At 35.6% G+C, this 576,716-nt stretch overlaps 1 protein-coding gene across 2 annotated transcripts; it reads left to right on the top strand.

Moving 5' to 3' along the window:
• The first annotated feature begins 117,119 nt into the window (after positions 1-117,119).
• On the top strand, positions 117,120-554,736 carry EDIL3 (EGF like repeats and discoidin domains 3). Of its 2 annotated transcripts, XM_061187978.1 has the most exons (11): positions 117,120-117,376; positions 251,349-251,477; positions 278,281-278,310; positions 321,970-322,098; positions 368,208-368,321; positions 400,550-400,731; positions 430,621-430,776; positions 432,170-432,314; positions 437,020-437,204; positions 514,351-514,506; positions 554,443-554,736. In XM_061187978.1, the coding sequence occupies exons 1-11, from the start codon at positions 117,310-117,312 to the stop codon at positions 554,590-554,592; spliced, it is 1,443 nt and encodes a 480-aa protein (XP_061043961.1). In that variant the 5' UTR covers positions 117,120-117,309; the 3' UTR covers positions 554,593-554,736. The 2 variants fall into 2 exon arrangements, with proteins under 2 accessions (XP_061043961.1, XP_061043962.1); XM_061187979.1 differs by lacking the exon at positions 278,281-278,310.
• The last annotated feature ends 21,980 nt before the right edge of the window (positions 554,737-576,716 follow it).

The following is a 576,716-nucleotide window of genomic DNA, read 5'->3' as shown; positions in this document are numbered from 1 at the left end:
AAGCTTTAATATAGAACTTCCTTTACAGTGGTATTTTCTCATGAAATCAATAAATTGTTTATCAAATTTATTTTTAAACACAATACTATAATAAAGATTGTCCACACTAAGTAAAAAATTTTGCACCAATCCTTTGAGAAAGCAACATTAACATCATTTCAAGAGCAGCAAACTCACACACTAATCTCAGAACATGAAGGGAAGGGGCACTGCTTTTAAAAAGTAGTATGAATTTTTTTTATAAGCTAATCTCTAACCCAGGCTCATCATTCTCCCTTCCCTTTAACCAAACTATCCTTTAAGAATCAACTTCAGTCTCATCTTTTCCATTGAATCTTCCTGGGCAAAGAGATTTCCTTGTTCTGAACTCACAGCTCTTTCTGGACTCATTAACCATGAAATATTCTATATCATATCTTACATTTGTTATTTAACTTCTCGTGGCTCACAATGTATTTCTATAATTAGATCACAAATTTTGTAAGGATGCATACCATGTATTATATTTGCCTTGAAAGTAATTTTTCTTTATTAAGACTATGTTTTTTTTGAGTAGTTTAATGTTTACAACAAAATTGAGAGAAAGGTACAGAGATTTCCTATATACTCCCTGTATTGTGTACTGTGTACACATGCATAGGCTCCCCAATTATCAGTATCCCCCAGAGTGGTACATTAATTCCAATTAAAGTACCTACATTGACATATCATAATCACCCAAAGTTCATAGTTATATCAGCATTAACTCATGGTATTGTGCATTCTATCAGTTTAGGAAGATGATAATGATATGTATCCATCATTATAATATCATACAGAGTATTATCACTGCCTTAAAATCCTTTGTGCTCTATTCATTTCCTCCCCTGACCCACAACTAGTAGCAGCCACTGACCTTTTTACTGCCTCTAGAGTTTTGCCTTTTCCAGAATGTTATATAGCTGTAATCATACAGAATGTAGCCTTTCATGTTAGCTTCTTTCACTTACTAATATGCATTTAAGTTTCCTCTATGTCTTTTCATGGCTTAATAGCTCATTTCTTTAGTGCTAAAAAATATTCAATTGTCTGGATATACCAGACTTTATTTATCTACTCACCTACTGAAGGACATCTTGGTTGCTTCCAAGTTTTGGCAGTTAAGAACAGAGCTTCTATAAACATCCATGTGCAGGTTTTTGAGAAGATAAATGTTTCAACTTTTTTGGGTAAATACCAAGGAGCGAAATTAATGGATTGTATGGTAAAGGGTATATTTACTTTTGTAGGAAACCACAAAACTGTCCTCCAAGTGGCTGTACCATCTTGCATTCCCACCAGCGATGAATGAAAGTTCCTGTTGCTCCATATCCTCACCAGCATTTAGTGATATCAGTGTTCCAGAATTTGGCTCTTCTAATAGGTATGTAGTAGTATCTTCTTTTTTTTTTTTAATTAGCAATTCCTTAATGACATATGATGTGCAGTGCCTTTTCATAATGCTTATTTGCCATTCATACATCTTTTTTGGTGAGGTGTCTGTTCAGGTCTTTTGCCCATTTTAAGCCAAGTTGTTTATGTTCTTATTATTGAGTTTTAAAAGTTACTTGTATATTTTGCATAATATTCTTTATCAGATGTGTCTTTTGCCAATATTTTTTCATAGTCTGGCTTGTCTTCTCATTCTCTTGAAATTGTTTTTTGCAAACCGGAACTGTTAATTTTAATGAAGTCCAGATTATGAATTATTTATTTCACAGGTTGTGCCTTTGATGTTGTATTCTAAAAGTCATGCCCATACCCAAGGTCATCTAGGATTTCTCCTACATTATTTTCTAGGGGTTTTATAGTTCTGCATTTTACATTTAGGTCTGCGATCCACCTTTTGTGAAAGGTGTAAGCTCTGTGTCTAGATTCATTTTCTTTGCGTGGGAATGTCTAGCTGTTTTAGCTTTCCATTTGTGGAAAACACAATCTTTGCTCCATGATATTGTCTTTGCCTCTTTGTCAAAGATCAGTTGACTATATTTATGGGAGTCTATTGCTGAGCTCTGTATTCTGTTCCATTGATCCCTTTGTCTGTACTCACACCAGTACACACTGTCCTAATTATTGTAGCTTAATAGTGAGTCTTGAAGCCAAGTGTTGTCAGTCTTCTAGCTTTGTTCTCTTTTAATATTGTATTGACTATTCAGGGTCTTTTGCCTCTTCATATAAACTTTAGAATCAGTTTGTCAATATCATAAAATAACTTGCTGGAATTTTGATTGGGATTGCATTGAATCTATAGATCAATTTGGGAATAACTGACATCTTGACAATGTTGAGCCTTCCTATCCATGAACATAGAATATTTTGCCATTTATTTAGATTTAAAAAAAATTTTCTTCTTCAGGGTTTTATAGTTTTCCTCATATAGATTTTGTACATACCTTGTTAGTTTTAAACCTAAGTATTTCATTTTCAGGGCTGCTAATGTAAATGGCATTGTGCTTTTAATTTCAGATTCCACTTGTTTATTGCTGGTACATAGGAAAATGAAAATGATTAACTTTCGTTTTGGGTTTTGTTCCATAACATTTTTATTAAATGTGTATGCTAAAAGAGGAATGTGTCAGGGAATAAAAGTTGCCCCTCTCCATTAAACCCCTGATGTCTCTGTGGCTGACTCCAGGCTCTTTCTTCAGTCTTGAAGCTGGGCAAGTTTAGGGCTTGTAGGCCTGCGAGGTGCAGCCCAACAACCCTATATATTCCTTCACTATACTGTGGAAGAACTCTACAAAATCTTTCACCAAACTACATTTTTATTTTTAAATAGAATTCCTCTGGGAAAGTTCATTTCTAAGTTTTAATTCTTTTGTCTACTTATTGAGGTTGGTGATACCTGCTCCTGTCTGGCCTTGGTGGCTCTCTTCCTGTGGTGTCTAACATCTTCAACTCTTGGTCAATAACTTTCCAAAAAGCAGGGCACTCTGAGAAAAGCACCGAATAACCATGGAATCGCTCATGTTGTAGGATGCTCTCCGTGAAGCCAAAACTGCTTTGGATTTTAAACATTTGTTGTAAAAAAGTTGGCCAAGTAATCTCTGGACAGGTGGATTGTTGGGTTCTATGAAGCTGTTTTGAAGGGTTGGATCTCAGTCCCCACCTGCTTTTGGCTAGCGTATAGTAGGTTTATTTAGAATTTACGGGGTATTAATTAGGCTCCAGGCTTTTCTACATTAAAAAAAAATAATAAAAATGCTAAAAAATGGTATCTTGAGTTTTAGCTTGGAGGCATTATAAAGAAGGTGAAAATTAAATTTAAAGACACATTAAATTTTCCTTATATACATGAAATTCTAACTGGCAAGTATAGAAGCAAGTGACTTCACTGCAAGAAGACTATTTTATGTGCCTTTATATTTGAGACACCCTATGAACTGAAGAGGAATGTCAGGAGAATGCATCTTTTGTGCAACTTGTAGTTTGGGGAATATTCTCTAGGAAAACTGCATTAGCATCAAAATGGCAACATGCACATTGAAAGGTTATTATAATGGTTTGCAAGTCTTACCCTCCTTCACTTAAGAACATGAAGGCAGCACCAGAAGCCAGCTGTGTTGAGAGTTGTTGGTTGTCTGAGTTCTGATATTACTGCTGCTGATTGCAAAGCAGAAAGGCAAAACAAAAACAAAAACAAAAACAAAAACCAACCTTGTGTATGCCCTCCAGCTGAAGGCAACACCAAACTTGACAAGTCAAAAGATACCATTGAATTATAGGTATTCAAAAGCCACTTAATAAGTAACTGGGATTAGTGCTGTCTCTTAAAAATGCTGGCTTGAATTCAGGGCTCTATTTGTGGAAGAGAAATGAAGAATAGAAGCTTCTCCGTAAATGATAAAGAAATAGAAAATAGAAAATAAGGAAAAAAAAAAAAAAAATGCCTAGAGCCCAAGGCAGGGAAGTTGGCTTAAAGCTAAATCATAACTTTCCTTTCATAACCAATGAAATGTATAAAAGCCATTTTTCAATGTCTCTCTATATAAAATGTACCAATGTTATGCCAAGCTATGAATTTATAATCAAAGGTAAGTGTGGTGATAACATGATGGTTTTGAGGCTTACTGCACTTTGCATAGCAGAAAAACATCTCTAATTTAGAGCACTGATTAATAAACTAGATTTGTCTGGAATATTGGGCACTCACAAATGCACTGTTCTCTATCCAAGTCGGTCCATTTATTCAGTGGGGAGCAAAGACTCTTTATCTTGCTATTATATATAGTGAAAATAATGGAATATTGGGGCCAACTTCCTAAGAATCTGACTTGCTTTCTGTTAACCATTTTTTCTAGTTTTATTGCGATATAATTCACATACATCAGTGTACAAGTTTAAGATGTACAACATAATGGTTTGACTTACATATATTGTGAAATTATTATTGCAATACATTTAGTGAGCATCCATCACCATTAATCTTTGAACCCCGTTCCCAGTATGCTTATTTTTTTTAATTAATTAATTTATTTGTTTTTATTTTTGGCTGTGTTGGGTCTTCATTCCCGTGCGCGGGCTTTCTCTAGTTGCGGTGAGCGGGGGCTACCCTTCGTTGTGGTGCTCGGGCTTCTCACTGTCGTGGCTTCTCTTGCTGCAGAGCACGGGCTCCAGTAGTCGTGGCACACAGGCTCTAGAGTGCAGGCTCAGTAGTTGTGGGCACAGGCTTAGTTACTCCACGGCATGTGGGATCTTCCCGCACCAGGGCTCGAACCCGTGTTCCCTGCATTGGCAGGCGGATTCTTAACCACTGTGCCACCAGGGAAGCCCAGTATGCTTGGTTTTAAGCATGGTGTACTTCAGTCCAGATAATTCTGGGTCACTCCCAACAGAATAGATTAAAAGCACTATCTTGCCACTTGGGGGCCAGGCTGCAAAATAATATAATAATAATTTATATTATTTTAAATAATCATGACACATTTTTTTTTTTTTAATTTCCACCACCACGTCCCCTTCCTAGCTCTCTTTTTTTTTTTTTTTAATTTATTTATTTATTTATTTTTGGCTGTGTTGGGTCTTCGTTTCTGTGGGAGGGCTTTCTCTAGTTGTGGCAAGTGGGGGGCCACTCTTCATCGCGGTGCGTGGGCCTCTGCCTGTCCGGCCTCTCCATGACACATTTTAATGGAGATGTAGTTTACAGCGTGCTATCACTTGCGTTATTTCATTTGATTATAGGCAGGTTTGCCCCTGTGTGTCTTGCATTTAATAAGAACTCAGGAAGTATTTGTGGATTGATTAACTATATAATCTTCTTGCTAATGCAAGCAGTAAAATATTCAGTAACCCTGGTTACATCATTACCTCAGCTGTCTGGTCCATTGTGGTAATTTCCACAGGGAAACTGCCTCCAAATACCAACACTACAGTTTTACTGAAAAGGGGGAAGATTTAGCCTGGCGATTAGATAAAGGTGTGGCTTTCTGTGTTATACAAAGGCAAAAGCTGCTGCTTTGTTTACCTGGTGTAACAAATTCTACACACTTGCAGTCACTTTGAAGTCATGGCTTGCCCCATTAATATCCCAGTCCCAACGGTTTGTTCTTGCAACATTTTTCATCATGCTAAGCAATAATTAAGTATGCTTTGACGTTAGATTGCTTTTGGTTTTTATTCCATAATGTTTTTATTAAATGTGTATGCTAAAAGAGGAATGAGTCAGGGAATAAAAATTACCACTGGAAAATTATAGCCAGGCAGGCTTCATAAATAATGCCTTGTTTTTGCTACTGATGTCAATCCAGCCCATCCTTTCAATGCCTATCTTTGTTATTCTGAATGCCGAGTTTGCTAGCACTAAGGCTCACTCCCTCTCACTCTCCTTTTTTGTAAGGAAACACAGACAGAAGGATTGTAGATGAAATTACTGAAGATCAAAAATGCATTTTGTTACAAAAAGAGAAGACCTCAGGATGTGAATAAATGCAAAACGGAGAACATTATAACTTAATTTACTGTGCCCATAATAGTAAAAAAAAAAAAAAAAAAAAAAAAAAAAAGGAAGAAAAGAAAAAGAATTGTAAGCTAACTGGAATGCTATTCTTACAAAATGCAGTAAATGAGTTAGTAGCACTTGTATTCAAATAGCTAAAAAATATTTCTGAGAACGGAAGTCCTTTAGTATGTCTCGAACCATTTGGGGATGCATACTTTAATACAAAAAAATCTCACAAGATACATTAAATAATATATGCTTAGTTGTCAAGTGATCACGCTAGGTCATTTAATCATGAGATTGGAAGGATATGACAGACACTCCCAAGGTGACCCCCCCATGAGTTATACCCTTGTATGATCCCTTCATCTAGCATGCAGGAGGACCTGTGACTTGCTTCTAGACTATAGAATATGGCAAAAATATTTCTTTTTACATAACATACTGTTTTAGCAGACTGGAGCCAGTGATTCCCTTCTTGGCCTTGAAGAAGCAAGAGGCCATGTTGGAAACTGCCCAGGAAAAAGACCCCATGGCAGGGAACTGTGGGCAGCCTCTAGGACTTGAGAGGGACAGCAAGAAGGCAGAGCCCTCAGTCATATAGCTGCCAGGAAATTAATTCTGCCCACAACCTGAATGAGCCAAAAAACAGATTCTTCCCTACTTGAGCCTTTAGATGAGAACACAATCTGGTCAAAATCTTGACTGCAGCCTTCTGAGAGCAGAGGACTCAGCTAACCCATGCCTGACTCAACCCACATAAACTGTGAGATAGTAAATGTGTACATTTTAAAGCCCCTAACTGTGTAGCAATTTGCTAAGTGGCAATACAAAATTGATAAACCCAATGTCACCAAATTGAACAGAACTACAACATTTAAAAAATTTTTTTTTTCTTTTTCATTTTTGGTGAGGACATTTAAGTTCTACTGTCTCAGCAATTTTCTATTTTATAGTACAGTGTCATGACAATACAGTGCTATTAACTATAATCACTATGTTTTAAATTAGATCCTCAGACTTTATTCATCTTATAGCTGAAAGTCTATACCCTTTTACTAACCTCATCCTATTTCCTCCAGCCCCCAGCTCTTGCAACCACCTTTCTACTCTTTGTTTCAATGAGTTTGACTTTTTATTAGATTCCACATATAAGTGACACCAAGCAGCATTTGTCTTCCTCTGTCTGGCTATATCAGTTAGCATAATGCCCTCAAAGTCCATCTATGTTGGCTCAAATGGCAGGATTTCCTTCCTTCTTTCTCATAGCTGAATAGTATTCCTGTGTGTGTGTGTGTGTGTGTGTGTGTGTGTGTGTCACATCATCGTTATCCATTCATCCATCCATGATGGTCACTTAGGTAGTTTTCATATCTTGGCTATTATAAGTAATGCTGCAATGAACATGGGAGTGCAGATATCTCTTTAATGTCCTGTTTTCATTTCCTTTGGTTATAGATTCAGAAGTAAAATTTCTGGATCATATGGATCATTTCTGGATCATATCTATTTTTAACTTTTTGAGGAACCTCCATACTGTTTTCCATAGTAGCTGTACCAATTTACATTCCTACCAACACATCATCATCAGCATGTGTTATCTTTTGTCTTTTTGATGATAGCTATTTAAACAGGTGGGAGGTAATGTGTCATTGTGGTTTTGACTTGCATTTCCCTGATAGTGATGTTGAGCACATTTTGTGTAACCTTTGGTCATTTGTATTTCTTCTTTGGACAAATATCTATTCTATTCCTCTACCCATTTCTTAATCACATTTTTTTTTTTATATTGAGTTGTATGAGTTCTTTTTAGGAACTAAACCCTTTTCACATATATGATTTGCAAATATTTTCTCCCATTCTGTAGGTTGCTTTCTCATTTTGTTGATTGTTTCCTCAGCTATGCAGAAGCTTTTTAGTTTGATATAGTCCCACATGTATACTTTTGTTTTTTTGCCTTTGCTTTTGGTGTCAAATCTAAAAAATTATCACCAAGACCATCATCAAAGATCTCACTGCCTATGTTTTCTTCCAGGAGTTTTATGGTTTTAGGTCTTATATTTTAGGCCTTAAATGGATTTTGAGTTGATTGTTGTATGTGATGTAAGATAGTGATCCAGTTTCATTCTTTTGCATGTGGCATCCAGTTTTCCCAGCATCATTTATTAAAGAGGCTGTCCCTTTCCAGTTGTATATCTATCTATGGCTCCTTTGTCATAATTTAATTGATTACTCATGTGCTTATTTCTGGGCTCTGTATTTCTGTTCTATTGATTTCTGTGTCTGTTTTTATGACAATACCATACTGACTGATTACTATAGCTTTGTAATACAGTGTGAAATCAAGATGTGTGATTCCTCCCACTTTGTTCTTCTTTTTCAAGATCACTCTGACTAGTTGGGGTCTTTTGTGATTCTATAGAATTATAAAATGTATAGTATATGGAGCCTTGCTACAGCAGTACGGCAGAATTTTGTGAATGGTTTTTTCCAGAACAGGTTGAGTTTTCTGCAAAGTAAAATAAATGATAGTACTATTTTGAGGTTAGAGAAGATAAGTTCTAAAAAGTAGAATTACTCGTAAGTTTTTAGCAAAATGAGACTAAAGTATTGGGAGTTACACATTATATATTAAATGATAACGATAGAATATTACTATTTGAAAGCTAAATCAATATATATTATTGGAAAGAAGGAAATAATGTGAACTACTAGATGTTTGAAAAGCTTCATTGACTAAAATTAAAAGCTGCAGAATCTTAAGACTAAATACAGATGCATAATAACTAAGAAAAACCTGAATTTTCTTTAGTATGCATCATCATATATGAAAGGATTGGAAAAATTCAGAACAAATACTCCCAATTTTTATGAAGGATAGATATGAAGGATTTCGTTTTAAATTTTCATGAAATAAAATCTGGTTGGACATGGGGAAGAAAGGCTACTGACAACAATATTTGCTAAAAATTGTAGAACAGCTGCAGGGGGTGAAGAATTGCTGTCTGCTGAATGTAAGAATGAATCAGTTACCATATATCTTGGGTGATACGTAAATCTACTTCAACTGCTCTGGGATCTGGGGGCCCTATTGTTGCTTCACTAGAAGTGCTGCCTACAGACACTGAAGCAGCAGCTGAGGCTGGTTACGGAGCACAAATTTCGGTGCTTCAGGTCTTGGCAGTGTCTGGAGGTCCTTGTTGCTGTCCCCAAAGCAGTGCTCATGTCATAGCCACCTCTGCTGAGCTATCAAGGGCTGGAGTCAGGTTCTCCTAGGTCTGGAGACCAGCCCTCGCATGGGCCTTGGGGAGAGCAGTTAGGAGTGGGCTGCTCACCCTGGAAGCAGGGGATTCTCCTTGGTGACACCTACGTTGGATGACCTGGTACAGTAGGGCAGGGGCTATGGTGCCAATACCTGGAGGGCATTGGGCTCCCGTGTGCCTCACATCTGCTGGACATAATACATGGGTTGGTGTCTCACTGCTTTTGCCCCTCACAAAGAAAAATATCCAATTTTTACTTTCAAAAGTTTTGGTGACAAATTTCAAAACATACTTAGACAAAATGGTCTATCTCAAAGCACTGAAATTTTCCATTGCCTTTTTCATGAAAATATTTCTTTGGTGGAACTTTTGTTTTTATCTGTTGAAAACACTCATGGCTTTGAATGAGCTTGATGAGCTTTTTTTTCACAGCCTCCTAGCCTCCTTCCCATCTTGATTTCAGACTCTTTCCCATGTTTTCTTAGTTCTGTTATCTTGGAAAAATTATCTCCCTCATTTCTCTTTTCTCAAGTACCTCATCTGAAAATGGGGATAATATCTCACAGAAATGTCAATATAATACAGGAACAGAAATATATAGTACTCAACTTTTGCATCTTTTTTTCTCCCATAAGTATACAGTTTTACATTATGACAGAGTTCTCCACAAAGGTCCAAATTTTAATCCCTATAACTTTTTATGAGAGAGACTCCAGCTTTCTTTCAGGAACCCCCAGAAATATAAGTTTTACTGAACCACAGTAAATTCAATGAAATCGGGACTCTCACATATTTTCCACCCTGACATCTTTTGAACTTTTCAAGAATTATCTGTAAGCCTAAAGAAACTGCTACTGACCTTTGCTTATACCTCAAATTTATAGTTAAAGATTTGGAAGGTCAATGGTCCATTATTTTTCCACTTTTTATTTTTGGCTAGGTGAACAATTGTAAAGGTCTAAAAGTGGTAAAAATAAGAGGACAGGTTAAAGTGTCTGATACTGCTCTGATGTACTGACTCTCACAAAGTCAATGTATGAAGCACTATATTTAGTTGAAAGGCTAACTACGTCCTCTCTTTAAAGCACTCACTGTCGTCCCCACCACATTTAATTCTCTTAGATATTTACACAAGTGTATCATTTAGTAATATTTGAGTTATGATACTGTATGTTTTACTCTTTTCCTCATGATGCTGGTAATGAGATAGAAAATTAAAAAATTTCTCCAAAAAGTATACAGATAAGTAGACTGTCATCAGCCAACTAAGTTATAGTAAATATAGGAGGAGTTGATGTCCTATGTCAGTGGAAAGTCTTATAGTATGGCTTCAGATAATGAAGATCAGCAAAGCACTTTTCCAAGATGTAATTCTGATTAGTTAAAATGAGTAATAATTAGTGTTCTAATCTCACTGGAGTTTCCTGAGAATAGCCTTCCCAAAAGTCTAGTAAATTTCAGTTGACACAGTGGTCCTGGAACTTTTCCATAACTTCACCCAGTAGAGTTTGATTGACTTCCTGTGGCTTTAATCTAGCTGGACAGATATGCCAACATAACTTCTGTAATATAGAAGAAAGAAGAAAGCTGCAATTTCCAAGCATTCTTCTTTCATGTAACTTTGAATACATAATTTGTTTCTTACTGTTAAATATGGTCTCTCTAATGCTGGATCTAACCATGGACCAGAAGCACAGATAGGGAATGACCGAGAATAAATTGCTCTCTGCACTGGACATGGCAATATTTGGCTAAGGAAGAAATGAAACACCCTGGAAGTACTTCAAGACTAGCATGACAAGGGCTAAAATGACAAGGCTAAAATTCTGATTGGTGATACCACTTTTCCCAAATAAAAGCTTTCTTCATTGTTGTACTCTTCAGTCTATGAATCCAGTTTTTATATTGAGCCCATCTATTTCCTTGGCATTGGTTGGGCCATTTTTCCTGCAGTATAAACATGTTAAAGTTTGAAAATAGTTCTCAATTTCCTTAAATTTTTTGTTCAGAGATTTTGTTAAATCTTTGAACCCTTTATCCATTTTCCAATATTCGTTTTATATTCTTTAGTATCTTCCTTAATTTTAAATTTGTTACTTCATATATCCACCTTGTTTCCTAATTAAAGGGGTTTGTAAAAGGGGAAGGAGGAGAGAAAGAGACAGATCTTGTGATTAGGGAGATGAACAAAGAAATAGAAAATCAGGTCTTTTTTTTTTTTTCTTTCAGTTTTGTATCTTATTTGGAGTAAACATTTAACTCCAAATTCTTTTTTGGAGGGGAGTGACAGTGCATAACAGGATCATTGTCAAACCCAAGGAAGTAGGAAGAAAACATGAAAAAGTAAGAAGAATTGGCAGAACTGGCAAAGTAGAAGGGAGGAGAGGGGACAAAAAAAAAGAAAACTAGGTAGTAAAGTAATAATAACATCCAACATTTGTTGAGCTTTATTTATGTTCTGATCCTTTAATATTCACAACAGTCCTGCAAATACTGCATCTTTAACTTTGTAGATCAAGATACTGAGTCACAGAGGGTTAAATAACCTTATTATGTGGCAAAACCAGGATCTACAAATATGGCTGCCTGATCCCGATGTGCAGGAGTGCCATCATCAATTACAGTACAGTGGCTATTCTGATTTTCTGAAGAATCTTTTGTTTGTTTGTTTGTTTACTTTCATGATAAATACAATTTCTTCAGGGGTAAAGAATCAAACAGCTCCCAGGAATAAGCGCCAAGGCACATAAATGCATGGTTGACTTTTCATGTAACACTGGCTATAAATTTACATAGAGTAACAGCCTAGTTTTAAATTCTTAGGCTTTTAGTTTGATAAACATTAATATTCTTTCACACCTGAATGTATGCCAGTCATTTTAGGAAAGAGAATTGAATTTTAATCAGCTGATAGACCCTAAAATTATATTATCTAAAATTTAGAGTTCATTGTAATTAATATTAAGACGATTTAAGTGCGATGGGCCTTTTCTAGCCATTCAGAAAATACGCTTGTTAATTCTTTAAGTAAACCACAGGGCAAAATTAAAGCATATACTTGGAAATAAGCATTTCAGAAGTCCATAATAAATTCAGCTTTTAAGATTTACACAGCTATCTCTGTGCATATTAAACAATGAAGAACAGATTGGGGAAGATTTTAGATTTATCAATTAAGTGATAAGTGAATCTCTAAAGATTTCATGGAGTTTTGATAAGCATCCAGGGTTTCTGTAAGTTATTAAAATTTTATCTCAAACCACATACATTTTTAGTTAAAAAATAAATTAGAATGCCCTATGAGACTAAGCTTTTACAGATAAACTATGCAAGTCTTACTCATAGTTGGGATGACAAATGCTTTTTTGTACTGGTAATCATTTACTCCTTGACTACTAAATAGCTATAGTGTGACTAGCCTAAGGCTCAGGCAATGAGAACAGATATAAATCAGACACAGCCACTTCCTGTCAATTAAGTACACAATCTTATAAAAGATACGACCATGTGGAAAATAATTACACTGCTGAGAAGTAAGTGCTAAAAGAGGATATGAGTAAGATCAAATTTAGAGGATGAAAGTTTCTGCCAGGAGTTGTGGTCGAGGAAAGAGCATTAGTTGGGAAATATTCTTGCGGAGAAAGAGTGTTTTAGCAGAAAGTTTGAGTAAATTAACCAGATAAAATATGTTTTGTCCAAGAATCCTTCATTGTTTGGTGGTATCCTCAAAAGAGACTCTTCAAAGTCCTGTCTTCTATTCCCTCCCTGCACTGCAGCTTGGCATTCTGGGAAACACTTTGAAAGCTGTTTTTTGTTGTTGTTGTTTTGTTTTACTTTTTAATGAGATGATATAATGCTTGTATTACTTTCCATGGAAAAGTCACTGTTTTCCTCAAATATGAAAATTTCTTTTTGTTACTCAAAACCCTTAAAATACGGCATTATTTATCCACTATACATTGAACTTCTGAAATAAGAGGCACACAAAAGCCTGCGGGAGAACACACAAGAAACTTCTGACCTTAGGATTTGCTTAGAAGGAACCTATAAGCAGTTTTTCACCTTCCCAAGAAAGAAGCATTATGACCTGTCCCCGTATCTATTCAGCCTTTCTCAGCTTCTTGTATACACCTACACCACTCTCCACTAAGAACATACCTTCATTCACTCAACCTCGATCCCTCCCTGGATCACATTATATTTTTGTCTCTTGGCTTGTTTCAGCTAAAAGACTAATAGAATTTCCCCTACAATGGCTCTCATAACTCTATGCCGTTTCTGCTCCATATAAATTCAGCCAGACTGTCAGAGTTTGTAGGCGTGATTCTGGAGCCTTGAACTTCTAGAGAGTTTTCTTCTCCTTTATTGGCTCTAAGTACATTCAAAACAGTCTTTAGCATAGCTACAAATGCATCTCAAATTTAATTCTTTTGCAGAATGATGCCTTTTAGCTTCATTTTTATTTATTTTTATTCCGTTTTTATTGTTATAGGAACACAATAATAAAGATACATTGAAGAATTTCTTCAAGCTGTAAAAGATGAGTTTAAAGAAGTTCACTTTTACGGCATATTAAATTGTCAGAAGACTAAACTGATTAGCAGAGTCATGGGATTTCAGAACGTCATAAAACTCAATATCATTTTTCCAACCTTTTTCTGTTGAGGATAGAAAAAGTGAGACTCGGAGTTTCTCTACCCAAAATTTTAACTTCTTTCCCTTTTTAAACTTGGTAACTGGTTACAGCATGATTTTCACACTTTCTCTGAATGCATTTAATTTTTTGAATACGAATTTAAAAAATAGTTGGTAGTATTTCCCCCTGACATTTTTTAAGGTTTTTCAGCTATTGGCCAAAAACAAAAGCAAAAACACATAAAAGTACCCCAAACACCTGATTTTAAAGAACAAGTAGAAAGTTCTCCTTTTTATAATAAATTACTGAGTACTTTAAATCTATCTTACAGATGGATAGCTTAGCAGCAACCCGTAGAGAAAAAAAAATACATAAGCAAAATGTTAAAAATTTGTAATATGTCTAGCCTGATAATTGAGATGTCTCCTCATTAGTTTTTATTGCTTGCCCAGCAAGAGAAAAGATGGTGCTTCCTTTCACCTATTCTAATCAAAGGATTTGAATTAGTTTGCTAAAAGACTTGCTTGCCCAGCAAGAGTAAAGATGGTGTTTCCTTTCACCTATTCTAATCAAAGGATTTGAATTAGTTTGCTAAAAGACATGGAGAAAGAATATGTCAGAAGAGAGGAAAGCACTTTTCTAGGGAAAATGAAGGAGGGACAAATACAGTGAAGTCGGGCATAGAGCAAGTCCCCATAATGTGTGTCTTAACATGACTTATTGCTGCAGTTGAGAGCAAGACCTCTGACCTTCCATTTTTCCACTTTTTGTAACATTTACTCACAGGTAAAATCACATCAGGTTTTAGTGCAATTGACCGAACAGTGTTCTTTGAATTAGCTTTCTGCTACTTTCATTTTTAATCAACGCTCAGGAAAAAATTGCTAACTCCTTTTAGTTGCAGGTTTACTACATTTTTAATATGAAAAAGGAGAAATTTTCCTACTGAGTAGTAATAGTTATCCAGAGAAAACCATTTACATTGTTTTCATAAGCAGTCAAGAGAACTCTGAACAACAATTTATCAGAAATGTTAATGGAATAAAAGAGTACTATCAATTTATTTAAGACATAAAATCCACACTGCCTCTGCCTCAGCGTGGCATCTCCAGCATGAACCTTTTTATTTTTAAATTACTAGTATCATTATGTTTTTGTCTACAGATGACAACCAGAAGAACAATTAAACAAATGACAATATATTTTTCACTCTCTAGAAAATGATGAAAAAATTTCAGCTACCTACTATCACATTTTATCTTGGCTTTTTCATATGATATGAACATTTAAGTCTATTCTCTAATTGATCTTTATATTTACCTGTTAATGTGAAACATTTCTAAAACTGTAATAAGCCAAACATTTCTTGTAGATGTTGTGAAAATTGAAAACATTACCAAAGAATGATGGTTTTCATATCAAATTAACATCAAACAGTAAGATACCACTTAGTTTTTATGATAGGGTATGCAGATGGGAAGAAGACCTAATTTATTTTTCAATAGGAAAGGGAAAAGCTGTGTCAGAAAGTGTGATTAAAATGTAACATTTGCCTGTTAGTGAGACTTTGCAGAATAGATGGGAATTTGAAAAGTGCTAGGTGAAAACCTATTATTCATATGCTCTCTAATTTGCCGTGCTCAATCATTTTCAAATTGTGATCAACCAAAGTAAAAATGGAACAGCTGTCATTAGTATCCAGTGGTGTGCAGGAAAAAAAAAAAAAAACATTTGACCTCAGGACTGTAAGAAGGCTAAAGCGTATCTTTATAAGTTTCAAAATTTAAACACATCACTGACTAACAAAAACTTTAATGAAAATATAAACATCATTTAATCCTAAAAATCAAAGATACATAGTACTGAGTGGATCTCTAATATTATCAAATAGCTATTTTTTAATGCTGTGAAATGGAAAAATAATACTATACATTTGATCAGAGACAAAAGAGATGTTTCAGGGAATAGAAAAATTGATTGTTTATATGATATAAAATCAGCATTCATGGCACAATAAAAATACCAATTATTTGAAAAGCTTGTAGTGATAAAATTATCAATTCAACACATATTTATTAAGTGCTATATTAGTTTACTATTGCTATTTAACAAATTACCACAAACATAGTGGCTTAAAATAACCATTAGCTCACAGTTCTCTAGGTGAGAAGTCCAGGTATGGTGTGCCTGAGTTTTCTGCTTTGGGTCTCAAAGGCTAAACTAAGGTGTGTATGATTACACACACTCACACATATAAATGAGAAGATTTATTTTGGGAATTGGCTCACATGATCACGGAGGCTGAGAAATCCCACAATCTGCTCCCTGGAACCAGAGAACCAGGAAAGTCTATGGTATAACCCAGTTCAACTCCATAGGCCTGAGAACCCAGGGAGCTGATGGTGTAAGTCTGATAATAATTGGAAGGCCAAAGAACAAGGAGCAGTGATGTCTGAGGGCAAGAGAAGATGGATGTCTAGCTCAAACAGAGAAAGGGAATTGGCCCTTCCTCTTCCTTTTATTCTATTGGGGCCCTCAGTGGGTTGGATGGTGCCCACCCAGGTAGGGGAGAACGGTCTACTTTACTCAGTTCATCAATTCAAATGCTGATCTCTTCCAGAAACACCCTCACAGGCACACCCAGAAATGTTTTACCAGCTACCTGGGCATTCCTAAGTCCAGGCAAGTTGACACACAACGTTAACCTTCACAAGTTATCAACTTGGCTGAGTTCTCCTCTGGCAGCTCTGAGGAAGAATCTGCTTGCAAGTCTAATACGATCATTGGCAGAATTCAGTTTCTTGCTGCTGTAGGTTTGAAGTCCCCATTTCCTTGCTGGCTATCAGTCAAGGGTGATTCTCAGCTCCTAAAGACTGCTCTCATTTCTTGTCACATGTCCCCCCCTCCATCTCCAGACCTTGGGACACGAATAATCAGAGTTTGGAATATAAGCAGAAGACTGCAAAGGATTCTGAGTAGTGGCCAAAGACGTAGGAAGAAAACCATGAGAATATGGTGTCATTGGTGCAAGTGAAACCGGCATTTCAAAGAAGAGAAGGTGTTAGAGTCTGTCAAACGCTGGTAATAGATCAAATACGATGAGAACTGAGAACTGACCATTGGGTTTGGCCATGTGCAGAACAGCGTTTACCGTAGCAACAGCTTCGGCTGGGATGGAGTAAATTTTAAAGAGCAAAGGAGAAGAGAAATTGAAGATAAAGCAGATGTGGAGACAACTCCTTTAAGAAGTTTGGCTGTAAAGGGAATCAGAGAGAGAGGTATCAGAGGGCAGAGGAAGCGCGGTTAAAACAAATTGTTTTAACGTAAGAAAAATAAGAGCATATTTGTATGCTAAGGGGAATCATCCTTTACAATGTGAAAAATTGATGCTTTCGAATGACATCCTTCAGTAAGCTAGAGGGAAAGGGATCTTATACACAAGTGGAGGAATTAAGCTTCGTAGAGCAAGGAGATTCCCTCCATAGTGATAGGAGTGAAGGTAGAACACTGATTATCCAGGAACAGATGCTGGTAGCTAGGTGGATGTGGTAGGTACTTGTGGATGTTTGTTTCTGATTGCTTTTATTTTCTTGGTGAAATTATATTATCAATTAGCACTTTGAAGATAGAAAAACCTAGTGTAGTAGAAAGAGCACCCCTTAAAAAATTAGGAGGACTGTATTCTCATACTTTGCTGCCCTGAAATGACCCCATGGTTACTTGGGACAGCCATGTACAGCCTCTGTGTCTCCATCCTTCTGTCTGCAAAGGGTAAGGATTTAGCTAATTACCTTCACATCTTTCCCAGTGCTGAAACATTAATACTTTATAATAATAATAATATCTTTATTATTTTTGGGCATATTTAGTTTTAATACTTAACTGCAAAACTACTGTACATTTTTTAACAGACAACAGGGAAATGTGCAAAACTCCATCATTTCAGATGAAAAATTCTTCTCTAATTAGGACACAGAGTATTTCTATTGCAAATTGTCAGGGTGGGATTTATTTTTAACACAAGCACTATATAGGTCAATTCTCCTCACTTATACCTTCATGAAAAATGCTATGGAATCATAGATTATCTAGATAAGACTTGATTATTTAAAAATGAAAGAATTTAAGCATAGAAGAGACCTTAGAGATAATAATCCAGGACCTTCACTTCTCAAAGGAGGAAACTGAGACCTAAAGAAAATGAAAGAATTGGTCCGAAGTGCATAGATATATCACCACTCTGAGAGACAGGAGCCAGGTCTCCTGGATGCCAAGTAATAGACATTTTTTTTTTTTTTTAATTTTTGGCTGCGTTGGGTCTTCGTTGCTGTGTGTGGGGGCTACTCTTCATTGCGGTGTGCGGGCTTCTCACTGCGGTGGCTTCTCTTGTTGCAGAGCACGGGCTCTAGGAGCATGGGCTTCAGTAGTTGTGGCTTGCGGGCTCTAGAGTGCAGGCTCAGTGGTTGTGGCGCATGGGTTTAGTTGCTCGGCGGCATGTGAGATCTTCCCGGACCAGGGCTCGAACACTTGTCCCCTGTATTGGCAGGTGGATTCTTAACCGCTGTGCCACCAGGGAAGCCCCAGTAATAGACATTTATTCCCCAACATAGCTCTGCATTTTTCTTCCTGTATTTGGATAAATTTGTTTACTGTTTAGAGTAAGAGTGAACGTTTCTGATAAATACCTTTCCATTTTTGCTAATTTAAATGAAGCGGTTCTCTTACCCATTAAACAATCAACAAGTATTTATTGAGCATTCACTGTATGCCCACCTCTATTTTAAACTGAGAGATACAGAAATAAACTCAGTATATGATGTCAGTGCTCCCATGGGGCTTAATTCTAGTAAAATAAATGTATCCTCATTCCAAGGATAGATAAATCACTACTCTCAAGAAACATTCTTTCATCTTTTCACCTATTCCAAGAACACAGAGCACTGGGCTAGGTGCCGGTGGATAGACACAAGCATAAGGTGTGGTCCCTGCTCGCAAAGAGTGATAGCATATCAAAGCAGACAGAAATGGAGGAGGACAACTGCAGTTGACATTGATAATTGCTGGCACAAGAGTGTGCACAAGGAGAAACTCTAATTAAGACTAAGAAGTCAAACTCAGCTTCCTGGTAGAGCTGATACCTGTGTCCAACAGGATTAAAGACCTGTGAAGAAATTAACCCACTAAAGGTGGGGAGTTAAACAGCTTTGCAAGTCAAGTGAAAGGTCAAGAAGCAAGGGAGTAGATTATACAAGGTAGGAAATGGAAGACTTTCCACTGAATGAGCACACCAGGCAAAGAGAAAGAAGAGATTGGCATGAGATTTTTGTTGTGTTCATGAGTAACTCTTTATTTAAATGTTCCAAGGGTCCCAAACCCCATTTAAAAATCAAAATTGCAGAGCACTCCAATAAAAGAACATAAAACCCTCATAATTAGTATCACAGTTTATGATACAGCTCTTACTTTGAGAGAGTTTATTTTACCCTTTATTACAAAGGCACAGAAGTCATCTGAGACCTCAGATATTAACCCCACTGTATACTAGGTTTGGAGAAGGACCTGGAGAGTTAGTAGATGGGAGTTCTATATGTTAGGCTTTCATGGTGTGCCAGGAATTGGAGTGAGCCCTTGTTGTTCAAAACAATCTTACAATTCTGCTTAGCTAATTATTTTAGCCCTATTTAACAAGTGAGGAAAATGAGATTCAGATAGTCAGTAGCCACCCACGCTACAGTGTGCATAAGAAGTGGTGTTGAATGAAGTTCTTTCTAATTTCAAAGGCAGAATTTAATTATTACCCTAAAACATATTTAAATTTTTTATGATCTGTTTTTTGTTTTATTTGCTTTTGCTTATTTATACACACACACACACACACACACACACATATTTTTTACTGATGGCAAAGGGAAGCCTTTAATGTTTTTTAGTAGGAGATTGACATGATTCAAGTAAATTTGATTTTTTTGGATTCTAAAATAGTCTGGCTGTAGAATGGATTTAGAAAGAATGGATGGGTGAGAGAAGACAATATTGGCGGCAGAGAGATGTTTTGGAAGGCTTTTTTCTGAAGGCTCTGAAAATAATGAGGATCTAAATTAAAGTAATATTACAAGCTATGGTTAGACTTAGATACGTTCAAGAAATACTAAAAAACTCGAGAATACTTGGTGACTAAATGTGGAGAGTAATGGGCTAAGATAGATATTCCATCACTAATGCTGGGAATATAGGATGGCAAGTGTGGTGGGTTGAATTGTGTTACCCAAAAAGATATATTCAAGTCCTGACCTCTGAAATCTGTGAATGTGATATTATTTGGAAATAGAGTCTTTGTAGATATCAAGTTGAGGCCATAGTGCATTAGAGTGGCCCCTAAATCCAATGACTGGTATCCTTAAAGAAGACAATAGGACACACAGAAAAACAGGCCATGTGAAGATGGGTATATAGATTGGGGTGATGCAGCTAATAGCCAAGGAACACCAAGTACTGGTGGCAACTGCCAAAACAAGGAAAGAGGCATGGAATGAATTATCTCTCAGAGCTTCCAGCAGGAACCAACACTGACAACAATTTGATTTTGGATTTCTAACCTCCAGAACTGTGATACAATAAATATCTATTGTTTTAAGCCACCTAGTTTGTGGTCATTAGTTATGGCAGAACTAGGAAAGTAATACAGCAAGCAAGATTATTGGTAGGGGGAGGAGGTGTTAATGATTCAGATTTTCATTGGTTATATTTGAGGTCACTGTGAAGAAATCCAGAAGGAACTGAAAATATAAAATTTTAAGATAAGGAAAGATACATGAGCTGAATCTATAGATTAAGAATTTTCTTCTTAAAACTTCCTACTATTAATTTAAAATGACTGGCTCCTTTATTTCATTCAGTTCTCAGATTAAATATCATTTCATCAGAGAGACCTTACCAGATCATCCAATCTGAAGTAGCAATTCAATTATACCTATCTGTTACATATTTTAATTCACTTTATAGTTCTTATTACTCAACATTTTTCTCTTTCCTTTCTTACATTTTTTTTTCCTTCCTCATCAGGGGGCTTTGGGGTGTGGGAATGTTAGAATGGAATTATATATGGCCTGAGAACCCATCACTTCACTCTTTGCCTTAGGAGTTGCCAGAGGACACTGCCTTCACTAAGGAAATGAGAAATGTACTAGTGATGGTGGTCCCAGCATCACGGAGATGCCCAGTAGAAGCTGACCTCTAGAGGCTGGCAGTGATGATGCTCCTATCAAATATCAGAATCTAATGGTAAACCAGGATGGGAGAGGCTAGTTGTGAACTCATAGCTATAAGCTACAAGGTAGATGCAATTCCACTGATGGACAGCAAGATTAAAGTGACAGTTAGGGTGCATTGACCCACAAGCATCTACAACAATGGGTCAAGTTGGTCCTAAGGGTAAAACAGATGAACAGCCACTTAGTGTGTTACTTTATTTATATAATGAAGAAATGGTGAAGGCTGATGCCAGTCCCTGAAGTCAACTCTTGCAGCCCCTCTTGCTGTATCTAACACAGTTCTCATTCTCAAATGGGCTTCCCTCACTAGCACACGTGCACACACACACACACACACACACACACACAATGAGGATGTTAGTGATCTCGAGTAAAATTGGGAGAAAATTTAGAAAATATATGTAGTATGAAGCATTTCTAAGCTAAGAAAAAAGAAAATGAGTAGTGTAAGAGCAGGGACACAAGCTATGTCCTGAGATTTAGATAGGCATTTGACAAAAGTGAAACTAAGTGAGACTGTGTTTTAAGCTTTAAGTAACATTTTAGCATAGAATAACCTTCTATTTTTTTCTAGTAAACGGTAATAGAATAACTGACTCAGACTTCAAGTATATTACATATTGGAGTGTGGTTTCAATTTGTGCAATATTTTGCTGAAAGATCAAGTTAATCAAGATAGTCATATATAAGAATTTGTCTACTCAGTGTTCATTAAGTACACTCAGGTCCAGGTCAAATAATGGCAAAATTGAATATAAGCTAAAATGGAATACATTTCAGTACAACCTTCTGTAAGAATAAAATCGTTTCAATTCTCAAGATGACATCAAGTGCAGGAAACTTTAGATGAATACTATAAATTATTTCTAGGAGGAATGATTGTCAGGATGAACTAAAGGTAAGGACAGAGAGCCATATAATTACTTGTTAGAATTCACTGCCACTACTTATAGTTATGCTCTTTTTAAATATCTTACATCACAAAGGTTTGTAAGAACAACTTACCTTTGGATATAGTGGAATATTGAGCAAATGTCGGGTATATCATAAGACTCTCTGGTGTTTTCCTCTGTTGAAAATTGAAGGCAAGTTGTCTTGGCTTCTGCATTAATCTGGCCCAGAAATGTATTGGTTTCACAATTTGGATATAATTTTAGAGAAATAAAAGAGGAATATTGCAAAACATAATAAACATGACATTAACCTTTTTCTCTAGCAGTACAGAACTGGAGACACGTTGGAATTAAGGTTAGGTATATCTAACTGGCCCTCAAATCCTGTATATATAGTGCCCCTGCAAGAAACCATAAAAGACAGAGGAATTAACAGGATTCTAACAATAAAATTCTGCCCCATATCCCTACCATACAGGTGCCTCAATTATACTACCATTTTGGAATCAATATATTTTGCATGATGGCCACAGGTGTTACCGCATCTAGGGTTTCTTCATTTACATGTCTCCTACTGCCAAAAGATAGGGGCATGGTTGCTGGTATTAACACAAATCCCTAACAAAAAGTTTTAAACCTGAATCTACTACTAATTAGTTATGTGATTTTAGTCCAGGTACACCCGCTAAGCTCCAGAGTCCTCATCTGAAACATGAGAGAAGAATTTTAGATAATATAATTACTGTAGAAATCTTTTGAAAAATTATCAGTAAATATTCACTGTTCAACAACATTATGGAAATACCGTATAAAAAATGGTATATTTTTGAAATAAGACCACACTAAATATCATTAATTTGTCTTAAGGACTCTCCTTACTTTATACTCTGTTCACCTCCATACTATTAGACTTCTATGTCTGCTGTATAGAATATGCCAAATGCCATGGCCAAACTCTCCCCATATCTATTATATCTAATGACTCATGAACTGCTATCTTCAGAGTCTGCCAAATCCAAACAAAATTGAAACCTCATACGAGGTTTTCTGTTCCATATTGAAGTAGTTTCAATTCATGATTTCCTTGTTGCTTCTCCATATCTGCAAACCATTTAAGATCTGACCTGCCATCTTGTTTGGCCCTCTGTCATCTTTGGCCATCACGATTTGTAAGTGTTTTTTTGTGTGTGTGGCTGATCATATCTATATCCAACTTTTTGCACACACTAAATATTATTGTTTTTTACTTCTATTCTGATTTTAATCCTTTCATCATGCCAGTGTTACCCCTGAGTTTTCTACAGCTTCATGCAACAGTTTGAGTCTAAGAATTACATAAATGAAAATAACTTTAGATCTCTACATAATCAGTTCCCTTACAAGAAGTTGTATATAGTCCTAGAAACAATCTTCAATCACAGAATCATTTTGTAAATTCCTGTTTCAGCACTAGTGTTTGTAGAACCTTATTTACCGTTAGTTGGTAATGTCCCCTAGTATTACTAATTTTAAGAACAGTAGATCTTAAATTTAAATAGAAGTAGATTTTCAAAATTATAAAAAAAAAATTCTGTAAATTGTTTAGATAAGGGATCAATTTTCTTATGCTAAAAAAAAAATGTTAGTGAATGAGTCAACCTTTGCCTTATAACACAGCCAGATAATGACTTTGGGTTCTTGTAAGCTGACACATTGGCCTGTATGTATCACTTGATAACATAGAGTATATTTGTTTAACTCTAAAATATTTCCCTTTTAGATATATTTCAGAAATCCTTCATATACACGTGAAACTTTTAGAATTGTGCTAAAAGTAAATAAAAATAAGTAATTGAAAATAAATTAAGAGAATCTTATGACAGAAAGGACTAGTTTAAACTGCTAGAAACTTCACTGATAGTTCAGGAATTATCACGTTTTGACAAGATGAACAATATGTGTGGCATGAACCAAAGCTGCTAAAGTTTCCTGTTTAGCCTTTCATACAAGACTATATTTTTTTTTTCCTGTTTCTCCATATTTCTCTTTCCAAGTGCACCTTTTACCAGCCATCTGTATTCCCTCTGTCTCGTGTCTCTTTTTACTGTTTCTGTGTTTCACCCTTCTCTTCTTTTTCATGAACTGGCATATAATATATAATGTAGGTAAATTTTTTAATGTTGGACTTGCTTAAAATATAAAAAGCATTTGGAATGTTTTATTTTTCTAAAATAAAATTAATTTTTTCAATAAATAAATTGGTTAGGTAAGCAAATGTTCTTGTATTACTTTTGGGCTTCTAAAATTCTCCCATCGGGATACCTAATCTTAGACTGATCACCCTGGATGAATGATTCAGCATAAAAGCTACGAGAATGGTGACTAATTTACCTAGACACTCATGTTTGGGGCAGTTGAACTTGAGGTACAGAAAGAGATACACAATTAATAGCAGGAGCAGAATCTACAAAATATGCAGGAAAGAAGACAGGTTTCCCCTGTTTCCTCAAACTAGGAGAGCAATATGACAAGACCAGTGGTCTCCCTCATAATGTAAAATCTTGGCATTTAAGTCCTCATGGATTCCTAAGGATGATTCATAGAGCATATTTTGAAAACCAGTCTTTCAGTTGAAAACAAGTGTGTGTGTATATACATATTTAAGTACAAATATATATAAATATAAATAAATATATATAATTCTTTCCTACGGTGCTAACTGTAGACTTAAAAAAATGCACAACATGAGAGTGGTGAGTTAAGTTTTATTTGGGGCAAAATGAGGACTGCAGCCCAGGAAACAGAATTTCAGATAGCTCTGAGAAACTGCTCCGAGGAGGCAAGGAGGGAGCTAGGATACGTAGGAGTTTTGCAACAAAGGGCAGGTAGTCGGAACATCAAAAGATTGCTGTTTATAAAAGAAACCAGATATGTCAACTTAAGGAATTTAGTGCTTCTCTATGTATGGGAAGTTGCAAGAGTCTGGGTTCACTGAAATCATTCCTTTGATATGCACCTCAGCTCTCGGGGGGGGGGGGGGGGGGGGGGGGGGGCCAGTATCCTGTATTTTCACATCCTGAGTTTCCTCAGGGCTCACCATAGGGAGTGGCTGCAGTCTGATGGCTGCTAGATGGCAGGTATTGTTTCATTCCTGAGTTCCCTCAGGGCTCACATTGGAGGGCTGCAATTGCTGATGACTGTGACATCCTTTGTTTACTGATATGGCAGGAAATATTCCATTTCTCAGTGCATATCAATCAAATTAGTAACCAAATGAGGCCATCTATACATTATCTCTTTATGCATTTGGTATTTTGGTAAAGAATCAATCATTTATTCTACCTCCTAGAAGTACTTTATTTCAAGGTGATAAATTAGTTGATGAAGGAAAGTATAGTAATACTATAGAAGAACTCCAGGTATTAAAGATAAAAAGAATGATAGAAAAATCACCATTTTTAACCCTTACTGAAATAGTCTATGCAATGATTATTAGTGAAAATTCAGCCCAATAAGTAAAAGGTTGATGGGAAATTTAATAATCAATAAATAAGGCTGTCATTATCTGAATCCACTGATTAGTATTTGCATCCCTAAAAGTTTCAGGTGTACAACATAGTGATTCAGTATTTTTTCAGATTATAATGCATTAAAAATTATTATAATAACTGTGCTATGCAATATATACTTGTTGCTTATCTATTTTATATATAGTAATTTGTATCTCTTAATCCCATACGCCTAATTTGCCCTTCCGTCTCTTCCTTCTCCCCTTTGGTAACCACTAGTTTGTTTTCTATATCTGTGAGTCTGTTTGTGTTTTTCAAATACATTCATTTGTATTATTTTTTAGATTCCACATATAAGTGATATAGTATTTGTCTTTCTCTGACTTATTTCACGAAGCATAATATTCCTCGAGGTCCATCCACATTGCTGCAAACAGCAGAATTTCATTTTTTTTATGGCTGAGTAATATTCCATTTTGTGTGTGTGTGTGTTTGTGTGTATTTTTTTGCTTCTGTTGCCCTTGCCTGAGGAGACATACCCAAATAGTATTGCTAAGAATGTACACTGATGGTGGGAATACAAATTGGTGCAGCCACTATGGAAAACTGTGTGGAGGCTCCTAAAAAAAAACTAAAGAAAAGAAAAAGATCCTTTGAAATTTTACTTCACGTTGGGTTGAGGAATAACTATGTAACTGAGGTGCTTATTATTTTGTTTTGGGTATAGTCATTTTCATCCAGGACAGCTTCATGTATCTTGACTGTCAGTAAGGTATATGTCTTTCTCTAGTGTAGAAAATAAGGATGGATGTTTGTGTATTCCTTGATTAAAAATGCTATTAAATCTTTAGAAGATGTGCTGCTAAATCAGTAGCTATTTTGCTACTTTAAATCACTGTGTATGTGAGTAAACCTCTCTAAAGTAACTGAAAATATAAGCAGTCCTTTTCTGAAAGTAGCTCTTAAAATGACTTTCATTTTCACAAAGCTACTTATTTCATTAGCAAAAGTAAAGGCAAATCAAATGAATTAAAGAAATATCAAGTTCCTGATGTTGGCACACTGACAATATTAAATAACATTCAAAGGCTCTTTTTAGTGACAAGGGAAATATCCTTTTCAAGGTTATAAATAACTTTGGAGAGTTCAATAATAATTTTCTTTGTTCTATTAAAAAAGGCATAATGGATAAAGTTCTGACAGGAATAAATATTTCTAATAAAAAGAATAGAACACAGAATATTGTCAGGAGTACTTCAGGAGTTACAATGAACCTGATTGCATTAGGGAAGCCTGATGCTTGTTTCTTCTATAGGCACAAAATATCATAACTTGTCCAAGCACCAGCATATAACCACTTCATAATAAATTCAAATCATGGAGGAACTTTAAGTATTCTTCTGGGAAGAGCTATTAGAAATACCTCTGCTTTGAAAGGTTAATGATTCTATGAGAAGTCAAAAATATTGATGTAATATTAGACTAAATCATGTACTGCATTGGTATTCAGACATGTTTGAATCATTAAATATTTAAAAATGAATTATTATTCACAGATGGTCCAAAATTCATGCCTTAGCTTTGCTGTGATATTTGTAGTTTACTGAAAAAGAATATGTGGGATTTACTACCAAGAATTCAAGTCACATAGAATTCGTCTAGAATACCAAAATGTATCTGAAATACAGTTTTAGTTAGTTCAATATCAACTTTTTTCCATTAATTTATAGCCTTTCCTGAGTTTTAAGAGAAATCATAAATAGTATATTTCCAAGCATACCGCTTTATTGAAAATCACTTTTGGTATGATTAGAAGTCTCTAAAATGTATTTTTATTTTATTCTCTTTTAGCATTTATGGTACACACAATGTTCAAACCTTGCATATATTTATTATTAGAAATAATTGAAATACAAAACAAAAAACAAGAAAAAAATTTCCTGAAGCTTACAGAAGAACTCTAAAAGCAAATTAGTATTAAAGTTAGTAAATAAAATTAGTAAATTATATTAAATGTTAATCAAGAAACAATTTCTAAGATCTCAGCCAGCCTAAATACAATAAAAATTCAATGAAGTTGTACAAATAATAGGGAAATAAAGCTATGCTTTGAGCACTAATATTTTAATTCATACCAATGTAAAGGAAATATTAGAGAAGCAAAAATATTAACATACAGACATTTCGTAAAGCGCCAAAAGGTAATGCAGTTAATTGGAAATGAATAATCCTTTTAACAATTTCCTCTACTATATCATATTTCTTATTATTTATCTCTCCTTCATACATTCATAGGAAGCTTCATAAGAACTTTCTTCTCTCCAATCCCGAATTTACATAAGTGAAAACAAAGGTTTAGAAAAATTACATAATTTTTTCAAGATCTCAAAATTTAATGTGTTATAGTGGGTCTTCTTTCATACCAATACCAGTGATCTTAATCACTCTACTAGCATGCCATTGTCTATGGACATGAGCTGTACTCTGTCACTCTAACTACATAAAAATCCTTAGATAAGCTGTAAATTTCTTAGTATTAAAAACATGGTAACAATGTGACTCTCCACTATTAGAGTATAAGATGATTTAAATCATTGCATAGCTTCAGTGGTGATTAAAACTGTATAATTGTTCATAGATTTTTCTGATCATCATTATGGCAGATTATAAGTTTTGGAATGGACATTCAAGGGCTTTACACTTTTTTCCTAAATTAACTCTCATCTCCCTCACAAATCTTGTACTTGAATTCTCAAAGAGATTCATTTCATCTTTAAATAAATTAGACAAGGAATACATTTTCTTATGTGGAATTAATGCTGTTTCTCAGTGGTATACATGGGTTTAGTTTATATTTTATCTAATGGGGCCATCTAGAAGAGATATAATTCCTATTCCATATGACAGCCCTGAACATCTGTTTTCCATACTAAGCAGCCTGCTTATGATTCTTAGTGTAACATGGGTTCTAGACTTTCACCCTCCCAAAATTTTGGTTCCCAGAACTAAACACAATGTGCTTAGCCACACTCAATAGTTCATTTACTTTAACATAAATGGAATTTTACAGATTGCATTATTTAAAGGAATAAAATGAGATGTTACTTTGAGGAGTTTAATGTAATGGTATTGATCTGAATTTCAATTTAAAACAATTTAAAAATTAAAATACAGTCTAAGGTACAATATGCACAATAAATGAGTCATAGATTCAACATTAGTATGTTAAAATATTCAAAGATTTACATTGTGGTTCATAAAAAATAGTTTATTATTAGCATGCCCTCACTTATCTTTCTAATTATTAAAATGAAGACAATAGGTATAGACTTTTTACTATAAAATTAAAATATTTAGATGGATAATTAATTTGCATATCACTGTTATATTTTTGTTAGAAAAATATTTTTGAAAGAAATTGCAGTGTCATTAAACATTGAATTTCACTTTGTTCAATGTCAGAAATGCTTAAAATGATATACTTAGGAAACAGAATCAATAAGAGTTTAGACAAATCTGAGTGAATTGAATTTATTAATATAATTTGCTAATGGCAAATTGTGAACCAGGTAAGGATTCAAAGGAAGATTTTTATACAAATTATTAAATTATTTCTGTATCATCTCAAGCATGTATTTGATGCTTCAAATACATGTTTGTTTATAACTCAATAAGTTTTCTGGTGTTGCTCCATTTGTCAGCATTTTTAACTCACTGAAGAATATACTACATACTGTTGTTTTAGTTGACTTTTATAACTGCCCCACTACCTAAGAAATAAATACATTAAATCAAAAAATTGTTAATCTAGTCTTTTTAAGTGTCTTAAATCTATAACTCAATTTGCTGTAGAATGGATTTCATCACATTTTTAAAATTCATCTTTTTAAAATTGGCAAAACTATCTGAAAAAAACCTGAAAAGTATCTGAAAAAATATTCTGTATCATATGGCCAATTAAGAAATAACATGACATGATCAAGAATATTTACTATTTAGCTACTTTTTCTGTAACATTGAAAAGTGTTATAAATTTTAAAAATCAAAGGAAATATAATAATTGTGATCCTAAAATGGATACATGTAAATTATCCTGGGAAATTCTATTAGGAATAATCTCACTTCTATAGTTTTTCTTATTCTAATGCTCAGTATTATCACAAAACCTATTTTTATCTAACCTGTATCTTCCTGCAAATCATCCATTCAATTTTCAGTCACATTGAACATTCAGTAACTTTTCCATTCCTTTGTTATATGATATAACTATGTTTCACCCATACTTTGTTAATCTTGATTATTTTCCAAGGTAACTCCTGTGAGTTTTGAGCTTTGAGCCTGTATTTTCAAAACTAAACAAATACCTTTTGTCTGTTGAGCTTTCTTAAATGACCCACAAAGATATAGACTTTTAGTGTGGTACTCTTATCTTTTTTATATTTGGGAATACTTTAATATTCAGAAAACAGATGCAGACTTTGTGCCAGGAAGAAAATGAGTTTACATTTATCCATAAAAAGACACAGAAATTGTGTTCTTACATACAGCTTTCAAGGGTGTATGGAGTGGTGGCATTGGAATAAATAATTTAATAACAGAATAAATACATAATTAAAATGATTGAACAGTGAATGACAATTTATTAGATATAAATCCTGAAGTTCAATGAGATAATTTGTAAAAGGAAGTTGAGGTCACGAATGAAATTGGATGAAAATATGACTTCTCACGTTTAGCTATGGTGAATTAGCTTAAATCAGACTAATCCTTCTGCAGAAAACAAGTCAAGAAGCTATAAAAAGTATATGAGATATCTATTAAAAAACATTAGATAATGGCAACCAGATTTGAGAAATGAAGATCCAAAAGAAAAGTACTGTGATACAAATCCAAGATTCCAAGCACTTGTCTCTCACTCTCCCATAGCCCCCTTGATACATTTGCTAATTTGACACATCCGTTAAGGAGATTGAGATGTTGAGCACAATTTTTGAGAGTTGAATGGGGCTAGGAGACAAAAATTAGAGTTAAGGTCCTGGCAAGGAGGAAGGGCTTTGGAAAATATTCCAGACTAATAGTCACAAAACTTGAAGGTCTATATCCTAGAAGTAAGGGAACATAGGAATATATCATTGCAAACAAAAGCTGAAACTTCTCAGGAGGAATAAGATATAGGAATAGAAAAAACTGGATTATATACTTGTCTTCACAAAGACTTTAACCCTGGTTTAAATTAGTTCAAACACTATTTGAATCCTTCTTCAGTGTAACTTAATTGTAGAGTTTATGTCCAATCTAATTTTCAAAACTTTATGTTATAATTAAGGGGCAGAAGTGGGAGAGAAAAGTTCTGTTTTTTTTACTGGACCACAATTGTTGTTTTCAGTCAGGTTCTCTTGCTCTTATAGTCAGTAGCCTCCTTAGATCTGGTCCAGAGAAGGGCTTGTCCTGGACTCCATAATTTTGAACTTTCTTCTTATGAGGTAAAGGATCTGCAAGGGCAAAGTGATATGCTCTTCTGGAGCTTGTGCCCTCCTCCACTGTCTAGATCATGCTTAGGGTACTTTGTCCCCTGTAAATCTCTGCCCAATAGCCCCAAATCTCCTTGTAAAGCCTGTAAGACCTCTTTCCTGGGTCTCCCCTTCCAATGATTGACCACATTGCATGTGCACACTTTTGTAGAATAGATGCCCTGGTATAGATAGGAATGAAGTATCCACTTATGTGTGCATTAGGTTGTTGATGAAAAAGGGAGCTGAGAGTAGTAAGAGAAGGTGGGGACAGAGCCCTGGCTGGGGATAGAGCCAAGAGGTAGGCTCTCCCCTTGCCTCTAAGTTATACCCTTGAACAACAAAAGGTTTGAGAATTCTAAACTTAAGCCTGGCCCTCCAAATTATTATAATGTTAAGAAGATAAAACATTTTCTTTAACAGCTAGCTTAACTTAATGACTTTAAATACTTAGATGTGGTTTATACATTAATTATCAGTATGACAAATTTCCCCAAACTTAGTGGCTTTAAATCATTATTACTTTTATTACTTCTCCAAAGTCTATGGGTTGATTAGGCAATTCTGATACAGGCCAGGTTTGGCTGATCTGTAGGTGGTCACCTAGCTCCTTGACTCGGGGCTAGCTAGCTTAGAATGGTCTCAACTGACATGATAAACTCTGTTCGGTGAGCCCATTGCTGGCTGGTGGTATCAGAGTTTGTGTCATTATCTTAGGCAGCTATTAAGAGTTTAAGGTAACTTCATCTATTTGTTTAATATGAAAATAAAAGTTCAGTAAATACTGAAGTGACTTATTTTACATTATGGTAATTTTTAAACATCTCCTCATTACTGTAGTGATCCAATAACTGCTATTTTACGCTTTAAATGTATATTTAATTTTAGAGCATGCATAAATTTACCTTGGAATGTTGGCTATTCTTCCTATATTCTTACCAAACAATTCTGATTTTGTGCTTTGAGCATTTTGCTTTTTGTATCCATAATGGACATAATAAAGGTCAACACAGATCCTTTGCTGAAAGGGGATGTAGCCCAGGGGGTCAGAGATATAATTGAGTCTGAGAGCACAAATCAGTGTCATGACAGAAATTATTCCCAAGTCAATAGTGTTATTACAAAGGCACTACCATTTAATAATCCTTCGTTCTCTAATGTTAGTCAAGTCTGAAAGTAGATAAAAAATTTTTAAAAGGGATAAAATACTGTGAGATGCAATGAGGAAAAATATAATCAACATTTCGTCCAACCTCAGAAAATAAATCTTCAGGAAGTACTTAGAGTTCACTTAAACAAGCATACTTTAAACAAGAAAATCTCCCAAGCTGTTATTTGAAAGTATTTTACATACATTAAAAAGTTGTTACCTGTTAACTGTAAAAACAAGTCTCTTAAATAATGTATATCACTAAGTTTTTGATGATCTAGAGAGAAAATTCTCACAAAGTAGACTTCTAAAAACAGGTGTCTTTTCATCAACTTGCCAAACTATATGAGATTAATCTTACTTACCTCTTTTTTATTAGAATATTTTACTAGGTATATATTTTTCACAGTAAGTTGTTTCAGTGTTCAGGTACAGTAAAAAGACCACTTGAATTTAGTTTTTAAAATCCATATTAGAATTATTATCATTGGAAATTTGTAAATCTAGTTTATGAATCTAGTCAATTTTAATTTTAAATCTAGTGTGTTTTAATATGTAATTCTAATAAACTTTATCATCTTTAAGGTAGCCTTAAATATAGCTTGGTTAATTTTATTTCATTAATATTTTATCTGTATTTCTGAATAAAATCTATTCAAATTTTTCTTTATTCTAAATAAAAAACAATCTTCTCAAGTCTTCCAGAAATGTTTAGGTATCAAATAAATTATACTTATAAATATTTCCTCTTTTATTATTCTTAAATATTTGTGTACTATTAACAACAAAATCATCTTTAATTTTTCAAATAAAATGACAAATCTATAATAATTACTCGTTTACATATTTTAAATTTGGATCAAAAGAGTAAGCTTTGGGATACTTAAACGTGCCAAATTGTCTTCATCATCACAAATGTACTCCATTAGTTATTTCTGTGCTCAATTCTAAACCTTTTACATTTAAAAGACTCACTAAAGGACAGTATCACCATCCCACATAAACTGGACTCTCAGTCACAGCTGTTGTGGGTTATATACAGCAAGAGGTGCTTAGCAGGAAATTAGTAGTTGTTGCCTCCCCACCTCCACCCAACCCCAGGCTGACTGCTATTTATTTTTACTATAAGGAGGATTCTATGTGATACCAAAGGGCTGATCTTTCAGCTCCTGTCCCTCAGAGTTAATTTACATATTACCATATTTTCATTTGAATCTTCAAGCTCATTCCCAGATTATAGGTGTCATTTTTTGGTAATTATTTAGACCTCTTTTTTTTTTTTTAACTTAGTTGGCTTTGAGAATATGTTAATGCTTTCTCACCATCTAAAGACTCCTTTCCCTTGTACAATTCACACCCTTATATATTCTTTCATATAATTTTGAATTCTTTTGCCTCATGTAGCTAGCAAGAACGCTGTATTACTTTCCACACATTTTTTCCTGTGTTGCAAGTCCGCAACTTTTACACTTATTAAGATCACCTCCCATTGGATTTCACACGTATCTTGTGACTTCTTCTGGCTCTGTGGTTGGACTCTAAAGCTATGTTGATAACAGTGAGATAAATATTTAGTCAGAGTTGAGACTGAGGCTCAGCTGGTATTCAGGGCATGCTAGTATAAGAAGTACTCTAACAAAGGCTGCCCTGCCAGAGAGTAAAGTTGTATTTTTTTCCTCTTTTCTAGTGAAAGAATTGCCAGACAACTATCTTGGAATCATTAAAGCTAGCCTTCCTTAGAAAGTTTGAGAAAAAAGAGACATAAATTAAACCCTTTGTATTCTGAGAGTTGAACATATCTAAGCTTGGACTAACACAGGGGGAAGGGTTAAGGGCAGAAGCTAAAACAACTGTTTTCAGAACAGACATTCTGAAGTTTTGACACAAACAGTGCTGATTCAGAGCCCATATGCTGACCTATATAATCCAGAGTTGAGAAGTGGTCCTTCTCTCCCTATATGGTATGTAGTTTTTTATTTTCTGTATATTATGATGTTTTAACATCATAAAGCACAAACAAAAAATAAAACAAACAAAAAAAAAACAACCTTTCTTGCTGGGAAGAGACTGTCCCTCTCGGCTAAGCAATTCTTAGATATAGCAAAGGGCCCAGTGGGGAACATGCCTTTGATATGCAAATTAACCAGTCTAGAGCCATATCTTCTCTCCCTGGCCTATGCACCACAGGAGGTGATATTCCTCTGCCTTCATCATCCCAGGGCCAGTTACCAGGCAACTAGAGGCCTCTAGCCCAAGCCAACTGGAATTATTCATATTAGCCAGTCCTAAACTGTTGACCCTGCCTTGCCTTAACCTTCCTACAGAACCCCCAGTAAGGGCCATGGCCTAAGCGCCCCCTGCTCCTTCCCTTCTGCCTCTTGACCTATGCTGGTGTCACATACATTTACTCCCTTCTCTGGGACCTGTGAGTATAATAAACTTTTTCCTTGCAGGCCTTGTTCTCGTTTTGTCCTTTGGCTGGACCAGCTTTAGCATACCATGTCCAACATGTACAATTTGAAAATGGTCCCACTCTCTACCCCAGGTATCTGCACAGCTTTGGCAGCTCAGGGTTCAGAGTATCTGCCATGGGAAGAGCGGTATTGCCACTGAAGGAATAACAGTGACCATCACCAGTCACTGGCATGCAGTTCTGCAAAAGAACACAAAACCAGAGCAGATTTCTTTCTGATTCCCCTTAGACAAATTCTAGAGACTCCCAGAAACAACTGGGAGAGTTTTGAAGTAGACATTGATTTCCTCAAATTATGCAAAAAAGAAGCCAACAACATTTGGGAATTTATATTAGTGTGACCTGATTGGACCTATAGGCTGGGGAGGCATAAGGACATTCTGATTTCAAATCAGTTATTAAATATGTATGCACAGTTCAAGGTGTACTTGGTTTTTGCACTTTTCAAGGGTGAATGAATATTTTGTTCTGCTTTGACTTTTTTTTTTAACATCTTTATTGGAGTATAATTGCTTTACAATGGTGTGTTAGTTGCTGCTGTATAACAAAGTGAATCAGCTATATGTACACATATATTCCCATATACCCTCCCTCTTACATCTCCCTCTCACCCTCCCTATCCCACCCCTCTAGGTGGTCACAAAGCACCGAGCTGACCTCCCTGTGCTATGTGGCTGCTTCCCACTAGCTATCTGTTTTACATTTGGTAGTGTATATATGTCAATGCCACTCTCTCACTTCGTCTCAGCTTACCATTCCCCCTCCCTGTGTCCTCAAATCCATTCTCTACGTCTACGTCTATGTCTTGGTTTGACTTTTTAAACACAATTATTAAAAATTGATTTAAGGGAGGTCACGTGAGTGTGCACAGTTTTCTATCTGCTCTACTCAGTGTCATAAACTCTATAACTGAGTATTCCCAATGCTGTTCAAATAAATGTTTATTAAGCTGAAGTGAAATAAACAGGAAAATCCAAAACAGTATAGGGCAAGTGTCCATGGAGGAAAACAAAAATTGTGAACAAGGAAGGGAGTTTTCTTTTTTGTTTTGACAGGAAAAGATTGGTGTCAATTATACATCCATAATTACTTTAAAGCACTGCTGACTCATGATGTATAAGTATTAGGTAATACTAGCTAATCTTTATTGAGTGTTACTATATGGTAGGCACTAGATTAGGCCATTTAAATTTATCATCTCATTTAATCCTCTCAACAGTCCTCAGTAGGACTATTCCTACATTCCTTTTTTATTTTTAATTTTTAAATTTTATTTTATTTATTTTTTTATATAGCAGGTTCTTATTAGTCATCAATTTTATGCACATCAGTGTATACATGTCAGTCCCAATCTTTAGGCTCTGCTTACTTCTTCAAGTCTCATCTCTCATCCTTCCCTGGCTCCTGTGCCATCACAGGCAACTGTGAGCAGTTCCATTGTAATTGCTCCCGGTTCCCAGCTCCCTCTCCTCCTCTCCACCCACCACCAATGTAATGCTTATCCCACTGCATTGGAATTTCCTGCTAATTGTCTAGCCCCCACCTACCAAAATGTATACCCAAGAGAGTAGCTTCCTTTCCTAGCTGTCGCATCTTATCAAGCAGAGCACTAGGTTGGCATCATCTTCCCATGGCAGGGACATTGCCTATGTGTTGGTCTGTACCTACCTCTCTGGTGACTCTCCTCTAACAACTCTGATTCTCCTTCCTCTCTTTCATTTCAGACTTGCTGTGTTTGATCTAGGATAAATATAAAACAAACTAACAAGGCTTATCAGTCCCAGAAGTTAAATCTAAATATATAATAATCTATTTTAGAAAAAGCTTTACATCTCTTGCTGTATTACCTTTGATATTTCTAATTTTACGTTGTAATTTTTGGTTTCTTAAATATATTTTCCAGTGATTTCACCATTTTTTAAGTTTTCCTAAAAGAACCAGCTCATAATTTTTCAGTTCTGCTTTTTTTTTTTTTTTTCTTTTCTGAGTCATAATTCATTCATCTCTTCTTGCAATTTTTTTTTTTTTTTTTTTTCCACAGAGTTGCTTTATTTTTAATCTAACCATTCTAGAATAGAGTTCTGGTAGTTATATCAAGATGTATGTTTCTCAGAGCACTTGAAATGACAACAATTTAAATAGATACAGTTTCTAAGCCCTACTAAAGAAAAAGATTTTAATGTCCCTAATGTGTTAATCCTTCCATTCTTATTAGGGCTTGGGCAGGCAGTTTGCACACGAGCAAACATGTTCTTAAAGTGGCTAAAAGCACCAAAATTAGGGAAGTTGAAGAAAAAAAAATGAGAATAAAAAATTCTAAGAAGATGATTCAGAAGAGAAGCATTTCCTCTACTTCAAGGAGACTCTTGCAGCCTTCAGAAGGTTTGCTTCTCTAGATCCAACCTGTAGGAGTTTTCTAATGCAGACAGATGTCTAGGGCTTTGGGTTTGGAGAAGACTTTGCTCCCCACAGGACAATCATTTACATAGAATCAAACAGTTTTCATCTTTGTGTCTTGGCCTTTTATAAAGCTTTTTTTAAAGAAGGAAAAGTACTCTGAACACAGCAGTTGGTCCTTAATTCTTTGGGGGTTAAAAAAAGAAGAGAAATACTACGGTTTTTCAGTTTTTTAGTATCTTGACTTGTTCTGAAGTTTGGATATAGATGTGTTTTACATTTAATATATGTTTTAAATCAGTAAATGCATGCACTGTATTTATTTTTTACATATTTTCTGGATATTTTTCTTATTATATATACATATATACTCACATATATGTGTATGTACATGTAAAGGAAGCATGCGTGTAAAATGTATATATTAAGGTACAGGTGAGAATAAAATCTAAAAGTATGGATGGTAACATAGAAGGGGATGAGGAATGTTCCTCCCAATATTTTAAACACAAACAGAAGGGGGAGATCAGTTTCTGAAATGATGTACATCCAGTGATGTAGATCAATATATTTTATAACACTGCTCCATATGGCAAGGATGAATTCTGAATACCATAGTTTAAGTTTGGTGAAGTTCTAACTCATACAAACTATCCTTCAACAACATATAACAACCTCCTATCAATCCAGAGGGACACACACCGAGAGACAGACATATGTACAAACTCACACGTATGTAGTGATTTTTATAGATTTTCATTGTTTTTTTACCCCTATTTCTAAGGCTTTAAAGAGTATATATTTTAAATTTTTAAATTTTTAAAATCTTTTACAATGTCCATTTGCAATAATGGTTCAGAATATGAGAAATTAGATAACTTAGGGGAAAGAATTCAGAAATATTCACTGTTCAGATGACCTTCAAGTTAATATCTTTAAAGCAAGAAGCAAAAGAAAATTGACATGAATAAATAAATCTGGGATAGTATGCAGTAGGAAGAAGTTCATGTTCTTTAAGAATAAGAGGAAGAAAAAATACAACAAAAAGAAAAAATACAAAAACACAACAAAAACCAAGAAATGATACAGACATGCAATGGGAAAAGAGTGGTTTCTTCTACACAACAGGTTAAATATATTGTAAAAATAGTATTTTAACAAAAGTTGAATATGGTGTAGTAACGTTTTGACAAGGATGTAATAGATGAGTTCAGTGTTAAACACTCTACATTTATAGTCTACATTAGTCAATCACTAATGGCAAAGATTGGAAGAGAATCCTCTATGGAGCTTATGAGTTTCTGAACATCTTGCAAACAGAAGCACTGAGTGCCATTTTTCCAGAATATCTTTTCAAGGCGATATTTTGTAGCAAAAAGCATTGGAAGACAGAGATAGATTGTACCTCTACCTCCCTCTGGTGTAAAAGATTCAGGTTCCTTAAACTCAGATTTCCTCTCCTGTAACACAATCCACCATATGTGCAGGTGTCACCTACCCTTTTTCCGTCTCTCTGGGAATTTGGACTTGAAGAATGGACACCAGCTATGCTCGTGCTCAATGCTGCTTGCTGTGTTGAGAGAAATAAATGCTTCTGCCCCTGCATCCAAGCATCTCATGTTTTCTACCAACATTCAAGAAGTTGAGACTTTTTAGCTCGCAAGTAGAGTAAGATGTCAGACTTTTTCACCATTCTTGACACTGAGGTTCTCAAATTATGTTAACTGACTGATGTGTGGGCACCTTTGGGCCTGTCTAACTATACTAGGCACTTATTTTCTCCACAAAACAAGTTTTGTAGTGGGAGACAGGTTTCTCAGTTATCCTTAATATTCTTTACATTTTCTCCTTTACAGGGACGTTTATTTGAATATATTTTTAAAGGCCTCTGCTTTCATTCTCCTTCCATCATGTAACTTCACTTTTGTTCCCTCTTCTGAGTTTTGCCTTTATAATAGAATAATATTCAGATACTTATTATGCTACATAGGAGAAACTATCAGTTTGGGTATGGATTCTTTCACACTGTTTTTATACATAAGCATTCTTAAAAGTCTCACATCTGCATTATAATAATTTTCACTTTTTGTGACACTAAACATTTTTTAGTTCCTAGACATGGACAAAAAACCTAAAATGATTTCTTCATACTCATTCAGAAAATTTGAAAGAGAATTAATCTTTGTCAAAATCCCAGCTATATACCAGTCTAGGTCAGTAGCTGCTAGATGTGGAAGTCAGGAAAGGCAAGGGCATTGTAAATGTCAGTTTTCTGTCTTCCTCCCTATTCTGAAAGTTTACCAGTATGAAACAGTTTTCCTAATATGCCACAATGAAGGCAAAACATAGAAACAGTCTTACTGCTGAACCTAACTCAAAAATTCAATTCACTAATAATGTGGCTAATTCAAAATAGGCATGTGATACAACACAGAAGTAACTTCTCATAAAAATAGTATTTATATTTTTATACCAAAAATATAAAGGGCATAATGTTTCAGTGCATTTTGAACATTTTTAGATTAAATAAAAAGTGGTTAATTTAATTTATATTTCTGTAATTATAAAGTTTGCTAAGAATTCTCTTGTTTTTAATTTTTTAGAGACATACCGTTTGTTGTGTAATTAACTTGAAATAGTATCGAATTTCAGCTGGCAGTATCCCTTCTACATGTCATAAGCTGAAAATGATACAGATTGCAGTCATCCTGGGGAAGGCTCTTGTGGTAGGCACAGTGCTCTACTGGCCTTCTAGATTCTGGCCCCCTGGTGTACATGCCCTGCATAATCTACTTCCCTTAAGTGTGGGTACGCCCATTGTGAATATGATAGAATATTACTCCCATGAAAAGGTTACATGGAGAAAGTGAAAGGATTTTGCAGAAATAATGAACGTCCTTAAACAATTGACCTTAAGTTAATCAAAAGAGAGGTTATCCTGGTGGCCCTCACCTAATCAGAGAGTCCACTAAAAAAAAACTCTAGAGGTAAGCGACAGAAGAGATTCAAAATAACAGAGTCCATTTCCCCTTGGTGTTGAAGAAGTAAACTGCCAAGTTGTGGAGGGGGCCACAAGACAGGGAACAGTCACAATTCTAGGAGCTGAGGGCCCCAGTCCTATAGCTTCAAGGAACTGAATTCTGTCAACACCCAGTGAGCTTGGAAGAGAACCTAAAGCTTTAGATGAGATCACAGCCCTGGCTGACAACTTGATTTCAACCTGGTGAGACTCTGAGCAGTGGACTGAGAGAGCCTGTGCTCAGACTCCAAAACCAAGGAAACTGAAATGATAAATTTGTGTTGATTATAACCACTAAGTTTGTGGTCATTTGTTACACAGCAATAGAAAACTAATAGACTTATCCACAACTATTTTCTCTGGTACTAAATTATAAAAATTCATTTGTTTGCTCTTTGCATTGGTGTAGGGAGAAAATAATTGCAGATGAATTTTCATACTCCCTGTATTGTCATTAAATAGCTACTTTTTTCACCTTCAACACTGCTTACTCTTCCCAGTTCAAACAGCAAAATTAAATAATTGAAATTTTAACACACAATTAAGCCCCAAAGCAAAAAACAGAAAAATTAAATATTCTTTTAAATGGCAGTGAAAGGAAGCCAATTATATATCTTAGTTCTCTACCCAGTAGGTTCAAGTCACATCCTGATTTTCTCCTACAACACTGAACTTGAGTTTTCTCTTTCATTTCAAAATTCCTCAAACTATGAAATATAATATCTTCAAATACATTCATTTCAAACAATTATATTTCAACTGGACCAACCAATTCAAATGCCCCATGGGATTATTTACATTGAGATAATAGGCTAAGTATATGATGAAAATATGACTTGCTATACTGAGAAAAATCACTTGTCCTTCACTTTTTCCAATTGTAATTATATCTGTGACTCACTCAACAACATAATGAGGATTATTTTATGTATGATGATTTTGATGTTCCAAGCCAACTTTAAAGTATTTTTGCATTATGCAACAAGATATATTTCTAAAAAGATGCCTTTTGTAAAAGCTGGATTTTGTAAGTCAAGTAGTATTTCTTCATTGGTATTTTACGTGCATTTTCAGAAGAAAAAAAATGGATATAAAATAATCATGCTTTCTGAAAAGTACAATTAGTGTTTTTTAAAAAAAGTCTTGATTTTAATATAAATGACATAGGCAGAACACTCTATGGCATAAATCACAGCAAGATCCTTTTTGACCCACCGCCTAGAGAAATGGAAATAAAAACAAAAATAAACAAATGGGACCTAACGAAATTTAAAAGCTTTTTCACAGCAAAGGAAACCATAAACAAGATGAAAAGACAACTCTCAGAATGGGAGAAAATACTTGCAAATGAATCCACGGACAAAGGATTAATCTCCAAAATTTACAAGCAGCTCATGCAGCTCAATATCAAAAAAACAAACAACCCAATCCAAAAATGGGCAGAAGACCTAAATAGACATTTCTCCAAAGAACATATACAGATTGCCAACAAACACATGAAAGAATGCTCAACATCACTAATCATTAGAGAAATGCAAATCAAAACCACAATGAGGTATCACCTCACACCACTCAGAATGGCCACCATCAAAAAATCTACAAACAATAAATGCTGGAGAGGGTGTGGAGAAAAGGGAACCCTCTTGCACTGTTGGTGGGAATGTAGATTGGTACAGCCACTATGCAGAACAGTATGGAGGTTCCTCAAAAAGCTAAAAATAGAACTACCATATGACCCAGCAATCCCACTACTGGGCATATACCCTGAGAAAACCATAATTCAAAAAGAGTCATGTACCACAATGTTCATTGCAGCTCTATTTACAATAGCCAGGACATGGAAGCAGCCTAAGTGTCCATCAACAGATGAATGGATAAAGAAGATGTGACACATATATACAATGGAATATTACTCAACCATAAAAAGAAACAAAATTGAGTTATTTGTAGTGAGGTGAATGGACCTAGAGTCTGTCATACAGAGTGAAGCAAGTCTGAAAGAGAAAAACAAATACTGTATGCTAACACATATATATGGAATCTAAAAAAAAAAAAAAAAAATGGTTCTGAAGAACCTAGGGGCAGGACAGGAATAAAGACACAGATGTACAGAATGAACTTAAGGACATGGGGAGGGAGAAGGGTAAGCTGGGACGAAGTGAGAGAGTGGCATGGACTTATATATACTACCAAATGTAAAATAGATAGCTAGTGGGAAGCAGCCACATAGCACAGGGAGATCAGCTCAGTGCTTTGTGACCGCCTAGAGGGGTAGGATAGGGAGGGTGGGAGGGAGATGCAAGAGGGAGGAGACATGGGGATATATGTATATGTATAGCTGATTCACTTTGTTATAAAGCAGAAACTAACACACCATTGTAAAGCAATTATACTCCAATAAAGATGTTAAAAATTATTTTAAAAAGTTGAGCAAGAGGACTGCATCTTTCTCTTATCCGTTCTTCTGCCTCAGTTATTCTGCTATTGATTCCTTCTAGAGAATTTTTAGTTTCATTTATTGTGTTGTTCATCATTGTTTGTTTGCTCTTTACTTCTTCTAGGTTCTTGTTAAATGTTTCTTGTATTTTCTCCATTCTGTTTCCAAGATTTTGGATCATCTTTACTGTCATTACTCTGGATTCTTTTTCAGGTAGACTTCCTATTTCCTCTTCATTTGTTTGGTCTGGTGGGGTTTTACCTTGCCCCTTCATCTGCTATGTGTTTCTCTGTCTTCTCATTTTGCTTAACTTCCTGTGTTTGGGGTCTCCGTTTCGCAGGCTGCAGGTTCGTAGTTTCCATTGTTTTTGGTGTCTGCTCCCAGTGGGTAAGGTTGGTTCAGTGTTGTGTAGGCTTCCTGGTAGAGGGGACTAGTGCCTGTATTCTGGTGGATGAGGCTGGATCTTATCTTTCTGGTGAGCAGGACCACGTCTGGTGGTGTGTTTTGGGGTGTCTGTGAACTTATTATGATTTTAGGCAGCCTCTCTGCTAATGGGTGGAGTTGTGTTCCTGTCTTGGTAGTTGTTTGGCATGGGGTGTCCAGCCCTGTAGCTTGCTGGTCATTGAGCGGAGCTGGGTCTTAGCGTTAAGAAGGAGATCTCTGGGAGAGCTTTCACTGTTTGATATTACATGGGGCTAGGAGGTCTCTGGTGGACCAATGTCCTGAACTCGGCTCTCTCACCTCAGAGGCACAGGCCTGACACTGGCCGGAGCACGAAGACCCTGTCAGCCACATGGCTCAGAAGAAAAGGGAGAAAAAAAGAAAGAAAGAAGGAAAAAATAAAATAAAATAAACTTATTAAAATAAAAAAAATTTTTAATTATTAAAAATAAAAAAATTAAAAAGTAATAAAAAAAGGGAAAAAAAGAGAAAGAAGAGAGCAACAAAACCAAAAAATACAAATCCACCGATGATAAGAAGCACTAAAAACTATACTAAAAAGAAAAAAAAAAAAGGACAGACAGAACCCTAGGACAAATGGTAAAAAAATAAGCTGTACAGACAAAATCACCGAAATAAGCATACACATACACAATCACAAAAAGAGAAAAAGGAAAAAATATATTTATATATCTATATATTAAGAAAAAAAAAGGAAGAGAGCAACCAAATCAATAAAAAAATCTACCAATGATAATAAACTCTAAATACTAAACAAAGATAAACATAAAACCAGAAACAAATTAGATGCAGAAAGCAAACCCCAAGTCTACAGTTGCTCCCAAAGTCCACTACCTCAATTTTGGGATGATTCATTGTCTATTCAAGTATTCCACAGATGCAGGGTACATCAAGTTGATTGTGGAGATTTAATCCGCTGCTCCTGAGGTTGCTGGGAGAGATTTCCCTTTCTCTTCTTTGTTCGCACAGCTCCTGGGGTTCAGCTTTGGATTTAGCCCTGCCTCTGTGTGTAGGTCACCTGAGGGCATCTGTTCTTTGCTCAGACAGGACGGAGTTAAAGGAGAAGCTGATTAGGGGGCTCTGGCTCACTCAGGTTGGGGGGAGGGGGGGGTACGGAATGTGGGGTGAGCCTGCGGTGGCAGAGGCCGGCGTGACGTTGCAACAGCCTGAGGCACGCCGTGTGTTCTCCCAGGGAAGTTGTCCCTGGATCACTGGACCCTGGCAGTGGCGGGCTGCACAGGCTCCTGGGAGGGGAGGTGTGGATAGTGACCTGCACTTGTACACAGGCTTCTTGGTGACTGCAGCAGCAGCCTTAGAATTTCATGCCCATCTCTGGTGTCTGCGCTGATAGCCGTGGCTCACATCCATCTCTGGAGCTCATTTAGGCAGTGCTCTGAATCCTCTCTCCTTGTCACCCCAAAACAATGGTCTCTTGCCTCTTAGGCAGTTCCAGACTTTTTCCTGGACTCCCTCTTGGTTAGCTATGGTGCACTAGCCCCCTTCAGGCTGTGTTCACGCAGCCAACCCCAGTCCTCTCCCTGGGATCTGACTTCCGAGCCCTAGCCTCAGCTCCCAGCCCCCACCTGCCCTGGTGGGTGAGCAGAAAAGCCTCTCGGGCTGGTGAGTGCTGGTCAGCACTGATCCTCTGTGCGGGAATCTCTCCACTTTGCCCTCTGCACCCGTGTTGCTGAGCTCTCCTCCGTGGCTCTGAAGCTTCCCACCCCGCCCACCCCCTGTCTCCACCAGTGAAGGGGCTTCCTAGTTTGTGGAAACTTTTCCTCCTTCACATCTCCCTCCCAGATGTGCAGGTCCCATCCCTATTCTTGTGTCTCTGTTTTTTCTTTTTTCTTTTGCCCTACCCAGGTACGTGGGGAGTTTCTTGCCTTTTGGGAAGTCTGAGGTCTTTTGTCAGTGTTCAGTAGGTGTCCTGTAGGGGTTGTTCCCCATATAGATGTATTTCTGATGTATTTGTGGGGAGGAAGGTGATCTCCACGTCATGGTGATTCCTCCGCCATCTTGAAGGTCTCTGTTCTCAGCGTTTTTTAAAACCAGTTGGGGCTCTTGGTTACTGTACTTTCAAACTACATTTAAAACAGACTTGTAACACAGGAAAAGAAAAACTTTATGGCAAAATAAAACCAAAATAAAAGCAAAAGAGCACTTCAAAACATGTGGAAGTTATATAAGTTGCTAGCACTTAATTACTCTTGCTTAGTATAAGTGTACATAGCAAGCCATTTGGGTTCATTCAAATATGCAACACAACTTAATTTTTGTTCCTGTGAACTTTTCTAATTAGTAAAGTAGTATAAAGTTAATTGGTACATATTGTTTTTGCCTAAAAGCATAATGTTGAATTATTAATTTTATAACATATTTATTTGATGTGTTTTGAAGTGAAAGAAACATTATATAGTTGACACTTGAACAACAGGGGTTTGAACTCCATGGGTCCACTTGTACACGTGTTTTTTCCAGTAGTAAATACTACAGTACTATTAATACATGATCTGTGGTTGGTTGAATCTGCACATGTGGAACCGCCGATCCAGGGGAACCATGTATAGGGAGGGCCAACTTGTAGTTATATGTGGATTTTACACTGCTGGAGAGTTGGCACCCCTAATCCCTGTGTTGTTCAAGGGTCAGCTGTACTAAAAAAATTATTTGTTGTCCAAAAAATGGTATAACTTTTAAAGAATTGTTATAACATGATTGTTATAACAAATCATGATGACCTAAACCGTGATTTGAGACAAGTTTACTTAAACTATAATAGCAAAATCTGACATATTCATAATATTTTAATAAAGTCTGTCTAGAAAATAAAGATTATCGATGTTTACCTTACACTGGCTTTTCTCACCATATGTTACAAGACTTGCTTACAACTCAGACTTGGATTGACCTCCTTCTGGCTCCTTCTCATTGCCAAGTTCTCTAAGGCAGCAATTTCTAAATGCTGATTCATTTCTGAGACAGAGGATGTCAACATGTCATATGCAGTAGGCTGCTCCCTTGTCAAAACCTTTTTTTTCCCCTAATTATTTTACATTTTATTGTCATCTATGCTCTCGAAGTTACTTATATCTATTGTATCTGTATGAAAGAAATTCTGTATAATGGAGTGCTAGTGTGCATCTCTGTGCTGAGAGAGATCACCTTGGTAGCCTGAAATCAGCTGTAGTGGGAGTAGTTACACCACAGAAATTGGCAAATGCTACAAATCAGGGCTCTTTTTTTTTTCTGTAAGTAAGTCAAAACCTTTTTATCACTCTAATTGCTGCCCGTAGTACCTTATCTGTTTAAAAAATGTCTACCTCCAGTTCCCAAGTGCCTCCACAGCCAGCACTGAATACCACATGCTCACGGGGACCCCGTGCTATGTCTGTATTCTCTGTAGAAGCACCTGCTCCATCGTTGTTTCTTCTCCAGTGTGATTCTGGGTACCTATCTGCTACTTAGTACTTTCCTTTGAATAGTAACCATTATGTTTTATTACCTTATTTACTGATATTCTACCAAACATCTGAAATTTTCAGTTTGATTCTTTATTTTCCTTAACAGCTTTTCTTAAAATGATCAAACCTTTTTTTTTTTTTAATTTTCTGAATTCCTGAACAGTTCCAAACTGAGTCAACAACCTTTAGATAATCATTATAGGTTAATGATTTCTTGACACAGTCACTGATATTTTTCAGAATTCTGCAGTGGTCCTTCCATCCTGCTGTGTTTTTTGGTTTTTTTTTCTTTTGAGACTTCCTTTTATTTCGCAAGAACATAGTTTGGTTGCCAAGCCTTTCATATCATATTCCTCTTATTAATTCTTCTTCACTTCTTAGTGTTTCCATAAAAATCTTGAAGAAACATATGTATGTATCCAGTCATGTGCCCACAGATGTGAAAGCTGCAATTAATAGTTTTTTCCTATCTGTTTGGCAAAATGATTGACCATATTTTATCAAATATAAACTTACAGGCTTTAAAAAATATTTTTAATGGTTATACTTATCAGCTTCTGCAACCCTCTCTACCCCATCCCTAACCCTAACCCTGGTTAATCCCTGGTTTATGACATCTCTAGGATGAATGAGGATGCTAATTCTCAGAAAACTGATGATTTTTTTAGGTTAATACACATGCTTATGCATTATTTCCCTTGTAAGCTCCTTGGAGACACATTGTTTTGGGAATCATTTACCCTGTGCAGGGCACTGTACTAGGCACTGTGAAAAAGGGATATACTCTTGGTTGACTTAGTAGTTCCATGCAGCTGCCCCAGGTTTGCTATAGTGAATGAAAGAGTGGGGTTTGGGAGGGGGGGTCTGGGATCAATGAAGTTCTCAAACCTTCCACTTTAAAAAAAAAAAAAAAAGACATTTAATCCATACATAATATGAATACATAAATGACTTAACTAGATCTTGAACATTTCTTCTCTGATCTCATGATTAAACCCAATTTCACTACCTTTGATTCTCCCTTGTGCATCTGGAAAGATGAACAATAGAGGAGGAAAAAAATCTTTAAAATTCTGCTTTTCATTCATTTCTCCACTAGGACATAGTCTGTTGCAGAGAGGTAATCAGTTTTCTCAGTTTTCTCAGTTTTCTCAGGTAATTTTCTCAGTAACTGGCACTGTCACAAAGGAAAACCTTTTTTCAAACAACTTCTCATAGATGCAGAAAGCAACCTCACCAAATTTCCATCCCATGTTAACGAACTGTCTAGATATTATGCTGTTATTCTACTTCTGATGGGAAGAGCACACAATTCTGCTCTTCCACATAAAACACAAAATTTATTAATTTAGTAATTTCTTTACTAATGTTTTTTCACATATAACCATTTGAATGCCCTGGAATCACCAAGCAAGCAAGACAAGCAAGGTTACCATTTTTATTAAAAGTTTGTTTTTGAGGGTGAGGGACAAGTTTTTGTTTTTTAATAAATGAATGAATAAGCAAATAAAAAATTAGCAAACACATATATCAGATGAAGGTGAATGATTTGTAGAGAATTTAAACAAAGTAACGTGAGGGTGTGACAGAATGGTTACTCCCAGTTGCATGGGAAGAGAGCCTTTCTGAGGGAGCGACATTTTATCTGGGATCTAAATGATGAAAAGCAGACTGCCTTTAAGTTTCTGTGAAAAATCATTCTAAGAAGAGAGTAGGGCTAGTCCAAGCAGAGAGTGAGCTTATTATTTCCTAAGACTGGAAATAAAGCCAGTGTGCCTGGAGCCTAATGGTGGAGAAGGTTAAGTGCACAGTATGAGTCCAATGAGTATAGTGAGTTGAATGGTGGCCCCCAAGAAGATATGTCCAAGTCCAAAGTCCTATAGCCTGTGAAAGTTACCTTATTTGGAAAAAGGGTCTTTGCAGATACAAAGAATGAATCTTGGAATGAGATCGTCCTGATAGAGTTTATCAGGTAGACTCTAAAACCAATGATAATTATCTTCATAAGAGAAAGATGAGAAGGCAGTACAAGACAGAGGCAGAGACTGAGGGGATGTGGCTACAAGTCAAGGAAACCTAAGAATGCTGAAAGCTACCAGAAGCTGGAAGAAACAAAGGCTTTTCCTGTAGAGCCTTCAGAGGGGTTCTGGACCTGCCAGTATCTTGATTCTGGACTTCTGGCTTCCATAATTGCTAAAGAATAAATTGCTATTGTTTTAAGATACCCAGTTTGGGGTAATTGGTCATGGGAAATTAATACAGGGAGGTAAGCATTGGTAGATCATTAAGAACATTGACAGCAAGTACAAAGCGTTTAGAATTTAATAAAAAGAAAAAACTGAGGACTTGAGGCGGGGATGGAGAATGAGGGGCTGTTGGAGGACAGAGATGGTCTGATTTTTCACGAAGGCAGATAAATACTGGTTATCAGCTCATGCTCAGGTGCTCGACATCTTTGGGTTGAATCCTGGTCTCTATGAGCTATGCATTAACTTTCTCTCAGCTATATGATATGGGTCAATGAATTTTAAACATCTAGGCATTTCGTTTCCTAGTCTAGTGGATATAACAATAATACAGTAACTCATAGGTTCACTGTGAGATTCAGTAAGTTTAAACTTTGAAGTACTTTGAAACAATATCTGGCACTCAATAAGTACTTAAACATTATATATTGTTTCATTTTTTTAAGGTTTGGAAAATAGATTTTAGAAGGAGACGAGTTGAGTCAGGGAGAAAAGAGGGATACATAAGCTCCAAGCAAGAGATTGGATAAAGATGGTAATATGAGAGGAAGTGAATGAATGTTTTGAAAATAGAATCTATTCTACATGGATCTGGGAGGTGAGGGAAAGAGAAATGAAGGACGATACCTAGATTTTCAGTTTAAATAACTCAGAACAATGTAGTAATATAAGTTTAAAATAATAGGACATAGTGTCCTTAAAGGAGCAGATTTTTTTTTTAATAGAAAAATAAGAGTTCTGTTTTAAATATATTAAATTTCAGATGTCTGTTAAATATACAAATCAGGAAGGCAGCACATGATTGTGGAGTGTGGGGAAAATTTGGGTTTGGAAATTAAGGCTAGAAATAGAGATTTGAGAATGATAAATCCACAGATGGTCTTTAAACTGTGGGTCTGGGTAAGATCACTGATGGAGAATGTGTAGATATCTCAAGGAGCTGTTATTAAAAAGCAAGAAAAAAACAAAGGTAAGAAACCACATCAATTCCTAATATTTACAATAGTTTACTGTTAGCTATTCTCTCTTAATCAGTTTGGGCTGTTATAACAAAATACCATAGACTAGGAGGCTTAAACAGGAGATATTTAGCAATACTGTGTTGTATATTTGAAAGTTGCTAAGAGAGTAAATCTTAAAATCTTTCATCACAAGAAAAATAATTATGACTATTTGTGATGATGGATGTTTATTGGACTTATTGTGGTGATCATTTATATATATATATATATATATATATATATATATATATATATATATAAAATCATAATGTTGTACACCTGAAACTAATATAATGCTATATGTGAATTATATCTCAATTTAAAAAATAGATGACAAAAGCAGAATACACATGTTTCTCAAGTGCACATGGAACATTCTCCAGAATAAACCATGTGTTAGTCCATAAAATGTCTTAATAAATTTAGAAAGTTTGAAATCATACAGAGTATCTTTTTTCAATAATAATGAGGTGAAACAAACAAAAATAGGCATTTACTTTTCAGTTCTGGAGGTTGGAAAGTCCAACATCAAGGTGCTGGCAGATTTGGTTCCTGGTGAGAGCCCTACTCCTATTCCTAGTCTTTTTACTGTGTCCTCACATGGCAGAGAAAGAGAGCTCTGATCTCTCTTCTTCTTCATAAAGGACACTAATCCAATCATGGGGAGCCCACCCTCATTAGCTCATCTAAACCTAATTACCCACCAAAGGCCCCAGCTCCTAATACCATCACATCTGGGATTAGGACTTTAATATATGAATTTGGGGGAACACAACCATTCCTCCATAATGTATGCCATTTAGGTTATTTATATCTACTATGTTTGTATGGTAGAAAGACTGTAACAGTGTGCTACTGTGCATTTCTTCCCAGTTCCATGTTTGGTGACATCATACTGATAACTTGAAATCAGCCAGGGTGAGAGTATCTCTATCATAGACTTTGGAAAATGCTCTAAGCCAGCCTCCTTCTCCTACACCCCCTGGAAAACTTGGTTATTCAACATTTGCTAGCATATACTATATGCACACCACTGGGCCAAGAGAGGTTTCGTTTGTTTTTAGGATGGAAGATACTGCTAGTTATTTATATGCTGATACTTCTAGGATAAGTCTTTTTACATTTCTAAAATAATTCGAAGTGTTATTGGCTTAATTCTGTTAAGATAAAATATAAGTTAATTGTTTGAGGATAGGGTTTTTGAGAGGAAAAATTCATAGAGGAGAATATTATTACAAAATCATTCTTTCTAAGAAGGCAAGAGTGGATTGGATCCAGAACCCAAGTGAAAAAATTGGCCTGAGATAGGGAAGAGGCATCTGTAGTGACATCAGAAAAGACCAGTGCAAGTAGTTTGGTGTACTTGTGTGGGAGGTGATGAAGACATTGCTTCTTTGCCTGCCAGAAGGAGAAGATCTCCTTGCCAAGCCCATATTTGAGAAAGAAGTCTCATTTCACCCAGTTACAGCTGCCACATCTGCCCCTAACTAGAATCAACATGTCCAACAACTTGCTCACCATTTATTTCATTGCACCAGGTCTCCAGAAATAAAACTGTTCAATCGAAAGCATTCTTTTCAATTATTTATGAAAGGTCTGTAAGTTTTAGAAATGAAAATACTAACCCAATTTTCTTTACCTACATTACTTGCTTATAAAAATTTATCTCTGAAGTTATATGCAAATCACAGGTCTCACAAATCCTCCAATCGTCCTGAAGAAATAAACTTATGGCAAATTTTCCTGAAGTTTGTGTAAATCCAAAAATAGCTTCAGTGTTTTATGAGTGGAATGTTTAGTCCTCAGTACAGTCGATGCTAAGAAGTTCCATTAGAATGTAGAGCACTTGATAAAATACTCCATTTCTAGTACCTAAATATAAAAATTAGAGCCTGTTATCTCTAAATGGAGTAATCTTCAGCCACTTTGTGGCCACCCGAGAGGTTAGGTAATCTCTAAAATAATAAACCTTCAAATTCCTCATAGAGTTTAAGTCTCATAACTGGAACTGGCTGTCAGATGAGAATAACTCAGTTGAGCTCAGAGTAGCCAAAAACTTTTTATATTTCATTAAATTGCTTTCTCTTGCTGATGACTGGGACCCAACTTGGATATTGTGGTTTTATGATTGTGATATAAATTACTATCAGGAAATATTCTGATGACTCCAGATCACACACAAAATAATCAACATAGCCTGAATTGATTTTGAATTACTAAACTAGGGTAAACCTTTTCACATAACTTCATATAATTTCACATAATTTCATTTCTTACTGGTGTAAATGTCAATTCTCTAAGGAGAGGATTTTTTAAAGTTAACCTGTATCCCAGATATTGTGACACAGGTCTCTCAGGGAATAACTCATGAATCAAATAAGGTATTGCCAGTAGATTGCTTTCATTATTTGACCCAGAGAGAGACTCATCCAGATTAGCTAAAGATAAGGAGTTTAATGTCGAGATCTATATGGAGCAAGAAAAGAGGCAGAATCTCACAGAAGTTAAGTGTAGGATATATAATCAGGTTGGGTCATATGCAGAAAGTATTATGGGTTCAACATATTTTTCTGTGTTAAGAGCAAGAGATTATAATCTCCCTTTCCATTGCGTTAGCATTAACCTGATTTATGTATTCTCTGTATGTCAGCTGAGTTCTCCACTCATGACCTCCAGGCCTCTTCACTCTCTATTCTATGTATCTCTAAAATGTTTCATAGTTTGCTTTATTCATTGTTTACTGAGATTCTTTTATATGTCAGGGACTGTCCTTGGCAACAGTGAACAAGACAGATAAGTTCCTTGCCCTCACAGAGTTTGCCTTCTCCTGGGGGAGATGGAGATTAACCAGGAATTCAAGATAAATATAGATTGTGAAAATTTATATCCTATGAAGAATGTAAACATGGGCTTGTGATTAAAAGTGAACCTGGGTGGGGCAAAGCAGGGGATGAGTGGTAGGGATGAACAGTACTACTTTAGATAAAGTGATAAAGTGATTTGGAGAGTTGAGAATGAGCGATGGGGCAAAGGTGTGAAGTGGGAGGAGTTTTGTCTGATAATCATAACAATGGCTTAATCGTAACCTCCAGCTTACTGATAGCCCAGTAAGTTACTGGCAAAGCCCATTGACCATTTATTCATCCTCCCCTTAGTGCTGGGCAATGTGCAAGTTCACCCAGCCAGGGAAGCCCTATGCTTTCAATTTAATTCCTTTATCAATTCTGTGCTTTGTGGCTCTTAGGAGATTTGTGGCTTTTAGGAGATTAGAGTAGATGAAGATGACAACTTGTGTCTGTTTCACTCACTGCTGTATCTCCAAGGCCCAAAACAGTTCTGGAATGAAGGGTTTAATGAATGACTTGCTGGAAAATAGGTGAACTATGGGATGGATTTGAATTTTATCGGTCTAGTTAGGAATATTGCAGTAGTGTGTGTTCAGTAGTTTTTCTCCTGAGCAAAGTTTGCTTGAATTGTCTTGGATATGAAGTTTAGATTTGCATGATTTTAAAAAAAAATGCTTAAACTCTTGCTTATATTCATTTTGGTTCATATATATGAAGCTTTCAAGACTCAAGAAAAATTAATGTGCCATATGTATTTTAAAATCCCAAACACTGAATATAGTGCCTGTACTTAACTGTAAGTAGCTGTTGAATAAATGAATGAATGTGCATGTACATTTTTAGTTCTCCTATTTTAATGTCAGCTTGGGAAATTTTACAATATGGATTTCTCCTCTACTGAAATATATAGAAAACTTGAGATGGTTTAAGATCAAATATACAAAACTTTTTCAACTTTAGAATTAATGACAATTTTCAATTTTAAGGTTATTTTCCCCTCAAACCATAACTTTTGAACGTAGCTTTCAGAACTTTTTGCAAAATTATGTGTTCTATGAAATGAAAAATTAATTATCACAAATGTCACCCACAGAAAAGCAGTTACAGAGCAGATGAACATTTAATTAGTTTTTAGATATATTTCTTGCAATATATTTTTTATTCATTAATCAGTTAAAAATAGTTGTTACTTAAACCTCCGTACAAATTCTGGTGGGGTATATTTTTTCAGATTGAATCAGAAATAGACATCTATTATAAATGTATAAGAAAATGATTTCCAGCTCTAACAAACAAGTCAGATTTTCTTTTGACAAATTGGTGTAGGTTTTCTCTTCAGAATCTGAAATTTTCAGGTTGTAGCAGTATGAGGCAGCTTGTCCCTTATTCTCTGGAGATATGGATGCTAGTTGGAATAATGATGTCTGGGATCTAATCACAAATAAGTTCAGGACTAAATATGTATTGCTGCAGCCACTGAGGGAGAGGAGACGAGACATACAAATAACAGCTTCTCTCTGAGTGAGAACATTACTTTCCGGACTGTTCAAACAGGGTGAGCATTTTCATAACGTGCACTTCTAATGAGAGCACAGTTGCATATTAACAGCTTAACCAGCTTCAAACTCTGCCTAAAATGTCAGACTCTTAGCAGATTTTTCTAATAACAATTGAGACGATTTCCATTCAGTCATTCACTCTACACACCTCTGTTTAGTGTCCAGGCATTGTTCTAGGTGCTATCTGGTTTACTTAATTGCAAAACAAAACATAAATTTGTGTTAGATAGAACAGAAAATTACATAAGGTTGTCATGTTTTAATACAAATTATAAGAAACATGAATTGTAAATGTTATTAGGTAAAATATTATTGGACCTCGGATGAGAAAACTGAGGCCCATAAAGTGGTTGTGTCATTTAACTGAAGTTAAGCTGTAGGGCAAACTGCAGAGCTGAGCAAGGACTCACCAGATAACCTCAGTTCTCCAGGAGTGTCACAATTTTATATGACTCTATCATTTTGGTGGGAGTTATTTATTTTTATATTATATTAATTTTTGAGTTAATAATTAGACCTGGTACAAAATCAACAGTATAAAAAGGTTTATATTTAAAAGTATGCTTCTTCCATCTTCAGTCCACATGCACCCATATTTTTCCTCAGAGGTTACCAGTTTTACCAATATTTAAAACATTATTTTGAAGATCTTATAGGAATAAGAAACAAATGTATGTGCATGTGGGTATAATGTGCGTACATGTGTGTGTGCATATATATGAATACATATTTGTCTTCATGCATGTATGCAGATGTGTATGTGAATGTTTATTTTTCTGAACAAAATGGTGGCTAACTATGCATAATGTTCTACACCTTGCTCTTATCTCTTGAAAATGTTTCCTGAAGCCCATTCCATATCAAGATCTGCAGCAGATATGAAAATCTGAGCCATTCTGATTATAATCTTTCTTTGGAAATCTTTTTATTTTTCCTCTCTGAAAACTTCTTTTGACTCCAGTAATCTAAAAGTCACAATTATTAGTGTCTTGGGAGGGTCTATTTTTAACTATTATGCTGTGCATGATATTTTGCATTTGCCATTTCTAATGCCCAGGAGAGTATATAAGATCTGCCCTTTGTTCCTTGCCGGAAGGAAATGATCCTGGTTTTTGACTAAATGAGACAATGGAGGGAATTCTTAACAGACAGTAGGAACAGAAACTTCGCTTTGGCCAACCACTGTTTATTTCTGGTTCTCATGGTGTTTGGGATGCTCACAAAGAACACTAAATGGTAGCAGTCAATTCCAGGTTGCCTGTTGCTGCATGAAATCCAACCAACAGTTTAGTTATCATTCCTATGGCAGATTGCAAAAATGACCACTACTCTTCACTCCTTCCACGAGGAGGCAGAGTCTATTTCCCCTTGAATCTGAGGTGGCCATTAGAATGTGGAAGAAGTGACCATGTACCAGTTCTGAGGCCTTATTCTTTCTATTCCCATGTAGAACTGTGACATTGCCATGTGAACAAGACCAGAGTTGGCCTGCTGGAGCATGTGATACTCTTGCCCAGTTGCCCCCCTTACTGCAGTCAACAGCTAGACAAACCCCAGAAATAGAGATTCCCAACCTGAAACTGCCTGAAACTGGGTTGGAGAATAAAAACTGGGTTTTTTTTCATATCTAGTTTCTTCAACTGATAAAATATTCTCAAAATAAACAAGATCTGGGGCAATGACTAAATCGAGGGTATAGACTATAAGACCCCTTTTTAAAGACATCTGAAAGAATTCAGATACTGTCTATTAGACCCTCTCAACTAGAAAAAAAAAAAAAAAAGTGTTTCTAAGTGTCTTTAAGGGACCTTTCCAGCAGCCTGACATGCCTCATCAAAGTAGAGAGAATTTGAGAGTATGGCTTTTGGTGAACAGAATTCATACAACAAAATTCACTAGAAACCACAAGTTTTTAAGAGAATTATACTAGCAAAAGCACTGCCTGTTTAGAAGTAAGGGGACTGAGGCAGTTAAATGAGAAAAGACCTTTGGGTCCCTATGTTTCTTTTAGCAAGAACTAGACTAGGAAAAATCCTTAAAGATATAGTAGAAGTGAGAGGATATCAAAAGTTAGAGCTGAAATCCATTCAGAACAATGGGCTGGAGAAGTGATTTCCAAGGATCAGAACCAGGCCCTTATCAAAAAATGGTCCCTGTTCTTAGAATGGGTAGGCCTGGTAACATCTGTCTCACTGGATTTCTGAATTGTCATGGACCAGTGACTGCACTATTCTTTTGTCCACCTCCCTCCCCAAATGGGAGTCCTTATGTAGTTTGTCTGTTCCTGTTTCTCAATTATCTGTTGGTGTCTAGGAGAAAGACAGTTCATCTTTCACAGGTGTCTGGAGCGAAAGGAGGTATATCCAAATAGCTACATCTAAAACTGATGTCGATTGCAAATTCCAGGTTTTGAGCCTGGAGCCATAATTGGTTGACATTTTTAGGGATCCGGGGATGACAGTAGCATGTATAGCTTTTGGAAACGATGTGATTAGGTCCAGAATAGCCTTTTTGGAAGATGAGAAACATATGACTCAGTTGCTTCTGTCATCCTAGAAAAAGAGTTTCCTTGCTCACCTGTAGACCACAGATGCATGGGGGAGTCAAGCTGTATCCAGAAGAACTTCCCAGCCTCTATGTCTAGCATAGTGGTTGACCTACAACTGCATCCACAATGCTAGACACAATATTTTGCAATTGCCTAGTGTAATGCCCATGTTGTCACATAAAACCTTCCCTGATAGTAATATGTGGGCACCTTAACTCTGGAAATCATTCTGGTTGTTAGTCTTCTAGATAATGAGGAGGAATGTTTTCAGATAACAAAGAACAGGAACTTGTCATCTATCCCAAACCAGGGTTTCTTTTTTGCCCTCATGACACGTGAGTTACCTCCTAAGATTGGAAAATGGGAGCAGACAATCCTGGACTCTCTGATGCTCCATGGAGTTCAGTCAATAGCAAATGTTACCCCTCCCTTAGTACTTATTAGGAGTTAGAGTTAAAATACCACCCACCATTATCCGCTATTATCCGCCATTATCCATGAGGCAGGAGTCATTCTGAGTGTTAGCTCCTAATTGTACTGTAACCGTAAAGCTGCTCTAATGTGTGGGCTCTTGTAATCAAGGAAATGATCCTGATTCTATGTCTTAATGAGACAGTAGGGAAGAATCTAGCATGTAATAGGGAAAATACTTAACATTTATCTGAACCACTGTTTTCTGGTTTGTAGATAAAACCTCTATTTAATGTGGGAATGAGGAGGAGAAAGTATTTAAAATTCATCTTCTGAACCATGACTCATGCCCAGAAGGGAACAAGAATAAAGCTAAGAGAGCAGGACTTTAGATACTCCAATTTATGCTTCACCAGAGGGACTCACCTATTTCATTTGTAATTATTGCTTTGAGTGGTAGAAGCTGCACAAGCATTGTCTCATTTAATCTTCACAGCTACTCAGTGAGTAAACTATTATTTACATCATTTTACAAATGAAGAATCTGAGTCTTGGGAACTGAATTATCCAGTCTTTCAGTTAGAAACTGGCAGGCCTTTACTATAACACACACACATGCACAGCATAGAAGACAATGCTATTAAAATTATCTTCCACCTCTACTTCGTAGGTTTTATTCATTTTTTTAGAAAAGAAGTATGCTGCTAAAATGTTTGAGAACCATTGGATCACTCATTATAGAATGTGTAATACAATTTTCACTCTACGTTACTTCAAGGGTATGATAATTGTTTTTAAAAGTACCAAAGTTTTAGAAAAAAAAATTGGAAGTCATTATTTACCCACCTATTAGGTTCTAACTTTTTTGGTTTTGTAGCATGGCACATTTTTACATGTAGAACATACTACCAGGTACCAAGTTATAGCAGAGTAAATATATATATATTATATATATATTCATTCCCTGACACCACCACAGAAAATTAAAGTTTGATAGTTATGTTATAAAGACATGAATATGTCAAAATGAAATGTCCCAAAATAAGATTTCAAAGCACAGATGCCTCAAGCTTTCCTTTACTGAAATACCTTGAAACAACAATTCTTTAGAGCAACCTAAAGTGCTGATAAGGAAAAAATAGTGATACTAATTGTATGCCAGTGTAATAAAATGCTAGGTTAACAGACAAAGTTACTGCATATGGAAAGACATTTTATTCTTTTTTTTAAATGGACGTATAGTTGATTTAAAATGTTTTGTTAGTTTCAGGTGTACAACAAAGTGATTCAGTCATATATATCCTTTTTCAGATTCCTTTCCATCATAGGTTATTATTACAGGATATTGAATATAGTTCCCTATGCTATACAGTAGGTCCTTGGTGTTTATCTATTTTATATATAGTAGTATGTATCTGTTAATCCCAAATTCCTAGTTTATCTCCACCCTTTCCCCTTTGGTAACCATAAGTTTGTTTTCTATGTCTGTGAGTCTATTAAGACATTTTATTCTTAACTTAAACCTCGAATTTCTGTGAAGGGTGATATTATCTAGTTTTAGTATTAATGGAAAACATTTAAAATTTAATTTGCTGAAAATATTTTAAGAAAATGCTTAATGATTGATCAAATAAATGAAAAAACATATTCTCAGTAGGCGTTCGTCCATCTCAGTTATACTACTCAAGGCTTAGCAACTGCCTTCTTATGCAATCTGGAATAAATCATTTACATTTTGTCATAGTCTTCAAATTTTTGCAATGTAATTTATAAGTTCAATCATATTTGTGTAGGTGTCAGGTTAAAATGTAAATAATGCATTTTTCAATTTGTGAAGAGTAAGTCTACTATGTAGTGAAAATACTGTGTTGTGGGAAATATTTTCTCATATACTTTTCACTCACTGTACTTCTTTTTTTTTTTTTTTTTTTGCTGTGTCATGACTCAGCGAGGAAAAAAAAATGATCATAATATAAAAAAAAATCACCATCCATAGTCTCTGGATTACTTCCTAGAAGATGAGATATCCATCAGGCCAGAGGAGGAGTTATGAACTTATGCCTTCTGCTAGAATAAGTCCTGGAGGCTTTAAATTCTTATAGCTTTTAGTAAAAAAAAAAAAAAAATGATGATGATGGAAATACTGATAATGGTAATTGTAATAAATGCATTATGCGAGGGATGTTTAGAGTATAAATAGATATTAGAAGTGTCTTTCCTAATGGAATTGAGGCTAAGGAGGTTAATTTACTCTTGTCGACATGGAGTTTGAGGCTGACACTTTCTTAGCTTTCTTTATAAATTTCACGATACTGTTATTTACAGTTATGTTAAAAAATTATGTAATCTTTTGTCCTCACCTTAGTGGCTACATTTCATTGTGATAAGGAATGTAATAGTGGTGAAATGGTCAAAATAGTAAAGGTAATATATTCTTTTACTAAAATGCTGATAAATATTTACAAATCAAGCGAGATAATACTTCAGTTTATTTCATGTATGAGTTTTATGATTTTAAATAAATTTCACTCTGTATTTATATTGAGGAGTTCTCATTGCTAGGGATATGAGTCTTAGAAATCCTAAACCCACTTAGGGTTATATTTTCTATTACTGTGTTACCTAGTAAGAACCTAGCCTATTTAGAAATTATTTTGGTTGATAGGAAATGATGCCCCTCTTTGGGAAAATGAATCATTAACAAAACCTCTGGCTAGCTGTACATGGAAGGGATACGTCATTATGTTTTGTAAAATTATATGTTATCCAAATTATAGATTAAAAAAATGACCAAATTTATTATATAAAAGAACTTTCACAATTCTGATTTTGTATCAAATGCATTATGTGCCAAAGCACTTTAACACAGCTAATGAGATAATGTAGGGTTATGAATTATAAATACTTCAGGACGCTTGTATGTGAAATCATCTATTCATTTGGTGAGTGTTTATAGAGATCCTACTATGTGACAGACAAGGAATACAGAGTATAGTCGAATGACATAGTCCTTTGAGGCATTAACATTCCTATTTAATATAAAATATTCACTTCAATTTATGGATAACAGGCTCAGGAAAAATTTGAATAGCGAAATAAAGGTTTTTGTAAGCATTATGTTAAGTGTGAACTTTGGGACCCCATGTGAGACCATTTTGTGTCTCTATTAAAATCAGACATATGGCTATGGAATGCATGTGGCAAAAAATACCTAACTTTTTCTTATAATATATATACATTAAAAATTCAATTGATGAGGTATGTTTTACATTTTATGTTGTCTCCCAATAACGAATCATAACAAAGCATGTTTCCATCATAAGGAACTTGTCCTTTCACTGAGTATTTGTATATTGTTTATAATTATTGTAGATTCATATGTGAAACCCGAGATTATGAACCATAATACATTTTTGGCTTTAACGATGTTTAAATTCCATGACTCAATTGCATTGATTTTCTTATTAAAGTGGAAATATACTTCTATGAAGAAATAATAAACTGGAATTCCACAACCCACTGTTTCAAATCTAATAATTTAATTTCAAGTAAAATCAAGCATTACTCATAAGCCAAAATATGTTTTTGCTCCAAAGTTATTCTACTCTAATTTTTAAAACAACCACATTCAATTATTTAAACACATAAAAACAATAAGCATTCATTCTAATCATAAGAGTCCATGTTTTCTTGAGTCCTGAATTCTTACTGTAAACAAGACCAAATAAGTTCACGTACTTACTTCACCATTCCCTGGCACTGTTGATGACTGCATGCCCATAAAGGTTAAAACAGTGTTCAGCAAAATGCCTAGAGCAGCAGAAACTAACCATAGTACAGTGTCAAGGACATCTACTTATTTCCCAGGGACTCACTACTGAATGTAAAAATGAAAGTTACTGAATTTTTTCAGAGTCTTGTGCATCTCACGTTTTGATGTTTGATGGGTGATATCATAACCTTGAAAAATCCCTCGACTGCAACAAATCTTTTTAATCTGGCCCTTTGGTAACTAGGAAATTACCAAGTATATGTTATTTCTCATGTTAAAAGTATTTTAGAATGATTCTGCCAAATTTTCCCAGAAGACACTCACTTAAATGAATTTCACTCTTGTAGTAGGATTATAGGGATGCTGGCCTTACTGGTTGGTGTCCTGGAATCACTATTTCTTCTCATGGTAGCATTAAAATTATTTCCCATTTCTGGGGAAAATCTTAGTTCAATTGCTTTCAGTTATGGAGAAACATGTTAAAACCAGTTCAGAAAAATAAAAAAATGTTGAGCAAAATTATTACAAAGACAATGGTTACAAAACAAAGTCTGAAAAAAACAATTATGATCTACTTTACAAAGAAAACGAGACATCACATCTGTCTCTAGACCAAATTTCAAATATCACTCTGATATTCATGACCCCAGTACCTAACCTGAAACTTACTAGGAAGTTAAACCTGAAACTTACTAAGAAGTTAAACCAGTCTTCCACTAAACTGCCTTGACAAGGTGTAGTTGTATAGATAGACCATGTTTCTAATTACTCAGTAGTGTTAAATCCTTTTAGCTTAAGTAGTTTAATGATTTCCGGTGGATGGCATTCATTCCTTTGAGATTTAAGTAGTATTCTAAGAATATTTAGCAAAATCAGGAGGAAATATAAAAAGCACCCTTAGTTGTAATTGATTAAACATAAAATGTCATATTTTTCCACTGCCAAAGTATAGTACTCTTTAAGTGCTTAGGGAAGCATGTCTTTTAGGTCACTTGGGTATCATCTAGTACGTTGTAGTCATAGTAATTTATGAAGAATTAAAAGCCATAACCTGGAAGTTTAAAAGGCCTTTTTTCCTATGGACCACCTTTGTGCCAGCCCTATAGAAAATTCCTTTTAGTGAAAATAAACTATATCATAACAGATAAATCATTGCCATCATATACATAATAAATCATGGTATAAACTACTTCCTAACATTTGTACTGCAAGTATAATTCTACAGGGTATAGTGTTATAAATGTATATGAAGAAATTTTTAGTGTTTGGAGTCACAGAAATGTGACAAATCTAGAGGTATTTTATTTTAGTGTTGTTGGAAATTTTGTGTCATCAGGTCTTTCTACATTATGTGGTATAATATAGCCTTTTAGAATTTATTTTTATGAAGGAAGAACACATAAAAGTGTATATCGTTCCAGGATCAGTTAATAGAACACAGGTCTTTCTTATTTCCATTTAGGCAGGCTTTGAAATCCTTTTCACAGTCTAACACACCATTAAGTTATTGCTACTTGGAAATGAAATGGAGGTTATTACATTATGAGGTAGCATTTTGGTAAGATGATTTTTTCGTTTGGTTTTGTTTGGGTTGGGTTTTACCACTGCATCTTACTGATTAGGTAATGACCAAGTCTAAGAAGCATAAACATTAATCTCAGAGTGAACATGAATCAGATAGGTAGGTTGAGCTATTATTTCAGCCATAATTCTATGGATTAAATGAATTAAGTCTGACAAATCCTTAACTCATTAATAAATTTAAGGATGCTTAATGAATATCCTTAAACTTTTAAAATTACATCTTAAAGGTTAACCCTGGGACAGAATGAAGGAATGCCTCAAAAATCAGTCTAATTCACTATTGTTTTTCTCTACAAATGTTCAAGCTTATCGTATTTTCATATACAAAGAAACTTTGAAAAAATAGAAGAAATTCTAATAAAATGGTATAGTATTCCAAAGTGAAAATCAAAATAATAAATATGCTAATGTAGCTGAGAATACACATCCTGTATTAAAATTCTTCAAATATAATGAACACTTTCTGATGTCACTACATTATCATTCAGCATCCACTAATGGAAAAGGAGCCAGCTTGCCTGCAAGTGCAATGATGTGTAAACATTCCCTCCTCCCTCCCTCTCATCTCTCATCCTCTTCCTCCTCTTGCATGTCATCTTTTTTATTATCTAATGAAGTTGATGCCACACCATCTAGCAGTCACTCAAGTGAAAAACCCAAGAATAATTACTCTTGATTCCTCTGTCTCTCTCTCTGCCCCACAGCCTGTTAGTATTGACAATTGCCCCTTGGCTTGGCAGTTTTGTTTCCTAAATATGTCTTTAAACTTTTCCCACCTCTTCATCGTTAGTATCGCTGTCCTTGCTGAGGTTCAAAACATCCTTCTCCTGCACCTCTTCAACATTCTCTTAACTACCTGCTTTCCCTGCTTCTAACCTTGGGCTGTCAACTCTGTTCTCTCCCATTGCCAGGGTGCCCTATTTAAAACAGAAACTATCTCTTAAAACTCTTCAATGGCTCTTTAGTTTCTATAGAATAAAGTCCAGACCACCTTGTATGCCATAACTAACTAATCTTGACCCGGACTGTTTCTATCTCTCCAGACATATCTTCACTTTTGTCTGCTTGAAATTTATGATCCAGCTACACTGAGCTGCTTCTAGTTTTCCACCTACATGACATTGTTTTCTGTCTTTATGGGTCTTCAAATGAAGTTTCTTATGATGGGAATGCTCTTACCCCGCTCTTCACCTTGTAGAATAATTCCTACAAGGTATTTTTTTTTTTAAAGGTTCAGGTTATATATGTCTATCCCTAAGTTTTCCATTATTGAATAATTATCCATGTGTATGCTTTCTACCCCAAGGCATCTTATCCATCTTCAACTGTCTGGAACATGGCAGGTGAACAGAATAAACACACTCAGTGCATTGTTGTGAATGAATGGTAGAGTTCAAATTAGTATATCAATTTCAAAATGTTTATCCATGTTAACAGAAAATGTAAATAACTCAACTTAATCTTCATAATTCAACCAGAGCTTAGCTACCTGTTGAAATGCCAAATTATCATAACTCATTTAAAGCAATTTAAAATGTGGTCACCCTATAATGGGTGAAGAAAATGTGCTCCAAGAATGTGTTGCAAGTATATCTACTTACACAGAGGAGCAAGCTATTCTGTGCATAAAAATGCAACCCTTAAAAACTACTGTGGGTCCTTTCAGGGTGAAAGCAAAGACCCTCACCTCTTCTCAGTAGACAAATGATACATTGGTAGGGTCCTTTCAAACTCGATAGCAGATTATATATGAATTTCTTGTTTTAAAAGTGCTGCTACTTTAATCAATCTTATAAGCAAGAAAATTATATTCATTGAATTTTAGCTAAAATTTTGGCCATTTCCTTTAAATCTTATATTCTTTATTGAAATTTAAACTCTTTCCAAGATAAGCTTTAACATGTAAGAGAAAAATATTTATATATTTCAAGTTTAATCATATATTCATTTAAAAGTCAGTATTATTCTCAAATTATACAGTCTGTCAATTCCCTGTTCTCATCACTGCACCTCTTCTGTCGCCTAGTATCATTTAAATCCAATGCAGTATTTGCTAACTGCTTGTGAATATGTCTTCCAGATAACTGATTTTTTTTTTTTTAATGGCAGAGGTCTTGCCTTTTCAGATCTAAAAGGCAGTAGAGCTTTCATTAATAGAAAAATGAGGGTTACATAAAATCTTCCTACCATTGTAACTGCTCAGATTCTATTCAAGTTAAATAGCTCTCCAACGAGAAGTTAATATGCCTGCTGTAGTGTTAGCGTGACACAGCATTAGCACAGGGTCTTTCTTTTCAGTTCACAGAATATCCTGTGGTGAAGGTGTTGATGTTGGAAAGAAAAACTATTTCAATTCAAAGAAGGATGTTTAATTCATGTGGGACTTTTTTTTTCTGGTTGTTGAGTTACGCTTTGTAGGAAACATGAATTGAAAGTTGAAGAACTGAACTCTATTCTCAGCTGTGTCACTGTCTTATTGCTCTAGGTTATGTGAAGTCATCAAAGCAATTATCTCTTTGTTTTTCCACATAAACAAATAGAGATACTAATTTTTCCCACAAATAACTGGAGAGAATCAGAATCACTGGGCTGGAATAAGAAATGGTTAGTAATGAGAAGTAATAAAAAGAGGATTTGATGACTGGCTGGATAAGGGTGTAGGAGGACCTTCTGAAATTAGGTAAATTTTCTGACAGATGTAACTTAATATACGGCCTGAAATTGAATCTTGAGAAAGGCGTATATTTAGGAGGTACAGTAGAAGGATGTGGGGCTAACTAAAATGATAGAGAAACTTCAGAAGGCTGCTAGAGGACCCAGATGGCAGCTGTGGCAGAAACCAAGGAAACTGTCTTCCAGACCACCCACCTGTTCCCTGATAAGCATCTCTCCATCTCTATGACCCATTTTAAGGATCATCTCCTTTGATGCAGAATAATAGGTCTCCCACACCCCCACCCCACCCCTGCCAAACATTTCCATGTCCTAATCCCCCAAATCTGTGAATATATTTGATTGTATAGCAAAGGGGAATTAGTGTTGCAGACGGAATTAAGGTTACTAATCAGCTGACCTTAAAATAGAAAGATTTTCCTGTATTATCTGGGTGGGCTCAATATAATCACAACAGTCTTTAAAATTGGAAGAGGATGAGAAGGAGATGTGAGGATGCATGCAGAGACTGGAGTGTTTAGATGTGAAAGAATTCAACCTGACATTGTTGGCTTTGAAGATGGAAGGGGCCTTCAGACAGCGTGTGGGCAGCCTTTAGAAGCTAGAAAAGGCAAGGAAATGGATTCTCCCCTAGAGCCTCCATAAAGGAGCCAGCCCTGCTGACACCTTGATTTTAGCCCAGTGAGACCCACAACAGACTTCTGATCTCCAGAACTGCAAGATAGTAAATTTGTGTTTTAAGCCACACAATTGTTGTAATTTGTTACAGTAGCAATAGAAAACTAATACGGGAACTTTCAATACAACAAAATTTCAATTTCCTTGGTACACTGGTCAAACTGCATTGTTAAAAAGGAAAGACTTTGGTACAATAGAAGTAGTATTGGACTTGGAGTTAATAAAACTGGACTATAGCCTTGACCTTTAAAAAACCAACCAACCACATAGACTTGGGCAAGCCCTTAAACTTCTGCACCTTACTTCCCTCACCTATAAAACAAGGCATGAGATTAGATGATCTCTCAAGTTCCTTGCAGTTATAACTATTATAAGCAGATGACTGAGTTCCTGCAAATGAACATGTATTTTTCAGTTCTGTTTTATCACATGTAACCTTCCCCTAAGATTTTTGAATTTCTGAGAGAATATGCTTTCCCAGAAAAGGAATTGATTTCTGAATAGGAATTCTGGGGAGTTCTGCAGGAAACTGTGGAAGGGTATATGGGCCAAGAGACTTTCTAGACCTTTGCAAAATAGCAAATAGATGGGATTTTTAATCTTCTGTGCCACTGGCCTTGGGCCATTCTGAGAGAGTATGCTCCCAATGTGACCTCCCTCCATCACCCTTTGTCTATGTACCCCTCTCCATGTCACAGTTCATTGGTTCTGGGGTACTCACCTGATGAGGCTGCTGAATTTGCAACTCATAGTATCTAGTTTGACTCTGTTGAGCCCTTGAACTACAGGCTGTGTGAAAGCCTCCACTAGGACAGCCATATGTAGGCCATTTGTGAGTAAGCTAAAGGAGTTGGTCTAGAAAGAGAGAGTAAAAGAAGTAGATGTGTAAAGTTTAGCAGAGATGAGAGACTGTGTAGCCTGAGATAGGGCCACAGAGGTGTACATGAGAGAAAGAGAAGATATGAATGTATGACAACTGCCTAACGCTAGGCCCTGGGGAGACCCGGCTTCTTTTTATGCCTCTGGATGATATGGTATGCACCTACCAAGTATTTCTCCTTTTTTGTTTGAGCTCCCTTGTGTTGCTTCATTTTCTTGAAATCAAATAATCTCTGCCTACAGCGTTAGACCCTCACCTATTCAGCGCTGCTTTTCCATGCAAATGCGAAACCATTTATGAAAGATCAGTTTAAAATGATCTCATGTCATTCAGTGATCAGAACACCTAATTATGAGCTAATAGCTATTCAAGTATATAAATTAATAAGAATTTCAATTCACAGCATTGGAGTTAAAAATTGAAATATGCATTTCAAGATTTTTTTCTCGTTTCTATTTCCTGTTAATAATTTGCCATTGAAAAACCAAAGCAGATATGGGAGAAACACATTAGTGTTGTTTACTAAGGGTTTAACTGTGTTTAGGGGGAAAAAAAAAAAGAATCCTTGCCTATTGAAATCCTTTTGCTTTGCAAGTATTTTTACAGAAAAACTTTGTTATAGACTTCTGAAGGTTATTTTGTTTATACCCAAAAATAATAAATGAGGATTTTTACCATAGGATACAGCTAAGTGTTCTTTATTAAACAGATATATACAGCCCTACATTTTGCATTCTATTCAAATATTATACATGAATGTTTCAAAGATTAATATTCTCTTTTGAGTCTGTAAGAGATTGTGTCAATTTCTATTCTACCCAGGGATTTTTCCATTGCTTTAGGTATAAATATATAAAAGCTCAGGTAGAATTTATTGATGTATTACTAGAGTTATGGCAGTGACAGCTTGTCATATGCTTTGCAGAGAAAGTCATTAGCCAAATGCAAATTTAGGTCAGCTAACATTTCTGAATGATATTTAGGGGATCACTGAAATTATTGAAAATGTGCTTCATATTTCATCATGCAAATGTCAAACTCGATTCCTCATTCATTTATTTACAGTCATGTTCCCAAACTTACCTGAATATGCAACCCATGAAGATCTATCATTTAATGAAGCTTTCCTCCCCCACAGTTCTGATTCTCAGCAATTGAGGTAAATCATTGTATCTCATGTCTTTAAATAAGCTCTCAGCCTCTGACACATACAAATAAATATTTATGCATATTAGGTATACATAAAGATATTTGACAGAGACTAAATAAATGAAAGTATAAGTGCTTACTTATAACTTTTTTCCTCTCATGCCTTTTAAATAAAATGTATGATCTGCACTGCATAAAGAGGGGAAGATACAAATGGCAGAAGTACTAAGAGCTCCAGGTTGCCTTACAGCTTCATCAGGGTGACCACACAGTGAAGAGTGTGAGACAATTAAAAAGGAAGTGTACTAGCACAGATGGGAAAAGAAGTTAGGAAAAACTGAATGGACAAAAAATTAATTAATAGAAGTTTTAAGAAGTTTTGATGAGGGATGTATGCTGTACTTACTTCTACATAATATTCAAGAAAGTCTAGATTAAAGAGTTACTATAGGGCTTCCCTGGTGGCGCGGTGGTTGAGAGTCTGCCTGCCGATGCGGGGGACACGGGTTCGAGCCCTGGTCTGGGAAGATCCCACATGCCACGGGGCAACTAGGCCTGTGAGCCACAATTACTGAGCCTGCGCATCTGGAGCCTGTGCTCCGCAACAAGAGAGGCCGCGACAGTGAGAGGCCCGCGCACCGCGATGAAGAGTGGCCCCCGCTTGCCACAACTAGAGAAAGCCCTCGCACAGAAACGAAGACCCAACACAGCCATAAATAAATAAATAAATAAAATTTAAAAAAAAAGAATTACTATAATCTACAAGCTTTCCAGAGTCAGAATGATTTTCCCTTTGTGTTCCCATGCCAATGTTAGACTTGGCTCAAGAAAAAGAGCACCTCGTATTACAATATTTGAGATACATGCATATGTATATGCGTGTATATTAATAGATTTGAATGCCTAGTGTGTTAGAATAGTTTTATGTGCTTTGATTTTAAGAAAAAGGAATAATGAGTAAAGTTATGTGAACATTACAGATTTACATTATATTAGTTCTCTCAAAGTATGGCCTAGGATCAGTGCAAATACTTTCTGATTATTTCAACCTCTCTGTAGCTGATCTTGGCAAAATCCTGGTTTTTGGCAACCTTGACTTTCTCATTAAAAATGATACTGTTCTTCTCCTTTCCTCAGTCAATTCATTCCCACAATCAGGCTCTAGAACTTGTTACTAATAATTGCCCACAACTCCATATGCTGAATCTTAAGCATCCAACTTTCCATTTATAACATTTTGTCTTTCAGCTCACTCTCTCTAGTGTCCTAATTACAACAATTCTTTGACTCCATCAAAACCTCCAATTCACTGATCCTACCGTCTTTTTATTCCTCCTCAACCCTATTATTCCTCCACCCCCTCCTTATCTGACTTAGATTCTACACCAATCATTATTATTACTCCTGTGCACAGACCCTCCACACCTTTCTTTATCTCCCTCTATTATATTTTCTGAGAAAAATCCCAACTCTGGTTTAATCTAACTTTGTATTCTACATCTGCTTGAAGAAATACATACAAGTATGCTCTAAGTCAATTTATGATCACAAACCTTAAACAGGTCTTTAGTGCTTCCAACCAATCCTACTACCCTTTCTTAGATGAGTACTTCACACCTTCCTTTCTGTCCTCACACTATCAACAGTCTTCTCCCATACTCTCTACTGATTATCTTCATTCCCATTTCACTGAGCAAATGGAAGTGGTTAGATTTCTGAGACTTTTTTTTTTTAATCCTCTTGCCATCAAATTAAGTTCTTTACATGTAATGCCCTCTGACTCTTCCCTTAGCAATAAGTTTTATGATCATTTGTTTTGTTGCTTTTGTTCACGTTTCTTACTCTGTCCCCAGCACCCAGAATGATGATGGGAATATAGCAGCCCATAAGTAATTGTTGAATGAATTCAGTCTAATCTCTGACGCCCTCTACAACTATGGTACTGCCCTTCAATATCTACTATTTTATTCTTTGTCTCATCTTTTTAGTACCTAGAACAGTACCAACATTTGGTATTTCTTTGTCAAAATTTATAATATATAAATGTTTGAATATTCAGGATATTTAATCCCAGTTACAACAATAACATTAGCTAACAGCAAATTTAATTATGCTCTGTCCATCTTTGTAGGATATTTTCTAATCATAGTTTAAGAGATTTGCAAAACATAAAAGTTGATCTTCAAAAAAAAATTCATAGCACTGCATTCTGTTAGAATTCTAACATATCCAAGTTCAATAATTATGCTTATCTGTAATTGATTTTCAAAGAAGTACTCCCTTCTCCAAGAGCTATGTTATTTCATTTTATGTTTCCTAAACCGTAGACCGTGAAATCTTTCTGGCAAGAGACAAATAAAAACAAAAGCATACTGAATACATTCCATTCAAATCAAACACTTCGTTCCCATGGGGTCAGCTTACTCTCTGTAGGGTTCTTCTTTCTTACTTCCAAGTAGACTCTATTTTTTTTTTTTTTTTTTTTCAGCTTTAAGAGGCACAAATGGAAGCTCACAAATCACAAAACTTACCCAGATTCCCACATTCAAGCTTAGGTCCATAACCCTGGGTATTTTATTGTCTTTAAATTTTCATCTGTTTCTGAACTTCATAACACAGGATTTAACTTTCATAGTTGATTTCTCACTGTAGTGAACTTTCTCATCTCTCCCTTTGACAGTTTCTGACTCTGATTTCACTCTCTATTAAGTTCATTGATGAAAATAGCAGAAAGAGCACGATCTGCCAGAATGTCTTTACATTTATTGACATAAATTGTTCAGTAGATTTTACTCAATAACAATTTCCAATTTTCTTGTATCCATTTACATCCATAATGTTACAGACAATTGACATCATGTCACTTTGCACATAAAACAAAGAGCAAAGATGCACACTCTTAATAAACATATTAAACCAAGGCAGCTTGGTTTAATTTACATGTATATGTAAAGGCAACTTCTATGTTGAGAGCAGAATGAATTCCTGGAAACCACGTCAAAAAGTGATATTCATAAATTGGCGCATATTTTCTTCATTAACAATATTGTGTTTGTAAGTTTTGTATTTTCTCAAGGCATTGACATAAATCACAGAGGTAACCAACAATGGCCAATAAAAACAAAAATATGTACTAGTCCTGCTGGCTAAAGCAACATAGAATGCATCTATAGTCTCTTCCATATAATAGTCATTTTCATATTTGAAGGGCACCAAAATGTACTGTCACCTGAATATTCTTTTGTCCAAATTAAAAATCCTCACATCCTTTCTATGCTGTTCTATCCTTTTTTTTTTTTTTTTTTTTTTTACCTTTTTTGGGTTTATTTATTTATTTATTTATTTTTGGCTGTGTTGGGTCTTCGTTTCTGTGCGAGGGCTTTCTCTAGTTGCGACAAGTGGGGGCCACTCTTCATCGCGGTGCGCGGGCCTCTCACCGTCGTGGCCTCTCCTGTTGCGGAGCACAGGCTCCAGATGCGCAGGCTCAGTAATTGTGGCTCACGGGCCTAGTTGCTCCGCGGCATGTGGGATCTTCCCAGACCAGGGCTCGAACCCGTGTCCCCTGCATTGGCAGGCAGATTCTCAACCACTGCGCCACCAGGGAAGCCCTCTATCCTTTTTATATGCTAAGATTTTACTCATCCTTAAAGATTTCAAAAAATATTGTTATCTTGTTAAAATCCTTCACCTCCAAAAGTAGAAAAGTAATAATAGCCTCTTCTGTGCTTTAATTGGTACAATCCTAGAATAGACTTCATTCTTCTCTGACTTTGTACTACAATTCATGATATCTTTGTGACTGCCTTTAAGGTAGAGACTGCATCTCCTCATCCTTGTTCAGGGCTTAGCAGGGAATATAGGGCACATAATAGGTACTCAGCAGTGTGTTGTAAATTGAATCAAGTTAAGCTCAAGTGTATTCTAAAATCAGTGAAACTGAAACATTGACTTTAATAGGAAGAGACAGCTCAGGTCTAGTTCTGACTGGTTTGCATATGTATATATAGTATTGTGATAAGATATTAATAAAATTAGCATTTGGGGGTTTGGATTATTTCTATTTTAATTTTCCAAGGAACATATATTCTTTGTAGATAAAATTAGAAGTACAAATGAACAAAAAGGACAATAATAAAACCATCTGAAAACCTACCACCCAAGGGTAACTACGATTAGCATTCCACGTGTATCTTTTAGGTATTGTTCCCCAGGTACATTCCTTATGTAGTTCTCAAAGGAGAGAATAAGAGAAATGAGGGACCAGGTCAAAATAGTTGAAGGCAAATTGCTGTTAATTAGTCTGAAACTATTATATTAGTGATACACATGAAAAGAGGATTTTAAAAATTTAATTAGTCTTTATTTTATCTCCTACCAATGTTTTCTCTTGACCATATCTATGCAGTAAAAACAGAGTCAGATCAAGATTCTAATTTACTTTTATATTATTCTCACTGTCATTCTAAAAGCCCAATTAGAGATATAGAATAATTTGGCTAAATTTCTCTAAGTTATCCAGTTAATTTAGTTATAATATCCAATACCATCAAATAGTATGTCATAAAATTAATCACAAGTTAATATTTTATAGTTTTCATTTTGGTGATTAGTTTGTTACATTATTTAAATAAGAAAATTCAATAGAATTTAAAAGTGCATTAGAATTAAAACTAATGAAACATTTATGTGGTATTATCTAAGATATTTAACTCTTACATAGTTTAAGTACTATGATAGTTTACCTACAATTTAAAATCTTGTCAGGGCTCTAGGGTAAATATTACTTTGTAGTTAATAAGATTGAATGATAACATATTTTAATAAATTCACTAATTTCTCCATTGGTTGATCTAGATAATAAATGGTATAGCCAAGCGCTAGTTTTTAAAGATCATGCTCTCATAGAATGTATGAAAATGCTTGCATCCAATTCAAATGTTAGTGTAAAAGCTTTAAATTGTTTCAAATAACTTGACCATATTGCCTTGCTTTCCTCTGATAAATAATAAATAGGGTTAATCTTACACTGATCTTATGTCATATACTTATGACCTTATCCAAAGCTTTCATCCACCTCCTCTCTCACAGATGTTCTAATGAGCACTGTTTCTTAAAGGGAAGGGTACTTGTCTTGGAATAAATCTTCAGAGTTCTATCTGTCCTCGTTGTCAAGTAGCAATAAGTGATTTTCCTAAAAAGGAGAGAAAAGAAGGTAATCCAGATTGCAAAGCTTTAAGGAAGGAATTTATGGTGAAGAAATGGGTAGAGTTGGTTCCCATCAAAATTTAAAAGAGTTTGTCTATAAAGGGAATGATTACAGTGGTGGGAGCAGATTTGGGGGGAACCATGACTAAGCTGTCACCACAGCTAAGCCCTAAGGATAGGAGGATAGAATAGTTACAGAAACCCAGATGTCTTGAAAGGAGTAGTGACTTTTAGTCAAGGGACTAAACTAACCTCCCAGGGAGGGAGTTGGAAGAATGAATACTTCACTTTTATTCTCCCTTTTCCCTTTAATTTCCTCTTTGCCAGACCTAAGGGACACCTGAAGCCTCGGGAATCCATTGATGTAATACATTCATAGTGGAGAAAGATAGGCTAGATATGGAAGGCAAACAGAAAATAACCAGAGGAGTTAGTAAACATAAGATTTAAAATCCATGCAGGTAAAGAGCAAATTAAGATCAAGAAAAAAAAATGGTTTCTTGTTCCACTATGAGAGAATAATACATATTTATGAACAAAGGGGATGTCATAAACTGAAGCAGATTGAAGAAAATGTGGATAAAGAGAATAGTTGAGGAAACAAAAATCTGAAGTCAGGAACTGCGACATCAATGACAAACGTTAAGTCCAAAATGATCAAGGCAATAGGGAATATATACATGTAGTGTAAACCTTTAACACAGAGATAACTTACACTGCCCTTTATACAAATGTAATAATCCCTCTGTCAGACCATTCCCCGTTTCTTTCTTTTATTATGTTATTTATGAAAACAGGTTGTCTCCCTGACTAAACTATTTAAACTGAGATCTATATGTTTAATTTAGCAAATACATTGAATAACTGTTATAGTTAAGGCACCGATATGTAACACAAGAATAAATAGAATGGGTCCTTGATCTCTAAGAGTTAAAAATATCTGAAAGGAAGGAAATTCTGACTCATGCTACAACTTGGGTGAACCTTCAGGACATTCTGCTAAGTGAAATAAACCAGTCACAAAAAGACAAATACTGTATGATTCTACTTATATGAAGTACTTAGATTAGTCAGAAATCATAGAGACAAAAAGTAGAATGGTGATTCCCAGGGGCCAGGGGGAGTTATTGTTGAATAGGTATAGAATTTCAGATTTACAAGAGTTACGGGGATGGATGGTGGTGATGGCTGCACAACAATATGAATGTATTTAATACCACTGGTCTGTACACTTAAAAATATTTAAGATGGTAAATTTTTATGTGTATTTTAATTCGATTTTTAAAAAGCAGCCAGAAAAAAATATATCCAAAGGGAATACAACATGTAAAACTGTTATAATTCAAATTACTCTGTGTAAGCACAGTATGAGAAGAAGAAAACATTTAGGAGACTATATAGAAGAGAGAATAATGAATTTTGAGGAAGAAGGTGAAAAAGGTTTCATAAAGAAGGTGCTATCTGACATGTGCTTTTGAAAACAGTTAAGATTTCAACTGGTAGTGAACAGGGTAAGCACGTTTTAGTCAGAGGGAATAAGTAGCAAAGAACAAGCAAAAGTAAGGAAATGTGAAAATAGATATTTAGTGTGGGAATGGTGAGAAAGTTCAATGCAATGAACATAGGCTGCATATATAAGGAATGTGGCATAAACCTTTCATTTCTTATCTAATATCCGTTAATTTGCTTAATTTGCTTCCTTCTCAACAGGACTCTGATTTATTTGAGGAAGAAATATTCCCAAATTAGTGATGATATTCCACAGCCACCTTGCAGCAGTACAGGTGTCCATGTGATTACGTTCTGGTCAAATTTGTTGGGTACGCTATAGGCAAAGATTCTGTAAAAGGAGGCTGATGTCTGGCAGGCAGTTTTTTTTTTTAATTTTATATTGGAGTATAGTTGATTAACAATGTTTTGTTAGTTTCAGTTGTACAGCAAAGTGAGGCAGTTATATATATATGTATCTATTCTTTTTCAAATTCTTTTCCCATTTAGTATATTACAGAGAATTAAACAGAGTTCCCTGTGCTATACAGTGGGTCCTTGTTGGTTATCTATTTTAAATATAGCAGTGTGTATATGTGCATTACAAACTCCCAATCTATCCCTCACCCCTACCCTTCCCCACTTGGTAACCATAAATTCGTTCTCTAAGTCTGTGAGTCTGTTTCTATTTGGTAAATTAGTTCATTTGTATCATTTTTTTAGATTCTGCATATAAGTGATATCACATGATTTTTGTCTTTCTCTGTCTGACTTACTTCACTTAGTATGATAATCTCCAAGTCCATCCCATGTTGCTGCAAATGGCATTATTTCATTCTTTTTAATGGCTGAGTAATATTCCATTGTATTTATGTATCACATATTCTTTATCCATTCATCTGTTGATGGACATTTAGGTTGCTTCCATGTCTTGCCTATCGTAAACAGCACTGCAGTGAACATTGGGGTGCATGTATCCTTTCTGACCATGTTTTTCTCTGGATATATGCCCAGGAGTGGGATTGCTGGATCATATGGTAGCTCTATTTTTAGTTTTTTAAGGAACCTTCCATAGTGGCTGTACCATTTACATTCCCACCAACAGTGTAGGAGGGTTCCTTTTTCCCCACACTCTCTATAGCATTTATTGTTTTTAGACTTTTTGATGATGGCCAATTCTGACTGGTGTGAGGTGATATCTCATTGTAGTTTTGATTTGTATTTCTCTAATAATTAGTGATGTTGAGCATCTTTTTATGTGCCTCTTGGCCATCTGTATGTCTTCTTTGCAGAAATGTCTATTTAGGTCTTCTGCCCACTTTTTGATTGGGTTTTTTGGTTTTTTTTGATATTGAGCCGCATGAGCTGTTTGTAAATTTTGGAGATTAATCCCTTGTCTATCTCATCATTTGCAAATATTTTCTCCCATTCTGTGGGTTGTTTTTGCCCTTTGCCTTTTTTCTTCCTCCTTCCTGGAATGCAAATGTGAAGGGTGGTGCTTTAGCTGCTCTCTTATGACCATGACACAATAAGTATATCCTACAGAAGGCTAAGTGGAAGAATGGAAGAATCCAGAGTCCTGATGATACAATGGACTTGTGCCATTCCCAGACCTCAGTGTATTTTTGTATATTCTTTTGAAAAAGAATTCCCTGTCTTGGTTGGCTACTGTTTTATGGGTCTCTGTTCTCACAACTGAATGCAGTTCTTAACTGATAAATACAGAGATCAGATTGAAAAGGTGCCATTTATATTGAGTTCATAGAATGCATAACTCAGTTCCTTCTATGTTATAAACTCTGATTAATGATCTTTCAAATTATATTTATCAGATGAATTAACTAATGCATTAAAATTAGTTAATGGTGAAACTTTCCACAAAGCCTGAATGGCATAGGTAGGAAAAAGAATAAGGAAAATTCTTCTGATATCTTAAAAGAGGTTGTGCTGGATAAAAAGATGAATAAGGTGGATTAAATTCACACCTCAAAAAATATATGAAGTGAAACTAACAATACTTGAGTTATATTCCTTTAAGGTGAATATTATGGACGGAAACTACTACATTCCAGGTATTTATGTGGCAGCAGCTGGATAGACACTGGTCTGATCTTGAATGACATTTCTTATGTGCTTTTATGCTATGATATTAAGATGATGATTCATCTCATTTTTAAAGTCCTCTAACCTTCCAAAAGTTATAATTTATTCAAAAGTTTAACAGCTCACGCTGTCAGGAATGTTTTCTTTATGTCTAACTCACATCTCCTGCACTGTTTTTAGAGGACATTGAGAAAATATGTACCTATTTTCTGAATAAAAATCCTAACAAGGGCAAATGTTATATTTCTTAGAAAAACAGCCAAAAGTTATAGTGATGTGACTAAGAAAATCATTTCTCCCAAATATTTTAAAAGTACATAGAAAATGATTGGAAGAAGGGAGACCTTAATGATCAGTTGATACAGTGTCACTCTACTCTCTTCCATCATTGTCATTATTGAGTTCTTTTTTTTTTTTATTTTGGTTGCACCAGGTCGAGTTGCAGCTCACAGGCTCCTTAGTTGTGGCACATGGGCTCCTTAGTTGTGGCATGCGAACTCGTGGTTGCAGCATGCATGTGGGATCTAGGTCCCTGACCAGGGATCGAACCCGGGCCCACTGCATTGGGAGTGTGGGGTCTTAACCACTGCGCAACCAGGGAAGTCCCCATTATGGAGTTCTTATTCAAAAGTACTGTTACATAGTAACATAATCCAATTAATCACCTGTCAACTGTCTAAAATGGATATGTGGAATATTACATAAAAATTTGACTGATCTCACTATGGAGAACAGTATGGAGGTTCCTTAAAAAGCTAAAAATAGAGCTATTATATGACCCAACAATCCCACTCCTGGGCATATACCCTGAGAAAACCGTAATTCGAAAAGATACTTGCACCCCAGTGTTCATTGCAGCACTATTTACAATAGCCAGGACATGGAAGCAACCTAAATGTCCATCAGCAGAGGAATGGGTAAAGAAGATGTGGTACATGTATACAATGGAATATTACTCGGCCATAAAAAGAAGTGAAATTGGGTCATTTGTAGAGACGTGGATGGACCTAGAGACTGTCATACAGAGTGAAGTAAGTCAGAAAGAGAAAAACAAATATCGTATATTAATGCATATATGTGGAACCTAGAAAAATGGTATAGATAAACTTATTTGCAAAGCAGAAATAGAGACACAGACATAGAGAACAAACATATGGATACCAAGGGAAGGAGGAGAGGGGGTGGGATGGAGTGGGAGATTGGGATTGACATATATACAGTACTATGTATAAAATAGGTAACTAATGAGAACAGACTGTGTAGCACAGGGAACTCTACTCAGTGCTCTGTGGTGACCTAAATGGGAAGGAAATCCAAGGAAGCGGGGATATAGGTATATGTGTGGCTGATTCATTTTGCTGTACAGCAGAAACTAACACAAAAAAAAATAATTTGGCTGATCTTTACCAACTCAATCTTGTAACTTTATACTGTTGACACTTTTTAAAAATGTAATATACTGAAATAGATATATTTCTTCATTATGTTTATATATGTACATGTATACACATACATATAAATATATACATGCATAATGCAAACTAAATTATTTATACAGGACACATTAAATGCTTCAGATACAGGGCACTTCAGCAGCTATTCTGGTTGACATAAAGAAGAAACAGGTGTGATTCAGTACAGTTATCAGTATATTCAGAGCAATTTCATAAAACACTGAAATATATCTGAGAAATCAAGAGACCATATCTGCAAATGTAGTGTATTATGAAATGTGAACTAATTTTGCTTGTAAGAGGAGGGAGCTAATGTACTTTACAAAATAACATCATCCTATTGCATTATACTTTTTTGTTAAATAAAATATTTAAAGCACACAAGACAGAGCCTGACATGAAGTAGTTACTAAAAATTATGTATTAATTGCACTTTCCATTAGTATCCCACACACCTCCAGTTATAAATAGCAAGTGATGTCAGTGCTTAATCTTTCTAAAACATGTCTTTTGTCATCCACTTTTATAATCAACAGCTTATTTGCTCATTTATTTTTTGTTCTAAAATCAAAGTATTTGGTCAGACCCCACAGCTCTCCACATTCTGCTCCTCCCCAGCTATTTAACATTATCTCTACTCTAACATTAGCCCTCCAGTCCTGTCTTCTCACCGCCTTCATGAATGCTGCATCCATTTCCACCGCTCTATGTTTACTCATGATATTTCTGATACCTGAAATGCTTTCCATTTATAGAACCCGTTCATCAAATCATAATCTTTCCAATCACAGTTTCTACCACTGTGTGACCACCTTTATTAGCTATCACACTCTACACAAACTCTTCCATCTTGGACTCAATGTTTTACTTGTAATTACCACCAAAGAACTTAATATTTTATTGATTATTATTAATATTTTATAGATTAAATAGTAACATATTAAGTATGATTTTTAAAATTTTCATGAATAGAATGAAATGGATGAGATCCTGGGTCATTCGTTCATTCACACTTATCAAGTATTAATTGAATGCCAATTTGTACCAGTCACTATTTTAGATACTTGCATCAAAATATCTGTCGGAGGGGAAGAAGATCCCTATCTGTACAAAACTTATAACTAATGAGGAGAGAGAAATATTCACCCATAAGTGTTAAAATGAGTAGATTATCTAGTAAATTACAAATGAGAAGTAGTGCCATGTGGAAAATCAGAGTAAAGTAAAAGTAGGGTATGGGGAATGTGAAGTTATATCCTGGTTGAGAAGTTTGAGCACTGAATTGGGAGTTATTTAAAAAGTGGAGATAGAATAAACAACTCTTTTAAGGAGCTGGCCTGTAAAAGCAAAGATAAATGGGACGCTTATCAGAAAGGAGAGCAAACCCTAAAAGAATATATTAGTTGTTACGTAGTTAAGTTGGGATATAACTGAAAATATGGACTACTTCCAACTGCCAATTGGAATTAGAGACAGGACAACATGATGATTAGTTGGACAATGGGAGCAGAGACCATAATGTGAGCTGACCACACTAGAGTAAACGGCTATTGAGATTGCTTTGAGATAAGCAAAGCGTGAGGTTCCCACCTCGGTTTGATCTTATCAATGTGTATTTGGCCATGCACCTGGAAATCCTATATTTTTTCTCCTTTGTTATGTTATGAAAGGTTAATATAAGATAAATAAAGGAAATGAGTCTGTACACCATTAATGTTCTCTGTTGCTTTTATAGAACTTGTTCAAGGTAATGGGGAGCTACAGGGACACCTGAATATTTCTTTCTTTAAAGTGGGGATTTTGAACTTTTAAAAGGCCAGCGGGTGAAAAATGAATTAGGAGGCAAAACCAAATCCATCGACTGTGCTGAACAATGAACAAAAGTTTGCCTAGAGTGATGATGCTTGCATCACTGTGGTGATTGGGAATCACGACAAATGGGAGGGATGTGTTGGCAGATTGCCAAAATGCACTTATGACCCTAGGTCCCAATGCCAACAATCTACGTATAAAAGTGTTTCTTCAAAAATATTTTAATAAATTCTTCAACTACGGCTGAAAAACTGGGGCCCAATGAAACCTTAACGAGGTTAAGGGACTAGATGAGCAATTTCACATATTGTTAAAAGAACAATCAGCAATGAATATTTCTGCAATTTGATTGGAAAATTAAAATTAAACTAATGAATATGCTCATTTCTTTCTGAAATCTGAAAGGAGGCTTGCAGCTGTATAATTTTAAGAAGAAAACCTACACGGCTGGTGGGAAATGGAGAATACATGGTTAATTTGAAAGATTCAGAGCTAGCATGAAGAAGGCTTAGTGTATAATATTTGTTGCAATGACAGACTTGAGAACCAGTTCTGACTCTGCCACTTCGCTAGCTCTAAGACATTGAGTGAGTTACTCAACCTCTCCGAGGCTCAGTTTCCTCACCTTAAAATAAGAATACTACTAATAATTGCAGTATATACTTATTGTGAGAATTTAATGCAGATAGAATGCACTAGCATTGTCCTTGACATGAAATAAATTAGAGGCATTGGTATTATGACTGTATTGATACTGGTGTTGGCATTGATATTTGTGTTTATAGTGGTGTTCTGCTCTTAATGGTGTTGGTGTTGTATTGGTACTGGCATCGATATCACTACAAAGTACAGTCTAAGGCAACTATTATGGTAATAAGAAAAGAATTAGGCCTACATTTTAGTCATCACAAGGGCTGGAACTACTAAGAAACAGCATAAGAACAATTCATCTTCAATAACCCAGAAGATGAAGACCTTTGCAATGAAATAAAACATTAATCTCCCCATGTCTGACAAAGCTATAACAGGTTCTTATGTGGATAAAAGGCTGCCTTCTGGGTCAGGATGGGAGTGTGAGCTAAAAATTAGGCATTATAATACCTGTTTGAAAGAATTACAGTGTATATTAAATGAATTAATGTGTCTGCCTTAATTCCCTGGAAGATTCTAGATTATTATTTCCCCGTCAGTCCTCTCTTATGTAGACTCCTCTGCTATTTTTCCACCTACATCTAAAGGAAAGAACAAACTGCAGCCCTGTCTTTTATGACACTCTTATTTTCTGTAGAAATAAGATTTTATTCATCCTCTTAAAACTAAAAAGTCAATATATATGAATAAAGAATATAACAAATTCTGAAATTGAGATGGTTATATGTAGTTCCTTCTGTATGGAACCATGGTCTTACACTAGTTACAGACAAGAGAAGTGGCTACTACAAAACTTCCATTTATTCTCCTTTCGTTCACTGAGATGCTGAGAAATAAAAGTGTCTGTTAATTTTAAAGTATTTAAAACAAATTTGAAAGATGTAGGGGAAAAATGCAGCTGCTCAAAGATAATTTCTAATTTCTATAAAAACATGAGCTAAATGTTTGATATTTTTAGAAATTTGGAAAAACAAGCTCATGGATTAGAGATTTAATGGACGTGTTAATTCCCTCCTGAAAGCTGAAAAAAGGATTATGACTATACAGTCCTCACGAGAGCCAAAGAGAAGAAAATAAAGACTGAGGTCATCTATTTGGCTAATATGGAAGGACTGACAATTTTAGCAGCAATTCTGCATAATTGATGTAAAAATACTGGCTACCAAAATTATCAGGTTAATATTAATTTTCTGATTTCATTATATCCCTCTATCCTTCCACTTTGAATAGTTTACAGCTGTTAATATGTTTTTATATTAGTTGTTCATACCTGTATCATCATCTAGATAACAAGCTTGGGCAGCGATCATGTATTATTCACCTTTTATTCTCTCAAGTGCTTAGAAAGTAGTTGTGATCAGTACATATTTTTAATGAACTAAATTATGCAGATTCACTATGAAATGGCCTTGAATTAATAAACATTTTCATTTATTATAATTTAAGCAGAAGGCCTATAACTTCTATTTTATTGAAAAAAATTATTTCAAAAAATACCTGTTCTTTTCAATTATGAATCCAAGGAAAATTGGGTAACATGTGGAGTGAGTTTGGGTAAAATTTTAAAGAAAAACAGATCAGTTGCTTAAAAAATAAGTAGGTTTTTGTTTGTTTTTCTTTTGCTTCAATAAGTGATAGGCCGGAATAATGTTGGGAAAAGAATAAAGATAATAAGAAACAGAGGATGTACAGAATGTCTGTCTTAATGAAAAGGAAGATATATCTTGGAAAATAATTGAATGGTTTCATTAGGGAATGTGGAGCCAGCTCAGAATATCAGGACAAAGAAACAAATGTTCTGTGATTGCTACAGACTGTTGCTCCTGAAATGAGTACCGAGATTAGAAGGTCTGTGGAAATGTGAATAGGTCATGTTAAAAGTACCCTTAACATCTGGTCACCTTAGTTGTAGTGATGTCATGGTGGTAAAGGATAAAGAGATTTTGAAAAACACTTTGAAATCTTAGGTTCATGGATTAATTTCCTTGGTGCTAAGAGTAGGTGAGTATCACTGGAGTTCAGACACTGAAGTCTGGAAAAATTCTGTTAGTAAACTTCATGAGATTTATGGGGAATGTCATAGGCAAGTTGACTTTTAAGGAAAACAGTTGCGAAATGTTATTCATAATCAGTAGTTCTCTCTCTCTCTCTTTCTCTTTCTCTCTCTTCATGTGTGTGTGTTTGTGTGTGTGAATGTATCCGGAGAGAGACAGAAAGAGAGGATGTGTGTGTGTGTGTGTGTGTGTGTGTGTGTGTTGTTCTCTCTGGAAACCATAATACAGATCTAGTAATATATTTTAGAGGGTCAATTTACTTCAGAAAAGCAAAATTTTTTTAAAATTCAAAAATTTTAATTATAATTCACAATGTCATTAATAAAAAAAAGAAAATCATGTTAATCTCAATAAATGTAGAAAAAGCATTTTAAAAATTAAATCATTTATGATTTTATGTTTAAACAAATTAGGAATAGATTTGAAATTGAAAGCTTCTTCCTTGAGACTAGGAATGAAAAAGGATTACTATTATTCCTACTTTTATTTATTATTTTACCAGTGACCCTAGCCAGTACAATTAAACATGAAAAAAATCATTAGTTGAAAGGAATGAATAAATTTATGTTTATTTGTTGAAGACCTGATTGTGTATGCAGAAAATCCAGTATATTCCAGATAAACTTTAAATCTAAATGTGAATGATGAAATATTAAACTTCTAAAGGAAAAATATTGAGTATCTTCAAGATACTTAATAAATAGTATTTTACAGAGGACACAATAAGTAGTAAACATAAAAGACTGAGGAATTGGACTTCGTTAAAATTAAGAACTTCTGTTCATAAAAAGACTCCAATGAAAGAATGAAAAATGCAACCACACGCTGGGAAAAAGATACTCATAATGCAAATACGCAATGAAGGATTCATATACATAATATATTTTTTAAAACTCCTATAAATCAATAATAAAAAGACAAACAATACAAAAGAAAAATAGTCACTTTTCTTGTCTGAAAGCAAAATATGACTTAAAGATGTGCTTCAAAAAAGAGGGTATCCAAATAGCCAGAAAACAAATTAGAGGTGTTTAGTCTATTTACCTGACAGGGAATGATAAAGCACACCACAGTTATATTCAACTACCTATGTATCAGAATGAATAAAATTAATTAATGGCTAATATAAAGACAGTGCCAGTATTTGAGAGTATTTGGAGCAATAAAAATTTCATACATTGGTGGGGGAAGTGAAAATCAGTACGAGCCCTCTGAAAAACTATCTGGCATTATCTACTAAAGGTGAACATAATATTCTTCTATTTTCTCAATACTTTTAGGTATACATCCTAGGTATATCCCCCAATTCTCTTAGTCATGTATTTGCAGGCATGAACACAATACTCATAAGTATAAACTCATAGGTATATAACTATTTAAAATGTGCACATATATGTACTAAAAGGCATGTACAAGGCATGTACCAATAAAGCACCATTTTGTCATAGCCACAAAACTAGGAATAACCAAACATCGTCATTAATGGAATATATAAATTGTAGTGTATCATGCATAGGATTCTATCTAGCAATTCAAATCAACAGAATACTGCTACATGCAGCATGAGTTAAGGTCACAATCACAAAGTTGGTCAAGATAAATCAGACTATATAATTCTATTTATATAGAGTCCAAAAAAGAAAAACTAGTTCATGGTGATAGAAATCAGAACAGAGGTTGTCTTTTGGGAGGAAGAGGTAATACTTGGGAGAGAATGGGTGAGGAGTGTCTGAGGTACTGATAACATTCTGTTCCTTGATCTAGGTGTTCCTTACACAGTTATGTTCAGTTTGAGAAGTGAGCTGTCCACATACGTTTTGTGTGCTTTTCTGCTGTGTATCACACTTCAGAAGTTTACCAAACTCAGCTAAAAGTAAATGCTGTAAAGGTTAAGAATCAAAAGAAATATTAAATTGGAATAGTACACTTTAGGAAAACTAAAAGAGGAGTAAGCCATGTAAAAGTCATATTTTATCTTAAACACAAAAATGAAAAACAGACACAATTGAATTCTCCTTAAAATGCAAATCAACTTTTGCACTGAAGTAAGTAGGGAAATCATTTTCCATTTGAAAACATCAAAGAACTAGAAAGAAAAGTATATTTAAATATATGTTAAGTTGTAGATTTATAAGGTTCTTAAGTATTACAATGAGCTTTTTATAATTTTTGTTTTATTAAAATTATTACTTAAATTTCAGTGTTACTCTTAGAAAATTACATACCAAAGAAACTAATTTTGGTTTCTCTGTAAATTTGTCACTTAATTATTCCTAATGGAAAAGCTTATTGTTCATTCACTCATTCAGGAAAAAAATCTATAATAATAATAACTGAATTCAGAAATAAGGCCCTCCATAGGGCTAACCTCTCTAGCTCCAGCTCCCACCTTGCTGGCTTTGGCCTTCTGCCCTCTGGGCACACTGACCTTTGAGTTTCTTTGTCAGGCTCTGAAGCCTGTGAGAAAACTCTCCAAAAGCAGAGTGCTCCTATTTTCCTGACATCACAGTTGCTGTTCCAGATGCCACTGGTGGTTGATTGCTTGAATTAATACCCCCAATTTTTTACCCCTCTTTTCACTCATGCCTTTGGTTAAGGGCCTTCCATACTGACTGTTCCTGGCCATGTAACTTGCTTTGGCCAATGGTAAAGTAGCGAATTTGCAAAAAGTGGAGGCTTGGGAAAGCAACTGTGCATTCTCACTTCCTCTCTTGTTCTTCTGCCAAGCCTGCTAGAACATAAGTCGACTGGTGTAGACCTGAATCTCCTCACTTGTCCCATCTGAGGCCACTCTACACCAGCCGACAGACATATAAATAAGCCCAGTCAAGACCATAAGAGCCTTCTTGCAGATGGAATGCTAAGAAAGGACCCATGAGTAAGCCCAGTTGAGGCCAGAAGCCCCTAGCCTACCTGCATATTTGTGAGCTACACTTATTTTGTAGCTATTCTAAGTCACAGAATGTTGGGCGCAGTTTGCTATGCAGCATTGTTTTAGCAATAAACAACTGATACACCATTACATACTTCAAAGGTTCTCTCTGCTGTACACAGCCAGAGTCAGAGAAATGCCTCAGAGAAATGAGCCTAGCAGTCTTCTGATTGAGGTCATTCCCATGCTTTGTAATTCTGACTTTGTAGAAGACACCATCTATAGACTACAACTCTAGCATAACAACAAATTATAACCTGAAATTATCACCAAACTGATTGTCTTTTTTATGGATTTATGGTTGAAAATATTCTCATTAAATACACATGAAAGTAGTAGCTACTCATCCCTTCCACAACACGTATCCCAACAATTTCTTCTGCCTAGGACCACCTCACTTATGATTTCCTATGCTTATGTTACATCCTCTCCTCTTGTGACTTGTTGAAACCTACTTTTTCTTTAAACTTCAGCTGACTTATCATTTCAGGAATGATTTCCCTGACTTCCCTAATTAAGTCAAAGAGTTCTCATTTTACCCTGTGTTTTTCCTTTGTGGCACTCATCACAATGCAAAATTTTTCATTCTTGTAATTTTTAGGTTAATTATCTGTCCTTACGTTGATTTTAAGTTCCATGAGAGTAAAATATTACATATTTTTGCTCACCATTTTGTTCTACTGCCTAATACAATGCCTAATGCATAAAAGGCAGTCAGTAACTACTAGGTGAATGAATGAATAAATTTAATTTAAAGCCATCACAAAATCAGTGAAAAATTAAAATTGAATGTGTATTTGTGAATTTAATTTAATTAATAAAATAATTTTTATTTCTTAATCTTTGTCAGTGTTCTACAGTAAGAAAACTGATATTTAAAATTTTACCAAAAAAGCAAAATGAATGATAAACAGAAAAATCTTTAAAAGTTGGAGAAAAGCCTGCAAACAGAGTGAAGACATGAAAATTTGAGAACTTGTGTTACATTTAAGGATTATATTTATTGAAATACATCGTTCCTCAATAATTGTTGAAAATAAAAAGGTTGCAAAGAAACCTTGTATATCAAATTAATAAATTCAATCTGACTCAGTTAAGTGGTAATTTAATAATGGAATAATACAACATTTATGTTAAATTTTAATATCATACATAATTATTTTAGTTTTTTGGATGACATCAAAACATAGTTTTCAAAGGAGACTTTTACTGTTTAGTGTCAATATGCTTCCTTTTCCATTTGCAGTTTAATTAGATTTCTAATAGAAAATTGAAGTGGAGAGTTAGAATAATTATATGGATTATGTAAACAACTAAATCAGCATCAACATTGTTAATACTGTTAGATGTATAAAGGAATGAAAGGATATAAGTTGCAATATAATTTTTTATACTTTGTTATATTAGAATATATAATGTCGTATTGGATTATATAGTAACGTTTTTCTGCAACTGCTCGGCATAAAACTGCTTATTAGATGACATTATAATATCTATTCTGATACATCAGTATGAACTTTTCTGAGGCCATAATATCAAGTTGTAAAAAGCATTTAGTATAGTGATGTCAGCAAGGGTGGCTATCCCTCACACATATCCCCTCCTCAGCAATAACTTGACATCTGTACACAGACAAAAGCTCAATTATTTGTCTGTTGAGTTCTTAGAAATAGCTACAACTTTCACAGAGTATGAAAGCTTAAAATAAATAAAATTTTAATGAGATTTTCATTTTTATTATAATAATGTATGAACTGTATAAAATATTAAAGTCTATTGTTAGCAGCTTGTTAAATTAAGGAGTACTGTATATTGTTTTTCTGCACATTCCCTGCTTTTTCATCAACACTTATGGGCCTATTCAGGCACAGCAAGTCTTCATTTGACTCAGTGACAACCTTAATCAAAATCTCATTAAATCCTTACTAGCCCACAGAAAGACTTGACATATAGTAATATAGTTTACTGATTTATAGATAAATATGCCCAAACACAAATTCATATTTTTCTATGATCTTTACTCTTAATGTGCCTTTGCCATTGTAGATTTTTCTCTTTCTCCCTATGATACTTAATACACTATTGTACTTGCTTGATAAAGAACTTTATTTTAATGTTATCACTACCTCTAAAGAAAGGACATGTGTATTCCTATCTGCTTTACAAGACTCTCATCTTTCTTGGGTCAGCAACTATCTGAAGCATGTTTTCACTGCAGAAGGCAGAAGCCAAGAAAGCAAACCCAACCTCAAAACATTTTTCACACCTTCACTTGCATCACATCCACTAACACCCCACAGGCCAAAGAAAGTCATATAACCAACCCAGCGTCTTTGGGATAGAAAAATATGCTCTCCCATGGCAGTGTGAGGAAGAGGCATTGGATATTTGCTAAAAAAGAAAAAAAAAAAAAAATCTAATATACCATACTTACTGAGCAAGGAATTACAGAAAATGGAAACAACTAAAAACTTCCCATTCACTGTAGTCCACATATATGCTATTCAAGTCCACAGTGTCTTACTACATGCTTTAGTACAAAGTTTAATTCATCTGTTTTTACTCTAAGGTTAAAAATACTGAAACAAATGGTAAAGCTAAATCACTGTTTTAAATGAGTCTATGAAGCTTCTTACCAGTCGCCACATAGAAAAAATCCACTTTAACTCTCTGAAAAATATAAGATCCTTAAATAGGTTAGTAACAAAGGTCAGGTTAGTAGTCAGACTCCTGATAAATTGCTTTATTTTTAGAAAGATTTTAGAGCTGTGTTTATTTGTGTTTACTCAAGTAAATGCTGAGAGAAAGGTATGATGCTGTGTCTCTGTAATACTCCAAGTCAAGACAAGATTATCCACACTAAATGCTTATTTCTGTAGTTCATTGATGACCATCAACTCATACTACAATGATCTAGTTTAACCCATTTCTTAAGTTCTTAATCATTATAACAGTTTTATTTCTACATATAAAATACAAAGTGACAAAGAAAATAAGAATGTCTAAAAGGGATAGATTTCTAAGTTTAAGGTTTTGATTAGATTTTTTCCAAAAGATTGTGCCATAACTACGTTTCCAAGTAGTGTTACTTGATTTCACTGCATATTGAAAGTTAATAGTTTATAATTTTCAGTCAGTCAGTATTCATTGAGTTATTTACCTATTGCTCAGTGATACATAAAAACCCAGGATAAATAATGATTTCTACCATCATCACAGAATCTAAAAAAGTATTTTAAAACATAGGCTTCTTTGGAAAAAAAAAAGAAACTAATTTGGTGAGAAGTTTTATTGGACATATCCAATCTACACTTTAGATAATTATTGATTTTTATTTTATCTCTGTTAAGCAAGCACAAACTTCTGTAATTATATTACTTTGCATCATTTAAAAAAAAAACTTACAGAAGAGTTGCAAGTACAATACAAAAAATGTTTCCTCTTTCTGGAACATTTCTGTGCCAGCATGCTGCCCCCAGCAGGACAACCTCTTTATCTGGGTTGGGCTCTGACTCCTGATGCCAGCCTTCCTTTCTACATGAAAGCCATCTTTACTTTGTCCACCTAATTCCTTTAGAATGGAATAATCCAAGGAAGGAAGGGAAAGGAACAGCTGTAATTATGCTTCTGGATTTCTTCCTCAGTCATTTTGGTTAAAGAGTACATATTGTGTGGTCAGTTATAATATCACACTGAGGAACCTTGGAAAATATTATTCCAGAAAATGGCAATTCAGAATACCTTTGCTTTGTTTTATGTATTTGAATACCCAACTCAGAGATCTCTTCTATAAAAATCTCACAAACAGCAAAATTAATCATGTAACAGCATAACTCATATCTAATGTTTGACTGCTATATATTTTTATATTATTATATTTGGCAGTAGTCTAAATTGGTAAAGTTTATACACCATTGAAGACATTTTGAATGTATATTTCAATTAGCTTATGCTCCAGCATCTGAAGATAATTTTCATACACTTTGTTACAACTGTGAATTATACTTAAGTCATCTTCTTTAGAATTACTATTGTTCCTTTTGTTTGTTTATTTTTAGTTTTTAATTTTGAAGGCTAATTTAAAGATGTTAGGCCTCAAGCCAAATATAAATACATGGGGGAAAAATACAGTCTATTCCAAAATAAAACTATTTCTGTCTTTATTTCTGGAAAAATGACCTGTTTCTGCAACATCAGGGGCAAGGAACAAGCATGCTATTAGTACTAAGTGCACTTTCTACAAGTAAACCACAAAGTGCTTTTTCAAATCAATATGTTCTGAAAAAAAATTTTTTTAACCTATCCAGCGGGGGAATCATTTTCAAAGTCAAAGGACAGTGGAATAATGCGCACTAGAAAGTTCCTCTTTCTTTCCATTTAGGATGCCCCTGTGTTCTCTCCTCCTGGAGACAAAGCAGTTAGGTATATGGCCCATGCAGTGGAGGAATAACAGCCCAGTAATCCTGAGACAGAAAGCATGGCCATGGAAACTGCTACAGTGCTGGAATAATATTTGATTTTCCTTTAATCCATTCCAGACTTTTTGCAGAGAGTTTTACACTCTGGTGTAAGTGTTATAATTTAGAAGTACTTTTCTCCCATTTTCCACTATGATTCTCCTCCAATAGCATATTTGTATGTCACAATTTTGATAAACAAAATCAGTACATATGTTTTAAAAATAATTTTTCCCTCACTGGTTTTTATTCAAAGGCAATCGTATAATATATTTCACTTTGCCTGGGCAAACTGAGCATGTCAATATTTTTCATGTTAAGTTTTTGGAAGACATAAGGAGGGGGCAGATCTTTCAGCTCAGAATCATACAGCTACCAGGAATGTGGATTATAAATATTTAGATTTAACCATTATCCTCTGATCATTCATTGAGCAGGCCAACATCCAATGAATAATCTCCTTCTGCCACAGAACTGCAAAATGTTAGCCTCAGGAACACAATGATAAATGAGATTGCACCTAGGCCTCAGAGATATTCAGAGTCTCAGTGGTGCCTCCATGGAGCAGCCTTCAAAATGTTTGGAAAATTGAAAGTGAAATTCATTCTATCATGTTCTCTTAATATCCATGAGAAGAGAACATTCATTTTATTTTATTTATTTATTTATTTTATATTTATTTTATTTTTGGCTGCATTGGGTCTTCGTTGCTCTGTGCGGGCTTTGTCTAGTTGCGGCGAGCGGGAGCTACACTTCATTGCGGTGTGCAGGCTTCTCATTGCGGCGGCTTCTCTTGGAGCACGGGCTCTAGGCGCATGGGCTTCAGTAGTCGTGACACGTGGGCTCTAGAGCGCAGGCTCAGTAATTGTGGCGCACGGGCTTAGTTGCTCCACGGCATGTGGGATCTTCCTGAACCAGGGCTCGAACCCGTGTCCCCTGCGTTAGCAGGCAGATTCTTAACCACTATGCCACCAGGGAAGCCCAGAACATTCACTTTAGAAAGAATTAAATTGTGAGTCAGTGTACCCAGAAAACATTAATTAAATATTTATAGGTTTCTATGATACACTGAAAACAAGTGTAAGTAGGAATCAACATTTGCTGGATTAAATCATAAAGGACCTAGCATCTTCAAAAAGGAAGGTTATAGATTCTGTCAAAATAGAATTCTCTGCCTTAACATAAGCTATCATATCTCAGTTGTCAAAGAGTCAGAGAATTAATGCAATATGTGATGACTGAAATCTTGACTCATTCTTGTGTCTTCTGTTTCCTTAACTGAGGAAGTTTTGCAATATCTGCTTTATTTTTATTGAGGTACAGTTGATTTACAATGTTGTGTTAGTTTCAGGTGTACAGCAAAGTGATTCAGTTATACATACATACATATCTATTCTTTTTCAGATTCTTCTCCCTTATAGGTTATTACAAAATACTGAGTATAGTTCCCGGTGCTATATAGTAGGTCCTTGCCGGTTATCTATTTTATATGTAGTAGTGTGTATATGTTAATCTCAAACTCCTAATTTATCCCTCCCCCCTTTCCCCTTTGGTAACCATAAGTTTGTTTTTTATGTGTTTGCATCTATATCTGTTTTGTAAATAAGTTCATTTGTATCTTTTTTTTAGATTCCACATATAAGCAAGATCATATATTTGTCTTTGTCTGATTTACTTCACTTAGTATGATAATCTCTAGGTCCATCCATGTTGTTGAAATGGCATGATTTCATTCTTTCCTCTATGGCTGAGTAGTATTCCACTGTGTATAGATATCACATTTTCTTTATCCATTCATCTGTTAATGGACATTTAGGTTGTTTCCATGTCCTGGCTATTGTAAATAATGCTGCAATGAACGTTGGGGTGCATGTACCTTTTTGAATTATGGCTTTCCCTGGATATATGCCCAGGAGTAGGATTGCAGGATCATATGGTAGCTCTATTTTTAGTTTTTAAAAGAACCTCCATATTCTTCTCCATAGTGGCTGTACCAATTCACATTCCCACCAACAGTGTAGGAGGGTTCTCTTTTCTGCGTAACCTCTCCAGCATTTATTATTTGTAAGACTTTTTAATAAAGAAGAAAGTTGTGTATGCATGTATGGGAGTGGGGAGAAGGAAACCTTGCCGTTTAAGACAATATAAATGGACCTTGTGGGTGTTACGCTAAGGGAAATAAGTCAGACAGACAAAGAGAAATACTGTATGATCTCACTTATTTGTAGAATCTAAAAAGACAGGGTCATAGAAACAGAGGGTATAATGGTGATTACCAGGCACTAGGGGAGAGGGGAAATAGAGATGTTGGTCAAACGGTACAGACTTCAGCTATGAGATGAATAAGTCCTGGGGATCTAATGTACTGTATGGTGACTAAATTTAATAATGCTCTATTACATACTTTAAAGTCACTGAGAGAGTAGATCTTATGTTCTCATCACACACACAAAAAAGTGGTAATAATGTGAGGTGATAGAAGTGTTAACTAACCATTGTGATGTTCACTTTACAATAAATATGTGTATCAAATTACCATATTGTACACCTTAAGCTTACACAATATTATATATCAGTTATATCTCAGTAAAGCTGAGAAAAAATAAAGTCATAGAACCCAATAAAAGAAAGCTCCATGAGGTCAGGAATCTGGCTGTTTTGTTGTTGTTTGTTTTGTTTTGCTTTTTAAACCTTATATCTTCAGTACCAAGCAGCCTTTCACATAGTATGGATTGAATTGGTGCAATAAACAAAGTAGGCGTTTTTGGTGGTTTGTTGTGATACATAGTATGTATCGAGTAGGTATAATAAATATAGTAAACTTTTTGTTTATTGTGAGTTTTTTTGTTATTTTCCTTGGTTTATTTTTATGTTTGTTGTTTGCATGCTTGTATTTGCACATGAATGTTGAACTAACTTAGTTTATAAATGAGGGTACTAAAGCCCAGAGAAATTAAAAGAATTATCCAGATTTAAACATTTCAAGTACAGCAACAGTTTGATCTAATCTTTTAATATGTATCCTTTATGGGGATAATAATTTCCTCCACAATCCACTCTTGATTCCTTACCTCTTTTATGTAATAAAAGAAACAAAAGATATCTCCTGTAAGCAACATATGTAAAGATTTTAATAAAGGGCATATAAGAATTATCAAATTACTTGTCAATGTATTATTATCACTACTATTTTAAACTATTACTTTTTGATAGACTTTCCCTAGAAATAATATGATTGATTTAATAAGCATGAACTGCAATTCTAATTCAACATATATCCCTTCTCTAAATTCAATTGTATATGGAGAATTTCTCATATTTATTCAATAACTCAACTGTAGAGCACATGTGTATGAATGCATGTGAGCGTTCAACCCAGATACATACACGTAACAACATGCATGTGATTTAATATTGGTGATGTTACTTTAGAAGAATGATCTAAGAAATTAATTAAAATCTTATAATTGTTTTAGTTGATTCAATAGTAGGGTATAATGTTATTTTAATTTTAAACAGTGTAAGGAGAAACATCTGTAAGGATCATAATTTTAAAGATCATTGCACAGGTAAACATAAAGCTATTTACTTTTAAATCCTGAATCAATAGTTGATTTTTGAAAGGCAAGTTAAACAGCATTATATTTTAATGTTGGAAATTAATCTTAATCTCATAATAAAGAAGATTTTAAACTTATCTAAGTATCATTTTCAAAAACTAGACTTCATCATGTTTGCCTTGCAATAATATGAATAAGGGGTTTTCATATTTTAGGGAAGTAATGGAGCATGTTTAAATATATCAATCCTTTCATGAAGAACTGGGTGACAAAGAACTCACCATCTCCTTGGCAGCTTTGCACAGCTCTGAATATTAAAATCTTCTTCCTTTTACATGGCTAAAATCTGTTTCCTGGTAACTTCTTTTTAGTATTTCTTACCTAAGCCCTTTCTAGAGTGATCTCTCCATAGTGGAACCCACAGCTCTCTCCATCCTATATCAAGTACTACTTCCTCTTCCATGTAGAAAGGATGTCTTGGTGCCAGTGGTTATTCTAATGGTTTTTGCAAACCCTGATAATCATGGAAGCTTCTTACAGTTCCCTGGACTGCTGGAGATGCCCTTCACTTTGGGTATCATACTTGTCAGGTCTCTTTGAGGTTTTGGCTTATCTCCTTGATTCTAATGGGATATATACACCCCCTGAGGTGACGGTTAGAGCTTGAGATTATCACAGTTACACACTAATTTTTACCGCTCAAGGGGATATCTTAAAATAGCTTTTTCTTGAGGAATAGTTTATCAGTAGGTAATCTGAGATATTAATTTTAAAAAATGCCCTCTGAAGATAAAAGGTTATTTTTATGTGTATTTTTAAATGACAGTGAAACATACAACTTAGGTAAACTGTCTGAATTAATTAAAAATAAAAAATTAAGCTTCTTTAAATAATTATGAAACCTAATGAAAGAAATACTCAGATAAGCACACCTGAAAACAGTCAGATACGCATTCTGAAAATGCAGACAGAAACACGGTTGACAGAATTCCTTTGTCATCCCATTCCTTATATTGACCAACAAAACTTCCCTTCCGATTGTAATAAAAAATCAGATTCTCTTGCATAAAATAAAGGAGGTGACTAAATACAGTAAATAGAGAATTAAGCATCAGCATCTTGTGTCCTGCAAAAACAATTTTATAAGGGTCATCTAAAGTAAAGTACTGAAGGCAACCACCTTATCAGTATTCCTAAAACCATGGCAGATTGATCAGTTTTAATCCTGAGCAAGATAGCATAACAAGATTAAATGAGAATCAATAGGACAGTCTGATCAAAACCTAGATACTAGGCTCTTCATGCATATTACCTCCCAAACTTACAAGCCTCACAAACACTTTTATGTAAATATTATTCATCCCATTTAAGAGATGAAGAAAGCAAGGCTCAGAGAGCTTAACTAACATGCTCAAGTTTACATAATTAATAAATTGTGAGAAAGATCAACTTGTTTTACTCAGTCTCACCCTTTCCTTGACACCACAAGGCAAGTCATTGTTTTTCCACACCTGCATTGAGGAAAATCCGACAAGTACTGGGCTCATTTCTGGTTGCTTTAGGAGTGTAGCATAGCTGCAAGAGCGAGCGACTATGAGTCAGATGACCTGGTCTTGGATTTTCCCTCCACTGACCTACAGAACTTTAGGTGTGTCATCTTGCATCATGGTATCTAGTTTCTTATATTTATAAAATACAAAGCCAAAACTGGATGTTCTCCAAGACTTACTTGCTCCAGATTTGAAATTCTGTGATTCTCTCACACACCTCTTTGAATTATATTTTCCTTTTTAAACAAGAGTTATCTGGATTTAGATAGTTGTATTTATTTTTCATGTCAACTATTATAAATATTTGGAAATGTGATGTGTTTTACTCTGTAAGATATTGGCACTATCCTGTGATAAACCTTTCAAAGTTGTCTTATGCTGATATCAAGTGCTGGATTTCAGAATAAGAAATGTGTGACTGGAAGTCTTTTAATGCTAGTAATTCTCTTCTGACTTGGAAATTACAAAGTCTTTTGGCTCATGTATGCAGTTAAATTTATAAAGCACAATAGCAGTGCTCCATTTTATACTTTTTATGTAATTCAGTGATTTGGTCATGGGAAGAAAAAGCTGGTATTTGGATAAAAGTAACAATATAACATAAAATCTGCAAGTTTTTTTTTTTTAAGATGGAGGGTTATGCATATATGATATTTGTATACACATACATATACAAGCATTCACACATAAGCCAAGTCATTTTTCTTTTGAGACTGAAATACCATATTTCTCATATATTTTAAAGAAATAAAACAAATTTTTATGTCATTAAAGTTGTGTTTTACTTTGTAAATAAAAAGGAAATTTTCCAATCCTTCTTCTTACCATTAGTTTTTTTTAAGCACATTGATTTTTTTTTAATTTTATTTTTTAATCAGTCATCAATTTTATACACATCACTGTATACATGTCAATCCCAATTGCCCAATTCAGCACACCACCATCCCCACCCCACCGCAGTTTTCCCCCCTTGGTGTCCATACGTTTGTTCTCTACATCTGTGTCTCAACTTGTGCCCTGCAAACCGGTTCATCTGTACCATTTTTCTAGGTTCCACATACATGCATTAATATACGATATTTGTTTTTCTCTTTCTGACTTACTTCACTCTGTATGACAGTCTCTACATCCATCCACGTCTCAACAAATGACTCAATTTCGTTCCTTTTTATGGCTGAGTAATATTCCATTGTATATATGTACCACAACTTTTTTATCCATTCATCTGTCGATGGGCATTTAGGTTGTTTCCATGACCTGGCTATTGTAAATAGTGCTGCAATGAACATTGGGGTGCATGTGTCTTTTTGAATTATGGTTTTCTCTGGGTATATGCCCAGTAGTGGGATTGCTGGGTCATATGGTAATTCTATTTTTAGTTTTTTAAGGAACCTCCATATTGTTCTCCATAGTGGCTGTATCAATTTACATTCCCACCAACAGTGCAAGAGGGTTCCCTTGTCTCCACACCCTCTCCAGCATTTGTTGTTTGTACATTTTCTGATGATGCCCATTCTAACTGGTGTGAGGTGATACCTCATTGTAGTTTTGATTTGCATTTCTCTAATAATTAGTGATGTTGAGCATCTTTTCATGTGCTTCTTGGCCATTTGTATGTCTTCTTTGGAGAAATGTCTATTTAGGTCTTCTGCCCATTTTTGGATTGGGGTGTTTGTTTCTTTAATATTGAGCTGAATGAGCTGTTTATATATTTTGGAGATGAATCCTTTGTCCATTGATTCGTTTGCAAATATTTTCTCCCATTCTGAGGGTTGTCTTTTCGTCTTGTTTATGGTTTCCTTTGCTTTGCAAAAGCTTTGAAGTTTCATTAGGTCCCATTTGTTTATTTTTGTTTTTACTTCCATTACTCTAGGAGGTGGATCAAAAAAGATCTTGCTGTGATTTATGTCAAAGAGTGTTCTTCCTATGTTTTCCTTTAAGAGTTTTATAGTGTTCGGTCTTACATTTAGGTCTCTAATCCATTTTGAGTTTATTTTTGTGTATGGTGTTAGGGAGTATTCTAATTTCATTCTTTTACATGTAGCTGTCCAGTTTTCCCAACACCACTTATTGAAGAGACTGTCTTTTCTCCATTGTATATATTTGCCTCCTTTGTCATAGATTAGTTGACCATAGGTGCGTGGGTTTATCTCTGGGCTTTCTATCTTGTTCCATTGATCTATGTTTCTGTTTTTGTGCCAGTACCATATTGTCTTGAATACTGTAGCTTTGTAGTATAGTCTGAAGTCAGGGAGTCTGATTCCTCCAGCTCCGTTTTTTTCCCTCAAGAGTGCTTTGGCTATTCGGGGTCTTTTGTGTCTACATACAAATTTTAAGATGATTTGTTCTAGTTCCGTAAAAAATGCCATTGGTAATTTGATAGGGATTGCATTGAATCTGTAGATTGCTTTGGGTAGTATAGTCATTTTCACAATATTGATTCTTCCAATCCAAGAACTTGGTATATCTCTCCATCTGTTGGTATCATCTTTAATTTCTTTCATCAGTGTCTTATAGTTTTCTGCATACAGGTCTTTTGTCTCCCTAGGTAGGTTTATTCCTAGGTATTTTATTCTTTTTGTTGCAGTGGTAAATGGGAGTGTTTCCATAATTTCTCTTTCAGATTTTTCATCATTAGTGTATAGGAATGCAAGAGATTTCTGTGCATTAATTTTGTATCCTGCAACTTTACCAAATTCATTGATTAGCTCTAGTAGTTTTCTGGTGGCATCTTTAGGATTCTCTATGTATAGTATCATGTCATCTGCAAACAGTGACAGTTTTACTTCTTCTTTTCCAATTTGTATCCCTTTTATTTCTTTTTCTTCTCTGATTGCTGTGGCTAGGACTTCCAAAACTATGTTGAATAATAGTGGTGAGAGTGGACATCATTGTCTCGTTCCTGATCTTAGAGGAAATGCTTTCAGTTTTTCACCGTTGAGAATGATGTTTGCTGTGGGTTTGTCGTATATGGCCTTTATTATGTTGAGGTAGGTTCCCTCTATGCCCACTTTCTGAAGAGTTTTTATCATAAATCGGTGTTGAATTTTGTCAAAAGCTTTTTCTGCATCTATTGAGATGATCATATGGTTTTTATTCTTCAGTTTGTTAATATGGTGTATCACATTGATTGATTTGCATATATTGAAGAATCCTTGCATCCCTGGGATAAATCCCACTTGATTGTGGTGTATGATCCCTTTAATGTGTTGTTGGATTCTGTTTGCTAGTATTTTGTTGAGGATTTTTGCATCTATATTCATCAGTGATATTGGTCTGTAATTTTCTTTTTTTGTAGTATCTTTGTCTGGTTTTGGTATCAGGGTGATGGTGGCCTCAGAATGAGTTTGGGAGTGTTCCTTCCTCAGCAATGTTTTGGAAGAGTTTGAGAAGGATGGATGTTAGCTCTTCTCTAAATGTTTGATAGAATTCACCTGTGAAGCCATCTGGTCCTGGACTTTTGTTTGTTGGAAGATTTTTAATCACAGTTTCAATTTCATTACTTGTGATTGGTCTATTCATATTTTCTGTTTCTTCCTGGTTCAGTCTTGGAAGGTTATACCTTTCTAAGAATTTGTCCATTTCTTCCAGGTTGTCCATTTTATTGACATAGAGTTGCTTGTAATAGTCTCTTAGGATGCTTTGTATTTCTGCAGTGTCTGTTGTAACTTCTCCTTTTTCATTTCTAATTTTATTGATTTGAGTCCTCTCCCTCTTTTTCTTGATGAGTCTGGCTAATGGCTTATCAATTTTGTTTATCTTCTCAAAGAACCAGCTTGTAGATTTATTGATCTTTGCTATTGTTTTCTTTGTTTCTATTTCATTTATTTCTGCTCTGATCTTTATGATTTCTTTCCTTCTGCTAACTTTGGGTTTTGTTTGTTCTTCTTTCTCTAGTTCCTTTAGGTGTAAGGTTAGATTGTTTACTTGAGATTTTTCTTGTTTCTTGAGGTAGGCTTGTATAGCTATAAACTTCCCTCTTAGAACTGCTTTTGCTGCATCCCATAGGTTTTGGATCGTCGTGTTTTCATTGTCATTTGTCTCTAGGTATATTTTGATTTCCTCTTTGATTTCTTCAGTGATCTCTTGGTTATTTAGTAACGTATTGTTTAGCCTCCATGTGTTTGTGTTTTTTACGTTTTTTCCCCTGTAATTCATTTCTAATCTCATAGCATTGTGGTCAGAAAAGATGCTTGATATGATTTCAATTTTCTTAAATTTACTGAGGCTTGATTTGTGACCCAAGATGTGATCTATCCTGGAGAATGTTCTGTGCACACTTGAGAAGAACGTGTAATCTGCTGTTTTTGGATGGAATGTCCTATAAATATCAATTAAATCTATCTGGTCTATTGTGTCATTTAAAGCTTCTGTTTCCTTATTTATTTTCATTTTGGATGATCTGTCCATTGGTGTAAGTGAGGTGTTAAAGTCCCCCACTATTATTGTGTTACTGTCAATTTCCTCTTTTATAGCTGTTAGCAGTTGCCTTATGTATTGAGGTGCTCCTATGTTGGGTTCATATATATTTATACTTGTTATATCTTCTTCTTGGATTGATCCCTTGATCATTATGTAGTGTCCTTCCTTGTCTCTTGTAACATTCTTTATTTTAAAGTCTATTTTATCTGATATGAGTATAGCTACTCCAGCTTTCTTTTGATTTCCATTTGCATGGAATATCTTTTTCCATCCCCTCACTTTCAGTCTGTATGTGTCCCTAGGTCTGAAGTGGGTCTCTTGTAGACAGCATATATATGGGTCTTGTTTTTGTATCCATTCAGCAAGCCTGTATCTTTTGTTTGGATCATTTAATCCATTCACGTTTAAGGTAAGAGAGATGCCTCCATTCTTTTTCCAAGGTCCTGGATCATCTTCACTATCATTATTCTGAATTCTTTTTCTGGAAGGTTGCCTATCTCCACTTCATTTAGTTGTTTTTCTGGGGTTTTATCTTGTTCCTTCATCTGGTATATAGCCCTCTGCCTTTTCATCTTTTCTATCTTTCTGTGAATGTGGTTTTTGTTCCACAGGCTGCAGGATTGTAGTTTTTCTTGCTTTTGCTGTCTGCCCTCTGGTGGTTGAGGCTATCTAAGAGGCTTGATGGGAAGCTCTGGTGGTGGGTAGAGCTCCCATTTTTTATTTTTAAATTACAATTTTTTTTTAATTTTACAAAAGGAAAAATACAGTTAAGCCAAAGGAAAAATTTCCTCCAACTCCATAATATAGATATAACTATTTTTTTAAATCTCTTGGTACATATACTTCCAAACTTTCTTTAAGCATTTGTGTATATAAATACAATCATACTACATATACTCTTTTTCTAATCTGATTTATTTTATGTAATATTTTATATAAACAAATACAAATTATAGTAGTCAATGCATCCAAAGTATTTGACTACATGGGTATAAGAAAATTTATTAATTTTTTATAAACTAAAAATAATTTATAATGAATAATTGTTTATTATTACTTAATGATTTTCCCATTTTTGATATTGGCAATGTGCAATAAACATGTTATATGTATCTGTACTTGACTATTTTTTCCCTTAAAATAAATTTCAAGATATGAAATTTTTAGGTGAAATGGTGAAGTAGTTTTAAAAGTTCTGATTTTTACTGTTACATTTCCCTATAGAATTTTTAAAAATCATTTTACATTTGTACTTACTTCCTAACACTCTTCCAAACACTGAAGTCCTCTTCTTAAATAACATTTAAATGTTATTTGGCCACCTCATTAACATTTTTCCATATGTTGGTACAAAACATTCAACTATATGAATTATAAAAGTATTACAGAGGAAGCCCCACAATGCCCCAGCTGATATTTATCTTACCCCATGAAATGTACGCCTACTGTTTTTTGAAAATCTAAAAACCATTTCACTTTCTTTGAACTTCCTTTTGGGGAGTGACCTGCCCCTGCTTTCAGTCTGTGTGCCTCGGTGGAGCTGGTTCCATCCCCTATTTCAGGAGTATGTGACCCAGGCCACAGCCATGCAGTACATTTCATTTTCTGTTCAAGAGAGATTGGTTCAGAGATGGGCATGCTCCTTTATCTAGAGCATTCACCATGGAATTTTGCTCAAATTTATGGAAGAAGAGATGTGTTTGCATGTAGTACACCCTGGGATGATATGATGGCTACTGCTGTAGCCATTTCTCCACCACATGGAACATGTTTAGACTGGAGCCAACACAGTAGCGGGCAGAACCAAGAGGTGGGAAAAAGTCAGTGCTTGTAACAATCTTTAGTCCCTGAATCCAGCCATGCCTGGGTTGTGAAAGATCCCTAAATTGTAATCACATGAACAAGAAATTCCCGTGTGGGTTTAGTTTTTGGTTACCTGCGAGTTAAAAACAATAATGCTAACTGATATATGTTCAAATAAAAGTTTCTGTAATAGATTCATTTCCAAGTCTTCCAGAACTTGGTGTTTCCTTCTTGTTTCTTTCTATGTTCAGTCTACAGCTCCAGCCATATTATAGACACACATGGTATGCTACTCACTGCCCTATCTCCTCTCTCATCTCTGGACACTTAAACGTTATATTTTACTCTTGGCTAAAACACATAAGCAGCAGAATGACGACGACAACAACAACAACAAAAAACCCTCAATATTTATTCTTGAACTAGTATTTGTAAATTCTCCTGATTATCTTCAAATGTCACAGCTCCTCCACCTGCATACAGACTATGAGCTTTTGAACAGCAGGTTGTGTTTTTTACATTTCTTTCCCTTTTCCTCAGAATCTTGCTTTAACAAATCAGGAACTCAGTAAAAAGTGTGCTGATGGATTGAAAACAAAAGTTTAATGACAAATAGAAGTAGCAAAGGAGGGCCTTTTCATAGGATAGCTGATAGCCCTAAGAGGCCACAGATCCATATTAAAGATAAGATAAATTGAAGTGCTAAACTCTGCAGGCCACACTGGCTACAATATCTCAAAGATTAGTAACATTGTGTTCCTAAACAATCACACGCAACATAGACTGTAAGATATATAATCAGATAATTATACTAGTTCAATTCTATTTTATTTCTATTATTCACTTGCCTTTTAATTTCAAAGTTTATTGCTTTTCCTTATCTTTGAAAATAGGGAAAACAAATTTTACTGGAATCCTGGGTGTATTCTTGACATTAAAATAAGCGATTCATAGAAATAGTTAATATGTTATCATAAAGATATAGTTATATAAATAATTAGTAATTCTAATAAGTAATTAGTTAATAAATATATTGTTCTGTGTTTAAAAAGTTATTTATTCACTCTTGACACATACTTTAGGTAGAGCAGAGAGGACGCCTTTATTAAAAACATAGAGGGATTTCACAATATAGCAGGCAAGCCTCAGATTATCAACTGCTTCATCAAGATTTCGCTTGAAAAAAGTAGAAAACCCATGGGCTTGTTAAGAAGTACAGAAATGCCGTATGACTGATGTTGGAGTCAAATAACTGGTATAAAAATAAGCCCTGAATAAAAGGAGGTTTATGTGAACCGAAATGGTTTTCTATTATTTGAAACCTTCACATTATTGTGTGGCTTATATACTAAGCATCATATACTTTATTGCTTTTTAAATAAAAATATTTTTTATCCCATTACAATATATTTCAAAAGGCAATGTATGTAACATTTAAAATTTTTAAACTAAACATTTTTAATTAAATTTTAAAATATCTATAATGACAGGCTTAGAGATATCCTTTGCTAATACTTAAAACTTTCCAAAATGTTTCCTATGTAACTACAAACATATTTTTATAAAAATTATGTCATTATATACAATTTTGAAAATTGCATTTTTTGATCACTGAATTATGATTATTTTTCTGTATTAGTGAATATTTGTCTATGATACAATATTAAAAGTTACTGTATCCCATTGCTGGGAGTACCATTATTTAATTAATCAAATATTTACATTTAATTAGCCTGTTAGCATTAACATTAACTTTTAGAAACAAAGCTCTGATGAATAAAAAGATAAAGTTTCCCTCTCTCTTGAATAAAATGTGCTTACCTCTCATAAGCAGTTTGGTTGGTTTATATGATGCCCACCATGAACCAGAATTTCTAGCATCAGTTTGTCACTTATTCTACCTTTCCTTTCCAAATTGGTAACAGAAAATGCAAGTTACTCCACAAATTACTGAGCAACTGACTAATTTATTCTGGAGAAGGACAGAGCAATTTTATAGGTTACTCACAGTTCTCGCTAGAGGCATATTTACCTTGATGCTAGTGAGGCTTAAGTTTCAGGGACTTTTGTTTGTACCAGCTCCTTCCAGGGCCCTGGGAGGGACCTGGCAATATGTTCATATGGTCATATGCTTTTGAAAATTTTGAAAAGGAAGGTTTATAACCATTTCTATTTCTAGTCCAACTCTCCCTTTGTCAGCACCTTCCTTTTTTGGGGGGTGGCATTGGAGGAGCCATGGGAATTTGGGGGATATGCATATGAAAAAGTTGAGTTTAGAATTCATTTATTTTGGGTTTAATGCCATGTGTTTATATGGCTTGCAGTCATTTTACTTGTAGTAAGTAACCCTCACTGTTGTATAGCAATAACTCCATGAATATTACCACCACTTCCTAGCCTGACTAACCCAGACTGTGACAACAAGATACAGGACTAAAGCCTATAGAAGTAACCAGCACCAACTGTATGTGGATAGTGGAAGAGAAACGCAGTTTGACAGATATAGATCCAGAGATCCAGTCTGCGGAATGTTCCTTGAAATGTTACACCTTGTTTATAAAAAAAAAGTTGAGAAAGTTTTAGAATACCAGTTCTAAAAGTTTTGACATTACTGAGTAGGAGTTGTGACATATAAAGAAAATTACCTAATTATTCATTTAATTATTTTTGATTAATCATGCTAGAGAAAAAAATCAATTTTTTTCCATTCTCTCTATAGGTACTCATATTTTAAAATTCTTCTTAAATAAAAAAGTGATCAAAAAGTATACATCCAAAAGAACTGACAGAATATAAGACATGTGTCAGGCTATGTTAATAAAATGTTTTATTTTGTGATCTTTGAAACTTTGAGATAGGTCTCAGCTTTCTAAGATTTAAAAATAATCTTGGTCACTCTAAATGAAAATACACTTATATAACCATTTAAAATTACGTTTTAAATACATAATGAACAATAAATATATTTATGATACATTGTTTAAAGCCTAATGAGAGAGAGGGAAAAACGAAGATAGAAAAGGAGAGGGACTTCCCTTGCGGTCCAGTGGTTAAGACTCTGCATTCCCAATGCAGGGGGTGCGGGTTCCATCCCTGGTCGGGGGACTAAGATCCCACGTGCCACAGGGTGCAGCAAAAAAAAAAAAAAAGAGAGAGAGAGAAAGGGAGAGAGATGTAATGTATACATATTCGTATACTCTGTTTGTAAACATTTAGGATACATTCTGGAAAGGTATATTCTAAAATGTTAGCAGTCATTAAGAAGCAGAGGTGAACTTATGGGTGAATTTTTTCTAGCATTTAAAAAAAATCTAGATTAAACATAAGCATTTACCTTAATGTCTTAAAAATTAATCAAAACCATTGTGTTATGAAAAGTATAAAACTATATTTATTGAACTGGTTAAGGTTACTTAAACTTTACCTAATGCTGGACATTTAACTTGTTTCAGATATTTGATATAATAAATAATGTGACATACTATACTTGATCTAATAATTTAATAATAACTACTCTTTTAACTGAATTATAATCATATATAAAACTATATAAAATTAACTCCTTAGGATAAATTCTTAGAAATTGTTTTACTGGGCCAAAACTTATATTTTAAGTCACTCATCTATAGTATCAAATTGCTTCTTAGAAGATAGAAGGAATTGACATTCCCACTAGTGGTATATGACAATCAGTCATCACAGTAAATTATTCTTCATGCTTTGATATTTACCTTTTAATTATTTTTATGATTATTTTGATGTACAGAAGTTTTTATCTTCATTTTTATGTAGACAAGGAGATTTGTCACTAACTTCTTTCATATTTTCATTAACTGTTTTTTACTTATTCAAAAATTATAGATTAAAATATTGACCTAAAGGTTTTCTATTATATGTGGTTTGATAAGAAAGCTAATTAGCTTGAAAATCAATTTTTATTTTCAAAAAAAATTCAATTACTAGAAGTATGTTTACTTTATTTGATTTGCAGAAATGTTGAGTTACACCTGCATATTAAAAATTGGGAAATTTCATATTACACATCAGGTTTTGAAAAATTGGATTCTGGCTATTCTGGGCCCATAATCCCCAGCAACAACCAACTGTAGTTAGGTAGCTGCTACCCCCTTTAGATTGCATGCATTTTCCAATTTGCCACCACTCCTTATTGCGTTCTGTTGGGTCTATTTTCATTCCTGTATGTGCCTTCTTTGGCATAGTAGGCATTTAGTGTGAATTTTTATTTTAAATAATAGATTAGTTAGATGTTCACAGAAAAGACATCAGGATTAATCTGGGCTCTGTTTTCCTTAATAAGACTGTGCTGTTGCTGGTGTCTGGAGCAGAATGGGTTCCAGTGTCTGTTGGGTTCAAGTGACTGTGTAGTCTTGGCTGACCAGTGTTAGGGGTGTATAAGTGGGGTACGGGGGTGTATTCTGGTGAATTTAGTCAAGACCTATTTGTTAGTGGAATATTTGGGCTGCACAGTAACACTAGTCAACAAAATAATATGTTAAATTTAGTGATTTAGTGATTTAAACGAACTGTGTAGTAAAATGCCTTAAATTAATACTTTTTAGAATGTATGATAGATGAGTGATTGAACATCCCACAAGTAGATTTCATTGCTGATACAAGAGAAATTAACTGAGAGTGAGTGACAGACAGCCTAAACTCCTGAAAAAACTTAGAGCTCAAAGTGAGGAAGAAAATAGTACCAAGTGACAGAGGAGTTGGTAATGCTTGTCATGAGTTTAACTCTGCAGATTGATCAAAGAAACAGACTGATCAGAAAATTTAACAGATAAAAACGTTATTAGATGATGTGTCAAATTAAGAAAATAGGGTATAATGTTTAGACCCCTTACGTTGGTCTAATTCTGTGAGGAAGCTGGTCAATGCAAAAACAGCTCCGTGTCTATCTGAAGACATATATGCATAGTACATCTGGACATTTTTTCCTGAGAGAATCAAACTTCTCTTGACATACCGATGATGAAGTAAAGTTTAGGAAAACAACCAACACTCCTGCTTGCAAGAATTCTTAATAGAGGCTTATTCTGAAGAATGAAATTTAATAAGCAGAAAATAATTAACAAAATCTTTTTATTTTTAGGATGCAAGTGAAAGGCAGGCTAATGCCCACTTCTGATTGTTTTTCAATTTCTTCTCTCATGGTTGCTGCCGCTTCTGCTTCCTGTAATGTGCTCTCCAGGTGTTTCGCTGCCTAACTTCTGCAGAGTGGTCTACTTCGGGCCCCTCTAGGACTATCCTCCACCCACCCACCCCTACCCCGCCCCATCACCAACCCCTCGCATTCCAGTGTGTACTCTGAGCTCCAGTTATCCAGATATCAGAAGGTATCCATGAGGATATCCTTAACCTTAGAGAGGAATACTTCTCCCTGTCTTTCCAGGAGGACGTTGCATTCCCTCCCCGCTTCCTCCACCCTCCTTTTCTACTTTGTCTGTCTTCAAAGAAGAGACAAAAATCAACCTAGAAATTAACTTCCTTTGTTAGACCTCTTAACCACGAAATTGTTTAAATGGACTTAAGGGCAGAATCACTACTCTTTTTAAAGATTTCTACAAAGAGGTATGCTATATCTTCCTTCTCAGCCTCAGGTATTTGGGAGATTCCTGCAGGGGGCAGAGACTAGCCAGTTTATCATGTGCTTCTATCCGTTGCTCAGTTGCTCCCGTTTGCACACCTCTGGTGCTGTAGTCAGACTAGAATGCCACTGGAAGTTCATAGCATTGAGAGTTATTTAGATTTGCTTGGAAGTGCCAGACAAAGTAAATAAAATAAAAGGAATTATGAAGATTTCCAATTTCCTTTTCACCCCATACTGTGGGCTGAATGTAAGGCTTGGTCACTGTCAGGAAGTTATCTTTAATTCATAGATTTGTTTATTAAGGACTGAATGATCTTAGACATTAGAAAGCAACAATACTCTAGTCGTTACCCTGGGATGTCTATGAGTTGGTGCTTATTGCTCCTGTGGGAAGGAATCCTCAGCCAACAGTGCCAGCCACTGCCAGGAGCAGGGATTTAAGCTCCGTACTACTCACTTCCTCCACAAGACTGACTTTTAGGGCAAAGGTGCCATCTGGGATTAGAAAAGGAGAGCTGTTTTATAGCATTAAAAAAGGATTTTACAGAACTAATTAGAAGCAAAAGGACTGGCCACCTCCCTTGTTAGGGATGTAAGCTATTCAGAGAATTCATAAGATTATTCTTCTGTATTTGAAAAAGAAAAATTAAAAAAGCTAAAAGAAATATTATAATAATACAAATATAAGTAAAGTAGAAAATAAAGCAAATAAAACAATAAAAGATTTTGCTATGGTTAAAAAATATTAAAGGTAAAGGGACTAGCAATTCCTTTTATTTTAAGGAAACTGGCTAAAAGTTGTAGATCAATAGTTTATGTACTTAAGTTATCAAAACCAAGGCTCTCCCAAGGGGAAAATTTCTGGGCCTTTTCAGTCATTGCTCAAGGTTCCCAGGCAGTGTCAGGGACAGAACTGAGTTACCAGCTTGAGCCATAGCCCAGAGTGACACATTATTTAATACAGGAATGGAAAATGTTAAAATAATACAAGGGTGTTTTCAGCTGATGCTGAGTCAGATCATCATAGGCAATACTAGAAACATTTCCACACCTCACGCTACACACTATTATGATGTATCCTACTCATATAGGAAGACTAGAAAATAGTTTACATATCAATATTCCTGTTAATTTTATTTTTAAAATTAGACAAATGCAATTTTAAAACTTTTTGGCAAGAGTACCTACCTTCCTTCCATCTGAGTACACTTTTAATTTATTCATCTCCAGTTTGACAGTTTCAGGTATCCTCTAAACTCATCATTAAAAAAAACAAAAAGAAAAAACCCTGACTTTTAGGTTACTTTATAATCTCTACTTTCAAATTCATGTTAATTTTTTTCATTACATTATTTTATAGCAAACATTCAGGAATGTATTCCTTACAATAAAATGGTAAATAATAATTCAGCTAAGTGGAAAATTAATTTTTAAATTTTTTTATTGATGATTAGATAACTGAAGACCCATATTACAATGGGTTTTTACTATATCAGCTGCAACTTTTCAATTTGAACTATCCACTTCATTATATTTCAGATCATAAATTGCATTACAAATCAAGTTGCATCCCTATGTATTATTCCTTAAGAAAAATATAATGATTAGAATCAAACTATAAATCTCTCAGTTCTCTAAGGATTTAGTGAGACAATGGTGAAATTTTGCTTCATAGTTTTTATTTATGCTTTATGATTTTGTTCTTGAAAATAAAAGCTTCCCTATGAATTAAAGTTCCCAAGATCATCCAATAAAACAAAAAAGGCATGCTGCCATTGTGTTTTAAAACCTTATTAAAAATCTTTTGGTTTAAATTACTGTTTTGTTTTGCTCACCCTCAAAGGCATAAGGTCAAGATGTTATAATTTTCTTCACAGTGAGAACCATGATATTTCCTGAATCCTCCAATTTTAATATAGGCATTATGGTTTTGTATAGGTTTGTACGGGAAAAGTATGGGTTAAAAATATTTAATCTAGTATTTCATATTATGTTAATACAATAATAATTTAAGACAAATTACAACTTTAATATGAGAGATGCATGATATTTTATTTTAGTGAAGTATTTAAAATTACTATGTATGTTAGGGAATGTGCTAGGAGTATTTTGTGTTCAGATAAATGTAACAGAATCAATGTCAATTTTAAACACATGAAATCAAATGTTATTCTCCCCATGGCTGAGGAAACATACCGTATTTCAAATTGCGTTTGCCAAAATACCATCTATTAAAATATATTCCATTTGAACTTTCTATTTTTTTTTTAAATGAACCAGTGATTGTGAAAAATTTTTACTGACAGAGTTTTCTCATTAAGTTGTAGTCTTTTGGAACCAGGAAAATCAAAGAAGATCTTATGTGTTCATTTGTTTATGGAGACAGAAACATATTTCTCTAAGTTTCATTTAGTTTTGGTCCAACTACTATGTTTGATGTATCAAACCAGAAGTCTTGTATATTTTAAATAAATAAATATCTGGAGGGAAAAAGAGAGGGAAATGCCAATGAAAACTAGATAAAAGAGGAAATAGTCTAAAATTGTCCTTTGGACTGTTATACTATGATTTCCCCCCAGTTAACCATATATTTAAATAGCTATGGGTATGGTGGACACAAAAGAATTTTTTATCACTTTGTTTTAAATCAGAAGACATATGTTGCATTCCAGATTTCTGTCAAATGCAACCTCAAATTTTACGACATCCAATCCTACCGAATCTTCACAAGCCTTTCTTGCTAACGAAAACATAATTTTTCTTTTTATCATATCCTGTACATTCATGAACACTTATTTCCTTTCTACACTGATAGTAATGTCTTCACCCCTTAAAGTTATTTTTCGAGCAAATGTTGGTATATAGAAAATGACTGTACCACCTGACCTGGACCCAGGAGACCAGAGGCCACGTGCTGTGCCATAAAAGGTCACTAGAATGGTCACATCAGAGTCAGGAACAGTATAAGTGTGTCCATTTATTTAGCATTTATTTGGCAGCAGTTACAACAATTTCATGGGGAAAAGAAATAAGTATGAAAATCTGAAAAAAGGGGGTAAAACTAATATTATTTTCAGATGATATAATTGTATATGTGAAAAATCCAAAAGAGTAAGCTAAAAAAACTGATATAAACAGTAAAAGACTTTAATAAAGTGACTATAACATAAGTATACACATACACACACACACACACACACACACACAAATAGCCTTCTTAGAAACAGCCAGTTACAAAATATAACTGAAAAAAAACATTTAAATAAGTACATAAAAATATTAAATACCTATGGGGCTTCCCTGGTGGCCCAGTGGTTAAGAATCTGCCTGCAAATGCAGGGGACACGGGTTCGAGCCCTGGTGCAAGAAGATCCCACATGCCGCAGAGCAACTAAGCCCATGCACCACAACTACTGAGCCTGTGCTCTAGAGGCCGCAAGCCACAACTACTGAGCCCATGTGCCACAACTACTCAAGCCCACACGCCTAGAACCCGTGCTCCGCAACAAGAGAAGCCACCACAATGAGAAGCCCGTGCACCGCAACGAAGAGTAGCCCCCGTTCGACACAACTAGAGAAAGCCCGAGCACAGCAACAAAGACCCAACACAGCCAAAAATAAATAAATAAATTAATTAATTAATTAAAAAATAAAAATAAATTTCAGTTGAGTAAAAATTGTAAATACACACATGAAAACATAATATCCATAAAAGTACTATGAGAAAATATATGAGAATATGTTTATAAACTCAGAATGGTGAGGGTCTATTTAGCAAAAAAATAAAACCTAGAAATCATAAAGCAAAGGTGGTTAAATTTCATCACTCCAAATATAAAACATTTTAGCACAGCAAAATCAAACAAAGCAGCTGTAAACTAGCTGGATAAATTGTTTGTCATAAATATGACACACAGTGGGCTAACTTCTTTATTATATGCAGATTACCAATCAAGAAAAGGATCAGCAACCCAGTAGAAAAAAGAGCAAAACACATGAAATGTAGGTAACATAAAGAAAATATAAATTATTTTTAAGTATATGAAAAGTTGCTAAAACCACTCAAAAAATATTCAAAACCATGAGATACCACTTTTCATCTGCAAGATTGAGAAGACCGCAAATTGCAAACACATTGTATCATCCGAGATGTAAGGAAGACAAGTTCTCTGATGTATTATAAGTGGAAGGATGAATTCATACATCTTTTATGAATGGCAGTATGGCAATATCTACCACAATTTTATTTTATTTTTTATTTATTTTTTAAACAATCATTTCTTTTTTTTATAAATTTATTTTATTTATTTATTTATTTTTGGCTGTGTTGGGTCTTCGTTACTGTGCACGGGCTTTCTCTAGTTGCGTCGAGCAGGGGCTACTCTTCGTTGCAGTGCATGGGCTTCTCATTGTGGTGGCTTCTCTTGCTGCGGAGCACGGGCTCTAGTTGTGTGGGCTTCAATAGTTGTGGCACATGGGCTTCAGTAGTTGTGGTTCATGGGCTTAGTTGCTCCGCAGCATGTGGGATCTTCCCGGACCAAGGCTCCAACCCGTGTCCCCTGCATTGGCAGGCGGATTCTTAACCACTGTGCCACCAGGGAAGTCCCACAATTTTCACCCAACAATGCCACTTCAAGCAGTCTATTCCAATGAGTTTATCTTGCACATGTGTGTAAGATGTGCATTCACTGCAACATTGCTTGCAATCACAAAAGATTGGAAAGAAATGTCTATCAAAAAGGATTTATGTTATGCAAATACTATGCCAGTCTTTGATGCAACTTCAGAAATATATAATTTTTTGGTGAAAAAATGTAAGATACATAATGTTTGTATAATTTAGCAATTTTTTTCAAAAGCATGTGTACAATACTCTATATACACACATGTGCACAGGTGTGTGTTTGTATGTGTGTATGTATATATACACATATCTTTTGAAAGATACACAGCAATAGCTACTAGCTACCAGCTGTTGGCCCTGGGGAAGCATCCCTGTGTAAGGAGGGAATGTCATCAAGAAGGAAACCTTTATTTCTCTGTACACCCACTTGTACCTTTGAGCTTTTATTATGTGCATGTATTAGTTATTAAAAAAATATTTTAGGGAGCTGAAAACTAAGTCGCTCAATGGGTTGAGCAGGAAACTGGAGGGTAGTAATTAGAGGCACCAGAAATTTCTCTTACCAGGGTCAGACCCTGAAGGCAAAGGCTCACCCCTGTGTAATGGCCCTGCATATGTTCTGGAAACAGCATCCATCAGGGAATCAAGCAGGGAAACACTGGGAACTCTGAATTTGGTATAAAATGTATATTTTTAAAAATGAATTTTCCTTAGTGTTCATAGTGGAAAGACTGAAGAAGTTTAGAACATAACATTCAGCTATATCCAAGGAATGCAGTTATCTTCATGGCAAGATCCGTTTGTAATTATTTGGAAAGATAAGGCTAGCACCAATGAAACAACTAGAAAAAAATAAGAAGTACTAATTCTAAGAAATCGTGGTTCTGTGGTGCTGGAATAATTTGGGAGGTCTGACAGGGAGACAGGAATTCAGCTAGTAGAATTTGTAAGAAGTCCTTTCAGATCGGGGCAACAGCATGAACAGAGGACTGGAGGAAAGAATTAGCTTGGTGTTTATGGAGAGCAATGAAAAAAAGTGTTATGAGTTATGCAAATATTTTAGAGAATTTTAAAATGTACTTGGAACTCTACACTCAAGCAGAGTATACTCTAAAATGATAAATCAAAGTCAAAGAGAATGCAGACTGTACTAAAAAAATGACAATTACAATTATAGCCACTTAAATTGAAAATATAAATGAATGAGATAAGTTAGACCCCTGACTAAATAGATGCTACAGCGTAATGGTTATGAACATTGCTCCTGGAATCAAACCAGGGCTCAGATCATGGCTCCTGGCTCCATCCCTCATTGCTGCCTTAATCTTGGGCAAATTACTTACACGTTTTGATCCTTGGTTTCCTCAACTGTTAAATAGAAATAATAATAATATTTACTTCATAAATGTTGTTGGGATGACTTAGTGAAGCAATATATTTAAAGATGCATTAGTGCTTAGCATACAGCTGACCCTCCATGATTTTTACCAGTAGAGTAAAGTGGTTTCTGGATTCAGACTGACACTGACTTGAGACCATAGGCAATTTATGTAACCAACCTGTGCCGCATTCCTTCTCTCTAAAAAAAGGATGATGATAGTGACTCACTGTATTACTTTTCTCTTGCTGCTTAACAAGTTATCACAAGTTTAGCAGTTTAAAGCACCAATTTATTAGCCCACAGTTCTGTAAGTCAGAAGTCCAGGTGGGCTTGACTGGGTTTTCTGCTTTGGATCCCACAATACTGAGATTTTAATTCAGAGGCATTTGGGATATTAAAGAAAATAGAGTTTTCGAAATGCAAAATAAAGTTTTTAAGCACAAAATGATTTTTAAAATTAATAGTAGTACTGAGTGTAATTTGATCAAATAATCTAAGATGCTTCCTATATCTAGTTTATTTATAAATATCTTTCAATAATTACAGGAATACAAAATGCTACCTTTATTTGCTGATTGACAAATTAAAAGATGAGTTAAAAAATTTTTTTCCAGATAATTTAACGGGGGTGGGGGATGGGAAATTGAGATAATCAGCTATTGAGGAAAATTCTTTTGGAATTCTGTATGTGATTATTGTCTCTGTCATCATCATCATCATCATCATCACCATCATCATCACCATCACCATCACCACCATCACCACCATCACCACCGTCACCACCACCGTGTGCCCACTACTGGCCTAGGCCCTTTTATAACCACAATAATTTACCACTATGAGTTTGATACTATTACTAATTCCATTTTACAGATAAGAGTATTGAGACTTGGCGATTAACTGAATTGCCTATGTTAAAAGAGTTAAAGTGGTAGAGACAGCATTCCAATTCAGACATTTTCTGTTCCAGAATCTAAACAAGGAGCCAATAGCCAACTAGTTCTTGAAAACTAGTAAACTTTCCACAGTCTCTTTTTTGTTTCTTTTGCTGATACTTTATTCTGCTTTATTTTCAGACAACATTTCCCAAGTTATTTTCCTTATAGCGCTAAATACAATATGTTAACAGGTGTGCAGAGAAAAAGCTTACCTTAGTAAAAAAAAAAAAAAAAAAAAAAAACACCACAAACTTTGTAAAATGCTGGATTAACACTTTTGAAAAAGTTTCTTAATCACAGGACCTTTCAAAGTTTTTAATATGCTAACATTCACCATGAATCTTTAAGAGGCTGCTTTGATTGGCGATGTTTCCCAAAATTATTTGACTATGAAACTTTTTTTTTCCCCATTAACATCTTGGGGAAAGTAAGCCTGCAGAAAATATTTTGGGACCTGCTGTCTTCAAGTGATGTATAGATTCATTTTTGATGCCCTAGGCATATATTTGGAGAAGCTATAAAACTGTAGGTTGGATCATATGTGATTAGTAAAGGTCCTTTTGCACTTTATGTGAGGTAAAAATTCTTAACAGAATTTCGCCCTTTTTCTTTTCCTTTTATAAAATGTCTATTTCTTGTGGTCCTTTAACATTTCTTATATTCCACTTCTGGACAGGCTGTATATGAGTTTAGTAAGAGTGAAATGAGTCCTATAACTGTAAATTAGGTAAAGTGCCTGGAATTTTCAAAATGAAAGGCTTATTAGTACATGATGATTATCAATAAGTGAGGGAAAAGGGGTAACTATGTACAGGGAGGTACGAATCTAAGATTATGTACCAAATTTAGATTGGAAGTGGGACTTAAGAAAGTAGAGGTATTAAACTGGCAACATATTTTACAAGTCGACTACCAGGTAATACAGAATGGCATTTATAGTCACAATTCTAGGCATTTGGTCATAGAATATGAATTTTAGTGTAGTTTTATGCTCTTCTGGAGTTTTTTTTTTTTTTAAGAACTTAAACTAAAAGAAAGAAAATTTTAGTAACATACACTGTTGCCAAAAAAATTATTTAACTTTCTAACATGCCTACTGAGGTCATATATTGTCAGAAAAGTGGAAATAAACAGGGAATAAATAGGAAAATAAACAAAACTCTTGGCAGACTTTTTTTCTTTAATATCACAGAGTCATTGGTTTCTGATTTGATTTTATTATTTATTTATTTATTTTAATTTTCTTGTAGTGTAGTTGATTTACAATGTCTTGTTAGTTTCAGGTGTACAGCAAAGTGATACAGTTATACAAATACATATATTCATTCTTTTTTAGACTCTTTTCTCATATAGGTTATCATAGAATATTGAGTAGACCTCCCTGTGCTATACAGTAGGTCCTTGTTGGTTACCTATCATATATATAGTAGTGTGTGTCTGTTCGTTTTTGAGATTTAGTACTATGTTTTAGAAATAATACCTTAAAACTAATATTAAACATCTCACTTCAAAAAGTTAGAGATACTTTATGATGGACATGCCACCACATGACTGATAAAAAGCATACTTTTAAAATTAAGTTACAGTGATGTGACAGAAAGTTGGAATTTGCTTGTTTAAAACTGCTTTGCTGCAGCTCTGGACAGTGGTACCTTACACTAACATCTGTGGCTTTAAGCAAGAAAACAGAATGTAAATAAATGATTCTTCCCCTTTCCCTTAGCAAAATCATTTTTAAAAAAATGTTCTTGTACCCCCACCAAACATGAGATCTGAACAAACCTTGTTTTCAAATAATTGTTGTTGTTGCTGTTGGTTTTTTGTTTGTTTGCCAGCGGTACCTTAACTTCTCTATGGCAGTATGCAATGTTATTTTTCCATCAGCCTTACATCCTTGATCTCACTTCAAATTCCAAAGGAAGGTAGAAATTGAAGTTTAAAGGACTCAAGGAGGCAAAAGGAGACGAATTGCATGACCAATTGTCCTCTGCTATCCTTTTCTTAGTACGTTCTCCTTTCAAATCTTTGCCTTCAAGAATGTTTCCTTCAATGTTTCTTTGTTGGTGTTTCTCTTTCTCTCCCTACCTCCCTCTCTAGAGGGGAAAAAAAAAAAACATTAAAGGCTGTTTTTCATTTTGGTACCTGCAACTGCCAGAGCTGAATCCACGTACCCTAAGCAAATATTTCAAATGGAAAACAGAGGAGAAAACACTATTGTAAGCCATGGGCTGTAGTTTGGTTCAGCCACTTTGACTGCAAAAGCCAGTCAATTTATATTGCTTTTGGTGGGTAGCAGCGAAATTTGATCTACCATGGTGATGCTTCAAAAATCTGTCTTTGCCTTTTATTTTCTTGCACGGTCCCCAAACTCGCCCTACTATTTTCTCATCTGAAACAGATGTCCTCCTTGAGGAGATGTATGCCTCCCACTGGCTTGCCCTGTGCCTTCACCTTTTTGCCCCGGTGGACAGATGAGCCCACAGGGCTCTCTCCCCAACCCTAGAGCCAACCAAAGTGCAGCCAGAACAGCAGCTGAGCAGCCCTGTCTTAGCTGATTAGAGTCTGGCTGCTGACCACGTTGCATTTCCTGGAATCCGGGACAATTCACTTTGCAGCGTTTTGTCTCTTGGGCAGCTTTGTGCCCCAAGAGCCACTTTTCAAAATCTCTTGACTTCTTTTTCTGGCTATACTGAGGACGGGACTTCAGGGGATTCCTTAACGTGGTTAATTATAAAGTCAGTGCTGGAAACCAAGAGAATCTCAGACACCAAGGGTTGCTTCCCTTAACCCCGGAGTCTCTGGCGTGTGTGCAGAAGGTACAGGCACTGTAGGAACTTCAGAGGTGGTGGCAGGTGCCAGGGTGTGGCTGCAGTTGTCTCCCTTTTCTCTTCCAGCAGAAGGAGCCACCTCTGGGGGGTGGGGGGAGAAAGAGGGGGAGGCCGCCGGAGGGAATAGGAAGGAGGGGCGCGCGGGGCGGGCGGGCGCCTGCGAGGCTCAAGCTCACACGCACGCCGCCTCTGTTTGTACACAGTGCGCTCTCGGCTCGCTCCCTCGCTCCCCGCCTGCTCACGCTTCATTGTTCTCTTAAGTCAGAAGCCCCGCAGCCGGCCGCGGCGGCGCGAGCAGAGCACGCAGTCTGCCGGTCCGCCAGCGCGGGTGACCCCGAGCCGCCGCCGGAGCCGGCGCCCGGCCCCGCCCGCCGCGCCTCGGCTGGGACCCACCCGCAGAGGAGGCTGAGCCCGCTGGCGACTCCCCGGAGCTCGCCCACCTCCCAGCGCCCCGGAGCGCAGGCAAAAGGGGAAGAAAGATTCCTCCCTTTGGTCACCACTCTTTCTTGCTCTCTCCAAGAATTTGTTTAAGGAGACGCTGCAGGAAAAAAGACATCTTCTTGAATCCTCTGTCGGGGCGGGGTCTGCCGCTGCCCTGCGGTGCCACCTCAGCGACACTACCCTCCACTAGGACCCCTGACCAGCGGGGTCACGTCCGAGAGACGGGATCATGAAGCGCTCGGTGGCTGCTTGGCTCCTGGTTGGGCTCAGCCTTGGTGTCCCTCAGTTCTGCAAAGGTGAGGCGACGGCCCCGGGCGCCGGTTGCGGGACAGGCAGAGAGTCCCCTGGGAAACGCTGCGCAGGGGGCTGGAGGAGGTCCCCCGGGCGCTCCAGGGGTGGCGAGCGCCGTGGGCGGCACCGAGGAGGCTGCGCCCTGCCCTGCGTGCTCAGGAAAAGTGCTCGCAAAGTCAGAGCGGAGTGTGCGGGGCTGAGCCGGGAAGACGGTGTGGGGTACCCAGATGAGATCGAGGAAGGACGGGGACGCAGAGGAGGCGGGAGGGAAACCAGATCTTGCATGGCTTACCTGGCCCCCGGGTAGCCACGCGAACCCTGCCTGGGCAGTGTGGGTGATGCCGGCTCCCACTCCAGACGGGGCTTTCGCTGGGGAGCGAGGGAAGCGAGCGTGCCCCGGGAGTGGAGTAGTGGAAAGGGGAAGAGGCTGGAGTGCCATAGGGCTGTCCGCCTCCAGGGTGCTGTGCTCTGGTGCCCGGCCCACGCCAAGCAGTTTGCGAATCCGAACCCGGTGCTGGGAGTTCGGGCGGTGGGTGCGGTGGAGACGGGTCTGATAAGTCAGTTCGGCTTTCTCCCATCTCCCCATCCTGGAGGCGCAGCACCGATAGCAGAAAAACCCCATGAACCCGCCCTTCCTCTAGCCCAAAGGGCCTCAAGCTTTGCTCAGCATTCCCTCCTGGTAGGAGCCTAACTCTTGGTAATAAGGAATCTTGCGTTGCAAGACTACCCTGGCGCCCCCGCCCAAGAGCGGAAAAGTTGTAAGAGGTGGTCTGGTGGTGGTTTTCATGAATTGCATGAAATAAACCAGTCTGTTTTAAAAAACAAACAAACAAAAAAACACAGGACTTTGAGGAGTCTCCTGCTGAGTTGCGTAGTCGGCTTCCAGGTCCCTGGGAAGGATGGCCTGTCCGTACAAGCCTTGGTCTTGGTTCCATCTACGCTCGCGTTGGGGTTGAAGTTGGTGCCTGGAAAGGGCAGGGGGAGCTGCAGGGACTCTGGGTAGGTTGCTCGAGGCGGACCCGAGTCCCTTCTGCGCCCACATATACAGGCGGCTCCTTCTATGTGTTCAGTGGGTAATGAAACCCTCCGCAGGCTGCTTCAAGTGGAGAGCTGAGTGCACTACAGGGTTTAAAATGCTGTGCCTCTCAAAAAAGGTGGCTGGATTAAAAAATGCATTGACTCAGATCCATTTGAGATTAGACGCGGAATGAATATTCTACACCATTCATCCATGCACCCCTCCGTCTGTTTGTTTCACAGGAAAATTGTGAACTCTTGGGCTACTATTTGCCTAGGAAGCCGGGTGTTCCTGGCCAGATGCCCTCGGTGCCCTACCAGTAGCTATCCAGGCCGCACCTTTCCTCGGCCTCCCTCCCTCCCCCAGAACGTGGCTATTTCCCCCTGCGAGTAGGTGTGTGCCTCGCCTGCGTTTACTATGTGCCCTTCCAGTTATCAGGCAGAGGCAGCCAGCCACTCCACTGAAGGTTAAGGAATGGTAATGGCTCTGTAGTTGCACCGCGGACTGCCCCAGCTATACGAAAAAGACAGTGCTTCCACCGCCGATATTTCTCCTTTCTTTCATTTCCCGTCTGGATTCCTTCTGCACTTTGATCCCCCAGCAGGAAAGGAGGGGGAGAACGGCAGGCATTCCCCTCCCCTCCTCCTTTCCCCGCCTCCGTTCCCACCCCAAACCGAAAACACACACTCACCCACTCACAGGCACCTACTCCTTGACACCATCGCCTCCATCATCGGTCCTGGCACCTAGGCGGAGGGCGGCGCAGGTGGAGGAGGAGAAAGTGTATCTAACCTGTGTGCCGCGCTAGCCTCCCTAGGTCTGGTTGCTGGAGCCCTGGGGCACGGTGAGTCCCGTCTCGCTGCAGCCCGAAGCTCTGCTGTCTAAAGATACACACGCCTAGGGCACAGCTTACTCCGCCAGGCAATCCAACCTCGGTGTGCTGCCTGGGCTCCCTTTCCGTCCCCTAGACAATGCTGGGCAGTGTGTACTCCACATTCTTCCATAGATTTCTCTTTTTGTCCAGACAGCCTGTGAGGAGAGGGATAGGAAAGAAATGGACCATTTTCCACGAGCTCTTTTTGTTAAACTTGCACCTTTCTAATTTATTCTCCCTCAGCTCTGCAGAAAGGCAGAGTACAGCTTGCGTGACATCTCCAAACAAACTTTGAGCAAACTTATTGAGGCCAGTGTTGACGATGAGAATTTACCTTGCACCTCTCCCACCCCACCTCCCCAGATATCATTTGTCTAATGTATACGTTTTATAAATTGGTGTTTCCCTGTGTGGGTTGCAATTTACACGTATTAATGACTGGGATTTGATAAGGACATGTAATTCCTTTTCTTAGTCGTTTTTATTTTAAAATTAAACCAATGGATCAGTCAGATTGAATATTTCATTAACTCTTAAATTATTCATTGTTATGGGTTGCTCTAAAAAATCCAATTACATGCATACAGTTGCAGCAAGCACGTGACATCTTATGCAATCTGTCCCTGTGCTTGCAGTTTGTGTCTGAAGTCTTTAAGCAAATGGCACCGTTTAAAAATGTCTAGACATGTCTTAAATACTATGAAATCACTGGCGTTCGCATTTCCTTTTTTAATCAATGGCGATTTTTAGTTAATTCTACATGGGGATCAATTAGTACCTGAACAGTCTCACTCGAGGTAAAAGCACCCATGCTTCTATGATTAGTATAGCAATACTGATGCTGAAATAACAGGCTACTGTACTTTAAAAAAATTATTACACATTAGTGTCTTCATTACTTGATTTACATGATCATTAATTTTATACTTTAAAAATAAATGCTAGCTGCAGATTCCAGGTGAAACATTAAAAAAAATAATTTTGAAATACTGAATTAAAAATAATAAGTAATTGAAGATAAAGTATCCTGCTGGTACAGTTTGACACTAATGCAAAGCCCTGACCACTGTTATGATGCAAAACACATTTTTTCCCTTTTGGTCCTAAAGAAGTTTTTTTCTAATTATTTTTGAAATATTTTCTTAGAATTGAAATGTATTTTTGTTTTAAATTTATATTGTTTGGGGAAAACATTTATAATAATACAAATTAAGGGTTACAAAAATTGAAATGGTCTGTTCTCCCCTCTGTAGTCTTGAATTTACAAAGATCTTCAAAACCAGGCAAATGTATTTTACTTCTGAGCTCTTCTCTAAATTAAAACTCTCTTGTATTTTTCTCAAATATCTTAAGATCAGTGTTTATATAAAACATGTATTCAGGATGTAGGGTATTTTTAATAAATATTTTCATAAAATTTTCCTTTCTTGTCAGATACATATGATTTTTCCTTCTCACGAAATGAGAATACCATATACATGACTAGACTAAAAATGCTTGGTTGCTCAAAACCATTACAAAGTATAAGTTTGACAGTTTTTAGACTCTAAATTAGTAGTCCACACTCTTAATTTCACTGATATTAATTAAGATAAAAATTTTAATTAGGTAATTTATTTTTAAAACTTTTCATCTTTTGAAGGGTTTTGAATAATGGGATGGACTGTATATGTTATCATTTGTGTACAGTTTTGAAAACCCGCCTGATCTGAGAGTTTCCTAAAGCCTAAGAAAGTAATTCTGATATTTGTTGTTTACTCAACATACTTGCAGACGCCAATAGCTTTGAGTATCATTTATGATGTAGTAGGTTCATTATATTCCTTGCCAAATAAACCCACGAAAAACAGTGCGGGTTTCAGAACTCAGTTCAAATCAGAGTAAATCAGAACGCTTGGGTACTGAGAAACAAACAGAAAATTTTGTAATCAGTTTACTCCTATGAGTTTATATGAGTTTGAGTTTATTTCCTAAGTAGTTTGCAAACTGATGTTATTATGATGAAAAAAAAATAGTAGAAAACCAAAGCCAAGCCATTCCTATTACTTAATTCTTACCTGTCTTTTAAGGAAGATGTCTAGCATGTTTTTGTTTTTGTTTTTTAAATCACAGCCCTTATAATGATTATAATATCTTTTGGTTAATCAAAGCAAACATGTATTTATATATAAAGACTTAAGTTGTTGGCTATGTGAAATGGATTATTGAAAATTTTCTCATGGTTGTGTGATAATGCTAAAAATTAAGTACTATAAATACTTACACTGAATGAATTACCCCTTAATTGTTACTGAAAATACCTCTAAACAGTCTTTGCTTTGGGAGAATTGTTGAAGGGAAGAGTAGACTGGGATCATTGACTATGCCCTTGCCAGCAGGTGTCAGGATAATCAATGGAGATCTTTTAAAGGAAAGATGTTGGGTGGCGGGCGGGGGAAGTAAAGTAGTAAATGTTAATCTGCAAATCCACATGAAGTGACTTTCTACTCTCTGTGAAACTGATATTATTAAAGTTTTCAGTGCTCCCCTGAGAAAGATAGGGAGGGTGAGTTGTAAGGACCTGCTGCTTGTACCACAGGATTTTTACTTGGAAGCAGAGTTGCTCTAACTGCCACACACAAATAACTATATGTCTAGGTTGAACCATTATTTCTCAGGGGGTTCCTGAGTAACTTCCAAGGAAATGCACATAGAGCTATGAGGAGCTTGTAGTAAAACAATTATTACTGAAACGTTTGGCATACTTTTAAGCTTACTCTCCATACCAACTGTAAATTTTATACATAGAAGTAAGTACTTGTTATATTGATTTACGTGGATGTATATTCAACTATTTATATGTACAGATCTAAAGTACTGGAGGAGATTACAGCTTATCCTTTTCTGTCACAATGGTAAAGTGTATGTTTCCTGAAACTTGTAAGTTTCTAACTTAAGTCACGTGGCCAAAAGAGACTAAATGACATGATAAAGTTTTGTCATTACCCATTTAAGCCAGTTATTATTCCTTATGTATGTGCCTATTGTGTTTCAATAGCTGTCAGTGACTTGACATTATTTGTTTCTAATTGATCCTTAACTGATAACCATTCCTCAAAAGTTAGTTCTAGTATCTGCTGATATAGCCCTTAAAACAGTGTTACAGATTCACCGTCACACCATTTCTACACGTTCTCTCTGTTTCTTATAAAGTCGCTGATATCATGTCAAGCAGTCTGTCTCCAGTGGTATCCTTTCTGTGTCAGAGTCCTCCTTAAATAACCCCCCTCCCAACATTTCCTTGCTGGATAGCAACTAGGGCACAGCATCCACTATAAAATTCTGTCATCATTATTTAAATGTTGCAAATCTCTAAAACACTGTGGCATTTGCAATTTGCTTTCTTGTGAGGAAAAAAAAAATGACAATGTAAAGCCTCTACTACTAAATCCTGAGGTTTAAAACATAAACAGAAATAAATTAGGATCTGAATTATGGAGCAACTCAGGATTTTACACCTTGATACGATCACAGTGTCCTGCCTAAAACTAGCAACTGGGCAATAACTTATATCCACCCCACTTGTAGAGAAGTATCTTGCTTTGCCTGTAGCACAGAGCTGAGAACCTAGGAGACAACATCAAAAACTCCTGACCACCTAAAATAGATAATGCATTTTGGCCTTAAATCATATAGAAAAGTCTACGTCTCTTGGTTTTTAAGTTCCTGGGCTCTCTATAAACTGAATTCAAAAAATTAAAGACATATGAGGTAATAGGTCAAACTTAATCAGAGCAATAAAACATGGCAGCTGTTAGACAAAGAGGAGATTGAAAAAGTATCTGTAAAAGCAGAGCTACCTTACAGTGTAAAAAACTAGAGACATTTATTTGGGGTGGGAGAGGGGCTATGTTTAAAGGCCAAAAGGCATTACCCTGTGAGAGAATATGCTTGTATTTGATGCCAATATTGATCTTGCATCCTAGACAAAGACTCACTGCAATATGTTCAACATTTGGGGGATACAAGGGCAGTGAAATATGTGCATTATTGAAGAGATTTTGTCCAAAATGTTTAAGCTTGAAAAACCTGTTTAAAGGTGAAAGAGGAATATCTGAAGAATGTGCTTGTTTGAAATTTTATTTTCCCATCATTTCAGATAATATGTTGTTATACATTTTTTAATTGATTTTCCTCCTAAAGTAATGAATGAAGGTACAAATTACAAAACAGAGGACTCAATTTTGTAGAAAAGAAGTAGATCTCAGAATGCAGATAAGATGCCCTGCAATTATTTGGTTATATTTTAGAAGGAAAGGTACTACTATTTTGTTTTAAAATATGCATTATTATGGTGATAGAAGCTGTGTAGGATTTGTTCAACAGAAGATTTAATAGTGCATGAAGTAGAATGGAGGATTTAAGTTCAAGAATTTAAGTGAAGGCCTTTTGAGTACTAAAGCACTTTTGAATGTGATTGTTACTATGGAGAAAGAAAATTGACTCTAGATCTAAGCTTTACTTTTTTCTATTTTCTAAAACAGGTCTGTATCAAACTGATCAGTCTCTTTAAAACTAATTTAATATAGTATAACAGCCCACAGATGGAAAGGCCAAGGTGTTCATCTCTTTTTGTTAAATGACTTTGTGCATGATTGAAAGTGGTCTCTGAATGGGTTAGGACACCATGCATTCTTTAAGGTTTATGCTTGGTATTTGATGAAGACATTTATTTTGGGAATACACAATAATCCTCTTAAGTCTCTTCTTGTACTGAGGTCAGGATGACCATTTACATTTTACTGCTACTGGAGATCATATGAAGGCAGCCCAGGTCAAACGGGCTCATGACCCTTGGGCAGAAAAGACTGGGACAGTCAAGTGGGAACATTGGAGAATATTCTTGTTTGAAATAAATTGGCGAATCCCTCCCAGTAGCATAGAGCAGTCTCCCAATTATAGGCATCAGTCTTATCTTTGCTCACATCTCCGATACCCTTCTCCCCTCACATGTTTGGCTCCAAATGCTAATTGAACTCTAATTTTATCCACACACTTTTTCCTGTTTGTTTATTCATCTTTTTTCTTTCTATAGTTTAACTTTTGTATTGTCAACACTATTTTGAAATTGTCTATAGGCAAACAAAATGCAAATTACCATTCAAAATGCTTTCATATTTATTTATAAATTCTTGTGTCATATGTTGTACTTCCTACAGAGCCAGGGCTTAGAGCAGTGCAAGGCAAAACAAACTACACAACTATACAACAGCAACAACAAAACTGAAACGCTAAATATATATCCAAATGAATGGAGCTATCCACTCCCCGCCCTCGCCCCCGTCAGTGTTCTGTGAGAGATACCCACATATTTTAAACAGCAGTATGTTATAAAAGATAAGTCCAAAGTAGTCCCAGGAACTTTAAAAGCTTTGTTTCTCACTTTGTTATATTAACTTTTTTTTTCTTTTTTTTACAATATATGTTATAGAGTGAACTACTTTGAAAATATTTCTCAATACTCCTGCAAGAGCATTGCTAAACACATAATATTAACCTGCAGGCATGACAAGAAGTGCTGTGTTTTCTGTGCATCTTCAGTTAAAAGAAAAACTACCTCTGAGTGATTGATTTCTTTGTTAGATACAAGGTTCTAACATTTCCAGCTAACTTTAATTTTGATCTAGAAACAATAATTTTTCAGACATCAGTTTGTTTTTTCCTTTCTTCTCTTTATTTGGGGACTGCCACCATGTCTATTTAAGCATCTTGCTAGATAACTTAACAAGGAGCATTCATTCGGATATCTTTCTTAAGTATAGTTAGGAAGTGTAGTATTTATTTAGTGCATGTTATGTGTTCCCCTGTTCTAAGTACCATCTTTGATTCTCACTATGATTCTATGAGGCAGGTACTATTATTATTTACATATGAATGAGAAGAGAGATACAGAGAGGTTAAGTAATCTCCCAAATAAATAATCTACTAAGTAGCTTGTTAGAAATAGGATCCAGTTTAAATCTAGAGCCTGTTCTCTTAACTACTGAACTATGCTGTATTTCAGTGAGCGACACATCCCGTATGTCATGGAAGTATTTTGTTAAATGATTTTCTTATTTGTAAAACACACACATCAGATCCAATTTCTATTTAACAGGTAGATATTTTGGAAGGGGTAAATTATATTTATTTTCTTGGGACAAAATTTTTAAAATTTTCAAATTTAGTTTGGTAAAGTGTCAATACATCTTTTCTTTTCACATTCAGAAATAAAGGGTGATGTATGCTCTGTTTGGTCAGAAAGAGTTAATGTGTCTTTCAGAAAAATGCATCACTAGTATGAATAGTGAAGACAGGAAAAAGAAGAGGAGTACTCGGGAAGTGATTCAAAACCTTGCTATTCAATTTTATTTCAACATGATTTTTAGAATTTATTTTGGTTTTCTAGGATTCCATTGCTCCACTGTTATTCAGTATGATATGTAAGAGCATGCTTTCTCTATAATTTTCAGATACGTTATGTAGGAAAAAGTGATTTTAAAGGGTAACAGATACATAATGTAGGACATGGTGATTTTAAAGGTTAACTAGGTTTTTATTTCTGCTAGTTTAATGAAGGTATTTTATTTGCTTTACATCCCATCCTCATTTAATTTTATTTCTGTGTAACCCCATTAAGAAATTTGAGCCAAACAAAAGCACCAAATGGTCTCAAACCATATCAGCTAGAAAATTATATCTTCTGGTTTCTTTTAAGAGTTATTTAACCAAGATATTTATTTTTTAAAACTAGAATTGGATTAACTTTAAGTATTTTACAAAATAATGAAAATTACATCATATGAGATCACCTTGTTAATATCTTCTTCTGTACATCTGTATGGTATTTTATAGTTGAAATGGACCTCTACATGCTTTATTATATTTATTCTCCTAAAATAATAATAATAATAATAAAAACAATAGTTAAAATTTCTTAAGCATTTCCCATGTCTATTCTAGGAAACATAAGCGGAAAAGGCATTCTTAATCTCATTTAACAGATAAGGAACCTGAGGTTTGAAAAAGTCACATCATTTATAATTCAACATGTCCTATAATTTAAGCAACCATTGACAGAGTTTGAACTTGACTGTGATTCCAGCTTATCTTTTACTCTTTTCTGCTATACCACTTTGCTTTAGGTAGTTATAGTTGGTGCTTTTTTCTCAGTTCTTGGACCCACAAGATGAGAAGGAGGAGTTGGTGTACTACTTGCTTTTTCGGAAACTATTCTAACTGCCTCTTAGTACGACATTCACACTTTCCTGCCATCAGCCTATAACATCTCCTTTCCTCTTTGGAGCCAATTACTAACCATCACAACATCCTGAACTTCCTCAAAGGCTTCAGAACCTTGTTTCTTCTCTATTATTTGTTCCCTTAAATACTTGTGACCCTTTTAATATTCTGGTGTTAAACTTCCTGGAAGTTCCCAACACTAATGATTCCCAGCTCCATTCTTAGGTACCTACTGACAATGCTGTTCATTAGACTTTCTCATCGCATGATTTGCTCATTTACTAGTACTTTAAATTTCTCAGACTTTCCATTTCTTGCCAGAATTTTCTGTCTTTCTACCTCTCCTTGCCCTTCATTCCCAGTAAACCCACTCTTGTCATTGCTCTAATTTTCAGTTCTTCTTATCTCTCTTCTTTACCAGCCTGGTCTTTGTGGTTATCCATTTCAAGATGTATTCAACCATTTGTGAATTTTTCAGCCCACGTGCTTTCATCATTTTTGCTTCTTTAAGTCTCAAACTAAGGTAATTTCCAACGTCCCTTTCCCCTCATTGGCCATGAGAAAACTGGAGTTCTGTCAAGAGGTAATAGGATCCACTGGAAATCCTGGTGAATTTGAAAGATTGAGTTTTGGGTCCAAAAGGGAATGAACAAGAAAGAAAGTGATGGTATGAGGAGTAAGGTGATGGGAGCATTGCAGTAATTATACTATAATTACAGATATTGATAATTATAAATTTGGGAGTATGATCATAGGAGTTATGGTTGAAGGAGGGTAGAAGACAAGATCATTGGAAGAGGAGAATCAAAACACTTGGAAAAATTATCTATGTGGGTATTGAAATTCCCCAAAAAATTATACCAGGAGAAATGTTGGAGAGAATGATAGTGAACCAGGAACAGAAATCTTTAAGGAGTGAGAGAGGTACAAAGATGAAGAAATAACTATAATAGGGGGGTAGTATTGGGGAATAGAGATCTATGGCATGAAATTAAAACTGGGTAGGGTTTTTTTGCTGTTGTTTTTTTTGAGCAGGAGAGAATGTTCAGGAAGTTGCACTGAAGAACAAGAGGGACTCCTGCCACAGCTCTATAAGCTATGGGAGAGAAAACGGTAACCAATTAAGAGAGCTGCAGGTTAGACAGTAACTCAGAGGAGAGCTGATTTTCTCTAGAGCAGGAAGACAGATGTAATAGCCTAGTCCCAGGCATCATGCACTTTGACAGTCTTCATCCTACACCTTTTGACACATTGAGCTCATTATGATAATTGATATATTCACTAAGAGCTATGCTTTCAAGCACATAAAATATGTTTTCATATGCAACAGCTCTTTTAAACCTCACAAAAACCTAGTGGATTATTATTATCCCCATTGACAGATGAAGCTATAGACAGAATAATTCTATTCCCAGTGATAAACACTCAAAACTAGGTTTTGTAGACCCAAGTCCAGGACTCTTTTCACTTTAGCACAGTTGCAGAGAAAAGCCTTAAATCCGAGGAAGGATCCCTTCTAAATTTAAAGCATAGCTGGGTAATGGGAAGATGTCCTACTTTGTCCTATTCAGATAGGCCTCTATGTATTTTGAGGTCTACAGAGTTTAAGTTACTAGGAATGTCTATATCTGCTTGGTGGCCTTAATCCTTGCCCATCTTGGATTATGTGTCCAAATGGTTCTTACTGGAAAACAACATTATTGCTAGGGGAAGTTTTTTTCCTTTTTAATATGCTCGTAATTGTGCAACCTTGTACACAAAGAATTCTTTTTCCTCAATTTACATGTTTCAAATATTTGTAAACCATAATGTTTCTTCTTTAGTTTCTGAGATGCTAAAGTTGTACATATTTTTCCTTTAATCTGTCCTTGTAAGCCATTCCTTTCATCCTTTTAGTTGTGTCATTTGGAATCTGTCCAAGTAGCCTACATATTTATGCAACAGGCTTGCCAAAAACTCAACAGAGAATTCCAGGGATGTGCTTCCCTAAAATAACACCACACACATTAGTCTGTACTTTTTAATTTTGCAAATACAATCTTAATTTTTAATCTATTGCTTTGCTGGTTATCTTTTTCTATCAGACCACCTTTTTCCAAGTAATACTTATCTATGTCATTTTATTTCATAATTTTGTTTTGCATTAGCCTTCACTGGAGTTTTACTTTATATTTTTCTTCATTCTGCATTCAGAATGATGACCATTACTACTGTATGATGTATTCTCTGCCCACAGAATCTCAGAATAACCTGATTTCTTCACTGTAAATTGTTATTCTGCTACTTATTGCTATTTTAATATCATGTACATATCAGCTAAATAATAATACAATGTATAAATTCTTATCCTTACCTTTTTTTGCATATTTATTTCTTTTGGGGCCTTTGAAGTATTCACTATCTTCTTGAAACCATCATCTGTCTCTATTTCTGTATTTTTCCTATTTCTTTATTTATTTCTAGCTATCTCCTTCTATATGTTGCCATTTTCTGCTCCCAGATCATTCCTCAGCTTAAACTGCACAACCTCAGAGAATCTTTGTGATCACCTTCTCCAAGTACTGAGGCGTCAACATACACATAGATACAAACAATATACCCCTGTCACTAGCTTCTATTACTGTTCTTTTTTGAAATTACGCATTTTTCAAAAATCACATTTATATAATCACTTGTTTATTATCTTATTTTCTCTCTTGTTCGTAATGTATTCTTGCAGGCTCCATGGGGGCTGGAAGGACATCTGTTTTATTCCCTAATGGGTATATCCAGCTCCAAACGTGATGCCTTGTACACAGTAGGCACTCAGTATTTGTTGGCTGAGTTTATGCATGCATGAAGGAGTGAAAAACATGAATGAAAAACAACTCTGCTGGTGTATAAATCTTTCTCTGGTTAAAACAAAAAATGTGTTCCTTTAATAGACCCATTAACTAATTTAATAAATTCTTATCTACTTGCACTGATGCATTGACATGTGATTTATGGCACAAGTGATACACTTTTAGAAAGCAATAAATACTTAAGTAGAGGCAAACTCTAAGAGCTGACTAAATAAATTACCAACTTGTTTTCATCTCTGCCTAATTTATAAACACTTTAAAATCAAGATTCGGGTTTTACCTTAAATTATCAAATTACAATAAAATAGTTGTAGTTGTATATGCAAGATAGACAGTAAGCTTCAGACTATCATTTTATTATCAGGAGTTGAAAAGAAATGTATATGCAACAAAATCAAAGGACTTGGAGGTTTTTCACTGTCCGGTGGAGGAGCTGCAGGTAGCACTCTGATCTGCTAATTGCCCCAGTGCCTTGGTGATCACTCCCATGAGCTCCACCAGCCATAACTTTCCGCCAGCCATAACTTCTTTGCCTCCTCCCACCACGCAGTCACACCTGCTGAACCCAGATATACTTGGCAGAGGGGAAAAGACAGCACCTGGGCACTGTGTCTGCCCAGGAGTCAAGAGCCTCCGAAACAGCTCTGTTTAGAGTTGTTTGTGTAATGACCATCTTTATGTCACTGCAAACTCCTTTTTATTTCCCTTTGGGCAACTATACTTCTACCTTTCTTAAATGCCTCGGTGGTTCTAAAACAATTTGTATGCTTGTGACCCCAATAATTGTGTGATTTCAACTCCTAGTCTAAAAGCTCTGAAGATGACGTGTCTTTTTAAAAAAGGTATACAACGGCAAAGGATTATGTAGAATAAAAATGTTAAAATCTAATGCTTTGCTCTTTCTTATGTGATAAGAAAGAAACCTTGGCTTTTTTTTTTTTTTTTTTTTGAGGGACAGTTACTTCCTCATCTTTGTTTTTAACCTGAAGTATATACTCATTGAAGAAAAGTTGTAATGGTAACACTTTGGTGTCTATATTTAGAGACTTGTTTCAATAAATAAATATCTCAAAGTAATGTTTTTAACCATAAAGTAGATCATACCACCTAGTTTTATAATTTATTCATATACATTTTATTATGTAGAGATGGATGCCAAGAACTGTTCTGGGTGTTGCAATTACAGACGGTGAACAAAACAGACAGAAATTCTTGCTCACATAGAGCTTACATTCTAATGAAGTGGAACAGAGAATAAACTAAGGAAATTGTCTTGTAGGTTAAAAGGAGAGGGTAGGGATTTCAGGAGTGGATTTCGTTTTTATGTAGGGTGCTTATGTCAAGCTTAACTGTTCAAACACATTAAGGAAGTGACTTACATGTTGCAAGTATGTTGTCTCAAGTTTCATTTATCTTTATATTTATTATGTTTAATATGCAAAAGGTAAAACAAATTTATTTTGTAAAATAATCCATATTTTCCTTTATGAATTCTGCTTTTGGCATCAAAAGTTTAAGTTCACAAGAATCGCCCTTTGTTTCTCCAACCAAATGGTTGGGTATGTTCCAACACTACTTAAAAAATCTGTTAGAAAATAAAGCATGTATCATATAATAAATTAGAATATTTTCTAATTTATTCACATTATATATAGCATTAAAATGTTTGTGAAGTTACATATTTATGCAAAATGAAACATATTACAGTAATCTATATATAGTGTGATAACCACAAAGTGAAAAAGTAAACATAAAACAAGATAAAGCTCCCAGGCTCAGGAGTCAAGAGTTTTCAGTTTCAATAGATGACTAACCTTAGTTTTCAAAAATAAATAAATAAATAAAATGGGGATAGTAATAACACAGCCTGACTCCTAGGATTATTGTGAGGATTTAATACAGGTTAAATGCTTAGAACAATATTTGTGTCCTGTGATGGATATGATGATAATGATGATGATGACACTGCAGTATTTCCAGTGCCATAGCACCGTGCTTGGCACACATTATGATAAAAAATTAACTGGTAAATGAATGGAGTACCAATCAATTTTTTTTCTCATTTAATTATTATTTTACTTTTTGGTGCAATGTTTATCAAGAAGACTTCCGTCTTTTAACTGAGATATAACTTACAGGTATATTAATATAATGTGTTGTTAAGAGAATGGAATCAGATAGACTGGGAGTTGGATCCTGGATCAAACAGTCAGTAGCTCTGAAGCCTTCTGCAGTTTGTCTAGCTTGTAGACTATGGATAAAGCAGTAGGAATCTAATAGGGTTGTTGTAATGATTAAAAGATATAATCCACATAATGTGCTTATAGATCCTGGCACAATATAAACCTCAATAAACATTATGTATTATTATTTTCTTAATTGTGGTTGTGGCTATTACTGTAAAGGGGGCAGTTACCTTGGGACACATTCCTGAGGAGAATGGTATAAGGAGGAGCTGGGAACCTGGATGGATCTGACAAATTGGCTGATCAACAAAGTCTAGCAATTCTTGAATTTATGCTAAATGAATCTTGGTTATGTTTCTGGCTTTATTTGTATTTCGGGGGGTATTTAACTGTCTTATCCATTAGGGCTGCTATAATAAAAATACCATAGACTGGGTGGATTATAAAAGACAGAAATTTGTTTCTACAGTACTGGAGGCTAGAAAGTCCAAGATCAATGTGCCAGCAGATTCAGCGTCTGGTAAGAGCCTACCTCTTGGGTCATAGGTGGCCATTTTTCACTGTGACCTTATGTGGTCAACATGGCAAGGGAGCTCTCTGAGGCTTTTTTTGTAAGGGCACTAACAGTACTCATGAGGCCTCCACCCTCATGACCTAATCACCCCCCAAAGACCCTACTTCCAAATACCATCATGTTGGGGATGAGGTTTCAACATGTGAATTCTGAGGGGACATAATCAATCTGTAGTACCATCTGCAGTAGAATAGCCTTCAACGTCTCCTAACTCACCAGGAGGTCTTTGCTTCCTTTATATTCTTTCCACTTAGGTGTACTTACTCTCTACTCTGAATATTGACTGTGAGTTGTGTCCTGATTTATAAGCTATAATAGAAACTTCTAAAATACTTTAGGTTATTTTTATTTCACATTTTGCTTTAGAGGCCTCAATTGTGAATATGGTATATAGGGAAGTTTACAGCATGAAGGTTTTTTAATCTGCTTATTCATGACTGGTGGTCTCTGTGGTCAGTACTTAGTATTCAGAAAACTGTTATCTCTTATGTATCTAAATGGGTAAAAATTAAGTTCATGTTGGGCTAAAGACTTTAAAATAAAGTAATTCTGTTTGCATTTTAAATAATTGACTTTTATACTGTCCCCTCTTTGGGGGAAAAGAAATGCCAGAAAAACAACAACAACAAAAAAAGACTTTCCATTCAGGGAATACTTTTAAATTAAATACAAGAAATAGATATACAAACATGTTTTAAGAATTAATGTAGAACTATATGGTTTCCTACAGAATGACTCTGTTCAGATGAATTAAGAAATAGACATTAATGATTTTAGGGTATAAGACTACTAGGTCAATTTGTACTTATTTTCAGAGTAACATTTATGACTAAAATCAGCTTGTGGCCAAAGCAAGCAGGATTCCACATGAGATTTACATGGTTAAAATCGTTGAGATTTATCAAGAAAATATATTATACATGGACTATTTCCAAGTCAAGTCACAGTTAAAAACATTATTTTGAGTATTATACGAGAATCTCCATGAAGGAGCAGTGGTAATACACAGATTCAGGATTATTTACCTGTTTTGAGGTCAGCTAATTAGTGATCTTAATTGCGTTTACAAAGTCCTTTTTGCCATGTAACATAACATATTTAATGTGTATAACATCAAGGAGTGAAGATCATGGGACCAGAATCCTACTATTGTTTTTATACATAATCTCATGTAGATACAGGTTTGTATAACTTCATCTGCTGTAGCAGTGTGGACTAGTTTAGGTCTCAAAAATCTTACTCGTGGCTCTACCAAGTACTTGCCTTGTGACTTTGAGCAAACTCTAATCTCTTGGTTTCTTTATTTGGCAAAAATAGAGATAATAGCCTCTACACTATTTGTCTTTTGGGCTTATTATAGTGATCAAAATGAAAATGAAGCAATATACTGGGAATGATTTTGGAACCTGAAAACTGTCCTATAAATTGTTTGGTTTGGTGGTAGCTTCAAATTCTTGCTTTGTTTTCTATTCCTTTATAGAGTAAGCTAGTATTAGAAGTCGTGATGATTCCTGATATTTTATATGATACTCCCTTCATTTGTTTTTGTATGTTTAACTGAACATATCCAGATGCCATGAAAACTTTTGATTACAGTTGTTTGGAAAAGGAACATAAACACACTAGAAATGATGACAAATCTGATATGTAGGTAGTCACTGCATTATGAGAACTGGTGGTGATCAGACAGCTCCTACATGTAAAAATGGGCATGTTTATATCTGGTATCCCCAAATGTCCCTGATTTCACCTGCCTTTTTCGACCCTAGGTTGAGATCTAGAGTGGCTGGCTTAGAAAATTGTTTTGTTCATGCAAATGCAGAGAATTAAAAAGTTAAATCATCCTCTCACCCTCCTGACAAAATTGCCACCTCCAAAGGAATCAGGGTCATCTTCTCTCCTGCTATGTTCCTGCTACATTCTTGCTGTGTTCCTGCTACATTCTTGCTGTGTTCCTGCTGCATTCTTGCTGTGTTCCTGCTGCATTCTTGCTGTGTTCCTGCTACATTCCTGCTGTGTTCCTGCTGCATTCTTGCTGTGTTCCTGCTACATTCTTGCTGTGTTCCTGCTGCATTCTTGCTGTGTTCCTGCTGCATTCTTGCTGTGTTCCTGCTGCATTCTTGCTGTGTTCCTGCTGCATTCTTGCTGTGTTCCTGCTACCCAAACCTTCAACTTCTTGTCCCAATGCCAGTCCACAGAAATAGCTTAATACAAATTTCCTTAAAAATAGTAGCAGTGACACTATTTAAAATATTTTAGCTAGTGTTATAGAATTGTTTCTAGAAAAACACGCTTTATTTTGTTTCTAAAAAGCTCAATTTCAAAATTATATATGGATCATAAACCATAACTTATTTTTGAATTAGCAATTTCTTGATACCTTTCAATACAAGAATTAGCTTAGATTCTATTACCAAAGTGCAATTGAGATTTCCCCCCGGTAAATATAAATGTATACTATATATACTATATATATATGTAAAATTTTAATACTTTATTGTAAAGGAAAGTATTAAATTGGAGGAATAAATACCTTAATACCTTAATAAATGACCTCTTTAGTTAGTAATAGAGTTCACCTGGTGATTGCTTTAAAAATAAAATGTATTCAGAAGTCAACTTTACAAATAGGAAAACAAAAATATAAGCAAAATTACTGCTAAAAATAATTTCTATATATTCTTTGGGAAGCGGTATAGATCAATTTGAATGAACATTTCTGGATTATTTTAAAGAGATTATTTTTTTAGTTTTGAGTTCCCCATAATTCGAGTACCTTGAAATATTTAAAATGTTATTACTGATAGCAGCTGCATAGTAAACCAATCTAGGGTTGGTGGTTTCAGGTTGCTGGTTTAACTTTAATTGGGAATATGTTATAAATTAAAAAGTCAATTGACTTTGGGATAATAAGAGGCATAAAGAACTCTTCCAGGATCAATTGTTTGTGAAAGCAGTTATTAGGAGCAAAGCCTAGAATCAGAGCCCGCTGGAGCATGCAAAGTTTAACAGTGACTTCTTGGGCTCTTTTATGTCAGTGTATCAGTCTGAAAGTATGCATTTTAAAAAGTAACTGCATTATAGAAAACTTAATATTTAGGTCATTTGGCAATATGAGGAATGTAAACCATCACTCCAGAACAGTGTAGCTTGGATCAACCTTTTCTTTTTTTTTTTTTTTTTTTTGATTCTAGAAATTGTAGGAAAACACTGACTATGAGGAAGATACAGTTTAACAATTTAGAGCTTATTCAGATGGTTCTCTGGTTCCCTGACTCCTACAAAAGGAAATTAAAGTAAAATGAATTGATGAATACTTTGGTTGCACTCCAGGAACTTAAACACTGTTGTTTCTTTTGTTGGAGTAATAATCAAGGTGTGTAGTAAGGCAAAAAGATATTATTGATATGTGCTTTTAAAACTGATAGTCCAGAAATTAAGTGGAAACCACTCCAGGAAACCTACTAATACATGTTTATAGTTAAAAATTGGTTCTTTTGACATTACTGCTCATTTGGGAAGTTGGCTTATATATATCCTACGTTAAGTTCATTTTGTTATGTATCTGTATAAGCTTGTTATTGTAGGGTGTTACTCAAACTGCTGCTATGGAACAACATACAGAAAACTCTTGTGTAACCAGAGTATTTGTGACTTCCAATTTAGGTTATTAGTCTTATGTTGGAATGGGCACTGTTGGTTTTTTAGGTTATGAAAATTGCTGATATATTTGTAGTAACAAAATAGTACTATAAATTTTTTGATATGCAGAACACCATAACAATCTTGTGTCTAGTTCAATGAATTTTCAAAATTGTATGTGCCCATTTAATCACTAACTAAAACACGATATAGAATATTTCCATAGTCCTAGAAAATTCTCCCATGCTATATCCAGCCAAATTCCATCCTTACCCCTCCTCTCTCCAACATCTGTTTTTTAAATTTCTGTCACCATAGATTAACTTTGTCTGTTTTTGGACTTCATACCATTGTTAGTACGGGGGGAGAGAGAGAGAGAATTTCAGTCTGGCATCATTCACTCAACATGATGAGTTTATTTATCCTTGTTATTGCACATATCATGAGTGCATTCCTTTTTATTCTTGAATAGTATTTCATATAAATATAGCACAATTTGTTTATTTGTTCTCTAGTTGATGGACAATAGGGTTGTTTCCTGTTTTTAGCTACTATGCATAATGGTAATCTGAAAAATCTTATGGAAGGTTTTTTTTCCATAGACATATGATTTCATTTCTCTTGGATGAATACGTAGGAATGCAATTGCTGAGTCATAGATACGTATATGTTAACTTGATGAAAACCTATTCAGCAGATCTCCAAAGTGATTGTGTCATTTTCCTCTCCCAGCAGCTATGTATAAGGGGTCCAATTGTTCCCATATCGTCACCAAAATTTGTTCTACAATTGATGAACAATGAAGGGGTTAGGGTCACTAACCCTCCACATAAAACTGACCCACAGTTTAAACCCCTGTTGTTCAATGGTCAACTGTATTAGTCTTTTGATTGTAGCTATTCTAGTTGATATTAAATGGTATCTCACTGTATTTTTAATTTGTGTTTCTTAATGACTAAGGATTTGAGGACAGATGAGTTTCTTGACATTCATGTATCTTTTGTGAAGTGTCCAATCTTTTGCAAATATTACTTTTTGTTACTGTTGTTTGGGTATTTTAAAGCTGATTTTTACTGGTTCTGTATATATCCTGAATATGAGTACTTTGCCAGATACATATTGCAAATATTTTTCCTAGTCTGTGGCTTGATACTCATTTCTTAATGGTGTCTTTTGATGTAGAACTTACTGATTTTGATGAAGTGCATTTTACAGATATTTTTCTTTTAGAGTCAATGTTTCTAATGTCCTAAAAGGCCTTTGCCTGGCCCAATGTCACAAATATATTGTCTTATTTTTTCCTCTAAAAATCTCATATTTCTGGTTTTTACATTTAGGTTTATGATCCTTCTTAAATTAATTTTTGTATGTATCACGAGGTGCAGGTTGAGATTTATTTTTTCTGTAGGGAGATTCAGTTATTTCAGCACCATTTGTTGGAAAGACTGATTTTTCCATTGAATTGACTTGGTGCCTTGGTTGTGTCTATTCTGTGTCTTTAATCTCTTTATCTTTACACCAATACCAGGGTGCCTTGATTACTTTAGCTATCTAGTAAGGGTTGAATGTATGTAGTTTCTTCTAAATATATTTTATTCTATATCTTTTGTACTTTTATATAAATTTTAGAATTAACTTGTCAGTTTCTTCAAAAAAGCCTGCTGGGATTTTGATTTAAATTGCACTAAATTCATAGATCACCTTGAGAGGAATGGCCATATTAACAATCTTATATCTTCCAATCAATTAAGATATTATATTTGTTCATTTATTTATCTGTATGGATCCATATTTAACAAAAGGACTAATTCCTTTTATTTTTGTGGAGTTTTATAAAATATAAAGCATTTTTACATTGATTATTCATACTTTATCTTGTTTTAAAACAGGAATTAAGTATAAAAAGTGGAGATCATTCAGCACCATAGTGTGTTTTACAGTGCTTACAGAAGCACTTTGCACATAGGATATACTTGATAGACAAATTGAATTCCCAGAAAACCATTTTATTAATACTTTTATAACATGACAATGCTGTTGGAAAAAAAATAGCATTTCTAATAATGAAGTTTTTTAACCTGAAGTATATAAATATGCAAGTTTCCAGAAAAATAAACTGAGATTCATAGCATTAGACCTATTAAAAGCTGGAATGACAAAACCTTTAAAACACTGGGAAGTAGTTAATGGAATCAGAGAAATTTAGAGTACCTGTGAGCATTTTATTCTCCTAGAAATAAAGATTGTACTTTAGCCAGCTTGAATAGGTAAGTACGTCTTCTATTTATAAAGATAATGGTAGTTTTAGTTATTTCTAGCTTTTTACAGAGTAGTCAGGCTCCTAAGGCAGGAAGACATCATACAGAGGCTTCATCCTGCTTTAGAAGCTTAAAGATCGTGTGTGTATGTGTTGATGATCTTATTCCAGAAGAGTGTTATCACCAGAAAGCTTTTGCTTTGACTGAATCTCTTGAACCAAGTCCAGACGAATGTGATTTTCTTTGAAACAGGTTGAGCAAAACCCATCAATTGTCTATTTTTTTCTATTACCACTTGTTTGCAGAATTGACTTAGGAAAGTGGACCAAAGCTATACTGAAAGGCAAGACATATGCTTTTGAGCCACTCATTGCTGGTACCTTTCCAGCACATTCGAAAATATTTAATGTGTTAATATGGCACCTAGAACATTTTAGGAAAAAAATATTCCTAGAAGAATCTTGCTATATAACTGTAAGCCACTCCCCAAGTAAATTATTTTTGTTGCTTTATATGATAATTGAACGGTAGATTGAGTTATTGGAAAAGGGATTCATTCTTCCTGCTTGAGAGGCCATTATTAGCAGTATATTTATATCCAGTCTCCTCCCATGATTTAGATATACCACGTATGATCACAGTGAAATGAAATAAAAATCTTCTAAAAGACTACTTTTTGTCATGTGGATCTGTGATAAGATTTCTCAGATCTATACCAAGCACTACTTTGAAATTTGCTGAGGTCTTTTTTCCTTTCAGTGTTTACTGAGGTTCTTATTTAGATAATTACCATTCTGGAGGTTATAACCCACATAAGTGATGGCATTACTTATTCCTTCTTTACTAATTTAATAGGAAATGACTGATAAAGGGCATTCGATTTATCTACTCACTTCACATTAAGAGATGTTTTTGAGGGCAGTGACTCTATTCCCAGGCTTCAAACACCTTGGCCTTTTATTTGTCAAACTTCAGTCTTTAAGTAAATTAGCTGGGTTCCTACTGAATTAATTGAATTCAGAGAAGGCTGTACAAATAGTTGTTCCTATGTTTTCTCACGCATTTCTGTAGGGTCCAAACAGTTGGAAAGGAATTAGAGTCTGAATTACTCAGTTACACCTGTAACACCTGTTCTTTGACCTCATAAAATCTCTCCTTTTCCCTCTATTAACCCTCCTCTTGCCTTCCCTTACTTTTCAATTCAGCTTCTATCATTTTGCCCCTATGTGAGCTGCTCCCCTGTGAATCTTCAACTCCCCCAGGCCTTGAGCCGCTTTCACTTGGTATTTGTTCAGCCTTAGATGGTAGTAATAGTTTAGTGTTTCAGTCCTAGAAACACGTCCAGTAGGTGCATTGAGAAGAGATTCATCTCGCAGGTGTACGTATAATTTTTAAAACTGTTATATCAGAATGAATTTTTAATTCCATAATGCTAATTATAATCACTGAGGATACAAAAAGACACAGGAGACTTCTGGTCATTCACTCCTTATTTATTATGGATTTAGATAAAAGGAGTTAGTTGAACAACTTGAATGTTTAATGGTCTGAGGCTGAGATGATCTGACCACAGCAGAGATAAACCTGTCCCACAGTCTGTGCTGCAGCCCCCATTCTTCTGATCAGTGCTTGGATGGGCAATGCCAAGGTTAGCCTCTGCCTCTCAGGTTTGGGTGTTTTAACTGATGAATAACCGCTTTTCCCCAATCCTGTTGATCCACCAAAGCATTCTGGCATTCTTTCTTTGGATACAATTATACATTCTGTTAGTTCCATGTCAACTGTTGCTATCCTGAAAAGCCAATCTTTTCTGTTGGGATTTTATAATTTAACCAGCAGCTGGCAATTTTATTTTTTAGTTTTCCAAGTTCTCAGGGGACTCCCAACCTGTTTAAAATTGCAGCCTCAGTATACATGAGCCATATAACTAGAGGGCCATAATGTTGGAATTTAAAATCTCGGGTTTGTTATTTATTTCAGAAAGAAAATTGCATATTCTAGAAATGCCCTTTGTGCTTTTACATTAAATGATTAGCAACGTGTTATATCGCTTATCTAATTAAATTCTTATGTGATCAAATTTGGGGCAAAAGTTGGGAACTAGAGAGGACATTTATCCAAATTCTTGCTGTGTTGAGTATAGCTGCCTTGCACATTTTATGAAATGCTATAAAGGCAGACATGCCTGGTAATGTCTTAGTCAATCAAATGGTTGATAAAAATTTTATTCATCATATTTAAGTCATCTTAGACTGAAACCACAAGCTAAAAAATATAAAAATTAATTCATATGGAGCAGAGCAGCAAGAACATTAAAATGGCAGTTCTTAATAAACCCAAATTCCCATACCTACGTGAATGCTGTCCTTCAACGTAATCACCCAGGGATGTTTATTCCTTTTTTTCCAAATGATACCACAGTTGTTCAAATGGTATCTTAAACTCCTTTTGGTACTGTCTTTAAAGCCACAGGATAAAATGAGTACCATCTTTTTCATGCCACAGTTAGATTCTGTCCCAAAACTCAGCTTTATTTTTCACTAGTTTACTGGGCTTGATACTGAGGGATGTTTTACTTCTTCTAAAAATTGTGTATAACCTCAAATGACCAAAAACTACGACTGTTTAGGTTCTTCAGTATATTATAGCACAATATGTGAAAACAATTTCAAAAGGGAACCTTGTGCTGTTTCAGAGCAACTTCTGTGTCACCTGCTCACGTGACATTATTGTAGATATTCGTGATTATGAGCAACACTTTTCTGTGGCCTTATGGCTTACACAGGGTTAGAGAAGAGTGCCCCACTTAGGGTCTAAGGAGAAGAGAAGATGCATTAAATAGTTAGAGAAGGCCAGGTGTATTTCCAGAACACAATTTCCATTTGTAATGCATTCACTGGAACTGGCCTCTAAACCCCCAAATTATGAGGTTCCAGGGTATACCAGAGCTAATTATTGCCTGGGCAGAATGTTCCTTGGCTGCATGGAGTATTCTTGTGGTTAGTCCGGGTTTTCTATGTGAATCTGCTTCCTTGTGGCTGCCATGACTGATTCAGCAGCCCTGGAGAGAAAGAAATGGGTGAACACTCTGCCCGTGTTCCTAGTGATCCTGTCCTTCCCATTTCACTCACCGAAAGATAAGAACCTGATGGGAGTCCTGGGGCAGGGGTTGGGGGTGGGAGTGGGGCTGCCACTAAAAGTGGGAACTGACATCAGAAAGATTGTTCTCTCAAGGTCAGAAAAGCCAAATAAATGATATTTGAAGACTCAATTCCTGAATCATTGATATAATGACTACTTGGAAGAAAATAAGGATGACCAGTTAGGTCTAAGATAATATAGACGAGGAAGTAATAACACAGTATCTGATGTGGTAGCAGAATAATGGTCCCCCAAAGATTTCCAGGTCCTAATCCCTTGAACCTGTGAGAAAGAAACTTTGCAGATATGAGTAAATTAAAGATCTTGAGATGGGGAGATTATCCTGGATTATCTGTTGGGCCCAAGGTAATTACAAGGGGCTCCTTAAAGCGAAAGAGGGAGCCAGGAGATTCAGAGAAGGAGATGTGATGTTTGAGGCAGAGTCGAGGTGAGGATTGTGAAAAAGACTCAACTGGCTATTGCTGGCTTTGAAGATGCAAGGGGGCCTCACAAGTTAAGGAATGTGGGTAGCTTCTAGCAGCTGGAAAAGGCAAGATGACAGATTCTTCTAGAACCTCCAGAAAGGAATGCAGTCATGCTAACACCTTGATTTTAGTCCAGTGAAGCCCATTTATATTTCTTTCTTTCAGATGGTAGGTAAGATAATAAATTTATTTTGTCTTAAGTTATTAACTTTGTGGTAATTTGTCACAGCAGCAACAGGAAACTAATATACTGATGCAAGAGCATCTCTCACTTACATAATCCTGGCCATTCCCTCCTTATCACCATTCTTGCTTTGGCATCCTGAATCCTGGGAATAATATATTTTCACATGATTTTTATGTGATTGGTTAAGATTTTTAAAACATTCATAGAGTGAATTATCTGAATTAGAAACTAATTTAGAGGACAGTGTGTTTAAAAATATGTCTATCAATTCATTTAAAAAACTTAATAGTAGTGATGAACTAGATTATAATTTTTTCCCAAGAGTGTGTTCCTTTTTCTTAATTTTGATGTGAAATTATACTAATACTCCTGTAACTTTGTTAAAAATTATCCTAAAAGTTGTCTATATAATTTCAGTACTAAAATATTGTTATATTTAATATTGCCTGAGATAAATGGACCATCTGCTGAGATTTGGAAGCATTTTTCCTTTCACACAGAGTTCTATATATCCAGAGTATCATTTTAACAGCATTTGATAGGTGATTTTTAATTAGGTACTTAAAAAATATGAGGCGAACATGAACCTAGAGGTAGTACAATGATATAAAAATTCTCATAAGAAAATGAAGAAAATTGTTAAGATACAAAAATTATATAAGATATAAGATGGGATTCTACACCAAATTATGTCTTGAATGTATTTTAATTATACATATTTGGGGAATTGTGATACATGTAAGCCTAAGAAAATATAAAATTAATTATTTTTAAATGCCTTTTTATGTGATAGTTATTTAATTAGCATTGATTAGCTGAACATTTAAAAATTATTTTTGGTGGAGTCGCTGGCAATTAGAAACGTATTTCCTTCCTTTCTTGGTTTCCAAGCATTGTCAACATAAAAAGCGCAAGGGAAGAGGCCCCAACATGGCTTGCTTCCCAGAATCCTGTTCCAAGATTGGCATCTGCCCTTCATGCCCACTGAGGTCAAATGGAAGACTAGACTAGGCTTTGGCTTTTATTATGTACCTCCTGTGTTTTAGTTGACATTACTTCATTTGGCTTTCACTAGAGTCACAACCGATTCATGTACAAGGTCCTTATTACACAAGTATTTATTATGCACATGCCCAGAGTTGTAATTTTAAGTTATTTACCCAAGATTGCACATTAAGTAAGTCGTCAGAGCTCAAACTCTTCCCTACAAACTGCCTCATTGCCAGTGTCCATACTCACTGGGAGATACCAGTGTGGCAGTTCCATGTAAACTGCCCTTCCTTTTGATTAGTTGCAACAACTGTTGTGATTGGTTGGTGTTCATGGTTTACCCGTTGTTACATATGTTGCCTGTCACCCCTGACTCTACTGCCTCTAAGAAGTACTCTTCCCAGTTAGGCCTGCTGCAGGGTTGCTCAAGTCCGCACACCTGATTAGGAATGTACCTAGGACCAGAACACAGTGTTTGTCAACAGGAGGTCTTAAAGTAATGCCAAAGATTGTAGATAGATTTTGAATCAGATAATACTGCAAAATGAGAATGATGCTGCAAATTTATTGTCTCAACAATCCTGAGTGGAGTCAAAATAGATAAAAAATGTACAAATAGCACTAATAAGATCATACAGTTTCCCAGAACCACCTGTCCTTACTGACCTATGAACATCTTTTTAATACCCCAAAGAGCTAGTTTAAAGGTTTAAAAGGGGAGGGGGACGCTCTAGCTGAAAAAGGCTATTGCTGAGCTATCTAATACAGTAGTTTGATCACACATGGCTGTTGATTATAGGAAATGTGGCTAGTCTGAATTGACAGTGCAGTGAGTATAAAACACACACTGGATTTCAAAGGCTTAACACACAAAAAAAGTAAAATATCTCATTTAATTTTTATGTTGATTACATGTTCAAATGATAAGTAGTTTTATTAAAATTAATTTTTCTTGTGTCTTTCCTCTTTTTAAAGTGGCTACCAGAAAATTTTAAATTGCATATGTAGCTTGCTTTATATTTCTCTTGAACATTGCTGGACTAGAATAAGAGATAATGGTGAATATTCAAATCAGAAGCAGGACCTCTGCTCTTGGAGTACTTTTGTTTGTAAATTTAAATGATACATAGTATGGCAGCCCTTTAAAGATAATTCTGGCTCACTATTATTTAAAAATCTTGATAATAGCATACTATTACTTTAGTAATATTATTTTTTGTTATTTCAAGACTAAGTCTTATTAATCTCTTGTGAATTGTCAGATAAATGGTTGGCCTATGGTTTCAGTACATACAAGTTTGAGAAGTTTAAATATACATGAGATGGTCCTAAATCTTTTAAGTGGTTGCAAAACCAAACTCTTTTAAGTACTTATTTACCTCAATACGACGTTCATCTAAAATGACTAATAGATGTGTCAAAGAATACTCAGCTTTACCAGTAAACGAATAAGTACAAATTAAAATGGTATAATATAGCCTTTGCTCCTGTCAGTAAAACAAAAATTAAAAGTTTGTTAATATCTAATGTTATTCTGGTAATGGATTCCTGGAGAGAGTGCAAATTGGTTTAAATTTTCTGGTGGGAAAATTGACAATAGACATAAGAGTTTAAGGAATTTAATATAGTAACTAAAGTTGAGGCATAATATTGAGAAAGAAATAACCGCTAATCACTAGTCGCATAATATTGAGAGATAAATACACTAAGATAACTTACTACAGTGGGTAAGAGCACAAATCCTAGAGCTAGTTTGCCTGAGTTAGACACCAGGATCTTCCACTTCCACTGTGCCTCAGTTTCTTTATCTGTAAAATTGAAGCAAGAGTAATAGCTACCTCATAGAGCTGTTGTGAAGGTTAAATAAGTTGATATTGCTAAGGTTTTTGGAACAGTGCCTGGTACACAGTAAATTACATATATATTTTTAAGTTCATTAAAAAGTATTTGCTAAGATATATGTACATATAAAAATCTGTGATATTACATATAATACAAAAATTGAAAGTGAGAATTTAAATGAATGGTATATCCATGCTATAAAATAATATGCAGTCATTAAAATGTTATGAGCTGTATTTATTGACATGGAAGAGTGTTGGTGCTGTTCATTTAACAACATAATATGTAGTATTATTCTATTTTGTGTCTATTCATAGAAAAATGACTGGAAACATGTGAACATGATTCTTTTGAAAATGGAATTTTGCTTTATAAAATGGACTTGTTTTTATTTTTCAAAACCATCCTGAATTTTTTAATTTAAATTCAAATTATATTTAAAATATTTAAATACTTATATTTAAATTTAATTTTATTTAAAAATGTAAGTCACAAATCCTTAGTTCTTTTCGTCAATAATGAATTATGTACTTTTTGAGTCAGCAAGTGGGTAAGTACATTACTACTCTTAGTTACCTTTTAGGATAAGAGGGTTAGGTTTTTTATCTACTAACTAGATCACTTCATTACAATTCACCCTAATGTATAGTTATAGGAAGAAGAAACAAGCTGCTTAAGGCCGATCAGGGCCAGGGAACCCAGGTGGAAGGGCTATCGCTAATTAGACTCCTCTGGACCATGAGTTTTCCACAACACAGGCTTCAGAGATGTCTGGGGCACTGTCGCCTCGAGACCCATGCTTGGGAAAGAAGCTGTTATTTTTTTATAAATAACAGTAGTAGAACATGTTTCTAAATTTGGCAATAGAAGTTAACAAGAATATTATTTGTCTCTTAAAAAGGCTGCTATATTACTTAGTAAAGAGAAGAGATATCATCATATTTTAGATGAAATTTTGAGCTATAATACGCAAGAGTTATTAAGATTATGGACTGGGGCTGTGACATATCATAAGTAGGAATTGTATTATTTGTTAAAATGATGATTGAGTTTCCATAGTTTGAGATAATGAAATGTGATTTTTATTTAATGAAACATGAAAGATGTATCAAATGTAACATTGCTAACAAATGCTAACTAGAAATTGAATTTTGTAGGAGTTGAAGAGGTACTTTAAATATTCGGAAAATATTAAGATACTTATATCTTCAATAGACATTGATGACCTTCTATGGATAGTTTTTGTGGATAGTTTTTGTTAGGTTTGCTTCGGTTTGGTTTTGCCATAGAAGAACACAAAAAAACAAAACAGGAAAATCAGGTGAGAGATTTTAGATTTTGGTAAAACCAAAGAGAGGGAATCACTGAAAGTTTTTGAATAAGGAAGTTTGATAAAATAGGTATTTTTTTTTAGAATATTGCACAGGCAAAGAGGAAAGGAGAAAGAAAAGATGGATGTAGCAGATGCTGTCAGTGACCCACCTAAATCCTTCAGGCCCTGCATTTTGTGGTGCTCAGGATGATGTCCAGCCACCATACTATTTCCATGCCTAAAGGCTTTTTCTGGAACAGGTAGAACGGAGATGACAGGGAATGAACACCCCCTACGGATCAGTCTTCAAGCAATAATTTCAGGGAGTTGGTTTGTAAATAGCCTGGCTCTCTTCTCCAAATGGTATAAGTCTCTGAAGTGCATTTTCCACCTTTTCCAGAGTTTTCCCCCATAGAATTTAGCCCAAGTCACCCTCTGCAGCAGCTTCCTTTGTAAGCACTCTTTCCTGGCTGCCTTTCCTTCCATGAATCATTTCTCCAGTCCCTCACCATTGCTTCCTGGGCTTGAACCTAGTGTCAGGGTTTATCTCTGGGGAACCTAACAGCATAGGGGCAGGAGTTGGAAAGGTCTTTATCTTATTCATGCAAAATAGTAACGTTAACATTCCAGGTCTTTAAAATATACATGTGAGCAAACATTTTAAATGTATCTTATAGAGAAAAGTGATTCAATTAGGTAGATATTGAGTCCTTTCAACATGGAAGAAACTCCAGTAGCCCTGCAGGGGCTAAAACTAGTGAGACACATATCTACCTTCCAGGAAATTGCAGTTATTGGGAGAGACAGTGAATATAAAGATGATTATAAGATAGACAAGTGCAATATGTGAATTCAAATTAAATAATTATTCCTATTATTGAATGTATATTAGATCTTAATGCTTACTACAATTTTTCTCCTAAATTAATCTTAATCCAACCCTGTCTTTAGAAGCTAAGAGATTATATCTAAGATGATAGGAAAAAAAGCCAAAATATGGTTATGTATAATTAGGTAAAGAAGATCAATAGAAAAGTCACCTGCACTTAGTTTTAGTTACTATAATTAATGATGTTAGCACAATGCATTATAATAAAATTGAAGGCAAATATTACTGGAGATGTCAATTAGCTATTTCCAAATGGAGCATAACATTTCTTTCCTCTTATACATATTCAGTTTTTGTCCTCTGCTTCATGATACAAGATCTGTAAATTTAGAACAATATGAGATGAGTTTTCCGATAAAGAGAACAGATGAAAATAGAGTTTTGTATTTGATGAGATCTGAATACATTCACATATTTACTATTTTCCTTCCATTCATATATATTTAATGCTGCCTAGAACAGAACTGTGAACAAAGGGACACCATGTTACAATCTGGGAGCTCCTACAGGTCATAAAAGAAGTCAAGGCTCACCTGTGCAGCTTAAGTCTCAGAGCTAGGCTTAGAAGCCTTAAGATATTATAATTTATCAATGTATTTTTGTTAGTACTTGTTGCATGCAAAAGACAGAAAACGAACTTAAACCAGCTCAAGCAAAAAAAAGAGTTCATTGTCTCATGGAATTGAAATGTTCCAGCTTAACACACAGCTGGATCCAGGGGTTTAAATAATGCTGTCAGGACTCAGTCTCACTTCATCCCTTGGTTCTGTGTTGGTTTCATTCTCAGACAGGCTCTCCCCATACAGAAGCAAGATGGTTATCAGTGGCTCTAAGCATACAGGTTATTAGTTTCAACGCTAGTAGAAAAGGGATAAGCTCTTCTGTCTCAGGAGAGTTTCACAAAAGTCCTGCAGTAAGTATCACTGGCTCTGATATCCTTGTTGCTTCACCTCATCATTCCTGAGTTACCCTCACAGCCACTTAAAACATGGAGACTAGTGGAGAGGGGAGTTTCCAAGGAACCTCAGGGGCTATTAACAGAAGACAAGGAATAGAAGTCCAGCAGGCAAAACCAAACATGTCCACTGTACTCACGTTCTTAAGGCGAGTACTCATGAAAATACCAAGATAAGCAAAATTAAATTGGCAAGATCAGTAGTTCAGAGATATAGAGCAGGGATCAGTCAACTATAGCCCTTAGACTAAATCAGCCCCCGCAGCCTGTTTCTGTACATAAAGTTTTATAGGAACACAGCCATGCCCAATGGTTTATGTATTATCTCTGGCTGTTTTTTGCACTACAGCAGCAGAGCTGAGTAATATCAACAGAAGCAGTATGACCCTTAAGCCTAAAATATTCATTATCTGCCTTTTCTTTGGAAAAAGTCTGATGACCTTGAAATAAGGATTTAAGAGAAAAATAATAGAATTAAGTTGGTGCACTTAATAGGGTAAATAAAATTTGTACAAGCATCAGTTTTTAAAACAGACATTTTGCTTTTTGAACCTTTTCCAGTAGAGAATTGTCTGAAATCGTCTGCTTCAGTAGTTTATGAAACATTGCTTTGGTTGCATAGGGATGCTGAGTGAGATTCTTCAATCTGTACCTATTTTTAGAGGTTTTGAACCAGCCTTACGAGCTTGGAATTTTTTTTTTTTTTTTCTTTGTGTACTTGCATCTGACTACATTTCATTTTTGGAAAACTTTGCAAAATGCTTCTTTAATTATGTGTGTGTGTATGTGTATTCACAATACCTAATGATTTTTTTTATCCATATAAATTAAAAATGAAATTTAAACACATTATCTCTTTCTGTACCATCCTGAGTCCCCACTAATTAGGGAGCAATTAATAACGTTGTGGTATATTTTTTTTTAAAGTAGACCATCTGTGGGAGATTCTCAGATTGTAGATATTTTGTTACATGATAACTCAGTCAGCTTTTGGCAACACTGTAATTGGAGAGCCATAGCTCCACTTTAATTTTTTTTTTTTTTTTTTTTTTTTGGCTTAAACAACAGAAATGTATTTCTCACAGTTCTGGAGGCTGGGAAGGCCAAGATCAAGGTGCTGACCAATATGGCTCCTGGTGAAGGTCTTCTTCCTGGTTTGGAGACTGCCACCTTATTGCTGTATCTTTGCATGGCAGAGAGAGAGAGATCATGTCTTTTGTGTGTCTCCTTTTTTTTTTTTAATTTTAATTTTTTAAAATTAATTTTTATTGGAATATAGTTGATTTACAATGTTGTATCAGTTTCTGCTGCACAGCAAACTGAATCAGCCATACCTATATCCACTCTTTTTTAGATTCTATTCCCGTATAGGTCATTATAGAGTATTGAGTAGAGTCTCCTGTGTTATACAGTAGGTCCTTATTAGTTATCTATTTTATATACAGTAGTGTGTATATGTCAATTCCAATCTCCCAGTTTATCCCTGCCCCCCTTTCCCCCTTGGTAACCATAAGTTTGTTTTCTACATCTGTGACTCTATTTCTGTTTTGTAAATAGGTTCATTTGTACCATTTTTTTAGATTCCACATAGAAGCGATAGCTTTTAGATTTGGAGAGTATCTGGCTTTTTTGGTGTCCTATTTTTTATTATCGCTGTTTATTTTTCTCATTAAAAACTACCCCAAGAGTAATAGATACTTTGAAAAGGATATTTGAGTAATTCTTCTTTCTTTTTGCAAGTTGGTGAACTCAAATGACATTTCCTCGGCAGAATATGTGTTTCAGATGTCTCTATTTAGTAGGGTTCTATCTTTCTATGGCAAGAGAATTAGTGGTGTGTTACCCAATAGTGTAATTACAGAAAGATTTCAGTGGTTAGGTATTTCCTCTGAGGTGAAATGGGAAATGTTACAGAATAGATTTATACTGTAGAGCCTGTAGAATATTATCTGTGTGGGCCAAGAAAATGAGCCACAGGAAAAGATGAGAGAATAACAACTTGGTCATTCAAATACTTCTGTGAAAATACATAATCCTCTTAAAATGCTTCATAAGCAATCCAAGAGTTTTTAGAATGGCGCCACCAGTTTACTTTAAGTGTAAGTGATATGACTGATTGGTTGAAAATGATATTATAATTTTGAAGCAACATAAAACGTTTAAATCAAGAGCCCTGGCATTTGACACAGCAAATGATTTGTGGTAGTCTAAGGAAGCTCTATCTAATAGAAATGTCATGCAAACTGCATGTGTGTAATTTAAATTTTTCTAGTGGCTATATTAAAAAACACAAAAAGATATAGGTTAAATGAATTTTAATAATATAGTTTAATGGCAACTATAGTTGATGACACTGTATCGTATAATTGAAATTTCCTAAGACAGTAGAACTGAAATGTTCTGATCAGAATAAAATAAAAAGTAAATATGTGTGGTGATAGACGTGTTGATTAACTCAATTGAGGGGCGTGGGGGGCATCGGGAATCCTTTCAAATGTATATATATCAAATCACCATGTTGTGCACTTTAAATATTTTACAGTTTTGTGAATTATACCTCAATAAAACTTAGAAAATAGTTTTATTTTTTTAACCCAGTATGTCAAAAATATTCTCATTTAAAAACTTAACAACAAATAAACAAATGGGACCTAATGAAACTTAAAAGCTTTTGCACAGCAAAGGAAACCATAAACAAGACCAAAAGACAACCCTCAGAATGGGAGAAAATATTTGCAAATGAAGCAACTGACAAAGGATTAATCTCCAAGATTTACAAGCAGCTCATGCAGCTCAATAACAAAAAAACGAACAACCCAATCCAAAAATGGGCAGAAGACCTAAATAGACATTTCTCCAAAGAAGATATACAGATTGCCAACAGACACATGAAAGAATGCTCAACATCATTAATCATTAGAGAAATGCAAATCAAAACTACAATGAGGTATCATCTCACACCGGTCAGAATGGCCATCATCAAAAAATCTAGAAACAATAAATGCTGGAGAGGGTGTGGAGAAAAGGGAACACTCTTGCACTGTTGGTGGGAATGTAAATTGATACAGCCACTATGGAGAACAGTATGGAGGTTCCTTAAAAAACTAAAAATAGTACTACCATACGACCCAGCAATCCCACTACTGGGCATATACCCTGAGAAAACCATAATTCAGAAAGAGTCATGTACCAAAATATTCATTGCAGCTCTGTTTACAATAGCCAGGACATGGAAGCAACCTAGGTGTCCATCATCGGATGAATGGATAAAGAAGATGTGGCACATATATACAATGGAATATTACTCAGCCATAAAAAGAAATGAAATGGAGGTATTTGTAATGAGGTGGATGGAGTTAGAGTCTGTCATACAGAGTGAAGTAAGTCAGAAAGAGAAAAAGAAATACAGTATGCTAACACATATATATGGAATCTAAGGAAAAAAAAAAAAAAAAAAAGGTCATGAAGAACCTAGTGGCAAGACGGGAATAAAGACACAGACCTACTAGAGAATGGACTTGAGGATATGGGGAGGGGGAGGGGTGAGATGTGACAGGGTGAGAGAGTGTCATGGACATATATACACTACCAAATGTGAAATGGATAGCTGGTGGGAAGCAGCCGTATAGCACAGGGAGATCAGCTCGGTGCTTTGTGACCACTTAGAGGGGTGGGATAGGGAGGGTGGGAGGGAGGGAGATGCAAGAGGGATGAGATATGGGAACATATGTATATGTATAACTGATTCACTTTGTTATAAAGCAGAAGCTAACACACCATTGTAAAGCAATTATACTTCAATGAAGATGTTTAAAAAAAAAAAAAAAAAAAAAACAACTTAACAGTATAAAATCATTAATGATATATATTACATTCTATGCTTTATTCTAAGTATTTGTAATCTGGAGTGTATTTTACAATAACAGTACATCTCAATCTAGATGCTAAGTTTTCATCAAAAATACTTTATCTGTATTTAGAGTTCATAAAATTATATTTGAAAGAGGAGAATCACATATCCAAGTTGTTGCTAATGTTAAAAATTTTTCTAATAGCTACATTATTAGATTTATATTTAAATTAAAATTCATAAATTTAGCAAAAAGGTAAAAATTTATTTCTTTAGTCATACTAGCCACATTTCATGTGCTCAATAGCCACATGTAGCTAGTAGATACCATTGGGCAGTGCAGGTGTAGGACGTTACTCAGTCATACAAGTCAAAATTTTCAAATACTTGTGATTTATTTCCTTATAATAACAAAACATATGAATAGGAGTATCTGTAATATGCCAGTTGTAACAAAATATATTTAAATGAATTTTCACACTAAAAATTGACTGGCGTATGTTCTGTAGGCATTTTGGATGTTTCCTTCCCCCCCTCCCCCAAATAGTGGCTTCTCTTCCACAGCTAAAGAGCCTCTGCTACCACAGGTAGCAGCTTTCAAAGATAAATGGACTACATTTTTTTTAATAGAATTATTTTATTGAGGAACATTCATCTAAAGCATATTGTCCTATTTTTCCAAATACTGAAGAGTTTCATGTCAGATTCCTGGTGGGACCCCAGTCTGAAACTCTTCCTGAGCCTTGGCTGCAGAGTGACTCTTAGGTGATGGAGGCCAGAGGCCCCGGGCCTTTAGGATCAACTTTAGAGCTTTCCCATAGGAGAGAAGACACCCCTATTTCTTTCCCAGGTTCTGTTCCAAGCCAAAGGGTCCTGCTAGAGATTATGAGTTAGAGGCAAACCAGAATCCATAGAGATCAATCTCAATTCTTCACCTCCTGTGGACAAAAAAGTTTAAATAAATTTACAGCTACTCATGTGATATGTATGGAATATACCTTAATAGTTGTTTGGTTTTGGTTGCCTTTCTGAAGTCCTAAGGTAGGAAGAAGTTTCTATGGAAATATTATATCACTTGTTAATTCTCACAATTTTCCAAAAAATGAAAGTAAATCCAAGTGTACTTCCTGCCCCAGTACAGATGAGCTGGCCCATCTTAAAATAGATAAAACTAGACAATTTTATTTCTCTTCCAAAAAGAAAAAAAGCAATTCATTAACAACATAACATGAATGTCAAAAAACCATTTTTACTTCAGGTTAAAAGGACTCAAAGACCTGACCCATTGTTACAGCAGTTCAGGAAGGCAGCCAAGAATAGAAGTTATGCCAAGCACATTTTTTTTTTTTAATTTTAAATGTAATAAGAACTCAGCTAGAGTTAAAAGAAAAACAAGTTATTTCAAGTGCTGAATTTTATCAGATGAAAGTTTCCAACTTAAAAAAATATATATTAGTAGGCAAAGACAGTGCACATCTCAAATTTTAAATGAGCCAAATTTAAATGACTTCTAAACACCTCTTTAAATTTATCTCTAAAGAAGAAAAAGAAGAGGCAAATACTTGCATTTGTTCCTTGCGTTTTAGCCATTAAAAATCGGTTGTTCCTTGCATTTTAGCCATTAAAAAATTCAACATACATATTTACCATGAGTCTGAGTTTTGCAAATGTAGAAAATTATAGTTTGGGATCATGAAGATTTTAAGTAACTCATGAGAAAGTGGAAAGGAATTTGGACAGCAAATAAGTGAAGGATTACAGTCCTGACTTTACTTTCAACACCTTGGTTAAGGACATTAAGGTTCTTTGAATAGGGAGGGTGTATAAATAGAATTCATGGCTACTTAGCAGCTGAGAAGTTCAGTGAAAATACTCTTTCGTTATAAGAAGTACTATCTAAATTTGAAAGGGAACTTGATTACAAATGTATGGATAGATGATTTCTAAGTTTGCTTTCAGCTCTAGAAGTTTGAAAGTTTCTGAAATGAGGAGGAAACAGTGAAAAATAAGGAATAATATTCTGCCAGACAGCTTGATTCTAAGTCAGTATTTAAACTTAAACCTGAAATGTAATACTGAACAGTCATGTTCAGGATGACTGAAGGATAGATAATTCATCATACAAAGATTGACTTGCTGTTCTGTGTTCAAAGAATAGATGAAAGAAAGGCTTATTTAGTTCTAGGAAACTGAGTAATGGTGGTTCATAAATTTTATTGATAAAATTGCTTTCAAAGGAAAGAAATCAATTCACCCCCTCAGGGCCAAAAGAGAGCACAAAGTGACTGTAAACCTTCCTCATTTAAAAAAGGGAGAAAGGCTGCTATTTTTATTAAATACGCAAGAATGGTATAAGGAAAAAGCATGCATTGATAATGCGGTTACTGCATACTGAGCTTCTAGGGAGAAAGAAGCTGTCTTAAAATAAGCTATAATATTTGCATTAAATTTCTTGTTATGACAGGGGCATTTGGATGCATAGAAGGGATATTATATTTAAGTGGTCCGTTGGGTTTTTCATATGAAATATGCCTGTGTGCCAGTGGCAAAAATAAGGACCTTTTTCAAAGCTTCTTCATCCACCAGAAAGTTAAAAATGTTTTAAAAAATAATTAGTTGAAATGGGATTTTCTGGCTGACCCCATTTCAGATTATATTAGTTTCCTCTGATCATCATTTTTTTTTTTAGGGTCTATTCTCAGAAGGATTTGAGGTGATTGTGTGAGACTTCTGACCCATACAATAAATGACAATAGAAGCTGTTCAAACTTACCTTGAAAAAAAATACGGAAATATTTAACAAACCTTATAGAAATGTTTGAAACACTTGTCTTTTCTGTTAACCTGAAACATTTTTTGACTTTCCCTTGGTTTCTATGAGGCTCAGCTCTGTTTGGATTATTGTGAATTCTTTTTTTATAGTCAGGCACAGTTGTCAAACAGTTGTTCATTCAACTAGAATATAAAGCCTATCGATGCAAAGATTTTTGTGTGTTTTGTTGACTGCTCTATCTCCAGTCTAGAATATTGCACATAGCAGGAGCTCATTCAATGTTTGCTGAAAAATGTTGAGTGCATGCTATGTGTAAGATATTGAGCTATGTGAAAAAGGAAAGATAAATGTGTATAAGTTCCTAAATATTTTTGAGAACCTATTTTAGCAGGAAGATGTGTTCTGGTACCAAGCCTGATGGATCTGTCAGGGAAGATAAACATTAATCAGGCAATGAATGTAAACTGAAAAAGAAATGCAATGGGTGCCGTAGGGGAGGAAAAATAATTTTCCCTCTATTCTTCCAGGTTCTTGGTGGAGACTTCCCCTATAATAAAAGACAGATTAACAGGTTTACCTCCTGTATACATGGGAGAAACCCAGGAAAACTGAGTAACTCTGCAAAATGGCCCGAGTCACCACCTTATATTCCGTCTTCAGCTGAAGATAGAAGATGTGGGGAGGGGAAGGCCAGTGCTGGGAGGTTAGCAAGAAGAGCTCAGTAAACAAGGGTATGGTTGTGATGCAGATTTAAGTCACTGCCTTCACCATGGATAAAGAATTTCTAGAGGTTTTGTCCTCCTTCTCTTCCCAGGAGAAGAGAAAGGCACACACTATTAAAAATGGAGATTTCCCTTATAATTGTAAACGTCTCTCATAAAAGGGTAACTTATACTTGCTTTTCAGAGCTTCCCCTGTGTCTGCAGCTTTTCAAAAATAATCAGCCGATTATAATTTTCATGTCAAAAAGGTTTATTTTGGGGTTGCGAATTATATTTCCCTTCAGTGCTTTGAGAGCACAATCCTCGATGGGGGCATGGCTGAGGACCACTTTCACATACGTCTTCCCTGAGTTGACTTTTGAGCTGAGCCATGAAGAGTGGAGGAATTGACATAACTGAAGTTGTGCAGTGGTGGCGGGGAGGGTTTTGGATGGGGCATTGAGGAGTACATCAGGCAAAGCCCTATGGCAGAAGGAAATATGGTGCCTTTGAGAAACTAAAAGAAAATTTGTGAGATTGGGAACAGACTTAAATAGTAAGTAGAGCTTTGAAAGTTGATGGAATATAGCTCACGGGCCACATCATCCCCTCTAGGCTGTTTGATCTCTATCTTACTGGCGATGAAAGACTAGAATTTTTTTTTTATTAAAAAATAAAACTGTCACTGTACAACGATAGTACATAATTAGTGACTATATTCCCCACACTGTACATTTAATACTGGTGACTCATTTATTTTATAACTGGAAATTTGTACCTCTTAATCTCTCTCACCTATTTCACTCATCCTCCAACCCTCCACCCCTCTGGGAACCACCTGTTCGTTCTCTGTATCTATGAATCTGTTTCTCTTTTGTTATTTTTGTTCATTTGTTTTCTTAGATTCCACATGTATGTGAAATTGTGCAGTATTTGTCCTCCTCTGAGAAAGACAGATTACATTTAGCATGATACCCTCTAGGTCCATCCATGTCACAAATGGCAAGATTTTATTCTTTTTTTATGACTGAATAATATTCCATTGTATGTAAATACACCACATCTTCTTTATCCATTCATCTGTTGATGGGCACTTAATTTGCTTCCATATCTTGGCTATTGTAAATATGCTGCAGTGAACATAAGAGTGCATGTTATCTTTTCAAAGCAGTGTTTTACTTTTCTTCAGATGAACACCTAGGAGTGGGATTGCTGGATCATATGGTAGTTCTATTTTTAATTTTTTGAGGAAACTCCATACTGTTTTCCATAGTGACTGCACCAATTTTCATTCCCATCGACAGTGCATGGGGGTTCCTTTTTTCCCACATCCTCACCAAAACTTGTTATTTATTGTCTTTTTAGTAATAACCATTCTGACAGGTGTGAGGTGATATGTCACTGTGGTTTTGATTTTCATTTCCCTGATGGCGGGTGATGTTGAACATCTTTTCATGTCCTCTTGGTCATCTGTATGTCTTTTGGAAAAATGTTTTTTCAAGTCCTCTGCCAATTTTTTAATCACATTGTTTGCTTTCTTGTTGTTGAGTTGTATGAGTTCTTTGTATATTTTGGATATTAACCCCTTATTGGATATATCATTTGCAAATATCTTCTCCCATTCAGTAGGTGGCCTTTTTGTTTTGTTGACAACTTTTTAGTTTGATATAGTCCCTTTTGCTTATTTTGGCTTTTATTTCCCTTGCCTGAGGAGACATATCCAAAAAAATTACTAAGACCAGTGTTGAAGAGTGTATTGCCTGTGTTTTCTTCTAGAAATTTTATGGTTTCAGGTCTTACAAGTCTTTAATCCATTTTGAGTTTATTTTTATAGATGATGTGAGAAAGTAGTCCAGTTTGATTCTTTTTCATGTAGCTGTCTAGTTTTCCCAACACCATTTGTTGAAGAGGCTGTCTTTTCCCCATTGTATATTCTTCCTCCTTTGTCATAGAGTAATTGTTCATGTAAGTGTGGGTTCCTTTCTGGGCTCTTTATTCTGTTCCATTGATCTATGTATCCGTTTTTGTGCCAATACCATACTATTTTGATTACTGTAGCTTTGTAGTATAGCCTGAAGTCAGGGAGCTTTATTCCTCTAGCTCCATTCTTCTTTCTCAAGATTGTTTTGGCTATTTGGGGTCTTCTGTGTTTCCATACAAATTTTAGAATGATTCTAGTTCTGTGAAAAATGTCACTGGTATTTTTACAGGAATTGCACTGAATCTGTAGATCGCCTTGGGTAGTATGAGCATTTTAACAATATTAATTCCAATCCATAAACATGGTCTATGTTTCCATTTGTTTGTGTCCTCATCATTTTTTTTCATCTGTGTCTTATAGTTTTCTGAGTACAGATATTTTACCTCCATAGTTAGATTTTTTCCTAGGTGTTTTGTCCTTTTTGATGTGATTGTGAATGAGATTGTTTTCTCAATTTCTCTTTCTAGTAGTTGGTTGTTAGTGTATAGAAATGCAACAGATTTCTGCATATTAATTTTGTATCCTGAAACTTTACAAAATTCATTGATGAGTTCTAAGGTTTTTTGGTGTCATCTTTAGGATTACCTATATTTAGTATCATGTCATCTGCAAACAGTGACAGTTTTGCTTCTTCTTTTCCAGTTTAGATTCCTTTTATATCTTTTTCTTGTCTGATTGCTGTGGCTAGGCTTTCCAAAACTATGTTGAATAAAATAACGGTGAGAGTGCATTTTTGTATTTATGTAACAATTGGAAGGCATGTGCAGGTGTGAGGGACCAAGCATAAGTCCACCCAGTGTTAGATTTACTATGGGCATGCCATTACAATTGAAATACTGTAAAGATTCTAATTCCAGATGAATCTGAAAGCCAGAGACATGCATTTTACTTGGAATAATAGTTCTGTTATAGAAAAATATAAATAATAATGTTCCCTTTGTGAAATCCCATGAGTAATAACACTAATTCACATTGTTTGGCTATGCTCTAATTAACTTACAAACATCAACTCATTTGTCTTACATTGTTCAAATAAGAAGGGGACTATTATTATCCCAATTTTAGAGATAAAGAAACAGAGGTACCTTCCAAGCGTATAGAACTTATAAGTAGCAGAGCTGCCTAATTCTAGAGTCTGTGCTCTAAACCACTGACTTTTTTAAATTGTTTTTTATTTTTTTATTGTTGTTAATGTAAAAGTTTTATTTACATTTATGAAGACCATGAAATTATAAGTTTAGTAAAATGTATTGTTCATAATCTGCTTGGGAATCGGGAGTAAGTTTTCTTCATAGCAGTAATTGTACCTGTAATGTGATATCTGAACAGTGAATAAAAGGAAGTATCAATAAAAGCAAAGCAACGACAACAAAAAATCCTTCAGTAGCCTAGAATGTTATGAAATGTAATATTTATATACTTCAGAAAATCAACTATTATTAAAGATATGTTTATTCTTCCATACTAAAATGTCTTTCTTTTTAATGTATTTTAAAATTTTCTTCTACACTTACAGAAATTAAAATAATTATTTTTTAGAGATTAGAACAAAAGTGAAATTCAATCATTAAGTATATTTTCACAGATTAAGACTTAAAGAAAAAACCCTCCAGGATATCCTGCTCCTCATTCCTCATCTTTCCTAAATTCTTATTTTTTTTCTCTTAGCGTCAGAGTTAGAAGTTACTCCAATTACAGGTATATATCAAGTGTACTTTATTGTGCATTCTTGGTCCATAATGGAGTTATGATTAAATAACATGCGTATCACACATTAACATGCAGGATTTTTATAAAAGTAATTGTTAAAAGCAATAAATAAAATGTTACAAAAATTCAAAAATTTATTCCAGTATTTTAAAGCACAGTATATTTAAGGGAATAAGTCAACCATACAAGTAGACAGGAAAATATCCATATACAAACTTCTTGGGATTTGAGCCAATCTATAGGCAGAGGGAAGGCACCCAGTTAAGAGGAAGATTAAATATAAAAACTACAGGGTGACTGATAGAGTTCCTGAGAAGAAGTTAAAGGAGATAAAAGTTAGCGTATTTTCTTAAAACATAAAATAATTATAATGATGCAGATAATGCCAGTATAATTTACATAATGCTTACTGCATGTCAAGCTCTGTCCCAGCAACTATAGCTACTTAACTCTTACAACAACCTTATGAAGTAGAGGCTGTTATTACATTATCCCTATTATCCAAACAGTGATCTGGAACACAGAGAAGTTAAGTAAATTTCCCAGTGTCACACAGGTGAAGAGCGGCAGAATGAAATTTGATCCCACACAGCATGACTTAAGAGTCTTTGCTTTTAACAATGATGATGAATTGATAAGTGGCTTCTTGTACAGTCCAGGAAGGTAAAGTAGGTCCTAGTCATTCATTTTTACTGTCTCCCTGGCACCTACCGCAGCCCCAGCACAAAGAAAAGCAAGGAAGAAAAGGGATAGGAAGGCAGAAATATTGAGTTTCCGGTCCAGATGCATAATTTTCAGAGCCTAGTACAAAAGGAAAATATGGGACTCCTTGTTCAAAAATGATCAAGACAAAGCAGCAATAGAAGATCATTAAACCAAGTGAGGGACACTTCAGAGTGTAGGGTCCTGTATGACTTCATAGGTCGCATGCCCATATAGCCAGACCTGAGGAGCTGCCTTAACCTTGAAGAGAGATGCAGTAATCTCTTTTTCTAGGGAAAGGTTTTGGTGGATTGGATTATTATTCTCAATTCTTCATCGTGTGAACTTACAATGCATGAAAGTGAGAGGAGTTTTTACTTCCTCAACCCAGTGATGTTGGGTTTTGTCACAAGATTTATCTAGGCAAAGGGATAAAATTAATGCTTCAATAGTATCAACATAGAGCAGAACCAGGGCCAATTTGCCAACTGCTTATGTGAAATAAGATAGTTAAGGGACTATACTAGGGATTTTACATATTTTATCTCATTTTATTTTACAACCACCATTGACCTTAGGTATTATCATTATGTGCCAACCATTTTTCTTTTTATAAATGAGGGAAGTGAGATCCAGAGAAACTAAATACCTTGTTCAAGGTTATATGGCTGCTATATTAGTTGGCTACTGCCAAATTCCTGCTGCATAGCAAACACTGACAAACTCAGCATTTTAAAACACGAAACATTAATTTTTTGCTCACATGTACAAAAAACATTAGTCTTTTGCTTACGTGTCTGCAGATCAACTGGTGCTCAGATCTAGACTAGACCCAGAATCGTAGTTCCTCTTCCTGCCTTAGGTTGTCTGGGCTTGACCACAGGCTACAACTTGAATTCATGTTTACTTCTTATGTTCATATCTTTCATGGAACGGTCTTCTCATGACAAATGACAGGAGTGCAAGAAGCTAACCAAACTGCAGAAGCACATTTTAATGTTTCTGTTTTTATCACACCTGCTTGCATTCTGCTAGCCAAAGCAAGTTACAGGGCCAGCTATATTTAGTCAGAAATGGGCTTCTCAAGGGATGGTCTCCTTAGTCCTCATCCTCCCAAGAGTTAGTGTATAACTTCAAGTGGTAGTTTGTTATGGAGATTCTAGCCTGGATAGTATTATTGGGGAAAAAAAAAAGAATTTGATTTACATAAATCTAGAGTTAGCTTTCTAAATATGTTTCTGTATTCAATTATTTGACCATTATATGTATGTATCTAAGTATGTAGATTAGTATTTTAATAGTTATGAAACTTCAGAGAAGCATAGATGCTTGATGCAAACAGAGAGAAAAATGCATGTTCTTTTAAAGTTGATGACTAATAACCTCATATTTTATTATGGTACAAAAAAGAGCAACCTCATAGCTTTTGCATAGTGTTATGATTTCTAATTCAGTATGGAATTGAATATTACAGTTCTATAGTAAAAATGAAATATTTGCATCATTATAGAAGACATCCCTCTCCTGATTATGGTTCATCATTTACCATGACCAAAAATAGTTATGTAAAATATTGAAGGTCAGTCTGAATATAGCCACTGAGTCATAAATTTGTAGGTAATGTAAAATAAAACCTACATAGTGCCAGAAAAGGGGGTTTTATTCTTTGTTATATCTGAATCATATTCTGTGTGTATGTGCTCTAGAGCCAGGCCCTCAGTGTGGAATATTTTTCTCACTAGTTTCAGAACAGAAAGGGGCAATATATATATGTATGTGTGTGTATATATATATATATATATAATTAATTTTATTCACACTAGAAAAGCAACGGTTTTATTATTAGTTGCCTTTGTTCTCTAATTTGAAGATGTAGCTACCATTTGGAACCAAATGCAGGGAATTTCCAACCCCATAGTCTCTTACGTATAAATTCAGAGTGAATCCCTTGCCCTCCCTTCTTGTTTCTAGCTTTGGGATAGTTTCCCTATACTGTTTGCCAAAGCAGATCAATGTGTACCTAGATAGTTCTTAAAATACAGTGGATAAAGAGCCACCACAAGACCATAGGTGGCTTTGGTACCTTTGTGCAAGTTGGAAGAATTCACCCCTCCAAGAAGACAGAGTTCTTAGGGTACACAGCTTGGTATCTTTTCTATGAATTAGGAAAAAGCACCTCTTCAAAGTTTTATATGCAGGCTTGGGTCCGTGCACAGGACTAAGCCAATGGAACGCAGGCTGGAATTCAACCCTTCTTTGGTTGCTTGTCCTGACACACTTGTGCCATGAACAACCTGTGCAACTGTATGGAGTCCCTATGATTAAAAGACCTACCCCAGCCTAGACAAGAATTTGGTTGTGACATTGAACAAGTCCCTTAAACTTCGAAGATATTTTTTAGAAATTTATCTTAGAGTTTTGAGATATGGTCTCACTTCAAGGGAGAACAGGGGAGACGTGTCCTTACGTCTTGTTTTGGAACTATATGGTTTTTTTTTTTAATTTATTTTATTTTTAATTTTACTTATTTTTTATACAGCAGGTTCTTATTAGTTATCTATTTTATACATATTAGTGTATACATGTCAATCCCAATCTCCCAATTCATCCCACCACCTGCTGCCTGCCACTTTCCCTCCTTGGTGTCCATACATTTGTTCTCTACATCTGTGTCTCTATATAAGAGTAATAAAGCTACAGAATGTTGTTATTTTTATTGTGATATTTAGCATAATGTCAACCTAATTATGGATTAAATATATCTACATTAGAGACACCATCATCCACTTTGTGAACCAAGCCTGGGTCCAAGGATTCTTCATGAACCACATTTCTCACCCTCTCTCCTCTCCCAGTCATAGTAACTGAGCTTCATTAATACCCTTTCTTTAAAAATAATTTGTATTTTGCCTTTTTTCTATCACCACTCTCAGTGCCTTGGTTCAGACTCTCATTATGTCTTTCTTGCATTATTATAATTACTCCCCATCAATTCTGAATCATGTTTCAATCCCATGAATCCATTCTTCATACTGTCCCTTCACAGTGCAGATATCCCCTCTGCCTGAAATCCTTCAATGACAGACCGTAGTGCAGAGGAGTAAATCTCAGTCGTAAGAATCACGTATGAAGATTTTCATGATTTGATCCCCATTGACTTTTCCAGTCTCATCTTCTATCTTCATGTTCTTCAACTACATATAGACCTAAACACATGAAGCCTTTTTTACACTTCTTTGCTTTTGAACATGCTAGCCCCATCATCTCAAATGCCGCACTCCCAGTTCCTGTGATTTCATACCCATTCATTAAGTTTCTATTTGAATATCAAAGTCAGTTCAAATATTCCCTAACCCCTCCCCCTTTCCTCCACTTCCTTCCCAAGGCATGCACCCCTTCCTTGTTTGTAAAAATTAATGCCACTTGTATGGTAATTATTTATTTACAAGTTGTGGTCTCCATTTGATTGTGTATGCTTTGAGTTAGAAGCCAAGGCCTTAGTTTTTTGTTTGTTTTCTATTTTTTTAAATATCTTTAGATTCTTATTTAAGGGATGACTCAAAATAGCTGTTCTGCACATGTTTTCCAATGAATGGCACTACTTAACACATTCAGTGTCTGGGTTAGGGCTTCCCTTCCAGTACAGATATCATACGATAAAAGGAGAAATAACCTAGGGTAAATTGGAGGATATAATAATGCTAGTAAAAAGAGAATGAAAAGAAGAAAGGAGATCCTAGTGACAGGAGGTCAGAAAGAGGAATAAGGAGCAGATTTGGAAAGCAGGGACAAATTAAACTGCAAAGCCCTTACCAGAGAAAGGAAAGGTGAACACTTGTAACATTTGAAAAAAGTTTTAATGTAGACGAAGAGATTGTCTAGAATGCACTGTGTAGAATGCACAAGTAAATTCAGACTAAACATTTTGAATATATGGTGGCTATGCCAAAAGGAGGTATAGACAAGATCACAAACCAAGGGCATAAAACTGAAAGTGACTTAAGAAGTGATGGGGAGTAATAGAAATGGTCACTGTGTAAACTAAGAGCAAGAATTAAAAAATTGCTGCGAAGGGTCTAGTGAAATACTGTTATTAAATTTGGAATTATAAAGAAAATGGGATTCCTTTTTAAAAATAATATCTAGTTTCTGTTAGAATTACATTATTACTAACAAAATGGAATAAGAAACTGTAAATTGTACTCTTGGTTTGCTCTAAAATACACTATTCCTGTCAGGAAGGAGGACAAAATATCAAGCTCAAGCCTCTTATGTATGAATGATAACATGAAAGAAGATAATAAGAAAGAGAATATGTATAAGGTAAACTGGTACAAGGAACCATCACCATTAGGTTGTCCTTCACTATAGCATCACTTTAAAGATGCCAGGCTTTAGCTGGTACTTCAGCAGAGGGAAGGCATGAGCCAGTCCGCCTCTGTGAGAGTAACAGCATCCCTGAGCCCAGGGCTAAGCTTCATCACAGGACTCAGCTGGATTAAAGTAGGAGGAGCCCCATTGCCCCGATGGCTGGGCTGACTGGATGGTTCACTTAGAAGTAGCTTCAGGTCTTGCGAGGCAGATAAGATCAGGGTTATTTCTCCACATTTCTCTGTTAAGATTTTTGGCATAACGTAACTTGATTTCCCACCCTCACCCCTCTTCTATTTTCTCCCACTCCTGGGTTCAATTTTTTAATAACCAAGGTAATTTATTTTTTAAGTTGATCTATGTTGGTCATTAAATGTCACATCATTTACTACTATGGTTTAAGTATTAAGCCTTATTGGGGATCAGCCAGTTACGACTGGCTGGAGGTTCAACATCTAAGTGCTAGTCACTGTTACTGTTTTCTACAGTGAAGTCATTTTGTACATGCTAGATAGCTTTATACTGTAAAATAGTTACTATTTGTAGTGTAAATATATCTGAAAATGTCCAGTTTAACAGATTCTGGAGGAAAAATGTCCCCACACAGTCAGCTCCTGCTAAAATCACTGGAAATGTGTCATGTTACAATGGTAAGGGCTGACGGTTACCAGAGGCTTACTTATGAGTTAGAAGCTGCATTTTACATTCATCTTCTCATTGATCCTCAAACTCTGTCTCCAAGGTAGGTAGCATTATTATTCTCATTTGTCTGAAGAAGAAGCTGAAGTTTAGAGAAGACAAAACCATTTTGTTCCCAACCATTCAGCGAGAGGAGGAACAAGATTCACATCTTCATAGTGAGCCCAGCTGTTCACCAACATGCTCTACTGGACAACAGTACCTCAGTGAATGAATTCATAGGGCTGATATACTGCTGGTATTTGCAGTTACAAAGTTCCACTTGTGAAGTACTGGGAAATTAGAAGACCTCTCTTTAATTTTGGTGTAACTGAGAGGATCAAGAATAAGTATTACAATGAAAAGTGACAAGAATTACTTTATATAAAATTTATATTTACTTTATCTCCCAGTTACTTAATGTTCTCTGACCTGGAGAATAGAGCGGGAGAGGATTTAAGAGTCCTCTCACTCAAACTTAGTTTAAAATTTTATTGCACAAAAGAGGCATGTGGATCAGATATTAATCAGTGGTTAGTTAGAATGTTAAGAAACAAACAACCAGTATCTGCTGAGGGAGAATTTAAAAGAAGAGACGATTGGATTGGCAGAAAAACAGACACACAGATTATGGAACAGAGTTGAGAGCCCAGAAATAAATCTATGCATATATAGGCAACTAATTTACAACAAAGGAGCCAAAAAAATAAAGTGGAGAAAGGAATGTCTCTTCAATAAATGGTGTTGGGAATGCTAGACAGCCACATACATGCAAAAGAATGAAACTAGACCACTGTTTTATACCATACACAAAAATTAACTCAAAATGGATTAAAGATGTGAATATAAGACCTAAAACCATAAAACTCCTAGAAGAAAAGAAAGTGCCCACTTCGACATTAGTTTTAGCAGTATGTTTTTGGGTATGTCTCCTCAGGCAAGGGAAACAAAAATAAAAATAGACAAATGGGATTAGGTCAAACAAAAAAGCTCTTGCACAGCAAAGGAAACCATCAACAAAACAGAAGACAACAAAAGAATGGGATATTTTCAAATTTTATATCTGATAAGTTAATATCTGAAATTGTAAAGAACTCATACAACTCAACAATAACAAAAAACAACCCTATTAAAAAAATGGGCAGAGGTTCTGAACAGAATTTTTTCCAAAGAAGACATACAGATGGCTAACAGGACATGAAAAGATGTTCAACATCCTTAATCATTAGGGAAATGCAAATCAAAACCACAATGAGCTATCACCTCACACCTGTCAGAATGGCTGTTATCAAGTGTTAGAGAGAATGTTGGTGGGAATGTAAATTGGTGCAGCCACTGTGGAAAAAAAGTACAGAGATTCCTCAAAAAATTAAGAATAGAACTACCATATGATCCAGCTTTTCCGCTTATGCGTATTTATCCAAAGAATATGAAAACACTAATTCAAAAAGATATATTACCCCCACCACTATTCATAGCAGCACTATTTATAATAGTCAAGTATGAAAACAACCTAAGTCCCCAAGGACAGATGAATAAAGATGTGGTGTATGTATATATGCATACACACACATGCACACACACACACAATGCAATACTATCCAGCCATAAAAATGATTAAATCTTGCCACTTGTGACAATGTGGATGGACTTTGAGGATATTATGCTTAGTGAAATGTCAGACAGAGGAAGACAAATATTGTATGTTTTCACTCATATGGGGAATAAAAAAAATGAATGAACAAAACAAACACAGATATAAGAATAGATTGGTGATTACTGGAGGGGAATGGGCAAGGTGAAATGGGGAGAAGAATTGGGTAAAGGGGATCGATTGTATGGTGATGGGTGGAAACTAGACTTTTGGTGATGAGCACACTGTAGTGTATAATACAGAAGTCAAATTATAATGTTGTATATGCGAAACTTACATAATGTTATAAACCAGTGTTACCTCAATAAAACAAGTAAAGGAGATCATTTTAGGAGGACTTATAGAAGATGATTCTTGAGGCAAAAGATAGATAAATCTAAATAAATTTTAAAAACCTGTAAAGGTCTCATTAAAAAAAATTGAGGTTTCATTATAATGAGACTTTCAGCTCAATGGATGCAGGAACCAGGTTTTTCACCATTTTTGCCCAGCACATTTAATGCATTCAATAAATATCTGCGAAATTAATGAATAAGTATGTCCCTCTGAAAGGCAGGGAGGAAATTGAACGCCAAAGACTGAAAAGGCAGAATAAATCAGGGCAAATTGGCAACAAATTCTGAATGGGATGTTCAGATTAAATTTAAAATGAAGAAGGTAGTAGAACTTGGTTACTTGTTCTGTAGGAAAAAAGTCTTCCCTCTTTTTAGTTTCACTATTTGAAGAATAAAATATTTCATTCATCCCACATGGCCCCTGTACAAGGGCATCATTCTTACATGAAAAGATTCCAGATGAAAGAAACTCAGTGTCTACTGATACCTACTTCTGTTCTTCTGGTCAGGAAGAAACATATTGTATAATTATTGCACTTTTTAAGTCATGGTGGTTGCTCCATTTCCCTGAGCACCTAAAGGTTACATCCTAGGTATCTTTCTTTACCTTCCATCAGGCAGCATTCAGAAATTCTTCCAAATAAGAACTTAGAATCTAATAAGTTACTGATTTTTCTTAATGTTTGGGGGGGAATTTTGTGTCAATATCTTTTTCCTATTGAGTATGTTATTATAGGAAATAGAATATATTGATATAATATTTATGGATTTTAGTATTTGTGGCCCTATTGATTAATGAAGAGTATAAGCTTCAAAGATTAAAAAACAAACAATGAAAAGCAAAATTTTATCATGAGAGAATGTCCTAAAAACACTTAGTTTCTATTTATTTATTTTCTGACACAGAAATTATCTTTCAGTGTGAAGTAACTCTTTCATTAAGTTTGTACTTATGATCTTTGTGTTAGTTTGTTGTTAAGGAAATCATAACTAATCGCTGTATCATGCATATCTCCATTTCTCAGGACTATTTTTCTAAAATATTTCTAAGTGAAATGTTAATTTTATACCCATGGTATAAAATGGGAGAAAATATTTCCTTTTGTTCCTCCCTAGAAAGCTGTGCATTTTCTTTTTATTATCTTATTTATTATACATAAATTTCAATTTGCATATATAAGTAATGTATTATTTAGTGATATTCTAATGTTTATAATTATTTCACTATTGGATTTTAATGGTTTCTGAATGTATATAACTTATCTTCAGAAGTCCCTATAGAAATAGTATTTATTTCTATTTATAAAAATATATTTATCTCATTCCTTTCTAAAAGGATGTGGACTAAAGAGTATTATGCAGATTTTCTTTTGTTCTGTCTACCTAGTTCATTAATAGCTTGTTCCTTTAAAATTAAATAGAATATGTGTTAATGCATGTATTTATTATTTGAAATCTTGATTAATTTTTCACTCAAATCAGTTTTTATTCTTAATTTTCTCCTCTGTCAAAAACTGAATTCCTTTCAACCCCAATTTCAAAGGGCAAATTATGTTAATTTTCAAATGGGGATAAATCACAGTGTTTAAGCAAGTGAAATGCATAGCTTTTTTTTAATTGAAGTATAGTTGATTTACAATATTCTGTTAATTTCTGCTGTACAGCAAAGTGATTCAATTATACATATATATACAGACTTTTTTGTAAATATTCTTTTCCATTATCATTTATCATAGGATATTGAATATAGTTCTCTGTGCTCTACAGTAGGACCTTGTTGTCTATCCATTCTCTATATAAAAACTTACATCTGCTAACCCCAACCTCCCACTCCATCCTTCACCCTCCCCCCTCCCCTTTGGCAACCACCAGTCTGTCCTCTATGTCCGTGAGTCTGTTTCTGTTTCATAGATAGGTTCATTTGTGTCATATTTTAGATTCCACATATAAGTGATATCATATAGTATTTGTCTTTCTCCTTCTGACTTACTTAGTATGATAATCTCTAGTTGCATCCATGTTGTTGCAAATGGCATTATTTTGTTCTTTTTTATGGCTGAGTAGTATTCCATTGTATATATGTACCACATCTTCTTTATCCACTCATCTGTTGATGGACATTTAGGTTGTTTCCATGCCTTGGCTTTTGTGCATAGTGCTATGAACATAGGGGTGCATGTATCTTTCTGAATTATAGTTTTGTCTTGATATATGCCCAGGAGTGGGATTGCTGGATCATATGGTAATTCTGTTTTCAGTTTTCTGAGGAACCTCCATACTGTTTTCCACAGTGGCTGCACAATTTACATTCCCACCAATAGTGTAGGAGGGTTCCCTTTTCTCCACACCATCTCCAGTATTTGTTATTTGCAGACTTTTTAATTATGGCCCTTCTGACTGATGTGAAGTGTTACCTCATTGTGGTTTTGATTTGCATTTCTCTAATAGTGATGCTGAGCATCTTTTCATGTGCCTACTGGCCATCTGTATTTCTATGGAAAAATGTCTATTTAGGTCTTCTGCCCAATTTTCAGTTGGGTTTTTCATTGTTGTTGTTGTTGAGTTGTATGAGCTGTTTTTATATTTTGGAGATTAAGCCCTTGTTGGTTGCATTGTTTGCAGATATTTTCTCTCATTCTGTAGATTGTCTTTTCATTTTGTTTATGGTTTCCTTTGCTGTGCAAAAGCTTGTAAGTTTGATTAGGTCTCATTTGTTTATTTTTGGTTTTATTTCTATTGCCTTGAGAGACTGACCTAAGAAAACATTGGTACGATTTATGTCAGAGAATGTTTTACCTATGTTCTCTTCTAGGAGTTTTATGGTGTCATGTCTTATGTTTAAGTCTTTAATCCATTTTGAGTTTACTTTTGTGTATGGTGAGAGAGTGTATTCTAGCTTCATTGATTTACATGTGGCTGTCCAACTTTCCCAACACCACTTGCTGAAGAGATTGTCATTTTTTCATTGTATATTGTTGCCTCCTTTGTTGAAGATTGATTGACTGTAGGTGTGTGGTTTTATTTCTGGGCTCTCTATTCTGTTCTGTTGATCCATATGTCTGTTTTGTGCCAATACCATGCTGTTTTAATTACTGTAGCTCTGAGGTATTGTCTGAAGTCTGGGAGTGTTATGCCTCCTGCTTTGTTCTTTTTCTTTAGGATTGCTTTGGCAAATTCTGGCTCTTTTATGGTTCCATGTGAGTTTTAGGATTATTTGTTCTAGTTCTGTGAAAAATGTCATGGGTAATTTGATATCTTTCCATTTATTTGAATCATCTTCAGTTTCCTTTATTAACGTTTTATAGTTCTCAGTGTATAAGTCTTTCACTTCCTTGGTGAGATTTATTCCTAAGTATTTTATTTTGGGGGTTCCAATTTTAAAAGGTACTGTTTTTTTTTTTACATTGCCTTTCTGATATTTCATTGTTGGTATAAAGAAATAGAACTGATTTCTGTATGTTAATCTAATATCCTGCTACCTTGCTGAATTTGTTTATCAGTTCTAGTAGTTTTTGTGTCGAGTCTTTAGGGTTTTCTATATATAGTATCATATCATCTGCATATAATGACAATTATACGCAGATATAATGACAGTTTTACCTCTTCCCTTCCAATTTGGATACCTTTTCTTTCTTTTTCTTGTCTGACTGCTGTTGCTAGGACTTCCAATACTATGTTGAATAGAAGAGGTGAGAGTGGGTATAAGTGCATAGCTTTAGTTGCTAAATTCTTATTATAGCTTCAGGTCTTGGTGATCAGCCATATTGTTTGCAACTTAAATATAAGAAATTATTTAAAATGTACTAATTCACAACCTAAGGTAAGGAGAAGTACCAAATTACATAATCATAAGTCAACAGGAGGTTATCCTTGAGCTTTAGTATAATTCTGTGCCCTCCTTTCGCAAATATTATTATTATTTAATATTATCATGTTTCCCCTTTTCTTACTGGCCACCCTCCTTTCCCTCTATCCCTTAATGCTTCTCAACTCTTCTCATTTTCATTCACACCTCTCTCTCTTTCTCTTTCTGTCTCCTCCCTCACTCCTACCTACCTACTTACCTACTACCTACCTACCTACATCATCTGTCTATGAATGTGTAGACACACATTTAACACAGCCTGACTATCCTTGTCCTCAGTGCAATAAGAAGGATGTAGACTGTCAGGTTTTACCCTGATTCTGCAATAGGCTGATGGGATTTTCAAGGTGATCTTTACCATAAGAAGATCTTTGTTTTCATCATAGCCTTTTGAGGAAATGTGGAGTTACTTATTGAAGCTGTACTCCTGCCATTACATTTTTGATTGAATCAGTGCCAAACACCAGTAATAGTAATACAGCAATACTGCCCTGGGCCCTCCTTTCTCAGGACCTTATGTCTCTGCCAGTTGAGAGTCTGGCATGTATCCTGTGTGCCTGCAAGGAGAGGTGTCCTGTTAAGTGTAGTCAGGAAAGCAGCCACTTCAGCTCATGAAATCTTGCACTGAAAGTTAAAATTCTATAACCAGAAGTTTATCTTGAGAGCTTTGTAATGGCTTTCAGCTTTAACCTGATTTAGGCAATCGACCTTTTTAGTACTCTGTACACTTTATTTTCCTAGAAGAATCTGCTATTAGATTCTCTCTTCTATCAGTCAGAGAATACTCCTCCACTGGATTGTCTGGAGAGGCTTTCAGTGAGTTTCCTAGTGAGCAGATGTATTCAGCCTTATAACATATTTGCCAGTTTGCCCCTAACTCTATAGGTGAATAATTCAGTAATTTGGGGGAGCTCATTTAATAATTTTACTTCTCTTTTCTTCAAGTATTGACTGAGGATCCATACTCAGTTCTCAGTATGTGTATGCATTAAAAAAATGAACAGTCCCTGTACCCAGGTGGGTCCTACTGTTAAAGAAAAAAATAGTATACAGAGGGACATTTATATAACTGTTCTATAAAAAATCTTTTGAAGATAAATATCAGTGAGGAAACAAAATGAAATAAAATAACAGAGAATTTGCTGTAAGAGCTGGTATGCCAACCCCTTCCTGATCCATTTTTCATGGAATCAACCATGCTCATTATTGCTGTTAACTGAAGGCAGCTCTGCTACTTAGGAAGGATGAGCTTGACCACAGGCTTGCACGCAGCCCTGCAGGAGCCTCCTTAGTGGCCCTGTCTACTTAAAAGGTAAGCAGAACTGAGAAGTTGGATTATAAATAAAACAAAAGAACTAGAGAATTTTATTGATAATTGATCTCTGTTGTAAATGTTGACCACATTTTTTATGTCTGTGTCTTCATCTAGATATTTTACTGACTCTGTTCATTATAAAGACAGATAAAGGAAGATAGCTGAATGTGAGGAATCATCCTATTAATAAGAAAAATATTTTTAAAATTGTGTTCTTTTCAGTTTGTTCTGATGGGAATAGACACGACTACATATAAAATGCATATCCTTAATGTATTTTTTTAATTTTATATATTTATTTTATTTTTTTATTTTTGGCCACGTTGGGTCTTCGTTGCTGGGCGCGGGCTTTCTCTAGTTGTGGCGAGTGGGGGCTACTCTTTGTTGCGGTGCACGGCCTTCTCATTGCAGTGACTTCTCTTGTTGAGGAGCATGGGTTCTAGGCACATGGGCTCTAAAGCGCAGGCTCAGTAGTTGCGGTGTACGGACTTTGTTGCTCTGCGGCATGTGGGATCTTGCCGGGCCAGGGATCGAACCCGTGTCTCCTGCATTGGCAGGCAGATCCTTAACCACTGTGCCACCAGGGAAGTCCCTCCTTCGTGTATTTTAAAAAATAAGATGTCAAGTATGAATTTGAGAGCTAGCTGTACTTACACTAATTCTATCCTAACAACTACATATACTAAGTTAATTCCATCTTTATTTTCATAAAATGAGTTTTCTGACAATTAAGGAAAAGGAAATGTACATACATAGAAAGTGTGGATTGTACTAGTTTAAACATTGAAATTAACCATCCTGAGACTTTGTTGTATAAATTACTTGAGTACTTAAACATTAATGTGACAAGCTGTACCTCTCAGGAAGCATTTTTGGCAACTCAGTGTAGTGTGCACTGCAGCCTGCCTATATTGGTCTATCTGTCTCATGCTTGTTTATTGTCATCTGAATGAAAGCAAGATGTACTCTGCTACATTCTGAGTTCCCAGAATTACAAGGCCAGTTTTAGAACTAAACCTTTTCTCTTTGCACTGAAAAGAAAAAGCAACTAGTTACTCCAGGAGAAAATGGTAGTTTTTCTGGGAATTTTAGTCTCTCAGCTTATCATACTTACTTGTATTTTACGTTTATTTGGAATGAATTAGTTATTTGAAAGTTAATATTAGAACTGAATAATCATCTATAATATATGTCTCTGGAAAATTATGTTCTCACTTTCTATTGACAGCTGTAAGTAATTAGAAATGTAGGTATTTAGGTATTTAGATATTTTAATCTGATATTTGGAAATCAAACTGATGATAATTTTGCAGTCTGCAATGGAATTTCTTCTAAAAATCTATAAGTAATGTGTAGAAAAATACAAATTGTATAATTTTGGACAGATCACCTGATAATTCTAAGTCTCTTTCCTTTTGTGCAAAGGAGATAATCTCTCTTATCTATCAATATTGTTGTGAATAGTATATGTGAAAATGCTTTGAAAAGTGCTATTATTGTATTTATTATTATTTTTAAAACTGTCTTTAACATTATTATAAAAATGGTGATAAGTTTATACAGTAGAATGAAGAGGCAAAATATTACCAGTAATAACTTATTAATTTTGAGGTAGCAAGAGACTATCAAATGCAGAAATAGAGACAAGCAGTATAGACAATAGGAAGTATAATCAATATGCTAACTTCCAAGAAAATTACCTAAATTAATACCTGGTACAGTGTTGTGGAATGCAGTCAGAGGAGCTATACAATTCTGGGAGCCTTTCATGATAAGCACTGTGTAATATGCACAGATGTATTCATAGTAAGGCATCTAAAGAGCGTATTTTGTGCATTTACAAAATTCAGAAACAGAGCTGAAGTATTTATCTTGAATATTCAAGATAAATCTTAGTATTATAGAAGAACATCAGTACACATTTAATGGAAATTGCCCAACTTTTACTTCACTTTTCCTGTCTTCTTTGTAGTATGGAATGTTGGTAACATTCAGCTGGTAGATAGGGCATTTAGGTTGTTCAACAAAGAGGTTGCCATGGAAGAGAAAAAACAATGGTCATTTTCCTTTTCATGCCTTTCTCTCTCTTGTTATTGGGGGGGGAAAAAAAAAGAAGAAGAAGAAGAAACCGAATAGCAGTTTTCCTGTTCTCAAAGAAGATATACTCTTGCATATATTATATGGAGGAAATGTGCAGAATAGGGGTACTTAGCATAAAATCATTTAGTATGCAGATAGTGAATTTCATAAGTACTGATAGAGGTTCAATGCTGCCTGCTTCCCAGCACTGGTATGACTGTGGCAAAGAACTGTAGTTCTTTTAGAGGATGCTCATGCTCTGAAGAGTCAAACACAGCGAAGTTGAAAGTTCCCTGAGGAAAATTTCAAGTGTTTGTAGGAAACTTTACAAGTATCTGCCTCTTCTCCTTTCCCCAACTGAAATAACCTTACAGATGCAGTGAGAGATAATATGAACCACCGACAGTTACTTGAATTTTACTTCATTCAGGGTACTGCACTTCTTTTACTGATGGAATGATATGAGGCATTTTATCTCAGCTGAATGTCCTCCTGGTGTTCTTTGAGCTGAAGAAATTTGCCATTTTCTGCACTGAAGCAGAAGCATGGTAAGGAGATAGTTTGGTGAACTTTGTATTTCTGTAGAGCCAATAATATACATGAAGAGACCCTAGGCATATAGGAATCATGTATCCATTTCAGAAATATTTTTTCAGGTTTCAGAAATCAAAAGTCACCTGAAGCATTTGTTGTTAGGTGAATTGCACCACTCAAAGGGAATATACAAAGGTTTATTCCCTTGAGGTTATTAAAGCTCCTTCTCTTAGGGCAGTAGCCACATCTAAAGAGTCAGAGCATAGAGATGGAAGGGAGGTGGACGGTAGTGGTGGGAAGGATTTTCTGTATAGCTGATTTCACCATGGTATAAATGTTCACAAAATCTAATATGCTTGGATTGATTTCATCTTAAGACACAGCTTTAAGAAACACGTTCTATATATAGAACATCTAGTTCTGTAGAAGAGGATTACTGAGAAAGGCTGAAATATTTAATTGCACAGGACACACTTCTACACTTACGTTTCAGAAAATTTTCTGTTACCTGTCCTTTTAAAAAAATATTATTCATTGTTGGCTCCTTTTTTACTCTAATGAAGCAAAAAGAAATAGTATTTCTAAAGAGCATTAATAAATATTATCAAAGTGGTAAATTTAATATTAGAAATAAATTCTCTTTGAGCAGCATCCATTTATTCATCTAATGAAGAAATACACATTACCTCCCAGCATTCTTGGCGTGCCCCCGTGCGCTGGCAAGACCTCCACATACTATCCTCATATAAAACTAAGTTGAATTAGGGTTACACCCTCAATGGGCGAAGTGGAAAGAAACCCAGCTTTCTTAATCTTTCCAGTCAGTGGAAAAAGGTAAAATAATAAAAATAAAGTATCTCCCTGAAAATTCCTAATTCCTTCATTGGGCATTGGGACTGCCATTCACACTCACTGCATGGCTCTGAAAATTGCATCGCTAAAATTTAATACAAAGTGGTCTTGGGAAGTTGGTGTCCATAATGTGTAACTGAAGTAAATGCAAAACCACTCTACAGGGAAAAAATATGTACTACCTAACTCTAAGTGTTCTCACAGAAAAAGCTCCAAAGAACATGATTTAAAAAATAAACAAAATAACACTAAATATATAGAGAAATAATCTAATGTGAAAAAAGTTTTAAAAATGCGGAATCAAGTTTGCACAGACTGTACATTTTCTTATGTATGAAATTATGCATGTAATTTTATTATTATTATATGCAGAATATAAAATAAATATCTTTAATCTCTTTAAACAAACAAACCAACCAAAAAAGATGGAGTTGAAAGTGTGACAAAGGCAGAAATGACTATAAAAATTGGTCAGTTATATTTGAAACAGAACTAAATTTAACTTATGGAAAGGAAAAACAATAATTGAAATTCTTTTTAAGAAATGGATTCATTAAACTGAAAAACTGAAGCGTAGACACAATGAAAAAACATTTAGGGTATAGGACAATATATCTAAAGAAATTATCTTTATTGCAGAACAAAGAGAAATCGAGAGGGAAAAATTAGAAGTTAAGAATGAAGGACAAATAAATTCCAACATATGTCTAATTGAACTTTCTGAGGTAGAAAATTTAGAAAATGATGAAGAAACAACATTGAAGATAAAAGTAGCTGAACTACTTTCTAGAAATTATGAAGGGTTTTAGATGCACAGGACATGAAAGCAAAAAAATTAAGAATCCACATTTAAATACAGCATACTGAAACTATAAAATGCTAGAGACGAAGAATTCTTAGGAGTAGCCAGAGAAAATACAGATGACCAAAAGATTTGATTCACTTTTAACTTTATAATGGCAATAGTTGAAGACTGAAGATAGTGAATCATGTTTTATAAAAGCTAAGAGTACTTGCAGTCTGAAATTATATCCTATAAGCTTAACATTCAAAAATGAGGGCAAAATAAAGGTATTTTCAGAAAAACAGAAATTGGGAGAATTCAGTACCAACAGAATCTAGAGGAACTGCTAAATTTCACACTTCCAGAAGAAGGAGCGTAATCATGTTAGGAAAGTCTGTGCAGAGGAATAGTGAGCAAATAAAAAAGGTAAACATGGAGGAAAATGTAATCAAATGTTGACTGTATAAAATCATAACAAAAATATAAAATCCCTTTCAGGTTAGAAAAATCAAGTTACAAGCAAAGCCCTGGAAAGCAATTGTACTTAAGTCTAGAGGTGGATGATCACAGGTAAAGATTTAAAGATCATTGTATTAGTCTGAAAGAGGACAAAAATATTGATTAACCTAACATATTGAATAAAAGACGGGTTTTCAAATTTCTAGTCAACTAAACTAAAGCAACAACTGAAGAATAATAACTAAAAGGAGATAAATAGAAATGTGTATCCCAAACAGGGCAGTGAATGGAATCAGGGTGAGGGTAGGGAGAATCTTGATGAGTACAAATGAGAGGAAAGAAATGTAGGACAAATTAAAAGCATAAGGTAAGATGGTAGAATTAGTCCAAACATATCGGTGATCTCAGTCAAAATGAACGGACTCTCCAATTCAAAGAAAAGATTGCCAAGAAATAATAAAGCAAAATATTTACAGGGCATACATTCAAAATATAAAGATACAAAATGTTGAAAGTAAAATAATGAAAAAATATATAGTAGGCAAATACCAAAATGAAGCAATTTTTTAATTAGACAAAATAGACTTAAAGGAAAAGCATTATTAGAGATTGAGGGTTATTACATATTGACAAAATGTTAAATCTCCAGTGTCATATATCAGTTCTGATAGTATATCAACCAATAATAGTTTAAAATATGAAAGCCAAAATTGAAAAGGATAAATTGACAAATCAGCTGTCAAGACAGATTTTAGACCTCATATCCTAATAATTGATAGAACAAGCAGATTTTTAAAAAGTAAGTATATAGCAAATATGTACAACGTATACTTGATCTAAGGACACATATAGAGTACTGCCACCAACAAATAGAGAATACATATAATTTTTAAGAATACATAAAACATTATCCAAAATTTTTAGCCTTATATGTTATAAAGCAAATGTCAAAATATTTCAGAGAATAAATATTATGAGGTTGTATTCTCAGAGCATAACTTTAGCTAAAAATCAATAACATGAAATAGCTACAAAACTCCATATGTTTGGAAATTTTTAAAAACACATTTAAAAACCTCATGAGTCAAAGAAGTAATAGTGGGAATTATAAAATACTTTGAAATGACTGATAAAAATATTGCATGTCCACTTGGGATGCATTAAATAAATAATTAGAGGGAAATATATAGCCATTAGAGTTATTATGAAGAATAAAATAGAGATATTAGGAAATAAGAAAAAGGTGAGCACTGTGTAAGCATTATAATTGAGAAGTTAGTTTTAAAAAATAATCCAAGCAAATTAGAATTAAGGAGATAATATTAAGAGCACAAATTAATAAAATATACCTAATAGGATCATAAGATCAATAGCTGGTTCTTTGAAATTCCTAAGATAAGGTGTTAAAGATTCTATAAGCAAGGCCCTAATAAACAACATTTGGAGGGAAGATATGGTCGTAATTGCAGATACTACAGAGAATAAGAAGATAATTAGAGAAATAAAATGAACAAATTCCTAGAAAAATACATTTGCCAAAATTCAGTGAACGAGAAATAGAAAATCTGAATACTCCTCAAACTGTTAAAAAGGAAATGCATAGCTTTTAGGAGCAGTCATCCTAAAAGAGAAATATAAAATGCTTCATCTTATTTTGTGAGGCTTTTATAATTTTGATCCACAAACCTGACAAGAACAGCTGGAGAAGAAACTGTTACAGATTGGTCTGTCATAAAAATAAATGCAAAAATCCTAAACAAAATTTTAGCAAAAATTAAAGCAATGTGGGGAAAAAGATAATACTGTACATCATAATCAAAGTGAATTTATCCCATGCATATGGTCTGGCTCAAACTTTTAAAATTTGTTCACCATATTAACATATCTATAGTTGCAGAAAACAATTTAGTAACATTCAGTAATCATTTGTGACAAATATTCTCAGCAAAGTAGAATAGAATTCCTTTCTTGATATGGATTCTACATCAATAACTTCAGCAAACCTCAGACCCACAAGAAATGGTGTAATTATATGTACAGTGGGCCTGTCAACTGCCCTACGCCGTTGTATGTAAGCGATTTGAGCATCTGTGGATTTTGGTATCATCAAGCGTCCTGGAACTAATCTGTGGATACTGAGGGAAGACTGTATATACTATTGTGTTAGCTTTTCTTCCTGTTGGTATCCCTGTGTGGAGGAAATCCCGGTGGAAGTTCTTTTTTTTTTTTCCTTCTCTATCTGGTGTGAGATGGCTTGGAATCATTGTAGCATTCTGAGGTTCAGATTGCTTTCCCTGCTTCTACAGTCCATAAGGAGGGCTGGATCTACCTAGAGGCAGTCAGTAGTGCACAGGACTTATTGTATGGTGTGGTAGTAAGAGACTTAGAATGGCTTGATTCTAATTCAGCCTCAGCTGAGAGATTTTCATAAAGTCTGCAAGTCTCAACTGCTATTTCTGGTTCTTCAAAATTCCTGCTGCTGACTAGATTGTGTTTACAGTCATTTTCCTTGGGTGCAGCCGAGCTGGCTGCCATACTTTTCAAACTTCAGTGGATATCTAAGTTCCTAGGCCTCTGGTTAGAATGCAGATACTGATTAATTGGATTTGGCACGGGGCCCGAGTTTCTGCCTTTCTAACAAGTGATGCCAGAGTTGCTGCTCCATGTTTTTAAGTAATGCATTTCAGATAGCAAAGCCATTTTTTAAAGGGTTCTTAGAGTAATTCTTTCAATCAGTATACTTTATTTACTGAACTTAAAAAGAAATTCAATTACAGGCAACTTTTTCAAAAGTATTAGTTACATTAAATTTCTTTAATTAGCTACTTGATATAGCTCATATCACAGATACACTAATATCAGTGAAGTAGTTTATCTTCAAAAAAAATTCTAGCATGGGAGGAGATATCATGGTGTAACAGAAAATAAACAAGTGAGAAACTCTGGATTTGGTAATCATCAGACCAAGGTGCTAGTCTCAGGTCTATAACTAATTGGTTATGATTTAAATTATCGAAATCTTGGTTTCTTAATCTGAAGAACTAGGAGTTGAATGAACTGCATGATTTCTCTGGATTGCTGCAACTCTAAACTGCCATGATTATAGAACTTTCATAATTACAGTAGTTTTGACGTAGCTCACATATGAGATTTCAGATCATTTATACATAAGGTAAGCAGCAAAGTGCGGAGTCAAATCCAGGCTATTATCTCAATCACTGAGAAACATAATGAGTATTTTCAGTTGGGTTATTGGTATAAGATGATCAAATTCACTGGAAATAGATCAGTTCACCTTTTACCTTTCTAGTCATTGCCATATATTCTGTTAAATCAGAGATAAATAAAAGGAAAAATTGCAATAGAAAAACCTTCATGTATTGTGAACATTTAGTAAACTCACCTCACATTTCTCATTATCCAGTTTCTACGAATACCATAAAAAGCACAAAATCATAAGATATTTATGTTTTAAATTAAGTTATTTGAACTATTTGAAATAATGAGGTTAGAATATACTTTTCTTGAGACTTCTCTGATTCTTTATTTTCCACATATACTTTTATTTTTTTTAACATCTTTATTAGAGTATAATTGCTTTACACTGTTGTATTAGTTTCTGCTGTATAACAAAGTGAATCAGCTATATGTATACATGTATCCCCATATCCCGTCCCTCTTGCATCTCCCTCCCACCCTCCCTATCCCACCTCTCTAGGTGGTCACAAAGCACCGAGGTGATCTTCCTGTGCTATGTAGCTGCTTCTAACTAGCAATCTATTTTATATTTGGTAGTGTATATATGTCAGTTCCACTCTCTCACTTCATCCCAGCTTACCCTCCCCCCTCCCCATGTCCTCAAGTCCATTCTCTACGTCTGCGTCTTTATTCCTGTCCTGCCCCTAGGTTCTTCAGAACCTTTTTTTTTTTTTTTTTAGATTCCACATATATGTGTTACAATACGGTATTTGTTTTTCTCTTTCTGACTTACTTCACTCTGTATGACAGACTCTAGGTCCATCCACCTCATTGCAAATAAGTCAATTTCGTTTCTTTTAATGCCTGAGTAATATTCCATTGTATATATGTGCCACATCTTCTTTATCCATTCATCTGTCGATGGACACCTAGGTTGCTTCCATGTACTGGCTATTGTAAATAGAGCTGCAGTGAACATTGTGGTACATGACTATTTTTGAATTATGGTTTTCTCAGGGTATATGCCCAGTAGTGGGATTACTAGGTCATATGGTAGTTCGATTTTTAGCTTTTTAAGGAACCTCTGTACTGTTCTCCATAGTGGCTGTATCAATTTACATTCCCACCAACAGCACAAGAGGGTTCCCTTTTCTCCACACCCTCTCCAGAATTTATTGTTTGTAGATTTTTTGATCATGGCTATTCTCACTGGTGTGAGGTGATACTTCATTGTAGTTTTGATTTGCATTTCTCTAATGATTAGTGATGTTGAGTGTCCTTTCATGTGTTTGTTGGCAATCTGTACATCTTCTATGGAGAAATGTCTATTTAGGTCTTCTGCCCATTTTGGATTGGGTTGTTTGTTTTTTTGATATTGAGCTGCATGAGCTCCTTGTATATTTTGGAGATTAATCCTTTGTCAGTTGCTTCCTTGGCAAATATTTTATCCTATTCTGAGGGTAGTTTTTTCATTTTGTTTATGGTCTCCTTTGCTGTGCAAAAGTTTTTAAGTTTCATTAGGTCCCATTTGTTTATTTTTGTTTTTATTTCCATTTCTCTAGGAGCTGGGTCAAAAAGGATCTTGCCGTGATTTATGTCAAAGGGTGTTCTTATGTTTTCTTCTAAGAGTTTGATAGTGTCTGGCCTCATTTAGGTCTTTAATCCATTTTGAATTTATTTTTGTATATGGTATTAGGAAGTGCTCTAATTTCATTCTTTTACATGTAGCTGTCCAGTTTTCCCAGCACCACTTATTGAATAGGCTGTCTTTTCTCCATTGTATATTCTTGCCTCCTTTATCAAAGATAAGATAACCATATGTGTGTGGGTTTATCTCTGGGCTTTCTATCCTGTTCCATTGATCTATATTTCTGTTTTTGTGCCTATCATACTGTCTTGATTACTATAGTTTTGTAGTATAGTCTGAAGTCAGGGAGCCTGATTCCTCCAGCTCCGTTTTTCTTTCTCAAGAGTGCTTTGGCTATTCAGGGTCTTCTGTGTTTCCATACAAATTGTGCAATTTTTTGTTCTAGTTCTGTGAAAAATGCCAGTGGTAGTTTGATAGGGATTGCATTGAATCTGTAGATTGCTTTGGGTAGTATAGTCATTTTCACAATGTTGATTCTTCCAATCCAAGAACATGGTATATCTCTCCCTCTGTTTCTATCATCTTTAATTTCTTTCATCAGTGTCTTATAGTTTTCTGCATACAGGTCTTTTGTCTCCTTAGGTAGGTTAATTCCTACGTATTTTATTCTTTTTGTTGCAATGGTAAATGGGAGTGTTTCCTTAATTTCTCTTTCAGATTTTTCATCATTCGTGTAAAGGAATGCAAGAGATTTCTGTGCATTAATTTTGTGTCCTGATACTTTACCAAATTCATTGATTAGCTCTAGTAGTTTTCTAGTAGCATCTTTAGGATTCTCTATGTATACTATCATGTCATCTGCAAACAGTGACATCTTTAATTCTTCTTTTCCGACTTGGATTCCTTTTATTTCTTTTTCTTCTCTGATTGGTGGCTAAAACTTCCAAAACTATGTTGAATAATAGTGGTGAGAGTGGGCATCCTTGTCTTGTTCTTGATTTTAGAAGAAGCGGTTTCAGTTTTTCACCATTGAGAACGATGTTGACTGTAGGTTTGTCATATATGGCCATTATTATGTTGAGGTAATTTCCCTCTATGCCTACTTTCTGGAGAGTTTTTATCATAAATAGGTGTTGAATTTTGTCAAAAGCTTTTTCCACATCTATTGAGATGATCATATGGTTTTTATCCTTCAGTTTGTTAATATGGTGTATCACATTGATTGATTTGCATATATTGAAGAATCCTTGCAATCCTGGGATAAACCCCACTTGATCATGGTGTATCATCCTTTTAATGTGCTGTTGGATTCTGTTTGCTAGTATTTTGTTGAGGATTTTTGCATCTATGTTCATCAGTGATATTGGCCTGTAGTTTTCTGTTTTTGTGATATCTTTGTCTGGTTTTGGTATCAGGGTATGGTGGCCTCACAGAATGTGTTTGGGAGTGTTCCTCCCTCTGCTATATTTTGGAAGAGTTTGAGAAGGATAGGTGTTAGCTCTTCTCTAAATATTTGATAGAATTCGCCTGTGAAGCCATCTGGTCCTGGGTTTCTGTTTGTTGGAAGATTTTTTGTCACAGTTTCAATTTCATTGCTTGTGATTGGTCTGTTTATATTTTCTATTTCTTCCTGGTTCAGTCTCGGAAGGTTGTGCTTTTCTAAGAATTTGTGCATTTCTTCCAGGTTGCCCATTTTGTTAGCATATAGTTGCTTGTAGTAATCCCTCATGATCCTTTGTATTTCTGCAGAGTCAGTTGTTACTTCTCCTTTTTCATTTCTAATTCTGTTGATTTGAGTCTTGTCCTAGTTTTCCTGATGACTCTGGCTAGTGGTTTATCAATTTTGTTTATCTTATCAAAGAACCAGCTTTTAGTTTTATTGATCTTTGCTATTGTTTGCTTCATTTCTTTTTCATTTATTTCTGATCTGAACTTTATAATTTCTTTCCTTCTGCTAACTTTGGGGTTTTTTTGTTCTTCTTTCTCTAATTGCTTTAGGTGTAAGTTTATATTGTTTATTTGAGATATTTCTTCTGTCATGAGGTAGGACTGTATTGTTATAAATTTCCCTCTTAGAACTGCTTTTGCTGCATCCCATAGGTTTTGGGTTGTCGTGTTTTCATTGTCATTTGTTTCTGGGTTTTTGGGGGATTTCCTCTTTGATTTCTTCAGTGATCTCTTGGTTATTTAGTAGTGTATTGTTTAGCCTCCATGTGTTTGTATTTTTTACAGTTTTTGTCCTGTAATTGATATCTAGTCTCATAGCGTTGTGGTCGGAAAAGATACTTGATGCGATTTCAATTTTCTTAAATTTACCAAGGCTTGATTTGTGACCCAAGATATGGTCTATCCTGGAGTATGTTCCGTGAGCACTTGAGAAGAAAATGTATTCTGTTGTTTTTGGATAGAGTGTCCTATAAATATCAGTTAAGTCCATCTTGTTTAATGTGTCATTTAAAGCTTGTGTTTCCTTATTTATTTTCATTTTGGATGATCTCTCCATTGGTGAAAGTGGGATGTTAAAGTCCCCTACTATTACTGTGTTAATGTCGATTTTCCCTTTTATGGCTGTTAGTATTTGCCTTATGTATTGAGGTGCTCCTATGTTGGTGCATAAATATTTACAATTGTAATATCTTCTTCTTGGATTGCTCCCTTGATCATTATGTAGTGTCCTTCTTTGTCTCCTGTAATAATCTTTATTTTAAAGTCTATTTTGTCTGATATGCGAATTACTACTCCAGCTTTCTTTTCATTTCCATTTGCATGGAATATCTTTTTCCATCCCCTCACTTTCCTTCTATATGTGTCCCGAGGTCTGAAGTGGGTCTCTTGTCGACAGCATATATACGGATTTTATTTTTGTATCCATTCAACCAGTCTATGTCTTTTGGTTGGAGCATTTAATCCACTTATATTTGAGGTAATTATCGATATGTATGCTCCTATTATCATTTTCTTAACTGTTTTGGGTTTGTTTTTGTAGGTCATTTCCTTCTCTTGTGTTTCCTGCCTAGAGAAGTTCCTTTAGCATTTGTTGTAAAGCTGGTTTGGTGGTGCTGAATTCTCTTAGCTTTTGCTTGTCTGTAAAGGTTTTAATTTCTCTGTCGAATCTGAATGAGATCCTTGCTGGGTATAGTAATCTTGGTTGTAGGTTTTTCCCTTTCATCACTTTAAATATGTCCTGCCACTCCCTTCTGGCTTGCAGAGTTTCTGCTGAAAGATCAGCTGTTAACCTTTTGGGGATTCCCTTGTATGTTATTTGTTGCTTTTCCCTTGCTGCTTTTAATATTTTTTCTTTGTATTTAATTTTTGATAGTTTGATTGGTATGTGTCTTGTCATGTTTCCCCTTGGATTTATCCTGTATGGGACTCTCTGTGCTCCCTGGGCTTGACTATTTGCTTTCCCATGTTAGGGAAGTTTTCAACTCAAGTATAATCTCTTCAAAAATTTTCTCAGACCCTTTCTTTTTCTCTTCTTGTTCTGGAACCCCTATAATTCGAATGTTGGTGTGTTTAATGTCTCAGAGGGCCCTGAGACTGTCCTCAATTCTTTTCATTCTTTTTTCTTTTTTCTGCTCTTTTTCTGGCAGTTATTTCCACCATTTTATATTCCAGCTCACTTATCTGTTCTTCTGCCTCAGTTATTCTGCTATTGATTCCTTCTAGAGAATTTTTAATTTCATTTATTGTGTTGTTTATCATTGTTGTTTGCCCTTTAGTTCTTCTAGGTTCTTGTTAAACGTTTCTTGTATTTTCTTCATTCTATTTCCAAGATTTTGGATCATCTTTACTATCATTACTCTGCATTCTTTTTCAGATAGACTGCCTATTTCCTCTTCATTTGTTTGGTCTGGTGGGTTTTTACCTTGCTTCTTCATCTACTGCATATTTCTCTGTCTTCCCATTTTGCTTAACTTACTGTGTTTGGGGGTCTCTTTTTGCAGGCTGCAGGTTCGTAGTTCCCATTGTTTTTGTTGTCTGACCCCAGTGGGTAAATATGGTTCAGTGGTTTGTGTAGACTTCCTGGTGGAGGGGACTGGAGTCTGTGTTCTGGTGCGTGGGGTGGATGTTGTCTTTCTTGTGGGCAGTCTCGCATGCAGTGGTGTGTTTTGGGGTGTCTGTAAACTTATTATGATTTTAGGCAACCTCTCTGTAGTGGGTGGGGTGGTGTTACTGTTTTGGTAGTTGTTTGGCATGGGGTGTCCATCACTGGAGCTTGCCAGCCATTAGGTGGAGCTGGGTTTAGCGTTGAGATGGAGATCTCTGGGAAAGCTCTCGCTGATTGTTATTACATGGGGCCAGAAGGTCTCTGGTGGTCCAGTATCCTGAACTCGGCTCTCCCACCTCAGAAGCTCGGGCCTGACACCAGGCCAGAGTACCAAGACCCTGTCAGCTACACAGCTCAGAAGAAGAGGGAGGCCAAAAATAATAATAATAATAATAAGTAAATAAAATTAAATTAAAAAAAATTTTTTTAATATTAAAATAAAAAAATTAAAAAGTTAAGGGAAAAAAAAGGAAGAGAGCAACCAAACCAATAAGCAAATCCTCCAATGATAACAAGTGCTAAAAACTATACTAAGATAAACATAAACATCAGAAACAAGTCAGTTGCAGACAACCTACCCCAAGTCTACAATTGCTTCCAAAGTCCACTGCCTCCATTTTGGGTTGATTTGTTGTCTCTTCAGGTATTCCACAGATGCAGGGTACATCATGTTGAGTGTGGAGATTTAACCCGCTGCTCCTGAGGCTGCTGGGAGAAATTTCCCTTTCTCTTCTTTGTTCGCACAGCTCCTGGGGGTCAGCTTTGGTTTTGGCCCCACCTCAGTGTGTAGGCTGCCCTCAGGCTTCTGTTCCTTTTGGGAAGTCTGAGTTCTTCTGCCAGCATTCAGTAGGTGTTCTCAAAAATTGTCCTTTTGACAACTTTTCCACTTTCCATACCTTGAGTAATTCTACTTCGACAACAACAAAAACATTTTGTTTCGCCAGTTATGTTTTTCTGCTTTAATCCTTCTCTGATTCTTGAGGCTTATTCATTTAGAAAATTGAATAAGCATACATATTCATTAAATTACGAGTAGATTTTAAAGCTTGTTGTCTTGAAGACTTTTCAAAAGTTTACACTCTATAATGTCTTCTTTGGGACATCATAGAAAAGTTATATTTTATATATTTTAACTATTTCACATTATAGATCAGGAGAGAGATAGTGGAAAAGATTAAATGATGCCCTTTTATCTTCAAAGTGTTTTTGGAGAAAGATTGGTGTTCTTTCCTGCAAAGGTAAATTGGCCTCATAATTTTAGCATGGTGAAATTTATGAAATCTAAGAAACCTTTTAACTTATATTTCTGTACATCTGTACTAATAAAAGAATCTCCATAACCTAAAATAGACTTTTCCTTTGCATGCATTTATTATATGAAAGTCAGACGCTAAATTAAGAAGGAAAAAGATAAAGCAAATTGGGCATGAAGATAAAGCAGATGTTTCTGATACTGTAAAGGCCTAGCAGAGTAAGTCACAGTTATGATGGCAGAGATTTGTCATTGGAGTCACTGCCTTACACCCTTCCCCATGATCTGTGCATCTCAGATTACTTTGTCCTAATGTGGACTCCCTTCTGGTTTCCACTGTGGTCTTCCTTTTCTTTCCTTTCTCAACTCCCAGACCCCACTAAATGGTATCTACCTTATATTCTCTGTACCTTCAGTATATGGATCTTGTGTAAATATCTACAATTTGGTTGCAAAATTGGACCACTTGGGAGCTTTAAAAAATACTGGTGTCTAGGTCCTACCCCCAGAGATTCTGATTTAATTGATCTGAGATGTAGTCTGGGCTTTGGGATTTTAAAAAGCTTTCCACGTGTCTAATGTGTAATTTGAGAACCACTGAAATGTACTGGGAAGTCTACCTGTCTCTTTGGGATCACCTTCTACTTAATGTCAAAATACCCTTCAAGGTAGATATTACATACATTGTAGAAAAAAGGAAATGGAATATCAGAAAGGTTAAATAACTGGTGTAGGGGCAGAAAATAATTTTCACTTTACCCTTCAGACATCTTAGCTGAGACCCCTCTAATGAAAGATAGATTAACAAGAGAAAAACAGAAATTTACTAACTTGTGTACCTCAGGCATACATGCGAGATACTTGGGGGAAAAGGGTAACTGAAAGAGGTGGCTTTAGAATTCAGGCTTAAATACCATCTTAATAGGGAAAGTTTGCGGGGGAGGGGAATGTAGGCCTCTTAGGGGAAAGTAAATGACTTTTAGGAGAGATAAATGGACCGTTAAAAGAATAAATGGAAGGTGTGATAATTTATGACAGTTTGTCTGAGTGTGGTGTCAACCTTTAGTCTCCTCTCCTGTGATAAAAGTCAGTCCTCCCTGGGTGATGAAACTCCCCGGGAGGGGATTTATGACAGTTGAGTCCCCTTTGGAGGATATGTCTTTAGACAGATAAAGGGAGTTCAGAGAAAGCCTCTCCCTGAATCTGCTGTTTTTCAAGTGCCTATAGCTCAAAATAATCAATATACTAAAGTGGCATATTTTGGAGTAGCCTGTCCTGAGCTTCTACAGTTGTAATTTGCAATAACATATTCTGCTACTCTTCACTTGCCTAAGGTTAATGTCACTAGTACGTGGTAGCCACAAGATTCTATCCAAGTTTTCCACAATGGCAGCCTAGCTCCTTCCCCTTATGGAGGGAGTAGGCCTAATTCTATGTTGTGTGGCCCAGATTCTTAGCAAAGCCAAGGTCTCTTTTCTTATTGTATTGCAATATTAGTAGTCTTCATAAAAAAGTTAAAGAAACAATATTTACTTATATATAAAACTAACTCTCTTCATCTATAATGGTAGAATGATTTATTTTTTCCCTTTCATTATGGAGCTGCAGTGGTCCATTTGAATTTAAACTGGTACATTATGTCTTTTAACCTGACCGATAGTGCCAAGGTAGCTATTTGATATTTGCTATATTTCATTTAGTGACAAGGAATTCTAATCTTCTCCTATTTAATTTTATATATGCATTTAAATATATGTGTGTGTTTTCAGTATTGTGGGCCCCGTCATAAAAACCAGACCTTTACTATCATTTAATTCATATAATTTTATGGCAGGAGTGGAATGCCACTCAAAACATTGCTGAAGCTTGTTAAAATTACATTTTTCTTTCGAAATATATTTATTCAAGATAATCCAATATTCTATTTGATAACTACTTTAAATTATGGATTTCCTCTTCCTCATTCTATCTGCTAAAATTACTGTTTATATTTAAATCATTCATTTGTTGAGGGAAAGGGGCACCTTAACTTAAAAGAAGAGCACTTTGCTTGTTTATTTTGTACAGCTGACAAGAAGTGTAACCTAATAACAAAAAGAAACATCCTACCAAAAGTGTAAAAACGTTCAATAGAAAGTGCATTGAATGGTGAGAGGGCAGTAGGTAACCTCTTGGAAGCTTTTTGTCAATATCTACTGATGCTAATGCATGTTAATTAACTAACTAAACATAACCTAAGTCCAAGCAATTCATAATATGTGGCTTGTAAAAGAATGTTTAAGGTGGCATCACTTATGAATTTAAAAAGTTAGAGAAAACCCCAAAAGTCCACCAACAGTGGAAAGGATAATAAATTGGTATATTCATCCCAGGAATACTCTACAGCAATGAAGAAAAACTACTTCATGCAACAATATGGATGAATCTCATAGGCATAATGCTGCGTGAAAGAAACCAGACTCAAAAGAATGCATTCTGTTTATATGAAATCCAGGGGCAGGCAGAACTAATCTATGATGACAGTGGTCACAGGAGTGGTTACCTTTGGGAGATGATTGTTGACTGGGTAAGAGTACAAAGGAGCAGGCTGGAGTGTGGAAAATGCCTTATATTTTTATCTGGAAGGTGATAAGGGAGCACGCCTGTGTAAACATGGAGCTGCACACATGATTTCTGCACTTTATGCAAGTTGTAACTACATCAGAGTACATTGGGTATATGTATGCACGTGTGCGTTTGCATGTGTGCATCTATTTTTTTAAGTTTTGGTCTTAAAGGACAGACACCTGAGTGAGCAAGACCTTAGGACACAGCAAATACTTGTATAAGCATAAAGAAAATTGTGACCTCAGAAGATTTAGAATTAGCACCCTAGATGGCTGTGTCACTCGCCTTAGTGCTTAGATAACTGATCTACTTTCCAACATTTGCCTGTCTTTTGGGGTGCAATAGAATTAATTTTTTTCTGTAAATTCTTCCAATAATTTTAAATTGCAGTCTAAACATAAAGGAAATTGAGCATACCATTCTTACAATACATGGTTTTTGCATAATGACAGCAGAACCTAAAACTTCACATTGCCCTTAATGTGCTCTCCCCCATATTAAAAAATACATTTGTTTTCTCTCAGTTACTTTGGGTAAATTACTCCCCACCATTATGGAGATTTCTAATATGACCTGATCATCATCATTAGCATCCGGCACAACAATAACTATTGTTTTAGTGCCACTCTGAGCTAAAAAGTGTTCTATGAAAAATGTTTAGATATCAAGGTTCAGTTATTTCTTTGTCAAGAGAATGATTTTAGAGAACTATTTTAAATTGTGTGGTCTCAGTGTCAGAATTCAGTTATTTGTTTTCTATGAAAATCTCTCTTAATGGGTATTTCCTATATCGCATTTGTAAGACATTTCTGGAACTGAGGGGAAGCAATGATAGCATGGAGTGCCAGTGTGGACATAAGGGTCTAAGGAAGAACATGGATTACTACCAAATAAGCACAGACGCGTTGGCTTGAGAAACAAACAAACAAACCAGCAACAAATTTTATTTATTTTTAAATTTAATTTTATTTTTATTTTTATTAAGAAAAGTGTTTTTGGGCCCTGCCATGAGGCTTACTGGATCTTAGTCCTCCGACCAGGGATTGAACCCAGGCCACAGCAGTGAAAGTGCCGAGTCCTAACCACTGGACCGCCAGGGAATTCCCAGCAACAATTTTTTAAAAGTAAAGATTTCATATAAAGGGACAGGAGAAGGTAAATGGGAAAATCTTCAACATAATCATATCATGTAAGTTTGAGCTCAGGTAAAAATCATGGTCTCCATATGTATCACCAGTACATAGCTCATAGAAGGAAATATAAACACGTCATATTAAGTCCTATATCTTTATATAAACTCTGAAAAGAAATTTATTTGACAAAATGTGAACATAATATCTCCTTTTGTACGTCCGATAAAAATCACTTAGTCTACGTAAACAATTATTAACTGTTTTCCTGGGTTTAAAATGAATTAACTGAGTGACTGATGATAGAATTTTGCCCACTTGCATGATCTAAAGGTTATGTTGCATCTCCTGAGGAATCTTTATTTGAAAAATATGTTGCTAGAAAAAGAAGTATCAACTTAATTTTTTAAAATCACTATCAAATATATATCAAATATAGAGATCTCTTTATACAAATGATATTATTTTTAAAAGATACTTTTTTAGTCTTGCATCCAATATTATGAATCTTGTCTTGATAGAATACCAAGTATTTCTATTTTATAAAATCTGAATACTAAATTAATAATTTACTTTTTATCATTTTCAATATTTTTAAAAAATCAGTAGCCAAAAACGAGTCTTAAATTTATCTTTATACCTGGCCAAAGAAATAATTCTCAATGGAATTAACTTAAAATACAGTAGAGGGCATGTATCTCTCATACAAAAACCAATTGCAATTAAGGTGTCACTAGTTTAGACTGTTCTGCAGCTGGTTCGGAGATTTCATTTGGGGAGTGAGCGCCAGAGGCATTAGGACTATTCACGTGCACAAATCACCCTGAGCTTTACAATCCTGCACACAAACAGCTTCTGCTTCTCTCTTCTACATTCCAGATACATGTTCGTACCTGCCTACCTGATATCCTACAGGCCCTTAACACTCAGCATGTCCAAAACATACTTTGTAATCTCTCCTCTGTCTGCCCAGGCTGGATCATTTATTAGTAATAAAGGCCAGAAAGCTAGGAGGCCACGAGGTCAGACTGATGCAGCATCACAGTTGTCTCTTAAATTCCTCTCCACTTTATTCCTGTATCCACTTCTCTCACACTGAGTATCCCAGGTGACCCCGAAATTGCCTCCCTGCCTTCGACCTCCTGTGCCCTCCATATTTCCTTTACACTGTTGTCCAGAGTTATTGTTGTGAAATATAGATCTAATCATGATTATTTGAAATCTTTTAGTGGGTGGAAGGATAATGCAAGAATCCTACAAAGTTCTGGCCTCAAACTACCTTTCTGTTTTCATTTTCTACACTAAGCCACTCTTTTCAAACCAAATTTGTCTTTTCTTCCCCTCCTAATTCATATTATCCTCTACCTCTGCACTGCTTTGTGCACTAGAGACCAAACGTTTTTATATACGGCACCTTCTCATCTCTCCTCCTGTATTTTTTATCTCTCTCTTTCCTGTACAGGCTCTAGCTAATTGTGGACTTCCGTCAAGTTTGGCCTTGCCCTCTGCTTTTTTTTCCCTCTAATAACTCCCTCAGAGAGAGTTCATTTGCTCTCAAAGCTTCAACGGCCACCTCTGTGCTTCCCGTGTTTCCTCAACCCAGAGCACGAAGCCTACAGCTGCTACATAACCTTTCTAAAACATAACTTTGGACCAGTTGTTTTCCTCTTCAAGAACCTATAGTGATTTTTTTTATTGCTCATGTGTATATGTGGATAAAGCTAGTATAAATACCTCTTTTATAACTGTAGCTTATATGCCATTTCTGCAAATGACTTACTTCTCTGTTTTGTGGGGCCTCTTATCAAGCATCCCCTCTATTTTTGTGGAGGCTCTCTATTTTTCCTTATCCACATTACCTCAGCACTGATCTTACCCATATCATGTTGTTTATTTTCTTTTCTGTGACCTCTTTTTGGTCTCTGTGCCTCGAACATCCTTCCCAATTTTCCATTAATCTGCAGGTATTATTTAACACAAGACACAGGTGGGATCCACTTATTCTGTGAAACCTTTGACTAGCCCTACTTCTCTCCTGTCACTCACTTTGGATTTATCTTCTGCTTTTAAAGTGTGTTCTTGTATTTCTTTTTGTTCTTTAATTGGACCTCCCTAACTAGATTATTTATCTGTTATGATCATGTCATTTTTTCTTATTCTCATGTCATGATCAGGTCATTGTCCTTTTTTAAATTTCTAGTACTTAATACACAAGAGATGGATACCTAGTTGATGCTTACTGGAAGAGTATATGAATAACAATTAAGTCTTACTGAGTATTCACTAGGTGTCAAGTATTATATAAAGTATTTTACATGAATCATCTCATATATTTTTCATAAACCTCCTCTGAAGTGGTACTATTATTACTCTTCTGTTGCAGATAGGGAAACTAAGGCACAAGGAGGTAAAACGGTTTGTGTAAGGTCATATGGCAGGTGAGTAGTGAAGCTGGGGTTTGGAGCCTCGTACATAATCACTAACTCAGTTTGGAAATATGACTTAAAAGGGCTACAGAAGATGGTGCTGCTGGTTAAATCTTCTCAGGAAATTACTTGTTCAGGGAGCATGCCTTACAACCCTGAAAGTTTTGCCACCCCAAAATAATAAAGCAGAAGCACTGGGAAGAATTGCTTTCACTAGAAATGGATTTGTGTTTAGCACTTGACTCATGATTTAGGACTAACTTATTCACTAAGCTCTAAATTTTTTCCGATACCATCTAAGCTGTATTGGTCAAGAGAGAGTTGTGGACAATTTGACTGTAGAATATACTTTACCCATTTGCCATAATCCCAGATCTCAAGGAAGATTCTATTTAGTTTATAGAAGGTGGGAAATGAGAGTAAAATTATTGTTATTTATAATAGTAATATTTACCAGTGTGGTGTTTTCAATCAAGTGTGCCCTAATTTTAGAAGTATATTATGAGCATTAGACTTCAGTTAGTTCATATGTTACTGTTTCCAATATTAATCAAACTTTGACTTTAAGGAATCCAATCCCAAATGCATCATCAGTTTGGTTGCTCTTGTGATTGGTCTTCATCCTATGTTTCTAGCCAATGCTCAACCCAAGCCAGTGACCTTTTTACTTAGTAGCTGATGCTAACACTTTTCTGCCAACAGTGAAAGAAATGTAAAAAGAAAAGGGTTGGGACTTCCCTGGTGGCACAGTGGTTAAGAATCCGCCTGCCAATGCAGGGGACACAGGTTCGAGCCCTGGTCCGGGAAGATCCCATGTGCCGTGGAGCAACTAAGCCCGGGCGCCACAACTACTGAGCCTGCACTCTAGAGCCCATGAGCCACAACTACTGAGCCTAAGCTCTAGAGCCCACGAGCCACAACTACTGAGCCCGCGTGCCTAGAGCCCATGCTCCGCAACAAAGAGTAGCCCCCGCTTGCCGCAACTAGAGAAAGCCCGTGCACAGCAACGAAGACCCAACACAGACAAAAATAAATAAATAAAATAAATAAATTTATTTTTTAAAAAAAAGAAAGAAAAGGGCTCACTTGTGCCTGATGACTGTTCCTAGGGTAATGTCCTGAGCTTGCTTTTTTGCTTTTGTCTAAAAAAGCAGAAAGTTAGAAAACAACAATTCTCATCACAAAAAAGGAAACTCTATTGCTTTCATAAATCTGAAGAAGAATGTGCTCAAATTCACAGATGAGAGAATTTGAAGGACATGTGACAAAAGTAAAGAAAACATATAGACAGTGTATCTTGAAGTTATTTTTAAGTAACTGGTAAGAGAACTCACAGCTTGGAATTGTACAGTGTAGCACCAAATGAAACTCTGTTGAGAGCTTTTGAGAGACCTTGCTTCATTTAGCTAGTGGATTACAGCCTATGTCTAAAAAGACTCCTGGGACCTAGGGCAACTAAGCTAATCTGTGCCTTTGGGAGTGATTCCACAAAAACTGTTAAGAGCTAAATTTCGTAGAACAAATTGTGTACAACATAGGCACAGAAAATAGTTGCAAGGTGGTCCAAAGAAACAGTTTTACCATTTGAGAGGGAGGAGATGTTTAATATAATTGTTCACATATGTACCCATGGAGAAGTCACTGGAATTAAAAAAAAATGTTAATAGCATTTAAATGTATCTTTTTTTTTAATTAATTAATTAATTTTATTTTTTTTGGCTGTGTTGGGTCTTCGTTTCTGTGTGAGGGCTTTCTCTAGTTGCGGCAAGCGGGGGCCGCTCTTCATCGCGGTGAACGGGCCTCTCACTATCGTGGCCTTTCTTGTTGCGGAGCACAGGCTCCAGACGCGCAGGCTCGGTAGTTGTGGCTCACGGGCCTAGCTGCTCCGCGGCATGTGGGATCTTCCCAGACCAGGGCTCGAACCCGTGTTCCCTGCGTTAGCAGGCAGATTCTCAACCACTGTGCCACCAGGGAAGCCCTCTTTTCTTTTTAAAGAATGATGAAGTCAGGATTATTTAATTACTGCTTAAGCCCTGAATTTGTTAGTTTTAGATTTATTTTCTGACTGCTTAATTTTATTCACCGTCTTAAATACTATGAGTTGTTTTGTTAGTTTATCCAAAATATTCCAAGCCACTAACTAATGCAGTGTTTTGCCCTCCTAAGAGCTTTAGATTTATTTTTAGCTACATTAAAGTTATATTAAAAAATATTTTCCCATATCTGGGATTATATTCATAAGGACTGTTTTTCTTTGTTATTTTCAATGACTGAGATCCTTGTTTCTGACACATTTCTAAACCATGTTACCACATAAAAAGTGAGGGCTTTCTTTCCTTCTTTCTTTTTTTATTTTAAAACATGATAGTTTTCATCATCCCTGGGATTCCTTGCCTTGTATCCATATTGGTAGTATTTTTTGGCTGCTTAGATTTGTTTATATTGAAGTAACTTTTTGAAGATTTAGTCATAAAGATATAAAACTAATTAATGGATTTCAATGAGACTTATCCCAAGACAATATGTATCATTCATCAGATCCTCAATATGATATTCAAAACATAATTTCACCTTGCACACTTAATTGATCTTTATAACAATTTGTTCTGAGGTTTGGTTTCAAATTTTCATTTAGGATACATAAAATAAGAACTTTTTCCCTGGTATTTTTGTGTCAGCTTCACTAAAGCAAGAAGAGTGGAATAGAGGCTGCCTGTTCAAAGCTACAAAATGCGAGCTGGCTTTCAGTATTTTGTGGTCTGTCATGCATGTCAATTAAGTGACAGAAATGCCCCAGATGTTCTGTAACACATTGAGAAAGCTCCATATTCTAACTAACACAATTTTGGTGTACCCTAGGTGACTTTGAGTTGAAAATCCTAAATTCAACATTCTTGTCAGTCCATTGACATATAACAAAAAATGTAGTCAGGCTTGTTGCCTAATGTTAAAACCAGATATTCTGTTACCAATTCAGTTTTTACCTAGAAAACATCCCTGTTACTCAATGGTGAAAATATTAAACATGAGCTATATTGTTTACTGGACCATCTACTTCTGCATATCTTCATCTATTTACTGCTATAGCAGATTTTTCCAAAAGCATTTAGAGTCACATTTTTACATAAATTATGGCTTGTACACACCAATGAATACATTACTCTGCAACCATTAAAAATAAAGTGATAGATTATATAGGGTGCCATGAAAAGCGGCCTAAGATATATTGTTGAGTGGAAAAGCTAATTGCAAAACAGTTTATATGGCATGATCCACTTTATCTCAAACAGACACACACAGACACAAATACACACGCACATATACACACAAAAACACACCCGTTCGAGTGGTTGCATTAGGAAAGTCATATTTGAGAGAGGGAAGAATAGAAAGAATTTTAAATTGTCATCTTATGCTTTTCTGTACTGTAAAAATTAAGTTGTAACTATTAAAAATAGTTTATACCTAATAAAAATTTAACTGTTTAATTATTAACTTTAGGAATAATAATAAAATAAATAATAAAATATATTAACAATATATTTTAATATAATAATAAAATATAGAACTAATGAAAATCTAAACTATTTATTATGTGCCCACATGGATGTTAATCACTAAATTAATTGTGGACGTCTATAAGGCAGGTTAGGAGAGCAAGGCTAGGATGAGTAGTGTGTTTAGCATGAAGGTGGTTCTTGGTTCTCTAGTTCTCTTAATGGGATGTGAGGACAGTGAAATCAGGACAGAAGTAGCAGAAAGCATTTCCAAACACACTGAAGCCAGTCTTTAGATATTATACATAATGAAAAGAAATAGGGGTGGGGAGGATTCTGGCCAAACAGCTAAGAAAGAGAGCACAGAGTGGATACCAGAAAGAAAATGGAAAATGACACTTTAGAGCATAAGTGCACAGGTTCACCTTGATGTTGCACAAAGGTTATACAGGCAATGACTCAAAGATGGGGGCTAGATGACGTGTTTTGTTATTCAGCTATTTATAAGGGAACAGGATTGTGTGGTTAATGACAGGCCAGTCCAAGCAGGACCCATGAAAGACAGAGGGAGAATTTACGTAATAGAGGCACAAGATTAAAGAGACCAAGGCCCCTACATTATACAACTGCAGCTGCCACCATTCACATCCTTATATAAGGCACCTCTGGAGCTGTGCAGTGCACTACCTGTTCAGTGGTCCACACTGTCCTGAAAGAGATCTTCATGATTTGATCAGAAAATTGCTTCAAGGAAAAGTATCAGTATTTTTCATTTGCTTTTAGAGACTGTGGCTCATACCACAAACTATGATGGAGATAGCTCTAGTAAGCACGATGTCTAGCCTATTCACTGAATACAGTAAATTAATGTATGATTAAATGATTTTCTTCCACTCAAAGGGCCTGAGATGGGGCAGTGAAGTGGAGACTACAGAGATCACTGTTTTGAAGATATTAATAGAGAAGCTAGATGAATTTTGAGGCTTAAGTACAGTCCTTCATTTTTAAGGTTAAGAAAGACCTGGGCACAAATAGGAGCTCAAAAGAAAAGTTTCATGATAAGAGAATAACTAAAAGTGCTGGGGGCAATGACTGCAGAAATAAAAGTCTGGCAAGTGTGGCAAGAGATGAAACCCAGAGTGCAGGTAGAGAAATTCTCTCTAGAAAAGAAATCACCTCTGTCTCTGAGACAGCTCAATTAGTAGCTTCATATATTGTAAGCATCATGATAGCACAGTTCAAAGTTCGTAGGAAGCGTTAAATGAAATATTTTTACCCTGAGTAAAAAATAAATGATGTTCATTGGGTTTCTTCTAGATAATCTATCTTCTCCACAAATTTTGAGGATTGGCCGCCTTCTAACGTTGACTGAACTAGTTTTTACTATTGTCCCTGTGGGCTCAAAGTCACCAGTAGATAAGACGATGAGATCGCCTAGAATAGAAGACGTATAATAGAGATAGATAACACAGGAAAGACTTTGGGAAGTGACATGTCATGGACATTTTTGAGAAATGAAGAGGATAAATCCATACTGAACCATCTACAGAATATAAAGGTTTCTTTTAAAATTAAAGCACTTGATATTTCAAGTTTAAAAAGATCATGTACAACTGTTAATGTGGTAATGTAAGCTGCAGAAAAAAAGGAGTAAAACATTAAAATCAAACTGATAAAAAAAAGAAAATGAAGGCTCTATGATTAATACTAAATCTCTCAGGAAGTTACCAATCAGATTTTTAATTGCACTAAAAGACTGATTTTTAAGACATATTATACAAATATACACTCTACATAGTTAATACTCTTGATAGAGAAAATGTTACAAAAAAAACTAGTTTATTGTTGGCTTCTGCAGCTATTTAAATTCATCTTAGGATGGATCTTAACTTCTTGTGTCTCACACTACTTTGATACTATGATGAAAACTATGGCCTCTCTAGTCAGGAAAAAAATAATCCCACACAAAACACACACATCTGGATACCAGGTGAAGAAACAGAATTCCTGTTACTTTTTCATCTTCTTCCTCAAATTCTCTTTATCTGCTTTGGACCAATCAGTGCCAAAGAATTAGAGATACTCCATGAAAGGAGCAGCAAAGATCATCACAAAGGAGAGCTTGGTCTTGATGATTTTTTAAAATGTAGAATTTATTGGATGAATGATTTATTTACAAAGTTGTAAGTCACAGTGGCCTGCAACTTGATGATTTACAGTTGTAGTTTCATTCTTTACTACGAGTATGACAGGCTTTTGTTAAAGTGATGATAACTGTGATTTATATGACAAGATGGAGGCTGACATTTTAGCAGGGATGGATCTGACCTTTCTATTTCTGTACTTGGCCCACTACAGCAAGCAGATACTAAGGCTTGCAAGAATAAGAGTATGCTGTATTACATATGACTTGATTTAAAGGATTATTTTGAAACTGACAAGTCTAAAATTTGTCCTGTCATAACTATCTTTTATACTTCATGCTGTTGGATTCATTTTACTTCATGAGTTTGCATTTGACATTCTGATTCCCTATGATTCTGTAAAATTTCTAAAATATTTTATGAGCCGTATATGTGTGTGTGTGTGTGTGCCTATGAGCATGTGTGATTGGCTTGGACTCATCATACCTGGATTCTAGTTCTAGTCTAGATTCTACCCCAGTTTTTTTTTCTTGTGCTGAGAACTCTTTGGGTTTACTCTCTTAACAACTTTCATATATAACATACGGCAGCATCAATTATACTAATTGTGTTGTACATTACATCCCTAGTACTTATTTATTTATCTTATGATTGAAAGTTTGTACCTTTTGACCACCTTCATTCAATTCCCCCTCCACCCATCCACCACCTCTGGTAACCACAAATCTGATCTCTTCTTCTATGAGTTTGTTTGTTTGTCTTTGAAGTATAATTGACCCACAGCACTGTGTTAGTTCCTGGTGCATGACATAAGGGATTCAATATTTCTATACATTACAAAATGATCACCACGATTAGTCTGGTTACCGTCTGTCAACCTACAAAAATACTACATTATTATTGACTATATTGACTGTATTCCCCATGCTGTACATTCATTCTTAATTAACAAATATTTCTTAAGGATGGATTTCTGTTTATGTTTTTTGTAAGGATATACACTTTATTTTCTATATAATCAATGCATATATGTGGAATCTGAAAAAATTGGTATAGACGATCTTATTTACAAAGCAGAAATAGAGACACAGACGTAGAGAACAAATGTGTGGATACCAAGGGGGAAAGGCGGTGGTGGGATGAATTGGGAGATTGGGATTGACATATATACACTCTTGATACTATGTATAAAATAGATAACTAATGAGAACCTACTGTATAGCACAGGGAACTCTACTCAATGCTGTGTGGTGACCTAAATGAGAAGGAAATCCAAAAAAGAGAGGTATAGGTATACGTATAGCTGATTCACTTTGCTGTACAGTATAAACTAACACAATACTGTAATGAAACTATACTCCAATAAATATTTTTTAAAAAAGGAGGGGGAACAGGGAGAGGGATAAATTGCGAAATTGGGATTGACATATATATACTACTATATATAAAATAGATAACTAATAAGGACCTTCTGATTAGCACAGGGAACTCTACTCAGTACTCTGTGATGGCCTATATGGGAATAGAATCTAAAAAAGAGTGGATGTATGTATATGTATAACTGACTCACTTTGCTGTACAGCAGAAACTAACACAACATTGTAAATCAACTATACTCCAATAAAAATTTGAAAAAATAAAATAAAATAATTTGAAATTGTAGACATTTAACTCAGGAAATAAAATGATTCCCTTAGACCATACAGCATACCCATGGTTAAGAGCTTTTATTGATAAGATAGCATTGGTAATATGTACTGGTGTGTGAGACAGGATAATGGCCTCCCAAAGATGTCTACATCCTTCCTAATCCGAGGTACCTATGAATATGCTGCTTTCCTTGGCACTTCACAGGTATGATTAAGGTTAAGGACCTTGTGATGAGGAGACTATCCTGGAATATCCAGGTGGACCCAACCTAATCACATGGGCCTTAAAATCAAAGAAGCTTTCCTAGCTGAGCTCAGAAGAGAGGAAGATGTGACTACAGAGTAGTCAGAGAGGTGCAGTGTTGCTGACTTTACAGATAGAGGAAGGGGGCCAAGAGCCAAAATATGCAGGCAGCTTGTAGAAACTGGAAAAGGCATCAAACAGATTCTTCCCTTGAGCCTCCAGAAGGCAATGCAACCCTGCTGACCCCTTGATTTTAATCCAGTGAGAACTATGTCACGCTTCTACAGAACTCTAAGATAATAAATCTGTGTTGTTTTGAGCCACTAAATCTGTGGTAAGTTTTTATGGCAACAGTAGAAAATTATTGCACTGGGAAATGGTAAATTCAGACCAAAAGGGTAGATTTTTAAAAGATAGATAGATAGAAAAATAGAGACATACCATGTGGTAATATAAATTTCCAACATGTTATGATATACAGAATGTTCCAAATGTATTGGTTAATAATGATTGCTCTATAGACAAAAATATAGATGCTGTAGGGTTCTGGTGATTAACTTATCATTTGTGTTTACCCCCTATACATTCTGAGATGTAATTGAAATAGAAGCATTACATACAAAGATCGCTAAACACATGAAAATAAAAAAAGGCTATTGCTAACTCTAAAAAAAATCCCTGAACTTTGTAAATGAAAATAAATATACTAAATTGAGACTACTTAGAACAGCAGAGAACAATAATTATAGTCATAAAAATGAAACAATTCCATATAAATGTAGTTAAATTTATATTGGGAGAATGGAGGATAGATTCAAAAGATAGATAAAATATTTTCTGCTGTAGAAAATAAAAAATCAACTCAAGGAGGTAGAATTATTGGGTCTATTTTAATGATAATATACATTTGTATAGGGATATATAGGGAATGGGGATCTCAAGGCAACTATATATACATATAATGGAAAATATATTTAATTAATAATTTATATGGTTTTAAAAATATATCAAGTAATGTCAAAAGTCCTCATAGAGGAAATAGCAATCCCCTGCCATCCAGCCCTATCCTGCTGCTCTAGGCATCACCACTTTCACCTGCTTTAGCTTCTTCTTCTCGCGTTAGCCTACATGCTTTTAAAAATGTATGTCTACCACCACCTGTTAGTTCAACAATTTTGGACACTAGAATCCTACCACATGTGATGAGGATTGTACCTGTCTTTCTATCCATTACCTGTTAGTGGATTACAGAGGCTCCTTATCTCCACTGCAACTTGTTAACAGAGTATTCTGAACTAAGTTGTCCCTCTCAGTATTTAATTTCTCAGCACAAGCTCATAGGTTTTCTAGACATTTGTTAAATATTTCATCTGCTGGTTATGGGTCCCCTCTTCACAGCAGATTTAGATGTTATAGTGACCAGTAGGCAGCTTGCAAATGAGGCTCTATGAGGTTTCTAGAGAGAATGAGGTAGTCCTTGACATAGCAACCATACGGCTGAACTCAGTGGGACCCCAACCAGAATGACTAAGAATCAGTATTCAATGAGACAAGAGAGGAACAAGTGGATGGTGGCAGGCATGAGAGGAGAGTGGTTTCAAGAAGGATGGATAGGTCAGTTACATTCAATTTGAGTGGAAGATGAGGATGTGACCATTGCTTTCACAACTCAGAGGTTATACGTGACCTTGGCAAGAGCAGTTTCTTCAGAGTCCTGGAGCCAATCGCTCCACTGGAGTGAATTAAAGAGGGCATGCATCACATGGTGGTGACAAGTTTACCTTAGGTCCCTTGCTGTAAAACATCATTTTGTTTCAAATTTAGATGACATAAATATTAACTTGTATGATTAGTTTTATCAGTTTAAAGGCACATTAAGTTTCTCAAAATAAGAAATAAGTACCTTGTGCTCTTCAGGTACAAATACAGTTTCATTTTCATTTCAAAATACATGTTTAATGTTCGTTGAGTATGTGTCACTCTCCTAGATCCTGTGGGAAATACAGAATAGAACAAACTTATTCTAGAATATAAATGTTATCCATAAACATCACTAAAATACCTAACTAAACATTGATACACAGTAATAAGGTACCTACTTAGCTAGTCTGAACTTTACTGCCTGGAGCTCCAACGATGTAGAAAGGAAGATGAATGCCCTGGGGCAAGGAAGGAGGGAAGGAGTTTAATATCTTTTCTGTGACTACCTAATCCTTGCTAGAGTTGGAGGAAGGAAAGTAACTGATGGGTATAAATTGCCTACTATGTGTCACATACAGAGTTTGTTGCTTTATGTGTAGTATAAATTTATCCTTTTAACAAATCGAGGTAGTAACTCTGATTATCCTCATTTTACAAATGAGGAGACTAAGTCTAGAAGAGGTTTACTTTACCTCTTTCTTACTGTCTGTAAATGTGGCCCAGGTAGAAAATTGGTAAAACCCAACTTTGAAGTAAAGATACACTAACTTCTGTTAATGCCTATGATAAGTCTTCCTTCCCTATATGATTGCTGACATCCTAAGTCAGTGTTCACAGGGAGACAAAGTCTTTGGGCATTCAAAATGTTTCTATTACAATATAGTAAATGGTGTTTGTGTAGCAGGTAGGAAACATAGAGGAATGATTCAACCCATGTTTTTGTATAATAGACAGTGGCAGTGGATATCAGTTTGCCATATTGTATTATAAACAATTTAGGAAAATTTGTAGTTGTCTTTTAAGAGTGATATATTTAAATTAAAGAGCCATATCCTTAATTATTACTCTTACTGCTATTTTTAAAATGAAGCAATGAACTCTGTAGCTTTCAAAAATTAGTCGTTAAATTTAGGAAAAGTTAGTAGGTCTGCCTTCTTCCCACTTTACACATGAAATCTTTGTTGAATATTCACAAGAATACCTAAACTCTTAACAATTTAATTTAGTTAATCTTTATGTTAGGTATGCTTTAATATCCCACCGTTATAATGACAGACTTTCCTGTTGCTTCGGTAATAATTGCTAAATTTGTCATTATGCATGAGTACCATTGTCTGAATTACTTTAGGTGATTTCCTCTGGTGTTTCATATTCTTAGAACATAAATGCAATTTAATATTATTTTAGGGTGGGGTAACATCTTTTCTTCAAGTGACATACTAGTTAAATGTATGGATTAAAATAGACACGCCTACATATTCACATTTACAGAGTTGTTATTTTTAAAATTTATATAGACAATGACATTTTCCTTTAATTTCCTCTTTGTTATGATGTGTGGCATAGGAAGAGAGAAAAATACTAAAATTTTCTATTTTCTCATGACTGTTGTGTCTTCTGCCTTTTTCTTTTCTGGCTACCATTGTTGTATTGAATTCCCTGCTCAACATCTATGGGAACTAGATAAGAGCTCCAGATAAACTTACACTTTATTGAAATGTATAAATATTAAGATGCATTGCATTGTAATGTACATTGTGTTCAACTTACTTGCACACTTCAATTTTGCCATTGCTTCTGTGAAGTAATGTGATGCCTCTAAAGTCTTCCTTGCTCTAGATCCTATAATCAGCATGTACTGGTGGTGTAACCTTTTCAGGTTATTAACCTCTAAGTTCTGTAGGATGAGGATGGTAATGGTGCCTAATTCATTGCTGAGGTTTAGGGAGGTAGTACACATAATGTGTTACCACGCCATCTGACACATAGTAAGTACTCAATAAAGATTAACCAGTAAATGTTAGCTAATATATTTCCTAACTGGAAGATCCACTTGGCTTTTTAAAATGCTTTCAGATAGTATGACTGTTTTGCAGGGTTTTTCTAAATAGGAATCCCTTGACTTGGTATAGTATTCAAGTGAGATATACACATGTATATATGTATGTATGCATTATACATCTGCTCTGATGATAAATTAGTTTCAAAACATTTTATTTCTTAGGAGTGTTTGTATAGTATATATGGCTAGTTGGAATTTCTCACAGCATTTCTATCTGATGATGGGTCACTTTATGGTCATTATGGTACCTGCAGTTTTTTGGGGTTTTTTTAGGTTTTTTTTCAGGTTTGTTGAGGTAAAATTGACAATAAAGTTGCTTATATTTAAGGTGTCCTGCTTGATGTTTTTTTTTTCTTTTTAAATTAATTTTTCTTGGAGTATACTTTCTTTACGATGTTGTGTTCATTTCTACTGTACAGCAAAATGAATCAGCTATACATATACATATGTCCCCTATTTTTTGGATTTGCTTCCCATTTAGGTCACCAGAGTGCAATAAATAGAGCTCCCTGTGCTGTTTTTAAAAGGAATCTATTACTTTGCAGTATGTAATTTTGACCTATATTTTACATGCTGCCATACTTCATGTATTTCATATAAATACTTGCAGATGGGATACACATTCTTCTGTTTCCAACAAATGCAAAAGATGTATTTGTACGTCTATATATTAAAATTTTGTTGTGAAAAATTATATAGAAACAGAAAAGTGAATAAAAACAAGTATACATTGAGATGACTGAATTACTTAAAAGAGAAAATTCATGTAACCATCACCTAGTCTAAAAATCCCTAGCCCTGATATGCTATCTCTGGTGCCCCTTACTAACCACAGCCCTCCCCTCCCTTGTTCTTCCCAACTGGCAAAGGAAACGGTATCTTCATTTGTATGGTTATCACTTTTCTTGATTTCTTTACCACATTACAACCTGAAAATGTATTCCTAAAGACTATAGATTTGCTAGCTTAAAATTTTATCTTTATGTAAAGATTTTACTGGGATACATATGGATTGAACTGGACATGGTTCATTTTCCCCACACATGGGTAAGTCTTTACATGAAAACGAGTATTAGCAGAGCCTCGGTGGTTAAGAGCACAGACTCTAGAGCTGGGGAACCTGGGTTCAAATGCTGGCTCTGCTTCAGTAACCTTGAGAAGGTTTTTCAACACCTCTGTACCTCAGGTTCCTCAAACTGTATAACTCAGTAATGACGATACTGAACCAAACTTGGGTCTGCTTGCCCACACACAGTAAAGCCAATCTACTGATGTCAGGTTGTGGTGAAAGAAAGTGCAGCATTTATTGTAAGGCACCAGACAAGGAGTCTGGAGCAGCTATTGCTCAAAAAACCCAAACTTCCTGATGGGTTTCAGGGAAGCATTTTTAAAGGCAAGGTGCAGGAAGGGAGTCACAGGGTGTGTGACAGCTCATGCACAGTTCTGTGATTGGTCGATGGTGAGGTAACAGGGCGGTGTCATAAGGGTTAACACTATCAATCCTCAGGCGCCAGTAGGTCTGAGGGCTGTGGGCTCGTGTTCATCAAGTAGTTAACTTCTTCCATTTGGTGGGGGTTTTAGTATCTGTAAAACAACTCAGGAAATGTGCATCAGATACTGTTATCTAGATACTTCAGAGAGGAACTAAAGATTCTGTGACTGCCATATGGCTGATTTACTGTTTACATTCTTACCAGTTCTCATGGCCCACCTGCTACTTTTGTCACTACATGTTCACATCCTTTTAATCATTGATTCTTGAGCCAGGGGAAGCCTGGGAGACTACAGCTTTTCTAGAAAGAAGAGGCAAGCAGAGGACATGATGGGAGGGGTCTGTCCCGGGAAGGCCCTATAGCATCCTGCTTGGTTACAGTGATAGTGTTAGCTCATAGGATTGTTAGAAAAATAAAGTTAATTGACTTGGTAAAGTGCTTTGTGTTTACTAAGTAAATATAACAACTGTTATAATTGTGTTGTTAGCAATAACCCTTGGTTTACTCAACATACTCATGAATTTCTAGTATCTGATATATTCATCAGTCTGTGAAATCACTAAGAGTATATAGTCTGAGAGCCAAATATTTTAGTGGTAGGGTATTCTCAAAAATATTTTAAAATAGTGAGGATGCAATTGTAGCATACTTCTTTCTATCTTCAGCCATTAATGATAAACACAGATAGCTGCTCTTCTGCCATGAAGAGTTTGTATCATTGTTGTTGGCTTGACAATCTGCCGTGTAAATCTGTGCCATGCTCTTGTCCTCTTCTGCACACAGCTGAGAGAACTGAACAAAAAAGCTTTAATAGAGAGCGAATGCTTTCCTGGCTCCAGAACACTATATCCTATTCAGCATGAGATAGATTCTGAAACTCTGAGGGCCTTTTAATGTTTTATTCTGAAAACAAGGTCTCAATTTTGAAAATTATAATTTTGAAGGTTTTTTCCTAAATAATATGATCACCACATTGATATTCACGTCACTGTTGGTGAACAGGTATGAACATGGTGTAGCAGAAAGATGTCAAGCTTGATGTATGCGTTTGTTAGGGTTGCCATAACAAAATACCACAGATTACATGACTTAAACAGCAGAAATTTATTTTCTCACAGTTCTGGAGGCTAGAAATCTAAGATCAAGGTGTCATCAAATGTGGCTTCTTCTGAGGCCTTGTTCCTTCGCTGGTGGATGGCTGTCTTCTCCCCGTATCTTCAGGTGGTCTTCCCTCTGTACATTTATTTCTGTGTCTACATTTTCTCTTCCTATAAGGACACCAGTTATACTCGACTAGGGCTCATCTAATGACTTCATTTTAGCTTATTTTCCTCTTTAGAGACCATATCTCCAAATACAGTCACATGCTGAGGTTCTGAGGGGTAGGACTTATGGATTTGGGGAGACACAATTGGGCCCCAAGTACTTATGTATCAGGATGCAAAGTTTCTGATTCTGTTTTGCTATAACAATAAGAGTCTAGTTAGACACTTAACTGGTCTGGTCTGTATAAGTTTTCTTCCAGCTGTGACATATCATGATGTAGGTCAAAATTTACATAAATGTAAATATGCAAGACATTATCATGCATAGAATCATTCACTGAAGTCATCAGTTCTGTGAGGAGTGGTCATTCATTTTTTAAAGTAATTTTAACTTCATCTTCAGTGACTCCCCCCAATCCCTGTTTCTTCTCTGTTAAAAGTTTGATCTGTACTCTAGAAGAGCACTGCCCAATAGAACTTTCTGTGATGACAGAAATGTTCTGTGTCTGGTGAATATAGTGAGGTAGCTACTCAATAGCCCCATGGCTAATTGAGCATTTAAAATGAGGTTAGTGTGACTGAAGAACTGAGTTTGCATTTGTAATTTTATTTTTAACTTTAATTAAATTTGCATAGCCACTGTAGCCAGTGCTACCATATTGGAAGTAAAGTTCTAGTTCATCTTCAGAGTTTTTTTTTAAACTGTATCTGAAAGAACCAATGGTATATTTTTTTTATGTGTGGAGGGAGGACTATAAAGTATAATTAAATTTTTTCTATATTTTGTGCTATACATTTTTTCAATTATTATCTTCTGTATACATGGGCTATGTGTTTATGTGTGTACGTGATAATGAATGTTCTTACTTCTTGATGGATTGTCACTTCTCTTATAATCCTTGTGTAGAATTTTGTCTAAAGTTTCATTTTTTAATATTTATATAGTTTTTCTATAAGTTATGTATAGATATATCTGTGTATATGTACATATACACACACAGAGTATCATATTATTTTCTGTCTTTCAGAGTTGTTTTGCTTTCTGCCCTTTTCAAAAGGTATATTTAGAAATGGATTTCCAAAAATTCAGTCTGATAACCTCTGTCTTAAAAAGTGAAATGATTCCTTTGTTCTAGTATTCTTTAACTATATTTGAGCAAACCAGTTGTGTGTGCTTATGTGTGTGTGTGTGTGTAAATAGAGTTAAGATATAATTAAATGTCTCTTATCATTTGTCTAACATTCTGGTACAGATAATGAAAGTCAATTTAGTAAGGAGAAAGAGTAGCTCTTAATTGATTTAGCTGAATATAAAGTTATGAGCTCTTTTCTCTCTTTAGTTCTGTTCAGTTCTACAAACAGCTACCAAGTAACTTGTATGATTCTAAATGTCACGTAGCCTCGCTGTTGGACAGGCATTACCTTGCATTTTTTTGGTACCATATATTGAATTTTAAATTGGGTTATCAGGCAGATTATAATATGAGCAAGCTATCCTGGTTATAATGTTCCCTGGTGGAGAATATTTTAGCTTAAATGTTGCAGTCAGAGGAAAGCCAAAATAGCAAGTGTTCAGTGAGCAGTCTGTTCTAGGATCGAAACTGAGCTACTTGAAATAGCATAGATAGTCAGTATCTTAGTATTAGAGATGCTGTATATCCAGATGGGGCTCCCCAGACACAAGACTCTAAAATGGAGGTTTGCATGCAGGAAGAATACTTGCAGGGAGTAAGGGAAGCAGGAATGGGCAGAAGGAGAGGTTGACCATGATGAGGTTGTAAAAGAAGACTCAGATGGTATCCTGGGCAACTCTGAAGCTGAGATGGCCCTTGCAAGTTGTCTGGCATTGAAGCCAGGGTCTGTGCTTCTGTACTCCAGCATCAATCAGTCCCTGGATGTTTGCTGTCCCCAGGGAGGGGGTGCAGTCTCCAGTGAGGCAGCTCCCTTGTCCAGGCAGTTACTGAGAAGGAACTAACTTTTGAGCTTGTAGGAGCTAATACTCCCAACTGGGGAAAAATGAATGCTTTGTTCCTGACAGGGGATCCAAGAAGCCCATCAATATATCTTTTACAACATACTACTTAGAAGACAGGAAAAGTTTGTGTTTAATTCTTTTCATTAGGCACTAGGGTATTACAATGACATTACCTATGTTGGACAGTCAGGATGTTTCTCTGGAAGAGTATACAATTCATATATTAAGGTTTTCACTTCCTCAGTATGTTTTAGTGCTTAAGTAGGTCCTTAACTTGAAAGGTGGAGGTGTCTGAAATGATTATTAATAACTTCAGTAAACCTATTTGTTTCTGACAAGGAAGTAACATCAGAAAGAATAACCTAGAGAGATTAGAGGGATGGAAGGATAAAAGGGAGTGAATGCTATCAAGAGAAAAGTGTTCTAAGAATCAGAGAGTGGTCAACTGTGTTAGTTGCTGACAGGAAGTCAGAAAGATATGGACCGAGGAATACCCACTAGATTCACAACCAAGTGGTCCTTGGTTCCTTTTAAGGTGAGGAACTGGAGACTGATTAACAGCTTGCAAGGAGTGAAGAAGTGATTGAATGATTCATAGGAGAGAAAGTGTATTTGACAATTTGAGCATGTGTCAGTGCTGACCAGAAAGAGCTTATGAAGAGAAAATTCAAAGAACAGAGACCTAGGGGCTAGCATCTCTCACCAATGAGGAGGTGGAAAAGGGTATGTTCTGAAAAGAGGACATAGTATAGAAAACTCAAACAGCAATCTGTCTACCTAATTAAGCTCTTTTATTAATTTAAAGGAAGAAATTTTTAACAAAACACTCTATTGTTGTTAATGGCTAAGTTTAAGTAAATTTATTTAGATAAACGAACAGAATGTTAAGTATGTAACATTAAAACCAAAAGCCAAGCTTACATTGTAGAACTTATTCTCTTTATTTGTTTGATTGTTTTTATATGCCCAGCTCCATTTAGAAATCTAAAGGATGTGAACTACTGAATTTAGCAGTTTGCCTGGAAAGAACAGAAATATGTTAAAATGCAGCATTCCGGGGCAGGGCAGGGATGATTTAATCACAATCCCCAAGCTTGATCTGCATTTTGTAGCTCTATACTGCACATTTCAAATTTATTGATTCATTCAGTCATTCAACTTTAATTTTAAAATTAAGTAGTGTTCTAAAGCACCTACTATATGTAGGCTGGTTCTAAGTAATGGGTATAGCAATAAAAAACAAAATCCTACCTTTGTGAGTGATCATTCTAGTGGAAAAGAGAAACAATAAACAAAATGATTTAGTAAAATTAGTATGATAGTTGGTGATAAGTATTATAAAGGAAATGCCTGGATTTGGGGGCAAGGAACTTAACAATTTAAGTTGAGTAGTCAGCGGAGGCCTTTAGGAAGGTAATATCTGAGTAAAGGACTAAATAAGGCAAGGATACAAGGTCTTCTCATGCATGGATCATGAGCAATCTTAACAGAGGGAAGTTTTTTAGATGCAAAGATCCTGAGGTAAATGCATGGCTGAAATATTTGAGAAATAGCAAGGGGTCTGTGGGCTGGAGCAAACTGAGAGATGGAGAGAAAGAAGATTGGGAGATGAGGTCAGAGAGATAAGGAGAATCTGGGAAGCCATTGGAGTATGGTTGATATTTAGTTGGTAAGTGTAATCTTGTGGTTTATAATAAGAAATATATATTTGTTATGTTTCTGACACAGACCTTGGAATTCCCTGTGATAAGAGCAATTAAGGTGTCTTTTGTTATGTTATTAACAAGGTGACTTTTGGAAAACCCTTAGGTAACCTAAAGATGGAAGCTGGTTGCCATGGGAACCAACCACATGATTAGAGGGTTAGATCTTTCAGGTCATCCACTTCCAAGTGGAGAGAGAGGCGCTGGAAGTTGAATCAGTTGCCAATGACCAATGATTTAATCAACCATGCCTGTGCAATGAAGCCCTTATAAAAAACCAAAAGTTAGGAGAGGTTCTGGAGTGGTGAACATGTGGATGTTTGAGGGACAGTGGTATACACCATGAGATCATGGAAGCTCTACCCCTTTCCGCATACCTTGTCTTATGCATTTCTTTCATCTGGCTGTTTCTGAGTTATATCCTTTTGTAATAAAATGGTAATGTAGTAAGTAAAGTGTTTCTCTGAGCTGTGTGAGCCGCTCTAGCAAATTAATGGAACCCAAGGAGGGGGTCATTGGAACCTTCGATCTATAATAGCCAGTCAGTTTGAAGCACAGGGACAACCTGTGCTTGTGACTGGCATCTGAAGTGTGTTGGGAGGGGGCAGTCTGGTAGGACTGAACCCTTAAGCTGTGGAATCTGATGTTATCTCTGAGTAGATATTGTCAGAATTAAGTTGAGTTTTAGGACACCCAGCTGGTGTCTGAGAATTGCTTGTTGGTATGGGGACCCCCTCACACACCCACACTGGGATTGGATGTGAGGCTTATTTTAGTAGGTACTGATCCAGTCTTAGACTGATGCTGGCATCTATTTCAGGCTGTCAGAGCCATGTTATATTCCCTGCTAAAGTTTTCGAATATATCCTTTCACTGAGAAGTCTGAGCAGAGGGGTAACATGATCTGACATGTTTTAACAGAATCACTCTCGCTGACATATGAGAAAATACTGAAAGGGGCAAGGGTGAAAGTAAAGAAACCAGTTAGGAGGTTATTGCAATAATCCAGACAAAAGATGATTATGGATTGAACTTGAGTGTAGCCAGTGGAGGGGTGAGTTGTGGTCAAATTCTGGATGTAATTTGAAGATTGAGGCAACAGAAACTGCTGACAGAGAGGCTTGTGGGTATGAGAGAAAGTAATGAGTCATGAATGCCTCTAAGGCTTTTGGCCTGAGCAACTAGAAGAATGAGTTGACATTAACTGAGATGAGAAAGACAGCAGGAAAAGTGGGTTTGACGGAGATGATCAGGAGCTTAGACGTATTAAATTTAAGATGCCCATTAGTCATCCAAGGGAGTTTGTAATTACATGTCTGGAATTTAATGGGATGTACCAGGCTGGAGGCAAAAATGTTAAGTCATCAGTCTATAGGTGGTGTTTAAAGCCAGGAGACTGGATGAAATCATAAAGGGAGTGAGTATAGATAAAAGAGACAAGAAGTCCAAGGACTGACTGAGCCCTACAGCGCTCTGAAATTAAGAGTTAGGGAGGAAGAGAAAGAGCCTGCAAAGAAGAAATGGCCAGAGAAGTAGGAGGAAAACCAGGGCAAAGAAGTGTATTGAAAACTAAGTGAAGAAAATAGTTTGTAGAGGAGGCAGTGCTTAACTATGTCAAAGACTCCTGACTGGTCAAGTAAGATGAAGACTAAGAACTGACAGTTGCAGGAAGTAGTGTTTTCAACTTTAAAGGGTTCATTTCATTTTCCCATATGACCATGTAGAAATCAGGCCTTCTAAGATGCAGACAGTCTTGCATTCCAATCCCCAGTTATTAAGCCTGTGTAATTTTGTTGATTAATTTAAAAATTCAACCAGAATTCCAAACAACATTGGAAATCATTTTGACAAATATTTACATGGTGATCTCACCTCAAAATGTAATATCCTAAATAGTCAGAATCTGAAAAGCAGTATTATTATTTTCTTCATTTTTGTTCAACTCAGTTCTTTTAATGATGATGTAAAGATATTCCATGGATAAGACCAACACCTTTGGAAGTCAGACATCAATCTCTTATATTCTTAATAAGTTTTCCATTTAAAATAATGTCATGTATCATATTACGTCCAGAACTAAGCTTGTATAAAGGATCAAAATAGCACATTTTTCTTTGGAAAGTAAATTACTATGTATACCTTATAGAAACAAGGCGAGTTGACAAACACAGGTTTAAAATCAGTAGAACTCTACAGTTTAAAAAACATATGCATATATTACATCTTTCAACAATATTATGTGAATCATCACCAACCAAAAGTCTCTGTGTCTGCTGTTATGTGGCTGCCTTCCTCTCTCATTTCCGGGGATAGTCTTCAGTCATAGACATCTTAGGTAGGCGGTTGTTTTCAGAAGAGTACTTGTTGGGGCCCAGAGTAGCCTACCCCAAAATGTGCCTCAATGACATATTGATTATTTTGAGTTAAAGTTATTTAAGAAATGGTCAACACAAGAGCGGTACTCTGACCCTCTTCTGTCTCCCTGAAAGCAGGAAATAAGTCTCTTGTGTCAGAGGTGTGCTCCCTGCCTGTGGATTTAGAAGGACACCCTTATCGCCAAAGATAGGGAATTTGAGCCAAGAAGCCTATATAAAAAACCTTGCTACCTCTTGAATTTATTATACTACCCCAAGCCCAAACTCTGTTTAGATTCCTCGCTAATTGGGCACCTAAAACCTGTTTCTTTGTCCTGTCAATTCCTCATAAATTTATTGTTTCTTTGTCTAAAATGTATAAAAGCTGCCTGCTTTGGCCACTTCTTAGATCCCATTTCTGTGCATGAACTAAAACTTTTTTTTCTCCTATTAATCTGCCTTGCGTCATTTTTATTATTAGTCCAGGCACAAGAACTCGAGAGGGGTAGAGGGGGAAATTTCCCCCTCCCCAGCATACCAATAAATTGTTACCTTCACCAGGAAGCGGGATTCTTACAGTGTTCTCTAGCCTTACGCACTAGCCTGGCTGGGACGTTGTGCAGGGTGTAAAAGGTGGGCGGAGTTCCGAGAGTTCAGCCTAAAGCCCCAATGGGGAGAGCAGGTACAGTGTATGGGCTGCCCCACTGGGAACTCTGACCTATGAACAGCTGAGGATCGGCCTAATTGATTCTAACCTGAAGTACGGGGCCTTGTTTTATGAGGGCAAGAGAAACACCATGAATAGAGAAAGCATTGCATCTGAAATCTTTAGAGAGAATACATAGAGTCTACATTATTCTCGGTATTCTGCTGCCCTATTTAACCTAATAAGTTATAAAATATACAAAAAGGGCAATAAAGGGTTCTTTGTATAAAGAATCCAACTAAATATATAGCGTTGTGGATCTCTAGCTTACATTTATCAAAATAAAACAAGCAAGCACTCGAAGACTAGATGCTAAATATATTGTCTTGATCCAGAGTGTGGCTGTCTGCTGAATTCCTTCAATACAAGCTTGATAAGACCTTAAGCACAGCCTATCAGCCTGTACCACAAGATTTATTGCTGAACCACCTTTTTTTATGCTTTAAAGAGTATTTTATTTATTCTGTTTTCCATTAATAAATCTTCTGTTCCTTCATGTGGATGGATAGCTATGTCTTTCTCTTTTAAATCAGGGACAGACTGTTACTCCTTATGATACTTTCCCTTTAAAAGTATAGAATGGAAAGAGTGTAGCAAGCTAAAACACACATCAGTTTTTGTGAAAATACATGATATCACAGAATTAAAAACATTTCTAATATCCTAAACTGCAGTCTACTGCCTATGCTATTGTCTGGAGAGCTTGGCTTCTCAAAGCACGGCTCAAGAATATTTATGCAGTCTGACTATAGAGCCTAAAGCTAAAACAAGAATTTAAAGATACAGGACAAGAGTTTCATCTTAGGAAAATCCATGGAAAAAACTTCCAGTGGAATCATATAGGTTGAAATTCTGGCTGCCAGCAATTATGGTCAAAGAGATAAAAAGAACTCCATATATAATATAGTTCCAATTTAGTGCTCTGCGTGTCTCCCCATTCCCATATAAAGTACTGAAATTAATCAGTGCCACTGGATCCCTCATACCACCAACAGAACAATCACCCTGACACTTTTCCTGTTAAGCCTTTCTACGTGAGGCCTTCCACAGTCCATCACTTCCCTTCATTAAATCCATGGTGAAAGCAGCAGCTATCACTGAAAGTGCAGTAATGCATACCAAATGGATCCAAACATCTTAGTAGCTACGTGTGGAATTTATTTTCAACAACCTGGAAGCCTCAGTCTAACATAAGATTATCTTTTCATTATGGTTTCCTTTTATGAACGTATTTTGTCTTAGGTAATAAGAACCATATTAATTTTTTAATATTGTAAAGGCAAAGTGTTTTGTTTCATTCAAATGGCCATTTATTGCATACCTACTATATGGCAGACACTGTGCTAGGCACAAAGGATGCTAAGCCTCCTAGACATGGTCCCTGCTTTCTAACTGGTAATGCTTGTATATGAGGTATCAGTAGCTCTCAACTGGTTTCAGATTAGCAAGTCTCTGTGTAGGCAAAGTAGCATTTGAAGGCAAAGTTCACACACACACACACACACACACACACACACACACACACACACAGTATCATTGTTGAAAGATATGTGGACACTGTTGGGATTAGAACATTTAAATTTAGTTTACTTAATAGCATTTTGTCATTTAGCTTTTTCTTAATCAATGAACCTTGAAAATACAATTCAGATTATGTGAGAGTTCACAATATTTTGATATTTAAAAGGAGCCTACTTATTCAGAAATATTCAATTTCACTGTTACACAGATTATGTACATAGTTTAACTATACTCTGATCATAGTGCTGTTAAACGTAGATTCACTTATAGGTGCCTTTAGAAACATTCTTGTAGATATCGACTTCTTGTGACAGTTGTTTGGTTTGTTTGTTAAATTAAATTTCAACCCATCACAGAGCTTTCACTGGTACACAGAATGTCACTGAAAATAATAGTTTTTATAGATTTTTCCCATTGTCTTCTGGATGGTAACTGATGCTTAACAGCTAACCAAAACATATATCTTTCAGGAAGGAATGGGACAGCGTTTCCTTTGTTGTACTGGAAACAAAGGTAGCATTACAGCAATAAGCTGTGGCATCTGTCTCCAGTTGTGCTCTTTGGTCTGAATTCCTCAAGACTTTTGTTTTTATTGCAGTCCTCTTAATTACGATGTTAGGACAAAACTATTTAAAGACTTTTAGAAGTTAGAATTTTCGTTATATGAGGCAGAAACATTTTTTTGTCAAAAGCAACAAAAGAGGAAAAGCAACTAAGTAACCCTAAGACTATTTTCCTTGCTAATGTCCATCTCGTTAGATTTATCATAATCAATTCTTCAAGCAAATGGTTTTTGAACATGATGATCGCACTGTGTACCATTCTAGGTGCTGGTGATAAAGTGATGAAGGATAGGCCTTTGTCCACAGAGATGCTGTGGCCTAGTGGGGAAGGACCAGTACACAGAACAGGTGCATGTGTATGGTAGCAGTGCCGTAGGAGACTAGCCATGTGGTTTCTGGGAGGAGTTCTTTCACCAGAAACGGGTGTGGAGGGAGGGCAGGGAAAGGGGCTCCAGCTTGGGAAGGTCAGTCCGTAGTTAAGAGGTGAAGACTCAGAAGCGTTGGGGGGAGGATTCTTGGCAAGTGTGTGTGGAAAGTATGGAGGTGTGTTGCTGGTGTTGGGAGCGGAGGTGAAGGGAAGGGAGCGGATTCCAAGGTGATTTACAAGGTAGAAGATGAAGAGGACTTGGCGGTCATAGACTGAATGCTGGGGATGAGGGAGGAGAGAGCTCCTGTACACAGTCCTGTCTTGTGTAGCTGGATGAATGGTTGTGCTCTTCCCTGAAGGCTCTGGGGTAGTTAGAGGGAACATATGTTCAATTTTGTATATAATAAACTTGGTGCCATAGAGATATATGAATTGGGATAATCAACTGACAAAAAAAGACGAACAGTGGCCAGAGAAGTAGGAAGAAATCTAGGAATATATGCTAGGAAACTAGGAATATATGTAAAAGGTGTTTCCTGAAGAAATAATGCTTGTGTTGCTAAAGGATGAGAGATTGAGAAAGATTTGTGAATTGCAAGTAGTAGTAGTTCAATATGGCCAGAAATGGACAAGAATTTGTGTCTAATTCTAAGTAATTGAGATTTTCCTTTTAAAGTGAATGGTGCACCTCTGAAGGATATTAAGCTGTAGCCTGGTTTACTTTAAAATGGCCTTTAAAGGAAAACCTGGGGTTATATTTAGCTGTAAAAATAGGAGTCCTTAAAGATACCTTGGCAAAGCGGAGTTATCTCAATTTGTTCTCATGAAAGATAAATAGAGTTAGGGTGAAGAAAATTGTTTATTTGAAAAGAGCAGTCAACTATAATCACAGCAGTTTCTAACTCTTAGAACATAAACCTGAATAGTTAACTGATCTTACAATTATTATAATGATTACAATCATAATGTTATGATTATTGTAGCATCAGCAGCTATTTATTAAATAATCACAAGATGGCATAATTGGGAAGAAACTGTAGCCCTGCTTAGTGGGTATTTATAGTCAATTCTTTAATATGTTTCTTATATTCCATGTTTGCTCTTATAAGTGAATACTGAACATAGAAACCCAATATGGAATTTCACCAGCTTATCTTCTTTCACAGTGACATGTAGGTTTAAAAAAAAGAAGAACAGAAAGAAACAGACAGTTTATTTGAAGTTAATTTGTACCGTTTTATCTCTCTTTTTTTTTTTTTTTTTTAAAGATTTATTGATTGATTGATTGATTGATTGATTGCTATGTTGGGTCTTCGTTTCTGTGCTAGGGCTTTCTCCAGTTGTGGCAACCGGGGGCCACTCTTCATCGCAGTGCGCGGGCCTCTCACTATCGCGGCCTCTCTTGTTGCGGAGCACAGGCTCCAGACGCGCAGGCTCAGTAGTTGTGGCTCACGGGCCTAGTTGCTCCGCGGCATGTGGGATCTTCCCAGACCAGGGCTCGAACCCGTGTCCCCTGCATTGGCAGGCAGACTCTCAACCACTGCGCCACCAGGGAAGCCCCGTTTTATCTCTCTTACATGATATTTGATTAGGTAATCCCAAGAACAAATTCATTGATAAAATATAATCAATATGTAGTAGTTTTTCAAAAAAGTATAAGAAACACACTGAAAAATACATAATGGAGAGTCAGTTAGTGAATGTCAGTATTGGATGCTTAACTACAGACGTCAGTTTCCTTAACTTAAATAGAAGAAAACTGAACAGTAATCAGGAAAATGCAAACTAAAGCAATAAAGAGAGGTGGTACTATACATATCAGTTTGCAGAGGATAAACAGCCCAACAGCACCAAGTGTTGGCAAGAATGTGGAATAACGGAGACTTACACACTGATATTGGGAATATTAGTAGGTGCCACTGCTTTGCAGAGCAACTTGAAAATAGTTTAGTACATGCATATCATTTGACCCAGCAACTCTGCCTCTAGATATATATCCAAAAGACATTTTTGCACAGTGTTTAAGGAGAAACATGCTAAAATGTATTAGCAAAAACAAAACAAAACTGGAAAAACCTAAATCCTAAATATCCATCAACAGGAGAAAAGGTAAATGCATTCCAGTATATGTATACAGTAGAACACAATAAAGCAATTAAAATGTACTAATTGGAGTTTTGTGGGTAAACATGAGTATATTTCAAAAATACAGTTTTAAGAAAAAGTGAAGAATGCAGAAGGGTACATTTAGTATAATATTATATGTAAAGTTTAGAGAGTAATATAAAACTCTAGATTTGTGTGGATCCATACTTATATAGAAGTATAAATCAGGTATTAAAATTATAAATATAAAAATTATATTAGTGGTTTCCTCTTTAGAATGAGCAAGGGAAAGAAATGGAATCAAGGAGTGGTGAATATGAACTTAACACCATGTCTTTAATGCTTTGCCTCTTAAAAAAAAAGTGAAACAGTCAAAAATGTTAAAATTTGGCAAAATTAGGTGGCAGATAAATACATGGGTATTGATTATATTAGACACACTTTTCTGTTTTCTTGAAATATTTCATAATTTGAAAAAAGAACTTGAACTGCCTGAGGTTACAAGTTATTATAAGCAGAGCCAGGACTGGAGAGCATCTGGTTGTCATAATCAGAAGAGAACAAGCGGGAGTCAGGTCTGTACACACAACCGCCCATGCAGAAGAAGACCAAGCCATTTCCACACTGTGATCACACATGTCGCCCACAAGTCATACTAACAGCTACCATTTTAAACCACTGATTAGATACTTTGCTGAATGTTTTATATGGATTATGGCATTAGAGTGAGATGAAAACAAAAGTCATTTGAGACCTAAAGTGCCTTATAGTGGACCGCCCATTACTGACAGGGAATGTGGGTTACAAAAGGCATTAAAAGTCAAATGAATAATGTGTTTGGGGATGAAGTGATATCATATAAGATAGACCCCATCCTCCTCTATTTGGAGTCAACTTTGCTTTCCACTTTAAACTGATTTAGATGGTAGCCTATGCATAAAACACCAGAACTCATAAAAGTCAGATTTGAATTCTAATGATCACAGTAAAGGTAAGAATTAGAATTGAATGAGAATAAAGTGATAAGAAAAAAGTAACATATTACACTTCAGGAAGCGTACCAAATCTATTAACTAGATCATGGAAAGTTAGCAGTTGATGAGGGTGGTCATTTATTGAACACTTACTATGTGCCAGACACAGTTCTGAGGGCTTTGCAAACATGAACTCATTTATCTCTCACAATGAACCTTGTGAGTTAAGTCCTTAAATTTTTTTCCTTTACAGAAAAGATCACTGAAGCACAAATTGTAAACAATTTTCCCGAATTTACAAAACTAGTTTGTTATGAGGACAGAATTCCAGGGCTCACATTCTTAACCACAGTGTAATGCCAACAGTGATGATGTGAAAAAGTGATAGAAAAAATATATTTGCAGACGATAGTTCACAAGTGAAGAAAAGACAACAACATTATTTGATAGTTGTAAGAATACAGTCTACCAAGAAAAATTTATACAGACAAATAGCATGACAATGAAGATAAAACACTGTAGAGAGGGGCTTTTACAATGTACTGGTAAAACAGCAGCCACCGTCAAATAGAGGCCTGCTGGATGATAATTATCTTATTTAATGATATTAATTTCAAGGAGATGAAACTGAACCCTAGAGAAATTAATGAATTGGTACAAGGTTGTACATCTCATACTTGGTGGAGCTGGCATTTGAACATAAGTCTCTGGACCAGAGATCCAGGTCTCTGTACCATAGCACATTCTATTTGGGCTTCATGTTCTAACTGTGTCTGGTAGGATTCTTGGGAGATGCTATTGTTATCCCTCATGACATTTGTAAATGACACACCCTTTACTACCCAGTAAAGGTGAAAGGGAAGAGCAAAAAAGGGACAGGAATCCTGGATGCCACAGGGAAACAATTCTTTGTAGGCATGTTGAGAGTGAAGAGACAAGAACATTACATTTTGCCTTCCCCTCACTTAGCCATTGTCCTTCAGTGATACCAGTCATGTTGGAAGAATGAAAAGCAATGTGGCCAAAGAGTCAAGCCCATAAAGCAACGAGAATGTGCAGCTTTCAGTCGTCTGTGAAAACTGGACAGCATCAAATCTTGAGCAGTGGTACATTAAATAGCAGGAAAGAGACCCTGGGGATTAAGTACTGGTGTGTATCAGTCCACTGGCAATAAAGGAATGCTTATTTTAGTACAAAGTTCCTGGGTGTCTGGGGAGAACGTGCAGCAGTGGAGTATTCAAACAATTTTGGAATAGGAGCTGGAAAAGAGAAGGTGTCAGCAGAAAGGGCAGGAGAAATATCTGAAAGAAGATTCAGCCCTGTGATTTCTCTGTGGGCAGCGAGTCACGAGTAACAAGGAGAACAAGATAGAGCAGTGGTGAAGGGCAGAGATCCTTGCAGACCAAAGTATCCATCCAAAAGTAGAACAGGAGAGACAGTGTTACAAACAGCAAATACTAGCTTTGACTACAAATACAAAAAGGAACAGTTTTAAGATAGGTATAGTATAGTATAATCTGTTCATAAAGCAGCTGCCATTGTAGGTTTAGGAGCACACAGTGTTAGTAATCTCTGTAAATACCACTGCATACAGATAAAGAATGCATATGTAGAATGCAGATTGCAGTGTTTACGCTAATCTATATGGCTGGATTCCTAAGGAAAATATAAGAAAACAATTTTTAGCGTGTCAGTGGGATGCTGAGGGAACTTCTCAAACGAAAGTATTGGTTTTCTTTTATTGATCGTGTTTACTAATAGTTAAGAGAGTGTTTTGATGTGATTACTCCACATTTATTTAAATTATTCCTTCTCTTCTCACTGGAGGGAGTTGGTCTTAACCTTTATTCTAGTGCAGGGTTTGAATAAGTTTTCTTTCATCAAAAGAAGGAAAGAAGGGAATTTATAGCCATTGAATGCCTATTATGCACTAAGCGTGGTGCTCTTTGCTTTACATGCATTATTCTGTTATCCCAGTTAAGCCTCCCAATTTAAGAATGAAAGAGAAACTGAGGCAGAGAAGGTTTTTCCAAGGTGACAAGGCTGAAAGTAGTAGAGCTGGGATATGAAAGAGGTGGATATAGCTCTTAGAGCCTACAACCCTTGTATTATGAAATACTGTCCTTTGTGTGCTCTCAAGAGGAGCAGGGAACCTGGGTAGGGACAGTTACTGGTGACTCCTTGTCAGAGATGTCAGGAAGAACTCTAGGAGGATGGGGAATCTCTACTCCCCCAGGAGAGGAGTTAGCAGATCTGCATTTACTTATGAAAAGCACTTGATCAAGGCAAAAATGTTATGTACTGACATTCTGCACTGTTCTTTTTCTTTCCATGAAGAATTTTGGTCTCTTTGAGGCAAGGTTAGAGCTTAAGGAGTAACAGTGGACTTACACGTATGTTAATGGCTCCTTTCCTCAGTGCTGGGGGCATCAGACAGTCTTTCTCATCCCTTATCCCTGTCATAAGATTGGGCACATGGTAGGTCCTTGATATGCTGATTTGTGTTGAAAGGATGAAATTGAGAAGATCAGAATTTTCAACCTTTATGTGTAAGTTTGTGTCTTCGAGGAAGTAATTTTACCCACCTGATTCTATAAAAGTCCAGATAATTTTTGAGTCTCTATTTCGTGCAAAGGTTGATGCTAGAAACACAAATATTTAGTAGACTCAATCCATATGCTCAAGTGCATACACTCAATGTAGTAACAGAGGCAGTGGTTTAAATGAATGATTGGATGAAGTACTTTGTGAGACCCACGAGAGGGACTCACACCCTGTTATGTTATGCATCCATTCTTTTACACTTTTTGCACTAAATTTTCTTTAGCCTTCCATCTACTCTTGTTCCATAAACTCTCATTCATCCTTAAGATCATTCTCAGACATTCCCTTTTCTGTCTATTCCCATACAGCTTTTCTATCTAAAATCAAAGGAACAACCTAGACGATGTGATTGATATGGGCTATTAGGGAAAAAAGATTTGTATAAGTGCTTTGAGTTACTTGGGGGAAGATATGTTACACACAATCAGGTATTATTAGAATTCTAATCACATTGATGGAGACATTAAAAGGTTGAGTCTTCAGGGATAGTACTTCAGGGGTATAGTACTAATAGAAGGGCATACATTTTTAAAAGTAACTTCATTATGATGTGAATTAACTTTCAAAGTAAGGGGTTCAATTTTTTGCATTGAAACTGATTTCTAAATTAAAATAAGTGATTTTAATTTGATTGTTATTAGTTCACTGTTTTCAAAAAAAAAAGAAAATATATTACAAAATCTCCATGTAAATGGTAGAAACTATACCTGTGACATTATAAATTGCTATTTCACTATGTTAGGTGCAGGTAGGTGCTTGAAATATACATGTGGAATGAATGAATGAATTTTAAAATTATGACAGTAATACTGAACTATGTTTTATGAACTGTTAAGAAGTAAACATATAAGATATTTGAAATACTGGTCTTAATAACTGTAGTAGTTATGTATTTGAAAGTGAAGGTAAATGAATGGTAATTTTTTTTTCAAATAAATATAATTCTTTATATAACATAAAATAGCCAGTAATCAATAATTGAAATTTTAATTAAGCAAAAAATGACATCAGCTTTTTAATTTTAAAAATGGCTTACTTTATATGAGAGGAAGTGTTTTATAGACTGCTGGTGTTAATGGACCAAGGTAAGAGAATAACAAAGTTGTGATTATTATAGGTTATATATTTTAAAAGTTTAAATGGTGAAAAATGTTTTTGATTCAGTTTATTTATTCTTAGAATGTGCTATGTAAAACCAACATTATTTGACTTGAACATAAAGTCAAAAGGTATAGCAGCAAACTAATGCCAAGGAGGAAATAAAGATATTGGTAAATAAAATAAACAGATCGAAAAGCAAATTCATATTGACAGATTGTGAAGAAAAGGATTAAAAAGTTACAGAAAAGCAGTTAAAGCACAGTTAGAGATTAATGGGGGAGAATTAACAACCAGAGCTGAGAATTCTGGAAACACATCTTGAATTTGCACTGAAAATTCGTAAGCAAGAAAATGTAGATACTTTCTAAATTCATCTGAGTGTAAATTTTGGCACACTTTCACACTGTAGTGTTCTAAAACTGATTTGGAACTAGAGAGCCATATTTCTTATTTTGGGATTTTCTGTGTAACTAAGCAAACCAAAAGTTTTACAAACAGATGAATATGAATAATCATCCAACAAAAGAGATAACGTGCAATAGGATGAGATGGCAAAGGACCGGCCTGTAAAGGCTCAAACAGGTTTATAAAGGAAAACTGTAGATAACTTGGGGCTGGTTTTAAAAGACTCAGGGTAGTAAGAAACTGAGATCCCACCAACAAGGGGAAACTTACTGAATATTCATGCATGAACAATGCAAACTAGGAAACCTCCCTGCAGCAAATAAAGAAATCCAATGAATAAAAAGTAGTTCAGTCTTGCCGTAATGAGGCCCTGAGCTAGTATTTTTTTTTTCAATTTTATTTTATTTATTTTTTATACAGCAGGTTCTTATCAGTTATCTATTTTATACATATTAGTGTATATATGTCAGTCCCAATCTCCCAATTCATCCCCCCACCCCCCCACCCCCCACTTTCCCCCCTTGGTGTCCATACGTTTGTTCTCTACATCTGTGTCTCTATTTCTACCCTGCAAACTGAGCTAGTATTAATAGTTCTATCTGACAAGAAAAACGTTGATGCTTAAGATTTACTTTTGCATTTTACCTATCAGATCTTTGTTTTTGAGCACGTATTTGTCAAAATCATTCACCACCTCCCTCAAGGGACTCAGTTAATATATTTGCCTAGTTGTGGCAATTCTCTCATATCCGCTGTCTGTGAATAATGATGCTTCTTTAATCACTCATTAGCACTACAGTTTATCACCTCCCACCATTCATTAGATTGCCTTCGGAATAAAAATAAAGAACTTCCAGAGTATTCTTTTAATATCTAACAGATATCACATGCCAAAACCAGTTCAGTTGGGAAGAAGTGGAAGGACATTCAACAGGAATTCAATTTGTAAATGAAACCAACAAATTATAAGTTATACATAATTGAGAGTGATTGCTAAGAGTATGTTAATACATTTTATATAGATGCTTCTGATTTCCTTCTTGTGCCACTAAATGAACCGACTATATTTTAAGTGCGTGGTTAAAGTAGGAAATCAAAAACTGGTGTAAGACTTTTGTGATAGTCAATTATTTTGCACATTTGACAAAAAGAAATCTTTACTGAATGTAAACTGGAGAGTGGCTTTTATTATGTTCTCAACCTTGTGGTGTAGCAGGTAGTAGAAACATCATGGGGCTTGACTTATCAAAACTGGGTTCTAGTCACTTATTAGCACCAGAGCCTAAGTTTTTCCTTCCCTAAAATAAGAATAACTATGGGGTAGAGGGTGTGGTACAGTAAAATTAAATAAAAACCAAATACTGTTTCGGGGATCAGGAGGTTGACAAGATTCCAATCCCAAATGTGAAACTGTTTGGCTGGGTGGTGCATCACTACATTTCTAGACTTCCCTTTACTCATTTAAAAGACAAGGGAGATGGATCATACAGCCTTTGGGGTCCTCTTTATCTCTGAAATTTTATTGATGTATTATGTATGAAGTCAAAGGGTTATTTTGTGAGATTGAAATAAAATATAAGTTTGTGATCATATGCCCAAAGAATTAAATTGGTGCAAAATGCAATGAATTATTACCTTATTATTACTCTTTTTACTACCATTCTGATGACTATTGTGCTCTGAAGGTCTTTCTGTGTGTGTGTGTGTGTGTGTGTGTGTGTGTGTGTGTGTGTAGTAGTAGTAGTAGTAGTTGTTGTTCTTGCTGTTGTTAATTTTCAATGGTGTATAGTATTTCCAAATATCAGTCATTGTTATGATAGCCAGAATTTTTACTATGTCTCTTTACCAACATTTTTATACAAAAGTTATTTAATATCTTAAAAAATCGTCTCACATTTAAAGTTAGCAATGATATGCATAAAGTGAGTTTCATATGTCAATTTTATTTTTTCTAATGCATATTAAAATAAATAAATAAAGTACTCTTCCCTGCACTACTTAAAAGCCTTCTCTTAATATTTGTAAAAATTGGGCTGGAATATAATTAGAAAATGGTGAATGTAGAGAGGTTAAATATTGAGGAGTAACAATGATACTAAAATATTTTAGGCTGTTCAGATTCAAACAACACAGTTTAAATCAGAAATACAGCATTCTGAGGAAAAGCAGATATGCACCAAAAACAAAAGGCATGGCACAAAGACAATAGAAAAATAGGTCAGTTCATCTCTACCTGTTGTCAAGCTCTTGGCCTTATTTTGATTATAAAACATACTTGCGCACACTGGGAAGAATGTGAACTAGTATTAAGATTATAATCAAGGAATAATTGTACAGGAATGAAGCAAGGTGGCCTAACCTCTTTCCATATTATAAAGACCTGGAAATACAAGACGATGGGTGTGTAGAACTATTTCGAGGCATGAAAGAAGGCAGTGCCATAGGACTGCTACCATGAAAACGCACTATATGTGAGGATTATAGTAGAAACCTTGGTGAAATAAAACTAGAAATTAAAGAAATGCCAGGCTTGGAGTTCGCATTAACAGTTAACTGAAACAATGTGTGGTTGAGAACTGTCAGGGCACTGCGACAATGTTGTGTCTCTCACTATTCAAATCGATTTTATGGGTCGATTAAATAAAGTACTACCTCTTAAGTGTGAGCTTTTTTGTTTAGCATTTTATAAATATCAACTAATTTAGTTCTCACAACAACATCGTCAAGTACTCACTATTATTAACCCCACTTTTTACATGCGGAAACAGAAGCGTAGCGAGGTTAAGGGACTTGCGCAAGTATGCAGGAAAGCTAAATTTGACCCCAGGAGTCTGGCTGGGTTCATCATTAGCAGATTCATGTTCTGCCTGTCCCACAAATGGGCCTGATTGTTCTAAAAAAAAAGACCCCTTCTCTTTGGCTGAGTGATTGATTCAGGAATTCTGATTAAGGACATTAGCACAAAGACTTCCCGTAAAGATAGGAATCAAATCAGAAATATGTACTGTATATACACATTTAGGACCGATAAGTAGTGGGGAAAATTCGCATGTCTTCTGGGAAAGAAATCCCCTTGCTCTTAGTAAAGCGTGTTTATAAGAGATTCTCTTCTTCTGGGTATCATAGTGTGAGGTTTCAAGTCCTATTACTGCTTTGGTCTTTTGGGCACTGTATGAGAAGCCCTTCTGATACCTTACCAGGGACTAGAGACAAACAAAGCCAAGAGAACTGCAGAAAACATAGGTAGAGTCACTGTCTACTCAGAAGCCAATGCGTGAAGTGTCTTGGATGCTTGCCACAGGCTTGGATGCTTCTTGAGCTTTTAACTCCATGCCCTTAAACAATAGGAACTGTAGAAATTGTAAGTAGTTCCAGGTTTTCTCTCTTCCTCCCTCCCTTTTTCTCTTTTCCCTCTCTCTCCCTCCCTCCCTCCCTCCTTTCCTGCCTCCCTTCCTTTTATTGTTAAAGAACAAAACTAAATTAAAAAAAATTTTTAATCAAGAAGAAAAGCTCCAAGAAAATAGTGGTAGTGGAGTATCCAAATCTGAGTAATTCCCCAATTGAGGATGCAGTGTGTAATTCCTTTGACTGCTATGAATTATGTCATTCTGCCTGAAGAGTTTCTATATTGACCCTGAAAATGCTTCTAGATTTTATCATGTCAATAAAGTTACTAAAATTGACCTCTACTCCCAATAGTATTAGAATGTAGCTTATATAGTAATTACGTAATTACTTTAAAAAGCATGAGACATAATTATATTAATCAAAGTGAGAAACCTGTTAAGGGATTTGAAATGAACATAAAATAGAGTCTCTTTCCAGAGGTAAACTAAATCTCAGTGGCTTACAAGCTTACAATACATACATCAGTATCTAGTGGCTTCATGGGGAAAATGAAAGGCATATAAATCATTCATGAGGGATCCTCTGAACATCAGCATTAATTTTCCTTCTGTAATAAACTATGTCCCTTTTTTTATTTTAAGTGACACTTAAAGGGGCATTCTAGTTTCACATTAAGTTTCATACTAATAATGTAATGCTTTCAAATAGAGTCAATTTTGTCTATTTCTCTTCTTTTAGGAAGACCCAGAAAAGGTGAATTTTAAGCTGTCTAGATAAAATTTGAAGAATAAATTTGGTAAGACCCAGACTGTGTCATAAGTTTGTAATTTAATTCACACTAATTAACCCTCTGCCTTGAATCTAGTAGGGACATGATGAATTATTTTTGAATGACTCAAGGGATGGATGAAGGACTAAGACTTCTTTTCAGGACTGGGCTGTATAAGTGATCTAGACCACTAGTTATATTTCTTATAATATTTTCATGTCTGCCTACTCCATGGATATTACTTCATTCCTTATCAGGTTCTAGATCAGAGAATAAGAAATCAGATTGAATGGGGTTGAATATAGGTGATATTACTTACTAGATTTGGAATCTTGAGTGAGTTATTTAACCTTACTTTTTATTCACTATTTGTCTTTCATCACCAAAATAGTGATAATAGTAGTATCCATGTCATATGGTTATTGTGAAGTACTGAGATAATATCTATAAAGAGCGCAGAACAATGCTTGGTATATAATTAGTACTTAACAGTTAGCTTTTATAGTTGTTGGTGTTGGTATTTTCAAAATTAAATAAAATTAAACAAATAAAAACTTTAACCTCCCAGAATACATATCAGTCAAAGTAAAAAATGAATTAGAATTAAATTATGCATTAGTTTTATCAGAGAGATGTTGTAAGTTGACAAAGAACACTGCATAAAGTAAGCAAACAATATCAGCATATTTACTGACAAATATCTATATATCGTCACGCTTATGAGTTTAACAGCTATAATAAACCTTGAGAGTTCACACCTGTAATGTGTCTATGATGAGAATAGGCTGAGCTCCTAAAGAGCACATTTTTAGTATTCTCTGCATTAAGTAAACATTAAACATTCATGGCCTATCATAATGCTCACTAACCTCTATTTCTTTCAATTCAACCTTGGTAGTTATCCCTTCTGTTTCTACCTATATGCTAATTGCATTTTTAAATGTTATGAGTTTTTTAATTAAGTTTTTTTCTTATTACGAAAAAGCAGTACACATAATTGTCCAAAACATTACAAAATTAAAATAAACACAATGAAGAATATTTAAATACTCTGATGACCTCCCTATCTAGAGATGGCCACTTTTGGTCTTTTTGCGTATACCTTTCCAGGTCTTTCTTTTCCTCTCTCTAACTTTAGAAAGAGCTCATAGAACATTTCCTGCTTTTTCATTTAACACAGGCTTTTGACAAGATCCAACAGCATTTGTGTATTGACATTTTGCTTACAAATTCTAATGATCTCCTGTAAAGTTATTCTAACCTCAAGGTTGGGGAGATAGGGGGAAGGATGGCAGGTAGGTCCTCTGGAGACCCTTTAATGTGTACTGATATGCCTCTTGAGTTTCCTAACCCTGGGTCTGGGAAAATGGCCAACAATAATCTCACTAACTACGTGGCCCACATTCAGAATAGAATTAAAGCTTTAAGAGCCTCCACATTTGTATATCTTTTGGATTAGTTAAGCAATTAAGCAGATATTCCTTTATTTTTTCTTTCCAGGTGACAAAAACTCAGAGTTTATCTTGTTGGAACTAAGTTGTAAACTGCTCCTATTAAGGAGGAATGGAAACCATATGTGTATATATTGCTTACAATCATGTAGGTTAATTTGCAAACTGTCCCAGCCCAATGACATGAACCATAAAGAAGAGCAATATGCTATTTGTGATATTCTAGATTGGGATAATATTTTTGAAAGGCTACTAGACAATATCAATAAAATTTTTGAAGCAAACACCTACTTCTATGGTTATAGTCACAATATAAGTGCCATTTCTGTCCATTTGTGTACAACAAACATAAAAGAGAGTACTGATTTGTAAATTTCAGAAAGGACACAAAAGAACGAGCTAATGGTGGCTAGTTCTAGGGTTCAAGAATGAAACGCAGGGAAGGGATCCAGTTTCACTGTTTTTCATGTGGCTATCCAATTTTTCCTAGAACATATACTGTTTTTAGAATTAGGAAAAAAAATGTTGAATTTTACCATAGAATGTTAAAAAATGGTGATTAATAGTTCAGGGTCCTGAATTATGTTGCCAGGGTTCTGAATGTAGGCAATTGTTTTAATTTTTTTCTAAAAATGAAAGTGCTTGGATCACAGTAGGTGATCAATAAAATGGAGGTGTTATCATTATTGTTATCTTAAAACCTAAGGGAAAAACTTTATGTTCAGAGCATGTTTGTATACAATACAGACTGCATCAATAGAATGAGAGTGATATCAGTGTCTGAAATGTTAACTGCATTTTAAAAAATCTGTATGCTCTTATACTTAAGTTTTCAATGGTGAACCATTTTACTTTCATATGTAAGTTGGCTATAATCTTATCTTTGTAAACATAACAGGGATTCAGAGGGGACTGATGTTTACATGGAGAAAAAGCGCAAGAGATTCTATTCCTTAAAATATCCTTCAACACTTGAAGAAAAACAATCATAAGCCACACAGACCAGAAGTCATTCATTACTCCTGCTATTAGCTCTATTTTAGTGATTACTAATCTACATCTGTCATTAAATAGGAGGGACAATGACCTCTTTCTAGGCAAATTACTGCTGATATATGCTACCTCAAGCTTCTAAAAGCTTTATTTCTATTACAAGTGTTTTGTTATTTTCAGGTAATTGTTTGTCATCATTGTATTTCTTGTGATAAGAGAGCTTATACATAAGTTCATTCAAATGTAAATATATGAGATTCTTTCCCCATATATATATATTACCTACTATAAACCAGATATTATTCTAGTACTTGCTATCATTGACTCAAACAATGATTCATATGTTGTTCATCCACATAATTTTCCAAGAGGCTGAAATTATCCAAAGATGAGAAGGTAGGCAACACACAATAATACTAAATAATTGGCCTCTAGTCAGAGAATGAAAAGAACTTGAAAAATATAAAGAACTTGAAGTGGTGAACAGAAAGGTGAAGGAAAACAAGGGCAAGGAAAACCATCCCAACATGCATAGTTTCTTATTTCTGAAGCCATGCTGACTACATGTGAATTTTATTTTGCCATTGTTATTCTATGCCTTTAGGTAAATTCTGGAACTTTAGTAAATTTTAATTTTTCATATATAAAATGAGGCTTATTAGCAATATCAGCAAAGTTTATCATAGGGATATTATGAGGATTAAGTGATATAATACTCATAAAGTACTTAGTATAATGTTTGGCACATAAGGCACAAAAATATTAACTAATATTACTATAAAATAATGAAATGTTCTAACAGATCAGCTGAGTAATGGAATGAAAAATATCAAAGGCTATATGAAATATGGAAATTTAAGCAAGCAGGTAATTTGTATCAGAAAAAAAATTTTTCAGGAACAGGTTGCGTGATTTTAGGACTAAGGATAGTTATGTCACCAAGACAGTTATGTCAAAAGGGAGCTCTATGAGGCTTGGGACAAGGAGTTTCCCAAAGGTTTATGTAGTTTGAAGCCCCATACCCCAGATTATTCTAAACTGCATTCATACCATTCTTATATGAGAGTCACTGACAAAATTGCAAAGACAGTAATTCAGCCAAAGAGAAAAGGGAGACAAAGTCAAAGTCTCACTAATAGCAGAGAGACAAACTGATGCTGGATTCTGAGCCTTTGGCCAGAGCTGCATAAAACCCTCCCATTTCAGATCAGGGCTGGTTCAGGGACTGGGAAGGTGCTGGTAGGTATCAAATTATCACAACAATGAGGACAGGAGGGGTACAGAGATTGAATACCAGGTAAGACCTCACACGGTGTGATCCAAAGCAGAATCCAGACTATTGATAAAATAGAGACAGTGGGTTTTTTAATGCATTCAATTTCTCAAAGAGTTGTCCATTTCTGTGCTTAGTGGCTTCTTTTAACAAGTCACATCTCTATTTGGTAGGCCAGAGGGATAACACAGTCTCACTTCCGAACTATTTCCCTGGTCTTTTTTTAGTATAAAAGCACTAATATTCTAAATGGAGTTCCATTAAGGCATCTAGAACTCCTGAAGAAAGGGCACTTTGCTTTCCTCCTTACAATCAAGCTGCTCCCTAGAAAGATGCAAATTGGTGTGCTAACAGCAATAACCTGATACCTGACGAAAACTGGGAAGATGGCAAGAACGCCCATAATTTCTGACTTCCACTGAGTTAATTGTCAGGAACTCCCCTGCATTAAGAAAACACATTGGCCATATAGCCATTAAATCTGAATAGCAGATTCCATGTTTGTCAAAAGAATTAAAGAGCTCATTTGTTTTCATGTTTATCACGAAGCTATCTACAGAGAGTGGCCTATCAAAGTGATTTATGTTTCTGCTCCCTAAGACTGTTTTGTCTGTGGATAAAAGGTATAAATTCTGAAATGTTAGAGATTATCTGGAATTAGAGCATTCAGCAACTATTCTATAAAGTGTTGCTTTCATGTGAAAATATTGCTGTAAAAGGTGAATATGAAATCATTCACTTTTTACAAAATTTAATCAAGATCTAAATCAGACTTTTAAAATATGACTTACATTCTATAAATTAGATAGGTGTCTGTCGCTTATTTTTAGTTGAAGGAGGACTAGCTTTAATTTCTGTGATTTCTTTTCTCCACCCACCAAATGGATGAACATATATAGTCAGGGTCAGTGGCACAGTTTATAAACATGTTATGTAATGAGATGATTGACTACTTTAAACATTCTAGCAGTGACTAGTTGGGGCTGCCCTTAAAACAGTGAAATATATTGCTTTAGCTTTTACATGCTGTAGTTTGAAACTGTCATTTTACAGCTGTCTTAAATTATGACTTTTTAAAAGAAGATTCTAAATAAAACACAAAAGTAGACTTTGCAAATTTTTTCTGTAATTTTAACATGGCATATCCTTTCTACCTGAAAAAAAAAAGATTAAATGGGTTATTTAGTGATTAATAAAATGTCCCGTTATTTCTTTGGGTCACTATGCTTAACAGGTGATCAATGTAGCCAATTTGTTTTCCTACTCATTTTCCTTGGAGGTTATGTTTCTATTGTGGCCATGAGGCTTTACGTTTAGAAAAGGAAGAATTCACAATCTAAGATCTAAATAAGAAGGCAATGTGAAACTTCCACCATTGGACATGGCACTGGATTTCATCTTCTTTGTATCACCTGATGGTTTTTGTAAAGTCAGTGTGAGTTTGTGCTCTTGACAAAGATTGATGGACTAAGTGTTATCATCATGATGTATTGCATTATTTATATAAAGCAATCAAATTCTATCTTTTAGTTTGTCCTTTGCTGTCAACTGAAGAACTGCGATAGTCTGAAAGAACAATTAACTGGGTTTATAATTTTTGCATAATTATAAAAATATATAATCTTAGAGCATAAAATTCAATAAGCTATCTTATTTATGCATCTTTTAAAAAAAAATCCAAAGCAGTCAGGTGTCACGCCTTTGTTTTGTTGACCTTCATCACACCTATCTGGTAAAACAACAAAGCTGGATCAGGGTATCTCCTTCCTGTACGAGCACTAGCTGTTGTCCTCTAACCAGACACATGGTTGCGTACATGTTGCAACTATCAGTTTTTGACTCCAAGCCCAGCTGGGCCCTCAGTGCTTTCCCTCAGTCTTTTTTTCTATGCTTTTCCAGGCAGCAACCTTCTATTTACTGCAGGTACATATTACTTACTTTCTACTCTTCTCAACCCTCCGATCCCATGACATTTTCAGCAGCCCTACTACACAGAGAAAACACCAGGTAGGAGCTCCCTCAGTTTGTCTAACAGCATCTACAAACATACAGACATCCAGGTGAAACTTCATATTCTGTCATCTCCCTCCTCACGCCAGAGGCAATTCCTTCCACATGTACTCTGAAGCCCACCCTTCATAGTGTTTTATCACTCCCTAGTCTTCTGAGTATTCCTTCTCTACTGCATCTTTAACCTCTTCTCTTCTGGTAGCTGCTTCCCATCAGCACCAAACACTTTCAGGTTTCTGCCATTTTAAATACACTTCTAGCCTCTGTCTCCCACCCCATTTTCATTTGGATAACATTTTATTTGAATAACACTGACTATATGCCAGGCACTGATCTTTGGCACGGGGAGAATTTGGTGAATAAGTTGATTCCAAACTTAAGAGAGTTTACAAGGTAGAAACATGTGTCTGCTTCTAGACCATGTTTCCAAAAACACCTCTCAGAATTTTTGTTTAGACTCCCATGATTTAAAAGATCAAATTTATGCTAATTTCTCTATCTCTAACCTGAATCTTTCTCCACAGGTTCAAATTCATAATATCAACTTCTCACTAAATATCTCCACATGGATGTCTATAGACATTTCAGTCCAAGCATTTCCAAAAGAGAATTCATCATCCCCCTTCACCACCATCCCCAAACTTGCTCCTTAGACCATATTTTCTATCAAAATGAAAGGCAGAGTTTTTTGTTAAATTTTGATGTGTGAGTTACCTCCTTTGTTCTTCTCTTTCTTTTCAGCCATCACATTGGATCTATAAATTTTGTCTCTCAATATGTCTTTTGGAATTCACTTCTCTCCATTTAGTTTTTAGTACTCTGATGCAAACTGGCAATCCCTTGTGCCAGAATAAACTTTGCCTCTTCCTCACTGGTCTGTCACCCTTAGACTTTGCCTCCTTGTAATCCACTCTCTGCATTGCATCCAGGGTGAATTATTTGAAGTCCAAATCATGTCACCCTCCTGATTAGACCCCTAAATGGCTGTCCTTTATGCTCAGGAATGCCCAGACTCCTTAGGAGTGTCTTAAAGACATTGCATACCCTGGGCAACGCCTATTCTTCAGTCTTATCTCTTGCCATTTCTGTTTTCTCTCTTCTCTCTAGCTAAAGTGAGTTTCATCCTGTTTCTTAAGCATGTGCTCTGGCTCTTCTTCCTAAGTCTGCACGTGCTTTCCCCTCTGCATGGTCTTTCTGGTCCCACCCCTTTGTCTGGCTGGTTTCCGCTAATCCTCTTGTATTAAATTGGAGATCACTTGCCTTGGGAAGGCTTCCTAACTCACAGTGCTGAGTTTGGTGTCCCCTCTTGTGCTCCTTTGGCATCAGGCATTTCCTTTTTCATAGACCTAACATGTAGTGGTAACTACCTGTCAACTTATTTATGCCTTTTGTTAGACTCTAAAGAACAGGTAATTGTCTGTCAGGGGCCCCATAATATGTGCAGCAATTATCACTTAATGTCATGTAAATGGACTTCAGTTTATATTAACTAGACAGATATTCTTCATAGGTAGAAATAATATAGTCAAAAAACACTTGGGAATTCCATTATATGGTTGAATTTTCTGGTGATTTATGAAATCCAGCTAAGTATTCTATGGAAATTCAATATATGTTTGTAGTAAGTGTTATCTGTTCTGTTCTCCCTATCCCTAACATGCTTTGTGCCTTTATTTTCAATTTGCTGATTCTAGTTTCCTGCAAATATTTTTTTCACAACTCATAGTGAACCAACAAAGAAAGCTAGTCTAATAAATGTCTTTCCTCTTTTGCCTTCCTCTCAGTTGAAGGTAGGAAGATACAAACTTCCTTCCTTCCTTCCATCCATCTCTCCTTCCTCCTCCTTTTCTTTCTTTCTTTCCTCACTTTCTCTTATTTGTTTTCCTTCTTCTTTAATAAATTGAAATCTTTGAATGAGCTTTAAAAAATGTGGAGGGCTGGGTTCCAACTCCAGTGATTCTGACTTAATTGGACTGGGCATCAGGAATTTTAAAAGCTCCCCTGTGATTCTAATATTCAGCAAAGTTTGAGAACCACCGGGTTAGATCATCTCTAATGTCCCTTTCAATTCTAAAAACTCTAGATTTTTTTATTTTAAGGGACTCTCCGGAGTGCTTTAAAATACAAAATATGCCAAAAGACTTTTTTTCAAAATGTAGAGCCCAAAATATCTTTGTCTTTTCAAGCAGTTAACCTTGATTAAAGCTGTGTGTTGAAGGATGTAAAATTCAAATAGTCAACACTCAAAATTATTGCTGGTTTTCTTCTAATTCTATTCAGTACTGTATTTCCTTAGCATTAAAAAGTTATCTAAAAAGAAAAAATGTCTTTAAAAATAGTGGGATAAACCACAGGCTAACCGCTAAGAAACATCCTGCTTTAAATTAGCTTTAGTGTGGCTCTGAGTGAGTCTACAAAGTTTCTTAGTTCATTCATTAGATTTGTGTCTTCCATGACTGCACGTGGTCATTTGGGGGCGCTGTGAACATTAAGGTGTAGAATTGGATGGTCTTTTATTACAAGGATGTCTCGTGATTTTCTGGTAAAATGACAGATCCTCTCAACGTGAATAAACTTATTCTTATTGGCTTTTTTATCTTATTTCCTTCTCTACTCTTCCAATTTGCAGGATGGTCTGAAATATCAACTAAAATTCAGTTTTAAAGCACAAATGAAGCTAACAATCACATCATACCTTTTGAATTGTATTTTTTTTTTTGAAATTTATAACTGGACACATTATCAAGCTTTAGCTTGTGAAAGAAGGCTTTAAAATCAAAATCTATGCATCAGACTCATTAGCGCATACAACAAATAAAATTTCAATATTCAGCATAAAAGGTTTCTCAAGAGGCACCAAAGTAAATTGAGAGGCCTATTGTTGATTCAAAGTGACATTTATTTTGTTCTGTACAGTTTCACTGGCAGTAAGTCGTAAGGGTGCTAACATTTTCTGTGAGTTTTACCAGGTTGGGTATGCAAATTCTCATTTTAACTAGAGTTATTGCTCACTTGTGTACTAGAATTGGGTCATTTTGCCAAGTACTCTGTTTACAGGTTGGTTCAAATTCTAACTTGTGCGTTTGAAGACAAAGCTTTTATTTTCTTTCAGTTTTTAAATGAAATGATAGTATAGCTGCCAAGTTCAGTGGGAGAGCAATAAACTGAAGATGAGATTGTAGTACACAGACCTGCATTGTCCTGGTTGTGGAACATGAATTTAAATGGTCTCTTGTATCTCATTGTGGTTTTGACTGTGTTTTTGATTTGCATTTCTCTGGTGATTAGTGATGTTGAGCATCTTTTCATGTGCCTGTTGGCCATCTGTATGTCTTTCTTTTTTTTTTGGAAAAATGTCTACTCAGGTCTCCTTTTTTCTTTTTGTTTTTTTTTTTTTTTTGATATTAAGTTGCATGAGTTCTTTATGTATTCTGGATATCAACCCCTTATCAGATATATCATTTGTAAATATCTTCTCACATTCAGCAGGTTGTCTTTTCATTTTGTTGATGGTTTCCTTGGCTGTGCAGAAGCTTTTTAGTTAGATGTTGTCCCATTTGTTTATTTTTGCTTTTGTTGCCCTTGCCTGAGCAGACATCTCACCCCCGCCCCCAAATATTGCTAAGAATGATGTCAAAGAGCTTACAGCCTATGTTTTCTTCTAGGAGTTTTATGGTTTCAGGTCTTGCATTTAAATCTTTAATCCACTTTGAGTTTATTTTTGTATATGGTGTAATAAAGTAGTCCAGTTTCATTCTTTTGTATGTAGCTGTCCGGTTTTCCCAAAACCCTTTCTTGAAGAGGCTGTCTTTCCCCCATTGAATATTCTTGCCTCCTTTGTCATAGATTAATTGACCATGTAAGCTTGGACCTAGCAGGTGTTATGCTAAGTGAAATAAGTCAGGTAGAGAAAGACATATATGATATGATTTCACTTAACTGTGGATCTAAAAAGCAAAACAAATGAACAAATGAAACAAAACAGAAACAGACTCATAGATACAGAGAAGAAACTGGTGGTTGCCAGAGGAGAACAGGGTGGCAGGATGGGTGAAATAGGTGAAGGGGATTAAGAGGTACAAACTTCCAGTTATAAAATAAATTAGTCACAGGGGTATAACTGTACAGTATAGGGAATATAGTCAATAATATTGTAATAACTGTGGTGACATATGGTAACTAGACTTATTGTGGTGATCATTTTGTAATGTATAAAAATATTGAATCACTGTGTTTGTTGTTCACCTGAAACTAATACAATATTGGATGTCAATTATTCCATTAAAAAAGATCAAAAGTAAAACAAACAAAAATATAGTCTCTTTTACTTTACCACATATAAATATGCATTGTAATATTCTTCACATTTCATTTGCAGAGATGTTGAAGAAATTAAATAATATCTTGTGTTAGTGTAGTTACATGCTTGAGAGATATGTTACTACTTTTTTGTTTTTAATTTTACATCTGTATACCAATTTTTTTTTCAGAAATGAACAGAGGGCAGGGATGAAGGTACAGACATATTCTAGGTGGCTTCTAGCATTGCTAAAGGAACAGAGAAAATGGAGATGCATGCATATATCCAAATAAATTATTAATATATTTACAATACTATGTAAATACAGGAGTACATTAGCAATACTGTGTAAATATATTAATATCTAAAAAAGATATCAGTATATAAATACATAAGTACATTAATATGTAAATACAATAATATATTTTCAGTAGATGTTTGATACATAGGAAGAATAGGCTTAGCAGAAATGTCCTTGATTATCATGAGAACAGAGAATTAAATGTAGGGCTCTAAATTATAATTTGGTTCTTACTAAAACTGTGTTGCTGACAAAATAAGTTTAGTGACACTTAGTTACTGTTTTGCAGATACTCGGCCTCCTTCACATTTCTTGAATTCATCACTGTCTTGCCTATCACTCGGGCTACACACTTGCCGTTCCTTCTGCCTACAAGACTCTTCCTTAGGTTTTAACATGACTAGCTAATGTTCATCCTTCAGCTCAAGTGGCACCTCTTCAGAGAAGCCTTTCTTGACTGGCTATCTTAAGTAATCAGTTCTATTTACAGCCTTTTTCATCCAGTTTGTTCTCCTGTCTACTCGCTGACCCACCCCACCCCTAACATGGCTTTTATGACAGTGCTTAATACCTTGCTTATTTATTTGTTAAGTTTTTCGTTATGCATCCGCTCCACTAGACTATAAATTCCAGGAATGCCAGAGCCATATGTCTTCATCTAAGCTGCATTCCCAATGTCTAATGTGGTTGCTGGAATATCAATAATGATAACTGGATCAGTGACCCTCTGATCTGTGAACTGGAGATAGGCAGTAATATATAAAGAAAACTGAATGCACACACCATCCAAGAGTTTATATATCAATGAGAGAAATTAGCTGTTCTATCCACCTGATTCCCAGAGTAGTGCCAACATAGAATTTTCTCCTTTACTTGGCATTACAAGTTGCACGATTGTATACTGAGCTCACAGAAAAAACACAACCACGATCATAACGGTACAACTTTTAGTGTTTTGGGGTTTTTTTATCTGCGTTGTCTTGTGCAGTGCTATATGATATTTTATAGATTCATACACACTTCGCAATCCAGGCTAAAAGCTCAGGCAAATTGATAATAAAGTGAAATAAGACAGTCCCTGCATCACCTTGAACAGGAGGTGACTGGCAACAGGTGGTGGGTCAATGAGAAGAATGAAGAGGACACTGAACACAGGATGGTCCCAGTCCAAGCAGAACCCTGGAGAGCGGGGGAAGGGGGTGGGGAAGAGGAGGCAAATGGGAAGTTAAATTTAGCCTGCAATGATTTCTAGCCCCTGGGAAAAACAGTTGCTTTGTTCTATTGCCAAAAGGCAAATCGGCATCAGCTTAATTTGCCTGAGTCTGCCATAAACTGCAGATGGAATCATAAAACATAGTTAGATTCAAACTAAACACATCTGTCCTAATCTAAAGCAGGTGAGGCCAGCCAGCCAAGATGCATCAAGGTATAACACTGCGCACAGATTACAATATGCGGAGGTATATTTTAGGAGCCTGCTGACAGTGAAATAAAGAACCATGAAAGCGTGTATTGTCCTATTTTCCTTTCCTGAGCCTGCCTTCTTGTACTGGTTGCCATCTTAGTTTTAAGACTCAACCAATACATCCACTGGGAAACAAACAAAGAGACAACAAAACTTGAAATCCAGAAGTCTACTGCATTTTAATCAGGATTCTTACCTAAACTGATGCTTTCTCAGATTAATTGAAATGACAGGGAATCAGAAGTCCCTACGGTACATTTTAATTAGACTTGAAATTTTAGCCAGAGAGGGTTTGTTTCTACTTAAGGTATCAGCCTACATCTGTACCACCCACTGAGATAGTGGGTGTACAGAGAAAAAAAGCAGGCTAAGATATGATGGTTTTGACAAAAGTAGCTATGTAACTTATCCAAACCAGGACAGTTTTGAGAGTGAAAGGGGACTATGGTACCCGTGGAGGTGCATGACTCCAATATCCTTTCAAGAAAGAGCAAGCTGTTTGGCTGAAAAGAATGTAATTAGCTTCCAGTGACCTTCTTCTCTAGCACTTTCATGATCCCACTTGAGCCTTATGATTGAGCCTTGAGCCTCCTCCAGCCAATGCTTGAACCCAGGAAGGGCACTAGTGCCTGGTCATTTCTGCCCTTGGGGGATTCCTCTAAAGTGTAATCTTTGCTCTGGAGCTCCCTGGTAGATTGGCTAAGACTTTGTCAAGTCTGCACTATGGACTGAGGCTCCCCTGCTCAATCCTCATTCAATAACCGCCCTCCACCCTTTTCTTTTCACAGATGTCAGATCTGCATCACAAGATGAAGGCTTTTCCTTCCCTTTTCTGCTTCCTCTCCATTTTATCTTTCCTAAGCATTACTTCTCAATAAACTTGGTGTACTCTTTGTCTTTGTGGAGAACCCAATTGACAAAGGGGTGCTATTGATAATTAGGTGTGGGGAAACAGATATATAGCACAACCTCTAATAACCCTAATTATATTAGATGGGCTCTGTTGTGCCCATCAAAACTTTGTTTTTTGCTGACATTGTCCATCTATCACAGGTACACGTGGGAGCCTTTAATCTCAGGCAGACCTTGACATAATAGACCCTAAGTGAATAAATTGGATATTCATACGGTAGTGGAAAGGACCTATCACTATTTTCCTCCTTTTTCTCTCTTGAAGAATCTTCCTTCTTTTTTCTCACTTATTTGTTAGTGTGCCCAAGGACCTCTCCTCCCCTCTCCTTTCCTCTCTGCTCCACTCCCCTCCTCTGTCCTCCCTTTAATGACTGTCACTGGAATACAGTATTCACGTCTGTACTTAACAATCCCTGTTTTAGCAAAAGCTCTCCGATTGCATATCTGCTTATTCAATAGCTTTATGAGACATTTTCGTTTTGAATATTCCACAGACTTCTCAAACACAATAATTCCTTTGACACTAAGCCCATTATATTTGCTTATGAAAGATGGCCTCGTAGTCATACAGACAGGAGCTCTAGAAATCAACCCAGATTTTTTTCTCTCCCTCAACCCCACATCAATTTGGTCACAATGTCATCTTGATTCTACCTGGTACATTTTGGTCATACCTATTACCTCTTTCCTGTGTTTCAAAAAGACACTGAGTAAATATCAATACTGGGGATAAAATATGAGTTTTCACAAGTATTAATTTCTTAGAAATAAGTAGTAAGCAAAAAGAAAGAAACAAAAGTACAAGGACAAGAGAGAAAACAGGTCAGCTGAACAGCAGCTGGTATCTACGAGATATAATGAGAGGTGAACAGATTGTCCTGTCTCATTTTGACCACAGAAGCATCATATGACTGCCACACATACCTGGTAGAAAACCGATTAAGTATTAATACCAGAAAGGGCAGCACAAGTACCAAGAAAGTTTTCTTAGGACACCAAAACTCCCCATGATGATGGGATAACCAAAGGGACCAGACATTGTGGCCTCATGTGACCTTGGGTAAGCTCACATCAGTTAATAAACTTTGCAGGAACCTGGCAGTAGGAGTGAGAGGGATCAGAATGAGAGGTCTTGATTTTGGATAAATATATATAGCTGTATTCTCCAGAACCTCTAAGATACTGTTCATCTCTTGCCTTTCTCCTGTAGAGACTGCTTCTGTCAGTGTGAATAAATCAGTATAAACATTTACAATGTTACTTGATCTGTTGAAATGGCTGCAACAACAGATCCTGGTCTGGGGAATGTAGAACTCCTCTTTTTGTAGTATGCACAATACACAGAAATATGACTGACATCTTATCAAATAAAGGTTGAGTGTTAGTACTCATCTTCATACAATGTACAGAGTTAGAAGATGTCAGTGTTGTTAGTCTGACTGTACAAAGCTGTGCTGCTTTGCTCACACCAAAGGCAGAGAGGCAGGATCACACTTTTAAACTGGTAATTGGCTCTTTCTAGAAAATCTCAACAATAATGCCTTGTTTCTAATGGGGGGTAGTGATCTGGGAGGACTTCCATTTCCTATTTTACTACCTAGTATTTATTAACTGGATTGGGTTTAAATGGTGCCTGCATTGCTTCCCCTGTCCACAGCTATCTCTAAAGAGGGTTAAGAAAATCCTCATTATTTTTTGCTGGGACTACTTCAAAAGATTAATGCTTAGTCCTTCTGCCATCAACCTAGACTACTCCATTTGATTCAACACAATGCTGCCTGAGTCATCATTCCAGAACACAAATGTGATAATATACTTTCCCATATGTAAAGTCCTTTTATGATTTTCCAGTGCTTACAAATAAACTTCAGAATTTTTTGTACAGCATACAGGGCCTTTACACTTCTGAGCTCATTTCTCTCTACTCATCATAGACGTCTATGCTTTAATTATAGTGGCCTACTTGAAGTACCTGGAATAAGCCATGATCTTTTTCCTTTGTATATGTTATTTTCTTTGTCTGGAATGTTGAGCATATACCCCCTTCCTCTTCTACGTCACCTAACAGCACTGCATCTGTTTAGAAGTCTCCTGTGGTCCTAAGATTTGGATCCTAATCACAGCTCTTATTACTATGTGCTGTAATCATTCCCATTTTTTTAATCTCCCACAGTGGGCTCTGTACTTATTGATTGTAAGGACTGTCTTAATTCTGTATGGCTAGCACTTACCTCAGTGCCTATCATAAAATGGGTGCTCAAGGAATAGATGGATGGATGGACAAATGGATGGACAAATGGAGAGATGGTTGAATGGCTCACTAGCTAAATATATAAAGAGATAGACAGATGGTCTATTGAAATATCTTTACCAGTCATCAACCTCCACTTTCAAAGGCACTCTATAGAATTCTGCCAGGATAGTCTTCTTAAAATAGATCTGACCATGTCAAAACTTTAAAATATATGTTAAAAACATTCATTGGCTCCTCATCTTACAAATTATGATGCCACTTTTTAATCTTCCCTGATCTGACATAATTATACTTTCTCAGCCATTGACAATCAAATACTCCAGGGTCCAGCCATGCTAAATTCTATAGTATTCAAAAAAAAATATTCATTCATTCATTTATTCACTTATTTCATGACTCCCTTTTCTAATATATGCTCCAGTGCTAATGTAGTATTTTTATCTATCATGTTAGTATAGCTAATGACTTGCTTTATAAATTTAACAAATATCTTAACCTCCGTTTTCATTTTTCTAAAATTTTAAAGCAATCAGTCTGGAAAAGAGGTGAAATAATTCATGGGAAAGCTCCTATAAGGGAATAAAGTTCCTAAGAAATACCAAGCAGTAAGGAAGTTGGGACCTCACTGCTTTTTTAAATTTTGAAAAGCCTCATTCTCTTTTAATCCAGGAGGTGGCACCTTCACCTATAAAGCTCCCTTAGAAACTATATGGACTTTTCTAAATCTGATCACATCCTCTTTGTGCAATAAAGCAACACCCGTGGGGGGACCTTCAAGATGGTGGAGGAGTAAGACCTGCAGAGCAACTTCTCCCCACAAATACATCAAAAATACATCTACACATGGGAACAACTCCTACAGAACACCTACTGAACACTGGCAGAAGACCTCAGACTTCCCAAAGGGCAAGAAAATCCCCACGTACCTGGGTAGGGCAAAAGAAAAAAGAAAAAACAGAGACAAAAAATAGGGACGGGACCTGCACCTCTGGGAGGGAGCTGAGAAGGAGGAAAAGTTTCCACACACTAGGAAGCCCCTTCACTGGCGGAGACGGGGGATGGGCGGGGGGTGGGTAGCTTCGGAGCCACAGAGGAGAGCGCAGCAACAGGGGGGCAGAGGGCAAAGCGGAGAGATTCCCGCACAGAGGATTGGTGCCGACCAGCACTCACCAGCCTGAGAGGCTTGTCTGCTCACCCACCAGGGCAGGTGGGGGCTGGGAGCTGAGGCTCGGGCTTCGGAGGTCAGATCGCAGGGAGAGGACTGGGGTTGGCTGAGTGAAGAAAGCCTGAAGGGGGCTAGTGCGCCACAGCTAGCCGGGAGGGAGTCAGGGAAAGTCTGGACCTGCCGAAGAGGCAAGAGACCATTGTTTCGGGGTGTGCGAGGACAGGGGATTCCTTCTCTGTGTGCCCACAGAAGGCAGAGCACCACCTAAACAAGCTCCAGAGACAAGCGCAAACTGAGGCTATCAGCTTGGACCCCAGAGATGGGCATGAAACGTTAATGCTGCTGCCGCTGCCACCAAAAATACTGTGTGCAAGCACAGGTCACTATCCACACACCCCGACCCCCCCAGGAGTCTGTGCAGCACGCCACTGCCAGGATCCCAAGATCCAGGGACCACTTCCCTGGGAGAACACATGGCACGCCTCAGGCTGCTGCAATGTCACGCTAGCCTCTGCTACCGCAGGTTTACCCCGCATTCCAATTATGACTACCATACCTCTCCCTCTCCCTGGCCTGAGTGAGCAAGAGAGCCCTAATCCTAAAGCCGCTGCTTTAACACCCTCCTGTCTGGGCAGGGAACATGCCTGAGGGTGACCTACATGCAGAGGTGGGGCAAAAACCAAAGCTGAACCCCAGGAGTTCTGCGAACAAAGAAGAGAAAGGGAAATTTCTCCGTGCAGCCTCAGGAGCAGTGGATTAAATCCCCACAATCAACTTGATGTACCCTGCATCTGTGGAATACCTGAATAGACAACAAATGTTCCCAAAATTGAGGCAGTGGACTTTGGGAGCAACTGTAGACTTGGGGTTTGCTTTCTGTGACTGATTTGTTTCTGATTTTTATGTTTATCTTAATTTAGCTTTTAGTGCTTGTTATCATTGGTGGATTTGTTTATTGGTTTGGTTGCTCTCTTCTTTTTTCTTTTTTTAAATTTATTATTATTTTTTAATTTTATTATATTTTTAATTTTTTTTAAATTTAATTTAATTTAATTTTATTTTATTTTTCGTCCTTTTTTTTCTTCCTTTTCTTCTGAGCCTTGTAGCTGACTGGGTCTTGGTGCTTCAGCCAGGTGTCAGGCCTGAGCCTCTGAGGTGGGAGAGCCGAGTTCAGGACATTGGACCACTGGAGATCTCCCGGCCCCACATAATATGTCAGTGAGATCTCTCCCAGAGATCTCCGTCTCAACATAAGACCAAGCTCCACCCAATGGCCAGCAAGCTCCAGTGATGGATGCCATATGCCAAACAACTAGCAAGACAGGAACACAACCCTACCCATTAGCAGAGAGGCTGCCTAAAATCATAATAAGTTCACAGACACCCCAAAACACACCACCGGACGTGGCACTGCCCACCAGAAAGACAAGATCCATCCCCACCCACCAGAACACAGGCACTAGTCCCCTCCACCAGAAGGCCTGCACAAGCCACAGAACCAACCTCACCCACTAGGGGCAGAGAACAAAAACAACAGAAACTATGAACCTGCACCCTGTGAAAAGGAGACCCCAAACACAGTAAGTTAAACAAAATGAGAAGACACAGAAACACACAGCAGATGAAGGAGCAAGGTAAAAACCCACCAGACCAAACAAATGAAGAAGAAATAGGCAGTCTACCTGAAAAAGAATTCAGAGTAATGATAATAAAGATGATCCAAAACCTTGGAAACAGAATGGAGAAAATACAAGAAAATTTTAACAAGGACCTAGAAGAACTAAAGAGCAAACAAACAGTGATGAACAACACAATAAATGAAATTAAAAATTCTCTAGAAGGAATGAATAGCAGAATAACTGAGGCAGAAGAATGGATAAATCACCAGGAAGATGAAATAGTGGAAATAACTGCCACAGAGCAGAATAAGGAAAAAAGAATGAAAAGAATTGAGGGCAGTCTCAGAGACCTCTGGGACAACATTAAACGCACCAACATTTGAATTATAGGGGTGCCAGAAGAAGAAGAGAAAAAGAAAGGGACTGAGAAAATATTTAAAGAGATTATAGTTGAAAACTTCCCTAACAGCGGAGAGGAAATAGTCAATCAAGTCTAGGAAGCACAGAGAGTCCCATACAGGATAAATCCAAGAAGAAACATGCCAAGACACATATTAATCAAACTATCATAAACTAAATACAAACAAAAAGTATTAAAAGTAGCAAGGGAAAAGCAACAAATAATATACAAAGCAATCCCCATAAGGTTAACAGGTGATCTTTCAGCAGAAACTCTGCAAGCCAGAAGGGAGTGGCAGGACATATTTAAAGTGATGAAAGGGAAAAACCTACAGCCAAGATTACTCTACCCAGCAAGGATCTCATTCAGGTTCGATGGAGAAATTAAAACCTTTACAGACAAGCAAAAGCTAAGAGAATTCACCACCAAACCAGCTTTACAACAAATGCTAAAGGAACTTCTCTAGGCAGGAAACACAGGAAGAGGAAGAGACCTACATTAACAAACCCAAAACAATTAATAAAATGGTAATAGGAACATACATATCAATAACTACCTTAAATGTAAATGGATTAAATGCTCCAACCAAAAGACATAGAGTGGCTGAATGGATACAAAAATAAGACCCATATACATGTTGTCTACAAAGACCTACTTCAGACCTAGGGATACGTACAGATTGAAGGTGAGGGGATGGAAAAAGATATTCCATGCAAATGGAAATCAGAAGAAAGCTGGAGAAGCAATTCTCAGACAAAATAAACTTTAAAATAAAGACTATTACAAGAGACAAAGAAGGAGACTATATAATGATCTAGGGATTAATCCAAGAAGAAGATACAACAATTATAAATATACATGCACCCAACATAGGAGCACCTCAATACATAAGGCAAATGCTAATAGCCATAAAAGGGAAAATCGACAGTAACATAATCATAGTAGGGGACTTTAACACCCCATTTTCACCAATGGACAGATCATTCAAAATGAAAATAAATAAGGAAACACAAGCTTTAAATGACACATTAGACAAGATGGACTTAATTGATATTTATAGGACATTCCATCCAAACACAACAGAATACACTTTCTTCTCAAGTGCTCATGAAACATTCTCCAGGATAGATCATATCTTGGGTCACAAATCAAGCCTTGGTAAATTTAAGAAAATTGAAATCGTATCAAGAATCTTTTCTGACCACAGCGCTATGAGACTAGATATCAATTACAGGACAAAAACTGTAAAAAATACAAACACATGGAAGCTAAACAATACACTACTAAATAACCAAGAGATCACTGAAGAAATAAAAAATACCTAGAAACAAATGACAATGAAAACATGATGACCCAAAACCTAGGGGATGCAGCAAAAGCAGTTCTAAGAGGAAGTTAATAGCAATACAATCCTACCTCAAGAAACAAGAAAAATCTCAAATAAACAACCTAACCTTACACCTAAAGCAATTAGAGAAAGAAGAACAAAAAACCCCCAAAGTTAGCAGAAGGAAAGAAATCATAAAGATCAGATCAGAAATAAATGAAAAAGAAATGAAGGAAACAATAGCAAAGATCAATAAAACTAAAAGCTGGTTCTTTGAGAAGATAAACAAAATTGATAAACCATTAGCCAGACTCATCAAGAAAAAAAGGAGAAGACTCAAATGAACAGAATTAGAAATGAAAAAGAAGTAACAACTGACACTGCAGAAATACCAAGGATCATGAGAGATTACTGCAAGCAACTATATGCCAATAAAATGGACAACCTGGAAGAAATGGACAAATTCTTAGGAAAGCACAACCTTCCGAGAGTGAACCAGGAAGAGATAGAAAATATGAACAGACCAATCACAAGCACTGAAATTGAAACTGTGATTAAAAATCTTCCAACAAACAAAAGCCCAGGACCAGATGGCTTCACAGGCGAATTCTATCAAACATTTAGAGAAGAGCTAACACCTATCCTTCTCAAACTCTTCCAAAATACAGCAGAGGGAGGAACACTCCCAAACTCATTCTACGAGGCCACCATCACCCTGATACCAAAACCAGACAAAAATGTCGCAATGAAAGAAAACTACAGGCCAATATCACTGATGAACATAGATGCAAAAATCCTCAACAAAATACTAGCAAACAGAATCCAACAGTACATTAACTGGATCATACACCATGATCAAGTGAGGTTTATCCCAGGAATGCAAGGATTCTTCAGTATATGCAAATCAATAAATGTGATACACCATATTAACAAGCTAAAGGATAAAAACCATATGATAATCTCAGTAGGTGCAGAAAAAGCTTTCAACAAAATTCGATGCCCATTTATGACAACAACTCTCCAGAAAGTAGGCATAGAGAGAAGCCACCTCAACATATTAAAGGCCATATATGACAAACCCACAGGCAACATTGTTCTCAATGGTGAAAGACTGAAACTGTTTCCTCTAAGATCAGGAACAAGACAAGGTTGCCCACTCTCACCACTGTTATTCAACATAGTTTTGGAAGTTTTAGCCACAGCAATCAGAGAAGAAAAAGAACTAAAAGGGATCCAAATTGGAAAGAAAAAGTAAAACTGTCACTGTTTGCAGATGTCATAATGGTATACATAGAAAATCCTAAAGATGCTACCAGAAAACTACTAGAGCTAATCAATGAATTTGGTAATGGGCCAGAGTACAAAACTAATGCACAGAAATCTCTTGCATTCCTATACACTAATGATAAAAAATCTGAAAGAGAAATTAAAGAAACACTCCCATTTACCATTGCAACATAAAAGAATAAAATACCTAGGAATAAACCTACCTAAGGAGACAAAACACCTGTATGCAGAAAACTATAAGACACTGATGAAAGAAATTAAAGACAGTACAAACAGATGGAGAGATATACCATGTTCTTGGATTGGAAGAATCAGCATTGTGAAAATGACTATACTACCCAAAGCAATCTATAGATTCAGTGCAATCTCTATCAAACTACCAATGGCATTTTTCACAGCGCTAGAACAGAAAATTTCACAATTTGTATGGGAACACAAAAGACCCCGTATAGCCAAAGCAATCTTGAGAAAGAAAAATGGAGCTGGAGGAATCAGGCTCCCTGACTTCAGACTATACTACAAAGCTACAGTAATCAAGACAGTATGGTACTGGCACAAAAACAGAAATATAGATCAATGGAACAGGAGAGAAAGCCCAGAGATAAACCCACACACATATGGTCACTTTATCTTTGATAAAGGAGGCAAGAATATACAATGGAGAAAAGACAGCCTCTTCAATAAGTGGTGCTGGGAAAACTGGACAGCTACATGTAAAAGGATGAAATCAGAACACTCCCTAACACCATACACAAAAATAAACTCAAAATGGATTAAAGACCTAAATGTAAGGCCAGACACTATAAAACTCTTAGAGGAAAACCTAGGCAGAACACTCTATGACATAAATCACAGCAAGATCCTTTTTGAGCCACCTCCTAGAGAAATGGAAATAAAAACAAATATAAACAAATGGGACCTAATGAAACTTAAAAGGTACACAGCAAAGGAAACCATAAACAAGATGAAAAGACAATCCTCAGAATGGGAGAAAATATTTGCAAACGAAGCAACTGACAAAGGATTAATCTCCAAAATATACAAGCAGCTCATGCAGCTCAATATCAAAAAAACAAACAATCCAATCCAAAAATGGGTGGAAGACCTAAGCAGACATTTCTCCAAAGAAGATATACAGGTTGCCAACAAACACATGAAAGGATGCTCAGCATCACTATTCATTAGAGAAATGCAAATCAAAACTACAATGAGGTATCATCTCACACCAGTCAGAATGGCCATCATCAAAAAGCTACAAACAATAAATGCTGGAGAGGGTGTGGAGAAAAGGGAACCCTCTTGCACTATTGGTGGGAATGTAAATTTATACAGCCATTATGGAGAACAGTATGGGGGTCCTTAAAAAACTAAAAATAAAACTATCATATGACCCAGCAATTCCACTGCTGGGCATATACCCTGAGAAAACTATAATTCAAAAGGAGACATGTACCACAATGTTCATTGCAGCGCTATTTACAATAGCCAGGACATGGAAACAACCTAAATGCCCATCGACAGACAAATGGATAAAGAAGATGTGGCACATATATACAATGGAATATTACTCAGCCATAAAAAGAAACGAAATTGAGTTATTTGTAGTGAGGTGGTTGGACCTAGAGTCTGTCATACATAGTGAAGTAAGTCAGAAAGAGAAAAACAAATACTGTATGCTAACACATATATGTGGAATCAAAAAAAAAACGAAAAAGGTTCTGATGAACCTAGAGACAGGACATTTATAAAGACGCAGACATAGAGAATGGACTTGAGGACACGTGAAGGGGAAGGGGAAGCTGGGACGAAATGAGAGAGTAGCATTGACATATATACACTACCAAATGAAAAATAGATAGCTAGTGGGAAGCAGCTGCATAGCACAGGGAGATCAGCTTGGTGCTTCATGACCACCTAGAGGGTTGGCGAGTGAGGGTGGTAGGGAGGTGCAAACGGGAGGGGAAATGGGGATATATGTATACATATAGCTGATTCACTTTGTTATACAGCAGAAACTACCACAACATTGTAAAGCAATTATACTCCAGTAAAGATGTTTAAAAAATAAATAAATAAAGGCACACCCGTGACTCTCTGAAGCCTGTTTTTCACTCCAGACTTAATCAGTGCTGCTTTGTGTATTTTAAGGCTGCTCAGGGATAACACCCTTAAGATTTCTAGAATTCCTTTTTTATTTGAGAGATTCTTTCAGGCTACACCTGAATTATATGAAATGTTTTCACAAAGGTCTTGTAGCTACATCCTTCATTTTATATTTATGTTGAGGCCATCTTTCTGACAAAGCTCTGGATTTGATCTTTCACTGGTTTGAGAGGCTGGAGTTGAGAAATTATTTTCTATAGCGAGTCCTGGTGCCTCTCTATTCCTTTTCTTTACTTTCAAAATCATCAGTTCTTTATTTAGCATGTCTCTTTCTTGTAGTGCCTTATCAGATACAGCTATTAAGAGTCAAGTGACACTTTAACATTCTGCCTACAAATCTCATTACTCATATACAAAAGTTTATTAGGTACATTCTCTATCAACCAAGTATCCTCAGGTGATAGTTTTACCAACTGCTTCTCTCTGTATAGCAGGGAGAGCCCTTTTTCTAGCCTCCTGTAGCCATTCTTTCAGTGCCTTTCCGGATTCCATCTGCCACCAGTATCAAAGCCAAGGCCACATATTTTAGGTTTTTGTTACCGCACAACTTATTTCTCTTTCCTCCCATGTTTCTCTCAACTCTCTCAAGCAAGAGAGAGATTTTATTCTCAGGGCGGTTGCAGGGTTCTAAGAGAGGAAGCAGAAATATTCAAGTGTTTTTTCAAACCTCAGCTGACTTCAGGTCTCCTAACATCCTATTGGCCAAAGCAAGTCACATGGACAAGCTCAGACTCTAGGGATCAAGAAATAAACCCCACCCCTTTATTGAGAGAAATTGCAAAGTTACAGAGCAAAGCGTGTGGATATAGATAGGTTATTTATTGGAATAATTAATAAACCAGTCAACCACAGATATTTCAGTTAATCTTCTTTAACAAATTAGACAATATTTACATGTAATGAAGGGACCCAACCTGAGTTAATCGCTTTTAGTATGCAATTCAGTATGCAGTGTTTGAATCGTAAAATTTAATTTTTACCATGTTACATATCCTCTCTCTTAGAAGCACATGGTTTCAAATGGGTCTTGCCTACCTTACCTGTAAATCTAAATAGTATGGTGACTTTACCAAAGGAAGATGAGTGGGGTATGTGAAATAGTACAGTTCACTGCCTAAGGCAAGAAAAGTCAATATCTGTTTCTTTGTTCCTCAGGTGATATTTGTGATCACAATCCGTGTGAAAATGGAGGTATCTGTGTGTCAGGATTGTCTGATGATTCCTTTTCCTGCAAGTGCCCAGATGGCTTCACAGATCCCAATTGTTCTAGTGTTGTGGAGGTTGGTAAGTGTAAGATTTAAGCATTTCAATAGTTATCCTCTTTGTTTTCATGAGTGACTGACAAATTTGGCTGTCAGTGCATTATGGGTACTCTGTATAAGATTCTTATGTGTTGCTAATTAGTTTACTCCTCTGTAGGCCTCTCAATTTTAACATTTTTATTTTATATTTAAAGTATATTTTTATTCATAGTGCTCTCAAAAAATTTAAAAATATATTTTAGTGATTAACATTATACTTTAAAGGCACTACATGTACTACTGAATATAATAAATTTATTTTTCTAATATTAATATACATTTAAATTTTATTTTCACTGGAAAGCAATTCCCAAGTCAATTTATTCAAGTTAGATAGTCACTCTGAATAAAATAGAACTTATTTTAGTGATTGAAAATATTCATCAGTATTTTGAAGCTGTTCTAATCATTACTTTTCTGAGACTATAAATACATGATGAAAGAAAAAATATTCCAGCTGCATTGTTCTTCAAAGTCTCAAAAACATGCTTGGCAAATATTAGTCAGTGATCACATTTCAAAATGTTTTTCATCTGTGAAGTACTTCATTGGCATATATAGTTATGGATTCAGGGTAGCTTCCATAATTTCCAAATAGTTCTCCATTAAGAAGATATCGGTACTTTAAATAATTTAGCACTACATAAATTTGTATAGAGATTTTTTTCTCTGATTAAAAGTAATACCATGGTTAAGTTGGAAGAAAAATTTTTTCATGTCAGTACAAAGAAGAAAAAAGTGAACTATAACTGTTCAATATAGGAAAACCAAACATGTATTGGATTAAAGTTCAGTCAGCCAGCATAAACCTTGGAAAAGTCAGAGATGTCCATAGCTTTTCAAAAATAGTTTTGAAGAAGAAAAGTAGTTCTGTCTACAGGAAGGGATCAGTGTGAGTTACTCACCATTGTATCTAATGCACCTAACTAGTTCCTTTATGTGTAGTAGGAGCCCAATACCCAATAACTTGGTTGAATGAATGAAAGAATAATTAAATAAAACCACTAACTAGCCATTTTTGGCCACTATTAATTGCATTTTAGTGTGCTTTATTTTTTAAATGTGTTTTACTTGTATTTTTATGTTACATTGGTATGAACGTATTACATTCGAAAAAGTTAATTATATTATTGCTGAAAAGTACTATGTTCATTTGATTCATTTCAAAGACAATTCTCTTTTAAGGCTTTTATTAACTTGCTGCTATTTTAGGGGATTTGATTCAGTGCCATAGAAATAAAACTGTTGTAACCACTTTGACCAAGTCTCCAAATATGTACAGTGAGTTTCAGAGTTTAATATGAGAATTCTATCCTCACAAAAGTCTATATCTCTGAAGAAAATTAGGATGATAAATATTCCCAACAGGAATATATGAATGGAATAAAAATTTAGAGTTATATTTTAAGCCCACTGACCCCAAATCGGCAGTGCCTTAGATTTGTAGTATATAATGTTTTTGTTGCTACTTTGTAAGAGCCAAATCTGGAACTGAAGAGTCAAATGTGTTTAAATAATTAAGAAACCAGTATCTTTATAGAATTTTGAAGTAAATACTTGGATACTTCGGGCCATATTTTTAAACATTAATTCAACATTTGTCATTTTATCAGAAGAATGATACTATAGGCTGCAACACTTTAAAAACTAAACATACTGCCATATTCCTCTTAGTTCAATGAGACTGAGAAATCAAATGCTTATAGAATTAAGTTTTCTTAGATTCATTATTCTCTTATTATTAAAACACCTCACATTTCTTCTACCTCTTTGTTAACTCTTGCATATAATCAGGGAATACTAAGTATTTATTGAATAAAAATACTTAATAGCAATGCCTTTAATATCTAGCCTACCTTATTTTTTTCGTGTCTTTAAAACTAATTATTGGTACAAAATATTTGAACATTAGATCATTAAAGACAATCCTGCCTTTTTAATTTTAAAAAATCTACCACTTTTCTGGAACATTTCTGGGACATTGCTGTTGTTGTTTCCCTGCTGTTGGGTAGCACCAGTGCAGAAGAGCAGAGTGTAGTACTAGAATGTTATACCAGAAAAACCTCAAAAGCTATAGGTATTTTGATGTGATATCATAAAAGACAAAAGAGTTGAACTGTCACCATTGCTGTATTTTTACTTTAACATTAATCCTTGCAAAGATGGAGATATGCTGCTAGCCTTTTGAACCATATATATTTTGTGATTATATGAAGTTCTAAATCACCTTATTAAAACGTGCATTTTGATCTAACTTTAAAAATTATTATTACTCTATTTATTCTACAATCAAAAATATGCTCTATTGTAGTGCATTTGGAGAGGGGAATTTCAAACATATGCTACTCTCAGAGATAAAAGTTGATTCTTGATTTTACCTCAAACTTCATTACTTTGCAGTAGCCTTATTATAAGTTCTTGATGCTACTTATTTCAAAGAGAGCCTCATCCATTTTTGGACTTTTACTCTTCCCTCTCAAAGCATCTAGTGTCAGGTAAGCACAAAACACTTTACTCCCTTTGTGACCAATCCTCACATCACTTACATTCCTATGCTACCTGTGGAAGTTTGGAGAAATTAACTTGCTCAGATTTGTGAACTTCATTCACTAGGCAGCATTGCTCTTCTTTGTACTTAATTCTTGATCTGGCTGTGTACTCCAATATCCATACTTTATCTCTCTCTATCACTCCCTGTCTCTTTGTCTGCCCCCCCCCAGCACACACACACATCCCCCTTATACAGACATACCTACAGACCGTGATGTTCTCAGCCTCTCAGAGTTATGAAAACTCACTTCTGATATCCACAAAAGGCAATAGGAAAGCATCTCTATGAGCAAAGGAAAGGAAAAAAGCCTAGTTGGCATCCTCTGATTTGAAGACATCAGCCAGATTTACCAGTGTTTGCATAGACATGCAATGGACAGTGCCACCTTCTCCAGGGGACTGCTGGATAAGCACCATGTGGTTAAGACCCTAATTACTTCCCAGTTACTTGCTCACGTTCTTGAATGGCACTGTGTAGTTTGGAGCCAAATGTTGACACATTTATTTCATAGAAAAATTTCTATTACTAGTGAACATTCTAGCATTCATATATGGAAACCTTGGGAATTATTAAATTGTCCAAGTTCCATGGTAGAATTCTCCTCTGTATGCTATCGGAGTATTTCTGTAAACTAATAACAAATATAAATTTTAAAACTCAATTGCATAGTATATTAATGCAACCAAAGAGGACAGAGTAAGTGATTGACTTTAAAAAAAAATAAAATCTTAGTTTTCATTTATTCTTAAACAAATATTTATTTAGCACTGACTAAGTAGTAGTTACCTAATGGTAGAGATGCATTGGTAAACAAATTTACAGGAATTACTGTTTATCTAGGAAAGCAGATAAATAAATAAGTAGATAAATATGATGGGTATTGTGATAGGAGAAGTAGATGGAGCCATTAGAATATAAAGCAGGTGTCCTCTTTTAAGCTAGGTGTCAGAGAATGCATGCCTACCTGAAAAAAATAATATTTTGACATAATTCTAAAAAATAATTTTAATCTACCAGGCAGAAAGCTAAAAGTAGTCCAGACAGAGGAAATAATTTTTAGGAAAACCAGGATATAAGGAAAGTCATAATTCCATGAACTGAAAGGAATTTACTGTGGCTTAAAAGGGGAAAGACATGATGGCCATTAATGAGTCTGGAAATGGTGATGGTGGCAGATTCTGCAGGGTTGCATGATGTTTTGTGGAATTTGGACTTTGTTCTAAGAGTAATAGAGAGGATTTGTACTTTTAGAATATCACTGTCACTGCAATATGGGGAAAAAATTAGAGCAGAGTATGGCAGGGGACAATTTGTAGGCTACTGCAGAGACCAGGTCAGACTTGATGATCTTAGCCTGGGTCAGTGTAATAACAAAGAGGATGGAGAGGAGAGAGTCAATAAGTATTTAAAGGATACAACAGATAAATTTTCATGACTTATAGGGTTACTGGATAAAAGGGGTTTGCATAAAGGGAGGAGTAAAGAAGAAACATCTCAAATTTCTGGCCTGAGCAACTTGGGGCCATTTACTGAGACAGTGAAAATTGAGCATACACTGGATTGGAAGGGAGAAAATGAGTTGAGTATTTCACATACTGAATTTGAGGAATCTGCTAGACATTCGTAAAGAAGTCCGGCATAGATTTGGAAGTCATAATTATACAGACAGTGATTTAAGCTCAGGGACTGTATGAATCTGTCCAGAAGCAGAATAACTTGTGAAAAGAAGAGAGGACCAAGAACTGGAAACTGATGAGAGGTTCATCAACAATTAAGCAATAGGTAGAGAAAGTAAAAGCTATAAAGAAGACTGAGAAGGAGTAGTTAGGGAGATAGAAGAGAAACCAGGAAAGGGTTGTGCCCCAAAAGTTAAGGGTAGACAGGAATGGGTGGTCAGCAATGTCAAATACTGTGGAGAAGTTGACCAAGGTAAATACTTACATTGATTACATGTGACTTACGGATGATCTTGCCAAGATCAATTTTGCTGGAGTTGTGAGGAAAGAGCTAGGTTGTGGCACATGGAAGATTTAGAGGAAATTTTTTAAAAAGTAGCTAGGAATACAGGGGAACTTCCTCAACTTGATAAAGAATATCTATAAAATACCTACAGCTACCATCATACTTAATGATGAGAAATTCAAAGCTTTCCCACTAAGATCAGAAGCAAGACAAGGATGGCCCCTCTCACCACTCTGTTTTAATATTGAACTGGAAGTGCTATCTAATGCAATAAGACAAGTAAAGGAAATACAAGTATACAGATTGGAAAGAAAGAAATAAAGCTGTCTTTGTTCGCAGATGACATAATCATTTAGAAAATCCTAGAGTCAACAAAAAAAAATCCTCCTGGAACTAATGAGGATTTATAGCAAAGTTGCAGTATGCAAGGTTAATATACAAAAGTAAATCATCTTCCTATATAACAGCAATGAACAAGTGGAATTTGAAATTAAAAAACATAGTGCTATTTACGTTAGCACCCACAGAAATTAAATAATTAGATATTTAAAACTCTGATGAATGAAATCAAAGAAGAGCTAAATAAATGGAGAGGTATTTGTGTTCATGGATAGGGAGACTTAGTATTGTCAAGATGTCAGTTTTTCCCAAATTGATCTATAGATTCAAGCAATCCCAATCAACATCTCAAGAAGTTATTTTGTACATATCAACAAACTGATTCAAGAGCTTGTATGGAGAGGCAAGAGATACAGAATAGCCAGCAGAATATTAGAGGAGAAGAGCAAAGTTGGAGGAATGATGATACCTGACTTCAAGACTTACTGTAATGCTATAGTACTCAAGACAGTGTGGTATCAAGAAACAACAGACAAATAGATCAATGGAACAGAATGGAGAGTTCAGAAATAGATATATATTAATATAGTCAACTGGTCATTGACAAAGGAACAAAGGCAATACAATGGAGCAAAGGGAGTCTTCTCTACAAATGGTGCTGGAACAACTGGACATTCACATGCAAAAAAATGAATATAGACATAGATGCCCTTCACAGAAAGTTAATTCAAAATGGACCACATATGTGTGTGTGTATATATATATGTGTGTGTGTGTATATAATATGTATAACTGAATCACTTTGCTGTACAGCAGAAATTAACTCAGCACTATAAATCAACTATACTTCAATTTAAAAAAATGGATCATAGACCTAAATGTAAAGTGCAAAACTATAAAACCCCTAGGAAATAACATGAGAGAGAATCTAGAAGACTTTGAGTATGAAGATAACTTTTCTAATACAACACCAAAGACATAATCCATGAAAGAAAGAATTCATAAGCTAGGCTTTATCAAACTTCTGCTCTGTGAAAGACAGTGTCAAGAGAATGAGAAGGTAAGCCACAAACTGGGAGAGTATATTTGGAAAAAACATAGCTGTTCTCCAAAAAAAATCTTGGCTGTTCTCGAAAATATACAAAGAACTCTTAAGACTCAACAATAAGAAAGCAAGCAGCTTGATTTAAAAAATGAGCCAAAAGCCTTAAAAAACACCTCACCAAAGAAGACATGCAGATGGAAGATAAGCATATGAAAAGATGTTCCACACCATGTGTCGTCAGGGAAATGCAAATTAAAACAACGAGATACACACCTATCAGAATGACCAAAATCTAGAACACTGACAACACTAAATGTTGGAAAGCATGTAGAGCAGTAGAAACTCTCATTCATTGCTGGTGAGAATGCAAAAATGGTGCAGCCATTTTGGAAAATAGTTTGGCAGTTTCTTACAAAGCAAAACATACTCTTACCATGTGATCCAGCTATCATGCTCCTTGGTATTTACCAAAAGAAGTTGGAAACTTATGTCCACGCAAAAACGTGCACACGGATGCTTATAGCAGTTTTATCTGTAACTGACAAAACTTGGAAGCAACCAAGATGTCCTTCAATATGTGAATACATAAACTGTGGTACATCCAGACAATGGAGTATTATTCAGCTCTTTAAAAAATGAACTATCAAATCATGAACAGACATGGAGGAAGCTTAAATGCATATGACTAAGTGAAACAGCCAGTTTGAAAAGACTACATACTGTATGAATCCAACTCTATGACCTTCTGGGAAAGGCAGAACTGGGGACAGTAAAAAGATTAGTGGATGCTGGGGCAGGGTGGTAGGGATGAATAGCAATAGAGCAAAGATTTTAGGGCAATGAAAATACTCTGTATGATACTGTAACATTGGATACATGTTACTATGCACTTGTCCAAACCCATGCAATGTACAACACCAAGAGTAAGCCCTAATGCAACCTATAGACTTTGGATGATTATGATGGGTAAATGTATGTTCATCAGTTGTAGCAAATGTACCATTTTGCTGGGGAGTGGTGATAATGGGAGAGGTGCTTGTGCGGGGTCAGAGACCATATGGGAAATCTCTGTACCTTCCTCTATTTTGCTGTGAATCTAAAACTGCTGTAAAAAGTAGTCTTTAATTTTTAAAAATGACTATAACAAACATTCATCAATTTATTCATTTATTTGCCCATCCATCAAATATTTAGCGAGCACATACTATGTGTTAGTCACTCTTCCTGGCAGTGAGGCTATGACCATTATAAAAGAGGCTTTGCCTTCACAAATCTTCTAGTCAAAAGGGGAACTAGACAGTAAACCACTACACTTATCATGGTAAGCTCTATTAAAAAAATAAAGACAAGTGTGAGGTAGAATAAAAGGAGGTTATTTTTGGATAGGACTATTAGGAAAGACTGAAAGGTTGATGTTTGAACAGAGAGAAGAGCTGAGATACCTTCATTGCATACAGATGGCAGAGTGACGACAGTAATTAAAGAGGAATTTGGGCCAAGGGGGTTTTTCCTTTAAAATAGAACTATAATGGCATTATGATTCAGAAATATGATATAAAACCTAAGCTTGTGTTTTACTAAGAATAAACTAAATCAGATGACTCATATAGATATTTTAATGATATTTAGCATACGCTTAACCTATTAAAACTATCAGTCTGACAACAGAGGACATAAACATTGGAATTTTGTAGTAATTTAAAATCCATCATCACTTTTAGAAAGAATTCAAAGTAACTGTGTTTCTGAGAGTAGTTCAGTACAGGGAAACAAAGCATATCATTTCATTTCTAGTTCTTCCTCTTTATCCTGTCTGTCATTTCATTGGCTTCTAATCAGGTTTTCTCATTTAGAAAAAAATTAATAAACATGAAGGTGCTTTATCCTGTTCTGTCTTCTCCTGTCCTCTTCTATCGTTCTACATTGAAACATATTTCCCTTCGGTAATTGGTATCCGTTTTCTAACATGAATTCGGGTTCTTTTAAATTTGTGGCCCTCAGCTCTCATCACTGCTAATCTATCCTTCTGCTTCCATTTCATTATGAGAAATTGGTTACATTTGCTCCAGAAACACGAAGTATCTCGTAAAACTTTAAAAAAAAAAAAATACACACCAATTTCCACTGTACGTCTTGCACCTTGCGTAACCATATTCATGTTTATCTTTTAGAAGATGACCAGTGCCAGAATTTCAAGTATTGTAGTAGAGACTGAGTCTGTCTAAAAGACTTCTTGTTAGTGAGCATGAAATATCAGAATATTGATAAGCTTTAAGTAGATCTCTTGGGTAGAGTGAGGCTACTTTTAGATTTCTGAACTTTGGTTACCAAATGAGAGATTTGGTAAATTTCAGTTAAATTATTCATATATTAGATGAAATTATGAGTAATTGTCAGTTTTTTTTTCCCCTTAAGGTTACTTCTTGGACTAAGGAAAGGTAGCTCATGATTGAATCCATATTTCTAGAAATTATCATAATGAGAGCTATTCTGCATACACTAAAATAGTTTCTCAAAAGCTGCTAGCCATGGATGATAGCTTAGAAATTTCTCAGTCAATAAGAGTCAAAGGCATTTATTTTCAGTTATGTTTACTTACTTTTTTGTTAATAAAAATGATTAAATATGTGTTCTTACAAATAGAATTGTACAGTTAAGATGACAGAATTAATAATTTAAGGGAAATGTTTTGCCATTTATTTTGCATATATTATAGAAAAATAATTTTGTTTTATATATATTTAAATTTCTATAACATAGCTTATAAACCAGCTTATTAATTTTAAAGTGGTTCTAATTTACTGTTAATTATAATAATCAGAGTTTGTTAGCTTGCAATTCCAAGCCCTAACATTTATATACTAACTTCAGAAAACACATATATAACATCAAAGGACTTCAGAAAATATCAAGTACAGAAATCCTCTCTTGCCCAGTCAAAAGATGAGTACCAATTTGTGGTAAGGCTTTTATTTTCAGGAAAAGACAATGTAACAAATTAATTCTTTTTTGATGTATACCATTTAAACTGGAATAAATACTTCGTGAATGAAGGGATAGTAGATGTGTATCATTAAGCTTTTTCTGCTTAACAAATCACAAATTTAGCGGCTTTAAACAACAACAATTCATCTCACAATTCTGTAAGTCACTTAAGTGGTATTCTGGTTCACTGGTACTGGATAGTTGAAGATGGCTTGGCTAGTATGGCTTGTCTCTGATAAATCAAGCTTCCTTACATATTGGTGGTGGGAAGGTCCCAAGAGCAGTGAGAAAGATCAAATCACAATTACAAGCACTTATCAAACCTCAGCCTTTGTCACATTAGCTAACGACAGTTTTAATGGGAGGATTTGCCCCTTCGTATTGCAAAGGCGAGGATGCAAGAAGGGGAAGAATTTATAGCCAGTTTTATAATTTACCATAGAATGTTAGTTGCTTTTCTTTTTATTTGATTTTTTAACAGTTTTTATTGGCAGTGCAAAAAGTTGGTAAACATATAGATATGTTTGTGGATATTTATTTTTATGTTACTAGCTATGAATTCAAAAATTTTAGTAACACTGATTTTTATCAAAAAAATCCTCTATTTTTTATAAGGGAGGAAAAAGTAAAAACTCTTAAAAGGAAAAGCTTGATTATTTTCTGTTTATTTTAGGGAAATACATTGAAGAAATTAGAAAAGTGAAAATGCAAAGTGACATTAATTTTTCCTTTTATTCAGATTCCAAACGGAGTGGCATAAAGTCGGTTGTGGCACTACAAAAAGTACAATTCTGCATATTTATGAAAATTCCTATTTTAAAGTGATAGGCTAAATGACATATTTAGCATTAAACTCTGGGAAATTTTTCTCTTCCAATTTAATGGAAAAGAGGTCTACAGGAGACTTGCAAATGACTTATAAAATAGAGAAAACATGCCCAACAATCTTTAAAACCTTCTATACTGTTACTTGGTTTTATCTTTTTCATTGTTTTTTCACTGTTAATCTATTGCTTGATTTTAACAATTATAGCTATTGTTTGTTCCCTTTCAATTGAATTAAGTGCCCATCAACCCAAGGTATCCTAAACAGAGCAAGTCATTAAAAAATAACATTGTTTTTAACCAATTGTGACAAGGTGTTAAAATCTTATCATTTCAGGGAAATTGATATGTTGCTGGAGAATGAACAAAATCTTCTTCCTATGATTACAATAGAAACAAGAAAATGAAAACATAATTTAGATTGAGTTGCTAAATACCATTAACAGGAAGAAAAGTGAACAGTGTGTGCATTGTTTTTATCTTGACATAGCCAGCTATATTTAAGAATTTATATTTTACATAGAATTATTGATTTTCTTCATTACAAGAGTAATAAAGAAGAAAACTTAGGAAATATAAAATAAGAGAAGTAAATAAAAAGTATCATAATCCTAGGTTATATATACTTTCATTATCTTTTCTATCATTTACCTACGTCTAAAGTTCTATCTATGTCTGTATCTATAGCCATATACAGTCATATAAAGAGTGATAGCAATTTAAATTGACACCTTTATACAAAATTGTCTACATGTGTTTATGTGTATACATATGTGTACATAAAACATACATAGCACATTCTTTGATCATTCTTTTTCACTTAGGATATGAAATTAAAATCTTTCCATTTCATTAAAAATTCTTTCCTGACATTATTTAAAATATCAGGCTAACATTCCATCACTTACCTTCATTTTATTCAGCCAGCCCCTATTTTTTTTTTAACATCTTTATTGGAGTATAATTGCTTTACAATGGTGTGTTAGTTTCTGCTTTATAACAAAGTGCATCAGCTATACATATAGGTATATCCCCATTTCTCCTCCCTTTTGCGTCTCCCTCCCACCCTCCCTATCCCACCCCTCTAGGTGGACACAAAGCACCGAGCTGATCTCCCTGTGCCATGCAGCTGCTTCCCACTAGCTATCTATTTTACATTTGGTAGTGTATATATGTCCATGCCACTCTCTCACTTTGTCCCAGCTTACCCTTCCCCCTCCCCGTGTCCTAAAGTCCATTCTCTACATCTGCGTCTTCATTCCTGTCCTGCCCCTAGGTTCTTCAAAACCATTTTTTCTCTTTTTTAGATTCCATATGTATTTGTTTTTCTCTTTCTGACTTACTTCATTCTGTATGACAGACTCTAGGTCCATCCTCCTCACAACAAATAACTCAATTTCGTTTCTTTTTATGGCTGAGTAATATTCCATTGTATATATGTGCCACATCTTCTTTATCCATTCAATCTGTCGATGGACACTTAGGTTGCTTCCATGTCCTGGCTATTGTAAATAGAGCTGCAGTGAACATTGTGGTACATGACTCTTTTTGAATTATGGTTTTCTCAGGGTATATGCCCAGGAGTGGGATTGCAGGGTCGTATGGTAGTTCTATTTTTAGTTTCTTAAGGAACCTCCATACTGTTCTCCATAGTGGTTGTATCAATTTACATTCCCACCAACAGTGCAAGAGGGTTCCCTTTTCTCCACACCCTCTCCAGCATTTATTGTCTGTAGATTTTCTGATGATGGCCATTCTGACTGGTGTGAGGTGATATCTCATTGCAGTTTTGATTTGCATTTTTCTAATGATTAGTGATGTTGAGCATCCTTTCATGTGTTTGTTGGGAATCTGTATCAGCCCCTATTTTTGGACATATAGGTTACTTGCAAATTTCCTCTATTATAAACATTTTGGTACATACTCTTCTAACTAAATTTTGTTTACATTCACCATTGTCTCAGACTAAATTCTTAAAAGTAAATGGTTGGGATAACAGTTATTTGAGAACCTTTACTATCATAAGTATTGTATAGGAAAGGTAAACAGTTTATCATATGGTTTTTTTAATGAAAAGAAAGCTTAATGGGCTTAGATCTACTTAATCACAGTAATGTAGATTTGGAGTTATTTGATTTGTATAATAAGAGAAGAAAAATATACTTGGAGAGCAAAAGAAGAGTTTGTTGTCCTATCAAATATATTTTTTAAATACCATATGAAGACTACATCCCCTTTTATTTTCACTTAAACAGTCATTATATAAGGCCATAAATCATTTAAAAAGGACAAACTATAGATAGGCATATAGAAAGTCCAGTTTGGTAAAAACTGTGAGGAAAAGGCTATTCTCTAAAAGTAAGACTAATGAGAGAGGGAGCAGGCATTTTATCAAAGAAACCTTAAAAATGGCTCTAGAGCATCTAGAGTATGGAACAGACTTAGAATGACTGGGTAAGGAAAGCTTAAGAAGGTTAGATAAAGGTAGGCAAATCAAAACTACAATGAGGTATCATCTCACACCGGTCAGAATGGCCATCATCAAAAAATCTAGAAACAATAAATGCTGGAGAGGGTGTGGAGAAAAGGGAACACTCTTGCACTGTTGGTGGGAATGTAAATTGATACAGCCACTATGGAGAACAGTATGGAGGTTCCTTAAAAAACTAAAAACAGAACTACCATACGACCCAGCAATCCCACTACTGGGCATATACCCTGAGAAAACCATAATTCAGAAAGAGTCATGTACCAAAATATTCATTGCAGCTCTGTTTACAATAGCCAGGACTTGGAAGCAACCTAGGTGTCCATCATCGGATGAATGGATAAAGAAGATGTGGCACATATATACAATGGAATATTACTCAGCCATAAAAAGAAATGAAATGGAGGTATTTGTAGTGAGGTGGATGGAGTTAGAGTCTGTCATACAGAGTGAAGTAAGTCAGAAAGAGAAAAAGAAATACAGTATGCTAACACATATATATGGAATCTAAGGGAAAAAACAAAAGGTCATGAAGAACCTAGTGACAAGATGGGAATAAAGACATAGACCTACTAGAGAATGGACTTGAGGATATGGGGAGGGGGAGGGGTGAGATGTGACAGGGTGAGAGAGTGGCATGGACATATATACACTACCAAATGTAAAATAGATAGCTAGTGGGAAGCAGCCTCATAGCACAGGGAGATCAGCTCTGTGCTTTGTGACCACCTAGAGGGGTGGGATAGGGAGGGTGGGAGGGAGGGAGATGCAAGAGGGAAGAGATATGGGAACATATGTATATGTATAACTGATTCACTTTGTTATAAAGCAGAAAGTAACACACCATTGTAAAGCAATTATACTTCAATAAAGATGTTAAAAAAATAAAAAAAATAAAAAAATAAAAAAAAAAGTAGGAAGTGGGGGAAAGATTAATATGACTCTAATGGAAAGTGAAAGGCTCTTGGATGAATGAGGGAACGTTTGCTCTCTTCTTTCCACTTACCATTAGTTACATGAATGAAGAGAAAGAGACGAAGCATTAAGAATTCATTGAAATTTGTATTTTGATAGGTTGATATTTATTTCTTAAAACTATTAGAACCCCCTGTAGTTTTTAATATTAGTAAATTAGGTTGATCAACAAATCTTATTGGCACCTACTATGTGCTAGGCTCCTACTGTTTGTTACAAGGAATTACTAGAGTAAAGCATAAGGGTTACTACAATGAAATAGAAGGCATGAAACTTTTCTCAAGGAGTTTCAAGTAGATGTCATTGTGTGTGAAGGCTTATTTGGCCACAGTCCCTGAAGTCATAGGAAAACTGGGTGACACCTTAAGGTAACTTTGTACTCTAGGACAATTTATTTTTCAACATATATCAAAGTATTTATGTGAAGGCAAATTCTGTAATCCATATTACTTAAAGGATAGTGGCAACACATAATTTTTAAATAAGTCATATAATGAGAGAGAATTGGGGCAGAATCCTTTTCAGAATTTAATTTTTCCCTCTGAAAGAATAAAATTCACTGAACTATGATTTAAAATGGATAATAATCAATATTTTCTGTTTATTTTATTTTAATCAAAGCTTAGAAAATAAAGTAGGAGGACACAATTTCAGTTCCTCAGTAAAAGATAGAACCACAGATAAGGGTGTTTTCTTAAGTACTAATCCTGGGAAAATATAGCAAATTTCAAGTAAGAATTAGCACTTTCTTTGCATAGTATGTTGATAAATCCCCACAATGTCTCTACGTGGTAAAATTTTAATTGAGAAATCAGACCCCCAAGTGCTTCATCCAAATCATAGAGAGCAATTGAGTATAGAACTCATTACTGCTACACATCGACACAGTAGCTACTATATATTTTCAACAAGACACATGTTGTTTGTGTCAACTCAGCTCTATTTCAATCAATGTCATTGATTGAATGGCATAAATGGCATAAATCAGGGTGCATCACACAACATGCTCTGGGCTCTGAGGTCAGCTTCCATTAATTATTCAACTCTGGAGGTTGAGCTATATTATCTCCACAATGATTTCCTGACCCAAAACTTCTGTGGTAAGTCTCACCTCACAACCAGACATTCTGGTTATCAGGTCATCATGTAGTGAACATTGAAGTGGGGCATTTATGAAATTTACCAATCAATGAACATTGAAGTGGGGCATTTATGAAATTTACCAATCACCATAATGCCAATGACATTTTTTCTTTCACCTTTTCCCTTTAATAGTGTTTTTAGAGTACTCTATCCATTAAAAGGTTAATGTATGCATTATTCTTGCAATAATCTTGAAATAACCAGTTGAGCTAATACCAATCTCAGTGTTAAATGGGAAAAGGATTCTGTGATAAACACGATGACTATACCAAGGTCATGAATTCCTGCTCAAAGGTGGGCAGAACAGGCATTAAACCTGAAATTGTGTCCCATGCTTTTTCTACAGTCCAGTGTTTGTGTCCAAATTAAAGTGTACCTGTTACACATATGGGGAGGGATACTTTGAAGCAGCGAGAGAACCCGGAGATATAATAACAATAATAATAGTATTAAAACCTCTATTCCAGTGTTGTCATGCTGAGCATGCTCTTGGAATTCTGTAGGAACACATTCTCTAAAGAATTGCATCATGATGTTGTGATCAAGAACTCAGCCATACTGAATTCAAATTCTGACTGTTCTATTTACTATCTCTGTTACTTTGGCCAAGTTGCTTAACCTCTTGATGCCTTCGTTCCTTACCTGTAAAACCCAGGTAATAATAGTACCAACTTCAAAGGGGTTTTGTTCAAATTAAGTGAATTGGTATATGTGGTTCTTAGAATAGTTCCTGACTTATAAAAGAGCTATGTAGCAGTTATAAAATAAGTAAATAAAAATAGATAGACCTTATAGACAATTCAAAGGTTACATGCAGAAATCAAGTTTCCAAGTCCCTGAATATTCTTCCATCATTTCAGTCATTAATAACATTATTGAAATGTCCAATAAATCCTGACCTATTATTTTTATGTCAGGATTTTTTCTGCTTTTGCTTGAATATGCAAACTGGGGGCAATTTAGCTGTCAGCTTTTAATTTTTCAAAATTTTCTTTTCTTCCACGTATAATTTGACAGATCACCTCATTTGTTATGGGAAAAAAGAGAACCCTATGTTTTATTATTTGAAAATTATGAGTAATGTAAGTAATGTTTACATAATTAGGAACTGGCCTTTCAGGAATAGAGCTTTCCTTATGCTTACAGCAAATAACTTATGAATTGATTTTTCTTTATAAGATTGCAAAATGGGAATCCTGTAAAGCCATAATAAATACAAAGTTGGAATTTATGACAACGTATTAATATTAGATTCTCAGATGTGATACATCAACAATAAGCTCTTTGTGGCTTTGCATAAAGACAGAATCACAGAGCAGAAAAGAACAGTAGAATCTTCCATTTAATGAATGTTATTGAGCACCTCTGGAGAGCTGTTCCTGACCCCCAGGGCCTAACCTCCCCTTTGTCTATGCCCCCAAGATAAAGAGCTTGACCTTGAGATAAATTTGGGAAAGACTATAAAACACACACACCAATTGTCATTACACAATGCAGAAAATAATCATCCTGAGAGGAGAACAAAGTGCTGTAGGTATCAAGAGGAGGAAAGGTTACTTCCAGTCCTAGGAATCAGATTCGATGGGTGAGATAGCTTTTGAGATGGGCTGGGTTGGAAGTGTACTTCACCAGTAAAATTATTTGGTGGGAACATTTTAAGCAAAATACAGGATGATAAAAGGCACAAAGATGAGAAACATGGGAACCTTCTGGAAGAATTAGCATTAATGGTTGCCTAGATTATTTGGGTTTGCAGAGATGCTGAGGAGCCAGACAGGAAGGTGGTTTGGATCTACACTGTATAGGGCCTTTAGTCATCCTCTTGAACTATTTCCATAATATAGTTTTCAATGTTATTAACAATATCATCCCAGGAACATGATTCTGTAATCTCTTTTGATAATATATAATTGAAGCATACCAACATTATAAAAACAAAACAACACAAAACTCTTATTAACAAAATTTGTGATAATTTTTAAGTAGTACCTCAGGCTTTTCTTTTGAGGATTAAATTGTACTGTTTTTTTTTTTTTTCATTATGTTTTTTTCTGCCTCCAAGATAAACCTGTTTTTCAACTCATTAATTATTGTGATTGTTTTCAATAAGACTCGGTCTAATAGGTAGTTGATTTGGAAAAGGCTCAGCGTGGCTTATTGACTGAAATTAGTGTTAATTTCTAACCTAGAATTTCTAACCAGAAATTAATTGCTGAAAGAAGCAACTGCAAAGTTTCAAAAATAGTTTTCAGGAGACCCTCCTATGAACAGAAATGTCGGTTGACATGTGGAAAATCCCATGAGAAACCACAAAATATTTATATCCATCTAGATGGACACCTAGTCCTGGACACTAAGGAAACTGTTTCAATGAAGACAAATGTTTGGTTTTCCTGTCTGTGAACGTAATCAACTACATATGAAATATATGCAAACTAGATTCTTTGCTAGAGAAAAAATGAAAGATTGGAAAAATACATTTAGGGCTTTGCTTGATTTCAATCTTTTGCAATTTTTCCTATTGCTAAAGTACTTTTAGATACTGGCTTGCAAGCCAGTCTGTTCTCTCTTGACCTTCACCACATGTCTCCCTCCCCCTTTTTTTTCCTGCCCAATCTTGCCCTCAGATAGAAAGGAGATAAGATTAGTAGCCCCCAGTGTTCTAGGAATTGGTCTGTAAGATGAGGCTGGAGGAAGGGGAGAAAGGAAATTAATTCTTTCAGCAGCATGAAGAAGGCAGGTAATAACGCCATTGTATTCTGTGCTAGTTAGATCTCATCTGGACATCTAATTCTTGTTGCTGTAAGATTTCATTCGTATTGCTATGTTTTAAAAGACCCTGACAAATTTGAATTTATCAAGAGGAGGTTAATAAAAATGATGACCAGGTTGTACGTCATGATTATGAAATTAAGTGGAGATGTTTGTCTCAGTTAAGAAGAGAATTATAGGGAATATGTTAGTTGTCTTCAAATATTTGAATGGCTGGTATGTCAAAGAAAGCCACATTATTCCATTGTTTTCCAGGTGCTGTCTTTAGGAGAGTGATATGATGTGTTTCTTTGAGAGATTATGAGTTCCCTGCCACTAGAAGTTTCGAAGCAATGTTTAGATTTTTGATTGGCAAGTTGGACTAAGTGACCTTTAATTTCAGTTTGGATTTAAACTTTTATTTATGCAAAGTCGCTTACATCCTGCTTTCTGAACAGGCTGTTTCCTAGACTGTTTCTTGACAGTTTGGAAAAGTAGAAGTTAATAGTGTGCATTCACAACTTGAAAATAACCTCAAAGATAAGAAGAATGGGGCTTGGGCCCTCCCTGAATAGCCTTGTACCTTTATTCAATTTCATTGCCTTAAAGTTAGACCTGTCCACTTTTTTAATCACTTTTTTTTTAATCCTTAAAGACGTTCCAATTAAGGAAAAATTCATCCTAGGGAGACAAATTCTGAAGATAGGGAAATTACATTGTCAATGTCATTTGATTAACACCTGAATGTAGATACACCGACTATTTTCTTTTCAAGAAGGTCCTAATGATTCTGAAAAGAAAGCATTTAATTTTAGCTTCTATTTTAACAGGCAGGAAAAAATCCTCTATAGCAGTCATTAACTCACTGCTGAATAAGTCAGTGGCACATTAGATTAATTGGGCTCTGTATAGGCAAGCAGAGCCTGTGCTTTATCACTTATAGTCAGTGTCCTTGGGATGAGTTCAAGCTACATGAAAAAAAGAATTCCCCTTGACCAAAGAGAAACAGATAGATCCACCAGAGGTATCTCAGCTCTATTCAAGTTACACCTTCCCTTCATCTTTTGAGTTTCAAAAGATATTTTAATTAAGCCAGATGTGTGGATCTGTATTTTGGGAACCCATCATTTCAAAGCCATCATAAAATTTCTGAATTCCTCTTTGGAATATAAGTAGTGAAAAAAGAATGATATTTTACTAAAAGGCTTCTCAGATTTCATAAATGGTATAAATGTCATGTTTGAAATAACTGTATCATTAAATACTGGCTTGTGCACACACACACACACACACACACATTATATACCAATATTTTGTAATAAGGTAATTTTCTGTCTTCAAGTAGTCACCATTAATTTTTTTAAACGTTGAAGTTTTATATTATTTAATATAAGAATATTATATTCAGTATACATACCCCCTAGTGGGGTGAGGGTGATGGGCAGGGAAATCTGTTAGTCTAAGGCTACATCTCCTCAAGCCCACAGCTCAGCCATTTCTTCGTCTCTTGTGTCTTGTGCTTGGGCATCGGTCACTGGAACTTTTACTTGATCTCCATTAATAGTAACTCTATTGCAAGGGAGGTAAGTTTCATAGGAAGAAGTCACAAATATAATATTGTCTAATATATTTAAGAAGCATGTTACTAAAGATAGGCTGACAGCATAAAAGAGGATCCTTTAAAAGCCTTATTTATAAAAAATGAATATTTTATATTGTATTTAAGATTATGAGCTCTTATTTATTAAATGAAATTATTTGGTCATTTATTTTTGTTTCATGGTTCTACCACTGTTCAAATGGAGTCTGATTATTCATTGAAATAGTATTTCTAAGAGAAAAACCCTGAATCCCTCCAAATATCATTCAGTAGAGACTTAGTTAAATAAATCATGGTTTATCCATAAAATAAAATATTATTATTGTCCATATTCACTGATAATATTGAGATAGAAAATATGTGCAATATATTAATGAAAGCAAGTTAAAGAACATCATATATTATATAATCCTAGTTTTATTTATAGTATAAATATTTAATTATAATTACATATATTTTTATATATGTATTCTGATGTTTAAGTATTTTTACTTCAAAATTCAGTTTGTTTTGAGTTTTTAGTTGATAATTTAGATGATTTAATAAATATCATAAATATATTTCTAATGCAAATCTTAACCCATTATAACAATGGGTTTTTTGCCAACCCCTTAATCACAAAATCTCTTCTGACATTAACATTTTATGTGCAATGATTCCATGGTTTCCTTAAGTGGATGCTATCTCTGGGATTTGTGCCAGTATTGCTGACTTATCCATTATTTTTTTGTTTTTGGTTCTTTTGGTTTTAACAGATTTACTTTTTAGATTAGCTCATTTGTCCAGACTTATGGGAATGAATTGAGGGTGAAGTGAGCAGTTGCCCACACGTAAATAAAGCAGAAATCCATAGAATATGAGCCTGGTGGTATTAGCTTCCTTCTGTCAGTTGCTGTGAAACAGAACAATATAGGTGTTTAACCATCTGAAATTCACATATGATAAGCAAGTAACCTCAGCTGCATGGCTTTCCTGTCACATTAAACAGCATTCTTCTTCCAGAACTATTCCCTCCTCTCCTGTATTAAGTTTTCAAAAAATTATGAATTAATTTTATTGGAAATTGATAAATGTGAGCAGCCATTTATATTACCTTCTGACCTGGTTTATCCTTCACAAGTTTCTTCTATTTGGCCATGAATTTTCTTTGGCTACCTTAGGTTTAATTCCCAATTCTCTTTTTAGATGGCTTCCAGGAATGTAAAACAGCCATTAAATTCACTTACTGGACTTCATTTTCTCATGTCTAAAACTGGATAGCTTTCCAAAAATATTTACTCACTACTATTTATGTGCACTATACAAAACTGAAACATAACCACTGCCTTTGAAAGAAGTAGCATGGATCATGTCCAGCTTGGGAACAAGATTGGAAAATATTATTGCCATTTTGTTTAGAACTGGCTTTAGGTTATAGTTTAAAAGCTAGTGGGGGATGTTTGGAGGCAACTAAATCGGGAAACTAAAATAAATACTAAAGAAATGAGGGTGGTGAGACTTGCATTCATTCTACAATGATGAGGTGAATTTGGATAGGGAGGGAGGACACATTGAATAAACAAAGGATTTTTGAGGACAGTTGTATAAATACATGAAATGTTGAATTATAGGCTTTTGTAATGTTAAATCACCTAGCCTAAAGATCTTTAGTGCTTCCTTTAAGTAGCGAAATGTGTCCTAATTATGTCCCCAAAGTCTCTTTAATACTAGCTGGGGTATGAATATAGGCCTGTTACTTAAGTCATATTACTTCCCAGCTACCCAATACTCTGGGAATACTTTGTAAATTACATATTTTTTTACTTAGTAGAAAAAAATGAAACCAAAGCTGTCATTCATTCTTTATTATTTTCCCCATTTGTACCTCTTTCTAAAATGAGAAAATCACAAATGCATTAATTGCTGTTAACATGATTAACTGTATAAGTAGCTTGTAAAACTCATGTGATCTATATTACTACTAAACTTTAGAAAGTGCATTTTTGTGGTTCTATTTTAATGAATGTATTTAATTAATAAACTATAGTTTGATGCTTTTTGAGTTAATTTAAAATCACAGATTTATTTTTTCATGAGATGATGAAATGGTCATTAGAGCAATCATTGTCTTCTCAAATATTATTCCTTTTCTCTCCTGCCCCAAGAAAGAAAATATGATTATATAGTTATATAAGTTATTATATATGATTATATATAAATTTATATAACTAAAATATAGATGACATTTAAGGCTTTCTCTTTGGCAAGTCTGGTAATGTAGCATAATGGAGCAACTAAATTTTATTGAGTAACACAGAGGACTGTATTAAATATTTATACATATTTTCTTTCTTTCTTTTGACAAATATTTATTGAGCCCTGCAGTGTTATAGGTATTATTCTAAAAACTGTAGTTATAGAGGTGAGCAAAAGAGGCACATTCCTGCCCTCATGAAACTCCTAGTCTAACGGAAGAGACTGGTAAGCATACAGATACATACTTACAGGCTAACTACGTGTATATATAATTATATTTTATGTACTACACATTATTAACTGTATTCAAATAAATGCTGTCCTCCAAATCTAGCACAAGAATCAAACTGCATGTAGAAGACTGATAGAATAGAGAAGACTTTGTAGTTCTCTGAACATTTTCTCTGCAAATCCATTGCTGCTGCTGCTTACCGTGACCCAATTATTCTGCAGTTCTGAGAGTGGAGAATTGACCACATAGTATGCTGTCTGAAGTCTTTGGCCAGGAGAGACTAACACTTCTCTTCATACTTTCACAAAAAAGGAGTTGGTAATAGCAACTTTTAAGTCCTGAGGCTTGTCCTCATTGGGCCATTGGCCAAGAACAAACAAATCAACAAACAATAAAACAAAGATCATGTAAGCTAATAAAACCTCTTTCTAAATACTTCTCTGTATACTTCCAGAGACAACTCCACAACTTACTTAAATGACTGAATTCACAAATTTTAAATGTTCATTTACTCTTCTTTGTTTTAGTACACACACACACGTACACACACACACACATTTATAGCATTTAACCTCTAGGCAGGCATGAATAATCATGCATACATATCATCATTATTTTTGCATCACTGCAGTTGAATAAAAACATTCTAAAATGTTGTGGGAGTATAAGAATACATACTTCTTGTTGCTTTGCTCATGGAAATCATAAATTACATAGATAACTGTGTATTTGCAAAGCATATTTGTGCATAATTAACTAGATTTATAGTATAGCAAACAAAATGATCCATAAGTCAATATGAACTAACATCTCTATGTAAAATAGATTATCATATGCTAAGAAATGTATTTTATGTATTTCATAATGAGCTTTTCCTATTTGATGTTGAGTGATGCTGGGCTGGGTATAGAATTGTTTTAAATGGATAGAATTTCCAAGGTATGAAAGTTTCCTTAAAACACCCAAGGATAAGACAAAAAGAAAAAAACCCAGGAGATATCAAAATTGTTGAGACCACATGAAGAGACTAGAGCCTGTTCAATGAAGAAGTATGTGTGTTTTGCTAGCACATGTATATCAGGGTAATACAAAACTCACTGGGTTTGTGTAGTTATTGTACTTAACAGTTGATCCTGTGAGCAAAGGAGAAAGGTGAGGGAGGGAGGAAAGAGGGAAGGGAAGGAAAATCTGTAGGATGCCTTCTTCTCCTTCGGTTAAGCACCAACCCAGTTCATGAACATGTACACTGCCAGACTGTCCTGAAAAAATTGTGACCAAGTTCAGAATCAGAGGAATAGGTTTATTGTATCAAAATGTGGTGGTAAACTCTGTGGAAAAATTAAAATAAAACTTTGCTGAAAGCCCAGCTGCCCTCAAAGCACAGCCCTAGACTGTATGTATTTCCGGTCTCGCCTGCCTCAGAGATGATTAATTTCTCAGGCGTTCTAATATATTTTAAATGGGAACAACAAAACTGGTTACCGTTGCAGTTGAATGCCATTAGTTGCAAATAAGAGAAAGCTCAACTAAAACTAAATAAATAATAAAGTGCAAGTATTTTTCCTCAGAGCTAGAAGTCTAGAGTAAGGTCAGGATATGAGTCAGTGGCTCAATAATATGATCAGTAATCTAATTTCGTTTTGTTTATCTACTCAGTCTTTGAGAATTGGCTTCTTTCTAAAGCTGGCTCCCATCATGGTTGCAAGATGTCTACCAATTTGCTTCCAGGGCCAAAGACTTCCTGGTCCTTACCTAAAGAAGTGAGAGAGAGAGTTATTTGCAGATAGAAAATTATTTCTTCCGCAGAAGAAAGTGTCTTTCCAAGAGCTCTCCTCACCCAAACACCTACAAACCTGTCCTTACACATTATTGTCTCCAGTTGGATCATATACCTACCTAGACCAATAACTGTGGCCAGGAAAAGGGAAAAGATTTACTTAGTTCTGAGATACAGACTCTCTCTCTAAATCCAAAGGAAGAGTCATCTTCCCCCAAGGCATCAATGTAGATACCCAAATAAACCTGAAGATGTTACAAGAGAAAGAGCATTGAAAGTCGGCGAAACAACCACAGAGTACGTTGCAAAGGGTTTTCTACAAGCCTGCTAATTTACTGCTGCAGTTCCAACAATTGGACCCATGGCTCTGCAATAAACTTTTTATGGATATAGCCATAATTCTCAATACTTAGTGTTCATAACAGTCACCTGTTGAGCTTTTTAAAAATGCAAAAACCTGGGCTAACACCCAGAATTCAAATTCATTAGATCTGTGGCATTTTAACAAAATCCCAGGTGATTCTGTTATGGGCAATGAGAGGACCACACTGAGTTAAATTCTGTATATTAGATATATACTTTTACTCTCTATTTTCCTACCATCACCATAATTTCAGTACATTCGTCTACACTGTCACCAGGCAGAAAAATACAGAGTTGTTAGTTTGCTTTTATTTCTTTTGGTGCATGTGTTTTTAATTTCCAGGATTAGAGGAACTTGCATGTGACACAGACCTGTGTGTGTGTGTGTGTGTGTGTGTGTGTGTGTGTGTATTTTTATTTGCTGATTCATGAATTCCAAGAAGCAAATAGGAAGAGTAAGGAATCATTTAGGTATCATGAAATTACTTCTATGATCCGTAATTTCACTTAAATGTCACTAAATAGACCACTAATGTCCACTTTGAGGTTTATTTGTACTTCTGGGGCTCTTGCTGCCACCTGTTAATAGTTCCTGATGCTTTGTTTGGTAATGCAGTTAGCCTACAAAGCCATCTTTGCCAGCAATAACTGAAATGGTGAATTAATACCAATCCTAACCCTGTATGTGCCTTTGTGAATATGTGTGTGTATTTTAATACTATGTATACTGGTTAATAGTATGAATATGTTTAGTAGTATGAATATAGTTACATCTGCAAGTTATGAGGAAGTACCACTATGGAGATGTTTCAAAGAAATACAATTCTGTGCAGACTTGTGTACCTGCTGATTCTAATACTGTTTTTTTGTTTGTTTGTTTAAATATTTATTTATTTTATTTATTTATTTTTGGCTGCATCGGGTCTTTATTGCGGCATGCAAGATCTTTCTGTTGCGGCGCAAGGGCTCTTAGTTGTGACGTGCAGGTTTTTCTCTCTCTAGTTGTGGTGCACAGGCTTCAGAGCGCATAGTCTCTGTAGTTTGCAGCATGCGGGCTCTCTAGTTGAGGCATGTAGGCTCAGTAGTTGTGGCGCACGGGCTTAGTTGCCCCCCGGCATGTGGGATCTTAGTTCTCCGACCGGGGATCGAAACTGCATCCCCTGCATTGGAAGGCGGATTCTTTACCACTGGACCACCAGGGAAGTCCCTCTAATATTGTTAATTTGTTACAAACATGCTTTCAGGTATTATAGGCTCAAGTGTAGGTTAGTACACCCCAGGAGCTTTGGCTTTAAGACTATCTAATGGCTGTGACTCCTGTAAGTTTAGAATTGTCTTTACTTCTGTGCTTGCTAGTCATTTCCTAAAATTTCTTGCTTATCTATATATAATGGAGGAATAAAATCTTAGCCCTTCTGATATTTCTTTCTTAGGCATCACAGCCTTGGGATGTTTTGTTTAACCTCCTAGTCAGTCCCTCTCCTGCCTATGTCTATTCCTGGATTGTAAGGGACTTGAAGAAGTTTCCAAGGGACCACTTCATTTCTTAAAGGGATTTCTCTTGTAGCCCTTACATCCAGTTTTTGTTTTTGTTTTTGTTTTTGTTTTTTCCCTTAGGCTAAGTCCAAGGAACATTATCTGAAATCTAGCCAGTCCTTATTCCATGACCCTTTCTCCCATTTCCTTTTCTCTTTTAGTGGATACTGAATTAGCACTTTGTGAGACAGTAAGGCACAGTGGAAAGAGTTTGGTTTTAAAGTCATGTGAGCTTGAATTCAAACTGACCTTAGACAAATTGTTCAGTCACTCTGAATCTCTGTATCTTCATCTATCAAATAAGAATATATTTCATCTCATCAGTTGCTTTATAAATTCAGTTCACATACACAAAGTGACCAGCTATAAGTGTAAGCTTTTTTATTCTTGTTCCTTTTGAATCTCCAGACTTTTACCAACAATGACCCATCTAAGTCAGCACTTCTACAAGCCCCTGTGGTATTTTCCTAAAAGGGAGTTCCTAGAAGCTACCAACAGTTTTCTTCTTTGAACATGTTGTGAAGTACTTTGGACATGATAAAGCCGCAAACAGCTTTTAAATATTTATGTTCTCCACACCATGCGTGCCAAGTGTGTTTGCTCTATTTTTTTTTTTTTTTTGGTGCCAAGGAGACAAGCCAAACAGTGTGAGAGGAAAATACTGTCAGGACACAAAGTAAGCTTGTCTAATGTGTACTCTGTGCAGATGTAACCCTAACGGAAAATAGTGGAGACTGCTCCCTAGCTACACAGTGATACCTTGATGAACAAATCACCTGGAAACAAAACTCCTTTATAAGCAATTCAGCTGAGTAAATTTTTATTTTAAAACTTCATGAATCAAATGAAGTAGTACTGGCTAGAGTAATGTAATTCAACAGTAATATTCTGATAAAGCTGCAATTGTGCACAGAGCAGAAATATCTTCTCACAGAGCATGTCTGTTAGTATAAAGATGAAGACGTGCATTCTAGGCAAAATTGTGAAGCTACTTCACTTTTGCAACACCGTGCTCCATCCTCCACATACACACAGCAGATTATTACCCTTGGAGTTGTGCTGTTCTCAAAAATGTCCCCTTTTAAAGAAGGAATCAAAATGATTCACACTCTGAATCATTTTGAGGTGGGTCCAGAGTTTGGCAATTCTTGTATAGATGCAGGGTCATGAACCACTGCTTTAGCATAAAGTTATGTTTTCGTAATGTGACCTCTCCTTTTGTAATATCCGTGCTTATCCATGTGTGCTTGGGGTCAACCTTTAAAATGCAGGTTCCTGTGGCTTCAACGCAGAAACACCACTACTGAATCTTGAAGTTTGTGGTACACATGAGTTGAGTGTGTTTGTGTGTGTATGTGACGGGGAGAGAGAGAGAGAGAGAATCTTTGTGTTTAACCAACACTCAGAGTGATTCTGAGTCACTCTAAGGTTTAATAATTCCTAGCTTTTTATAATTTCTAACTCATGGAACAGAATTTTTGACTGTCAACAATACCTTTTAATTCCTCTTTGCTAATAGAAAATTCCCACAAAGTGGATGGTTGGGGTATTTATGTTACATACAATTTATATTTTAAACAATATTATTTATAATAATTATAATAATTTCCACTCAAGCTAAAAAAGTTCAACCTTGTTTGCAAAAGGACAGAAAATTCAAATTCAGACAACCGAATGGTCTTTTCTAATGCTTGCTTATTTTAAAGTATGAGAGTATTTAAATGTTAATTTAATGTAAGTACTATCCATTTATCTGTCATTATCTAATTATCTAATGAAAAATTTCTAATGTATATACAAAATTTCAAGTCAGAGACTTTTAGTCATTATTTAGAAATGTGAGATATATTTATGTTCAATCTCAATTTCTCTTTCTCTCTCTCTGCCCCGTCTCTCTCTCCCTCTCACCTCACTCCTTCCCTCTCATCTCACTCACTCCCTCTCTTTGTTCCCACCCCATCTCTTTTCCTCTATCATAGCATCAGATGAAGAAGAGCCAACTTCAGCAGGTAAAGTTCCTATGCTGTAAAGATTATTCCTATTTAATTTAATGCCCTTAGTAATATAGACCGTTTGAAATGTATTTGTTCAGGTTTCAACCACAAAACTGGCACAGTTTTATTTATTTACTTTATTTCTTGAACCCATTATGCTGTCCCAGACTAAATGATGTTGGTATGAGTTTTAAATAAAAAGAGAAAATAATTGAAAATGAACTGTCACAGAGGAAATCATAACACAAAAAATCACATCACTATTACAGAATAAGGAAAATTGGAAAATTAAAACATTGAGAAAAATGCCAATAAGTCATAAAATGGGGAGAAAAAACTAAAATGATAAAATGTAGAAAAATAATAAAATGAGGAGACTGAAATTAAAAAGAGGAAAATGATAAAACAGACTTTCAGAAGTATGACTTACCATGATAGAATACTGCATTATCAAATATGACTGACACTGAATATGATATTCATTTAAGTTTAAGGATAAAAATCATGTTGTTGCCTCAAATACTCACTTTCATTAAGAAAATAATTTTTGCAGTTATAACTTAATGATACTGACACTTGGCATCACGACTCTGCTCCTCATCCATCTAATCAGCATTGATCAAGAACAGGCTCAGGTCTGAACTAAATACTGTGAGGAATGCAAATGGTAGAGAAGGCATGGTGTTTTCAACTTGGTTCTAGGACAGTGGGATGGGTCAAAGACCAGGCACATTTATAAGGAGAAAGCAGGCATCACAGCCAATCTGGTTCGCAAGTAATAAAAGGCCCAGGCTAGCAGACTAGCAACATCAGGAAAAAGGGATAAAGCCCTGAGATGGAGGCGTTAGATGCTGGTTGGAAGAGAAAGACCAGAACTCAGCACCAGGTTCTTTCTTAGGCAATTGAGGAAGGGAGTTAGGCCTGAGAGACAGGAGCAGGAAATGGTTACTGAAGCTAATGGACAAAAATCGGGCTTGATTGTATACGAAATGGGGAATGTAGCCCAGTTATTGGAACTCAGGTACAGAATAGGGTCTTTTCAATTCATAGACCTAACTTATTTCAATTGGTAGGAGACTTGATTTCTACCTTCTTCTAGAACGGAGCAGGGATTTTTACCTGTAAAAGTGGTTCAAAACATCAAAAATTCAAGGGAAGAAAATGAAATAGACATCTTACAAATATCTTTGGTAAACTGCAAGGATGCCATATTGCATTATACTCATTATCACTGCCTTGAAATGGAATCACAGAAGACAAACTCTCAGTTAATGTTTCATTTTCATAATATTGTTAGATAGTTTATAACCTGATTTGGATGATAAGAACTCCCTATAATTTTCTCCTACTCTAGTCAGTATTATGTAGCCTATTTTTAGGAGCAACCTAATCACATGACTCAGTAGCAGACTTATGTGTTGTTATGAGTTTCCTCTGCCTAGTTTCTGACTTCTTTTTGCCCTGACTTGAGGCTTTAGTGTTAACAGGGTTGCTCAAAGACTCTGTCTTTCTCAGCCTTAGTTGAATTTTCTCTTGGTGTGAGTACCAGTCCTTGTGAGCCTATGCTTTTCTAGAGCAGTTTCATTCCTCTAATATTCTTACACCTCATTCCTAGCTATGTTGCCTGCCAAGCAGTTTAGGTGACTTTGCAAAAGAATTATTATTTTTGCATGATGAAGATTAATTTTAATTTAATGTAAGTAATACATATAACTATTTCTTGGTGTAATTTTCTTATTTTAAAATTATTTTAATAATCTCTCTGCTTATTAAGAAACTCTTTTGTAAATGCAACTGAACATTTTTCCCCAAATATTTATTTGACTCTAGAGTGATCTGAACATCATAGAGTTTAAATTATGTTTTTAAAATATTTTTGTTTTCATATATGACCAGATGTTTTTGTTGTGATTTTAGCACAGATGATTAGAATAGAGCAAATGTATTAAGTAATATTTTAACTAAATAGTTTCACATACAGATAACATTAACATTAAGAAAATTTGCATTTAGTAAAGCAGACATTCCTTTTATATAAAACTGCCAACGGGAGCCAAATGTTCTTCCATTAATTTTATCAAAGTGTATAATAAAAAGTATTATTGTGTAGTTGTACTAAAACTTTTGACAAGGTATTATGAGATTTGTAAAGGCTTGATTTCATAAGGAATATGAATAATTGTGGAAAGTGGATTGTGATTTTGTTTTAGAGCTTTTTTGGTACTTCTTACCTCCAATTTTTTCAACAGCTATTTTTCTCAATTAAATATTTATTATTCTGTTTATGTGTCTTTTTCAGTAATATTTATCAAAATATATCTTTTATTTTAAACTATTACCCAAAATATATTTAATATATTGTTGATAGTCTCTGTTTTTATTTTCATCTCCTTCCATCAACAGTTTATCTAGAATGATCTTTCCCAAGCTCAGACTCCTTTAATTTATCTTTTTGATCCTTCTTTAATTGATCTTTCTTTCTGTTATTTCTCCATTCTGTTTAAATTATCAGTGAAATGCAATCATCTGTTTGCCACAGAAATTGTACCTGAATTAAACTTTCATATGTCCCCACATGATATCTTTATCAGTTTCACATTCTTCCTTCAGCTTCATGGCATAATTGGACTGTAACTTCTAATAATAATACTTCAGTTTCTTTAGATTAAATAATTCAGATATTTCTAATAGATCTGCTACTCCTCAAAGTTCAACAGTAGAAGGAATAAAGTAAATGGGGGTGTTTCTTGCTGCCAGATTGTCACAGGCTCATGATCACCAGTTGTTAATATATGAATTATAAGTTAAAATTAATATTTTTAAAAACAAATATATACATGGTTTATCTAAATGTGCAGGTGCCTAGTGGATACTACTGAATGATACTATTTATTAAATATTTGCAATGTATGGATATTATATAGCAAATCTAAGTTACTTTTACCCCAGAGGTACACAGAATTGGATTAATTATAATTCAGTAATCATGAAAAATTCTCATTGTCCAGAATACTTTTTAGAGAAAATAATAGGTTTCTGTCTGGACTAACATATAGTATAGAAAAAATTAGAAAGAGACAATATAACTCTGAGAAAATTAATGAGATATTAGATAGTGTTTTACTTGTGTTATAATGCTGCAAAATGATATGTGCTTTTTCTCTTTACAATAGAGTATATTTGATTTGACTTATATTTAGAATTTTTATAACTGCCATCATTAAAACAGACAAGTGATTCCTCTACTCTGTTACCATATGTTTCTGTTTACAATATTTTTATGCTTCACTCTGTCTTTAGTCATTTTTTCAAATATGCGTAATTTCTCTTATTTGAACCTCTAAATTGCCATGCACAAAGCAAGTGCTTAGTAACTGCTTTTTTGGTGTTGATTTATAGAGGGGATGCATAATATGTCACATCTGTGTTTCTACTCATGGAGATGTATCTCCTTATTGAACATGGAGCATCCATTTGTTAATTATTTTCATCTTCAAATGTTCTGATGGGATGCATTAGCCCAGAGCAACATGTTTGTAGTATCTGAGTTACTAGGGCAGTTTCGCCTAACACCTGTTTCTGTAACTACCAGAAGCTTCTTTTTATTTATCTTAGTTGAATCTTATGTTCAGGTATTTAAACATCTTATCATTGAGTACAAAAACACATCTCTGAACTGTACAAAAAATTCCTTCAAACTAGGTTATATCCTAAGATCTAATTATAAACTAATGAGATTCATTTTTTTTAAAGAAACCATAACAGGTACTGTACCTCCAAATGAGTCCTGTTTAGAGGTGATATATGTAAACCAATTATGTTGCTGTTGCTCAAATAATTTTGGTAACTCTCTTTTGAAATTTCCTTCAGATATTGCAACATCAGTTATTCCCTTTTATAGTCTCAGAACTGTGCTACTATATTCATCAGACACTGGTCTAAAAAATAGGCCTTCAAAAACAAAGATTTGTGAATATTAAGAGAGTGTGCATGTGTGTGTGTGTGTGTGTGTGTGTATCTGTAGGTGTAAGATACAGATCCATTTATAACTTTAATAACACTCTTTAATAGAGTTAAGTCAGTGGCTGCTTCTCCCATGTTGCACAAATCCAATTTCTATTTATCTTCTATTTAAATTTCATAATAAGGAGAGACTTGATAAACTGATTACACCAATGCCTTTGTCTGTGTTCTTTAAGAAATTAAGACATTTACATTAGAAAATTGACTGCTACAAATGAACTAATCCATATAAAATTTAATTTATTAACTATAAGGTCTATCAAATTAGGCTTACTGTCATATAAATTTCTTCATTCCTCTTTATTTTTTTTTGTCTTATTAGCTATTATTTTACCTCTCTAGAAATACCATTTAGTCATCAAATTAATGAAATCATTATAAGAATTAAAAGAGGACTAGAAATGGAAAATGTTACTGAATGGGATCAATCAGTCAGAAAATGACACAGTTGAGATGCTGTAGCTGTACAATAAATCAGTGGCTAAAATTAATAAAACCACAACTTACTATTTTTTGTTTATACCACTTCAGAAGCAAATCTTGATTTTTTTTTCTTTTTTTTTCTTTTCTTGCTTAAAGGGAGATTTTTAATTGCTCTAAATGTCATTTGTCATTTTTTAATATCAAAGAAAGGTACTGAGTTTGAATTTGTATAAAAGTAGTTATTAATACTGTTAGCTCATATAATAACAAAAAATGATTAGAAAAAAATGGAATTTTCAGATGAATGTAAAAGGAAAATCTTTTTAGCAATCAGCTATGTTAAAACACTAAAGTGCAAAAGCCATACTGTTCTTCACATGTTTATAAAGTTAAAATTTCATAATTTACTTAAATGTAAAAGTGCATTTCTGGCCTATTAATATCAGATCCCAATTAGTAGTGATGATACAGGTTACTGCCTAGATACAGTAGTTTATAGTAGACTCTTGTGACCTCTGTGATGCCCATCAGAGGTGGAGACAGTGTTGATTCAGCACAGCAGAACTTCATCATTTTTACTAGCTCCTTCTAAATCTTTTAGGATGTTTAATCTTTTAAATGATCAGTTTGGCCACTGAGGAAGTACACCTAAGAACTAATAATCTATACATATAATAGAACATTGACTAGCAGTAATAAAGATTTAAGGCTATATTACATATATATATTCATAGTTTTATAAACAAACAATATATATAGTTTAAAACAAATATGTTATATATCTGTGCAGCTAAACACAGGACACAGTGATTAGATATTTTTCTCTTGTTTTTGAAATACTCAATCTTAGTCCTACAAAAACATTACTTCTGTTTATGGTGGATTTTGTGATTTTCTTAATTATGCTACAGATTCTTTTAGATCTCTTTCCTGTTTTCTTATAGAATTTAATTCTGCATGGCAGACTATGCTCAATTATTCTACAACTCATGTTTTTGAAAAGGAATGATATCTAACCATATTATTCTTTAATGAGCGTTAACACTCTTTTGCATTTTGATCTTAGCACTTTATTTCCTTGGGGGTCTAAAGTAAAGCTTCACATCCTCGTTTTTGTTCACCTTACATTTGTTGCAAATTTTCTCCTTTTTTATATAGACATGCCTATTTTCCCTCTAGTGCCTGGAGCAACGTTTCTAATTATATTGTCAAGTATATTCTTGTTCATAAATATATGCTAAGCAGGCTTAAATATTAAAACCCAATATATAAAACTAAAGTGTTTATTGCTATAATCTCTAAAAAATAGAAAGAAGTCATTATTTGTAGATTCTCAGTGGAATAGGGAAGAAATCATGGCCTCTAAAGATTTATCTTTGGTCAGTTCACTAAGACATTCGTCAAAGAACAAATACTGCTTACTTCTTTTTTAATAAAACAAAACTTCCTTATTGATAGATATTTGATAGTGACATTGAATTGTGAGAAAAATAGTTGGTTTTTAAATTTCTGTTATATGTAGATAGTATTTTTCTTATTTCATATTTAAGAAATATTCATATTTAAGATAAACTTAAAAATAGTAATAAAGGTATATACATGGAAAGGAAAAGTGTATCTGTCAGTGTTCTCTGGAGGAGCAGAATCAAAGGATATATATGTATATAAAATAAAGAGATTTATATTAAGGAATTGGCTCATGTGACTGTGGGGCTGGCAAGTCTGAATTCTATAGGGCAGGCCAGCTGAACTCAGGCAGGAGTTCTGGTTTACAGCCTTGAGGCAAAGTTTTTTCTTCTCAGGGAAACCTCACGTTTTGCTTTTAAGGCCTTCAACTGATTGCATGAAGCCCACCCATATTATGGAGGGTAATCTGCTTTACTTAAAGTCAACTGATTGTAGATGTTAATCACATTGACAAAATACCTTCACAGCAATATCTAAGCTAGTATTTGACCAAGCAACTGGGTGCCACAGTCTAGCCAAGTTGACACATAAAATTTAACCATCACAGAAAGTGAGTAAAAATTATATAAACACAAAATATTTTAATTTTCAACAAACCTATTTCAGGAAAATAGACCAAGCATAATTTGCATTGTTTAATAACAATGCATGTTGCCCCACTATCTGTGTACACTTAGACTTCAAGCCTTATTTAATTTCTAGTACTCCTTGCATTGGATGGATTCATCTTTAAGGCCATCTCCAATTGTCTGGATCAATTTTTTTGCTGTCCCAAGTTTCATCTCAGAGTTTATTACAAATAGAGCACTGAGAAGTATTAATTTAATATTCCAGGGATTTGTTGGCTCAAGGAAGGCATTAAGCATTCCCGTTCATGATGGGTAGGATAAAACCCCATGTACCCGAAGACGTGAACCTATGCCTTTAGGTGTTTTTATCTTCAGATAAATAGCTGTCTCCTACCTGTACAGTATTTTCCTTTTACAGATTTCATTTTCATCATCTGTAAAATGGATTAATAATAGTGCCCACCTTAAATGTTTGATGGAAGGATCAAACATGATGATACGTTAAAGTGTTTATCACATCATGCCCATCCTATAATAAGTACAAGGAATCTAAGCTGTTCTTTTTACTTTTATTATCATCGGTGTTGTTTCCCATATTATTATTATTGTTATTTTGATTATGATTATTTGTCAGGCAATGTGCTAAGCGTTTTAGGTGTAGTTTTTTATTTAATTTTCACAATAAAGCAATGAAGCTAATTATATATATATATTCCTACTTAAAGAGGAGAACACTGAATTTTAAAGCATAAAGAAGTATGCCCAAGGTTACATAATAAGCAAGTGACAAAAGGAGGATTCAATTTCAAGTTTCTCTGGAGAAACTTGTACTTATTCTAATGAAGCAAACTGCCTTTTATTCACTTATAAATAGTTTTAAATAACATATATCTCTTTCATTTGTAAAAGTAATGCACAGTTATTCAAGTTTTTTGTCATGCATGTATTATAAAGCTGTACCTAATAACATGCAAAGTTTTACCTGTTATTTTAAATGATAATCTGATTACTATAGTAATTTTATGGACCTTGTAGACAATTTTAAAATAATAAAATAGGAAATGGAAATCCCTCTGACTACCTTCACCCATATTGAATATTTGCATTTTCAGAAAACATTCTGCCTCAATCTAGTTGCTCTTACAGCCTTCTCCATCTCAGCGGCTCAATCCAAATCTTCAGGGCCAACTTTGATAACATCCACTACATCCCATTCTCACCAGACCCTTTTAGCCTCTTCTTACAAAATATACCCAAAATCTAACCACTTCTTGCCATCACATATACCATCACCCTTGTCGACGTCACCATCTTCTCACACTTGGCTTATCATGCAGTAACCTTCTGAGTGGTCTTCTTCTTGGTACCCTTGACCCTTCTGCAGGTCCTTCTCAACAGAGAGGCCAGGATAATTCTCCTACAAGACCATGAGATCCCATCACTGTTCAGCCTTAAGGCTAATTTAGTACCTCTCAATCAACCCTGCAGTAGATTTAGGATTGAAACTGGATGTAATTTGCACCCTTCATTACCTCCCTGGCTGCGTTTCCTCTACAGCCACCCTGTCCTTCCTTTTCATGCAACAAACACAAACCCTGAGCCCATCCCCGTCTTGGGCAGGGTTTTGCACTCATGGGTCCATTGTCTGACAGCTTCTCCTGCAAGTATCTGCATGAATCCTCCATCACATCCTTCATGTCTTGACCTAAAGATGCCTTCTCAGAAACGCCTTCTTTTTGTCTCTAAAAAGGTCACACCTTCTCCACCTTGTCATGGTCCCCTGCTCTGCTTTATTTTTTAATGTTAGCATAGTCTGCCCAGTTTATGTAGCTTATTTTCTGTCCAGTGTGAATATAAACTCCCCCAGGGATGGGGTTTTTTTGGTCTATTTTATTCAATACTGAATCCCTAGCTGCTAGAACAATTGTTCGGTACATGGTAGTTGCTTAATAAACATTTGTTGTATGGTTGAATTAATGAATAAATTCAGCCATACTGATTTAATGCTGATTTTAAAGCACTGTTAACCCAAGAACATACATAGTTCTTCCCTGTATGATGATATAAAGAGAGAGGGGGTGATAGATAGATTTCCCAATTTAAGAAATAAAAGGATAACACTAATAATTTGATAAGAATCTTAAAGATGCTTTAAAATTACTTAAATCCCTTGGCAGTGAAAAGCCATTACACTGATCTTTGTTTTTCTGTTTTGGTTGCAGTAGGATAAAATACATTTTGTTTAGTACTTCTTTGAGTGTGGTGTCCTAACAATGTCAGTAATTTAGCCATTGTTAGGAATTACTGAATGGAACCTGCAGCAGTGATTTTAAAAGCTTCAAACCTGGCAACAACCACTATCTAGTGCTGAGCACGGGTAGAAGAGTGGGTGGGCTTAGGTCAAGGAGGCAGCAGAAAGGATGTGAGCAAGGCCACTGGCTTCCTGGGTTTGGACTCCAAGTAGAATAAAAAAGGGCCTGCAATTTTTTGGTACAATAACTTCCTCCTTATTGCATTGTTATCAATGCATGTCTCATTAATAAGCTCACAGACATTTTCAGGTAATTTTATTTTCAACGTTGTGTGGGTGGTAGACTTTTTAAGTCTTTGAATAATACATTTAAAAATAAAATAAAATAAGATGTACCTGGGTATAGTATTCTTGGGATACACCTTCTTGTTTCTAATTATTTATCCAATACAGATCTTCAACTGCTAGAATTCACCAAGATTTAGAGATACGTTCCATATTTTGCATCTAATTTTCTGCTTTTCTAAACATAAATCTAAATGAGAAAATATCCAATATTGCTTACCTAATTTAAATAATATTGATTGTTGTTGATTGTTTTTGAAAACTTACTAGAGGCTCTTGAAAAAGAGTGAACAATCCAGTTCTCAAAAATAAAAACAAGAAATAAAAACCACTGTTCACATCAGCTAATAGTTTGTGCCAAGGCTTTAGATGTTGTTTGAAAGACATTGTGATACCTGTCTGAGACTGAGGCCCTCTGAAATCTATTTCATTCCATAACTTAGTGTTTAAAAATGTGTGGGAAGAATTGTGCAGGTACTAAGCCATGAATATAAACAAAGCTAAAATAGGAATGATCAGGAAGTGAATAAATAGGGAATTTATCCCCCAGAATTTTAACCTTCATCATCTTTACCTATCTAAACACATTGTTTTGCAGTAAGTTTTATTTATAATATCATGCAGAAACCACTGAGAATTCTGATCCATGATGAGTTTCTTATGATATGCCATTCCTTAATCTGATACTTTTAGGCAGAATGCTCAAGCAAGTTCGTCTAACTTTCAAGATTCATACAGCTACAGAAGAGGGAGATTAGCATATTTTTAAGTAACTTGAGTTTTCAGACTGTGGTTTTTTTTCAGTCTCCTGTGTTAATATCATTCAATTTCTGTGCTCCTTGACAGTTTGGGGGGTGGTGGGAGATAGAGAGACAAAACTACTGCTTCCCACTAATTTTATTCTTATTCTGAAAATGAGGAAACCAATGAAAGCTGGCCTCTTAAAGACATTCTTTCATTTCACTGCATGAAACCTGTGCCTGGCTTTTATAACCCATCACACCCGTGTTTCTTCTCCCTAGGAGACAAACAGTTTCTGTTATTCCAAGTCATACGTGCTGTGCTCATTCTTACTTCAAAGTTTTAATTCATGTTTGTCGGTCTAAGGCATAATTTTCTTTCCCTTTTATATCTCCAAAACCTATCCATCTTTTCACAGTCATCTCATGTCCTACATCTCCCATCTGCTGTATCCCACACTGATGTCTCTTTTCCCAAATCTCAACTTGTGTATCTGTTAGGAATGTTCTTTGTGGCAGGTAACTGAGATTAGCATGACTGGGGAAGGAGTCCATTCTCTGAGATCACAGGATCTTCACTACTACCTTTTAAATAAACCATGTTTCTCAGAGTATGAAAGAAGGGATAGAATGGAGGTTGGGGAGACAATAGTTTCTATTGTTAAAGGGATTTGAGTTCCTTTATTATGTACTGGAAGTGCATTGGAATTGCTTCTCCACCTGGACTGGGGACTCACTCCTGACTGTGATTCATCCTTCTACTGTATTCCCAGCAATGCTGAAGATGGAGTCAGGGATCAATATCTGTATTGTGCCCAATAGATACATATCATTAAAATTATCATCTCTCCTTAGGATCATAAAACAAAAAGAAAAAAAAAAGAAATTAAATGAACACAGTGCTTTTCAAATATACAAAATATGTAAGCTGTGTGATAGTACCCATGTGCAGCTACTATATCCTCTTGGATTTGTGTAAATTACAGTTATGTCAGTCACATTTCTTGATTTATATCATTCCTTAATCACTTTGACTACAGCTGTATTGGTTTTCCAAAGTTCCCATAACAAATTACCATGAACTCGTTGGCTTAAAACAACACATAGTTATTCTCTTACGGTTCTGGAGCCCAAGGGAGGTCTGAAACCAACGTGTCATGAAGGCCATGCTCTAGCGGATAATCCTCCCTTGCCTAATCTAGTTCATGGTGGCCGTTAGCATTCCTTCACTTCTATGGTTGTGGCCACAACACTTCAATCACTTCCTCCATATTGACATCATCTTTTACTCTTCTGTCTGTGGCTTCTCCTCTTCTGTCTCTTATAAGGACACTTGTCATTGGATTTAAGACCCACCCAGGTAATACACGATGATCTCGTCTGAAGATCCTTAACTTTCTTTTTTTTTCTTTTTTTAGCATCTTTATTGCAGTATAATGGCTTTACATTGTTGTGTTAGTTTCTGCTGTATAACAAAGTGAATCAACTATACGTATACATATATCCCCATATCACCACCCTCTTGCATCTCTCTCTCCCACCCACCCTACCTCACGCCTCTAGGTGGACACAAAGCACCGACCTGATCTCCCTGTGCTATGTGGCTGCTTCCCACTAGCTATCTATTTTATGTTTGGTAGTGTATATATGTCAATACCATTCTCTTACGTTGTCCCAGCTTACCCTTCCCCCTCCCTGTGTCCTCAAGTCCATTCTCTATGTCTGCATCTTTATTCCTGTCCTCCCCTAGGTTCTTCAGAACCTTTTTTTTTTTTTTTTTAGATTCCATATATATCTGTTAGCCTACGGTATTTTTCTCTTTCTGACCTACTTCACTCTGTATGACAGACTCTAAGTCCATCCACCTCACTACAAATAATTCAATTTCGTTTCTTTTTATGGCTGAATAATATTCCATTGTATATATGTGCCACATCTTCTTTATACATTCAATCTGTCGATGGACACTTAGGTTGCTTCCATGTCCTGGCTATTGTAAATAGTGCTGCAATGAACATTGTGGTACATGTCTCTTTTTGAATTATGGTTTTCTCAGGGTATATGCCCAGTAGTGGGATTACTGGGTCATATGGTAGTTCTATTTTTAGTTTTTGAAGGAACCTCCTTACTGTTCTCCATAGTGGCTGTATCAATTTACATTCCCGCCAACAGTGCAAGAGGGTTCCCTTTTCTCCACACCCTCTCCAGCATTTATTGTTTGTAGATTTTTTGATGATGGCCATTCTGACCAGTGTGAGGTGATATCTCATTGCAGTTTTGATTTGCATTTCTCTAATGATTAGTGATGTTGAGCATCCTTTCATGTGTTTGTTGGCAATCTGTATATCTTCTTTGGAGAAATGTCTATTTAAGTCTTCTGCCCATTTTTGGACTGGGGTGTTTCTTTTTTTGATATTAAGCTTCATGAGCTGCTTGTGTATTTTGGAGATTAATCCTTTGTCTGTTGCTTCGTTTGCAAATATTTTCTCCCTTTCTGAGGGTTGTCTTTTCGTCTTGTTTATGGTTTCCTTTGCTGTGCAATAGCTTTTAAGTTTCGTTAGGTCCCATTTGTTTATTTTTGTTTTTATTTCCATTTCTCTAGGAGGTGGGTCAAAAAGGATCTTGCTGTGATTTATGTCATGGAGTGTTCTGCCTAGGTTTTCCTCTAAGAATTTGATGGTGTCTGACCTTACATTTAGGTCCATTTTGAGTTTATTTTTGTGGATGGTGTTAGGGAATGATCTAATTTCATTCTTTTACATATAGCTGTCCAGTTTTCCCAGCACCACTTATTGAAGAGGCTGTCTTTTCTCCATTGTATACTCTTGCCTCCTTTATCAAAGTTAAGGTGACCGTATGTGCATGGGTTTATCTCTGGGCTTTCTATCCTGTTCCACTGATCTATATTTCTGTTTTTGTGCCAGTACCATACTGTCTTGATTACTGTAGCTCCGTAGTATAGTTTAAAGTCAGGAAGCCTGATTCCTCCAGCTTCATTTTTCATTCTCAAGATTGGTTTGGCTATTTGGGGTCTTTTGGTTTCCATACAAATTGTGCAATTTTTTGTTCTAGTTCTGTGAAAAATGCCATTGGTAGTTTGATAGGGATTGCACTGAATCTGTAGATTGCTTTGGGTAATATAGTCATTTTCACAATGTTGATTCTTCCAATCCAAGAACATGGTATGTCTCTCCATCTGTTTGTATCATCTCTAATTTCTTTCATCAGTGTCTTATAGTTTTCTGCATACAGGTCTTTTGTCTCCTTAGGTAAGTTTATTCCTAGGTATTTTATTCTTTTTGCTGCAATTGTAAATGGGAGTGTTTCCTTAATCTTTCTTTCAGATTTTTTATCATTCGTGTATAGGAATGCAAGAGATTTCTGTGAGTTAATTTTGTATCCTGCTACTTTACCAAATTCATTGATTAGGTCTAGTAGTTTTCTGGTGGCATATAGTATGATGTCATCTGCAAACAGTGACAGTTTTACTTCTTCTTTTCCAATTTGGATTCCTTTTATTTCTCTTTCTTCTCTGATTGCTATGATTAAAATTTCCAGAACTATGTTGAATAATAGTCGTGAGAGTGGGCAACCTTGTCTTGTTCCTGATCTTAGTGGAAACGCTTTCAATTTTTCACCATTGACAATGATGTTGGCTGTGGGTTTGTCATATATAGCCTTTATTATGTTGAGGTAAGTTCCCTGTATGCCTACTCTTTGGAGAGTTTTTATCGTAAATGGTTGTTGAATCTTGTCAAAAGCTTTTTCTGCACCTATTAAGATTTATCATAACTTTTTTCTCCTTCAATTTGTTAATATGGTGTATCACATTTATTGATTTGTGTATACTGAAGAATCCTTGCATTCCTGGGATAAAGCCCACTTGATCATGGTGTATGATCCGTTTAATGTACTCTTGAATTCTATTTGCTAGGATTTTGTTGAGGATTTTTGCATCTATGCTCATCAGTGATATTGGCCTATAGTTTTCTTTTTATGTGACATCTCTGTCTGGTTTTGCTATCAGGATAATGGTGGCCTCTTAGAATGAGTTTGGAAGTGTTCCTCCCTCTGCTCTATTTTGGAAGAGTTTGAGAAGGATAGGTGTTAGCTCTTCTCTAAATGTTTGATAGAATTCGCCTGTGGAGCCATCTGGTTGTGGGCTTTTGTTTGTTGGAAGATTTTTAATCACAGTTTCAATTTCATTGCTTGTGATTGGTCTGTTAATATTTTCTATTTCTTCCTGGTTCAGTCTCAGAAGGTTGTCCTTTCCTAAGAATTTGTCCATTTCTTCTAGGTTGTCCATTTTATTGGCATATAGTTGCTTGTAGTAATCCCTTATGATCCTTTGTATTTCTGCAGGGTCAGTTGTTACTTCTACTTTTTCATTTCTAATTCTGTTGATTTGAGTCTTTTCCCTTTTTTTCTTGATGAGTCTGGCTAGTGGTTTATCAATTTTGTTTATCTTCTCAAAGAACCGTCTTTTAGTTTTACTGATCTTTGTTATTGTTTCCTTCATTTCTTTTTCATTTATTTCTGATCTGATCTTGGTGATTTCTTTCCTTCTGCTAACTTTGGGGTTTTTTGTTCTTCTTTCTCTAATTGCTTTAGGTGTAAGGTTAGGTTGTTTATTTGAGATTTTTCTTTTTTCTTGAGGTAGGATTGTATTGCTATAAACTTCCCTCTTAGAACTGCTTTTGCTTCATCCCATAGGTTTTTGGTCATCGGGTTTTCATTGTCATTTGTTTCCAGGTATTTTTTGATTTCCTCTTTGATTCCTTCAGTGATCTCTTGGTTATTTAGTAGCGTATTGTTTAGCCTCCATGTGTTTGTATTTTTTACAGATTTTTTCCTGTAATTGATATCTAGTCTCATAGCATTGTGGTTGGAAAAGATGCTTGATACTATTTCAATTTTCTTAAATTTACCAAGGCTTGATTTGTGACCCAAGATATGATCTATCCTGGAGAATGTTTCATGAGCACTTGAGAAGAAAGTGTATTCTGTTGTGTTTGGATGGAATGTCCTATAAATATCAATTAAGTCCATCTTGTTTAACGTGTCATTTAAACCTTGTGTTTCCTTATTTATTTTCATTTTGGTTGATCTGTTTACTGGTGAAAGTGCGGTGTTAACGTCCCCTACTATTATTGTGTTAGTATCGAACTCCCCTTTTATGGCTGATAACATTTGCTTTATGTATTGAGGTGCTCCTATGTTGGGTGCATAAATATTTACAATTGTTATATCTTCTTCTTGGATTGATCCCTTGGTCATTATGTAGTGTCCTTCTTTGTCTCTTATAATAGTCTTTATTTTAAAGTCTATTTTGTCTGATATGAGTATTGCTACTCCAGCTTTCTTTTGATTTCCATTTGCATGGAATATCTTTTTCCATCCCCTCACTTTCAGTCTGTATGTGTCCCTAGGTCTGAAGTGGGTCTCTTGTAGACAGCATATATATGGGTCTTGTTTTTGTATCCCTTCAGCCAGTCTATGTCTTTTGGTTGGAGCATTTAATCCATTTACATTTAAGGTAATTATCAATATGTATACTCCTATTATCATTTTCTTAACTGTTTTGGGTTTGTTTTTGGAGGTCTTTTCCTTCTCTTGTGTTTCCTGCCTAGAGAAGTTCCTTTCGCATTTGTTGTAAAGCTGGTTTTGTGGTGCTGAGTTCTCTTAGCTTTTGCTTGTCTGCAAAGGTTTTAATTTCTCCATCGAATCTGAATGAGATCCCTGCTGGTTAGAGTAATCTTGATTGCAGGTTTTTCCCTTTCATCACTTTCCATATGTCCTGTTACTCCCTTCTGGCTTGCAGAGTTTCTGCTGAAAGATCAGCTGTTAACCTTATGGAGATTCCCTTGTATGTTATTTGTTGCTTTTCCCTTGCTGCTTTTAATATTTTTTCTTTGTATTTAATTTTTGATAGTTTGATTAATATGTGTCTTGGCATTTTTCTCCTTGGATTTATCCTGTATGGGACTCTCTGCACTTCCGGGACTTGACTATTTTCTTTTGCTTATTGTGGAAGTTTCCAACTATAATCTCTTCACATATTTTCTCAGTCCCTTTTTTTTCCTCTTCTTCTGGGACCCCTATAATTCGAATGTTTGTGCCTTTAATGTTGTCCCAGAGATCTCTGAGACTGTCCTCAGTTATTTTCATTCTTTTTTCTTTATTCTGCTCTACAGTAGTTAATTCCACTATTTTATCTTCCAGTTCACTTATCCATTCTTCTACCTCAGTTTTTCTGCTATTGATCCCTTCTAGAGAATTTTTAATTTCATTTATTGTGTTGTTCATCATTATTTGTTTCCTCTTTAGTTCTTCTAGGTCCTTGTTGAACGTTTCTTATATTTTCTCCATTCTATTTCCAAGGTTTTGGGTCATCTTTACTATCATTACTCTGAATTCTTTTTCAGGTAGACTTCCTATTTCCTCCTCATTTGTTTGGTCTGATGAGTTTTTACCTTGCTCCTTCATCTGTTGTGTGTTTCTCTGTCTTCTCATTTTGCTTATCTTACTGTGTTTGGGGTCTCCTTTTCACAGGCTGCAGGTTCGTAGTTCCCATTGCTTTTGGTGTCTGCCCCCAGTGGGTGAGGTTTGTTCACTGGGTTATGTAGGCTTCCTGGTGGAGGGGACTGCTGCTTGTGTTCTGGTGGATGATGCTGGATCTTGTCTTTCTGGTGGGCAGGACCACATCCAGTGGTGTGTTTTGGGGTGTCTGTGAACTTATTATGATTTTAGGCAGCCTCTCTGCTAATGGATGGGGTTTGTTCCTATCTTGCTAGTTGTTTGGCATGGTGTGTCCAGCACTGGTGCTTGCTGGTCGTTGAGTGGAGCTGGGTCTTAACATTGAGATGGAGATCTCTGGGAGACCTCTTGCCTATTGATACTACGTGGGGCCGGGAAGTCTCTGGTGGTCCGGTGTCCTGAACTCGGCTCTCTCACCTCATAGGCTCAGGCCTGACACCCGGCTGGAGCACCAAGACCCTGTCAGCCACATGGCCATGTATGTGGGGAGTTTCTTGCCTTTTGGGAAGTCTGAGGTCATCTGCCTGCGTTCTGTAGGTTTTCTGTATGAGTTGTTCCACATGTAGATGTATTTTTGATGTATTTGTGGGGAGGAAGGTGATCTCCATGCCTTACTCCTCTGCCATCTTGAAGGTCCTCCCCCTTACATCTGCAAAGACCCTTTTTTTCAATAAGGTATCATTCAGAGGTTTGGGGATTTGGTCATGAACATATCTTTCTGGGGGACACCATTCAACATAGTTCAACAGCTAACGTAAATGTGGTAAATAAATGTACAATGAATTAGGTTGTCCTTTTTTGGAACCTGAAATTTTTAAGTAAATGAACATATTAATGTATAATGAAAGATTTGCAAGAATAGTAGACTATTCTTGCACCTCGAATATTTTTTATTTCCTTGTTTAAAAACTGGTCATAAAAATATAATGATGAAATCACAGTTTACTCAATAAAGCAGCACAGAGAGCATAAAGCCTATAGGCATTGTCAAGCCTAATATAATTCAGTGAAGTGGAAATAACCTCGGTATCAGTGGAAACTCTGTATGTTCTAAGAAATGGATTCTAAGTAAATAAAATTAGATAGTAACTATAATAATATATATTTAAACAGGCATGTTCAGTAACATCTGCAGGGGAAAAAAACAGACATATGCAACATCTTAACCACATTGTAAAGTAGCTCCTTTCCATTTTAAAGAAGAAAAGTGTTATTCACAAATTTCTTAATTATTTTGACAGAATTTTATAATTACTTGACGTTTTATAATTTCTCCAACTTTAATGCTGGATTCATTCATTTGTAAAAGCAAGGAAAAAAGAAAAGCAGAGCCCCAGATTTTAGAAGCCTAAAATGCATTTATTTTATCCAGTCAGGTTAGTTAAAATAACACATAATGAGAAAACATAAAATTAAACCTTACTTTATTTTTATTTTAGTTTTATTATTTATTGGCAGAGAAAAGTCAGTTCAATATGGGTAATCTATTTTAAGTAGAAAACAAATATTTACTGTGGCAAATATGAACAGTCTTTAGTTCAAATTCATTTTAGCAATTTGGGAGCCAAAGCTTAACCTTACTATAATGAATACAGAACTTTTAAACTGTTAGTATTAAGCTTTTACTTTCATGATAATTTTAACATATAGTAAATATTGTTGTTAAGTCAAGGTATTTTTTATACCTAGAAAATGTTCTTTGAAGGTGGTGGCAATAAAGGGTGAATTAGAATGTGCTTGGGCATGAGTCTAAGCTCTTTCTAGATTCAGGTAACAAAAGCCAAGTGTCTCAGTGTGATGTGGAAATGACCCTTGGGAAATCATCATGTTGAGTAACTTGAGGGATAGAGCAGAAAATACCAGTAGATTGCTGTGAAAAATGTGTCAGGAGAACATTTTAACGGAATTTCTTCCACTTTATTTATCAGTGAACAGGATACCCAATAAATGCGTGTATTTCTGTTGCTGAGTGTTTATGGCACTGCCAACTTCTCTACCCTATGATTGATAGAAGTTAAGAATAACCTTACTGTTCACCATCTGTCATTAAGGAGTCAAGTTCTTCAAGTGGACACAGCTTCTTTACAAGATTTTAAATATTATGACTTACACATTTCCTATTGCCTCTGTGAAAGAGATGTAGTCTTTTGCAATGACACAACTGCCTTCATTGTTTTTCTTGCTCCTTTGTTACATTACTGCTCATCTTTATTTTTGTTCATTATTTGAATGTTTCTAGCTTATTTTACATTATTTTGGGGCTGTCTAAAATCCTTCCTGGAAGAAAAGTGGGACACAGATAGGTACAAACATATAGACATGACTATGTAGAAATTTACTATTTTAATTATTAAGGCTTCTTATAAGACACATTGCATTTAAAAAATGATACAAAAGTAACATTTCCCTTTTAGGTCATATAGCCATTTTTTGATAGTTGGCCTTGGACCAATTAACTTATGCTTATAAATGGTCACAATAGAAAAGAGAGAATTTTAAGAGCTACTTTGAGATCACTAATATGTTATTTCAAAGAAGAGCAGAAGACTCTTTGAAGGATACTGATATAGTCATAAGGGGCCTGCTGAATTTCCAAGCTAATTGGAACTCAAGCCAATAAGGGAAGAACAGGTTGCATGTAGACCTAGAGACAGAAAATAATTGGATAATAACCAAAACTGGGCTCTTAATGGAGATGGATGCAAATTTTATGATAGAATTGAAGAAAAAGAAATCATTTTTTAATTAAAGAAAGGGCTGAACATCAAAAGTATAGAAGTTGGTTCTAAAAAGATAGTATCTTGATTGTGAAAATTCAGTTACATTTTTACCTACATTTTGATGAAAATAAAGGAAATAAATTCTGTACCAAATATAATTAGGATAAATAGTGTTCAAAATATTTTAATGTTAAAATCTGTTGTATTCTATATTGTTACTTTCAGGGGATATACAGTAGACATTACTCCCTGAAGTATATATATATGAAAATGAATTTGACTAATAGGACTATATAAATGTGCAATTTGTCCTTGGACAACTAATAACTTTCTAATGAAGTATTTTAAATAAATTTTATAATAATGATTATTGGGTTAATTTGTCCCCAAAATGCTGTAAACATTCTTCAGTAAGGTAAAATCATGTTTGATGTTTTGCTTTCACACTTATTTTAAAATAAAAGTAATAAAAGTACAAAGCAACAAAAGTGGAACAAACATGTAAAGTCCAAGCTGTTTTCTAATGGAAGAATTCAGTATCTGCAAGAATTGTCGATCATGTCTAAGGAGTTGGCAAAAGCCTGTAACAATTCAAATGTTAAAAAAAGAATGTATCTACAGACGTGCACTTGCTTTACTTAAAATTTGCCTCTTTTCTGAGATAGTTAATATTAGAAATACAAGTATTTTGTCTTAAGTTATATTAAAAAAGGAGGTTTCTTTTCCTTAGAGAAATGTGAACACTTTTTATAAGTAAAGAATATTGTCTTCTTATAAATCTAGAAATTTGATGAGCCCTTGACCTAAAGTTCTTAACTGCCACTTGTGAGAGTACAATGCTTCCATTATGTTATAGATTTTATAATAGTCACTCACCTATGTGACCTTTCAATTAAATCATTGGAGTGCATTCTAATTTAGGATTTCTCTGAAGATCACTTTGAATATTCATCTGATTCAGAGGTTCCCATGCATCTCATGAAGCATTATGACCCACCAGGAACATGTGCTGTTGGCATACCAAAATCAGCACTGAGATTCAAATTCCTTTTGAGAGCAATTTGTGGAATTAATTTACCTATATGATTTAGGCCTGTCAAGGGGTTCATTCATCTGTTGGGTCATCTTTGCTAGAGATTTTTTTATCAAAAGAAATAAAAAATATTCCTAGTGGTAGTGTTTACTTAATTCCCTAGATTTTAATTTAGGCAAACATGAGGTGTAATGCTCATAAAACAACCCATCTCTGAGATTCATTCAGATTAATGTTCTGCAGAATATTAATATATTAAAAGCTGGATACTTTTCAGCTTTTGCCTCTCATAAGTTAACCATTTTGAGTCAAAATTCAGTAGTTTGAAGATAATGAATCTAGCTAGTTTTCTCTGCAGTATTCAACGTGAACAACAGTCTTTTACCTCCTGACATTTCCCCCTTGACCTCAGTGGCTCTGTATTTTTGTTTGGCTTTAAAATTGTCTGTTTTTACTTAGTGTCCTCTTTCTTTTGCCTGTCTTTTGAATATAGCTTTTACTATGTCCTTGCCCCTTTTTCTCCCCCAGGCTTCTCTTAATTCCTATATGGATAGAGTATTCCCAAATCTGGGTATCTAAACCTCTTAGTGACTCAGTTTTTTCAGTGCAATGGTGAAATTGTAATTATTATTGGAGATATTATATGTAAAATACCTAGGGGAATACTCAGCTCATAAAATATGGGAGGCTGCTTTCTCTTCTCCCTCTTCTCTATAGCCCTGGCCTCTCTCCTGAATTTCATATTTCCATTTTCAGACATCAGCCAGACACATCTAATGGTCTATGTGCAAAAATGAATATTCTAAACTTTTTTTTCCCCCCTGCTTTCATGTGTTACCTCTCTCAATGGCATTACCAATTTCTCTGTCAGGCATAAAACATCCAAGTCACTTTCTATTTCACTCTCTTCTTGAACATGACCTGTTAAGATCATCTCGTTCTTACTCTGCAATACTGTTAAGTCTATCCCCTTACTAAATACTTCCAACTGATATCCTATAGGACTAAAAAATCTATGTTTGCAACAAATTTTGCTTAGCTCTTTGTGGTTTACAAAATGTTAAACAGTGAAGGAATTAAACTCCCATTACCATTTTTGTTTTTTGTTTTTTTGTTTTTTGCTGAATCAGTCAGGATGAACTTCATTATGCCTCAAGAATAAGCCACATCCAGATCTCAGTGGCTTGTCACACAGGTCCAGTGTGGGTCAGTAAGGGATCTCTGCTCATTGTACTCAGGGCCCTGAGCCCGCAAAGGCTACATCTCAACAGTTGCTTCTATAATCACTAACACAGTGTGAAGCAGGCATGATTAACCACTAATTAGTTCTGAAAATATCTGTCAGAAATGACACACATTACTTCTCACATTATTGGTCAAAGAAATCCACATGGCCACTACTAACTTGGAAAGGGGTGGGGAAGTACAACACTACCATGTGTCTATTAGCAGACCTGGAATATTTGTGAAGTCTTGATGATTTTAATCTGATAATTACAAGGGCTGCACACTGGTTTCCTGCCTACATTGACCTTCCCCTTCTTCAAACCCTTTTCAACAAAATTCTCCATCCAAAATCCATAGATTTTAAAAAAATCTATTCTTTCAGTGCCTGTTATTTTACTTTTACCATATTTTACTTTGTTGTAGCATAAACTGTGCTCTTTCTGCACTTAATAGAATTTTATGTAGATTTTATTATATAGCTAAGTTGTTTTCATATCTTTAATTGGCAATTTTCTATTCTATTAATACTTCATAATTATGTTATATTGAAGTTTGCTTAACTATTCCTCAACTTGTGGGCATTTGTACTTTTTCAAGTGTTTCACTTTTACTATAAAACTTTTCTAGAAAGGTTGAGTAAGTAGAGTTAATTCAAAAGGTTAGATTGTCAAATCAGCCTTACACAAATCAGAGATTTTAGCCAATATCAAAGCTTACTAATGATTTCAAGGATACAAGCAGTCAAGAGGCACGAGTGAAACAGAGAGCTTTAGGACATTGAGGACAGCTCCCCAGGTCTTTCTTTCCTTCACTGGACACATGATGTCTGACCCAGAAAAACAGATGAGGTCTCTAAGTTTGGACATGGATTACGACGTCTATGGGGGGTGTTTAGATAATAGTCTATCTTCATGTAGCTGTCAGCTTATATGACATTTGCCATGGAACTATGCCTTATAAATTCTGGATTGAAGATTTGTTTACCAGAAGTAATCCTAAACTAGAGATATACCGCTAAAAACATTCATAGATAAGATGTCTCCTCCTAGCAAACATTTGCTAGCAGGTTTAGTTATCTGTATGTTTACAAAGAACGGAAACATCTGCCTTTCCGTTGGATCATACCCCTGATAAAAGGAGAAAAATGGATTATAAACTAATTGTTTAGCTGCTCTCGCCACAAGACACAAGTGGTATATATTTGGGAATTAGTATTCATATCACAGATTATTTCTTTGAGGTGTAATACACAATAAATTAATTTTTTTCATTACCCAAACAAATATATTCTATTAAAATGTTACAAAACACCCAGCTTTACTGTGCTCCATGCCTAAGTGCCTTATGCTTGATAAATAATTATCTTAAGCTTTCCTGTGAAGATGAATTTTAGTGGAAATCATATCAACTGGAAGATTTGTCACTCAGTTTTTACCCATATAAGACAGTTTTTCCAGTTTCTTTCCCATTATGCCAGTACTTTCCAAGGAAGTTTTTTTCTTACTATCAAAATCTACATAATCAGTAATGCCTGTCTGCTGCTAACATTGGCCTGATATGAACTTTAAAATTTTATTTTTGTTTCTTTTAAAATGAGTTTCAGTTTCATTAGCGTAATTATATGACTAATCACTTCAGTTTTATTAAGACAAGTATAATATTTCACAAAGTTATGTAATAACTTTAATTATTTGGATGTGTCATATGAAAATACACTCCTACTTCTAAATTTGAAATCTCATCAAATATCATCAATTAAAATATGTAATAATTTAAGATGATATAGCTATTCTTCTTTAGGTATATTATGACTCTGATTTTGAAACTTGTGATTTTTTTTTTTTTTAGAACTGGGAAGAAAGTTTGCTATATTTTCTTCAGTTACTCATAAATACGAATTAATTTTTATGTCTGGTTTGTTTTATTGAAAACGAATATGCTTCATTGTTTATGTGTGCTGAAGATCTTTACATAGAATCATGCTTAATCCCTGAGAATTTGGAACTCATTAGATAGGTTGATTAATTAATACTCTGCCTTTTTTTCAGAATGATTTTACAGAGGCATCTTTAAATTCAGATATAAATCATACAGCATTTATAATTCATATTCTAAATAAACTCATTCAAGAAAATTAATCCCTGGATGTAATCCTGATTGTAATCACCCCAGTTCCCCTACTTTTCCAAGCTTCTTGGGGAATTGTACCAATATACTATTAGAAATCCCAAATCTATAGACTTGGGAAGGGCTTGTTGTCCTCAGTCATTAGATACTCTTTGCTTTAGTTGCTCTCAGCTTGGCTATCAGCCCTTGCTCACTTCGCAGTTGGTCACAGGATAAGTTTCCAGGGCTCCTCCATATGCTGCTGCTAATGGAGCCCTCAGTTGAGCTGAGGTATGATAGGAGGAAGCTAGCATATCCTTTTACTGTGCACCACTAAAGCCTCTTCAATCCCACTGACACAAAAGCTTCCTGTTGCAAAAATTTTACTGGAGATTTGAAGCTCCCTGGAAGAAATAAAAAGGACACAACAGCAACAACCAAAAGAAAGAGAAAAAGAAAATAACCTCCCTCTTGCTCTGAAATCTGTCACCTTGTTCAGTTCTCCCATTGCAAATCTCATGCTTCCAGGTAATGGCAAAGACCTATTTAGGTATAAGAGAACAAGTTCATTAGAAAGTACTGCCAGGCAAAACACCCTACTTACCTAAGAGGTGTTCATTTTGGGCTGGATCACATTTTGGGGCCTATTGTCTTCCTTTTTTGTGATGTTTGAACTTTCAATATATGTAGTATAAGGATTTTCCATCTCTTTCCAAAAGTGGTTAGAAAGAGTGGGGATGATTGTTCTTCTGGTTACATGTGACAAAGGAAAAAAAATTAAAGCAGTCAAATTAAGATGAAGTTGGGGTGAGGTCTGTGTCTAAAGGGGTTGCACACTCTTGGCATAGACGCGTAGGATAGAGGTGAGCTATGAATTTGGCTCTAAACGTCTTCCTTAACTTTATATGTTTTCAACAGATAAAAGGTCCTAACACATTGGACTATCTCATCACTACCCACTGAACACAGACTTCTTCAGAAGCAAAATCAATTCAAGTTGCAATTTGCTCTTTACACAGAGGTCTGAGTCTCTCCATCAAGTAGGGATCCTGTTGGGCATTAATCAGTCTGGAAATCTTACAACCAGGCAATCTCATTCCATCTCAGAAACCGTAATGTCTTGGTGACTCCTAAAACTGGAAGACTTCTGGTTCGTGAGCTTCACTAGGCCATGTTCTCATACAGCTCTGCTTACTCTGGTCACATCCAAATTTCTGTTGCTCACCTTGTTCTGGAAATTGAAGAGCCCCATTCCATGGCACACAGATTCCATGACATGCTGGGCATCTTCCCAGAAATGCCCTTTGTCTTAACACAATGTTTCCAAAAGTATGGTACTTACTGCTGGTTGTCGGATGAGCTTGGTGGGCAAACAAGATATTAATAACCCTGAATGACACAGTGTTACATAGAACGTTACTTTCATGCTAATTCTCTTTTCCTCGTTCTGATCAAGTCAAGAATGGCTCAGTACGTTGGTAATCTTTAACAGGTCTCTAACATTTTGTAAACGTATATTCAAAATGTGCGTATGCCTTTATTATGTGACTTAACTCAGTACTACCTGTTTTTTTTTTTTCAGATCCAGAACTGATTTAGTTCTTAAACTATACCTTTTCTTTGATCTCAGACGTCCAATCCCTGTGTTACTCCAGCCTTCTCTTTCAGCTCCTTAGAGCCTGACCACCCTCCTTTTACTAGTAAAGACCACAAGTTCCATCATCAAAACCACTCTCTTGCACACATTTTCATTTCCTTTGCCTTGCCATTCCTGAGCCGCATACAACTAGAAAGCTCCTAACTTTGGATTAAGGGTATCATCATCCTTCTCTTCTAAGCACAGCAGAAGAAATGTCATGTCATGTAGAGAATGGTGCCATTACAGTTTCCTAGTCTTCAGTATCAGCTGAACATCAGTACTACCTACAGATCCTCTGATTGCCTCCTCAGATATCTCCTAAGCCCCACAAGTTGCTATTTAAAATTCTTCTGCTAAGTTTCCTGTCACACTACCTCCCACTATCTTTTTTTTTAATTTTTTTGAAGGATAGTTGATTTACAATGTTGTGTTAATTTCTGCTGTACAGTGACTCAGTTATCATATTCTTTTTTATTATGGTTTATCCCAGGATATTGAATATAATTCCCTGTGCTATACAGTAGGACCTTGTTGTTTATCCATCCTATATATAATAGTTTGCATCTGCTAATCCGAAACTCTCAATACTTCCCTCCCCCACCCCCATCCCCGTTGGCAGCCACAAGTCTGTTCTCTATGTCTGTGAGTCTGTTTCTCTTTCATAGATATGTTCATTTGTATTATATTTTAGATTCTGCATATAAGTGTTAACATATGGTATTTGCCTTTCTTTTCCTGACTTACTTCACTTAGTATGATAATCTCTAGGTGCATTCATGTTGCTGCAAATGGCATTATTTCATTCCTTTTAATGGCTGAGTAATATTCCATAGTGTGTATGCGTGTGTGTATATATACACACCGCATCCACTTTATCCATTCATCTGTTAATGGACGTTTAGGTTGTTTCCATGTCTTGGCGATTGTGAATAGTGCTGCTATGAAGTTAGAGGTGCATATATCTTTTTGAATTTATGGTTTTGTCTGGGTATATGCCCAGGAGTGGAATTGCTGGATCATATAGCAACTCTATTTTTAGTTTTTTGAGGAACCTCCATACTGTTTTCCATAGTGGCTGCAGGTTGTATCTTTTCTACTATTGAGGCAGACATACACTTTGTAGAGAAAATAGAAATCATCCCTTGGTAACTCCGTCAAGTAGCTAATCCTACACATTCAGTTTGTGTGCATCTGATTAGTCATTCTTTGCTTAAAACTCTTAACTTCCCATTATCTTCAGGATAAAGTCTAAATCCCTTATTTGACTTGTGAGGTTTGTCATAATTAGGCTCTGCTAATCCGTCTGACTTTTTCTCCTACCAGTTTCCCTCTTGCACTTCAGGCTCTAATGACACTGTATTTGTTTCAGTTCTACAAATTAGTCATGCTTTTTTTTTTTTTTTTTTTTCTTTACTTTGAGTATTTATACACGATAAAGCCCTCCTCTGCCTGGAGGGCTATAACCTACCTTCCTTATCAGCCTATTCCTATTCATCCTGTGGATCTCAGCTTTAAATGTTCATTATCTAGGATATCATACTGAGTTTCCAATATTGAATTAGGTATTCCTCCTACATTCTCCCAGAACTTTCTGTACTTGCCATACATTAGCACCTAATTCATTATATTGAAGGTTTCTAGTTACTTGTCTGTAATCTTCTTTGGCATACAGGATTCTTGTGGCCATTGGCTGTTTTTGATATTGTTCACTATACCCAGTGTCTGGCACATGGCAGCTGCCTAATAAGTTTCTGATGACTGAATGATGTTATAAATTTAAATTGTTCATAAGAATAAACTAGATCTGTCGCTCATGAAAAACAAAACTATTCTTGGTCTCAAGTTCAGAGATGCTCCTTGGATCCTGGATAACATGACTCCTCACAGTAAATAAAGCAGGGTGGGTTGTTTTTTTTTTTCCCCTGAAAGTTTTTTTCATTTGTTCATTTTGTTTGGTTTTTATGTAGGTCAGTGGGATTACGGCAAAAATAATCCTATAAAAGCACTTTTTTGTTTGTCAGAATGATCCTATGTACATGGATAATGGCCTTTTTGGCATAATGCAGGGCTAAATCCAGCTTTGATCAGTATTTAATAAGTTTAATATTGTTTCCTGACAAATACTTGGAAAACTTAGCCACTTAAATGCAATATTCAGTCAGCAAAAATATTCTGAGTACATCATTGACAGACACTTGGGATATATAAGTGAAGAAAACAAAGTTCTGTGTCTTCATGGAGCTTATATTTTATCAAGGGGGCTTTCTGACAATAAGCAAAAACCAAAAAGATAGATGATAGATAGATACGTAGATAGATAGGGAGATAGATAAAAATAAATAGATTATATTAGAAGGTGGTAAATGCTTTTGAGAAAACTAGATCACAGTAAGGGAGAAATAGGAATATTGGGGGTAAAGGTACGGTTTGCAATTTTGAGTAGAAAACAGGTAACATCATTTTGAGCAAAGGTTTGATAGAGGTGAAGGAGTTAGCAGAAGAATTTCTTAGGTTGAGGGAACAGCCGGTGCAAAGTTCCTAAAGTGGAAGCCTGACTGCCATGTTCAATACAGCAACAGGGGCCGTATAGACACAAATTATTTCATTGTTTTGTACTGTAATATCAATATATCATTTGTTATGAGTGTTTATCTGTGTTCCCTGGCTTTATAGCCACTCAGTGATATCTTGAAGATAGAACCAATAGCATTTCCTAAGGAGCTGGATGCAGGGTAAAGGCATATACACCTTTTATGCTCCAAGGGGCAACATAGGCAGAGTTCGGAAGGACCGCCTCTTAGGGAAGCTGAGAGGCCTGATGAGCACATGTGTCTGAGTCAAAGACTGAACTTTTTAGCCCAGAGGTGCACTAGGGTAGCTTCTGTGTAAAGAGCTGATATTCTCAAGCTTTCAGGTTCCCCTCTAGCACATAGATCAAGGAAAATTTGGAGCCCCCGTCTCAAGTTCAGTGACATAAAGCATGGTCAAAATTATTTTATTCAGAAAAATATTAAAACAGTGTAATAACATTCCTACTACAGTTATGAGGGTGAGCCTGAGTCCACATCTAAAACGTATTTAATCTTGAACAATACGGTTATCCTTGAATACTCAAATTAGAGACAATTTTGCTGCTTGCCAATCTTCATTAGAATTCAACATGTGTTTCCTATCAAAGTTCCATAGTGTCTTGTACAATGATGTGAAGACATTGTTTAGCTGCTTCTTTGGAAATTACCATGTCTGTACATTTACAACTGATTTTTTTGAAGCACTAAATAAACAATCATAAACCTCTTCATTGTTTGTTACCTACTTCAATCAGACTCCTAAATTATTTTAAAAGGCTTTTTGCAGGAAAAATTACGCTAAAAGCCATATCACATTGACCAAGTAGCAGCTACACATTCTTGTCACTTCTAGTAAATTATTGGTTGCTCTGAAAATCTTTTATATTTGATATGCTGACCTTAAAGAATGACCTACTGTATTTAAATTTCAGACCTACTATATTTAAATAGCATGTTGGTAATAACTTCTTGAATTAATTATTTAAGGTATTCATTCATTGACTAATTCATTTATTGACTACTGCATATAATTTCTCTGTACTGTGATATTTCACCTAACAGAAATTGTGTTGGAAATAAGAAGGTGCAACAGGCAGAAATAACCTGAGGCATTTTATACTGAAGATGTGAACCTCAGCTTCTTTGTCTATCCGGATGGTGACATCCTGATCATTTTAATCAGCATACTTTATTTGGATCATGAAAACACTATAAATATTAAATCACAGTGCAGTCAAACATGGGTTATTGCCACTTCTTTTAATGGTTCTATGGCCATATTCTATGTAGTATTGAGTACAATGTCAGAGTCCAAAGACAGTGCTATTAAAGTGTAGTATTTAATTTTTTATTATTTTGATAAAGCTGAGAAGGGCTTAAACATCTAATAACTTTTGTGAAGGAAACCTTACCATTTTATGAACTATAGTCAGATTTTAACAAAATTCACCACAAAATTGTCAGCAGGAATGATTTCTTTTATAGGGAATACAGTGATTACCATAGCTCTCTATCTAAAAATTGCCCATCTATGTTCATGTGATTAATGTAACATGGAATTTACAAATTTAAATGCATAATGATGGAAAAGTGGAAGTAAAGATTTTTATAATAATGCAGATCTGTACTGCATACATTTAATACTTTCACTCATGGGTTAGAAAGTGAATTGTGTTTAATAGCTCAACATTTTTAATTGGGTTTGCAATGATAATAAATTGTTATACACATTTTTAAGTGGATTTCCAGAGTTCTCAAATATTTAACTGCCTGCTACATTTTCATGTCTACTAGGAAGCGAACAGACAAGAACTTTACATAAAGTGTGATGTTATTATTTTTAAATGGCTTTCCTTTTTTTTTTTACCCACACAGTTCTTATCCCTATGGGCAAATCTTCTTTTTTTTAATATCTTTATTGGAGTATAATTGCTTTACAATGTTGTATTAGTTGCTGCTGTATAACAAAATGAATCAGCTGTATGTATACATATATCCCCATATCCCCTCCTTCTTGTGTCTCCTTCCCACCCTCCTTATCCCACCCCTCTAGGTGGTCACAAAGCACCGAGCTGATCTCCCTGTGCTATGTGGCTGCTTCCCACTAGCTATGTATTTTACATTTGGTAGTGTATATATGTCCATGCCACTCTCTCACTTTGTCCCAGCTTACCCTTCCCCCTCCCCATGTCCTCAAGTCCATTCTCTACGTCTGTGTCTTTATTCCTGCCCTGCCCCTAGGTTCATCAGAACCTTTTTTTTTCTTTTTTTTTTTTTTAAATTCCATATATATGTGTTAGCATACGGTATTTGTTTTTCTCTTTCTGACTTACTTCACTCTGTATGCCTATGGGCAAATCTTGATAGAGGTTTTTCTCAGCCTAATACTATAGCAGTATTAACTGGGTTCTCTTGTCAGAATGATCTTATGGCAACCAGTTTTAGAAGTGTAGTTAAACAAAAGGATTTCTAAGGTTAGTGAAATGGCAGTACAACACTGAGGGTAGCACCAGAGAGATCATGGAAAATCAAAAACAGCCAAAGGCCTTTAGGTAAATCGGAAAACATGTATATTTTCTCAACATGTATTTTTCCTGCCTTTCTTCATTTTCACATCACTCTTTTAGTTCTCCATGTTTTTTCTTTTCCTCTTGTGGATTCTAAAAGGAATTGAGATTGCTAAAAAATTTTTTACCTCTATAGACCAAATAAGCTTTATCTTGGAAGTAACAAAAAGTATTGGCAGTTTATCAAACTTGACTTTTCATGTAGTTATATGAAAGTGACTCCCTAGATAAGCAAAAGGATCGACCAGAATGTCCTCTTGGTATAGAATAATGTCACTTAAATCCCTAACATACTTTGCCAGTATATTCAGTCCATAGAGTTGTGAACATTTTTCATCCATCTGGCAAGTATTTGTTGTGTGCTAAATGGTATATAAAACACCAAGTGGGTTATAAAAGAAGTGTAAAACAGAAATCTCATGTTTTTGGAACCTTAAAATCTACTCAGAATTATAAAATGTAAACATGTTAAATAGTTTATTAATAATGTAAAGCAATATGTTAAGTGCCATAATCATTTCACTTGATTTCCTGCTAATTTTTTTCCTACCTCTCCAGTTGCTTTCTCTGAACACTGCATTTTCTATCCAGCCATTAAGTCATGGCGTATCTTGAGTCTTGGTCCTCGATTCTCCGTATTATCTCTAGTCTTTCCATAGGTGACTGTATCCATACCCATTAATTTCCACCTATACTGGGGACACTAACATTTATATCTCTAGGCCATACTCTTTTCTGCCTTCTTGATACCTCCTGTTGAATAACAGATCCAAAAGTTGACTCATGATCTTCCCTTCCAATCTAGACCCTCTTCCAGTACTTCTGTCTTAGGGAATGGCACACACCACTGAGATGTGAAATCTAGAAACACAAAAGTCATCCTTGACCCTTCTTTCTCAAATCTGTCTATTTCTTTCCATATTCCCCCGCCCACCACTCTAATCCAGGCTTCCCATCATGCTTCACTGGGACTAGAGTGAAGACTCCTAACTGGTCTGCCTTCATCTATGCTGATACTTTCCAAAGTATTGTCCATATAGCACACAGATTATCTTTAAAATTGAAATTCCAATCATATTATCCTATTGCTTAAACATGTCAATGTATCCCCATAAAGCCCTTTCTCTTTCTTTTTTTTTTAACATGATGTTTGACAGCCTGCCTGATCTGGTCCCTATCTATCTCTATCTTTGCTCTGTCTACTCCTGCTATACTGGACTCCTTGAAGACCCTTCCACAGACCTATGAATGGAAAACTCATCTCCTTCCTTACTTTAGCTCTTACTTGGGTTTTAGTTCCTAGCTTATGTGTAACTTCCTCGGGAAACCTCCTATTAATAGGTTCTCAGAATACTGTATACCTTTCCTTCATGACTCATTGAAAAATTACATTTTTAATGTGATTTTTTTGGTTGGTGTCAGTTCTTCCACTTGATTGAAGTTATATGAGAGCAGAAAGAGTATCTGTTTTGCTCACCATTATAACCCTAGTACCTAGCACTGTGTCTGGAACACAGTATGAGCTCTAAATATGAACTGAATAATTCTGTGAATGAAAGGATGAATGAAGGAATGAATGAAACAATGGCTATAATAGAGAGTAACAGAAAAAATTTGTTGAAGAGAATAAGAATAAATGATAGGGAAAAATTAACGGAGGTTATGAAACTTGGGGAGGTCTTGGAAGGAAGGAGAGATTTGGAAGAGACAGTGAGGTGAAGAAAGGCGTTCTGAGCTGGGGAACCATATAAGCAGAATATTAGGAATAGATATTATCTTCTTTAGGTGATAAGATGGTAACTTAATCAGGTAAAGCATTCTGGTTCATTTTTATAAACAGTGGAGTTAACATTGACTCTCCAAGATTAGTCTAAACTTATGGACTTCAGAATTCCAGGAAGTAGGAGACCGTCGCAATAATACAGTTTATCTAGCACATCATTCCATTGGGAGAATTCAAAAGGTTTATGACTTTGCAAAAAAGCTGCTTTCTCAGAATAGGATATTTCAATTGATCTTTAAAAAAAAAAATACAGAAAGTATTTTTCCAATCAGTGACTACTTGGTCTTATTCTGGAGAATTATTTGGAAAAGTTTGGTGTTAATGACTGTAACCATAGTGCTTTCAACTCAGGTCAGGATGATAAATCCCCTCACGTGTCTTCTTCATTTTAAAATTCTTCCTGAGTTTGATACATGCATAGTGGGATAGTAGGAACTATGATGCTATTACCTAGCTTCCCTATGAGACCCCTATCTTCCATTTGACATGGATTCAATATGATTAAAAGCGAAAATGGAAAATAAGTTAATTATTGCTGTTCTGCATCTATTTCATTGCTCTCTTGTTTTTAATTCTTCATTTGTGTTGGTGACCTTTTCTGTGTTTGGGCAAGCATCCCCTAAGCTTTTATCCAGTGATTAAGAAGCATTCATTACACACTCTGTTTGACATGGTCATTACTTAATGCTCACTTAACAAAATTCTACAAGACCAAATTATCACAGTGGGTAAAGGAACAGATGGCCAGCTGGCCGGAATCCATGCCTGCTTCGTTTCTTGCCTTCTCAAGTCTGCCACAAAGAAGCCACATGCGAGACCTAAGGAGGCCATCCAAACAGTAACTTGCCTGTCCAGCTGTGCTTCAATATTCTCAGCTGTGCAGTCTGGGTAGGTGCTCTTCCCATCTGAGTGTAGCTGGATCCCTGAGCTACAGGGATCTCACTGCCTCATGGTTAAGATGGCAGTCACAGAGGGCAGATTCCAAAAGTAAAAACAGAAATCCTTTCCCCCTCCTCCTGTCATTGCCTTCAAAATCAAAACCACTTTGCTAAATTTCAAAAGAAAGAGCTGTAGTTTTGTGGAAAGAGTGCACCTACTTTTAATACCTATTTGTAATTATAAGATTATCCACAATCTGATATTTTACAAATTGCCACAGCCTTCAGCAAACAAAATTGAGCTTGGCTCCAGGCTTAAAATTGGATTGTTGCAACCTGCTAGGTGTGGATGAGAAAGGGCTACAAATGAAAATGCAACCAACCTCTAAACTTTAGGTTTTTGTTATAGACTATGAAAGGTAGTTTAGATTATATGCTGTTATTCCTAAAATTAATACTGATTTTCAGTCAATCATCATATATTTATGAAGCAACATCAGAGTATCTAGCACTTTATCAGCGTATATGGGGATAAAAAAAAATACAAGGAGTAAGGGTTCCTGTGCACTAGTGTTTATAATCTCGTCAGGGAGACAGAAGAGACCCATAAAATAATTAGAGAAGGAAGCAGTATACAGTGAGATGCTAATCACGGAGTACAGGCGGCAAGTTCAGTAGACGCCTGAAAAAGGTGAAGAGCTGTCAGAGGAAGATTGATGAAGAACATGGAAATTTTGTAGCTGCTTAGAGACACCATGTGAAACAGTGAGATTGCTTGATGCTCCTGAAACCTGGGCTCAGATATTTGCTTATAACAGAAACACATTGGTCTCTCCTCTGTCTTTACTCCATGCCCCGTCCTACTGACATGTAGAAGAGGAAACAAACCAAGGTAGCTAATGGCAAACTTGAATGATATCTTACCACTTTGTACCACCTGCTGATGTGTATCCTGGAGCTCGAATTGTATTTTGCAGTGCATGGAATGTGAGTTCTGACAGATGCACTTTTCAAACAGGTGATTTGCTGAGTTCTGTTTGGAAACAGCTCCCTGATTTTAAAGGGCTTTTTAAGCAATTAGAGAAAAATTCTTATGATTTATTGGCAATAACCAGAGCTGGCTTATTACAATCACTAGAAGCAGAAAGAGATTTTTTTCCCCTAGATTAATCAAAAATTTTTGAATGTCAGTTTTTTCAATTAGATTGGATTGCATTTATGGTTTCTAAAGTTTCATAGGAATTTTCACAAGGAAATCCCTTCTCTTACTCTAGTGGCTATCTGAAAAAAAGGAAAACATGACATTGATTATCATGATGGCCCATACTTTAGATATCCATGTTTCCTGTAGATTTTAGAAATGTTTATCCTATTGACCCAAGATTTCAAGGTGCTCTTGGGTCTTCTGTTACTAACTTCAACAGTAATAATTACTTAATTTTATACAGCATTCAGTAGTTTATAAAAGGCTTCTATACACTATCTTTAATGTTCATAGGCATATGCCAGAATTAGCATCCTTTATTTTAGAAAGGAAATCAAAGGGCAACATTATCTTTTGTCTTGTGTTCAGTACATATTGTTCTGTTAATGATGACATCACATAATCAATCAGGAAGCAAATATTATTGGTTAGGTAAAAGATGTCCCAAAACAGACAGCATGTTTTGAAGGACTAAAAAAATGTATATGCATTGTGACTACAGACTAATGAGACAGATTTCTGTTTGAGTAATAAAACATTCTGAGCTGACGTGGTGGTTTAGGAAGCTTATTTTGGCATCAGTGCAGGATGAATGGACAGAAGAAGAAATGTAAGATGGAACGATAGTAATAGTTATCACTTTGTAAATGATACATCCTCTTGCTATATTTTGTTAATAATTTTTAAAAGTCATACTAATATTTAATAAGATATCTATTTATTGGGAAAAGAGGACATATCAACTATTGTCACACAAATGATTACATGTGTTTATAGAAATAATGTGTATAATGGCTTTCCTCAGAGTGTTGGCTGACTACGTAAAAAACGTACTACCATTGGCAAGCCCAACTCTAAACTAGAGTAAATGGCTAAAGATCAACCCCAAGAAATCTTAATTCTTTCTTCAGTATTTTCTTCAATCGTGCAGTGACAGGTCCTCCTTGATGGCACCTAAATAGCCACTTCTGCACTCTTCCTAGGCACTGCTCCAAATTTAACTGCTCTCCTGATCTCCAAAATCATCAATTTTTTTTTTTACCACTCTGTGTGATGAGAGCCAAGTGTAATTAGTTTTAGCTAAGGTGTTAATTGTTGGTAAATATGAGTGCTTTGTCAGCCAACTCTAACAATAGACGAGGGCTCTGGTTTCCTTAGTCAGCTTCATTGCTACAAGAAACAACTACTTAGGGACTACAGTGGATTGAAGAGTACCTGTCCAAAATTCCTGTCTACCAGGAATCTCAGAATGTGGCCTTATTTGGAAATTGGGTCTGTATTAGTTTGCTGGGACTGCCAAAACAAAATACCACAGCCTGGGTAGCTTAAACAATAGAATGCATTTCCTCACTGTTCTCTTAGTGCAAGATCAAGGTGTCAGCAGGTTTGGTTTCTCCTGAGGCCTTTCTCCTTGGGTTGTCGATAGCTACCCTCTTACTTTGTCCTCACATGGCCTTTCCTCTGGTATTGGAACATCACTGATATCTCTTTTGTGAGTCCAAATTTCCTCTTCTTATAAGGGAGATTGGATTGGGTTAGGGACCATATTATGGCCTCCTGTCACCTTAATTGCCTCTTTAAAGTCTGTATCTCCAAATACAGTCACATTTTGAGATACTGGAGGTTAGGGCTTCAACATATGAATTTTGGGGGAACACAATTCAGCCCATCACAAGGGCTTTGCAGTTGTAAGTAATTAAGGATCTTGAGATGAAATTATTCTGGACTAGGTTGGGCCCTGAATCCAATGACCGGTATACTTATAAGAAGAGGAGAGAACACACAGAAACACAGGAAAGAAGGCATGTGAGGATGGAGGCAGGGATTGGAGTTATGCTGCTACAATCCAAGGAACACCGAGAGCCACCAGAAGCTGGAAGAGATAAGGAAGGGTTTTGCCCTAGCGTCTTCAGAGGGAGTATGGCCCTGCCGACACACCTTGATTTCAGACTTCTAGCCTACCGAATTGTGAACGAATAAATTTCTGTTGTTTGAAGCCACCAGGTTTGTGGCAATTTGTTAAAGCAGCCCTGGGAAACTAACACAGGAACCCTAAACACCTTTGTAGCCACTAGTCATCTCAGTGCCTTCCTCTAGACAGTTGTATATGAAGAGAGTCCGGTATTAATTCTCGACGAGAAAGTTTTTCAATAGGTATTAAAAAAAAATCTCTCTTTAGCCTCAGATTTCAGTTTTCATAATGTATTCAAATATTTTATATTTAAGGAACAATTTGTTAAATTTGCTGATTCTCCCCTTAAATGGAGTGTTTTAGATTTATTTATAGTTTACCTCTCTATACATATACAAAATACCCAGAAAATATTGACAAGTTTTTCCTCAAATGGCTGAATTTACAATTTACGTTTAAAAAGGAGTAGAAAAGAGGAAGAGGAAGAAGGAGAAGGAAGAGGAGGAAGAGGAGCAACTAGTGTAAAAAATGGTTTGAAAGCATCAATCATGTGAACGTTCCCAGAATAACTCCTTCTTTTTCAACTAGTTTAAAATAGAGTGGCAATGGCTCAAAATGGCAACTGCCAAAATGTTCAAACCTTATTAAATATAAAAGCAACACTATAATAGAATTTTAGCGTGTTTTTAAGAAGAGAGTTTGGAGTGAACTTTTGGGTCATAACTATTCCTATTTGCTTGCATTGCTAAAACAACTAGTGAAACTAAGCTCTTGCAGTGGTCTTACTGGCATTTCCTTATTACATAATCTAAAATGTACATTTATTTTTAATATCTAAGTGCCAACATTTTGAGAGTGTAGTTTGTAAAATTGACCAGGTCTGTGTACACATTGTCACAGGAGAGTGTTAACCTATTTACTTTCTAATAATCTGCTTACACACCATGAGGAATTCATGATTTGGGGCACAGTCTCTAAATGTGTGAAAAGCTAACCACGTTACACATATAGAAATCACTTCAACTCTCTACTGTTGGAATTGGGAGAAGGTAGATGCAGAAAAGCAGCAAACCATATACAGATCTATTGCTTTTGTGAGCAATTAATCTTGTTGACATATTTATATGAACTTGCATTAAAATGCCTGAAAAGCATGCTGTTGACTTCAGTTGTTCATTAATATTGATCATATGCTGTCCCCATTGTGTTAGGAGCCACTTAAAGATTACCTACAAAAGTATTACAGCGTTATCGATTTTAAAACTCCCTGAAGCCTCTGGTATCTTGCAAGTCCGCTTATACTTTCATTAAGAATGACATTACCAAGTGTTGTCTAATCAGATAATTTTGACTTTTATGAATACTAATCAGAACTGAAGCTCATAACCACGTGTGTATACTTCTTCTGTACACCTGTAATACAAAAAGAAGCAGACTTTTGAAATGGAAACGAGTTGAGATGGCCCTTGTTTGTACAAGCTCTGAGTGTTTCAGTAACATTACTTTGATTTCAAATTTTGCTCTGCTGTTAAATTGTTTTCAAAGCGATGTATAAGTTACAGATTAGCGCTGATGTGTTACAAAAAATATATGAGGTGTCCTAAATATTCCAAAGTTTTGGCAGCAAAAGTTAAGAATGTGGCCATATTACAAACATTTGTTAATATGATTATCACTAAGGAAATTCTAGAATTAAATTTTCAGAAACCACTACATAAATACAAAAAATGTTAATACTGAGCATAGTATATTCGCAGTGAAAGATAGCCATTAAAATTACGTTTAAAAAATGAGATACATAAACTGGATCACTGAGTATTTTCTTTTGTTGTTAGCTTCCTCATCCAGCTGCTGACAATTCCATTCAAAACGTTTATCACAAATTACTAGCAGAACTCAGCACATAATAGATGCCTAATGAATAGATGTTATTTAAGCTTAACTGGAAAAAACAAATTAACAACACCTCTATGATGAGCAAGGTCAGGGTCAGTTTCTTTCTTATTCTCACAGTACAAGCAATGGTATATGCTATAGGTGACGGTTATTATTTTTCAGTGTGCCAAGACCTTAAGACCTACTTACTTTCAGTATCAAAATAGAGAAGATTATTGGATGCGGGGGGAAACTTTAAAACAGACAAGAGCTTCCTAGGATGTCTAATTCTCATATGACCAGCTCACTTATCATCTGGGGAAAGAAACCTGGAAACTCTTGATACATAGTTTAATTGTCACTATTTAACATCAAACATAAAATTTTTTGGCTACCAAGAAAATTTTGTGAGTTGAGAACTTGGGCTACATTTGTTATCTTATCTTTATGTACTAAGTTATATTCTGATTATTTCTTTTTGCTAATGTTTTAAGTGAATGTCTTTCTTTATACAGGAATTATTAAATTAGGAGACTAAAACACTATTAATCAGATTATATGATGTTAAATTTTTCTTGATTATATGTTTGCCAAAGAACTAGGATACAGGTATAATCATTAGGCAAAAGTTTACATTCTAATGATCTGTTATTTACAGTTATAATATTACAAATGTAATACTCTAGAAGCTTAAACCGTATTAGAGACAAAAAATATTGGAAACTAATTATAAATTTAAAGGACTTGAACCTTAAAAGGTGTAGAAAAGTTACAGAAAGTATCCTAATTACCAATTGAAATGCCAAAAGATATTTATAGCTTATAAACCTTGTAAGCTTTAATGGGGTCTCCGCAAAAGATATGATGGTTATCGCTCATTAGTCCCATATCGTTGTTTATTAAAAATTTATCAGAAACCTACTGTGTGCTGACCATGACTCTTACCACAGAGAATTAAGGGTCTAATGGAGAAAAGTATCATGTAACCAGTCATTTCAACACTCTACCGTGAGTTCTCCAAAAGAATGTATACAAGGCATATAACATCAGTTTCATGGTATAATTATTAGGGACAAAAAAGAAAAAAATCTGTAGTTGGGCAGGGTCAACTTCTTATCTTCACAGTATAAGCAATGGTATACACATACCAAATATATTATTACAAAATAATAGGGGGAAATGTGTTTGACAGTTGATTTCAAACATAGCTGAAGTGGAGTACTGTTAGCATAGCAGAGCCTCTCTATATTCATAACATCTAACACACTGACCCATTTGCTGAAAATACTCTGAAATATTTCCATTTAGGAAGCCTTTGGAGTCCTGTATTATTTATAGGATTAGTGAGTGCATGCTGATTCTGTAGTCATCTGTCAAGATTAACATATTAATCTACAGATCTTCAACGGGGCAGGAAGTGTGGCTTAATGGAAAGGGCTTAGGTTTGTAGTCGGGCAGAATGTGTTAAAATCTTGGCTTTTGCAGTTACACGTTACTCAACCTCTCTGCGCAAATCTGTTTTCTTGCCTGTAGAACAAAGATATGTTCTTACAGAGCATCATAAAGAATACTATGTATTTCATGTTGCTTAGCGTATAAAGCACTCTAGAAAGGTTAAATCCTTGCCCCATTTGCCTTACCTCATCCTCGCCCTGTAAATGAAAATCATTGAATTTCTTAGAGTAGGAAAAATAACAGCAGCTACAACCTTTGTAACAGATAATCTTTTTCTGAAACCCAGATGTCAGCTGAGGTCATGATGTCTTTGGGGGTATAAATAAAATGAGCTCCAACTCTCTAACTCGTATCTTTGGGGAATCCCAGAGGCTGCACCAAGATTGCTGGGCAGACTTTGCCTGTGCCCTCAGGAAATATCTAGAGTGTCTAGGACTAGATACCTCTGTCAGCTTGGTCTTCAGGTTCCTGTATCCACTGGATTCTTGAGTCCCTCGGGCGTCGTGTCCTGCAACACTTCTTCCCTTCTGCCAGGATGAACCAGATGAATAGCACAGCTCTTTCCCCTTGATTTCCCCCAATACCACACACAGGTCTGACTGTAGATCTGGATAGTCCAGCAGAGACAGGTCACATTGCAGCAGTGCCAACAACTTAAACCTGAATTTTAGACATCACAGTTTCTTACCAGCTACTTTTCTTCCCATATTACAGCCTCACAGCATACTGCTTGACCCCCCTCGCTCCCTGAAATTTACTTCCATCTCTGCTTGTGGGGTCTCCCCTCCTGGGTTGTCCCCATTCATTCCTAAGTTCTTCCCTCTATACGGCAGAGCCACTAACTCATCCTCAGCTTCTAGCCAAGTTCTACTTTTCCAGAGATGCAGGAAGCATGAGTAAACAGAGTCCTCTATTCCAGGCTCATATTTGCTCTTTGTTCTTCCAAGTGACTTCCATTGACCACTTTCCTCGTAATCACGGCTTTAACCACTCCCAAGGACTGGCAGAGGCCTTACTATTTCAGTTGTTTGCTTTTTATCCCTCCCTCACCCAGCTCTGTAAGTAGAAGGGAACATGGAAAATATTTATTTTCTTTCTGATATAAATAACATCACTCTCTTGAGGGGTCAGAAATAGCTTAATCATTTTTGGTTTTAATAACGTTTTTCCTACTAGAGAGAATTCCTTAAACTCAACATTCCTCATATTAGGTGAGGTTTTTGTTTTTTATTTTTGAGAAATCACTGAATTCTTATTAGGCTTGTTTCCTCATCTGTAAAATTGAAAGATTGGATTAGGTGATCTCCAACGCTCCTTATTTGTTTAAAATTATATAATTCTTAGGCTATAATTATTAATATCTTTTTGGCAATTTTATGCATGGCTATCAGTTATCAGTTAATAAAATCTAAGTCATGTATTTTCTTATTTTGAGTGAACTGATGAGTCAACCCTCTAATGTCACTTTTATTTCTTTCACTCCTCCCCAGTTGGTTGATTCTGTAAAGAATGTAGGTTTTAGGATCACAGATTCTTAGCTTGAGACCTAAATGCATCACTTGTAGATGTTCATTTGGGAAATATTATCTAATCTTTCTGTCTTTAAGTTTTTGAAAAAGGTAAAAGAGAATGGTAAGGACAACTACATCATCTAGTTGCTGGGAGGAATAAATGAGATTATTTATGTGAAAGGAATTTGTAAGTTGTCAGGCATCGTTAATGTTAATTAATTTGAGAGGAGGGAGGAAATAGAAAGTGAGAAAGAAGAGAATGAGGGAGGGATTCTGTAGCATGGTTTGCATCTCTTCGTGATGGAAAAAAATGACCACTGGTGTTAACACCTGCTTCCTGTCTCAAACATCTACAACATACCACCTCAAGGACAGGTGTTAGTTGGTCTAATTGACAAGTACTGCATAGCACTAAACTACCTACTTGAATAAATGTATTATTTTTAATTGGTATGAAGATATCTGGAGAAAAATCACAGATACATTGATTTCTTTTCACTCTTTGAAAGTCAGCCCTACCAAGAATTGAGGATCTAGACACCAGAGTTTGCCACATTGTTGCCTATTTCATGCATATCTTTATTAGATTCTACAACCATTGAATGTCGCAAAATTTTAAACTGGAAGAAACTGTCAAACAGCTACTGGAGGAGGTGATAGAATTATGAAGTCTTGCAGGATAACGTTGCCCAACCTCTGAGTGCTTTCTGTTGTCAACTTTGTGATGATGGTGAATTTCCTTTTCTCTCATCAAGTTGTTAAATGGCTTTGACCCACACTTGAGTAGCCATTCACTATTGCGACATTTTAATACAGCAGTCCCCAACCTTTTTGGCACCAGGGACCTGTTTTGTGGAAGACAATTTTTCCACGGACAGGGGTGGGCAGGGTGGATGATTCAGGCGGAAACGCAAGCAATGGGGAGCGATGGGGAGCGGCAGATGAAGCTTCGCTCGCTCGCCCACCCCTCATCTTCTGCTGTGTGGCCTGGTTCCTAACAGGCCGTGGACCGGTACCGGTCCATGGCCCAGGGGTTGGGGACCCCTTATTTAATAGCCTTGCCTGATGGAGCCCCCGCCCAGTTGACTCTGGTTATCACCATTCTTGTGCCAACACTTTCACCTACTCTCTAGTCTCTGCTGAAACCACTTGCTTTTCTTCTTCACTAATCTTCCTCCAGACTCTGGAATTCATCTCTACATACAGAGTCAGACACTTGGTTTAATTACTCTTGCTTTCCTTTTCCAGTACGTACATCTTAACTTTCTCTTCAGCGATTTTTGTTTCACATAAGTGTGTTCTAGTCTCTCCAATTAAAAAAAAAAGAAGGACAAAATTAGAGAATACTATATATTTTGCTTGGCCTTTTTTCATCTCCCAGGAAGAACTTTTTCTCCTTCAACTTTTCTCTTCTTCACAAACTCCAATCTGGATTCTGCCCTGAGTCAATTAGCATCTTCCAAGAGGCCAACCAACAATATAAGACAGAATTAGACGTGCAAAAGGTTTATTGGGGGGGAATAACTGTGATGGACAAACGGGAGAGAGAGCAAGAGTAGGTAGGATGAGCCTTCAGACTGTGACACAAGCCTGTCAACTCTGAAGGGAGAAAAGGAAGGAAGGGATATTGCAAAGAAAAGCCTTGGATGCTATACCAGTTGAAGAAATCTCAGCCATACCAAAGGGGCACCCCAGAGTAAAGAATGTGCAGTAGAGGAGTCCCAGGGTCAGGCAGGACTGGCCCAGCTCTACACCTCCACCGTGCCGGCAGCTGGTTCTCTCCAAGGGAGGTGGAGCACCACAGTTCTATTGACTCTCACAGTACCAGTCACTGTGGTGAGGTTACTTTCTCAAAGCTTGAAAATAACTCTCGGGCTTCCCCGGTGGCACAGTGGTTAAGAATCCGCCTCCCAATTCAGGGGACATGGGTTCGAGCCCTGGTCTGGGGAGATCCCACATGCCGCGGAGCAACTAAACCCGTGCGCCACAACTACTGAAGCCCGAGTGCCTAGAGCCCGTGCTCCGCAGCAAGAGAAGCCATCGCAATGAGCAGCCCGCGCACCACAACGAAGAGTAGCCCCCGCTCTCCGCAACTAGAGAAAGCCCGCGCGCAGCAACAAAGACCCAAAGCAACCAAAAATAAATTTACTTAAAAAAAAATAAAAAAATAACTCTCAGTGTCTCTTCTCTATATTTGCAACTTTCCATGAGCTGCTTCCTATACTTTGGCAAAAATTGTAGTTCTCCCGAAGTATGCCCCACCACAAACTCACAGACAGTCGAAAAAAGTATTGCAACCAGCTCTCCACTCCACTTGACCCATGTGGTTATAGTCACTTACAAGTTTATGCTACTTGCACCAGCAGGGTACAAAAGCTCTTCTGTGTTCGTAACTCTAGAAATTGCCATTCACTATTACTTTCTAAACACGCAGAAGAGATGTTATAATTCAGAGACCTTAATAACAATATTTTACTTAGTGCTAATACTTTTTGAGTGTTTCATATGTGTCTGTTCTGGGTATTTTATATGTATGAATTCTTTTCATCTCTATCATCCCCCTTTGTGGTAGATTGTATTAGTGTTGCATTCAACAGAAGATAAGACTGTTGGTAAGGAGAGGTTAAATAAATCGCCCAAGACCACATGGCTAGAAAGTGATGAAACCAGGATTCAAACCCAGGCCATTGATCTCTAGAACTCCCACAACTACTACATTTCCTGTGGCACTAATATCCAGAACACTTTTCTCTATAAAATTGTTAATTGCAAAATGTTGACCCAATGTCTACTTTAAAGCATATACATCATGCAGCAATATTCTTTTTCTGTCTTTCAGGTCCCTGCACTCCTAATCCGTGCCATAATGGAGGAACCTGTGAAATAAGTGAAGCATACCGAGGGGATACATTCATAGGCTATGTCTGTAAATGTCCCCGAGGATTTAATGGGATTCACTGTCAGCACAGTAAGTCATCCACAGTCATTGTGCTTTTACTATCATTGATTGCAAAATATACAAGTCATTATCGTTCTTGTTTGTAGTAGAATGATAGAATCTTTGAGCAGCAAAGAGCCCTGGCCGTTGGCTAATGCTACTTCTCTCCCACTGAATATACCACATTCCCCGCTGACTCCTAGACTGTGTTTCTATCCTCCCAGGCGTGTGGGGGGCTAGCAGTCTTCTGTTGGCCCTTTTCATCGTTGTTCAGCCATACTTGCAAAATGCTGCTTTTATATTGAACTGATATGTGTCTCTTTCTTTCACATTTGTCCTAAAGCTGCATTCTTCAAGCTTCCTAGACATTACTCTGTTGACTCAGTTCAGAGATGATACCCAGAAAAGAAAACTGTCCATTCTGCCCTATCTATAAGCCAGTTTCCTCCTTCTCACATGTCAGCATTTTTAGTGTGAAAATCTTTGAAAGTTCAACAAGTGTGCTACCTGCATATCTCTCTTTTATGCTTGTTCTTATTTAACCTGAAGTTAAACAAAATATGTCCACTTGTGATGATTTCTTCTTAGAAGCGTGGCACAACATTACTGTCCTTCTAAGGATTTCTAACAGTAAAAATCTGCCTTTGTATACTCTTACACTCTCCACCCTAGAGCCCTGCAGCACAGGAAAAAAAAAAAGTTAGGATGATATGACCTTGGGTGCAGTCCTTGCCACTAAACACTGGACAGCATCCCATTATGAAAATTCTATTCTCATTTCAAGGGGGGATTCCTCTGTAAGTGTGTGTGCTCTATGCAAGCAGCCCTTGACTGGGGGGCTCAAGTGGGGTTGCCAGACTGTCTTCCTCTGGATGCTGCTCTGACACTATGTCACAAAGCTTTGACAATAAGTTAGTAATATTCTCTTCAGGTGATTAGGTAAATGTCAAGGCAGCCAAGATTCTGGCCTCCCATCTCTGTCTTTCCAGAGATGTTTTGAGATATTCATGTGTGAAGGCTGAGCAGTGATGCTACAATAAGGAAAAATCAACTGTGGTGACTTTGGACTCAGCCTGACAAAAATCAGGAGCTTCTCAGTCCCTTGTTGGTGATCTGAGCCCTTAGAGACAGTTACAAGCAGTGTAGGCATTACAGTAGGCTGTATTATGTGTATTATAACAGGCTTCTACAGAAATTCTACAAATTCCTGGCCATTGCAGGTCTCCAGAAAAGTACACAATATTCTCAAAGTCTCAGAGCCAGGATGCACTCTACATTTTTTGCTGATGATTGGAAATCTGGCTCTGGCTGACATATCCAATTTTGCCTTACTCATTCTTAACACCATGGTCTTAACCATCACTCCAGTATTCATGGCTTATATATTCATTACTCACGCTAGGACATTCGCCATTCCCTTATTCCCCTCCCTCTGATCAATATCCTATCCCTCCTTCAAGACTCAGGTTCTATAAGACCTTAAACCTGTGTTTAAGGTTTATGGGAAGCTGGAGGCTGAGGGATTCAATTTAGAACTGGGATTTTGTGGTCTAAACAAACTGGTCCCTCTTCTCTGAAGTGCATCACTATTACCAGCAGCAGAGAATGAGGGAAAGGGATTGGATTTGGAATCAGAGACCTGGATTTGAGACCCCACCTCTAAGTTATTGGATAAGTGACCTTGAGCCAGTCACTTGACCTTTCTGTGCTTGAAGACATATAACTAGAGAAATTGAACTAGAAATAAATGATCTCTGGCTCATACATACAATACTCTCATACTAGGAGAGTATTATGACTAAATGGGTATCTTGCTTACTGTACAAACGTTATCAGGTCTTCCTCTTTACAGATAAAATTGAAAAGGATTATATACTGGGAAAGCAAATTTAGAAGTGCTGGAAGCCCTGAGAGCTTTTCCAGGTGGGAGAACTAAAAAAAGCAGCTGTTTAGTCCCTTGCAAGAACTGCTAGGGATTTGGGTTTGTGTTTCACAGTGGTAATTATCTTATAGCCTAGATATACTCTAGAACCTTGCTATTCAAAGTGTAGTCCTGCATCAGCATTACCTGGAAGCTTGTTGGAAATGCAGATTACCAGGTGCCACCTCGAACCAATTAAATCAGAATCTGTTTTTAAAAATGATCCCCAGTTGACTCCCACACATATCAAAGTTTGAGAAAAATTGCACAAGGCTTTCAGTAGCTAGAACTAGTCATCTCATAGGTTAAGGTAGCAACTTCTGCATTCAGTTACATAACAATGCATTATAGGCAAAATATTATTTTTTTGCTGATAAAAACTATATTGAAAATCAGTGAAAATCAGAGATGGACCAATATGATATGAACATTTCATTTGGGAAAAGAATTGAAAAAAATTCTTCAGACATCCAATTATAGCAGGGCTTATTAATTTAGTTCTATATGATAGAATGTGAATTATCTTTTGGAATATGCTAAATAGTTAAAGAATTTTAAGTTTCATGATATAGGAGTGACAAATACATAGTTAATAGGTTTAGTTTAACAACTGTTTTGTCAGTATGTTACAAATTAGAAAAAATGTTTCCAGTGCTAGCATTAATATTACCTACATATGTATTTTTTTTAAATTAGGTTTTGGTTTTGAGAACAGTTTTAGGTTTACAGAAAAATTGAGCAGAGAGTACAGAGAGTTCCCGTATATCCCCCTTCCTTAGTCTTCTCTCTTATTAACTTCTTGCATTAATCGGGTATATTTGTTACAATTGATGAACTGATATTAATATATTATTATTAAGTAAAGTCCACAGTTTACATTAGGGTTTACTATTTGTACTGTACAGTTCTATGGATTTTGAAAAATGCATAATGTCATGTGTCCACCAAAGCCTCATACAAAATAGTTTCACTAACCTAAAAATCTGTGCTCTGCCTATTCATCCCTCCCTCCCTACTCCCAACCCCTGGCAACCACTGATTTTTTTTTTTTTTTTTTTTTTACTGTCTCTGTGGTTTTGCCTTTTCCAGAATGTCATACAATTGGAATCCTACAGTATGTAGCTGGAATCATATACTATGTAGACTTTTCAGAGTAACTTGTTTCACTTAGCAGTATGTATTTAAGTTTCCTCCACGTCTTTTTGTGACTTGATGGCTCTTTTTGCTTTTAACCACTGAATAATATTCCACTTTATGGATGTACTTCAGTGTGTTCATTCGTTCACCTATTAAAGAACGTCTTAGTTGCTTCTATTTTTGGCAATTATGAATAAAGCTGCTATAAACATTCATGTGCAGGTTTTTGTGTGGACATAAGTTTTCAACCCATTTGAGTAAATACCTAAGAGTGTAATTCTTATGGTAACAGTACATTTAGTTTTGTCAGAAACTGCCAAACTGCCTTCCACAGTGGCTGTACCATTTTGCATACTTGGCAGCAAAGAATGAGAGTTTCCTATTCTCACAAGCATTGGTTATTGTCAGTGTTTTGGATTTTAGCCATTACAAATGCTTTTTTGGTAATGAAAATAGCACGAGGCTATAACTTTATAACTAATAATGATTAGTATTGGTTTTTATATAGAATTATCAAATTATACATGTTCTTAAAATGCCATACATTAATGTGTATCATATACATATATATGTAATTATGTGTATATATGTATATGTATATGTACATATACGTATATATACGCATACGTGTGTGTGTTAATTATAAGATGTAAATTATAGGATGAGTTGAACACCAAAATTGTCTAGAGGTTAGACTTTTGAAAGGCATTTTTAAGCAAGCACTTTTCTGGTGGGAGCTGTATTTCGGGCTGGCTAGAAGTAATCATATTTTATTTGTTGTCTAGTTACAAATCTAATGCCTTAGGGAAGGACTGTTTCTTCATTCTCAGAATTCTTTGCCCATCTTACTACTGAAGGCATTCTGTGCATTCTTCCCTACCTACGCTCAGCTCTGCAACCTTCAATTCCTTTTATTGGGTTGGCCAAAAATTTCAAACTGAGAAAGTTGGCCAGAAAAATCACAGAATCTAAAATTTTCCTCTTTGTATATTATGCTAAATGTTGTAAACCAGTTTGGTGTTAATTTTATACTATTGACTAATGGATTCATACATTCAACAAATATTTATTGGGGACATGAGTCATTTTACTTTTTTTAATTACATATTTCACTTTTCTCAGAGTTAGCCAATGGTATTTGCTGTTTTGACAATCACTGTTAATTGGATTAATTACATATTTGGCAATTACATGTGTTTTCTGATAGGTGATGCTTGTTAGAATCTGGTTCCACCTCAGCCCTATTGAATCACAATCTTTGGTTGGTACCCTGGATATAGTTAAAAGCATCCATATGGTCCTTAGGTGCACCAAGCTTGAGGACTACTGGCTAAAAGAATGACCTTTAATTTCCAAATTATATGGGGGTAAACTTGCTTTTAGGGAAAGAATTCTGGATTAGACTTGGATTTTTGATGCAGTTCTATCTTGATCAATTGATGAAGACTTGGTTAGTATTTAATGGTTCTTTGATTCAGCTTTCTCATCCAATGATTCAATTCAATTCAATTCAATAAACACTTACCGAGAACTTCACACTGTATTATGTGCTGGAAATAATATGTCTATAAAAAGTAGAATTAATAATCTTTTGTCCTGCTTCCCTAAATAGGATATTTGTTAGAATAAGATGAGACATTTTAGAACATACTTTACATATCTTAAAGGGTAACAAATTCCTAATGGATGAATATTTTAAAATATAATGGGGATTCCTATTGGTCTTTAATTTTTCCCTTCTCTTAAAAAAATTTTTAATTGTAATTTTTTTTTCGAAAAAAATGAGTTGTAGGGCAGGGGGGAAGCCTAATTTGGAACTTTATGCTTTTCTATAAGAATTCCTCTCTTACATCCTTAATTCTAAGAGGTAATTATTATTTTGTTAAATTACTCTTTCTAATTTTAGCTTGATGGCCTCTTTATTTTAACTTTCCCACTAGAGGATAAATTTGTCCTAATAAAGTATTCACTTCAAAACTGTGTGGAAACAACCTGGAGTTATTACTGACACCTGCAAGCTATATAACCACAGTGGCTAAATAGACCTCTAAGGAGACTTCCAAAATAGACTTACCTCCAACCTCAAAAGGTTTCTGACTGTAGAGAATTCAGATTTTTCTGTTCACTGAGAACTTTGCAGGTCAATGTTAGACCCCTTAACTCTATAAGCCAAAGGTTCTCGAACTTGGTGTGCATATGAATCATCTGGGAGTACAGATAAATATTCAGATTCGTCTTGCTCATCTGTAGAGATTCTAATTTAATAGAAGTAATTTTGGACCCAGGTCTGCCTATTAACAATTACCCTAGTAAAACTGACACAAACAATTCTAGAACACTGGTTCTCACCTTGGTTGCACATTAGAATCACCTGGAGACTTATGATAACTACTAATGCCTGGCTTCTACCCCAGAGATTCTGATTTAATTGGTCTGGGGTATGGTCTAGGCATTAGGAGTTTTAAAACCTCCCCAGATGATTCTAATGTACAGCCAAGGCTGGGAATAAGTGTTCTAGAACTATACTGCCAGGAATTACTATGTCTTAAAGATACCAAGCAGAGAAATACTCACAGAGAAATGAAGCTTAGGATACACAAATATAACACCACACTAAATGTATAATCAGGCAACCTTATTGAATTTTGTCATTCAAGCTTTACTTAATATAACGGAAATCATCTTACAGCAAGAGCCCTCAACTGATTGAAAGAATCAGGCCAAAGGAAGAAATTAGCTTACTGTTCTTAAAATATGTTATCCCTTAATCTGTCGGCAATAGTCAGCGTTCCAAGGCATTTTCATTTTCTTGTTTTCACTCCTTTCAGGAGTCTCACAAAGAGCACTGTCCTGGCAGAGCTATGTACTAGATATTTATGCAGAAACACTATTCAAATATAGACACAGTCTGTGATTTTTTGCAACGAAATATTCAGATATTGTCGAACTCAAAATATTTGAAAATTGCTACTTTAAATGACAGTTAAACATTCTTTTTTTTTTCCTGTTACTTATTAAAAGAAATCTGATTGTCAGGAAACCATAAGTTCTGAACAAAAATATGTTAAAATTTGCCAGAAAGGTTAGACTCATGAAGGTGGTGTATTTATACTAATAGGCCTGACCTTCTAGAACTGATTCACTCATGATTTCATAAAGGATCTCTCCAGGAATAGAGATGGTACCACAAATACAGTTTAAGAAAAGAAATTTTTTGCATGTAATCCAAACTTCCCAGGCCTCTCAGTTTGTGGCAATGTTTAACTTTGATTTCCTAATTCCTGTTGTTCTTAGCTACCATTTTCCAGTGCCATTTACCCCTGTGGGGCCTCATTCTCTCCTGAAGTCTTCCTCACTCAGGCCAGGAGTTTATTTATTTACGCATTTGACGAGTAATTTTTGAGAGCTTACTTACTATTTTGCCAGGCTGCCACATGCTTAGGAACGAGTATGAGCTCCCTGGCTCTGCTGACGGTTCCACCTTGAAAATATTGCTAAGGGGCTGGCTGCACTTTCCTCTGCTGGTGGCCACCCAGGCACCTGAAACTGCACATGGTCTAAGGAACCATCAGGTCAAGTTAAGCCGTTTTAAGGACATTGGGTCCTACTGTGTTCCCTGGGGTTGGAGAGTCACAGGGCTTTTCCCAGAGCCTCACACATCTCTTTACGGACACAACTGCTCAACTTCCTGACCTAACTGCGTCTTCTTTTTTTTTAATTGAGATACAATTGACACGTAACATTATATTCATATCAGGTGTGCAACATACATTTTTTTTCTTGTGATGAGAACTTTTAAGACCTACTCTCTTAGCAACTTTCAAATATGCAATACAGTATTTAAAATTATAGTCACCATGCTGTACAGTACATCCCCAGCACTTATTTGTCTTGTAACTAGAAGTTTGTATCTTTTGACCCCGTTCACCCACTCCCTCACCCGCTGCCTCTTGCAGCCATCCATTTTTTCTCTCTATCTGTGGTGGTGGTGGCTGTTATTGTCCTTGGATACCTGAAGATAGTGTCAGATCCCACAGGTTGAGGGCTCAGTACCACAAGACTGCCCCCAGCCCACTCCGGATGGTCCCCAGGTTACCAACAACTTCTGTCAGATTTGGCTACAAATAGGACATTCCCTCCTCAAGTTCTCTTAATTTGCTAGAGCAGCTCACAGAACTCAGGGAAACTCTTGCTTACATTTCCCAGTTTATTAAAGGATGTGATAAAGAATATGGGTGAAAGCCTAGATGAAGAGATACACAGGGCGAGGTCCGTGAGGGTCCCAAGCACAGGAGGTTCTCTCTGTGGAATTGGGGTGTGTCACCTTCCCAGTATGGATATGTTCCCCAACCTGGAAGCTCTCTGAATCCCGTACTATTGAGATTTTTATGGAGGCTTCCTCATGTAAGCATGATCGATCATTAATTCCATTTTCAGCCCTTCTCCCTTCTCTAGAAAATGGGGGGCAGGGCTGAAAATTTCAAGCTTCTAATCATGGTTTGGTCTTTCTGGTGACCATCCCTCACCCAAGAGACCACCCACAGTTGCCTCATTAAAACAAAAGACACTCTTATCACCCAGGAAACTACAAGGGTTTTAGGTACTCTGTGCCAGGAACAAGGGAAAGAGACCAAAATAAGCAAGTCCGTGGTGTCATAGGAGTTCCATTCTAATGGAGAAAAAAATAATTTAAAAAATAGGACGTACGCATTTACCGTATTGCTCAGCAGTTATACTCTTGGGCATTTATCCAAGAGAGATGAAAGCTTAAATTCACACAAATGTCTGTATGTGGATGTTCATAGCAGCTTTATTGGTAATAAACAAAATCTCAGATTGGCCCAGATGTCCTTCAACAGGTGAACGGTTAAACAAACATTGGTACATACATTCCATGGAATACTTAGTACTCAGCAATGAAAATGAAGAAACTGTTGATAAATACAACTTAGATGAATCTCCAGGAAATGAAGCTGAGTGAAAAAAAAAAAAAAGAAAAGCCAATCCCAAGAGGATACCTACTGGATGATTCCAAGTAAAACATTTTTGAAAAGACAGAATTTTAGAAAGGGAGGACAGATTTCCAAGTGTTAGGGAGGGAATAGAGGAAGGTGAGTCCTTAAAAGGACAACATGAGGTATCCTTGTGGTATTGGAACTATTTGGTATATTGACTGGGATGATAGATACACACACCTACTTATGTGATAAAATTATACAGAATTAATTACATATACACAAATGAGTATAAGTAAAACTGGAGAAATCTGCATAAGATATAGTAATAGCAGTATTTTAGTTGTGCTTTTATATTACAGCTTTGGAAAATGTTAACCATTGTGGAGAACTGGGTAAAGTGTACATGATATTTCTTTGTCTGATTTTTTACAAATGCATTTGACTCTACAATTATTTTAATAAAAATTTAATTTAAAATGTAGCAATATATATTATGTATAATACATAGTAATGTAGTAGTAACATGTAATATCAACAATAATAATATGTATTATAAGGATAAGGACTAAGGAGCAGAAGTTTTTGAGTGATATTTTAGAGTATGGCCAAAGTTTTCTCCCAGGAATTGACACCTGAGTAGAGATGTGAATGAAGTCAGGGGTCAGCCAAGTAAACCAGAAGGAGTAGCGAGGGCTAGAGTCCCAAGAGGGGTGTGTGCTTGGGGCACAATGAATGATGAGAAGGGAAGCAGAAAGGAGGCCTGGTCAAGGGCTGGATCAGGTAGGGCCTTGTAAGCCATAGAGAGGACTTTTTATCTTATTGAAATTGGAAGAGCACCTTTAGAGGGGGGAGAGCAAGGGAGTATGTTAATTCATTTGTTTGGAGAATGACTCTGACCACTGGGGAAGAATAGGCTTTGCTGGGGGCAAGAAGATGGTGGCTTGGGCTGAGGTGGTAATGAGCACTTGAGGGGAGCTGAACAATGTTCAGATTTGGAAAATCGTTTCAAGTGGATTACACTGGGGTCGTAAATACTTGTTTTTTTCTAATTAATTTCAATAACATTATAATTATTTATTTTTACTTAATTTCTTGTCATGAACTTGGGCAGTATAATATATTGTTATAATATTCATTATGCCTTGTTACTGACATTTGTTTTTAGCCTTTAACAGCATCATTAGGATAGAATCTAGTATTTTAAAGAAAAAAGGTATATATACACATATACATATATACATTATATAATCAATGCTTTAAATGTGTACCATGTTATTTAAGATATTGAATTTTCAAAATTTGAAATTTTTTTTTTTTTTTTTTTTTTTTTTTTTTGCAGAGGGGGAGACACTGAGCTCCTGCCCTTGAAAACTGTGTGATTTTTGTTTTTTGTTTTTTTTTCACACACACACACACTGTATTTTATTTTTACAAGAGATAGACTGACACCAAGCATTGTACATGGATGACCACAACAAAAGCAACAATGATTGCAATTACCAAGCACGAAACACACTCATACTGTCATAATATTGACATTCAGTCCAGTAATCCTCCACTGTAACAGCTCTTTTACTTTGCAGTGAAAATTGATTTGTATATTTTTTGCCTCTGAGTCCTTGTGGGATTTTTTTTTTTATTCAAACAGAAAGTCACAAAAATTATAATCATCCTCATCAGTTCACTCAGTCCCATGTAATTAATTTTTTTTTTATCTTGATCTTTTGTTAACACTTTTATGAATTCATCAGTTTTCCATTAGAGTTCTGAAAATGCTTATTCATTCAGTTCAGCAGTACAGTCAGTTACCAGAAACCTGTACTTGTCAGAGTCTTTTCCATGAATTTCTTGAAGATGAAACCCTTTTATAGGAACATATTTGCAAAAGCATCAGAGTACACCCAGAACTGTCTGTAAATGACAAAAGACTTAAAAGTGACCACGGTTAAAGATTTGATGAAAGTTCATAATAATGCAGTTGACAAGAAAATTAGTTATTTCTGAGATATACATTTTAAAGTAATAACTAGAATTATGACTTATAACATTATACCAGAACATAGAAGATTTTTAGAAATTTCATGTAATGTCTGAAACATTTATATTAACATATTTCCATACAAATGACCCAATGAAAGTTTAGTATTAGTTGTTTTGTTTGTTTGTTTTTTTATACTGCAGGTTCTTATTAGTCATCAATTTTATACACATCAGTGTATACATGTCAATCCCAATCGCCCAATTCAGCACACCACCATCCCTACCCCACCGCTGTTTTCCCCCCTTGGTGTCCATATGTCTGTTCTCTACATCTGTGTCTCAACTTCTGCCCTGCAAACCAGCTCATCTGTACCATTTTTCTAGGTTCCACATACATGCGTTAATATACGATATTTGTTTTTCTCTTTCTGACTTACTTCACTCTGTATGACAGTCTCTAGATCCCTCCACGTCTCAACAAATGACTCAATTTCGTTCCTTTTTATATTGAGTAATATTCCATTGTATAAATGTACCACAACTTCTTTATCCATTCATCTGTTGATGGGCATTTAGGTTGCTTCCATGACCTGGCTATTGTAAATAGTGCTGCAGTGAACATTCGGGTGCATGTGTCTTTTTGAATTACGGTTTTCTCTGGGTATATGCCCAGTAGTGGGATTGCTGGGTCATATGGTAATTCTATTTTTAGTTTTTTAAGGAACCTCCATATTGTTCTTCATAGTGGCTGCATCAATTTACATTCCCACCAACAGTGCAAGAGGGTTCCCTTTTCTCCACACCCTCTCCAGCATTTGTTGTTTGTAGATTTTCTGATGATGCCCATTCTAACTGGTGTGAGATGATACCTCATTGTAGTTTTGATTTGCATTTCTCTAATAATTAGTGATGTTGAGCATCTTTTCATGTGCTTCGTGGCCGTCTGTATGTCTTCTTTGGAGAAATGTCTATTTAGGTCTTCTGCCCATTTTTGGATTGGGTTGTTTGTTTCTTTAATATTGAGCTGAATGAGCTGTTTATATATTTTGGAGGTTAATCCTTTGTCCGTTGATTCGTTTGCAAATATTTTCTCCCATTCTGAGGGTTGTCTTTTCGTCTTGTTTATGGTTTCCTTTGCTGTGCAAAAGCTTTGAAGTTTCATTAGGTCCCATTTGTTTATTTTTGTTTTTATTTCCATTACTCTAGGAGGTGGATCAAAAAAGATCTTGCTGTGATTGATGTCAAAGAGTGTTCTTCCTATGTTTTCCTCTAAGAGTTTTATAGTGTCCACTCTTACATTTAGGTCTCTAATCCATTTTGAGTTTATTTTTGTGTATGGTGTTAGGGAGTATTCTAATTTCATTCTTTTACATGTAGCTGTCCAGTTTTCCCAGCACCACTTATTGAAGAGACTGTCTTTTCTCCATTGTATATCCTTGCCTCCTTTGTCATAGATTAGTTGACCATAGGTGCGTGGGTTTATCTCTGGGCTTTCTATCTTTTTCCATTGATCTATGTTTCTGTTTTTGTGCCAGTACCATATTGTCTTGATGACTGTAGCTTTGTAGTATAGTCTGAAGTCAGGGAGTCTGATTCCTCCAGCTCCATTTTTTTCCCTCAAGAGTGCTTTGGCTATTCGGGGTCTTTTGTGTCTCCATACAAATTTTAAGATGATTTGTTCTAGCTCCGTAAAAAATGCCATTGGTAATTTGATAGGGATTGCATTAAATCTGTAGATTGCTTTGGGTAGTAGAGTCATTTTCACAATGTTGATTCTTCCAATCCAAGAACATGGTATATCTCTCCATCTGTTGGTATCATCTTTGATTTCTTTCATCAGTGTCTTATAGTTTTCTGCATACAGGTCTTTTGTCTCCCTAGGTAGGTTTATTCCTAGGTATTTTATTCTTTTTGTTGCAGTGGTAAATGGGAGTGTTTCCATAATTTCTCTTTCAGATTTTTCATCATTAGTGTATAGGAATGCAAGAGATTACTGTGCATTAATTTTTTATCCTGCAACTTTACCATATTCATTAATTAGCTCTAGCAGTTTTCTGGTGGCAGTTTTAGAATTCTCTATGTATAGTATCATGTCATCTGCAAACAGTGACAGTTTTACTTCTTCTTTTCCAATTTGTATTCCTTTTCTTTCTTTTTCTTCTCTGATTGCCATGGCTAGGACTTCCAGAACTATGTTGAATAATAGTGGTGAGAGTGGACATCCTTGTCTCGTTCCTGATCTTAGAGGAAATGCTTTCAGTTTTTCACCGTTGAGAATGATGTTTGCTGTGGGTTTGTCATATATGGCCTTTATTATGTTGAGGTAGGTTCCCTCTATGCCCACTTTCTGGAGAGTTTTTATTATAAATGGGTGTTGAATTTTGTCAAAAGCTTTTTCTGCATCTATTGAGATGATCATATGGTTTTTCTTCTTCAATTTGTTAATATGGTGTATCACATTGATTGATTTGCATATATTGAAGAATCCTTGTATCCCTGGGATAAATCCCACTTGATCATGGTTTATGATCCTTTTAATGTGTTGTTGGATTCTGTTTGCTAGTATTTTGTTGAGGATTTTTGCATCTATATTCATCAGTGATATTGGTCTGTAATTTTCTTTTTTTGTAGTGTCGTTGTCTGGTTTTGGTATCAGGGTGATGGTGGCCTCATAGAATGAGTTTGGGAGTGTTCCTTCCTCTGCAATTTTTTGGAAGAGTTTGAGAAAGATAGGTGTTAGCTCTTCTCTAAATGTTTGATAGAAATCACCTGTGAAGCCATCTGGTCCTGGACTTTTGTTTGTTGGAAGATTTTTAATCACAGTTTCAATTTCAGTGTTTGTGATTGGTCTGTTCATATTTTCTGTTTCTTCCTGGTTCAGTCTTGGAAGGTTATACCTTTCTAAGAATTTTTCCATTTCTTCCAGGTTGTCCATTTTATTGGCATACAGTTGCTTGTAGTAGTCTCTTAGGATGCTTTGTATTTCTGCGGTGTCTGTTGTAACTTCTCCTTTTTCATTTCTGATTTTATTGATTTGAGTCCTCTCCCTCTTTTTCTTGATGAGTCTAGCTAATGGCTTATCGATTTTGTTTATCTTCTCAAAGAACCAGCTTTTAGTTTTATTGGTCTTTGCTATTGTTTTCTTTGTTTCTATTTCATTTATTTCCACTCTTATCTTTATGATTTCTTTCCTTCTGCTAACTTTGGGTTTTGCTTGTTCTTCTTTCTCTAGTTTCTTCAGGTGTAAGGTTAGATTGTTTACTTGAGATTTTTCTTGTTTCTTTAGGTAGGCTTGTATAGCTACAAACTTCCCTCTTAGAACTGCTTTTGCTGCATCCCATAGGTTTTGGGTCGTCGTGTTTTCATTGTCATTTGTCTCTAGGTATTTTTTGATTTCCTCTTTGATTTCTTCAGTGATCTCTTGGTTATTTAGTAACGTATTGTTTAGCCTCCATGTGTTTGTGTTTTTTACGTTTTTTTCCCTGTAATTCATTTCTAATCTCATAGTGTTGTGGTCAGAAAAGATGCTTGATATGATTTCAATTTTCTTAAATTTACTGAGGCTTGATTTGTGACCCAAGATGTGATCTATCCTGGAGAATGTTCGGTGCGCACTTGAGAAGAACGTGTAATCTGCTGTTTTTGGATGGAATGTCCTATAAATATCAATTAAATCTATCTGGTCTATTGTGTCATTTAAAGCTTCTGTTTCCTTATTTATTTTCATTTTGGATGAGCTGTCCATTGGTGTAAGTGAGGTGTTAAAGTCCCCCACTATTATTGTGTTACTGTCAATTTCCTCTTTTATAACTGTTAGCAGTTGCCTTATGTAATGAGGTGCTCCTATGTTGGGTTCATATATATTTATACTTGTTATATCTTCTTCTTGGATTGATCCCTTGATCATTATGTAGTGTCCTTCCTTGTCTCTTGTAACATTCTTTATTTTAAAGTCTATTTTATCTGATATGAGTATAGCTACTCCAGCTTTCTTTTGATTTCCATTTGCATGGAATATCTTTTTCCACCCCCTCACTTTCAGTCTGTATGTGTCCCTAGGTCTGAAGTGGGTCTCTTGTAGACAGCATATATATGGGTCTTGTTTTTGTATCGATTCAGCAAGCCTGTGTCTTTTGGTTGGAGCATTTAATCCATTCACGTTTAAGGTAATTATTGATATGTATGTTCCTATGACCATTTTCTTAATTGTTTTGGGTTTGTTTTTGTAGGTCCTTTTCTTCTCTTGTGTTTCCCACTTAGAGAAGTTCCTTTAACATTTGCTGTAGAGCTGGTTTGGTGGTGCTGAATTCTCTTAGCTTTTGCTTGTCTGTAAAGTTTTTGATTTCTCCATCAAATCTGAATGAGATCCTTGCCGGGTAGAGTAATCTTGGTTGTAGGTTCTTCCCTTTCATCACTTTAAGTGCATCATGCCACTCCCTTCTGGCTTGTAGAGTTTCTGCTGAGAAATCAGCTGTTAACCTTATGGGAGTTCCCTTGTATGTTATTTGTCATTTTTCCCTTGCTGCTTTCAATAATTTTCCTTTGTCTTTAATTTTTGCCACTTTGATTACTATGTGTCTCGGTGTGCTTCTCCTTGGGTTTATCCTGTATGGGACTCTCTGCGCTTCCTGGACTTGGGTGGCTATTTCCTTTCCCATGTTAGGGAAGTTTTCGACTATAATGTCTTCAAATATTTTCTCTGGTCCTTTCTCTCTCTCTTCTCCTTCTGGGACCCCTATAATGCGAATGTTGTTGCGTTTAATGTTGTCCCAGAGGTCTCTTAGGCTGTCTTCATTTCTTTTCATTCTTTTTTCTTTAGTCTGTTCCGCAGCAGTGAATTCCACCATTCTGTCTTCCAGGTCACTTATCCGTTCTTCTGCCTCAGTTATTCTACTATTGATTCCTTCTAGTGTAGTTTTCATTTCAGTTATTGTATTGGTCATCTCTGTTTGTTTGTTCTTTAATTCTTCTAGGTCTTTGTTAATCATTTCTTGCATCTTCTCAATCTTTGCCTCCATTCTTATTCCAAGGTCCTGGATCATCTTCACTATCATTATTCTGAATTCTTTTTCTGGAAGTTTGCCTATCTCCACTTCATTTAGTTGTTCTTCTGGGGGTTTTTCTTGTTCCTTCATCTGGTATATAGCCCTCTGCCTTTTCATCTTGTCTATCTTTATGTGAATGTGGTTTTTGTTCCACAGGCTGCAGGACTGTAGTTTTTCTTGCTTCTGCTGTCTGCCCTCTGGTGGTTGAGGCTATCTAAGAGGCTTGATGGGAGGCTCTGGTGGTGGGTAGAGCTGACTGTTGCTGTGGCGGTCAGAGCTCAATAAAACTTTAATCCACTTGACTGTTGATGGGTGGGGCTGGGTTCCCTCCCTGTTGGTTGTTTTGCCTGAGGCAACCCAACACTGGAGCCTACCTGGGCTCTTTGGTAGGGCTAATGGCAGATTCTGGGAGGGCTCACGCCAAGGAGTACTTCCCAGAACCTCCGCTGCCAGTGTCCTTGTCCCCATGGTGAAACAGAGCCAGCCCCCGCCTCTGCAGGAGACCCTCCAACACTAGCAGGTAGGTCTGGTTCAGTCTCCCCCAGGGTCACTGCTCCTTCCCCCGGGTCCCGATGCGCACACTATTCCATATGCGCCCTGCAAGAGTGCGGTCTCTGTTTCCCCCAGTCCTGTCGAAGTCCTGCAATCAATTCCCACTAGGCTTCAAAGTCTGATTCTCTATGAATTCCTTCTCCCGTTGCTGGACCCCCAGGTTGGGAAGCCTGACGTGGGGCTCAGAATCTTCACTCCAGTGGGTGGACTTCTGTGGTATAAGTGTTCGTCAGTGTGTGAGTCACCCACCCAGTAGTTATGGGATTTGATTTTACTCTGATTGCACCCCTCCTACCGTCTCACTGTGGCTTCTCCTCTGTCCTTGGACGTGGGGTATCCTCCTTGGTGAGTTCCAGTGTCTTCCTGTCGATGATTGTCCAGCAGCCAGTTGTGATTCTGGTGCTCTTGCAAGAGGGAGTGAGAGCACGTCCTTCTACTCCGCCATCTTGGTTAATCTCCCAAAATTTGATATTTTTAAATGACTCACAAAATTGGTTATATTTAGATACATTGTGTCACTTTATCTTTCACATTAGCTGAGTCATAATAATATAGTACAGTATATTTTAAAGAAAGCATTATAATGGAAGTGATATGTAAATCAAGACTAATACAGTTACATACTAAAATACAATAATGATTTTGAAAAAGAGGACAACATTTACATTTTAATCGGAAATCTGGAAATCACAATTGCATTTAGTGGGTATTTAACATCGGCCTTTAGAATATAACTTGATCAGTTTTGCTCTCACAGTTCCTAATTGATTTTGCAATCATGCTGCAGCCTATAAGTTTAGAGAAATTTGAGGCAATATGTTCCTTGGAAGTAAATTATTCTTAGATATTCAGGAGGTTTTAATCAATTTATAAGATACATCTTAAACTAAAACATTTCTAAATGAGTATTCTTCCTCCCAACCACATGAAAAAGACTCTTTCGGTGGTAAGTAAAGGAATTGCTTTTGACTCTTGCTAAATAAAATGAGTATAGTTAATTTGAATAGTAAAGGCATGATTATTAAGGGGGTTAAGAAGTTAAATGTAGAAGAGAGTCAAACTTGAATTCTTTCTATGTTATTAACAAGTCATATCAATTTGAACAAATGATTATGCTAAGCCTTGGTCTCCTTCTTTGTAAAATAGAAATAACTGGGCCCTTTGCCTACTCTTAGGTCCAAGTTAATGATGCCCAGACAATTTAATATATGTGAAAGTGTTACGGACAATTTAGAAGTCTGTACATTTATAAACTCTCATTATTTCCGACTAGTTTTCAAAATACTTTTTCTTTAATCATTATAGAAGAAATTGGTACTAAAATAAACACTGATTTTATATGAGCGAATTTTGCAACAGAGAGAATAGGAAGCCTAGATGCCTCAATTTAAGAAAGTGAAATATTGTCATTGAGAGTATACGCCTTCTCCATAGCTAGGGAGAGAGGAAGGAGAAAAGAGAGAGCTAGGCATAGACACAGTGATAGAGATAGACATAGAAATAGAGGGAGAGGAAGAGTGAGAGGGAGGGTGGGAGAGAAGGGGAGGTGTGGGCGGAGAGAGAGAAAGAGAATGAGAGAGAGAACAAAACACATTAGTACTTTGGTTCCATTTGTCTGCTTTTCATTAAAGCACCTTAGAAGAGTTATCTATACTCAATGTCTTCTATATGCTCTGTGATTACTTAAAGACTATATAACATTCCGATCACCTCCTACCACCTTCACTTCGTCCATAAGGCACCATTATCCACCAGGACAAACTCTTAATGATTGTGCTGTCTCTACACTTGTCCCTAGGCTATTTTCAAAACAACAACCAGAGTGGTCCTCTTAGATCACAGCTCATGTTAGGTCACTTCTGTGTATAAAACCCTCCACGGTTTCCCAGTGCACTTGGAGTAAAATCCAAAGTCCTGTATCTACCACAAGAGACTGATGCATTCTCTTCCCAGACATTTCTGACCTTATTCCCAACCATGCTCCGTGGTGCTGATTCAGCTGGGGTCACAACGTTCTGGCTGCCCTCCAACATCCAAGCCTGCTTCCAATCTGGGGCTTTTGCATTTGTGTTCACTTACCTGACCTCTCTTTCCAAGAGAATCACAAGACTGTCTCCCTTTCTTTTCTGTATTAGATCTTTGCACAAGTGTTGATTCTCCAGAGTGCCCTTATCCAACTACCCTGAATAAAATGTCATTTTGTAAAACCTTCCTCTGCTATCTCTACTCTCCAACCTTTTTACTTTTCTTTATCTTTTTAGCACTCCTCACCACCTGACATATTATATATTTATTATTTATTTATTTATTTATTTTTCTCTAAAAATTAAGCTTCCTGAGAGCAAGGGCTTGATTTGTTTACTTTTTGCTGTGCTCTCTATGCCTAAAAAGTTCCTAGTAGGTACTCAGTAAATATTTGTTAAATGAATAAGTGAATAACTAAACCATTAGTCTATTACACAATTAACCCATTAATGTATCATCTACTAATACCCTGTCTTCCATGATGCTGGGCTCCGTGGAAGAACAAAAAACTCTAAGAATTTGCCTTCAATAGCTTGTGAAATTAGTGTGGAGAAAAATAACATGTCATCTAGCAAGACTCCTATGGCCAAAGAAGTTTGAGAACTGTCCATTTTTTCCTCCTTTTGGAGAAGGCCAATAGATTGTTGATACATTGATTGTCAATTTATTTGATGACTAATTGTTAGATAATTTTTAAAACTTGGTTAATATTGTTTAACTCAATAATCTGGAAGAGGTGGGAGTGGGAATGACAGTGAAAGCTCAGATGGAGGGTTGAAACTTTAGGCAAAGGAGAGAGGACAGATGAAAACGAAGTGAGGTAGAGACACTGAAGGTGAGGGGGTTATTGCCAAATGAATGGTAAATATGGAGGAAGCAAGGGTGGGGTGAGGTGGAAAGTTATTTCAGGGATCCTTTGCATCTGCACATATTCATGTTTTAATGCAAATACACACACAGAGGAATGTCCACCCATGCCTACTTGTTTACGAGCATTGATTCAGCATTTACAGTTCTCCCAGAAACAGTGATTATGTTAATGTTGCCCTGCCTGTAGTGACCCCTTTGTCTGAGAGGTGAAGGAGTGATGAGTGATGCTTTCCATCAAGATTATCTAGAGAGCCATTTGCCACTTTTGCTACGAGAGTCTTTGCCATTATTTGTGGTATACAGTCAGCACACTGTTTTTCTTGGAGTCACTTTTCTTTCTCTACCTTCGTACCAGCTCAGTCCAATGCTGCTGTATATGCTTTAATGCTGCATCTCTCCAGACTGAACTCAAGAGCTTTGTGAGCTACGTTTTCGCAGCCTAGGCAGTGAATCCTTCAAGAGTAACGTTGTAAGGCAGACTCCAGCAGCACTTAGAGAGGAACGTGGCACAAGAGTTACACTTGTGGGAGAAATGGGTCCTGAGAACCCTAGTCACACATAAAAGGTACGCACAGCGAGAGGTGGTTCTGATCAGATGGTTTTGAATCCGTGCCCTCCCCAGAGCTGTGGCAGGTATGTAGTTGCTTTCTGTATAGAGCTCTATACATCATGGTGTAGATGAAAGGTAAGTGAGAATAATTAAATGCAAGCATCTGGCATTTGCCTGGCCATGCACTTATTAATCGTGAAGTCCTTGAGGGCGAGAGTCTAGCTGTGTGTTTCCTTTGCCAGCTTTTGCATAGCAAGCGACACAGTTAGGGGTACCAGCTCCATAAGTTGAACCTCTTCTCTTCCTAAAATCTAGCCCTGACCTAGTTTCCCTACTTTATTTCTGTGTTCCCCTTTATTCACCAAATGTGTCACCCAAGTGAGCACTTGCCATTCTTCCTTCACATTCCTTAACTGCCCATCGCGCTGCCTCTGCTGATGTGTTTTCTGTGCCGGGAGCCCTTCCCCTCATCACTTGTCTATAAAACCAGCCCCGGATCCTCCAGGAGCACTTCCATGATTCCCAGTCCATCCTCAAGCAAGAAAGCCCACCTGCTCTCCACCTTGCATGGCACTTTTTTTTCTTCTTTCTACCTTGCTTTGTATTGATTTGTGTATTTCTCATCTCCCTAGGTAGCTTAAAGACACTTTCCACCTGAGTCATCCTCGATTCCTGATCACAACCTAGAATTGTGCTTTGCATGTAGTAGGTACTCAAAATATAGTTGATGAATTAATGAATAAATGAGTGACTAGGAAGAGCTCTGTAAACCCTTCCTTATTGTTTGAATACTAAAATAGAAACCTAGAGAAAACCATGGTGAACTACAACAGAGATAATTGCAATTGTTTTGTCTCCAGACATTAGACCTGTTGGGGTTACTTGCCCTTACTTGGCAGAGTTATGTGTATGTTTTATATATCAATTTACCCTTTATATCTAGCAACGTGCCTGTCACATAGTAGGTGTACAATAATAAATATTTGTTGAGTGAATAAATATGAGGACACATTATCAATACACTACTTGCATATTTTATATAAATTCAGGGAAGCACGTGTTTTTCTTTTCTGAGATACAAAGATGCTCCGTGTCATCAGATACTGAAAACTATAAAAGCTGTTTTGCTTGGCTGGCTTAGACAAACTTAGTGTTCAAATCCAGTAAGTATTCTATCCTAAGTTCCTATTGCTCCCACTCTACTTATCGGTTTGGGGCATCTATTTTTATTTTCAACTATTTTAATTTGTAGAGATTTTATTGCAAGCTGTTTCAACTGCTTTGTAGAAAAGCAGGGTATATATTAAAAATAAATAATTATTCCAAATGCTTCCATGTTGGCTTGGCATATATAATGAGAACAGCACAGCACAGAATGTATAGCAATAAAGATAAATCCCTCATGGCCAGCTCCAGAGGTCCAAGTCAGCCTTTTTAGAGGCAGAGCAATTACTCCAAATTCCTAAGGAGCTATGTATAAGTGATTTACCATATTTGAATAGAACAAGCAATAGAGTCCACTTAGACATTAATAAGGTATTTTTTGGTGACAATATGGCTAGCATTTTCTTGAATCATTTTCTGTGTCTTCATTTAGGATGAAGTTCATTGTATATCTGCAAGTTTACACCTGTGAATTTTTTTTTTTTTTTTTTTTTTTTGCTAAAACTTGCTACGTGCATTGTTCTCTCAGTAAAAGATAACATAATGTCCATGTTAATGCATTACTATCAACATTACCCTAAGTGATATAGATGGATTGACTCAGGATGGCTGATTGTTACCTCTAGATACACTGGTTAATCTTTTAAGTCTGCTTAGATAAGTTCCTGTACTGTCAATTACTTTTTTAACTTATAAAGTCACATAAGGTATTTAGTATATTTTTGTGTTGATGGTCTTATGTATCAAAACTAAACAGATGTGAAATTGTCTTATTTCCTTGGGGTAGTTAAACTCTCAGTGGACTCTGGGGTTTTTTTTAATTGGTATTTTAAACTCATAGGAAATATGACTTATTTCAACTTCTCTTTAAGTGTGGTCTTGTAAGAATGTAAATGACGTTTTATCTGAGAACATAATCTTTTTCTTTCCTATTCAGAGTGATTGAATTGAAGAAAAATATTTATTGCCAGCTATCTTTCCGCTGTAGTTTATGGCCTGCCATTCTCAAATGGTTCAGAGAGTATATTTAAAATGAACCTTTTGTTCATTTTCTGTTTTTCAGGGACTTTGGACATGATTTGGTTTTGTCATTTGAAAGCAGAATCACTCTTTGAGGTTCTAATTTCTTTTCCCATTTTATTTTTAAAAGTTTCTCAAGTACAAAACTCATGAGCCTTGGTAGATTTTAAAAGCAGACAACTTTTTTTCCTCCAAATATTTCCTTTTAAAAAACATGGTATATATTAAGTACATTATCACTAATAAAGGAAAAAGAAACCATGGGAGATCAGAAAGCAATACAATACTCGTTTTTTTGTTGTTGTTGTTTGTTTGTTTGTTTGTTTTGCAATGACTTCTTATATTCACTTACATACTGGTGATTTAATGCCTGCCTGGAGAGGTCCAAAGACAAGAGACTGTGACTGAAACTGCCCCTACCTGATATGGAGCAAGGGCAAGGTATTGTTTGAGGAATAGACAACACTTGTAGACTATGGCAGGGAAAGGATGTGTGTGGATTTCTTGTGGGTCAGATATGACCCCAAACCAAGCAACTGTGCTGTCTTAAAAGGAATGAAGCCTAAGTAGAAAGCCCAGGGCAGCTCTCTGACCCGCCAACATGGTGGTCCTCAGGCAACCGGGGGCAGAGCATAGTGACCCATCCGAGAAAGCAAGCTAGAGGCAAAGAACTCCTAGTGATGAGATATTTTCAAAGAACCCACAAAATTGCCCCACAAGAGAATGAGCTCACAACTACACATCTGCCACATCCAGGGTCACCAATGCCATATTTCAACCTGAATATCAAGGAGGACTTTCATCTCATCTACTCTGAAACTGGAGAGGCCAAAATACAGCTAGAGAGTAGAGGATGGGTTGGAATGAGAGAGAGTGTGTCCCTCACTTCCTTCCCAGTTCTCTCCTTGGACACTGCCAGGAGGGTCCCCTGCTCTGTATCTCACACGGGCAACCTTGCTCTGGCCTTCCTCTGGCATCAACCCTCTCCGTGGGGCAAAGAGTCAATGGGCACAAGGAGCATGCCCACCTGGAGACAGATTCCCCTCTTCTAGACCATGCTCAAGGTACTCAGGACCTCAGAATACTCTGTCAAATGGCATCCAACATACTTCCAGGGCCTATGCATGCCTCCTCTCTGTATCTGCCCTGCCATGAATGGACTGTGTCACTAGTGTGCATACCCTGCCTCAGCTCAGTGACAGGCCGTTGGGTAGCTGTTTGCTGGGTGGGAGGTAGAGCTTGGGTATCCATGGAGAAGAGGAGGTTGAAAGTCCTTTCCCCCAGCATCCTCACTTTGTTTTCTGGAACTCTGGAGTATCTGGGATTCTTAAGTGAAACCTAGTCTTCCACAGTGTTAGAAATGTAGGAGAATATATATATATCCTTTATATATACACATCCCTTCCCTGCCATATTCTACAAGTGCCGTCCATTCCTCAAACAGTACGTTGCCCTTGCTCCATATCACGTAGAGGCAGCTTCAGTCACAATCTCTTGTCTTTGGACCTCTCAAGGCAGGCATACATATATATATACAATTTATATATATATATTACAATTTATTAACCTTATTTATGATTTTTAAATATTTAGACATGTAAGAGACACTGCAGATGTTAAGGGAGGGCCTGCTCCTTCCCCATGGCAATTTTCCCAGCCTAAGGTAAGACTAAGCTGGGGAAGAAATTTCCAAATTGAGTATGATTATGCATTTTTAGATGCTACAAGAGTGGACTTATTTTAGTATGTAAAATATAAGTGACTGTTTGTTAACTGAAAGTAAGCTAAGGATAGTTTTATTACCCAAAAGTAACCAGAAAAAACTATGGAAGTTGCTTCAAGATTTGATTCAGTGATAGATAGAAATAAATATCTAGTATTAGGTAAAGGATGTTTTTATTTTGTTTTAAATCTTACATACTAGGAAACTCTTTGGTTAATAAAGAACCCAGTGTTCATTTTTTTGTTTGTTTGTTTGGGTGGATCATTCTCTTATAGTCACCCTGTGATCATAGCACCTGTCCAAGATACATAGGCTTGAGTACAAGATTAGTCATACCAAACCCAGTTTTTTAAAGGCAATTGTCCTGAAGTTAGCTGAAGAACAATTTTTTTCTTATATTTGGAATACTTCATTAGATTAGAAAGAATTGAAATAAGAAAAGTCTAATTCTATTAACTATTAGTTATTCTCTACGAGTCATAAGTAGTTGAGCATGGTTTTATGATTAAAAATAAATAGGACATATGTTACAGCCACAGATCTATCTTCCTAGACACTTTACCTGTAGTGTAGTTGTTTCCACACTGAGGTGCATATACCCCAGAAGAGTGCAAGAGACAATCCTGATAGGTGCAAAGAAAATAAGATAACTTTTATGTTTTCTTATTGTTAACAATTACGTATGTTAATCTTACTACTATTTGCCACGTGGATTGACAGAGACACCTCACTGGGTTTATCTGTCAGAGGGACACCAGTGCAGAGGTTCTGTGGGAAGGTAGGAGTTCTACAGAGCAGCACACTATCAGGACAATGTGGCTGCTTATGTTATCTATTTTCAATTAAATTAACTCTCACCAAATCCACAATTGGCCTAAAAAGAAATCTACAGAGAAATGTCAGATTGGAGAAATTACCAACGATGCAAGAAGAGAAGAAAATGGTAGCTAAGGTTTCTTCTATTATGACCTAAGCACAAAAAATTATGAGATAATTTGTGTCAAACTAGTCATAGCTAACAGGAGATTGGCCCCCAAATTGAGATTGTCAGCATGATATATATTTTACATCTACCATTATTATTAATGAACTCACCCAGAGTAGATACCATGTTTTGAGATATTAATGGTAATATGAAGCCATCACAATTAGGAAGATGCTTTAAAAATTATATTGCAACCTTTCTCATTCTTTTAAAATTTATATTTCCTACATATATTCTATACTGTAAAAAATATATTCATTTAGTAATACTTGATATATGATCAAGAATTTTGAGGTCATGATTAGAAAGGACTAAAGAGTGTTTACATTTTTTGAAAGAAAAAAATACAACATCTGAGCTCATGTACGCTTCAACTTATAAGACAAATGAATGTCTTATTATATTTATGTTAACTCATTTCCTCTGCTTCTAGCTAACCTCAAAGACACCATTTTCTACCTACCAATTTGTAGTCCATTTAGTATTATCGAAACAATATAAAACCTCAGTCAGAGGGATTTATGCAGCCCTCGGAGAAATACAGTACTTGTAAAAAATGTCTGCACCCTAGTTTTCATACAATGATTTAAGATGAGCTAACTCATAAATGCACTGTTTATTTATAATGGATAGCTAGTTGCCTTTTACCTTATTTTGTGAATGGAAGTTTCTACCCATTAATTTGTATTGCAAAGTGGCAAAAAGTGAATCTCTAGAGATGCCTGTGGCTAAAATATTCCCACTTGGCTGTACATGTATAGGCAACGGGGATATCATTAAAATATAATAAAAGAGTACATTGTGTCTTTTTATTGTTCTGTTTGTTCCTTTGTTATAGGCACTACAGGGGATAATTTTATGGGTTTTTATAATAAATTAGTTTGGGGGGATATAAAATGACTAGAGATATTTGGGGTAGTGGAGTATGATTATTAGATCAATATACTGAGAATGACACTGAAACACAAAAGCATGGAATGACACAATTGCATCTCGACATGAATGTTTCAAAAATTAAGGTAAATACCTTGTTACAGAAAATGGAGAATTTATCATAAATACTTTGTTTTCAAAGTAATAGTTTTTTTGCACATCTAAGCATCTTAAGATAAAAGATTTTAGGACATAAAACCAAACATTTCTATATGTCTTCTATTTTTAACTATCCAATTTCACCATGTAATTGAGGGATAAATAGCAAATAGATGCAAAGCTTATCTTATAATAAGGTAGGACTATGCACAACATAACTATGGAATATAAAAGTATCTTGTATAAAAGTATGCTGGAAGCACTTTAAAATTATGTTTTAATAATCAGTGTATTTCTGTGTTGATGTTCTGAATGCTCTTTCATCTCCCAGGTATTCTGTTTTGTAGGATAATTCAAGGTATGTCTCTGAGAAAATGCTGACATATTTGGATATGTATGAATGCAGTTGAACTTTCTTGTGTTTTGCTAGTGGGAATTGGATAAATTATTTTTCCAGTATTCACGTTAATTTTCTTCAATGCTGATACTCTTCTTTAAAATATCAGAGCAGTGTTCACTTTGAGAGTTAAGAAGTAAATTGGTAAAACCCTTAAGGTTACCTCTTTTTGTGAATTGCTAGATAAAAGTAGAGAAATGAGAATGCCAAAAGTTACTTGACTCTGTCCGATATAATTGGTAGATTTATAAACCAGTCAGATTTCAATTTATTTTTACTTTTACTTATTAGGACAGCTGGTTTTACAAAGGTATTCTTTTTTCTCTTTCCTTGTATGTAATGAAGCTTGTTGTGCCTACCAGTTTTGTCTGTGTACTATTTTAATACTTTAGTTATATGCAGCATGCTGCTTCATTATAGTGACACGTCTTTGTTCAGTAATATATTCTAGTTATTGTGGTCTAGAAAGTTTCAGAAACATCCACCACTTTTATTTGTCACCAAAATACGCAAGATTGTAAGGCTGAAGTATTCTTTTATTTTAATTACGTCTTCTGAATATTTATGCATTTAGTAACTTATGCATTTACTTTTCCATATGCCACTACTTTTAATTCATAACACATCTTAATAAGGAGTAATTAAATGGGAAAAACAAATTTGCCAAAAAGACTTCAAAAGAATTAAAAATACTCATCATCTTCTAGATCATTCTCTCCACAGGCCTCCTTACAGAGATCACACAGATTGGCAGCTCTGCCACTGTCAGCGACACTGAGTTATATGATGTGGGAAGAATGGAAGGGGTCCAAGAAATTGATTTTAGGAAAACATAGAAACAGGCTTTGTAATTTTAAAACTAGTTGAATGTGCAGAATGTGAATATTCAAGAAAATAGAGTTTAAGTAAATAATTCCAGGAACTGTGTAACTCGTGTGTGTGTGTGTGTGTGTGTGTGTGTGTGTGTATGTGTTTAATTGAAAAGGCTTGAGTGTCTTATACCCCCACAATCACCAACCCATTTCTTCATCTTGATTCTTCATGGTAGTTTGAATGTTATTTGCTGGGCACCTTATTTCACATGTGGATTGTATGTAAAGCTGTTTTAGAGTCAATGATGTAAGTCCCCCACTTCATTTTAAAGGAAGAAGCAAAGGGTTATACTGAGATTCTTGTCAAATACTCTTCAACTTTTTATTAGAATCAAATGGTAAAAAAGATATTTTCAGAGGTATATTAAGAATCCTCCATTCTTTCTTCATGCAAGGAAACTTATAGAAAAATTATGGATCATGGTTAATTTCTGGCACAAAAATTTTGATAAGGGTGGCACTGGAGAAGGAGGAAGTCCAACTGTTGACTTCTCTTTCTGTCTCTGACATGTGCTGATGGTACTCTGGTGTCTCAAATGAATATAATGAAGATTTTATCTAGTGGATGCTCGATTTGAAAAAAAGGAATAACTTCTCCTGAAGCTTTCCTAAACAAACTCTGGGACTGAACTTATTGCTGTCTCAGGGAATATGCTCTCCTGTAACTTTAGTGAACAGTCAGAAGAAATGATTGTGTGTGTGGGGCTGCCACCCTCCCCAGAGGGCCATCTTTAAGTCCAAGGGACTGTAGTAAGAGGCTGGTTTCCAAGTGCTTAAAAAGCTATTTTATTAACAACCTTGTAATAATGTAAAGTATTACACTGTTAAAATAAATAGTGAACATTTTAGTGAAGTTGTTTGGGAAAAGGACGCCCCAATGGATTATCTTCCTCTTGTTTCCATGTTTCCACCTAATTTTTAGTTATTTAGTTACTTATTTAAATTTAGCCTTTCATGATGGCAAACTGAACATACATATTTACCACCCCTTTATTCTCAGATCCTCAGATCTCATGGAAGTGACAGTGAAGATTTTTTTTAAGGGATAGGATTTTAATGGTACAAAAATAGTGAGATGGGACTATTAGCACTCCAGTGATTTTAGACATTTCTAGATGATGGAATGTGGGAACGAATAATGTTAATAGAGAAGGGGGCCAAGAACCTACATCCTTGATCGGGAAAAGTCTGAAATAGTGTCAAAGGTTATTTTTCTTTTAGGGGAAGAGTGCAGGCTAGGAGTCACCTGGAGTCAGCTGGTACAGAGAGATGAATGGACAGAAAGCAGGTTCGTTCATTAAGAACTCTCTTTGCAACAGCGACCCCAGCGACCCTTTGATTTCCCGCCACCCGCCGCCCCATATACAAAGCATAATTTACGAGTCTAAAACTGGGAGATTGCTGTATAAAAACTTTGATCAGAATTTCCTTGGGGAGAGCTTGGGTTCCTAGTGTGGAAGTTGGTATCACTGAATAAAACCTTTTTCATTCGGTAAATGGAGGGGGCCTTGCTGCCTGCTTCCTTACGTTCCCGCGTGCTTAGAGTTTCCAGTCAGTCCCTCCATGTAGGAGGGAAGACTTGGTAAAAATAAACTTATAAAGAGATTGCAGAAACCACACCAGTTAACTATATTAATCAATGTAGTTTTTCATTCAGAGAAGTAGTCAATCACTGAAGTCAACTACGCAAAACCGAAGATCCAAAATGAGCACATAGAATAACTGATACAAGACGAAGCAAGCATGATTCATGGATCAGCAAGACCTTTTTAAAACGTCTTAATTAGAAACATAAAGAAAATATGATATTCATAAAACTAGAAAATGTCGCATTGAAAAAACGTTGTGGATATGAAAAATATGATTGGAAAAAAATTCATGCAGTAGAAGAATAAAATTGGAGAAGTCTTGCAAAACTTAGATCAAAATATAAAGAAATGAAAAACATGAGATATATGTTTAGCAAACATGGAGAATCTATTTAAGAAATTGAACATAGGACTAATTTTGTAGATCCAGGGAAAATAGAGAAATTGGAGGTAATAACAAATAAGTCTTCATATTGAAATAAGAAGTACCAACACAGTGAACACAAAGCAAGATGTATCCAGATAAATTCTAATGAAATCTGGATATGGAGAGAATCCCCAAATCCCTAAGAGGGATACCATGTTAACTCTAAAGACGCAAAAATTACACTGACTTCAAACTTCTCAGACAGCGACAGTTTATATTAGAATTTAATGAAGAAATGAATGTACCTTTACATTTCTGGGGATACATGAATTTGAACTTAGACTTCTATTACCAGCCAGATTTTATTCAGGTGTGGGGACAATAAGACAAAGGCACAAAATAATATTTTCCTTACTCCTTTCATGATAATTACCTGAAGATGTTCTCTGGCAAACGAAAAGTGGATATGAAAAAGAAGCTTAGCCTCCAAGAAAGTATAAAAGGAAAGAAAGGGGAGCAAGGAAAAGAAGTCCCAGGAGGTAGCTCGCAGCATGCCTGGAAAGCAGTCAGCCCAACTCACAACAAGAAATCAGAGGACTCCACAAGAATGTCTTCAAGAAGCATGGGAATAAATTTCAATCAACATATGGAAAGATTATGATCATATGGTGAATACCTTTATACTTCTTGCAACAAGAAGAACAATTAAATATTCCAGAAAAAATGAGAGAAAGAGAAAAAAACCTCTGTAAATATGAAGCATTTAAATGAGACATGATTTTAAACAATTCATAAAATATATCAAAAGGAAGTAGATTTGTGCCTCCATAGTGTCGTACATTTTTGGTGAGATACAGTAACATTTTTCTACTTGGTTCTATAGTGAATAATATTTATATCATCATGTTATTGCAAATGCTCTTCATTTTCCAGTTCTTACAATTAATTACACACAAGACATTGGAGAATTAATATACAACAGATGGCATTATTGCCCCAATTCTTCACCCCTCCATATATCCTCACCCTTTGTCATATGTGACTTTGGATCTTCCTGTGAAGGAGGAATATATTTCTCTCATTCCTTGACTTTGAGTTTAGAGATGTGACTTGGTTTGGCTAACTGAATGAGCCTAGGCCTTAAGAGGTCTTGCATGTTTCACTTTCTTTTCTGAACTTCTGTTGTCACATGCATGAGTTCAAAAGACAGTTGCTATACCCTCAGCTTGGATCCCAGAATGGTCACACAGGGAGCAGACTTGAGCGCAAGTGTCAGTGAGGAGCTGAGCATGGCAGTATCTTTAGATCAAAGCTGAGCTCCCCCGTGGAGCCCACCTGAGATCTCCTGACACCACCACCTCTCACTGGGAAATAAATATATGCATATTATGTGCCACAGAGGTTTGTGATTGTTACACAGACTAGCTGTAGCTTTCATTGACTGACATACCACCATAAAACAGAACGTGTTGGAAAAACATAAATAACATTTTGATAGTAAGAAAAACAGTGGGACTCTAGAGGCAGGAAAGAAATGTGAAAAGTGATGTAGAGCTCTAATGTCTAAAGCTTATGCACAAACAGCAGGATTATATATATTGGTTAAGGTTGTAAAAATAATGAATAGAAGAAGGAAAATAATTATTTAAGAAAATTTAGAAGGCACAGAGAATAAGAGGAGGTAGTTTCTGGAGATCATTTTCTCACTTGTATAATGAGTTACTATTGATAATGAATAAGATAGAATAATATAAAAGCCATGGACTAAATAATTGTACACCTGCAAAATTATGTGTATATATATTATATATATAATATATACATGGCAGGTAGATAAAAATAAAGTGTCTATTGTATTTAACTATGTATAATTACAATAACCTCTAAATTTCTTTAAGATATGAATTTAGTATACTTTAGTGGTAGTACCTATAAAGAGATCTACAGATTTCAAAAATACATTTGTATATTCAGTGTAATAGATTCGTCAGTAGATTTTGGTTGTTCTCTACCTCTGCATGACTTAACCAAAATACTTTAAATATTGTGGTACTTTGTGGATGGACTCTACTTTGGGAAAATATTAACATCACTTCTGAAGATAACTCTGTAGTACATTTAACTGAGACTACATAAGCCTTCCTTTATCCTCTGAAACACAGAAGGAGATTTAACGAGGGTAGGGAAGTAAGTTTTGCTGTGTAAGCTTAAATCATTATGCTCGGGGCCAAATTAAGCAACTAAGTTAAGTAGCTGGGGTTACACATATACTTATTATTAACTGATATTTAGTTCAATTCACAAGTCATTGGATTTTATTAAAAAGAACTAAACTCTTTTTCTGCATTAATCTGATAATAGCATAATACAGCAATGCAGTTTCTAATCAGACCCACTCCTCTCTGACATAGGACCATTTGTTAAAGTGCTTGTTATGGAAATAGCCAATTGTTTCAATCAGGTTCATTGCAGATGATGGAAATTGTTGCCTTGAAGGCTTACTTTTAAAATGTGAAATTACATAGTAAGTAATTAATGGCATTGAGATTTCCATCTTACTGTATATTAAAAGAAATTAATAATAAAAATCCTGTCAAATATGCATGTGTACGTGTGTGTTAAAGTTACACCTCTCATATAGGAGAAGCAAAGAGAACTAGAAGAGTTATTTCATGCTTTTTATATGAAACTTACAACTACTGAAATAGATCCTAAGCGTGCAGGAAACATACACATCAATATACTTTATGAACTTACTGCAGAAAAATTTCTGGGAAATAAGAACTGTTAGGGTAGGTATGGGTAACATCAGTTATAGTTTAATAATCTTCAGTATTCTGATAGTCAGCCATAGCAGAAATAAATCCAATCTAAAACCAAAAATACATGAGCAATAGAAAATTTTGCAGTTATGTTACTTTTTTTCCATTCGTCTTCATTTAAGGCTTCCTGCAACGCCTTTCTTGAATGATGAAAATAACCTGCAAAGCAAGAGGTGAACTACCATGAAAAAATTAGTATTTTTGTCATTTTTATGAATACAGCTCCTTCTATTAGTATGTTTTATTAAACTACTCAATCTTTCCAATAAGGCCTGCCTCATTTCATTTGGGCTGCATGGCTCTCAGTTTGAGGTGTAAGCATACAAGAAAACAAACCCCCTCTGATGTGAATTTCAGAAGGCTGATGTCCCTCATTAATTTTGTGGGCCTGTTATTGTGATGCATTGTGTGTGCATGGATGTGTGTGTGTGTGTGTGTGTGTGTAGAACTAAGTTCACAGCTGGTAAATAGTGGATTGTAAAAAGAACCTTGACACGATCGCTGTCTTCAACATCTTTGTTGAGCCATACTTGCCATACAGTAAAATACACATATTTAAAATGCACAATGTGATACGTTTTGACATATATATGCACCTATCCAAGCATCATCTTAATCAAGATTTTGAACATTTCCATCACCCTCAAAAGTTTCTCCCTACCCATTGTAATCCCTTCCATCTGTCCCTCCAACTTCATCCCAGACAACCACTGATTTTCTTTCTATCTCTATAGATTAGTTTGCATTTCTAGAGATTTATATAAGTAGAGTCAAATATGCATATACTCTTTTTTTAGCTGTTCTCTTTCACTCAACATAATTACTTTGAGAACCCTTCATGTTGTTGTTTGTATCAATAGTTCATTCTTCTCTATTGCTGAGTAGTACTCAATTGTATGGCTGTACCATAATTGGTTTAGCCATTCACTGATTGATGGACATTGGGTTGTTTCTAGTTTTTGGCTATTACAAATAAAGCAACTATGAACGTTCATAAATGTCTTCACATGGACATGACGTTTTACTGCTCTTGGGTCACTACCTAGGAGTGGACTGGCTAGATCATATGGTAACTCTATGTTTAAATATTGGAGAAACTGTCAAACGATTTTCCAAACTAAGTGTACTATTTTACATTCTGACCAGCAGTGTATGAGAGTTCAATTTCTCTACATCTTCGTCAATACTTGCTATGGTCAGTCTTTTTAATTTTAGCCATGGTAATAGTTGTGTAGTGATATCTTTTTCATTTTGATTTGCATTTCTCTATTGACAAATGTTGTCAAACATCTTTTCATATGTTTTCCCATTCATAGATTTTTTTTTTCTTTTTTCTGAAGGAAATCTTTTGTCCATTTTTTGTCATTTTTTTTGAGTTTTGAGAGTTCTTTACATATTCTGGTTACAAGTGCTTTATCAGATGTTTGATTTGAAAATATATTCTCCCAATCTGTGGCTTGTCTTTTCATTCTCCTAAAATTGATTTTGAAAAACACAAGTTTATAATTTTGTTAAAGTACAATTTATCAGTGTTGATGGCTCATGCTTTTGATGTTGTATCTGAGAAATCTTTGCCTAAATTGAACCCCAAAAGATTTTCTCCTATAATTTTTTATAGGTTTAGGTTTTATTCTAAGGTCTACAAACCATTTTGAGTTAATTTTTGTATATGGCATGAGATATGGACCTGAGTTTTTGGTTTTGTTTGTCTGTTTGTTCAGGTAGTTATTTAAATAGTTGTTCCAGAATCACTTACTGAAAAGACTACGTCTATCTACAGAATGACTTTTACATCTTTTGTAATCATGATGTGCCTTTGTCTAGTTTTCCTCATGTTTCTGGTGCTTGGAATTTCTTTTCTTTTTTTTTTCTTTTATTGGTTGAAATACTACTATGAATCAAAAGAAAAATTTACTCATAATCCCACTAATTTTTTTTCAAAAAGTTTAAAAAAAAACAGTTAAACATCAGGTGAAAATCTGCTCACCACTCATCTGATCACCCACACTTATGCTCTGATAGTAAATACTATTAACAGTTGGGAGAATATTCTTCCAGATTTTGACCACTTTGATACTGACTGGTGCTTAGGATTTCTGGTGCCTGGATCTGTGATATAGTTTTCATCATATTTGGAACATTTTTGACCATTGTCTATTCAAATATTTTTCTGCTCACGCTTTCCAGGGACTCCAATCACATCTATTTTAGGTTACCTATATACATGTGTCCCACAACTCACAGATGTCCAGTTTTTTTTTCCTATCGGTATCTTATTCTGTATAGTTTCTATTATATCTTAAAATTTACTGATCTTTTCTTCTGCAATATTTAATTTGCTTTAGTTCCTTCTAGTGTATTTTTCATCTCACACATTGTGGTTTTCATCTCTAGAAGTTCAATTTGGGTCTCTTTTTCTATTTTCCATGTCTGTACTTAACATTTTCAATATACGGAGCACAGTTATACTACCTGTTTTGAAATCCTTGTCTGATAATTCTAAAATCTGGCTCGCTTCCTGCTTTTTCACATGTCTATTAATCCTGACTGGGGATTCCCATTAGGACTAATGAATTTTACCTTGTTGAGTGGGAATGCTCATACGCTGTAGTCCTATATATCTTCTTGAGCTTAGTTATCTTACCTGGTTAAATTTCTTGGAAATGGTTTGATTCTTCTGGATGTTACTTCTGAGATTTGTTAGGTGAGACAAATGAGATCTTTAGTCCAGGACTAATTTACTCCCCACTACTGAGGCAAAGCCCTTCTAAGTCCTCTGCTCAGTGCCCCAGGAATTAGTTAATTTTCTAGTCCCACTGGAGGGAACTGGCAGTTTTCCTGGCCCGGTGTGATCTCCAAATATTGCTCCCTCTGGTCCATTTAGATGATTTTTTCCTCAGTAGTTTCCTCACTTGCATGGGCTGCTCCATGCTCTGTTGAATTCCTGAGGGAGCACTGCAGTGTACAGGATATGCTCTGTAGGTCCCTGTGGCCTGCCTCTTTGTAGCCCTCTCCTCTCACTCTGTCCTGCAAACTCTAGCCTCCTGGGCTCTCCAGACTCTCAGCGCCCTCTTTTTAATTCATAGAGTTGGCCAGGTTCCACCTGGATTCTTTCTCACTGTGCCATGGCCTGGAATCTCTCTTAAGGCAGTAAACCTGGGCAGTTGTAGAACTCACCTGGTTTGTTACTAACCTTCATTTCCTAATATCCAGTGTCTTGAAAACTGTTATATGTTTTGTCTGTTTTATTTTTTTGGTTGTTTCAGGCAGGAGGGCAAATCTGGTCCCTGAACTTTGTCTTGGGCAGAAGCAGGAGTTCTCTTGAATCCCAATGCGTTACCACTTTTTAAAAAAAATTTTGTTAGGAGTATAGTTGATTTTCAATGTTGCGTCAGCTTCAGGTGTACAGCAAAGTGAATCAGTTATAAATATACATATATCCACTCTTTCATTTTTTTTAGCTTCTTTTCCCATATAGACCATTACAGAGCATTGAGTAGAGTTCCCTATGCTATACAGCTGGTTCTTATTAGTTATATATTTTATATACAGTCGTGTGTATATGTCAATCCCAATCTCCCAATGTGTTGTCACTTTTAATGAAGAAAATATGCTGATTTGACATCCTTAGCAATAAATATGGGAGAAAAAATAAAATATAAAAATTAACGGCTTGTAGGCAGCAATTTTTTGGCGCTGAGAAGTGAGTTGGTTCCTGAAGCAGATTCTTCCATGGTGGCCTTGAGTGTGGCAGATGTTTTGTTGCCTCCAGCTCTGCCAGGAAACCTCCTATAATTATGTAGATGAGATTCTCGAACAGAGGGTAATCTAGCCACCCAGCTCTTTTACTTTGATGGAAACTGACATGCCTAAGAATTTTAAAAGGAGTGTTCTCTACCTTACCAGCCATAATGTATGTCTATCAGATATAGAGCTCAGTGATCTCTCAGGCCAAATGTATGGAGAGTCAATATTTAGAAAATAGTAAATGTCACCATTTTAGAATGAAGTATACTGAGGGTATCTGTTGAATTATCCCATTCAGTGGATCAAAATTTCCATGGGCTTTGCAATTATGGGGATAAATACTATCTTTCATGCCTCTCCAAGGCAGAGCTGCTCTTCTGTAGAACATTTATGAAAATCCTACCCATTTATTTACTCTGATGATAACCCCAAAGGCAGCAGTATCATTTTTATCCAGCAACCTAATGAAGAAACATCCAACAGAACAATATAAATATCGATTAGTCCATATTATAATAATGTAAATAGCTTTTTGTACAGTCCTTAAAGTTTATATTTTTCCCATAGATTACCTCATTTAATCCTTAGAGTAGCTTTAAAGTATAATAGAATTCATCATTTTTAATTATGCCTATGATATAAAATTTCAAAGATATTGAAATGTAAAAGCAGGAACTATTCTTATTTTATTACCTGAGTCTACATATATCTGTAGGTAAGAGTTGATTTATGGTTATCTTTTTTTTTTTTTTTTTTTTTTAAGTGGAGCTTGTTGAAGGAGATCTTTCTTTTTTTATTTATTTATTTATTTATTTATTATTTATGGCTGTGTTGGGTCTTCGTTTCTGTGCGAGGGCTTTCTCTAGTTGTGGCGAGTGGGGGCCACTCTTCATCGCGGTGCGCGGGCCTCTCACTATCGTGGCTCTCTTGTTGTGGACCACAGGCTCCAGACGCGCAGGCTCAGTAGCTGTGGCTCACGGGCCCAGTTGCTCCGCGGCATGTGGGATCTTCCCAGACCAGGGCTCGAACCCGTGTCCCCTGAATTGGTAGGCAGATTCTCAACCATTGCGCCACCAGGGAAGCCCAATTTATGGTTATTTTTAAGAAATTATTCTAGAGTTAAGAGAAATTATTTTTCTTTAGATACAAGATGTAACTGTATATCACTGCCTTTAATTGTGACATGGCTTATATGCTTTCAGTGATTCATCATTTTTAGTATAAGTTACTGCCTATGTGTTTAAAAAAAATCATGGTCATTGAAGAGAAAAATAATTCAGCCTGGTGAGTTGAAAGTTTTAATTTATTCCCTTAAAAACCTCTCTTGATAAAAATATATCTTAAAATGATATATTGATGTTAAGCCCTTCTACTTACAACTTGTATATGAAGTGAAATAAGTGTTTACCTGTGAGTTTCATGTGTATTGTATCTTCAAAAATACTATGAATTAAGTTGCTGATTAGAAGTGCAAGTTGGTGCAACCACTTAAAAACCAGATTGGCATTATCCACTAAAGTATATAAATGACTCAGCCATTTCACTCCTAGGTATACCCAGAGGAAATTTAATATACTTATGTACAAGCACACTCATGGATGCTTTTATTTATAGCAACAAAACAAATGCCATTAACAATAGAAAGGGAAAATGCATTGTCATGCATTTTATAGTGAAATATTATAAAGCAATGAAAATGTACTCACTGTAACCATCTGCAAAAACATTGTGAATGAAGCCACAAACAAAAGAGCACGTACTGAATGATTTCTTTTTTTTTACTATAAAGTTCAAATATAGGCAAGAATAAAAGATACTATTTAGGAATGCGTATTTAAGTAATAAAACTGTAAACCATGAAAAGAATGAGGCTGTGATTGCCATAATAAGCAGGAGGTCAGTTACCTTTGTGAGGGTGGAGGGGAAGTTGTGAATAGAAGGGGCATGGAAAGGCTCTCAAGTGCTGGCGTTGTTCTTGTGCTTGACCTTGGTGACTGTTAAACAGGTTGTCTCTTAACAATAATTCATTTAACTCTATTGGTTTGTGTACTTTTCTATGTGTATGCTATCTTGCAAATAATGATTTTAAAAAATGTGGATTATCCTCTTTGAAAAATAAGAATTTCAGCTGACATGTATAAAGTAGATCCATGTCCTCTGTAAAGAAAGAAACAAAAATAAATGTATTCTTTTCATCAGAATGTAAAGTTAAAAGTCAAGTATAAAAGAATGTAAGAGCCAAAGACATCCATTTCTAAACAGACAAGCAGTTATGGCTTTTAGGAATAAAATTAGAACAGATGCCCATTAAGCCCAAACTACTTAAGAGTTTGAGAAAAATTACTAAACGGAATAAAGGAATTAGGGAAAAAAAGTGTTCCAAACTAAGATTTTAGGACTGGAGTCTTTGGCCTAGAGCAGTAATACTAATATTACTAGAACATTTTAAACATTTTGAGATCAAGGGCTGTGTATTCTGGCTTCTCTGTCCTCCTCAGCACATAGAGTGGTACCTTGAAGGCAAGTATGAAGTAAAGGTGAAGGAGAATTCATATTTCCTAGTGGTGGTAAGGTTAACTGGTGAAAAGCATAGATTCCTGAGACAAATTATCTGGGTTTTAATCTCAGTTTCAGCACCTGTGTGACTCTGACATATTATTTATATTTTCAATGTCTCAATTCACTCTTCTGGAAAACAGTTATGATAACAGTAGCTCAGAGGGTGTGATGATATATACAAAATGTTTAAAACAAGGTTTGGCTCATAGTACAAGTGGGTGGATGTGCTAATTGTTGTCAATCAGTTGTCATCCTGAAAAGCTGTTTGTCCATACTTCATATGTTATAGAGTTATTTTTAAGAAATTAATTCTGAACTAAGTGAAATTATTTTTCTGTATATATGAAATGTAACTGTGTATCATTGCCTGTTATTTAAATGTGGCATTGCTTGTATGCTTTTAGTGGCTCATCATGTTTAGTATAAGTTACTGTCTATGTGTTTTTTTTTGAAAAAATTACTGTCATTGAAGAGAAAAATAATTCAACCTGGTGAATTGTAAGTTTTAATTTATTCCCTTAAAAGCCTCTCTTGATAAAAAATACATCTCAAAATGATATACTGGTGTTAAGTCCTTCTACTTACAACTTGCATATGAAGTGAAATAAGTGATTACTGTAAGTTTCATGCATACTATATATTCCAAACCATTATGAATTAATTTGCTGATAAGAGTGCAAATTTTCCCCCAGTTCTTTTATTCCTCTTAGTAATTTTTCTCAAAATCTTAAGTGATTTTGGCTTAATGGGCATCTCTTGTAATTTTATTCCTAAAATCCGTAACTCCTTGTCTATTTAGAAATGGATTACTTTGGCTCTTACATAGCTGAAGTATTGATATATATGCAAGTATAACTATATAAATAATACATTGAAGCTTACATACAGGTAAACTCTAAAGATTGTGAACTGCTTTGCAAGCAACGAAGTTTAGTTTGAGCAAAAGCCTGAGGAGGACTCATTTGTCAATAAAGATTTTCTACTGTAGGTAGTTTTCCTTGGGGTCTGCTGAGTATGCAAAATGGAAAGCATGACCATATGCTGAAATTAAGTGCTTATATAGAAGGAAAGAAAGAAAATATGGAGAAATCATATTCTAGTTGATTATTCAAGTAGGATTCCCAAATAAAATACAGGATGGTCAGGTAAATTTGAATTGCAGATAAAAATTTTTTTTATAAAGTATGAGCCAAATATTGCATGGGCATCTTGTATTTCTATTTGCTGAATCTGGCAACCCTAAATATTAGGAAGTCTGTATGCATTTCAAACCAAGCCAAATGTTTAAAGATACATGCTGTGGTCATAATGTTGTATGTATGGTCTGGGTGATACAGACTCAACATAAATTGCCCTTCCAACTCTTTGAATTATTTTTCCAAATGTTACCAGTAATGAAATTCTAGAGTGAATGAGCTTTCTAAACCACAGATCTATTCAATCCCATGCCCCCTTTCCACACTTCTTGAATTCTCTATTAACTTCTCAGTGTCCAAGGACTAAAGTTCAAACTCCTTAATTTGATTTGTAAGACCATAAAAATCTGGTCCCAGACTACCTAGTAACCACCATCCCTAGTAGTTCTACATAGTCTCTGTGCATATCCAGACATTTAGAAGTGCTCAGTTCTCTCTGAAAACATTGTGTCCTTTTATGTGCCAATTATAGAAGGTGAGACCTCTTAGAACAGTGGCAACTATCCCTGTTCACTGATGTATCCAATCATATATTCAGTATTTTAGAGCCTGATTCATGGAAGGTGCTCATCAAAGTTTTAATGAATGAATGAGTGAGTGAATGGGTGTGTGAAAGCAACCATGTGAATCATAGCTATGCTTCCCATGTGAATCCCATCTCATTTTAGCCAGTTATGGATTTCTGATAACTCACTATAGAAAAAATCCAAACTAGTTGATCTTTAGTATTGACCATTAAAACTAGAGAGAACTGCAAGCAAACTAATTTAACATGCATTTGACAGAATAGAGTGATTGATTTTGGATAAAGCATTATGAATATGCAAAAATATATAAATTATAACATACATAATAAAAGGAAATATATGAGTTTTATACTTGGAGCACAGAACTATGGGGCAATGAGGAGTCACTCTCAGATATGTAGAATAATGAGATACATATTAATTTAGAAAAATAACTTTACAGAGTAATTAGTTATAACTTGACATAACTCAGAAGCATTGTCCGCAGTCAGATAGACACCTCTAAAATTCAACATTCTCTAGCCTGCTAGACTGATTTAGTTATTGCTATTTGAATCTCTGAGAAACTGTGCGTTCATTCATTAGAGCACTTGTCACTTTGTACTGTAACTGATTATTTCCTCGTCTATCTGCTGTACTATAAGAGCCTTGAGAAAAGTAAGGGTCCATGATATATTAACCTTTGCATTCTTAGAACCTAGCAGAGAACTAAGGATGGGTGGATGGATAGATGGACTTCATACACAGAGGTTCTATGCAGTGTTTGTCAACCCTGGCTACCTGGACTCCTATAAAACAATATTTATGCCTTCATTCCACCCAAGTCCATTTAAATTAGAATCTCTGGTGTGGAGGCTTTGCATTGGTATATTTTAAAAGTTCTAACTTTTAAAAGGAGCATTGTTCTAAATCCATTCTCCTTAATAGAACCGCTTTAGAAGTAGGCTGGTACATCCGCCCAAATCCAGGAACTCACTGTCACAGTACAGGTGATGATTCCCCAGGTCTCTGATATTCTCAGTTTTCTTACCAATCAATGAATATTTATTGCAGGTCAAGTTACTATGCTGCATACCCCTAAGGTAATGTTCTTTGCAATTGTTTGCTCTTTGGTGAAAATTTTACCAGAGGCATTGGTTCATTTTAGCTTCTACTGTGTTTTTTCATGTAGCTTTTATTTATGAATTTCTTCAAGGCCTCAAATATTTGAGTTATATCACCCTCTTGACTATCCCTCCCCCAACCCTTCTTCTATCTTCCCTGGTTTTGGCTTTATAAGTATCTTGGAATAACTGTCTTATCTTGCTGGCCAAATATCTAATTAAGACAACTAAAGCCTTACTGAAATAATTTTAAACGGAGACATCCTAGAGAACTGGGCCCTACCTGGATACCAATAACAAAGTTTCTTGCATTAAAATTGAGATCTCAAAATAAATGTGAGAGTGCCAGGATACAGATGAGCATAGAGTATTATCTTTGTTAGTAAGCGGTGATGGTTAAATACCTCTTGGATTTTTTTTTACACTATTGTTCTTGGTAAATGAAGGTTATCAGTAAATTATTATAAAAGGTTTGCCTGTGGTATGTTCTCATCCAAGAATGCTCATTTTAATTTACTACTTTAAAATAAATTACTAGCAATATAGCAAAAGGCCAGATCAAAACAGAGCTCAAGCACACAAGATTAAAAATATACTGACTTGCCCCCAAAATGATTGGGAAATCCTGTAGATAGTTCTGATTATGACGTAATTAAATTCAATACCTGAGTGGGAGGACAGAATTCCTAGAAATTCATCATAATTTATTCAGCCTTAAAAGAGAAATTGAAAACCCATAGACTTTAGGTAAGAAAAAATATAAAAGGTTAAATTTTAAAAGGCAGTCACTCACAGGAAGTCTGGAGAATATTTAATAGCTAATGGGGAGCCCAGGGAAGATGGGTTACAAAGGATCAAAAATAGCAGACTTGAAAATAAGCACTTGCGGGCTATTTAACAGTCAATAACAATATTGCAGGAGGAAAGACAGCCCAAGGGAAGGGAATAAGGAAGCCAAGGAATTATATCTTTGCAAAGAAAAAAAAGGGCTTAGTTATGGTGTCCTTTTAATATATCAAAACAGGGGTGCTCAGCCTGAGAATCAGTTGTTCCTTTCTTGATGCTCATGGGACCTGGATATACTTGGGGATCAAAAGGAGGTAGTTTCACGAGTGAATTAAGTTGTCTTTTTTCCTCCACTCAAGAGGAGGTTACATGGTTTTCTGTCCTAAAAAGGATTGGATGTCCTAGTCTAAATGGTGGTCAATATTCAAAATATTCTAGGCCAAGTTGGCAAAGTAAATGCAGTTGAACTACTGGGGCCAGATGGCATCCACCTCAGGAGTTCTAGAGAGACTCAAGGGTGAATTGGGACACTGATGGCCCAAGAGCGCAATGTGCAATCATTGCTGTTCTGCAGATTACAAATGGGAGCCAGTTTGAAAACTAATTAATTAATTAGTTATTTAGTTAATCGATTAATTTTGAAAGTTTCCACAGGATGCCCTAGCGATTAGACTCCGCAAATCTCCATTTCCTCTCTGACCAGCTAGTGGAGTCTATAATGAAGAATGGGATTTCTGAATATTTAAATATAATGCTCTGAAAAGAAGCAACATCATTTCTGTGGCAAGAAATCATGCCCAGAGAAGCCACTGTTTTTTGAAGGCACTGATAAAGGAACTAGCAAATATAATTTTGATTTTCAAAAACTCTTTGACAGCCTACTACTCCAAAGTCAGTTTCATGGGCTTTGGGGCTGTAATTTGCACAGTGATGGGTCTGACAAAGATCCAGAAAAAAAGACTAGGAGTAACTGAGCACTTCTCATGATGCACATGTGTATAAGTTCAGGAGTACTCAGAATGATCTTAATGAATATATGTGTTTTTCAATAACTAGAGGAGGCTTCTCGCAGTGACATCTCCAGAGGGTGCATGGGTTGACATTATTTCTGTTAGCAAAAAGCCAAGCCTAAGAGGGGAGACTACAGCACACCTTCCCAAATCTGTATAAGGTGGGCTAAGGGCAAAATAATGGTAAAGATAAAGAGACTAAATTATGCATATAATATGAATGAATCTATGTAAGTATTTACAACAGAAAAAGTGTCTGGACATCCTTTTAGAGTACCTTTTGTTTCAAAGATACGCATGCTGTTGTGACCAACTATCTATTCTCTCATCTCTTCCTCTCCTTCCTTCCCTCCTTTGCTTTGCTTTGCTTTGCTTTGCTTTGCTTTGCTTTGTTTTGCTTTGCTTTGTTTTGCTTTGCTTTTTAATTCCTTCACACACACACACACACACACACACACACACACATCACGAGATTGTATCTGGAAATCATGCTCAGCTCCTACCACTGTGCTTCAATCAGCTAGAGGGTGGACAGCAAAAATTTATGTTTTCAGAGTAAGGAATCAGGATTCAGCTGGGTGTCTTAATTATAAAATCTAGCTTTGAATGATGGTATTTTTTTTTAAACAATTCTCAGGAAGCAGTCATAGAACTAAAAACCTCAAAAAATGATAGCTATTATTATTATAAATGAACTATAAAAATGACCAAATATGGAAATTCCTATTTTGTATGGAACTGCTATGTCAAATTTTTCTTAGTTATAAAATAATTTATTATATCCCAGTATATTTGGAATAGATGAGGACTTTTTTCTGGAAATGATAATGTCATGATCTGTGACAAAGAAATATGTATGTGATTTATTACAAAGATGTTTAACTTTCATTTCATTATATTCTGTGAGTATTTATATCTAGTCTTTAATTAAACATGATTTATTCCAATTGAGGTCTGTTTCCATTTAGATTGCTTGCAGTGTTAATCGCAGTGCAAATAGCCTTCACCACTGAAAGAACTCTTGCATTGTACTGATATATAAAGGCTTCTATGTAATTTGCATCTGTTATCTGAGGCTACGTGTTACTAGATGTGTACATAGGCAGAAATGTTTTACTTATTTTGCTACTAAAAGTATGTAACTCATTTAATATAATGTTTTTATTTTTATGAATTTAGATCAAGGTAGTTTTTTGGTTTAAAAAAAAAAAAAGCAAAAAATGCACAAACAGTAGAGGATCATTTTTTTTTTTTTTTTAAATCACAAACTAAGTATGGCTAGAAAGCATTTTCATTTCAGCAAATGCAATTCCAGTTCATTCCACCTCATGTTAACCTCTGGGTAAAGGTGTAACTGTATTTTTAGAAACAAATGTTCTTAATTTTAACTTCCATTGTTGATGATTGTAGACCTGGTCTGATGAACAAATAGATAGACGTTCCAAGGTCGATTAGTCTCAATTAAATTCACATTCTCATGTGTTAAGTACTACTTATCATGTAAAAATTTAGAAGAAATGAGGAAGCAAAGAACAACGGTAACTGCATATCCTTAATAGTACATATAATAACTCTTGATCTCACATCATCAACTATGAAAACTTCCTTCTATTGACATTTCAAAGCAGCAAGAGCTGGGTTTGATTTTACTCATGATATAGGTCAATATTAAAATGAGAAATGTTCAGGTAAGGTAATTCTCTTACCTGAGAATTAAAACATATGTTGTACCTCTTAGCATCAAATCCTGGGTGGGTCTCTGTCCGGCCTTCTTTCATTTATTTCTTAAGTCCAACCCACATATGGCTTTTCTAAATCTTTCGAGGGTACAAGGGTATAGAGGATACCCTCGCAGCTGGCTCCAAGCCTTCAGTGCCAAAAAAGAATGGCCAGTTCCCTCAGCTGGCACTAAGAGTTCATGGTAATCTGGTCCCTATCTGCATCCTCAGACTTGGTTCCCAGCACCCCCCTTCCCACTCTGTCCTCCAGACAAACTGGGCTATTTGTGTACTTGAACACACCGTCATACCATGAACGCTTCGCTTCAAAGTTGTGACTCATTCTGGATCCCTGCTTGGAAATACAATACCCTCTTCATCCTGTTTATATTAATCCTAATTAAAACTTTCCTTCAAATCTAAGATCAAATTCTATTTCCCTTATGTGCTCTTTTTCAGACATTAATTAATACTCAGTTTCTTCCTTATAAGTATATAAAAGAGTAGCTTTTTATGTCTAACTTTACCAAATAAGGCAATGCATTCTTTAAGACATGAAGATTTAACTTCTTGTCAGGCTCTGACATATCTCACCTAAAACAAACTGTAGTAGATAGGATACAGGGAAAAACATATTAAGCATGTTCCAAAGTAGCCAGTCATTGCCATTTCCTGACATTCATCTGGTAAGAAAATAAGTAGCACAGTGACTTTTGTGCTATTTTCAAAGTTTAATGAAAGTACTTTGCATGTTAGTCCAATATAAATAAAAAGTGAATTTTTGTTAAGACAAAAAGAGCTAAATATTTCATCAGATGAGAGAATGAATAAGTGACATCTTCCTTCCCTCCTTTCCCTCCTTTCCCTCCTTTCCCTCCTTCCTTCCTTCCTTCTTGCTTAAGAGTTTTAGTGTCAAATATTTGTGAGTCTATTATATTTTATAGTACACAGCTGTTTTCTAGAGATGATCAGATTCTGATTTTATCCTATTGTTTGATATTATAAAATGCTCAAATTATCCAGATTCTCTCTGAACACAGTCATGAATTGTCTCTACTCTCAAACTGTAGCACTTGACCAGAAACCAAAAGGGATGGTTTTTTCAGAGAAAGTGGCCACCTGCCTAAAGAAATTTAGACCAAACTTTGCCATAAACTTAGAATGAAAGGATGACCAAATCTGCTTCCAGGAGGAGATGCTGTTTATAAGAAAGAAGTTAAAGGAAAGGGCAAAATAGAGGTTTTCTAGTATTTTGTCCTTGTTTGATATTGAGGGGGTAGTTTAATGATCATATTGTTTTAAGCACTATGAAAACCCAGGACTTCAGAATAACTTTTGATACGTTGTAGTGTATCCGAAAGCACATTACACATCTGAAATAATTTTTTTCAGATTGTTTGCACCACTATTTTTTTATAAATTTTATCAAGCAATATTTATTGGGCACTAGTGGTTTTCCAGATAGAGTGTGGCATTTGTGGAGGTACAAAGAACAGTGCAGGACAGGTGCTGCATTTGTAAACTTCACAGATTGACTAGGTGAAAGGGTGAAAGGCACATAAACAGACAGTCCCTACATTTAGATATGTAAGAAGGAGTTGTGGGAGTAAGAGCAGAGCAGGATTTCAATTGAGATAGATGATAGGAAGGGAGAGTGATGCGGAGCAGTGCATGTCCTCCAATTATTTTACTGGCTCCCACAGAACCTAGCTTGGTGCTGAGCTTAGACAAAATGATGTGTAAATATCAGTGATTGATATTTGACTGAATTAGTCTTTAATTCTTTTTTCATTCAAAATCCCATTTGTTGTCCCTGTTGTCCAAAATTAGAGTGGAAATTAGTATAATTTGCTGAATGTTTTATATTTCATATGATTTTGCATCAGGTATAATAATGATATATAAAAGGTAAGTCCCTTTAGCCCTCCTAACTTTAGAAACCCTTGAATGAGATTAGGAAGTGATCATCATTTACATTTATTATACCTTGCATATAACAAGATTTAGCTATTAACTCCAATTTACTTCTCATCGCATTCATCAAAGGCGAACTATTTAGAAACTAAAACATCTCTGTCAGTTAGAATTTTAATGAATTAAGGTGAAATGAGACAGTGTTAATTGGCAGTGGTTGCTGCTGGGGAGGTTTCTAGATCTTGTGATACCAATTCATTTCTCTATCAGGGTTAATTTGTTTGATTTAATTCTAAGGATATGCTGAATATTTCCCCAAACTATTCATATTTATTTTCAGGATAGGAGAGTGGTTCAGTTCTATTGGATTTGGATTCTCAATTCCATTTGAACTGGATTTAATTTGATTGCTAATAAATTGTCGATTGTAGGCACCATTTATATTATTGACTAGAGACATACACACATACAGCATTATTTAGACTTTGTTTTATTTAAAACGCCTAAAACCTTCTAATAACTGATCATTTTTTCACCAATAATTCTCTTCCTCTCTTCTATTTTCCTCAGATATTAATGAATGTGAAGCTGAGCCTTGCAAAAATGGTGGAATATGCACAGACCTTGTTGCTAACTATTCCTGTGAGTGCCCAGGAGAATTCATGGGAAGAAATTGTCAATACAGTAAGTATTCATATATATATAAACCTTTATTTGCATAGCCTCCATTTATTATGGAATCTGTGCCAAAATCAATAATAATTTGCTTCCAGATTTCATAATGTATTGAAATGGCACATTTCATATTTGTTGTTGTTAATGTTATTAATGTGCATCTATTCTCCAGGATAGGTCTCACTTAGAGCATGATAGGCATAGGAGTAGTTGCCTTGTGGTCTCAAAGGAGGTCAACAGTTCCTCAGAGACCCAAGTACATCTCTCCCATGAATCACATTTTGGCTTTTGAGTTGTGCATATGACCTAATTTTCTCCCAGAGTGGTTACTCTGTTTCAAACAGTAAATTCAGAGCATTCTAACCAGATAACCTTTGTCACAAATAAAAGGTAGAGATTCATGAGGGTTCATGTTGAACTGGCCAACACATCAGTAAGAGTTTTACATGCTACTTATTTGTCTTCTTGAAAGCCTAAGACAGTAGGGTCTTGAGATGATGGATCAAATTATAGGATAATAATTTGCCTGAAATGTTTACAAAGAAGCACAAAGCACCCCACCTTCTCCAAAACAAATAAAAACCTAGGGAGAGGCAGTAACAGGATTATAGTCAGTAAGAGGAGACCAGAATTGGGCACAAATTCATGCTAACAAGAACAATAGTCATGTAGCTTAATAATTGTTGGGCACTTATAGAAACTTCATAGTGGTACTACTTTGATGTATATAATGCTATTAGAGCATCATAACATTATGCAAATTCAAAAGGCAAATGCAGATAAGAACTCAGACATAGAAACTGAGACACATAGGCTATGTGGTTTGCCGGGTTCTCACAGTTAGTGACAGAACCAGGACTGGAAGGAATCTAGAATCAGGTCTTGTGATTCCTAGTTCAGTGTATTTTCCTCTAAACCAAGAATGATATCTCTTTGGACAGAGCTGAACAAGATAAACTTGAAAGCACCCTCCACCTCCACTTTGTCTCTTACACACACACACACACACACACGCACACTCTCTCTCTCTTTAGCCAGAGTAACAATTTTATTTCTCACTTTCCCTCTCTTTCTTCCTCCTTGACAATGGTAATTTATAAAATAAAACAAGGAAAATTATTGAAGAATTTATTTGGGTTATGTATATAAACAAAATGATGATCTGGAGATTCTCATTACCCTAGTCCTGAAAAACTTCATTAAAATAATGAAATTGTGAATATCAAAGAAATACCTTGGATGGGGGAAAATATTTCTAAGCTTAAAAATAATTGGAGAAGGACATGGAGCATGAGTTAATAAAGGAAGCTTCAGGCATGGATGAATGGAAGGAAAGGACAGTATGAGTAAGTGGGTTGATCATACAACTGGATGACCAATAGCCACCCAGTCAACAAACCTAGCAACCTTCCTATAAAGCATTTAACTGACCGCCCACTAAGTTAACTTAAATTCAGTTTCAACTGGTCCTTGGCCCACCCAGGCCCAGCTCTTGCATCTTTTTTCTTTTGGTTCATGGGACCTGAATATGGCTGCCTAGTCAGCCTTTGCCCCCTGTACTGACCAAGGAGCAATTAGACAGCCAGTTGGTTTCCTACCTATTGAAAATGGAAGGAAACCTTAATGTGAGCTAGAAATTGAAACCAATGACTAAAGCCTATTCATCCCTCCATCAGAGATTTTACTGAGGTCACCACATCCGAAAATACCCTTGAAAAGAAAGAAACCTGATAGGTTAGGAAGGATGTATTGAAATAGACTTTGAACTTAATGGCCATTAGTTCGCATCTAGTGTCTTTGCTATTGCGTTTAATGAAATTCTTTGTTTTTCTCTGACTTGGTTATATATTTGTAAAATATTTATATGTAAATCCAGACTGCTCTCTGAACATGCATGTGATAGTGAGGTGCCTCCCTTAACCTATCGTATGCTCTGACATTCTACTGTTCCCTCTGTTCATCTCTGTGCCCTGACAGATATCAGAACAGGTCACCTAAGGTACACTCTAAAATATGTTCCTCTTGAGGTATTTGTTTTTATCGCATTGATTTATAAGAGTATGTAATAAATTAAGGATTCTGATTCTTCCCATTGTCTAGGTTTCTGAGGCTATGGTTTTGCTTTTTTTTCTGTGGCTTTTTAGAATGTTTAGAAAATCCACAGTAAGAAAGTGCATCTTGCCACAGTGATGATTTAGTGATATGCATTGAGAACGTAGAACATTCACTCACTACATGGCATATAGAAGCACCTGCAGGTTACAGGTAATGCTAGCTCCCAGCTGATTGAGTTTAGGATCTTAGGAGTTGACATTACATAGATTATAACCAATTTGCGTACTTCCACTCTGAAGTAAGATTGATGAACTTTCTTCAGGCTTTGTATGCTCTCCTACAGGGGTCCACTAGGTCAGCTTACACCTGCAATAATGGGAGAGAAGCCATTTGTTTCAGCAGATATTTCATGTGAGAGAGGGAAAGGAGAATGATGGAGACTAACTGCTGGGGGGTTAGAGGACACCCATACAGAAGTGTCGCTATCCTTGTGTTCACATTCAAGCTGTCAGTCCAATTTGGGGCTGCTGCACTTACATTTGCCTCACTTGCACCACTTCTTTCTTATTTGTACTGATGGGTTAATTAAGTTTTAGTATATATTGCAATGGGGTTATGCAAATGGATTTGAAATAAGAGAGGTAGACAGGGATCTGTTTCTCATTTTAGGCCATTTCTACATGCGGACATCTTGATAGTTTATCTGAGATTACTTATTTATTTCTCACTCATTTCAAATAATCAGCAGACATATGAATGCTATGATCTGACCAACTACTACTACTAATGAGCCTTGAAAATATAAAAGTGGTAATTTTGGAGGTTGCTTTTTTCAGGGTGTAGACAGACTGATCTTGATATCTGTCTGCTTGTCATCAAAAGATTTGTTTTTCTCAGATCTTAACCTTTTCTCTGCATTTTTCTCATATTTACCATACCTTCAACTTTAATCAATTTATTATTACTACCTTTATCAGTGTAATTAAATGAAGTATTTTTAATATTAATGATATTCTACATTTTAAAAACCTAAGTATATTTATTCATTTTCAGTTAAACCATTAAAGGTAAGATGTTTATGCTGAGATGCTACTTTAATATTATTTTTTTAATTATGTGACTTCTTTATTTATAATGTATGTCTTTAATTAATATAGCTATTAAGTACTTTTACTTTGTAAGGAATAAATTTATATTTAACCCTATCTATTATAACACAATGCCTAACTATGTGGTAATAATTATTATATGTGTCAATCACCTATTAAACATTTTCAGTAACAATATAATTATTTCAGATGTTAACAACAAATGTTTTAATACTTGGCAAAGGATCTGCCTGTAATTTTCACACTAATTATTTCCTAATTAATATTTACAGGTGAGTTAAGGCAATAATACATCTGATTTATATAATTTCAGTTTAGATTTCCGTATACGGTTCATACAACTTATCATTGACTCTGAGAAATCTCAGTTATTTTTTAGTTTTATTCTTCATTTTCTATTACAGGGGATTTAAGTTTGATTATTTTTTATTTTAATTGAAGTTACTTTTGATTGATACGTGAAAATCGTTTAGATGTTTCCATAATATCTATTACAGTATTACAGATACTCTTCTAATTTAAGTTCTAATTTATATTCCTTTGTCATTTTTAAATGATATAAGTTCAAGTGTTCAGATAGCCATTTTCATAAACAGCTTGCAAGGACAATGATGATGAACTGGAATGAGAAACCTATATATCAACCATTTAGTAAAATACCTAGGTCAATACATTTTGTAAAAAAGCAAATAATTGCATAAATAAATAAGTAGACACAAGGATTTTGAGTTATCTAAAAAGTTAAATCTAGTTTAGTCCCCTTTTTCTTTTATAATTTTGTGAAATTTTAAATTTTTAAACAACTGCCTATCTTTAGTAATTGACTGTGTGTATTGAGAACAAAATGTGTAGAAGTCAGCTTTAATGCCTTGCATACCATGTTTTACAAGTACATAAATTTAGGAAATCCAGTGGCATTAACATAATTTTTAATAAACAAATATTGTTAATTCAACCAAAACCATTATAGGAGATAGGAGTTGCTTTCGTTTTTGAAAAATATGACATCATAACATACTTCTGAACCACAAACACCTAAGTTCATTTCTTTATGTTTTCATGTTTACAATTATTGTAAGCTGTCACTGTTATTTGATCAAGTACTTTAGTGAATGATGAACAGGAACTAACAGTGGAAAAATAATTTCAGTATTTTCTTATCTAATATATATGGTCAGAGATTATAGTTTTATCCTATCTAACACTAAATTTCTACTCTGCTATATCCAGCTATGACATAGATCCAAAAGAAAAATATAAGAGATTCTGATTAAAATAAAGAGTTTTAAAAATAAAAGGTGTTTATAAGGAAGTAAAGATGAGAATTAAGACATAAATTTAATGAGAAAATTGTGTTAAGTCCAGTATTAAAACATACTGAATGTGTATAATTATGTGTTCAATAAATAAACTAGCCACAAATATTTATTGAGTTTTTCTTAACTATGTACAGAATTTTCAGAACATGTATTAATGAATTAATTCATTCACCAAATTGGATCCAACACTAGCCACCCCCTAGAGCTGGGGCAACAATGGCAGTTAAATTCAGTTCCTGTTCTCATGGAGTATAGAGATTAGTGGGAGAGAAAAACAGGAATTACATAATATCTAATTACAAAACATGATAAGTACCATGAATGAAAAGAAGAGGGAGCTATGACAGGGGTGCCTGTTCTGTTTGGGGGAGTTTAAGGAAGTAACATTTGAACTGAGGCCAGAAGCACATATAGTAGGTACCAAACAGAGGGCAGGCTATGGAGATGAAAATTTTACAAGAAGGACAATATGCTCAAGGATAAACAGACCCTTTGTCCTTAAGAATCTTAATATTAAGTGGATGAGCTCTGATTGCTGTATGATAATCATATGATGAGGTTTTCAGAATGATCACTTACCTTTTAGGCTTTGACAATATGGTGTCAAGACTAGTTGATGGCAAGCATATTTATATATCAATAATCCATCTCATAAACTATCTTTTTATGCATCTACAAGGGATTTTTAAAACACCAAAATAGACTTTAACTTTTGCAAATGTAACAAGAAATCAAAAAAACAAAGAAAAATAATCATGAATGCTAATTCTAGTTTTATTCCAGATAAAAAATAGCTGCTCTGTTTTAGAATTTTGATATGGTGATTTGCAACAATTTTTGTCTTTGAATGCATTGCCTAATATCAATGTAAGATTACTTTCCTTGAATACATAGGATAGGAATTAATCCAGAACTCCAATAGGACAGGAGAAGGACAGCTTACCTCAGTCTGTCACCTTTTGTGAACATAAAAAAAAGAAAGAAATTGACTATGTGTTGATGAAAGTTTTATATTCAGGATTAATTGTATGATGTTAATCCAATATACACAATATTTTAAAATCTACCCATAAATATATAGAGATATAAGTGGAAATAACCGTAACTATAAATACTTGAGTATAGATAATTATTTTAACGTAATTTCTCACATTCTTTTTAAAGACATGACAATAAGTACAAAAAACCCAGAATACTGTGCAAGAATATCAACAGCCCTCAAGGAAAGAAGTGATTCCAACATTACTGCAGAATGAAGTCTTTGCAACAATAAACACAAAAAATTGACTCAATGACAAAACCGAATTGGATTTTCTGTGTCTGACATGGAAGTTCCGTCTTCAATCACTTGCCTCTGGGTATATTTTTCCAAATGTTGCCCAACAGTTTTGTTCAGACATATCACGCTTTGAAAGTTCACCTGCTGTACGTTAAAGTGATAATCTAAAAGGAAAGACAGAAAAAATATCTGCAGAATGCTCAAATAGACCCCCTAGGACTTACTAAATACATCTAACAAATTGAATCAGATTCTTATTAACTGTATTTTGTATTTGATTACAAATAATTACTGAAACATTCAGTAAGACCTTCTTGTTTTTCAAATTATATAACATTCCCATTATGCACTAACCTGCATATGTCCAGGGATTAAAATTTAGTTTTACATTTATTCTCCAGGCTAAAACTCATTTTAATATATCCTATCTCAGAAACCAAGTAAGATAAAGTATGCAGAGATCAGGAGAGTTTGGGAACAGGATAACTTGATTTCATCTTCATAACATTTAGAACGGTAGTGTATGATTGAGAAATGTTGTATTTTTCTCAGACTGTAAATATCAATCTTTTCAACCATCACCCCATCCTCACCCTTGAAAAAAAATAAAGGAAGAACTCAAAATATTACACTATAGAAAACCAAAAATCTCTCTATAAGGAAACTACTAGAAAAGAAGTCATCCTAGGACTTGAAAGTTGAAACATGGTTAAAATGTAATTTGTGGGCTAGTCATTATTCTTTACATGTGTTGCCATGGCATTTTGGGGTACTTAAGTGAAATTTTGGGTCTGAATATCAAAGTGAGGCTGAAATCGTTGTTTCATAATGGGGAAATTACAAGCACAAATCACTGTGGTTTCTGCTTTTATCAGAGTCACTGAACAGCAGAGATAAATAATGCTTTTCTCAAATAGGAGAAAGAAAAGAACATAGATGGTTTCTGATCTTTTACCAAATGTGCACAGTTTTCCAGGATTTCCTGAAATCCCAAGGGTTTCAAATAGTAGCAGTAAAATTTTACTGGCACCCAAGGAGCTGAGTTGGGTGGGACACCAATCCCAGCATGCCCCTGGCTGCAGTTGTCAGCTACATAAGCAGACTTGGAAGTGATAGCTTCCAGCAGCATGTAACACAAAAAGCCTCGTACATGTTTTGAGTTTCATCTTCAAAGCATTCTTCTTCACCTGAAGGAGAAGGGCCCAACAGATTTCTTTCCTGCATAGGCATATTGAATTATAGGTGCAACTGGCACATCCTGGTAAGCTAGGACAGCTAGTTATTAAAATGCGGGTGATAACTCAGGGAAGCATAGGTCACAAAGACTCAGATTCAAGAATCAGATGAGAATGGTGAAGTGGTAAGATTGAATGTTAGTGCCAATGGAGATATTAAAAAGAATAAAGAATATAAGATTACTAAAGATAGAATTTAAGATAAAGAAGTTCTATCTGCAAAGGGACAAAAAATAAAAGAGTAATTAGAGAAATTGAGAATCAAGACTTAGAGAGGGCAAAGAAAATAGTGTTTCCAAAACAGGAGCTGGTCAAGGAAATGGATACCTAAGAAAAGACTTTTTAATTTGGATCCTGAAATCATTATTAGTCCTTAAATAATTGTGGTGGGTGGTAAAGAGAATGCCAGATTGCAGCTCTTCCAGATCAAGCAGGTGCTGAGGAAGAAATAATAGCCACAGACCGCTCCTCCCAGATTATAGTGCGCTGGACTTTGAGCGTATCTTAAAACTCAAAGAGCCATTAAGGTGGCCAAGGACCTAAAAATATATTTCATAATAGTTACCTTAACAGCTTTATCTGGTCAATAATACACATTCTTTTTAGAGCTCTAAAGGGAATGGACACATAAAGTATCCAACTTAAAAATAAATTGAACTTGAGGAATATGGTTCTATAAAAAGAAGTAGAATCAGAGCAAAGTCAGTAAATTCAATACTAAAATTCAAGGAAAACAGGAGCAGGGACAGAAAATAAACTATTCTGACAAGAAAAATGGATAGAACTATAGTTATAATAAGGGAGCCTATAAATACTCAGCACTATTATCCAACTACAAAACACTGAAGAATTAAAACCGCACCTCTTAGCTCCAAGAAATCCGAGGATATTTGTGGTGCTATGTTCAAAATAAAATTCACCTTATATTTTTTTGGTACACTCAGTCAGACACACAACTTTTTGAATATCCATAAAACGACTATTTCATTTATAAATGTTGCCTCACATCCACTCAGCAGTCACTTAATAATGCCTTTTCCTTTCCCATTAGAATTATTCCTGGATTCTACGACTGTTAATAGTTTCCAGTATAACAAAACATGAGCACTTTCCTACAGAGATTAATATAAAGGATGTTCTCAGTCCCACCCCCTTAAGTGCTTAATGCAGAGTTTTTGACCAAGGGTACAGGATCTTCGGGGATGGATAGAATTCAGGGTGTCTGTGTTTTTTGATGAGAAAACAAAAATCGTATGTTTATTTTTACTAATGGCTCCCTGAAACTTAGAATTTCTATCCATCACAAATGTAGGCAACAATGAATCATCGCATTAGCAATACCAATGACTTTGTCACTAATAGAAATCACAGATATTTTCATACCACATATACTTGTTGTACATAGCTGAAAATACCATTTACCGTTTTCACTATAAGAAATTACAGTAGTCCTGCCACCACCTCTGTTATTTAATGTGTTAATAGATGAGCACACGTATTATTGTATCACACATTTTAAAATATTTTGGTAATTACTTTGTACTTCTGTCTATTTCATTTTATGAACTAAAAAGCATTATGCTGAGAAGGGCCTCTAGGCTTTACAAAACTGATAGAAATATCCATAGTGCAGAAAAGGTTCAGAATCCTGAGTTATTGGCTTATTGGTTTCAAAAGATGTTTTTTCCTCCTGGATAATATGGATGAAGCTTTTGGAAATAAAAGCTATTAATGATCCATTTTCATTGAATGCCCATTTCTAGGCTTGCGTCTGAGTTTTGTTCTCTAGCTCCATGTATAAAAAATATAAGCAAAATAGCAGAAGATGATACTGCTAAGCCACATTTTTGTCACTGTGTTTACAGGTGTTTTAATAGCAGGGTTGAGTTTTTACTGAACCCATTGCTGCTTCTCACCAGCAATGCAGGTTTAGAAAGTTTGTAACCCTATAGAGAATTGATGTACTCTGAGTTAGATATGGATACTAGCCCATATTTAAAAGATGAGAGAAAAGAGATAAACTAAAGAATATCACTCCCGTCCAAGGGCGACAGTCTGAAGTTGAGCACATTCTGCTTTTTACCTGGACCTTTTTAATTGTCTCAAAACCAATTATAATCTGTGTAAAATTTTATAATCAATTTAGTTATTTGGGTTGCCAGTGACATATACACAGTTGCTTTAAAAGAATGCAACTTGTGTATGAGTTAACCAAAAATTGCTAGTGGTCCAGAATCACAGCATCAAGTACAAAGTAAATGTGGATTGCTCATTACATGAGAAAAAAAAAAAAAAAAAAAGCCAATCTATTAAGTTATATTTTTAGTTGATGTTCACATCAGTTTTAAAGCATCAGGGTATTGTCACTAAATGCATAATTAAGTCTATTTTCGAATTTAGTTCTTATTTCATAGTTTACAGGTACCTAGAGTTATTTTAAGCAGTGTAACCTTCCAAGACTCATGTGATTCTATCATTTACTTGGACTTTTCTTTATGGAGGATAAGTTTGCACAGATCTGTGAGGGCTGGACTGGAATAAAAAGGTGGAAATGACTGGACATCTAACAACCTAGATCTTTTGCAACAGGACTATGAAAATAGCATGATGCTAGATGCTGAGACAACTATCAAAATATATAACACAAGGTCATTGACATTAAGACATTTGAAATATTGCTCTGATGTACTTTTTCTGGCTTTTTTATTTGATTGTAGGAAAAATATACCCACTCGATTTATTTCATTAAGAGGGCTATTTTCAAGACTACATGTGAACTATAAAGAAGGCTTATGTACTACTTGGGCCTCTGTCTTGCTTTCTCGTTATGTCTTTATTCCTGTTTCCAGGTCACATAGATTCTCATAGAATTTTTGCTTTTCCCTATTTTTAATTCTCTTTCCTTCTTTGCATGAATAATGAATTTCAATTTATTGAATATTCCTCAGTTACAACAGTATTTTTACCTGGGGTAGCTTCTTTTAATGAATAATAAATAGTGCTATGGATTGCACATGAAAAGGTTACTTATAACACAAAAAAGCAATAAGCTTACAATTGTATCTGAGAAGGAAAAACAATTCATTTAGTGTCTCTTAACTCTTCTTCCTAGCATAGCAAAATACCAGCTTTTTATACACATTTAACCTTTTGAGCAGTCAGGTGGATTTTATCATAGGAGCCTAAGTGAGTTCATTCATTATGCAAAACACTACGAAAGTCCCCACAGAAGTATTAACTGTGTCCTGGTGTTTTGTCTAGTCATAAAAAGTAAAACAATTTTTTTATATTCTGGGGATAATGGCACTGTTGTCTGAAAATATTACACAGTAATATATAAAATTCTGTGCAATGAAATGGATAAGCCAATATAAAAGAAAAAAATTTTTTTTCATTTTCCCAGTCTGATAATAAGCCCTCAGATTTTGGTTTCTAATATGACCTGGAAGAGAGAATTTCATAGTTCTGGTTTAACTGTATCAATTGTAGAATTGCCTAATTTCCTAATACCAGTAATATGGGAATAAGGAATTGTCCAAAAAAATTAAAACATGCACCCCTAAAAGAAAAAATAAACATTCATCATATACATTTCCTCATTTCCACAATTCTAAAATGTATGCCTTTATACTAACATCTATGAATTTGGGATGCATCTTAAAATCATTGATATGTTAATGGTATTTAAGAAAATGGTACACAATAATGGGATCTTTGTCTCACTAAAGTCTATTAACTTAATAATAAAACAGAAATTTAAGTAACATTCCAAAAAATATACTACTAGCAAGCATTTATATCTAAGCTAAGCTCTGCAAGTAATGATTTTTAAATCAAAAAAATAAAAATATGGATTAATACTAAAGAAAATGATGCATAAATTCATGCTGTCCATTTGTATTTCCCATTGTATGAATACTTTACCATTATTTACGTCAGGCCATATCTGTAGAAGCCAGTGTATTTGCCCACAGATTACCCTTCCCAAATATGGAGATGTGTTCAGAATAATTCAAAACCAATAAGATCATTACACAACATTTCTCTCTCACACATGCACACACACACACACACACACCCCTCTACCTTAATTAGAAAATAGATTAATTATCTTTTTCTAGGCACAATTATCTATCAAGTAGTTTCTAGTGAGTATCTCTGTGCACTTAGCAACAGGTGATAGCATCTCTGATGGTCTAATTTGAAAAACTGTTTACATTTCACTTGTTTTGAATGACCCTTTAATTTTTTTTAGTATGTGTGCTGCCGAAGAGAGCACCCCTTAATGTTTTTTTAAACATTTTGTTTTTCTGATTACAAAGTTACATATATGACTAAAAAAGAACACTTGGAAAACAAAATTAGCATTTTAATTTCTTTTCGTTCTGAAATAGAGTCCTTTTTTTTTTTAATCATTCAATTAAGTTCTGCTCAACCTATGCAAATTTTTAATTATTTATTTATTTATTTATTTTTGGCTGTGTTGGGTCTTCGTTTCTGTGCGAGGGCTTTCTCTAGTTGCGGCAAGCGGGGGCCACTCTTCATCGCGGTGCGCGGGCCTCTCACTGTCGCGGCCTCTCTTGTTGCGGAGGAGGCTCAGTAATTGTGGCTCACGGGTCTAGTTGCTCCGCGGCATGTGGGATCCTCCCGGACCAGGGCTCGAACCTGTGTTCCCTGCATTGGCAGGCAGATTCTCAACCACTGCGCCACCACGGAAGCCCCTGAAATAGAGTCCATTTAAATCCACCAGTTAGAGTACACTACCAAAGACTGCCCTTATAACATTTATTTATTGTTACTTTATTCTTTCTAGTGTGTGTCTAACATGTGTCTAGTTGGTCAAATCCCATTTCAGATCTAAAGTTTTTCAAGAGTAGACATTGTTTCTTCAATGTACTTCCTTTCCTAGTCTCTGTAACACCTCAATTCCCTGCATGGATAGATTAGACATTTGATAAACCCAGGCAGTTGAGTAGCTAAGATTTCTTGAGAGAGAGAAAAAAATGTTAGAGAGAGAGAGAGAGAAAGGAGAGATGCCTTCATCTATATTAACATAAAAATGGGAAGCAGGTTATCACTTATTTAAACATAATGAACAGACCACTAGATACATATAATCCAAATTTAAACTGAATTTTAAAAAAGAAAAATATTGGAAAATTTTATGGGCTTGGTCTTACACTTTTTAACAGCATATAAGTAAAAAGGAATGACTGTTTTATATTCTAGTAGCAGCCTCTCTATTCCCAAGAATATAATAGCACATACAGTTTTTGAAGTTCCAGGAGCTGGCTAGCCAAGTAAATGGTCTACAGACTGTTTTTATTACTGGTTGAAATGAATTTTTTTTTAGTATTCTACTTTAACCAGAGAGTATTGATAGCAGTTAAATACTGTAAAAATCGTGTTTCAGTTAATAATTCATGTTATTAAATAGCCATGCTTATGAGAAATGGGAGTTAAAACTGAATTTTAAAACGATTGTAAGGTATGTGGAGTAAATATAATCAATTGATTTATTTTCTTCATATTTACTTTTTAATCTGTTGGCACAGATAATGAATCTTGGATCTACAATAAAGTGAATATGAGAGAAAAGAGAAATATACTGGGGAAATCCAAGTTTATGTGCACATGAATGTTTAATTGGTGTCTGTTTATTTTTCTAATGATTATTGTGCACCTAAAATATAAAGCTATGAAAAACAAAAATTAACAGCTACTACAAAAGCAATTCTGGGTTAGAACACAAAGTTCTTGATAAAGTAATGATACAACTTTTGGAAATTATGCGCAAACCTTTGTATCCTAAATTAGACTAATGTTGTGATACTTACCCAGATGCTAATTTCTTGTTTGAAAATATTAACATTGAAAACAATTGCCTCCAAAATTTAGCCAGAGGCATTTCATTAACCAGAGAATAAAACCTTATATCATAATTGGCTTTCTTATAAGTGAACATTGAAAGCAGTTTGTATATTGTAGGGAGAAAATAAAGAGCAAGAGAGAGAAGAAAAATAAAGATGTAGAAAACATTGAGGTAGGCAGTTCACTATCGTCCTTTTCTATGGATCTCTAGCTATAAAATGATGCTAAATTAGCATCATTAGCATTTAAATTAGCATCACTTGAACCTTAAAAGACTGGAGTATGAAATGTCATGCCTCTGCCTTGCTCAAAGAAGAGGTTCAACAAATATTTTTTAAATGTTTAATGAATAACAATCAATGTTGACCCTTCAGTCTACAAGCCATGGCAGAAACAATGATGAAGAACACAAAGTGAGCTAGGTTACCACTCTTTGTCTTTATAAACATGATAGCCAAGTCCCTGCTTGTCATTTCTCATCACTTCTCCACACTGCTTAAGACATAATGCAGCAAACAGAGTGTCCCCCCGGCAAACAGATTGTATCACAGTGTTTATCATGACCCTTTGGTAATAGATTCACCTGGGGTCAAATCTTCCTTCTGCGACTTTAAGGGAGTTATTTAACCTCTCCGAGCCTCAGTTGCCTTAATTAAAATTGGAAATGAAACTGCTATTCATGGGGTTATTTTGAGGCCGAAATGCCTGACATATTTTTCTCTGCAATAAATATGTTCAGGCTTCATTTTTATTCTTCAGGAATGTCAGTGAGAGAAAAGATCCATACCTTTGGAGGAAAGAAGTTTCTTCTGAAACTGTCTCTTCATTTTACTTTGTTTATTTGACACTTCAGAAAAAACCAGTATTCATGCATGGTTTTCATATACCTCAAAATCAGATCAAAAAAAGAGTTGGCTAGGTGCTAAGGGGCATTTCATGATTTTTCTTCCAATCCATCCTCTTTATGTCTTTGGAAATCTGAAGCAATGAATATTAACATTTTTCTCACATTGATTGGAAAAATAAGTCATGATGAAGCAAAAATGGTTAGCTGAAGATATGGGAACCAGGTATTACTCAATTTGGGGAGAAATGGTTTGTTACTTTACTCTCAGTTATGGACTTGAGGAAATGAGATTTCTTTGATTACTGCAACAAAATTGCCACCAGCTAAAACTTTATCTCCATCTAACCTAAAGATAGGATTACTCGGATATTAAATTGGGGAAAAAAAAAACTTGATTATAAAGGCGCTTTTCAGCGTTGTAATCTGGTTTATCAAAGTGTTAATACGAGACTTTTTCCATAGGAGAGATCCCTATTTTTTACCACAATGAAGAAAAGTGCCTGCCAGTCACAGACCTATTTTAAAAAGAGATTATTTAATTGGTTATTCTTATTTCCAGTGAGTCTGGCACTATACTGTGGGGAATCATTTCGTGTTCATTCATTATAAGAAGCTATAGTTTATATTTCCCCCAGGCAGAGATTTATCTGACAATTTGAATGCTTTGGTGACAGAATTATCAGATGATGAATATAATATTAAGGAGACGCCAAGTGACATGACATTTTGAATCATTTTCAGTAACTGTTCATGATTAATAATTGTGCTTATGTATGTATTTTAATTTTTATTAAAGAATATTTTGTATGGGAGATGGGAGCAGATGTTCTACTCTTCTTTTATTTCCTGAATAAGAAGTAAATGCATGTAAAACCTGGCTGAACTGGCAGTATATTTTTCAATCTTGGATTCTTCAGGTAGTCACAGTGGAAGTCAATCTCTCCCACCACACTTTTAACTCTAACTTTTGCTTTATAACAATAAAATAACAACCATAACAATTACAATGGAAGAGCTACCATTCACTAAGGGCATATTGATTGCCATATGGTTTACTATGTGCTTACCATATATTGTTTCTAACCTATGACACAAACCTAAGGTGGGTGTTATTTTCCCAGTAGTAAAGATGATTAACTCACAGTTTCCATACTTTGCTATATATTGGTATCACCCAGGTTTTTAAAAATACAGATACCTGGAACTGCATTTTTGTTCATGCCCTTAACCAAACTTGCAATGAAAACAGGCTTGATGAACTGATATAACAGAAAATTCTCTAAGACTCGATAAGTCACTTTACATACATCACAAGTCACCAGTGTATTACACTTAGTTGTTACCTTATTTCCCAGATAAATTACTTACATTTGTAAACTGTATGATCCTATGAAATTGTGGACCTTTAATTCTATTAATATAAAATGAGTGTTTCTATTGTCTTTTTATCTTTGCTGTTTTGGTTTAGCTGAGCAGATAACTTTTGAAAGTACTGAGGTGCCAAGAATATATTGTCGTAAACCCCTACCTGAGCAATTTATAGTTCACACAGTCATTTCTTTTTTCTGTAGCTAAAGAGGTATTGGGTAATTGAAAAAATTGTTCAATGAATGAAATATTAGTAATGCAGGTAAAATTTATATCCCTGGTTCTATTTATTTTTGTGTAATTTATCATTCCTGTATATTAATAATAGTATTCATATCTTGCTGTATCCTAATGACATTAAGTTACAAAATAACTGCTTTTAGTAATTTTTTGAAGCATAAGACTAAAGTGAAGGATCCCTAAAAAAGTAAATCACTATTTTCCTCATTTGCACAGGAATTTTTAGAAATCATGATAATTCTTCCATCTCCATTTTAGGTTAATGACTGGGCTTTATTTTATGTTTGTGATTTATTAGCCTTTATCAGATTCCTGGTTAATTCCTGGTGAGCTGTCCAACATGAGTTAGATGAAAGCTTCTGGAGAAACTAGTCTTTTACATAATTCCAAAGTATGAGACACATTAAGTTCTCTTTTAATTAAAAGCTTAAGAAAAAACATGAAATTCTAGTTTTGACTATTTTTTTCAAAATGTAGAACTTCCTAATGGGCAATCATAGGATTATTTGTAGTTTAAAACTTTATATTTGTCATCTATTTTTTGTTTAAACATCTTTATTGGAGTATAATTGCTTTACAACAGTGTGTTAGTTTCTGCTGTATAACAAAGTGAATCAGCTATACATATACATATATCCCCATATCTCCTCCCTCTTGCATCTCTCTCCCACCCTCCCTATCCCACCCCTCTAGGTGATCACAAAGCACCGAGCTCATCTCCCTGTGCCATGTGGTTGCTTCGCACTAGCTATCTATTTTACATTTGGTAGTGTATATATGTCCATGCCACTGTCTCACTTTGCCCCAGCTTATCCTTCGCTCTCCCTGTGTCCTCACTCCATTCTCTACATCTGCATCTTTATTCCTGTCCTGCCCCTAGGTTCTTCACAACCATTTTTTTTTTTTTTTTAGATTCCATATATATGTGTTAGCATACGGTATTTGATTTTCTCTTTCTGACTTACCTTCACTGTGTATGACAGTCTCTAGGTCCATCCACCACACTACAAATAACTCAATTTCGTTTCTTTTTATGGCTGAGTAATATTCCATTGTATATACGTGCTACATCTTCTTTATCCATTCATCTGTCGATGGACACTTAGGTTGCTTCCATGTCCTGGCTATTGTAAACAGAGCTGCAATGAACACTGTGGTACATGACTCTTCTTGAATTATGGTTTTCTCAGGGTATATGCCCAGTAGTGGGATTGCTGGGTCATATGGTAGTTCTGTTTTTAGTTTTTTAAGGAACCTCTGTACTGTTCTCCATAGTGGCTGTATCCATTTACATTCCCACCAACAGTGGAAGAGGGTTCCCTTTTCTCCACACCCTCTCCAGCATTTACTGTTTGTAGATTTTTTGATCATAGCCATTCTGACCAGTGTGAGGTGATATCTCATTGTAGTTTTGATTGGCATTTCTCTAATGATTAGTGGTGTTGAGCATCCTTTCATGTGTTTGCTGGCAATCTGTATATCTTCTTTGGAGAAATGTCTATTTAGATCTTCTGCCCATTTTGGATTGGGTTCTTTTTTTATATATATTGAGCTGCATGAGCTGCTTATATATTTTGGAGATTAATCCTTTGTCAGTTGCTTTGTTTGCAAATATTTTCTCCCATTCTGAGGGTTGTCTTTTTGTCTTGTTTATGGTTTCCTTTGCTGTGCAAAAGGTTTTAAGTTTCATTATGTCCCATTTGTTTATTTTTGTTTTTATTTCCATTTCTGTAGGAGCTGGGTCAAAAAGGATCTTGCTGTGATTTATGTCAAAAGGTGTTCTTATGTTTTCCTCTAAGAGTTTTATAGTGTCTGGCCTTACATTTAGGTCTTTAATCCATTTTGAGTTTATTTTTGAGTATGGTGTTAGGGAGTGTTCTAATTTCATTCTTTTACATGTAGCTATCCAGTTTTCCCAGCACCACTTATTGAAGAGGCTGTCTTTTCTCCATTGTATACTCTTGCCCCCTTTATCAAAGATAAGGTGACCATATGTGTGTGGGTTTATCTCTGGGCTTCCTATCCTGTTCCACTGATCTATATTTCTGTTTTTGTGCCAGTACCATACTGTCTTGATTACTGTAGCTTTGTAGTATGGTCTGAAGTCAGGGAGCCTGATTCCTCCAGCTCCGTTTTTCATTCTCCAGATTGCTTTGGCTATACGGGGTCTTTTGTGTTTCCATACAAATTGTGAAATTTTTTGTTCTAGTTCTGTGAAAAATGTCATTGGTAGTTTGATAGGGATTTCATTGAATCTGTAGATTGCTTTGGGTAGTATTGCCATTTTCACAATGTTGATTCTTCCGATCCAAGAACATGGTATATCTCTCCATCTGTTTGAATCATCTTTAATTTCTTTCATCAGTGTCTTATAGTTTTCTGCATACATGTCTTTTGTCTCCTTAGGTAGGTTTATTCCTAGATATTTTATTCTTTTTGTTGCAATGATAAATGGGAGTGTTTCCTTAATTTCTCTTTCAGATTTTTCATCGTTAGTGTATAGGAGTGCAAGAGATTTCTGTGCATTGATTTTGTATCCTGCTACTTTACCAAATTGATTAGCTCTAGTAGTTTTCTGGTAGCATCTTTAGGTTCTCTGTGTATACTGTCATATCATGTGCAAACAGTGACAGTTTTATGTCTTCTTTCTCAATTTGGATTACTTTTATTTATTTTTCTTCTCTGCTTGCTGTGACTAAAACTTCCACAACTATGTTGAATAATAGTGGTGAGAGTGGCCAACTTTGTCTTGTTCCTGATCTTAGTGGAAATGGTTTCAGTTTTTCACCATTGAGAATGATGTTGTCTGTGGGATTGTCATATATGGCCTTTATTATGTTGAGGTAAGTTCCCTCTATGCCTACTTTCTGGAGGGTTTTTATCATAAATGGGTGTTGAATTTTGTCTAAAACTTTTTCTGAATCTATTGAGATGATCATATATTTTTTATCCTTCAATTTGTTAATATGGTGTATCACACTGATTGATTTGGGTATACTGAAGAATCCTTGCATTCCTCAGATAAACCCCACTTGATCATGGTGTATGACCCTTTTAATGTGCTGCTGGCTTCTGTTTGCTAGTATTTTGTTGAGGATTTTTGCATCTATGCTCATCAGTGATATTGGCCTATAGTTTTCTTTTTATGTGACATTTCTGTCTGGTTTTGCTATCAGGATGATGGTGGCCTCTTAGAATGAATTTGGAAGTGTTCCTCCCTCTGTTATATTTTGGAAGAGTTTGAGAAGGATAGTGTTAACTCTTCTCTAAATGTTTGATAGAATTCGGCTGTGAAACCATCTGGTCCTGGGCTTTTGTTTGTTGGAAGATTTTTAATCACAGTTTCAATTTCAGTGCTTGTGATTTGTTTGTTTATATTTTCTATTTCTTCCTGGTTCAGTCTCAGAAGGTTGTGATTTGCTAAGAATTTATCCATTTCTTCCAGGTTGTCCATTTTATTGGCATATAACAGCTTGTAGTAATCTCTCATGATCCTTTGTATTTCTGCAGTGTCAGTTGTTACTTCTCCTTTTTCATTTCTGATTCTATTGATTTGAGTCTTTTCCCTTTTTTCCTTGATGAGTCTGGCTAGTGGTGTATCAATTCTGTTTATCTTGTCAAAGAACCAGCTTTTAGTTTTATTGATCTTTGCTATTGTTTCCTTCATTTCTTTTTCATTTATTTCTGATCTGATCTTTATGAATTATTTCCTTCTGCTAACTTTGGGTTTTTTTGTTCTTCTTTCTCTGATTGCTTTAGGTATAAGGTTAGGTTGTTTATTTGAGATGTTTCTTTATTCTTGAGGTAGGATTGTTTTGCTATAAACTTCCCTCTTAGAACTGCTTTTGCTGCATCCCACAGGTTCTGGGTCATCGTGTTTTCATTGTCATTTGTTTCTAGGAATTTTTTGATTTCCTCTTTGATTTCTTCAGTGATCTCTTGTTTATGTAGTAGTGTATTGTTTAGCCTCCATGTGTTTGTATTTTTTACAGATTTTTTTCCTGTAATTGATATCTAGTCTCATAGCGTTGTGGTCGGAAAGATACTTGATACGATTTCAGATTTCTTAAATTTATGAATGTTTGATTTGTGGCCCAAGATATGATCTATCCTGGAGAATGTTCCATGAGCACTTGAGAAGAAAGTGTATTCTGTTGTTTTTGGATGGAATGTCCTATAAATATCAAGTAAGTCCATCTTGTTTAATGTGTCATTTAAACCTTGTGTTTCCTTATTAATTTTCATTTTGGATGATCTGTCCATTGGTGAAAGTGGGGTGTTAAAGTCCCCTACTATGATTGTGTTGCTGTCAATTTCCCCTTTTATGGCTGTTAGCATTTGCCTTATGTATTGAGGTGCTCCTATGTTGGGTGCATAAATATTTACAATTGTTATACCTTCCTCTTGGATCGATCCCTTGATCATTATATAATGTCCTTCTTTGTCTCTTGTAATAGTCTTTATTTTAAAGTCTATTTTGTCTGGTATGAGTATTGCTACTCCAGCTTTCTTTTGATTTCCATTTGCGTGGAATATCTTTTTCCATCCCCTCGCTTTCATTATGTATGTGTCCCTAGGTCTGAAGTGGGTCTTTTGTAGACAGCATATATACGGGTGTTGTTTTTGTATCCATTCAGCCAGTCTATGTGTTTTGGTTGGAGCATTTAATCCATTTACATTTAAGGTAGTTATAGATATGTATGTTCCTATTATCAATTTCTTAATTGCCTTGGGTTTGTTATTGTAGGTCTTTTCCTTCTCTTGTGTTTCCTGCCTGGAGAAGTTCCTTCAGCATTTGTTGTAAAGCTGGTTTTGTGGTGCTGAATTCTCTTAGCTTTTGCTTGTCTGTAAAGGTTTTAATTTCCCTGTTGAATCTGAATGAGATCCTTGCTGGGTAGAGTAATCTTGGTTGTAGCTTTTTCCCTTTCATCCCTTTAAATATGTCTTGCCGTTCCCTTCTGGCTTGCAGAGTTTCTGCTGAAAGATCTGCTGTTAACCTTATGGGGATTCCCTTGTATGTTATTTGTTTCTTTTCCCTTGCTGCTTTTAATGTTTTTTCTTTGTATTTAATTTTTGATAGTTTGATTAATATGTGTCTTGGCATGTTTCTCCTTGGGTTTATCCTGTATGGGACTCTCTGTGCTTCCTGGACTTGATTGACTATTTCCTTTCCCATATTAGGGAAGTTTTCAACTCTAATCTTTTCAAATATTTTCCCAGTCCCTTTTTTTCTCTTCTTCTTCTGGGACCCCTATAATTCGAATGTTGGTGTGTTTAATGGTGTCCCAGAAGTCTCTGAGAGTGTCCTCAATTCTTTTCATTCTTTTTTCTTTATTCTGCTCTGCAGTAGTTATTTCCACTATTTTATCTTCCAGGTCACTTATCCGTTCTTCTGCCTCAGTTATTCTGCTATTGATTCCTTCTAGAAAAATTTTAGTTTCATTTATTTTGTTGTTCATCATTGTTTGTTTGCTCTTTAGTTCTTCTGGGTCCTTGTTAAATGCTTCTTGTATTTTCTCCATTCTATTTCCAAGATTTTGGATCATCTTTACTATCATTACTCTGGATTCTTTTTCAGGTAGACCACCTATTTCCTCTTCATTTGTTTGGTCTGGTGGGTTTTTACCTTGGTCCTTCATCTGCTGTGTATTTCTCTGTCTTCTCATTTTGCTTAACTTACTGTGTTTGGGGTGTCCTTTTCACAGGCTGCAGGTTTGTAGTTCCTGTTGTTTTTGCTGTCTCCCCCAGTGGGTAGGGTTGGTTCAGTGGGTTGTGTAGGCTTCCTGGTGGAGGGGACTAGTGCCTGTGTTCTGGTGGATGAAGCTGATTCTTGTGTTTCTGGTGGGCAGGACCGCATCCGGTGGTGTGTTTTAGGGTGTCTGTGAACTTATTATGATTTTAGGCAGCCTGTCTGCTAATGGGTGGTGTTGTTTTCCTGTCTTGCTAGTTGTTTGGCATGGGGTGTCCAGCACTGTAGCTTGCTGGTTTTTGAGTGGAGCTGGGTCTTAGCTTTGAGATGGAGATCTCTAGGAGAGTTTTTGCCTTTTGATATTATGTGGGGCTGGGAGGTCTCTGCTGAACGAGTGTCCTGAACTTGGCTCTCACATCTCAGAGGCTCAGGCCTGACACCCGGCCGGAGCAACAAGACCCTGTCAGCCACTTGGCTCAGAAGGAAAGAAGAAAGGAAGGAAGGAAGGAAGGCAGGAAGGGAAAAAAATATATATTATTAAAATTAAAAACATAAAAACGTAATAAAAAAGGAAAGAAAGAAAGAAGAAAGCAACCAAACCAAGAAATAAATCCACCAATGATAACAACTAAAAAAAAAAAAAAAAGACAAACAAACCAAAAGAACGGACAGACAGAACTCTAGGACAAATGGTAAAAGCAAAGCTATACAGACAAAATCACACAAAAAAGCATATCCATACACACTCACAAAAGGAGAAAATGGAAAATATATATATATAAAAAAAAGAAGAGAGCAACCAAATCAATAAACAAATCTACCAATGATAATAATCTCTAAATACTAAGCTAAAATAAACATAAAACCAGAAACAAATTAGATGCAGAAAGCAAACCCCAAGTCTACAGTTGCTCCCAAAGTCCACCGCCTCAATTTTGCGATGATTTGATGTCTATTCAGTTATGCCACAGATACAAGGTACATCAAGTTGTTTGTGGAGGTTTAATCCGCTGCTCCTGAGGCTGCTGGGAGAAATTTCCCTTTCTCTGTTTGCACAGTTCCTGGGGTTCAGCTTTGGATTTGGCCCCGCCTCTGCATGTAGGTCACCTGAGGGCATCTGTTCTTCGCTCAGACAGGACAGGGTTCAAGTAGCAGGTGATTAGGGGGCTCTGGCTCACTCAGGCCGGGGGGAGGGTGGAGTACGGAATGCCGGACGAGCCTGCAGCGGCAGAGGCCGGCGTGATGTTGCAACAACCTGGGCACCGTGTGTTCTCCCGTAGAAGTTGTCCCTGGATCACGGGACCCTGGCAGTGGTAGGCTGCACGGGCTCCTGGGAGGAGAGGTGTGGATAGTGACAGAATTCTTGCAGACAGAATTCTTGGTGGCTGCAGCAGCAGCCTTAGAGTTTCATGCCCGTCTCTGGTGTCCACTCTGATAGCCATGCCTCGCGCCCGTCTTTGGAGCTCGTTTAGGCGGTGCTCTGAATCCCCTCTCCTCATGCACCCTGAAACAATGGTCTCTTGCCTCTTAGGCAGGTCCAGACTTTTTCCCAGACTCCCTCCCGGCTATCTGTGGCGCACTAGCCCCCTTCAGGCTGTGTTCACGCAGCCAGCCCCAGTCCTCTCCCTGGGATCTGACCTCCGAAGCCCGAGCCTCAGCTCCCAGCCCGCAGACATGCCTCTTAGGCTGGTGAGTGCTGGTTGGTACTGATCCTCTGTGCAGGAGTCTCTCCACTTTGCCCTCTGCATCCCTATTGCTGCGCTCTCCTCCGTGGCTCCGAAGCTTCCCCCCCCCACACCTGTCCCCCGTCCCCGCCAGTGAAGGGGCTTCCTAGTGTGTGGAAACTTTTCCTCCTTCACAGCTCCCTCCCAGAGGTGCAGGTCCCATCCCTATTCTTTTGTCTCTGTTTTTCCTTTTTTCTTTTGCCCTACCCAGCTACGTGGGGAGTTTCTTGCCTTTTGGGAAGTCTGAGGTCTTCTGCGAGCATTCAGTAGGTGTTCTGCAGGAGTTGTTCCACATGTAGATGTATTTTTGTTGTATTTGTGGGGAAGAAGGTGATCTCCACATCTTACTCCTCCACCATCTTGAAGGTCTCTCCTTGTCATCTATTCTTAACATAAGTTTATAAGAAGCATATCTATTTATTTAATCATTAGGTCAGACTACATAATAATAATTTATTCTGTTTGAACATACCAGAAAGTAACAATGTATCTCATTATGAATATTTTGTTGAACATAGCTAATATTCTATCTTCTTTTCGGCAGTTGAAGATTTAAATCCAGATTTAAGGTTTTTAATACCTTACTTCTCTGAAATATATGTGTTCATTATTAGGTAGCTCTGATACACACTTTAGTTGTTTTTTCTACAAATATTGTCCAACAAAAATGAATATTTAACCTGAACATAACAAAATATCAGGGTCTACCATTATTATATAAAATTACTTTGAAAAGAAACAAAAGTTAAATTTCTTATTTTAATAGGCTGACCTATATTCATTACATTATAAAATAGATCTCATGTGAATCTCACATAAGAGTTAATATATGAAAAGCTGGCTTAGCTTCTACAGATTTGTAATAAAATTGTTACTCTATTAAATTCTCCTAGAATGCTCTTTCTATAAAATTCATAAAGCATCCTTTGTTTTCATAGCTTTACATTTGTTTTGTTTAAAATTCTGCATTGGGTTTTCCCTTTCAGAACTACCAAAATCATTGCAAATACTATATGCAAATCATTTGTGATACTTTCTTCTCTAGGAATGTTCGATTAGTAAATGCATTATCATCAAGAATTCATCTTCTGTCTCAGTTCTATACTGGAAATGCTGACAAATGATTTACTTTTTTATTTAGTTTGGAAGGAGGAAAAATAATGGAGCTGAAGTTGTGACGTTGAGAGCAGACTTAAAAAAATTACTTGCGAGAACTTTTAGTTCCCTTTTCCAACACTAACAGTTCTCTGACTCTATGATTATTGTGTATTTATTTTCTCTATGACAAACGCTTCTTTATATTTTTAGCAGTGAATATACATGTAGACATCTCTAGAATTCAAATAATCAAATCATCTACTGTGTACTTCCAGGCTCCATTTGGGCCTCCATCCTTTGTTCCACCAACTTTCCAAAGTATGCTAGCATTAGAGAGGGCTCATTATGCTGTACCTGCCATCTGCAATGGCTTTCTGTTTATCCTCTTCTTGCTTAGTTTCTTTTGACCTCTGGAACACTGAGACTTCATACTTGACCTGAGATAACATCCAGCGTGAAGGAAAGCAAAGCTGCATTGTACAGGAAAAAAATGACCAGATAGCTGATAATTGGATATGGGACAGTGATTTATCTCTCAAATAAAAATCTGTTTGACATGCCAATCATATTGCTATAACAAAACATCAGAGGCAACACCTTGCAGTACTTATCCTTATATGCATTTACCAAAGACACTTAAAAGATGTAAATAACTTATAAGTGTGGAAAAGTGTCTTCTGCATAGCAGTGTTTGGATATTTACATTTGGTTACTTGACTCATGTTTCTTGGAGCAACTGAATCCCACCTTTAGCATTTACCTCGGCATTATACCCCTTTTTAGCTCTTCCCTGTGCAGATGTATGTTTTGTCAGAAGGCAAGAATAGGTATACATCTGCAGGTTTTTGAATTGCAGGCTTTTGACTCTACAGACAAATGTTTCATCTGACCATGTTGTTATCTTCATAGTTAGTAGAAGATGAATTGTGAAGTGTAAGTGGAAGCCTGAGTACAAGTTACTGAAATCTTGCCTGGCTGCAAAAGTACATTCAGTGCTTGAAAAGCCCGTATGCTTTTCTCTTTTGAAAGAATATATCTTAAACAAACTAAAATGTGCTCTTTGATAGTCCTATGGCAATGCTGTTAGCTGTGATAGGATGATAATATTAGATTTGACTGACCTTTGTGAATTATCTCAATACAAATTTTGGCCTTTGAATACTAGAGTCCATTGGCCCTGCTATTTAAATAACTCTATCATTCTGCATCAATATGCTCAAAAATTAGCTTGGGGAAATATTAATGGACAGTTTCCTATTCAAATTTAGCTTATTCATGAGTTTAATTTTCTCTGGAATTTAAAACAATTAATTTAAACTGATAGTACATCATAATTGACTTGAGATAATACAGTGTGAAGAAAAGCATAACCACATTTTACAGGAAAATAGCTAGATGGCTGAGAATTGAATTTGTAACTTTATGAAGGCTGGTTTTCATTCCAGATACTTCCCCTACCTCCAAGAGCTAATTCTTACATATTTCAAGTGTTCCAACATACCAAGAAAGAATTTCTGATTTTAACACCCACCCAGTATGTAGAATCCTTAGAGTGATAATATCTACATTCAGAAGATTAATTCAGTTTCAAGAAAGGAAGAGAAGTAATTCCAAAACAACAATGATTTGTTTTAATGTATGTTAACCCACAATATTGAGAACTTCCAATTGTAAGGCACTGTGCTAAGTGCTTTGGAAACATAAATAATGCAAAAGGCATGGTTTCTACCTTTAAGAAGTGTATTATCTAAGAGAAAAAATATGCACAAATAGTTGTTCCTCATCATTGATCTCGGGCACCTCTGAGCTTCTCAATATTGAAAATAATACAGTTCTTAATAGAATGGGGAAAATTCTTTAGTGGCCACGTATCACAGAATCAATCTTCAAGATTGTGAAGAAAATTAGCATTTATCAAGGGTAAGCAGCCCATCTGATGCAAAGAAATAGAGTTTTCTCCAAGCTACACATTCATTTTATGTGAATTCCAAATGCGCTTAACTAATTTTTGGAAACCATTTTGATGGTTTTTCAGCTACTGGTTTCCCTAAGCAACGTTACTGTGGCCATATGTGAAATCTATGTCTTGATACAAAGCAGCATTCTCTAAGTGTGGAGAAAAACAAACATCACCAAATGGGATTTTCACTCTAAGTGCTGTTAAGGTGATCACTTCCAGTGCAATGAGGAGCGGCTGGCTGACCCCCGGGGTGCTCTTCAGGGGTTTGTGGGTGAAGGGAAGGCTGTGTTGTGCGTGTCCACTTTCACATTCTCACACCATGTGCAGGGAGCTCCTTCCCATCTCCCTGAGAGAAATCAGCAAGTGTGTGTGTGTGTGTGTGTGTGTGTGTGTGTGTGTGGTGGGGCCGGGGGGAGCTTAAGTGACAAGACTCACAAGCAAAACATCTTCAGGGCTCCTGTTAACCTCTGAGCCCCAGTGTGAGGAATAGTGGCCTTGATCTCTCCCTCACCAATTTAGAACCCAGTATCAAGACAACTCCAAAATAGAGCAAACACTAGGAATAAAAGAAAGGCCTTGGTCCAGGTGGCACAGAGGGAAGTTTCTGCTTGAATCAGCATTTGCTTCTGCAGTTATTGGAGGTCATCAGTAATTCCTTCGCCCGTGCTCGTGTTCAGCACAATTATCGTGCTATGCTAAGCACAGGAGAGGTCTCACACTCCTGTAAGATGAGATGCTCAGAGAAGGAGAAGACTGGAGATGTTTAAAGATTTGTTTCTTACATGGCTTTAATTTGAAATCCTTTCATTCTGAAGATGTCTGGATACTGAGATAGAGCAAATGAAAACAGTACGTTCCTGTTACAGATTCAGCCAAGCATCTCCCTTATTTGAAAGGCTTAATCAGCACACTCAGGAACAAGACGTGAGACATCTTGAGGCACTGCTTCCTTGTCAGCTGAAAGATCAATAAAATGCAGACGCCATTCTTTGCCACGCTGCAGAAAATGAATTTGCAGAGTGAGAAGGACTTCACTTTGAAGCTATTTTATTTGCGCGTGAACTTGGCAAAGGCAGAGAAGTCGCTCTGGGGAGAGCATGTGAGGCTTGGCCCCAGCTGGCCCAGTTGCTTTTGCTCAGCCTGCCAGGTGACATCACTCACTTGCTCAGTTCATCTGAACAGCAGGGCCTCAGGTCCGAGGCATTTCCAGGCCACTCAGACAATTCAGGCAAAGCAGTTATTTAACTGATTATGTAAATGACACCTAAAAGCCTCTGGTAATCGTTGTTGATTGGACTCATTAATTTAGGATTATTGTTGAATCTGACAAAAGCAAGCACAATACCAAAGATACATAAACACAGCTCTAATGGTCAGGAAATGTAGACCACCATGTCCTACTGCCATATTTGACAGTGATCAAATTGCCACTGGTCCCACTCTAGGGGTAACGGTGGACAATTTCAGAAATACCTGGTTGCTTTGTGGCAACTAGTTGAAGGAGAAGTAACCCATTTGACTGCCAGTCTGGTTTTTTTTTTTTCTTATGGAAGAAATGCGCTCCCTCTTCACTCAGCATATAAACAACTTCTAAAGGCTTCAGTATCTGTGTACTCTTGAGAGACTAAGTGGAATAATTTTTTAATTTAAAAATAAATTACACAAATAAAATGTTACAATGTTAGCTGTAATTTTTACTGTTTATTTACCTTTTATATTTATTTTAAGATTAATTTTCTGCTAAGAATGAGGCTTGCTGCTGGGTACTATGTGGGATATAATCCCTGTCTACAGAGGGGCTCCCCATTTTGTGGGACAGCAGATGTACACACATGGATGAGCCGTGGGGCAAGGAAGTTCTGGGTGTGGCCTCAGCTTAGAGGCAGGTTTTCAATTTTCAATCCTGTCCCTGCAGCCTGGTTGATGTGAATGTAGCCCGTAGGGTTCTGCATGGTAATAGCAGGTGGGACTAAAACAGGTCCCCTCAAATGCAATCCACCAGCAAGAATAATTTTTGATAAAATTTTATGGAAGGAATTAGATTCAAAGGTGTTATTTGTGAGACATGTCCAATCCCTTAACTGGGAGCTACTATCTGCTATTTACTATCTGTCACCCTCGAAGATACTCCATTTCTCTCTTCCATTCTACATCTAATTAATACTAGCTCTGCTCAATTTTAACTTCTAAGTATGCTTTGAACTCTTCTTCTTTTCCATTTCTCTTTCAGACCTGCATCATTTTTCACCTGGACCATGGTAGTAGCTTGCTATTTGGCCACAGTTTTGTCCCCTCTTAAGTCATTTATATTAAATGACAATATCACCATGGTTAGAATCCTTCAAAAGCTCCCCATCGCTAATAGAATCAATTCTTCTCAGCAAATTAATCTAGGCTATTTCTGCTTCTCCATCCCATCGTTGACTATCCTCTGACCAGCCCGTCTTGGATATATTGATGAATAGATGGGCATGTAGTAAGAGGTCAATAAATTAGTCAAGACTGAATAAACCTATCCATATCAGATAAGCAGTATATAGGCCAATAATGGTAGTAGGTCAATTTTTTAACACCTATAAAGGGACGCAGACCACCATAATACCTCAATATTTACTTCTGTGACTCACTGCCACAGACTGTTGTCTACTATTTTAAGGTATCCCAATTTGTGAAAGCTCTGTCATATCCTGAGTACCACTAGTAATATTCTACACGTTTCCTTCATGTTAATTTTCCTATCTTCTATCCTAGTATGTTTATGCACACATCCCCATATAAAAACACAGAAGAAAAAAATTCAGAATCAACTTTTAAAGAATTACGGAACTCTTCACTCTATCAATTGACATTATTTTCTGTTTGTGCACAGAGCATTTGGCTTAAATTCCGGACTCATCTTTTATGAGTTTAACTTCCCTCCTCAAAGGTTTCCTCATTTATGAAATAGGTGTGATAATCTTTTTTCCTTGAAATATTATTTTGATTATGTGAGGAAACACATGTGGATGCATTTTTCAAACTTCAGAATGCTTATCTAATATTGTTTTTCAAGTATTATTTCATATCCTTCCCTCACTTATGGATAGTGATAGCAGTGTATATCTCCATATTATCTTTCTTTTAAGCATCTTATTGTTTGCTGCTTAAGGTCACTTAATCTTAGGTGTATAATCATTTGCATTCTGAATTGCAACTCCTTCATTAGTTTTTATAACTGTTGCATTCAATAGGACATTGGGGAAGTGGATGGCACAGGCAAAAGGAAATTGGATTTTGAACCTTTTATTATGATGACATCCATTTGATTGTGGTCCAAATGATGAGTGAAGAAAAGCTGGTGTTGTGACAACTTTCCAGTGTGAAGTAAAGTGTAAGAGTTGGATTTGCTTATTAGTTTGCTGTTTAGGGGAAAAAAAAAAAAAAGCCCCCAATACCAATATTCAGCACATATTTATTGAGCTCTTCTTGTGCACAAGCCAAGCCACTGTGAGCATCTAAGGATACAGCAGTGTAAGATCTGGTGCCTGCTCTATAGGAGCTAAAAGGCCAGGATCACCTCATCTCTAAAGAGAGAAATGCAAGTGGCCTTGTAGAACCAAGCTCATTATTCACAATTTATAGTCACAAAGGCAAAGCACTGTGTACCTTTCCTTACCTCACAGCTGGTGAATTAGGGGTCATCATGACCACAACTTTTAAAATGAGAAAAATTGAGGACCACTCAATTTTTAAGGAATTAAACTGATACCTCACAGACTCATGCTTTGGTCAAGAATCCCCCAGAGTCATGTTCCCTCTGCTGGGCTTTAGTGATCAACAACATAAAGTATAGTATGTAAGTGAATGTTACAAAACTTTATTTAAAAAAAAAAAAATTGTGGAATTGAGGACTGAGAAAAGAAATATTCATCAGTTTGACATCACAACAATGAGATAGCTCATGTGAAAATATTTTGTAAGCTGTGAAGCCCTATATAAATATAACATGCCAATATATTTTTTAAATTATATTTTATCTGAATGAATGACTATTGAGGGCATGACAAAGATTGGGAGTCTTATGGCAGAGTAAAAAATTGCAAATATATTTTTTAAATTGCTCATTGGTGTTTGGCCTATATGATAATGCAACAGTTCACAGCCACTGTGTTTGTTGATATAGTAGCTAATAAGGGGAGGTTGGTAGGTTGAGCGTGCTGACAAAGTAGACATACTGAATAGTGTAGTTTGAGGTCTAATTTTGTTTAAAATGGTTACAAATTCGGTGAAGATATCCAATTCAGCATAAGGTCTTTAGAAGTAAACAACTAAATGGTACACAGTTCTTTCTAAGGCTAAGCAGTTTAATTAATCAAAGCTGGCTCTCTAACTCTGCCATGCCGCTGACTGGCCTACAATAAATGGCCTCCCTGCCTGCTGCATTTTTGCATCCAAACATTGTACAAATCAAGGACAAGTATCCTTGAGACTCCTTTTAATGGCAATATTCTTAAAAAGCCAGGCTCCTGCAGTTGCTTAAAATCAAAGAGCATCATGAAAGTTTCTTAGTGCTTTTATGAAATCTGTACAGATCTTGAAATTTGAAATGCAAAGCAAAGCAAGAGGCCAAAGACTCAACATTTGAGTTTTCAACGTTAATTTTTTAGGAATGCGGAAATCAGATTATTATCGGCGGCTTCTAATACTGCTATTCTAAAAACGAATGGCTTCTTAATTTAATGACTTCAAAGTGATATAGTGCACCTTTATAAAGTGCTAAAGAGTTCTAAATACAATGCTTTAGAAAAGATCTTACTACCTAAATTTAACTTATCAAGTGAATGATTTGTCAACTGTCAATCACAGAGATGCAATTTTTGCTGTATTAATGTCATCTTTACTAATAACAACTGATTAAGATGATTACTTATCCACACATTTTCATTTTTATAAAAAGTGTTTAAAGGTTTTAAATTCATTGGGGAAATGTTAGTAAGTAATGTGCTTAGAACTACTTATTATCTGAGCTTGGAATAGAAAAAAGAAACATGTTTACACTTAGTGAAAAAAATGGTTACCAGTGAGAAACATCTTTGTAACTTTTTAAAATATTATAGCCCAGTGGCAGAGTTCTTCCTTTCATATTTTCAATCTCAATCTGAGTATAATCTTTTAATTATTGATAATCATTAGACTTCAATAGTAATTAAAATCTAAAATATGCTTGGTAGCAATCACTGATCAAGTTGACTTATATACACTTACATTTAATAATAGCAGTACGCTCCTTTCATATTTTCAGGAATTCTAGTATGTTATTATAGTGTATTTTATAATAGAATTATCATATTTATTTTACAAATCTAATTTTGCAATAAGTTGAATGTAGTATATGAAATGTTAATGAAATTAAGAAAACTAGGTATTACTTTTCATTATATCATATTACTTGTTCTGAATTTTCAAAACTGAATTCACAGTAAATGTACTTTCTGGTGAAATTTTAGGAAATAATTAAGAAATTCGAATGTATATGATATATAGTACATAATTTTTAGATTGATTTACCTTCATTTCTAATCTTAAAATCTAAACACATTTGGTATCTGAGAACATATTATTTGAGTACATTATGCTTTAATCTTAGTATTTAAAATTTTTATTAGGAAATTTATCTTGAATTTCCAAGTTGCAAATTTAAAGAACAATAAAAGAAAAAAGCTAAAATGTCTGTGCAGAATCCCAGTTGGTAGAGTTGTGGATTTTGAAATGTAAATATTTTAATATCTTGATTTACTGAGTGGTATTTATACGGCTCTATATAATGTCTGAGTGCTTACCTGCTTACTCTATAAAAATAATTTGTCTACATATTTCCTGTTACTTATAACATATCACAAGTTATTATTATAATAATTTTAAATGTTGACAGATTTACACATTGCCCATTTTGTGGAAGCATAACTGACAGTGGTTATAAAAATTTAACTTAAAAAATTTATAGAAGTGAGAAATGCTAAGTCAGTATGAAAATGATTTTGATACAAACCTCAGATGTAGGCTAGTCAAGAAATAATGGATCAACAGATATTTATTGAGGAATTATGATTTGTGAGGCATACTAATGGGAATATAAAATATGAGAGAGACCTTTTAAGGACATTACACTTTTGTTAATGTGACCAGCAAAGGATAACAGTACATAACGCAGAATTGCAGTGCAGAAGGGACATGTCTGTTCAGGTGCCACATTCAAAGCAAAGGAAGAAGAGAGTGGCATGAGGAGCAAGAATTATTTCCTTCATGTCGTGATCAGTAACAAATCGGTAAATTCCGAGGGGCTTGAATGGCATGATGGTCCACGTTGAAATCACTTTAAAACTATCTCCCATCAAATCTAACAGCCATATTTTGATATGGATTATTTCTAATACATTCAATTTTTTTTCCTCATTTGTTCCCAGAATGCTCGGGCCCATTGGGAATTGAAGGTGGAATCATTTCAAATCAGCAAATCACAGCTTCATCTACCCACCGAGCTCTTTTTGGACTCCAGAAATGGTATCCCTACTATGCACGTCTTAATAAGAAGGGGCTTATAAATGCCTGGACAGCTGCAGAAAATGACAGATGGCCATGGATTCAGGTAACAGATGGGATGGAACAAGGTTACTGGCAAGGAATGACCGGAGTCATTTCACAAAGAAGATAGTGAGTGTCCAAAGTGTGACTTTTCTTCATGGTCACAGAGGAAAGGATGATTTAGCTAGAGTCCAAATGGGCTATAAACTCTGAAACTGTGGGAAACATGCACATTCCATTGGAAAGTGTGTTAAGAGGGTTAAAAATGTTAAAATTCTTGGGTTATAAATATCACAATCTTAAGGTACATATCAAAGAGGGAGGTTTTTACATATGCCATGTGTTCCTTAGTACTGTGTTAACATTTCGTAGCAACTTTTGATACTTCAAGAGTATAAAAATTATGTCTTTTCCTTCTCTGTCTTATTAGTAGTTCCATATGTGCAAATATAGAATATGCAATGGATTATGATAATACCTCAAAAGTCTTTAGCACCCTCTTTCAATAGCTGAGTGTGTTTCAATCCATACTCTATCATTTATTAGCATCAGTCAGCTATTTTTTTAAAACATGAGAAAACAGTGACATACCAAGAGACTAAGTGATTTCCCAAAGATGTGATGGAGGGCAGTAATGCCTGCATCTTATATTTTATCTACTTAAATACTTTTTGAGCCCTTAGCTGAAGTGAGACAGGAAACTACCTATTTGGAGACAGAAAAGGTAATCAAACCATGATTTCTGTGAAAGATTATACCTCTGTCGGTGGGGAGCATGTTAACAACATCTAACAAGTCGTTGATGTGTGCTGAAGAGAGGGAAAATCCAGTATACACTGGGGTCAGAGGAGGAAGTAATTAATTATCATGAGAAAGCCTCACTGGAAGATAGCTTTTAAGATAGGCCTTGGAAGATGGCTTTCAGTAGAGACCAGATATCAAGGGAACAGCATGATCCAAGATGCTAGGTGAGAATCCGGGCAACGCCATGTAGAAAATCATGACCTGTGTTTAGGTTGCTAGAGGAACGCGTTCAAATTTAGTGTGCGAGTTCAGCACGCCGTAGGATTTATGAATACCAAAAGGTTTGGGCTTTATTCCATTGGAATAGGGAGTTATTACAGAATTTTGATTTGTTTAGGTAGCTGATCTGTTTTATCTGTTGACTACATAGTTTGAGTCCGAGGTAATTTTTAAGATAGGAATCCATGATGTGATGTTATAGCAGAAGATAGAGACTGCTTTATAGGCAGTTAATAGAAAGGGAAATTGATTTACGGCCAAGTAGTATGATTTCTGTAGTACTTTCAAAACAGGGCCAAAACCTCCTTCAGATATATCTTTGCTCAGATTTCTTATGAATTTTTACATATCCTATATACATTTCTTTTATCTATATGGCTCCATGTGGTTGCCTGATATTCTTGTTTTGTTTTATGAATTTAATTTGCATGCATTTGCAGAAATTCCTTCTTAAGTTGCACATGATTTTTCTAATCTACAGCCACATGCACAAAGAAAATTCCAGAGAGTGGAAATGGCACCTTTGTACAGTTTTGATCATAGACTAATGAAGTTCCAGTTAAGTTTTAAATAAACACAAAACAACAAAAAATGCTTGTATTCTATTTGCTAAAAATCATTCCAGAGACCATTCTTTAAGTTGACCTTATGAAATGTATTTATAGGATTGAGGTCATGATAAAACTTTAGAAATTATGATTCATAGCAGAAATTGTAGAGCAATTGAGAGATAATGTCACAAGTTTGCATCAGGGTTTCTATTTGACAAATTGTTTGTGAGCGTCAGTGATTTCCTATTTCAGTAAACCATAAATAACACACTTTGGCAGTTTTTTCTCTGAGAAACACCTTATGATTGTTTTATGTCCGGATTTTTCATTTATTTTGTTACGGTTTATTGCCTACTTAACACTATGCAGAAGTCTTTCAGAATGTGAATGAATTTTAAATTTTCTTTATCCCAGTGATTATAGGTAGAAATAACCTCAATGAAACAGGATAGTGGTAGACTCTTAGAGGAACTTAGATTAAATATAACTTTATCAACCTAAGTAGAATAATTAAATACTTCTTTTAAGGGCAGTCTTTTACTATTATTACTATGGTTATTATTGTTTTTCTTTTGGTGTGAAGATGATAATGAACTCTTAGAGAAAAACAAGTAAAAGTAAAATAAAAGAGTTTATATTAGATGAGGAAATCTTGCATATGATGGGAGGAAAACTGAAAACTCACCATTGTTATTCAGTACGTACTTCATGATTGTGTTCAGAGTATTATGTTATTATATTCTCTAATAACATCTTATTTTCTAAGTTATTTTTCTAAAAAGAAAATGTGTATCCCTTTCTTAAAGGAAAACCGTATCTAGGAGGCTCTGGGAAGTCTAATTATGTACCAAATATTCTTTGTTTGAGCATTAGTAATTTCCCTTGTCATTTAATTCTTTTATTTATATTCAGTCCTTCAAATGAAACATTTGAGTACTTTACTTAAACTCACTTATAATGAGCACAGTATTCCCCTAATCTTTCAGATGTATGAGACACATGCACTAATTAGTATTCAATTTCATTTTCTTCCTTGTCTTGATGAAATGAAAATTGAAATGGCCATTTTTAAATTTACACACTCAGCATGCTATTATGGATAGTACCACAATATTCGTAACTGGTTCTGAATTTAAGGGGCTAGTGCAGTAAATTCAGTTAAACAAAAAGCATTTTTTTTCTTATTTTTTTTTCAAGTTTTTCTGACCTTTATTTCCTCACCCAGATTTTTTTCCAAGTAATAAATAACCACCACCTTCAACACTAACTGGGTCATTAGCACCCTGGAATATCAATTTCCCTTTTGACTGATATGTCAGAAATAACAACTTTGCACAATTATGGAAATATGCCTTGTAATATATAAAAATTAAAAGCTTATCTAAACCTTCTGGGAACTTTGCTCACTGAATCAGATCAGCCAGGATGATTATTTATTATTTATTTTAAAAGATAAATATTTTCTATTCCTGTTATTTTTCTCTTCTTTTTTTATAGCTACATGTAGTTTTCATTTATTGTTTGTTATTTTTTTCTTTTAATTTCCAAGGTGATTTTGTTTGTATATGTTCTTTCTGGGATGCATATACATTGGATTTCCAGGCATTTATTTATTCATCCGTTCGACAAACATTTACTAAATGAGTGTCTACCCTGTGGTCTGTTCTCTACTGGGCACTAGGAAAAAGATAGTATTTTGCTTTCAGTCCAGGTTATAGAAAAGTAAGTAAACATAATAGTATAACGTGTGTAGCCTGGTCTTACATCATCTGCTAACCATTCTATTTGAACCATAATATTTTATTATATCCAAACAGTCTATTTTTAATAGAGCTTTTGTTAAACTAAAAACTAGTTTGGCATATTTATAGAATATGAAAGGAGAGAAATTTCCATTACACTATATATTACATAGCTATATTATTATATGCTGATCTATTTGATAGATATATTAAGGCAAAGCCATAATTTTCCTTTGCAAGTTAATTTACCAGTAGTTGTTTCAGTGCTAGTATTTTATCACTGAGAAAAATAGATCTTGATCTTTCTATTTTGAATAATTCATTACCCTTTTAGAAAATGTGAATATGAACTTAATATGTTCCTTTTCTATATCCCACAGAGTTTAGTGGGCGGGGGGTGGGGGGTAGTAGTTATTTCTCAAACTTTAATGTGCCCAGGAATCACGTAGGTCACTGGATAAAAATTAAAACTTCTGGATTGTCCCACAGACCTATTTATTGCAGGTCATCCTCAGACTACACTGTAAAAACAGGGCTCATCAGCTCATAAAGCCTGGTTTTGTACTGCCTGAGATACATTAAAAATAAATAAAATGCAAAAAACACTTTTGCTTGATGATCTGAGCACTTTGTTTGTTGGAACTGCAAGTAGTGATAACTGCATGGGTGGAAGGAGAGGAAACAACAGTGAAGAAAAATGAGGAAGAATAGTAGGAATTATGTGACCCGCAAAAAGTCTGTAAACTAGGAGGAGGCAAAACCATGTTGTATATCCTAGTCAGAAATGCATCCCCCCCTTTAGCAGCAATTCCTAAGTAGTCATTATTCATTAGTCATAAAGTTTTTAAGTATTTTCAACAGTTAGTGTTCTTAAATGGCTATTAGATTCTTCTTTGTTAGAAAAATTTAAATACCCAAAAGCAAGACCATCTGACTTCTGCATTTTAAACAAAATAATAGTTAGTGTAGAATACATGGACCCAAAAGAGACTTATGTGAGCACAAGTTATGTTACAAGTTCACATTTCTGGAATATAAATTCCATATCTGGTGGGTTTTTTTAAACTTTGTGAACTCGTTATTTAAAATGCTGCAAAAAATAGAGTAATCATGTATTTCATTTCAAAAGCCTATATATAATATGTTTGAAGACTTTTGGTACTTATAGGCACCTGGAGCTCCTTGAAACACAAAAACCGTTTTTAAAATCATAAAATTAAACAGTTGATTTTTTTTTCCAGGTTGTTTTCTAGTTACAGAACCTGAATCGCACAGAATCAAATCTGTCTTTACTACATCTTCATTCAAGTAGAATATGTTTTAGCCTGTTTTTTTCCTGAAAAAAGCTACATTCTCAGATACACTCCCATTCATACTAAACATCTCTCAAAGGTTAATTACATCTAGACATTAATATATTGCTTCTAATCATCTTTGTTTAAAATAGTAATCTTGTATGGAAAATTACTATTTTCCTTTAAGTTGTTTATTAGAAATGAGGTTCCACACATAGTTGTGTATGCTTTTAAAAAACGTTACTTTTTAATGTTTAAAAACAAAAAGGTACTTAGCATTAAGTAAAAATGACATGATGCATCTTTACTGAAATATATTATATTGATATAATATATTTATCAATATACTTATTGATAAATAAATATATTAATAATAAATATATTATCAATATATAATATTGACAATAAATATAGTTAGTCTCTAATTATTTGGTCATTTACCACATTTATACTAATACTAGTGCATATTGCTTGCTTATTTGCTTTAATGGATGTGTTTTGGATCTTAACTCCAGATTCTCTGAGCTATGGAATAGATGGCTAACCAGATAGCAATTGTTCTCTAATACAAAAGAAGCTGCATTGGGAATCTCTCCTCTTTCCTCTAAGCTGCTTCCTCTCTTTCAGCACCCAAGACCTCATTGACCTGGATTTCTTGCTGTTGCTCAACTTCACCTGGCTGTTTGCTGCTGTTGTGGTTAGGCACATACACTTCATGGTTTTTCTATTGACCATCTACCAACTTTCTTTAGATTCAGCTCCTTTATTGCCTTTTCTATAAAGTGATTCCTGAAATTCCTGCTTTTTATCTCCACAGCCATAAGTGACTACACTGTCCTTTTTTCCCACTCTGACAACCATATATTTCAATCATAGCAGCTAATATACTTAACATAAAAGGGTCTTTGTTTACCTTTCTCCTATATCACTTGAGAGTTAGTATTACACCTGATTTAAGTCTATTTCCATAGCACCTTGACTTAAAAAAACAAACAAACTGTGTTGGATAGATACAGATAATTGATAGAAGAAAAGAGACTACTGAACAAAATAGATGGGAGAGAAATAGTGGTTGTTTTCACATGGTAATCATACTGCACTGAGTGGTACTGAGAATGTCCAAACAACTTAGCTCATCTCTATGTTCAGCTGTTATATACTTACATGTGAATTGTGCCCTCTAAGCATGATCCCATTGGTGCCATATGTGCTACATCTCTCCACAATATAAGGAATTCCTCACGCATCTGGGCAGCAGAGGAATCAAGCTTTCTGTAATTCCAGTGGCCCATACTTTCCTCCGTACACACTGCAAACCACTTTTATATGCAACGTTAGATGAGCGTGGGTAATATTTGTAAGGTGTTTGCCAGGAAGTCTGCTAATTAAACCCTGAGTGCCAAACACCAAAATTTTCATCTTCTCCTATCCTGGTTATGTTTTGTTCCAGAAATGTTAAAGAAAAAATGTCTATTTTAACTTCTTGCAAAATTTTTATAAGTTTGTTATTATAATCACACCACCAGAGTTTGAAACTTTAGACGTTACTGTTGTTAAAATAATCATATTATTTTAATGTCTCTCTTAGTCTCTCTCTAAGATTAATTTACCATAGAAAAACATTTAAAGTACTAGTATTTCCCAAGCTTATGCTATGTCATTTTTGCCCTTACAGAAATGTCAAAAAAAACCCAACTAAAGGTATTACTATTATTCATAAAATATAGAATATGAAGAGTTACAGGGAGTTGTTTTAACACAATTTTTAGCATCTATTAAACTGTTAGTAGATAATTCAGTAAAACACTCATATATAAAAGACTTTTTCATTATACGTACTTGCTATACATTTTGGCCATGAGAAAAACATTTCCAGCTTATCTTCTGTATTTACAAAGGTTGAGATTTTAAATGTCTTGTGGTTCGTTTAGTTCCCAATGTCTCATGAATATTACCAGAGTGATCTTTTTTTTTTTAGTTTATGATACTGGTAGATTGAAATGGAGACCATCTGAATTGATTGAAAATAACTCTCTGTCATGAAAAAAACAAAACATTCAAAGTTTAATATCTCTGGTTTTCCAATCTACCTTGATCACCTTCATGGCAAACTTACTCTGGTTCCCTCTTCAAATCTCTTCACGTTACCATCTGGGCAGCCTCTGGGCTATATATCCCAATTTCTGGCACTTAGGACTAAAGGAGACAGAACCCTAAGTTCCTATCATCTTTCAGAGTTTCTAGTAACTTTTCTCCAATGTTACCAAACGCGTTCGTGAACGTGAGTCTGCCATGCCTGTGGATCCAGCTTCAATCCAAGGTGTTAACCGTGTTTATGAGACCTGCCCATGGGAGATTTTGCTTATGAGTCCGCATCAGCTACTGCCTCCAATGCAACAGTTCATTCTGAAAGGGCTGCAGCAGCACCTCTTGCAAGGGCAGAGGAGGTCTACTGGCAGCCTGTCCTGAGTCCTTAGGCGGGGTAGAAAGGCCGAGAAGCAAGGGGAAAAGTGAGAGTCTGAGCTAAAGGTTTGATTGTCTCTTTATGTTTATCGTCTGGGAACTAGTGGGATTACTATTTGGACTGAGCTGAAGGAAACCCTTATTTCCACTGTAGACACTGAACAAATTTATTCTGCCCCAAGGCCTCACTGAAAACCTCCTTGTGTTGAAAATGTGACCAAGTACCAAGCCACTTGGCCTGATTCTGAAAGCTTTAGTTTTTTGAGACAGTAATTAATTTGAAACCATTTCAATTTGGGGGATTCAGTTGTTGTTTAAAACTAACTGAATGTGGTTAGATGTAAGTGCAGAAAAAGTTACTCTAGTCACTTATACTTTGGATCCAGCTGAGTCTCATTATCCATACTATTATGTATTAGCTTGAAAATCATCTAACAGCTAGCACTATATGCTGTTTCAGCTACTTGGTGTATATTGAATCCATAATTCCATGTAATTGGTATTGTTCTTATACCCATTAGTCAGATAGGGACATCTAGGCACGGAACGATAAATTGTCCAAATTGACTCATCTAGTAAATTGCATAGTTGGGATTTAAACACAGACAGCTTGTGTGAGAGGCCAGCGCTAAGCCATTCCTAACCTTTGTACTGTCCTTACTTTGAAAGCTCTTGGAAGTGCCCTTTTATTTATTTATTTATTTTTTTGGAGGTACGGGGTGGGCACTGGTAGTGGGTATGGGGGGGAGTCTTGGATTTTCTTAAAGCTTTATAAAGTAGCTATTGTATTTTATAAAATTCATATCTGCCCATAAGCAAGCAGTGCACCTCTAGGCTGGGGCAGTAGTTCTCAAATGTCAACTACATAAAAATTACCTGGAGAGCTTTTTAAATATGGTCCCCATCCTTAGAGTTCCTGGATAAATAGGTCAGAGTTGGAACCCAGGGGACTGCATAATAAGCAGACACCTTAGGTGGACTGTGGTAGTGGTGATCCTTAGGGAAAAAAGTAGTAATCGCTACCCTGATGGAGCTCACAGTCTAGCAAGAGAGATATACTTCTCCTTGAATGTGCCCCTTTCACTATTAGAAGCAACTTAATTAAATAAAGATGTTGGAGAATAGTATATTGTTCTTCCAAATGAGACATCAGTGTGGGATATTTTAAAGTAATGGATGGCATCAAGACATCACAATTCTAAGACCTAACTACTTAAGCTGGTTTGGTGATATTTTATTATTAACCTGCCTGTATGAGTTGTCTGCCTTAAGTGGAATCCCCATTCCTACATGAACTGGAAATAGTAACGCTTAATCGTTTTCAAAGGATTTTTGCCTATGACGTGAGACCTTCAATAATTAAGTCATAATTAAATAGTAAAAGGGTCGTAAAATATCCACATCTCTGGAAGACCAGGCTTTAAATGTTTTATTTTCAAATCCTCAGCTGGGCCTTAGGAGTCTTTAAGGAAGAATTACTTATTTTCTATGCAACCAGAGTATAATGAAAACATCAAAAAGCCATTTACATTTTAATTATTAAAGATGAATTTAGTATATTCACCATTTTTGAGGATGACATTGAAGAGCTTATTCCAGACAGAAGGAACAGGATGAACAAAGTCACAAAGGAGATGGAGGGAACTCAAGGTACCACAGGGACTGGTTTACTATACTGAAAATTTGAATACATGTCAGGACGGGGGGGCAGGGGGGGTAGGGGGGGCAGGGGGGCGGGAGGGTGCGGAATAAGAGGATAAGGGTCTACAAAGGTAAGGAGACATCAGAAGGTGAAATACATCAATACTGGATGAAGGTGGCACTTGATGGTTATTGAAGAGTTTTCAGCAGGTTATTAATACTGTCAGAACTAGAGTTTAGGAAGGTGGCATGTCAGTGGTGTGGTGCATGTTATGTGTACGCAACACAAAGCCTAGTGCTAACGAGGCTTTTAGTAAAATTTTATTGAATAAATGCTGTGTTTAATGCAGAGGCAAGTCTAGGAGCAGGCACACCAGTTGAGAGGCTTTTATGGCTAACTGCCCAGAGGGGGACCTGAATGAGACTGGCAGCTGTTGAAATAAAAATAAAAGATCAAACTGTAAGAGGGTTTCAAGGTGCATCACTGACAACTGATTCAACTGTGTGTTATGGGAGGGGAGGGAGGAAAAAAGTAAGAAAAATTAAATTCCAGGGTTTTGAGCCTGAGCATGATTTTGGTACCATTAACAGAAATGTAGAAATCAGGAAAAGGAGTTGGTCTGCTTGGAAAATGATGCATATATTTTGGACCTCAGTGATTCACCTCGGTGATATTATTAGAGAAAATAATATCCAGCATAAAGTTGGAAAAGTGAGTTTGCTCTGTATAGAGAGTAGAAGTGGATCAAGTGGACACCACCGCCAAGTGACACGCTTCCTTATTACCACTGGCCACTTTGAGTCACAAGGCCACGCCTGTCCACAGAGTTGAAATAGATTTTTGAGGGGACAGATGAGAACTCTAAAATAGAGTATCCTTCCACAGAGGTAAAAGTCTTTCTCTCTTCTATTTCCATTTTCATCAAAACAGTGTATAAGACCATAGCTTACCTGGGGGCACCATTGCACAGGACCCTTCGGAAGAAAAGAGCTGAACTTTGAGCTTGGTAATAAGTGTATTCATTCTACACATTAACGCCTTTTTCAGGACATTTCATTTCTGTACTATATGTTGGTTACATTTTCTCCATGTATGTGTTTTTAATGTTGTTATTGCTGTGGCTGCTGCTTTTTTCCCCAAAATTGATATATTTAATTAGAATAGTAGCTGTTTCAACTTAACATTGGTGTACTTAGTGTAGATTGTTTTATTTTGTTGTTATTTTGGTCCTTGAAAAAATAACAAAGATCTCCTTTTTTTTTCCCCCACAAATGGGCTCTCAGATTTTTGCTTGTATTATGTGTTTAATGCTGCTTTAAGTTTGAAGTATTCTTCTCTGAGTTTATAATAATAGACTATATTTTCATTTTTCAGATTAAAAAGAAGGCTATGTTAAACTCAGGTCTCCTTAGTTACTATCATTAGCACTGCTACGAGAGTGAGTGCTGAATTTCAAAAGCAGATGTAAATTTTTCTTAGTTTTCCTAGCAGGAGCCCAACCTAAGCCAGTATTTTTACATAATGGTAGCTTTCAAGAAGTTCTTTCAAGTGATTATCTTGGAAAACAAAACAACAAATAGGACATTTTGATATTGCCAATGGATCTTAGCTTTTCTTTTCTTAGGAGCATTAACCCAGATTTGGAAAGATGTATGTAAATGTTGAAAGAAGAGTACATTACAAATTTTTTAGAATGTTTTCCTTAGTTTCGAATCTGCTGTAGATGAATCAGTATTTATTTAGCAGCTCCTATTTGCAGAGAACTATTTGGGCAATAGACACGTTTTCTGAGCCTATGTGGAGCTTATTTAAGTAAAGAAAACATTTTAGATGATCTTATGCAAAAACTTTTTACTTCATTGTGTGGACATTTGAGAGGGAAAAAAAAAAGCTGTTTGATTTAATTCAATGAATAATTGAACTCAACGATGTGCTCTGGGAAGTGTGGAGAATTTATTCTGAGTTCCAGCCACATGGGACTTCTTGAAGGGTATTCCCTTCTACTTCCCAGGCTTGGCAAAAACATCTTCCAAAGTGACCTCCAACTCCCTTTTAATTCATTCATTCATTCATTCATTCATTCAGTATATTCACTGAGCATTTCCCATGTGCCAGTTTCTCTTCCAGAGGCAAGTTTATCAAGGAAGCCTTCCCTGACTCAGCTCTTCACCCTAGACTAGATACAGTTCTCATAATATATGTTCTTATAACTTCTTATTCTTTTTTGCTTGTTGCTTATAATTAAAGACTATGTAGGAGATTATTTTATTAAGCTGCATGAAGGTAGGGGACTGTCTGTTGTCTCACTTTGTATTCTCACCAATCCCAGTGACTAAACCTTTAATAAATAAGAAAAAAATGCTATCATAATTGGTATCCCCAAGACCTAGAACAATTTTTCTTTGCTCAGTATTTATTAAGTGAATTAATAAATAGTGTGAAGATAAGCCACATTACCTGTAAATCTAACACAAGTAAAACACATTTGCATAAGCAGTTATATTCTATGGTAAAGCAATATGGTGTTCAAGATCAGTGGTTCTGGATTCAACTGGCCACTGTCACTTTGGATAAAATTACTTAACCACTCTAAGATACAACTTCTTTATATATAAAGTGGTAACAAAAATAGAGTGGCTTTTTAAGATTGTTGTGAATATTTTATAATGGATGTTGTCACATATTACCATACAGCAAGTGATTAATAAACGTACATTCTCACTCATTTAACAAATATTTATTGAGAGTTGTAGCCAAGACCTTTAACTGTCTCCCAACATCCTTTTCATCTATTTCCATAGCAAGAGGATTACTAGCTAATAAGTATGTTTTACCTCAGAATATAGTCTTATTCTGTATAAGATTATATATCTTATTCAGTGTAATATTCTGTATATTCTATATAAAAATATAGTCTTTTAGGCTATATTTCCCAATCTCCCTTTCCACTAGATGTAGCCTTGTGATTCACAAATGGCCCAAGGCATATAAGCAAAAGCATCACAGTGTGGTTTCTGTGAATCTTTCTTGAGAGGTTGCACCCACATGCCCTCTTCTCCCCTCTTATCCCTTTCTTCATCCTGCTGCCAAAAACTCAGATGCCACCATCTTGGACCATGAGGTCAGGGTGACATACAGTGGCAACAAGATAGAAGGCACCCGGGGCCCTGCTGTATCAGCCCCTTCTGCCTAGTCACATGTTTACACAAGGGAGAAGCCAAATTCTTTCTTATTTAAGCCACTGTTAATTTGGGCTTTTGTCACTCACATCTGAACTGAATCTTACCTAATATGATTCTGAAAATAGCATGTTCAATATTAGATCCAAGGCCAAATGTATTAGTGTCATAATAATAATTTTTAAGTGTTACATGTAAGTGCAAAGGAAGCTATTTAAAAGGAGACTTAAAGAGCAGATAAGCTTTCAGACTGCTCCAGTAGATGAAAGGGACCTTCCAGATAGACAGACATAACAACAGAAGAATTACCTTTTTGTCCAGCCTCGCCAGACCCTCATTAGCTTAGGGAGTGCTCCACCTCCTGGGCTATCTCTCTTGCTCTCCTCTGGGTCTGAGATGACCATTCAATACTGGCATGTGACCTTGGGGAGGCAACTTGACCTTTTGGGCTATCTCTCTTGCTCTCCTCTGGGTCTGAGATGACCATTCAATCCTGGCATGTGACCTTGGGGAGGCAACTTGACCTTTCTAGACCTAGTTTTCTGTTTCCAGTCACTATTAATTGGTATTTTCTCTTTATGTCCATAATAAGCCATTTGTCCCTTTATCATTTGTAACATTCTGCTTTGAATTACAGTTAATTGTGTGTTTTTTCCTCTTTTTTTTTTTTTTTTTAATCTGGAAATAATTCTCGCCTGCATGTTTCTGTTGTCGTTGTTTTAAATTTTCTTTATTTATTTATTTATTTATTTATTTATTTATTGGCTGTGTTAGGTCTTCGTTGCTGTGCACAGGGTTTCTCTAGTTGTGGCGAGCGGGGGCTACTCTTCATTGCAGCGCATGGGCCTCTCATTGCAGTGGCTTCTCCTGCCGCGGAGCACGGGCTCTAGGCACATGGGCTTCAGTAGCTGCAGCACACGGGCTTCAGCAGTTGTGGCCCGCTGGCTCTAGAGCACAGGCTCAGCAGTTGCGGTGCACGGGCCCAGTTGCTGTGGGGCATGTGGGATCTTCCCGGACCAGGGATCGAACCCATGTCCCCTGCACTGGCAGACGGACTCCCAACCACCACGCCACCAGGGGAGTCCCTGTTTTTTCCTCTTTAGATTACATGTGCAAAGATCTATTCTGTCTTTCCATTTCCCACTGTCTCTATCATCATGTTTGTAAATTATAGACATGTGGGACAAATTAAATCCATTAAAAAATCAGAAGTGCAGCTGAAAATATAAGTTGCAGTGACATGGTAGGAATTAGTGCATGCAGAGTGAAAGATGTGCATGTTTTAATTTGGTGGTGGGTAGGCGAACCACTGAAGGTTTGAAAATGAAGAAGTGATCTAAGACTGGAGAAAATCTACGCTTCAAGCTACCAAAAAAAAAAAAAGTCAAGTGTAATGTAGTTTGCCTTATTTTGAATGTCCTAATAACATGATTATAGTATTTTGTCATCAGAAATTTTATGTCACTTTTAAAATCATATGACTCTTAGAATAATGGGTCGTAAAATGAACTGTAAAGCTAGATTTATGGATGTAATTTTTATAGGAATAAATCTGGTCAGTGGTTAGTATGTGTAGCTCTTGACCATTAAAAAATAACTTGTTTTCTAAATTCTAGTCACACTCTAATGAAATTACAAAAATTAAAAAATGATATTTTTCTATTTAAAAATAATTAATTCAAGGTTTCAAAAATGTTAGATCAAATTGTATTATAGTATTTAGTTAGGGGAAGTGGAACAAAAGTTTACGAACAATACAGTCATTACGTTTTTTAAAGATTGTCTAATTGCCAACATCTGTTCAGCAAAATTATTATTTTAAAATAATGAGGTGTATTCTATTTTCTTCCTCCTAAATTTGAAATATTTTAATGTTTTGCTATGCAGATTGTTTTGGTAGTGGTGAAACTGTGTTTCTTTGAAAACATGTAAAAATATGATCTTTCTACCTTATCAAGGAGTCCATGTTGGACAAAAGTGCTGTGTGGGGAGTAGAGTTTTTTCCGTGCTTACCTTTGCCCTTTGTGTATTCTTCTCCTTACTTCTAAGGGAGCATAGATGACCAAAGTTCCCCCATCATCTTCCCATCTTGGCCCATATGGGAGACCAGAATTATACAATTTATTTCTTAGGGTTAATATAAAGAGCAAAGAAATAGTGTAATATGTATAAAAGCACTTTGAAAAGTAAAAGTTAAAGAAATGGAGTCTAATATGCCTGATCAGAGTGAATTAAAGAATCATTTTCTTCTTTTTGTTGTTTTCCTACATTTGTAAAGGAGAAATTCAACTCTCCTCTTTCCTGGAAAGAATGGTACTGATAGCAAACAATCAAAGAATCCCTAAAGATGCTAGGCACCTAAGGGTCAACATCACCTTTAATACTCAGAAGACCCTGTGAGTTAGATAGCATCTCATTACCATTGTACAGTTGAAGAAATTCTGGTTCAGGAAGGTTAAGAACCTTGCCCAAGGCCATGTTAGGAAGTACAGTGGCACAACCAGGTTTCCAGCGTGGGTTTTCAGAAGACAAACATTTTAAGTAGAGTGATCTTCTCCCACCCTAAAGAAACAGAATTTCTGTTGTTCCTTCTAATATCCCTTGGTGGAGGTAAGCAATTTTGGGTCTTACTGGTTCTTATCACTGATCATCACCTAGAAAGGAGGGGTCTGTATGCACATCTTAAAGATATGCAGTACAGGACTTCCGATTGCAGGCTTTTGCTTCTCTTTGTTTCTCATCTTTCCAGTGTTCCCATAGCACCATCATTCTCCCAATACCTAATAAGAAGTCCCAAACTCAACAAGGCCAGTCCCAGATGTTGGTTTGTTGTGAAAAACTCTGACTTCAAATTTCAGGATTTATTTGCTCATAAAGGGATTCAAAATGTTCAAACAGCTTAGAGCATTTTACCTTCCATATTTTATTTAAAAATAATTAGATATTTAAGTGGAGTACCTATACTTTCCATAGAAATTCAATGCAAATTACAAATTAATCCTTACCATAGAAGTGTATAAGCAGGTAGAAGGATTAAAAGATATTACTTGCCTCTTCCAGGGAGACTTCATTATAGACTGCAATGAACCTTTTGTATCAGGCAGCACTTTAAGAGACGATGGAATATTGCCAGTGTGTGTCCGATTTTGGAGTCATATTAAAAACTTACTTTCAGCATGTCTGAAATTAGATAACCTGGTCAGGTAATAACATTCCTAGCGGCTACCTTTAGGTCTAGAGTAACAATTTAATAATAAGGAAAAATAACCAAGCACTATTTGGTTTGTCTTTTTAAACAGAGTTTTTGAATCATGAAGTTAAGTTCTCATAAAAAGCCATGAAATGTTGTCTGTTTGGTTATTGTTCAGAATATTTGCTGATATATTCCAATGTGACAATGAAATTTAATTTCTAAAACTGTTTAATTTTATTTTTGAAACACAGATGGAAGAGCATACTTATTTAGATTAAAATAAAGCCAGAAGTACACAAAGACTATAGAACACTAAGTTATTTCTTGGTAATGGCTGCTGCATCTGTGTCCCAGAGGTTTCCACTCCTGCTGTTTAGCCCTCCGATTTCTCTTTTTGGTTAATTCATTCATATTGCTCAATGCTAGAAAATAATATCCTAGAAAATTTGCCACTTTGTTTGCTAGAACATATGTTTGCCTAGACTTTTTCCTTCAGTACATAAAAATGAAGAGTATCATAGTATTCTGCTTCCCAGAAGTACCTTTTAAGTTTTTATTATGTGAATTTTGTTTCTGTCTTGATGTTTAATTGATCCCATGGCAGCATTTTAAATTTCAGGGCACTTACTACCACTACCAATAATATCTTCATGAAGGGAAAGGTATAGAGTGTTCTCATAGCAAAACTTGGAAACTGTTCTGTTGGCATCGTTGTCGTTTGTGTGCTACAAACAACACGCTGAAATAAGAAAAATTAGAGAACACAGGGGATAATGCATTCTTCTCTACCTGCCAACCCTTCATCGTCCTGGTTAGGGATATGAACATCAGGGAATTCTCAGGTTTGGCTAAGACTATACTTAAAGTAATTGAAGATCCAGTTGTTATTTTTCTTTTCCTATTCCCTCAGTACAGTCCTCAGTCACATTCACTTTGAAGGCCACTCAGCGAGGTGGTTGAAGTGGAGGAGAGCATTCATGTGGACCTTAAAGTGAAATTCCTCCCCCTCGTTCCTGAGCCAGCTATTAGAAGTAATGCACCTCCCCTAACATATGCCTTGAAGTTTTTTTTTGATTGATAAACTTTTTAAAATTTTTCAACATGCTAATTTATCCCCCCTCTCCCTTTTCTTGGTGGAGCAGGTGATTGCCCTCTTCACATCCGCCTAACAGCTATTGCTGTTGACATTGGCCACCTATAGGAACTTAAGCAAGTCCAGTCTCTGGCCCACAGCCTCCCTGTTTCCTCTCACCATCATGGCGCACCCACTGCTCATATGCTTGTGCATCAAGGATTTTTTTTTTTCCTTTTTGGTATCACCTCAGGCTTCTTTAAAAATATATAGATTAGCAAAGTAACCTTATTTTTATTATTTCTAATGTATCTTTATTGAGGTTAATGTTCGTACTCATGTAATGTCATCATTTTCTCTTTTAATTCCTCTTGTTTCTTCCCCATCTTCTATCTTTTCTTTGATGTTTCTGTTTTTCTCCTTCCTTCCTTCCATCTTTCCCTCCTTCCTTCCTTCCATCTTTTTACTGAATCTATTCAAATTACCAGGCTTTTTACAGACAATGACTCCTTTAATTCTTGCCCTAGCCATATAAAGTAACCAGGAAAAAGACAAGAAAAATCTAAATTTCAGAGCACAAGAATTAAAATCCCTACCTCAGACCATGAAACTTTATTTATGAGGGTTCTGGACTACCACTACCTTAATATATACTATTACATGAAACTTAATATACAGATTGAAGTCTTTAAACAAAATAGCCACAGTTCAGTTCATTCCTGAATATAAATACTGGAGGATATGAAGAAACCCTAGCCACAGCAAGTACCAAGAAGGGGGAGAAGAGTACAATATACTGAAAGCTCTTCAGAAATAGGGGGAAATTCAGAGGAAACTGTTATGCCAGGACTCGTGGAACAACTAACAGGTTACACCCATGATGGTGTGTGTATTCTTTCTGTTGTGTGCTATTTACTGAATGAGGTGTTTCACTTCGATTGGAAATTTTCCCAGGTGCAAAGAGTCATAAAGAGATTATAGTTTTTATGCTTACTTGCTTGTGTTCTTGTCCCATCTTTTTTTCAAAGAAGACAGTTGGGTTAATTGAACACATGTCAAAGGCTGACCAGCATTCAGAACAGTGGAGGTCAATTTAGGAGCCCTCTTATCTGGAGCTTCAGAACTAAATATTAGATTAGTTAATAAAAACTGATTAAAAGAAAAAAAACATTTAAATTCTGTTTCGTGTTTCTTAGATGAATCACACCCATGAAGCATTATTGATTTCAGTTTTTATTTTATTTGTTGCTTAAACATACTGGCAAAGTTATTCAAGCATAGAACCCTAGATATTAATTACTTCCCCAATAATATCAATTGTTTTCAGTAATTTGCCTTTTCGAGGTTTTTCAAAGCTATTGCATGTTTTCATAGGCAAAAAAACCCTCTCCTTTCCCAGTCACATTTAGCAATTATGTTTAATCAAATTACATAATTAAAATAACAAGCACAACTTGAAAAAAAACAGGTTGAGGATCAAACACAACTGACTCACGGTTAGTGTGCGTTTCAGCTGGCAACAAGGAGAATGGGCCTGGCAGAGACCAGCCAAAGTGCCAGGATGTGCAGAGCGGTGCATGTGTTTAACAGTGGGAATGAAGTGTTAGTGAATCAGGTCGTTGGTGATATGGAGGTTGTTTAAGGGAAATTCTGTTGTAACTAGGCCAGTCATTTCAAAACCATGAACCTATGCACTGTTGGTCTGAGTTACTCCTTTCATCCCGACACACCCCAGAGGTCTTCCTCCTTAGACACGTTCATGATGCTTCCCACCACCCAGGTCTCCACAGAAGATGTTAAAGAGGCAATCGATAAAATGCTTTATGTTAATAAGAGAATGTGAATTACAGGGGAGTCTAATTCCCTGTAATTTTTAACTAGAAACTTTTGGTAATAATGTTCCTGGTTTTTTTTTAAGCCCTTAAGCGACAGCTGAACAATCCAAGTATTTAGAACTGCCTCAGAGGCTCAAGTTATTTCTCATATCACTCAAAAGAGATGATTACCTGTTCTTTTTGCCTGAAGCTTATTTGTATTGCCAGCTCCCAACTGACAGCCCTCCTGGAGGGATTGTCCTTACTGTGACCTGTGAAAGCATACTTAAATGAGGTGGATTATGAAAAATATTGTGGAGAAAAAAAAAAAATCTCATTTACAAATTTAAAAGTTTAAATACCATCAGTATAAAATGGTTATCTGGAATTTTCAAATATACATATACATGTATACATGTGTATGTGTATATATATATCTATTTTTTTCATACTTCCAGACCTGGAGCTAATTGAATGCATGTCTTTTTGCATCTCCGCTCCACCAGAGGTAGAATGTTAGTACATAAAATAAAATCTCTATTAAGATGAAAGTATCATGAATAATGATGATTTACAATTTCAAGGGTGCTCTAATTTTCTCTAATTACACATGTCCTTTATAATAACCACACAAAATATAATATAGAATTCAACATAAGGACAGTTCTGATATTCGAGTGAAATACTCATTTCCTTAAGTTAAAAGATGGTTGTAGTTTGGCCATTGTTTCCTTAAAAAATGTGCTTTTCTTTTAGTTTAAGCATGATTGTGTTCATAGCTAATACACAGTTACAGCAAATTCCTCAATTTATGTTTTAACAATTCTTATGATGGACATATATCAACATCATCCTGTCTCATAGGTTCTTTTATTACTTAATCTTGATACTTTTAATATTTATATGATAGTCCATAACCCTCATCATTAAGAAAAGAAAAATTAGTAATTTAAAAATCTCTCTTCACTAGCACTTAGTGGTCAATTTACATAAATTTTGTGCAAATTATTAAAACATTGATATGCATAATGATTGCTATAGGGTATCATTATTTAAGTACTATTTATTTACATAGTACTTTAATGTAATATGCTGTCTAATCTTCAAATCTGCATTTTTTCCGTAGCAACTCACAGACTACTGATTGTGTGCCCCAATAATCATGAAGTAAACAACCACTCAGTGTTTGATTTTAATATGATTTTCCTAATAATTTATGAATCAGGCATTTATTTCTCTTATTGATTGATCTTGTTAAATTAATTAAACAAGGAGACCATTAGTCTGATTTGCCTTTTTTATTGAAGTATAGTTGGTTTACAATATTATATTAGTTTCAGGTATACAGAATAGTGATTCAGTATTTTTATAGTTTATACTCCATTAAAAGTTATTACAAGATAATGACTATAATTCTGTGTGTTATACAATATATCCTTGTTGCTTATCTATTTTACACATAATAGTTTGTATCTCTTATTCCCATACCTCTAACATGTCCCCCCTTCCTTCTTTCTCCCCACCGGTAACCACTAGTTTGTTTTCTATATCTGTGAGTCTGTTTCTCTTTTGCTATATATGTTCATTTGTTTTATTTTTTAGATTCCACATATAAGTTAAAACATACAGTATTTGTCTTTCTCTGTCTGACTTAGTTCACCAAGCATAACATTCTTTAGTTCTGTCCATGTTACTGCAAATGGCGGAATTTCATTCTTTTTATGGCTGAGTAATATTCATATATGTATATATCACATCTTCTTTATCCATTTGTCTGTTGATGGACACTTGGGTTACTTTCATATCTTGGCTATTATAAAAAGTGCTGCTATGAACTTTGGGGCGCATGGATCTTTTCAAACTAGTGTTTTCATTTTTTCCAGATATGCACCCAGGAGTAGAATTGCTGGCTCTATTTTTAGTTTTTTGAGGAACCTCCATACTGTTTTCCATGGTGGCTGCACCAATTTACATTCCCACCAAAAGGGTTCTCTTTTCTCCAAATCCCTGCCAACATTTGTTATCTGTAGACATTTTGATGATAGCCATTCTGACAGGTATGAGACGATATCTCATTGTTGTTTTGATTTGCATTTCTCTAATAATTAGTGATGTTGAGCATCTTTCCATGTGCCTGTTAGCCATTTGTATATCTTCTATGTATTCAGGTTTTCTGCCCATTTTTTGATTGGGTTGTTTGGTTTTTTTGATATTGAGTTGTATGCGCTGTTTATGTGTTTTAGACTGAGTTGACTTTAATGCCTTAGCAGCCTATATAGGCAAACACAAACCTAAGCCTGTAAATTCCTCAAGGTTAAGAAATGGAAACCTAAGGACAACCGATCACAAACAGCCAACTAGGCTTTCCCAAATGATGCAACTCCTTAAGCTCTAGCTAATCAGATAATTTCTTTGTTTTGCTTCCCCCTCTTCTCTGTAAGTCTCCCCCAAGCTCCTGTTTGTGGAACACTCTTAACTACTTCTTGTTTGGTGCTGCCCCATTCCAATCACTTTTCGATCAAATAAACTCTTACAATTTTTAATATGCCTCAGTTTATCTTTTAACAATCTTCAGTTGGCAAACGTTTCCTTTTCTTCAAAAAGGAATTCTTCCTCTTCCACTTCCCAAGTATTACAACATTTAAAAAACTGAAAGCTTTTTTTTCAGTTTAATAAAGTAAGAAAGTAGTTCCTTTTGGCAAGCTGTATTTGTTTACATTTTATGTTCATATTGTTTTTATGTAGTGATACCAGCTACCAGTCAGACCCACACTGGAATGCATTACTTAGGTGTATCACAACTTCTAGGTTGAGGTAGAGAAAAACAATTAGCTATTCATAAAGCTACTTTTAAAGCTAATTGCTTATTTAGTACTAGCTTTTGCCTAAAGTACAACTATAAATACTTTTAAGTATGTTATTATACAATAAGTATGCTTGAAATGCTTATGGCACTGTATTTTATACTGGGGAATGAGTCTCAGAAAATACTTTTGTATGTAAGGGTACTCTTACATCAGATGGCCATACTTAATTCCTTTTCCTTGAGAACAGAGGAGGAAATGAGAGGAACCAATAATCCCTTCCCCCACTTTGAATATCTTTTGCCAGCACTGATTTGAGGATGAACCTCCTTATTTCCTGGCACTGTTACTCATTCCCCACCTTCTGTCTCATTCCTCTTCTCTTATAGAAACTCAGCCTAGAAGAGTTGATGTGTAATCTTTCATTTCACCTTTCCTGGGTTGATTTAGACACATGAATTATTGGAAAGTGCATGATGTTATGTTGTATACGTGTTTGTTTTTCAATTTACATAAATGGTGTCGTGTATATTTCATTCTGTTTTTTTCCACATTCTTATGTTTTTAGATGGCTATGTATGAATCCAGTTCATCATTTCTGACTCTCAGAAAGTATGCTTTTGTGTATGTGTGCAAAAGCACACACAGACACATGCATGTGCGCACATACATTTTATATTTTCAATCTCTATTCCTCTAGGGATAGTCACTTAAGCTGCTCTTCTTTGCTAACATAAAAAATTCTACAATAAATATGTGTGTGCATTTCTCATTGAGCACCTATGCAGAAATTTGCGGGGTGGGGGGAGGAATACCCAGGAATAGGTTAATTTTAATAACAACTCCCGCCATCAGCAGAGGAATACTTCAGCAATACTTGATATTATCTCGTTTTTTGTTTTGCCATTCTGGCTATATGTTGTTGGCTATAAATTGCTCTTTTTATTTAATTTGCATTTATTTAATTAATAGTGAAAATTTAACTATCGGCATTTCCTTTTCTCTGAATTACCCTTTAATATGCTTTGTTCCGTTTTCTGTTGTTTTTTTTCATCTCTTTGGAGTGTGTGTGTGTGTGTGTGTGTGTGTGTGTTTGTAATAACCCCTTGTATATTTCACATCAGTAGTTCTCAACTGAACTTGAAATACCCATATGTCTTGTGGAGGCAGGGACCCCCAAAGTCCCATTCAGGAAGTTCACAGGTCAACACTATTTCCATAATAATTATAAGATTTTCTTTGCCATCTTCACTGTGTTGACATTTGTACTGTTGCCACAGAACAATGGTGAGTAAAACTGCTGGAGTCTTAGCACAAATCAAGACAGTAGCATCAAACTGTACTAGTAGTCTTTGTATTCACCCCCATTATGCACACGCTGGAGGCCAAAAAAAAAGAAAACTCCAGCTCATTTAAGAATGTCCTTGATGAAACAGTAACGATCATTAATTTCATTAAATGCCGATGTTGGCCATGTCTTTAATATTCTGCATGATGACATGGGAATCACACATAAAGTACTTCTGCTGAGTACTGAACTATATGAGGATGATCTCGAGGAAAAGCACTAGGGAGATTGTGTGATTTGCAAGCTGAACTACCCCCTCCTTATTTGAACATTATGTTTACTTCAGAGAACAACTGACAAACCATGACTATTCATACCTGGATATTTGGCAGATATTTTCTTGAAAATGAACAAAGTAGTCCTGCCACATTAAGGAAAACAACTGACAGTATTTGTTGCTAGATAAAACTTGAAATTTCAAGGGAAAATTAGAATTTTGGAAAAAATGTAACTGCCAGCGTGAGCTTGAGAGCTTCCAGTGTTTTAAGATTTTTTAATGAAATTGGTGGTGATATTAATGAATGTGACTTTTTGATATTATATAATAAAATGTGTAATCTTTTAGAGAGTCCACATAGCTCCATGAGTCTATATTTTCCAAATGACCAATGTATGATTTTACAAAACCATGCAGGGGTAAAAGACCCATTTAAAGTGCAAGATAAACCAATGGATTTTAACATAATGAATATGAGAAGTCCACTGGTAGATTTCAGATTCCACACTGCAACTTAAATTTAATAAACCATTTCTTGTCAAGTTCTGATGTGGTAGCAAAGAAGAATATAAACACTTATCTGGAAGGGTTATTAAAATACTCCTTTTTCCAACTACATATCTGTGTGAAGCTGGCTTTTCTTCATACTTCAGCCAAAAAATATTTTGCAGTAGATTTGATGTGGAAAATAAGTATGAGAACCTACTTATCTTCTCTTAAATCAGATATTAAAGAGATTTACAGAAATGTAAAATAACCTCTCCCCAGTAAAATTTTGGCTTTGGACAATTTATTATTTTACAAAATTATGGAGTTTATGTTAAAATGTAATTGGTTTGTTACTCTTATTTTTAATTAATTAATCAATTATTTTACTATTATTAATAAAGTTATTAACTTTAAAAATATTTCTAAAATTTGTCAATTTTAGTTTCTAATATAATAAGCATTGATATATATATCCCACAATGTCAGATATCAGTGTATTTTCTCTTTGGGGCCCTCAATAATTTTTGAGAGTAAAGGAGTCTTGAGACCTAAAAGTATAGAACTAGTGCACTAAATAAGCCTGCCAGCTTTTGACATTACAAATATCTTCTCCCAGGCTGTCACCTTTCTGTTACCCTTACCCAACCATGTACTTGGCTGAATAGAAACCTTTAATTTCTTTGGGGAGCCAATTCCATTTTTCCTTCACATTTTTGCTTTTCTGGTCTTCTTAAAAGAACAGCTTCTTCAACTCTGAGGTCACAAAAACTATGTTTCTACATTTTCTTCTGTTAGATGAATAGTGTTACTTTTCACATTCGGTCTTCAGTACATTCCAATCCAACTTCATTTCTCTCTATATAGAGAATCAGTTCTCTCAACACCATTTACTAAATAATCTATCCTTTCTCCACTGGCTTGTAGTGCTGCCTCAAGTGTCAATATATATGCGGGACTCTTCCTGGATCCCGTTTCCAATTTGCACGGATATTTTTCTATCTATGTGCTAGCACCACATTATTTTTAATTAAAATGGTCTTGTAATACCTTAATACATGGCAGATTTCCCCCATTTTGTTACATCTTTTTCAAGATTCATTTAGCTATCTATTAATGAAAGTTTATTTTTCAATGTATAATTTAAAATAAAAAAGTATAGATTTTTAGAATAAATTTATCATGGCAAATAGTTTTTTTCTGGATTTTGATGAAAACTGCACAGAATTTACAAACAAAATTGAGGGAATAAATTTATTATATTGTCTCATCCATTAAAATTTATACTGGTCTTCTATAATGTCCTTTAGTTCAAAAATATTCTCCATAAGTCATATTAATTATTTTTGAGGTTAATTTCTAGATATTTTATAATTACTGTGGTATTATAAATAACATCTTTTATTTTTTTTACTCTAATTGTATTTGTATTTTGAATAAGTAAGACATCTACAAATTAGAAGCTTCGAAAGACGCAAAAGAGTATAGTAAAAATTCTTCTTCCTAATTCTCTCTTCCAGATATCTGTTTACCTCCTTTTGAAACCATTGTTAACCAGTTTCTTATTTTTGCTTTCAGACATTATAATTATGTACAAGAAAATATGTATATTTATTATTCGCCCTTTACAGTAAAGAGGAGTATGCAGTGCATGCTGTCCTGTTACTAAAGTCTTTGTACTCTTTTCACATAATTTCCAGATAATTGTAGATCATCTTCTTTGGTACCACACCAAAACTTGAAAGCAGTAATTTCTTAAATCGTATGCTAAGATCTCCTCTCTTTCTCTCCTCTCTCCCTGTCCCCTCCCGGCTCCTTCATTCCTGTTCTTTTGTTTTACAACTGAATTGTATTCGTTTTCTGGACTTCTCCATAATGAAATGGCTTAGACCCCTATTGATAGACATTTTAAAATGCTTGAAATTGTGTTATATTATACATAGTGCTGCAGGGAACAACTTTGTACCTACATCATTTTGCCTATGTGTGATTGTACTTATAGGCTAGATTCCTAGAATGAAATTGCCGAGTTTAAGAAAATGTGCATTTGTCATTTTGTTTCAAGTCACTAAATTGCCCTTCATAACAGACTGTGTCATTTATACTCCCACCACGAATGTACATGCTTGCCTATTTCTTTACACTTTTGCTAAAACCATATAATAATTTTTTTTTTTTTTTTGCTTTTTGCTCATGTAAAAGGTGAATTATAGTACCTTGGGGTAGATTTAATTCAATTTACATGAAGAAGATTGAGTATCTTTTCATATGTTTAATATCCATATATATTTCCTTAGATGTCAACTAATGAAATCCTTTGCCCATTTTTTTCCTCTTAGGTTGTCTGTGCTTTACCTATTAATTGGTAAGATCTAATATTTTTGATTAATCCTGTGCTCTGATAAAAATATGAATCCCAGTTTGTCATTTGTATTTTGACTTTATTTTGCTTTTTAAAGAAAATTTTAGTTTAATATAATAACATTTGTAAAACCAGTACCATGATTAGAAAGTCATTTTTATCTCTGAGAGTATTCTTAATTCTACATTTCCTCTGTCCTTTGTGGTTTCTTTCTTTCCTTCTTTCTTTCTTTTTTTTTCATTTGAGTGTTTAATTTACCTGGAATTTATTCTGGGATAAAATGACAGATACTGATCTAAATTTATTTATTTAAGGTGTCTACCAAATTGTCCCAATCCAGTTATTGAATATTCCATCTTTTCTCCACTAATTTGAATATCACTTATTTCATATACAAAATTTCCTTGCCTACTGGGGTCTATTTATTGATTTTTCTCTTCTGTTTTATTGATCAGTCTGCCTTTACATGTGCCAGTATCACACTATTTTGATTATTTATATTACATTTTCCTTTGATAATTGCTGATATAGATTAATTATATGTTTTTTAAAATTAATTAATTAATTTATTCATTTTTGGCTGAGTTGGGTCTTTGTTGCTGGGCGCTGGCTTTCTCTAGTTGCGGCGAGTGGGGGCTACTCTTCGTTGCGGTGCGCGGGCTTCTCATTGTGGTGCCTTCTCTTGTTGAGGAGCACAGGGTCTAGGCGTGCGGGCTTCGGTAGTTGAGGCTCACGGGCTCTAGAGCGCAGGCTCAGTAGTTATGGCACACAGGCTTAGTCCCTCCACGGCATACGGGATCTTCCCGGACAGGGCTCGAACCCGTGTCCCCTGAATTGATAGGCGGATTCTTAACTGCTGTGCCACCAGGGAAGCCCGATTAATTATATGTTGATCTTATATTAAGCAAACTTGTAGAACTTTTTAATTAGTTTTTATTATTTGTTACTTCTCTTGAATTTTCAAAGTAAATTGTTATATCATCTGCCAATATGGGCAATATCTTTATCCCATCGCCTTTTAGAAAGGGTTTCATAACCTGTCTTTCTGCTCACTAATTTATTCTTCAACTATGACTCTTTGCTTGAAGTCACCCCATTGGGAACTTGTTCAGCTTCATTTTAAACTTTATTTAACTTTATATTTTTTATTCTCAGTATTTCCAATTGGTTTCTATTATTTTATTATTTAGATGCTTGTTTCTGTCTTATGTTTCAAAAACTCCTTTATCTTCTTAGGGATTTTTTAAAATTTTTTTGAAATCTTAACCTGCCACCTGTCAGGAACCCATTAATTCCCCCTTTTCCCCCATGTTGAATCTAATGGTTAGATTCACACACACACACACACACACACACACACACACACACACACACTTAAACATAATGGCCCTAAATATCTTATTAGTACATAGCTTTGGAAGTTGATTTCAAAGTTTTTTTCACATGGTTATTATGATTATTAGCTCATATAAGGGCAGAACACAGAAAAGGAATGCCCCTTTTCATTTAAAGAACAACAAAAACTAAAAATCAACCCAAAGAGCAACCACAGAGCTTTCTGGGTGGCAGGTGTTATTAAATTTCTACATGCATTATATCATGTAATTTTCACATGTAAGAATTCTATTAAAATCCATTTTACTAGGGAGGAAATTAAATTTCAGAAAGCTTAGACAAGTTGTTCAAGATATATTGGTGGGAAGTGGCAAAAGCCAGGGCCGAAACTGTCAGTATTTTTCTGCCTTCTGCCTGGTCTTTGCCTGGGTTCTAGGCATTCTAGATCCAGATTACGTATCTTAATATTTACATTAATGCAGGGAAAACAGTTCACTCAAAACACCTTAGAAAGTACTTTTGTTTTTTTAAGGACGTGCAGTATACCTACTACCCAGTGGAACAGTAATTTCTCTGAAACCAGATAAATAAACGAAAATATTGTATTGCATATCCGAACATCTATCAAGGCCACAGGGAGTAATTTTGGAATTTCTGATATAACCCCCTTTAGTAGACCTTTAGTTTATTTACACCTTCATACAGGCAGAATAAACAGAAGTCAGATCACCTTTTAGCCGATGTTATTTTACAAAAAGATCACAAAATAATGTTGGAGTGGGATGAAAGGGGATTACTTGCAGCAAATTTTGTGGTAGAGATGTTTTTAAAATCATGTGATAACCTTCTCCCAAGGTTTAGTTTATTTCTCACAGTAATATAGATTCCTGGTATTAAATTTGTGTATAACTATGACAGTGAAATTTTAGCTCTTTTATTATGAATTCCTTATTATTCCAAGTTTAATAATGCTAGATACAGGAGAACTCAAAAGCCTAAAATCTAGTAATTGCTAATAATCCCTGAACCAGTATTCTATGAATCACTTTTTGGTTGTTATTTTTTATTTGATGAAAACAGTACTGATATTTAATTACAAATACCTACTAAAAGTAGATACCACCCAAGTTGGGTGCTGTTTACTCTCTGGAATTCCAGCTCCTTGAGGTATATATTCAGAGCTTGTAAATATTAGAGCAAACAGGAATCCTTTAAAACATCATTTCTGATATGACTTAGAGAGAAACGTGTACTCAGATTTTCATTTTTTGATTGTTACACAATTCAAGCTTCAGAAAATTAGTCTACAGCTCATCAGCTAAAACTCTAGCAGAGATAATTTGGCCGTCTACAAGGGGTGTAAACAAGATAATTGAAACAAGATAAAAGATAATGAAAAAGGAATGTTCAGCAGTATCAAGTGTGGAATTTGGCTTCCAAAATGGGAGGAAACGTGATTCATAGTGTCCACTGTTTATGTTATATATATTAGAAAGATTTAGACTATGAAGAGTCTCCATGTGAAAAAAAAATGCTATACATATGATAGTGGAAGAATATGGCTCTTTCATAGCAATGTGCTCATTTACCTAACATACAGATAAAGTCTCTTTCGGAGATAACCTTTACCAAATCTCACAGTTAAAATTACAAAATCATCTTTAGAGAACTAATTGAGATAAAAGAGTAATAAGTAAAATTTACCTTCATGGGAAGTATTCTTTTATTTGTACCTCCAAACAAGAATGGGACATAAAATGTATTCATGTCAGTGATTTTGATGTCTAAGTATTAAAATGAGAAAAGCAAAATCAGATATATGAGTCAACTCACTTCACACTGATGAAGAAAAAAGGAACCACAGGCCCAGAATTTAAAAACAAAAATGTTGTTTATAGGTTTGCTTTACAAGAGTAAAACGTGGGCATGCTCACCAGTCAGAGGCTGGGGACCATCCACCCCAGTTCTTTAACTCATCCAAATTCCAGATGAGTAAGACAGAGACTCGTTTTATGAGCACTAGTTGGGGAAGAACCATCAGAGAGGGAAGATGAGACTTAGGGAAACTCAGAATAGGGAGGAAGGTGGACCGTGCCATGTTAGCAAACTTTCAGAAGCTTGAAAGGGCACTGGCTACATGCAAGATTCAGGATTGCCCTCAACACATTAACACATTTAAAATCTACAAATCCAGGGAAATAAAACATTGTAGGTCTTTTAATGAGTCACAGTGTTTGTCTGGGGTGGGAACTCTTTAACGATTGCTTTCATAGTTCCAATTTTTGACTTTTTAAATGTCTGACATGTTTTTAATCATATAAAAACAATGATTCTAGAGGCGCTGGTTTCTTCATGCACATCCTCCGCCATTTCAAATGTTAACTCTTATAGTCCCGTCAGAGAGTGGAAAATCCTTATCACTTACATGAATCTGAAGATTTTCTGGTTTTCTCAGGAAATGGTCTCTGAATTATTAACAATATTATAGTATAACAGATTTAAATTATTCTGATTTGTAATTGGTGGAGAGGAGAGCTTTATAGCGATTTGTCAAGAACGTTGAAACAGTGCTTTTCTACTGAGCTTAAGATTTTATAGACATCATAAAGGCATTTTAAAGTGAATAGAACAATTTTTAATGTTTGCCCATTTATGAAGAAAGTATTTTTCTTACATGGTAGCATTTAATGAATGATTATGTTGTGTCAAAAGGAGATTTCTATTTAAATATGAGAAAAATGTTGAAAAATTTATTAGGTGACCGTTATGCTGCAGCAAACTATTGTAGGGTGATTTGGAATGGGGAGAAAATATCAGTTAGAACATCTCCATATAATGAAATGAGAAGTATTCGGTGAAAAACCCTCCATGGCCAGTGTGTACTTACACAACCCATAGCAGAGACTACAGTATAAAGATTGAGAAACTGAAGATACTTTTGTACTTGTTTTTTGCCATCATTGTTGTCTTTACCTTTTCTTATTCTAATACTCAAAGATCTCAAAGAGGTTTGCATGTTTTATTTTAATGGAAATTTCTTGAAGGCTAAAGCAGTTGAGGCACATTAACAGTTATACTGACATTAGTTTCATAGTTATGTCATTGAGGTTATTTTGAGAAGATAACATTCTCATTTTTTACTTTGCTAACTCATACTTACATATCATAATCAACCAAATGCTTTAAGTACTTATATTTTGGGGACACATGGCCCTTTTCAAATCTTGTTCCTACATATTGCTTTACTTTAAAAAAAAAGTATACCATCAGAGAAAGACATTTTGAAGCTAAGCTTGATATATGCTTGTTTTGTATTATTTAAAATCTTTACTAATAAATAAAAATGTTCCATTTTCAAATTTGATATCATCAGCATTGTTATCCTGAAAGCAATGAAATTATAGTTGATTATGCCTTGTCTCCTCAGATAAATTTACAAAGAAAAATGAGAGTTACTGGTGTGATTACTCAAGGAGCCAAGAGGATTGGAAGCCCAGAGTATACAAAATCCTACAAAATTGCCTATAGTAATGATGGAAAGACTTGGGCAATGTACACAGTGAAAGGCACCAATGAGGATATGGTAAGACTTACATGACATTATTAATTTGAAAGTAAACTCCCATAAATGATCATGGATTATCAAATGATTGTTGAATATTCAGCAGAAGTCTTATGCTGTTGAAAATAAATTTATGATTCTTTTCATTGGACCAGTGGTGTGGAGAGGGTACGGTGTTATCCCAAATTATCAATGTACAGTAGCTACCTTTTAAATCTTTCTCAGATTTTAATTGAATTTAATTAACTTTATCACAAGGTTAGCATAGTCCTGTGTATGAAATTAAGTTTTATTTTAACAACAGTCAGCTTTCAATTTCATTTTATTGCTTTGACAGATTAGCACTCTCCTTAATCAAATAAATACAGATCAAAACTATTATTTTTAAAGAAAAACACCAAGTAATAGAAAACATAAATATCTTTATATACTTCATATTGGAAGAAAATTTTGTTATTTAGCAGAATAAAATATTTTAGAAGAAATGGATATAATATTCTATGTCTCCTTTGCCTTTTCATATGATATTTCTAATTTTTTAATTAATTTTACCCCCAATTTTTAATTTAAAAAAATCAGCACTGCAGCTCATTCCATTTAAAACTGAGTCATTAGACTAGACTCTCCTACATTTTATGAACGATTTTTTAAGTTACCTTCTTAAATTAATTTAAATAGGCTTTCTGATTATGTAGAGGGTAAAATGAGAATGAGATTTAAAGGAATTAAAAATAACACATTGTAGCACTTAATTTTTAGAGAAAATTAGCTTTTCACTGGAGATATATATGAAGAATTAGGAGTTTCTTATCTGGGACAGACTGATAAGGAAGTAATCTTGAGGAATCAGACCCTAAAATGTCATAAATCTGATCACAGTATTAGAGAAATTGAGTGATCAGGAAGCAATAGTGAAGACTGGTTCCTAAAAACAAAATGAAACAAAAAAACTATAATTACTAAGTAGCAAAATGAGCAGACAGACCCCTGTCCCAGATTAAGTTGAAAGATTAAGGTAGTCTGAAGGACTGGCCTTAAAATGACACGACCATCATAGTAAGGTATAGATTAAGCCATAGGTCACAGTGGTTTACAGCTTTAATGAGGATTCTGTCTATAGGTTTGTTTTTTTTTTTTTTTTTTAGGGAAAAAAGCATTATATTTTATTTATATCAGTAGAAAAAAATAAAATACTAAGGTTGCAGAAAGGTGTTAAATATTGAATTTACAGAAAATTATATTTATATTCACTTCTCATGGCAAAGTGCTTTCTAAATGCTCCAGAACCCTAGATTATTTAATCCAATCTTTGAGAGATTACGTTGTGTAGGATATAGGGTCAATATATGAAAATAGGTTTTAAAAAAAAGCTGTTGCAATTAATAATTTTAAACTATGTTATCTCTTTACATAGGTGTTCCGTGGAAATGTTGATAACAACACACCCTATGCTAACTCTTTCACGCCCCCCATAAAAGCTCAGTATGTGAGACTCTATCCCCAAGTTTGTCGAAGACACTGCACTTTGAGAATGGAGCTTCTTGGATGTGAACTGTCAGGTGAGTCTCATATTATGTATTTCTGTACTCTCTTTAAAGGAAAAAAAAGTACATTTGTATGTAGTGTGTTACTAACTTGCAAATTTTCAACACTCATAGATGTTCATTTCTGCTACAAAATGTCTAGGGCTTGGTTCAATGAGAAAGAGAGAGAGAGAGAGAGAGGAGGATAAACAAGTTCTAAAACATGATACAGAATAGAATTAATGTAGAAGGGGCAATGTATTTCTTTGAGTGGTCAAAGAAAGTACAACACATTTTCATTGGAAACATTTGTCAAATTTAAATGTGCCTTCTTGATTTTAATAGTAACTATGATTTATGTTTTATGACAAAATTTCAGTAAAAACTGGAATCTGCCTGACCTCATAAATCGCAGTTACATTTAGGCTATACGGCATAGAAAAGTAAGCTTTATCTTTGTACATCTACCATAAGAATTTAGTTTTGTCTTTTTTTTTTTTTTAGGTTTTATGAAACATGTAAATTTATCATTGCTTCCAAGGAGACAATACTTTAAAACCAAGATTGCTACTATAAATTCATTCTTAGATCATTCTTATCTAACAACCTGCTTATTGTACAAACAGTGGTTTTCGAACACAAAGATAATCTACCAAGGGACTCAGATTTAAATAATCCTTGTCTTCCAGAAGTATCAGGACTAGATATAAAGATGAAAACTTTATGAGTGGATCTCACAGTCATTCACTTTCAATCTAGCTAGATTCTGAACTAAACAGAAAATCTTGTCTAGGCATTTCACTGTGCTATATTTTTGGTGGTTGTTCTTATATTTCTATCATCAACATTTACAAACTATCTTTGCCACTTTGGCCTGAGATTTTGTTCAAACCACTGTGTTTTTAAGAAAACTAGAAATTCATGTGTGCCCCACTTTTTAGTGTAACCTCCAAGTATGAGAGACTTTTGTCATACTTACAGAAGTGCCGTTTAGTTAAAAATAGGACACATCCCTGCAAAGAGACAACTGAGAGCTTTTTATTCATTTCAAAATGTTGCATATAGGTTAAAACGCACACTTTATTTCCCTTCTTGGGTTTATTTGTGACGTTAAGAAAGGGAATGATTTTTAAGGAAATAGAAGTTACTATTAAAAAACAACCAAACTTTAAATGAACCCATTACATTCAAAGGAGTTAGAGACGTTTGGGCAGATGAGTGAATCTATTGATATTTTAAGAATCACATTTTCATATTATATATGGGTGTCTTTTATGAAGCAATCAACATACAGTTTTAGTACCATTAATTATCGTAATGGGGATGTTTTCCTTATTTTGGTAATTTGAACTGGCTTATTGACTACCAGTAAATCTTAGCAGAATTATTGCTGCACGGTGTTTATATTGCATGTCACTATATCACCACAGGCCAGTGTCATCCGTAAGTCATTCATCATAAAGCAATCAAGAGGAAGCCACAGTATGATGAAGTTTGCTGTTAAGTCCCATGATTTTTAGTTGCTACAACATCACCTTCCCCAATTTTTCAGTCTTCTGATTCATGAGGGCCAGTCTCTCAGACATGGCACAGTTACACCCCTAAGATATGAATATATTTTACTTTCAAGTTTGGCAAGAGGTTACACCTGACCCTTTATGGATTTTTATGTTTTCAAAAAGAAGCCATACCTCATCTCCCAACCCCACAAAATGATTTTGAAAGTGTATGCAGAGAATAATATCTCTTAATGAATGCTTATGAAAAAACAAAAAAATAAAAATTTCAAAAACAGTGGGACTTCCCTGGCGGTCCAGTGGTTAAGACTCTGCGCTCCTGATGCAGGGGGCACGGGTTTGATCCCTGGTCGGGGAACTAAGATCCCACATGCCCTGTGGTGTGGCCAAATAAATAAATAAAAATTTAAAGCTAGGGCACCTCACTTTAGAAATAATCAATTTTGTTGTTAATACCTCATTTTGTTCAGGTGCTCTCCATGTTGGTAAAAGAGTTAATTTATACATATAAAATCATATGGATGAGGAGGGAAATCGGTGATGTGAGGCAAATTGACAGAGAGGTTAGCTATAACACTTGGAAATAAACATTAGTAGAATGTACCAAACTATTTCCCACAATCCAGTGCAACACTGTAAAGCCCAAGGCTGCCTTATTGTATTCAATAAACTGTTATAAGAGCTCTCAGCCTGCCTAGAAGACAGTTAATCTTTTTCCAGATACTTACAAAGAAAATTCCCCTAAATTCTCCGAAAGAGCTATGATTTAAGATGTTTAGAATGAAATGGATCATGACCGTAATTAGTAGAAGAATAGTCATTCATTCATTCTTTGAACAAATTATTCAGCCCTTCCTCTGGGCTGAGTACTAGACAGCAGAGTGGGTAATGAAACGAATTCTATAACTAAGCAGAAATGGTCAAAGTAAAGGTATCCCTTTTCTATCCAATACTTCAAAAACTGTGTTACATCGCAAAAAGGAGAAAAGCAACTTTGTGTCTCTTTCCTTTGTGTCTCTTCTGCAAGCCAAGCAGTTGTACAAAGATTCCAGTGGCAAGGTGGGGGGTTGGTGGTGATAACAGAAGAAAAAGTCAGAAATCCATAATACAGACAATGCAGGTTACCTTAGAACTGCTTGAAGATAAAGAGCATGCTATTAAGACTTTAGAACTTTCTAAAATCTTTGAGATTGTTGTCATGAAATTTTTCTTTTTCAGAATTCGTATTTAGGATTTAGAACTACTTATATCATGGAACTTGAGGTATATAGGTCTCCTATGCCCGCAACTCAACAAAACTTGAGCTAAGACATCCAATTGGCTAGCCCTCTATGTCAGTCTCTGTCATGTCTGCATAGGATAGGAATTTCCTAGAAGGTGGAGGTGAAGGCAAATATGGAGGAGCCTCAAGAAGGAAGACTTGATCTAGATCGACTAGGACAGAAAGCCAGTAATTGTAATTAAGAATTATATTTATCAGTGAAAAGTTCTAAACCACCTCTCTTAGAGCCTGGACTGAAAATGGTCTAGTTTCAGAAATTGCAGCCAATCATAGGGTATTCTTTTAATACTCACTGGTATGCTGGTTTGGGGACTTAATATTGTCATCTGTTGGAATAAGCTTTATGCAGATAATAAAAATAGCTAACGTTTACTGAATGCTAGCTATATGCCAGCACTGTTTCTAAATATTTTATCAACTAATTTCTTAGAAGACTTTTTTTAAGATAATTTTTATTATTATGACCATTTTATAGATGAGAAGACTAAGGCACAAAGCGGTTAAATAATGAGTACAAGGCCACACAGCTAGTGTGTAGGGCATTAGCAGAGCATGAGGAGATGACATTGATCAGAGAAGTCTCCTATTTTAAAGACTTTTTTTTTTTTTTTTTAATTTATTTATTTTTTGGCTGTGTTGGGTCTCCGCCTCCGTGCGAGGGCCCTCTCCAGCTGCGGCAAGTGGGGGCCACTCCTCATCGCGGTGCGCGGGCCTCTCACCATCGCAGCCCCTCCTGCCGCGGAGCACAGGCTCCAGACGCGCAGGCCCAGCAATTGTGGCTCACGGGCCCAGCCGCTCCGCGGCATGCGGGATCCTCCCAGACCAGGGCCCGAACTCGCGTCCCCTGCACCAGCAGGCAGACTCTCAACCACTGCGCCACCAGGGAAGCCCCAGAAGTCTCCTATTTTATCTTGGCTTTCTTGATGATCAAACTTACCTGTGTGTTCCTTGGCCAAAAGGTAAAATTTTACATATGGAAGACTCAGCCGCTGGCTAATATGATAATAGAATCATGCTTTCCATTACAAGCTTTGTGAATGTAATTTTGTCACAATTGCAATTTAACATTGGGAAATCCTGTGTATATGTACATACACACATACAAGATTTTTCAAGGACAAACAAACCCAAATTTTGTACCATGTCAAACCTGAAAATATATGTGGCAGATTTGAAAATCTTCAAAAAATATCCAATACTAGAGGTTATGGAGTATGATTAAAACACAAAAATTTATGAAAAGTCTTGTCCAGTAATGGTTTTTGCTAGAATTAGCTTATTTTTTTTCTGTTGTCTGTTAGTTTAAATTCTACACTAGCACAATGTGGGGTATATGGTATACACTGAATAAATATTAGTTTCCTATCTTCCAGAAAAAGCCATGTTGGTACTATAAGAATCAGTGATAATGATTAACAGGTTTCTTAGAAAACAAATGCTGTCCAGTTTAGAATATACCATTGGAGCAGTTTGTGAAAATGACTTTGTACTGAGGGAATTTTCATTTTCAGTATTATGAAAACAAATAAAAGAAAACCAAATATCCTTTCTGAGAAAATGTTCCATTTTTAAAGACAAAATGAAACTGTTGAAAACCGGGAAACCATCATGAGGCTATCAGTAATAAGACAGGAGAGAGCATTTCAGCATTGCTTTCATTTTGCAAAATCATCTATCACAGAAAAGTAGTTTGAATTGTCTGTCTTGTTTTCAATTTTTCCAAAATATATTCAGACAAAATAGCTTGAATTGGTTATCTTGTTTTTCGATTTTGTTCCCGATTTATTTCTGATTATAGCCTTTTTTTGAATTTAGATGCTCTCTCTTTGGGGGAATGAATAGCATTATGCTTTATCTTCTCTTGCCTATCCAAAATGAATGCAGAAAACTTCCCAGCACGATAAATTATTTTTCTCATAGAGCCCTTCTCATTTTCTTCCAGGCTGTTCTGAGCCTCTGGGGATGAAATCAGGACACATACAGGACTATCAGATCACTGCTTCCAGCATCTTCAGAACTCTCAATATGGACATGTTCACTTGGGAACCAAGGAAAGCTCGGCTGGACAAGCAGGGCAAAGTGAATGCCTGGACCTCCGGCCACAATGACCAGTCACAATGGTTACAGGTAATATTTTCTAAAAATGTCTCACTACCCACTTTTCCTCTTCCTTAGAAGATTTCCTGTTGGTTAGATAAATATCGGAGTCATTATCTTCATACTAGTTTAAGTGCGCCTTCCTCTGTGGCTTAACTAAATGGGTAAAACAAAAATTCCTTATGAATCCGTTTTCGTGTGCTATTTTTACTCTGATGTTGATTTATAGATGCTACTGTCAGACTGATGCAGCAGAGTGGACCAAATCACACTACATATAGGTCAATTTGATTGATTATGAGAGGATTTGCATTTTAACTCTCATCTATTCTAATGCTTTGTGTCAATATTGGTTTGAAAGCATCACAGCAGGAATCCAAACCGCCTTGAAATCATGCCACTGACCAGCAGATTGTTCCCATAGAATCATGACTCATGACTTATTAGCTCTTTATCTGTGGTTGCTAAGCAATGGAGCAATTTGATTACATTCTCATAAGAAAGCTTGCTTGTAGAAGGAAAGCATAGACATCCCAGTCTGTTTATCATTTGCAAATGAGGTAAGATTATAGTCAGTGCTTCTTAAAACAACCTTCTTGAAGCGCACTTATTTGTGGAGTACTTTTAAGTATGCACAAATTTGTTAATGTCTTCTGTAGCAAAGAAAAGTAAGACAGCTTAATTCCATAATGAGGTCATTTTATTTGAAAGATATGCGTTCTCCTCTTATTGATTTTTATGCTGCATGTATGCGTTTCAAAACTGTGGTAATTCATTGTATTTCTGGAAATCATGAAAACAATTACAATAGCAAATGTCACCCCTCATCAAACCAGATTTGCCACATATGAAACTGTTCTTACCAAGTCACCTGAAATTTCCAATAGTCTCTTCTTTCTTGACCCTACTTTTCCCTATTCTTACAGAAATATTCACTTTTTTTCTTTACTGTCCCCTAACATTCTGCCTGGATCTTTATTGACCTGAAACTTTATTTAGTTCTTTCATTACCATACATAATGGATATAATTATGTATGTCTTTCTCCTTTTACTATTCTGTGAACTTTTTGAAGGTAGGCTTTATACATATATATATATGTAATACAGCACATATTTATCATCCCAGAACCCAGCCTCATGTCCTTGCCTATATGTAGCAGTACTACTAAATTAAATCATTCATTTGACAAATGTTTGTGATGTACCTCTGAAGCGTCACATACCATGATAAATAGCGATGGCACATGAGCGAGCAACACGCTGTTCTTGCTCCGAAGACATTAATTACCTCTTTCATAAACCATTCCTTTTATTTGGTTTGCATGACACCACACTTTGTTTTTCTTCATCCTTCTAGCCGCTGCTTCCCACTGTCCTCCAGGCCACCCTTCCTCTGCCTGTTATCTTCCTGACAACCTCATTTTCACCAACTCCACACACTCACATTAGCCAATTTAGTGAGTACTGTTTATTTCAACTACTGAAAAAAGGATTCAGCTTCTCCAAAATTCTTTCTCTTCTCACCATCCCCACTGGCACTTCCAGGATCTAGTCTGCCACCCTCTTTCACCTTGGTTTTTGCAGAAGCCTCCTAACCAGCCTTCTGGAACTAAATGTCTGACTCTCTGAAAACCTGTTTCCCAAATTGTAACCTGTGTGATTTTTTTTCCCCTAAACTGTAGATGTGATTCTTTTACTCCTTTATTTAAACCCTTCAATTGTTCCCCATCAGCCTCAGAATCAAGTGCAGCTTCCTTAAGATAGCCTAAAAATCTTGGCGTGATTTGGCCTCAATTCACCTCTTACCACACTTCTAAAATTGCTTCAGTTTCTCAAACCAAACACTACCTCTCTCCTCCCCTTCCGTTATAAATGTGCTCTTCCTAGAGGAAAAGAATGGAGAGAACACCTCTGCCCAGAGCATCCCCAACCTTCTGTTGGTTAAATCCTTCAACTATAGTTTAGATGCACTTTCCTCTGGGAAGGCTTTGCTGCCAGCTCCATCCCACACCAAATCTGGCTTAAGTTCTCTTCTGGATACTACTGTGTCCCCTGTAATTCTCTCACTGTCACATTATCACGCTCTATTGGATGTTGTGTCTTCATGCTACATTATTTGCTCCAGGAGGGATGGAACAACATTTGCCTTTTTCTACTTTCTCAGTCTGTTGTCCAGTACCTAACTAAGTACCTGTCACAACACCTGACATGTGGTAGGCATTCAATAAGTACTGTTTTTGTTTTACTGAAGTATAGTTTATTTACAATTCTATGCTAGGTTCATGTGTACAGCACAGTGAACATATATATATTCTTTTTAGATTCTTTTCCCTTATAGGTTATTATAAAGTAATGAGTATAGTTCCCTGTGCTATATAGTAGGTCCTTGTTGGTTATCTATTTTATATATAGTAGCGTGTATATATTAATTCCAACCTCCTAATTTATCCCTCCCCCATCCCTTTCCTCTTTGGTAACCACAGGTTTGTTTTCTATGTCTGTGGGTCTATTTCTGTTTTGTAAATAAGTTCATTTGTATCTTTTTCTTTGTTCTAGATTCCATATATAAGCGACATCATATGATATTTGTCTTTCTGTGTCTGGCTTACTTCACTTAGTATGATAACCTCTATGTCCATACATGTTGCTGCAAATAGCATTACTTCATTCTTTATGGCTATTTTCCATTGTATGTATGTACCACATCTTTTTTATCCATTCATCTGACGATGGACATTTAGGTTGTTTCCATATCTTGGCTATTGTAAATAGTGCTGCAGTGAACATTTTGGTGCATGTATCTTTTCAAATTATGGTTTTCTCCAGATATATGCCCAAGAGTAGGATTGCAGGATCATATGGTAACTGTAAGTTTAGTTTTTTAGGGTACCTCCATACTGTTTTCCATAGTGGCTGTACCAATTTACATTCCCACAATAAGTACTGTTGAATGAAAGAATGAGTGAATCGATCAAAGTACTATTCAATTTAGTGATTTGGGCCTAAAATGCATATAATTTGCTCCCCAATTTAAGAGACCAACTGCTAATATCCTCAAAATTTTAAGTAATATTTGAAAAAGAAATCTAAAATTTCATATTAAAGGTCTGGCCTTTTTAATAAAGGAACTAAATTTTCATAATCGATAGCCTTTATGAACTTTTCAAGTTCTTAATTAGACGAAACCATGGAAAATATCCTTTCCGTTTGTTAGACTTGAATGGTGAAGTTAAACTTGTTCTTTGTTGCTGTATAATATTTTTAAAATTGAAAACATTTCAGTCATATCTCAATTAACTGGGTGTGGCTAACATTATTTGTGAATCATAACGCCATGTGGAATAAGACAAAATATTTTACACCCCATAAGTAACTCAGACAGGCTGGTAGACTCTAGAAATACCCACATAACGGTATTGCCAATGGCAAATTTCTTTAGAAAGATCAAAATAAAACAAGTATTTTTACATGAATCAGGGTGTAATGTTCAATGCAAACCTTCATCCATCACTTTTTTTAAGATGACTTTTCATCTGTCTTCTTAAAGTCGCTTGCATGCTGAAATTGATTCATTCTGTTGGTGACAGATTTTCTGTCAATTCATGGACCAGTTGTTCATAGTATATGTCTATTTTTTGTTGTGTCAAAACATATTCAGAATCTCCAAGGCAAGGTAAATTGACATCTTTATTTATTTTTATTTTTTCTTTTTTGACATCATGCAAGAAAATGCTCCAGAATTGACAATTTTTAGTGTTTTCTCCTCAAGAGAGTAGAATCTGTTCAACTGTACATTGTTATACTTGTTAGTATCTTTGTTGAAAATAAGATTAATACTTTTATAGATAATGTATAGGGTGATTGTTTTAACATTTTTGGTGTAGAATCAATTTTTATCCTTATTTAATGCTTCTGAACTTATAAATTTTGGCTGTGATCTTAACTAAAATGCATCAATTGTGAGAAATAGCATGGCTGCCATTTAAATCCTCTTTCTTCGTTATCGGTCTCCTACTAATTGTTTTTTAAGAAATTTCTTTTATACGCCAACTATACACGTAACTCTTTAATAATGAGAATTTTATTTCAGTTTGATAGTTTTTTTCCAAAACCTGATCATATAGTATCTGGAAATACAATTGTTGAAAATGAAACCAAAAAAAAAAATCCTTTACCCAATTGTGGTATATTTTAAGGAATCTTTATGCATTCTTTTAAGGAATTCTTATGTATTCAAATATCACTTAAACATTTTATTCTTATTATTCCTCTAATGTTTCTTCCAGTCTCTTCTCTAAGGTCAAAATCTCAGAAGTTTCTCAAGCAAATGTTCCTGTGGGTTTTTTTAGGAGTGATCTTACCTAACTGATTCTTTTCCTTGAGCTACTGTTAATCATGAAATCATTATGCTATTCCTATATGAACATGGCAGAAATGTGTTAAGTCCACAGGCGTTCCTAAGCGAGAGGCATTTCTCAGACCTCTGAAAAACTGTTGTTGCATCACTTGATATGTTTGATGGTCTCTTAAACTTTGGGCAAGAAGTTCTATCAATGTGTTTTCCAAAAGCCTACAAAGGTTAAATTGTAGTTCCTGCCTTTCAAAAAGTCTTACCTACACCTAAGTTGAAACGTAATAAGGCAGTCATTCCTAACTCAGAGTTGGACATTCCTAACACATGGTTGGACTAGATTTTAAACCCTGTCATAAAATTAGTGACATTTAATTTACAGAGATCTTAGAAGCAAACTATTATTATCTCCTGTGGTTAGTTTCTAAACAAAAACCGAGAAATTTTGTTGGGTTTTAAGGTGGATTAAATAAAACAAATGACAGAACCGAGGAAGCACATAGTGGGTACCCAGCAACAAGTAGTTCCCTTCTTTATCTTTCTGGTGGCTTCTGAAAACTCAGGAGAGCATCATCTGACACCACCAATTATGACCAAGAATGAAGATATGCATACATATTTTTGCTTCTTCCAAAAGGAAATTTCCAATAAAACTATGAAATATAAAGTAATATACCATTAGATCAGTTGCATACTGTGAGCAATGTTGATAGATTACATAAATTTGCATTGGCAAACAAAAATTTTAAATATTTTTACCTAGGCAGCATCAGTTGTTTTTCAGATTCTTTACCTGAGAGTAATAATAATTTTATTAATAATTTAAAATGAACATTATATCATTTGGCAATGTTCTCTACTGAAATCATGTTCTTCTTAGAATGTCTATGTGCTTTTAATGTTCATTTTCAGGGCCTTTTCAACAGATTGAGTAAATTCCTTTTTATTTATGCTCAGATTATACAAACTGATTAAAATTCAGCATGAGATTGAGATGTTTAGTGACATTCTATCAGGAGTAGGAACATTACTGATGATAATCTTATAAATTGTGAAGAAATATTTTGCTACAGTAGATGCATCTAAACAAAGAACACTCTACGAATTAACTTGGATTGATTAAAAACTTGTTTTAAATAAGACATCATAAATTCTCCTATAGTGAATACACTGTGTATATACTCATTGCCCTATTTATTGGTGGTGACTATAGAAAATGGATAATTCAAAATTTTTTTCAGATTTCATAAAGGGTAGCATAATATAAATGACTAATAGGAAGAAAAATGTCAGAGTGTCACTTAGGAAATGACCTTTTGGTCTATTTCATGGGACATTTGCTAATTTAAGATAGTCTGTGTAGTATTTCAACCAAATTAGTAGAATTAATAGAGTTGTTACACTGCCCATTTTAATGCTGACCTTTGTCAAAATTGCAGCTAACCCTACACAGCTTCATTTCAGTACTAATTTTGTGGAAATGTGTAAGAAGGCAATTGAATTTAGGTTTTCAAATTAAATAAGCCTTGTTTAATTTAGTCCATTTCAGATTTTTAAAAGGGAGTATTCTAGCCATAAATTTTATAACTTCTTTAAAGCCATTAACTTCCCTTGCTCTTTGGACAATTTATTTACAGAAGAGCTAAAGGAAAGGCTTTTGAGGATCAAGGGACCTCTAAGCCACTGGGAAACATTTGGCAATATGAAGGAATATTCTGATTTCCAATTCACTATTTCAGTCTTTCTTATCTAGTAAACATAAGCCTGCGCGAAGGTTTCAGTTATAAAGCAGATCTACAAGAGATCAAATAATGAAATAATTTATGCAGGATTGTAAAACATCTTCCATCTTTCACAAGTGGTAATATATTTTGGAGTGTATGAAATGAATCAAAGGAGGTCTATACTTTGCTTGGATTATGAATTCATCTTTAAATTTTTTAATAATTTTATAATATCAAAGGAAATCTCCATGATCCATTAGGAAAAAAACTTTTAATGAGCAAAACACAATTGAGTAGGATATTTATACAGAAAATACTTAGAGGGCAAAGAAAAGTGCCATAGACATCAGTGTAACTGTACTGAGGGCATAATTCGAACTCCAAACATCTGGTTTTGAAGGCTGACAAATCACAGCAATACTCTGGGATCAGTTTTTGCTCTTTTTCTAAAATGTAGCTATTACAAAAAAAGATAACCTCTCAGGCAACCTTCCCTTTTAAAAAACTCTCACACCACTAAGATTCTAGTATCTAAATGATGATTGGCCAAATCCAAAGTAGTCAGAAAATTACCAAGCCTACCAGATAATTTCTGGTGAAGTTAACAACATCGTATAATTTAATTAGTGTTATGGTATAGCCGTATAATCTTAAAATTAACCTTTAAAAAAGTTAACTTTTATATTCTGCATATTATATCTACTTAATACCCAAAATTTTTCCCCTACCTTTCCACCCATTCTCATTTTGAGTCATTTCTTTGTTTTATATCTCTCTTTAAACAGCTTGAAAGAAAAGAATTCCCTAAGACAAGTCAATGAGACCTACCAAGCCATTATGAAGTACTAATACATTAGCATTTACATATAGCACATCGTGAAAAATACACAAAGCAATAGTTCTGGTGGCAGAGGAAGGATTAGATCAGATTGAGTGCAGGGTGCAGCTTTGGAAGGCAAGCCCCGACGGTACATGAAAATTGGATGGAAGCTTTGTGGTTTGGAGGTTATTTTAAATGGCTTCATAATTTTTTAATTCAAATAAATATTTTTGCAACCCCTATTATAACAAAATACAATACCAGGTGCAAGGAATTGAAAGATACATTCGGCATTGTGTCCACCTGCAGGTGTGATTACTGATGCCCTAATTGTTATGGATTCAACATTCCAAAAGCAATAAACAGGAATGTGGGAAGCTGGATGCTTCTACTTAGAAGCCATATTTGAAACCACTTAAAAACCGAACAGCAGGATTTAACAGAATTGTATGTGCACAGCAGGCCCGTTCGTGTTTTTATGATAATGAAAACTGAATGACTTCTGATTCCTTTGTATGCAAATAAATTTTAATTTGTGGCATATTAGCTATCGTTATAGTAACAAAATATAGTTACAAGAATAGTAATCATTTCCCTCTAAAAATATGAACTGAAAATATGCCAATGAGTAAAATTTAGAACTTGGGAATGCTGTTTCAAGTAAGATGAGCATTTGTGAAGGCTTTCAAATAAAATGGGGATCAACGTTAATCAGTGATCTCATTTTGTCTTTAAAGCGGCCCTCTCAGTGACTAAGTTATTTCTGTTTTAGGAGGCTACAGAGAGTCTGAGAGATTTGCTAAAGATTGCACAGCCAATAAGCAGTACAAGGGGAAGTCAATACACCAGGAAACTCACGCAATGATTTTTACCACAGTATTTTGTAAACCATTTAGTGAGTGAGGGGATTCCTTTTTTCAGGGAATGTTTGTTGGATTAGGAAGCTCTTCCAGGGTCCAGTGCATAGCATAGCTCTGGCCATACCTTTCTTGAAGGAGAGCTTCTGGTACCTCTTTGGATCCAGCTTGCCCTCTAAATCTGTGCTTCTACACTGTAAAAATTGTATACCCCTTACGGTGTTAAACATTGAACACACACAAGTTAAATATTTAGAAAATATAATATCTATTTTTTTGGTTTAAGATAAAACAAATAGGAAATATGATGAAAATTCTAGCTTTCTTCCTACAACTCGATGGTGTGTCCTTTGTGCACACACCACATTTTAGACAGCGCTTCTTTGCCCAACACTCTTGGTTGTAGTTAAGCTCACCTGGCCTGGTTACTTTGGTTTATACTAGAGATCTTTGTAATTTTTCTTCAAAGCCAGTGGTGCTGTGATGAATAGGTCATTCAGTTTTCATTTACATGTATGAGTAAGGTTTCTTTCATTTGTGAAGTATTTATTTGCCAGCTAACGTCGACATAAAATAAATTTATTTATAGCAAATATTGCATTCATTTTCTCTTTCACTCTTAAATTAGCATTTCTGTGAGGAAAACACGCCTCAGTGAAATGACTTTTAAGTTTCTTGTGTCTCCGTTTTATGCTGCTATTGTATTTCTTTGGCACAGTATGTCTACTGGAAAGTGTAGGTCCATCTACCCTTGCCCATTTCTGTATTTAGCCCTTGGTTAGAATATTCTCTCATATCCTTTATGATGTGCCTAAGGACATAGCTGCCTACCAATTAATCACTTTCTGGAATTTGTATATATTTTAATCACTTTCTAGAATTAGTATATATTTCAGAGGAAAATAGATATCAATTTCCTTGGCCAGGACAGATTGTGGGTTCAATATCAAGGCCAACCAGTTTTGACTTCTTAACTCATGACTTAAGCTCCTTGCCCAGGTTTGTCTAGATAGCCAATGCTGCTCCCTCCATTTGGCCTGCCCGCTACTCCCTGCAAAACCTGGTGCCCATCTGACTGCCCTCCCCTTGTGCCCTCTTCTCATCTGAGCTTTCCTGGGTCCTTGCTCTTTGGGATACTCTTTGGTCTTGCATTAGGGCTCCAGCCTGGCCTCTGAAGGCTCATTGCCTATTTATCATCAGCTCATTTTCATCTTTGTGGAGTTTCAGCCCTGCCCTGGCTCTCACAGGGCCATAGCTGACCTCAGTCTTAGCTCTCTTAGCTCTTGGTCCTGGCACTCAAAATTTCTATTTTTCCAGATGCATCTTTTCTTCACATAGTTCTACCAGCAGAATCCAGTCCCCCTGACTGCAGACCCAGAGTTTCTAAAAGGTCCTCTCTTTCTCAGTCTGATTATGAACGGATGAAATTAGGATAATGTATATCACTCTTTCATCCTGAAGGTGTGTGTTCTTTAAAACGAATTAGATCCCCTTTCTCCCCCAATGGTCATTTTTATCAGCATTTTTCAAAATGTACCCTGAAAAACACTGTTTCTATAAGGTTCTCCACAAAAAAAAAAAAAAAAAAAAAGATTCTATGCTGAAATATATTTAGTAAAGTCTATATCCTCTTCTCTGTTCTTACGGATTCAGATGAATATTAACATAGGATGCTTAAGAATCCTATAGGAAAGAGATTTGTTTTATTTGGTGATTTTTTCAAACTTATTTGGTCACAGAGTGCTTTTTAAAAATAACTACCAAGGGACTTGCCTGGCGGTCCAGTGGTTAAGACTTCACTTTCCAGTGCTGGGGGTGCAGCTTAGATCCCTGGTCGGGGAGCTAAGATCCCACATGCCTCACAGCCAAAAAACCAAAACATAAAACAGAAGCAATATTGTAACAAATTCAATAAAGACTTTAAAAATGGTCCACATCAAAATATCTTAAAAAGAAATAAACAACTATGTATTTAAATAAATTAATTAATTAAATAAAAATAAAAATAACTACCTTAACATCTCCAGAAACCACTTTAGAATATTCTGTATTAATTAATTTGCATTTCTGTAGCACTTCGTTGTTTTCAAAAGGCTTTTCTAATAATCTGTATCTTTATAATAATCTGCAGACATATAATTATTTATGTAAAGTGTTCTGTCCCAAAATAGGAAAAAACAATTTATAGAGGTTATAGGACTTAATCCTGTAAGTATCAGAACTTGACTCAAAATTCCGGTTTCTCTCTTTTCCATTGAGTGCCGTTTTTCATGGCTGTTTGCATCTGACATCATGTAGGAAGAAGTCTAACCTTAGTAGCCTTTTTTTTTCGTGAATTGTGTTCGTAATTTTCATGTTTGTTTTTTTCAGTACAGCAAAATATATGCAAAATATGTGTATTTGGAAATATGGTTTTCCAATTCACTTCATTCTTCTATTTTTGTGATAGACCTACTCAATATCACAAACAATTTCATCAATTCTATGTCCATATATGTACAAACCAAGCATTTAAAATTGCCTAAGTGCATTCAAAGCATTATTTTTATTTCCTCTTCAGAAAGAATGTTGCACATAAGCTAAAGTTAGCCCAGGTGTGCCTGAAGCATAGTCAACCCATGTCATGAATAAAATGGGCTCTGTACCTTGACCACTCTAAGCACAGAAAGTAACATGTGAACAGTTTTGCCTCTTAAGAAACAGTTCCTATAAGCTAATGAGCTCATTAGCTAGAGAAGTTCACAACAGCACACAAATGTTTGTCAACTCAAGTGGTAAAAAAAATTCTCTCCCATTTGTTGAAAAGTGCATCTGATAATTTTCTTTAAAACTGTTTCCCTCTCACTTAAAATGACAGATTTTCATTGGAACTTATCTTTAAATAAACTGTAAAGTTGGCCCTCCTGCAAATGTTCATACCCTTTGGCTTTGCCTTCTCTGTGTTCACGGTGTAAAGGTCTCTCTCTTCATTCCAATGACGGAAGCTTTTGTAACTGACATGCATTAAACTTTAACATAGAATTCATATTAGGATAGTTACTGTTTTACAGTAAAGTAGGACACTAAACACATGCAACGGACATTTTGTAGCATCCATCTGTTGAGCAAAGCAAGCTCAGAACTGTGAACGCATCTTTATTTTACAGATACGTTCCTTGCAGGTTTTCCTCACTTAAGAAGTCAGACTGCAGTCTCTTTGTATATGATCTCTGTTGCCCCATACATTTTCTCTTCTACGTGCTCAGTGGCTTTTGAAAGAGAAAGCTAAAAGCAGATAAAAAGCATTTTATCCAAGGTTATCCAATGTAAGAGAGAAATCGAGATATTTACCTATAATAATTATTAATTAGTACCTATTTATATGATATCTATAGTTTTGAAATTAAAATAAAATTTTGTAGATTGTATTCAAAATTGTATTAATTATCATTGTGGCATTGCATAATGATTATTATTACCATTTTATAAGCAACATAGCTGACAAAACCAAATATGGTTAAGAAGGCTGAAAGTAAATGAATAAAATAAAAGCAAGGGTAATTGAATAACTGTCATTCCAGTTAAACTCTGAGTCACCTTTTTCCCTTCTCCCAACATGCTACCAACTATCTGAGGCTCAGCTTTTGTTTCTTTCATGAGAAGCAGTATGGATTTTAATCCCAAAGCTGTAGGGTTTGATGGCCCTTCATGAGTACCACAGGACCCATCTGTTCTGTTAGGTATATGCCTGGTGATGTGGAAGGAGCTGTATATACGAGGTAATGGATCTAAGAGTCCTTAGAATGTAACACTAAGTATATATATGTATGTCTCTACACCCGCCTCAAAGCTCCATAATGGGAAATAGGGGAAATTCTAAAAATAAAGCAGCTTTAACACCCTCACTGGGAAAAAGCACACCACCAGCTGCTTGTATCTTTTTGCATGTTGGTGTCAAAGTCATTTTCTCAAAGTGTGGTTTAGAGACCTCCTGCTTCAGAATCAGCTGGCATGAGCTGGCTGAAAATGTGGATGCCCAAATGCCATTCCCAAAGACTCTGATGTTTTTAGGTCTAGAATGGGCATAGAAATGTACATTTCTGGATATATATTGAGGGATTCTTGCACTGTGTGAAATTGGAGAGAAAGGAATTGGTAATCTATGGCTTGACTGATAAACATATTCATTTAGAGGCTACCATTTTAATGGGACTTGCTTAGATATGTTGAATTGAAAATTATTTGAGTGTGTATCTAACTGCACCTTAGGAGTAGAGTATCAGATACTTCAAATTAAGGAAATGTCATTATACCAGTAGGCAGAATTCAAAAACTTCAGCCTTATATTGATCTGACTTTTATTAAATGAATGAATCCAACAACAAATCTTTAGTTTCTCCTAATTCTATAGGAAATAAGTTGTATTGAGCATACTCACATAGAACCAGATCTAAAATCTGAGAAAGAGGATCTGTGTTGGTTTCTGTATCTCTAGTATCCTCTGGCTATGAAAAGTAGCTGGGTGGGTGGGTGGGTAGGTAGGTAGATAGATAGATAGATAGATAGATAGATAGATAGATAGAATTAAGGTCTAGTGTATGGAATTATGGAGTTATTATGGAATTATCACAGATTTTTGTTAATTGGTCCGTTGATATGTGTAGTGCAATGACAGATATTCCTAATAATTACCGTGAGATACTACCAATTTCTGAAGTAACATTTGAAGAGAGTAAAATATGTTCAGTGAAGATAGAGTATTAAGTTTACTGTTTTTGTCTCATAAAGAGGCCTTGTTTAAAGTAGGTGTTTATCGAAAGTCTGTTGAATAATGTTTTCAAAACGTATCGATGTATGTGCAGTTTATAGAGTTAATTTTAAATTAATTGGTATATTTGATAAGAAAAGGTATTTTGTAATGTTAGGATGGTAAACTCTATAGCAGAACTGTCTGGGTTCAGACCCTTTCTCTGCCACTAACCAGTTGTGGGACTATGGAAGAGCGATTCTACACATTAGTGTCTCAATAGTCCCATTTTCTAAATAGTAACAGTAGTATCTTATAGGGTTGTGTTAAGGACAAAATGAATTAACATAGTAAAGTGCTTAAAAAAATTACTATAAAAATGTGTTACTATTATTTTATTAATCAAAATGAATCAGTTACCAGTGAAACTATATATAGCACTTTCTTTAATTTAAGGTTGCCAAATAAAAAATCTAGAATTTTTAGTTAAGAATAAATAATGAATTACTGTTTAATATAAGGGTGTCCCAAATATTGCAAGGGACATACTTACACACACACACACACACACACACACACACAAATGTTGTTAATCTGAAATTCAAATTTAACTGGGCATCCTATATTTTATTTTGCTAAATCCAGCAACCCTATTTTCACACTGTCTAGTTTGCTTTCTTTCCCCTGGAATCTCTAACTGAACTAAGCTACCATGGTGATATAGTGATGATTTAGTCAATAGATCATAGTTTTAATAAATTGCTCACCTATAATTATTTTATACTGTGCCTATATTCCAGATGAATAGATATTAGAAATCTAATAGTTTGTTAACTCCCGGACAAATATGCTTAAATTGTCCTCCACTTCAAAATTGTTAATCCCTATTTTGTTCTGGAAAAAAAAGAAGCTATTCTTTATTCTGACTCTTCTGTGTCTAGTGGATTTATGGGGGTAAGATGAACCCTTTGAGATCCACACATAGAGCAAGGAGATCTATGCTGAAAGTCAGTCTCTTTCAATATAAAGGGACTCAGTATAATATTTTCCATCATGTGAATGTGTTGAAGTTGCCAGGAATGCCCCTAAGTGTCTCTCAATGACATTTGGGATATTGTCTCTACAGTTTGTAGAAATTACCACTAGGTGGCGTTTAGGATCCTCAAAGATTCTTGGCTCAGTTGTGTTCATGTTATAAAAAGACACACACAGTCCTTAGGACCTGACCCTTGATCTGAATGACACTGGAGATGGTATCCCTCCCAACCTCCATCATCAGTTTGTTCATCTGAGAAATTTAGTAAATGCCCATTCCACAGGGCTGTTGGAAGACTGAATTCTCTTGGTATGAAATATATATAGCTCTAGTGGAATTATGGAATTTAAATTATCATGGATTTTTGTTAATTAGTCCTTTGATTTGTATAGCACAATAATAGATATTGCTAACAATGACCATGAGATACTAGACGCAGACCTAGAGAACGGACTTGAGGACACGGGGAGGGGGAAGGGTAAGCTGGGACGAAGTGAGAGAGTGGCATGGACGCATATATACTACCAAATGTAAAATAGATAGCTAGTGGGAAGCAGCCGCATAGCACAGGGAGATCAGCTCGGTGCTTTGTGACCACCTAGAGGGGCGGGATAGGGAGGGTGGGAGGGAGGCACAAGAGGGAGAGGATATGGGGATATATGTATACATATAGCTGATTCACTTTGTTATACAGCAGAAACTAACACAACAATGTAAAGCAATTATACCTCAATAAAGATGTTAAAAAAAAAAACACCAAAAAAACATAATTCAGGGTTCTTGGAACAGGCTAAGTGCCCTGTATGAGTTCTCTTCCCTGCCTCTTCTTTAGCATTAAGGCAGAACATTTAGAGATTAGCAGTAGTGGAACCAATTTTGACCCCAAATCCTGTGGCTATATTATATTTAATCACAAGACAAAGTAAGGAGGAAACATAGGCTACTTTGTGTCTCTAGCTTTCAATCGGATTATTTCATATTTTTCAAAAGTTGCCTAGACTCCTGAATTTTTCCACAATAGTTCTACTTAACTATCTGGAAAATGCTATAAAACTCCTCTCCCTCACCCCCTTTGTGAGATTATCCATTGTCTTATCAGCCCATCTTTCCTTCTGGAAAGTTACTCCCTTTGGGGAGCAATGCCAGTCTAACCTGATATTTGTAATAGGATCTGCCAACAGAGTCATGTATTCACTCACCACAGCTTTCTTCAGGGGAGAGCCCAGAACTTCCTGGTACAAGGGAAGCATCTTGTTGGAGCTGTCACAGAGAAGGTAAAAACAGAAGTAGGAGACATTTCTTTAAGCTGCCCTTGTAGAGCAAGCACACCATAATTTATGACAAAATGATTATTAGAGAAGCTTTATGGAGAGCCGAAGGAGAAACTAAAAACTCCCAGCCACCTTGGGGTCACCAACTCCTTGGAGTGCCCACTCCACCCTCAAGTGTGAAATTGAGAGACAGGATAGGTACTGACTGTTCCCAACCTGCCACATGCAGAGAGAGCCACTCCAATAGTGTTTAGTGGAGAAGAAAATCCCAACATGCTTTGCTCTTTCTTGAGCTCACTGTTCATATCAATTGACACCTTTTTTTTTTTCTTCTATCCGCCAGGCCATAGTAACCAACAAGAATATGGCCAGTATTTAAGAAAAATTTGTGGTGAAAGACCTTAAGTAGAAAAGTCTATCCACTAGATTGTTTTGGGGTTGTTTTTGTTTGTTTTTTGGCTTTGAAGTTCTATGGGAACATAGTAGTAGAAAACATTATTCTGCCTATTAGGTCTTGGGAAAAAATGCAACTGAAAAATACAGCACTTGAAAAATTTTATCTGTAAATAATATCGTGAATTAAAATGCTAATTAGGGGACTTCCCTGGTGGCACAGTGGTTAAGAATCTGCCTGCCAATGCAGGGGACATGGGTTCGAGCCCTGGTCCTGGAAGATCCCACATGCCGCGGAACAACTAAGCCCGTGCGCCACAACTACTGAGCCTGCACTTTAGAGCCTGCGAGCCACAACTACTGAGGCCAAGTACCAAACCTAGCCCATGATTATCTAGACACATGATACCTATTGAAGAGATAAAGCATGAAAGATTATATTGTTGTTCAAAAGATTTGCTGCTGCTCTTCTCTGCAGTTCTCCTTTCTGAAAAAGTATAAAACTTTTCAACCGCTAACTTCATGCTTTGTCATGTGACTTAATCTTAGCCAACGAATGGTAGCAAAGTAATGCTTCTTTTTTTCTGAGTGGAAAATTTTGGAAATGAAAAGAAAAAAAAAGTGGGTCCTGATTTACACTATAAAACTAGGCACAGGAGCATGATATCACTGTCACATAGATTCATCTGACAGCCACAGCTTCTCATGAAGCTAAAGCGAAGTCAACCATAAAATTCTTTAAACGTCTGGAAGCCAGAGGGGAGAGAATGTACAAAATAAGAGTAATAGTATTTACTAATTTATAGGGCTGTTCTAAGCATTAAAATATATAATTTAGGTATAATACTCAGCAAATGGCTTGTTCCTAGTAAGCCCTCATTAAATAGTTCACGATAAGGAGAATGCAGATAGTGATCATCACAGCAGTGCTACTCTGGGCCTCACCCAGATGGAGATATTTGTCAATGAAGTAGAATTGATAAGAACCAGGTGAGAAAGCAAACATTTTATAGTAGTAATGATAATAATTGCACAAAATTAGCTAGCTTTGCAAAGAATGTTTAGACACAGATTGCGGACCAGTAGCAGTGGGCTGGATTCAAATTCAGCCTAATTCTTTTCAGATGGCACTGGGTCCTTTTTAATCTCTAATTTGAATGGCCTAAATGGAGCATATGCCCACTCATTCACCACAATCCACCACTTGATTTTACTCTTTTGATCCAAAATTGTCATTTGATTCATTCTCTGCAGGCCCGTGGAGACATTTCATTTGCTCAAGACAACCAAAAAGGCTTTTATTTCAGTTGATTTTAAATTAAGAACCTCAAGGAAGAGATAGTCCCCAGCTTTTTCCAGTCTTGAGATATGACTTAGAGAAAACAAAGCTCTTTAATTTGTAATTTGCTTCTGTCATTCTGTCCTATTTGAAAACAGAGGGCAGAGAGAGAGGTGCTGAATGGCTGAAAAGCTGAGGCTGGGGGCTTGGGACTAGGGGTTGTTGCAGAGCCTTGCCCAACTCTGGAAAATGACTAAGCACATTCAGGTGAGGAGAAAAACAAAGAATGGTAAACAAAATGTAAAGGTCAGGCAAATAACTGTGAATGATGATACACACACACAAAGTAGCCCAGGTACCAGCAAAGAATCGGCCCCGTGACTAGAGCACCAATTGTAGCAGTTTTGTAGTGTAATAAGAGAGAAGTGTTCGGTAGGAGAGATGTGTCCCGAGCAGGACCTCAGCTGTGGAACCATGGTTCCTGAAGCAGAACTGCTTCTTGTCTCAAGAGTGATACCAAAGTTCAGTAGAGCTGGCCTGACACTGGGAGCTGACACATGAGGACAGAACAGGAGCCTGGTGCGGGAAAACAAGGGAACATCACAGCCCTAGAATAAGAGTAAGCTCGGGCCACTGCATGTCCATAAGGTATGTTTGTGTGAAAGTGCCCCTTCCTCTGAGTGGACCAGTGAGGCCAGGCACTTGGTGAGCAGAACCCAGCCCCCCCAGCTGGATGCCCTGTGTGGACACAACCTGTACAGTGATACACTGCAAACCTGAGGTGACCCGACAGATAGGGAGAGAAGGTGCGTAATACCTCCTGCTTCAATTCAGGCTTGGTCTAGTTTTGAATGAGATGGGGTTCAGCTAGGGGAGCTGGGGAAAGCAACGTCTTATAAGTTTGGCCAAGCCCCCTACCTTCTCAATGAAAGACATTGATCTTTTCCTGACGAGCAGAGACTAAACATCAGAAAGAGAAAGATGTACTTTAAGAGGAGTGAAGAAACTGTTAGCTCTCAAGCAGCTCTAAATGAGATAAGTTCTCTCACAGAACTAAGATTTTATACTTTTGCAATCGCATTGTACTGTAATCCCTTAAGTCTTTAGTGGCTTTTAGAGTCATCCCCTTATCGATGTTGAATGCATGTCTCCTTAAAATCCCTACCTGTCTAAGATTTGTTGGCCTTGGCAATAAGGTATGACTCCAAAGTAATGTCTTAAAATGAGGCATTTAGAAAGGTTAGCCTTACAATGTATGAAAAAGTAGAGAAGCCCCTTGGCAGTTGACCTGCCTCTTCTGAATTCCAGCTTCCTTATTTCTAAAGTAGATGGGATATCATCCCAGAAATGGAAATAAAAATGCCTATCTTTCTTACTGATACCTGCCTGGTATCCAAGGAGGAAAAGTATCATGTCTACAGTTATGCCTTAAGACCCTATCTGATACAGACCGAACCCAGAATGATCCTCCACAAAAGCTCAGATTTGATTGCCCTGACTCTACACATACCTACCCCAGGAGCCACATGTTGTGTTCCCAGTTGCCATCCCCAGGATAGAGGTCTCCTAGGTGTTTATCATTATTTATCCCGAACCTTCAATTCAGGCTACTCAGGAGGGAATGACACAAAGAGTGATTATTGGTTCTCATTTCAATACTTTTTATTATGCTATCCTATGAGATTTTTAAACAAAATTTGTACATTTTTGCAAGAGTACTCAGTATCACTCACTCATTCAGCAGATATTTACTGAATGAATTCTAGCTCCAAACTCTGGGGATGCAGAGGTGAAGAAGAAAGACAAGGTTCCTGCCCTTATGAAGTTTATTGCTCATAAAGGCAGAGTTGTAAACAAGAAAGAGAAGAAAAATGATATCCTGGGAATATAGAAGACTCTATTAGAATATATAATAGAAATTTGATCTGGCCTGCGGATCAGGGAAGACATTCTGTGAACGTGATGTTTGAGCTGAGATCTAGAATATAAGCAGGAGTTAGTTGCAACTAATAAATATTTATTATGAATTAAATTAATCTAATTTCAAGGGAGCATCATTTTTTAAAATGTAACTGATTTATTTCTTAATCCTCTAGCTAAGAAAATTTTAAACCACATCATTTAATATTAAAACTGAAAAGTTTCTATAATAAGAGTTGGAGAAGAGAACTGAGATTATGATTCTAGCATAAGAAAGCTAAATTAATCAGCACAGCTTTGTTGAGATTTAGACCTTATATCAACATGAGGGTGAATTTTGCTCCCTGTTGCCCCTAAAGTTGCATGAAGTCTAAAATAAAAAGCTCTATTTATACAGATGCTTAAATGAATAGATGAGAATTCTGATGTGCGATTCAGTTTCATCATTCCTAAGGTCATGTTGGTTTGAGAAATTCATTCTAATTTCATAAGCCCAATTTAGAAACATCAGTATGGTCTTACAGTCTATGATAAAAAGCAAAATCACAGGAAAATAAAAGTAAATCTCCATGACTTTTGTCCTCCAAAAGGTCAAGTGCAGAGAGGGCTTACTCACTCTGCCTACAGGACCTATATGCTGAGACTTGATAACAGTGGTGTGGCCACTCTTACCAAGGCTAGAAAAGGCTTGGTCTTCTGAGGATTTATTGACTGGTGAGGAGATGAAATGCCAGGATAGATTCCAATTTCTGTGGTTCAATTCTAGCTCTGCTTCTTACTGTCTTTATTAGCAGGGCAAATGAATTCACCACCCCAGGGCTTCTCAAGGGATTTTTGTGGAGCTGAAATGAAAGGACATCCATGAAAGTTGTTACCACACTGCCTGTCACATAAGCAATGTCTTTTCCCCACATGGATACAGTAGACAAAATTATAACAAGGGCCATTCTAGACTGGTTGAAGGCACATTTGCTTTTTGTGATGCCTACCTTGTAGAGTTGATTATGACGTGGTGATGATTATCATGACTATAGTGAAGGAGGCCTAGCCTACAGTCTGATAAAGTTTCTTTCTGTTACTTCTAGAATGACCTGATCATTAATTCCCACTAAAATGTGGGGAAAAAAATTAAAATACTGGGTACAACATATCCTTTGGTCTTTGAGAAAAACCAAAGCTTAGTTTAATTTTTTCTGAATCAAAAATGAAAAATGGGAAACAAGTGCCATTCTTTTCTCAATGAAATGATCGCATCTAATTTTGTTGCGAGCATCTGTGTTTGTGTTTAATGGCAATTGTAATTTTGCACCTGCGATGTGCAGCTCTTCTAATTTTAGTAAAATTGATTATTTAGAAAATACATAACAAATTACTCTTTTAAAATGAGTAAATTTAAATGCCGAAGCCTTTATAACTATCAAATTTCTGGTCTTCTAATTTCATGCAGTAGCTGCACACAGCTTTTATATCCAACAGGACAGCCTGGACTCTTTCCAGGGCGTTCAGAATCTTGCCCTGTATTCTGCTGAGTTGAGAGTGGCAACAAGCCAGCCAGTGCCCCCTCTTCCCTCCCAAAAGAGCCTCCCCTCCAGAAAGGACTGTTCAGGGAGAGAGGGAACTTTTGTTCTTGCGTCAGAAAAATAGCCACGGGAGTTAAGAGAACAGACCCTTTTTTGTCTGACTACCATGTTAAAATGTTGTCCCAGTACAACTCAGAGTCCAGATCACTAACTTAGTGTATCCCACAGAGTACCACTGTCTAGAGGTAACTCGTGGCTCACAGGAAAGTGTATTAGAGCTCTAGACACATTTTTTCCCCCGAATCTTATTTCTCTAGGTGTCACATGCCAACGGATTAATATTTTAATAATTTTGAATTAATTGTATCTTGTAGGTTGCTTTAGATCAATTTTGAAACAAGACAAGAAAAAAAAATTTTTAAGAAAGTATGGAAAAGATGAAGAAGACCCGTTACTAATTCTTACTGGTCAAGTGATTGGGGTTTTCAGATGCAAATTTGGGTGTTGGCCAGGAAATAATCAAGTTGAATCACCAAAATAGCAAGGGACATAGCAGTGCAATATGCAGGTAGTAAAGAAAGTGTAGGAGTTAGGCACCATCTCTCCAGAGAAACATCCTATACTGGAATAGTGGATTGGAGAAGCTAATTATGTAAAAAGAGCCTGAGGGCAACCCCTGACAGCTCCTTAATGGATGCACCTGCTGGGGCTGATGCCCTACAAGGCCCGAAAATATGACCTTTGGAACTAAGGAGCTGCTCAAACCTGAGCATTCTGAAGCTCTACCCTGTCAGGTGGCTTGGCTTTCCCTGGTGAGCATGCCCAAGGCCAGATCCCTCTGAAGGGTCGCTTAGCCCACCTGACCATTGTTGAATGTTACACTCAAACATCTTCTCAACCACTCACCTAGTTGTCTTAGAGCACATTTCAAAATATTTTCAATGGAAAAATATAACTGCATATATTTGGCAGCAAAGTGTCATGTATATTTCTTAAACTGTAGGGCATACTTTAAAATTTCCATTAATAATCACTGTACCACAAAGCAACAGTGGTCAGAGGTCACTTTGATATTTTTTTTGTTTCTTGAAGTTTTCCTCGCTGTTTCATACAAATACTTGAAAATATAAGCTTTCTTTTCAAATTGCTATTGGCATTAATAAAATCTTGCTATGTATATTTAAGCTGTGTGACTCAGAAATTTAAAGCAAATATTTCAAAAACCCTGACTCAAAACTCTTCAGATTTAAAAAGGAATATGTAAACTCAAATTCTTCTTGTATTTGTTCAGTATTCCAGTTCCCTAATCTAAGGTTTAAGTCTCTTTTTTTTTTCACCTATGGGAATATATTTTTCATGGAGAATTCTCAAGTTAATCAGAAGTACTGGTTGTCAAATAAGATTTATTAGTTCTGTTTTTTGAATAACTTTTATTTTAAATGAGCACTAACATTAAACTTAGTATATAATTTTTTCTGTTTAACTATGTGGATTTTTAAAGAAATGCCATATAGATGTGTCGTAAAGGCCAAGCATATTTTAAAGGTTATGCCAGTGGATTACAAGAATTGCCTTTCTTATTATGTTCAATATGGAACAGAATGCTAATTGATCTTATTGGAATGACCCTCTTAAAGGTTTTTGGTTTAATTAAACAGTAGTTGTGTTTAATCCACTTCAGATAAAACTTTATTTTTAATTAAATAAGAAAGGCACTTAGCAATCTTGCATGAATTCTTTTCTGAGAAGTTCTTTCATAGGAAAAAGGAAACACTGATTTCTCCATATGTAAAGAAGAAGTACACTTTTCAAATACCACTTTGCACTTCTCTCTCTTATGGTTCATGGGGCATGTTAACAAACTTTAAAGAAGCTTTGTGCTAATAAGTCTGGCAAATCTGAAATTCCTCTGTAATACTTTAAGTTATTAAAAAGGTTTTGTGTCATCTTTAGTTAGAGCTTCTCTGCTAATAAGTAGTAAACAGGTAGAATTATCAACTAAGTCACAACTTCAAAATAGTATCCAGACTTTTGCCTGAAAGTGCAGTTATCTTCTTTAATTTACCAAGATTCCATAAGGCAAAAACATCTGATCAAAGCTTGAAAAAAAAGGGTGTCATACAAGTATTTCATATAAAAAATCAGCTTAGTGTATTACTACTTTTTAAAATTGGTGTTATGTACTGAATTGTGTCTACCCCACCCTCAAATTGGTATGTTGAAGTCCTAACCTCTAGTACCTTAGAATGTGACTCTATTTGGAGACGGGGACTCTAAAAAGGTAATTAAAGTGAAATGAGGTCATATGTGAAAGCCCTAATCAAATATAACTGGTGTCTTTATAAGAAGAGGAAATTAGGACACAGACATACACAGAAGAAAAACCATGTAAAGACACAGGGAAAAGTCAGCGATCCGCTGACACCTTGGTCTCAGACTTCTGGCCTCCAGGACTGTAAGAAAATAAATTTCTGTTGTTTACGCCACTGGTCTGTGGTACTTGGTTATGACAGCCCTACCAAACGAATACAATTACTGAAACTAGTCAGTCTGTGGCAGGATTTTTTGAAGTGATGAGGTCTGGGAGAAGTAGAATGATGGTTGGGGTTGTGTGAGAAACTCAAGGAAGGCACGGTCCGGAAGTGCAGGCTGCCACAGCTCATGGGCCCCGGCTGCGCCCTACTTGTTACGTCGCCTGTGACTCTGCTACTCTAGAAATCAGAATTGGTGCCCTAGTGTTCCTCCCTGGACATAACCTAGAGAGGACAGAAAATGCTGCCTCGTTCATGATAAAACCAAATCCCAGAAACTGGCAATCCACAGCATCGCAACAATCTGTCAGGTGCTTCAAGATACATGTTTAGCTGAATATCCTTTAAGCCCTTCTATATTATGAATATATAAATACAGACCTAAGAATAAACAAAAATCCAATATACATGCTCTTGGGCTATTTATCATATCCCAGCTATATCTTAGAAAATTGCTTTGCTTAGTAGATAAGATATTTTTAGAACTCTTGATGCATCTGCTCCTTAGGGAAAGCCATTTAACCTCATGTCTAATGCTTATGAAGTAGAGGTTACAAGGTTGGAAGTAAAAAAAAATAACAAAATTGTAGATAAATGGTTTGAGCTTTCTGACAAATGTAATTTTTTAAAGAATATTACTTGCATTTAGATATGCAAATATATATATAAACATCAAGTATTTCACATATAAGATATTTAAAATACCTAGACAAGAAAAACCCAAACACCTTTATACCATTAACTGGTTGTCTCCTGCATGTGTCTCTTTTCCTAATAATTGCATTGTAGATTTAGAAAGAGACTTTAAGTTCATCCAGATCAAAAATCAGATGTGATGAGTCAGATCTGATGTTTAGAATCCTTTGAACATAGACTTTATAGACATATAAGCATTGAGCCTGTGCCTAGATAATTCCAGTTACAGGAAACTCCATCCATTGCTGGATTTTTATAATGAATAAGTTGCCCTTCCTTTAAAAAAAAAACTTCCCTGAGTTTCTAGCCACTTTCTGACCTTTACATTGTAAATAAAGTATGGTAATCCTAGCCAACTCATTTGTCTTTCTCTCCATACAATTTTTTTTTTATTTAATAGCTCTTTTATTTATTTTTATATGTTTTTTAAATTTTTATTGAAATATAGTTGATTTACAATGTTGTGTTGGTTTCAGGTGTACAGCGAAGTGATTCGGATATATATGTGTGTGTGTGTGTGTGTGTGTGTGTGTGGGTGTGTGTGTGTGTGTGTATATATATATTCTTTTTTTACATTCTCTTCCATTATAGATTATTACAAGATACAAGATATTAGCTCTTTTAAAATGTGGTCCTCAGAACTGATCACAGTGTTCCGTAACTGTTCTAATCAGTGCGGAGTGAGATGGGCAGAGTGCCCTGTGAGGGTGTCCCTGCCTCTGAGTTTCTAGACACGGACTTGAATTAATGCAGCCCAGCACTAGGGAAGGTTTTCTTATTGTTCTTTCAGTATTATCACACTTTTGGTATATATTACATTTCTTACAGGAAAGAGATGAGAGAAGTTATTGCATGTTGTTAGTATAACCCCAGCATAAAATTTTAAGATTTTGTTTCCTATTCCAACTAACTGCAGGCTGCCAAAGCAATTCTCAAAGATATACCTGTGATAAAGATCACCTTAGCCTTAGGAAAGTTGAATACCCTCTTTTGGTGAAAGCATTAAGGTAGCTTATTTCTATGCTTTTATTTCTATTATTTTTCATGAAATATAAATATAGAAGTGTTTAGAACTTCAGTACAGATGGATATTATATATGCACATTTAAAATTATACATAAACAATATTATATATATCTAAAGACTGTGTGTGAATATATAACTATATATATGCATACATGTATATACATACTTACATATGTACATATAGGACTATTAGAAACCTTTGGAAATATTTTTTGAAGTATAAAATTTCCAGTAAACTCTCCATTGATTTTTTGTGTATATTTTCATGTATCCGGTTTGCCTAATTGGGCTCTCCTATATTAGATGTTTTATGTGGCAGAATTATAAGTTGTTGAATAAAAGTATAAATTCATAATACATACTGCAAGTATAATCTATACACATTCTTAACAGTGCCCTTGTTTTGTTTTGGGATTTCTTTATGTAAATTTTCCTCTTGGGTTTTCCTCTAATTTTTTTCCTTGGGTTTTCCTCTAATGTAGATAAGAAAAATACGCCACTAAGCCACTCTGTGTGCCATCTCTTCTTTCTAAATCAGTCACCCCCATTTCCACTAAACATCACCTTGGGAATTTGATGGATGGATGGTTCCATGAAGCTCCTCTTCGTTGTAGGGTGTGTTCTTGATGTCTTTAAGTATTACTTAGCACATACAGATGTAGGCAGAAGGAGTATGACAAGAAATGCAAGCTTTTTCACAACCTTCAACAATTTCCCTGCCCCCATCCCATAAACACTTCCCTCATCCTGCGAAAAACTACTTTCCTCATAGCTACTGAGATCAAGACAATCTCTCCTAATATCATTTCCCTTCCATTTTATCTCCTCTACCTCAAAGCAACTCTGTAGTCCTCAGCCCTGGCTGCACATTAAAATCACCTGGGGGCTTAAAAAAATTCCCATGCCCAATCTCTGTCCAGATGTATTAGATCAGAATCCTGGAATGGTGCCCCATTACTGTCATTTTATTGAAGCTCCCTCAGTCATGCTAATGTGCAAACAAGGCTGGAAATCACTCATGGTCACAAATTTATTTCAACTACAAGAATCTTTGACCCCTTTCTTTCTATTTCAATAGAATAGGACTCTTCCTTCTTATCAAGACTTAACTTTATCAAATATCCTTTTTTTTTTAATCAAGGATCCTTTATCAAGTATTACCTCTGATTATACCCCCTACCTCATCTGATTCTTCAGTTATATGCAACCTGAGAGACAGGTTGAGTCTCTCACTTCTTCCTACTCATTATCTACAAAGAAGGTTAGGTATCTCTTAATTCTAGAAAAATATAACTCAAAGTATAATCCTATATTTCTTTTCCCTCCACCACCAAAAGATAAATTTCATCCCATTCACTTCCTCAACTTCCATCACTGCTAATTCTCTTTCCCTCCAAAGGTGGCCACATCTTGCCACTTCTCTCCCCATCAGTTACCATGTGGCATGCCCAGACAGAAATGGTACTTAACTTGGACACAAATCCAAAAGCAGTAGAGCCAAACTAATGTGCTTATATAGGACACCAGGATTTTTTCAAGACATATTACTTGGGTTTACTTGGTTCCGAGACCAATAACCAACATAACAAAGAGGGTTTCTTTATGTATGACTTTATTATGATATAAGCCAAGATTCACCAAAAATAGGTAATTCTACAGTTAAATTGAATTGTGTTTTCCTAAACAATTAACACTGATCCTAATATTAACTTCAGTGCTTCCTCATTAGGTAATTGATGGTATTTAGCCACATTAGGCTAAGAAAATATTCAATCTTGATTTTGCCCAGAATATTTTACAATTTATTATTGTCTATTTTTCAATGGTAATTTTCTTACATATGTATTTAATCAATGCCCATTATGTGCTGTGCTAAGCACTTTATGTATACAATTTCATTTAATTTTCAAAATAGTCTTATAAGGAAAGTTTTTTGAAACTGAGGACCAGATAAATAACTTGCTCAAGGCCACACGACTAATATATAGTAGAATTAAGATTCAGATTTACATGTCTGATTCTAAATCATATTGCCCTTTCCATTATAACTCACTACATTTCCCAAAGACAAGATTTAGGAACCATTGACAGATTTTAAGTCAAAGAGTGACATGTTATATTTGCATATCAGAATGATTAGTCTGTTAGCTGTGTGAAGGATTAACTGGGAGGACAGAGACATAAGACACGAAGACAAGTTAGGAAAAAAAATTGTAAAGGTAAGTGGAAGATAATAAGGCCCTGAGTGTAGTAGGGGCAGTAGGAGTGGGAATTGGCAGGGAGAAAACTGGAAGAGCAAATTAAGAGGTATAATTAGTAGCCCTGCATGACCAGTAGTATATAAGATTGTTTTTACATGTCACCAGGTAGTTTCCGAGAAAGCAAATCTTAATTTGGAAAAGAACATGGAGGATTATTCTTGGGACACCAAAGTTCATATAAAACATGGTAGTAGAAATGCCCAGCAGGTAGACTAAAGTGATTAAAATGTTGTCTACAGTTAGGGGAAAGCAAACTAGAATTTGAAAGTTCCTAGCAAATAACTTCACAGAGGGTTAAATTCCTCAAGAAGAATGTACAGCATGAAAAGAGAAGAGGGTCAAAGGCAATGGACACCAGTGCTACAAAGCGTCTTCAGGATCTATCCCTTTTATTCCACTCCAGTTCCTATTTTCTAGGTACAGGCTCATATTACCTGTGCAATCTCCTATGCATTAATTTCTCCAGTTTTTTACTACTTTCTTCTCATCCTGCTCCACTATCTCCATCTAGTATGCACTTGACTATCAGATTAATTATCTCACTGATCAGAATGTTCAGACTCTCTTTCAAAGTCTTCCCACCTGTCCAAATTTACATTCTAATGCTAGTTCATGAGTGTTTTACACTTAATCAAAATGGACAGTGTCCCAGAAAAATCTCTGGGCATTTTCCATCTCCATGTTTGGATTATGCTTTATCTTTTGGAAGGATACCAACTACTCCATAAAAACTTCTTATAACCCAGATAGGAGCAAGTTTTCCTTCTCTGAATTCTCATAGCATGTGTTTGAAGATTGGTATATTTATTATTTCTCTCTAATTCAACAATTGTTTTGAACACTTGTACCTCAGATTCTTCTAGGGGAATAAACATGAGAGACATAGACCTTACTCTTTAGGAGTTTATAATCTAGTAGGATCTTTATTTGTGGATACTCATATAGTAACCAACACATACTATTCTATATGATAATGTCTTTATATTGTACAAACATAAACTAATATAAACTAGCTTGAGTTCAAATGATACCAGAGCTAAAGCAAGATGCTCTCACATGAGTTATTTTGAACCTAAATATTAAGACCTTTTATTCATTTAAGTCCTTAGTAGACAACATATCAGGATAGCTGCAGCTGTTTAATTGGTTTTAAGATAAGTATTTGGAGACGATTTTTTTCTAATTCATAAAGAAAATTACAGTTAGAAATAATCAAATAAGAATAAAATTAGCTGTGGCTAAAACTAAATATAATAAAATCTGTATTGTCTAAATATTAGTAGAGTAATCAAATATTTCTGAAAAAAAGTTAGAACTGATAAATTTAAGCAAGGAAAATTGGATTTAGTAGAAATGTCCCCCCCCAAAAAAAAGACACAGCGGCAGCAGGTTAAACACTATAATTTTATATGAAAATAAAAGATAATTGAATTTGTTGTAAAATTTATTTAAAGAAGAATTGATCCAATAAAATAATTTGAAGAAAATAAAAAAGAGAAACATTTTCTCTGAAAAGAAAACTGATTAAAGAATTAAACTGGCTCAAAGCAATTTACTGCAGAAAATGCTTTCTTATGAAAGCATCAATGTTAGCATAATTCTGATGAAATATTTGGATTCAAAACATCTGTGGGATCAAAACAGGAATCTTATATTCTACAAGAGTGATACCATGCAAAATTTAGTGTGCATGTGAATCACCTGCGCATCCTGTTAAAAGGCAGATTCTGAGTCAGTACATCTTGGAGAGGGGCCGGATACTCTGCAGTTCTAACCAGCTCTCAGGTGATGCCACTTTGAGTAGAAGGGGACTAGGGACCTCACTTTGAGTAGAAAGGTACTAGGATTTCTCACGGAATCGAATTTATATCTTCATCAGGCAACTAGACCAAACTAATAAGCCATTGCTCAGTCCCAATTTTTTTGAGAAAATCTGATTAACGCAGTTTGAGTGAAGCGGCAAAGGGTACAAAGGACACATAGTAAACTCATGGTGGCAAAAGCCCAGTCTTTTGCATATAGTTACAAAGGAAGGGACAACTCCTCTTCTTTAATAAACATGGTTTTGCTGAATACTGAATGTTGAATGTTGTGTTGGAGTGTAATATGGTATGTAGTTGTGACAGCCATCTTGGGATATTGAAGGAAGCCAGTTGAAGGGATAAAATCAATATTCTCAAGATGGTAGGGTGACAAAAGTAGGAAGAACTTGCGTCTTTGGGGAGGCTAATGAGCCCCTCAATTAACCAATCCTGGAGCAACCTGATTTTAAGACTTCATGTTATGTGAAATAATAAATTTCACGATATAGTTAAGCCATTATGGATTAAGTTTTTCAGCTACTTAGAGCTCAGAGCATCACACAGCTATAAGGTAGCAGGTTCATGATCAAAACCCATAGATTATGACTCCCTGTTCAGTCCCTTTCTTCCTACTCCAGGTTTTGCCATGCTGCCTTATATTGTATCACTGCTGCAATTAACTACAAAGTGACCAGGTTCTGAACTTAAACATCTATACTCTGAAAAGTGCCTGGCTCAGGGCATTAGGTATGGTGGGTGCTTAGCACATAGACATTAAATGAATGAATAGTGATTGAAAATTTGAGGTATTACAGGACAGAAGGAAAAAGCAAATGAAACACTGATGCTAAGGAGAGTTTATTAAAACATTTTTCTTGGCTATACTAAATAATGTTTGATTTAAAGTAGACTGTTAAGAATAATGTTAAAGGACTATATTGTACTTTAAAAGTGATTGAAAATTAATTAACAGAGGATATTTCCCAGAAAATAGCTACAATACCTTTGAGAATCGTATACCGTGAAGAGTCTTAGTTATAGCATGCCTGAGTCAGGCCAATTAGGAGTGAAGTACAGTTACAGATTCTGCATTGCCTCTTAGAAGGTTTGCCTGGTATAAACACCAAGGCTAATCTGTGTGGAAATAATCTCTAAATCCTGGAAATTGGGTTATAGGCCATCATTGACAGCTCAGAGCAAGTAAAATTTTAATGCACCTCATATAAATGAAAACATTAAAATTAATTATTCAAATTTAATCTGCTTTTCAGCTTTACAGAAAGATGTAAGTTTAAATTGAGCAATGCTATTGTGTCATTTGAACTGTAATCTTGCAAGTGATTTAAATATTGAAGTAATTTTTCAGGTTTTGTCTTTTTTGGTTGATAATGGGATGATTTGTCATTTTGCCCTATGTTAGCTAGTAATTGGGTCCACAGTATACAATAAAGAAGAAAGGCCTAACGAGACAGGTTAATAGGAACCTTGACACCCAACTGTTTCTTATAAAGAACACATCTCTTCAGCTTCAAATTTGAATACAATCTAAATAGTCAAATACATTTTTTGCATTTACATTTAACATGTTATTACAGGGTGTGTGAGGCAGTATTCAGGCAAATAGCCTATACTTAAACTTCTTGTGCAATCTTGAAATTGTTAAATCATTAGAAACATTCACATCAAAATATTGCTTAATAGCTATCTTATTCCAAAGGACAAGATTTTATGATACGTTACTAGTACTTGGACTAAATTTGTGCTATCCAATATCTATTTGTTCTTGAACTCATATAGGACTAAAATAAACTTAAATATTTACAAAAGGTACTTAATGTTCCACTCCATACATTACTGTATGATATAAAGAGCATAAATAATTTCCACAATTTACTAAGTCTTAGAATATAAAGAATGAATTTGTCAGTCATTTCTTTAGCTCATTTTTAAAATCCACTTATTTTCTCTTCCAAATTTATTATTATTTATCTTTAGTTTTAATGCACTTCTTTTGCATTGGACATTTTTCTTTTTTAAAATTTTTAAAATATTTCAATGTATTTTTATTGAATGAGTCTTTAAACTCCATAGTGCTTTACAATTTTCAAAAGTTTCATACACATGATTTCATATAATCCCATAATAACACTTTTTTCTCCTTGATTTACTTTTAACTCTTTTTAAAAATACAAGTAATTTTTTTCCTTATTCTACCTAAAAGTAGAAACTGTTAGCATGTATACCATGACTGCTTACTGGTATACTTATGTACTCTTTTAGTAAAGAAATGTAAAAGAATTAGAAAGATATTTCTCTAATACAATCGTTCTACAGGGGAAGATGAGCTATGTATATATTTAGACCTTTCCCATCAAATATTACCGTTCTTGTTGAGAGAAGCAGCTAGTTATATAGATAGATGAATCACTGGGACAGATATCATTACATGGGGTATGTGTTTGTGTGTGCGTGTGTCTGTGTATGTGTGTGTAACCAACTTGTTACATCCCATTGCAAAGTTAACCATATCGAGGGTCAAGATTTCTTTAAAAGAGAATGACCACTTTAACCCTGTAAAAATTATTCCTCTAAAAGTCGAAGAGATGCAAAGAAGGATTGATTTTATATAGTCAGTAAACCCGTTCCCTTGTAAATGTAACCCCCTCTGGACTTATCTCAATGGCTGCCATTTAGATTGCTAGATTGTAATAAGAAATGAGTTTGACCTGACATTTTATTCCTTAATTCAGCAAACTATCTCTGGAGAAATGGCCCATGAGAAAGTAATCTTCTTAATCCATATTTCCTTTGGGTGAATATAGATTTGAGTCATTCCCGATCCATTCAAGTATCCTAAATTATTAAAGGAATTAATAGCTGAGTATAAGGCTCAGATGAGGGTGAAATCTGTTGTAAGCATCTAAGAAGTACCTCTCTGTATATGTAAAAGGTATATTGTATATTGTACCAAAACAGCATTTTACAAAGCATTATGTTTAGAAAGCTAATACTGAAGGAAATACATGAGATTATAAAAGGAAAGCCTTTTTTTCTGCACAAAGTTAAATCTACAGTTTAATACACTAATACGCATGAATATCGGGGAAGGGCCATTAATTGTAGTGTTCCCCACGCTGATTTAGCCAAGGAGCCCTTTGGGTGCAAAGCACTTTTGCCAGCCCATTGCTCTGTGGAGTAGCCCCAGGACCTCCCAAGAAGGTCTTACCAGAAAGCTAGACTAAATTAGAACACAAGTTCCATGGACTCAGGAACAGAACCAAAGATTCAGCTAGAACCAGCATGATTAGCCTACTTTGGGCTTCTTTTTCAAATTTATGTTGCTAGCAAATCAGATGAAAATAGGTCTTGCATATCCAACCTTTCACTTGTAATTACTTAAAAACCCAAGAAAGGTGTGTTAGACTCCCTGTGTTATATCCCTCTTCTGCATTTTAAGAGAGGAATGAGAGTCTTTGCGATATACATTATAACCAGCCCCAGGGGCAGAGTTTCCCTTTACCTTTTGGAGATTTGAAATTTTGTAATTCCAAAGTTAATAATTTTCTAACACCACTGGAGAAAGGCTTGCCTCAGAAGACCTGAACAGTTCTTTGAATGGGGAAACTTATAAGCTTCCCCAGTTACTCCAGCTGAAGGTAGAGGACATCATAAGGAGTGAGTGAGAGAAGCCAGGTACTGATGGTACCTTATGATTCTTGGGAATAGAACAAGGTTGAGTGTAAGGACAAATGTGAGAGTCAGGACAGCAGTAGAGAGATTCACTGAGCATTTCATTCATGCCCCTCTTGCCTACCAGTTTGTTAAACTCAGAGAGATTAGAAGAACCAGACATCCCTCTTGTCATTAAGGGAATTAGTCAGCTTGCGGAAATAGGGGTTATAAATATCAGGAAGTTTTCTTAGCCATCATTGCTTCATGAATCTCAACAAGGATTTGTATGGTTGCCTAATAAAGCAGATGCTGCACTGAGGCAAAGGTTTTAGAAAAATATCAGATGTAAGAGTCTCATATCATGTTGCTGCAAATGGCATTATTTCATTCTTTTTTATGGCTGAATAATATTTCATTCTATATATACACCACAGCTTCTCTATCCATTCATCTGTCAGTGGACATTTAGGTTGCTTCCATGTCTTGGCTATTGTAAATAGTGCCACTATGAACATTGGGGTGCATGTATCTTTTCAAATTAGAGTTTTTGTCTTTTTCAGATATATGCCCAGTAGTGGGATTGCTGGGTCGTATGGTAGTTCTATTTTTAGTTTTTTAAGGAGCCTCCATACTCTCCTGCATAGTGGCTGTATCCATTTACATTCCCAACAACAGTGCAAGAGGGTTCCCTTTTCTCCACACCCTCTCCAGCATTTATTGTCTGTAGATTTTTTGATCATGGCCATTCTGACAAGTGTGAGGTGATACCTCATTGTAGTTTTGATTTGCATTTCTCTAATGATTAGTGGTGTTGAGGATCCTTTCATGTGTTTGCTGGCAATCTGTATATCTTCTTTGGAGAAATGTCGATTTAGGTCTTCTGCCCATTTTTGGGTTGGGTTGTTTGTTTTTTTGATATTGAGCTGCATGAGCTGCTTGTATATTTTGGAGATTAATCCTTTGTCTGTTGCTTCGTTTGCAAATATTTTCTCCCGTTCTGAGGGTTGTCTTTTTGTCTTGTTTATGTTTTCCTTTGCTGTGCAAAAGCTTTTAAGTTTCATTAGGTCCCATTTGTTTATTTTTGTTTTTATTTCCATTTCTCTAGGAGGTGGGTCAAAAAGGATCTTGCTGTGACTTATGTCATAGAGTGTTCTTCCTATGTTTCCCTCTAAGAGTTTTATAGTGTCTGGCCTTACATTTAGGTCTTTAATCCATTTTGAGTTTATTTTTGTGTATGGTGTTAGGAAGTGTTTTAATTTCATTCTTTTACATGTAGCTGTCCAGTTTTCCCAGCACCACTTATTGAAGAGGCTGTCTTTTCTCCACTGTATACTCTTGCCCCCTTTATCAAAGATAAGGTGACCATATTGCGTGGGTTTATCTCTGGGCTTTCTATCCTGTTCCCTTGATCTATATTTCTCTTTTTGTGCCAGTACCATACTGTCTTGATTACTGTAGCTTTGTAGTGTAGTCTGAAGTCAGGGAGCCTGATTCCTCTAGCTCCGTTTTTCTTTCTGAAGATTGCTTTGGCTATTCGGGGCCTTTTGTGTTTCCATACAAATTGTGAAATTTTTTGTTCTAGTTCTGTGAAAGAAGGGCATATACTTTTGAACAGTAAGGTCTGGGTATGAATTCACATTCTTCCACAAAAACTTTAACTCCAGATAGCCAGATTAATCTCATTTAGGTAATGTTTCCTCATCTCTTTATTTATAATTTTTTAAAGAAGATATCTGCTAGCTCCTTCAGAGGATCCTTGAGAGGATTAAATTTGGCTTTTTATATAAGAGAAGAGTTTAGGGTAGTTTCAAGACTCCTGTTGTTAGTTCTCTCTATGACCACCACCCATCTTGACTCACACTTTGTTTCTATAGCAGCAGTTGGGTAGCCTTCAGCAAGAAGTATAGCAATCCAAGTGGAGGAAATAACTTTACTGCAAATGGATTACATGTGTCCAGACAGCAGAGACTACAGGTATCACACCTTTACTGTAATAAATTCCACAGTGCTCTTGTTTGTTTGAAGTTTTCTTTGTTTCCAACATAATATTTTGAGCCCCTATAGCATCCTGTATTTCTACCTTTCCTTAAGCCAACTATAAAAATGTTTATTTATTATCCTTGCAAAATAATAAGCTTCAGAAGTTCAGGGATTCTGGCCTGCTGAGGTGTAGTATAAAGCAAAGTAGATCAGAATTCAAGGGGCCTCCATTTTAGTCTCAGCCCTACCAACAAGTACAGAAATCTTTGGCAGTTTCTCAGTTTCTTTATTTTTTTAAATAAGAAGGTTGGACAAATAATCTGAAACCTTTTCAGCTCTAATAATCTTAGGACTTTTAAATCATCTGTTATCTCATATATTCTTAACACAAAGCCTTTACACTCGATTAATATCTGTTGAACTAAATGAATTACAGCACCTGTCAAATATGAAATACAATACGGAATATAAATTCAGAACATTAATTTCCACACATTTCACAACACTGGGATCAGAAAAGGCTTTAGAGGAAGAAGGGAAATAAATGAGATAAGCTTTATTAGAGCTAACCAGGGTTTTGGTGTGCATGAAGATAAACTAGACTTATGCTCAACTTTGGCTTAAACATTCTCCTTTGGCTACAAATCTCATCACACGCCGTTTAGAGCAAATTTGCTGTATGAACTGTAACACACACGGTAATAAACAGATTTAACAGATGACAAAGGTATAGAAGAAAAGTAGTTCTCTAGAAAAGCTGTACTTCTAAATGAAAACTCTCAAGGCTGTGCCACAATTTTAACATTTGCTTCTTAAGAGAACTTCTGCTATTCATATGAATCTTTCCATTTCTTAAAGGCTTCTCAGCCTGGTTCATTTTTTTAATAGAAGTTCCATGAGTTTTTTGTGCTGATGAAAACCTTATTTTCCTCACCCTATTTCAACACCAGCCAGCCATGTTCCTATGCATGTACTCTTGTGATATTTCTCACTATAAATTGATGATATTCATTATTATTTGCTTCATCTAAGCCAAGGGATTTTCTTCATACCATACTGAGAGTTTTGTTAGGAAAACATGCATTTTTGGTATAAAAATAATCTTTTTTTTTTTTAATTTTCATTTTAGGAATCAAATACTTTTATTTAATTGATTCCAAGTTCTTATTTGCAACCTTTGGGGAAAAAATGGGTGACCTATACCTAGAAAAGAAACTTAGGAGTAAATTCTAGAATGAAGGTATGGGTCTGTGCTAAAATATTGGCCTAAGAACCGGAGTCTAGCGTTTCAGTCTGAGCTATGCCACCTGTTAGGGAGTAGTCTTACTCACTTCCCCTTTGTAGTAGATGAGTTGTACCATTTATCCAGCTCTAACATGCCACTGTATTATTGGGATGTACCTGCTTTTCTCTTCAACTTAGATTTTTTTCCCTTCAGAAGTGCTTCACTCACAAAGAGTGTTTTCTACTTCTCAGAAAGCCATGCTTACGAAGCAGTCACTAGCTCTACCCTGCTGGGTCCCAAGTGTACCACATACTAAAATCACTCTTCAGCTCATCGAAGTGACCTAGGTCATTCATCTGTAAAAGAAGAACAGTACATTTTGTAATCATCAGAAGTAGCAGGTCTACAAAACTGCTCTATGGTACAGAGGTCACTATGCACTCTGCCCTGCCTCCTTCTGTTTTTAACTGCAAATCTTATTGTAGCCAAGATGCAGGACACAACAATTTCTGGTATTATTTGGTTATCCAGAGCTCCTTATCTGTTCTTCAGTTAGCCAAACCCACAGCCAGCTGACCCACAGACAGAGAAAAGTAGTTTCCTTGGTTAGTTAGGTAGTTAGCTAGTTTTTCTTTCCTTTTCTTTTTTTTTTCTCTTTGATTCTTGTTAAAGCAGCTTTTCATTTCACATTATACTTCATTAGAGAGTCTAATTTTTAGTCACAAATGTGATCAAAGACTTTTCTAAAGTGACTTAACTGTTCTAGACAACTGATATGACAGTTATGTGCTCTCAGAAGAATAGTGAAAGTAGCACATTGAAAATCCTGTTAAGCATAATGGAGTCAAGATTTTTTTTAACCAAATGAAATATTATCTTACAGAGTAGATATAGAGCTGTCCAATTATTAGGGTTCCAGATTTTGAAGCTTAGAAAGTCAAAAACAGTATCTGTAGATGTGGCTGATTTTAAGGTGCATCATGTCTCATTAAAAACAGAGAAAGAACAAAATAGCTTTCAGTTTATTACAATTCAATCTGTATGATGTAACATCATTGGATTGGCTAACTTTTCAACCAAACTGATTCGTACTTCAGCATTTTGTTAATTCCACTTAAGAGTTATGCCCCAGAAAACAGGTTAGGTTTACAAAATATTTTGTTCCAGAAGATATATTTGTATATTTTGCATCATTTGACTTGGGTTGAGCATGTACTTTAAACTTCTCCTTCTATACACCACATTCTACGTTCTTCATTGCTGAACCCCAACCTTCAGAACCATGCTTACCATGTGGTCCGCATTCAGTAAATATGTGTTAAATGAATGAAAGAAAGAATGAATAAGTGAATCATGTGTTTATCTGATATACTTCAACATTTCTTCATTTAATATATTAACAATCACTGCCCACAAAGAAGAATCTCTGTGCTTGGCAGCATAATATTCCTGAAGCCTTTTGATAAATATCAGATCGTTTCAGTCTTCATGATTAAAGAATTCTTTAAAAAAAACTAAACTATCAGCCATTCCAGCTCTTAATCAGCCCTGCTGTAAATCACAAACCATGCTTAGCACTTCAACTGCGATTTCATAATAGAATGGTTCCTTTTTGTAATGAACAATACCCCTTATTGTTTTTAGATTAAAGGTTTGAAATTTAATTTTGAAGTTCCCTTAATGTATATTATACTGGTATATGAGACTACGTTAAAATGGAAGATGTACTTTTTAAGCTTCTGTTCTTAGAAATAAAATAAGCATAATAGGTTAAAAATCCTTCCCTGAAAAGGTTTTCTTATCATTTAAAAATTATATTTGTAAAGCAATTTAAAACGTTTTTAAATTCTTTAAATCTGCCAGCCATATGTTGTTTAATTAGGAGGAAACTCTAGTAAGATTGGAAGTGCACATTTTATCTGAACACAGTAAAAATCTTCATATAAATGGAAATGTACCTAATAGATTTTATATATTCAGTTAGAGTCATGGAAAATGAAAGCTATTTGTAGAGTAATGAGCTTGGCTTCTTCAGTTGGGAAAAAAATTAAATCATATCTGGAAGGATTTGGAATTTCTTTGATTACTTTATCATCTCTTTCAGTAGGTTAGGATAGAATAATTATAATTTTAAAATATGCCTTAAACCATGGAGAACAGCAAATTGAGAAACTGTGTTTACAGTTACAAATGGAATATTTTCAGTTCAGTGGGAAGCTGGTCCACTATGCTCAAAATCTGTGTAATTTTTTAAAATGCAATTAAAAAAAAAAAAGCCTTGGTACAGTCAATATTAAACAGGCATTATTCCAAATGCCATTGGACTGTATTTCTAATGTGAGCATGAACATTTGTTTAAATCCAAACAGTTTGTTTTATTGAATTGATATTTGTCACTTGAACTCAGAATGAGGTCAGTGTCGTGATACTTGGACTGTACCCTATCTGGTGACAGTCGTGTAGGAATTAACCAATTGCAGTGGTAGGCAGAATGCTAGGATTTCCGTAGAAGTTATCTTTGATCTCCACAAAAACTACGAAAAGTAAGTCTCATCATCACTATTTACAAGTCAACAAAGAAAAAAACAAAAAAACCCACAGGTTTGGAGAGGTAAGTAGCTTGCCTAAGATCACACAGTTAGCTAATTAAGGGCAGACTTGCTATTCTAGCCAGTCCAAGTCGTAGTCTGTCTGACTCCAGATCACATCCTCTTCCCTCATCTATCATGCTGGTTCTTAAGGGAACCCTCCCTGTCAGACCTTCCTTTTTCAGTTCTTCCTGAAAAGATGGATATGAATAATTACAGTTTATTCAACCAACATTTACTGAGTACATTCCATGTGCTGGGCATCATGCTAAGCACTGGGAATAAAGGGAAGACTCAGATGCACCAAATCCCTACCCTCATGGAACTTACACTCTAGCGGAGAGGATGCCAATCAATCAACAAAGAATTTAAATTAATGATAATGCCAGGTAGTGAAAAATGCCATAAAGTAAATCCCAAACAGGGCAAAACTGGTAAAATTGAGTAAGGGTGCATGTGCATATGTGTGCATGCATAGAAGTGGGGTTGCTATTTTAGTAGGATAGTCAGAGGGGCCACCTCTTTAAAGACTTGAGGTTAGAATAGATACTTGAATGAAGTGAGGAAGCAAGTCTTGCAAAGTAAATTCTTGGGGAGAAAGGCAAAAGCTAAGGCTCTAAGGCAGGAATAAACTGGTGTACTAGAGAAAACAGAAGAAGAACACCGTGGTCAGAGCAGTGTAAGCAAGTCAGACACACGTGTAGTTAAGGTTGGAAAGGTGGGCAGGGCGCATACCACACAAGGCCACCTGCTTTGCTTTGTGTGTGATGAGAAGTCACTGGAGACTCTAAACCAGGAGGAAGGAATCTGAGCCATGTATGGTTTTTAAAGATGATATTGGCAACTATGAAGAGGACTGACTATAGAAGGGCAAGAATAAAAGCAGTGAGACCAGTTAGGATCATCTAAGAGAACAGTACAGTATTCAAATGAGAGAGGATTTTGAACTTGGGTGACAGCAGTGGAGATAAGAAGTAGAGAGACTCAGATTAAGTTTTGAAGGTGGACTTCTAAAGACTTGATAGAGTGTATGAATGTAGGGTTTGAGAGCAAAGAGAAATCAAGTATGATTTCTAGGTTTTTGGCTGATTACCAAGATAGGGAAGATTAGGAGAAGAGCAAGTTTAGCATTTTGTGGGTCTGTAGTGGATAGTGATGTAGCTGACTAAAGAAGTGTAAGGACACAGATGATGTGAAATATCATTAAAGGCAAAGGCAATGTTACATAAAGCAGTTGGTAGCACAGCAGGCTACAGTCAAGAGACTTGGCTCTGCCAGCACCCCAGAGTTCTTCCTGGGGCATAGATGAAACCTCCCACACTGAGATGCGATATGAAGCCATTTTCGGGGGGGCTTGCTGACTCCCATTGCACACGTGACCCCCACCCTGTTCTGGAGACCCTTGTTATGTGCCACCTTCTCACCGGGGTAGATTTACTTTTGACTGAAGTCTAGGTCTGTTTCCTAGAAGCACTCCTGGCTGCCTCAGGCTTCAAGTGTAGCTGAAATTCTCTCCTATAGGAGAGAATGTGATTGAATGTAAGTGTGAATTGCCTCTTAGACATGCATTTATAAAACCCCCAGTGCTAGCAGATCCCAGATACAGTCAATGCATGAAGAACATGATAGAATTAGCAATACAGTGAGGGATATTATATATGTAAATGAAAAAGAATACTTACTCAGAGAGAATGCCTATGCTTTGTAAACTGAGAAGCACAAAACAGTATACAGCATTACTAACATTAAATAATACCTGTGAAACTAGACAAGAATATGAAAGAAACTGTACCTTACACTTGTAAAAGCAACTACAACCACACATTTAAATTTTGAAGGAAATAGAACCTGTCTTGGAAAGGTAATCTGGAAGAATTAATAATACGTTTGAAGGAGAGGACAACGTAGTACAGTAAACGAAGACAAAGCTGGAGAAAATGAGCAGCCTGACATAGTATGAGTGAAAAGTACAAGCAAAATGTTACAAAGAATGAGATTATATGAGTAGAAAGAATGATTGTTATAAAGTCCCCAGATTTCTGCAGGGAGCTCAGTTTGGTGCTCTATGATGACCTAGATGGGTGGGATGGGGGGGAGGGAGGTCCAAGAGGGAGGGGATATACGTATGCATATAGCTGATTCACTTTGTTGTATGGCAAAAACTAACACAACACTGTAAAGCAACTATACCCCAATTAAAAAAAAAAAAGAACTGCATGTAAGGTAATTGTAGGAAAAGGTTAATTTGATATAGAAATTACTCAGAAAGGCATACCCTAGTATTAAGAAAGAGGAAGAAATGGGAAGTTCGGATGTTAAACTTATATTTCAAACACAACCCAACCATGCACGTGAAAATAAGTAGTCAGTGAGTTCCTGGGAGGCAGGGACCTCGCTGTTACAAGCATGAGTCTTGGCATCTGCCAGACTGAGTCCCAGGTAGGCCACCTGCTTGCTGTGTGACTTGCGGGAGCTGCCTAACCTCACTATGCTCAGTTCCCACCTTTTTGGAATAGGGATAATTACGCCTGACCTAACAAATTGTTGTCTGTGAAATAATTAACAGGATAGAACTTGACCCTGTGCCTGAATTGGTGGTAGTGGGCTGCCATCTTGGCCAGGGCCAGGGTCAGGGTCAGGGCCAATGTGGTGAAAAGAAAGACTGCATGTGGCATTGATGACCATCCTGCCTGGTCAGCGGAAAAGTTCTCCCTTCTCATCACTTCAGGTATCTGATTCCAGTTGTAGTTTTCAGCAATTCCTAGAGACCTTCCAGTTTCCAGCCATCTGATTCCCTTTTATAAAGGCGCGTGTGCTTTTATAAAGGCTCACTTTGATGTGTGTGCAGCAGCCTATTCATGACAGTGTTTTTTACTCTTGACATTTCTCAATGTCATTAATCTCACAAGTTCTCAACTCAAATGTTAGCCTCATTAAATGAAATATTCATCTACCTATAACTTTGCTTAATAACCTGACAATAATGTTAGCATGCTCAGATTATTTCTACAGATGATCAGATCACAGGTTGATAGTGACTTTGATGTGTTAAAGATATTTGTTATTCAAAACAAAGGCTTAATAAGGCCCAGGGAGGGAAAACACCAACTCTTCATACTGCAGTCTGAGTCTTCCAAGTTCAGAAAGAATGTCAGGAGATCCCACTGGCTCCTTCTGTTCTTGGCCCTAAATCAAATGATCATCAGGTTATTGATTATCACTTCCATAATTTCCCAGTTATGATATTTGTATAATATGAACAAAGTCAAATGGAAATAAGCCTCATTAAGCAGATTTTTATCAAGAAAATGGCTGTCTTTATTTTTCCTATTTTGGCCAAAAGTTTAAAATGAAACAAACAAAAAAAAAACAGACAACCTGAGGGGGCCCACCGAGTTCAGATATGTATATTTAACAATCCCAGATGCAGCTTTTTAACGTGAGACTCCAAGATATCCCCTCTCTGCCTTGCCATTAATAGTCAACCAACTATTCATTACCTTCATTTTTTCACATTCCTCTCACCTCCTGCTCACTCTTCTGCCCCATCACTTTGAAACTTTCAGCGAGATCATATCAGCAATCAAGATTTTACATTTGACGTAGGAAGTTCCTTCTAGTTGTGGAAATAATAATATGTTCTCTTTCTTCTAACCTTTTGGCTAATCCTTTCTGGTATGTTTTTAGGGATATTCTTTCTGTTGCCCAACACTCCTCCTTCTGCCTTCTCTGCCATTCAAATTACATGCTTCCCCTGGGTAACATAATCCACTCTTAATCCTTTGTTAACAACTCTATTTTGATGACTCCCGAATTTCTAGCTGTAGACCCACATATCCAAATACTACTAGATAATATCACTTGTATGTCCTCAGATATTTTAAATTCAACATGCTCGACCAGTTGCTTACCTTTTCTATCCAAATGCAATCCTTATTTTCAGGGATTGGGTCCACGAACTACCCAAATGCCCAAGCCAGAAATTTAAGAGTATCTGTGATTTCTCCTTCTCTCATACCTACACCCTCTTGGTTCTCTGTATTCACTTAGTCACTAAATCTGTTCACATTTTTCATATTACTATCCCATATATGTGTGTACTTTTTCCCACCCTCATTACCACTGTCTAGTTTAAGTAATCATCCTTTTTCCCTTTAACTGCTACAGTAGGCTTCTAAGTGGTCTCCCTGCTTCAATACTTGCTCTCTGCCAAAAATTTCTCCATATAACAGCTGAGGGGATCATACTAAAATACAAAACCAATGCTCTTCATCATTATCTTGTAGAAGGCCCAACTCCTTTATATAGCATTATCTATCTATCAGTATCCAACCTCTGCACATTTCTCATGCCTCATTTCCAGTGACATTTAATGGGACATTAAACTCTGCCTTCCGCCCATACTAACCAGTATGTGCCTGCAGTTCCCGGTACAGGACAGATCCGTCCTCCCTCCAGCCCTTTGCCCATGTTGTTTCCTCTGCCTGGAAGGCTGTCTTCCTGCCTGTTCACTTGGCTGATTACAAGTTGTCTTCCAGAACAGTGCTTCTCAAGCTTTCCTATACATACAAATCACCTGGAGGTCTGGTTAAAATACAGATTTGTTTCAATGGGTCCAGACTGGGCACAAGATTCTGTATTTCTAAAAATTGCTTCCGGATGATGGCAACAGCCTGGTAGATGACACTCCGACGAGGAAGGTCCTAGAACTCACTTCAGATATCACTCATTCTGGGAAGACTTGCCTGACCTTTTAGGTTAGAAAGATGCTTTTATTATAACATGTGGAGTATTCCCACATATCACAGCACTCATGACCCTGTGTTGTTACTGCCTGTTTATTGTGATGTTACCTCCGTCTAATGGACCAGCAACATCATCGTACATCCCAGCGTTTTGCCGAAGGTTTTACTTTCGTTTTGGGTTCGAAGGATTCGTTAGCAAAAAAGACACGACTCGTCACACAAATAGACAATTTCAACTTAACTTCAATAGAAAATAATTCAAAAGAGAGAAACAGAAATGAAAAGGGAAAGAAAAGTAAAAGCATGTACATCACCAAATTGGGCCGACACCTACATCCAGACTCAGACAGCGCTGGGAAGTCCCGAAAACAGCAATCTGGAGTCCCAGTCGGGAAAGGTCCCAGGCAGTGCGTCCACTCCGCGAGTGAGACTTCAAGTTGCAGTTTAGGGGAGTGTCGCTTATAATACCAGGCAGCAAACTGATATCGTCAGTTTGCGTGCAAATATGCAGCTCTAGGTTTCTTCAACAATGCTGTTTATCTCATTTTGTGTATCATAAGAATTTCTAGACCCCCGGGAACTGGCCAGGTCCCCGAGGCTCAGGAAATTCCACGATCCACTCCCTTCTTTTTCTTCGGTGCCGCTGTACTCGCTGGCGGCAGGCTCACTAGCAGGCATGCAGTCCAGGCAAGGTCACGAGTCGGTTAGAGACCTAATAGCGCCTCTGAAGCCTGAACAAGCCTACTTCCGTTTCAGTCTTCCTGACCCACGGTATGCCCAGAACACTCTGGATCTGCTACAGTGTGTCCCACACTGATACCGCTCCTTGCCGTTACTGCTGCTATGTCTGCTTTTGTTCCTTCATCACCTGCAGTGCTGGCTCTCAGTTGGAGAATACTCACATTTTCTATGGTGAGTGCATTTTCTGGCACCATCAGTGTTTTGTGCTGCTCTGGAAGCCATGTTCTCTCTCCTGTTCTATATCCTTCCACATGTTGGGGTGAGAGAAGGGGTACTTGCATTCCTTTCAGTCAGAGTAGATTCTGCTTGAATACCAAAGTAGAAGGCACAGCTATAGTTATCCAGAAATACAGTCATCATGAACATTCCTGTTCAATAACGTAGTGTGAGATTTTACTACTTAATCACTCTGTGTCCAATACTATTAGAAAGGTTTACACTTGTCCGATGGCACTTACATAATATGTTGGCTGGCATGCTTGTAGGAACAACTAAAGTCAATCAGAGCTACCTTGCCCTCTTTTCATCTAGATTATTCATCTCAAAATATCTTTAGGTTTACCCGGGATCATTAAATTTTACTACTGAAATGAGAGAAGCTTAAGATTACTCATAAACAGGTCAGGGGAAAATATGAACATAGTAGCTATACTTTATGCTTCCTAATTGATCAATTACAGAAGCCAAGGTAGATTTAAGGTACACATTGTCTTAGCTCATTATGGATAAAAATACGTCTGTCAAGAACATAATCGGACTCACAGCCTTGCTTACTGGGTAGGAGGGAGAATGAGCGTTCATAAAAGTTAAGGCATTTTCTGTTCTCAGTTGGAAATTTTGAGCAGGAGAGGAATAGGCAAATGAATAAAACATGGTAATGGAATGTAATAAAGCAGAAATTGAAACATATCCACTAAGTAAGATCACAGATAGCATACAAATTTCACTGACCATTAAAATGACTCATCAGGCAAGATTATGATATTTTTAATCCTTAAAGTGACTATGTGATGCGTTACAGAGTTTGGATTTTATTAAAAATGTTAAGAGTATATGAAAATGGATTAAAATTTCAACTTCCTAGATTTGACATTTATTTTTAGCATGTAACAGTTCAGCAGTTTTAATTATTATTGCCAGATAATTCTACTCTTTAGACTGCTGTAGAAATAACTTTGCAAATTGTTCATCAGTTATATGCCAGATACTCGTGCAGGGACACTGTAGAAAATGACATCTGTGGAATAAATGCCTTCCCTTAGCTCCTCACCCTTCTCCCCTATATACAAATGTAGTGACTCCCAGCCAGAGTCCTGTAAACCTGTTATTAGGGAGCAGGAGAGGAGAGAGGAGGGCTGGAGGGTTTGCTAGGGTACTTTGGATTCCTAACATATTGAGTGCTGTCGCCAGGATTTTAAAAAATGTGTATAGGTATTGCAGTTAGGAATTAAATTAAAATGCATTTAAAAGTGTCACTGGATTCTCAAGTGCTTATTTTCACATTATGTCTTTTATCAATAAACAGGTATTATAAGTAAAATTACCACTATAAAGAAAGGGAAAAGACAACCCACACTGTGTGTGTGAGTGTATGTTTAATCCCAATTGTTCCTGCAATGGAAGAGACAGTATTTTTCACTTACCAACAGTCCAGATAAATAAGATATAAAGGGAGGGAGGGAGGGAGGGAGGGAGGGAGGGAGGGAGGAAGGAAGGAAGGAAGAAAGGAAGGAAGGAAGGAAGGGGTTAGAAATTGTGGAAAGAGTTTTACATATAACTGTATTTTCTAATTTGGCCAAATTTTAAGTAATTCCAATGAGAAACAAGTTTCCTTGAAAAACAAAATGAGAAATGTTTTTCTCTGCACATTATTTAGGTGGAAATACATCCAGTAGATCCAGGTTTTCTCTCCAGCCAAGAAGTGATTTGGAAAGAACTAAGCAATGTGGTGTTGGTAAACAGTGTTTTTTCTCATAAAATGCCAGCCAAAAAGAGAATCTATAACAATTACCAAACTCCAAATTTAAGACTTTATTCGGATCTTTCTTTCTGTCAGCCAGTATAGGAAAAAAAGTTATTAAATGGGTGTTTTTGATGCAATTTACATTTGTTTGAGTATAGAGAAAAAAATGAAACTTTTAAAACAAACTATTTTTTGCTGAATAAAAACCTTTGCAGGGTAGCCTGAAATGGTAGAATAAATGAAATGGGGGGGGGGGGGTAAAAAGTGTTGTGAAATTGTCCCCAGTGGATTTCTGTAAGTTCAGTTTCAAATACTCTTCCAAAAAGTAACTTGATAATCAAAATCTCTTCTATTTAACGTAGTCTGCTGATGATATAAGTATAGCAGGTATATAGTTATTGAAAAAGAATCTGATTATCTGAAAGTATCTTATAAATTGTTTCATACCCCTAGCTCTGTGGGATGATCTAAGACTATTTGCACCATAAAGGAAGCACAAAATGCTTAAATACAAAAATGATGGCGATATATAATTTGCAAGGTTTCCAATTATGTCCTAATTTAAAGTAACCATGTTATGAAACACTGTTACCACATTCTCCTTAAGGGAACTGCGCATAGTTCTGGATAGCCTTAGGGAGTAGAGTGGCCAAGAATTGAATCAGAAGAGGAAGGGTACAATATGAGCAATAACAGAAGATGTTAGAACTATTTTAAATTGGTAGTTTTCTAGTTATATACCTCAGAACTCCAGACTGCCTTAGAGGGTGCAAAGTGGGTATTAGAGGGCAAAGGAAAGACTCAAAAGTGAGTTTAGGGCAGCCTTGCTCCCCTCCTCAGTCACTCTAAATAGTCCAGTTTGCAGACTCAGGTTCCATGGAAGATTATGTTTGCAAAAATAAGGTGTAACCTAAATTATATGCAAATAAATCATTCCTTATTTTGTTTTTCAAAGAAATTTGCTTCCTATTGGGATCACTTTAAAATTCAGCATGCTTGAATACCATTGGTTTAGAATTTAAGAAGTCTGTGGCAGGTGGATGAGGGGAGTCAATAGAAATGATCTGAAGATTCTCTCCACTCTTCCCTTTAATATGATTAAAGAATGTCATTTACAGAATGGAAGGGTAAGGATGCAGATAGGAGAAAGTAGTGCACCTCTAGGGTTTCTTAGTTTAAAGGGAAATGGAGGAGAATATGTGTGGTTTATAATAAAACACCATTTGTCACATTACTTTGATTTTGTTTTATTCATGGATTTTTTTAAAAATTTCAAATAATATTAACAAGGTTGTGAAATCTTTATGTTCAACAAAGGGAAGCATGCCTTTTATAAAGGCAAGAAATATTGCTTTACTATAATTAAGGTTTTGCTTTTAGGGAAGTTTATTACCACTTGGGCTCTTTTATTCCTTCCTCACTGGAATTATTCATCCTAATGTTTCATATTAGTGACTATTTTAAGATATTCTCTTATTTAGGTAAATTGAATCTTCTAAAACAGCAACTGGTAATTCCACAGATACTTCAGCAGTAGTTGATTTGGGTAGGCACTTAATCTGGACCAAAATTTTAAGGCTTTATGTTTGTATATTACCAACCCAGAAGAGAAAACTAAATAATCATTAACTAATTAAGCAAACAATATCATTTTAAAAATAGTTTGATAGTCATAACTTTCAGAATGTGATAATAAAATATTAGCCAACAATATTTCTGTACCATTAAAAATGAATTTATGTATAATAAAACATCTTCCATTTTCCCAGGCTGCACTTTAAGATAATTGAACAGTGAAAAAAAAAACCCCTGAAATACGTGCATATATCACAGTGTCTTCATTGATAAAGTACCTTAAAACTGGAATTGGCTATGAACTTAATAACTTGAATATAAACACATTTTCAGTATTAGATGCTTGCAAAATTTGCTATTTATTTACTTGCCTCCGTCTCTTCCTTGCTACTTTGTTAACCAGTGTCTAGATGGCAATGTCTTGACTCTTTGATCGAAATAGTCATTGTAAGACCATGTATTATGAAAATAGTTTTGAGGATTAAGAGTGTGTTTAGTCTTAATTATGAATGCTCATGAAGCATATTGTCTAAATTGACCTGATAATGGTCAAATCAGTTTTTTTTTGTTGCTTGTTTCTTTGTAATGAGTATCTTTAAAAGACTTTGCAGCAGTAGACACAGCCCAAGGCAGCCTGGAAATCCACACTGATGGCAGTAGGGCTCTCTCACTTTCAGATGACCCCCCGAGGCTGGATTCTTTCTGGTTTCTCTCAACAGCTGAGCATCATGATTTTGTGTCTATGGAACAAATGTGGATTTTTTTAACTAAAGAATTTATAAAGTGAACTTCTGAACACAGTTATCATATTCTTTCAATTCTTTGCTGCTATGAACTGGCTTGGAGTTACACAAAATCTACCTTTAGGTGCTTTTATAGGTCCATGCTGTGAACTGCCATCTAGAAATGTAGCACTGTAACAATAGCACTTCATATCTACCATCATTCTTGCATCATTGAATCCTTATGTGTTGCACCTGCTAAGCTTTGTGAAACCTCCAAAGGCCTACTAATAGATTGCAGAGCATATCTGAATTTACAAATTTGCCAAATGTGGATGACAAATGGATTCACTGAAGCAGGGGATGTGAGTATACTCACAATTTGACATGGGGAACTCTGCGGAGATAGGCTCCTTTGGCCAAGACATCAGGGGGAAGGATAGCCGTAAGGAAAACCCACATTCTGCCTATGATAAGGGTGGCAGATAGTCAAAGTATATGTCAGCATCTTGCCAAAGCCTAAGAGATGCTATTTGTAACTGTGAGTGCAATTACATACAACCCTGTTTCCCCTCACCCCCTTACCCAGTGCCATCAACACCAAGTTGTCCAGATACCGTGTTCCCTGTGCTGTTTAACTCATGGCCAAGATTAATTGGTAGTGAGTGGCCAAGAGACTCTGATCGTATGTGCAGTGTTGAGAACATTGAACATGTTAACTTTCACAAGGTTCATGTGAATTTAAATAAAAGTGAGAAAATAAGAGTTGTGATCAAAGAAGAAAAAACATGTTGTTGGATGAAATTTGGAAGCAGATGGTGAATCGATGAGGCAAATACAGTAAGATAGAGTGATTGGTTACCAGAAAGTACATCTAGCTTTTTCTAATCAAAAAAAGATTTAACGACTTCATTGTACTCTTACCCTTAATAAAAGAGACTTTTACAATGTCAAAGCTCACTGTTTATGTTATCAGGAAAAGTAGAGTTTTTGCAGTTCAACTAGGTAAGGAAAGAAAGTGGGAGTAGACCAGTTGCTATAGGGATTCTGAGCAAAGCTGTGAAATGAAATATGCAATACAGGGACAGCACTTAAGAAGCAAGCAACATAAATGTTTAATAGGAAGAAAAGATTCAGAATCTGAAAAATACAGGATAAGTTGAAATGACTTTGCATTCTAAAGGTATGCTGAACAGCAATGCTTCACATTACATTCACAAATACAGGTCTTCACTCTTCGTAAATAATACAGAACACTCTTATGTTATCCATTCCCCTGTGCCCTTCACTTAATCTGTTGCCTTCATCCTTTTCTCTATTACTTGACATCTAATCATTTCATCATCTTTCTGACTTCTTCCTGTTATCTGGTATATTAGTTTTCTGTTGCCAAATAACAAATTATTACAAGCTAAAACAATGCATGTTTATTTTGTCATATTTCTGTGGGTCAGGGGGTCTAGTAACTGGGCCCTCTGTTCAGGGACTCAGAATGATGCAGTCGAGGTGTCAATTGGGCTGTATTCACATCTGGAAGCTTGATTGGGGAAAAATCTGCTTCCAGGCTAATTCAGATTGTTGTCAGACTTCATTTCCTTGTTGCTATATGAGTGCCCAGCTGTTTTGCTGCCTGTCAGCTGGAGGCTGCCCTCATGCGCTAGGACACATTTAGTTGCTAGAGGCCATGTTCTAGAGGTAGCCCACAGTTTCCTACCATGTAGATTTCTCAACATGGTCTCTGAATTTAGAAAGCCACTAGAAGAAACTCTAGCTGCAATCTGCTAAGAGTCTTATATAATGTGATGTGAACAGGAACTGAAATCCCATTGTGTTTGTCATTTTCTATTGGTTAGAAGCAAGTCACTGGTCTTGCCTGCACTCGGTGGAGGGGAATATACAACAGTGTGGACAGCAGGGAGGGTGAAATCATGGGGCTACCCGAAAGCCCACGGGCCACACCTAAAGTCTATACTTTAGTCAGATACCTCTTAGAAGATCCATTTATCTCTTTAGCCATCCTGTATCCCCTTGTGTCCTTTGTCCCCTTTCACTCAAAGGACTGATCCCAAAGCACACTCTATAAAGGCTCAAAATAACCATCAGGAACATTCCATCTCCCCTTCCCCCAAAATAAAGAGTAATACATATTTCAAGATAGCATCAGCAAGGGAAAAAAATCAGAACATTTCTCTTGGCAATATATCTCCTCTGTCTGGGAGCCATCTCCATTCTGCAGAGCTGTTAGCAAAGCGTCACATTTGGACAGTGGGAACAGAGGCAACCCTCGCACATGGGGTGGGGGAGAGGAGCAAAAAGGAAGTTAGTGAGATTCCAGGTCTTTATCTAATGGGACTAATCTGTTCTTGTATCTGGAAGAGGAAGGGCAGATGGAGAGGAGCTGCTGCTTCTCTCTGCTTAGCATTTGTTAAAACGTAAGAGAAATTATATTTCTCCACAAGCTCAGTTCCTAGTGTTTATCCTGAACCTCATGAAGTGAAAGTAAGCAATCTGAAGTTTACTCTGTAACCCTAAATCAATTTGTGAATAAAAGCCTTAATATTTGATTTAGTTTTATCTTAAAATCATCTTCCCACGACTTAAAAATACTCCCTCTCAAAGGATTCTCAACTTAAAAAGCTGACCACTTCTACAAGTAGTGATATTTGCTCTTGATCTAGGGTTAAGAAATGTCATCCTTGGTGGTCATAATATAGCTGCTATTGCTTTTTATTACATCTTTATGTTGGGTTTTAAATTGGTGTCATTTTATTTTTAGGAAACTCAGCTTATATTGCTCTTTAGGAACAAACATGTTTCTAACTAAATATAAAGGAAAATCATTTAAAAATATATCTTGGTATAGCATTTTACTTTTATAGAAATATTTTCATATCTCACTTGACCCAGAGAAAAATTATATGAAGAGGTTAGTGACAGCTGATATGAATCCACTTTATAGGAAACAGTCTCAGAAAGGATACATGATTGTCCAGGGATACCCAGGCCAAAAATGACTGAAGTCCCAGTGAATCCAGGCTGCCAGCTCTACAGAGAAAGCTCTTCCATGTACTTCCTGGCTAGAACAGATGAGCTCTGTGCAAAATGGGACAGATACCAAATCTAGAGGAAAACATTAAAGAAGGGCTGTTTTCCTCTTGCTCTTGTGGGAGCACAGTTTTAATTGATCTTTTTTTTTTTAATTTCAGAGGAAAATACATTTGAATTTAATAAACATAAAACTGACTGAATTTCATTTACCTTTTAAAGAGAAATTGCCTAAGTCAGGAAAATATGATTAGTTCTTTTATGTGTCAGTAGATTTGGTAATTATGCATTATTTTATCGAGCAGTCTGATAAGCACATAAATCACTTGAAATGTCAACACACAAATGTGTTGATTTTGGCTGCCTTAATGCTGCCGTTACTTTTCTCCTCAAATATGAGAAAGAACTTACAAAGATACCTTTATGACAAATTTTAGTGTAGATTTGAAATGGTAATATCTAAACAAGGAGAGTCATTTTCAGTGGGAAAAAGCAAGTTGCAGGCAAGTGTATCCTGTATAGTCAGAAGAAAATACCATATCTAAGAGAGGTCTGGAGATGTTCACCGTGTTCCAGGGTGGGGCCCCAGCCCCAGTTCTTTTGTGCTTTCTAGCAAAATAGACATTGGTTATATTATAACAAATGTTATTTGAGATTTTTCTTAATAAACTAAATATATGATACATAGTTAATTACTATATTATATATAATAAACTCTACGTGATATATATAGTGATGTCTAGACATATATTCCCTGATAGGATCTGTAAAACAAAATTTTTTAACCCAAAGAAATATGAAAAAGAACGTGTTACATTATTCTTTTCAGACTCTTTGTTAAATATGTAATTTTCCCTCCTCAGAGACTATAAGAAAAATGTGGAGGTTTGGACACAAGTGATGAGTCTGCATATACTGGACATATATATGGTTAATGAGGCAAAGTTGCAGTGACCATTTAAAAGATTAAACTGTAAGAAGAAACACTTTGAGATATAAGCTGCAGATACACAAAGGATCTGCACTTTTCAGAAATGGAAAATTGATTTTTAGCAGCTTCCTTTTTTCTAGCACACCTAAAAAGTGATGTAGGAAATGTCTCCCTAGATGAAAAATTGGCTATATACTTTGACAAATAGTAAACATTAAAAAGTCAGCATACTAATGTCACCAGAAATTAAAGATAGAATACTATTTGGTAGTCTGGCTAAGTCAAAAGATTTAAATTTACATCATACCATGTGAATACATGGTACTTTTTTAAAAAGGCATATAATGCTACTGAATTGCACACTGGACTCACAAATTATGTATTGGCAATAGACTTTTATGCTATTGAACACTGAAACAAGAAGAAACCAAGCCATTTTCAAATGGGGTGGTTTATATAAAAATTGATAGCTGGGGACTCCCCAAATTGAGAGAGAAACCTAAGAAGATTGAAAACCAGAAACACAGTGTTGAAGGGTGGGCTTAGGCATTTTACAAAGAACGTAAAATCGAGAGATGTTAAAGGATTTGTTCAAGTAGAGTACATGATAAAAACCTAACTATGTTTCCTTTTAAAACAGCACATTTAAGTTAAAATCTAAATTCCTTAGGCCGTAAATTTCTTCATTTACTACCTATGGCTAGTGACTAAGAAAAGCCCTTTACAAGTTGTTCAAACCTTCCATTCCAGCCTCATTCTCCGAAGATTCTTCTGCCATCTACTCCAGCCACAAGAAAATTCTCCTCCTTCTCTAAACACAGAAAGCTCTTTAAAGATACTGTACATTTGCAAGCACACTTCTCCTGGTCTGGAATGTCCCTCCCTCTTTTTTTCACTGTCCAACTTATACTAATCCTTCAACATTCAGGCTCACCTGGGCTCTGCTGGCTCTTTGTTCCTATGCGTCAAGGGGTCCATTCCCCTGCTGTAATCTACACCCTGCAGGCACGTTGTTCCTATGCCTCAAGGGTCTATACCACTGCTGTAACCTGTGTAGACTGGGGTCTGCTTCTCCCCTGACACCAGAGCGCCACAGGGAATTTTAGTCACCTGAGGGCTTAGCACATAGTAGGCACTCAGTAAGTATTGGATTAATGTTTGGATAAATAGAGTAGAAGAGGAAATGTAATAGGGTTATTATCGATTAACATTTAGCTTAGGGAGTCAGAGATTTTCAAATACAAAGGAAACTTGAAAATCCTCTACACCAGGGGTCCCCAACCCCTGGGCCATGGACCGGTACCGGTGTGCGGCCTGTTAGGAACCGGGCCGCACAGCAGGAGGTGAGTGGCGGGCGAGCAAGTGAAGCTTCATCTGCCTCTCCCCATCGCTCGCATTACCACCTGAACCATCCCCTCACCCCCACCCCCATCGTGGAAAAATTGTCTTCCACGAAACAAGTCCCTGGTGTCAAAAAGGTTGGGGAGTGCTGCAAACTATGTGTCTCATTTTACAAGTGTGTTCAAGGAGGTTAATTCACTTACTTCAGGTTACCAAGCTAGTATACAACAGATTCAAGGTTTAAATCCATGTCGTCTAGTTTTAATTTTATATCATAAACCATCTGATGAAAAAACTTCGTTATATAAACTATGTCTTGGTTATTTGGAATTGTACCAGTTCATAAAAATATTTGCAAGTATTAGTGAGCACCTGATGACTGATCTTTTATGCAAATGATTGTTTTCTTTTTTTTTAATCATTGGAGTGGTTTGCTGATTATATCTTTGTTATTTTTTAGATCAAAAGAAGTGGTACTGAGCATTTTATAATATATGCATATTTTTAAACCAGGGCACTTATGAGCCTCTCCATTTTTTTCAATAAGCATTAATAATGTTTCCAGTTTTTATTTTCATGTTCTGCATTGCAACCCTATACTTTTTAATATGAAGTTTTATGTTTCACTGTAAACTTTAGTTGACCCTAAAAGTTTTTAAATGCATCAATTCTAACATCAGGGTGACCGAAAACAAGTCAGATCTTAGTACTTAAGATAATAATTCAAAACTATACACACAGCTATGAAAAGCAGATTTCAAATTGCATGAATTAATTTACTGAATTTTAAAGTAATGAATTAAAAAAAAATTTTACCTAGCACTAGACAGGTAAAGTACATAAAGCAATCGTCAAGAGAGTTCAAGCAAACGTAAAATCAAGGCCAGTTTACTCATTTCAAAAAGATAAGGTTTGTTTTTTTTTTTTCTCTTTTAACCAAAACTTGATTTCAGGAACAAGAATGAGCAAGACATTTTAGAGCAGAGAGTGTATGGCCCTTATTTACTACGCTGGTATACAAAAATCATCCATTTCCCAAAGCTTTCTGGACACAGCACCAACATACAGATGTTACAATTAAATTCAACTAAATCCTGTCACTAAAAGCCCACACTTCATATTTATAACCAAGAGTAAAGAAAAAAATGAGGCTTCTTAAGGAATATTTTGTCCAATCAAAAGAATACCTTCCATTTTTCCTAGTGGGTATGCCATACCAAGCCTTGGTAAACTATAGAAATCATTATGCCAGAACAGAAAACTAGTGCAGTGCCCTATATTGATTATGAGAGATTTTGATTATATTTATTTCTGATTATTTTTCTCTGGAGTAATCAGCATACCAGGGAATATCACATTCAGTTAGCATGAAAAAGAATCTACGGACACCAAGCAGAAAGAGCCTTCCTAACTCTCCTTCATTCTTCCATCTTACTTAGTCTGGGATGGAAGAAGAGAGAAGCAAGGAAATGTTTGAGAAGCAAATCAATGTAATTTAAAAATTGTAGAAACCATACTCGTTCAGCGTGTGTGTGTGCGTACGTGCACATCTTTGCTTAGTACTATGATGTGTCACCCACGTGGGTAAGCCTCCGTTCATCATAATATCCAGTCTGTCATAGGCAGAAGCTGTCTGGTTGTGAATGGGTTGCATTTATGCCAGGGAACAGGTAGAGGAACAGATGACCTCTGGTGCAGCACTTTTCAGGAATGAGCAAGACATTTTAGAGCAGCGAGTGCTCTAAAAGTCATTTGTGTTGGGTGAATAGTGATTCTGTTTACCATATAGATGTGTCAAAGCTTATTTTCCGATTTATAAACTAACAGGTATTTCAGCATTTCTTGAAATGTACCAGATTTTTCCGTGACGGGAAAAACATGTCAAAATAACCTGTTTAGGTACAAAATAACCTGTTTAGCTCTTCATTGATCTGGATGGAGTTCATCAGCGTAATGACCGCTCTGGCTCTTTACTTCTGTGTACTTCTACCCCCACAACTGAGGGCACCTCATGCATTCTTGCAGTATCATCCACCAGAGTCCCACACTTTGGAGTTTATCTTGTTCCAAGACAATGGACATATAAAATCCTGTCATATGAACTCTGGGTCATATGCAGCTGTTCCTCTCTGTCACCATATGCAGCTTTGGACAACAATCGTATTTGGTCTCCCAGTTGATCCCCTGCATGATATTCCATCCCTTTCCAAATTTAGCCTCACCAATACTCCCTGAGAACAGAATCCAGCCACTGAGGGGGCACAGTTTTATGCCCATGTCTTTGCTCCATGATACAGGGTGTTTATGTGCTTGGAACTTTACCTGTTGTTTTCTGCCAGACATCTGCAAAACCCCTGACAGTCCCCATTTGATACCACTTCTTTCACTCTACTTATATAGTGCTTATTGCTGGACTTCTCTGAGATCTACAACTTTCTGCAGCAGCTCTCTTGTCTCTTGTCACTCTTGGGTCCCCAAAATTCCATCAGCCAAACTTAACATGTTGTCTCCCAAGACACTCTGGACCAATTGGCCTGACTTCATCTCTTTTCCTTGCCTCTGTGTCTGTCATTCCTCTGGTCCAGCCTCTTCAGCCCATGTGGATTTCACATTTGCAGAGTCTACCTTTCCAGCCCTAGCAAGAGAATCCGACCCATACTGCTTCCCTTACCCTCCTGATTCTGAAACTTACTTGGCAAAATGACATTGGACTTGATATTCTACTAGTTTCTTCTACTTGTCCCCAGATCCTTACCTACCTATTTCTGACCTAGACATGTTAACTCACTCTAATTCCTGAGGGCTGTCATTGGCTGTCGTTTTGGCGCTCTTTACCTTGATTTAAGCTGATTAAATTGAGTGAACAGTGCAAAAAGGAAAGAGAGAGACTGGGTTTTCCATTCTCATTACCACTCTTTGAATCTAGGGACCTTTACTACATTCTGCATTACTGACAAAGCATTAAAGTCATCCTCACTAATTGTTTCCTGCCATAGTTTATACTTCCCAGTGTTGCCAAGTTCACAGTGCCAAGGAGTATAAACATGAAATTCTTAATACTACACCTTAAAACTTCTCTCTCAGGAAAATCTTTTTCACTCAAACATTTCTTTACATATTTACACATCATTTTTCCTTGCTGCTTTTCTATGAAGAAAAAACTGACCCTGCTATTTTTTAAAAACAAACCCTAACCTATGTTCCTGATCCAATTTCTTTCCATCTTATCTGTCCACCTATCTAATAAGCATGTTCCTGGATACCTAACATATGCAGACCTTGCAATAAACTTGGAAGATGCAAAGATTACTAAAACATGATTGGAGCCCTTAAGGAGCTCAAAATCTAATAGAGGACAGACATTCATAAACAGATTATTATGACCACAGTGTGATACCTACTATGATGGAGGGATTGGCTAAAGAACATAGATTGAGAGTTGGAAAAAGGCTTAGAGCCCTTTACATTTGTGTTTCACACAAATATCAAATGTCGATGTGTTAATTTTGAGGTGTTAATTGACATACTAATTTTCTGTCCCATTCAGTAATGGGAAAAACAATAAAATTTGTTGAGCATCTAGTTCTGTACTAGGCATCATGCAGTATAAGAAAAGCTAGGTTGGGGTGGAGGGGTGGCCGTACCTGTTATGAAGGCAATAAATATTTTTTAATTACCTTCATTAAATTTTGTTACTGCTACGCATGTTTTTTAAAAAATCTAAGGTCGCTGTGTTAGATTTTGTTTTCCATAAAACTTATAATAAGAGGATGATAAAATTTATGGAATATAATTATATTTACTTTCCTTACCTATCTATCTGTCATTATGAAACACCTAGATTTTTAATATAATTTATGAAATATTTCAGATTTCATTGTTATTTCATGTTTACATGATTTTGCTATAGCTGTCTTGTGCCAAAGGTAGCAAAAATGCAGAAACATGAAAACTAATTATACAATAAATTCAGCTAACAGAAAAAAATCTTTCTTTAAAATAAATAGCTCAATATTAGTGGTATGGCTGCAGTAATAAACAGAAGTTATGTGAAATGCCAAAAAATAAAATAAAGAACTTTGATTTTTAAACACTTAAATACATTAGCTTTTGTTAGGCCTAGAGTTGTTGGGCAAGCAGAAGTTCTTTAAAAACATTCAGAAGTTGCTTAATTATGTTACTTTTCATTTGAAGATGGAATGTGTTTTGAGGGCATATTGCACAACTGAATACATAGTGTCAATATTACTGGAGAAAATCTACCCAGCCCTCACCTCCACATACTTCTTAAGAAGTGAAAACAAATACGAAGACAGTATAATACCCAAATTTAACAAAAGTTAACATCATGCCATATTTACTTCATATATATATTATATGTTTATATATATATACCTATTTATAGTGAAAGGTACATTACCAAAATGTATTTACTCAAAGAAAACTGGGAACCTGTATGGTCAAGAAAAATCATACACAAAAAAGAGAGAGAGAAAGAAAGTAAAAGAATCCCTCAATAGACTTACCATTGTTAAAGACATTGAGTCAGACTTTACAGCTTTCAAAAAACATATACCCTCTGTGTTTCATGAAATATTCCACAAAAAAAAACAGAGAAAAAGGCTTTCCAAATTCTTTTATGACATCATGGTTTCCTGTTACTAAAACTGAGTAAAAGCACAAGAAAATGATTTAGAATCTCACTTGTAAAATGGAAGAGTCTTAAATAGAACATTACTAAATGGAATTCATCAAGGTTTAAATATGTTTACTAATAAAGAAGAATTCATCCCAGGTATGTATAAAATGATCAAACTTAAAAAAAGAAAACACTTAAAAAAATCTACTAATGTTATCCCCAAGATAGAAAATTAAATGTGAAGAATGTATATATCTTGCTGGTAGGAATGTAAATTGATTAAATCATTTTGGAAATTGTTCCGCTTATTTATAAAATTGGACATTCATGTACTCTACAACCAAAAAATTCTACTTATAGGTACATGATCACAAAATTTCTGAGTACTGTGTATACCAGGAGACAAGTACAAGAAGGTTCATAGCATTGATTTTTTTCTAATTTTTTATTTTTATACAACTTTTAACAGTTATACTTCATTTACACTTATTACAAAATATAGGCTATATTGCCCATGTTGTACAATACATCCTTGTAGCCTATTTTACACCCAATAGATTGTACCTGCCACTCCCCCACCCCTGTATTTCCCCTCCCCTCTCTCTCTCCACTGGTAACCACTAGTCTGTTCTCTATGTCTGTGAGCCTCATAACATTGATTTTAAAAGATAAAACTGGAAATAATCAAATACTCATATCAGTAGAATAGGTAAATATATTGTCTTATATGTGCACATGGAATATTACACAGTTGTTAAAATAAATATGCTTTATAAACATATAGATAAATCTTAGTAATATAATATTGAATGGAAAACGCAAGTCCCAAAAGATTACTATATGTCATTTTTTATGAATTTTATAAACACTGAAAACTAAATATTATTTAGAGGTCCATTCATATCTAATAAAACTGTGCTTGAAAAAGCAAGGAAATAATGGGAAATGTAAGATTGAATAACCTTGGTTCAGAGAAGCAGAAAGACAGTGGAAGACACCCACATAGGTATTGGCAGTGTTATAGTTCTTGGGTTGCTTGGGTTTGTGGCTGCTCATTATGTATTAATTAATTAATTAATTAATTAAAGGAGAAATCTGTATAATCATCTTAATATGAATAGACATATAATTTAATAATATTCAACACCTATTCATAATTTTTAAATTCGGAAACAAACAATAGAAGGGAAAGTCCTTAATCTAATAAAATATATCTTTAAAAAACAATATCAAAAAGCATTCTCAGTGCAGAAATGTTAGACACATTCTTTTAATGTCTGGATTTTTATTGTTGGGTTACTTTTTTTTTTTTTTTTTACTTTAAATTTTTAAGATTTTATTATGGTAAGAGCACTTAACATGAGATCTAGCCTTTTAAATTTTGGAGCAATTTTTAAGTCAGCTATACTGTTTTGTTTTGTTTTGTTTAACATCTTTATTGGAGTATAACTGCTTTACAATGGTGTGTTAGTTTCTGCTGTATAACAAAGTGAATCCATCTTGAAAATACATGATGTTGTTGTGACCTGAAAGTTTGCAAGAGAATATGTTATTTCAGAATGCTTCTTCACAATTTAACTTTCAGTCTCCCCAACAATAGTGATGTGTGTTGCTCCTAAAGCATACTCTCTACCTGATCGTTTTTGTCACTTGCTGTAACTTGTTAAAGAAAGTGTTTCTCTACAAAGGAATTGGAGACAATGCATTATAAGGCCACACTTTTTCAGAATACAGGGTATTAAAAAGCATATCTGGTATTTTTGCCATTAGTTTTTTTGCCCTAAACATCGTTGCTATAAGCATTTTTGCCACATTTTCACAGCATAAATAATTAGCTGTGAGACAATTTTGCCATGAAAGATAAAATAACTGGTTGACAGTTTTTGGTTTGACAGTTTGGTTTCAACTGGTCGAAATGCGTTAGTGTTTCTTCCAGGCAGCGACGTTGTGGATGGCTTTATCAAGCTGACAGATGAGGACGATTTGCCCCAGGAGTTGGTTCCTTATTTTGAAACACTTTGCATTGGAGTAGGAGGAGGCCTAGGCCAAGGGCCTGGAAGGTACAGAGTTGACTGACCACATTTCCCACAGGACTTTGGAACATCTATCAATGGACATATAACAGTATGTCAAGAACCAACAACAGTATAGAGGCTTTCACAATAGGATACAAAGGTCAGATACAAATACGCATCCTAGTATTTGGAAACAGATACCTCTCTTAATGAAGGAAGAAGTTTTAGCAAAAAAGAAACAAGTGTGATGCCCAATAAAGAGACAAATCAACAAGCAAGAAAAAAAAAAAGATAACTATGAATGAAAAACTTGGAAGATAAGTGCGTAGGTACAACCCACAAAAAAATCTGTTACTTGCACAGTATTGCTATGAAACTACACACATTTTAAATGTATTCAAATATTTTCTATTTCATAATAAAGTCTTTTTAATTTTTTTACTCATTTTTATGCATAGTATTTATGTTCTTTTTATTTTTTTTATTGTTTTATTTTTTATGTCCTTTTTAATGTCCCTCTTTTTAGTTATTTTTATCTTTTATGGCAAAATTGCCTTACAGCCAATTAGTTATGTGGCAAAAATGTCTGCAGCAAAGATGTCTACAGCAAAGATACTTATGGCAAAAGTACCTAGAACCATTTAAAAGGTAGTAAATTATATTTGTGGGCTCTGTCCTCAGTGTCCCCTAAAGGGAGACTTGGAAAAGTCATTTGTGTTGGGTGAATAGTGATTCTGTTTACCATATAGATGTGTCAAAGCTTATTTTCTGATTTATAAACTAACAGGTATTTCAGCATTTCTTGAAATGTACCAGATTTTTCCGTGATGGGAAAAACATGTCAAAATAACCTGTTTAGGTACGACAAGCCACAAGATAAGAGACAAATCTTGTGAGCTGTTTGAGGATGAACCTTTTTTTAATTTTTGTTTTTGTTTTTATACTTCCCTGCTGACTGGTTCCACTGTAAATAACTTTCTAAAATTATACTTTTAGTGTTATTCTATCTAATAATTTCTACATGATACCTCTTTTCTTTAAATCAGTGTTTGAATTTCATTAAAATATCTTTGGATTTCAGGATCCTTAAGCACTTATATCAAATAAAAGGGAGTTATACTTCAATTTTCTGTTTCTTTCACTTCTATTTTTTTTTCAAATTATGTTTAAAATGTCAGAAGCTTTGCACCTGAAGTCTCAGATGGGATATCAAAGATAGTTACTGCAAAGATGTTCAACCATTGGGGGATGTCTCATGAAATTCTTCACTTAAATCTATAACTGGGCCTTCAGTGAAGTGAGGTATAACTTGGAGAGTTTTAAAAATCTTGAATACATATGCAAAAAAAATAAGTAAGTTTAATATGATGAGTTTGTTTCAAGTGATTTATTAATTCCATACCTAATTTAACACTGTGGTTTATAAGCTATTTTACAGTAATAGAAAATATAGTGCATGAATAGTTTTAGAGTTAAAGAATGTGATTTTAAAACTATGAGATTGTTTGGAGCTGACTGCACAAAGAAATGAACCCTTGTTCTGAGGTAGGAATATATACGAGAGTCCCTTAAATAAAGTGCCACTTCTAGAAAGAAGGAGAGTGTGAGCATCTTGTTCACATGCAATCAAGAAGAACATATTTTTTGTGTGATGAATTGGGAGACTGGGATTGACATATATACACTTATATGTAGAAAACGGATAACTAATAAGAACCTGCTGTATAAAAATATAAATAAAATGCAAAAATTCAAAAAAAAAAAAAGAACATATTTTTTGAAAGTTGTATACCCTATACTTGAGCCATATCATTATAACTGTTAGGCATATACCTATTGGGGCCTTCATTAAAGATATATCCAGGCCATATTGTACTGTGGGGCTTAATTAAAATATGTTCATCAGATACTATTCAGATTTTATCAGCATTCAGCACCCAGTTTTATATGTTTCCACTTAATAAGCTCAAAAGACCTTGGATATGGTGTTAAGGAGAATAAATAGGAAATTAATATTGGGACCTAAAGGAAAATCTTGATAAGATTGGGATTTCAAGTATACAACAGCTGTTCCTTATTTCCACTTGGGAACAAAACAAATGGAAATTAATGTCAATAATGGTGAAGAATATAGACATTTTACCATAAATAAATTAATATAAAGAAATAAAACATGTTGGCTTTATGCATATTCAATGAGCGACTCTAACTGTGGCTTCTAATGAGGCTCTCTAAGATGACAATTATAATTTGTGGTGACTGGAGTTCTGATGGGCTAGATAGCCCTGCCTGCCATTTCCACCAGAGTCGGGCTTGTCCTTCTTATACAAATAAAATGCTGACAGTGTTACTGACTATGTATTTGAATGAAAATAATTTGTATCCTTGTTATCCATACTATATGTACACTCTGGACAAAATATTTTTTTAATAAGTAGCCCTTTAAGGCAGTCCACTTTCTGTGTCAATGGCTCTTAACCCTGCAATCTACAGTCAGTTCTCTTCCTGCTGAGCCATCTCCCACCCTTTCCTTTCCAATCACTTCAGAGCAATGTGCTAACGGGCTGTTTTTCAACTGTTGACATTGATGGTCCATTTTCCCAAACCATCCTGATTCCTGAGAGGCCATGCCCCTTTCTACTTTCTTTTGCAAGGACAAGGGGAGAAAAATTACATCTAGGTTTCTTTACATTTTTGTTTTAGCCTAAAAATCAATCACTATAAAACGTGCATAGGTCCAGTTAAGACTGAAAAATCTAGAATTAAGGCTCGCATGATCTGATGAAACAAAATGATGTACAGGACTCTACAGATGATTTACAAATTGTGGGAATTGCAAAGCTTTATATCAACATAAAATGCGCAGCTCCCTCAAGCAAGCATGGTACATAAAAATATGTTGTGTGTTCTTGTCAACTTTCCTACCTTTCATGGGCCTCTAAATATTTAAGATATGCAATGTGATTTGCCGTTGCAGTATACTGTATGCTGTGGATGTTTTCTTTTGAGAGTTCTCATGATTTTCATTTATTTGTCACAGAACAAGATTTATGTAAATATGCATATTGACACACATATTTGTGTATAGATGTTTTGTGCTTGTAAATGTCAGTCTATAAGATATATAATGGTTATACAAAACACAAATGCCTTTGATAAACTTATTATTCAGTGAAGTAGTTGTCAACAGCTCTTTCAAGTCAACAACCAATCAAATTCTGGCTACTGAAGTGTATGCCAGTTCAATGAATCTTTAGCTTTACAAAGAGATGCTGACACAGTTTCTACGTAGGCTCTCCTCTCACTGTGCTTTCAAAACCACTAAATAAAAAACTATTTCAATTCCTACTTAAAAGTTATGTTATTATTTTCTAAATTACATGCATAAATTTACCAGTAATTTTCTTTGTTTTCTACTACATTTGGGCTTTGGCACTGCTATAATTAAAGTACCTAAATAACGTTTATTGGATATTATCATGCTGTTTGATCAAAGACTTGTATTAAGTCTCCATTAACCTATTAATAATTACTCTATCAATTAAAGACTAATTCAATTAGTCACCACCCTGAATTATTGTTTGTGGAATAAATCAAATTTCCCAGCCTAATCAAAATCGGGCTTGAAAGGTAAATAAAGAAGATATGTTAGTTCTACTTTCTCAGGGTGATCTTATTTTTGATGAACTCAGCAGAAAATCACTTTCAGTAGCCTAATGAGAAAAGTATGATTCTTTTCCTTAAAAATTTTCTAAGTTTCATATTTTTCTTCACATATGTTTTAGTGTTTCTGATATAGGTTTTGGAGAAATTGGGTAATAGCTTACCTGTTAATTTGATGTCAAGTTTAGTTACTGTAACTATAATTGTTTGAGAATATTTTTTCAAAACAAAATTTGTATAGAATATTGCAAAAATCTGCTCATTAAAAAAGCAGAAAATCAAGTTATTTTAATTTCTCTTTATATATCATGATTTAAGTAAATTAATATAAGGGCATTAGATTCAATCCTTATAATAGTATTTTATTAACTCTAAATGTTTATAATTTTGGTTGTTTTTATATTTTTTTAATTTAAGTATAGTTGATTTACAATGTTTCAGGTGTACAGCAAGTTGATTCAGTTTTATATATATATATATTTACATATATATGTATATATGCTTTTTCAGATTCTTTTCCATTATAAGTTATTACAAGATATTGAATATAGTTCCCTGTGCTATACAGTAGGTCCTTGTTGTTTATCTATTTTGTATACAGTAGTGTGTGTATGTTAATCCCAAATTCCCAATTTATCCCACCCCCCTCCCTTTTCCCTTTGGTAACCATAAGTTTGTTTTCTGTCTGTGAGTCTGTTTCTGTTTGGTAAATAAGTTCATTTGTATCATTTTTTTTAATTCCACATATAAGTGATATCAAATGACATTTGTCTCTGTCTAACTTCGCTTAGTATGATAATCTCTAGGTCCATCCATGTTGCTGCAAATGGCATTATTTCATTCTTTTTTATGGCTGAATAATATTCCATTCTATATATACACCACATCTTCTTTATCCATTCATCTGTCAATGGACATTTAGGTTGCTTCCATGTCTTGGCTATTGTAAATAGTGCCACTATGAACATTGGGGTGCATGTATCTTTTCAAATTAGAGTTTTTGTCTTTTTCAGATATATGCCCAGGAGTGGGATTGCTGGATCATATGGTAACTCTATCTTTAGTTTTTTAAGGAACTTCCATACTGTTCACCACCAACTTACACTCCCACCAATGGTGTGGGAGTGTTCCCTTTTCTCCATACCCTCTCTAGCATTTATTATTTTTAGACTTCTTGATGATGCCTCATTCTGTTATGAGGTGGTACTTCATTGTAGTTTTGATTCACATTTCTCTAATAATTAGCAATGTTGAGCATCTTTTCATGTGCCTGTTGACCATCTGTATGTCTTCTTTGGAAAAATGTCTGTTCAGTTGTTCTGCCCATTTGTTGATTGGGTTGTTTGGTTTTTGATATTGAGCTGTATGAGCTGTTTGTATATTTTCAAAATTAATCCCTTGTTGGGTGCATCGTTTGCAAGTATTTTTCTCCCATTCCGTAGGTTGTCTTTTTGTTTTATTTGTGGTTTCTTTTTCTGTGCAAGAGCTTTCAAGTTTAATTAGGTCCCATTTGCTTATTTTTGCTTTTATTTCCTTTACTCCAGGAGAGGGATCCAAAAAACTGTTGCTGTGATTTATGTCAAAGAGTGTTCTGCCTATGTTTTCCTCTAGGAGTTTAATAGTATCCGGTCTTACATGTAGGTCTTTAGTCCATTTTGAGTTGATTTTTGTATGGGGTTTTAGAGAATGTTCTAATTTCATTCTTTTACATGTAGCTGTCCAGTTTTCCCAGCACCGCTTTTTGAAGAGACTGTCCTTTCTCCATTGTATATTCTTGCCTCCTTTGTCATAGATTAATTGACCACAATTGACCATAAGTGCATGGGTTTATTTCTGGGCTCTCTATCCTGTTCCATTGATCTATGTGTCTGTTTTTGTGCCAGTACCATACTGTTTTGATCACTGTAGCTTTGTAGTATAGTCTGAAATCAGGGTGCATAATTCCTCCAGCTCTGTTCTTCCTTCTCAAGATTGTTTTGGCTATTTGGGGTCATTTGTGTTTCCATACAAATTTTTAAATTATTTGTTCTAGTTCTGTGAAAAATGCAATTGGTAATTTGATAGAGATTACATTAAATTTGTAGATTGCCTTGGGTTCTATGGTCATTTTGGCAATATTGATTCTTCCAATCCAAGAAAATGGTATATCTTTAAACCTGTTTGTGTGGTCTTCAATTTCTTTGTTTTATCTTTTAAATTACTTTGAGATTTAGTGAGAAAATCATCATAGTTGGACTTTCATTTAGAACTATTTTTACATAGAGAGTTTTAGTGAAGCCTGAATGAATTTTCTCAAACATTTTTGTGAGAACCACATTTGGAAGGTTCCTCTACAGCTGCAAAAGCAGACTTGATTTTAAATGTTCCTATGTTGAGCTTATCAAGAAATCACTTAAATTATTTTATTACATTCAACTTCTCAATTGTGACTGCTGCATCCTTTGATTCCCTTACCATCATCCATATAGTATGCATACAAATATAAGCCAGTCGGTGACTTTCCAGGCTCTGGGCAGAGTTTCCTGTAACTACAGTGTGAGGATTCCAACATCTGAATCAGAACAGGGGTGGCCAAGACCCAGAGGCTGCCCTGTGGACCGAGGGACCTGAGGTCACTTTACTACAGCCAGAGACTGCAAGCTGTGGTCAGCACTCTACTTTCCAGTGTCCCATCACACCCATTTACCCCATAATGCAAACCTGGAAAAGTGGAATAGAGTACATGTTGGCTACATGTTAGCTCACTGGATCCTAAAATATGAAGCCATTCATTCATTATATACTTATTGAAATACCTTGTGTATGCCAGGTGTATAGTGAACAACAGGGACGAAGTTGCCTGCCACTGTGATTTTACTTGTGATAGGAGAATGCTTTGGATTTTGTATTATCAAGAAAATAGGTTATCCTTCCTGTATGTAGAGGATAAACAGCAAGAGTAGGAGAGGTTCATCCTTCAGACCAGCTAAGCTATACTGCCTAAATGTCTGCTGGGCCTTGTTAATAAGACCTTTGGCAGTGTTTATATCTGAAGGTCAGAAGGAATTCATAAAACAGCCTGATAGATGGTGAGAGACAATGGGGAATGCTTATGACCAGTGTGCTGCCAAACACCAGGACTATTCTCTCTCTGTTCAAGTAAGGGAAAATAATACAAGATTATATCAGGCTTATTTTTTAATATGCAGAACAAGAAAAGGATAGAAATTACTCAAAAGCTATGAAGAAAACTGTAAAAGTAGAAAAGTTTTTACAGAAACAAATGATTAGTAGAATATATATAAAGATATTTTTTCCTTGAGTAATAGAATGAGACAAAAGTTGAGATGATGAGGGAGGGATCTTAAATTATGTATTTCAAGGAAATTTAAAAATTTAGCAGTGGAAATTCCATTATCAAAAATAAAATGCAGGACTTCCCTGGTGGCGCAGTGGTTAAGAATCCACCTGCCAATGCAGGGGACACGGGTTCAAGCCCTGGTCCAGGATGATCCCACATGTCGCAGAGCAACTAAGCCCGTGCGCCACAACTACTGAGCCTGCACTCTAGAGCCTGCGAGCCACAACTACTGAGCCCATGCGCCTAGAGCCCGAACTCAGCAGCAAGAGAAGCCACAGCAATGAGAAGCCAATGCACTGCAACGAAGAGTAGCCCCCACTCACTGCAACTAGAGAAAGCCACGTGCAGCAACGAAGACCCAATGCAGCCAAATATAAATAAATAAATTTATTTTTTTAAAAAAAATCCATAATATTGAGGATAAAGTGGAGAAACTCTGAAAATACAAAGGAGAATAATATTTTAAAATGATGAGTGAGAAAATATTATAAATAGGAAAAATTAGAAGTAAAGAGCTCATCTTTGGATAATTGACCTTCTAGTGGGAGACACTAAAAGAAGCAGAAGCAACATTTTAAAATATAAGACCAGAAAACCTTTTGAGCACACTTCCCTCCCCCAGGAACAAGTCTACAGCTTGAATGAATACACTTTATTCTATACAAAAGCAATAAAAGAGACTCTCACCAAGGTATATCCTGGTATATGATGATGATGACGACAATGATAATTTATAGTACTGATTTCAAGAATAAAGAGCAGACCTTATAACTATCACCCAGATAGTGGGGAAAAAACAAAAATTTAAAAAATGGATTATTCAAGAAAAAGTGTTGAGAAAATTACATCTTTTTTTTTTTTTTTTTTTTAATTTTATTTATGGCTGTGTTGGGTCTTCGTTTCTCTGCGAGGGCTTTCTCTAGTTGTGGCAAGCGGGGGCCACTCTTCATCGCGGTGCGCGGACCTCTCACTATTGCGACCTCTCTTGTTGCGGAGCACAGGCTCCAGACGCGCAGGCTCAGTAATTGTGGCTCACGGGCCCAGTTGCTCTGCGGCATGTGGGATCTTCCCAGACCAGGGCTCGAACCCCTGTCCCCTGCATCAGCAGGCAGATTCTCAACCACTGCGCCACCAGGGAAGCCCGAATTACATCTTTATAAAAAATAAAGTATGAACCTTATGTCACATCATATGTACACAGAAAGCCAAGATGATTTAGATGTTAAAAGGAAAGAAGAAAGGAAGGGAGGAGGGAAGGAAGGGAGGGAGGTAAAGAAGAAAACTTAGAAAGAAAACCCAGAGGAAATTCTAAGGGAACATGTAAATCATTTTTCACCAATCTAATTAAGTAGAAGGTCTTTTTAGGCACACGAAAATATGTAATTGCAAATGGAGTGATTGATAGACTTGAGTACAGGAAAATTAAAAACTTTCGTGTCAAAAACATTAAATGACATAGCAAATTAGGAAAAAATGCAATAAATATAACAGAAGCCAATATTGATGCTATATAATTCTTTAAAAGCAACAAGAAAATCTCTAATCCCAGAAGTGATAAAGGATACTAAAGAGACATTAATAATAATATACATTATTAATGAGACTGAACAATTAGGAGAATGTAAATGAAATGCCACTTTTCACCATTTATATACATTAAATATAAAAATGCCATTTTTCAAATTGTAAAAAATATAGAATTATATAAAACATAGGACTAGTGAGTATGTAGAGAAAAAATTATCATATACCACAGTTGGAAGTGTATAATTTTTCCAGAAACAAATGACACAATGTATATACCACATTTCAAATGACAGGTCCTTCATGACGATAAGGAAACAGTTGCGCCAATGAGCAAAGATAAATACACATAGGAGTTCATTTTAGGTTTTTACCAATGAAGAAGAATTAGAAACAAGAATTTTTAAAATATCAGTAGTGGACTGGTTAAATAATTTTCATATTTATTTCTGTATCTGTGAGACTGTTACACAGCCATTACAAAGTATTATTATTATTTACATATAAAAATATACACATGCAAATTACAAAACCACATTCATACTGTGAGCTTATTTTCATGAAGATAGATATATGGGAATAGGAAATGTCTGCAAATATGAATATTAAGAGGTCAGCAAGAATTAACTCTAGATAATAGAGTTTTGGTTATTTTATCTGGATTCCTTATATCTCTTCATACCATCTGAAATAATCACAACTGTTTATTACTTTTATGTTTAGGCAATAAACCTATTTTCCATATTCTCTGACCAAATTCTATGAATTTATCCTATGTATTGGGTTAGACAAAAAGTTCATTTGGATTTTTCCGTAAGATGTTATGTAAAAACCCAAACGAACTTTTTGGCCAACCCAATAAATGAGATTATGTGGCCAAATGAAAGGACTAGGATTTTATGAAAGTTTTAATTTTAATAGAAAATTCAAGGATACAGGGAGGCGCAAATGTTTTACAGTAAATAAATGATTGTGATAAACTCTTGAAATGACTTGTTAGGATAGAAAAAAGTCTTAAAAATATTTTATTGACATAGAGAATTACTAGTGAAATATTAAGAAAAAAAAAGAATAAATTGACCTGCAAATGTGGACTAAAAGTGCAACCAACACCTGGTAACCAATAATATTGTTCAAATGCCAAATAAATACAAATTTGTCTAAAATATCCACATTTAAGGGGTATGAAAATCATTGATTGTATCTGATGGTAAGACAGAGCTGTTTTTTAATATTCTCTGTATTTCTTAATTTTTATTCTTAGCATGTATCTTATATTGAGAAAGATTATTAAAATAACAATATTAAATATAAAATGTTCATAATTATGCTGCCTCCCATCCTTAGTTAAGATAAGCAGTTGAACTACCTGCACGACTCTAAACAAACTCTTTTAAAAAGTTCATAGTCATGAGCTGACAGCAATCATGGGGTGCAGCTCAGGTTGACGTATGCAGTTGTTTATGTTATAATTGTAGATAATTGTTAAATATGGAATTATCTCAATTTTGAATCCAGGGCAGATGATTCCTGGATATTTGGAATGTCTACAATATGTCTGATATGCTGCAAAACACGCTCTTGAGCATAAAAAGTTTGTTTATGGCATCAAACATGTATCATGCTTGGTTTTACATGTAAAAGGCACACTAGAAAACATCAATAAAACAGAACATTCCCTCTCTCTTTGAAAGGTTATTTTATAGTATATATTTTTTGTATTAGTGTTCATAGTTTTAAAATGCAATATGGGAAAAGCAATTGCTTTATTAAATGTTTTTAAATATTATTGGAAACTAAAACTTTTTTTAGTAAGAGGGGGAATGCAATCATGGGTGCTGGAATGAGTGTATTATGAGGCCTCCATAGTATTTTAAGGATTCTAAATCCATAACCTTAGAGCTACTAAATTGTATGAGATACAGGGACTGGATAATATTTCATCATAAGTTGATCACATTAACTAGTTAGCCTGCAAATATGGAATAAAAGTATGACCAGTATCTGATAACCAAAAATGTTGTCCAAATGTCAAGTATAGTTAATTACAGGCGTACCTTGGAGATATTGTGGGATCAATTCCAGACCTCTGCAATAAAGCAAGTCACGTGAATTTTTCGGTTTTCCAGTGCATATAAAAGTTATGGGGCTTCCCTGGTGGCGCAGTGGTTGAGAGTCTGCCTGCCAATGCAGGGGACACGGGTTCGGGCCCTGGTCTGGGAAGATCCCACATGCCGCGAAGCAACTAGGCCCGTGAGCCACATGAGATTATGTGGCCAAATGAAAGGACTAGGAGCCTGCGTGTCTGGAGCCTGTGCTCCGCAACAAGAGAGGCCGCAGTAGTGAGAGACCCGCGCACCGCGATGAGGAGTGGCCCCCGCTTGCCACAACTAGAGAAAGCCCTCGCACAGAAACGAAGACCCAACACAGCCATAAATAATAAATAAATTAATTAATTTTTTTTAAAAAGTTAGGTTTATATACTGTAGTCTATTAAGCATGTGATAGCATTATGTCTAAAAATATAACATGACATACCTTAGTTAAAAAATATTGCTAAAAAATACCAATCTTCTGAGACTTTAGTGAGTCATAATAGTAACATCAAAGATCACTGATCACAGATCACCATAACAAATATAACAATGAAAAGTCTGAAATATTGCAAGAAGTACCAAAATGTGACACAGAAACACAAAGTGAGCAAATGCTGTTGGAGAAATGGTGCGATAGACTTGCTCGACACAGGGTTACCACAAACCTTCAGTATGTAAGAAACGCGATATTTGCGAAGTGCAGTAAAACAAAGTATGCCTTTATGTGCTTTAAATGTAGCTACGATTATATAGAATTGTTTCATATAATGTTAAGGTAAAAACTTCTATATTGAAACCAAAAAGTCTAAATATTTTGCCTATAATTTAATTATTAAGTATAGATAATTATATTAGCTTCAAAGTTATTTCTGCTTAATGAGTTAATTTTACAAAGCTCCTTGAAGTTATAAAATACGTAATCAAAAATAACTGATATAACATAAAAGCAAAAACTAGAGCATTGTAGATGCAGCAGAGCACCATATTTCTGTGGTAAATCTCTTTGGTCTTTTTGTTCACTTTTTTTGAACACCTATTTATCTATATCACTTTTCATTTTCCTCACCCCTTTAAGAACATCTCCATGAAAATCATCAGACTTTCCTTGGTCTGCCTTGTCTCCTCCCAGGGAGCCATCTGTCAGGGTGTTATGCAGATAATCTGAAATGTAGTTCATCTTGACCTTTTTCAAACAAATGCTCTTAGTTTTTCTACACTGTTTTTCTAAGTTAGACACTCTAAAAATATGTATGCTTTGCTAAAACATTGTAGGATGTTTTACAACAAAAAAAGGTATATTCCTACATAACACTCATGCAATACTTTTTTCTTTACTTATATATCATTTAAGCCTCTTTCTATATAGATCTTCTTTTTTCACTCTTATAATTAAAGGAAAACAAATCACCCACTATAATTTGGAGTCTAATTTTCTCTTAATATTTTTTAATTTAATTTTTATTTTATATTGTAGTATAGTTGATTTACAATGTTGTGTTAGTTTCAGGTGTACCACAAAGTGATTCAGTTATAAATATACACGTACCCATTCTTTCTCAGATTCATTGCATATATAGGTTTTTACAGAATATTGAGTTCCCTGTGCTATACAGTAGGTCCTTGCTGATTATCTATTTTATATATAGTAGTGTGTATATGTTAATCCCAAACTCCTAATTTATCCCTCCCCCCACCTTTCCACTTTGATAACCATAAGTTTGTTTTCGAAGTCTGTCTGTTTCTGTTTTGTAAATAAGTTCCTTTGTATCATTTCTTTTGGATTTCACATGTAAGTGATATCATAAGATATTTGTCTTTGTCTGACTTACTTCATTTAGTATGATAATCTCCAGGTCCATCCATGTTGCTGCAAATGGCATTATTTCATTCTTTTTTATGGCTGAGTAATATTCCATTGTATATATGTACCACATCTTTATTCATTCCTCTATCAATGGACATTTATGTTGCTTCCATGTCTTGGCTATTGTAAATAGTGCTGCCCTGAACATTGGGGTGCATGTATCTTTTCAAGTTGGAGTTTTCTCCAGATATACCCAGGAGATGGATCATATGGTAACTCTATTTTCAGTTTTTTAAGAACACTCAATACTGTTCTCCATAGTGGCTGTACCAGTTTACATTCCCACTAACAGTGTAGGATGTTTCCTTTTTCTCCACAGCCTCTCCAGCATTTATTCTTTGAAGACTTTTTGATGACGGCCATTCTGACCAATGTGAGGTGACACCTCATTGTATTTTTGATTCGCATCTCTCTAACAGTTAGCGATGTTGAGCATCTTTTCATGTGCTTTTTGGCCACCTGTATGTCTTCTTTGGAGAAATGTCTATTTAGCTCTTCTGCCCATTTTTTTGATTTGGTGTTTGTTGTTTTGATATTGAGCTGCATGAGCTGTTTATATATTTTGGAGATTAAGCACTTTTTGGTCGCATCATTTGCAAATACTTTCTCCCATTCTGTGGGTTGTCCTTTCATTTTGTTTATGGTTTCCTTTGATGTGCAAAAGCTTTTAAGTTTAATTAGGTCCCATTTGTTTATTTTTGTTTTTATTTTCATACTCTAGGAGACAGATCAAAGAAGATACTGCTGCAATTTATGTCAAAGAGTGTTCTGCCTGTGTGTTCCTTTAAGAATTTTATAGAATCCACTCTTACATTTAGGTCTTTAATCCATTTTGAGTTTATTTTTGTGTAAGGTGTTAGAGAATATTCTAATTTCATTCTTTTACATGTAGCTGTCCAGTTTTCCCAGCACCACTTATTGAAGAGACTGTCTCTGCTCCATTGTATATTCTTGCCTCCTTTGTTGTAGATTAATTGACCATAGGTGCCTGGGTTTATTTCTGGGCCTTCTATCCTGTTCCATTGATCTATAGTTCTCTTTTTCTGCCAGTACCACACTGTTTTAATGACTGTAGCTTTGTAGTATAGTCTGAAGTCAGGGAGCCTGATTACTCCAGCTCCATTTTTCTTTCTTAGGATTGCTTTGGCTGTATGGGGTCTTTTCTGTTTCCACACAAATTTAAAATTTTTTTGTTCTAGGTCTGTGAAAGATGCCATTGGTAATTTGATAGGGATTGCATTGCATATGTAGATTGTATTGGGGAGTAGAGTCATTTTCACAATATTGATTCTTCCAATCCAAGAACATGGTATATCTTTCCATCTGTTTGTGTCATCTTCGATTTCTTTCATCAGCATCTTAGTTTTCAGAGTACGGGTCTTTTGCCTCCTTAAGTAGGTTTATTCCTAAGTATTTTATTCTTTTTGATGCGATAGTAAATGGTATTGTTTCCTTAATTTCTCTTTCTGATCTTTGGTTGTTAGTATATAGAAATGCAACAGATTTCTGTGTATTACTTTTGTATCCTGCAACTTTACTGAGTTCATTGATGGGCTCTAGTAGTTTTCTGATAGCATCTTTAGGATTTTCTATGTATACTATCATGTCATCTGCAAAGAGTGAGACCATTTCCCTATTGTAATATAATCTTAATATTTAAATAGAGATGCACAACATTCCATAAATTAATTATATTCTTAATTAACCATTTCACCCATAAATGTGAATTTTAGTTACTCAATATTTTCTCTACTTTCAGTAAAGATGAAATGACTGTCTTTGTGTACATCCTGAGAAGGTGGCCAAAATATGCTATGATCAAGAAGTTGCTTCTAGGACAATCTGGCCACCTGATTTCCCTGTTTCCATATTTATGTTTCTAAAAGGTACTCTGAGACCAATATTAGATTCTTCCCCCAGATTTATTTATTGTTTTATTGTTAACAAAGTTTTAATACTCCTATATATTGTTTTACACACATATATTAACTCATTTAATCCTCATAAAATCCTTAAAATCCTAATAAAGGGACTATTCTCATTTTTTCAAATGAGGATATTGTGCTGTAGAGAGGTAAAGTACCTTGCCCAAAGGCATACAGCTAGTAAGGGTAGAGCCAGTTTGTGAACCCAGACCATTCAGCTCTACTAGAATAGGCTGACTTTCACAATCACATTCCTGAAGATTGGAGAGGATTTTAAACTAGTTGCCTTCCCAATAAAAATTGTTGGTACAACTATGACGATGTTTCCTTAACCAGTAATGCCACGTAGAGAAACAAGAGGAAAGCAGCTAGCATTTTCTGCTGTGATACACTGCAGCATCCTTAGCCACGGGTTGGTTTTGTCTGCAGAACATACTTAGGAAGTAGCTCCAGCTTAATCCAGCAAAACCTTTACTGAGGACAGTTACATGTTAGGTACTTTTAATACAGATCCGGACATGAAGTGCAGTGCATTAAGCCAAATGTCTACCCATGTCCCAGCTTAGTGCCCTAAATAACCTGCTCTATCTGAGCCAAACCTTGGGAGGTGAGGGTCTAAAATAGCAGACTCATATTTGCAGTACAACTTTAACTCAGAAAATCTGCAAGAGGACAGAGTGGTCCTGGGCCAGGGGTAGGCATAGGTCCAGAAGAGTGGGCTTTTCTGGGATCATCTTGCATGATGAACATGAGAGTGATGTGTCCTTTCAGTGTGTCGCAGAGTGAGATCTGTACACCCCTCTTGTAGCAACCTCATGTTAAGTGTGGGATGCTGATTATTTTTATACTGAAAGAAGGTTTGCTTAGGCCTGGTATTCTAAGTTTATAATGTAGCAAATTTTAGGACCAAATCCAGCTTGAAACAGATTGCTGACTATTTAAATCGAGGAGTTGACTTAACTGGAACAAAAAAGAAAAACATTTCTGGATCAAAAAAAAAAAAAAAAAAAAAAAGCTGGAGAAGGGGAGCCGTTAAAGTGGGAGAAAAACAGATCTGTTAGAAAGAGCCAAGACACACAACTTAAGGAGAAAACATCTCCACCCAGCAGGAAACCCTGACTTTAAGAAATACCACTGAAAGAGAGATGCTCCAAGACTCCTCACTGCATCATCTTAGCTTAGGATTTATAGACATTTAGGCACTGAAGAATCCACTGGAGGTATTCTTGGTGTCAGTTTGAGTTCCTGTATGTTTACAGCCTTGATGACAACACAGTGACTCAGAGTACTGTAAGACTTTTTTTCCATTTATTGAGTGTCAGCAACATTAAGAGCACTTTGAAGACCAGTGGCTAGGCCTAGACGTTTCTGCGCAATTAGATTTGGATTTAGTACAGCAACAGCAATCCACATTTTTAAGCCCAGACAGCTAAAGAACAGAGAGGAAATTCATGTTTAAAGACAGCGCTCTCATAATATTGTAAAGCCTGGATTGCTTTTGTTTGGGGCTTAGAGTGGCTGTACGTTTGATGAGTGTGGTGAGAAAGCTTTGAGATTCTTCAGAAATTTCTGAAATAGTCACAGAGAATGGGAAGAAATCATTGAGTTAGAATCCATATGCGGAACTTTGAATCAGAAAGACATGGATTTGAATCTGGGATCCTCCCTTTACTGACTGTTGATCTTTCGGTCACATGTCATGTTATGTTACCTCCCTAGCAACTGTTCCCTCTAAAGTGGAGATGATATCCTACCAGAAAACAGTATTAAGAGGAGTCACTGAAGACTTACCACAAAGCATTTAGCATTATGTGAGGCAGCAACAGTTTCCTTCCCAGGATATCATAATTTTGCCATCCTGCATTGCCACTGGACACGCAAGATATTTTAAGTGACATAATACATATTTGGAAAGTAGTAACAACATTATATTTTATAATTTTTTATAAACTTTCTAGAATGTTTTAATAAAGTATTAAGGGTGGTTTTCTGTCTTAATCCATTGTCCAGCTTGAGCCTAATGTCTTTGATGAATGTTACAAAAAGAGGGCAAAAAGCCCATGTGAATTTTTTAAGAAATATAATCCTATGCCATGAAACATTGGTAACGTTTTCATATCTTTATTGATGAGCATCTATGTCACTTAATATGGTCTATTCAATGCAGTCTCCCTAGTCCCCTCTTCTCATTGATGACCTGCGTCTGACCCATGACTGTCTATTTGTAGCTACAAACATCTCTCAGGATGGAGAACCTGAAATAGAAACAAAAGGTCATAGTGGTTGAAAGCCACTAAGGTCACACATGAGATCATGACAGTTGAAGATGATAAGATCAAGGATGTAGCAGTGCACTTAGTCATAGGAAGTAGGAAGAAGTAGGTGGCTATTGTGGGAGGAGAGAGGAAGCTATAGATCAAGGAACATTAATACAACAAATGGTAAAGGTCTTAATAAGAATTGTCCACATGGAAAACAAAGTTTCCTATAATTTTTCTTTTAATTAGCATCATAAGATATAAGAAAAGATGCATGAATTAGAGAACAAAGAGGGGAAATACTATTCAATGTTATGTATTCTTCTTTGATGAAAATCATTCCTATCTTTTGCATTTCAGTGTTGCAGTTGATGAATTTAATGCTTACTAAATCACCGTGGGTCTTATGCCCTTTAATATATATTTTGCAACAATGAGCACATTGTGAGCACAGATCCCACAAGTCATGGATGCATATTTTAATTCTCTCTCATTTTTGAAGAATACTTGACTTCCTCCTCAACAGTTTTAGGGTTGTAGTTTTCTGAAAGATGATTTTCATTGGACAATGATTACTATTACTCAATTATATATTACTGAACTGATTAAAATTCATGGAAACAGGGTTGACTTTTTAATGCTTAATTAGGAAACATCAAATTTTTTTGTTCCTGATACGTACACAGCTATAATTTTTATTACTATAAAATTGACCAATAAAGTCAGAAAATTGATTTATAAGCACAGACTCTGGGAGATGATGATCAGTCTCAAGAAGATCAGCCTTGCCAGTTTTGTACTATCTCAGTTACACAAAAACCACATGCTAGATGAGTCAGTTTCATATAAAATTGACTGGTAGACTGAAAAGACCACCACTTTATTTAAAAATGCTCAAAATGGTTGTTCAAATTTTCAGCCAGGTTTACCCAGTGGCATAATCAAAATCACAAGCCAATAATAAACTCAGTCTTCTATTTCAAAATACAAATAATCAAGTGGATTTTTGGCTTTAGGATATATATTTCTTAATCTCCTGAGTTCAAAAGAATTGCAAATTTATAATGGACTCTATCGTGGCATTTGAATTATGTCTTTTCCTTTTTGTAGGTGGATCTTCTGGTCCCTACCAAAGTGACTGGCATTATTACACAAGGAGCTAAAGATTTTGGTCATGTGCAGTTTGTAGGCTCCTACAAACTAGCTTACAGCAATGATGGAGAACACTGGACAGTATACCAGGATGAAAAGCAAAGAAAAGATAAGGTAAGTCATTCTGGTGGTTTGATGACATACAGAAGTAGAGGATCAAATTGTTTAACATTTTTTATTTCCTTGATTATTTTGATAATTAGGAATTGTAGAATTATAATTATAGAAGTGAACAGATTTGATGATTATACTAGTTCATTGAAATTAAAATAGGGATGTTTCTCTGCTCAGTTTCCTTGATTGTGTTTTAATTCATAGATTAATATTTTGACCTGTAAAATCTGTGTTTTAATATTATAATGATCAGTATATATTGATGCACTTAAACTTCTACACCAGACGATCTCTAATTGTTTTGCTAAAGGTTCTTACTATGTTGAACATCTTTGTATCTACTGGTAGCTACTGGTCTGAATGTCTGTGGGATTCTGGAGAATGAAAGTGCTCAAGGGTAATATCAATAACTAATTGGATCAGATGTTAAAATATGGCCTTAGATTAATGAAATTGAATGAATTTGTTGCTTAGAGTCTGTGCAAAGAACTGTACCTTTCTGAAGACATCAGTAGAAACGTAATCTCTTATTTCAGTGATTTTGGGGAAAATATAATACACTTTCATACATGTTAAGCATTTCTGAGTTAATAATGATTTTTCCATTTTATGTAACCCCTTTAGTTCCTTACTGTTGTTGTATTATTAACCAATAGAAAGGTTGGGAATATCTTTCTTTCTTCAAGTATGCAAGGTAGAGAATTTAATTTTCCCAGAAATACTAAGACTGGAGTGACTATTTCAATGAGACTATAAAGTATGAATTCAGTTCACACAAAATTTATTTTAGGGGAGATGTGTTTTAGGTTAAGATTACAAAACCACAACTCTTTACCTTTTAATGTCTCAGAATATGCTCATTTAGCATCTCAGGACAGACATATTCACTTAACACCTCAGAACACACACACATTTTGCGTTTTAACATCTCAGAAATTCGTGTATCTCAATGTCACAATCTAATAGCCCTTACTATATTCTAGAAGAATGTAAAATAATGGCATGTTTTATAATCAGTGGCCTCTTAGATTGAATGAATATTGGGTATTTTGTAAGAATGTCTTCAAATTTTTTGAGGTGTAGACAAGTGTCTGCTATGATTTATATCAAATAACTATTTCAATTCTTGTTTTCACCTTTTACAGTAGGCATTTTGATGTGTAAAGAATGCAAATATATTCCATAAGATGAAATTTTCTAAACTTCATAAATTATACAGTTCTTGAAATTAATTTTAAGATAATTATTCTCATCTATAATCCATGTGCAATATTCACTGAAAAGCACATTTGTAATATTTAAATCCTTATATAAGTTGATTTAGGGAAGAGGTGTAAACCATTGTGCTGGTGAAATACTTCTTGTCTCCATTTATATTAAGCATATGATTTAATGATTATTTGTGAATCATTTTTTAAATTTCCCTAATTGATAGACTGGACATTGTTATTTATGCATTTTATTTCATTATCTCAGTCTGAAATGTACATAAAACTTTTGTGTCAAGTTGGCCAAGTGATTAGATAGTGTTGTTCAGGGTTTCTATATCCTCCCTGATTTTCTAGCTACTTGTACTAAAAATTCCAGAGAGAGCAATGTGGAAAATCCAACTCTAACCATTGATTTCTCTATTTCTCCTGGCAGTTATTGGTATTTGCTTCATGTATTTTGAAAGTCTGTTGAAAGATATATGAATGATTAGGGTTGTAATGTCCTCTTAATCAAATAACTCTTTTATCATTAGAAAATGACCTTCTTTATTCCTGGTGGTATTTTTGCTCTGAAACCTACTTTGCTGCTATTCATAGAGGTACTCTAGCTTCCTTTTGATTAGTACTACATTGGTATATGTTTTCTCCATCCTTTTACTTCTAACTATTTCTACTTTATATTTAAAATGCATTTTTTCTATGCAGCATATAGTTGTTTCCTTTTTTCCAATTCAACTATCTCTGCTTTTTAACTGGAGCATTTAGACCATTTATATTTATATGAGTATTGACGTAATTGGGTATAAATCTATCATGTTGCTATTTATTTCCTATATGTCTTATCTTTTATTTCATTTTTTCCTATTTTCAGCCTTCTTTTGAATTAATAGAATTTTTTAGTGATTCCATTGTGCTTCATTTGTTGACTTATTTGCTATAACTTTTTTTGTTATTTTAGTCACTGCTTTAGGTTTTGTAATATACATTTTAAACTTATCGAGTCTACCTTCAAATTAATGTAGAGCCCCGGAAACATACCTCCATAAGCACAAGCAAAATAGATTATAGTTATAAATCCACGTACTTAGGAGCCACACTTACTATAACACATGATTTTGCCACTCCCCAAATAAGTCTTATTGTAAAGAAAGAAAAAGACTCCCACTAGGCAAGTTGGAAAGTCATGAGAGTAAACTGACACGTTCAGTGAAAAGGATGTAAGCCAGAATCCTCATGCGAGACAATGTCACGTCACCTATCCAATGTAAAATTTCTGAAAAAATAAACCATTTTAGAATTATAGATATGACAGTTGGCTAAACTCAGTCAGTATAACTGGTAGTTTTAAAATTAAATTTATCCAGTCTGTTTTTAATATTATAATTAGTTTGGTACATTGAAGAAAAGCCTTAATAAGTTTACTATTTATTACCAAAGGAAACAACTAACACCAATAAACAATACATAGAATGCTGTAGTTGCTATTATAATAAAGAAATACTTTATGTATAAGAAGGAAATGCAGGACATAAACATCTCCATTCCTACAGAGAAGGGAATTTTATAAACGAAATGAGAAAATGGATTGCATGAGTTCTTTCAGCACTTGGAAATACAGGCATTTTACACACACACACACACACACACACACACACACACACACGTATATACACATATATATCCCAATAAAAATATGTTTATATATATATCCAAGTAATTATTGTGCTTTGTTTTTATTATTACTATTATTACTAGCAATTTAAGTATCATTTCATATATTCTTTATAGAAGTGCTCTTCTTCTTTCGAGAGGTCCTACACAACGCATTAATTAATTTTTCTGAAGTTGAATAAGCCATCTTCTATTCATTCTTAGTATTATTTGTGTCTTGTTTTCCATGGTTGCTTTCCACAAGGGAAAAAAAGTCTTCGATATTTAAAAGTGTAATTCAACTACAAGCTTTCATGGAGATAAATATTAAATGAATTGAGTGTTTCAGGGGAAAATATATGCCTGTGAGATATTTTATATATGCACATTTCAAAAGGAAATATTTACAAAGTTTTCTTTTCTTTCTTTTTTTTTTTAAACACCCAATGTCCTCCAAATGCCCTTTGGAGCTTTCTGTTTTTGATCGAGGATCCAATTAAGATTCACATGATGTATTTATCATATATCTTTAGTCTCCTTTAGAGTAATTCTCTTGTCATTTTTTTCTTCCAAAACATGGACATTTTAAAGAGTCTAGGCCAGATGTCTTGCACAGGATCTCACAGCGTGGTTTCATCTGTTTCCTCATGATTTTCTTTTCTTTGAATTTTATTTTATTTATTTTTTATACAGCAGGTTCTTAATAGTTATCTATTTATACATAATTAATGTATATATGTCCAATGCGTTCCACCACAACCACCACCCCCCGCCACTTTCCCCCTTGGTGTCCATACATTTGTTCTCTACATCTGCGTCTCTATTTCTGCCTTGCAAACTGGTTCATCTGTACTATTTTTCTAGATTCCACATATATGCATTAATATACGACACTTGTTTTTCTCTTTCTGACTTACTTCACTCTGTATGACAGTCTCTAGGTCCATCCACATCTCTACAAATGTCCCAATTTTGTTCCTTTTAATGGCTGAGTAATATTCCATTGTATATATGTACCACATCTTCTTTAACCATTTATCTGTCGATGGGCATTTAGGTTGCTTCCATGACCTGTCTATTGTAAATAGTGCTGCAGTGAACATAGGGGTGCATGTGTCTTTTGGAATTATGGTTTTCTCTGGGTATATGCCCAGTAGTGGGATTGCTGGGTCATATGGTAATTCTATTTTTAGTTTTTTAAGGAACGTCCATACTGTACTCCAGAGTGGCTGTATCAATTTACATTCCCACCAACAGTGCAAGAGGGTTCCCTTTTCTCCACACCCTCTCCAGCATTTATTGTTTGTAGATTTTTTGGTGAAGCCCACTCTAACTGGTGTGAGGTGATACCTCATTGTAGTTTTGATTTGCATTTCTCTAATAATTAGTGATGTTGAGCAGCTTTTCATTTGCCTCTTGGCCATCTTTATGTCTTCTTTGGAGAGATGTCTATACAGGTCTTCAGCCCATTATTAAATTGGGTTGTTTGTTTTTTTAATATTGAGATGCATGAGCTGTTTATATATTTTGGAGATTAATCCTTTGTCCATTGATTTGTTTGCAAATATTTTCTCGCATTCTGAGGGTTGTAATTTTGTCTTGTTTATAGTTTCCTTTCCTGTGCAAAAGCTTTTAAGTTTCATTAGGTCCCATTTGTTTATTTTCGTTTTTATTTCCATTACTCTAGGAGGTGGGTCAAAAAATATCTTGCTGTGATTTATGTCATAGAGTGTTCTTCCTATGTTTTCCTCTAAGAGTTTTATAGTGTCTGGTCTTACATTTAGGTCTGTAATCCATTTTGAGTTTATTTTTGTGTATGGTGTTAGGGAGTGTTCTAATTTCATTCTTTTACATGTAGCTGTCCAGTTTTCCCAGCATTACTTATTGAAGAGGCTGTCTTTTCTCCATTGTATGTCCTTGCTTCCTTTGTCATAGATTAGTTGACCATAGGTGCGTGGGTTTACCTCTGGGCTTTCTATCCTGTTCCATTGATCTATATTTCTGTTTCTGTGCCAGTACCATATTGTCTTGATGACTGTAGCTTTGTAGTATAGTCTGAAGTCAGGGAGTCTGATTCCTCCAGCTCCGTTTCTTTCCCTCAAGATTGCTTTGGCTATTTGGGGTCTTTTGTGTCTCCATACAAACTTTAAGATTTTTTCTTCTAGTTCTATAAAAACTGCCATTGGTAATTTGATAGGGATTGCATTGAATCTGTAGATTGCTTTGGGTAGTATAGTAATTTTCACAATATTGATTCTTCCAATCCAAGAACATGATATATCCCTCCATCTGTGTCATCTTTGATTTCTTTCATCAGTGTCTCATAGTTTTCTGAGTACAGGTCTTTTACCTCCTTAGGTAGGTTTATTCCTAGGTATTTTATTCTTTTTGTTGCAATGGTGAATGGGATTGTTTCCTTAATTTCTCTTTCTAATCTTTCATTGTTAGTGTATAGGAATGCAAGAGATTTCTGTGCATTAATTTTGTATCCTGCATCTTTACCAAATTCATTGATTAGCTCTAGTAGTTTTCTGGTGGCATCTTTAGGATTCTCTATGTATAGTATCATGTCATCTGCAAACAGTGACAGTTTTACTTCTTCTTTTCCAATTTGTATTCCTTTTCTTTCTTTTTCTTCTCTGATTGCCGTGGCTAGGACTTCCAAAACTATGTTGAATAATAGTGGTGAGAGTGGACATCCTTGTCTTGTTCCTGATCTTCAAGGAAATGCTTTCAGTTTTTCACCATTGAGAATGATGTTTGCTGTGGGTTTTTCATATATGGCCTTTATTATGTTGAGGTAGGTTCCCTCTATGCCCACTTTCTGGAGAGTTTTTATCATAAATGGTGTTGAATTTTGTCAAAAGCTTTTTCTGCATCTATTGAGATGATCATATGGTTTTTCTTCTTCAATTTGTTTATATGGTGTATCACATTGATTGATTTGCGTGTATTGAAGAATCCTTGCATCCCTGGGATAAATCCCACTTGATCGTGGTGTATGATCCTTTTAATGTGTTGTTGGATTCTGTTTGCTAGTATTTTGTTGAGGATTTTTGCACCTATATTCATCAGTGATATTGGCCTGTAATTTTTTTTGTAGTATCTCTGTCTGGTTTTGGTATCAGGGTGATGGTGGCCTCACAGAATGAGTTTGGGATTGTTCCTTCCTCTGCAATTTTTGGAAGAGTTTGAGAAGGATAGGTGTTAGCTCTTCTCTAAATGTTTGATAGAATTCACCTGTGAAGCCTTCTGGTCCTGGACTTTTGTTTGTTGGAAGATTTTTAAATCACAGTTTCAATTTCATTACTTGTGATTGGTCTGTTCATATTTTCTATTTCTTCCTGGTTCAGTCTTGTAACGTTATACCTTTCTAAGAATTTGTCCATTTCTTCCAGGTTGTCCATTTTATTGGCATAGGGTTGCTTGTAGTAGTCTCTTATGATCCTTTGTATTTCTGCAGTGTCCATTGTAACTTCTCCTTTTTCATTTCTAATTCTGATTTCTGTTGATTTATTGATGAGTCTGGCTAATGGTTTATCAATTTTGTTTATCTTCTCAAAGAACCAGCTTTTAGTTTTATTGATCTTTGCTATTGTTTCCTTCATTTCTTTTTCATTTATTTCTGATCTGAATTTTATGATTTCTTTCCTTCTGCTAACTTTGGGGTTTTTTTGTTCTTCATTCTCTAATTGCTTTAGGTGTAAGGTTAGATTGTTTATTTGAGATTTTTCTTGTTTCTTGAGGTAGGATTGTACTGCTATAAACTTCGCTCTTAGAACTGCTGTTGCTGCATCCCATAGGTTTTGGATTGTCGTGTTTTCATTGTCATTTTTCTCTAAGTATTTTTTGATTTCCTCTTTGATTTCTTCAGTGATCTCTTGGTTATTTAGTAACGTATTGTTTAGCCTCCATGTGTTTGTGTTTCTTACGTTTTTTCCCCCTGTAATTGATTTCTAATCTCATAGCTTTGTGGTCGGAAAAGATGCTTGATATGATTTCAATTTTCTTAAATTTTCTGAGGCTTGTTTTGTGACCAAAGATGTGATCTATCCTGGAGAATGTTCCGTGTACACTTGAGAAGAAAGTGTAATCTGCTGTTTTCGGATGGAATGTCCTATAAATATCAATTAAATCTACTTGGTCTATTGTGTCATTTAAAGCTTGTGTTTCCTTATTAATTTTCTGTCTGGGTGATCTGTCCATTGGTGTAAGTAAGGGATTAAAGTCCCTCACTATTATTGTGTTACTGTCAATTTCCTCTTTTATAGCTGTTAGCATTTGTCTTACGTATTGAGGTGCTCCTATGTTAAATGCATATATATTCATAATTGTTATATCTTCTTCTTGGATTGATCCCTTGATCACTATGTTCTGTCCTTCCTTGTCTCTTGTAACAGTCTTTATTTTAAAGTCTATTTTGTCTGATATGAGTATTGTTACTCCAGCTTTCTTTTGATTTCCATTTGCATGGAATATCTTTTTCCATCCCTTCACTTTCAGTCTGTATGTTTCCCTGGATCTGAAGTGGGTCTCTTGTAGACAGCATATATATGGGTCTTGTTTTTGTATCCATTCAGCAAGCCTGTTTCTTTTGGTTGGAGCATTTAATCCATTCAAATTTAAGGTAATTATAGATATGTATGTTCCTATGACCATTTTCTTAATTGTTTTGGGTTTGTTTTTGTAGGTCCTTTCCTTCTCTTGTGTTTCCTACTTAGAGAAGCTCATTTAGCATTTGTTGTAGAGCTGGTGCTGAATTCTCTTAGTTTTTGCTTCTCTGTAAAGCTTTTGATTTCTCTGTCGAATCTGAATGAGATCCTTGCCAGGTAGAGTAATCTTGGTTTTATGTTCTTGCCTTTCATCACTTTAAACATATCATGCCACTCCCTTCTGGCTTGTAGAGTTTCTGCTGAGAAATCAGCTGTTAACCTTATGGGAGATCCCTTGTATGTTATTTGTCATTTTTCCCTTGTTGCTTTTAATAATTTTTCTTTGTCTTTAATTTTTGTCAATTTGCTTACTATGTGTCTTGGCATGTTTCTCCTTGGGTTTATCCTGCCCAGGACTCTCTGAGCTTTCTGGACTTGGGTGGCTATTTTCCTTTCCATGTTAGAAATTTTCGACTATAATCTCTTCAAATATTTTCTTGGGTCCTTTCTCTCTCTCTTCTCCTTCTGGGACCCCTATAATGTGAATATTGTTGCATTTAATGTTGTCCCAGAGGTCTCTTAGGCTGTATTCATTTCTTTTCATTCTTTTTTCTTTATTCTGTTCCATGGCAGTGAATTCCACCATTCTGTCTTCCAGTTTTCTTATCTGTTCTTCTGCCTCAGTTATTCTGCTATTGATTCCTTCCAGTGTATTTTTTATTTCAGTTATTGTATTGTTCATCTCTGTTTGTTTGTTCTTTAATTCTTCTAGGTGTTTGTTCTTTAATTCTTCTAGATCTTTGTTAAACATTTCTTGCATCTTCTTGATCTTTGTCTCCATTCTTTTTCTGAGGTCCTGGATCATCTTCATTTTCATTATTCTGAATTCTTTTTCTGGAAGGTTGCCTATCTCCACTTCATTTAGTTGTTTTTCTGGGGTTTCATATTGTTCCTTCATCTGGTACATAATCCTCTGCCTTTTCATTTTGTCTCTCTTTCTGTGAATGTGGTTTTCGTTCCACAGGCTGCAAAATTGTAGTTCTTCTTGCTTCTGCTGTCTGACCTCTCACAGAGTTTTCTAACTCCTTTTTTATGCCTTTCTGTTTTTATCGACTTCTTTAATTGATTTTGGGGGTATGTATGTGGAAGTCTAATGTATCAATAGATCCAGAAACAAGATTAATGTCAAGAAAGCAATGACAGGGAAAAATTATATACATACATAGGAGTATCTATACATATGTATGAATGCACATGTATATATGTGTGTGTGTGTGTGTGTGTGTGTATGTGTACATACACACCAGAAGTCACTTGCAGAAAAAAAGGTGCCTTGTTCTCTTCATTGAAATATTACTCTCTCCAGGCTTTCATAAGAATTGTAATTTACTTTAGTATTCTATTTTTGGACAAAATTCCCCATTAAATCTTTTGTTATTGAGCATGTGATGATACTGTCTCAATACAATCCCTGCATTCTTATTTTTCTCTTTCTAGTCTACAATATTTTCTAACATTTAACTAACTTTTGTATTTCTCTACAACATGGATTCAGATACACTTTTATTTAAAAGCCAAATGTTCCTTTGCTCTCATGAAAGTGATATTTGTTTTTATACTCTTGGGGCTGTTTCACTGCAGTTAGCAGGAAAATTGCAAAATTTGATAGACACTTTCTGCATTTACTTTTTAAGGTTAGAAGCCAAAGTAAAACAATAATAAATTTCAGGAAAAGTACTTATATGGAAAAATTAGAAATGAAACTGGGTTTTCCCAACCAATATATTAGTCATAATGTCATGGTGTTTAAGTAAACCTGAGTTTACACCATTGGAGCTTTCTTCTTTGGGAGAAGAGAAAAAATGCTGGTAATAGTCTATTTTGTCTCTCCCCCTGAAATTACCCAGGTTTTTTAAAAGCATAAGTCAAAAAATTACAACTTTACTCTGGGTTTTCTGTAAAAGAAAATCCCAAACCCTGTTTTTTATTGGTTCTTAAAAAGATGAATTCCACATATTCATCAAGAACTATTCTGCAACATCTTGGAACTCTCTAATTCAGTGGTTACCAAAATAGTCTGATGGTAACAGACTCATGGGGGAGCTAGTTAAGAAATACAGGGACTTTCCTGGTGGTCCAGTGGTTGAGAATCCGCCTTCCAATGCAGGCAACACAGGTTTGATCCCTGGTTGGGGAACTAAGATTCCCACATGCTGCGGGGCAACTAAGCCCACATGCTGCAGTGAAAGATCCTGCATGCCACAACTAAGACCCAATGCAACCAGATAAATAAATAAATATTTAAAGAAAAAGAAAAAGAAAGAAATACAGATTTCTGGGCCCTGCTTCAGACTCTCTGGGTAGGAACTGGGAATTTAAATGTTTACAGAAACCCCAGCTAATTTAAATAATAAGTGTGGGAAAGATGATTCTAATTGATACCAAAACTCAAATTAAGCTTTTGAAACTAAATGTAGTTTTGTATTTTTCTAGTGCGAGTGGAATTTATTATAATTCTTTAGGACTTTGGTTGGCCTCTAATTTGTCAGTAGAAGTCAACATGAATCAGTGTTTCCAAAAGTAAGTTTAGATTTTAATATGCTTGCCAATTCTCTTATGAACATCAGAAAGTAAACAGGTATTAGCTTTAAACAAATTTTAAATTTAAATAGATTTAAGTAGTTAGGAACACAGATTATGTGGGAAAGCATCTAGGAGAATGTGACATTTGTGTTCAGCAGTTATTGTCTACTCTATGCTAGATGTATGGGGCAGAGGCAGGGGGGAGTCTGAATATGACGTAGTGGCTCAAAGAACTCCCAGTCTAATAAGGAGCTCAGGAAAGGTGGAGAAACTGATTCAGTCAGCTTGTTTTGAAGAATCAAAATATCATCTACCCAATGTATCATTTGATAAAACAACTCTAGGAAAGAAGTAGCACATAGATGTCCATTTCAAAAAGTTCGTGACTCTCCAATAGAAAAAAAAGAATTCCTGGTCCTTCTCTACTTCTTTTTTTCCTCAACATCAGTGTGAAAAAGAGAAACAGCAGCATAACCCTCCTTAATAAAGCCTCCAAATCTGTATTGGAGGATATATCCAAATCCAAGAGTAATTACAGATGCCACAGGGCATGCTGTCCTTCCTGCTGATGCTAGCACTCTCAGGTAGCTGAAATTAAATTTGAATATTTAAAGCCTTAAAAGTCCAGCTCATCAGTGAAGCAGACTGAATGAGAATGAGACATCAGTCCGGTAGTCAATACCCATGCTGTTGTTTTGAAATTTGATCTGGATCAGAAATTTAGAACCTGAAGAATGCTCTAGGAAGTAAATAAATGTGATCCTCAGTGGCAATTGGTGAGGAGGATGCTAGGAGGGGAAAATGAAAGGGGGTGAATTAGTCTTTCAAGGAGGACCAGCCACATGTTTCTGAATAGCAAGATCAAGGACAGATCTCTCAATCTTGCATGGAGACCCTTAGTCTCATCCACTCAGAGTCCTCTTGCTGTTTTCCAGTAAGGCAGGGAGGGAAAGAAAAGGAGCTGCTTTTCTGAAAGCAATTTCCAAGAACTAATTGACTTTACACAAAACACTCAAATTCAAAAATAGCAAGTGAGTTGTGCCTCTATTTGCTAGAGATTTGTAATGTAGTCACAGTAGTGTACTTACTTAGGGATCTGGTGAGTGACTTAATTGGAAGTTAAAGAAACAAGGCTATAGTTTCAGCATTGTCTAAGAATAAGGACAGTGTTATTTAAAAAAAAACGCCATCTGGTATCAACTGTTACTTACAATTTTATCTGCTTTCTTCCTTGTCGTAATTCAATATTACGGGACCTGACTAGGATACAGTTGGTGTAAAGAATACAAAATTGCCTATGTTCACATAAATGTGGGTGTTATTGGATTTTGGAACTTAGGACACCACCTGAGAATATTTCCATTTTGGCAGAATATAAAGTTCAATGATGAGCTCACCCTTTTAAATTTTAAATTGTATGAAATAGCTCTGCCCAGGAGTAGATAGACGGAAGTAAATCATGGAATTCAGGGATTAAAAGAAAATAAGTTCAGTTATTTCAATATATACACCAACTGCAAAATTCAAGGAAATCCTGTAATTCCTTATATAGCTTTTGTAATGCATGATCTTGCCAAAAATAGAATGGGATCCCTGTAAATTTTGCTAAGGCCTCTGACCAAGAAGGCTGCATCTCAAGAAATATTCCAGCAGAGAAGAATTGATTCATTAAATGTTGTTTGCAGACCTAGATCTGCCTGCTGGATCGGGAAAGGGCAGGCACACTGAACAAATTTAAATTCGGAAAGCAGCAAATTGTCACAAGTAGTGTGAAAGCAGTTGGTAAGGTGCACAAAGGACATAATGGGGACTCACTTAGAGTCCGTTGTGAAGTGGGGGCTTTGGGTCAGAAACAAGGCAGAAGACTGGATGCAAGTCTAGAGGCAAACAGGGCTGGATCAGCTATAAGGAGACCTGTATTTCCATTTCCGTGTTTAACATGACCTCCAAACGGCCTGCCTACCCAAAGATGTTTGTTCCTGAACCTAGGGTGAAGAAGGGTTTCAGAGCAGGAAAGGAAGAGGAACAGGAAATGGAGCTTATGGGATGGAGTTGAGCAGGGAGAGGGTTAGTATTTAACTTAAAGAACTACAAGTGTAGAATCAAGTAACTATCTGCATGCTAGAAACAAAAGACAAGCTAGAGTGACAGACTAGCCACAGGAACCATCAGAAGCCAATGTATCTGAAGGAGCTCATTAATTTAAAAAAGACATTAGGTTTATTTGGAGACAGAATTAGAAACCTAGTTGCCTTTCTTCAAGGATCAGTTTTGAAGTTGCAAAGAAAATTCTTTTGTATGTCAGTTCACATTCTATAATATTAAAACTAGCAATGTAAAATATATGGTTCATTCTGGCCAATGAAGCGTTTAAATTTCTTAGAAGGAATTTGGATTTTTTAATCTTTATTTAAAACAAAAAGCAAAAGCAGAGTGCTTGTCTAAGGACATATCATCAGGTAGTAAAAAGAAAAATCAAACATCAGGCACAAAATCCATACAACTCACCAATTTGGGGGTGGGTTGGAGGAAGAAAAACATCCCTGCCACTATGACTCATATTTTGTGACAGATAACATCCAGCACAGATGCTATGAAACATCATTCTCAATAAGATCGAAGTTTATGCAGAAAAGAGAAAACAATACAGAGAAGTGCAGTAATGAGGAACGAATATATGTTTGTTCTTTGTGTTAATTATATATGTCTTGAAAACTCAACTTCTTTATTTTCAAAAAATTTGATAAACTACCTTAAAATTTGAAACAATATAGTCTTTGTAGTTAACAGATGTTTCTGCATGAATGAAAAAATATATGTGGAAAACACAAGGAATATGTTATAGTTATTCAAGTGAAATGTTCATAAATAAAAAATATTTTTTTTTATTATTGCCTGCTTTATGGCCTTACTTTTTCCAATACTCAAATACCAGAAACCTTAAAGTTTCTTAATTTTTGCCTTTCTAAACCACCATCACTCATCAAAAATTAATAAAAATTTCCTTACTGAAAATTCTGGATATCTAATGTTTATGTTTGACTTCCGTATTTTGAGACACAGTTGCATAATGAGAATATTCCTCAGTGGAAAAGAATTACTTTTTCTTTAGTTCATGCTTGTATTACTACTGTGAGGACTATCAAGTGTCAGACCAACTATGACCCTATGCATCGATTAAAAATATTAAAACATAAAAATATATATATTTTTTAGTTTTAGGTGTACCACATAGTGATTTGATATTTTTATAGATTATACTCCATTTAAAGTAATTAAAAATATTGGTTATATTCCCTGTGCTGTACAATATATCTTTGTATCCTATTAAAAAAATTTTTTTTACATATATATATATATTATATATATATATATATATATATAATATATATATATATAATATATATATATATACACACACATTCTTTTTTACATTCTTTTCCATTATGGTCTATCACGGGATATTGAATATAGTTCCCTATGCTATGCAGTAGGACCTTGTTGTTTATCCATTCTACATATTGATATGATGGTTTGCATCTGCTAATACCAAACTCCCAATCCACCCCTCCTTCAGCCCCCTCCCCCTTGGCAACCACAAGTCTGTTCTCTATGTCTGTTTGTCTGTTTCTGTCTTATAGATAGGTTCATTTGTGTCATATTTTAGATTCCACATATACATGATATCATATGGTATTTGTCTTTCTCTTTCTGACTTACTTCACTTAGTATGATAATCTCTAGGCCCATCCATGTTACTGCAAATGGCATTATTTCATTCTTTTTTATGGCTGAGTAGTATTCCATTGTATATATATATACCACATCTTCTTTATCCATTCATCTGTCGATGGATACTTAGGTTGTTTCCATGTCTTGGCTACTGTGAATAGTGTTTCTATGAACATAGGGGTGCATGTAACTTTTTGAATTATAGTTTTGTCCAGATATATGCCCAGGAGTGGGATTGTTGGATATCGCAACTCTATTTTTAGTTTTTTGAGGAATCTCCATAGTGTTCTCCATAGTGGCTGCACCAATTTACATTCCCACCAACAGCATAGGAGGGTTCCCTTTTCTCCACACCCTCTCTAGCATTTGTTATTTGTAGACATTTTAATGATGGCCATTCTGACTGGTGTGAGGTAGTACCTCATTATAGTTTTGATTTGCATCTCTCTAATAATTAGTGATGTTGAACATCTTTTCATGTGCCTGCTGGCCATATGTATGTCTTCTTTGGAAAAATGTCTATTTAGGTCTTCTACCCATCTTTTGATTGGGTTGTTTGGTTTTTTGTTATTGAGTTATATGGGTTATTTGTATATTTTGGAAATTAATCCCTTGTTGGTCGCATCATTTGTAAATATTTTCTCCCAGTCCATAGGTTGTCTTTTCATTTTGTTTATGGTTTCCTTTCTGTGCAAAAGCTTTTAAGTTTGATTAGGTCCCATTTGTTTATTTTTGTTTTTATTTCTATTGCCTTGGAAGACTGACCTAAGAAAAACATTGGTACAATTTATGTCAGAGAATGTTTTGCCTATATTCTCTGCTAGGAGTTTTCTGGTGTCATGTCTTATATTTAAGTCTTTAAGTCATTTCGAGTTTATTTTTGTGTATGGTGTGAGGGTCTGTTCTAACTTCATTGATTTACATGCGGCTATCCAACCTTCCCAAAACCACTTGCTGAAGACACTGTCTTTTCTCCACTGTATATTCTTGCCTCCTTTGTTGAAGAGGGTGTGTGGGTTTATTTCTGGGCTCTCTATTCTGTTCCATTGACCCATATGTTAGTTTTTGTGTCAACACTATGCTGTTTTGATTACTGTAGCATTGCAGTATTGTCTGAAGTCTGGGAGGGTTATGCCTCCTGCTTTGTTCTGTTTCCTCAGGATTGCTTTGGCAATTCTGAGTCTTCTATTGGTTCCATATATATTTTAGGATTATTTGTTCTAGTTCTAGTGAAAAATGTCATGGGTAATTTGATAGGGATCACATTAAATTTGTAGATAGTTTTGGATAGTACAGCCATTTTAATAAAATTAATTCTTCCAATCCAAAGCATAGGATATCTTTCCATTTCTTTGAATCTTCTTCAGTTTCCTTTATTAATGTTTTATATTTCTCGGCATATAAGTCTTTCACCTCCTTGGTCAGGTTTATTCCTAAGGATTTTATTTTTTTGCATATGATTTTTAAAAGGGATTGTTTTTCTACATCCCCTTTCTCATTAGTGTAAAGAAATGCAACTTATTGCTGTATGTTAATCTTGTATCCTGCTCTCTTGCTGAATTCATGTATCAATTCTAGTAGTTTTTGTGTGGAGTCTTTAGGGTTTTCTATATGTAGTATCATGTCATCTGCATATAATGACACTTTTACCTCTTCCCTTCCAATTTAGATCCCTTTATTTATTTTTCTTCCCTGATTGCTGTGGCTAGGACTTCCAATACTATGTTGAATAGAAGTGGTGAGAGTGAGCATCCTTGTCCTGTTCAAGATTTTAGCAGGAAGGCTTTCAGTTTTTCACCATTGAGTATTATATTGGCTGTGGGTTTGTCATAAATAGCTTTTATTATGTTGAGATATGTTCCCTCTATACCCACTCTGGTACGAGTTTTTATAATGAATGGATATTGAATTTTATCAAATGCTTTTTCTGTGTCTATTGGGATGATCATGTGGTTTTTGTTTTTTCTTTTGTTGATGTGGTGTATCACATTAATTGATTTGTATATGTTGAACCATCCCTGTGAACCTGGGATCAATCCAACTTGGTCATGGTGTATGATCTCTTCATGTGTTGTTGGATTCAGTTTGCTAATATTTTGTTGAGAATTTTTGCATCTATATTCATCAAAGAAAGATATTGGCATGTAATTTTCTTTTTTGGTAGTGTCTTTGTCTGGTTTTGGTATCAGGGTGATGGTGGCTTCATAGAATGTCTTTGGGAGTGTTCCCTCCTCTTTGGTCTTTTGGAAGACTTTTGAGAAGGATCAGTGTAAGTTCTTCTTTGTATGTTTGGTAGAATTTGCCTGTGAAGCCATCTGGTCCTGGACTTTTTTTTGTAGGAAGATGTTTAATAACAGATTCTATTTTACTTCTAGTTATCAGTCTGTTCAAATTATCTGTTTCTTCTTGATTCAATTTTGATGGGCTGTATATTTCTAGAAACTTGTCCATTTCTTCTAGGTTGTCAAATTTGTTGGCATATAAATTGTTCATCGTATTCTTTTTGGGGTTTTTTTTTGCATTTCTGTGGTATCAGTTGTTATTTCTCCTTTTTTATTTCTTATTTTGTTTATCTGGGTCCTCTCATTTCTTGGTGAGCCTGGCCAGAGGTTTGTCAATTTTGTTTACCCCTTCAAGGAACTGGCTCTTGGTTTTATTGATTTTTTTCTATTGTTTTTTAAATCTTTATTTTATTTATTTCCTCTCTGATCTTTATTATTTCCTTCTTTCTGCTGACTTTAGATTTTGTTTGTTCTTCTTTTTCTAATTCTTTTAGGTGGTATATTAGGTTGTTTATTTGAGATTTTTCTTGTTTTTTGAGGAAGGCCTGTATTTCTATGAACTTCCCTCTAAGAAACTGCTTTTGCTGCATCCCATAGATTTTGTATGGCTGTGTTTTCACTGTTATTTGTAAGATATAAAAAGTATTGTTTGGAGGACAGGCAAAAGGCCAACTTTGAGTGCTGTGAATTTACAAAAGTTTCAACAAAAGTAAAAAATATATATATTGAATGGTGATAGGCCCCCAGTAGAATGGTCAAGGCTATCAAACTTTAATAAATTGTTGAAAATTCAAGTATGTTATTATTCATTAAAAGGCAGTGATGAAGCTGATTAAAGCAGGAGAACTTAGCTGAGAAAAATTTTTATTATTTTTACTAGAAGAATTACAAAGTATTATTTAATGTGAATCTGGTAGTTATCATTCCTACTATGAAAATGAGTACTTAATCAGTCTAAGACAGAAACCATGTCATTATTTTGGTTGTTGGAACTATGCACTGACTTTTGGCTAGAATACAGCAAAAAATATGAATCCATTTCATTTCTAAATAATTACCAAACAATGAATATTTTTACTGTTTAATATATTTTGAAGATAAAAAATTCCTCAAGGACATCGTCCATGGTACACATGCCAATTTTCCTATCCACCATCACACCATCAGCTGCAATACATGAGCAATTAAGTCTTTACTTTAATACTTTTAAAATGAAACAGTAAAATACCAAAGTTTTAAAACAAGGAAAGATATTTGCCCTCATTAACTTCAGCCAAAGTGATATCTTTTAAAGTACATTCTCTATTGAGATTTTATACACACATATGCATATTTTTTCCTTTACAGAGATAATAAAGACTAACTTTAATTAAAAAAAAGAATTAATATTCATGTCTACTCTTTCATAGTTTAAATCTGAAAAAGAATAAAAGATAGATACCTGTCACAGTTCCATGTTTACTGGAAACCATAAAAGGATTTCTGAATCTGCCCCACCCTATAAAATGACTCATTTGGCAGTGATTCTCATGTACTTCCTTTTGTTAGAACTCAAAGAAAAAACATATTAATATGTATGGTGCACTCTTGAGACACACATCTGTACAAAACCTCTTGGGGCCCTTATTAAAGAGGCAACGCATTTCTTATCATTATAAAGCTTCTGGTGTAATTTGAAACACAAAGCTGATTAAAAGATAACTTTAAAAAATAGAAGATGAATACAGAAATTATACCTGCATGAAAGGGCATTCCTCCCAGTTTTTCTGCAACTGTGAACAGATTACCAAACCCCAGAAGACCGAACATAGAAAGTAATTTCCTACTTTCCAATAAAACTAGAAACAAAATTAATTTTGTACAGATAAATGAAACATTAATAATAAAGGGAGGCATTCCTCCTGAGTGAGTGAAAATGTTACCTTTACATACAATATTGTACTTTTTTTTCTTCTTCTTTTTGGTAGTTCATCAATATCTATAAGTAACAGCAAAGTTGACTTTTCCCTCCTGATATCAAGTATATTTTAATAATCAGTATACCCTTAGCTCATTGAGACAACAAGACTCAGGATTCAGCTCAGACCAAAGCAGAGTTTGCACCTGCTCAGCTCAGGGCCAGGATTCCCTGTGCTCTTCACTTAGGGTTGTCAGATTTAGCAAATAAAATACAGGACACCTGTTAATTAGAATTTCAGATAAACAGTGAATTTCTTTAGTATATGTATATCCCATATCTTATATCTTACAGCCCTATCTCCATTAAAGATCTCCCCAATTTCCCAGCTGGATCAGCTGGTCTCCTGAGAATGCACAGGGGAGAGGAGAAAGGAAAATGCCTTATTTCTGTGCCTAGACACACACACACACACACACACACACACACACACACACACACTCTGCTTAGGCTCTGAGTTTCCCCTCTGCCACCTCCTCAAGCATCTCCAGGATTATCTTCTCCCACTCCCTAACACTCCTTTCTCCTCAGTACCATTTTATCTTAGAAGACACGTGGCTGAATGCTTAAATCACTGCTGTGCTCATACATGTAGCTCTGTACTAAGTCATTTCTGACCAAGATAGGGTGAAGCTTTTCAAAGAGACTTACAGTGATGAAGAGGTTCCTAATGTGGGGTGGAAATTATCAGATACCAATTTCTCTACTGCCACGTCATTTAGATGGCTACTATAAAGGGGTTAAAGTCACACCACATATTGTTCTGATAAAATGCAAAATGCCTGGTATGATTTAGGAAATTCTGAAAGATGAGCATTGAGCTTCAATAGAGAAGGAGGATGTTCTGTACTTTTATAGAAAAGGGGAAAGACATTTCCACATTTCTGATGTTAGAATAAAAAGAAAAATTAGATGGCCTTACTCTCTGACTACTCTTGGTAATATCTCCTGGAGATATCTTTGAAAATCAGAGATTTTTTTCCAGTTCTATTTTTTCTGTGGGAATATTTCTTATGGCAGTCAAAATCTGAGTGGCTAGGAAGCAGATAGTTTAAATATATAGCCACAGTTTAGAATGGCATATTTTATGTTTCATAAATCTTTATAGGCACTCATCCTATGTGATATATTTCCTAGGATATTCTTGTTACTTAAGGAGACTTTCATCATAAAAGAATTTAAATATGGTAGGTAGTGTGTCCTACCTACTGACTTTTAGAGTGAGCATACAAAATACCAGCAAGTTGCAGGGAAGGAAGATAACAGTCGACAGAGTTAGAAACTTTTGCTTTGATTTTTCTCTGGGTCTTTTTCCAGGGTCAAGACCTATTAACAAAAGTCATATGAATTTCTCAGAGGAGTTCTTCTGGCTCTTTTCAAGCTGCCAGGTCTCCAGCTACTTGGTGCAAAGGTTATGCTAGAAAACCACAGAAGGAATGGAGGTGGAACTCGGTCCCCAGTCCCCTTCCCCCTCTCCTCTGGTTGGGTTGAATCTTAGCAGTTCCTTTTTCTTCTCCATTATAGTTAATAACAAGATATTGAGTATGGCTCCCTGTGGTATACAGTAGGATCTTGTTGGTTATCTATTTTGTATATAGTAGTGTGTACCTGCTAATCCCAAAGTCCTAATTTATCCCTCCCCCACCTCCCTCCTTTGGTAACCGTAAATTTGTTTTCTATGTCTGTGAGTCTGTTTCTGTTTTGTAACTAAGTTCATTTGTATCACTTTTTTAGATTCCACATATAAGTGATATCATATGATATTTGCCTTTCTCTGTGTGACTTACTTCACTTAGTATGATAATCTCTAGGTCCATCCATGTTGCTGCGAATGGCATTATTTCATTATTTTTTATGGCTAATATTCCATTGTATATATACATCACATCTTTTTTATCTATTCCTCTGTCGATGGACATTTAGGTTGCTTCCATGTCTTGGCTATTGTAAATAGTGCTGCTATGAACATTGAGGTGCATGTATCTTTTTGAATTAGAGTTTTGTCTGGATATATGCCCAGGAGTGGGATTGATGGATCATATGGCAGCTCTATTTTTAGTTTTTTAAGGAACCTCCATACTGTCCTCCGTAGTGGCTGCACTAATTTACATTCCCACCAACAGCATAGGAGTGTTGCCTTTTCTCCATACTCTGTCAAACATTTATTGTTTGTAGACTTTTGGTGATGGCCATTCTGACCGATGTGAGGTGGTACCTCATTGTAGTTTTGATTTGTTTTCTCTAATAAGTAGCAATGTTGAGCATCTTTTCATGTGCCTGTTGGCCATCTGTATGTCTTCTTTGGAGAAATGTCTATTTAGGTCTTCTGCCCATTTTTTATTGGGTTGTTTGGGGTATTTTTGATATTGAGCTGTATGAGCTGTTTGTATATTTTGAAAATTAATCCCTTACTGGTGGCATCACTTGCAAATATTTGCTCCCATTCCATAGGTTGTCTTTTCATTTTGTTTATGGTTTCCTTTGCTGTGCAAAAGCTTTTGAATTTGGTTAGGTCCCATTTATTTATTTTCTTAGCAATTCTTTAGCTCAACTTGTCATTCTCATAGTGGACTAGGGAATCACAGGATAACCTATGCTTGTTTGTCAGTTATAGAGAGGTTGATGGTACAGTGGAGTGTAACATCCCTTAATCTCATACCAATTTGGATCATTTGAGTGCATCTATGAGAGGCCAGCAGTTAAATGTTCTCAAAAATACTCCCAAAGTTGTGCCATTTCCTCTTCTTTCCCAACACTTGCAACCCCCAGAGTACGCAGGAAACAAGGAATTTTAGAAAGATATCACAGCTCTCTTTCCCAATCAAGAATTAAATATCAGCCAACCAGCATTCACATCAATTACAGAAAAATGAAGGAGAATGTATCACAATTTGAAAAGCAATAAAAGGCCCTTTACTGCCAGGGTAGGGGGAAAAAAAAGACAACATACTTGCATTTTGAGGCAATTATTATTAGAATCTCACATTGGTGCATTTTGAAAAAAATGCCTAACAGAAAGAACAATAGATGGCAAATAATGCAGCAAGAATTCTAAGTGAACATCAAATTCTAGGTGGTTTAGTAAAAAATTTCTTGGGATATAATCAGAGAGCTACATATACCAGGAGCATGAAGCAAGGCAGGATTGGTTCAGTGGAATGTAGCATTCCTTGAAGCCAAAGACCTACTAGAACATAATTACAAAAGAGAGCAAACTTCAGAGCCACAGGAAATCTCCTGAGAGCAACCACGGGGTGGAAATAATTTTCTCAGGGAATGCATATATTCATTTTAATGGTTTAAAATGATTCATGCACTGGTGGAAGAAAGACATGGAACTTGTCCCCACGTTTCTCTTTTCACTTCCCCCATCAAACAAAAGTGTTCTATAATTGGACCTTTAAAGTTAAATCTTTAGTTAGGCAGTTTGAAAGCCTCATATAATTTCATTGAGGGTTTTAGGAAGCAAAGAAATCTCAAACCAGATTTTTAAAAGGGCTTATGGAACAAAACAATATTTTGAAAGAGATAAAAATTGGTAGCCAGTATGAAATATGGTACAGAATTATTTATATATGTCACCATGCTCTGTAGCTTTCAGAAAACCTGACTGTAGTTTCTCAGGGGATTTCAAATTAATCCCCATAGAAGGCCAAAGTAATGTTCTCCAAAGAACGTATAAACCTTTGGAGAAACAATATTAAAGAAATACATTTGTTTGCTGTATTTATAATATTATGTCCATAAGAATTAAATATCATCTAGAAATTAAGAAAAGTGAGTAAAATAGAGAGTAGAAACTAAGAGTGGAGGATTTAGAAAGTGTATGCAGGACCACGATAAATACATTTTAATAGCTTGTTATGTCAGGATTTAGTCAAAGAATCAGAAAAAAAAAGTTCACAATTAATTTTGAAGCCTGAGTATCTGCCACAGGCCTGGCATATGATGTAGAGGAAGTGTTGGACACAATTCTTTCAGACAAACGAATGTTGCAAATATCAAAAAGCCCTGTGGAACCTATAACATTTCAACATCAATTACTCAGTGCAAAGTTGGGAGTTCCCAATCCACCCTCGCTCCTGACATCAGTTGAGAGTTGCAAGATATCCAAGACCACCTCCTATTTGATAATTCACTAGACAGACTCACTGAATTCACTTAAAACTATTATATTCGTAGTTACAGTTTATGGCAGTGAAAGGATACAGATAAAAGTCAGCCAAGAGAAGAGGCATTTGGGGCAAAATCCGGGAGAATTCCAAACATGAGCTTTCAGTTGCTCTCTCGGTGGAGGCTTGGACAGTGGTAACTCCTCTCAGCAATCGTGTATCGCCAACCAGGGAAGCTCACCTCAGCCTTGATGGTCAGAGTTTTTATTGACGCTTAATCATATAGACATGGTGGACCACCTGCATGGCTGAGTTTAGTCTCCAGCCCTCCAGTGGGTCAAGGTGGCTTATAGTCCCCACCATACATCACATTGTCATCATGGGCTATCTTGTGTGACCCAAGACCCTCACGTACACAAAGACACTCTTATCATGCAGGATTTTCCAAGGGTTTATAGAGATTATCAGCCCAGGAGCTGAGGGCAAAGATTAAACCCCCCCACCTTGGATAAAGTTAATCTTTCACTGCACATTCATATTACACAAAGTTGTATGAACTGTACAACCCTTACTGGAATGACGTGTATGTGCAAACACTATGACTATACTAGATTCAACAGTCCTGAACTATACAGAAATGTTTGCCTGCTGACGAATTGTTTCTGTTGGCTATGGCCTTACCTCAGCTGCACTTTTGGAGGGCAGTCGTTTTATTCAAGATGCTTTGGGTTAGAAGACATTTTGACAGCTTCCTATTCCTTTCTGCCAATGAGGATTTTTGCTGCAGCACTGCTGGGATGTACTATAGTGAGGACTCATCCCCCAGCTTATTCTTCTGCAGACTGATCATCAATGTAGACTCTTGTTAACAATCTACTCTTTCCAACAAAAGCCTTTTCCCCCGCTTTGGTGTACTTTTTAGAATGTGATTCTCAATATGCACTATTTTCCAAGGAACGTTTCCTAGAATATTGGAATTTACCTGGATACTTGTTTCTTGTTTCCTTATTACATCTGAAAGAATGTACTTATATTTAGGCTAATTTTGTTACAGATTTTCATTGGCTTAGTGGAACTGATCGCAGAGAAAACCATCAAGAATGATATACCAGCCATTCAATCATGAAATGGTTTCAGGGTACTGGTAAATTTTCCTAGAAAATTGAATTCACTGAATAATAGCCTGAGTCTATGTCGGATAAAAGAATCAAACTTTAGGTTCAAACTTTTTATATCCAATCACTAACAGAAGTTTCACAAAGTGCAAAACTTCCAATAAGTTTTTTTAAACGTGGTGTAGATTTACACCACTCACTGAAACTTTTAAAAAACAATTTTCTATACATTTTAAAACAATTTTTATTTTGCTTTTTTAATGAAAAGTTTTGATTTTTAGAATGCTCCAATATAAAGCGAAGCAGGATATAACTTAAAATGCAGCTTAGCCTAAAGCATATTAATAATCTAGTCATAGCATCAGAAACAGATGAAGCCTCTTATAAACACTATTCATATGGATAAATATTATGTTTAATGTCATTTGTGCATACTAATTCTGTGAAATTTTTCATAAGACTTTAAATCAGCACATAGATTCAAGTTGTAACTCTGAAATTTTTAACAGTCCAAAAACTTCAAGTAATGTTGATACTAAGTATATAAAAATTAGTTTTATGATGCTGAACCATAAACTAGTAAGTATAAGTCCTTTATGTCACCCACAAAAATCAGATTTCATGCTCACATAATATATAAATGGTTACTTTATGAAATAGATACTTAAATCCTAATATGTACCAAATTTCCACTATTTTTAAAAGAGATCATAATTTTAACTAGGAATTGCTAATTTTAAAATGCCATGAATTCAATGAAATGAAATTGGGATAAATGTAAATTTCTACATGCCCTATAAATCCATTTTACAAGCAAGAAATTCTGGCTTTGGAAAAATTTTATGAAAAAATTCAGAGTTTATTTGACCATAAATCAATCAACCATGACCCAAAATGTAATATAATAGTTTTAAATCTTAGACTGTTTTGATAGAAGCATTGTATCTACAACAAAGGTATGCTTTATTTTTTGAGCCATTGGTATAATAACTAGGTACTATGTCCAAGCAAATACCACACTTTAATAGAACCACAGTTAAACCAGAGGGTATCCAATGGAATGAAATCAAGATAAGTCTGAAAATCACCTAACTTATGGACTTTTTTAAGGAGCCATGAATGATTAGCCTAAAGCGTTGAATTTGAGTTTGAAAGGTTTGTGTTATTGTTAAATATGTCAGTGGTGTTTTTCTTTTGATAGCTAGACTTCTATGCTTGTTGAGAATAAAGCTCTAGATTGATAGATGGATGTTAGAAAGAGGCATATTTCAGCCTAATAAGAAGGCAGAATTTCAAAGTGTCTAAATACATACCTGCTTTGTTATACTGAGGTTTGCCACAGATTAGCTGAAAGTTCCATGTCAGAAATGTTAGAGAGGCACAGCAGATGAAGGAGCAGGGTCAAAACACACCAGACCTAACAAATGAAGAGGAAATAGGTAGTCTACCTGAAAAAGAATTCAGAATAATGATAGTAAGGATGATCCAAAGTCTTGGAAATAGAATAGACAAAATGCAAGAAACATTTAACAAGGACGTAGAAGAACTAAAGAGGAACCAAGAAACGATGACAAGCACAATAAATGAAATTAAAAATACTCTAGATGGGATCAATAGCAGAATAACTGAGGCAGAAGAACGGATAAGTGACCTGGAAGATAAAATGGTGGAAATAACTACTGCAGACCAGAATAAAGAAAAAAGAATGAAAAGAACTGAGGACAGTCTCAGAGACCTCTGGGACAACATTAAACGCACCAACATTCGAATTATAGGGGTCCCAGAAGAAGAAGAGAAAAAGAAAGGGACTGAGAAAATATTTGAAGAGATTATAGTTGAAAACTTCCCTAATATGGGAAAGGAAATAGTTAATCAAGTCCTGGAAGCACAGAGAGTCCCATACAGGATAAATCCAAGGAGAAACACACCAAGACACATATTAATCAAACTATCAAAAATTAAATATAAAGAAAACATATTAAAAGCAGCAAGGGAAAAACAACAGATAACACACAAGGGCATCCCCATAAGGTTAACAGCTGATCTTTCAGCAGAAACGCTGCAAGCCAGAAGGGAGTGGCAGGATATACTTAAAGTGATGAAGGAGAAAAACCTACAACCAAGATTACTCTACCCAGCAAGGATCTCATTCAGATTTGATGGAGAAATTAAAACCTTTACAGACAAGCAAAAGCTGAGAGAGTTCAGCACCACCAAACCAGCTTTACAACAAATGCTAAAGGAACTTCTCTAGGCAAGAAACACAAGAGAAGGAAAACACCTACAATAACAAACCCAAAACATTTAAGAAAATGGGAATAGGAACATACATATCGATAATTACCTTAAATGTAAATGGATTAAATGCTCCCACCAAAAGACACAGACTGGCTGAATGGATACAAAAACAAGACCCATATATATGCTGTCTACAAGAGACCCACTTCAGACCTAGAGACACATACAGACTGAAAGTGAGGGGATGGAAAAAGATATTCCATGCAAATGGAAATCAAAAGAAAGCTGGAGTAGCAATTCTCATATCAGACAAAATAGACTTTAAAATAAAGACAATTACAAGAGACAAAGACGGACACTATATAATGATCAAGGGATCGATCCAAGAGGAAGGTATAACAATTGTAAATATTTATGCACCCAACATAGGAGCACCTCAATACATAAGGCAAATACTAACAGCCATAAAAGGGGAAATCGACAGTAACACAATCATAGTAGGGGACTTTAACACCCCACTTTCACCAATGGACAGATCATCCAAAATGAAAATAAATAAGGAAACACAAGCTTTAAATGATACATTAAACAAGATGGACTTAATTGATATTTATAGGACATTCCACCCAAAAACAACAGAATACACATTTTTCTCAAGTGCTCATGGAACATTCTCCAGGATAGATCATATCTTGGGTCACAAATCAAGCCTTGGTAAATTTAAAAAATTGAAATCGTATCAAGTATCTTTTCCAACCACAACGCTATGAGACTAGATATCAATTACAGGAAAAGATCTGTAAAAAATACAAACACATGGAGGCTACACAATACACTACTTAATAACGAAGTGATCACTGAAGAAATCAAAGGGGAAATCAAAAAATACCTAGAAACAAATGACAATGGAGACACGACGATCCAAAACCTATGGGATGCAGCAAAAGCAGTTCTAAGAGGGAAGTTTATAGCAATACAAGCCTACATCAAGAAACAGGAAACATCTCGAATAAACAACCTAACCTTGCACCTAAAGCAATTAGAGAAAGAAGAACAAAAAAACCCCAAAGCTAGCAGAAGGAAAGAAATCATAAAGATCAGATCAGAAATAAATGAAAAAGAAATGAAGGAAACAATAGCAAAAATCAATGAAACTAAAAGCTGGTTCTTTGAGAAGATAAACAAAATTGATAAACCATTAGCCAGACTCATCAAGAGAAAAAAGGAGAAGACTCAAATTAATAGAATTAGAAATGAAAAAGGAGAAGTAACCACTGACATTGCAGAAATACAAACGATCATAAGAGATTACTACAAGCAACTCTATGCTAATAAAATGGACAACCTGGAAGAAATGGACAGATTCTTAGAAATGCACAACCTGCCGAGACTGAACCAGGAAGAAATAGAAAATATGAACAGACCAATCACAAGCACTGAAATTGAAACTGTGATTAAAAATCTTCCAACACACAAAAGCCCAGGACCAGATGGCTTCACAGGCGAATTCTATCAAACATTTAGAGAAGAGCTAACACCTATCCTTCTCAAACTCTTCCAAAATATTGCAGAGGGAGGAACACTCCCCAACTCATTCTACGAGGCCACCATCACCCTGATACCAAAACCAGGCAAAGATGTCACAAAGAAAGAAAACTACAGGCCAATATCACTGATGAACATAGATGCAAAAATCCTCAACAAAATACTAGCAAACAGAATCCAACAGCACATTAAAAGGATCATACACCATGATCAAGTGGGGTTTATTCCAGGAATGCAAGGATTCTTCAATATACGCAAATCAATCAACGTGATACATCATATTAACAAATTGAAGGAGAAAAACCATATGATCATCTCAATAGATGCAGAGAAAGCTTTCGACAAAATTCAACACCCATTTATGATAAAAGTCCTGCAGAAAGTAGGCATAGAGGGAACTTTCCTCAACATAATAAAGGCCGTATATGACAAACCCACAGCCAACATTGTCCTCAATGGTGAAAAACTGAAACCATTTCCACTAAGATCAGGAACAAGACAAGGTTGCCCACTCTCACCACTATTATTCAACATAGTTTTGGAAGTGTTAGCCACAGCAATCAGAGACGAAAAAGAAATAAAAGGAATCCAAATCGGAAAAGAAGAAGTAAAGCTGTCACTGTTTGCAGATGACATGATACTATACATAGAGAATCCAAAAGATGCTACCAGAAAACTACTAGAGCTAATCAATGAATTTGGTAAAGTAGCAGGATACAAAATTAATGCACAGAAATCTCTTGCATTCCTGTATACTAATGATGAAAAATCTGAAAGTGAAATTAAGAAAACACTCCCGTTTACCATTGCAACAAAAAGAATAAAATACCTAGGAATAAACCTACCTAAGGAGACAAAAGACCTGTATGCAGAAAATTATAGGACACTGATGAAAGAAATTAAAGATGATACAAATAGATGGAGAGATATACCATGTTCTTGGATTGGAAGAATAAACATTGTGAAAATGACTCTGCTACCCAAAGCAATCTACAGATTCAATGCAATCCCTATCAAACTACCACTGGCATTTTTCACAGAACTAGAACAAAAAATTTCACAATTTGTATGGAAACACAAAAGACCCCGAATAGCCAAAGCAATCTTGAGAACGAAAAATGGAGCTGGAGGAATCAGGCTCCCTGACTTCAGACTATATTACAAAGCTATAGTAATCAAGACAGTTTGGTACTGGCACAAAAACAGAAATATAGATCAATGGAACAGGATAGAAAGCCCAGAGATAAGCCCACGCACATATGGTCACCTTATCTTTGATAAAGGAGGCAAGCATATACAGTGGAGAAAAGACAGCCTCTTCAATAAGTGGTGCTGGGAAAATTGGACAGGTACATGTAAAAGTATGAAATTAGAACACTCCCTAACACCATACACAAAAATAAACTCAAAATGGATTAAAGACCTAAGTGTAAGGCCAGACACTATCAAACTCTTAGAGGAAAACATAGGCAGAACACTGTATGACATAAGTCACAGCAAGATCCTTTTTGACCCAGGTCCTAGAGAAATGGAAATAAAAACACAAATAAACAAATGGGACCTAATGAAACTTAAAAGCTTTTGCACAGCAAAGGAAACCATAAACAAGACCAAAAGACAACCCTCAGAATGGGAGAAAATATTTGCAAATGAAGCAACTGACAAAGGATTAATCTCCAAGATTTACAAGCAGCTCATGCAGCTCAATAACAAAAAAACAAACAACCCAATCCAAAAATGGGCAGAAGACCTAAATAGACATTTCTCCAAAGAAGAGATACAGATTGCCAACAGACACATGAAAGAATGCTCAACATCATTAATCATTAGAGAAATGCAAATCAAAACTACAATGAGGTATCATCTCACACCGGTCAGAATGGCCATCATCAAAAAATCTAGAAACAATAAATGCTGGAGAGGGTGTGGAGAAAAGGGAACACTCTTGCACTGTTGGTGGGAATGTAAATTGATACAGCCACTATGGAGAACAGTATGGAGGTTCCTTAAAAAACTAAAAATAGAACTACCATATGACCCAGCAATCCCACTACTGGGCATATACCCTGAGAAAACCATAATTCAGAAAGAGTCATGTACCAAAATATTCATTGCAGCTCTGTTTACAATAGCCAGGACATGGAAGCAACCTAGGTGTCCATCATCGGATGAATGGATAAAGAAGATGTGGCACATATATACAATGGAATATTACTCAGCCATAAAAAGAAATGAAATGGAGGTGTTTGTAATGAGGTGGATGGAGTTAGAGTCTGTCATACAGAGTGAAGTAAGTCAGAAAGAGAAAAACAAATACAGTATGCTAACACATATATATGGAATCTAAGGGAAAAAAAAAAAAGAGGTCATGAAGAACCTAGTGGCAAGATGGGAATAAAGACACAGACCTACTAGAGAATGGACTTGAGGATATGGGGAGGGGGAGGGGTGAGATGTGACAGGGTGAGAGAGTGTCATGGACATATATACACTACCAAATGTAAAATAGATAACTAGTGGGAAGCAGCCGCATAGCACAGGGAGATCAGCTCGGTGCTTTGTGACCACCTAGAGGGGTGGGATAGGGAGGGTGGGAGGGAGGGAGATGCAAGAGGGAAGAGATATGGCAACATATGTATATGTGTAACTGATTCACTTTGTTGTAAAGCAGAAGCTAGCACACCATTGTAAAGCAATTATACTTCAATAAAGATGTTTAAAAAAAAAAAAATAGCAAATCAAAAAAAAAAAAAAAAAAAGAAATGTTAGAGAGGGAAGTTGGCACTAGCAGATCTATGCCTTCTCTTCCAAGTCTCAGATTCTTCCACTGTATGGACTGAATTCCATAAAAACAGTGTTTCAGGGATGAGAGCTAGAAAAGACTTTTTTTTCTAACTTCTTTATATGCACTCTGGATGAAAGGACAAATAATTGAAATTATATATGCTAAGTAAAGAATTCTTAGCTTTTGCACCCCCTCCCAGTACACACACACACACACATGTTGCCCTAGGGAAATGGGTTTTATCTCTGTCCTTTCTCCATTAAGGACCTCAGGTCTGTGTACAGGTATACTCAGTAAAGCCAATGCTATGTTTGACACCATTAACAATGCAAATGCAAGTAATAGAGGAAACTTGAGATAGCTTGATTCAACCCTTTTATTTCCACAGTATCTGGAATTCCAAATATGGTTCTAGTCTCTACATATCAGAAGAGAAATTATGAAATCTAGAAGGGGACGACCAGAAGGCCACAGGGATAAAGCGATGTCACCTGAGACCTTGCTAAAATAATGACCTGTTAGCCTTGAAGAGCTCAGGGAGACTATAGAAAAATGCTTAAAACCACTTGGCTATTTGGATGATGTGAACATAAATTCCAAAAGGTTAGAACAATGTGAATCTCTTTAAAATTTTTAACAAGGGGCTTCCCTGGTGGCGTGGTGGTTAAGAATCCGCCTGCCAATTCAGGGGACACGGGTTCGAGCCCTGGTCCAGGAAGATTCCACATGCCACGGAGCAACCAAGCCTGTGCGCCACAACTACTGAGCCTGTGCTCTAGAGCCCGCAAGCCACAACTACTGAAGCCCGCGCGCCTAGAGCCCATGCTCCGCAACAAGAGAAGCCACCAAAATGAGAAGCCCGCGCACCACAACGAAGAGTAGCCCCTTCTCGCCGCAACTAGAGAAAGCCCGCACGCAGCAACGAAGACCCAATGCAGCCAAAAATAAATAAATAAATTAATTAAATTTAAAAAATATTTTAATGAGTTAAGTTTAAGACAAATATTAGAAAGAAGTACATCTTTACAAACCTGATGACTTAGTAAATAAGTAGTATGTGCAAGAAATCCCCAAAGGATTTCTCAGTACTTGTGAAAGGCAGAGTCATAGCACATGACTGCTAAAAGAACCGGGGATGTGCCCCAGCCCTCTGACTGAGTCATGGAGGATAAGCTTGCCTTCCTCCGTGATGCTTGGGAGCTTGCTACTGATGATGGCTACTCTGGCCTGAACAGACCATTGTCCCTACCGAAGAATGACAAGCTTCATCTTACAAAAAATATTGCTTCTAGCAACGTTTAATTGTTTTATTTTATCTGATAGTCTCTCTGTGTTGAGATCTGAATCCTCACTACAATCTGATTTGAATTTTATCTAGTATCACAGGAGAATTGACATAAGAAAACCAAATCCAAGATCTCAATCACATTGAAGCAGTTTCATTATTCTCTCTCTTATCTTCTCCTGGTTTGTAACTGTAGAAGCCTCTCCAAAGTACCTTGAGTGCCTTTTTGTCCAGGTCCCATGTGTTGGGAAAAACCTGAGAGACTCCTAAGCGTATCATGTTTGAGTATCTCAGCAAACTTGTTACCAGCTAATTAGCTAAGCCTCCTCCTAAAACTGAAACTTGTGCATACTCTTTTTCTTTTTAATTGAAATATAGTTGAGTTATAATGTTGTGTTAGTTTCTGGTGTACTGCAAAGTGATTCAGTCATACATATATATAAAACTTTTTTTCAGATTCTTTTCCCTTACAGATTATTACAAGATATTGAGTATAGTTTCTTCTGCTATATAGTAGGTCCTTGTTGGTTATCTATTTTACATATAGTAGTGTGTATGTGTTAATCCAAAATGCCTAATTTATCCCTCCTCCCCCCTCCTTTCCCCTTTGGTAACCATAAGTTTGTTTCCTATGTCTGTGAGTCTGTTTCTGTTTTGTAAATAAGTTCATTTGTATCTTTTTTTTTTTTTAGATTCTGCATATAAGCGATATCATATGATATTTGTCTTTCTCTGACTTACTTTTCTTAGTATGATAATCACCAGGTCCATCCATGTTGATGCAGATGGCATTACTTCATTCCTTTTTATGGCTGAGTAATATTCCATTGTATATATGTACCACATCTTCTTTATCCATTCCTCTGTCAATGGACATTTAGGTTGCTTCCATGTCTTGGCTATTGTAAACAGGGGCATACTCTTTCTAAAAACTTCCCAACTCTTTCTCAGGTTCACTGTTTTCCCTTCTATATGGAGATTTAATGTTCTCCATCAGTCTTTTCAGACTTTGAATTCAATCTAGGTGCTTAAATCTCTAAAGTGTGTATGTGAAAGCACTTTTCCAGAATTTTTACAGATTTTATAAAGTTAACTAAAAATACTGAGTTTGCATTCCTTTGCCAGGTAAAGCATTGAAATAGCATGCTTTAGCAGGATCTTCCTAGTGTTGGAGACAAGAAACAGCACATGTGCCACATGTTTGCACAGCAAGCACAAGATGTCATGCTAGAATTTGCAAATGTGTGCCTTGTGTTCTCTGCTGTATCATCACTGAGAGACCTCCAAAAATGAAAGTATAGTTTTTGTACCTTTAGATCCTGGTTTGGTTGATTCCAATACAGATTTAGGCTGTTCTTCTGTGGGCATTATTTGGTTTTTTAATTATCCTGTTTTATGAAACTTCATTTAATTTTTTTAATGAGCACTCAAATATCTATAAATTTCACACATTAAATCAGAAATGTCGTAGCTGTATGTAGTTTCAGAGCTGCTGTACTTTCCCTCTGTGTATTCTCCATTATGTGTAAAGAGATAGGTATAACTAATAATTCAACTACTGCTTTGGGGATTGATAGTTCCGTATTGAAACTTGTGCTGAAGACCAGTGATTTAAAAGAAAATTATTTCTTCCTGTATTTCCTTCCCCAAAAGTGGTAAAAACACTATATTTTGAACTGTTGCAGATTTGCAATGAAAGTTAATGAATTTAAACTCTATTATGCCAAACATATACATTAAGTTCTCTAGCTGGCCTATGAAATTGGATTTTAGATTCTCTATTAAATTGTTAACACCACAGTCTCAGTGAAGCATTTGAACCCATACATCAGAGAGATTGTCTGGAAACCATAGAATGTACTCTCTTATTTTCTGCTGTTGCAATGACAACATCTCTCAAGATTTTTGGTGAGTGTTTGCATTGTATATCCTATACATGTGAGCTTTTGCTAATAGAGACATTGTTATTTACTAACACATTTCAGTCCAAAACTAGTTCCTTTTTGGTCAGTGCAAGCCAGAACATTGCTGACGGTAAAATTCATATTAAAAGAACATAGATTCAGTTATGCCAGGATGATGAATTCTAGACTTGGCACAGTTCAGTATTCCCTTCTTCAAATATTTATTCAGAAACAGCCTTTGAGATATATTTTGTGTCAAGTTGAAAAATTATTCCCCCACAAGATGGGGATGGCACTTTGCGTTCACCCTCAATGGCTCATAATCTTTCCATGGAACCAGCAGAATGATTACCGCATCTTGTCTGTTGTATCTATTAATGTGTCATACTCTCTAGTGCTTTAGAGAAGAATATCTTTATTTTTGTCTTTCCAGGGGACTTTTTGTGATCATGTGAGACTGAACCAACTGAAGAAGGCCATTTTTAAAACATTCCCCTTAATTTCAGAATGTTCAATGATATGGGTTAAATATTCTGTCATGAGATAATGGAGTTTCTTTTCTTTTTTCCCCATTGGGGAATTTTATTTTCACGTTTCTCTTTGACTATGTAGGCATGTTTCGATCTCAAGCAAGCTAAAAATTATCTTCCAATTGTAAGATGCCTCATAAAGCTAAAAGAGAAAACTTTGAAGAGATTTTCACTATCCTAGTTGAACAAGGAAAAAATATAAATATAAAATAGTTAGAAATGAATAATAAATGTTCAGTATCTATAGGTTAAAAATGGTAAAATGTTCCAGTTTAAATATTATAAATACATTAATTTCTCTCAAAGTAATTTAAAATTTAATGCCATTCCTATCAGGATCCCAGTGTTTTGGTTTTGTTTCTTTTTTTTTTCTTCTTTTTTACCATACCTTATATGCTTACATTTACTAGCTTCAGTTTTTTAATTTAATTTTATATTGGAGTATACAATGTTGTGTTAGTTTCAGGTGAACAGCAAAGTGATTTAGTTATACATATACATGTATTTATTCTTCTTCAAGTTCTTTTCCCATTTAGGTTATTACAGAATAATAAGCAAAGTTTCCAGTGCTATACAGTAGGTCCTTGTTATCTATTTTAAATATAGCCGTGTGTATATGTCAATCCCAAACTCCCAATTTATCCCTCCCTACCACCCGTTCCCCCTGGTAACCCTAAGTAAGTTCGTTCTCTAAGTCTGTGAGTCTCTGTGTTGTAAATAAGTTCATTTGTAACATTTTTTTCCAGATTCCATATATAAGTAATATCATATGATATTTGTCTTTCTCTGTCTGACTTACTTCACTTAGTATGATAATCTCCAGGTCCATCTATTTTGCTGCAAATGGCATTATTTCATTCTTTTTCATAGCTAAGTAATATTCCATTGTATATATGTACCACATCGTCTTTATCCATTCCTCTGTCAATGGACATTTAGGTTGCTTCCATGTTGTGGTGATTGTAAACAGTGCTGCAGTGAACATTGGGGTGCATGTATCCTTTCAAACCATGGTTTTCTCTGGATATAAGCCCAGGAGTGAGATTGCTGGATCACATGGTAGCTCTCTTTTTAGTTTTTCTAAGGAACCTCCATACTGTTCTCCGTAGTGGCTGTGACAGTTTACATTCCCACCAGCAGTGTAGGAGGGTTCCCTTTTCTCCACACCCTCTCCAGCATTTATTGTTTGCAGACATTTTGATGATGGCCATTCTGACTGGTGTGAGGTGATATCTCATTGTAGATTTGATTGGCATTTCTCTAATAATTAGTGATGTTGAGCATCTTTTCATGTGCCTCTTGGTCACCTGTATGCCTTCTTTGGAGAAATGTCTGTTTAAGTCTTCTGCCCATTTTTTGAATGGGTTGTTTGTTTTTTTGACATCGAGCTACATGAGCTCTTTGTAAATTTTGGAGATTAATCCCTTTTCTGTCACAGCACTTGCAAATATTTTCTCCCATTCTGTGGGTTGTATTTTCATTCTGTTTATGGTTTCCTTTGCTGTGCAAAAGCTTTTAAGATTAATTAGGTCCCAGTTGTTTATTTTTGTTTTTATTTTCACTATGCTAGGAGATGGATCAAAAAAGATACTGCTGCGATTTATGTCAAAGAGTGTTCTGCCTAGGTTCTCCCCTAAGAGTTTTATAGTATCCAGTCTTACATTTAGGTCCTTAATCCATTTTGAGTTTATTTTTATGCATGGTGTTAAAAAATGTTCTAATTTCATTTTTTTACTTGTAGCTGTCCATTTATCCCAGCACCATTTATTGAAGAGACTGTCTTTTCTCCACTGCACTGTATATTCTTGCCTCCTTTGTCATAGATTAATTGACCGTAGGTGAATGGGTTTATTTCTGGGCTTTCTATTCTATTCCATTGATCTATATTTCTGTTTTTTATGCCAGTACCATACTGTTTTGATGACTGTACCTTTGTAGTATAGTCTGAAGTCAGGGAGCCTCATTCCTCCAGCTCTGTTTTTCTTTCCCAAAATTGCTTTGCCTATTCAGGGTCTTTTATGTTTCCATACATATTTAAAAATTTTTTGTTCTAGTTCTGTGAAAAATACCATTAGTAATTTGATAGGGATTGCAGTGAATCTATAGATTGCCTTGGGTAGTGTAGTCATTTTCACAATATTGATTCTTCCAATCCTAGAACATGGTATATCTTTCCATCTGTTTCTGTCATCTTCTATTTCTTTCATCAGCATCTTATAGTTTGTGGAATACAGGTCTTTTGCCTCCTTAGGTAGGTTTATTCCTAGGTATTTTATTCTTTTTGAAGCAATAGTAAATGGTATTATTTCCTTAATTCCTCTTTCTGATCTTTCATTGTTAGTGTATAGAAATACAACAGATTTCTGTGTATTAATTTTGTATCCTGTAACTTTACCAAATTTAACCTCCAGGTGTTCGTGTTTTTTACAGTTTTTTTTCCCTGTAATTGATTTCTAATCTCATAGCTTTGTAGTTGGAAAAGATGCTTGATATGATTTCAATTTTCCTAAATTTACCAACGCTTTATTTGTGTCTCAGTATTTGATCTATCCTGGAGAATGTTCCATGTACATTTGAGAAGAAAGTGTATTCTGCTGCTTTCAGATGGAATGTCCTATAAATATCAATGAAGTCTATCTGGTCTAATGTGTCACTTAAGGCTTCTGTTTCCTTATTGATTTTCTATCTGAATAATCTGTCCATTGATGAAAGTGGGGTATTAAAGTTCCCCACTATTATTATGTTACTGTTGATTTCTCCTTTTATAGATTTTAGCATTTGCCTTATATATTGAGGTGCTCCTATGTTTGGGGCACATGTATTTACAATTATTATATCTTCTTCTTGGATTGATTCCTTGATCATTATGTATTGTCCTTCTTTGTCTCTTGTAACAGTCTTTATTTTAAAGTCTATTTTGTCTGATACGAGTATTGCTACTCCAGCTTTCTTTTGATTTCCATTTGCATGGAATACCTTTTTCCATCTCCTCACTGTCAGTCTGTATGTGTCCCTAGATCTGAAGTGGGTCTCTTTTAGACAGTGGTCTTGTTTTTGTATCCATTCAGCCAGTCTATGTCTTTTAGTTGGAGCATTTGATCTGTTTATGCTTAAGGTAATTATTGATATGTATGTTCTTACTGCCATTTTGTTAATTGTTTTGGATTTCTTTTTGTAGGTCTTTTTTCTTCCCTTCCTCATTTGTTCTCTTCTTTTGTCATCTGATGACTGAATTTAGTGTTGTGTTTACATTCATTTTTCTTTTGTATGTGTGTACCTATTGTGGATTTTCAGTTTGCAGTGACCATGAGGTTTTGATAAAGGCAGTCTGTATATAAACAAGATTGTTTTAAGTTGCTGGTCTTTTAATTTCAAGTACATTTCCAGTATCCTGCATTTGTACTCTCCTCTTCTCACGATTGCTGGCTTTGATATCATATTTGTGTGTGGATGAGTTCCTGCTTCTACTGTATGTTTGCCTTTAGCGCTGAGCTTTTCCATTTATAATTTTCTCATTTGTAGTTGTGGCCTTTTCTTTTCCACCTAGAGAAGTTCCTTTAGCATTTGTTGCAAAGCTGGTCTGGTGGTGCTAAATAATCTTAGCTTTGCTTGTCTGTAAAGCTTTTGACTTCTCTGTTGAATCTGAATGAGAGCCCTGCTGGATAGAGTATTCTTGGTTGTAGGTTCTTCCCTTTCCTCACTTTATATATATAGAGCCACTCCCTTCTAGCTTGTAGAGTTTTTGCTGAGAGATCAGCTGATTACCTTATGAGAATTCCCTTGGGTGTTATCTGCTGCTTTTCCCTTGTTGCTTTTATTATTATTTTCTTTGTCTTTAATTTTTGTCAATTTGATTACTATGTGTCTCGGTGTGTTCCTCCTTAGGTGTATCCTGCCTGGGACTCTCTGTGCTTCCTGGACTTGGGTGACTATTTCCTTTCCCATGTCAGGGAATTTTTCAGCTATTATCTCTTCAAATATTTTCTCAGGTCCTTTCTCTCTCTCTTCTCCTTCTGGGACCCTTATAATGTGAATGTTGGTGTGTTTATGTTGTCCCAGAGGTCTCTCAGGCTGTTTCATTTCTTTTCATTCTTTTTTCTTTATTCTGTTCTGCAGCAGTGATTTCCACCATTCTGTCTGTCAGCTCACTTATCCATTCTTCTGCTTCAGTTATTCTGCTATTGATTCCTTCTAGTATATTCTTCATTTCAGTTATTCTATTATTCATCTCTGTTTGTTTCTAGGTCTTTGTTAAACATTTCTTGCATCTTTTCGATCTGTACCTCCATTCTTTTTCTGAGATCTTGGATCATCTTTACTATCATTACTCTGAATTCTTTTTTGGGTAGATTGCCTATCTGCACTTCACTTAGTTGTTCTTCTGGGGTTTTATCTTGTTCCTTCATCTGGGACATATCCCTCTGCCATCTCATTTTGTCTAATTTTCTTTGATTGCATTTTCCGTTCTGCAGGCTGCAAGGTTGTAATTCTTCTTGCTTCTGCTCTCTGCCCCCTGGTGGATGAGGCTGTCTAAGAGGCTTGTGCAGGCTTCCTGGTGTGAGGGACTGGATCCTGATCACTGGTGGGTGGGCAGGGCTGTGCTCAGGAAGACTTTAAGCAAACTGTCTGCTGATGGGTGGAGCTGTGTTTCCACCCTGTTGGTTGTTTGGCCTGAGGTGACCCAGCACTGGAGCCTACAGACTGTTGGGTAAGGCTAGGTGTGGGAAGGAAATGGCAGCCTCCAGGAGGGCTCACACAATGAGTGCTCATCAGAGCTGCCACTGCCAGTGTTTTTGTCCCAGCAATGAGCCACAGTCACCCTCTGCCTCCACAGGAGACCCTCCAGTACTAGCAGGTATGTCTGGCCCAGTCTCTTTGGAGGTCACTCCTTTTTTCCCTGAGTCCTTGTGTGCACGAGACCTTGTGTGCGTCCTCCAAGAGTGGAGTTTCTGTTTCCCCCAGTCCTATGGAATTCCTGCAGTCAAATCCTGCTGGCCTTCAAAACCAGATTCTCACGGGCTCCTCCTCACATTGTGGCTTCTTCTTTGTCTTTGGATGTAGGATATCCATTTTGGTAGGTTTCAGCAGGTTTTTTTTTGTTTGTTTTTTGTCAGTTGTTGTTTAGCAGTTAGCTGTGATTTTGGTGTTTTCATAAGAAGAGGTGAGCTCACATCCTTCTACTCCGCCATCTTGTCTCCATCCTTATTAACTTCAATTTTGGTCAAATGTATGCTGATAGCTTCTCCCCATGTTTTCTTGTGGTCTCTGGTAGGTCCTTGGATGATGATTCTTTGAAGGAGGGGAGATGGTGTACCTTTTAGTCTGGGTCTAGGTGCAGTCCAAATGCTCACAGCAAAAGTAAGCACATATGAAAAACTCAGTCATTCAGACCACACGCCACTACTCCACACTGTGCCAAGAGCCAACTGCCGATTTTGTTTTATGTCTTTCTAAAGCAAGCACTTCTCAAAGTTTACTGTAAAAGCCTCTTGGGAGAAAAATGGGCATAAACACCTCAAAAAAGCTTTGAAACAAAAGAACTATGACGAAGTCATGGGATGCCAACATGTCAGGATATTATAGGTCACAATGGTCACAAGAGTATTGTATGGATCCAGGAATTAATAGACAAGGCAAGAAAAAAGTAGTTACTAGCATTGATTGTGGTTGTCTCTCTTGATAATGGGTTAATTTTGTTCTCTATGTGAGAAGTAAGCCAAAGACATTGTGATAGAGACTGTTATGCTCACCAGATATCCACATGGTCCTCTCCATTTCCCAGCCTCCTTTGCAATTGGGCTGAGGTCATATAATTAGTTAAGGTCAATGAGATGTATCCAGAAATGATTTAAGCTGCTTCCATACCTGGTTTTTTAAAACATCCTGTGTAATCTAACAGCTTTCTCTCTCGTTGCCCCTTATGAATGTGGATGCTGCGTTTTTCAGATATGGTGGTAATTTGCAACAGCCTGGATCTCTGATCACTCCTTAGAAGAGACCACCTTTAGCAAGCTGCCTAACCAACAGCAGCCTGTGACAGAAGCAAAAAATAGATATGTTGCATTAAAAAAAACCAAACCTGACCTTTTAAAAAGATACATAAAAATGATAAATCTATGTATTCCTGCCTCAGACAGTTGAAATACATTTTCAACTTATTTAAGTCTTTAAACATTCATTGGCCAGTCAATTTAAAAATGATCATTAAAAAGAAGCTGCAATATGTCTCAAAAAACATAACATGATTAGTTATCAAATCTCACGTATGGGAGAAATGATCCAAACAAGAAAATAATAAAAATAATTCCCAAGAAAAAGAAAGCCATATGATTGATAGTCTGTTCGTCTTTACTAGGTTTTCCAGGGCAATTTTGACAATGATACCCACAGAAAAAACGTCATCGACCCTCCCATCTATGCACGGCACATAAGGATCCTTCCTTGGTCCTGGTATGGGAGGATCACGCTGCGGTCGGAGCTGCTGGGCTGCACAGAGGAGGAGTGAGGAGATCCCACAGCCCACAACCCTCCTCTCTATTTCCCTAAAAGTATCTCCACGGAATGAACTCTGCAAAATCTATTGGAAACTGAATGGAATTTTTCATGAAAAAGTGATCAAATTACGGTAGGCCACTAACTGTCTTCTTAAGGAGGTCTAAGCCTGCCTTTTCAAAGGTTTAATTTGATTTTTATCATTTAAATTTCTTAAGCAACATCACATTAGCTGTGAATTACTTTTCTCATTGTTTTCTGACTTCTTCATACTGGTTGAAATATATTAGGCAAAGAAATATATTAGGCAAAGAAAGTAGCACTCTTGATAGCAAGGGTAAAAAAAATCTCATAGTTATCAAATAAAAGCAAGAGTTGTTAGAGCTTTCATAATCAATACTCAACTTTTATTCTTATAAAAAGAATACTGCAATGTTAGCAATAAGTTTTTTTTCCCTTCTGTAATGAGTCTATATTATCCTAATTATTTCCCTGTGCCTGACAAACACTGTCAGTGTTTATAACCAAAATTTGAAGAAGAATCTGTAACATGTAGTACTAACTGAAATTATAATTCTCATTTTACTTTTATTTCTAATCAGAGATTATGTGATCTTTCTCTTTGTGCTATTCTATAATATTATATATTGCCTGAACAAGTCCATACTTTTCCCAATTGACTTCTGTCCTATTACTTGCCTAAAAGAAGTATCATGTTTGTGTGTGTGTGTGTGTGTATATATATATATATATATATATATACACACGCACATATATACACATATATATACATATATATATGAAACATGATTATCAGTAGATTGAGCATATTTAGTATCAGTAGATTGAACCTGCAATTCTCTTGTTTTTGAAGGAAGCTATAACTATGTAATCTCCAAATATTTCCTTTATAAAGACCTCAATACTACCGTTTTGCAAAATTAACAACAAAATCACATTATGTTTAAGACAAAATTTAAATGTTTTGATGGTATTTCCATAGCCTTATCTATCTTTACTTTAAAATAATAGAAGAATTATTTGTCTACTTAATTTTTTTGTTTTTAGCAAATATTGACAGTGCTGCATAACTTGGCCAAGCATATTCATCATTTCTTTGTTCATCTCTGCACTTCCTGTGAAACTAGAATTTTATTGAGGTTTGAAATTAGTGGTGGTTTCTCAGGAAAGCACAGTGCATAGACATTTGTGAGAAGACAAGTGTTTACTAATGACAAAGTAGTAAACCATTTTCAGGGTGAAAATTGATTTCTATCTATTTTGCTTCAAAGGTCCTGAAAAAATAATAAGCAATTATCATAATGATTTGTTATTGATAATGGAGGTTTCATTGCTATTCTCTCAAATTAAGGCTCACACTGCCTCCATGAAAGTCCTCAACATCTAATTTATAAGCTTTACAAGTATTTGTTTTATAAGGCTTAGACACAGAATTACTGGGGTTTTAAATTGTGTCCTGAAAAAGAAAGTATGGTATGTGTACAAAACATCATTGACGTCCTGTGCAACACTGCTAAGTTCTTTTTTCCTTATTATTTGTGCTGCATAACAGAAGCTACTGTCTTGTCTGTCCATGTGTTAACAGCATTTCTTGATGATGTATATATGGAGTGGTCGTCAATCAATCATAGTGAAGAATTTAAAGAGAAAGTCAATCAATCAATCATAATGGCATTTTTAATAAGAACAAAATTAGGACTGGCTGGCCACGTATTTGTCCTATGCTCACATGCTTTCTACTTCAGGCTCTTATTATAAAATTGTTGAAGCATCTGAAATGGTGATCAGTTTTTAGCATCTTTCTTTCAAAAATGAAATTGCCATGTCATCAATATCATCTTTTTAAGATAACTTTAAATTAGGAATTTAAGTATTTTTAATTTGCTAAATTTTAAGGTCATGTTGCAAATAATTGCTTAGGTCCAAAGCTATACACACACTCACTATGTAGCCAATGGCCCTTATTTCTTTAAAGATTTACTGTCCCACCGAATTTCTAGCCATTTTCTCTTGCAGGTTATGCACAATTCTTGATTCTTTTCAGAGTGAGTTTTTAAAATTATGAGTAATTTTTTGTAATGATTTACTTTCTCAAAATTATTCATGGCTTCTTATGATGTTTGTTTTAAATTTTATTTTATTGGTAGTTTTTCAAAAAAATATTTTCAAAGGGAGTTTGTTAAAATTTTGTTACCTTTTAGAAATACATACAAATGGCTTTCTGTTGCTTATGCATTTTCTCTCTGCTCTATATGTTTTTCACCAACATGACATATCATGGGATATCTCTTTATCCCATGATGCCCCAAATTAATGACAACAAAGGGATTCCCACATGTGGAAATGTTAATAATTATTGTGAAATAGTATGTAGCTTTTGTGTCATTTGTATCAATGACAAAGTGAAGCAAATTTATTTTATTTAAATTCACAGTAAAACAAGGAAAATCTCATAAGAACAAGGCACAGAAGAATCACCTAGCCTTCACCATACCATTCACCTCACCATTGAGTAGCTATAATATGCTAATTTTATAATCTATGAAATTACAATTTTAAACATATCCAGTTTATCTATGTCTTATCAAAAGCATTTATCATAATCACTAATTCTAATTTTAGGGTTGACTTTCTCTTTCTGAATGGCTTCGTAAGGGTTTATGTGAATTTTGAAGACTTAGGGTACTAATGATTGTATCTTTACTAGTCAACAAATTATGAAATATAATATTCACTGCTGGCATCTGATGTGTAAGTACAGAAATAACTAAGACACAAATAACCTTTGCAAACTTTCAAGCTGTGTAATATTCTAATGTTGGGTTTTTTTCTTGGTATATATACTTAAATCATGTAGGATGTTGTTGTAAAATCAGTATGACCTTGTCTAGTCTTCAAAGTTAAAATAAACTTCTGAAAATCTGGGATACTTTACTTTTGAAGCAGTTGTAATCAAACAAACACATTTGTAAGAACACACAAATTGTCTGAATGTCAATACCCACTACTCCTCTTAACTACATGCTGGTTTACTTTTTCTTCTTTATACAGAAAAATGAAACAAGCACAGAAAAAAAAGAAGGAACTCACAATAGCCTTCAAATGTACATTGATATCAGCCAAATTGGCCTTTCCAAACTTATTAAAATGTGTGCATTTCTCCTGCTTTTAGCTGTGGACATTTTATTGGAATACTAATAACCCAGTCAGTCATTTTTTTGCCTCATGCATATTTAAAGTCTTGTGCTCCAGGATTGCTCTGCCTATTGGTAAACAGATGCTATTGCTGTTATTTCTATTGTTTAAGTACATGATTCTCAGGAGTATAATGAAGCGATCTAGTCAATAGTAAGCAATAACACAAACACTAATAGTATATTTATCCATGTAACTTTAGCTGCTGCTTAAAGAAAATCATAACACTTGGCTTCTTCATAAACCCTGTTTCAGCCTCTCTGAAAGTCACTGGTAAAATATTGAGCCTGAGTACTTCCCACTTTTAACATATATTTTCTTAAGATTCAAAAAATTTAGGAAAAAAACTTGAGATAGTAAATGTTGACTCAGTTGTGCTTCAGTGAATCTCTGATAGTTCTCATACTAACTAACATATATGTTTATGTATTCATACATGTTCCTATTTAACTGCATTTTAATGTGAATGGTTCAACAGGGTTCCATTGTTTGCCTAATTTTCACACACAAGCACACACAAATGTGTTTATATTAAATACAAGCAATTATATATATATATCTTTTTTCAATAAGGCCAATAAAGAATTATGACAACATCTATACAGGATAAAAAGTCATTGTGATAACAGAATAATTATTCAACAGAAAATTTTCAACTATGAGACTTCTTTTAAAATTACTGGTTCAAGAACATTTCCAAGGAGGAAAGTTTGATCCTGTGGAAGTTTGACTTTAAAAATCTACTAAGGGTAACTTCATGAATGGAAAATATTCTCTCTATATAACCTAAAATTTTAAAACATACAGCACTTCAGCTTTGAGTACGATTTTAAGTGGAGATTTTGATAAATAAACATTAATTTTTACTGTTGGAAATGCCCTGCTCTCTCTCTTCCCAAAGACTAGTTTAAAACAATATTAACAATAGAGTTAGTGTGTTACTTATTTGTGAAAAATATTGCCACAAAGGTTTCTTTGAGATGCAAAAGGACCCTCTCACCTGAGCAGTTAAAGTGGAGGATTAAACCACTTTGCTGGTTGAGAAATATCTGAACTACCCTGAAAGAGAATGCATTGTCATTGTTCTTACAAAGAAAGAATACCTAGGGTAAGTAGCAACTTTTCCATTGGTTTTGAAGGGGGAAACAGGATTCCTTGATTCTACTGCAGTAAGTAGCTATAATCCATATTGGATATTTCAACATTGCCACCAAATAAAGTATTTTCCACAGTACCAAGTGGCACTTACTCAAAGACTTATTTCTGTTAGATGAATTTGGTAGCAGAAATAGGAAAAAAGTTTTGGAAAAAGCTCCTCATTTAGTTGTTTTTGCATATCTTGGCAGGAGTTGACTGAGCCATTTTGAAAACACTAATGCTGTGGAAATATGGCATAGGAGCATCAGCAAATGGTCACCACATGACATGATTAAGCATTGCATAGGTGACTGCCTCTAATTTAATTTTAACGTCCTCAAGGGCATGAACCACACTCTTCCATATTTTCCATATTTATATAAAATCCCCATAGTACCATTCATGTGCCCACATATAAATATGTTAATAATGATGATGAATGGTGACATAAGCTCAACCTGCTGCCACCTGGGAAAGAAGTAGTGGTAGTGAGACTGATGGTGCATTCAAACAATACATCCCCCACGACCAGAGTGGAAACAGTTTTGAGAGAACTTCCCTAGGCATCAGGCCAAAACACTGTAGAGGATTAACAGGAAGACTACTGGGAGTAGGCTTCATGAATATGACACAGAAGGAATATTTTCAGTGATAAATGACTTAAATGACAAATTAAACATAGATTTACACATATTTTATAATATTCCCACTTTTTAGAAATGTGAAGAAAAAAAATAATAAAAAGGACTTGCCTTTCAGGAAGAGAACCATAGCGGGCTAGCAGCTCTGGAAGAGATAATTAGTACAGCACTTCTCAAGGCCAATGGCGTTTTCCACCTGGACCTGGGAAAGAATTGAACAGAGAGTTTAAAAATGGTATATCACAAAGGAAGCACTAAATAATCAACACCAAGGTTAAAAATGGTGTATCACAAGGAAGCACTAAATAATCAACTCCAAGGTTAAAAATGGTATATCACAAAGGAAGCACTAAATAATCAACTCCAAGAGTTTAATTTCCTCAGTTCTCAAGTTTTAGGTAATGAAAGGGATTTTTTTTTTTTTTAACAGTAGAAGCATCCTGCTATGATCTGAAGTTATGTCCTCCCACAAATTCATATGTTGAAATCCTAACCCCCAAATGTGATGGTATAGTAGGTTGGGACTATGGTGTAGGGGATTAGTTCATGAGAGTGGAACCCTCATGAATGGGATTAGTGCTCTCATGACAGAGCACCCTTAGAGCTCCTCAGCCCCTTCTACCCAGTGAAACACTAGCTATGAACCTGCAAGCTGACCCTCACCAGAAAGCAACCATGCTGGTATCTTGAACTTCGACTTCCCAGCTTCAAGAACTGTAAGCCATGAATTTCTGTTGCTTATAAGTTAGCCAGCCTATAGTATTTTGTTATAGCAGCCCTAATAGACTAAGACACATCCCAGAAAGGACACTGTTTTTAGTGGTATAAATACCTTGATAAGTTGCTCGGGATGTGGACTTTTAAACAACAGTAAAATGTTTTTCAAATTTCCAGTGGAGAGAAATTGGTGGGTTAGGACTAATATTTCTTTGTTTAATTAAATACATTAGGAAAGGAGAAGAGCAGAGGGGAAGGGAAGGGAGGAATAAGTCCACTGTAAAAGTTCTTTCATGAAACATTTTTATTTCACTTATATTCCTGTGTATATATGTAGTCTTCATCACCATGCTAATTATTTTTCTTACTCTGAAACAGCCATTAAAAGTTTGAAAGCCACTGCAATATGGTCCCTGAACAGTTTTCTAAACACATGGCACCTCCTGGCTGACAGGTATGCTGGTGGCCCAGTGTGAGTTTAGAGCCAGAATTGGAGGGATCCTGTTAATAGGAGGCTTTTAGAGGCTGGATGGGGACAGAGGAGGCATGTGGTGTTGGAGGTCTAAGAGACTTTAAGAAAACAAATAAAGATACTACACAGAGAATTGTGTGAAGTTTTTCTTTGTGGTGGGCAAAACCCTTTGTCCTTTTCCCCTTAAAATATTCTAATAAAATAAGTTTTTTCCTCTTCCATTTCATTGTTAGGGACGATGCACCCAGGTGTTGAGTACAGCCCGAAGGTGGGTTTGCAGCATGAGCAGAGGCTGCCTGTGGGGACCTGGCACTTGGGGGATTAAATAAACTGCAGATTTATATATTGGTTTGTTTTTTTGAATAGACATTGATGCTTTTTTTTTTAAATGGATTTTTCTACAGTCACTTCTAGTTTAAAAGTCCATAATCTGATTCCCCCCACACCATGAATCAAAACTTTTAAGCCTTTCAGAAACTCATACTACTAATTCCATGCTTGAGAGTTTTCCTACCTAAACCTAATATCACAAATACTTATAACTCCAAACGATAGCATTAGGCTGTAATTCATGACCTGTAAAATACTGAAATGTTTTCCCTTTCACTGGATATATAAAAGATAAATTCTTTCATAAATAACACTGTAGAAACTACTAAATTAATATTAAGAAAAGATTAAGATTAACCAACCTCTTTTAAAAATCCTTCTTTGTTCAAAAAAAAAAAAAAATCCTTCTTTGAATACAATCATACCTCAAGAAACAAGAAAAATCTCAAATAAACAACCTAACCTACACCTAAAGCAATCAGAGAAAGAAGAATAAACGAAACCCAAAGTTAGTAGGAGGAAAGAAACCATAAAGATCAGAGCAGAAATCAATGAAATAGAGACCAAGAAAACAATAGAAAAGATCAATAAAACTAATAGCTGGTTCTTTGAGAAGACAAACAAAATTGATAAACCTTTAGCCAGACTCATCAAGAAAAAATGGGAGAGGACTCAAATCAATAAAATTAGAAATGAAAAAGGAGACGTTATAACTGACGCCACAGAAATACAAAGGATCATAAGAGACTACTACAAGCAACTCTATGCCAATAAAATGGACAACCTGGAAGAAATGGACAAATTCTCAGAAAGGTACAGTCCCCCAAGACTGAACCAGGAAGAAAGAAAATATGAACAGACCAATCACAAGTAATGAAATTGAAACTGATTAAAATCTTCCAACAAACGAAAGTCCAGGACCAGATGGCTTCACAGGCGAATTCAAACATTTAGAGAAGATCTAACACCTATCCTTCTGAAACTCTTCCAAAAAATAACAGAGGAAGGACCACTCCCAAACTCATTCTAGGAGGCCACCATCACACTGATACCAAAACCAGACAAAGATATCACCAAAAAAATAAAATTACAGGCAAACATCAATGATGAACATAGATGCAAAAGTCCTCAACAAAATAATAGCAAACAGAATCCAACAACACATTAAAAGGATTATACACCATGATCAAGTGGGATTTATCCCAGGGATGCAAGGATTCTTCAATATACGCAAAAGTGATACACCACATTAACAAACTGAAGAATAAAAACCATATGATCATCTAAATAGATGCAGAAAAAGCTTTTGACAAAATTGAATACGCATTTACGATAAAAACTCTCCAGAAAGTGGGCATAGAGGGACCCTATCTCAATATAATAAAGGTCATATATGAAAAATCCACAGCTAACATCATACTCAGTGGGGAAAACTGAAAGCATTTCCTTGAAGATCAAGAAGAAGAAAAGGATGTCCACTCTCACCACTTTTATTCAACATAGTTTTGGAAGTCCTAACCATGGCAATCAGAGAAGAAAAAGAAATAAAAGGAATGCAACTTGAAAAAGAAGAAGTACAACTGTCACTGTTTGCAGATGACATGATACTATACATAGAAAATCCTAAAGATGCCACCAGAAAACTACTAGAGCTAATCAATGAATTTGGTAAAGTTGGAGGATACAAAATTAATATACAGAAACCTGTTGCATTCCTATACACCAACAATGAAAGATCAGAAAGAGAAATTAAGGAAACAATCCAATTTACCATTGCATCAAAAAGAATAAAATACCTAGGAATAAACCTACATAAGGAGGCAAAAGACCTGTACTCAGAAAACTATAAGACACTGATGAAAGAAATCAATGGTGATGCAAACAGATGGAGAGATATAACATGTTCTTGGATTGGAAGAATCAATATTGTCAAAATGACTATACTATCCAAAGCAATCTACGGATTCAGTGCAATCCCTATCAAATTACCAACGGCATTTTTCACAGAATTAGAACAAAAAAATTTTACAATTTGTATGAAACACAAAAGACCCCAAATAGGCAAATCAATCTTGAGAAAGAAAAACGAAGCTGGAGGAATCAGGCTCCCTGACTACAAACCATACTACAAAGCTACAGTAATCAAGACACTATGGTACTGGCACAAAAACAGAAATATACATCAATGGAACAGGATAGAAAGTCCAGAGATAAACCCACACAACTGTGGTAACCTAATCTATGACAAAGGAGGCAAGAATATACAATGGAGAAAAGACAGCCTCTTCAATAAGTGGTGCTGGGAAAACTGGACAGCTACATGTAAAAAAAAATGAAATTAAAATACTCCCTAACATCATACACAAAAATAAACTCAAAATGGGTTAAAGACCTAAATGTAAGGCCAGACACTGTAAAACTCTCTGACATAAATCACAGCAAGATCTTTTTTCATCCACCTTCTAGAGTAATGAAAATAAAAACAAAAATAAACAAATGGGATCTAATTAAACTTAAAAGCTTTGGCACAGAAAAGGAAACCATAAACAAAGCAATAAGACACCCCCAGAATGGGAGAAAATATTTGCAAACAATGCAACTGACAAAGGATTAATCTCCAAAATATACAAACAGCTCATAAAGCTCAATATCAAAAAATAAACAACCCAATCAAAAAATGGGTGGAAGATCTAAATAGACATTTTTCCAAAGAAGATATACAGATGTCTAAAAAGCACATGAAAAGATGCTCAACATCACTAATTATCAGAGAAATGCAAATCAAAACTATAATGAGGCATCACCTCACACCGGTCAGAATGGCCATCATCAAAAACTCTACAAGCAATAAGTGCTGGAGAGGGTGTGGAGAAAAGGGAACCCTCCTACACTGTTGATGGGAATGTAAAGTGGTACAGCCACTATGGAGAACAGTATGGAGGTTCCTTAATAAACTAAAAATAGAACTACCATATGACCCAACAATCCCACTCATAGACATATACCCGGAGAAAACCATAATTCAAAGAGATACATGCACCCCAATGCACTATTTACAATAGCCAGGATGTGGAAGCAACCTTAATGTCCATCAACAGATGAATGGATAAAGAAGATGTGGTACATATATACAATGGAATATTACTCAGCCATAAAAAAAGAATGAAATAATGGATAGACCTAGAGATGGTCATACTGAGTGAAGTAAGTTAGACACAGAAAGACAAATATCATCTGATATTGCTTATATGTGGAATCTAAAAAAAAGGGTATAAATGACCTTAGTTACAAAACAGAAATAGAGTCACAGATGTAGAAAACAAACTTATGGTTACCAGGGGATAAGGGGAGGCAGGGATAAATTGGGAGATTGGAATTGAAATATACACACTACTATATATAAAATAGATAACCAGTAAGAACCTACTGTATAGCACAGGGAACTCTACTCAATAATCTGTAATGGCCTATATGGGAAGAGAATCTAAAAAAAGAGTGGATATATGTATCTGTATAACTGATTAACTTTGGTGTACACCTGAAACTAACACATTGTAAATCAACTATACCCCAATAAAAATTTTAAAATAAATAAATAAATAGCGTAAAATGGGAAAAAAATCAATTAATTCATAATACATTGTTTCTGCCTTTTATTCAGCAGCACTATTTTTGGAGGTAATAATTAAAACCCATCAATAAGAATAGCAATAAAACATTACTTAAGGGAAATTTCCTGCACATCCTAAAATATATATATGTATTCCTTGGAAGCTGAAGTCATTTGTGTTTTATTTACTTGTTGGGTGTTTTATCTGTTCTGAATTGCAGACATTGAAATTTTGATATAAATTGTGTTTAACATACCTAAATCCTTCTAAACTATCTATTTGAATAAAATCTTGTAATAGCAAGTTCCATGGGAAAAAAAAAATCCTTCTTTGAGGAAAATTTAAGAACTATGCAAGGTTCTGGAAATACAAAGATGCAAAGACTCTGACCTTCAGGAGCTCACAGTCTGGAGGGTGGGAGTGGGGGTGGGGGGAGACAAGGAAGCCAACAATCATATCGGGTGCTGTGACAAAAATATGCTCAAAGCGCAAAGAGAACACAGAACACAAGCACTCACACCAGTAAATGAAGTAGGTCAGGCAAAGCACTCTGGGGGAGGGGACATCTGAAATGACATCAGAACTGTCTAAATTAATACTCATGACCCCTGAAACCTCCAATTTACTATTCATGACAACTCTAGGAAGAATTGATTAACATTTCCTCTTCGGAAGAGGAGAAAGAAAAGCTAAAAGAGGTTAGGAGATTCGCCCAAGATATAGGGCGCTGATCTGTACCTAGATCTGATGATATCCCCCTCCTACGGCAATAACCTTTTCCTTTTTTTAAGTCAAAGGCTGCTGAAAATGTGTTTCGTTACATACTGGTACTTAACAACAGGAATGATTTGCCTCCAGATGAGCAGTTATTGTTTATTTTGCAACTTTGCATATTATCCTAAATAATTGAATACACCAGTATTACCTAACATAGTTTTTGAAATAACTCATTACTGGGTGAGGTGTTGCTCATCACACGAATATATGAGGAAAGATCCTCAAATGATGAACAGCTAATGACTACTGTGAGATATTGCATAGCATCAATTTTTTAAAAGGAGAATAATAAGCCCCAAATGTCAAAGTATCTACTATCCCAAGACACAGTAAATAGCCTATCCCCATGTGTACAGCATGAGATGGTTAATGTAATAATCAAAACATTTATACTTAAGAAAATTTTGAGAATAGCATTCAATAGATAAGAGAAACCACAGGTATCTTCAATTTTTTAAAAAGAATTCCAAATAACACACACAAAAAACAAAAACACAAAACATAAAACCACCTCTTCTTGAGTTCTAGTACCCCATATTTATGAGTTAACGTACTCTTGACTAGAAGAGTAGCTGAGTAGTGCACAGTATCTTAGGAAATGAAGCATGTGTACTAACATAATGTAAGGAATCAACTTCTTAACAATAAATAGTTGGCATTATCTTTTTCATTCCCTGGTGACTTTTCAATTAGTAGAATTAGAAGCTTAACCAGTGACTAATAACCCTGTGCAACCTCATGAAATAAGTAAATGAAATTTCTATAGCTTGATTTAAATAGTCAATTCTCTGTCAATGATTCATCAGTGAACCAGAATAAGCTGAAAGAATCTTAGACAACTGGAATTAAGGGACCATCAACTCTGGGATGCATTTGTTTAAATGCTTAATTCCCTAGGTTGTATTCATCCAATATCTAAATGTGTTCAAGAAAAGGTAGTATAACCTAAGTAAGTCTTTAGTATTTCTAATGACCAATGAATCTTACCCCTAATATTTGAATTATATCCTTGCTAAAGCTGAAATCATATATTTCACTAAAATCAGAAAACTGATAGTTATGGTCTTTTTGTGATTACTCTGTTTTTGCCCTCTTAGTTCTCTTTAATGTTTTTTAAATCTACTCAATATTTTAAATAATCTTCTGAAAATATAAGGCCTCAAACTGGATAAGGCACATTGAATACAGTGAAAAGATCATTTATGATCCTTATCTTGTTTATCTTTTTAGTAGGCTTATTTTACAGTAGCACCTATAAGCTTGAAAGATGTCCAGTCTGTAGTCTAATATGAGTACCTGATTATCTCTAATGCATTTCTGCACGTTAAGTTATTCTGGGTCTTGGTTTGGGCCAATATTCTTTTCCTTATTAAGCACATTGTCATATATGTATTCCTATTTCTTTTTTAAAAACCATTTTCACAGTAAATAATGATTTGAAACCTGTGCTGCAGGCACTCTCTCATCTAAGAAATAATTTGAGTCTACTAAAGGCAAAACAAAAGGACTCATGAAAATATCAAGGGTGAAATTTATGTCCATGGCATCTGTGTACAGTCAAATAGATTGTGCCGTGCACAAAGGAGACAGGCCAAGGGATATGAGTGAAGGCTGAAGTCTAGCCTCTTTTCCATTTGGCAAGCTCAAACCCTGAGGAAGATCTGTCCACAGAAAGTGACTTTGTGTGTATCATATTCCCAAAAGAGGCACTTTTGCTAATTTTAATTAGCATCTTATATTCTGGGGATAGAGGCTTGATTAGTTTCAATGCCCAACTACCACTTTTATTAAGCCAATCTTCCAGTATAGGAGACTACTAATATTTTACATTTTTGTAATATATTTAGCATATTCTAAATATTTCCTACCCTAGTATAACCTTAAGCATAAAAATGAAAATTCAAGGTTTTGCTTCCATCTCCCCTCCACTGATGGTACTACAGATCACAAGTTGCACCTAAAATGGGTATGGAGGTCCTCTTTTTCCACCCCTTACTCCTGCCTTTAAAAATGGCTAGAGGGCTTCCCTGGTGGCACAGTGGTTAAGAATCCGCCTGCCAATGCAGGGGACACGGGTTTGTGCCCCGGTCCGGGAAGATCCCACATGCCGCGGAGCGGCTAGGCCTGTGAGCCACAACTACTGAGCCTGCGCGTCTGGAGCCCGTGCTCCGCAACAAGAGAGGCCGCGATAGTGAGAGGCCCGCGCACCGCGATGAAGAGTGGCCCCCACTCGCCGCAAATGGAGAAAGCCCTCGCACAGAAACGAAGACCCAACACAGCCAAAATAAATAAATAAGTAAATACATTTATTAAAAAAAAAAAAAAAAAGGCTAGAATAGGGGAGTGGCCACAGTGGCAGAGTAGAAAGACCCTGAGTTCACCTCCTTTCATGAGCAAATGAAAATTACAACTATCTGCAGAACAAACATTGATGAAAAGAACTAGAAACTACCAGAAAAGATTTTCTACAACTAAAGACATAAAGAAGGAACTACAAGGAGATGGGTAGGAGGGGCAGACTTGTGATATAATCAAATCCCATACCCACCAGGTGGGTGACCCACAAACTGGAGAATAATTATATTGCAGAGGTTCTCCCACAGGAGTGAGAGTTCTGAGCCCCATATCAGGATTCCCAGCCCAGGGGTCCAGCACAGGGAAGACAAACCCCCAGAGCATTCAGCTTTGAAGGCTAGTGGGGCTTAACTGAAGGAGCCTCATTGGACTGGGGAAAAGAGAGACTTCACTCTTAAAGGGCACACACAAAATCCACATGCACCAGATCCCAGTGAAAAAGCAGCAATTTGATAGGAGCCTGGGCCAGACCTACCTGCTGGTCTAGGAGAGTCTCCTGGTGAGATGGGGGTTGGGGGATTGGGGCAGCTGTGGCTCGCCCTAGGGACTTACACAATGGTGGCAGACATATTGGGGAATATTCAAACACATGAACACAGCTATTGGCAGCTGCCATCTTGGCTCATCAGACCCCCAACACCCTGTGCTGGGACACCTCAGGCCAAACAGGAAGCAGACAGGCTTCCTAAAGACTTCCTGAGTCTACAACTGCCTTTAGACATGCCCCTAGACACGGTCCCGCCCACCAGACAGGGCCAAGGCCCAGCTCCACTCTCCAATGAGCAGGCACCAGCCCTTCCCAACAGGAAGCCTGCATAGGCCACTAGACCAACATCATCCACCAGGGGGCAGACACCAGAAGCAGAAAAATTATGATTCCACAGCCTGCCAGACCCTATCCTGGGACCAGCTGGGCTCTGGCCCTGACCACCAGCAGGCCAACAAAACCTTCGGGACACCCCAGAACCCAAAGCCAACTGTGTGAAGAACCTCCCCCTCAACCAACAATCTGAAATGAGCTCTGAGATCCGTGGGCCCTGCAGCCAGACTCCAGGTACCAGCTCTGCCTGTCAGGAGTCTGGCAAAATCCCCAGGATCTACCTTCATCTGCCAGTGGGTGGGCAATAGCCCCAGAGTCTTAGGAACCCTGACCACCCACCCATGAGCCAGCACTAGCCCCGGAGCCCTGTAGGGTTCTGCAGCCAGCCATCTCATGACCAGGACACACGAAACAGCAGTCAGCAGCATCCACACAAGGTAGGGCCTGGCAACCAACTGGACTAGGGACCAACCAAACCTACCAGACCACCCACATGGTCAGCCCATCACATCAGAAGGACCTATGCAACCCTCTTAGAGGGAACCCCTAGAGCATACTTCTTGGGGAGTGAGGGGAGTGAACTGCTGGGATGCATAGGACATCTCCTACACAAGGCCACTTCTCCAAAGTTGAGAAATATAACTAAACTACCACATAAAAATACAAATAGCAACTTAGATAAAATGAGGCAGCACAGGAAAATATTTCAGATCAAGGAACAAGATAAAACCCCAGAACAATGAACTGAAGTGGAGAGAGGCAATCTATCCAAGAAAGAGTTCAAAGTAATGATCATAAAGATGATCAAAGAACTCCAGAGGAGAATGGATGCACAGAGCAAGAAGTTAGAAGTTTTTAACAAAGTATTAGAAAATATAAATAACCACCAGAGATGAAGAATACAATAATTGAAATGAAAAATACACTAGAGGAATCAATAGTAGACTAAGTGATTCAGAAGAACGCATCAGTGAGCTGGAAGACAGAGTAGTGGAAATCACTGCCACTGAACAGAAAAAAGAAAGAAGAATGAAATGAGAACAATTTAAGAGACCTCTGTGATAACATCAAGCACACTATAATATTCACATTATAGGGATCCCAGAAGGAGACAACAGAGAGAAAGAGCCTGAGAAGATATTTAAAGAGATAATAGTTGAAAACCTCCCCAATATGGAAAAGGGAACAGTCACCCAAGTCCAGGAAGCACAGAGAGACCCATGCAGGATTAACCCAAAGGGGAACACACCAAGACACACTGTAATCAAAATGACAAAAATTAAAGAAAGAATATTAAAAGCAGCAAAGGAAAAGCAACAAATAACAAACAAGGGAACTCCCATAAGCCTATCAGCTGATTTTCCAACAGAAACTCTGTAGGCCAGAAGGGAGTGGCATCATATATTTAAAGTGATGAAAGGGAAAAACCTACAACGAAGAATGCTGTACCCACCAAGGCTCTCATTCAGATTTGATGGAGAAATCAAAAGCTTTACAGACAAGCAAAAGCTAAAAGAATTCAGCACCACCAAACCAGCTTTACAATTGTCAAAGGAAATTCTCTAGGAAAAAGAAAAGACTGAAACTAGAAACAGGAAAATTACAAATTGAAAAACCTCACTGGTAAAAGCAAACATACATCAAAGGTAAGAAATCATCCACAGACAAAGCTAGTAGGGAGGTTTAAAGACAAAAGTAGTAAAATCTTCTGTAACCAAAATAAGCACTTAAGAGATACACAAAACAGTCAGATGTAAATTATGATATCAAAAACAGTAATCGTGGGACTTCCCTGGCAGTCCAGTGGTTAAGACTGTGCTCCCAAAGCAAGGGGCATGGGTTTGATCCCTGGTTGGGGAACTAAGATCCTGCATGCCACTCGTCATGGTCAAAACAAACAAACAAACAAAAACAACCAAAAAAACCCCACAGTAATTGTGAGGGGAAGAAAATACAAATGCAGGATTTTAAAATGCATTTTAAATTAGGAGATCAGCAACTTAAAAAAATCACGTATATGTATAGAGAGCTATACAAAAACCACATAACTGCAAACCAAAAATCTATAATAGCTATACACACAAAAAAGAAAAAGGAATCCAAACATAACACTGATAGTCATCAAATCACAAGAGAAGAGAACAAAAGAAGAAAGGGGGAAGAAAAGACCTACAAAAACCAATCCACAACGATTAACAAAATGGCAATAAGAACATATATATCAATAATTACCTTAAATGGAAATGGACTAAATGCTCCAACCAAAAGACACACAGAGGCTGACTGGATATGAAAACAAGACCTGTATATAAACTTCCCACAAGAGACTCAGTTCAGATCTAGAGACACATACAGACTGAAAGTGAGGAGAGAGAGAAAGGTATCTCATACAAATGGAAATCAAAAGAAAGCTGGAGTAGCAATACTTATATCAGACAAATAGACATTAAAATAAAGAAGGTTACAGGAGACAAAAAAGGACACTACATAATGATCAAGGGATCAATCCCAGAAAAAGATGTGGCAATTGTAAATATATATGCATCCAACATAGGAGCACCTCAATATATAAGGCAAATATGAACAGCCATAAAAGGAGAAATCAACAGTAACACAATAACAGTGGGGGACTTTAACACCCCACTTACATCAATGGACAGATCATCCAGAGAGAAAATCAATAAGGAAACATGGGCCTTAAATGACACATTAGACCAGATGGACTTAATTGATATTTAAAGAGCATGCCATTCAAAAGCTGCAGAATACACATTCTTCTCAAATGCACATGGAACATTCTCCAGGATAAATCACATGCTAGGCCACAAAACATGCCTCAGTAAGTTTAAGAAATGTGAAATCATATCAAGCATCTTTTCCGACCACAATGCTATGAGATTAGAAATCAACTATAAGAAAAAACTGCAAAAAAACACAAACACGTGGAGGCTAAACAATATGTTACTAAACAACCAATTAATCACTGAAGAAATTGAAGAGGAAATCAGAAAATAACTAGAGACAAATGAACATGAAAACCCAATGATCCAAAACGTATGGGAGGCAACAAAAGCAGTTCTGAGAGGGAAATTTATGGCAATACAAGCTTACCTCATGAAACAAGAAAATCACAAACAACCTAAACTTACACCTAAAGCAACTAGAGAAAGAAGAACAAACACAACCCAAAGTTAGTAGAAGGAAAGAAATCATAAAGATCAGAGCAGAAATAAGTGAAATAGAGCCTAAAGAAAAAAAAAACACACACACACTAGAAAAGGTCAATAAAACTAAAAGCTGTTTCTTTGAAAAGATAAACAAAATTGATAAACATTTAGCCAAACTCATCAAGAAAAAAAGGGAGAAGACCCAAACTAATAAAATCAGGAATTAAAAAGAAGTTACAACCAACACCACAGAAATAAAAGGATCATAAGAGAATACTATTAACAACTATACACCAATAAAATGGACAATCTAGAAGAAATTATTAGAAAGGTACAGTCTCCCAAGACTGAACCAGGAAGAAATAGAAAATATGAAAAGAATAGAAATATATAAAAAATATATATATAAAAATATATTAAAAAATATAAAAAATAGAAAATATGAAAAGACCAATTATCAGTACTGAAATTGAATCAGTAATTTAAAAACTCCCAACAAGCAGAAGTCCAGGACCAGATGGCTTCACAGATGAATCCTACCAAACATTTAGAGAAGAGTTAACAACTTCTCAAACTATTCCAACAAATTACAGAGAAAAGAACATTTCCAAACTCATTCTATGAAGCCACCATCACCCTGATACTAAAACCAGAGGAAGCATAACACAAAAAAAGAAAATTACAGGCCAATATGACTGACAAACATAGATGCAAAAATTCTCAACAAAGTACTAGCAAACTGAATCTAACAATACATTAAAAGGATCATATGCCATGATCAAGTGAGATTTATCCCAGGGATGCAAGGATTTTCAATATCCACAAATCAATCAGTGTGATACATCACACTAACAAATTGAATAATAAAAACCATATGATCATCTCAATAGATGCAGAAAAAGCTTTTGATAAAATTCACCATCCGTTTATGATAAAAACTCTCCAGAAAGTGGGCACAGAGAGAACATAATAAAGGCCATATATGACAAACCCACAGCTAACATCATACTCAATGGTGAAAAGCTGATGCCCACTCTTGCCACTTTTATTCAACATAGTTTTGGAAGTCCTAACCATGGCAATCAGAGAAGAAAAAGAAATAAGAGAAATCCAAATTGGAAAGGAAGAAGTAAAAGTACCCATGTTTGCAGATGACATACTATACATAGTAAATCCTAAAGATGCCACAAGAAAACTATTAGAGCTCATTAATGAATTCAGTAAAGTTGTAGGATACAAAATTAATATACAGAAACCTGTTGCATTTCCATACACTAACAGCGAAATAGCAAACAGAGAAATTAAAAAAAATGCCACTTACCATTGCATCAAAAAGAATAAAATACCTAGGAATAAACCTACCTAAGGAGGTAAAAGACCTGTACTCTGAAAAGTATAGACACTGACGAAAGAAATCAAAGAAGACACAAACAGATGGAAAGATATCATGTTCTTGGATTGGAAGAATCAATATTGTCAAAATGACTATACTACCCAAGGCAATCTATAGATTCAATGCAATCCCTATGAAATTACCGGTGGCATTTTTCACAGAGCTAGAACATAAAATTTTAAAATTTGTATGAAAACACACAAAAGACCCTGAATAGCTAAAGCAACACTGAGAAAGAAAAACGGAGCTGGAGGAATCAGACTCACTGAGTTCAGGCTATACTATAAAGCTACAGTGATCAAAACAATATGATACTGGTGAAAACAAACAAACAAACAAAAAAAACAGACACATAGATCAATGGAACAGGACAGAAAGCCCAGAAATAAACCACACACTTGTGGTCAATTATGGTTAATTAATCTACAACAAAGGAGGGAATAATATACAATGGAGAAAGGACAGTCTCTTCAATAAGTGGTGCTGGGGAAAGCAGGCAGCTACATGTAAATGAATAAAATTAGAACATTCTCTAACACCATATATAAAAATGAACTCAAAATGGATTAACGACCTAAATGTAAGATCAGATACTATAAAACTCCTAGAGAAAAACACGGGCAGAACACTCTTTGACATAAATTACAGCAATAGTTTTCTGGAGCCCTTTCCTAGAGTAATGGAAATAAAATGAAAAATAAACAAATGAGACCTAATTAAACTTAAAAGCTTTTACACAGCAAAGGAACCCATAAACAAAATGAAAATACAACCTATGGAATGGGAGAAAATATTTGCAAATGATACAACCAACAAGGGGTTAATTTCCAAAATATACAAACAGCTCTTACAGCTCAGTATCAAAAAAAACAAACCACACCCCCTCCAAAAAAAATGGGCAGACGACCTAAATAGACATTTCTCCAAAGAAGACATAAAGATGGCCAATAGGCACATGAAAAGATGCTCCACGTCGCTAATTATTAGAGAAATGCAAATCAAAACTACGATGAGGTACCACCTCACACTGGTTAGAATGACCATCATCAGAAACTCTACAAATAATAAATGCTGGAGATGGTGTGGATAAAAGGGAACCCCTCTACACTGTTGGTGGGAATGCAAATTGGTGCAGCCACTATGGAGAACAGTATGAAGGTTCCTTAAAAAACTAAAAATAGTTACCATATGATCCAGCAATCCCTGGGCATATATCAAAAAGATACATGCACCCCAGGGTTCATAGCAGCTATTTACAATAGTTAAGACGTGGAAGCAACCTAAATGTCCATTGACCGATGAATGGATAAATAAGATGTGATATATATATTTATATATCACATATATAATGCAATATTACTCAGCCATAAGAAAGAATGAAATAATGCCATTTGAGGCAACACGGATGGACCTAGAGATTATCACGACTAAGTAAGTGAAGTAAGTCAGACAGAGAAAGACACACATATGGTATCACTTATATGTGGAGTCAAAAAAATGATGCAAATGAACTTATTTACAAAACAGAAATAGACTCACAGACATAGAAAACAAAATTATGGTTACCAAAGGGAAAAAGCGGGAGGGATAAATTACGAGTTTGGGATTAACATATACACACTACTATATATAAAATAGATAACAACAAGGACCTACTGTATATGTATATGAATAACTTTGCTATACACCTGAAACTAACACAACATTGTAAATCAACTGCACTTCAATAAAATAAATATACTAAAAATAAAGGCTAGAATAGTTTCAATAAGGATGTATCAGGTGAGTCATATTGGACAGAAAAATGAAAACAAAAATTCTAGAATCGTCTTTATTGATTCAATAAAGTTACTGTTAAGTGTCTACTCAGTGTGTCTTGGACTTGAAGACCCACATAACCAAGGTGACATTCTACCTGAACCCAGGGAGCTTGCTAATAATGATGGTATAATTTGGGGCACCAAAGGCAGAATAAGGAACTGATGTTAATTGCATCCCCCCATATGAAAAAGCTCTTTTATTGCATTGACACCTTTGATTAAGTGCCTGAGACCTTTATTACTGACCTTTCACGGAGAATACATTTGTAGTTGGTAAAATGTTGACTCTTCCAAGATTTACCTTCTCATCCTATCTACAAAATATTTCAGTTACTTTTTCCTTCAAAGCATGTTTATTGGAATATCTTAATCAAAAATTTATTTAAGAATGCAAATGAAACTGAATATTTATACATTTGTATTACAGTTTATGGTCTACATTGCATATTACAGAGAAACGTGGAATGAAAGGCAAAGTGTTGTGTTTTTACAAACTTGAATTGCTAGGTGATTCCATGAAAACTTTCCTTAGAAAACTTCCATAATTAATAGGGGATGAGAGTCACTGATTTATATTCTAAAGGGATTCTTAAAATACTAAAAACACATGTCTCCTAAGTTAGCTTCTGGTTTAAGTAAATTTACTCCTCACAATCACAGGAAAATAAAAGCAATGGTTTCCCTATACAAGTCATATTTCTTTCTATTGGCAAGTCCTTTGGTGTTTTCAGAATTTATGTAACACTGCCTAAATAAAAAAGTAATTGACCCCTATCACAAAATCAAGCCCTGAAATAATAAATCTGGTTCAGCAGAAATTTACTTTAGAGAACATTTATCAGAATAGATTCATTCCAAAGGAATGGTTTCAGTTTTATGAGTTAACTTTTAATAAAAATACTAATCCACTTGAGAGTTGTATTCTTACCTCTGCTATCTATTTCATTTCCAAAAAACAGTTATTCATAGGCTCAAACATTGACATTATTCGAAGAATACAAATATACAAACTTTAACATCATTAGCATACTGTACGTTTGGTGTTTTAAATTGTAAATTCTATTTACAAACCTAAATCTTCCAATCTATCCCTAGGGAGTGCACCAGACATCCTACAGGATTCTGCAGCATCTGTTGACAAGTGCTAAATTCTTCCACTGGTGGCTATACCTTCTTTAGATGGATAAACCCAAGGTACCTATGTATGCAAATAATTAGTATCGTTAGTATTGTCAGTTAATGAACCTAAGTTTTCCCCTACCAAAAAACAGAAATCTCAAGTTTGGGAATCAGACAGCCCTGAGTTCAAATATCAAATCCTCTCTGGGCAGCTTTCTAGGAGTTTTTCCTCTGGAAAGTTTTTTCCTCTGGAAATATATATATATATATATCATATAGTTGCTCAGTAAATTTCAGGTTTTTGATGTGACTTTTGTTTTTGTCACTGTGGCAGGCTTACGTTTCACACACCACAAAACTCAGGTGTACAAAAATGTTATTCTTTGCATTTCATCTAATGCGTCCCTCCAAAAAAAAAAAGTTAGTCATTTCCAAGAAAACTCAGTTACTTCAGTGATTTCCAACTTATTTTATGAATTTACTAATTTCTCCACAAATTCACTAATTTTCTCCTGCTAGTCCTTCAGCCTGAAGTGAAGCCTAAGCTTCAGGGTATTTAGAA

The sequence above is a fragment of the Eubalaena glacialis genome, chromosome 4 (genome assembly GCF_028564815.1).
Source record: "Eubalaena glacialis isolate mEubGla1 chromosome 4, mEubGla1.1.hap2.+ XY, whole genome shotgun sequence".
Classification (NCBI taxonomy): Eukaryota; Metazoa; Chordata; class Mammalia; order Artiodactyla; family Balaenidae; genus Eubalaena; species Eubalaena glacialis.
The sequence above is the reverse complement of the archived record's forward strand: the minus strand, read 5'-3'. Positions and strand labels throughout refer to the sequence as shown.

Excerpts from the sequence above, each read along its gene's own strand:
- EDIL3 (XM_061187978.1), top strand. The coding sequence starts at position 117,310 with ATGAAGCGCTCGGTGGCTGCTTGGCTCCTGGTTGGGCTCAGCCTTGGT. Across the intron at positions 117,377-251,348 it reads TGTCCCTCAGTTCTGCAAAG|GTGATATTTGTGATCACAAT; the intron begins GTGAGGCGACGG and ends TTTGTTCCTCAG. Across the intron at positions 251,478-278,280 it reads TTCTAGTGTTGTGGAGGTTG|CATCAGATGAAGAAGAGCCA; the intron begins GTAAGTGTAAGA and ends CCTCTATCATAG.